This window comes from Equus asinus, chromosome 2 (assembly GCF_041296235.1).
Source record: "Equus asinus isolate D_3611 breed Donkey chromosome 2, EquAss-T2T_v2, whole genome shotgun sequence".
NCBI lineage: Eukaryota > Metazoa > Chordata > Mammalia > Perissodactyla > Equidae > Equus > Equus asinus.
Window position 1 is genome coordinate 17820395 of NC_091791.1, and position 560702 is coordinate 18381096.

Genomic DNA, 560702 nt, shown 5'->3' on the forward strand with positions numbered 1-560702 from the left:
GGAGTGGCAAATGTGCTTCTAAAGATCATGTCTTCTTAGGAATTTGAGCCCAGAGTGATGATGCAAATCGTTTACTCATCTATTTATTCATCACCATTGATTTCACACCTACTCTGCCAAGCACTGGGTCAGTGTGATCCGTTATCTACAGATGATGCAAGTTGGCACGTTGGCTGGATGAATTTTATAGGAAATTTCATAAATCAAGAGAAGACTCCTAATTTGTCTTTCTATACAGCTTATGGGGAACTTCACCGAAAATGTCTCTTGCCTTCCACAACTTCCCCCTGCCTCTTCCTTCATCAGTCACCAAAGGCTACTGAGGATGTGGAGTTTTAGAAGAACCTGGAGGTCACCCTGGGTTTGCGACTGGGGTGACAAGGGGTAAACGCAGGCTGGAAAAAAATTCAGATTTTGTCACTCTTAAAGGCTAAATATCTGATACAGTGAGACAAACCTGGGTTTATGAAAAACAAGGACCAGTGAGACACACACACACACACACAGAGGAGTGCACAGAAGCCAGAAAAGCTTGCACCTGTCCTTGAATAAAGAAAGTAGTGTTGGTATTTTTTACTGTTAGTAAAAGCTGTGCTGAAGGGTGCCTTTTGTTCCTAGAGGGGAAAGATATTGTCATGCACCTTTCATCTCTGTCTTGAAGTTTGAAACTTCAAAGCTGGAGTCTCCAATCTCAGCTATGGGAACCCCTAGTCTGTTGGGTTCTACTTCATATGACAGGGTGTGGGCAAGACGGGGAATACGGCTATCCCCTCCTTGGGTATCCAAGAGCAAAGCAGTGACATCTTGATTTCTCTGTGGTGCCAAGTCCCGAGTTTGAAGTCTCATCATGCAGGAAGATTGTCAAGAATGAGAAGACCACAGCCTCCAAACAAATCCTGTGATAATTGAAGCAGAAACTAGCCTCCAGTACGAAGGCAGGAAGGAAAAAAAAAAGAGCATCAGGAGAGCACAGCTTGCTGCATGAAAGAAGCACACTCAAAAGAGTGGGAAGAAGACAGACCTCAGGAATTTAACTTTTTACCTTGGACCAAAAGACTCTTTTGTAGCTGAGAGACTCCTTTTCTTTGGACTTCAATCTTGCTTTGTTTCTAAAAGGGGACTGGAAATGGGAATGAGGAAGCCAAAAATATCAAACAGCCTTAGATCTTTGGTTAAAACCATTAGCAGCAGTACACGACAGAGCTCACCTCCCCCATTCTCAACATTTCATTATAAGAGGAAAACCACAAGCCAAACCGAGCAAAGGCTGTTATAATTAACTCACAAACCCTCGTATGCTTATTGGTGGTTTTTGAGTCTCTGAGGCTCAGAAGTAATGTAAGATGGGGTTATTTAATATGTGTTATGGAAGAAGGAAACAAAAACACATTTTTAATCTCTTTCCCTAAACAGCAGCCTGATTCCATGACATCCTTTTAATTTACTGTTTCATGTGCAAGGGAATCACTTCCATGTGACATTTATCTATGTGAATTCAGGATTAAAGGAGTTAACATGTGTCCATCAGGGTTCTTAATGACAAATAGCAGAGATCAAGTCTGGCCCCATAAAGCAGAAAGGGATTTATTAAAGTGAATTAGATGACTTCTAGAATCCCAGGAGGGCTAGGGAATGAAGCTTGGAGGCTATGCAGCCAGCAACAATTCCACAAATCAATTCTAGAACTGTTCTTGGAAATATTCCACTGCCTTCTTTCTGGACAAAGAGATTGCCACTTGCCCTGTGACCTCTTCTCACATTGGACAAACTTCTGCATCCTCTATAAACTGGCCGCAGTGGCCACCATCTTACCGGCATGCCCCCAAATCCTAACCAGGCACCTCTGGTCCTCAGGTTTGTTTTTCCTTCTCTAAAGATCTCACTGTGAATCTCCCTCCACCTCTTTTGGGAGACTCAACCTTATCCACGGGGGTTCATGCTCTGGAACTATCCCCCCTAAATAGACACAAACTGTGCCCCAGTTGCTTGTGCTCAGGTTGGAGTTGTCTGTCTGGAATGGTACCTTGGACTTCAGAGGCTCGATGGTCAGTGATGTCAGAAGAGGTGGTCCAGACCCCATAGTAACTGAGTCCTCTGGGCTAGATCTCCTTGTCCCCATTTCTGCCATGAGCATGGCAGGCACTCCTGATTCTTTGACTGCTTGACCAGTTAGAGCACACTCACACATATCTCCAGAGGAGGGACAAATATTAAGCCTCAAGGGACAATATAGTCTAGACTCATATCAAGAAAGAAAATTCTCACATACATTGCAAGGCTCTTTTCCTGCAGAGACAGCAAACTTTATTTTTATGTAGAGTGGTCTCCTTGGAGTCTCTCAAGATAGTAAAGGACCCTCTATTGGCTATTCCAGTTGACGTCCTTGGCAAGGGCTCCTGGCTGACTATTTATGGTCAAGACTCTTCCATCTTTTGTTCTCATCTCCCTCTTGGGAATGGAGGCAGTACAGGGCCTGGTGCCACTTCTTCCCATTACTGTGTCATGTGTCACCCTCCACGTGTTAATGGTGCAAGGCCATGTGTTGAACATTTAATGTGGCAGAATAACTAGCTTGAGAATTAACTATGCCTACTTTTTTTCTCAGCTGTAAGCTCATCAGGAAAGAATGAGAGGTATTTTTTCCTTCTTCTCCCAAGAAAGGAGCCAGATCCTGCGTCCTGGATATCTGGACTTCTCCATTCTCAGGGGAACATTAGATGCCTTTGTTTTTAACAGTCTAGGTTCCTGCAGGAGACAGAACTCAACCCACTGGAATGACAAGGGCTCTGTGGATTGAAGGGGAGGGTAAAGGGGGTGGAGCCCCAAGGCTGGCCAAATGGAAGGAGGTGAGGTTCTGAAATGGTGAAGACCTGCCCCAGCTGGCAGGCACCATCTTGTGAAAGCTAACACCTTGGACAAAGGCTAGTTCCCTGGAGGCCAGTGAGGATCAGATCCTGAAGTGTAGGCCTCTAACAGCCAAGACAAGTGTCCCTGGTACTGAGCCTGGCATGCAAGGAGTGGTGCACTCAGCATTAATTGCCTGCCAGTACCCGGACCAGGCTGGTCTGGGCTCATGGAGCAAGTGAGGCTCAGTACTGGACAGACAGCAGGGGACTGAACGCACAAGTACCGAAGGCGATGTAAGGTGAACCAGCTGAGTATTGACCCCAGACTTAGAGAATTGTTTAGGGCACGACTAAGTTCCCAGGGTTCTTGTACAGTCCAGGAATGGGAGTGGGAGCCCCAAAGAATATAATGGATATTGGACTTTTCCCTGACCCTTAAAAAAACTTATTTTGGAATAATTTTAGATTTACCAAAATGTTGAAAGGTAGTAAAGAGAGTGCATGTCTACGCTTCTCCCAATTTGCCCCATTGTGAACATGTCACATTTCCATGGTACATTTGTCAAAACTCAGACACCATCATTGATTGGTATGTTATGTTAACTAAACTCCAAACGTTACTTGGATGTCATGAGTTTTTCCCCTAATGTCCTCTTTCTCTTCCAGGATTCAATCCAGGGTGCTATATTACATTTAATCATCACATATCTCCAGTCTCCTCTGGTCTGTGACGGTTTCTCAGTCTTTCTTAGTTTTTCATGATGTTGACAGTCTTAAGGAGTACTCGCTAGCTATCCTGTAGACTGTCTCTCAAATGGAGTTTGTCAGGTATTTTTCTCATGATTAGACTGGGGTTATCGGATTTGGGGAAGAATACCACAAGGGTGAATTGTCTTCTCATCACGTCACATCGCATCCTGTCCAAAGGTCCGTGGCACGCACGTGACATCACGGATCATGTCAGCCCTCATCATTTGGTGAAGGTGGTGGCTGCCAGTTCTCACCACTGTAAAGTCACTATTTCCCTTTCCCTATCCTTTTCTTTATAAGGCATGCAACCCTTTTTTATTTGCAATAGAAAAATAAAGAAATGTGACGCTACTTGCAATGGAGTGTCATGGAACAATTCTTGCCTGTTACATTTATATTTAAACAAGGGTTTTCTTGAAGCCCTCTGCCTCAACCAAAAGTAGTAACTGTAATGGTATGAATTTTGGGCTCTGTGACAGTTGGGTGTGGGCGTGTGGGCTTGGGCGATAAATGTAAGCAGCGTTCTCAGTCCTACCCCTCAGGCAGTGCCCTGCTCCTCTGCCTATATATAGGGCCAGAGCATGGAGTAGCCTGTTCATAATATCTTGGTACAGATTTGAAAGCTTAACACACCTACACACGAATGAGGGACTATCCCATCACTTATTTTCTAACGCAGGTTGTGAGTGCAGATTTAGAAGGGGTGATGGTTGCTTACCCAAGACAAATTAAGCATCTTTGGTTGAGAGCATAGTTAGAGAGAAATATAGCACCCTTTCTATTTCAAGTGCAAAGTGTTCCCAGTGAGACAGTCACTCCATTTCAAGAGCAAGACCTTCTCTACGTCTTTGAAATCAGAAGCTACATAAGGATAGATAGGGAAATACAACACCCAGCTCGAGTTCGTTCTCACCAAATCGAAAGATGCTACCTCCCAAGTCCTATTGCAGCCAGTTTCAGCTCCAGATATCACTTCAAGCATTTCTTATTTTCCCAACTGCTTCCAATGACCCTGGGAGTTATGGATTTTCAGGTTTAATGCTTTTGACAGAAAGTACTTCTGTGGTTGGAATCAGCAGAAAGACTGAATCATTCAGAGTATCTGGAATGACAAAGTAGTTATTGGAACACTGCAGAAGTTGTTTATTGGGCTTCTGACTCGTAGAGAAGCAAGGAATTTAGCAACAGATTTAGAGCAATAAAGCATGGTAATGTTTATTCACACTTTGTGCTGTCAAAATTAAAATTCGGTTCTTTGACTTGGGTTCTTAACAGAAATCTTGTCATGACATTCCTTCAACGTGGGTTGTGTTCCAGCAGTTCTGCAGAAGGCTGGAATGAGGTGTAGATTTGATGGAAGTCTTTTGAAGAGACTGTGGAGATCAGGAAGGGGCCTTGGGGTGCTGAGTTCAGGACGGCCCAGCTAAGCACCCAGAGGCCTCCTCAAGATCAAGGCTGAAGCTCACCGCCCACGTCCATCTCCACTTGGCTCTATTTCCACCTTTTCTTTTATTCAACACTTTGTGCTGGAAGGCAGACTGCCGTACAGAACGTCAGAACAAGAGTCTAGCTCTGCTCCTGAGAAGCTTACAGTGTAGAGGGCGTGGAGGCAGGGAGGGGGTGACGTGGGACGGACAGACAAACAACTGGACAATTAATCTGGTGGCCTGAGTTACCCAGGAGATGAAGTGGGGTGGGGAGGGAAGGGCATTCCAGGCAAGGACAGAGAGGGTTAAAAGGCCCAGAGGCAGGCTGGGGGAACTGCAGGCGACCAGCCCCACCACCCTCCATGGAAATAACAACGAGATTTTGCTTCTCTTAAAAAAAAGGCATAATGATTAAACTTCATTGAAAAAATAAACATGCCAACAGAGCTAAGAAAGTTTTGGGAAAGGGTAATGGGAAGAGAAAGGAGCCTTAAATATTAAAGGAGATTGGAAAGCTACTTTAAAACACAGTGCTCTGGGCGTAAGAACTGGTAAATGGATAGACGGAACGCAATAGGTAACCAGAAAGAGACTCCAGAACATTTAAATATTTAAGAGTCATAAAGGAATTAATGGCAGAAGATTTGGGTTATTCCAATAGTGGTAGAAAAATTGGTTTACATTTGTAAAAGATTGAAATTACAGCTTCACCCAAAATATTGAAATACATTACAGGTGATCAGCATAAAAGGAAGGCAAGAAGCCTTTTAAAAAGCAGAAGAAAACATCAAAATTCAGCACTTTCTAAGTATCATATCAATAGAATAAGTTACTATGAAAAAAATTAGATGTTTCAATACAATAAAAGAAATTCTTATGTGGCTAAAGAAACACTAACAATAAACAGGCAAATGACAACTTAGCAAAAATATTTTAGCACTATGATAAAGGGTTAATAGCCTTACTTTACAAGCAAACTTTATAAAATATTAAGCAAAAAGTGCACCAAAAAAAAATAGACAAAGGACATGAAGAGAAGTGCAGTCACCCAATAAATGTAAAAGAATGTTCAATCTTAGCGATAAAGAAAGAATGCAAATAAAATGAAAAGATAGCATATTTTCACCTGTCAAAGGGGCAAAGATTTGAAAAGAAGGGACTTTGGTAATATATAACATGAGCCTTGAAAATATGTTCATTACCTTTGACCCCAAATTCCACCTTTAGGAATCTATCTAAAGGCTAGAATTTCAAAGATTACAACCCTGTTTTTAAAAGTGAACTCCTGGGGCTGGCCTGGTGGCGCAGCGGTTAAGTGCACACGTTCTGCTTCTCGTTGGCCCGGAGTTTGCTGGTTCTGATCCAGGGTGCGGACATGGCACTGCTTGGCATGCTATGCTGTGGTAGGCGTCCCACATATAAAGTAGAGGAAGATGGGCATTAGATCAGGGCCAGGCTTCCTCCCAAAAACAGGAGGATTGGCAGTAGTTAGCTCAGGGCTAATCTTCCTCAAAAAAAAAAAGTGAACTCTCCTTCAATAAATGTATGCTAACTTTGACCAAAACCACAAAATTTTATCAGATGCTCTCTCCTCTTTTTTGTCATTTTACAATACAGTAAGGAGAAAGGGTTTACAGGCAGATTGTAGAGTCACTAACACTGTGATAACAGGCACGTTACTTAAGCTTTCTAATCCTCAGTTTCCTAATCTTTAAAATGGGATTTTGCTATTCAATTAATTCCCTAAAGTATTGGAGAGCACACAATAATTGCTTGATAAATGGTGGAGTCATGATTTCCAGGTCCTCATCATTCTGTTCCAACCCTCCAACATGTATTTGCTGACTTGATTTAAATTAACAGGTAATCCACCTATGTGGTAGGAATCTTGTAGAGAATAGTAATCTGGCAGAAGAGAAGGAAGTGATTTTGGAAAATTTTGGAAAACGAGATCATGGTGCTTACTGAAGAAAAGTAGGTGGGCGCCTTGCAGAACAAACCAGTCGGAATTCTCCCGTGGGAAAAGGGAGCAGAGGCTGGTGGGAAGTGGACAGAAGCCCTAAATCCCTAGGAGTTAGGCATTGATTAGCCCAGACAAAAAATTAAATTAAATTAAATTAAAAAAAGCAAGCAGTTGGCCACACAAGATTTCAGGACACATCTGTCTTGAAGGAAGCCACCAAAAAACATTACTCCACTTGAGCTTGAAAAACACTGTCCTGAGGTCCTTCAGTGTGACTATCAGCCATGCCCATCTTCCTGCACGAGACACTCCCCATTCGTGTCAACATAAATGTCCACTGGTGTCTCGCCTATTGGAGGAGACTCAAAACTGGCATGGAGACTCGGTTAACAGGACAACTTCTGGGTGGGACGACTCCTAGGTCTCTCCCGGATTCCCACCAAAGAAACAGGAACAGCCAGTCTTTGAGCTGGAGACTAAGGAAGACTGACTACCATGTACCAGGAACACAGAGGAATTTCTGTCATCTACAGCTCAGACCCAACCAGATTAAAGGAAGGGATGATCTGATCTGGGACTGACTCAGTAACACAGACATCAGGCAAACTCACCACCCCCAGAGCCCACAGCCCATAAAACTTCAAAGTCCGACCCATCCTATGTGTGAATTCCTGTGGTTTCTATTCTCACCAGCCATCTGCTTCTGGGCCCCCTACCCCTCATGCTGTCTCTGCTTGGCCCCATATCAGGCTGGTCAGAAACTCAAAGCCTTCAATGCTTTTCCCAAAAAATTCATTCAGACCAGGCACTTAATGAGATTAGTGGTCTTAACTCAGCGGTTCTTCACTGGGGCAATTTTGCCTCCCAGGGAACATCTGGCAGTGTCTGGAGACATTTTCGGTTGTCACAACTGGAGGGGAAGTGCTACTGGCATCTAGTGAGTACAGGCTAGGGATGCTATAGTGCACAGGACAGCGCCCAAGGCAAGGAATTATCCAGCCCCAAATGTCAACGGTGTTGACATTGAGAAACTGCCTTAACTGAAGATGTGAAGATCAGGGCACTGGCGACATCACACAGTGCATGGGGTTTTGCTGTCTCTATGACTTCCCTTTCTCCTTTTCCTCTCTTTCTTTCTCTTTTTCGCTCTCTGTTACTTCTCAGGAACAAAACAAATTCCCCATCCTGTCTCATGGTCTACAGTCAAGCAATCACCTTTAGTAATAAGAATATACCTTTGGAGTCTCATCCACTCTACCAAGCAGCCTGTCGAATTCTCTCTCTCAAATACAGTGCTCTCCCTGAAAGGAATTCTGGTAACTACGATACCCCCCACCTCCATCTCATTACACACGCATGTAAAGGTACCACTTCTCTAGGAAGCGGAAGAGTCTTAGATCCTCACACACGTCCACCAAATTTGAGGGTCAGGGCTGGAGTTGAGCATGTGGGGCAGTGGGGGCAGGCGAGGGAGGGAGAGAAACACTGAGATTCTCCCAGCTCCTAGAATCTTAGGGGAGCAATTCTTTCCAGCTGCAGCACTTGGAGTAGACAGAGGCGCCAGGCAAAGTCGGGGAATCCGGGCTGCCTGCTCGGAGGACAGTTGCATCCGGCAAAGCACGTGTGTGGCTGTAAACGTGAACAGGGGTCTCTGGCAGGTAGGAGAAACCCTCTGCCCAAGGGGCCATGGTGCCGCCTTCCTCCCTTCTTTTCTCGCCAATCCCCACCACACTCTCTGTGGAAGCTGCTGACCTCTGACCTAGCAAGGTGAATCCTTTGACTTGTGAAAAATTCAATCAGGCTCCATCATTTTGAAAGATTGTATCTCAACTCCCAATAGCTCGTCCATGTCTCTCTGGAAGGCTCAGCTCAGACAGAATGCTTGAGACACAGAGAACCCCACAGTTCTAACGAAGGGAACCCAGCAGAGGAATCAAGCAAATATGCAAAATAAACTATGAAATAAACTCAGTGCAAAAGATGGTCTAATCTGTGTTCCCAGTAAGATCCGAGAGAACGTTGCTTCTGGGGAAACAGTCAAAGCAATCTTGAGGAGGAGACATCTGAGAGCAGGAGGGGCGGTGTGGAGATGGAAAATGTGATTGCCAAATTGCAAACCCCAATGGAGGCATCGGATACCACAGAAACGTAAATCAGTGGAGGGGAAGATAAGATTGGGAAATTCTCCCAGAACCCAGAGGAAGAATAAAAAAGAGATTAAGGGGCAAGTTTAATAACAATAAATATTATTTCAAAACAAGATTGAGGATTAGGAGAAAGTGGCATTGAAGCAAAAAGAGACAGGGAAAAGATGCTCAGAACTGCTATTGTTTAAGAAAAGAGGTGAGGAGGAATGTGGATCTTCCTAGAAAGGGTGAGTTCAGACCTTTCAAGGAAGTACGACATGTCCCAAGAACTGGCAGAAAAAAAGCCTTATTAAAGCAAGATTCGAAAAAGAGAGAGGCTTGCCTGGGCCTTTCTCCCTCTAGCCATCAGCACCTTGGCAGCAATATTCAGAGAGTGTCTGCATAGCCCACACGTTTTCCTCTAACAATAGTTGCAAGAGTTCTCTAATCTGGGGCTTTAGGGAGACAGTAAAAAAGATCTGATAAGAATAACTGGAAACCGCTGTTATTAAATGCGAATTGCAGTTGAATGCAATGAATTGAAGAGTAATTTATACTGTGCATATGCATTTCATGTGCATATGTAGCCTGCACTCTGATATCGATGATTATTGTATTAATTTCCTGAGCACAGGGGAGTTGATGAAAACTCTGGGCTTTGCGTGGCTGAGAGAATAGTGCTCATTTTGCTCCGGTCTGGGTTTCTCTTCTGCCTATGTCCAGGCACGGCTGCTCCTCTTCTGCAGCTCCCATGCTGGTCTGAGCACCAGGGTCATCATTACTAGTCTCAGTTTCTGCCGATGCCTTTATTCACAGTTCTTTTTAAGTACGGTCTTCTCACCGAGGCCAGCGCTGTGTCTGCCTGCCTGTCCCTGTTGCTTGCCCCGGGTGTGTGTTCCGTCCCGTGTCTACCTGCTCTGGGGTACAACATTTAGCTCTTTATAGTGTGCGTATATTATGCCAATGGAGTGCGTTAACTGTGGTATTTGCTGGAGAAAATAAATTTCTAATTGGAATCTGAGATGAAGATGTATGCCTGGGAGGCAGAGACAGGGACTCGGTGATGCTCCCCGTGTAACACCTTTGAAACCTCCTGGCTGCTGGAGCTCTGGGTCTCCCACTGAATTACTCGTGCCTGCTCTCACACGAGCATGGAAGCCTCGCTCAGTGCTGCACCGGCCCCTGCAGGGAGGTCTCGTCACCAGCTCCCCGAGGATAAGCTCCGGGAGGATGGAGGGGACCCCCTGCTCAAGAGTTCTGAGGTTAACAAATGCAGACTTAGCAGCTGCCCGGGAGGGAGTACCCAGGAGATTGCAGGACATCTGTGGAGGCTGGAAGACCCACTCGAGCCCTGCCCGCTTTTGCAGACCCGAGGAATTCCTGTAGCTTGAAAGTCCTGAGTGGGAAATGAGAAGGACTTGGGAGTTCAGATAATGCTGGCATGTCTTCTGAAGAAAAACCTAGAAGAGACGATTGTGTGGACAGGGTTGAAGAACTCCTTTTCATTTTTATTGTTATGTGCTAGTTAGGTTTTTTTTTTAAAAAAAAACTAAGTATGTATTTTATTTTTCTATATTTTTAAGCTAGTTAAAACAAAATAAGAAAAAGAGATTTGGCTGACCAGGATCAAAATGGGTGCTAGGCTGAGAGACTAAGAGTCTTGGAGACGAGGTCTCGAAGTCTTGTAGATCCCTGAGTCTACCAGAGCCTGATGGGATTGGCACATTAATCAGGCAGCGGAGGCAGACTGGTGAGGACAGTGGAGTAGGGTAGAGAAAGAGTCCTGGCCTGGAGTCTTGAGAAGCCCTAGTAAGGCTTGTACTGAGGTTTTGATTTTAATGGGTATAGTCTCTTTCCTTACATGACCACGTGTGGCAGATTATCCCAGTAATGGTCCTTAGTGAATTCCCCCTCCCCACCCTTGGTGGTCTCCTCCCACAGTGACTCTCGGTTTGTCTGTAGGACTTGCTTTGGCCAACGGGATATCAACAAATATGACATAAGAAGCTTGAAAAGTGTTTGTGTACCAACACTTTCAGAATGTTGCCTCCGTGTGAAGAAACCCAGGCTCGCCTGTTAGAGACACGTGACCCAGTTGACAGCCAACACCAACCTCCAGATATGCGTGTGAGGCTGTCTTAGACCACCCAGCCACAGCTGCATGCCAGATAGATGACTTCAGCAGCATGAATGACTCTAGGCCAGACCAGCTGAAGAGCCACCGGCTAAGCCTAGCTCAAACTGCTGACCCGCAGAATCCGGAGCAAATAAAATGGTGGTTGTTTTTAGCCACTCAGTTTCAGGTGGTTTATTATGTGGCAACAGGTAACTGACACACTATGTCAAATGTCTCATTACGTTTGCATATGGCACTTTGCTCTGCACATACTATGTGATCAATAAATGAATCCTCCTGTAGCTTTTATTGAAGGAGGTCCAGAATGAGAAATAGGATGGAAAAGTTAGGGCTAGGCATTTAATCTGTCTATGACTCAAGTTTATCTCTAGACTGGAGATCTTCTCTTATATCACCAGGTTTAGGTAAAAATGGATGATATTGACGAGTTCTGTTTTCCCTCTAATTGCATCCCATGGTCAGAAATGTGTTTTCAACCTTCAAACGAGAGAAGTTTACTCAGGTCCCTTCCTGCATTCTGCTCTCCAGTGAGATGGTTTGAGGGCTTTGGGGAAAAGCCTGGCTACCAGCTGAATTACCAAAGGATTCATGTCACAGGAGCCTCCAGGCTGCTGGGCTGAGTCGGTCTGTGGGTTCCCACCAGGCACTGCTGGTATGAGGCACTCAGCAAAGCACACTTCTAGATGCTACCAATAAACCTGCACATGTTTTCCCCCTTCCCGTGGAGAGGAAAGGAGGAAAATCATGCTTAATGTATGAACCTGCCACTGAATTTCTTGGGAAAAAAAGAGCTTTGTAATTTTGAAGTTAGTCTTTGGCAGCACTCACACAAGTAGTTTGTCTTTTGGTCCTGTGTTGCATGTTAGAGCCAATTATTGAAATAATTGGTTAATCATCACATTTATAGTGATTGATAAGTATAATTTTAAAATGAAACAAATAGATCCCTGTTAACTAGAGCCCTTTTTTTCATAATGATTTATTTAAAGGATCACATCTTTCTTATCTCTTCTCCCGGGAGAGGCCAGTCTGGCTGCAATTCATTTGCCAGGTTTCTCAAAAACAGGTGCCCTATTTGCACCCAAGAAATGCAGCGTGTTCACAGATCTGTCCAAACCTCCGAGGAAGATTAAGCTTTTCTTCTTTCCTGCAGCCTTGCCCATAGTGGAAGAAGCAGCACTCATTTGGGGTCGTTTATTCAGCAGGTGCTGCTTCTAAAAATCTTTCAACAGCTACTATGACATCAAGGACAAAGCCCCAGGACATGTTTCCCCAGGGTACCACTGAATGGCATCCCAGATGGAGTACCTTCCTTTGGGGCATCCAAGGGCTGCCATCTGGGTGTACCCCCTTGGTTAGCTTGAGACTTTTTGGGCATATCAGACTTTACCATAATTGGACATCAAAGGCTTGAGCTTACATGAGCTCTGAAGGTTCAATTTAAGACCCCCTTCAACACTGGGTATCTCTGATTTATACACAATTTCTAACTATCTATTCAGTAATGAGTGAATCAAAAAACAACTGCTTATTATGAATGGTCTAGTTTGCCAGGTGTGGTAAGCTACCAGAGAATACAGGCATAAAATAAAGTCTCTGGTCAAGCACATGAGTACCGGTCAAGCACTATGTTAGGAAAATAAAGTCAAATCAAGAAAAATAAGAGGAAAAAACCCGAAACTGAACGCAAATAGAAACCAAGGAACCATCTGTATTTCAAAGGACTAGCACAGCCATGCTGAATAGAGGTGGGGGAGGGCGAGAATTATCAGGGCAATTTTTGAATATAGTTCTTTGACCATGTACCCTCAGTCTAGGGGGAAAAAAAAAGAACTGTCAACAAATCTTGAATTCTTTTTGGTAGATTTGTTTTTTGTAGTGACATAGGTGTGGCGATGAATGTTGTAGAAATGAGCATATGAGTAAATGTGTCAATATTTTGGGAGCCAAAGTCCTCACTGTGAGGAAGAGATGTGCAAAGATAGAATGGGGGAAAGCAAGGAAGCGCCCTGTGAGATGGGTCTGGAATCAGAGGTGTCAGTGAAACTCACGATTTCTACTCTTACCCTCTGTGTTTACATTTCTATTCTTTGATCTCTTGCCTCTGTATCTCTGTCCATCCTGTTCCAGTCACAGAGAATTTCCTTCCCAACACTTTGGCATAGTCAAAGCTCCACGAAGCCTTCTGTCTTCTCTCCCCCTGGATGGGAGCAGTTTCCTCTTCTCTGAACTCCCATGGTTCCATAACTGAAATTCATTAAAAGTACATTATTGTTTATCTTAGAATAAAGTTATTTATGGGTGTCTTACCTTACCTACTATAAATACCTTTTGATGAAGGACCAGTGTCTGATCCTTTGTTTCTCACAGGATGCCAAGAAATTCAATAATGACTTATTCAATGAAAGAAGGAAGAGATGATTTTAACAAGAATAAATGCAACAGTCTGCAAAAATCTGAAAATCTACCTGCACGTATACTAAAGAGAGAAGATGTGCCCTGATAATAAATCATAGTTTTTGTTTTTGTTTTTGTTTTGAGGAAGATTACCCCTGAGCTAACATCTGCTGCCATTCCTCCTCTTTTTGCTGAGGAAAGCTGGCCCTGAGCTAACACCTGTGCCTGTCTTCCTCTCCTTGATATGTGAGATGCCTGCCACAGCATGGCTTGACAAGCGGTGCATAGGTCCATACCTGGGATCTGAATCGGTGAACCCCCTGCTGCCGAAGTGGAACATGCAAACTTAACCGCTGTGCCACCGGGCCAGCCCCTAAATCATAGTTTTCACAAGCTCACTGTGGAGCCACAGTGTGATGTGGGCTTCAGAAAGCTGGTGAGGTTGCAGGACACATTAGTAGAGGTGTAGCTTTTCAGAACAAAGGTGGTGATTGGGCCACTCTATTAGGCCATCAAAAGACTATTTTCTAACTTCCTATTTTCTGATATTGTGTTCAAATCTTTTTGATGACAATTTAAGAGCATTGTGAGCAGCATGCTCAAGACCACGTCATGGGCAGAATGGGATGAATGGGGTTATTTGGACTGGAAGAGAGACCCCTGGGGAAGGGAGAGGGCTAGGAGAAGAGAGGATGCATAAAAATTGTCTTTAAATATCTGACAAGATGCTATATGGAAGAGGGGTTATATTTACTTTGTGTCATCCCGGGGAACAGAAATAGGGTCAATTTTGGTGGAGATGGGTGGGAAGGAGATTTTTGTCTCAGCATAAGGAGGGGCTTTCTGACAAATAGAATTGTCTAACTTGAAATGAGCAGTTTGGGGTCAGGTATTAATTTTCTCCTTCTTCGCAGTGTTCCGAAAGAGTTGGTCAGCAATGCGGTACAGGTATGGTGTCCAATTGGATGACTTTTAGATACTTTTCATCTCTAATTTCCCAAGACTCTGTGATGTTAATTAAGAAGAAAAGATCCAAGGAACACTTAATGAACAAAATGGTATGTGATTGAGTGCTAAACCACAAAGTATAGCCAATGAGTACGAGAGGAGCCAGAAAGGAGGAGTAGAGACCTGGGGCTGGGCTTCATGGAGAAGCGTGGTGGAAAGAGCACAGGGATGGAGGGAGGGCACCTTCTGGCTGAAGGTCCAGCCTAAGCAAAGAGTAAGGTCTGTGCACAGCAGTGAGGCTGAGCTGGGAACTCTCTAGGAACGTGGGGTCAAATTGTGCTTTGAAAGTTTTTCAAAGGAATTAAGGCAAAAAAAAAAAAAAAAAAATACCGCCATGCCCTGGATTTGAAGTTTCAGTTCTTATTTCTGTCAATTACTAGCTGAGTGACTACGAGTAAATCACCTTTTCTGGACGTTCACTTCACCACCTTGCAAATAAGGAAACTGGATGAAATGGTTGAGATTCCTTCTGCTCTACAAGGCAATGGCTCTTTGAGATAAGTGATTGGCTGCCATTGTAGATTCATGAGCAAAAGAGGAATATGAGGGGAGTATTGGGGAAGATTAATTTAATATGCAGGGTAGATAGACGTCAGAAGAGACTGAAGGTGGGAAGAACAGCTGAGAGGCAATTCCAGTAACTGTTTCTCAAAATAATATCATTCAACTTTAATATTGTTTACTCAAAGTTTTATGTCAAAGTGTCAGGAAGCACGAAGTTTGGTTGCTTCTGGTTGTTTCCAGGTCAAATTAATTTCCTGACTTCTTGAGTAATTGAAAAGATGCAGTGCTGATAGGATCACTCTGAACATCCCCTCGATGAGCTAAGTCTGATGCATATTTCTTTTTTGTATCCTTTCATGACAACAGTTTCGATGACGCCTCACTTAGCAGCAGAATGTGTTTCTGTTACCATGTCCTGCAAAATATTCGGCACCATCCACAAAAGTATTGGGACAGACAGAAGACTTTTCACACGTCATTTTTTCTCAGCAGCTGGGTGGAGATGGCCGAATCCAAAGCTGGGCGGCCATAAAGTTCAGAACACTGACCTCTTGTTGCTTTCCTTTTCCAGCAGGCGCTTGGTTTTGTGATGAAGTTTCATCCTGAGTTGTGGAAGAGTTATTACAATGACAGTTTGCTCCAGCTCTTAAAATAAAAAGCTTTCCGCAGAGAGCTGAATGCCCGGGGCTGCTAATGGGAGGCGGGGACTCCTCTCTAGGTCACTGGTTTGCAGTTGGCCAGACTGAGAGGAAAGGAAAGTCACAGCCACCTTACGGTGACTGCGGCTGGCAGGGGCCGTGGGCGAGATGGAAGGGAAGGAGAGGCGTCTTTGATCGCCGTAACTGGATGCTTCAGTGAGCTAGAAACACTAATTAGAGAAGCATTAGGTTGTAGGTCAGTGGCTGGAATGTCTTCAGAGAGTGGCTTGACCGTGATGTTGTACGACGGGTCCTGCCCAGTGACTAATCTGGGAGGCGTGAGAAGCTACAGTCTACAAATCTCAGCTCACAGCTGAGTGTGATTGAAGTCCACGAAGTGAATAAATGCAAGGTAGCCTGAGTGAGCTGAGGTGAGGGAGAGCCTGGGTGGGCCTGGGAACACCTCTCTGTCAATTGACTCTGAATGGGGATCGCCACCCCAGAGTCCCACATCTGCCTCTCTTCCTTTTTTACTTTTATTTCTGCCCCTATCCAATGCCCAAAGAGAAGACAGATTTGGGAGAAGGAGGATTTGGGGAAACAATTCAAGTCTGGGTGGGTTTTGAGGATGGGAAGTCATTCTGATCGTTTCAATTTCTTACTTGCATCAAATCCCAGACTTAGTGGATGAAATCAATGTGAACTGTGGGTTCACGCACCCTCGATCATTCAGTCACTCTTTTCTCTCTTCCTCTTATTGCCAAAGTGTGGTCTGGGGACCAGTGCTGGTCTATGGGGTGCTTTGTTTCTGTGGTTTTCACAGGATTAGGATTACGATAAAGCATTTAAAAACTTGCGTAACAACTTGGCATTGTTGTGACATCAAGCACATTTTTATCACATTTTACTAATGCAATGGTCTCTAATGGATTGGAAATTTAAAAAATGGTCCTTTACCAGAGATAATTTGAGAAGGACTGCTTGGTACTCCATCACTTCATCAATGAAATATTTCCTTAGGGCCTGGTCCGGGCCGCTGTCAGCTCTGGGGACACAAATCTCCGAGGAGCTGACAGTCCAGGCTTTGTATTTCCTGCTAATGATTTGAGGGTGATGGTCCAGTCTTTCCCTGTGTCAAGACAGATTGTGGAAGGAAAGGTGCCATATCTTAATCTTCTTTAGTGTCTACTTAACTCTCCGGCACAGTGCTGAGAACAGAGTAGACACACAATATGTACCTGTTGAAGGAAGTTATTGTTTTGCATTAGTGGTAAGAAAAATGAGATAAAAATTTGAGAGCAGTATTTGGCGATAGCAGTTGCCGGTCTTTGCCTTTCTGCCTCTCTGATCTTTCTATACCCGTTCTATACCATATGAACTTCCGGGATCGCAAACACGGACTGGAAACGGCTCTGCTTCTGAACTTAAATAAAAACCCAAATCTAAAAACGACTAGGATCTACAAGGAGTCTTTAAAGGAAGCCAAACTCGTGCTGGACCAATCACGTAGTCTTGTATATCTGTTAATTATCTTTTGGGAGGTGCTTGGAGGCAAGGGTTGTCAAATCAATGTATACCTTTGGTGCCTACAAATGGTACATGAATGATTTCATGGTGCTGCTGGATGGCAGTGGCACCCAAGAGTCTCCGATAGGAATCAAAGCACAGGAGAGCTCGAAGGGCCCTCGGCAATGAGCTGCCTCTCTGGTTCTCTTATTTCACGGCAGAGGAACTGACACACAGAAAGAGTAAGTGACTTGCCTTTTTGGTAATAAATTATAACCATTTTCAAGGATTTACAAGGCAAACGTAACTTACTTTGGGCCAAAGTTTGATAATACAAAGTCTCACCGCTAAAATGAACTCCATCGCAAAGGAAAACCTCAATGATTTGACGTTTATTCAGGTCAGAGGAAGGGCAGACACATAAGTTAGCAGAGCGTGCGTCTAAACCTGAGAGAAAGCTTGCCATGGGAAGTAACAAGCCGAGGGCCGTGAAACATGACCCCCAGGGCAGACTGGCAGTTAAAACAAGGTTTAAGATCAACTGGAAAATGGTTTTCTAAGTTCATTTTTATTTAGTGAAATGTAATATAGCATAAAGAGCTCCCATAATCTCCAGGGTGGCCTATGTTGGAATCTTTCTGACAACACTCTAGTACAATTTCTCAACCTCAGCACTGTTGACATTTTGGGATGGATAACTCATTGTTGTGGGGGCCAGTCTTCCTCAGCAAAAAGAGAAGGATTGGCAGCAGATGTTAGCTCAGGGCTAATCTTCCTCAAAAAACACACAAAAAAACAAAAAACCTACCAGTGTGCTGGAAAGATGCACAATATCATTAGTAATTAGAGAAATGCAAGCTAAAGCTAAAATGAGATATTGCCCCGCATCTATAAGAATGGCTGTGTTAAAAAAAAAATCACAGTATCAAGTGTTGACAAGGATGCAGAGAAACTGGAAGTCTTATACACTGCTGGTGGGAATGCAAAATAGTACAGCCACTTTGGAAAAGTTTGGCAGTTTCTTATAACACTAAACATATGCTACTATATGACTCAGCAGTCCCATTCCTAAGTATTTATGCAAGTGAAGTGAAAACTACATTCCCACAAATACCTGTATGTGAATGTTTATAGCAGTTTTATTTGTAATTGCCCAAAAAGTAGGAACAAGTCAAATGTCCTTCAGCTTTTGTATGGATAAACACTCTGGTACATCTATAGGATGGAATACTACCCAGCAACAAACAATAATCAACTACCGATAAATGCAACAACAGAGACGAATCTCAAATACATTAAGTGAAAGAAGCCAGGCTCAAAAGGATGTGTGATTCCATTTATATGACATCCGAGGAAAGGCAAAATTGTAGGGACAGAAAACAGATCTGTAGCTACCAGAAGCTGGAGGTGAGGGAGAAGGGTTTCCTGCTAAGGGCACAGGGAAATGTTCTGGCTGATAGAACTGTTTGATATCTTGATGGTGGTTGTGGTTACACGGCTGTATGCATTTGTTAAAACTTGCAGGGCTGTCTGCTGAAAAGAGTGAGTTTTCATGTATGTAATACATACATACCACTGTATGTATTAATTTTAAATGATGAAAAATATGTGCTAGTGTTATCAGAATTAAGTAAGTTAAAATAAATACAGTTCTCAATCTTTTCCAAGCTGTAAACTCACACTGTTGTTAGAAACTGGGCAGGAGACAAATGGTAAAATTTTGTTTCCATAACAGAGGCCCAGACATCGTGATTCAATATTCCCCAGAGACACCAAATGGCCTGGACGCTATACAGCACGAGTAGAAAGAAGGCAGTCCTTGCCCTGCAGGTGAAACAAACCTTGGGCATCAAGCTCTGGTCCATTGAGTGGCCTCAGACAGGTCTAGTTCCTTCCTCTTTCCATCTTTGTTCACATGCTTCTGCTTGGAAGAATGAATGTCCTTCTCTCTCTTAATCTCACTCCTGCCATCTCCCAAGTCTCACCTCTTTACTGAGATCATTTTTGGATTCCCCAGGCTCTGCGGTGTCTCTCTTTCCTGAACTCCTGCAGTATTTATTGCCTGCTTCGTTGAGAGGACACCTCTCATAACATTCTCCTGAAATCTATTTATTTTTTCCTTTTATGCCAATATATGTGTGCCCTATAGTCACACACTATTAGGGACACCTCCGGGGCAGGAAGTGCTTCTTACACGTCTGTGTACTGTAAGGGTCCCGAGAAGAACAGGTGTTATGTAAGTGTTTCATGATGATCATGATGATGATGGTATCAAGACACTGGATGCTCTGGTCCTTTTCTGGTTTTGCTTACATTGAGTGTTTAAGAAGGCGAGATTTGGATGGAAGAAGACAGAAAGTGATCTAGAGGGACAGAATGTTGGATAGCCAACATTCCTCTCAACCACCTCAGTGTGAGAAAGTTATGCAGATGAGAAATCAAGAATTTTAATTGGTAAGATTACTCATCTTGAGATAAGAGAGTGTGCTTCGGGCCCCACTAACCCATCTTTAGGGCTGAGATTACAGTTCCCCAGAGAGAATATTTTAGCCTGTATCCTCCACTGAGCTGCCAAGAATAATGATTTTAGGTGTGAGACTTGAAACTTCTCCCAGAAAGCTGTCTTCAAGGTCCAGAAGACCATCTGGAACTGAAATGAGAGATCCATTGACAGGCGGGAAGGGTTGAGCAAGGCGGAGCACATTGGGGGACAGTTGGCGTTTGGCCTCCTTTGAATCTCTTCCACTTATTTTTACTGTTTCCAGTTTACTTTTTAAAGATGAAAATGCAGAGAAAACATTAGTAAAACAAACTTCAATAAGTGAAGCTATAATAAAAGATAACAAACCAAAAAAATTTTCAATGTAGTAAAAAATGAAAGTCCATCACGGGTCAAGAGAAGGCCCTTCTGTTGAATTGGAAAGCCTAGAATATACCAACATGTGACCTAGGCTGTTGAAGCAAATGATCAAAAAGAATTCTTCTTGGGAGAAACTTATAGAGGGCCAGGTAAAAGCTTTAGTGAAGACCTAGCGGAGGGCTTGGTCCAAGGTGTCTCTGGCTATCTTTGTTCTTTGGTTTCAGCCACAGGTGGCCATCTGAGGCTGGAAATACCCAGAGAGGTCACATTCAGGTGCTTTCCCTGGCAAGCAAAGATAAGTAAAACTCCACTGAAACTGTTATCAGCCCTCTCCCTCTCTGTCTGAGCTCCCCTGCTCCAAGCCAGGGTAGATCAAGCCCAGAGGAAACCACTCAGACACAGGAAATCCCTCCACATTTCCGAAGGGGAGTGTGTGTTGTCTTTGCTGACTTCCACTGAAACCCCCTTGGCCCTGATCAGAAGTTAGGGGGCAAAATAAAAAGGGGATCACAGAAGGAATTGCAAAATGTTGCCTAGAAGGACAAGTTTAAAGTTCAATGCCTACAGACATTGATTTCACTTCAGCTCCCTCTGGTATGACTCCACAGAGGTCAAGTTTATCAAAACTCGGGCATCTTCTTCCCTCCAGAGTGGATGACACGCTGAAGATGTTTTCTTGAAGCAAGATGGGGGGGCAAGTCTGTCCTCTGAGTTTGAACTCTCAGAAACTTTGAAAATGATAAAGTGATACGTTGGAATTCAAGCTTGCAGATCCCACATTTACTGGTTACTGATAGATAATGCTGGAAGGATTGTCACTTCAAAGTACATGTTTTGGAAATTATGTAAATATGTATATTTATACAGTGGATTATGAAAACGTTTTAAAAACAAACTTGGGTATTTACATCACAGATCTTCAGACTCCAAAAAACAGTGTTATGCTCTATTATGTCAGCTTGCATTCACCAGCGTGAGGTCTTTTAAAAAACATAGCCTTGCAATGAAATAGTGAGAGAAAACCACACACAAAAAATAGAGTTAATGAGCCCTCCCTCCAGACCACTACTTTGCATAATTTAAAAGTTGGAAAAAAGAATAACTTTCACTGTAGGGGAATTACAAGCTGTGACAAGAAATGAGGAAATAAAATTGAAGCAAGCCCTAACATAAGTAAGCTGAAACTCCATAAAAAGGGAAGAACGTAGTATTTACTTTTTTCTACTTTAACGAACTTTGTGGGATGAAGGATGGGATGATTTAATTTTGGGAGGAAAAAAACGTGCTTTCATCTTTAAAGCGCTTTCATTTGAATAAAATAGCTCCATGAAATAAAAACATAAATATCCAGGCTGATTAGGACTCATTGCATTTTTTTTAAATGTTGTGCTTTTTAATTCGACAGATCAGAGATGCTCACGATACCCTTGGAGGTACAACTGAGGGCTTTTAATGTCTTTCTTTTGTCCATAACAATCATCACTTTATTTATTCATTTATTTATGGTGAGGAAGACTCACCCTGAGCTAACATCTGATGTCAATTTTCCTCTTTTTTTCTCTTGAGTAAGATTAGCCCTGAGCTAACATTTGTACCAATCCTCCTCTGCTTTGTACATGGGATGCCTCCATGGAATGACCAGCCAGTGGAGTACGTCTGGGCTTAGGATCTGAATCCGCAAACCTGGGCCGCCGAAGCAGAGAGGGCGGAACTTTAACCACTCAGCCATGCGACTGGCCCCACAATCATCACTTTAATCTTTCATTATCTAATAGGAACATTTTCCCAATGGGAATTATCCTTTTTTTCTAAATAGTTCTCTAAACTAGTGGTCACTGAGACTCTCTAAGATGTAGAATGCTAGATCTCAAAACATATTAGCTGGAAAATAGCAAATTGTAGATAAATACCTCCAATATGATGCTTGTAACATGTTAAAAGTAACAAGACAATGTTCTTGATACATTTATGTGTTTATGTAAGGACCAGGTACAAAACCTTGGGAAAGGATGCTTACTAAATTCATGAAAGAGGTTGCCTCCAGGGAGGGAGAGAGGAGAATGGTACTGGCCAGGAAACAGAGGAGCTGCAACTTCATCTTTATTTTTTTATTTTTAAGAGATCTTGAACTATGGCCAAATATTAATATTAGCCAATTCTCGTAGGTGGTGATATATAGATATCTGTTTCTAATTATCTTTACTTTTGTATTCTCTTTGTCTTCCTGTTTAATGAAATGTAAGTTTTTAAGGAGAAAGAAAACCCCGTTCAGCTCAGTTGAACTCAATGATGGATGTGCCAACCACGAATGAAGCAGCTGTTGTTGGAGGGAAGCAAATATAAACTTGAAGATGGAAAATCAGATCTGACCCTTTGTGCAAGGTCCTTCTGTTGGATTCTTGCTTGAGAATGAGTCAGACTTCCCCAGACAGAAACCTCCTGGTGCTGCCCTTAGTACCTTCTGACTGCCCAGACGGATTCTCCCTTTCATTGCTGTTACTCCCTTTCCCGTCTCTGGAATCTCTCCTCCATGTGTTTACTGCATAATCAACATAACAGTTCATAGTAAAAAAAAAAAAATCTTACCGCACTAACACATAAGATTTGAGAATACAGACTAAATACAGGGAGATAATGACGAGTAAGTTTGCACACTATATATTTAGTCAATTCGCCTTGATTCAGTTGAACTTGCTAATTGGGCCTTTCTTCTGACGTCAGGTGTCTCTCCTGCTCCTGTCTGCAGCCTCAGCCAGGACTCTCTTAACTCTCTTGGTCGCTCCACGGGTGAGATCTTCCTTTCTGGCGTGACATTACCCCGGCAGTAACTAGACGCTCTGCTTTCCTACTCACAGCAATCTGCTTGACTTAGCTTCCCCCGTTTTCTGAGCACTCATCTGCTGGGACAAACTCCCCCAGCTACTGCCCCTGGCTTTTGAGCCTTTTGTCCTGTCATGCCTCTGCCAGTTCGGGTATTCTGTTCTGGTCGATTTTCCAGCTGTGTGATTTGAAACTACTCATCCTGTTTCATGGGTGACTGGCAGAGGGAGTTCTTAAATCTTCATATATGTGGGGGTGATTTATAACAAAATGACAAACACGCTGGAATCTTTAGAAGTATAGACTTTTTTACAGAGAAAAGAAAAATAGAAATATAGCAACATCTGTAGCTATTGGGTGATCAAAGAAATCAGTTTCTAGTGCACCCTATTAATCCATTTTAATCTCTTTTTAAAATAGTTATTTTTCCCTATTCCTTCTTGGGTTTGTCCAAATATCCTAATAGTGTGGTATGGGAGAAAGAATGTAGAAAAGACTGTAGACTTTGGAACCTGACTGGCCTGGAATGAAGCTCTACTCACATAGACTATTGGTCTCAGTGTCCTCATGTGGAAGATGGAGATAATAATACTGGCATCTTTTCTTTAAATATAAGATTAAAAAAAAGTCTCTACTTCTTACAAGCGACCAACCTTTCACTCAGAACTGGTCCACACTCCCCAGCAAGTGTCATCACCAATGAGATGATGTCTACACTGATAGGATGGGGTCACGCAAACTATCTGACTCTGGGACCTCCGCTCAGCTGCTCTGGAAAACAGACTTCTTTCAAAATGAACAATTCAAGCACCAGATTGGTGTTTGGACTGGATGACTATTAAGGTCTTTCCAACTCTGGAATTCCATGATTCTGTGAACATAAATTGTTTTCTAGAATGAAATTAACGTGTCCAGTTAAATTTGCATTCATTTATTCACAGTTACCAGACTTGACAGAAGTTCCAGTTAGTTTACTGACTTGTTTAAAAAAAAAAAAAAAACAGGTCTTGCAGCAACTGGGCTTGGATTGCTTCATGGAAAAACTTATCTGCAGCCCTACAAACTGGAAAAGGAATTTAGGAGGCCACTGTGTACGGTCCTCTCCCACCGCACTTGTCTTCTTTTCTTTAATGTCTGATGTTGGCTGTAAAGTTCATGAAGTATTTTCTCTAGATCTTGAGAATCCTTCCTGGGCCATCAGGGCTCCTAGCAGATGCATTTCACGGGAAGGAAGGGGAGGGGGCTGGCGTTCTTTGGATTCCAAAAGTAAAATGCTAAGAACAGTAATGTCCTAGAAAACACATTTTCGAAAACAGCATCTAAGGAGCAAGCAGGTGATGAGAAAACAATTTTTATTTGCAACAGAAAGTACTGTCTGTGGCTAAAATGACTGCATTTCTTATTAAATATTTCAAAGGTGTTAAAATGAGGTTAAAATAAGAGGAAAATCTGGACGCCAGAGAGAAAATGCTGAGTGATGTCTTTAGCCTAATGTCATAGCTTCCCGTAGAATATGATGGACTTCTGCTTGACTTTTAATGAAGAAAATAGTAGCTCACTTGATATTGCAGGTGTGTATCTGAAACATGATTATACAACAGGCTTTGATCAATTGAATTCCATCCTGCACGTTTTAATGCTTGATTACATATAATATCGTAATTTTCCTCTATTATGAGTGCGATCAGACGGGGAGTTCTTTGGAAATGTTTTTGTTCTTTAGTATTCAGCACAAGCGTATAGACAGGCTTCAATAAACACTTAACAATTCGCATTTCAGAGATGCTTTATATTTATTTCTGAGTGATTGTCACTTAGCCAGGACTCTATTCCCCTCCCCCCAGGTGGTTGTTAGGCCGTGTAATCCAATGCACCAGGGCCTGCTGTTGCAAGGTCTTCTGCTCAATTGAATTCAACAGTCTACTATCTCCTAGGGTTCTGTGGATATGGATATGGAAGTTTGAATTTCCCTAAATCAGGGGAAATAGTGGAAAAATACCGTTAAGGGTAAGACCTTGGAAATGAGTTGCAAAGGGTACAGTGCAGAAAGAAAAGCACATATTCCATCATGCCTGAGCAAGAAAGAAAGTCATGGCCCAACAAGGAAATTGTATGAAAACGGAAAAAGCTACTAATGTTAAAAAATGTGATCTTTAATCGACAGATGGGGAGGTATCCTGGGATCTTGCACCTTTGGACATCTTGAGTATCTGCAATGACCCAGGACACCATGGCACAGTATTGAGGTAGGGAGAAGGGGGCCACTGAGTAGATTGCCACCTTCAGTCCCCAACTCGAGGGTGATCCCGAGAGTTACTGTCTTGACCGAAACCCCAGCTGCCCCTACCCACCTGACAAAGCATGGGAATCAGACGGCCCAGTGTGGGGGTGGGGGTGGGGTGGGGAGGTGGTGCTGCCATTTCAGTTTCCACAAAAGGGCATTCTGGTATCCTAGGTAGGGGACAGTCTGGAGTGTTACATAGGCGTGGATAAGAACGCGGGCTCTGGAGACAAGTGCCTGGCTTTCGAAAGCTCTGTACCTCCATTTCCCAGCTCTGTATTCTTGGGCAAGACATTGCTCTCACCAAGCCTTAGTTCCCTCATCAGTAAAATGTGATAATACAGCACTTGTCTCACAGCGTTCTCTCAGATCAAGTGATGTGGTCCACAAGAGCATTCAGTGTAGCGCTTCATAAAATAAGAAACGCTCAAGAAAAATTAGCTGTCTTTTCAAAGCATTCTCGCAAGTCATGCATCATCCCTGAGATATTATCCTATTTTTCCAATTCCTACTCTAGGACAGGTCCAGGGGGAAAAAAAGCATAGTTATAGTTATTAATATGAACAGGGTGTCCACAGAGATGTAATTTCCTGCTTCTTTTGAGGGCCATAACCCTTCATTTCCTGATGATTCGCCACCAACTCTGGCCTTCTCTTTCTCCGCTGAGGTGTAGTAATGAATTCAGATGTAATTAACATCTCCTGCTGTCACTTGCTTTCTCCTATTGTTTATGGTTTTCTGTTGTCTAATGACTACATGTCCGGGACTCCTATTTTTAACCAACATTAAAAACCTGACAAATGACAGCTCTTGGGTTATAACTGTTCATTAAAAATAGGATTCTCAACAGGTAGCTGTTAAAAACAGAAGGGAGACTGACTTATTAGGAGAGGTCACCTGATAACAGTGATTATTTTGACAGAAAAACAGTATTTGAGAGAGGAACAGAAAATGCTGGGTCAATACCAGTGCTCTCAATCAAGGGAACTAAGAGCTGTAAGTTATGCAACAGACAGACACAGCGGTGGCAGTGCCAAGAGTCTGGTTCAATCTGCCTGCGCCCTGTTCTGAAACGGAGTGACCTTCTTGGAAGTGGGTGAATTTACCCTGCTATTTCTGGCAGCAGTTCCGGTTCTCAGGCTCTTTATTCTACCAGTGGCACTTCTAAAGTAAGAAATATGTTGTCTGCCTGATACCAAGTCCTGCCAGATACATTCTTTCAATGATGGAGGGGAAAGTCCTGCATAAACTGGACAGTAAACTAAAACTATAAAGCCGTGTACATAACCTTTTACTAGCCCTTCCTGGGCAACTCACCTGGCTTGAAGCTGATGTACCATATTCTCCTAGAATGAGGAAGGATACACACACATAACACATACACACACACATGCACACATAATATACACACATTACACATATGCAGGCATATGCATTTATATTTAATAATACTGGAATCTATACTTTTCTTACCTGTTATTATATAATGTCAGAATTGGCTATGAAGAAGAAACGTTTATCTATGAAGATATAAGAAATATTATTTGAAAAAAGCCTAAGGAAAACTCTAGAAATTATTTGTTCCCTCCCTATCATTATTTTTGTACTTGTTTTGTTGTATTTTTGTTAGCGGTATTAGAAATTTTTCATTTTTAGCTTCTCCTTAGAGGTGGGCCGACAATTCCCGCATCTCTATGTCTAGCCCTATCCTGGGCTAAAACTGCTTTCTTAGCTGCCTGGTGGACATCTCTTCTGGGTGTCCATATCAAACTTAAGAACCTCAAACCACACATCTGTTTACTTCAACTTCCCCCAACAGAATCTGCTACTCGTCTTGTCTTCCATCTGCAAATCTATGGCCCTCTCTCCTCATCTTGACTCCCTTGACGCATGTGCCCTCTCCAGTTCTTTCTCTACCTGTCAATCTTCCCCCTTCTAGTGCAGGTCGTGTGATAGAACTCAACTCTGCCTCGATTGTTCATTTACTTAAAACCTTCAATGATTCTCTCTACCCTTCAGAATGAAGTCCAAAATACTTGGTAAGATGTATAAACCCCTTCCCAGTGTAGCCTCCTTTCCCACCGCGCTGGCCTTAGCAGCCTGATGCTCCGGCCATGCAAACATTCTTGCCGTCTTCAGAATCCAGCGTATTCTTTCTCGCCTTTGTTCCTTTGGAAAATTCTCTCTTCTTGGAATGTCCTTTTCATCTTGGGGGAAACTACTCTTCAACCAGGTTCTAGTGCACTTGACACCTTGTGGGTGATACTCTCCCTGACTGTCCCAGCCTGTTTAGAATCTGTTCCCTTTTTGGGAGTCTGATGGTAAACCCTGCATAATTCAATCAGAGAGTTACAATGGCCACTTCCTCCATCAGGCTGTGAACTCCCTGGGGGCCAAGGATCGGCAACTGTGTGTTTCCATTACCTAAGGCAGTACCTGGCTTCTAGTTGGAGTGCAATACGTGTTTCTGGATAGAAAAATATAAATTAATCAATTAACTTGGATCTCTTGTAAAAGTCCTTAGAAAGTTACTGGGCTTGCCTTCAAGGAGAACCTGCACTTTCAGGAACACATCCATGGTTAAAAGTAGGGTAGGCACAGTTAATCAGAGCTAGAAAAAGGTTTTAGCCGTTACCCTGTTCAGCCAACACCTTTACAAATTCAACATTGTGGTTAAGAGATGTAAAAGTACTCCCTGAAATGTAGTGGGGGCAGAGGGCATTAGAACCCAGGCCGGTCCCAACCCCGAGTTCAGGGGCCCTTTTTTCTGATGCCTCCATTGATAGTGTCCAGAATCGGAATTATTCACAAAACTCTCATGTCAAGGATTTAACCTGCCCTATGGATGTGGATATTCTACAGGTCAGACAAACTGCTAGCTTATACAAATAAATACTGAAACAAAAACTGTTGTACCTGACCCTTAGGCAGTAAATCGGGTTAAAAGGGAACATGTCAACAGCTCTGCCCTTGAGGGGCATTGGAAGTCATAGGAGAGGAGAAGCAAGTAGTAAGAAAGAGATTTTAGGCTTGATCAGGTTGAGATCATCAAACTAAACTTTGGGCTGCTTATTTAAACAACATGAACCTTTTTGGTTTAAAATCTGCTGTGGGCCCCTCGGGACTAGTCTGTCCCACAGGATTCCAGGTTCTTCCAGTTTGGGTCGGGCTCAGTATTCCACAGGAATTCGGCAGAAAAGCCTGCTTTCTCAGCATCCTGAGAGCCATACCTAGGTCCTCCCAGGAGATAAGGGATGAGTGAAAACAAGACAAAACAAATTTCATCTTGTCCAACCTTAGAAAAGAAATTGAATTAGAATTTTGGAGTATTTTCAGCTAATTTTAAAAATTAGCTGATTGTATATTGAGTGCTAAGCACTGTCATCCTCGTGTTACAGATGAGGAAGTGAGGCTTGAAGAGGTAGATAATTGGCTGAGGGCCACAGATCAAATGACAGGAAACCTAGGACCTAGGTGTGTGGGCATCATAACCACTACGCTCTGCTGCTGTTTTGTCCAGAGCGGGGAAGAGACTTGGGACTTTTTACTGCGGCTGAATTAATTTGCCTATGCCAGAAGAAGCGGAACCCAGTCCAATCGTGGGTGGTGGAAAGGGTGGTGGAAAGGGTTCTGGAAGGCCAGGCAGAAAACTTGGTTCTAGTTCTGGCTGAGATTCACTATCTAGGAGCAAGTTTCTAGCGGGAATGGTGGTGATACTTGGGGAGAAAATAAAGGATTTACTGGGTGCAGGCACGGGCTATGTGCCTGACACATAACCATAGCACCTCTGAGAACCACGACCCCCTCCATCAAACAGAAGAGATCTCTTAGGACCTGATTGAGCTCATTCACGCCAATGTGACTTAGTTGTTTGTTCCAGGAACGCTTCCCTCAGGAACGATAAGACTGTAAACCAATAAATAACTACACAGCTTGCTCTAGGAAATTCCTGCAGGTCAATTTATCTGAAAGGCAACAGGCAAACAGCTTGCTATTCAAACAGCTTACTTGTCGAGACTTGCTTCAAGACCCTTGCCCTGCTAGGCCCATTGACACTACATTATTATCCCACAAACTCTGCCCAACCTCAGTCAGCTCTACTTGAAAGATCTGCTGTAAATCATTTGTGACCAGATCCAAAAACCCTTTAAATATCCATTTTGACTTCCCCTTCTGAGATACTGCTAAGAATTTGTCAAGGTGGCGTTCTTCCTCATGGCACGAAGTTCTAGTAAATTTGGCTTTGCCATCTCAACAACTGGTCTGGTGACCTTTTTGAGGAGTACAGTACTGGTTACTTTCAGTCCCATTTTATTGATCTGGAAACTGAGGATCAGAGAGACTAAGTAACTGTACTCAAATTACACAGCCGTGAAATCTGGCAGAACCAGATTCAAATCTGGATGTCTACTCTCCAAGACTGGGTCACCATGAAGGCTTAACTTCCTTAGCTGTAAAATGAGGGAATTGCATTGGCTCCCAAAGACTATGATTCTTCCTTCTTTGCTTTCAACTTCAAGAAAAATAAATTTAACTATTTTTGAAGCCAGAATAAATTTTCTTCCCTTCTCTTTCTCTTTTCTTAAAATATTTTTCCTAATTTTTGTTTTATATGGTTTTGTCTATCTAAATAAATTGCAAGCCTAGTAGAAAAGAACTCTATCAGATTTATTCATTTTTATTGTGGTAAAGGACACACAACATAAAATTCACCATTTTAACCATTCTAATGCACACAATTCAGTGGCATTTAGTACATTCAAAGATGCAATCACCATCGCTGTCCAGTTCCAGAACATTTTCATCATCCTAAAGGAAACCTCATACCCATTAAACATTCTCCATTGCCTGCCCCTCCCAGCCCCTGGCAACCACTAGCCTATATTCTGTCTCTATGGATCAGCTATTCTGGATATTTCATATAAATGGAATCATGCAATACGTGGCTTTTGTGTTTGAGTCTTTCACTTGGCATAACGTTTTCAAAATCCTATCAGATTTTGTGTTTTGTAATGTTCGTGGTATATTTTGGATACTGACTAGTAGCAAAGAAGCCAAATACATAAATTATTGTGACCCAGAGTTTTTCTCCTACTGGGAGAGGAGAAGAAGTGATCCTCAAGGGTAACCATGTGAAGGGAAACCCTCCACATCCCTTGGCCATTTGACCTAAGGAGAGCTCTCCATCACTTTCCCCAGGCTCTGGCCTGAGCCTGATAATGAGACCACGCGCAGGAAGGGCGAGGAGCCAGGCATCTGGCTTGTGGTGCCTTTGTTGACCTACCTGCTCTTTTCCTTACACAGTCCTTGTATGGATGTGAAGACAAAGTAGTGGGCTGTTGGGCGAAGCCTAGCAACAGGGTGAGATTCCAGCTGGGATCCAGCTTGCCCTCAGGGCAGTTTACGTTCAATTTCACCAGACTAAATGGAAAGAGGCTGCAGGGAAGTTTTTCTGTCCATGCGGGGAGGGAACTACTGGTCTCTGAATTTCTTGTGCAGACAGAAGTCAGTCTTTGCAATGTGGTCATGGAGTCCATGCACTCCTTCTGCGGGTGTGCTGAAGTGCTGGCATTGGTGAGTGAGTCTCCTTGAGATACATACTTAGATTGAAAGGATGCTCTTCACGAACCGTTCAGATAAGTGCACAGAAGGAAGTGTACACTTCGACAAATCCAGAATCCTCTCCTATCAGGCTCCTAAAAGTGTCAAAGAAAAGAAATGGTGTGCCTACTAGTGACGATCTGAGTCATGATTTGATGCCAGAGACTAACATAAATCTTTTCTCCAGTGACAGCTCAATACTTAGGAATTTTACTTCATCATTTCCTTTCGTAGTTAATGTCAAATTGAAAATTGATGCCTGATACATTTACCAGTAGGGAATTTTATGTCTTTTCCTTAGAGGATTTCTTTTTCTTTTTTTTCCCCCCTCTGAGTTATGCATGATACAGGATGTAAAAACACAAAAAGAAAAGCCAAGAAATGTCATTATGTTTCCTCTTTTCAACCTTTAAGATTAAGACAAAGGGTCACAATGAGTTCAAAACTATTTATCTCATAAATAGTATCTTATAATAGAAATATTTATCTTATAAATATTGCATAGAAAAATCAGAAGTTGAGATACATGTCACAGAAGCCACTGAAATGTATGACCACAGTCAATTTATAAGGCAACTTAATATACAGAAGCTCTCCAGGGGGCTAAGATTGCTATAGAATTATAAAACATGAGCTTTCTTTTCAAATATGGCAAGCATCTAAGGCAGGAATTCTTTTTTTTTAGATATTGGCACCTGAGCTAACAACTGTTGCCAATCTTCTTTTTAAATTTTTTTCCTTTTCCCCCCAAAGCCCTCCGGTACATAGTTGTATATTTTTAGTTGTCGGTCCTTCTAGTTGTGGCATGTGGGACGTCGCCTCAGCATGGCCTGATGAGCAATGCCGTGTCCGTGCCCAGGATCCCAACCTGGGAAACCCTGGGCTGCCGAAGCGGAGCACGTGAATTTAATCACTTGGCCACGGGGCCCACCCTAAAGGCAGGAGTTCTTAACTGGGGTTAACAGACCCCTTGAAAATGATTGTGACACTTTTCACTTTTCATGTATGTGCATCTTTCTGGGTGAAGATCATAATCTCTTTTTTTTTTCTTTTCTTTAGTTATCTTAAAGGAGTTGGTGATTCAAGGATAAGAACATTCTTTGCTCTAAGAGATGCTTGAACTACCATGATTTTAAAGGTCTGTTCCACAGGGCTGGCCCCGTGGCCGAGTGGTTAAGTTTGCGCGCTCCGCTGCAGGCGGCCCAGTGTTTCGTTGGTTCGAATCCTGGGCGCGGACATGGCACCACTTGTCAAGCCACGCTGAGGCAGCGTCCCACATGCCACACCTAGAAGGACCCACAGTGAAGAATATACAACTATGTACCGGGGGGCTTTGGGGAGAAAAAGGAAAAAAATAAAATCTTTAAAAAAAATAAATAAATAAAGGTCTGTTCCAATCCTGAGATCCTCTGGAATCAGCCATAGATTAATCAAGGATATTTTTTTAGCTGGTATGTTGCCTCTGACAAGCAGAAGATTGGCTTTATATTAACTCTTGTTGATTGTTTCCAGAAAATTGCCCACTAATCACTATCATGCCTTTGGCCATTCTTAAGGTCTGCTGATAGAATGCAGCCTAGTTATTTCAAAATCTCCCTGTAATTGCCACTGTTTAAGTAGTTGTATTTATTCCCCCATTTACAAGTATTTATTGAATAACGTTACTTGTGAATTAAATGATTTAACATATTTGGTAGGTTTAAATATGCTTCATTGACTTCCCTAAACAGTAGATGACGTTCTACAAAGGAACATTCCATAACACAGGTCCACAATTTCCCATTCTCAATCCCAAATCCAGAAAGCTCTGAAGATAAGAGTTTTTCCGTAACTCGTTTGAGAGTAAATGTGACCTGACTTGAACTCATTTGGCAGCAAAACCTGACCTGAACTGGCATGAGGCTATTTATAGTCATTATTTATCCACTTAGTAAGAATAACCATACATTTCACTGCAGGGACATGAATGTCTGATTATGGAATGCTGACCTGGACCTTGCTCGAGGTGTTATGTGATATGTAGTATATGCACCACTTTGCTTTCCTAAAACTCAAAAAATTCTGAACTCCAAAGCACGTCTTGCCACACAGGCCCTCAGATAAGAGATAGTGGACCTATGCCATATATTTTGTCTGAAGAAAATATGCATATATATATATGCACATACATATGTACACGTATATATTATACATAATATTAACTTTGATATTTTCAAAATGTGGGTTTTCTAAGATCATGCGTATATGTCTGTGCGGTCACTCTTAAAAAGACCAAAATTCTTTTCTTATCTCTCCAAACTGGACTGCTATACAGTAAGTTATTCCTGATCTCTGATAAACGGACTTTAAAGAGAACTTGTTCATTCCGTCTCTATTAATGCTCCCAAAGTGCAGGCAGAAGAAACATAAGCAAGAGGAGCTGCCTGATTTTGAGGACTGTCTCTGGCCCAGTGCACAGTAGGTAAAACAAATGAATAAATGGCTATAAGTTGATTTGTAATACACTAAAATGACAATGTATTATTACATTGGTTGGAAACAAAAAGAGTGTAATTGTGCTTTATCCCACAAATTCCAAACTTTGCTCTACAATTGTAATCGAAAATGTGTTAGGCGGTGAACCCAATCCCTCAGTGTCATCACAAAAATTATCATTTTTCCGCCCTGGATAGACTGGATTCAACTGTTAGACATCGGCCTAGAGTTCTAGCCTAGGACGACCTAAGTGACATTTCCTGAGGCCTACTTAGCTCAGATGTTTCTACAGTATGGATCAGAAACATGCACTTAGAGTTCAAATTCATCTGATAGGCAAATCAGAGAAAGAAAGATTTGAATGGCTAGCTAGACATATACCTAATGTGTTTAAGGAAAAGGATCATATTAAACAAAATGGAAAGAATGCTATTTCTGTTAGCAAGATTAAAGGAATCAAATACCCGGGTTCCCAGCATGTACAAATGAAACCAGGAGCTTTTCTATGGGGATCGTGCTTCAGTCTCAGCATTGTAGAGGAGGGAGCCAAATATCCTCCCCAACTTCCACCTTCCGTCAACTCAGAAATAATGGCTGAGAGCAGAGATTTGCTGTCCTTGTAACAGACAGCCAGATCAACAAGACTTGACAGTGACCTGCTTACGTCTTAACTTCTATAAAGGAGAATGCATCTGTTGTGGGGTAGGGGCAGCGGCTACTGGTGATAGGAAAAGGAGAGAGACAGTCCTCTGTTGGCAGTGCCCATCCTTAGATGGGGAGAAAGGAGGGCTGGTCTTAAAGCCAGCAGACTTCCAGTATTCCAACCCACGGTAAAATGGTTGCATTGGTAAATCTTAGCCTGATGCTCTTAATGTTAAATTTTGCAACCAGCTTCCCTAGCTCTGACCCCATGCCGGCTAAGCAACCTTTTGATTATAATGATCTTCCCTGGGTATAGAGAGAGAATATCTCATCATGCTCAAGGGAGTGTAATAGGCCTGCGACAGTTACATTGTAAATTATTAAATTGGCTTTCTGATATTATATAGCAACCTCAGGAACTGACCCAGAGCAAAGCATTCTTACCAAATAGGTTTCTGAGTGTTTAAGGCCAAGGGCCTATAAATGTCAGAAGGTGGTGCCCCCATGACAGTCTCCTCACGTCAGCCTCTGCTTGCTCCCCACTTTCCCAGCTGGAAGCCACAAACAATAATCCGGGTAAGGTAATAAAAATATAATGCTATCTAAAATGAACTCTGTGATGTTGAGCACATGCATACATAAAAAAAGAACACCAGCTAAAGTCCTAATGCTTTGTCAAGAGGCGAGAATCCGTACAGTTGCTCCAAATACATTTATTTTGGATAATGGTCATTTCTTACAGTATAGAAATGTAGAAATAAAATTTAAAAAATTGAAATCGGTATGCTAGTGAAAGGGAATCTGATTCTGTTAGCTATGTTGACGGTTGGGGTCCAGGGAGGCCACTTAGGGTAGGGAAAGGGGCTTTTTCCCTTGTAGAGTCCAGTAAGAAAAACAGCTACAGATCTCTCAGTTAGAAAGGAGAGAATCCCATCTAGGACAGAATACAGTAGGTGACAAATAAATCGAGTATTTTACACGTTGACAACTGCACTTGGAGTCTACAATATGTAGTTCTGATTTAACAATTTTAGTGAAATGCCTACTTTTAAAGAATAAAGACGTATGTTTTCATACAGTGTATACCGCCTTCATACTCATTAAATCTGTGTTGCTAAGGTACATCACGCCAGCAATCTATGTGCCATTTCGAGAAATAAACTCATTTCTTAGAAATATTTGGGAAGCCCCATTGTTTCCTGTGACACTGGCAGAGCTTGCCCAATACACATTGCGATTTAAGGTTTAATATTTTTCTCAGAAGAACTCTTCTTTATGTCTGGTAGTAACAATCTGGATTTACAAAGGAAATAGAGGGTTACATCACGTCTTCTTGCAGTGCGAAGCTCTAGTTAGGCCTGTTATCACTGTGTGCCTGGATTGTTGCAGAAGCCAGAGAATGTGGTTCTGTGACGCTAGTCAAATGCAGTCAATGAATATTAGAGTGCCTACCTGTGCCTGGCAATGAGCTGGGCATTGGAGAGTCAAAGATAAAAAGACAAGGCCTTTATCCTAAAAGAGCTTCTAGTCTGATGGGTGAATAGACAAGAAGTTTGGTGACATGAATGAGATAGATTTAGGAGTCAGGTACTGAGACTTGATCAAGATTGCTCACCTGTTGCCTTGAACAAATTACCTGAGTTTGTGTACTTTACCTCCATAGAGGGTACGACCTTCAGGCATTTACCGGGCCCTCACCCTTATGCACTCAGAAACCTGCTTGGTAGGGATGGGTTTCTCCGGGTCAGCTCCTGAGGCTGACATATAAAAACCAGAAAGCCAATTTAATAATGAGCTCATATCTAATATACGAGATTATATAAACCTTAGTTTTTTGATTCATAAAATGTAATTATTGAATTTACTTAACTCAGAATTATTTTGAATATTAAGATGTTATATCCACCTGTCATACCTTCTGATGTCAGGTTAACCTTTCTAAAACATTGTTCTTGTCATGACCCTTTTGCTCATCAATCTTCATGTTTTCAGGAAGGTTAGAGTTCAACACTTTTGCATTGATCTTCTGATCTGTCCCCAAACTACTTTTCCAGTTGCATCTTCTAATTACTCCATCAACATGATCTGTCTGCAATTGGCTATTCATTGTCTGAAAATTCATCTCCACTACCTACACCTCTATGCTTTTGTGCATGCAGTTTCTCCGCCTTCTAACGTCTCATGGAATGGCTGTTCACGCCATTTTATCTCCTTAGCCAAGATCCACATCATCATCAAGCTTCTAGATTATGCCACCCCACCATCCACTCCCTCCTTTGCACACTAGAGCTATAATGCCAATACAGTAGCCACTAGCCATATGTGGCCATCGAGCCCTTGAAATGTGGTGCATACCAATTGAGAGGGGCTGTAAATGTAAGATACACACCAGATTTCAAAGATTTAGTATTAACAAAAAAAGAAAGCATCTCATTAATAATGTCTTACGGCATTTACACATTGAAATGTTAATGCTAATTTCACCTGTGTCTTTGTAACGTTTAAGAAAAATGTGGCTACGAGAAAATGTAAAATTAAATATACAGCTTGTATTATATTTCTCTTGGATAGAGCTGGTCTAGAGCCTTACTTTTGGCCCAGAAGTCTGGCATTCAACCCCACCTGCCTTATTCTTGGTCACTTTTCATACATGGATTTCTAATCTCCCCAGCTCTAGAGTAAGATGCCTTGGGGACAGGCTCAGAGTCTTAGGCTGGTTGTCTCCCATACGGCACACTCACTAAGCACATAGCACCCTCAGGTCTTAGGAACAGTTGAATATATGCATCACAACTTGAAGACTAAATGCAGAAATCCTCCAAATAGTTAAACTCCCCAAGTGTCTTCTGAGCATATCTAATGTGAAAAAATTTATTTGTCCATATAGGTATGTTAACACTCAAAAGTTTTGAAAAGAGTTGTAAACATTTGCCCTTTCGGGAGGGAGTTCTGTTGGTCGCCCGGTCTGAGAAAAATTTATAGTGCTTCTTTTGTCCTGTGCTTGCAAGGATGCTTTTTGAAGTAAGGACTTACTAATTTTCATATTACACCTTGTCGCTTTGTATAATATTTTTTCAGATATTCAGAGTTTTGTGGCTCTGTTGATATTGAAAAAAATTAGCAGCACAATTCCAGGAAGGATGACATGTTGATGCCACCAGGCCAGGTGCCACACTTAACACTGTATTGTGTTGCGTTTCACTCTGGTCTCCAGCCAGGAGGAATTCCTGTAACTGGAGACGATTCCCATTTGAATACAGTAGGTCCCCCCTTGTCTTAGGGAGATACGTTCCAAGACCTCCAGTGGATCTGAAACCGCCGATGGTACCGAACCCTGCATATACTATATTTTTTCCTATATATACATACCTATGATAAAGCTTAATTTATAAATTAGGCATGGTAAGAGATTAACAATAGCTAATAATAAAATAGAACATTAATAACAATATGCTGTAATAAAAGTTACTGTAGATCTTAGCAACGTCCGCATACGATTTTTTTCTTTCTTTCTTAAATGGAGAACATCTACCTTTTCACTTAAAGGAAGCACTTTAATGTTTCTCTTTGGCATCCGAATTGCCAGCATCACTACTCTTGCACTTTGGGGCCATATTAAGTAAAATACGGGTTACTTGAACAGAAGCACTGTGATACTGCAACAGTTGACCTGACAACCAAGAGGGCTACTAGCGACTAACCAGCAGGTAGTGTATACAGCGTGGATGTGCTGGACAAAGGGATAAGCCACCTCCCGGGTGGGACGGAGTAGGGTGGCACGAGATTTCATCACGCTACTCAAAACTGCGTGCAATTTAAAACTTGTGAACTATTTATTTCTGGAATTTTCCATTTAATATTTTTGCACCACAGTTGACCGTGGGTAACTGAAACCACAGAAAGCAAAATCATGGATAAGGGGGGGACTACCGTAACAGAAGGAATGAAAGGATTTGAAGTCATTTATAAGAGCAATTGGAACGAATGCATAGAAAGCTGAGGAGGGGTGTCACTGGTTTCCATATATATCGTTGGAAGGATTTTAATACAGAGAACAGTGGCTCAATCCTCAGTTTTCAGATTCCATTGAGATCAATCACGAATCCGAACAGCAAGAGGGATTTGGGTTAGCTACAAAGGAAACACTTGCTAATAGGACAGACTATTAAACGGTACATCAGGTCTTTAAGCCTCAGACCGAATCTCCTTGGTCTCGGTGGTCTGCATTGATCTGGGTGTAGCCTTGTTTGAGGACAGGAGTATTATTTACTAGACATATCAAGGTCCTTCCCATGCCGAAGATTCTGGAATTTTTCTGAGTGACTGAGTTTTACTTAGGTATGCCTATCTTAAGAAAAAAACAAAACTATTTCAGGATTGATCAGAGAATCATTTAAGCACAATGAATTCTTTAAAAAGACTAAAATGTTACCTTTAATGGCTTTAGAAAAATCCCTGGAGTGCTGAAAATGTCACTGGAACATCTACTAACGTTTACTCTTTAAAAGCATTTCTAAACAAGGACCTCAAGGTTGCAGGTGAGTTCCTGTAGTTAACGTAACAGGTAACAGATACCTTAGGTCGGTAAAGTTCCCATAGATTGGTCACTGTTTATTAATTCAGGAACACAGAAACGCAATACCCTGCAAGCTACAAGAGAGGTAAGCAAAAATACAAACCCCCATTGCTCTCAGTACCTTTCATCTCTGAATTGCTATTCCAAGAAAAAGAGAAGAATCTAGATAGTTGCTTTCAGCGTCTACAACTCAACACAAAATTGTAAAGTTGAGTAACTTTCCAGATTGATTTATTTTTCTCTAAGTGGCTGTGGCTTAAGAATCATTAGACAACCACTTTTGCTTAGCGCACAGCAAACAGGTTTTTCAAATCCGATGTTGGAGAAGATTATTTTATTCAGTTGCGGTTTCTGCGGAATTTTAAGTGTAATAAAAAGTGAAAGACTGCTTGTTTGGATGTATGGGGTATTACATATATTTTTGCTATTCTTAGTTGTTCTTTTTACTTGAAAAAAACCAACAGGGATTTTGTGGGTGGAGTTTCAAGGGAAGGGAAAAGAAGGTCAAGAGGAAGTATTTGAAATGTTAGACTTCGCAAAGCAATAAACTCTTTCTATCAGAGCATCTCAAAGGGATTTACAAACAAAGGCTACTGATCAGGCTTTGCGGGAAATGAACCTGAGTAGCAGGAAAACCAACTGACTTCTCCAAGGTCATTGGGCAGAAAGGCCAACACAGTTAGAACCCAAGCAGCCAAATTCTTTGGGCATCTGATTGAATACTTTCTGCTCTCTTAGAGTTTTACCCACAATTCCCACAAATCAGCTAGCCTAATAATGACTAGGAAAACTAATTTACAAATAGTTGAAGGTGGAACAGCTAATGTTATCCTTTGCAATCAGGATACTGAAGGACTGACAAGGTCATATGGAAGGACTGACAAGGTCATACAATTAAGAACTGAAAAATCAAGAAAAACAGAAAAATAAAGCCTGTTAAGAAAGCCTCACACCCGGAATATTAAACTCAACATGAAGAATTTTTAGAGAAAAAGTATTAACAGCACTTGAACATTTTTTTTCTACTCATAATTACGAGCAACACTGAAATTCTCAGGAAGAAATCCAAACTTGAGACATTTCAAATGCATCATTGGTAAGTTGAGTGTCATAAATAAGAAGAAAGCAGTGTGATCTTGCTAATACTAATTAACAGATATGAGTAAAGGAATGTGGAGAGAGAGGAAAAAAGGAATTGTAAGCGTTGAGAGATGTCGAAAATGAGAGCTTTAGGAAATTGTTTCATGAGCAATTAATGCTGCTATGAAGATAATCTATCTAGAATTGCATGCTCTAGATGTTTTTGGGTTATTCAAGAAGAACTGAAGAAACGCTCAAGAGAAGGGCTAGTGAGTAGGGTGAGTCCAAGACAAGAAATGGCTTCAGGTACAGAATGTAGGGACATGTTCAGAGTGATCCTTGCCCAGCATCCAAGTGAAGGTGAAGCTTTAAAGGGTGTAGACAATTACTTCCAATGCTTTCTTGGGGGCTGCTAACATGACTGCAAAGATCATGCTCTAATACCGGCAGCATGTTGGGAGCACTCCTTGGGCTTCTGTATTTCTAGTCTGTCTTTAGAGCAACTGGATTTTGGAAGCCTGTTAACTGCTCCATCAAGTGACCAAAATTTATTGATTCAGAAACCATCTCCCTCCTCCCACAAATCCACAAAGTAGCTATTTATAGTATTAATGTCTCTTTGATTCATTATAAGGGCTACTCAGTAGAGACTGTAAATGAGAGCAGGGTAAAAGTGGGAATTTCAGGAGAGGTATATTCCTCCGAAAGTACTTCAGTGGCGTTTGCTTGAAAACCATTTGCCACATAGCAGTGCAATTTGGGACACATTGTCACAAATTATGAGATTCAGGAGCAATATTCTAGATGGAGATTTATTAATGTGGAGGGTGTGTTTGAAGGGGAAGAAAGAGAAATTAATTTAATTCCATTTGCTGATGTGGCTGCGGCACAACTATTTTTAGGTATAATCCAAACAGTGCATATCTTCTCCATTTTGATTAGTAGCAAATTGGCAGGGAGCCAAAAGAATTAGTGTTTCTCAGCACATTATGCCAGAAGTGTACCAATAAAACTAAATTATCTGTGCCAATGTATTTAATTTGAATTACTGCTACGGTTTTTACTTTTTTTCCTTCAAAAGAAGTAATGGGTTCAGCTTTGTTAAAAAAAAAAAAAAAGAACTTTAAAGTGTTCCACAAATGGCAGCAAAAGTTAATAATTTTCTTTTAGGCCCTTGCCTAGAAGCTCTTGCTAAAAACTTAAGTGTTAATATTATTCTGATACTTTGGGGGCAGAATTTCCGCCTGGCAATTTTACATATCGCCAGAGGAAGTCAGTAGATTCAACAAAACGTGAAATTAAAATAAACTAGGAAAATGGGCTTAACGAGGAAAGGTTTCACAATAGCCACTTAGAAGTTATTAATAATGCCAGTTCCAAAGAAAGCATGGACAGAAAAAATAAACTCTATTTGCAAAGTTTTATACAAACAAGTTCACCAAGGGATGAAGCGACAAGCTATACAAATTATACATTTCCACATGGGAAGGAGAATTTATAGATGCTGGAATACCTTGCTACACACTAGAGAACTGTGCAGTCCACAACATAAACTTAATTTCCAATGTAGCAAATCAACGAATCTTGGTCATGCTGAAGGTCACTGCTGTAATGTTAAGGTTTATGCCTTTGGTATTTTATTTCACACAAAGCCACGGGGTAAGGTTGATTTTCTGCATATTCACTGCCCTCCTCCTGTCATTTCTGCTGTGCATTCTCTCACCAGATTAGACAGGATTGGCAGTTTTCTCCTCCCACTGACACAGCCATTGGGATTGGCAAACCAGCTTTGCACATTTCTATATAAATCAATGTCTGTCTTCAAAAACAACCAAAAGTTTTCAGGGGTATTTGGAATCACTGACACCATCTGTTTCTGAATCCTTGTAATACTCAGAGAACTCAGGGAATCACAGAAAAATCTTTTTCTATTTCCTACAAATACATATAAACCAGTCCCAAGATCATAGTGGTTTCCTCTAATTAACTAAAGAATTCAGAGTTGTCTACTAAGTAGTTAAATTATAGATATGTTATTAAAGTTCAAAGGATTTTCATGATTTTAAGATCCGAGGTTTGATGAGCCTATATTTAAATTTTGGGCTGGGGCAATTTCTTTTTATTCAACTGTGAAGAGTTATCTAGACAAAATAATAAATAGGAAGTCAGGAAAGTGAAGCATTAATCTGGTGCTTGAGTGTTCTTCAGATGAAACCGTAGACATTAAGTCTATTAATTTTCTGGTATAAAATTAAAATAAAGAGGAACAAACCCCCTAACAAAATCCATCTTACATACTTGTGGTGGGGGAAGAGAGGATAGAAATGGACTGTATCTAGTTCCTAGGGGAAAGTGTATGGAGATTTCATCCTGAGATTGACTGTTTCACATTCTCCAAAATAAGTTTAAGTATTTATTTCCGTATTTTTAAAGAAGTTTTGCCATCCGCCCCCTACCCCCTCACCTTTATTTTTGCTGGAGAAAGGGTTTAAACTTCATAGCAGGTTTTGTCGAAAGGGCTGCTGTTCATGCAACCTTCTGCTGGTCTTTAAAATATCTACATCACTAATCTTTCTCAGAAGACTGTCTCCTGGTCTCTAGAATAGCCCAGCGCAAAAAAGGATAGTCAGTCTTGATTTTTCTTTGTAGAGAATAGTCTGTCCATGTTTAACCTCAGCATGAATCAAAACTTTATACTCTTTAGTTTCTTTACTGTATGATCATGAAATGAAAAGCTTGTTTAAAAACCCAAAGATAAATACTGAAATAAACTTATTTTGGAGAATGTAGAATTAATCCCAGGATGGAATTTCACCATACATTCCTTAGGAACTAACGTTATGAAAAGTATCCTATCCACAGGGTGTCATAATTTTCTTAGGAAGTTTAAAAATTTCATGTTTGATTTTACCTGCGACCTGTCCACCCAGAACTTCTGCTGAAATGGTTATTTAATTACACAAGAGAAAAAAATATTTACTTAATGCTTTTATAAATTTTTGCTTAACCATGAAAGCATTTTGCATTCTAAACAGCCACTGCAGAAATCTGCACACACGATCATCTGTAGGCTCTGGTTTTCTATCAGAAAACAAAAATAAGTCATGGAAGCCACTTACCGAATTCCAAGTGGGCAACTGGCAGTTTACGGAGTGAGTCTCCTTTCCTGTGTCTCTGCGCAAAGTTGGGGCTGAGTTACCTGCCTTGATCACCTTTTTTTAGAAGACACACAATCCCAGCTGTTATTTCTGAAGTCGACTGCAGCCAATGGGATATTGAAAACACCTACAAGTAGTCTAGAATACCTTGACTCCAGCTGTGAAAATTCAGAGCAAGTCTGCAGCTCGCAGAAGGTGCATGCCTTATTTGGTCTCAAGGCATTTTGCTATGTTATTGAGTCATGAAAAGCTATTAAAGGAGCTCTATGGGAAATACAGCCTATATTTTGAACAAAACCAACTATTTTTTCCGTGATCACTGACCCCTTACAGACACACGGTACATAATCTTGATCGTGCTTCATTGGTATTTATTGCACATGGACCAATTCCTCACACAGTAGTTAGTTGCACCAGAGTATAAATACTTGGCAAAACACACAAAGGAAGGAGAATTTACACACAAGTGTGAAGTTTTACCAGCAGATTCACATGGGCACTGGGACATAAAAAAATAATAAAAAAATTCTTAAGATAATTATATTTATAATATGGATACAGTTACAGTACCATGATAAGAGTATAAAAATCTATTTTTCCAATAAATCATTAGCTCAATAACATAATAGACAACAGAAGTATAGTTTGAATTTTATTTTAGTTTTTAAGATCCGCCCCCGCTCCCTCCCCCCGTTAAAAAATATTTAATTTCTTTTTGTGCAAGTAACATCTTCTGTGGACTTTACAATTCCTAACACTGTGCAAAAATGGCATTTTGAACCACTCCTTTTTTTGTTGTTTTTTGTTTTTACCAACGTGTGCAGTAATCTGAACTGTTTCCGCTTTTTTTTCCTTTTGCTGTCCTGTCTTCAATGGACAGAGTCACATGTCACAGAGGCTCAGCGCCTGGTCCTTCCGACTAATATTGATACATAAATAAGCTGTTTAATATAAACAAGTCTTTCTATCGTGCTGTGCAATGTGCACAGTGTGAGGTAGACACCCCTTGGCCTGACCTCCGAGGCGCGCGGGGACAGCAGGCTTGTCCTACAAAAGGAAAGCAAGGTGAGGCTTGTTCCAAGAATAGCTTAAAATTTCTTGAAACGTGATTTCTGCATCCCTCCTTTCCCTTTATTTTAAGAACAGGAGAAATCATTACTCAGGAATTAAAATGAAATTTTTCTTGAAAGCAAAAGGAAACACGTCCTGACCAATTGTCATTTCCCCCTTCTCTCTCCGGCTGACTGCTCCTGTTCCGGGAATGGGATGGAAGCCAAGTGGATAGACTTTTAAGCCCTAATGCTTCTGCCTTCCCCTACCCGGTGCCCGCAGAAAGTGTCAACAACCACCTGGAAAAAAAAAAAAAAATCTAAAGATGCATCACACGCACACACAAAAGAAGACCGAACCACAAACAGAAAAAAGAACCCAAGAAAAACCGGCAAGCCACTCTCCCACCCCTCCCCAAACTTTCCTTTCCAGGCAACGGTCCGTGGCTCTTCTGTTTGTCTTGGATGCTTCAGACGAGGTTTGTGGGCTTTGAGTTCACCTGCTTTGGGTCTTGAGTAAACACAGATCTCTTTCCCCTGGGAAGCCGCTCAGGGGCGCCCGGGCTTTCCTGCTCCCGGGGGCCAGAGCCCGCGTCCCGGCTGGGGGAGCTGGGGAGGCGCCGCCGGGCCCTACACCTTGGATTCCGAGGCGCAGCCCGGGCGGCTCGGCTCGTCCAGGCTCGAGTCGCTGTCCGCCGCCGCCCCGCCGTTGCAGCCGGCCCAGGGCTCCAGCAGGCGCGCGGGCGGCGCGGCCCCGACGTCGTCGTCGTCGTCCTCGTCGTCGGCCCCGGGCGACGGCGGCGGCCCGGCTACGGCCAGGCAGCCCGAGGCGCGCGGCCGGTCAGCGGCAGCCGCGTGGCCCCCGCAGGCGGCCCGGCGCGCGCAGCACAGCAGGCGCTGGAAGGCCTTGCGGAAGTCGGGGCTGCGGCAGTAGATGATGGGGTTGAAGGCCGAGTTGGCGTAGCCCAGCCAGTTGAAGAAGACGAAGAGGCGGTCGGGGACCAGGTCGCGGTGGAAGGCCTTCACCACGTTGGCCAGGAAGAAGGGCAGCCAGCAGAGCGTGAACACGCCCATGATGATGCCCAGCGTCTTGAGCGCTTTCTGCTCGCGCAGGGCCACGAGGCGCGAGGGCCGCCGCTTGCCGGCGCGCCCGTTGGCCAGCGGGGAGGCGGCGCGCGGGGGCCCCGGCGAGGGTGAGGGCGAGGGCGCGGGCGAGGGCGGCCGCGCGGGGCCGCTAAGGAAGCGGCGCTCGCAGCTGTCGATCTTCTTCACCTGCTTCTGGGCCTCGCGGAACACGCGCAGGTACACGAAAGCCATGATGCACAGGGGCACGTAGAAGGAGACCACGGACGAGGTGATGGCGTAGGCCCGGTTGGTGACGAAATCGCAGCACTGGGGGTCGTTGTAGCAGCGGAGCGCCTCTTCGCTCTCTGCCCGCCACCAATGCATGAGGATGGGCAGGAAGGACACCAGGGCCGAGATGGCCCACACGGTGCACACGAGGGCCCGCGCCCGCGCGCGGGTCAGCAGGCTCTGGTAGCGGAAGGGTGACGTGATGGCGAGGTAGCGGTCCAGGGCGATGACACACAGGGTCTCGATGCTGGCCGTCACGCACAGCACGTCCACCGAGGTCCAGAGCTCGCAGAAGAAGAGGCCGTACTTCCAGCGGCCCCACACCACGATGGTGGCTCCGAACGGCACCACCAGGAGCCCCATGACCAGGTCGGCGCTGGCCAGGGACATGATGAAGAGGTTGGTGAGAGTCTGCAGCCGCGGCGTCTTGGCGATGGCCACGATCACCAGCACGTTGCCCGCCACGATGAGCAGCACGATGAGCGCCATCAGCAGGCCCATACCCGCCGTCCACTGCTGCGACAGCGGCGCAAGGCCCTCGCTGGCTGGGGTCTGCAGCGAGGCGGGCGGCGACGCGGGCACCAGCAGTCGCGCCGCCGTGGCCGCGCCGTCGGGGAGCGGCGTGGCTGACGACAGGTTGCAGGGCTCGGAGGCGCCCAGGGCGAGCGCCCCCGCGCCCATGCCGAGCTGCGGAGGCCGGGGGCGGGGGGTGTGGCGGGGCTGGGCCGTGGTTAGGGAACACCCCAGAGGCCGGGGCGGCAGGGCGCCCAGAGGGAGGTCGCGGCCAGGTCAGGGCAGCCGCGGCGCGGGGCCGGAGGCATGGGCTTCGGGCGCCTTCCTCGCCAGAGCCGAACGCTGTCGCCGCCGCCACTGCCGCCGCTGCTGCTGGAACAGCCACCGGGACCTCAGCATGTTTCTGTGCGCGCTGAGCCCGCAGACCCGGCACCCAGCACCCAGCCCACCCCGCTCGCACTCCCCCAAGCCAACCCCCGGGGCCTCGCGTCAGGCTCGTGCAGCCAATCCGGGCAAAGGCACGCCCCTATCTAGTTCCCCCCCCCCCCCAACTCCCCGCACCCCCTCCCACTGGCAGTTCAGCGGCTTGAGGAGTCCGGGACGGATCGCCTAGCTAGCGCCTTTCCGGCGCCCGCGGTTCCTGCGCGCGCGCTTCTTCCTGAGCCCGCTAGTTGCAGCGCCCTGTTCTCCCTGGCCCAGCGCTGCGCCCGGCTCCCAGCCGCGTCCCCGCCCCCACTTTCGGCTCCCACTCTCTCCTGCGCTCCGCTCACTCCTGCGCCCCTTCTGCCTCTGCATTTGGCTCCCTCCTGCGCACCCGCTCCCCGGGCTTGCCCTCTATCTCCAGTGCGCAGGTTCCCTGCAGAGCGGGGCGCGTGCTCCCTTTAGCGGGGAGGGGACCTCGGTTTTCTCGAAGGGCCAGATTGCCTTGGACAGTCTGTCCGCTGGGGTTGGAGGAGTTTGGCTGCCAGATAGATTCTCGGATGGGGCAGCCTAGCAGAGTGTGTGTAAAACCCTTCCACCGTCAAGAGGGGATCCAGGCAGCCTGCGTCCTGCCCGCTCCGGGGAGCGGAGGCGGGTGTTAGTGGTTAGAGGAAACTTTCCAGCAGAGCGCCTTGCTAGAGCAAACGGCGCATCTGTCAGGAACGCTCTCTGGGCACTGTTCTTGCAAGGAGCTTCTGTTGTTCCAGTGCAGTAGATGCAGAAAGGAAGCGAAGGTTTGTGCATCTGACAGCTGACACTGAGGATCGGTTGGAAAAATACACACTCCCCAGTCCCAGCTAATGAATGTGTGAGTATGATGCAACAGTGTGTGTGGATAATATAACGAGAGAGGCTTAAGGAAACACAAATGTTAACGCAGGGTAAATGACACCGCCACGAAAGAAGAACACAAATTTGAGACTTGTCACGTTCAGTGATAACACCTATATTTTGTGTTTTATTACTCACATGATTTTATAATTTGAGCTGGGTCAGTACAAACAAAAAGGCACTGTCAATTTTGGTTGATTTAATGAACAGAGATTTCAGATTTCTTGGTCTGCTGGGTTGTTTTCTCCTTTGCCCAAATTCCTCGATGCTCAAAGCTTTAGGCTTAGTTGGGAGGGATGAGATAAGAAAATATATAAATACCCAAGAGGATTAAAATCCTATAGAATTTAAAGCTTTATCAGTCGTTGTTGAATTGGGAAATGAATCGGTTTGAAATTAGTGAGTCGCTAGCGTTACATGCGCCGATTGACCACGGGATAGCCGCTAAGACCCCCCAATGCAGCAGCAGCACTGGAGCGCCTCCTCTGATTCGACCACGATAAGGTTCTCAGCTTCGCTTGAACATACAAAGCCTTTAATTGAGTCCTTGAGAAGTAAACAGCTTCTAATTACCCATGTATGGGTGCACGCAAATGTTATGTAATGCTCACACGTCTTTCTAGCGTCTGGACGAAACTCATTCTTATCTTGCAGAGAGAGACTGACTTCCAAAGCTACCGGGGAGCTAAGAGCAATGCCTATTCATTTTATGAAGTCAAGCAGTTTTAACCACCTTGTCTCACTTAAATGCAAACTTGTAAATTTGCTTTAGGCCCAAACTTGATAATCAACGAGTTACAGGGAGTGGGAGTGGGTGATTTAATTGTTTATTCACCCTTGCTCTAGGACTTAGCCTCGTTCTGCCAAGTTGGGGAGGTGGAGGAGGCGGAGCAAGAAAAGGAGAGGGACCAGACGGAGAGGAGGAAGGGGGCGGGGCGCCGAGTTCAGCGTGAGCCTTAGTTCACGTTCACGGGAGTCGCTGCAGACGTGTCTCCCCTTCCTCTTCTTTCTCTTCCCGCTCTCAAGGCGCAGTCTCAAAGCAGCCAAAGGATTAGAAAGTTGAATTTGATGCTGTGGGGGAAAAGGGTTCTGAGTGCTGGGCTGTGTGGGGTGAGGTGTGCGGAATGTGGGGAGGAGGTTTCTATCGGGCACCATCTTTCTGTCAAGTGGTGTTACTGGAATCTGTGCGCCAACCTTAAGTGCCCCTGAAGAGTGAAGGGATTGCATTTCTGTGAACGATAAGGCCAGAACTTGGTTCTAGAGGTTCAGGGCAGAGGCCTGGGTGCCAGTACTTTTAACGTATTTATAAATATGTGTGTAATTGTATGCATACGTGTATGTGCTTCTGTGTGTATATGCATAAACCCACCATATATCTGGGCAACAGATTTGAATTGTCCCCAAATTCTCCTGCTCACTCAGAAATACATCAAGTTTCTCTGAATTTCTGGATAATAAATACATTAAATCACAAATATTCAAACCTAGAAGGTTATTTTAAAAATAGTACCAACATAGGGCTGCTGGCGTAAAGGGATCTCGGGTATTCTTGGGGCTTTCCTTCGGTCGTACTAATGGAAAGCTTTGGAATAGTCCCTATTTAACAAGAGTTAGCTTTCTTTAAAAATAAAATAAAATGTTCTTGGGTCTTCCTTAATTCCTACATTTCATGGCACCTTGTTTTATTGTTTTTTGGGCTTTTTTTGGACATTTTTGAGCTAACATTTTTGGTCCTTAGATAAGAATACAAGATTAAGAAGAAAAGGTTAAACGTATCTACTTATACAGGTTTGACATGTTGCAAGTTCAAAATGAATAACTCCTCCGTTTCGCTATTCCCCACTCGCAACTGTTCTAGGAACCCACAGATTTGACAATCCTTTAGAAACCAGCAGAGAGCTCCAACAAAAAATGCTATTGAGCACCTTGAAAGGAGGCGGGCTTCTTCCTCAGTAATTCCTGCCTCCTCCTCTGCTTTCCCATCCCACTACCGTCACCCCGTACCTGAACTGGCCATGGGTTCCCTTTGATCTCCTGGCCTCTGGTCCTCCCGACTCCGTTTAATCTGGCATACCATAGCCAAATTAATATTTCTAAAATGCTGCTTTGACCAAGATGCTTTTCTGTTCAGAAACCTTAACTCCTCAACTTGGCATTCAAAACCATCGACAGCCCCGTTCCAAGTAGCCTTTCCAGCACTATCTCTTACTAGAACTTTCCATATCACCCTATCATGCAGTTCTGTATTCTTTTTCCTTTTTGGTTCTATACTCTTGTCCTTTTTTTGTATGTATACTCTTTCTCACTGAGTTCCTTCCACCGAGAATCCACTTCCATCTCTGTCTCAATTGATTCAGCCTTCAAGATCTGGCTGATACTTTTTTTTATTTTACAGTTATGCCTACCCACTGCGTCTGGAAATGATGTCCTTTCCTCTGCCTATAGTAGTTATTCTGCTAATTGCATTTCAGGTGGCAATTAACAATAAATTGTCTTTTGGCATCTCTCATATTGTTATCTTATTTAATTTTTATATGTTTTTCTCTTTTTTTTCTCACTCGGACTGTAAGCTTACTGAGAGCCAGGACTATCCAATACATTTTTATATCTCCTATGTTTACTAATATTTACTTAATATTCATTAACATTAAGCTTTGATTCATCACTATTTAATGTTTAATTTATTAAGATATGCTCATATTTACTAGTTTGAGAAATAATTGAGTGTTTTTGGAGTTACAGTCTTCCCTCATGCTTATCGTTTACAGTAGTAATTCATATTCCTATAGCCTAGTCAATATTTTCATGTAAACATTTCAAAATACTTTACAAATACAAGATAGACTCATGAGATAAATACATTTCTTTCATACCTGTTCAATAATAAGTAGAGTGGAACATTGGTAAGAGGTTTTCCAAAGGGTCATGCAAGTCCACATCAGCAAAAAACACTACCTAATTTTCATAAATGTTCAAGGTGAATGACCTTTTTCCTTGGCTTTCATTTATGATACTGTATATCATATCACTTTCATACATTATGATACTGTATAAACATACCAGTTTCAAGATCTAAATTAAATTAAAGGTCCACATGGCGTTGATTAATAGGCCGCTAGCCCACCTATGTTTGTAAGCCAAGAGCTTGGAGAAGACATTTCCATTCTTGAGCTGACTTTGCTAGAAAATGAGATAAAAATAAAAGTGAGCAGCCTAACTGGACAACAGCTGGAAGGTGGGCCAAAGGAGATCTGGGGGGAATTTCCAAGTAAAGCCCAAGAAGTATATCAAACCAGTAAGTTAGCAAAATTTGCCTTGATGCTGATAATAGGTGGCGGGGTTTGTTAATCAGAGCTCAAGTGGCTGTTTCTGAGGAAAGATAGACAACTTTTCACAGAAAGCAATCCTGCTGCTAAAATGGTCACTGAGTGCTAACCAGCCAAGAACAGCCTGCACCCATGGCTGGTGCTTAAGGTCATGGACTGGTTTTGCAGCTACAGTTTTCACAGGGACAAGCGACTCCGTCCACTGTGATGAGAATGAGCACACAGGACGGGGGATAATCAGAGAAAGCAGGGACTATTTGGAAAACTCAGAAAGTCTCCTCTCTCCTGCTTCCTCCCTCTTTGCCTCCTTTTCTTCCTGATGTGTCTAGCGAGTACACTGAACAAGGCTAGAGCCAATAATAATATTTTTCAAAATTTGGATGTATTGGAAAGTATTCAGACCTGGGAGGCAGAAGATCCAGTTTTGTGTCCTTGCCTTGTCACTTTTTGGTTTGACCTTTGGCAGTGGCTTCATCTTTAAAATGGACTCCCCATTTACTGCCCCCCCGGGGTTGTGCATGGATCGAATGAGGTAACATATGCGAAAGCTTCTTGAAATCTCATATAGCACCGTATATTTGTAACGCATCAAATTTGGCCTTATCCAATCATCATGACATTTCAAACCATGAAAGGGTCAGCATCTACTCGTAAGAGAAGAGTCGATTTGCTTAGAAGCTTCTCTTTATCAGTTTAACTGCTTTCTTTCTCACACCAGATATTAATATGATGCAGAGGCTGGGTTACAGTGAACTATTTTGTTCTTCTTGTTGTTTTATTTTTTATTATTTTTTTTTTGAGGAAGATTAGCCCTGAGCTAACTACTGCCAATCCTCCTCTTTTTGCTGAGGAAGACTGGCCCTGAGCTAACATCCGTGCCCATCTTCCTCTACTTTATACGTGGAACACCTGCCACAGTATGGCTTATTGCCAAGTGGTGCTATGTCCACACCTGGGATCCGAACCAGCAAACCCCGGGCTGCTGAGAAGCGGAATGTACGAACTTAACCGCTGTGCCACCGGGCCGGCCCCGACAGTGAACTATTTTTAAATGCCTTTTACCTTTGGCAAATCATCTTATTAAAAAGGTTTTTACCCCCCTTTTTTTGTGCTTTTCCTTTGTATGTACCCTATTCTTTTTTTTTCAAAAAATATTTGTTTATGTGAGTCTCTGAAATAAATTCCTTTCAAGTATGTCAGTGGTAAAATGGCCAGAGAGAAAGGATTTTTTTCTCAAGTCAACTATTTAGAACCACAACTAGTAACTTAAAAAAAAAAAAAAAAAAAGGAAGGCAATGCAATATAAAATTCAGCCAACTTTCAAAAATTCTGTTATTATTCAGTTGTATAATGAATAAAAATTGATTGATCAGCAGCTGAAATCTTGCCTTAAAGTGCTAGTGGCAATGGCAGTATCATTATTTCACATGAAAAGCTTTTGGCCAGGAGCTGTCCTTCAATGTGCCCCAGTCCAGAGCTTGTGAAGACAACAAGCTGTGCTGATTACTGAAAACTCTAAGTCTGGGGGCCGGCCCGGTGGCGCAGCGGTTAAATGCGCACGTTCCCCCTCTGGGTGGCCTGGGGTTCGCCGGTTTGGATCCTGGGTGTGGACGTGGCACCGCTTGGCAAACCAAGCTGTGGTAGGCATCCCACATATAAACTAGAGGAAGATGGGCATGGATGTTAGCTCAGGGCCAGGCTTGCTCAGCAAAAAAGAGGAGAACTGGCAGTAGTTAGCTCAGGGCTAATCTTCCTCAAAAAAAAAGAAAAAAACCACACACACACACACACACACACACACACACACACACAAAACCTCTAGGTTTCATTTTAACAGAGTCATACTGTGTTCCAGATAAAACAACTATATTATAAAAAGCTGAGGAATTTGTAGCAACAAGAATGCCTAAGCCCTTATTTTATGTTTCTGAAGGATAGGAATGATACCTTTTAAATATTTCAGCTCCCATTTATTCTGACCATGTAGTTGGTACTTTGTAAATTCCTGTGGAATACAAGAATCACTTGAGAGCTTAAATTCAGTGGATTCTCTACAAAAGAAGAAGACATTGTGTTTTCCACTCATCCATGGAAGATGGCATCTGGGCCATCCAACTGAATGGAATTGCTGAAGGGCACTGGTGGGAGGAGCTGTTTGTCTGCTCTGTCTCTGGGTGACAGACCAGATTATTTACATTTCTTTCTTTACATTCACTAGACCAAACAGGTATCTTCTTTCATATGTTTTTCCACTTGTATTGTATAGGTATTTTTGTAGTTGACTTACTCATTATTTACATACTGTATAAAAGTGCATCCAGACCCACTCAATAAATAGAGGCATGGGAAGTCCTTGGCCTCAGAAGGACAGCGTCTGAAGAGACTAGTGAAACAGTGCTGCTGCTACTTGGTTTTGATGACCCCTGTGGTCAGGCTCTTGCTTTGAAAATAAATATCAAACCTTTGACATGACATTTATTTTCCATAATGTCTCAGTTTTGCAGCATCCTGGAATAAAACCTGTAGAGACTTTTATCCTATGATAGCTTTCTGTTTTTGGAGCATTATCCTTTAATTAAATATTAAAGGGGCAATGACCTTCTTTGCAGACTTTTTCTAAATATAAATTACTTTTCACACTGGTGGAGAAACGGTTGTTTTTTTCCTCCCCACTTTAATATGGAGAAACTGAAGCATAAGGAGAGAGATGTGCTTTAAGGAAAGGGAAAGGGTGTTCTTGACTTTCCTGCCTCCTGAGCAAATCTTTAATTACCAAAACCTGCATCCTTAACAGATTGTGGCCCACCTATTACTACTCGTCAGCATAATTTAACAGCACATTGTATTTGGGGTCTTGGAGCTGATCATAGAGTAATTTTTAAAATAAATAGCTCTGAACGAGTGAAGAGATTCTATCATGCAATGTTTATTTGTATTTTTCAATTGGTTTAAATATAATAGGTCTAGAAGAATAATCATATTTATCTACACAATGAAATTCTCATTGTTAGTACATTTCAATGTGAATTTCCAAAAGTGCCTCATGAATGCTAACTCTGAAGACAAAAGAACACCAAAGAAAAGCCAAGCAATTAAGTCATTTGGTTTTGTGTTTTGTTTTTTAATCTGTAAGTGGAAAAAAGATTTCACAGAAGACTCTTAGTGAGAATCAAAGGCCCGAAAGTTGTGACAACCTTGGGGATTTTATGTAAGAGGCAAAATGAAGCTGTTTGGGAGTTTGGAACAGAAAATTAAAAAGCAAACTCTACTTGCTTTGTCATTTCTGCATCCTAATACCTTTTCCAAACCAGGTAGCTAAGCCACATATGCACTGAGCTTTGAGGCTCTCTGAGAAGCCTGGAAAATGCACTAAGTTGGTATTGTCATAGTCCTGAAAATATTTTTTTTTCTATTCTGAAAATATCTAAAATGATGGTTTTACTCTGACTTGTCACCATTTCCATCTCCCTCCTTATTTTTCCTCTCTCCTGCTGCCAACCACTCTGCAGTAGGCATTTTTGATGTTTCCCCCCACTACTAATTAAAAGAGATTATATTCATCTTCATATTTTCATAGCTCTATCTGAGGATAATGATCTGATTTAAAAAATTCCCATACGTATATACTCTTATGGATAGTTTTCATAAGTACTCATCTGGGAGACGATTTAGAATGAAAGCAACTTATTAAGCAAGTTAAAAACCCATAATTGCAAAAAATAATAGTATTTTATAGCATACCCAGTCTTGATGGGAGATTTTGAAACTATCTCTGGCCTATGCATTTTTGTTTTAGATGCTTTTTATTACAGAATTTCAAATTATGGCATTTTAGCAAGACTACGCTAGTTTTGGTAATCAGTTTTGACATTTACCTCTCTTTCTATACCGTAATGATTAAGAATGCAGGCTCTGGAGTCAGACTGCCTGGGTTAGAATCCAGGTTCTGCCAGTGAGGAGCAGGATGACTGAGAACAAGTTATTTGAACACATAGGGCCTCCATTTCATCTTCCATTAAATGGGAATAATAGTAATCACACCTCCTGCCAAAGTGTTTGGGAGGATTCGATAGGATAAGGCATGTAAGCATTTGGCACAGCACTTGGCTCCTCGTAAGTACTTGATAAACATTAGCTTTTCTGTTTTTTTTTCCACCACCACAAAAGATCGTGGCATAAAGCAGAAAAATCTTCGTTCTACACAAAGCCAAGAGTGGCAAAGGAGACAGCTTCCAATCAGTGGAAATTGAACAATTGAATAAATGTGTTCTTTTTAAGTGGGAGAAGATGTGGTAGAGAATTTAATTTGGTGAGTACTCTTGATTTCAAAGGCAAGTCTATTCCTTTGTGGTCATTTAATCTGATTATTGTTTGGTTTGGGGAATTAGAATTTCCCAACCTAATTTTACATCATGGAAAGGTCATTCCAGAGAGTTCCACCCTATGGTATAACCATAGTCCGAATATATGAAACCACCACCACCACGCAACAAAGCCCCACCGGGCTCTTCATTGAGAAGCTTATTTCCTGAGCTGTAATTGATCCAAGCTGCTCCTTTTTATGGGATGAATTCATAAGATCTCAAGGAGGCAGAAGATTCTCTTGTGACCTGCTGTGTGCCAACATAGCAAGACATTTCAGTTATCCTGAGTCCAAGGGGTCTGATCGCCCCTCTAAGAACAGAGAGGAAAGATGAGGACGATAATAAAAGTTTTTCCAAGTCCATGTGGTTTAACCCCTAGGAGAGTCTTTCAGACCCTAACTCGGAACTGTTAATTTTATTTCAGAAACAGTTTCAATGTCTTGTTTGTCCGGTTTCTGTTCTTTCATAACAGATTAGGAGCAGCAAATTGGAGTGAAGGAATGGGGATGATGCGGGGGGCAGAAGGGACATCTGGGAATTTTTCATTAGAGGAGAAAACAGGGAGACCAGTGATGCCATTGACCGCAGAGACAAACAGTGTTCTGTGTTCTCTACCCCACAGGCACTGACGGACCTGCGTCACTAAGAAAGGTCTAGGTTATGTTCAGCTGTCCTCAGTTTAAGAATATGCAGTGTGCGTTTTAGAAACATTTTTATTGAAAAATAGTAGTATGAAAATCTGGGAGCTTCTTTTTTCCCAGAACACTTTGGTTATCTAGAAAGTGAGTTTATATGGACTGTTTCATTCTCCAATAGCGCTGGATCAAGGAGGTGTGAATTCGTTTGCTAGAAGTCCAAAATCAAGGTGTCAGCAGAGCTGGTTCCTTCTGAGGGCTGTAAGCAAAGGATCTGTTCCAGGCCTCTCCCCTTGGCTTGTGGATAGCTGTCTTCCCCTCTATGCCTGTCTGTCTCTGTGTCCAAATTCCTCCTTTTTATAAGGACACCGGTCGTATTGCATTAGGACCCACCTTAATGACCTCCTTTTATCTTGGTTACCTCTGTAAAGACCTTATCTGGAGGTCCAAATAAGGTCACGTTCTGAGATACTGGGGCTTAGGACTCCAACATACTTTTTTTGGGGGGACACATTCAAATCATAACAAAGTGTTCATCATATGTAAGAAAGCTTGACACCTTATGCACAGTCTTTAGTTACCAGTATCTTATACATGCTGTATTTGTTATGTTCTCTAGGACAGAAGGCGAGCATAATGACTTCTTGTATCTCACACTAAAGATGGCCCCCCAAATAAATAGTTTCCAGACCCTGGTGAGAACAGTCAAGTTTGTTGTAGAGTTGCAGTCGGTCACAAAGTTGTGAATGCCACAGGCTGACTGTGGTCAGATCAAGTTCTCAAGTTTGCTGAGTAAGCCGCCTGGGTCTCAGCGTAGGGGTGGGGCAAGGGGGAGTGTAAGGCGTGTCCCTGTTGGGTATGTGCTTAAGGTCAGGGTAAATGCACTGCTCTTGTATAGCTTTCATTACAAACCAAGAAACACAACTGGTTTTTTTGCTAAGGGAATGGAAAAATTCAACTTCACTTTAATAATTCAAACTCAAGGAGCAAAATCAGCTAATCCACTTGGTTGTTGTATAGACCACTTTTCAGCAGGTTGTTTTGACATTGTGTAGATACACTCAGAGTTGCTCTCCACAGCTGCAACATTGCAACATGCCTGTTGTTTTTCCTGAGCTAGAATTAGTGTAATAGACAGCAAATAACTGGGAAGGAGAGAGACAACAAACTTTTATAACTGAAGAACAAAGCTGGCCTTTGAGGGGAGATAAAACCAGGTACTTGCTCATGTAGAAACCATTGAAAAACAGGATTTTTATGACCTTGAAGCGATGATTTTGATTGAGAGAATGATTCAGATCCTGAAATATTGGCTAGCAGAGGTTTGATTAAGAAATAACTCCTGGGGCCGGCCCCATGGCTGAGTGGTTAAGTTCACGCGCTCCGCTTTGGCCGCCCCGGGTTTTGCTGGTTCGGATGCTGGGCTTGGACATGGCGCTGCTCAGCAAGCCATGCTGAGGCCATGTCCCACACAGAGCAACCTGAGGCGCTCACAACTAGAATATACAACTATGTACTGGGGGGTTTGGGGAGAAGAAGAAGGAAAAAAAAAAAAAAGAAGATTGGCAACAGATGTTAGCTCAGGTGCCAATCTTTAAGAATAAGGAAGGAAATAACTCCTTTCTGTATATGGTTTTAGATTTATTATGGAATGTAAAGTTCATGAACAGCCTAATTTTGTATCCCCAAGTTATGTGTCTAATTGTTTTTTGTTGATACTGACAACACAGCTAATAATATTTTAACCTGTGCATTGCCCTGAAACAAATGAACCTGACTTTCATGTCAAAAAAACACAAAATCTCCACCTGATTAAGGTCCAGGGACTCTATCCGATGACTTGTCTTGCTGTTTGATATTAAGAATGGCTCAAGCTTCTGCTACAGGAGCTGAGCGAGGAACCAGATGCCCAAGGAGGAAAAATGCCAGGATCTTTCTAACATAGGACAGCATTCTATGCGTGGTGATGCTGACTCCCCCTTATATATTTATCTGCTATGTGCGTGCTACGTAAACAGCATGGATTTAGATGTATGTGAAACTATATATTTAAAAAGTCACGTCTAAGTTTTTTTATTTTTAGGAAGAAGATTCACTCTGAGCTAACATCTGTGCCAATCTTCCTTTATTTTGTATGTGGGTCATTGCCACGGCATGGCTTGACAAGTGGTGTAGGTCTGCACCTGGGATCTGAACCTGGGCCCCACAAAGCAGAGCGTGCTGGACTTAAGCACTATGCCATGGGGCCAGCTCCCACATCTAAGTTTTTTTAATGGCTTGGTTAGTTCAGTAGAACAATCTTACATAAGACGGTACTTAAAGAAAAGCTCAAATCTGTGGTTCTGAGTATTATTTAGTCATCTCTTTGTGCAACTGTATTTTTAACTTAATTTATGTTGAGCAAATAGGTTTTCTGAACTTCCAAGCTGTGTTTCCATACTTCAGTTTGGTTTATTTTCGTCTCAATTTCCTTCAGAACACATTACAGAGAACTTTCTTTGGAGACTTGTAATGCTTCCATGAAAGTAAGCAGCATCCATCAGAAAGCACCAAACTAAATGACCAAAATTAAAGATTTGGAATAGAACCATAGGACATGCACTTTTTCCACAGCAGAATAATAGAAACATAGATCTATGTCACACTCTCTTTCTTTTTCCTGTTTCTTTTTATTGAAAATGTCATCTGTGACCATGTAAAACCTCTGTCAACACTTCTGACTGACAAAGAATCTTTAAGTCTTTGTTAATTGAACTATCGTTATTGTCATAATATTAATAGTAATACACAGCTGTAAAAATCTCCTTGCCAGGAGATATGGAATAATAATTATGTATGAAAGACTTGAACTTGTGCTCAAGAAGTTTACCTTTGGGGAGTTTCTTTCTTTTTTTTAACTTTATTAAGGAATGATTGACAAATACAATTGTGTATCTTTAAAGTGTACAATGTAATGATTTGATATAGATATACATTGTAGAATGATTACCAAGATCAGGATAATTAACACATCCATCTCCTCATATAGTTAACTCTTTTTTTGTGTGTGTGGTGAGAATGCTTAAGATATACTCTCAGCAACTTTCCAATGTAAAATACTGTATTCTTAACTATAATCACCATGTTGTACATTAGATCCTCAGAACTTCTTATTCTAACTGAAAATTGGTACCCTTTGACCTACATCACCCCATTGCCACCTCCTCTCAACCCCTGGCAACCACTGTTCTAGTCTCCGTTTCTATGAAATTGTTTTTTTTCTTTAGGTTCCACATATAAGTGATACAATACAGCATTTATCATTCTCTGTCTGGCTTCTGTCACTTAGCATAACTCCCTCAAGATTTACTCATGTTGTTGCAAATGGCAGGGTTTCCTTCTTTTTAATGGCTAAATGATATTCCATGGTATATATCCACCACATTTTATCCCTTCGTATGGACATTTAGCTTGTTTCCATACCTTGGCTATTGTGAGTAACGCCGCAGTGAACATGGAAGTGCAGATGTCTCCTTGACATACTGGTTTTGATTCCTTCAGCTATATACCCAGCAGTGGGATTTCTGGATCGTATGGTGAAATTTGTTTGATTAAGAATCAAACTATTGTTTAAAAATCAAATCTATTTTGATTAAACTATTGATTAAAAATCAAGTAGTTTGATTTTTAATGATTTTGAGGAACCACTATACTGTTTTCCATAATGGCTTCACCAATTTACATTCCTAACAATAGTGCACAAGGGTTCTCTTTTTTCCACATCCTCCCTTACACTTGTATGTCTTGTCTTTTTGATAAAAGTCGTCCAAATAGGTGTTAGGTAATATCTCATTGTGGTTGTGATTTGCATTTTCCTGATGATTAGTGATGGCACCTTCTCTTTCAAAACCAATGACTAAGCACCAGACACTACGTAGGAGCATCATTTGTAATATCTCATCGACTTCTTGCAATAGTCTTGTCAGGCATTGTTTTTTACTTTATAAAGGAGGAAATTGAAGATTAGAGAAGTTGCGTGATTTGCCCAAAGTTTCACAACTGCTAAATGGCAGAGCAGGGCTCCAGCCCAGGTCTGTGTAACTCCAAAGCCAGAGCTGTTCACCACTCTAAAATAACGCCTCAGTTTATTGTTCTCCTGTTTTGAAAGAGCTTATTTTTTTGAAACTAAGATCCAAATTCAATTGATATAGAAAAATCTTAAGTGAAAACTGCAAAATAAGATCATATACATTTTTTTCTATCCTCGTCTTTTGTAAAAAGTTCCTTTGTAAGGATGTTTTCCATGAACGCTGAGGGCTGGTCCTCCAAGAGTGACCAAATTCTGCCTGTTTGGCGTTTCCTCTCTTCTCCTGTTACCACGTTAACTCTGTCTTCCCACTTCCTGCACAGTCAACAATTACGCCCTTTTAGTGTCTTCAAGATTTCATTCCAACTTTCCGTGACCAACAGGGAGAAAATGGCCATCAACTGGGGGCCACACCACGAGGAGCAGCACCGGCGAGAGTTGAGCTCACTCCTAGGGACCCTCTCCTCACCTGGGACCCAGGCAGCAATCTGCCCTCTCACCTTTAAAGTTTTTCAAACGTGAGGTGCAAATCTTGTGTCTCCTCGATTCCATAAGACACAGGCCAGACTCTGTAAAAGATTCTCTCAAAGCCCCTTGCTTGGTTTGAGGCCACGGGAAGGAGCCACCGCACTCCCTCAGCTCTGTGAAGAACCCAGGAGCAACGCTCAAGCCTCCGGTAAAGACCCTCACGATGAGGCTAGGCCTCTGCGCGGGGTTCTGAGTCACCCTCTGTGGTGTCTGTACGGATGGCCCAGCCCCTCTCTTTAGAATGCTTGAGCACACGACACTCCGTTCTCTGCTTTGGGGTCTCAGCCTAGACGGAGGCATCAGAAGTGTCCTACTTTAACATCCTGTTTTTCATATAGATTTGAGTTTTTAGCACACAGTTGTAATTAGAATCATGGTGGAGGAAGAGATAGAAGGGAAGGGATGCCTCAGAGGAGCATGTGGAGAATTGAGGTGGCCGAGAGTGGGGAGCACTAACATGTAAAAGGCACGAAGGGGAGGAGTAACCCCCATGCACAGAAGGAACAAATCCCCAACACTGAGATGAGATCCTGGGAGGTGAGAGAGAAGACCTGGGAGAGAGTCCTATTGAGGAAGCAAAAAGACGAGAATTTTGAGAAAGGGGTTGATATAAAGGACCAAAGTCCCTGATATTTAAAGAGTTCCTAGAAATCAAGAATAAAAAGACTAATAGCTCAACAGAAAATGGGCAAAGACCATGATCAGATAGCTCTCAAGAAGGATAAATGGCGCTTGAACTTCTGGAAAGATGCTCAACCTCACTCTCAATAAGGGAGTTGCCGGTGAAGGCTACCTTGACATCCGTTTCTCACCTTTGAGACTGGCAAACATTTTGACAAGACACAGAGTTGGCAAGACTGTGGGGAAACGAGCACTTTCGTGCAGGGCTGATCACAGTGCAAGGTGGTTCCTCTCTGGAGTAGGTGACTCTGGCAATAGCTACCCGAACCACACACAGTCACTGTGACACAGATGGTTACTCCCGTCTCCTTGGAACATGTTTCTCATTTGGGCTCTAAGACAGCACCTTCTCTGGCTTTCCTCCTGTATCACAATTTGCTCCTTTGAGACTTCTTGGCTGGCTCTCCCTCCCCTGCCTGGCCTCTCAACAGTGGAGCGTTCCCGGGCTCAATCCGGGATCCTCGTCTCCATCTACAGCCTCGCCTAGGTTATCTTATCCAATCCCATTGCCTGTTTTTTGTGGGGTTTTTTGGCATGGTAGAATACCATGAACATAAATCTCACCATTTTAAAGTGTACAATTTAGTGGCATTTAGTACATTCACTTGTTGTGTAATCACCACATCAGTCTAGTCCTAGAACATTCTATCACCCGAAAAGAAAACCCCATACCTGTTCACGGCAGTCACTCTCCATTCCCTCCTCCCCCAGCCCCTGGCAACTACTAATCTGCTTTCTGTCTCTATGGATTTGCTTATTTTGGATGTTCCATGTAAATGGAATCATTCACTTAGCATAATATTTTCAAGGTTCATCCACATTGTAGCATGTGGCAATACTTCAGTCATTTTTGTGACTGAATAATATTTCTTTGTGTGGTTATTCCACATTTGTTTACCCTTCATCCGTTGATGGACATTTGGGTTATTTCTACCACTTAGCCATTTTAAATAGTGCTGCTATGAATATCTGTGTAGGTTTTGGTTTGAATGCCTATTTTCAATTCTTTGGGGTCTATACCTAAGAGTGGAATTGCTGGGTTGTACTGTAATTCTATGCTTAACTAATCCAACTGCTTTTTTAAATACATGTATAGGCTCGTGACTCCAATAGCTCTCTCTGGCCTGACTTCTCCCAGCTGTCTACTGCAAATCTCCCCTGGCAGACTGGCATCTCAAAGTTAACTTGTCCAACCCTGAAGCTGTTACTCTCAGCTCCCCCCAACTCCTCCTCCAGTCTTCCCATCTCAGGAAGTAGCACCACCGTTCCCCAGGCTGCTCGGTCAAAGGCTCTAGGACTCATCCTCAAGTCCCCCCTGTCCCACTCTCCCCAGGTCCAGTCCATCAGCAAGGGCTGTTGACTCTGCATCCACAATAGTCTCCCTTCTCCCCTGCTGCCACCTTGGTGCAAGCCAGCATCACCTTCCATCTAAACCCCCGCAACAGGTGACAGCGCCTTCCACCTCTGCCCCTAGAGTTCGTTCTCCACTCTGCAGCCAAGGTGATCTTTTAAAAATACATACATGATCTCTTAGCTCTCCTGCTTCAACCCTCCCCCAGTGGTTTCACACTGCAATCAGAATGAAACCCAAACTCACTTCCGTGGCCAGAGGTACATGGTGATCTCTTTGCTGCCTCCTTGTCCTTCCCCTCCCCTTGTGTTCTGTGCTTTACCACACTGGGCCTTTTGTCCCTTGAACTGGTACCTGCTACAAGGCCTCTGAACTTTCTGTCCCCTCTGTCAGAAACCACATGGCTAGTTCCTTTTCACTACTGAGGCTTCCCCTCCAATGTCACCTCCTTGGGGAGGCCTTGTGGGACCACTCCTTACCCCAAACTCAGCCAGCCTCTATCTTATTACACTGATCTGTTTTTTTCACTAATATATCATTGGCATTTTCACATCATTATCTCAAATTACTTTATTTATATTTATGTACTTATTTTCATTTCTGTTTTCTGTTCTCTCCCCCTCTTTTTCCCTCCCCCAAATATAAGCTGCATGAGGACAGGAATTTTGTCAGTCATATTCATGGCTGTGTCTCTGGTGTCTAGGACAGTGCCTGGCACATACAAGGCACAAAAAAATGTTGGTTGGTTGGATGCTGTTGGAGGAGAAAAGTTCACATCTCACCTGGCCTTAAACAAATCCTCTACCCGCTACCACCTCTCAGCTCTGTACTTCTCCTTATCAACATACTTCTGGAAGGAGTAGATCATACCTAACATATTTATTTAGTCATTGTTCCTTCCCTCTGTAACCCTGAGAGTCCAGCTTTTGCCCCACTACTGTTCACAAGTACTTCCTCAAAGATTCCCAGTAACTCCATGAAAGTCAAAATCAGTTGCCCTGTGTACTATGTCCTTTCTGCAGCATCTGACACTCTTAATCCTGTTCATACTCATGAATCTTCCATTGAAATGTTGTCCTTTCTTGGCGAGAGGCCTGGAACTACCAGGGGCACGGTGAGCCTGGGAACACATCCTGGAGTCTCTCAGGAATGTGCTAGGGGTTCCAGCCACTCACACCTGATGAGCAGCCTGGCTCGTAGCTGCATGGTCTGGAACAGGTGGAATGGGCCAGTGGCACAAACTCCCCACGACAAGTACAAAGGGAACTGCTCAAAGCCTGGGAAGGGATCCTGACCTCATGTGGGTGGTACCTTAGCAATGGTGTGCCCTGCTGGGTACCTGAAGGCCAGGGGAGGTGCCCTCCACCAAGGAGCACGGCTGAGCCACCTGCTCTGTGTGGCTGTCTCTGGGCTGTAAATGGGTTTTTTATCTCCAAAGCAAGTCTGATCCTCTTCCCGTGCCTATGAAACCTTTTGATCCATTCCATTGTGTCAAAGGCACGTCTGCCTCAGCTGGACTCTTGATGCTTTAAATTGCAGTCTTTGTCTTGCCTCGCTCAATTCCCACTTTGTATGAGGGGCGTGTGGTTTTGGAGTGCCCACCTCTTCCATCTACTAGCTGCATGACCTTGGACAAGTTACTGCACACCTTAAATCCTCTAGCTCCGCATCTGAAAATCAAGCAGAACCACTGTGACCTCACAGAGTTGTTGTGAGGGTGAAAGGAGGCCACGCCGAGAGCCCTCAACCATCAGTGTCTCCCCATCACCCTCCTAATTAGGTCTGGCATTCATTCCCCTACCTGTGATCCCCCAAAGCTCCTCGGGGGCCCCCACAGTTCCCACCTGCACCTTTGCCCAAGCCTTCTACTGCTTACGGGAGCTAGATCATTTTCTCCTTGGGCTTTTCTTTATTGTCTATATTTTTTTAAAAATGAGAAACATGCATTAGTTTTATAATCAGGAAGAAACTTCATCGTTAACTTCACTCATCCTTATTTCAAAAGCTATCTCCATAAACTCTTTCTTGATCCCCTATCATCTGTGGTCGCTCAGACCTTTCAATCACCACCGGATTTTTTAAACCTCTCCTAGGACACTCAATATTGAGTCTTAAAGTACAGAAAGTCAAGTACGTGTGGGGCTATAATACAAATATACAACCAACTGTTATAAAAATGGTAAACTCTGAGGGCAGATCTTCATGTTTTACTTGTTGGATATTTCCATTACAATGGCTGGTGACTATCAGACGGCCTTGCCCTGGTTTCAATAAATATTTGCTTAATTGAATTGTTAACCAATGCATGTAAGAACAAGCAGGACCTGCATGCCTTGTCTCTTATGAATAGAATAAAAATAACCCACGTAATTCATCAGATTACTGATAAAAGGTTTTGTTCCTTTGCCTAGAGAGAGGGCTATAAAGAGATCATTTAGAAGGTTTTCTTTTCCAAATCCAGCAGTTTCATGCCTCTTGAATGGATGAATAGCAGCAGGAGTTATAATGATGTATCGGTTCATATCTATCTCTTGCTTTTTCACCCTTGAAAGATACTTGAAGTACTTTACAAGGGCCAGATCCCATGAGGGGATGGTGTGCGGCCCTCATTCCCTGCCTCGCAGAACAGTCATAGCAAAGGAATGTTTATCCCTGCGCAGACGCCTCGCTGCGAGGGTACAAGCCTTCACACTGCTGTTGGTGATTTCGGTCTACCTGCCTCTTACCTTATTTTGTGGGAGCAGTTTAATTAGGAGGGGCTGAACTCTTTCTTACAAATTTTCAATTCCCCTGTGCGGTTCACAAAAGAGAGCCAAGTATTGTTTTAATCTTATTCATAAGAACGGAAGGCTAAGACAAATTATCTACTGTTTACTTGATCATCTGTTTAAATTTTCTGTTTTCTTTAGCCGTGAGCCAAAAATTCTTCTTACATTTTTAGTGATTGTGATCATCATTAAACAGCCTCTTTAAGCACCTTCCTGTTGTGAAGTCTGTACAAATTAGGCTAGTTCCGATACAAAAGGAACTTGTAATTTAGAACAGCAGAAAGGCCAGTGTTTCTCAGCTGGGGGCAATTTTGCCTCCCTGGGGGAGATTCGGCGATCCCTGGGGGAGATTCGGCGATGCCTGGAGATATTTTTGGTTGTCGTAACTGAGGAGGGAAGCTACCGGCATCTAGTGGGTAGAGGCCAGCAATGCTGGTAACCATCCTATAATGCGTAAACAACCTCACAACACGGAATTATCTGACCCAAAATTCCAATAGTGCTGAGGCTGAGAAACCCTGATACAGACATAGGAACTTAGATGCACAAATAGTTGAGAAATAGTGATGGATTGAGAGGTGTCTATGTGCTGTGTGGAAGGTCTAGACAGAGATTGGAGGGACAGTGGGCATCTTGGACATCTTGGTGCCTATCAACATAGCCCCAGGTGGCAGTCAACTACCTCTCTTCCGCTGTTGGAGTAGACTTTGTGAAAGGGGTAAAGAGGGCGCAGGAGGTCTTTTGGGAGCTAAGAGATCTTCACGAGAGCACGTGATGATGTAAAATCCTTCAGATTTTTAACATTGGGGTCTACATCTGATGCAAAGGCCAGTGACTTAGGAACCAATTGCTACTAGCAAACCCTTTACATTGCAAGACATGGACTTGATTCTGTGATTATGAAATTGCTCACAAAGGCCAGAAACAACTTCAAGTTCAGAATCATATTAATTCTTTTTTGGTCAAAAGAGGAACCATTCAGCCAGCTCAAAGAAATCATTGCATCATTTCCTTGTGTGCGGTTCAGGTTAAAAATAACCTTTAATCCTCATCAAGAGTAAGCTGTCTTGTCAAAGAGAATTAGGAAATTACCTCAGAGCGAGGATAGGGTGGGGTAGAGAAGGAGTAATGCATCAAGGAAGAAATTACTTGCTGTATCTTAAGATGAAAATTTCTGAATGACTAAAGAAAATGTGGGGCTAAGGGAACATGGACTGGGATGGGAGAAAGGGGAGGATGCTGCTTGGGGAGTGCGTGTGTTTGTGTGTGGTGGTTGGAAGGCACATGAATGCTACCTGGGGTGGACGGGGCTGACTAGGGTGTCTTGAACTATTGGGCAACTGGGTGTTCTTTTGTTCTCAGTCTTGGGCGTCTGCCTTGGCCTTGCATGCTCGCAGAGATAGAGGGGAAACCACAAACTCTGTGCCTATTGGGCCATGAAATGAAATAGGGGAAAGGCTGACCTTAGACTGAGCCCAAGAACCACCTCAGCACCTCGCATCACCACAACACTCCAGGACAAGAACAGATACGTTCCTCACAGGGTCACCACTGCACAGGCTATAAAGGAACGGGGAGGGATGGCGTATATCAAACAAAGGAAGCTTTTTGACCTTTCAGATTAACGGTAGATTTCAGCCAGCTGGCAGTCACCTCCTGTTTGCCACTGTGTTAAAAACTCCGTAAAGCAAAGCCAAACGGAAGTGCTGTAAATGTGCCCTGAATTCTCATTACAGGCAAATATAGGCAAAGATTGTCAAGAGTTGCGATGTCCTAGCCCACTCTCCCACCAGCCTTGTATTCTGGGACAAGACTTGTTGCTCTGGAGGCAATCAACTAGACTCATTCTACCCACTCACTTCAGAGTACCTGTGAATATGCATATTGTGGAAATCGGTACATGAAAGATTAAGTTTTTTTTTGAGGTCACATTGTACTGAAGTTGAAGTAAATCTACACATCTGATCTCGTTTTTTTTTTTTAAGCTCAAAACCACAATAACTCTGAGCACAGTTTTTAGTACATGAGCAGTACCACAATGCCCTGCGGAATAAGCAAAAGAAATAAGCAAGAGAAATGTGTTTTTTCTTAGAACTATCTAACTCAAGTGGTGGAGTAGAAAGAACACAGGTTGGATCTGGGTTTAAGTCCTACCTACCCAGTTTCTAGTTATGTATCCCTGAGCACTACACTTTGTTTTTCTGAGATTCAATTATCTTATCAGCAGAGTGGAAATAACATTCCTTACTTCCTGGGACTCTAATGTGAAATGAATAAGCTAATGTGTGTAAGAGCCCTGCATAGCGCCTGGCATTTGGTGGGTGCTTAATAAGTAGTATTTATTATTTAATATTGTAATTTTCTGTGTTAGAAGTACAGTGTCTCTAAGAGACCTTGTTCCAGCGGTGATTGCATATCATTACATAATGTGCTGCAAAACCATGCAGTCACCAATAGTCAGTTCAACAAATGCCAACACATTTTTCATTAGCATTATCACCAAAATCCTCTGTGAAGCGCTCACCATGTAGAATTAAAACTTGCTCCCCTGCCTGCAATTTCTGTAAGCAGTGGGAAATCTAAGATATGTGTACATATGTAGATACAAGTCAACTGTCGGAAAACTGCACCGTAAAGAATATGACATCATTTGGTTTGAAGGCTAAGGAGGTTTGGTCAGCAGAAGCAATAACTCAAGGGAGATGCTGGGACTCCAGCCAATAACTTCTGACCTACAGACAGAGAAGAGACTCTGGGGACTGAAATGTCTCTTATCACATTTTAATTCAAAAAATAAAATCTTATGCTTTAGAGCCAGAATCTATAAATGGAATAAGATATCAGGAAGAGTAGTTTTCAGGTGATAGTGCATTTGGCAAAGAGCTTTCCACATGTGGCATCAGTGAAGCATGGAACTCTTTTTTTGTCTGTTCCCACTAGGCTTATCATCAGAACAGATGGATGTCTGGAACTTAATGATAATGCCATGCATATATATAACAGTTGAAAACCGGGGCACCCTGACATGTAGGAGCTCGAAAGTGGAAAACTTATTGACTGATTGGTCCATTTCTTTATCTATCCGTGCATGCATCTACCCATCCATCCATCCACCTACCCACCCACTCATCCACCTATCTATCTACCCATCCATCTGCCTACTCATCCATTGACCTACCCACCCATCCATCCATTTCTATTCATCCATTCACCCATCCATCCATTCAACCAACATTAATTGAAGGCACACTCTTTAACTGGCCCTGGGCTGGAGGCCAAGGCTACAAAGATGGAAAGGCTCAATCCTACCCCTTAAGGATCTTTCAAAGCCCTGAGAATCAGATACAGTCAAAAAGGAAAATAGTTCAAAATTCAGTGAGTTACACATGGGTTGAAACTTTTAGTAAATACTGAATGGAAAGATAGAAATAAACCACAGGTGTATGGCAAGAGATGTCATTTCCAGCTCTCTCTCTGCATTATTTGATTTGAGAATAAGGGATGTGGAGCCTGACTTTTGGCAATTCGGGGGGAATAACTATACCAGGTAGGTGGCTCTTGACTCTCTTTCTAGCCCACACGTTCCTCATCTCCAGAGAGAATGACTTCTGTGGCTTGCAGCCTTTAATGGAGCCAGTGCTCCCCACGGGCTGTCTTCACTTCAAGTGAGGGAGGGCTATTGACTGCGTGCTTCATCGCTGACGATCCCCGTGGAGAGATCCCAGGAATCACATTCACTTTCAGCCGCTGAGTGGGCTGGACTGGAGCCCATTCCTATTGCTCTCCCTTTATCTAATATGTGTGTGGGGGGCAGCCAGAGGTGTATTTTAAAAAGAAATACTCAGAAAAGTTAAAAAATAGCACCAATGTCATCCCCAGGTCAATATCAAGTTGCGATTTATTGTTCATTTTAGTTTGTCTTTTGTGTGCTTTTCCAAGGACTTAGCCGTGTATTTCTTGGCTTTTTAAAATCTGAATTTCAAACCACATGGAAACCCTGGTGCCGTTTTTTTTTTTTTTTAACAAACAAACAAGACAAAATTGGAGGCCAAGCTTGTCTGTTTTAAACATTAGGAAAATTGAAATTGATTTTCCTAGAATTGTGAGTTACGATAACTTTCACCTACTTGGGTTTGGTTTGCAGTTTTGGCACGAACTGGTGAGAGCTAAAATAGCCTTAAGCCTTTTTTTTGATTTTCTGGTTTGGATTTGAGAAGTTCTGGAGGTTTGAGATGTGAAAGTAATCATTATAAAACACATCATCATCCATCAAATTACTGAGACCACAGTGTACATGGTGTTCCATTCCAGGCTTGTGGAAATAATCCCATCAATTCTAATCTGGCCATTGTCACTGGGGTAGACAAAGAATCAATCAAATCAACAAGTATTTATCCAGGACTTATTACGTACTTAGCACAGTTCCAGGGTACCGTTTGGAAGAGGAGCAGAGAACGTGGACGATGTGTAAGTTACATTCCTTCATTATGTGAACAAGAAAGGTGGAAAATGGCAATTGTTTCCTCAAAATGCTGTCTGCCTGGATTGTTAGCTTTGAATAGCTGTATGATTTTAGGTTACAAGGTTGAAAATATCATAACTGCTTTGTACTTTCAATGTGAGATGAGTTATCTGGGGGAGAAAAAGCCCACAAATTTTTTACACTGGTCTAGTGTTTTCTCTTTACAATTGCTGCTGATTTTGGCAGCATAGAAGGATCCTACATCCTGTCTGCTGAAGAGCACAACAGTATAGAAAGGGCTTCAAAAGCACTATTTCCTGCTTGGCATCCCCACTGCCTAGTGAGTGGGCAAGAGCCCAGCAAGGCCCTGCTGGTGGTATCGTGCCGTCTCTAAGGCCCATGAAGCTGGCCAGCAGGAGGATAGATAGACACTGATGTTCTGACCATATCCTGGAAAAGGGGAAAGTGACCAGGTTATATAATATTCTGACTTTAAGAGAAGTCCAGACCCTTTTCCAATAAATAAATCCACAACTGAGAAGTATAAGGGAAATTTTCTCCTGTACTGCTCAGCTAGGGAGGCAATTCAAAGGAGCCATGATTTTTCTGACAGCTTCATTAAGGTATAATTTACATAGTATAACATTCACCTATTGTAAGCGCACAGTTCCACGAGTTTTAACAAATTTATACGGTTGTGCAACCATCACTATAATCCAGTTTTAGAACATTTCCAATACCACCAAAAGTTCCGGCAGGCCCATTTGCAGTCAATCCTGCTTCCACTCTCAGACCCAGACAACCACCGACATGCTTTTTTGACTAGAAATTTCATATAAATGGAATCATACAATATGTTGTCTTTTGTGTCTGGCTTCTTTCACGTAGCATAATGTTTTTAAGGTTTGTTCATGCTGTTTCATGGATCCCTAATTGATTCCTTTTCATTTCTGAGTGGTGTTCTATCTCTTATCAGTTGAGGGGCATTTAGATCTTTTCCAGTTTTTGCTATAATATCCTCTGTCGCTGATCATTTTAAGTCAAACGTGACACTAATGTTGAAATGGCACTTTGATCCACTCCTGATTTTGCGTTATGTCACTGCACCAGTTCTGAAATATTCTTGTATTAGATGCACGCACTATCAAGTACATTGAGAAGTACAAAGTTTTCAAGTGAGTATTTTGTCCAGTTAAGACTTCAGTTATGCCACATGAACCAGATGTAGGAGGCTTGAAATGAGCCGGTGCTCCCCAAAAGTAAGAGAAAATTTCCCAAACACACTCTTTCTTTCCTTCCCCTTTGCCACGTCTGTTTTCCCAGTCTTCGAGTATTTCTTACTGTAGCTCCCTGCCCCTCATTCATTGGTGCGTGCATTGATTCATTCATCCCTGTCTAGCGGACATTTCCTCTGTGTTAAGGCATGGGGCTAGGTGCTATAGCCAATATAAAAAGGAATCAGACATGAAGATTATCACTGGTTCTGCACAGGTACCCAAGTCAGGTTTTTGAACATTTTTGACTGAGACCCACAGTAAGCACATCTTACCTACTTATACATAACTGAGACAAAATTTCATAAAATGATACTTAACATTACCACATGTGATTCACTGTTATTTTCTATTTAATAAAAAAAAAAAGTTGACTTCAACCCCTGAACAGATTTTACCAACACTGATGGGTTGCATCTTATAATTTTAAAAAGTCTCACTAAAATATTAACACTTTAGGATAAAGAAGGAGAGGACGATGCTTACCACACAGGAGGAACAGGGAATGGGAGAATAGTGTGGGAGCCGACCGAGGGGTGGACAGAGTATAGAGAGCGGGCACGAGGGCCTTTGTAGCAACACAAACACGGCTCTGAGCAGTTGTTAGTCTGGTTTCCACCCGGGCTGGACCACAGTCATCCCAGCAGCAAATCCTGTGTATTGAAGGAGCCAGGCCTCGGTGGCTCAGCAGAGGTGGTGGCTGAAGGGCTGACAGCGAGAGGAATTTTCCTTCCTTCTCAACGAATAGAGCCAGCCCCACTTTGTAAGGCAAATGTGCCCTCACTCATTCTAAATGTGCTGCCCTTGGATTTGATAATACTTCTCTTAGAATAGCTGAAACTCGTAGGACCTAAACAGATTTTAAGACCGAACGCTTCAGCTGTATTATTTCCCTCTCTGTCTGAGTCAATAATTATCTTTGTCTGGTTTTTCTTTCCTCTTCATCCAATCCTTTAAAAATTCCTTCTCTGGCCTGTTTTTGCTCAGCTGTCTTTCTTATGAAATAACTAAACCTGGGCACTGTAACAAAATAGCTCTTTTCATTAAATGCCACCAAAACCCTTTATTTGGTGATGCTTCTCTTCTTCCCTAAGGCTTGAGGGTGACAAGAACTGTAGGACAGGTGGCTTTCAGATAGGCAGGGGAACGGCTTTTTAAAAAAATGCACTTATTGAGAGTTTATTGTTGACTAAGTATTTTACATACTTTGTTCCATTTAATTCTTGAAATGAGGCAATTAGGTAGGTACTGTTATCCCCAGTTTCCAATATAGAAAATGGGGCTCAGAGAGGTTAGTTGACTTACCCAAGATCACAAAGCTATTAAATGGTGGAGTGGAAATTCCACCTCGGGTCTTCTGACTCTAAAGCATGTGAAGTTGTCAGTACTGATCCAGCAAATATTCACTGAGAGTCTATTGTATAGACATAATCCTTGTCCTGAGGAGCTCATGGCATTGTATAGTATGGCCTGGCAACAGTGAGAATGACCTGGAAACAGTGAGAATGACCTGTGGGAAGTTGGTTTGGGAGATTCATGGGGGATAAGCTGAGGAGGTGGAGGTTTATTCTGCAGGAAGTGGGAGACCCTGGAGGTTTTTGAGCAGGGGAGTCACTTGGCAGATGTAAGCTCCGTCTGGCAGCGGGCAAGAGGTGATGGGCATCTGGCTCGGGAAGGCAGAGAAGAATGCTGTGAATGTGGAAGTGAGCTTGACCAGACTTGATGGCTGATTCTGTCCAGGCATCAAAACATCATATTTATTCTTTCATCCGTCTTGGCTGACAGGAGTGAGCCCCCTCCCTGGCCCATCCAAGATAACTTTCTTGGAAAAGGTCCCGAGCCGTTGTGTCTCCTGAATTCCACATGTGAGAGAAGCCCCATAGCTTCTCGCCTCTGGCTGCCACTGCCGGCTTTGGATGGAGGACTATGTCCTTGGGTATCCTGAACTCATTGTATAAGGGACAAGTTTAACTGCTCTCCATCACGAGAAATTATTTCACATTTTCCCCAGTTGCATTCGAGCGGTTCTGGAGCCTGTGATTTTCCCCCGCATTGGTGCAAGCTCCACAGTGCGGCAGCTGGGCAGCACCCTCCCTGCAATCTGTTCCCCCATCTGCCACCGCTCCCCACAGTGTTCAACTTCAAAAATCTTGAGTAAAACGTCCGTGTTGGTGGATTCCTAATTTCAACATTTTGCTCTAGCTTCCTAATTTCCCCCACCCAAGACAGAATCTCGTGTCTCAGAAATGCAGGGCTCAGCAAGGGGCTGCCTATCACTTTGACCTTGGTCCTTTCTGTCCCTCCTTGTGTTTGTTTGGCTCCTCAGTCCTTCTAGCAACCATTGCTCACCGGCCTCTTGGTCTGCAGGAAAGAGATGAAATGGTCACAGCTGCCCAAGATTAGGAAGGTTGAAAATTTAGGAACCAGCTCTAGCAATCTGGGCCAGTTCTGCCTCTGAGGAACGGCGTAATGCAAAGAATGCTTTATTTTCCAGTAATTTTCAGACTAAGACAAGCAATTGCAAAAAGCCAGGATTGGCGAGTTGAAATGGGGTTCACTGGCTGTAGGCCTTGGGGAAGCGGACTTAATGGTCTCTGGACCTCGGATTCCTCATCTGTAAGATGGGTTCAGAAACTGCAGCTGCCTTCTAGAGCGGGTGCCATGGTTCAATGAGCTAACATTAGCACCTAGCATGGGCTGGGCATGTCCTCACCTTCTTGTCCTTTATTTGCACTCATGTCTTCGGCTTGTTGGTTTCTTGCCTCCTCTGAATAGCCGACTAGCACAGTGGTTAAGAACGTGACCTCTAGGTTCGCGCTATCAGAGTTTGATCCTGGCCCTGCTTACTAGCTATGCGTGACTTTGGGCAAGTTGACTTCAAAGTGCCTGTGCCCGAGTCTGCCCACAGATCAAATGGGGCTGTTGTGAGCACTAAGCGAGCCAGCTTTTACAACTCCTTGAAACTCAAGAATCTTAGGAGTTACTAGTAGGTTAAGGAAGCAGGCTTCTGCTTATCTTCCTTTTCCTTCCAGTTGCCTCTTCCCTCTCTCTGATGAAACATCTAACACAACTTGGAATTCAGCGACAGTGTGATCTGCCATCAGTCTTAGATTCTACGTGTGACTTCTGAGAAAGCCACAGGGCTATAGTCTCCTGGAAACATTTCCCAGAGCAGTTAAGCTCTTTGAACAGGCTGGTTCCCTTAGAAGGAAAAAAAGTTAGGTAATTTCGTTTCTTTTTCATTTCAAAAAATTGTGATAAAGTATATATAATGTAAAATTTGCATTTTAGCCATATTTAAGTGGATAGTTCAATGGCATTACAGACATTCACAATGTTGTGCAACCATCACCACCCTCCGTCTCCGGGACTTTTTCATCTGGCAGAACTAAAACTCAGTACCCGTTAAAACAAAAACTCTCCATTCTCCTCTCCCCACAGCCCGTGGCAACCACCATCCTGCTTTCTGTCTCTGTGAATTTGACTATTCTAGGTACTTTGCATAATTGCAATCATACAATATTTGTCTGTCTTCTTTCATTGGCATAATGTTTTCAAGGTTCATCCATTTTGTAGCATGTGTCAGAATTTCATTCCTTTTTAAGGCTTAAAAACATTCCATTTTATGTGTATACCACATTTCTTTTATCCATTCATTTGTTGGTGGGCATGTGGGTTGTTTCCACGTTCTGGCTATTGTAAATAGTGCTGCTATGAACATGGATGTACAAATATCTGTTCGAGTTCCTTAGGTAACTGCATTTTTTTTTATTGTGGTAAAAGACATGTAACATAAAGTTTACCATCTTAAGCATTTTTAAGGGTATAGTTCAGTAGTGTTAAGCACAAATTGCTGTGAAACAGATTTCCTGAGCTTTTTCATCTTGCAAATCTGAAAGTCTATACCTACTCACCAGCAGCTTCCCCTTTTCCTTGCCCCCAGCCCATGGTAAGCATCATTCTGCTTTCTTTTCTACAAATTTGACTATTTTAGATACTTCATGTAAGCGGAATCATACAGTATTTGTCTTTTTGCGATTGGCGTATTTCACTTAGCATAATGTCCTCAAGGTTCATCCATGTTGTAGCAGGTGACAGGATTTCCTTCCTTTTTAAGATCGAATAATATTCCCTTGTACATATATATACCACATTTTGTTTATCCACTCACCCGTTGATGGACATTTGGGTTGCTTCCACTTCTTAGCTATTGTGAATAATGCTGCTGTGAACATAGGTGTGCAAATATCTCTTTGAGATCCTGCTTTCAATTCTTTTGGGTGTCTCCCCAATAGTGATATTGTTGGACCATAGAGTAGTTCTATTTTTAATTTTTTGAGGAACTTCCATACTGTTTTCTATAGTTTTTCCACCAGTTTACAATCCCACCAACAGTGCACACGCATTCCAGCTTCTCCACGTTCTTGGCCAACAATTGTTATTTTCTGTTTTTTTATAGTAACCATCCTAATGGGTATGGGGTGATAACTCATGGTGGTTTTGGTTTGCATTTCTCTGATGATTACTGATGTTGATCACCCTTTCATATGTTTGTTGATTGTTTGTATATTATCTTTAGAGAAAATTTATTCAAGACTTTTGTTCATTTTTTAATCAGGCTATTTGATTTTTTGTTGTTGAGATGTAGGAATTCTTTATATATTTTGGATATTATCCCCTTATCGATGTATGATTGTAAATACTTTCTCCTGTCCTGTAGGTTGCCTTGTCATTCTCTTGTTTGTGTCCTTTGATGCACAAAAGCTTTTGAGTTTGAAATAGTCCCATTTGGCTATTTTTGCTAAGTAACTTCACTTTAAAACACAAAGAAGTGCGGTTATTCTTTCCATGTACCTGTTATATTCTAAATAGACTTTTAGATTTTAAGACTAATTAAACAAATCTATGAAAATAATAGTAAGTCATAACATCTCCAGATCTTTTCATTTGGTTCAGGAGGAAAAATGATCATGATGTTAACTTTAGACAGTCAGAAATTGGGGTGAACAGTGCAGGGGTTGAGCCCCATCTCTACAGTCTGGTTCCGGGTCCAGGTTCACCCGCTCCTAGCTGTGTAACCTGAATAGCTTACTTAGTTCTCCAAGCCTTAATTCCTCATCTTTAAAATGGGGTAATAACAGCTTCTACATTATTATGAGAAATAGATGAGCTAATGTTTGTACAGTGCTTTACAGAGTACCTGGCAAAAGTAAGGATGTCCTCTATAAACCGAGGTCCTTACTCTTCTACTTCCATCCTGATCAATGTTCCCTACTGTTCCAGAAGTTTCCATAAAAAACATGTAGTAACAAAACTATAGAGACCATAAAAAGATCAGTGGTAGCCAGTGACTCAAGGAAGGGGTAGGGGAAAATAGGTGGAGTACCAGGGATTTTTAGGACAGTGAAACTATTCTGCATGATAATGGTGGATACGTGACATGAGGCATTTGTTAAAACCCGTAGACTGTGCAACACAAAGACTGAACCCTAATGTAAACTATGGACTTCCGTTAATAATAGTCTATTAACATTGGTCCATCAGTTCTAACACATGTACCACACTAGTGCAGGATGTTAATAACAGGGGACATTGTGTGTGAGAAGAGAGTGGGTATTTGAGAACTCTCTGTACTATCTGCTCAAATTTTCTGTAAACCTAAAACTACTCGAAAAGATAAAGTCTATCAAATTTTCTAAAAAGCCATGGTGATAAACAACACAATGTACCATCCCTCCTTACTTTCTTCCATCCTTGGGGAAACAGGTCCTCCAGTGCACAGCCAATAGGCGTTGTCTTGAATTTCTCTCATCGTCTGATTATCCACGATCCCATTTTATCCTTCACAAGGTTTCCCTCTGAAGGCGCCTTCTCATGGGAGAGGAGTTTTGGTTGGCTCTCTCATCATCTGACACAGAGACGGGGCTGTCCTCTCCTTTGGGAGACCTCTCCCTTCACAGGGACGAATGTGGACAGCCTTAAATCAGATACCCCATTCAAAGATGGAGGAGCTGGGATGAACAGTGAGAACATTCATGACTTATCCTTAGTTTACATTTCAAACAGACAAATTCATCTGAAACAGGTTCCTGTCCTAATTACAAGACATCCTCTCTCTCTCTCTCTTCTTTTTTTTGGGTGAGGAATACTGGCCTTGAGCTAACATCTGTTGCCAATCTTCCTGTTTTTGTTTGAGGAAGATTGTTGCTGAGTTAAGGTCTGTGCCAATCTTCCTCTATTTTGTATGTGGGATGCCACCACAGCATGGCTTGATGAGCAGTGTGTAGGTCTGTGCCTGGGATCCAAACCAGTGAACCCAGGGCCACTGAAGCGGACAGTGTGAACTTAACCACTACACCACCGGGCCAGCCCCTCAAGATGTCGTCTCTTAATAGCTCCACTACAGGTCAGTAGTAACCTGTAATAATGATTAAAATTTCCCAAGGGTCCTCGAGTCCCACGTCGGCTGACTCTCGAGCCTGCTCTCACACCCTGTGCCGTTTGGCTTCAGCACGTTCTCATTGCTCTAAAAGTAGTATGACTGTCATTTTCCCTTTTGAACCAAATGAAAAGATGAGGAGAGAGTATAGCTTGCATTTAACACCAGGGAGACCAGCCGACAGCACATTCATATAGGAATATTCTGGATCAAGCAAGTTTGCCTTGCTTAGATCAATATTCAGCCTTTGGAACTGAAGTGCAGTCACAGGCTTATTAATTATTCTCAGCATTGGACACGCCACTATCACCTCAACATTGAATGGTGGCTTTTGAACATTACAGCTGTGCTACCCTGAAAGACAAATATAAGCCAAAGGAAATTATATCAAATATAGAATACTCTTAGGTGTTTGAGAAATGGGCATAATAAATAATGTGATATTAGATTGTTGAAAAGTTTTGAAATTTTCCTCTGGGTGCTAAGCGTAGCCATCATTACTCCCCCTCAACCGCCATATGCCCTTCTTCGAAGCTGCTCGCCATGCACAGCCATCGTTGAGAATTTGGCAGGGTTTGCTTTATGTGACTGGCCCTCTGGCCACAACCAGACTGGGTCACAGGGGCTGCTGACATCAGAGGAGAAAGGAAGGGATAGAGAAGCTGGAGTCTACTGGGAGCCCATGGAGCCATAAGGTCATGTGAAGAAGAGGCTCGGGCATGTGTCCTGGGAAGCCAGCCGCTTCGGTGAGGGGTGGGAAGAGGAGGTCAAGTGCCTCGCACAGGGAGGAGCAGACAAGCAGAGAAACGCAGAGACAGGACTATACCGCCCCAGAGAGAGGGACGGGGCAGAGTAGCGGCCTGACGCCTTTCTAGGTCCCTGGGGGCCCACTGAACTTCCTGGACCAGGTCCCAGGAGAGGTCCCCTTTGCCTCATAATAACCCCTTTCTTAATTGTGCTTTTTTGGGAATCAATATCTGTTCCTTGCCACCAAATGCTCTGTGTGGAAAGCACTCTAATGCTGGGTGTCTGTTAGTCCCATCAAAAGCAGACTCTGCTAGCCATCCATTTCAAAAGTGGGCTAAGGACTTTAATGCACATTTCTCCAAAGAAGATATACAAATGACCCCTGAGCACATGAAAAGATGCTCAACGTCATTCGTTATTGGGAAACGCAAATCAAAACCACAATGAAACACCAATTTGTACTCATTAGGATGGCTATTATAAAAAAAAAGAAGGAAAATAACTAGATGAAGATGTGGAGAAATGGGAACCCTTTGTGTTGCTGGTGGGAATGTAAAAATGGTGCAGTGCTGTGGAAAACTGTTTGGCAGTTCCTTAAAAAGTTAGACATAGAATTACCATGTGACCCAGCAATTCCACTCCTAGGTGTCTACCCAAAAGAACTGACAGCAAAGTGTCAAACAAATACTTGCACACTAATGTTCAAGTATGTGAATGATTGCAGCATTATTCACAATAGTCAAAGGTAGAAACAACCCAAATGTCCATCAGCACTTTTTATGTGGATAAACAGATATGGTAGAGCCACACAATGGAATATTACTCAGCCTTAAAAAGGAATGAAATTCTGGTACACCTACTGTATGCTTGAAAACATTATGCCTAGTGAAATAAGCCAGTCATTCAAGGACAAATCCTGCATGATTCCACTTATATGAGGTACCTAGACTAGTCCAATTTGCAGAGACAGAAAGTAGGATGGTGGCTGCCAAGGGCTGAGGGGAAAGGGGAATGGGAGGTTGTTGTTCAATGGGTACAGAGTTTCAGTTTTGCAAGATGAAAAAGTTCTGGAAAAGGATAATGGTGATGGTTGCACAACAATGTGAATGCACTTAATGGCACTAGATTGTATAATTAAAAATGGTTAAAATGATAAGGATCATGTTATGTATGTTTTGCACAAGAAAAAAAAACACAAAAAAATATATAAAGGGCAATGGAAAGCAGGCTTCTTTCCCTCCTTCATCATTTTGTCGTGATCACTGAGCTTCTGGCCGATGCCACCTGACGCTTCCTCAATGGAAAGGTTTGTGCTGCTGCGTGTAGGTGAGACTTGGCAACCTGAGAAGAGGAAGCTGGTTGTTGACTGACTGACCTGTGTCGGTCCAAAGTGTTTTTCAAGACCAACTGGAGTGGAGTCCTAAAATGGGGAACAAATGAAGCATGACTTTGTGCTTATTCAGTAGAACCGCTCCCTCTGGGCGCACACGTCTAAATCTTTGATAGATTCACTCTTTTGAAACTTTTTCCTAACTATGTGGTGCCATATTTTTTCTTGCCATGGTGGTAATTCTACCCACACTGAACACAAAGATTCCACCTAGGTTGTTAAAAATAAGTTAGGAAGAATGTTCATCACAGAACTATTTATAATAAAGAAAAGTGGGAAACAATCTAAATGTCTAAGGTAGGGATGTAGTTAATTATGGTATACCCATATGATAGAATATTATGCAGCCATTAAAAATCATGTTTCTAAGGATATTGAATGATGTGGGGAAATGCTCACAATATAGTGAAAAAGCAGGATGCAAAAAACTGGGTATGCATCGTGGTTGCAATTTTGTTATGACCATATCTGTACAGAAAACTGTTTTAAGGAAAAATACTAAGATGTTAACAGTGATTATTTCAGAGCAAAATTATAGGTAATTTGATTTTTTTCTTTAAACTTTCTGTTTTTTTTTTTTAAAAAAGGGCATGACATGTTATTTTTATATTCAGGAAAATTAAATGTTAATTTTTTTGAAAGAAAGTGAGATGAGTTAGTTTTGGTGCATAGAGAAAGTCTAGAATAGGACTCCTAGGACAATTTTAAAGGCCCAGAGGCTCTTGACCCTTGGCCTGGGTCTGCAGCTGTCACAGACTGGCCATCTGCTCCAGTGCCCACAGCGGCCCTCATTCTGCAATACTTCAGAGCTCCTGATGGCTTGCTCGAAAAGATGAATGATTCATGCTTGGAATTCCAGAGCTTGTTTACAATCTACAGAACAGTTATTTGGGGGAACTTTGAATGCATCTTGGTTTGAGTTTTGCGGAAAGGAATTGATTACCCTTCTTCCCTAATAAAATACGTTCCCAGCTTGTTATTGTATGGAATACTTAAACTACAAACAAAACAAAAGCTAGTGACCTACTTCCTGGTGTTAGCATCACAGGCATTGCTACAAAAGGAAAATTAAGTCAACAATTCAATACAAGTGGTATTTTATGCCACTTATTATTGCCATTTTCTTGATGAGCACAGTACACAAGATTCTGTGGGAACTGTTGCATTAGTGTTTCATAAATATAAGCCCTGTCATTGGCCTAAGCATCTCCTCTTTTGGAATATTTAGGATATTTAGTATGATTTGTGTGTCTTTTATACTACATGGATCAATGTGGGATTGTATGACAATAACTTAACTCAAAGTTATTAAAATCTATGACCATGAAGTGAAATACATGCTTGTCATAAGTCTGAAGAATATTGTGGGATTTTTTTTTGTTATCTTTTAAAAATAATAATGGCAGTGTGCTCTTTGGCATTCTTTCAAAAAGCCACCATGTCTAGGCAAAAGCACCATATTCTTTGAAGACTTTGGCAACAAATCACTTTCCTTGGCCAAAATGGAAGCAACCAGGCCATTAAAATGATTGTCTACTTTGAAAACAGAGACACTACAAGACTGAAATATAAAATATTCCTGCAGAGCCACCTAGAAGAACAAAACCTCAAAATAAAAACTGATCTAGAGCACTTGCTAGAAAGAGCAGCCAATGTCACCAAACTCAGTTTCACCAGCACAATGCACCCTTGAGAGTCTTGTTTACATTGTTGAATGTTAAGACTGTTTGGACATAATTATGGCTATTGTTGGTTACAGCTCTGGCATGACATTAAACTAACAACATACTTGGGTTGTCATCATCTCAAGGTCAAGTTCAGACTACGCCAGAGAGCTTAGCTGTAACTGAGTGGGTGACAAGAAGCAAGTATAGATCAAGACCATTTGCTACGATGATCGAACACCTCCATTGTAAGATCGTAATTTTTAATCAATGTGACATTTTATGCATAAGTGGAGAATAAATCTAGATATTTAAAAACTTAAAAGAAAAGGATACTCACTGGGGAGAGGCTGTAAAATTTCTCTAACAAGTGCTGCTCTGTCTTCTGGAGGGCACAGCCAGGGAAACCCCTAAAGGCACAGAAAACGTCTAGCCTTGAAATGGCAAACTCCTTGGCTAATGTTAAAAGTCCATCCTAGAGGCTGGCCAAGGAAGGTAACTACACCTGAACACGTGAATAAAAGTTTTAGGAATGTAATCCACTAGGTTATCAACATCAACTGCTTAGCCAACTTTTGTTAATTGATCTTCATGCCATTAAAAAAAATCTAAATATTTATGATGGCATTTAACAAAACAGTATTGATTTATTGATTTTAATTTAACATGCAAAATCCTCCTCTAAAAATGGGAAGAAGAAATAATTTAGAGAAAGTAGTGTGCAATTATTGCTTTTAACAAGTTTATTGAGATATAATTCATATATCGTACAATGCACTCATTTAAAATGTACAGTTCAATGGCTTTTAGTATATTCACAGAGTTGTGAAACCATTACCACAATCAATTATAGGTTACTGTCATCACTCCAAAAAGAAACCCTGTATCCCTTAGCTGTTATTCCCTAATCTCCCCCTCCCCCATTACCTCCAGCCTTAAGCAACCACCAATCCACTTTCTATCTCTATAGATTTGTCTATTCTAGACTTTTAATACAAATAGAAATAATACAGCATGTGATCTTTTGTGATTGGCTTCTTGCGCTTGGCACAATGTTGTCAAGGTTCATTCTTGTTGTGGCGTGTCTCAGTACTTCATTTCTTTCTATGCCAGTAATATTCCGTCATATGAATATACCCCAATTTATTTATCCATTCATCAGTTGATGGACTTGGGCATTGTTTCCACTTTCTGCCTATTATAAATAATGGTGCTATGGACATTTGGATACCAATCTTTGTGTGGAGATACATTTTCAATTCTCTTGAAATATACCTAGGAGTGGAATTGCTAGGTCATGTGGTAACTCTATGTTTAAGTTCTTGAGTAACAGTAGCTGACAATTATGGCATTAAATTTTCTTAAGTATTGATCCAGCATATCTTTATATATAACTCAAGCAGATAACCCTCAGAACCCTCATTATAACTATAATTCACCCTATTAAGGCAATTGATTCAGACACTCCTAGGACGTATGTCTCTCACTGCTCAACACCAGAGTTTTCTGTATTGATTTGGATTTACATATGTGACACTTCTCTTCAAAATAACATAACATGACATTTTGGAAATTATCTTGCTTATTGTAGTAGCAACTCTGAAGGGAGGAAAGACAAAGTTAGGTAGAGACATTGAGATGTTGAGCTGCTCATAAAAAGTTGTAGCAAGTTTGTGGTGGGCTGAAAGAAGATCTTGGACCACTTGATCAGCATGCCCATACCTAAAAGATGTGGTACATGATTATCTTATAGCTTATTATGAGACAAAGCTTCCTCTTTATGGGCATAGGTCCCTCTCATTTTTTCTGCCTAGGAATATTGACAGTGTTTTCAGTTTTGTGTGTGTGTGTATGAACCAATTAACTTGAAAATAGGTGTGAATTCTCTCTTTAGGGAGGTCAACGTGAACACTTTTTCAAACAAGGAGTTCTGCGATTTTCAGGAATAGGTACGTATGTCATCCAAATACCTTTCAGGAAATTTTAAATGAATGCTTTTCATTAGTTCTAGGATTATACTCTTATTTTTATATGTATTTTTTCCCCATAAAAGTCTTTAATTCTTCTACGAACTTGTTATCTGAAAACTTTGTATCAAGGTTTACTTTCCTATAAGTCTTAACATTTTATTCATTCATTCATTCAAAGCCATTCATTTATTGAAAGTCAGCTGGGGTTTCAAGGTAGTAGGAGAGAGGTCAAAAGAGACGCGTTGGATGGGATTGGTGAGGCGGGCAGAGGTGGATCTTGTAGGGCTCTGTAGGTTTGATAGTAAAGAGTTTGCGTTTCATTGTCTGCTCAGTGGGAAGCCACGGATGGGTTTTTGGGGAGAAGATGATGTGATATGTTTAAAGAAGATACCACTGGAGTGTTGGAAATATAAGGCCATTGCTACAATCCAGAAAAGAGATGATGGTGGCTTGGATTAGGGAGTCGATAGTGCAGATGGAGACAAGAGGATGGATTGGGGATACATCTTGGGAGTAGCCATAGAAATGAAATTGAGAGAGATGAGAGAGGGGGAGAGAGAGAATCAAGCATTATTCCTAGGTTTCTGGTTCAGGTCGTGGGACAGATAGTGGTGCCCTTCACTGAAGTGAGGAAGACTAGAGAAGAGGAAACACCACAAGTTCCTTCTGGATATATGAAATCTAAGATGCTTGTAAGACGTCCAAATGGAGGTAGGAAATGGGCATCTGCGCCTGCCAGGGAGAGCCCAAAGGTGTGACTCAGGCTGGAGAGACAATTTTGGGCATTTACAGCCTATGGATGATACAGCGTGGGAATACTAAGGTCCCCTTGTGAGAGAGAGAGTGGAGGGAGGCGAGGAGAGAGCTCGAGGCCAGGCCCTGGCAGACACTGAGAGGTTGGATAGAGGAAGAGCGTCTTGGAGAGGAGACTCAGAAGAGGCAGACACAGAGTACAAGGCAAGCCAAGACTGTGTGCGTCACGGAAGCCAGGAAGCTAGAACGCCTTGAGAGGGAGGGAGGGAGTAAGGGCTTGACCAGGGCAATTTTAGTGGAATGACAGGGAGATAAAAGTAAAATTTGGCTTATGGTGGGTTAAGGAGCGAAAGGAAGGTGGATCCAGTGGGTGTGTGGACAGCTCCTTTGAGATGTGAGATGTGGACAATTCCTCCAAAGATGTGAGAAAGAGCAGAGAAATGGAGAAGTAGCTGGAGGTGGAGGTTCCCTTTAAGAGTGGAGCTATGAGAGTATTGTTCACTAATGAGGATGAATGAGAGGAGAGAGAGAGAGATTTCTGGCTCATTGCTTTTATTTTTTAAAATATGTATGAGGCAAGATTAGCAGTTGAGGGCTGGGATGTGGAGAGAGCAGATAGGAAAAGGTTTGGAATTATTATCTTGTTCAGTAGGAAAATACACTTACTGAGGAGAGAAGAAATTGGAATGTCAGGCTACGTTGAGGACCATTTGAGATAATTCATTTAAAATGAAATCAAATTATCCAATGATTGTGAGATGATGTCCAGTACTGCAAAACACAGGGTTAAATAATGGTGAATCTCAGATTCTTTCCCAATTCTCCTTCAGTTAACAAAGGAGAAAGCCTCAACATGGTGGGAGTACATCTATAGCTCTTCTCTAACTTCTGTTAATGTTCCTTTTTTTTTTTTTTTGGTGACAAAGATTGGCCCTGAGCTAATCTTCCTCTATTTTGTATGTGGGATGCCACCACAGCATGGCTTGACAAGTGGTGTGTATGTCTGTGCCCACGATCCAAACCCGTGAACCCCAGGCCTCTGAAGCAGAGCGTGTGAACCCAGTCACTACACCACTAGGCTGGCACCTATTAACGTTCCTTTTTAATCAAGAGAGAGCAGGCCTCAGACCTGGAGCTTTCCGTCTGAAATTACATCAAGCAGGAATGGAATAACACTGCTTGGCTTACATTGTCCTTAATTTATGATTGTTATAATTCTGTCAAGTGATACTGGTTTTCCATTTATGTTGGTGATATGCAATTTCCTTTTAAAATAGAATTATCTGAGTTTAAAAATTGAGGCAATATAAAGAAAAATCTGTGATAAATCATAGTCTAGGGACTATGGGACATGACCAAAACGGTGGCAGTGGCATAGGAAAGACTGAGAATTGGGAAACATTTGCTTTCCTTCATGTTGCCTGACCTGATTTTCATCAGTGTAACAGTGAACTTCATCCTCTCCTGTAAGTTAGTGTCAAAGAGATGAGTCTCAAAGTCCCTAAGGTGAGGTGGGCAGTGCTGTGGGATGGGAGCCACAGCATGGGAGTTGATAGCCCAGATGGGAGTTAATAGCCCAGCATCCCAAGAACCACCACATGGGCCAGCCTAAAGGCAAGTGCTCTTGAGTTAGCAGAGTGACAGAGAGACCCCAGGGCAGAAGAGCAGATGGTTGCATCGCATGACACTATGCTCTCCCATCTGATCTCTAAGGAGTCCTTGCTGTCATCGGCACCCACCTTCCCTCTGCAGCATTATTGTTCTGCTTCAGGACCGTTCTTGCAGCATATAGTGTTAGCCGCCTGCCCTGCTGTGCAAGAGAGAACACGAGAAAGTTGAGGACACATTCCCAGCCAGTCTAACTCCAGCATTGGCCCTTGTCCTTTGTGGGGGGCAGAGGCATGACCATTGGATGAATCAGAGATTCTGGGATTTTCACAGTCAGTGAAGCCTTAAAAGAACATGTCATTTCCTAAATTGAGAATATGCCTTTCTTGGTAGAAGGAGGGAAAAGTCCCTTTTCTTGGTTCTCTTCTGGATTTCCAGCCATGAACGTAGACCTGCTTCTAGCAGAATAGTATCTTGTAGGGTCACCAACTCTTCCTAATTTGCCTGGGACTGTCTTGTTTTTAAAACTGAAAATCCTACATCCTAGGAATCCCCTCAGCCTCCAACAAACTGAGACAGTAGGTAACCCTCTTCTTAGGTCCAGAGACAAGTATACACTTGCAGGGTGGTGTCTCTCTTGGACACTAAAGAATGTTTGCATGGTTGTGTCCAGAGAATTGTATTTTGACAAAGTCAAAGGGTGTTAAGTGATTTCCTCATTCAGATTTAGACCACAGTGAAAATATTAAAACTGTGCTGTTTTTGTTAGTACAGGTTATATAATGCATTAAGAGGAGGGTTTGTTGCACCAGCGGTGGCTTTAATTGGGCTGAGGCAGAAAAACCTGCAAGAACCATTCTTCAAGGCTGGTTATAAGACCTGCTGCGTTCGTAGTATATAGGCCCCAATCAGCTTCTTACAGGTGGCATTGATCCCATGGTGTGCCTGTCTGCAAAACACGCTATGCTTATTCCAAATATTTGGGATTGGCATTGTGTGTTAGCTAAAAGTAATGCTAGCTGCTATGGTAAACAACCCCAAAATGTATAATTGCTCAACACAATAAAAGTTAATTTCCCACTTACATAAAGTCCAAAACAGCTGTTCTTGATTCGTTGGGAATTCTCCTCCACGTGTGATTCAGGGACCCAGGCTCCTTCCATTTTGTGGTATATCCAACATACTGATTCTAAGGTTGTCATGATTATGTGCATCAAGCCAATGGAAGGGTAAAGAACATGGAATGACAGGCAGGGGAGGTTTGGAGGAGGGCAAGGTTCGATGTGGCACACATCATCCATTCACATTCCATTGGCTTGACCACAGGCACAGGCCACACCCAGCTGCAAGATGGTCTGGGAGATGTTGTGCGGCCAGTGCCCAGGAAGGAGAGGAAGTGGCTCCGGCAAAGCTGCAGTCTCTATCATGGATGAGTGTCTTGTGTCTTTCTCACTATAAACCAGAGGCAGATTTAATCCCGAACGCATGAAACCTGGGAGTGCAGACGCAGTGGTTTGAATTCTGTTTCTTTTCCTCTTTCTAAACATACTCCATCCTCACATCTAAGTTGTCACATTTTTTTTTTCTCTAAAACTATAGCTCATTTGGGTCAAATAAAAATAGAGAGTCTATTCCTTAATGTGCCATCTCACACTCTTTAGGAAAGGGAGTGAGGTCATAATTATAAACAAATGCACTTATGACATGTGAATGATCTTTCTGGTTGAACAGAGAGGAAAGTTCGCTTCCCCCTAAGGGAAACTTTGTAGGACTCATGGAGGTCTGTATTAGTTTCCTATTGCTGCGAAAAATTACCATAAACTTAGTGGCTCAAAACAACACTAATTTATTATCTTAGGGTACTGGAGGTCAGAAGTCCAAAATCAGTCTCAGTGGGCTAAAATCAAGGTGTAGGCAGAGCTGCATTCCTTCTGAAGGCTCTAGGGGAGAATTCTTTCCCCTGACTTTGCCAGCTTCCAGAGCCTGCCCACATTCCTTGGCTCATGGCCTCACTGATGCTGACCTCTGCTTCCATCAACATATCTCTGTCTCTCTTTGACTCTCCTGCCTCCCTTCCTGCCTCTCCTGGACACGTGTGATTACTTTGGGCCCACTTGGCTATTTCAGTATAACCTCTGCATCTCAAGATCCTTAACTTAGTCACACCTGCAGGTCCCTTTGCCAAGTAAGGTAATATATTCAAAGCTTCCAAGGATTAGGACGTGCACATCTTTGGGTGGGTGGGGAGCTGTTATTCAGCCTACCGTAAGAGCCTGTGCCTCTACTTTGAGGGGTAATCAGCAGGTCTAAGAGGAGGAGGAATACATTGAAGAGGAGGAATCGGCGTGGTTGTTATCACCGGCCTGACTGCAGTGGGACGGGGTAGGTCACAATCTCTGGGGCACTGGAGGGACTGAATCATCATGAATTTTAACAACCATGAAATAATGTCATCAGCACACAATAGAAGAGAAGACATGAAAACAAGGAAACACAAATAATAATTTGGGAACATCCTCATGGAAATTCATGAATATGTGGGTGGAAGCACGTCAGAGTCTCTGTGTAAAGATAAAAGGAGAGAAGAACAGAAATGTTTTCTGTGGGACTGTGTTATAGACAGACAGAAAAAGATTCCTGAAGCTGACCACAGAATTGGCGTGGGGCTGTGAGAATGAGCAGTGAGGGGACTTCGGCTCTCCACGTTATGCTAGGGGGTCTCAGAGCTAAAACAGAGTATCTGATAATTTTACTTTGCTGTCAGTTGAATCTTCCAGAGGTTCAAGAAAGCATTTGGGGGAACCAGCTGACACCCTCAGGATCCAGTTCTGGCTGATAAAGAGAAATTAGTTCTGTAGAAATGAAAGTCATCTTGGGAAAAAGAGACCATGAGGCGTCATGCGTGTATATAGATGATTTCGTATGGGGGTTGAGGGGAGAGTGGGAAGAATTATATTTGTTCCAGGTGCTACACTAGGTGCCTTCCTATGTTATCGTCTTTAAACAACGCAAAAATTCTATGAGGTAGGTAGTTGTATTAGTTATCTATTGCTGTGTAACAAATAACACCCAAATTTAGTGGCTTAAAGCAATAACAATCATTTATTATTATCATCCCTTAACAGTTCTGAAGGTTGACTGGTTTCATCTAGGGGTTCTGGCTTGGGTTATCTGCGTGAATGCGGGCAGACTGCAGCTGGGGCAGGAATGACCCTGAAGGCTTGTTTGCACACGTCTGGTGTCTAGGCTGGGAACACCCAAACACTGAGGAACAGGAAAAACTAGTACCCTCAAGGTAGCCAAACTTTTTACATGGTGGCTCTGGGCTCCAAAGTAGGGTTCCCAGAAACAACTGATGGCTTTTTAGTATAAGTATGTCCCGTGCAATATTAGGGATATACCTACACTAAAGAAATTCACATTTAACTTGCTGTCCTGTATTACTTGCTAATCTGGCAACCCTATTCGAAAGTCACGTGTCCTGAGAGGAGAGCCAGGCAGCAGGTATGTGGCTTCTTATGGCTCAGTCTCAGAAACTGCATAGCATCTTCTGCCTGCCCAGATAAAGGGGTGTCAACATCACATTGTAAGAAAATCATATGGGATGTGGCATACATATGTGTTTACCGGTGTGGCCATCTTTGAAAAATACAATCTTTAGAGCAGCCCTCTTTTGTACAGATTAGGAAACTTAGGTACAAGCAAATTCAGTGACTTGGTGAGGTGATATTTCCAATAAGTGGTAGAGCCAGGATTCTAATCTACAGCTGCTTGGACCCAACATCCATTTTTGAGCTCATGATAGCCAAGGCCGGGGAAAGTTTTGCCGTTAAAATACGCAATCTAGACTTCAGGGAAGCAGATTTCCCGAAGATCAGAGGAGAAATAGGCCAGAGGTCACGGTCAGAAACTTTCAAATGAATGTCCCAAGAGAGTTGGGACACTCTCGTAAATGTCCCTCTGAATCTGCGATTGCAAGTGATTCTGCTGCAGAAGGAAAGGGAAGGGAGCTAGTAAAACCAGAAGCTGCACAGGAAATTCTCAAGCTCTCAGACTTTCAAAGGGCAGGAACAAAAATGGGAAGGAAGAGTACTTAACCAAGGACAAATAGAAATCAGCGGCAGAGAATAGGAATACCAGCAGGAAGCGTTACGCCCCAAGTGATCTCAGGGAGAATGTTCTGGAAAACAAAGAAGGGCTCGACTTGCCGCTTCAGGTCAAAGGTGTAACATTTATGGGTCAGAAAAAGAAGGGACTCTTCCAAGACAATGACCTTGAAACTAAAACAGCCTCTGGAACACAGGAGATGATCGAAACATATTGGTTCAAAGCATGAATGCACAAGCAAATGTGTTTAGGGGGAAACTGAAGTTGTGCCAGGATCGGCCACAGTGAGAAAGCAGAGTCCTTCTAAATGGGGCTTTTGGGGCAGAAGATCTACAGCCAGGTGGGATGCTAAGAGGACCAAGGAAAGGAAAAGAAAAGAAAAGGAAAGAAAAGTCAAGATGAGCAACATCCATCTAATGTCCAGAAGGAGTAAATAATGACATTTAAAATGGGTTACTTGAGAGGAAGATAGACACGGATGTTAGCTCAGGGCCAGTCTTCCTCAGCAAAAAGAAGAGGATTGGCGGCAGATGTTAGCTCAGGGCTAATCTTCCTCAAAAAAAAAAAAAAAAAAAAGGGTTACTTGGCAAAAATTAGGACCACTAATGCATTGCAGAATTGGCAAAAGAATTTTTGACTCAGAAGTATCTTTGGTTTGAAATAAACTGTAAGATTTAAAGATCTTCTTTAAAGATTTACAGAAGATTTAAAGATCTTCTAATTCTGTATTTTCTTGTGAGAAAAAAACCCGTTAGCTCAACTGCTTGCTAGGGAGGTAGTTCCAAACTTTAACTTTTACTCAGATCCCTTAGGTTTGAGTGTAATTTACTAACAAACGACATTGTCTTGTAACTATTTCAATATTTTGTCCTAGGAAAAGCAGGGGACTTCTTTTGGTGAATTGAATAGTATGACACAATAGAGGGTTTGTTTTTGGTTTGGTTGTGCTTTTAAAATTTGTTTGCTGAAAGTAATTTCAACTAGTGTAATCAATAAAATGCTTTGTCTGTTATAGACTTTAAGAATCAATGCTATCACTTTCTCATTAAGCCCTTGTGGGATTTGCATTCAAAATACCTGTAGTTGAAATCATGTTAGCTTATTTTGGTATTCAGAAATCTGTTGCTAGATACCAAAAATAAAAGACATCAAATACATTTATTCAATCGTTAGTTTTTGGAATTCCTACCATGGGCACTTCATGCTCTAGGCACAGGAGATAGAGCAATGAATAGAATAGGCCCTAGTGAACAAGTAATCAATAAATAAAAAATATAACTTCCGAGAGTAATGCATGTCATTAGAAAAATGAAACAGGTGAGGGCATATGGAGTGACTGCAGAAGCTGCCGTTTTAGCTCATTAGATAAGATTTTTATAAGGTGGTGACATAAGAACACAGATTAAATGATGAGGAGCCAGCCATTGTGCATATAATAAGTATAATAGAATATATTATCCCTCTATTAAATCCTATAAAAGTGTATTTATTTATTTAGTTAGTTAACTTGTTACTTAGGGATTTGGCTTTGCAGAACTGTGGGAGCCGGTTAACCAGAAGCCATGGGGCTGTTGTTTCTGCCCCTCGTGCTCCTTCCTGAAGTCGGCAGAACAGGCAGTTGGGAATGTGAGGTGGGTGTGAAGGGAGGAGCAGAGGGATAAGCTGGGAGCTGTAGGATGAGCTGGAACCTGATTGGTTTCTCAATGCCTTCAAGCCTCCAGCCTCGGTGCCCTTTATCATGGGGCCACGTGTGCACCTGGCCAGGAACTGGACTTGCTGGAGGAAGACATCCTGTGGGAACTGAAGGAGCTATGGCTCAGTTGCTGTCCAACAAAAGGAGCCATCAGTCAGATAAACATCAATGTGAACGAGCTGGAACAGCACCTGGTGCCCTCCGCTGACCTTTCTAGCAAAAAAAAAAATCAACGCTCTGGCTTCATTTCTGCCTTCCAAATCTCACGCACAGTTGTGGGCCATCCTAACCTGGAACTATGCATGGAGGGGAATTCTAAGACAGGGAGCTCCAGCTTAGCTGAGTTGACCCAATACAAGCCCGCCCTAGCTTGTCCTAGGAACAGCCAGATGAGCAGGATGGTTCACTTCCCGCGTCTTTGCTCATGCCTTGCCTCCTCCGTGTGGACCTGTTTAATACTGCAGTCTGCTATTGCTGGCCCAGACTCAACACTTCCAATTCCTCTCCAGTTTCTCTTTATTTCCCATAGCACTCATCACCTTCTTGTATACTATCTTATTAATGATGTCTTGTTTATTGCTTGCTGTTTGTTTCTCATCAGTAGAATGGAAGCCCCACAAGAGCAGAGCTATTTTTCCATTTCATTCCATGATGTGTCCCAAACACCCTGAATTGCCCTATCAGAGAGTGGGCCCTTAATACATATTATTGAAGGAAAGAGAACAACTGGGAGAGTGTCAGAGATGAGTCTGGAAAAGTCATCAGTGCCCAGGACAAGTAGCATGGATTGTATTTTAAATGTGGTGAGAAGCCTCGGGGAGGTTTTCAGCAGAGGAGCCATGTGTTCTGTTTGACATTTTTAAAGATCACTCTGGCCGTGTGTGTGTGAAGAGGTGGGCGTGAGGGATATGGGAGAGAGGTAAGCCTGGAAGCAGGAAGACCAGGTATGAAGTGGTTGCAGCTGTGCAGTCGGGCTGAGAGTGGCTTGGGCTATGGTGGCTGCAGAGAAGTGGAGGCAAGTGGTTCAGATTCAAGATATATTTTGATGGAGGAGCTGCCAGCACTTGCCAATGGGTTGGATGTGGGAGATGTGCGGAGCTCAGGTTTTCATCCTGTGCTATTGAGTGAAATGGCGGGCCCATAGCAGAGAGGAAGACTGGGAGGGGAGCAGGTTTGAGGACAGAAACCAAGATTTTCATTTATTCATTCAGCAAGCATTTACTGAGCTCCTGCAATGTGCTGGGCATTGTGCCAAGTCTTACGGAGACAACAGTGAACAAACTGGACTGCAATCCTGGCCCTCAGGGAGCTTACATTCTAGTGGGAGGAAAACAATAAACAGGGAAGTCCAGTAAGACATCGTATGTTAAGAAGTGATAGGAGGTAAGGGATAAGGGAGGGAGCAGGGAGTGTGATTGTAATTTAAAATAAGGTGGTCAAGGGAGGCCTCTTTAACGAGGAACCTCTGGTGATGACTTGGAAAAGGTGAGAGAGGAAGCCATGAGGACAGCCGGTGAAAGAACTTTCCAAGCAGATGGGATGGCGAGTTCTCTTAAGGTGGAGCCTGTTGCCACATTTCAGAAACAGCAAAGAGACCAGCATGTAGTGGGGAGAGCAGTGAGAGAGGAGGACAGAGAACTGATGGGTTGGGGATGCAGATCAGAGCATTTTATAGATTTATATTTGGCATGAGATGACAAGCCATTGGAAGCAGAGGAGTGACATGAGCCAACTTAACCCTTTGCAAGGATTGAGACGCCCCTTGGACATCCTAGGAGAGACGTCAAGGAGGGAGTTGGATATGAGTCTGGAACTCAGGGGAGAAATCACTACCTTCAGAGCCCAGCGATCTCTCTCCCATGTGTATACTGTGTTTGGAGAAGCGAATCAAGCCCAATTAGTTGGTCAGTGGGTTCCCTACTGGTCACTGCAACCTCTTTTCTCATTCTCCTCAGCAGACCTGGCACAAAGCATCTCAGAAGGGTCTTGTGGCTGGGAGAAGAAATGGAACACAGCCACACCGGAGCACCACCGCTCCACCTCTCCAGGACAGGAGGCGTTTTGTAGTCAGTGGAAGACATGAATGTCCCTCATTACTCTTTTTGTATGTGTGAGGGTGATTTTGGGGGAAAATACACAACCCAGGAGACATCCAGACAGGGAGGCTGTTCTCACTGGCGACATTTGTGCCGCATTCTTCCTTGCTCCTGGTGTGCATTGCAACACTCAGACGGGTGGCTCTGGGAGCCAAGTGGCTGATTGGAATCCCCAGGAGGCAGCAAATACAAATTAATCTTCAGGCCCACCAGTTCCCCTGAAACATACCACTTGTTAAACTATGACTTCCAAGCCAAGAGCAGCAATTTTCCACAGTTCAAGTCTGGAAAAGGCTATGAAACCACATGGGTCAGGAGACCAAAGATGGTTTATTGCTATTTTGAATGGAGCACCAGAAGGACAACTCCAAAATTCCAGATGTGCAGCAGCTGGATAAAGTGGTGTCCACAAATATGTGTCGCAGCTTTAGAAAGGCAACTGCTGGAGGCTTTTAAAAACAGACCATTGACTTCCTTCTCTTTTCTTTCCTTTTTTTTAAAAAAAAAAAAAAAGCTTATCTGAACCTCTGGACTTACTTGTTTGGAAAGAAATAAAGAGGAAAAAAAAAAAACCAAAGAAACCCTGGCACTCATTATTTTGTTTTCTCAATTTTCTTGTCAACTGACTCATGATAAAAAAATGTCAATTTCAATCAATTTCAATTCTGCAGAACAGAAAAATAGAGAATTTATAGGCGACTATTGGAAACAAAGGAATCATCTGGTTTTTTTAAGTGCAATTTTTCTCTGAAATAGTTCTCTCCAAGTACTAAGATCACTTATTTTTCCTCACTGCACCACTGTGAATATTCCTGTTTTTCCCTACAGCCACAGAGCCCAACTCAAGTGGGTTTCTTTGAAAAGTTCCCTCCTCCCTGGGGTGGGTGGGGTTCCGGACCAGAAGGCCTGTGGGGTAATCGGGACATCTGGCTCTTATGTGGGGGGGCTTTGTTATCATGGGAAGCAGCCTGGGTGGCTGGTGGAGGTCATCCAACCCTGGCTATTTTGGTTCATTTGTCATTTTATAATGACGGTTTTCACTTTCGTCCAGGAATCTCCAGGGAGGTTTTACAACGTTGTGACTATAACTCAGTCATGTGCTGGTAGCTTCCACACACTAAAGATTTGCTCGCCCAAAAGCCAGAGAGGGCTCCGTCAGTGGGGCAAAGTCCTATGTAACCCGGTGGCAGCAACCTGTTGTCTCTAAGTCTTCTAGACTTTGGGGTCCCTCCTTCCTTTCAGTAGGATGCTAATTGGCTCCTGGGCCCAAACCCACACTCACTAAGGTTTCCGCAGGTCCCTGATGGAGCTTTGCGTCCTGCTCACTAGGTCATGACTCAGCAACTTCCCTGATTTGGAGTGTCCTCACTCAACAGCTTGCCTGCCTGGACCCTTCTCTTCTCTCTCATCCACCCAAATGTCGAACGCGGCTCCCCTTCCACAAGACACCCTATCACAAGACTGTGGCAGTTAGCTGACTTTCTGCAGGCTCAAGAGTAATGGGTGGAGTCCCAACAGATTATTACTCAGTCCTGAACTAAACCTGACTCTCCATTTCAGGCCCTCCGTCTCCAGCTCTGCTCTTGGGTCCTCTCTTATTCCCCAGAACTGGACTTATCACTCCCAGCTTCTCTCCCATTTCTCCCTCCCCGAGGCCATCCTATCCCTCTTGCCAGGCTGCCCTGAAATCTGCACAGTCCATCCACTATATTTTGCCTCAGTGCTTGCTAAGCTCACCCTTCCCAGGCAGACTGTGCCCAGGGGGCCTCTACTTTCTCCATCAAATGGCCAATCAAACCCATGAGGATATTTCATCTTCATGGATGTAAGAAAGAGGCAACAGTCTACAGCAGAGGGGAATTATGTCACTCTCCTATGAGGCCATGATCAATAATCTGGGTGTTGGCTTTACTTCTCACTAAACTCAGATTACTCTATTCCAGTCTAAGACCACACAGGCTCTTTGTTGCACCGTGATTTAGGTTCATATACACATCAAGTGCCTATTATGTGTCAGACCTTCTAATGGGCACTACAGAGACAAGAAAGGAAAAGAGAGGCGTGTTCCCTCAACTCATGCAGCTGATGAAGAAAGCCATGTGAGGATGGCAGAGAACCCAGATGCGTTTAGGTCCCTCATCCCAGCCACACTCCATTTTACCTCTGGAAATTCAAGTTGGACCAAGAGGTTAGGCTTAGAGAAGAACTGATGCCCTACAAGCTTGGAGACCACAGAGCTCAGAACATCCTTGAGGACTCCGGGGTCCCAGAAGCCAAAGTCAAGTCTCAGAGTTATCACCTAATGTTTACTCTAGCTCTGGCTCTGGCTCTGGCCAGGGGCTGGTGGCCAGAGCTGGGGATCTACATACTCAGGTGATGGCTGGAGAAGGGGTGAGAGAGGACCTAGGGCCCAGAGGGAGGTCAAGGCTGGGGCCACAGAATGCCTACAGAAGCAGCAGATGCCAGTTTCTGTTTTGTGACCAAGTCTCTGGTCACAGTGTGATTCCCCAGAATTAAGTGCATGGGGAGCCACAAAAGCCATAGATGGTGTGATTGTGGCTCTCAGCAGTTGTGTTCTGATTACCGTGCTCAAGCAGAGAGGCTGAGAACATGTTCTAAGAAGAATGATCCCATAGTGCCAGCTAAGTGCCAAGAGCAGAGAAGCAGGTCAAGATGGCCTCAGGGAGGAGAACCAGGCTCTTTCCTGACTCCCATGGAATTGGCTGCACAGGAAACCACTGGACTTTATTCTACATTTTAAAATTCGAAATGTCTTACTTTCATTTATTCTAGAACCCTCTTCTGTGATTTCTGTTCTATTTTAAAAAGGCATGAAAATAAAATCACTAGTTAGTGACAAAGAAGCCACTTGAAGCTTCAGTTCTGACCAACATGTGGTCTAGACTAGAACTTCTCAAACTTTGACATTCACATATATCCCCTGGGGATCTTATGAAAATGCAAAGTCTGATTCAGTGGGCCAGAGTGGAACCTGAGATTCTGCATTACCGACAAGCTCCTGGGTGATGCTGAAGCTGCTGGCCTGTGGACTGCTCTTCAAGTGGCAAGCTTCGATGATCTAACAGGCTCTACTAAAACCCTGTTCACAGTTCTGAGTCATGATGAAAGGGACAAGGACAACTGGAGCACCCAAGAGGCCTATGTCAGTGACCAAGAGAGAAACAGTGTTTCTTTCTCCTCTCCTCTTCCCAGGGCTGGAGTTTATACGCCTGTAACTGGATTTCCCATAACTGCTGATGTTCATTCTCTCCCTTGGCAGATACCCTGGTCTGCTAGAATATTTTCATCCTTCAAGGATGCAAGACCTTTAAGACCTTTCCAGTTAGTGAGAAGAGCAGCTCTGACTCCCAAGATAGGATCTGACTTATTCTTGAACCTAATTTCTATAGCCTTGGCTTGAGGAGGAATTACTCTTCTCATATTGTAGAATGGTAGATATGCTTTACGGAGGGCCTGCTCGTTACTTTGTTTATTCTTCACAACAAATCTGCAAGGAGTTTTTCCTATTCCCATTTACAGATGAGGAGACTGAGGCTTGGAGAGAAATCAGGGAATACGTCCAAGATCATGCAGCTGACACCACAGATTATTCAGAGCTCTGATTATTCAGAGCTGACACCACAGACTGTGTTCCTGCCACCACATCTCACTGTCTTTAAATTATGTATTTGAAAAGCTCCGGGCTTTCCTGGATTTCAGACACCCTGAAATCCATTATTTGTGACTCTGCTACCAAATGGTGTGACCTTAAATAACTATAGACGAGAGATGGGGAAGAGCCATTAATTACCAGGCAAAATTTATTACATAAACCAGTGGATTTGCCCTAATGAATTCTTTGAATTTCAGGAGTAAAGAGATAAAACAAAATATGTAAGCTTCCAGGAAAAATACTACAAATGAATACATATGAGTGTGACTTCGGATTTCTCTTCTATTACCCAAAACAAAAAAAGCAAAGGAAGACCACCTACATGATTTTTAGGGGAAATATTTATGAACCAATAATTGTACAGTCAGCCAAATTAATGTTCACAAAGACATTATCAGATATTCTGGACCTCAACCTAAAACCTGTCTGAAAAAATTACCTAAAGAGTACCAGTCAATTGGCAGACGAAGCAAAATAAATAACTTAAGAATGGGGTGGACACAGTTTAAGTGTGTGGGTGTTTACGTAACCAGTTAAATACGAATGCGTCTAAATGATTATTGCTAACGTGGTTATAAAACAAGGTAAATATCAAAATAATTATTAAAAAAGAAGATACGTATTATTAGTAATAATAATTTAAGCCTAAAATTCCATATTAAATAAACCAAAGCTGGGAATGGTTGAAAGAAGTAGAAAATAACTAATAATGTATTAATATTACGTCTTACATAAAAGAAAAGCAATAGTTACTATTGCATTCTTGCTACTGATAATTAGAAAAAAATGAATTTGAATTAATGCTAACCCGTAGCATTGTAAAAAGAGAGGATGCATTGCATTTCCCCCCAAATTATTAGAAAGGAAAAAATAAAAAAGCTCAAAAAATACACCTCAAAGTGTACACAGTTGCCCCTAAATAGTGGGATTATGTGTGATTTTATTGTCTTCTTTCAATTTTTTTTGTTTCCCAAATTTTCTATAATAAACATGAATTATTTTATATTATACAAATGCAAGCTACAAAATTATAGGAAAGATTTGCTTCCTTTTTAAGAAACTACAGATACATCCAGTAAACCAGCTTGACACAGTTCATCACGTCAAATAGCCATGCTAACTGGATTTTTCTCTTTTTAATCACTTGTTGTCACAGTATGAAATTTATCTGTTTCAAAGTGTCAAATGTGGGAATGAATAATTGATATGTCTTGAACCTTTTAAGAGTATATCACATGACTTTTGTTTTTGTGAATAGCATCAGATGAAGGGAAAACGCAATTACCTTACACTGAGAGTGTGCTCACTCAGCCACCTGGACAGAACCTTCTCCTTTCAACACTTCATTTTTAGCTCATTGAAAGTAATAATTTTTGTCATCACTACTATCACCATCACCATCACCAACATCATCACCATCATCATCATCATCACCCTCATTTCTGACTTTTATTGAGCACCTACCATGTGCCGGGCTGGATACCTGATATCTTACACACACGATCTCATGTTAATTCTCACTACAACTCTATGGGATAAGAATCTTGTCCCCTTCTTATAGCTGAGGAGACAGGCTCAGAGAGGTTAAATTTCTTGCCTGATCATTGATGACCCAGCAAGAATTGTAGTGATTTTTAAAAATTATAAATATTTTATTTTACTAATAAAACAGAAACTACAGATTTGGGAGATTATAGGAAAGGAAGACTATGTCTAATTCCACTGTCCTCACACAGCCATATAACACAGCAACTATTTATATTACTGTGATTCATTCATCCATCCAGTAGGATATTCAACAAATGCATGGTACCCCATTGGTGGGAGGCACAGCCCTAGTAATTAGGAGGTCTGCAAAGACCAAAAAGGCAAGTTCCCTGGGCAGATTTAGGAGAGAGCATAAGACAAGGATAACTAAAATGCAAGTCCAAATGTGGCAAATGTGCTAACAAAGACAAACGCACAAGGCCGTGAGAGTTCCAAAAAGAAACTACCAGTTGGGGTTGAGTCCAGCTGAGGGGGTCTTCGCAGAAGAGACCGTGTTTATTCCCTGAACTGAGTAGTGACTCAGTACGTTCCCGTGGAGGGAGGGGCAGGGCTAGGGAGTTCCTAAGGCATGCAAAAGGACTTGTAAGGAATCCAATCTGGCTGGAGCAGGAGCAGGGGGTAGCCGAGTGTGGGGAGCAGGGAATGACCGACTGCGGAGGGGGCCCTAAGTGATCCACTAGAAGTGTGAAGTCTTATTTCAATGGTGCCAGAGACAGGTTGTGGAGGAGGACATGACCACAGCTGTGCTTCAGGGAGAGTAACCTACCCATGTTAAGGTGGCGGGATTGGATAAAATGGAGAGTGAGGAATGAGTCGAGAGACTTCAACAGGTTCAGCCCTGGTGACTGAATGAATGGAGAGGCGCTGAAGGAGAGAGACCAGTCCTACATCCCAACCCTGGTGACAAAGCCCGCACAATGACCTGGATAGCCTGCCACTCTAGGCTTCTATTACTTTCTGATCTCATTTCTTTCTTCTCTCCCCTTGCTTACTCAGCTTCAGCCATTGTGGTTTCTTTGAACTTCAAATACTGGACATACTCAGCCATGAGGTCTTTATTGGCTTGTAAGTGCCTCACCAGATATTTGCATGGTTCGCTATCTCTCCTCCTTTAGGTCTTTGTCTCAGTGCCACCTTCTTGTTGAGGCCCACGTAACCACCCCTCTCTCACACTCCACATTCCTCTTATCTTGCTATATTTTTCTCTATAGTGAATACTACTTCCCAACCTACTGTATATTTTATTTAATTATTATGTTTTTCTGCTCAACTGTCCTCAGTAGAATGTCAGCGCCTTGAAGACAAAAATTTTTTTTTACTTTATTGAAGTCATAATAGTTTATAACATTGTGAAGTTTCAATTGTACATTATTATTTGTCAGTCATCATATATATGCGCCCCTTTACCCCTTTGCCCACCCCCAACCCCCTTTCCCTGGTAACCACTAATCTGTTCTCTTTGTCCATGTGTTAGTTTACCTTCCACTTATGAGTGAAATAAGCTGTTTGTCTTTCTCTCTCTGGCTTATTTTGCTTAACATAATACCCCCAAGGTCCATATGTGTTGTTGCAAATGGGACGATTTTATCTTTTTTCATGTTTGAGTAGTATTCCATTGTGTATATACACCACATCTTCTTTACCCAGTCATCCATCAGTGGGCACTTGGGTTGCTTCCACGTCTTGGCTATTGTGAATAATGCTGCAGTGAACATAGGGGTGCATAAGTCTCTTTGAATTATTGATTTCAAGTTCTTTGTATAAATCCCCAGCAGTAGGATAGCTGGGTCATATGGTATGTCTATTTTTAATTTTTTGAGAAATCTACATACTGTTTTCCCCAGTGGCTGCACTGGTTTGCATTCCCACCAGCAGTGTATGAGTGTCCCCTTTTCTCCACATCCTCTCCAACATTTGTTATTTCTTGTCTTGGTGATTACAGCCATTCTAATGGGTGTAAGGTAATATCTTAGTGTAGTTTTGATTTGCATTTCCCAGATAGTGATGTTGAACATCTTTTCATGTGCCTATTGGCCACCTGTCTATCTTCTTTGTAAAAATGTCTGTTCATACCCTCTGCCTGTTTTTTGATCAGGTTTTTGTTTTTCTGTTGTTGAGTGTGTGAGTTCTTTATATATTTTGGAGATTAACCCCTTGTCAGATATATGATTTGCAAATATTTTCTCACAATAAGTGGGTTGTCTTTTTGTTTTGTTCCTGGTTTCCTTTGGCTTACAGAAGCTCGTTAGTCTGATGAAGTCCCATTTGGTTACTTTTGTTTGTTTGTTTCCCTTGCCTGACTAGATACGTTGTATGAAAAGATCCTTCTAAGACAAGTGTCAAAGAGTGTACTGCCTATATTTCTTCCAGGAGTTTCATGGTTTCACGTCCATGAAGACAGAGATTTTTGTCTGGCTTGTCCACTGCTGTGTCTCCACAGCCAGCCCCTAATAAGTGCCCATTAAATATTTGTTCAGTGATGATGCTGATGTGAACAAAACCTGGGATGCCAGGGAAGAAAGCGGGCATGGGTAGGAGGAGAAGACAGAGTTGGTCTAGAACATTTGGTCTTTGGTGCTGAGTGTTGCTAGGTGGAGATGTCCTTTAGACAACTGGGAATGTGTGACTGGAACCGAGGAACCAGGTCCAGCCTGGGAGCCTAGGTTTGGGAGCTGTTAAGAGAAAGAGAGAAAGGAAGACAACTTATGCTTCGAGGGCAGCAAGGGCAGTGTGAATGCACCATCGGAGGGACAGAGAGGTATGGGAATGTCAGGTTTTGTAAATCAAGGAAGGAGAAAGTTTCAAGGAGGAGGTAACGAAATGTGCTTCTTGTGGCAGAGATTCAAAGAGAATTCAGAGGAGGCTTGGGTGTGAGAAGACGCCTTTGGCTTAGATGATTAGGGGGGGTCATTGCTGTCTTTTCCGTGAGGAGTTTCAGTTGAGTGGCAGAGGGAGAGACCAGACCTGCACTGTCCGTTATCATGGCCACATGTGACTGTCGAGCGCTTGAAACGTGGCAAGCTAGAGTTGAGATGAGCTCCAAGTGCAAAACACACACTGAACTGTGAAGATTTAGATAAGTCAGGGAAAAAAAGAATGCAATGTGTTCTATTAAAAATCTGTATATCGATCATGTGATGAAATGATATTTCCATTTCAAATATGTTATGCGAAGTTAGGCTATAGTAGATGAAGTTGGGCTTTATTACGTTAAATAACATGTTATTAAATGAGTTTCAACTATTTTTTTGGTTTTTTACTTTTTTAATATGGTTACTAGATATGTTCAAATTACACGTATGGCTCACATCCTAATTCTTTTGGACGCAGCTGGGCTAGTCTGCCAGGAGGTAAAATTCAGCAGTATGTATAAACTTGTTTTCCTTTTCTTTTTCTTTCTTTCTTTCTTTTTTTCCTCTCTTTTTAGAAATAAATGCCTTTTAGCAGTTATGTATTCTAAACGGACACCTGAGTAGTTGATCTTCCATTCTCAATAAAAATAGCTGCTTTTTCTAATATCACATCATCAAATTGCCTTAGCATTAAGTTGCCTGGAACTATATTATAGTCAGTGATACATAGTCCATTAGCTGTACTGAGCTCTTAGCCTCCCTGGGAGAAAAAGAAATGACATAAATGAGGTTTATTCTGCACTAAGCAGCAAATAAGTGAAGGGCTTTGAAGAAACCACCTACGAGAAGCACTGGAATTGTAATTACCCAACCGTCCAATTTGGCGAACAGAGGTTTTCTTACAATGTAACCATCTCCAAGATAATGGTCCCTCCAGGTGGGAAGTAGCAAGAGAGGTAGCAAGACTGTGGGTTGCATGGGTCCAAGACAAAGACATTATTGATTTGGACCTCGAACCTCTGCTTAAGAAGGAAATTCCCAATGTTCATCTTGGCTGGGGTCAGGAATTGTTCTTGGACGCTGTGAGGTCAGCCTTTAGCCTTTATGTATCTGCTCTTAGTGGAATGAATATGCTTACTTCTCAGAAAAATACAAGGACACAATAAAATAAGTAGATTCTACTCCCCTCTGGTTTCTATGAAAAAATAAAATTCAGTATTAAAATTGAGTGCTTGGTTGCTGTGTGGACATTCTTCCTGGAAGAGACGGAGAACTTTGGAGCTGGAAAGGACCCATGAGGCAATCACTTGGATAGATGAGGAAATGGACTCAGAGAGCCCCTATGGCCCATGATGGCTCACCTCGTCTGTCAGCAGCACAGCCAAAAGAAGACTACCTAACCATCCTGCCATCTATTCCTTAGGGCTTGCCTCTCCATTCTATGTCCTCTACCTCTCCTTCCCCAGAAATTCTGTAGGTACCAGAGCCACTAAGAAGCTCCTGGGCCTCAGTGCACCGCTCTCAACCAGAGAGGTCTTTTTATTCAAGTTAATGAAAGGAAAGTGGTTCTTTCCTCAAATACTTATTTAGGGACTTGGAGTTTAAGTGGACGCCTGTGGTAGCAATTAACATTTTCTAATCAAGGAGCAGCAAAAATAAAGCCAAGATTAATTGTTGCAGTCTTAGGTTTGCAAGACTTTAATCTTGGATGAAGGACAATGAAGGAATTATAGAAGGTCTCCATGTAATAATCTCTTTTCTAAAAAGGAAGAAGCTGTTTTGCATCCAGAACCTTAACTCAGAGGTGAGACGTACCTCAATATTGACAATGTCACATTCCAAGTGAGCCAGAGTAGATGCTAGAGCATCTGATGGGTGGCACCTAATTTGCATACAGAACCCTAGCTAAGCAAGAGGCTGCGGATGTCGATTTTCATTTTGCAGCTTTTACAGCACAGGGAGGCATCCTAGAAGGGGTCAGAATGGGCTCTGAGAGCCGGTTCACCGTGACCCCCCACAGATGGGCGCATAGACCAACTCCAGCAGCAAGGGTGAGGCCTTTGATTTGGCCATAAGGGGAAGAGAAGCTCTGTTTCCTGCTGGATGTGAATGTGAGAAGAGGTGGGTTTGGAGCTGCTGGAAGCCAACTTGACGTCATATAAGGTCTGAGAACGAAGGCTGTGCATAGTGGAGAACAGAGCCAATTTGAGAGATCTAGAAGGACCCAGTCTTGATGATGCTGCTTGAAGTCTGGAGAGGGGAGGTGACTTATGCAAGGTCACATAACATGAGAGGCAGAGCTGGATCTCGAACACCAGCTATCTGACACCCAGTGCAGGCTTTTTCCCATCATGAGGTCCTTGGCCTCCACTTAGAACCTGTCATCCCTCCCTCAGCCCAGCAGCACTCCTACCAGCAGCTGGCAGGGTTTCACAGCTCCTGTTAATTAAAGGAGCTGATTGGTCTGACCCCTCCGAGCAAGCAGAGCTGCCTGTAGAGGGGCCTTAGCAGGAAAGCACTCAACACATTTTCGTGGTAGACCTAGTGGAGCCTGACGTGTATGAATAACTCATAACTGGAGCCTGGCTAGTGAGGAGCTCAGAGCTGGCTTTGAAAACACCCTAGGGGTTCTCTCCGAGTGGCACGCTGAAATGTGGCCACACCGGTTCAGGCTATTTTAAGCTTCAGAAGCGAAGGGAGGCGAGATGGGGTGAGCCAGAGGGCTCTGAGGGCGAGATGAGTTCCAGACCAGCTTTCTCTGTGCCTCCAAGGTCACCTTGGGCCCTTACCCTGTCACCTGTGACCTTGCTTTCCTCTTCCCTCTCCTGTCTGGAAGGATGGGAAGGAAGGACCCTTCTGACCTTAGGGGGAGCAAGCTGAGAAGGAGCGGGAGCAGCGGGTGGGAGCGCCTGGTGCAGTGAGCCTCAGTCAGACAGTGAGATGGGCAAAGGTCTTGTCTGCCAGATCCTGAGTGCTTCCCCTTACATTTGTTTGTTTACGTGATTTTATTTAATCCTCACAACAACCCTTTGAGGTCCCTACAATCATTATCTCCATTTGTCACAGAAGAAACCAAGGCTCAGGGAAAGTAAGTACCTTGTCCAAGGGCCCAAGGAGACACAGCGGAGCTGGGATTTGAAACCAGGTGGGTCTGCATTCCTAACTACCGTGCTGCGTGGCCTCAAAACCCAACAATAATCAGAACTACCCTTTACTACACAGACGTTACTTTCTATTCCTCCTAACAGCTCCCATTTTTCAGATGGGAAAACTGAAGCTTGAAGAACTTAACAAATCTGCCCGAGGACATGCAAGGACATGTAGTCATTGCCAGCAGTGCCCAGACGGAACCCAGACCCTCTCCCTCCACGGCCCGGATTCCTGCCTTTATACTGAGCGCAGATTTTAGTTCTCTGAAACCATACCACAGGCTCTCGTGGGACACCTACTCCAATCCCTCCTCATTTTACACTGAGAAAACTGAGGCTCTCAAAGCTTGGGTGACTTGCTCAAGGTCACATAGCTAATGGCTGCATGGGCCGGAATCCAGATTCTGGACTCTTCAGCTGTGTGTAAGCAAACTCTTATTTCCTGACTCACATCATAATCTCAGGGATGTTTTATCTTCCATTCTAGCTAATCTTCACTGGGCAGGGACTTCTACCACTTTGGCTTTAGGTTTCTCTATCAGTTCACCTTACCCTCTGTCGTAGTTAATGAGCTGTAACTGCACAAAGAGGAGACTGAGTCAGGGTTTCTGTAATTGCGAGGGACACTTTGATAAGGAGACCGCTTTTCAAAACACAAACCCTCCTGCAATTCGGTGTTGACACCCACAATCTTTTGCCACTGTGGTCCTGAGCACAGCTACACTAAAACTCGACAAAATTCCTCTAGGTACCTCTTTGTATTTTCCTTACAAACACTTGTTGGAAGGGGAGAGGGCGCCTGGGAGGGTAAGAAGTGGGAGAGACAAAAAGCCTAGAATCTAGGAACCAAAAGGCATTTGATGTGATTTGGCTTTTCTTGAGTATTTTAGATGATCTAGGTTTTTAAAAAAATTTTAATTTTTAATTGTGGTAAAGTAGATGATACAGTTCTAAATAATATAAGTATGGCAGAAAGCCACATTTTAATTCCTTGACTGACTCCTCCTTTTATGAAATTAACAAATATTTGCCAAACATCTCCCCTGTTCTGGGCACTACAGGAGCCAGGTGCTGAGGATCCAGAAATGAGTCAAACAGGGTCCCTGCTTTCCAGAGCCCACAGTCTAGTGAGAGAGGCAAATGTGGGGTGCACAGCCCCAAAACTGTGTGTACAGTGCTGTGACGTGGACAGGATCAGCGTCAGGACAAGGTGGGTGGCCATCAGCGATTCCGTGGGTGGGGAAGTGTAGCATGCTTGAGCTTCACAGAGGCCTGGGAGGCTGCACAGGTGGGAGGTGGGGCATTTCCAGCAAAGGTAATGGCTTGTATAAAGGCCTGTAGGTGGAATGAGCGACCTGGGGTAGTGGCAGTGGGGAGAGCTGTTTGGGAGGGAGAGATGAAGTTAAAGACCTTGGCGGGTTTGGTTTTGAAGAGCCCTGCATGTTATGGAAAGGAATTTAAATTGTCTCCTGGAAGCAACGAAGAGCTATTGAAGAGATTGAGCAGGAATGTGACATGAAGGGGTTTCTATTTTAGAAAGTCACTCTGGCTGCCGTTGGAGGATGGACTGGATGATTAGTAAGACCAGCAGTGGGGAAGCCATTTAGGGGAGGATGTCAATGACCAGAAAGAGGAGTGAAATGACACCAAGCATCTGCACTAAGGCCCAGAAAGAAGAGATAGAGAAGAGAGGATGCATGAACTGAGATATTTAAGACGAAAATAAAGGAGTCAAGAATGGGTGCTAAGCTTTTTAACTGGGTGTTTTGGTGGCTGATATGCTAAAAAAAAGGGAAGGTCTTTTAAGAAACTAAAAAAATATATGCTATAAGTTATTGGTGTACAGGAAGTTAGGAAAATAAAGAACAAAAAATACCCAGTAATCCCGTCATTATAGCACAACCAGTGTGCATATTTTGATTTATTTCCTTCCAGTATTTGCCCCTAGTTTGTAACCCAAAGTCAGTTTCTTAGGTGACATTTCTTCTTGAGTGTTGGGTGGTTAATGGGAAACACTGTATTCTTCCTCAAGCCTGTGAAAGACTCACTTTTAGACCCACTGCTTGAGGCTCCACCCTCATTTCTTATTTTGAAGAAGGCCAAATTTCTTGCCTATCTACGAGCCAGTCACTTTGATCCAGGACTTGATCGTGAACGTTTCATAGTTTCATTTGTTCCATAGCTTGGTGCATCCAATTATTTGTTCCCTTCTACCTCCCCACCGGCTATAAAAATTATCAAGATGATGGAATACCTCATGCCTTTGTGTCCTGGAAAATTCAGCTTGGGATGCCAAGAAATGACAGTGTTCAAATTAATCCTTGCTGGAGCCTGTGCGGCCCACTAGTTGAAGAAGTTGGTGGGGAGAGCATAGATTTTTCATTTAGCACTCTGGTGTTTTCACTGCCGGGATATCATCTGAGCACAGTTCAGCTTCTAGCCTTGCTCCACAGGGAGTGTCCAGCCTGGAAAATAAGAAGTAATTGATGAGAAGCCTGCATTAAAGTCATCCTGGCTCTAGCTGTCTCTCATGGATCAGAACAATTTACTATTGGCAAGCTCCATGTTTTGCATAGGCATGGAGAGAAAGTTGCAGCCTTCTTTGGGGAAGGTACTATGCAGAATGTTAGTAGTGTTGGCTTTGAATGGAAGGCCTCAAGGGGACAACCAGACAGTGGCCTTATTCTGTGTTATCAGTTTGGAGGGTGATCTTGGGCAAAGTAGACCTTTGACGGAGAGAGGCGAGTGTGGAAGGAGAGCCAAATCAGTTTGCTAACCTGGAGCGTAGCTGTGGTTTCAATGGAGCGTTGGCGAATACGAGGCCACTGGATTCGTTCGTTGGATTCTCCGTGTCCTCCATGGCCACCAGGGGCCTTCCTTCTCCTGGGCAGCCTCTGGGAGGAGATGCAATGGTCAATGAATCCAGGGCAGGAGGGAGATTAAAAGTGGGAGAGGGATAGTGTAGAACTGGGAACGTGCTGATGACCCAAAGCAAGAGTTGGAACCCTTGTTATCTCTCACATACCCTTGTGCAGGGAGGGCAGGATGGCATCCAACAGCATGTTCTCTGGGGCTTTGCCCAGGCTAATTTTACATGACAATGGCTGCTCTATGCTCTTTCATGGAGCATTGGAATGACTTTGCAGGCCCCGTGTGGCCTGGCAGTCAGAGTTGGAAAAGATTCCCTCTTGGACTTCCGGCCCAGCTCAGTAGCAGGCAAGGGACACAGGCTGTGAATTACCCAGGAGGCCAGATGAATATTTCCCTTGGCTTCTCCCACTGTTCTTACAGAAGGGGGCCTTTACCGGTCACAGCAGGGGTTGTCCAGGGCACCAGGGGTCACTGTCCCTCACCACAGGGCTCTTTCATGCAGGCTGAAATGAAAGTTGGACTTTTCACTCCATATGGGTCATTGCGAGATTTTGCAAGACAGCATTTCAGAGTGTTTGCATGGCTTCCGGAGAGCCTTGCCCTTCACAGTCTGTCCACGTGAAAATGCCCAGTGCTGCCGGAGAGGGAAAGACGCCTGGGAGCCATGCAAGGTTGGGCGGGGCTAGCAATAGTGGGAGCTTAGTGGTCAGCTGAGTTGCAAGCTGGTTTTGAAATTTACTGGTCTCTTTAAAAACAGATAAAGAAAAACCAAATGACTTACTATTTTTTGGAAAGGAAATCACTGATAAAGGAATTGTGACATAAACAAAGAAAAATGTAGGCACTCTGTTCTTTTGCGAGCAATAAAGGCAGCAAACAGGGAAATGCCAGAAGCTGTGACCCATAGTGAGCACTCTTTTCTCATATCTCATTTCCATTTGCATACAAAGGGGAGATTCTTGTTTGCAAGTCGCCTTCGGAAAAAGATATAACTCAGTGAAGGAAATGAGCTGTAATTATTATTATTATTATTATTTTAGTTTGTTCTTTCAATCAAACTAGCTCTTTCAATCAAAATGACCCTTAAGTAGAGTATCCTACTGCAGCTTAATCTCTTATGTCAACATGCGGCCGGAGAGCCTGCCCAGGCCCCACATTCACACCTAGGGCATAGGCACCTGGCTAAGAATCCATGTGGAAGTCAATCTCTGTTAATCCCATGGGACCCACTCACAGGGCTCCTAGGCTTCCTTTGTTTAAGTGTGTGGTTCCTGAAGGCACAGACAGACCAAGTAGAACTTTCTCGATTCTTTAGGTAGCAAGTGACAAAAAGCAAATTTAAACTAATTTATGATCACACAAAAAGGGTAGGAAGGGGGGCTTGATATTGATATTAGGTCACGTAGCTAGGAAGTGGCAACTTCCCCACTCCCCACCCCCAAATTTTTGTTCCAGAAGAAAGGGGAAGAGGAACGATAGGGCAGAGATAACAGATGTTCACAATCTCTGCCCTAGCACCCAATGAGGACAATAGCATCAGCTTCCTACATACCCCCACCCCAAGATGCTACTGTTTATCTGTTGTCACTGGGCCATCACCCACTCAGCTCTTCTTTGATTTCAACTCATTTTTTCCCCATTTTGGGCACATGGCATACATCCCAGTGAAAATCCTGGTCTTCCTGATGCATATTCTAAGAAGGCCAATGTCCGTAAAATAGTTTTGGACTTGTAATAACTCAGGAGTAGATGGATAGGATCCTGCAGTATTAAAATCTTGCATCAGGGCTGAAGTTGGTGCAGCAAACAGATGCAACTAAAAGTTCGTTCCTTTCCATCTCAGTAAATCGCCTGTTACCAAGATTCCAAGGAGTGGGGTTTTGACTAGAGTCAATTTGCATTGCTTCCAATCATCTAAAACCCCAATAATTATTGACTTCTTCCTGTGCTGATCTAGGTAAGGAATAGAAGAGGAGACTGTTTTGATTTGACTCTTGATTGCATGGAACAGAGACCTACCTAGGTGAGCTCAGATACAGATTCCTACAGTACAATTTCATGGCGATCCAAGAAAAGGGCTGCATGAACACTGGGCGTCACAGAGAATGGAGGTGGGAAATGACTCTAGATTCATGCTAGGCATGTCAATAGTAGGTTTCTTCCTCTTCATACCACTCACTAGAAATGTGTGTGTTTACTGAGTTCTATATCCTGCTAGGCTACAAGAAAGGTGTTCACCTGGTTCACAGCTATGTTCCCAACAAGCACCCCAGAGTGTGTTCCTTGTATTTTTGTTCAATGAGTTAATGGATCTTCACCTTGTGCTCTACCATTTCAATGACCAGTTAACTCTGTGTGTCTGCTTTTATCAAGTCTGTTCTCACCTAGTTCCTCTTCTTACCCACTTTTTTCTCCCATAAACTCTGGATTGCACCTGATGCATCATGGTCTTTTCAACCTCTTCTCCATTATGATCTTTCGTCAGTTAGCTTCCACTAACTGACCAATTCTATCCTAATTTATTAGTTCAAATTCTTGAGATGGAGGGGGAGAGATAGAAAGAGAGAGAGAAAACCAATTGCCAGATCATCTATTTGTACCAGGTCATAGGTCATGAGTCAACCAGAAGATTGACTGTCCTTGAGCCTGATGCCCCCTTTGGCTATCAGCTGAAGTGGAGGACAGAGGTCAGTGTCAACTGGTTCAAAACATAGGTTCCTATGCAGAAGGGTCTGTTTCTCAAAGAATGGAGTATGAGTGTGCCATGCAATGTTTGATCTCTCTTGTAAAATAAGACATAGTCTCTAAAGAACTCACTATAGCTTGAGAGATAAGACTTGTAGGGGAGGGGCAGGCCCCGTGGCTGAGTGGTTAAATTCGCACACTCCACTGTAGTGGCCCAGGGTTTCGCTGGTTTGGATCCTGGGTGTGGACATGGCACCGCTCATCAAGTCACACTAAGGTGGCATCCCACATGCCACAATTAGAAGGAACCACAACTCAAAATACACAACTATGTACTGGGGTGCTTTGGGGAGAAAAAAGGAAAAATAAAATCTTAAAAAAAAAAAAACAAGACTTGTAGGGGAGAAAGAACATTTCCACTACCCACTCTAGGTCCTTTTGGCTGGGCTACAAATTAAACTGACAGACAGAATAACAGGAGAAAATCAAACAAAGCTTTATAACATGTGTACATGGGAGAGACCCAGGAAAACTGAGTAACTTGCCAAAATGACAGAGGTTCTCATCTTAAATACCAACTTCAGCTAAAGACAAAGGAGGATGTTGGGTGTGGTCATTTGAGTCTTCAAACCGGAGGAAGGCAATTCACATGGAGAAGAAAAAGCAAATGTTTGATAAATAGAACTTTGATAAGAGTGGGCTTAGCAAGGATCCTCCCTGTCTACCGAAACCCAGAGTTCTCCATGGTGATGGCCTGTCCTGGGGACAGGCCTTTATTTTAAATTCCTTTTAGGTAGTTATGGGGAAGGTCAAAGTTTCTTTCAGAGTATTTTGTTCTTAAAAATAATCAGTGCAAGGCAAAGAGACAGATTTTGGAGTAGCCAATTCTGATCTCCCACAGACTTCAAGGCAGATCAATGTTAATCAGTATAGAATTTGTTCTTGTTGCCAATCTAGCAACCCTTCCTCCCTTCTTATAAGAGATGTCTTCCTTGGCCACAGCAGAGTTCATGTGACCCAGGAGGGGCTAATCACTGGACCTCAACTCCCTAGCCTTAGAGATTGAGCCAAGGGTAAGCATGTGACACAACCAAGTCAATAAGAGTTTTTCCTTGAAGTTTTTAACAATGGATCTAGAAGACAGCAAAACTTCACTTCTCTCTGATTGTGGTGCTGCTGGATTATGAGGCTAGCTGCCAGCAGCCAGGTCCTCGATCAAGCAAAGGAAAGAGTAAAATATCAATCAGTCAGAAGTGAGGACAAGCAGCTGAGAGAGAGTCTTGACAGCCCTCATCCTAACTGCCTTTCGGTGAATTCCACCATTGTTCTTCTTCTTCCCAGTGTTCGGCTCAGAGGTTCAATAAATTCTCTGTCTCTCTCTTTCTCTCTCTCCCCCTCTCTTTTTCTGTCTCCCAGCTTCCTCTCTTTGCTTAAACTAATTTAGGTGGACTTTCTCTTGCAACCAAGGTAGTTCTGAATTAAACAAATGCTAAATTTGGTCATTTAAACTAAAAAACATTTGTTAAATGAACAAAAATCTGAAAGTTATGCAAGTTCAAAGGAAAGAGAAACAGAGAGAAAGAGAGTGAGGAAGCAGCACTGTCCCAAGAATCTAGGAGGGACTTCATGGTGATGAGGCTTGAGCTTGACTTTGATGATGGATTGTGAAAACATAAAGGGTGGGGATGAGGGAGAGACTTTCAGTGAAATAAATAGCACGGGACAAGGTAGGAAAGAGGGAATGAGCGTGACATAAAAGTGGGAACACTATTATTTCAGCATTGTTTTCTTATGGTTGATTTCATCTACTGATTTTCAAATAGAAATTCTCTCAGGGTGTGGGCTATTTCTTTTGCATCCCTCCCATCACCAGCAATCTCTATCATAGTTTTATACTAATTCCAAGATCGATAGTACTGGTATCCTGGAAATACTCAGTGCTATTCTCACAGTTTCCATATCACTGAGAAACCCATTCCCAATAGGGAGTTGATCATGCTAAGAGTAGTCATAATTTGAGTTTCATAACATCTTACTCTCTATGATTTAAAAGCTCTTCCTATAAGCCAGTAACCCAACAATCGTCAACATCTTCCAAAATTCCTTTAGCTTTTATTTGGTGCATGGTAGGCCTGAAAAATTTTAAAACTCTTTTTGGGTTACATTGGGTTTTAAAAATCTAATCATAGATTCATGAAATCTATGAATTCTCTCTGGAGAAAAATGTGTATATACACATTAACAATTTCTGCATAGGGGCAAGCCTGGTGGTGTAATGGTTGGGTGTGCGTGCTCTGCTTTGGCAGCCTGGGGGTCACGGGTTTGGATCCCCAGTGGGTAACTACACACCACCCATCAAACCATGCTGTGGTGGCGTCCCACATATAAAATAGAGGAAGATTGGCACAGATGTGACCTCGGCGACAATCTTCCTCAAGTAAAAAGAGGAAGATTGGCAACAGATGTTAGTTCAAGGCTAGTCTTTCTCACCCCCCCAAAATTTTTTTTTGGCATAAAACTCCAAGGGATTTTCACCTACTCCTGAGACCCATTCATAGACCCCTAAGGATCCACTGACCCCTGGTTAAAAATCCCAGTGTTAGGGGATTTATTTTGGCCTTAGTATTTTAGTTACATTACAACATCCTTGTACCTAGAACAGCTCATGTAGATCTTTTTTTGCTGGTTTTCATTCACGGTGCTTTGTTTTCCTGCATTCTTGGTTATTTTTTACTGTGACCTGCTCATTTTCCTTGGGAAATTATTTGCAGGACTTTTTTGAGGCCTAGATTAGGGATGCATTTTTTCAAAGAGGATTAGTGTTTGCTTCTGCCAGGTACTTAGAAACTCTACCAGTTCAGGACCTTTTTCACTTATATTAACGGCTTAAGATTTTTTGACCATCCAGGTGATGTGAATTTGGGCTGTTGAGGTGGGCTGAGAGGCAGCCTCCAAAAAGATATGCACACTTCCTAACCCCAGAACTTATGAATGTGACCTTATTTGGAAAAAGGGTTTTTGCAGATGTAATTAAGCTAAGGATCTTGAGATGAGATCATCCTGGATTATCTAGGTGGGTCCTAAATCCAATGACAAGTGTCCTTATAAAAGACGCACAAAGTCAGGACACATGCAGTGGAGGAGTCAGAGATTACAGTGATGCAGCCACAAGCTAAAGTGTGCCAATAGCCACTAGAGACTGGAAGAGGAAAAGAAAAGAGTCCCCTCCTGGGCCTCTGGAGGGAGCACAGCCCTGCTAACACCTCGATTTCAGACTTCTGGCTTCCAGAACCCTGAGAGAACAAATTTCTGTTGTTTGAAGTCATTAAGTTGTGGTATTTGTTACAGCGGCCACAGGAAACCAATACAGGCTCCAAATCCACAGAAGGACCGGCCTGTTATTAAAACTTCTTAGGACTTGTCCCCTTCCTGCCCTGCCTAGCACCAAGACAACATTCCTTGCTGTCCTCTAGGGGTAGAGAATGTCAAAAACTGTGAAGGCTATTTTACCTATAAGTTAGCCTGCCAGAGTTTCACGGATGCTGGCAGAAGATGCAAGATTCCTGGGTCAGAGACTAAGGAGAGTTTATTACTCACAGAAACAGCACTAGCCAGAGTATCAGCATTTGTATCAGTTCCCTGCACCTCGATGCCCATAGAGTGACATGAAGAGGACCAAATAATACCTGCACACACAGTGGGTTTTATTATAGGAAAGAAACTTTGAATTTTGTGAATGGAGTCTTTTACATTGCTCAGTAAACCTGCCTACCTTCTGTATGGCAAGGAGACATTATCTTTATTCTATTGCATAGTAAGTCTGCATGCCCTTGGCTCTGGCGGAAGACACCAGCTTTATTTTCTAAGGCTGTAAGCAAATCTGTTCTTTGCTCTGGAGGGAGAAACTATACTTCTAAGGCTCTTCATTATGCAAACACCCTTGAAAAAATAATCCAGAATGCAGGTAGTCAGTGCTTCTTCTCAAAAGATGTGCAGAAATGTAAGAGATCCAGAGAATTGTCTCCCAACAGAGAAGAGGGGAAGAGTGGGTTGGATTAATTCTAATTCACTCTTGCTTTGAGGTTGTATTAGTTACTGATTGCTGTGTAACCCAATCTGCTCTAGCACCAGAAATGCACTAGGGCAGCTCATGTATAACTGCCTGATGGTAACATAAACAGTAACAAAAGGTTTGGAGGATTCCTTACATGAAATGTGCAAGGAGAGAAATGTGCCAGTTTCAAAGCGGGTGATGACCTGTGTTTCACACACTACTGAGAGATTTAGTACAAGTTATTGCAGCCCATTGTCCTGCAAGTTTCTTTGAACTGCCTTGCAGGGAAGTTACAAAAGAATTCTCAAACTACTTTGAGCAACCCTAACATTGTTTAAACAAAGGCAGGGTGTGGCTTCTCAGGGTGACTGTTTTGAAGAAGGCCTCACTTACTTGGTCATAGGGTTCAGTACGATTGTTAAACAGCAAAACAGCAAGCTCACTGGTTTATAATTCACTCTCTTATTTACTGAGAGCCCACCAGCACTGACAGCCAGGGAGAAGGCAGGCAGAAATTCAGACAGGGGATAAAATAAGAGAATGCAAATGGTACCTGGGACCTGTCCTTGCCTGATGGCACATTCCCTCCTACGGGGTGTCAGCAGTCAGCGCTTTGCTCAAGGCTTAAGTGGAAGCAGAGGGAATTAGACTTTGGAAAACCTCACTGCAGCCCCTGTCATTGGTTTTTATTTGTTGTCTCCATATTTGAGGTGCTGTCTGGGTGAGGCAGCTCTCCCACCCCTCTCTGCCTCAGCAGAGTATTTTTCCACCTGCCAACCTACACAGCCCCTTCAGAGCCCTTTTGGGAAGGAAAGTGCTCAGACCAAGATCCAGTTGCATCTTTGTTCTCCCGAAATGCCTGCTTTCTACTAGTTCCATTGATTCCCTTGGTATGAAACTGAACTCTATAGAGGCAGAAAACCAGTAAAGCAGAAGCAGATAAAATGCAGGTATAGTCGATTGAGCTAAGAGAGAGAGAAAGAATCCAAATTGCCTTTGTTAATTGAAGTAAAACATTTCTGATCAGTACCTAATCTGGAACAAATCCAATCCTTGAGATGTGAACTTTCTAAGAAGAAGAAAACTTCTTCTTTTTTCCCTTTTTATTTTTGAGAGCCAAGCACATGTTTCCCCCTGCGTCAGCAAGCAGGGCAAATGCTGAATTTAAGGCAACCAAAGGACGTGAACTTGAACTAAAGCTTGAAAATATGGACAGTCTTAGATGGAATCTCACGATTAGGAGACATTTTGATATAGAGCTGAACGTAAGTCTTTTCTCCTCCAAGGAACCAGTTACCCTTTGTTCTGGGAGCAGAAAGGGATAGTCTACGTTTCCCAGGGTGAAAAAAAAATTTTAAGGCTCCATGAGCAAAAATCACAGTTTTCCCAAGACTTGTATTTCGGTTCTTTATCTTGGGGCAGGGAGGACATTAGACCTTGAATCGAAAGGTATGTTTCTAAGGGTGTAGGTGTCTCCAGGGATGGTACTTGTAGGCTTTACTTAGAATTCTCTAGACATGCACAATGACCCTTGATGGCTGTGGGTTAACTTGTGGTCCAGTGGTATTGTGAGTGGTCACACGCAAAAGACCGAACCAGGCAATTTAGAAAAGAACCTGGCCACTGTTTCTGCACAGATCCTAGAACAAGACAAAAGGGTCTTTAAGCACTTACTCTGCTCCAGATCAGGATGTGGAACCTTCAGAATGAGGCCTGAGAGAGCGGGCTAGCCCAGAGGGCAGGGCTGGATAGTCAGTGTGGGATAGCCTCTGGACCAGCTAAACTAGGAGCACAATGGAACTTTAAAGAGCATCTGAGCACCATCCTTATTTCACAATAAGGGTCAGTGAGACCTGGAGATAAGTGTTTTACCCAAGGCTTTGTGGTCCCTGTGTTAGTTTGGTCCTCCAATAAGCAGACTCCAAGACAGGATTCACCATGTAGAGATTTTATTAGAGAAAACACCTAAATGTGGGAAAATGAGGAGAGAGCTGGAGAAGACCATCATGCAAGTCTGATCTGAGTGGAAGGCTGAGTGGAAGTGTCTTAGACTGCTATTCAGTCCAAGGAAGGTTCGGCAAGGCTGTGTACATTGGGGGAAGCCCAGCCAAGGTTGGCTGAGAGAGGAGTCTTGTGTCTCCCAGGCAGGGGATTACCTTAGAATCCCCACCACATCACTCACTGGCCAAGAGCAGCCCATGGGATGTGTGGCCTCTGTGCAAGGCCAACAATGGATTTCAGGAGCAGCAGCTGGGAACCTTGGGCGATTATGCTCCCTGTAGTTGGAGGTTGAGTGATACATTCTCGCAGCCACCTTAGTGCAGTTGATCTTGGAGTCACAATTAGTACTCATCCTCTCCCTCCTCCACTATCCATTCTAAATTCCCTCACCCCCAGCTATCACCTTGGCAGGTCTTGGTGGCTTGCTTAGGGGTATGACCCAAACCTTCTTTCCCAGGGGTATCTGAACCCTTGATAACATGCTCTTTTCATAACAGGCTGGAGTTGCAGCTCATGTCTGCTCATAGTTACAGAGAGGCAAGGGAGTACCGAGTGACACCCTAGTGGATCACCCGGATTCCACACATATTCCTCTCTGCCTCCATCATGTGAAAGCATCCCTCTGCCCTCTGGATTACCAAGGTGAATAACCCCTGCCAATATAATCATTTTTCTCCTCAACTACTGGTCTTTGGGCACAAGGAGTTCAAAGCACACTGGTGGCTTAATGGGACCCCTTCAATGGGACAGTTTCTGTGTCCCCTGCCAAGAGTGGACCCCTTTGGTAGACCAGGACCTTCAACTAGGCAGAGTTCAGAGTTGCAGGCACAGGAAGCCAAAGATCCCCAGTGGGTCATTGGCAGTGATGATAAGTGGGGCCACTGTTGCTTCCACCCCTTGGTTTCTTAACTCATGCATCCTTCCTACTGGAGACACAGTGCCATATAGATATCTCTGACTTAATCATACTGTACCCTGAAGGATGCACTCCATCCTTTCTAGAGTTTCCTCTGAGCTGGCACTTCTGCTCCATCTCTAGAAGGCTGATCCAGCGTTCTGGGAGGTAGGCTATTCCAGTACAGATCACCAACTCAGCTGCCTGAGGAGATACCCAACTGGAGAATGATATGCTAGTGTCCCCCTTTTTCAGTACCCCCTATTTTCAAGAATGATTTATTTGACTTTAGAGAAGATATAAGATTATCCGTAATTTACTGTAAAATACCATACACAGTATGATATATACATGGATGCTGGTGTTAAACTCAGGCAAGTTAGTGAACATTTGGAGTACACTAATTAGGAACTCACACTCTCGGGATGGTGCATTTGCTTTTGAAAACTCTAATGGTCACTACAAGCCTTCAATTATTATGCTGGATGACCTCCAGGTGCATTCTACGTGCTCCATGCTGCTCTATGTGGGCCCTAAGAGCTGACCTTTGTGAACTACATCAACATAGCTCCCTTGCCTCTGGCTTCCCATAGGGTTCAGCTAACGAGAGGCACAGCAGGAGATTGGAGGCTGGAACAGAGAGAGGCTGAGGTGTTTATCCCTCCTCCCCACCCACAGCTGCAGCCCAAGCAAGTGCTTTTGGTCTACAGATTGGCAGTGGCAACATTCCTCTATCTAAGGCTGCAGCTGCTGTTGGGGGAACCCTCTGCTTCAGCTACAGCTCCCTCCGGGTTCTGAGAACCTCTTCTTCCTATGTCCCTTCAGGCTTAGCAGAAGAGGAGGCAAAGGCTCTCATGGTTTCTAGCCCTGGGTGCTTCATCATCCTTTGTTAGTTTCTCTTAACCCTGTCCACACCTTTGCAATAGTCCCTTCATTATACTTTCTTCCATTCCTTTGTTTGAGCCTGCTGTTTTCTGCCAGGGCTTTGACACATAGAAATACTTCTTTTTTTTTTGCTGAGAAAGATTTGCCCTGAGCTAATATCTGTTGCCAGTCTTCCTCGATGTTGTATGTGCTTTGCCACCACAGCTTGGCCACAGACAAGTGGTGTAGGTCTGCGCCTGGGAACTGAACCCGGGCTTCTGAAGCAGAATATGTTGAACTTAACCACTAGGTCACTGGGGCTAGCCCCAGATAGAAATACTTTCATCTTCAACCAACACTAAAGGGTTTATTAATTAGCATAGGGATTTTTGGAAATGATTTTTATGTTGGTGAAATGAGCAGTGTTCAAGATATGTGAATTAATTGTCTAGAAATGATCTACAGGCACCTCTGCCCTTGCATAAAGAGAATATAAGAACCTAGAAAGTTTAATAGCCTATTCCTCCTACATTGCCATTTTGGGTCCAAGATCCGCTTAACTATTTAGCCCCTTAAACATAGGAATCTTGGTGATGACTAGACAGTTGGCTGAAACTTGTCAGTAGAACACTCTTGCGTTTGTAAGACAAGGACGTTTGCAGGGACTTTATCAAGTTTATAGGCAGATTGGATAAGTGTGTTTTATTTTGTTATGCCTGCTTGCTTATAAAAGTTAGCATATATTTCACAATTTAGCTAGGACTTCTGGATTGTGGAGTGAGAGGCCGTTAGTCCACACTATCTCAAACCATTACAAGTTTCCAATACGTGAAAAAGAACTCAATAATTATGAACCATCAAACTGGCTTAGCTCAGACCACAATAGAGAGAAACACTCTTTTCTCCTCCCTAATAGGGAAGGAAGAGAATCCCAAACACTGGATCTCCCCAAAGACCAAAGGCCACAGTGGCATTGCACTTCCCATGCCCTTTGCGGGCTGAGTGTGAGAGGACGGAGGAAAGATTTACCATTTCTTAGTAAAAGCTGGAGGAGGTGCCTGGCCCCATGTGTGATAGCTCTTTTCAGAGGATGGGGTACATCTGTTTTCATCTCTGGGCCCTCATTACCATTTGGGGCCCCAAGTCACGTCAACACCTTGTTATAAGTTATATTTTCAAATGCAGCAATTCATTGCAGGAAACCTCCAGAGAGATCATATTTCTAACATCCTCAAATTGCCAGAGAGAAAAAGAGACCAGAGAGGCTGAGCCACTTGTCCAAGGCCGCTTCTAGTTGGTGGACAGAGATGTAAGTGGAGCCCAGGGTGCTCACCACATCCAGTGATCTGTGCTGCTGAGCTGACTGTGTGGGGAAGCTGGTATAGTACGTGTTGACGAAAATAATCCATAACCAATCTATAAATGAAAATTTGGGTGAGTTTATTCTGAGCTGAAATCTGAGGACCATGGCCTGGAGCTTTTCTTCCCAAAGGAAGAAAGGGCACCAAAGAAGTAAGGTGTACAGAGTGGGTATATACCCCCAAGCAGGACGTTTCACATATGATTGAAGTGTCCCTCCCACAATAGTCACAAGATTGCCCTGTCAGCACAGCACTTGATGGACACAGCAGGTAGTGGGTCTGCTCTCTCAGAGGGCCTAGCAGGAGGCAAGTCTATTGTCTCGAGCTGGGCGGTCACAGGTGAGCACAGCAATCAGTCTCCAGCCTAAGGAAAGATGCTTAATCCTTAAGGAGATGCCAATGTTGGGAGGGGGAGGGAAGTTGCACCTTTATCTCAAGGGCCTTTGTTCTTGCCATAGGGAATATCTAAAGCAGATATACAATGCATGCTCAACAGCCATGGTGAGGCCCTTTTGGAAAGACAATGTCAGGCCGAATTAGGTTTATACCAAATGGCTTCCTCATATTCTCCAATATATCCTATTGCTTGCCATTTTTATTTGTCATAAGTTTAGGTGCAGGGATCGAATGGAGGCACATTCTTCCATCACCAAGTTCTCACCAGGAGTTACTAGGTGCCCAGAACTGTGCTGTATGAGTCAGATGAAGAAGAGAAGACACAGTCCCTTCCTGGAGAGTTCACTGTCTGCATGGGGGCTACCATTAACATGGGAAACAGCAATGAACTAGCTCACTGGGGTGGGATAGCTCTAAGAATGCAGGAGGACAAATAAAAGTAATTCAGGAGATGGTTAAAAGGTGCTCCAACTCAGACAGACCCCGTTCAAAGCCTAGCTCTCCTCAGGCAAGTCACTTAGCCTTTCTAAGCCTCACTTTGCCTATCTACATGGGAATAATAAGTGCCTCTGTCACAGGATAGTGAAAATTAATTAATATTTTGTCTGCTAAAATGTTCACAGAGGGCTAGAAAACATGCTAAATGCTCTCCTGGCTAATTAGTATTAATTAGTTGATTTATTTAGTAATCAAAGAAGAGAGGGATACCATAAGCATACATCTTGTTTCTTGATCAAGCCTCAAGGTGCATAAGATATTCCAAAGGGGTCCATTCAGGGGGTGGAACAACCTTGAAGAATGCTAATTAGAAGACTGAAATGACCTGCCAAGTCAACATGATCTAGAAACAAGATTAGCCAAGGGTCAACCAATTACTGTAGGATTACTCGCCCGCTGCTTTGTCAGGGTTGACTGAGTGTCGCGCAGTATTTGAGGAGCAGTAATCACCTGCTTTCCCACACACTTTCTCATCCTCAGGCTTTCCATCTGCCACAGATGCAAGCACAGAGCTAGAAATGACCAAGAAATCCATTTTTAGAGTTGCCTTTACAGAGCAACCCCTAGGCATCTATGTAGAAATGGATTAATTGTTCTTAAAGTGTCTGTTTGCTAATCTCTTTACCAGTTTCACAAATATCCCAAGGTCACATTTAATCTGAGATCAGCCAGTTGTAATGCAACTCCAGGGTGATAATATCAGGAGGCCAGAGTGCCTCTTGTCTCTGAGTTCTTCACAAGTTAATTAAAAAGGTAATCCCCAGGCTACTCGCACATACAGAACCAGAAAGAGAACTCTTGTCGTCTAGCTGAGGGACAAATTCTTCCATATAAAGAAGATGGAGTCAAAATTTCCAGAAGCCTGAAAAGGCAACTTTGGCTCAAAAGCCAATATGATTTCAGTCTGAAAGATATTTTCACCAGCAAACAAAGCCTTACTCTGGTGTAGACACTGCAAAGAGCTCTGTGGTTCAGAATCAGTTAGAAAATTCAGGATATGAAACAATTGAACTTTGCTTTAGTTAGATGCATAATCTGACTATTAAAACATAGAAAGAATTTATAGTTCTCTTAGTACCTGCAACGGTGAGAAACCTGCGGCTTTTTAAACAGACTATGAATTGACACTGACATAACAAAGGAAATAAGAATGAAAATTACTATGAAGAGAAATTCCATCCCTGGATTTCTCCTGATAGCTTCCTGACTTACCATCCACTTCCAAAGAAAGTTTTTACTTAGAAGAGTCTGGCTTTGTCTAATCATTAGTAGTGCAATTTCTCCTGAGAATCCTATTTTCTCAGCTACCTAAACCAAGGTTAACTTTAAAAAATCAGTGTAATAACCACTTCACATCCATTAGGATAGCTTCTACCAAAAAACCAGAAAATAACAAGTATTTGCGAGAATGTTGGAGAGATGGGGACCCTTGGCGGGATTGTAAAATGGTGCAGCTGCTGTGGAAAACAGTAGGGAGGTTCCTCAAAAACTTAAAAATAGAACTACCACATAATTCAGCAATCTCTCTTCTGGGGATACACCCCAAAGAAGTGAAAGCAGAGTCTTGAAGAGAGATTTGCATACTCATGTTCATAGCAGCACTAAGTGCAATAGCCAAGATGGAGAAGCAACCCAAATGTCCACCAATGATGAACGAACGGAGAAACAAAATGTGGTGTACACATAGAATGGAATATTATTCAGCCTTAGGAAGTCCTGTCACGTGTTACAACATGGATGAACCTTGAGGACACTATGCTAAGTGAAATAAACCAGTTGCAAAAAGACAAATACTATATGATTCTACTCACATGAGGTACCTAGAGTGGTCAAGATCTTAGAGAGAAGAAGTAGAATGGTGGTTCCCTGGGGTTAGGGGAGGGGGAAACAGGAACTGTGGTTCAACCGGGATAGAGTTTCAGTTTTGCAAGATGAAGAAGTTCTGAAGATCTCCTTTACAACAATGTGAATACACTCAACACTGCTAAGCTGTCCACCTAAGAAAGGGTTAAGATGATAAATTTTATGTTATGTGTTTTTTACCACAGTAAGAAAAATCAGCACCTCCAAAAGCTAAGATGGATTGACAGATGGAGGAATGGATAGATGGACAGACAGGTGATAACTTTATAATACAATGAATAATACAATGTTAACTTTAGAATCTAGGTAGTGGGTATATGAGTGTTTACTGTAAAATTCCTTCAAGTTTTTATATGTTTGAAAATTTTCGTAATAAAATGTTGGCAAAGAATGAAAAAATCAATGTAGTAATTAAGGTTTATATATATGCACTCTACATATGATACCTACACCATACATATGTAGCTAATGTATATCATTGTGGCACATTTTTATAAAAATTAAACCTCTCCAAGAGTAGAATATTGTAGAAATAAAAGGGGGACTCTTCATTACATTAATTTGCTTAACATTTTCCATCAATAACGCAGGCACATTGGTTTTTATAAAATCCTTTGGGGTGGAAGCTTTCTTAAAGTGAATACCAGCTGACCTCTGCTCAACCCTCTGCAGCCCCGGTTCCCCTCCCCACAGCTAAGTGCACTTCCTCCCTTCTGTTTCTTTGTTTCTGGTGGTTATTTCTCTATCTTAAACTAAAATGCTTATACTGCTATTTCTCATTTTATCAACTTTAGACACTGTCTGTTGACTTCCTGTCCTGAGAGATGTGGATTTGGCTCCCACACACGATCCCCACCCACCATCCACTCCACCCCCCTCACCGTGGCCTTTGCCCTTCGCCTTCCTTCCTGCCAGATATGCTACCCTGGCTTCCTCCCTAGGCATCTCTGCACCTTCAAATGTACACCTCGATCCCCATTCTTTGTGCCATCCACCATCCCTATCATCTCTTGGTTCTCTGTAAGATGGGACTTTGATAGTCTGTCCTCTCCCATACTTCTTCCACTCACCTCCCATCCCTCAGAGTATTCATTGTGCCTTTACTTTGATATCATTCCATCAGTTTAAATGTGTCAAAACAAAAACCCCACAACAACTCCATGTTGATAATCTCATTCGAACATGGTGAACAAGCCCACTGCTAAGAATAGTGTAGGCACTTTATAAACACCTGCATCATTGGGTATTAGTCATGTTTCCCAAAACTAAGCTCAAAAGGCAGGGGTCTCTCCATAGCCTCCTCATCCCTGAGAGGCAGACAGCAAGTTCATCGTGATCCCAAGTGGGAACAAAGACAAAAGCATTTCGCAAACTTCTTTCTGTGTTATTAAAAGGAAAAAAAAGGGAACCACATCTCCTGTGCATCCTTTGGGGGCAGTGAAAGGTCTATACAGCTGCATTAGATTTGTAAAAATGCGATGAAATAAATTAAAGCAAGATAGAACTCTAATAGACTATTCGAAGGAAATTAGGCAGATTTAGGAGATATCTTTGGCCTTCTCACTTTGGCAGAGCTGTCCTCAAAACAGTTTCTTTGTGTCTGTAGCAGAGACACAAAATGGCCTGGATGGACCATAGGCATGAGCCCTGTAGCACATTCCTCCTGAAATTGCAGCCCCATTTTCATCCTGCCCTGCGTCGAGTTATGCATGTGCTTGATGCCTTCACTAAGTTACATACAGCTTGAACTCAGGGATTCAAGGGTCTCAATCATCTTTGTTTCCTCCCAACCTCCCATCATCATTCCCTTACTGTCACTGCGTTGGAGCCCAAGTCTCCTGAAATGCAGGCCAGGTCACTCTACAACCTTGCTCAAAGATGTCAAACTCGACATATTGATCTGGCAACTCTCAGAAGCCGGTTGTTTATGACATGCTCTGACATGCATTGGGCTCTAGCTGTGTCCTGCTTCCCCCAGGACATCGCAAGCATCCCCGTCCCAGGATTTCATAAAATGCTTTAGGAATGTGACAGCCTCAGATTGCTGTGTGACGTGGTAAATGAAGTAGAGAACCCCTTCTATTTTTCTTATCTGAACAGAGGAGAAAGCAAAAGTTCAGAGCAATTCATGCCTTCCTCTAGTCATGCAACAGTTTGCTGACCTTTCTTAAGCTTGACTTGACCTCTGTTAATTCCAAGGCTTGGATGCTGGCCTCCACCTGCTTGTAGTAGGCAGAATAATGGTCCCCCAGTGATAGCCACCTCTGGATCTCCAGAACCTGTGAATATGTTACCTTACAAGGCATAAAGGACTTTCAAACGTGATTAAGATTGAGGACTTTAAGATGGGGAGATTTTTCTGGATTATCCAGGGGAGTCCAATCTAATCACGTGAATCCTTGGCTGTAGAGGGAAGGAGATGCAACTGTAGAAGGAAGGAGTCAGATTGATGCAACGTGAGAAGGACGCAGCCCACCATTGCTGGCTTTGAAGATGGAAGAAGTGGGCTGTGAGCCAAGGAATGGGGGCAGCTTCGAGAAGCTGGAAAAGGCAAGGAAATAATTTTTCCCCTAGAGTCTGCAGAAAGGAACACAGTCCTGCCGACACCTTGAATTTGGCTCACTATGACCCTTTTTGGACTTCTGACCTACAGAGCCATAAGATCGTAAATGTGTGTTGTTTTAAATGGCTAAGTTTGTTGTGATTTGTTATAGCAATATTAGACAACTAATACACTGCCTTAGTCCAGATTGGCATGCCTTCAAAATATATAAAAGCAACCAAATCTTCATAATACTATAAATCACGTATGGGGAAATAGCTACCTGGGACTCTTGCAAAATATGTTGTGGTGATAACTGAGTTTTTCCAAATAGCTGAGGGTTTACTCATTTAAGACCTGAAAGATTTTTTATTTTAAACATTTTGTAAGATGAAAAACACTTTTAACTTTAAGGAAGTTTAAATTTTAACGTTTTAAGTTAAATATTCAAGTTTAACATTTTAACTGTTAGGAAGATTAAATCCTTTATAAATCATATATAGATACAGATATATACGGATATATACATAGCCATGTATATTCCTTTCTACCTAAATGGAATACATTAAACTTTTCTTAACATTTCATGATTCATGGGGAATTTCTTATTTTGAGCATTAATTGTTACCCAATTCTATAGCATCATCCTTGGGGATGATTGAGTATTGGAAAACTACCACATGTTGCAGATTTTCTGGAACGATCCCAATTTTAAATATTCTGTCCTGCTTTCCTTATTCTTGTCAGGCTACCTTTCCTGACTTTTGGCCCAGGCACCACAGTCACTATAGCTGTAAGGCTACTTGCCTTCGCAATAAATGGCCCCAAATACAATCCAACAGGGAATCCTAAACCAAAAGAAATACAAATACTTTGAGGTTTCCTGTTTGTTACCTTTCAATCCTGATAAAGAATTTTCTATACAAGCTTTTTAGTTTGTAGTATCCTTCATATTGGGCTGCTGTCATGGTGAGAATAAGTGACTGAGGCCACGAGAAGTTAACTGGCAACGATGTCAAGCAGTTCATCTGTGGCGGGGCCATGGAGGAAACTTAGAATCCCTTAGGTCTCTCTCTCTTCCTTGACCTGGTGCATCTACCATCTTGCTTTCAACTTAAGTAGCAAAGCCTGCGTCTTTCCTGAGGGGTCTTTTCAACAAGCCTAGAGCCACCCACCAAACAAACCAGCATGATTATCATCCCTCTCCTCAAAATAATGCTTTCTTTCTAAACGAGTTCCAGAAAATCTAAACTAACACAATCCTCCAAACTCCAACCACAAGCATTTTCAAAAGGCAGATGAGACGTCCGATTTCTTAGCAGTCTGGCTGCAGCTGCTGAAGTCACCACCTGCTTAAATGACTGAGAGAGGAGGCTCCTTTCCAGGAGATGATGTGGCTGGAACCAGTTTTATACACAAAGCCTCCCAGCTTATTGGCTCTGAGCCTCGGACTTATTTGATTAACTGAGACACACACCCCTATGGTTACTAATCCCTCTTGATACAAAGAGGTGTCAACAAGCCTGTGGATAGCCAGCTGGTCTTCTTCTGAATTTACTTAGCTTGACTAGAGGAGGAGGGATCAGTGTGGGTGCAGGTGTGTGCATGGATGTGAGAGTGTGTGTCTCTGTGAGTGTGAACTTGTGTGGGTGCATGTGTGTATTGGACATGCTTATATGTATGTATGTGTGTGTGCATGCATGCAACCAAAGGAAAAACAGAGAAAGACAGAGAGACGGAAGCACAGAAGGAAAAGAGAGCCAACAGAAAAAGGCTGAGAAATAAACGGATGTAGGGCAGATACAGAGAGAATGAGTGAGTGAAAGAAGCAAGGAGAGGGGAAGCAAGTGGCAGAGGGCTAAGGCAGAGAACAAGAAAACAGGAAAAAGACGAGAGAGCGCAAGACAGAAGAGGAGAGCCTCAGATGTGCTGGCCTGCATCATTTCCGGGGTTAAGAAATGCCCTTTCGGGGAGACAGGCAGACTTGGAAGCTCCCAGAAGAGCAGTGTCTTCTGTCACCATTATTCTGTCTCCTTGTCACACCGCTGCTGCCTTCATGCCCCGGTCACTGTCATCGTCATCGCCCAGCCTCAGCCCCGGCTTCAACCGCCACGGCCCTGGAGACGGCTCTGCCCAGTCATACCTAAAACCTCACCGTGGAGCCTGTGGTTTTAGTTTTTCTAATAACTTACCAACATCAAACAAAGGAAGTCACGCTTGTTCTCTGCTGGACAAGGCAAACAGTCGCTGCCCAAGCCTGGTGCCTCCCTCTTAGGACACACACGGGTGGAGCCGGGGGCTTGGGAGAGTGGGGGCGGTTGCAGGGCCCTTGGGTTTGCGGAGCTGAGCGGGACAAGGGCCTGAGTCTGTGAACAATAAAAACTCAGTCTGGATTTAGTGCTGAGCAGTGATCAGGGAGAGAGGTTGACCTGGGAAGGGATATGGCCCTGACAGGAGCCTTCTCAGGCCTGTGGGACAGGCCATCTGCTCAGGAACTCAGGAGGGACTCAGGCCCAGCTTTCCCACAGACTTGCCCTGTGACTTGGACATGTCTTCCCATCCAGGCCTGGGGTTTTTCACTCACAGAAGAAGTTGTACCAGATCAGTGGTTGCCAAAGGGCTCTGGGGATCCCAGGTGCTCCTGCTGTGCTCCCTCGGGGCCTGTGGATGGGGCTAGGTGAGCGAATGGGGAGTCAGGTCTCCCCTCTGCACTGACCTGAGCTGTCCCATGTCTACATTTTACCTTTGTTTGAAGACTGCTAAACAAATGCAAGTGTGAGGCCCCCGGAGCTGGGTGACGTCCGCATCCCTGCCAGCCACAACACTTTATGACTCACCTTCCTGCTCCACAGGGTGGAGCAAGGAGGTGGGGTGGGGGTAGGCTGTGCTATTGGGACCCTGGGACAGGGTTGGCAATGAACTTTGGCAGAGGACAAGCCTCATTTTTTCATATAAGTAGGGGATCTAGACTCTTCTTGGCTGTCCCCCTGGTGCTGGGAACTCACACACAGAGGCTGATTCCTTGGGATTAATGCACATCTGCACACCAGCTGGAGGGGGTTGAAGGGCACACCCCGCCCTGAAGGGCTTCGTCTTGTCACGCTGGAATTTCTGGGCTAGGCAAACCCTTGGTTGACACAGTATTTGGCCATAAAGAAACAGAGAAGTTATTTCCTTGAAATCAGCGCTATCTCGATGATAATAAATCCTGCAGGAAACCAAGGGGAACCTGGATGAGACGACTCGTCAGGTGAGAAGGTCAGATTCAAGCTCCATCAGATGGCAGTGGCTGTGCTTTCCTGCCAGCTGGCTCTGTCTGGTGTACCAAGGCCCCCCAGCGGCTCCAGCCCAGCTCTGTCCTTCCACACCTCACTGTGATCCTCACTTTGTCAACAAGCAGATGCTGTCTCTTAGGATATGTCGTTTAGGCATATGTCATTTCTGGAGTCCTGATCTGTCCTCCCTAATGTCACAATGGCTTGGCCATTGCATGTTCTGGAAGGATCAGAAAGCAGGCACCCAATGGAAAAGCCAACCCTCCTCTGTTGAGTTCTCTTTGAGCTTTTCTCTTGGATTTGGGCACTGCGGTAGGTGGGGAGACCTGCTTGTACATTGAGGTAGGTGGACGAAGGCATTTGTCACCAGACTGAAAAATGACCAGCTGCTCAAAAGCCAGCAGATAAATCTGCCAAGTCAGTGAAATGGCATCCTCTTCCCTTCGGAGGGTACAGCAAACACAGATGTGCATAGCCGAGTGGTAATTACATCTCAGAAGAAGATGCTAAGTATTTAAAGGCATGTCTGGTGCCGATTCTTATCAAAGGGAATTTTACGATGTTGGCTTTTACAGGCAGTAAACTGCGTACTGAGTTATTTTTTCTCTCTCTTAAAAAGTGCTGTGTCCATATTTTACCATGTAGCAGGTAACAGCTACATTCTCTTTACGTAAGTTATCACTTACCTTTCACCTCAGCCTCAGTTCCCACACTAGAATGTTCTTCACTACAGCTGTCTCTTAGCTAGGGAGATCTCTTCATACTTGGACCATAGTTTGTTTCTGTTTCTAGGGGCAACCACTTCAGATTGCTAGCACGTGGGTGGTTTGCATATGTTTGAGTCATGCAGATGTTACGTTCCTCTGAAAGAACCAGTGACAGCCTTTGACCAGGCCAGGGCCCTCATTGCCAAGCTGTTGTGCCTGGGAGGTTAGCCCCGAACTGCAGGGGACACAAAGGCCAGGCCCCTTGCCTCAAAGGACAGCATGACTGCCATATAGAAATGCTTCAGTGGCCCTTGTGGCTCAGGTCACAGCTCACCTTTACCTGAGACCCATCCTTGCTCTGCCCTTCTTCTCTCACTCCCATAAAGGTTTTCCTGAAAGGCACTCCCTCCATCCCATGCCTTGAATTCCTGTCTTGGGCTCTCTTTCTGGAACTTGAACTAAGACATTAGGTATCTACATCAATGGCCCTGAAGAGCCTAGCATTCCAAGATCTCACCTGGTATCGTAGATGGCTCCCCCAAGCCCATCTGACTTCTCTAGTTCCCTTCAGAATGTTCCCTGGGCAGCGGAGATGGATCATGGCTGCTCCACTCCAGCACAGAGAAGGGAGGGAGCAGAGCACATTTTTGGAAAGTGCTCTGAAAACTGATCTTGGCTTCAGGAGATTAATTCTTCCTAAGATGCAGCCACAAGTCTATGTGTTTCAGACGTGAAGCCCACAGGTTTAAGGTGATGGACAGAGATAAACCCAGTCACCCTGTACAGACATCTCAAGGGATGCTGTGAATGGAGTCTCTCTTATCAGACTACAGCTGTGTCTTAGTTCCTTCGGGCTGCTATAATAGAATACTATAGACCAGCTGGCTTATAAACAACAGAAATTTATTCCGTACAGTTCTGGAGGCTGGGAAGTCCAAGATCAAGGCCCTGGCAGACTGGGTGTCTGGTGAGGGCCTGCTTGCTGGTTCATAGATGGTTGTCCTCACATGGTGGAAGGCTCAAAGGAGCTCTCTGAGGTGTCTTTTATAAGGGCACTAATTCCATGCATGAGTGCTCCACCCTCATAACCTAATTACCTCCCAAAGGCCCCACCTCCAAATACCATTACATTGGGGATTACGTTCCAACATATGGACTTTGTGGGGATACAAACGTCCAGTCTATAGTAGGCTGTCATCTGAAATTCTCGTTTTAGAGTTTTAGTCCTTTGTGTTGAAACACAGTGTGATTTATAATGCTGTCAGCTTTTAGCAGCTTTGTGTGAATTAGTGTGTCCCAGAGTCCAGTGTGACAGTTGGTCCAGGCAGCTTTGGATGGGGTAGGGGTGGGGGAACCAGGACCAGAATAGAAGCTGGGATGAAGGCGCTTCTGCCGTGGGCCTGGGCGATGGGAGAGGGCCACAGCCGGGTCTGGCTGCTTCCCAGATTTGCTGATAATATTGGTGGTGATGGCAACAACCTCAGTTTTAAACTTCCCCTCCTTCCAACCACACAGAGTAATGGACATATACTAGGACTTGAACAGGCATACTCTTCAACAAAAAGACAATTGCTGCATGATTCCACTTGGATGAGGTCAAACTCATAGAAATGGAAAGTAGAGTGGTGGTTGCCAGGGCCTGGAGAGAGCTGGAAATGGGCAGTTGTTTAATGAGGAGTAAAAAGCTCTGGAGCTTGGTTGCACAACAATGTGAATATACTTAATACGACTGAACCGTGCACTTAAAAATGGTTAAGAGGGTAAATTTTATGTCATGTGTACTTTACCGCAATTAAAAAGGCTTTTCAAAGACAATTTGGGCTTTTCACGTAGCAGATCCTCACGCAGTAGTAACTTATTTGTTGACTTGATATTTGCAGAGCACACATTCATTTTGTGATCTCCCAAACCTAAGAGAAAAGCTCAAAAAACAAACAGAAACCAGTGTAAAGGGCCTGATGCGCCTCAGAACCTGCCTCCAAATTCTCTAATGTTGAGGCTGCTCCCAACCGTCTCCTCCCCCACCAAACTCTTCCCCGCCATGGCGCAGCCCTCATTCCATCTCTCCTGTCCCTCCCTTCCTCTGGAGTCCCTTTTACCTTCTAGGATGTTAACTTTTGCCCTTTCTAAAGCACATCTTTTCTTTGCTCTCACTGGTCACGGCTCTCATTGGTTACTTGATGAGCATAAGGCCCAGAGGTTGGTTTTTAGGATTTACTGAATTCTTCTTGGCCAGACTAGGGGGTGAGGGATGGGTTGGGGTGGAAATAGAGGCCATCGGGTAAGAGATAGTGAACACATTTTCTAAAGGAGAGTGAATACACGTCCTATCCAGTGTATATATATATATATATATATATATATATATGTAGTTTTTTCCTGTCCAGTCAGAGCTTTTGTCCTTTATTTCTCAGGTTTTACGTGTTTGGGTCCTTGTTCATATTCTCATAAAGTGGTGGGATGCAATTCAGTTCACCAAATTCAGTAGACTTTACTGGAACCCACTGTGTCGAGAGTGACATTCAAAGGGTCAGAAACAGCATCTGCTCTTAAGGGGCTTATGGTCTGGGCAAAAGGAAACAGCTGGTAAGTGGAGGATTCTTCCCCAGTCACACTTGGCCTGGTGACTCAGTCCTAGCAGAAGCTCTCAATAAGCAGAAACGGGTCTCCAGAATACATCAGTTTGTTAGAAGGAGGCCCTTGTGCTCTAGTTTTCCTGACCAGTATTTCTCCAGGAGGGGGGTCTCTATTGACACTTGGGTCAGTGTGTAGGGGTGTCCCATGCATTTCAGGACATGTAGCAGCCCTGCTCCCAGGCACTAAGTGCTAAGAGAATCCCCCACCCTGTTGTTTCAGCAATCCTCCAGAAGCTCCACACACATCTCCACGTGCTTCCTAGGGGTCCATGTTGCCCGACTGAGAACCACTAGACTCCAGGGGAGCTATAGGTCCCTCCCCACGTGTAACTTTCCAAAGGACGTGACCCTAGCAACTGCCCTACAACTCCTAGACCCCAAAGCCGGAACAATGATGAAAAAGAGGGGATCAGATATGGCGGAATGAGTGCTTACAGGACACAGGGGCTGTGCTGTGAGTCCCATCCACCCTCAGCCGTGGGACCAGAAGGATAGCCGTGGGGCCATCCTGGGTCTTGTCCAAAATGGCAGCCTGAGGGGCCAGGAGGCCCCAGCAGAGAGAGCCTGGAGATGTAACTCAGAGGAAGTCAGGGCGGCCTGATGAAGAGGGAAACTGGGAGTAGGCCCGCATCTGCCCTATCAAGGGAGCTACAGGACAGCAGGGCGAGAAGAGACTTTCTGAAAGGGTGCTGCAAGAGGGTCTGCCTTAACTCCGCCAGGCCCAAGAACAGGACCCAGCTCAGGAGCCCCCATTGTAATAGGGACTGTCTTCTGCCTCTGCTTCTCTTCTCCCTCCTACCCGCTTTGACCCGCCACCTGGCAGGTGAGTGGAGAGAGAGTAAAGATCAGAAGAACCGTGCCCCCCTCCCATCAGGCTTCCCACCCAAAAATAATTCCACACTGGGGAAGGAGGGAGGACATACTGTTTACCAAATCAAGACTGTCTTTGGGCCTTCAAGGGACTGTAGGATGGCGAATGACCTGAGTGACTGCTGGAGTTTCCACCCAGCTGCAGGTGAAGAACACTCTTCCTGGATAAAATTTAAAGAGACGAAGAGAGGAAAAGTAAAAGTCGTGTTTTGATTATAATTCAAATGTCATGCCACTTTACATAGGTTCCATAGAGATTAATTTCAGAATAATTATCCTACCTCCGCTCCTCTGATCTCTGTGTAAACCGCTTCAGGGAAACGTGACTAGCTTGCTTAGTAGGCAGCAAAGATCTTGGCAATGAATGGCACAGGTTTCAGAACCACCCTCTTCCAGCCCAATTTAGGCAATTAGGCCCTATCAGTCCTCATTTAGATGAACGGCGCAAGCTTCTGTAATTAACATATTGTCGCCAACTGGAATGTCTGCAAAACGCAATGTGTAATTTATTGTGACTGGTTTTCATTGAATGGGATAAAAAAAAGTAAATTAGCCATAAATTTAGAGAGATGGCACACGGTAAAACTTTATGAAAACTGCAACATTAGCAGTCAGAGGAAGGGCCAGCTCCCCAGAACACACAAGAGGAAAATTTTATTTCCCGTGAAGCATCTCCAAATCCTATGAGTGTAAGAAATACTGATGTGAGCTTCAGGTGTATGACTGGTGCTTCAAGTCTTTCTAAGGGAGAAATGACATGGTGAAGATTCGGGAACCCTCAGGGCTGAAAAGGGCTGCATGGGTCATAGGCCCTCAGCAAGGAGCTAATGGAAACCCATCAGAGCTGTTTGTGGTCCATGCACGTGACTTGCCAGGGAGCTGGGAGGCAAGACCCACTGAAAGGTTTGCTGCTTTACTTCCGGGCCTGGCCAATGCAATTACGGTATCTCAGACAACTCGGGCTGCTGTGACAAAATACCACAGACTGGGCGGCTTAAGCCACGCACATTTATTTCTCTCACTTCTGGAGGCTGAGAAGGCCAAGATCAAGGTGCTGCAAGATTCGGTTCTTGGTGTGGGCCCTCTTCCTAGCTTGCAGGGCACCAACTTCTTGCCCTGTCCTCACATGATGGAGAGAGTGTGCTCTGGTGTCTCTTCCTCTTCTCATAAGGGCACTGATTCCATCGTGGGGACTCTACTCTCATGATCTCATCTAAACCTAATTTCCTCCCAAAGGCCCCACTTCCAAAACCATCACCTTGGGGGTTAGAGCTTCTATACATGAATGTGTGCGGACACAAGCATTCAGTCCGTAACACACGGTGGGCACAGATAATAGATCCTCTGTGGGATCCTCTCTCCGCTTCACCTTTGCCAACACCCAGTTGAGAATATAGGTGGTTAAGACTGAGCTGTTTCTAGGCTTTCAGGAGACAAAGTGGCAGGAAGAAACAAGCCTGAGCAGTGGTACGACCAATGAGGGCCTTCAAACGTCATTTGTTGGGATGAGTGTGTCTGTGTGTGTGTGTCTTGTTCCACAAAGGTTTTAAGGTGTCTGGCAGAGGTAAAAGTGTTACAGAGCAGTCAAAGAGATGAGGTAGAAGGACAACAAGGGTAGGGTCAAAATACATCGCCAAACCTTAAAATAGAAGGGAAATTAAATCTCTCTTTTCCTTCAGTAGGGAAAAATGCCATGTTTCCTGGGAAGGCTGTGGCATTCTGTTCCATCTCTATTAAATTAAGAGTTAAGCAGTGTTAGTCTCAATTTAGGGGCCTGCATTTTGATGAGTTTGTTCTGTTTTGGTTTTTTGTTTGGTTCCCTGACCTTAAATCTCCATTTCAATAAGAAAATTGGGCTCCATCACAGCAAGTTGACAGTTTTCTTGTAACTGCCTTCCTCTAGGGATCTTTTGGTGGGGAACTTGGCAATTTGTGAGGGTAGCAGAGGAAGTCAAAGGTTAAGAAAGAATTGGACAGCCTGTACAAAACAGGAACTCAAAAAAGAAAATTCTGGAAGGAATATCCATTTTACCTCTAGCATTTAGATGGCTCAAGATTTAATTATTTTCTGAAAGGGAATAAGACTAGGTAGGCATCCTCCACTAAAGTTAAAATCTCCATAAACAAAACAGGCTTATCTGGATAATTGACTTTTTGCTTTGGCTGTGTAGGCACAGGGAAACAGAATAGTGTTTATTGAGTTCTGTGATATATTTATTTGATCGAACAAAGGCGATCTTTTCTTTCAACTCCGAGACTTGTCTGTCAAGATTATCTTTATTTAAATGCTCTGTATTAATAAGCAACACCTCTGTAGTTTCACGTAGAATAGTCATTTTTAGCCTCCAGAATTAAAAAACAAAACAAATAAAAAATGAAGTTCCAGAAGTATTGTATTAATAGTGTCTAATGGTTCTCCATTATCTACAGGGCCAAGTGCAGTTTCTTAGCCAAGGTTGAAATGATTTGCTGCATTCCGACTCTTCTAACTTGGTACCTCACTTTTCCTCCAAAAACTTCCCTAAAGGGACCTTCAGCTCCATGTAAAAATCTTTGACTGGTGCGTCAAATCCAGGTGCCTCCCCCCATCCCCCACTCCTTCACTAGCAGCCCTCAACCAATAGCATACGGCTGTTGATGCATGAGTACCTTCCCAGTCTCTGAGAGGCCAGGAATCAAGTGGGATTACTTGGAAGATTTAAGGCCAGTGGAATCACTTGGGATGGATGTTGTTATGGGCTGAATCGTGTCTCTCCAAAATTCACATGTGGCAGCCCTAACCCCAGCACCTCAGAATGACCATATTTGGAGATAGGGCCTTTAAAGAGGTGATTAAGTTAAAATGAGGCCATTAGGGTGGGCCCTAATCCAATCTGACTGGTGTCCTTATAAGAAGAGGAAATGTGGACACAGAGAGGCCCCAGGGGTACACACAGAGGAAAGGCCGTGTGAGGACACAGAGACAAAGCAGGCACGTACAAGCCAGGAAGAGAGGCCTCAGGAGAAACCAAACCTGCCGACACCTTAGTCTTGGACTTCCAGCCTCCAGAACGGTGAGAAGTAAACTTGTGTTGTTTAAGCCCCCTGCCTGTGGTATTTTGTTACGGTAGCCCGAGTAAAGGAATACAGGCGTCCTCCAGAAAGACTTGCTTTCCAGCTGAAGTTCATTGTAATCGTTCTTCCTCTCAACTCATCACAATTAGTTTCTGTACCATTCATTTGAAAATTAAACCTGATGTTTTAAAATTATTTTATTGGGCGCTTCAGGATTTATTTTTTTCTCTCCAGTTCTTCATTCAATCACTAACCAAATCTTTATAGAGCACTGCTCTGTCCTGTTCTAAAGCAAGTAGATGGCCAGATTCTCAAGTTCAGCTATGAATCTGCCTCAGGGCCAAATAAAGCCAGGAACGCTACAGGGCTGAGACAAGTGTGATGAGTTCCTTTTTAAAAGGCATCATTTTTCTGATGACTTTTCTGATGATTTTACTTTAATTACTCTAAAGTCATTGGAATTTGGAAAATATATAGAAAAACATGAGTGTGAAAATAAATATGACTCATAAATGCCACTGCTTGGGGAGAATTGCTGTTAAGATTGAAAACATTTTTTCTCCAACCTGATTTTTCAAATATATATCAGGAACATTTTCCCATGCTGTAAAGTGGCTTTTTAAAATGATTTTTAATCCTTTAAGAATATTCTACTGTATGGATTTACTTTCTATTTTACCATTCACCTGTTACTGGACATCTGACTCCAATTATTATCATGATGATGGTATGTTAAGTAGCCTGACTTATTAAGTTTCCCTATAAATCTTTGTGTAAATTTCTGACAATTTCCTTATGATAGGTCCCAAGAAGGGAATGACAGGATCATGGGAGATGAACTTTGCGGTTCTTAACAGACATCACCAAACTGCTCCCCTGGGATGATGGCACAGACTGGGGATGGTTTTACTATAAAACAATCAGGCACATGCCACAGGTCCTTTCACTGCTTAGATTTGATAACCCCAAACTTCAAAGAAGAAAAATCTTTATAAGATAGAAAACTCCTGCATAATATTGGAAAGTTGACTACAAAAAAAGTTCACTTTTTTTGTGATTGCATCTTAATTATGACACAAATCATTAAGCTTGTCATAGTCAAGATGCAATACTGAAAAACTGAGCGTTTTTTTGTCTAGTATTTTAAAGGTAGTACAAAAGAGAGAAGGAATTTTAGACGCCGACTTTATAGGTGACAAAATTGCAGCCCAGGAAAGTGGATTTCTTAAGGTCCTGCAGCTACTAGTCAAAGAGCTGGTTTTGGCATTTGCGTCTTCTGAGTAGCAGTCATAGAAATTTCTCTTATGAGATTCAAGTTACGGCAGCGTATGGCGGTAAGGATAGAACTTAGTCTTAAACATTTCCTACCAGGACATCCCTAACTCTGCTGCTAATAAATGGCTTTCCAAGCACCTTTTATTGATTGTTTAGTTAGGACAAGAGTGGTTTTACAAAGAGGATTCTGATAATAATGAGTATTTCTAAGTAAGAGGTACAGCTGGAAATGAAGATCCCCCACTACAGACACTGCCAAGGCTTGACCTCAGAGAAAAGGGAGAACTTAATTCCTTTTGGAGCCCTTGACTGACGGATGACAGGCCCGTGCTCACTGCCTGCTCAGGACTTTTGGAATGAACACCTAGTGAGAAGTAAAGCATTGCTCTTGCTTCTTTTGAAACCTGGGAAAAATGGATTTAGTATCCAAGGAAGATGGGCAAGACAAATTGTTGGTCTTCCTTGTTTGAAATTAGCGACTTAGAATTCTAAGAAAACTAGGTTCTATATCAGCACAATCCAATAGAATGCAATGTGAGCCATGGACATAATTTTAAATTTCCTAGGTGCATAGTCACATTAAAAAAGTAAAAATTTCAGTAACATATTTTAATTCACTATCCCAAATATTATTGTTCCAACATGTAATCAATTTAAAAAGTATTATTGAACTATTTTACATTTTTTGCCATGTTAAGTCTTTGAACTCTGGTGTGTCTCTGCACTTAGAGCCCATCTCAGTTTGGACTAGCCACATTTCAAGTCTTCAATAGCCACATGTGGCAAGTGGCTTCCATGTAGGACAGCAGAGCCCTGTACAGCAAAAATTCAATCCCTGGTGGGTCCGTGTCTGTGGGTTTTGTTACCAAAGTGGAAGAGGCATCTTAGAATAGAAAAGATGGTATGGTCATTTCTATCTCTGTTAAATGTCTAGCCGGCAATGTGTCTAAGTTGTTATTACGATGGGAGAAAGAGATTCAGAGAGTGCTTGAGAGAAGAAGCTAATCAGCCTCAGCGGAGCAATTTTGCACACTTGGCTGACAGCTTGAATTCATGTCCCCAAGTCCCAAAAGTTCATCTACGGCTGACCTTGGAGCAATCACCCGAAGGCCACCGAGCCCCCACTGTCGTGAATCACACCCAGAGAAGCCCGAGGGCCTGGCCAGGGCGAGAGGAGCAGGGCAGGTTCAGAACAGGATGCCACGATTGGCAGAACACTTTTCTTATCAGGGACTGACAGAGAAAGAAAGTCTCCTTGTTCAGGGAGGGTTTCTTCTGTTTCCTTTTTCTTTTCTCTTTTTGCTGAAGGGAGTTCCTGGGAAAGACGAATGCCGTTGGAAGTGGAAATTCTTGGCAATGAGAAAAAAAATGTGCCCCACGCAGACACAGCCCCCACCCAAGCAACTCTCCAGCTTCAAAGGATTCAGCAAGTGTCCAGGCCCTGCTGCTCGGAATGCACGAGGGCTGGTCCAGGGACATGGGCCAGGCTGCCAGGGAGGCCTGCTCGCTTCCCTGCCTCTGCTGCGGGCCAGGGCCGCCCTTGCTCCTTTGGATCACGGGTAACAAGGAACGCCAGGAAGACCTCGATGTTCTTGGATTCTGCAAGTAAGCAAGCCTTGAAGTCGGGACCGAGGCAGCTGGGAGAGGCCTGGAGACCACCATGCCCGAGAAGAGGGTCCAGAGAGGCCAAGCACCCTGCCCGAGTCACACAGCCCGATGAGGCCAAGCCGGGCTTGCATATGGCTCTGATTGGCAGGCCAGTTTCTTTCCTTCTCGTTCCTGCAGCACCTGCACGTGGAAGTAGAGCCTTTTCTGGGATTTGCTGCTGAAAAGTCACTGTGTATCTGTGGGTGTTGGGAGTGGAGGCTTCGTGAGGGCGGGCTGTTCACTGGGAGCCAAGCCCCAGGTCACCACCCAGGCCAGCATGGGGTGGTGCTCACAGCCACCAAAGCAACACCATATCCCAGATTTGCCACTTCATCATTTAATAAATATTTATTGTGCCCCTACTGGGTGCCAGGCACTGTTCCAGACACTGGGGATATAGCAGTGAACAAAATGGGCAGAAACTTCTGCCCTTGCCTTCCCCCTAGTGAGGGAGCTAATAAAATAAGTAAATTACATAGTAGCTTAGGTGACAAGCAGGGAAGGGAGATAAGTACAGAGAAGGGGGAGGGGTGACATTTAAATAGGGTGGTCAGGGGAGGCCTCTCTGAGAAGGTGACATGTAGGCACAGTCTTCCCAGACAGGGAATGTTTAGGCAAACTCCTTACCCTTCTGGACTCTTAAAAATATACAATAATAAGAAGAAATCTATTTAGCATGCTTACTCGGCACCCTTGGAAGTTCTTTACATGCATGAAATCCATTTAATCCCCATCACACTATGAGACAGATGCTCTTATTAAGCCCATTTTACATAGTGAAAAACAGAGGCAGAGAAAAGTGAAGTTTGCCCGAGGTCACACAGTTAACAGCTCAGGCAGGCAGGTGGAGTTTCTTTGCCAGCCCTGAACGGGGTGGTCTTGAACGGAGCTCTTAGGTCCTTCCCGGTTCCAACAAGGAGAATCGAGAGGAAGCGTTTCTGTGAGCGTTGCCCTTGACACATGATTTATCTGTGTAGCTTGTTCTCGGTGCTTCCATTTTTCTGTCTCCAAAATCGAGTGACTGAGTGCTGTTCAAACATCTGTTTCTGAAGCGTCAAGCAGGACTTTTTAGAGGATACACAAATGTGGCATTAGATGCGAACCCAGACCTAAGAAACGGATCTTCGCTTTGGACAGAAAGAAGCAAACTCATTAAAAAGGTGGGCAGGACGAAATCCCACCAAAAGGCTGCACAGCCAGTGTCCAAGGAGGTCAGACACCTTGGGGCAGTGGGGACATCTGGCGAAGCTTGCTCAGAGGCTTAAGGGGGTGTCGACTTCCAGGAGGATGTGAGTAGAAGGGAGGGCATCATGTCAATGGGAAGGCACAGGTACAGGGTGGGACAATGCCAGGGACATTAGGAGAATGGTGAGTTTATCAAAAACAACTCTATTCTGAAGTCTGTTTCCCAGAGGTATTGAATGACTGTGAAACTGCTCCCAAATCCTGATTCTCTGTTCTGGTTTAGGGGGCTAAAAAGCTAGATAATCAACAACATCAACAAATTCAAAAGTAATTCCAGCTGGTTTTGGAACGCAGCTGATTTGACTTCCTAACTACGTTGCTTCCGCAGGATGCATATCACTGCGGCCAGGTGGGAAACCATTTATGAGGTGGGGAGGGGAGCCTGGAGCACTGAGCACAGCCCGCTGAGTTCTGTACGCCTTGTTATTTACACTGAATGTGTGACCTTGGGCACAACTTCTCTTTACCTTGGCTTCCCCATTCTGTGCAAGCAGGATCTAATCTCTCCTGCCTCCCCGAGTTGGTTAGGGACCCAGTGAGCCAGCCGCGTGTAGCAGACACCCTCAGTGCCGCACCCAGACCGCCTTGGAGCCCTGTCTCCGGTTCTGTGTGCCCTTCCCCCGGTTTCTGAGTGCTTTGCTTCCCAAGGCTGCTTTGGAGGAGGGGCCCTGGGCTGCTGGAGCTGCTTCTCCCACCTCCTTGCTGCTTTCTTGCGGGAGTGTCTCCATCGTAAATCACTTGCACGTGAGCCTTCTCCTGAGCCTACCTCTGGGGAACCCAGCTGAAGACTGTTTACAAAAGCATTTTGAAACTTTGCAAGTGAAACATAGACTTGTAGAGTTACTATTTGAAATAATTACAGAACTGACTGTACAAATCTTACATCTCTGAATGACGGGGTTCAGGACAGAACAAGAGGTCAAAAGGAGACCTGAAGCCAGTTGTTCTGTAACTTACTCAGCACAGTCAGCCTCAGTGACTACCCTACTCCCAGCTTTGTGCGAGCCGCGCCATCATCAAATCGACAGGCAGCTTTCATCTTCCCGGGCCTCTGGGGGCCGCCACCACTGCTCTGTCGCTAAGCCTGCGCTGTTTTCCACTCAGGGGTCGTCACCTTGTTCCCACTACACTCCCTGTGTGACCTTTCTCAGGGCTCCTGAAGAAGCCAAAGTCCTGAGCCTAGGACAAGGGCCCAGGCTAGAGGAATTTTTGAGATCTGTATAAGGAAGGCCATGCTTTTGGAAATTGTCAAGGGGGCAAATCATGAATCCAGATTTTTGATCAACAAAACTTAAATAGAAACAAAGACCATTCATTATCTCATCAGATTTATTTAACAAGGAACACATGCATACATGCTTTAAAAATAGCTTCTCAAAATTCAGGCTTGTTTTTATATGTCTCCTATGACTGTTGAGTTTCCATGTTTCAGTGACATCCACGTGAGCCTGGGGACAGGATGGACCCATCACCATGTTCAGATCCTCAGAGTTTTCATCTTCCTCATTTAGTGGGTACGTTTCAACTCCCTTTCAAAACCAGATCACTTTACAGACATTAATGAAAATCAAACTGACCTTATGAGACCCAGCTTCCCTGTTTTCTAATGGCCCAATTCTTCACACCCTGTCCTGTGTGTCTCTCATGCCAACAACCAGAGACATGATCCATGGGCTTGCACAGGTGTGTATGCACAGCACTTTAAGTCATGGGTGTCCAGCCTGGCCCCCCTGACTTCCGTAAGACAGGATAGGCTTACTCTGGAACTGGACTCATCCAAGGGCTAAAGGAGGAATGGGAGGTGAGAGGGCAGAAAAGGGGACCTTTCTGAGACTAGGAGGGAAGTCAGAGAGCTGTTTAGTTAGTGGTCCCCAATCCTGTTGGGGCATCAGCTTGGGGATCTGACTGTGCACAGGCGTATAGAATCAGAACCACCAGGCGCTTCACCCCAGCCCAACCAGGTGAGCCTTCAGCTCTGGAGAAGTCTAACCCAAGATTGTCCCACGTCCCAAAGGTGGGCAGGACACAGGACAGGGAATCCAGAGCCCAGCACTAGGGATGTCTGTCATAGGGTTGTGGGGGAGAGTGAGTGAGTGAGTGTGTGGAGGAGAACAAAGCAGTGAACCTGGCAGACAACACCGTGGCAGGTTATTTCCTGGGCGCAGAAAAGCATAGCATGGATATCAACTTAGGAAATGGGCAGTTGGTATGAGTTGAGGCTGAGAGCTAAAGGCAGAGCCAGGATTGAACCTTTCCAAGGGAGCCAGGCAGGGATTGACCAGCCCCAAACTCAAACCCACGTTCACTGACTTTTGATTCAATGGTACCATTAAGTGAAGCCCCCAGGACCAAATACCGGAAAAGCCTAGCTCTAATCTGCTACTCAGCCTGCCTCAGGGGACCAGAAGGTGTTTGTCCTGTGGGTCCTTTTTGGGGCAGCAGAAGCAGGAGAAAAGGGCTGGATGTTTGTGGAACATTTACTGAGCCTGAATCTGGTAAAGGAGTACAAAACACTCAACTGGTGCGAACTAAATAAACAGATCACTTATACAAAAGTCAAAAGTCATCTTTTTCCGATTGAACACATCAAACCCCAGGAACACAAATTTCAACATCTCCAGGTTCTGCTGGAATTTTGTCGTAGCAAATATTGACTGAAATTGGTGGGCCGCTGGGAGAGTCTCGTCAATGTTTTGGTTATCTGGAAACTCTGATGGGCTGTAGTGGGAAGCTCCAAGCATGGGGAGGCAGGAGGCCCGGTGAGGTTCTGGCCCAGCTCTGTTACCAACCAGCCGTATGTCCTCTGATGACCTTCAACTCACTCCCCTTCAGTTTCCACATTGGTAGGATGAGGGCGTTGAGCTAGAAGATCTCCCAGGTCTTTTCTAGCTCTACAAATGCAGGATTTTATGACATAAACGAGGGTACTGTTAAAATCATCTGATGTTAATTTGGACTTAAAATCATTGTTAATGTTTGATAAATGTTTTCAGGCTTGGGAAGTGGCCTGCGGTGCGCTTGCCAGATTCAAATTGCCCTCTTCCAAACCCCAAGCCTACATGAGGCTCGTGACGTTGGGGATCCACATGGAGTCTCCAGTTGGGCAGATAGTGCAGAATTTGGTGCCACTGGCAATAAAGATTGGTCCATATCTGGCTGGACCCTGCAGTAAAAAGCACATCGGGTATTTTCTTTCTCTTTTTTAGCTGGATGGGGCTCAGTGCAAACTCAGACCGGATCCTCCAAATGAGGACTCAAGTATTTTAATAGTCTGTCAAGAACGTGAAAGCCCCTCCAGGGGATGTACTAGACCCCAAGCTGCCAGAATGGACTCAGCGACTCTGCTTTGGAGACATAGGGGAGAAACAAGACGACTCTGACATGAGAACAGTCTTGCAGAAAAACTGGTCTCTAGCAGCATCTGACCCCCAACTCACACATCTGCTGCTCTTCTTTCAAAAAAAGGGGGTAAAGTGAAAACAGGTTTTTCTTGTAGGGGAATATCCAAGCAGCCATGACCATGGGTGGCCATGGTTTTGCTTGAGCTTCAGACAAGTGGGTGTGATTGTTGAGGGAATTCTGCTTTAAGAAAACACTCTTCACAAAGATGTTAATTCACAAAATAAAGAGTGAAGGGTAAAGAGGATTTTTTACTCCTCTAAAGGATTTACTGTACGTTCATTTCAGTAGGGTGGGGTTTCCCGACAGTCGGCTCACAGGCAGGAAAGAGGTCCATCTGCCCGGCTTGGCGAGGCGCAGTTGTGGTCTGGGTTCTGGATGCATAGGGCAAGGTTTGGCAGCAGCAGATGCTGGGCCAGGCACCAGGTCAGCCTCGGGTGGTGATAACGGGTGACCAGTTCTCTCCAACACTCCCTCCGTGAGGCCATCTCTTTACTGTGTCTACCCTGTGCGTGTGCATTTGCGACATGAGAGAAGACTTCCTTCCAGTCATACAAAGGTTATGCAGTGTGCAGAATGTCCCTTGCGACATGAGAGAAGACTTCCTTCCAGTCATACAAAGGTTATGCAGTGTGCAGAATGTCCCAGGGCTAAAAGTGGGCTCACCAAAACACTTGGACACCTCGTTAGACGTACCTCTTACTTAGCCACGATGATGGCAGTGAAGAGTGACCTAGAGATTTCAAAACCACAGATAGTCCAAAATAATTTATATCAGACACACACGTGATTGTCTTATCGTTTCTAGAGTCCCATTACAGAATCATCTATTTTTAGAATGGGAAGATTAGTCTATTCCCTTCCTTTTAAAATAAATTGTGGTAAAAAACACATAACATAAATTTACTCTCTTACTTTGTAAGTGTATGTTGCAGTGTTGTTAACTATATGCACATTGTTGTACAACAGATCTCTGGGACATTTTCGTCTTGCAAAACTGAAACTGTTCCCACTGAACAACTCCCCCTTCCCCGCTCTCCCCAGCCCCTGGCCACCACCATTCTACTTCCTGTTTCTATGAGTTTGATTACTTTAGATACCTCATATAAGTGGAAGCATGCAGTATTTGTCTTTTTGTGGCTGGCTTATTTCACTTAGCATAATATTCTCTAGGTTCATCCATGTTGTAGCATATGACAGAATTTCCTTCCTTTTTAAGGCTGAATAATATTCCATTGCATATATATCTGATTTTGTATATCCATTCATCTGTTGATGGACATTTAGGTTGCTTCTACCTCCTGGCTATTGTAAATAATGCTGCAGCAAACATGGGTGTGCAAATATCTCTTGGAGATCCTGTTTTAAATTCTTTTGGATGAATACCCAGAAGTGGAATTGATAGATCGTAGTGTAGTTCTATTTTTAATGTTTTGAGGAATCTCCATAATGTTTTCCATAGTGACTGCACCAATTTACTTTCCCAACAACAGTGCATAAGGGTTCCCTTTTCTCCACATCCTTGCGAATGCTTGTTGTCTCATTTTTTTGATAATAGTCATTCTAACAGGTGTGAGATGCTATCTCATCAGTGGTTTTGATTTGCATTTCCCTGGTGATTAGTGATGTTGAGCATTTTTTCATGTACCCAATGGCCATCTGTATGTCTTCTTTCGAAAAATATCTATCCAGATCCTCTGCCCATTTTTTGATCGGATTGTTTCTACTTTTGCTATTGGGTTGTATGAGTTCTTATGTATTTTAGATAGTAACTGCTTATCACACATATGATTTGCAAACATTTTCTCCCATTTGTGGGTTGTCTTTTTATTTTGTTGATGGTTTCCTTTGCTGTGCAGAAGCTTTTTAGTTTGATGTAGTCCTACTTGTTTGTTTTTGTTTTTGTTGCCTTTGCTTTTGGTATCAAATCCAAAAAATTATTGCCAAGACCAATGTCAAGGAGTTTACTGCCTATATTTTCTTCTAGGAGTTTTATGGTTTCAAGTCTTATTTTCAAGTCTTCAATCCATTTTGAGTTAATTTTTGTGTATGGTGTAAGATAGGGGTCCAGTTTCATTCTTTTGCATGTGGCTGTCTAGTTTTCCCAGCACTATTTATTGAAGAGACTATCCTTTCCCCATTATATATTCTTGACTCCTTTGTTGTAAGTTAATTGATCATACACTCATGGGTTTATTTCTGGGCTCTCTATTCTGTTCCATTGGTCTATGTGTCTTTTTGTACCAATGCCGTATTGTTTTGATTACTGTAGCTTTGTAATATAGTTTGCAATCAGGAAGCATGATGCCTCTAGCTTTGTTCTTCTTTCTCAAGATTGCTTTGGTTATTTGGGGTTTTTCATGGTTTCATGCAAATTTTAGGATTTTTCCTTCTACTTCTGTGAAAAATGCCATTGGAATTTTGATAGGGATTGCACTGAATCTGTAGATTGCTTTGGGTAGGATGGACATTTTAACAGTAGTATTATAATCTATGAGCATGGAATAACTTTCCATTTATTTGTGTCTTCTTCAATGTATGTCATCAATGTCTTACAGTTTTCACTGTACAGGTTTTTCACCTCCTTATTAAATTTATTCCTAGGAATTTAATTGTTTTTGATGCAATTGTAAGTGGGATTGTTTTCTTAATTTCTCTTTCTGATAGTTCATTATTAGTGGATAGAAACGTAACTAATTTCTGTATATTGATTTTGTATCCTGCAACTTTACTGAATTTGTTTATTAGTTCTAATAATTTTTTGATGCAGTCTTTATAGTTATATATATATATATATGTACACACACACATCATCATCATGATGTATTACATCATGTCATCTGAAAATAGAGACAGTTTTACATCTTCCTTTCTAATTTGGATGCCTTTTATTTCTTTTTCTTGCCTAATTGCTCTGGATAGTGCTTCCAATTCTATGTTGAATAGAAGTGGCTAGAGTGGGCATCCTTATCTTATGCCTGATATTAGAGAAAAAGCTTCCAACTTTTCATCCTTGAGTATGATGCTAGCTGTGGGCTTGTCATATATGGCCTTTATTAAAATGTTGAAGTACATCCCCTCTAGATCCACTTTGTTGAGAGTTTCTCTCATGTTTTTTCTTGTTTAATGTGCAAAGATGTGTCCTTAGTTGGGGAGGGATTCAGAGCAAATCTCTTGGCATCATAAAGTTAGATGAATTGTGATTTTCCCTTGGTGGGTAAGGAAACCGGAGCTTGGGGACCCTCAAACATGGAGATAAGGGTCCCAGTGAGGAAAAAGGGCAGGGGGAGAGCCCCAGTGATAGGAATGATATATCAGTGAGTGATGCCTGATGTTGAATTATTATTGATTCCCGTGCTGTTCTCCAGTCCATTAGCCCCAAATCCTTGCTGTATCCATGGTGCTGTGGGGAACAAAAGAGGAGAGAGAGGGGCTGATGGGGAGCAGAAACAGGAGAGCAGCAGCAGGGAAAGGCCACGACCCAGAACAAGAGCAGGGAAGATGGTAAGAGTATGAGCCCTTGGGAGTGCCAGGAAGTCTGGAGATGGTGCTGGGCCTCCCACCAGGGAGGAGGATGCCTTTTTCAGGTATTTGAGGAAAGGGGACTCAGGAAGGCTAAAGGGGACACTGCTCCTGCCCCTAAGGCTCCCAAGTTAGGGGGAGAAGGTGTGCACACATGCACATACACACGAAATGTACCTGGTGGCTCAGACAGCAAATGCTAATTGTCCATCTATTGAGCAGAAAAGACAGAAAGTCCTATGAGAGTTTAGAATTCAGAGTGATTACTTGGGTGGAGTCAATGGTGGTACTGGTAAATATTTAACAACTGACTCCCTGGGAAGAGAATAAAAGCTCTACTTGGCAACATTTGCCAATTTCCACGGTGTAAACACCATACTTCCACCATGGTCAATTTCAAGTCGCCAAGTTGACTTCACGAAACATGGAGTTGGGAAGGGATGCACAAGAGCACACCATCATAAAGTAGTTCCACACAGGGTGCAACAGGTGTAAACAAACTCGAGCATAGATTATAGTATTAGAATAATTTAGAAGTGATGAGTTCTGAGCATTTACTACCTAGATCTTTAATAAAATCAATTTTATTGTAAGTTTACATAGTTTAATTTTTAATAATGCCTATCTTCATTAACCAGTTAGCAAAATTCCTGAAAAATTACCAATTGGCCCTTGTGAGCCAACTCTAGCACTCCATGGTCTAGAATGTCAGGGAAGGCTTTCTGGAGAAGGTGAGAATCAAGCTGAGCTTTGGAGGATAGATAGGAGTTTGATAGGCTTGGCCGAAGGCATTCTAGGTAAGGTAAAATATGTAGCAAAGGTGTGGCCAGTAAAGCAGTTGGCACATGTACCAACAATGAGGGTTTCTCCTATTTCTATAATATTTTAAGATTAAGAACGTACTTTTTAAACAAAACCAGAAGGGATGGAAAGACCAAGTAGGCATTACATATTTATAATACACATAAAGCATACAAGGCACCAAATAGTCATGATATACTAAATACACATAAGTCATACTAGGCACTCAGTATTCATAAGGTCTTAAAATGCCCACATATTGGTGTTACCCGTTCTGGTCCCATTTATCCCCTGCCGGATAAAGTTCAAAGCTGCTGAACAAACTAATTGAGAAGCTACAGCTGTGGCCATAAGTACTTGCCCCTGCAGTTCTCTCGTGGAGCAAGTGTATGTTACTGGCCCAGGTACCTTCTGCCTGGGGGCCCTCTTGCTCAAGTCTCAACTCTGGTCCTCGTAATCAAACCATCAGTAGGGAAGGCTGACGTGGCTGAGAGAGAGACTGGAAATATGAATATTGCATAATCCAGGGCTAGGGTAATGTGGTCATTCACTCCCCTTGTACCCTACCCCATCTCTTTCCTCTTGTTTCTCAATTTTAAATTGAACGAATAAACTGAATTAGTGTCTTAGTCCGTTGGGCTACTTATAATAGAATACCATAGACAGAGTGGCTTATAAACCACAGAAATTTATTTCTCACAGTTCTAGGGGCTGAGAATTGCAAGATCAAGGTGCTGGCAGATTCAGTGTCTGGTGAGGGCCTGCTTCCTGGTTCATAGATGGCCATCTTCTTGGTGTGTCCTCCCATGGTGGAAGGGGCAAGAGAGCTCTGTGGGGGCCTCTCTTTTTTTAAAAATATTTTTATTTTTCCTTTTTCTCCCCAAAGCCCCCCAGTACATAGTTGTATATTTTTAGTTGTGGGTGCTTCTAGCTGTGGTATGTGGGATGTCGCCTCAGTGTGGCTTGATGAGCGGTGCCATGCCCGCACCCAGGATCCGAACCGTCAAAATGTGGGATCTCTTTTATAAGGACACTAATCTCATTTGTGTAGGGCTTCACCTCATCACCTAATCACCTCCCAAAGGCCGCACCTCCAAATACCATCCCACTGGGGATTAGGTTTCAATATATGAATTTTGAGGAGACACAAACATTCAGCCTGTAGCAATTAGTTGTCTATGGTTGTGTAACAAATTACCCCGATACTAGTGGCTTTAAAATAACAAACATTTATTATCTCATCATTTCTGTGCATCGGGAACCTGGACCCTGTCCTCTGCTCGGGGTCCCTCACAGGCTGTAATCAAGGTGTTGGCGGGGCTGCAGTCATCCCGAGGCTGCCCCGGGGGAGGATCCGCTTCTGACTCACTGAAGTGGTATTGGCACAGTCCTCCAGTTTCTCACGGGCTGTGGGCCAGAGGCCCCGCTCGGTTCCTTGCCATGTGGTCCTCTCCATAGGGCAGCTTGCAGTGCGGCAGCTGCATTCCCTCACAGCCAAGGAGTGAGAAAGCAAGAGAAGGTGAACCAGAGAGAAGCCAGAGTCTCTTTATAACCTAGTCTCAGAAGTGACAGCCCAACAATTTTGCCGGATTCCTTAGAAGTAAGTCACTAGATCCTGTCAATAGTCAAAGAGAAGGGATTACACCAGGATGTGAATACCAGGAGGTGGGGAGGTCACTGGGGCTGTCTTAGAAGCTGCCTACTGAATAAAGTTCTGTGACTTCTGGCTTAGCCTACCTGGTAGTAGGCTTGGAGACCGCCCTGTATCAAGGTAATTCCCACACTACAACTCTCACAGTCATCTCACTCTAGTCTCACGACTCTGAGATGTGGGTACTATTATTGTTGTTGTTGTTATTGTTATTAGTCTCACTTTATAGCAAAGATATTGTGAGTTTAATGACTTGTCTGTCTCCCCATAGCTACTAAGTAGGAGCCAGACTCTGAACCCAGGTCTCCTGAGTTCTAGGCTGTAGCCTTTGCCCTTTGCCATATTGTACTGGGTTGAAAAGTGCCCCCCCAAAATTCATGTCTACCCAGAACCTCAGAATGTGATCTTATTTGGAACTAGGGTCTCTGTAGATTTATTTAGTTAGGTTGAGGTCATACTGGGTTTGAGTGGGCCTTAAATCTAATGACTGGTATCCTGATAAGAAGGCCATGTGAAGACACAGACACTCACAGAGCAAATACGCCCAGGCAAAGACGGAAGCAGAAATTGAAGTGATGCACCTACAAGCCAAGGAATGCCAAGGATTGCCAGCAACCACCAGAGGCTAGGAAGAGGCAAGGCAGGATTCTGTCTTAGAACCTTCAGAGGGAGTGTGGCTCTGCCAACACCTTGATTTCAGACATCTAGTCACCAGAACTGTGAAAGAATGAATTCGTGTTGTTTTAAACCACCCAGTTTGTGGTCATTTGTTATGGCGGCCCTAGGAAAACGGTATATGTATTTCTCACTAGAAAAAGACTCCAGCCACAGACTTCCCTAGTGTCTACAGGGTTTTGAAGGGGCTTCTGATAGTGGGTCAAGATGCACAGCAACCTCAGGCTAGGCCCCATCTACCAGCCCGTGGAGGCTCCATCTAGAATGCAGTCTCCCATTTCCTCCCCTGGCCAGCACTGCCTGCCTTCTCTAATTCCAAGCCCATAGCCCTAACCCAGGCCTGGGGAGGAAAAGGGACGCAGTAAAGAGATTCATTGCATGTGATCTCAGATGAGAAACATTACAGGACACAAGCATGGGCATGTGAGATTTCCTTTCTTCTTCCATGTGACAGGCCAAAGATTAGAATCCCTCTGCCCTTCTCCCCCTCATGCTCTTGAAGTTGATTGCCCTTGGAGCAATTTGCTCACAGCAGCTCTGTGTTATGTGTAGGTAGAGTTTTGGGTAGTCTCGGCTGCCTCATGATTGTGATGGCTTAAAATAAGAAGCAGAGGTCAGGGTTTAGCTGGAAAAGGGATGGGTGTGGTGAGATGGCTGAGGGATACATTCTGTGCATCCAAGTTGGCAGGTTCACAGAGAGGAATCAGCAGCATTGTGCAAATGGAGAGGGAGGCTGAAGGGATGTTCTTCAGATGCAGGGCCATGGCAAGGGGCTCGTGCTTATGTTTGCAGAGTTTCTGAAATGCAAGAGTTTCCTCTTGTAGGAGGACAAATAGTTCATTATGTGAATTATATTTGAGGTTTGAAGATTATCCTTAAAATAGTGCTCAAAAGTGTCTGCCACTCTCCGGCTGATCTCTTGGTGAAAGTAGCTGTATGACTTGTGTTTATCAGCACCCAATGACTAGTAATTCACAATTTATGGTCCCAAAGGCTCTCAAGCTGGAAGGGACCTTAGAGATTACCTAAATCCTCTCCTTTGGCAGAGAGAGAAGCAAGGGCACAGAGACCCTCTCCAGTCTACCCAGAACCTTCTCTAACCCCTACACCCAGGTGACCCAAGGGGTCTACTCTCTGTTTCTCTCCCTACTTGTCTGTTGGCTGTCTTCTTCTTAAATCCCTATCTGCCTGTGCAATCTCTGTCCCTACGGTACCTGCAGTTTAATTTGTGGGCTCCAGTGGGGTGTAACCTTCCATCCATCATCTATCCATCCATCGCATATTTATTGAGCAACCACTGTGGGTCCACCACTATGCACTATGGATGTGGAGACTATTAGCACAAGATCCTTGCTATCAATGAGCTTGTAGTGTAGTCAGAGAGATAAAACTTATATACAAATAACTAGGCTTCAAACTGGATTCCTTCAATAGAGTACAAACTAGATCTCCATCTAGCAAACTCTTTGAAGAACTGGAGAAAACACCCTCACTAGAGGACAAAGTCAATCTTACAAGTAGGTGCCATCCATGGACCTACATAATTTGAAAAGTTAGTGGAACACATATCTGGCAACTAGACATCGTGAATTTTTCAAAGTAACTCTGATGAAAAATATTCTGTTCTCTGGTCTAGCTCCTCGGCTGAGTGGTTAAAGTTTTGCGCCCTCTGCTTCAGCAGCCCAGGGTTCCAGGTTTGGATCCCAGGTGCGGACCTACTCCACTCACTAGCCATACTGTGGAGGTGTCCCACATACAAAATAGAGGAAGACTGGCACAGACGTTAGTTCAGGGCTAGTCTTCCTCAGGCAAAATAAAGAGGAGGATTGGCAATGGATGTTAGCGTGAATCTTCCTCAGCAAAATAAATAAATAAATAAATAAATAAATAAATAAATAAATTCTATTCTGTTTCCAGTTCATGTGTCCTGACTATTGGTCAGGAAAAGGTGGATGTCATGCAGTCAGGGTTTTCCATACCCAATCCATCTTCTCTGCTACTTTCCTTCTCTCCTTCAGACAGATCCAGGCTTTGGATTTCAATCTCATTACAGCGTATCTATCCTTAGAAGGGTAACACCCTAAGCAACTTCTATATCTTCACCAATCACTTGGAGCCCCACTTTGGATGGAGTACTGCACAGGTGATACAAAGATGCTTAAGTGTGTCCAGGAGCACTGGGCTATTGAGGTGAATGGAAGGTGGAATATTATGAATATCATGAAATAGGCACCAAGAGAATGCCTGGGGTATATTGACCACTGGGACTTGGCAGAAGTATTGGGGATGAGTGGGAAGAAACTGAGAGAAGATCCTGGGGCGTGGGAGAGAATCAGAGAGATTGTTCCAGTCGTTTCATCACTTTATCCAGTGTCAGCTCTGCTAGACAGGAGCTTGCTGGCTGGGGGCCTGGAGACCCAGACCATTATAAGCAGAAAGAGTCTTTAAAGTCTTTGCATCTCAGTTTTGTAAGTAAAGGCAGTCCTGCTCTCTCTTTTCCTAACAGCTTAGAGAGAAAAATAAGTCAAGATTCCTCTTTGGATTTGTGTAAACACCTTTTCTCTCTGTATGGGGACAAATGGCTCCCTGAGAGGCAAATGTTCACTCAGTCATGGACAAATTTAACCAAAAGTTAGAGAGTACGTCAGGGAATGGCCTCAAGGCATCCAGGGCTTCACCCAGCCTGGTAGCCCTGACACATGTTCCTGTGCCATCACAGATGTCCTTATTCCCCTAAAGCCTTTGCCTCACTGGTGTTTCAACTCCAATCGTCAAGGTAATTAAAAAATGCATTCTATAATGTGTATTTGAAGTGGATATACAAGTTTAGAATAGATTTGTTATAAAAGGACATTTTTCCTCAGTAAAACTTGCTTTGTTCCTCCAAACATACTTTGAGCACCAACAGTATACAAACACGAAGGGGGCTGAAGCCAGGAGTCACAGGGATGAGGCGGGTGGTGGAAGTCTTCTGGGAATGAAGCAGGAGTTGTGCTTCCTCCGTCTGGGGGCGTTTTCTCTTTAGACCTGAAACCTACTCCATAAGGCAAGTCATCAACATAAGCTTCCTGGGGAGCCCCTTACATCCCACGACAAGGAACCCTAAGGCGTTGTCCCAGTGCTCACCTTGATTGATGTTGTCTGAAATACGGTTCAGAAAACCTCTGTGCTGTAAATGTTCTGACTTCAGTCATTTGACCAATTGCTTTTGCAGTGGTGCTTCAAGCCCTTGGCTGGCTCGTGCTCTCTCGGTCCTCGATCTTGTCTGTGGATTGTAGGAAAGACCTCCAAGCAAGACCTAGAAGTTCAGTGACCTCGTCCCGGTTTGGCAGTGAGTTAGGGGGCCTGAGCATGGCTTCCAACACATGCTACTTTCTCAGTTGATAGATTTACATCGTCTCCGGCTGAGAAGGACCTTATATGTCTACTTTGCATCAAGGCCATTGTTTTTCAGATAAGGAAACCAAGACCCAGAATGGGCTATTAATTGTCCAAAGCTGTGGAATCATGGATTCTTAGATTTAGAAGTCACCTTTGGCCTTATATTATCTAGTTTCACCTCCAACCCAAAGGAGCAACACTTTCCACGTGCTCTTTGCCAGATGATCACCCAGTCTCTGCTTGAACGCTTCCAGCAGTGAGAAGTGCATGATTTTTTCTGTCCATTCCATTTATAGACACGTCTGATTGTTGTCAGACTCTTCTCTAGTCAAGGGGATTCTTTCCTGCTGCATCCACTGTCTTCTAGAGCTACCAGAACAAAACCCGGAGCTTTGTGCATCCCAGGAGTGTGGCTTTCTCCATGGATCTCTTTACTGGACTGGATATTTCAGCTTGTCCTGCCTTAGTTCCCCAGGAAGGTTAGGTCCACACCGACTTTCTTTGGATGGCTTAGTGTTCAGTATGTTTATTTATTTTGCTTTTATTTGTTAACGATAACCATCACCTTCTATAGGTCCCATCCCTTTTTTCCCCTTTTCTGAGATGCAGAAGGCTCTTATTAGAATGTCAGCGAGTTCACTGCACAATTTGAAATCAGGGAAACAAACAAAAAAAAGCTTGAGTGTGCTTCCCCTGACAAGCCTGCTTAAATATAATCATAGATCTGTCACAAAATATGCAGGCTTATGAGGGGTTGTCAAAGTCTTTCCTGAAGTGGGAGATGTTTGGGGAAAAAAATGTTTTTCAAGTTAACTGAAAAGGAACAAAGAGGAAAAAAATCAGAGACCAAATGATTTTATGAAACTCTCGCATAGCTACAATGTTGCCAGCTCTGCGATGACTAATGATAATGCAGAGGATTCCTGAAAAAGAGAAAAATGAAGTCCTGAGCTGTACACGTAATTGGCCTTGACATTTCCAGCTTATGAGGTTTTTCTTCTCTTAACCTAGTGAGGAAGCAGGTGAAGTGAAAGAAGAGGAAGTGTTGATTGTCAGTCATCTGGATTCAAGCATACGGATCTGAGTAGGAGCGGACCAAAAGGCGGCCCTTCAGTAAACACTCAAGTTTCTTTAAGGGATGTCCTGCTCAGATGTTCCAGTCATTAAGCTGCATTCCACACCAGGACTCCAGAGGCTTTATGGACTCTTAAGCCTTTAAAAAAAAATTTTTTTTAATCAGTTTTTAAAGCTATTTGGATTTGTATCTCAACAGGAAGGAGAAGAATTCAGATCCTTCTGGGTTCTATAGATGGGATCAGTGGAGGGTGTTCTGGGTTTCCTTATTTCTCAGGGCAGCCTCTTCGAGGTCTTGTGGACATCTGCCCATTACCTCCAATTCCTGAATGGATTCCTTGCTGGCCTAAGCATCTGGTCACTTCAAGGGCCAGCACAGACACAGCCCCACGTTGCCATAGTTGGAGGAGCGATTTCAAGAGCATGTGATAAATAGGCCTGCTTCTGTGGTTCCTCTGTGGCTGCTGGACTTCTGCATGGGGCGTTATCACATCACTCTTCTCATCTGAAATGGAATCTCCCAAGCACTCCAGTGCTTTCTAAGCCTTCTGTAATTACTCAGCATAAATAAGATTTCAGAACTCTTTCTGGTTTAAAATGTGCTTTCCATTTTCTCACCAACCCACTCCCTTCACCCCTCTTTGCCCTGGATTAGAAGTACCTCAGCAGAAAGCTTTGCAGGCCCTTAAACTGCCCCAATGGCATGTTTCTATCTTCTAGTTCTCCAGTGAACTTCTCCTTCCCCTTTCTTCTCACCCCCAGGCTAAATGAGAGCAGCCCATTCAGATACCACGAAAATGCCCTGCCTGGGAAGAAAGCATCATGAAAATCAGCTTATCCTTTCCTCCAAATGAAAAAGCAATCCCACTCTTTGAAATTCCCAGTAATTGTAATGAGGATGATGAACAAGCACCACAGATATCCATTTTCAAGTGAAATGTAAGAACCGTTTCAGGGCCTAACCCTGGTTGTAGACTGTGGCAGTATTATTGGAGATGGTTTTAAGAGCCAGGTTGGTGACGCCTCAAATTAAGTTATATTGCACCTGCACATGCAAGAGAAAGGGACATCAAAGAAAGAATTAGTTTGGATGGCAAACAGAAATCAGTGCTGGGCAGAGACATGGAAGACATCTGGCTTTTCTGGAGCCCGATGTTTGTTTCTTAGGCAAGGACAATTAGTGACTTTAATGAGAGCTGGGTGTGGCTTTGCTATGTCCTCCTTTAACTCCTGTTAAGTCTGTTTCTGAAGATTCCTTATTTCTGGGAAGGAAGAATGTATCAATTATCCTATTTGTTCCTCTTTAAAACTTTTTCTTGTATTTTAATAAAGAAAAGGGATCTTTCATGTAAGATGTCAGGGACGACCTGAAAGCGGCAAAGTCAGGAGCAGGCTATTGCAAAGGAAATGCGGCTTCCTTACTTTCAACCTAGAGAAATGGAACAATTGCTGGGAGAGGGAGGTCTTTTGGGGATTTGCTCAAATGCAGAAATAACAGATATTCGTAATTAACATGTCATTTGTCTTTTTTATGGACTGACATGTTTTGAATTTATTCTCGTATGCAATTTTAACCTTACCTCCTAAGACCTTTTTCTGCTTTGATTTATCTCTATCTAAAATGTGTCAGATTCTAAATTGACAACATTTTAATAAAAAGGGTTTTGTTGCCCACTATGAAGCCATATCAGTGGCTCTAGAGTCGAGCAGGCCTGGCTTTGAGTCCTGGCTTGGCCGCGCCGTCTGGGTGATGTGGGTGTGTCATTTAACCTCTCCCAGGCTCCGTTTCCTCGTGGGTAAATGGGGATGATGACAGTGCTCCCTTCCTGGTGGTGCTGGAAGATAAGGTGACATGATGCACGTCACCGCTTGTACCAGGGCTGGGCACATCACGTAAAAACCATTAGCTGGTGTTCAGGGATTTCTAAGGAAAATGGCACTGAGAGTTTCTCATTCCTCAGGCCAAAGCCTACATCTGCCACGGTTGCTGATCTCCACCACCAGTCCTAGGAGGAAATCAGAGAGCAAGGACACCTTCTGCTGTGCCCAGGTTTAAGCCCTAAGTAAATAACAGATTTAATCTCATGGGAAGCGAGCGCATTTTGTTATGGGCACGGAAACATTTTATCAGTCTTCAGACAAAGTAAACAGCAGATAAAAGGACGTCATTTTTCCAACTTTTCTGATGGGTCAGGTGAGAAAATGGCAGTGTGAGCATCTCAGCAGCCTTCAAGGCCCCTGTGATATAACAAATGAGACCGTGATGGTGTGCACTGCGAAGAGCAAGCCCTGGACGGGCCCTTCTGGGCGCCTGCGTTCTAAGCCCAGTTCTGCCACTACTCATGGGACTGTGGCTAAGTCACAATCTCCGTGGGCCAGATTCCCCCTGAGTATATGATGGCTCAACTAGTTAGTCCTCAGAGTCTTGGGAGCTCCTGAGTCCTCAAACCAGCTCTCACAGGCTGTCATGTCCCACTTTGGGGATTAATAAAGGCATTTTATGTTAGCGGCAGGCCCAGCTCATAAAAGCTACCTTACAAAGAAGCCCAAGGCAAGATATGTTTTTCCTTCTGGATAATTAAGTCCAAGGGAAAGACCCCGCCGGGCTGTGCTCTGGGTGACACGAGGCAGGCCAGCCATCACCTCTCACGGGGATTCATTTGAGAATGCTCCTTTCAGCCCTCTCACCCAATATGAGGTCGAAGGGAGCTCTGGTTATGTGGGGGCTTCTCTGTTTGGAGAAGAAACAACTTGAACTGAGGCCTGCTGTGGTTACCCAGATGGCCAACCAAACCCACGTCGTGCTCCATCAGAGTGATGGAAGGTCTTTACAGGGAGTTGCAGAAGTTTCCATATTTAGTTCCAAATTGCACGTCCTTGTCTCCGCTTTGCAAGCAGGCCAGCTGTCTCTCAGTGGGAGGCTGTGCTGCTGTTTCCTCCTGACGTGGGTTTACTTGAAAGCAGAGTCCACTCGCCCTCACCAGAAGCAGTTGAAAATCAGATGAGGATCTGCTGCTTTTAGATGAGGAAGTTGCCTATTGCTGGAAAATGGGCCTCCAGTTCAGTCGTGTGTCTGGTTTAATTGCTCACGATTTGTCAAGGTAGAGAGATCCTTTTAAAGTGTTAGGTAAGGAGAATAAAAACTTGGTGGCAAATCACAAGAGTTAACATGAAGAATGCCTTTTTCCCCCATAATTCGCTCCCAAAGTAAGGTGTCTTCCTTCCACTAGCTCCCAGCAACCGGGACATCTGTAGTAAGGATCCCACGAGAAGCCCCAGGATTTGTTGCCACAATAGGCTTGCTTTCTACAAAATGAGTGATGCTCTTGCTGTTCTCTTTATTATACTTATTTTCACTCTCTACATAAAAGACATGAGTTTAAAGAAAGAAGGCTTTATTTCGTCCACCATTTTTAAACCAAAGGCTGTATCGAGACTTAGAGTTGAATGTCCAGTTCTAAGTGGCAGCCTATACGCTGGGAGAGGGCCAGGAAGGTGGTTAAAAAGAAAGCGTTGAACTTGGGGAGCTGTGACAAACCATCCACGAATCAGGGAATGCCTTCTGCCCAGGCCTGGTGCTAGTCTATGAGCACACTCCCCTCACCCCTCTCAAGGAGAGCAACTTCATGGAGCAGGTTGACTCGAGATACCAGCGCCTTTGCTGGGCTAAGACGGGGAAGGCTCTGAGACCCGCTTTTCTCTTTCTTCTTCCCTCCCTCCCTCTCTTCCTTCTTCGTCTTTTTTTCTAAACCAGAACTTCCCACCTGTATTACTTTTCTGCTGCTGCAACAAATTATCAGAAACTGAGTGGCTTAAAACAACACAATTTTCTTCTGGAGGCCAGAAGTCCACAATGTCTCACTGGGCTCAAATCGAGAAATCGGCAGGACCGTGTTCCTCCCCGAGGCTCTAGGAAAAAATCTGTTTCCTTGCCTGTTCCAGCTTCTAGAGGCTGCCCGTATTCCTTGGTGACATATTCACAGCTTCTGGGGTTTGGGATGTGGACATCTTTCCACAGTGGGCCATCATTCTGCCAACCCCACAACCAGAACCACCAGATGCTGCTGGGCCAGGGGCATGGGGGGAGGGGAAGGACACTGACTGACCACGGCAGAGATGCTCCTGTCCCCCTTCTGTAGCTTTCTGAGTCAGCTAGGGGTCTAGCGTTCCCGGCATGGATTCACACCATACCTAGCATCCTGGGTTCTTTCTGGCAAAACCACACAGCTCACTGTGCATTCTACCAAAACGTTAACCCGACTGACATTACAGAGACAAGTGTATGTAAACAGATAACAAATTATCTATCATATTTTATGAATCTTAAGGCACCCGGGAAACAAAAGGAAAAGATTTTCTGTTGAATTTAGCTCTTCTTCCTCACAGGCAGGCAAGTCTTTAGGTAAGAGTTGAGGGAGGAGAATTGTGTCTGTAGATACGAAGGTATGAAAAACCCCGGAGTGCTTCTGAGGTGAGAGTAGAGAGAGTTATCAGCCAGTGACGGCATACTTGGCCCTGCCCATATTACCATAGTCTGTACCTATTCCTTACCCCACAGTAGATAAATCACGATTCTTTCTTAAGCAGAGACCATTGCTGAGTTTCCCTCTAAAAACAAAGAGCTGCCACTACCACCAGAAACAAGAGCAACAGAGAGATTCCTGTGCCTTTGGGACAATCCACCTTTTTAAAGAAAATATTTTCCTTTGGGGCCTAAGGTTGCCTTTAAAATATTTCTTCCTTTTCCTCCCCTCTGTCTCTCACAGAATCACAATTTCCTAAGGAATATTTTAAAGGAAGGAGGTAGGTGGGATAAACGCTCATGAAACTTCTTCTAGGCCTTTCTCACTTTTTTGGGGGCCAGCAGCCTGTGGGTTGGGAGATGATGTTCATTTGTGATAAAGTTTGAGACTAGGAGAAAGCAAGCCAATGGTCCTTTGACAAAGACCAATTTTATGTCCTTGTTTTAATCTTTAATCTGGTTGCCATATGTTGTTTCTGCAGGATTAGTTAATTAGAAGGCGTTATTTTCAGAACAAGCTGGACTAGCACTGGCAATATGCCAGAAAATGAGAAAAAAATAAGTAAACGTCAACTGCAGAAATGTCTGGAAAAATGCTTAATAATTTTTTTATTAATAAAAATTTTAAAAAATTAATCTGGACTGGAAAGAGAACATAGATTTTACTTCAAATTCATGAGCATTTAACCCCCAAGAAACAAATATTCGCAATTCTTTCAAAGAACATAGTTCAAGATCCACTGGGAATAATAACAATGGTGCCTATGGGATTGGGCAGCTGTAGAGCAACTGAATTTTTCACGTAAAATTTTAACAAGTAAGCAAGTAATAGCCAACTAGAATTCAACATTGCCTTGTTATTACTTTTTAAATAGTAAATATTCCCAGAGAGTTCATTTAAATAGTTACTGTATTAATTTCCCAAGGCTGCTGTCCAAAGCACCAGGAACATGGTGGCTTGAAAAACATCTTCTTCTCTCACAGTTCTGGAGGCTGTAAATCCAAACTCAAGGTGTTGACAGGGCCATGCTCCCTCGGAGGTTCCAGAGAAAGAGCTGTTCCATTCCTCTCTCCATGGCTTCTGGTGGCTTCTGGGAATCCTTGCTATTCTTTAGCTTGTAGATGCATCGTTCCAATCTCTGCCTCTGTCTTTACATGGCCTTCTTGTCTCTTGCGTGTCTGTGTTTAAATTTCCCTTTTCCTATAAGGACACCAGTCATTGGATTAGGACTACCCTAATATATCATGACCTCATCTTAATTAATAACATCTGCAAAGACCCTATTTCCAAATAAGATCATATTTTGAGGTTCCAGGCGGACATGAATTTGGGAGGGACACTATGCAACCTAGTACAGCTATCATTTCACTGGCTCAGTCTCTCCATCCATAAAATGGGAATCATATTGGTTGTTCATGTTTGGTTTTAGTGCAATGGATACATTATTAATCATTTTCCAACAAGACTCATTCTTTGAGTCTTACTCCCGAGATCTTGTAAGATCGGAAGCCAAACTTCTACTGGAATTACTTTTATATAATCTGAAAATCGTTAAGCAAGGAATCTTTTTTCATGTAACCTCTTCAAACTAGTGTTTCCTAGAACATACCTTGGGAGACATCAGTTTAATAATTTGATCTGTGTATCAAGTAAAAATAATAAAACTAGAGACGTAAGTCCTGTGGTCTGAATGTTGGTGTCCCCCCACCCCCTCCAAATTCATGTTTAACCTCCAAGATGTTGGTATTAAGAGGTGGAGCCTTTGGGAGGTGCTTAGGTCCTGAGGGTGAAGCCGTCATAAATGGGATGAATGCCTTATAAATGAGAACCGGAGAGCTAGCTCCCCGCTTCCACCATGTGAGGGCACAGCAAGAAGTCGGCAGTCTGCAACAGAGAAGAGGCCCTTCACCAGAACCCCACCATGTTGACGCCCTGATCTTGGACTTCCAGCCTCCAGAACTGGGAGAAATAGATTTATGTTGTTTGTAAGCTACCCAGTCTATGATATTTTGTTATAGCAGCCTGAGTGGACTAAGAAAGTGAAATTCTTGTCTTTAAGTCCTAATCCTTCACACACACACACACACACACTTTGAACGATTGAATGCCAGGTGAGTTTTTGGCTTCAGTGGGGCTGTTTTAGAATTTCTACAATTGCTGGTTAACATTTTCATTAGTGATTGTATAAAAACCTTTCTTTGACAACATTAAAAGATTCACGATGACTTTGGAGATGGCTACAACTGACAATCATAAAGGAAAGAAAACTCTCATGAATACAAGGCAGGGAATGACGGTCCTTGCTTAGAGCACAACACAGGAGGATATGGGAGAGGAGGTTGACTTCTGGGACAACAGTGTGAGGAGCTCTGCTGATCTGCTGCCCAACAAAACTAGTTAGAATTATAAAAAGCAACCATTTAAAGCCTCTGGAAATAGTCCTAAGGGCAAACAATTAATGAAGAAAAATTTACAAAAAGTTGGTAAAAAGTTGAGAATCTATGGTATTTGAAACAAGCCTGTGCTCTCCTGCATCTCTCCAGCTCGACAAGGTGAAGACTCCACTCCAGACCGCTGCCAAGCACACAGGCCTGTCTCACCCCCAGCCCCCTTTCTTCCTTGGAGGAGCAGGACTTAGTGTTTCCCACTCCCAGCTACCTGTCTCTGGGACTTAGTCCTGGACAATTGTGGTCAAGGATGGGGCCTCTCTTATTCTGCCCAGCCCTCGCTCATGGGATGGAGGCTCTACCTTGGATAAAGTGCACTGAGAACACTGGGGCCCCAATTGTCCTTGCCCTGGTTCATAAGGCGGTGGTTCCATGCCAGAAGAGGCAAGCCAAGAGGACTTCATGCTGCTGCCCCCTGACCTTGCGCTGAGCACTCAGCTTCTGGAGCAGGAATGTCACTCAGGGAGAAGCTTGCCATTATGCCATTGCAAATCCCAGGGCCCTGGTTCAGAGACTTTGCATGGGAGAGATGGGGAGGAGTGGGTCTTAAAGCAGTTAGGTCCTACTCTCTTCCCAAAGCAACTGATTTCATTTACACCAGAGTGAAAAAGTTAAAATATAGAGGCACTCTCAATAACAGTGGAGGTTGTGGTTAAAGGCAATTGAGAGGTGATTCATAGATGTAATGGACAGCCTACACTAAAAAGATATGGCCCAGACTGTAGGCTGGCCAGTTTGCAGGAGAGAACTAAGGAGTGAGACAGCTGGGGAGAAGCCCTCCTGAGGTCAGAACAAATACCAAACACTGACCTCAGAAACTAATCCTTCAAAGGAGCCACAATTAGACTGAGTTCATTCGCAGAGCAATTTATGCCTCAGTACACTGTTAAAAACAATTGAGCAATCAGCTGGAAATTAGTAGAGTTTAACAGTTGGGTGTGGTGAGGGAAAGAGAAGAGACCCCTACCAATGCCACAGTCATCCCGGGGTGAAGGTAGGCATAGCCAAAGGAAGAGCAACATCAGAGGCTTAAGGTGTGCTTTATGTTAACATAATGCTAGCACAATGTGTTATGTATGGGGAGGAGAGACTTCAATAAAATAATTGAGCCAGTCACTAGAATTAAACAAGCAATAACAATAACAAATGGAGTGTCAGTATCCAGAGTTGCGACAATATGTTGTCTAAAATGTGCAGTTTCCAAAAAAAAAACTTATGAGGCATGAAATGAAACAGGCAAGTATGACCCATACACTGGGGAGAAAGCAGGCAAGAAAAAGCAGCAGAAACTGCCTGGGAGAGCGATAGAAAAAGACTTCAAAATAGCCACTAAATATATTCACAGAACTAAACGAAAACATTTTTAAAGAAGTAAAGGAAGGTATGAAGACAATGTCGAGTTAAATAGAGAACATCAATGACGAAATAAAAACTATAAAAAAGAAGCAAATGGAAGTTCTGGCAAAAATATAATAATTGAAATTTTAAAATTCACTAAATCAAGAGAATGAGACAACAAGCCATAGATTGGGAGAAAATATTTGCAAAAGACATATCTGATAAAGAACTATTATCTAAAAACTCAGCAATAAGCAAATGAGGAACCTGATTTTAAAAAGGGCAGAAGACCTGAATAGACACCTCACCAAAAAAGATTTACTGATGGCAAATAAGCATATGAAAAGATGCTCATCGTCACATGTCATCAGGGAAATGCAAATTAAAACAACGAGACACCACTACACACCTATTAGAATGGCCAAAGTTTAAAACACTAACACCACCAAATGCTGATGAAGATATGGACCAACAGGAATTCTCATTTATTGTTGGTGGGAATGCAAAGTGGTATACAGACACTTTGAAAGACAATTTGGCAGTTTCTCACAAAACTAAATGTACTCTTACCATACAATCCAGCAATTGTACTCCATGGTATTTGCCCAAATGAGTTGAAACCTTATGTCCACACAAAAACCTGCACAGAGATGTTTGTAGCAGCTTTATTCATAATTTCCAAAACTAAAAGCAACCAAGATGCTCTTCAGTAGGTGAATGGATAAATAAACTATGTTACATCCAGACAATGAAATATTATTTGGTGCTAAAAGAAATGAGGTATCAAACCATGAAAAGAAACAGAAAAATCTTAACTACATACTGCTAGATGAAACAAATCAATCTGAAAAGGGTACATATTGTGTGACTCTAACAATTTGACATTCTAGAAAAGTGAAAACCACGGAGACAGTGAGAAGATCAGGAATTGCCAAGGGTTAGGCAAGAGGGAAGGATGAATAGGCAGAACACACAGGATTTTTAGGTCAGTGAAACTATTCTGTATGATACTCTAATGGTGGATATATATCATTATACATTTATCAACTCATAGGATGTACAACACCAAGAGTGAACCCTAGTGTAAGCTATGGACTTTGAGTGATCATCATCACTCAATGTGTCAATGTGGGTTCACAGATTGTAACAAATGTACCACTCTGGTGCAGGATGTTGATAATAGGGGAGGCTGTGCATGTGTGGGGGCAAGAGATATTTGGGAACTCTCTGTACTTCCTGCTCAATTTTGCCACGATGCTAAAACTCTGAAAAATAAAGTCTATTAAAACATTTACTAGAGGCCTTAACAGTAGGCTTGAACTAGCAGAAGAAAGAATTAGTGAACTTGAAGATAAGTCAATAGAAATTATGCCCGCTGACGAACAGAGAACAAAAGGAAGGAAGAAAAATGAACAGAGCCTCAGAGACATGGGGGACACCAAGAAGACATCAATATACACATAATAGGCGTACTGGAAGGAGAGGAGAGAGAGAAAGGAGCAGAAAAAATAACCCAATAAGTAAAAAACTTCCTAAATTTATCAAAAAACAATAACCTACACATCCAGGAAATTCAACGAACTCCAAATAGGATAAATGCAAAGAGACCCATGAATAGACACATCATGGTAAAAATGAGGGAAGTTGAAGATAAGAGAAAAATCTTGAAAGCAGCAAGAGAAAATGACTTGTCACATACGAGCAATTCCAATGTCTCAGCAGAAACAATGGAGACCAGAGGCAGTGGAATAACATATTCAAAGTGCTCAAAGACAAAAACCGTCAATCCGACAGAGTTAGTAGGTCCCACAAGTTAAAGGGCAGGGCCCATAACAAGACTGACCTCATGTCAGATCAGCTGGCTACAAGCCTGGGGAGTTCTCATGACCTCCCTCTGTGAATTCACCAGAAAAATTCACAGAACTCAGGAAAACCCTATATTTACAGCCAAATGAAGAGACTTGTCAGGTGAGGTCTGGGTGGATCCCAAAACACAGAGCTTCTGTGCCTTCTCCTCGTGGAGTCAACATGTGCTGCCCTCCTGGCACATTGATGTGTTCACCAATCAGAAAGCTCCATCAATTGTGTCCAGAGTTTTTATTAGGATTTCATTACGTAAGCATGATTTGTTGAACATTGACCACGCGATTGAACTCTGTCTCCAGCCCTGCTCTTCCCGCCCCTCCCTGGAGGTCAGGAGGTCACATTGATATCATGTGGCTCAAAGCTCCAGCCCTCTAATTACCTTGGTCCTTCCAGCATGACCAACCCCCATCCTGAGCTACCTAGGGGGTCAGGGTGAGTCACCTCATTAACATAAACTTAGTTGATCCAAGGGGCTCATAAATAACAAAGACTTCATCACTCAGGAAATTCCAAGGGTTTTAGAAGCTCCATGCCAGGAACCTTGGGCAAAGACCTGACAAATTCCTTATTAGACAACTATCATGGCATGTCATTCTTTTTACATATTGCTAGATTCAGTTTGTTAGTATTTTTTATTAGGGATTTTTGTATCTGTATTCATAAGAAACATTGGTTTGTAGTTTTCTTGTGATGTCTTCGTCTTGTTTTGGTATCAGGCTCATAGAACGGGAAGTGTTCTCCTGGTTTTTGGAAGAGTTTTGTGAAGAATTGGTATTAATTCCTCTTTCAACATTTGGTAGAATTTATCCGTGAAGCCATCTGTTCTTGGGAATTTTTTGTGGGAAGTTTTTAAATTACTAATTCAATCTATTTATTTTTATAGATCTCTTAAGATTTTCTATTTCTTCTTGAGTCAATTTCAGTCATTTTTGTCTTTATGGAAATTGGTCCATTTTATCTACGTTAAATTATTCATATTACTCATTCATAATCCTTTTTATTTCTGTAATGTCAGTAGTAATGTTCCCTCTTTCATTTCTGCTTCTCTGCATCTTGTTCTGGAGATGAGAGTGGGGATAACACCTTGCTATTTTGGAGTGACACCCATTCTTTGTGAGCAGGGCACCAGGTGGGGGCAGTGGCCTTGGTCTTGGCTAGCGTCTCCTGCTATGGGAGTCTGCCCTGTGGGTGAGCTGGGGTGAGGGCGTCCAGGGCCTCAGTATTTGCAGCTCGCCCTGCCTGGGGTGGAGCTTCCACTATATGCGTGGGGCTGGGTGAAAGAAGGGACCCTCTGACCTCTTGGCTGCACTGACCTGGGATTTAGCCTTTTAAACACAGAGGTGGGAGCAGGTGCCAGGATGCTTGCAGCCTGCCCTCCTGGGGAACCAGTGTAGCCCCGGGACTGGCGGGGAGGGAGTCCAAGCTTCCTGGCCACACTCACCTGGAGTGGAGCTTCTGTCCTACTGATCCTGGGCAGGGGGAGCGAGGGAGTGCATCATGGCTCTCGTGCCACAGATTCTCCAGGTTTTAGTAGATTTTCTTGAAAGAATGTTTGTTCATGTGCTTTATGCTTTTGGGACAATTTACAGAGATTTTAGATGGATATTTATAAATAATTTTCATCAGTTACGGTTGTTCACTGGAAGGAGTGTCCTCAGAGCTCCTCATGTGACATTCTGGAAGCATCTAATCTAACCTAAACATCTACTCCGGAAGCCGAATGTCCGGCATTGGCTATCCTTTCCACAGAAGGTGTTGTTTAATTCCTGGCTTTTTAACTTCAGGTGGCTGTGAACAGTTCAGGGAGGGCTGAGAGAAAATGGGAGACTGAGAAAGAGAACCTAGGAGGCATATAAGTGGGGAATTAATATTGAATTGAGGGGGCCGACCCGGTGGCGCAGCGCTTAAGTTCGCACATTCCGCTTCTCGGAGGCCCGGGGTTCGCTGGTTTGGATCCTGGATGTGGACATGGCACGGCTTGGCAAAAGCCATGCTGTGGTAGGCGCCCCATGTATAAAGTAGAGGAAGATGGGCACAGATGTTAACTCAGGGCCAGTCTTCCTCAGCAAAAAGAGGAAGATTGGCAGTAGTTAGCTCAGGGCTAGTCTTCCTCAAAAAAAAAAAAAAAAAGTTGGTAATATTGAATTGAAGAAAATGTTAAAATATAAAATGATTAACTTTGAAAAGAGAAGGTTACGGTTATAAAGAGCTAGTATACAGGTGCATTGAGCAACAAACCAGTGGAATGCTTACAATGCAGAGCAAGGTACATAGATGAGACACAAGGAGTAATCTCTTTGCAAGGTTTTAACAGTAGCATGTACTGCCCATAAACATTGCAGAATAACGTTTTAGAACGGGCTAGATCCTTATCTTTAGATGGTTGATCTCAAATGCAGCTCTCCGTCACCTCATTCATTATGATGGAATTTGCAGAGGCATTTCATTAACGCAAATTATCCAAATAACTTCAGGGCTGTACCTTTCCCCTACAATACCGAACTACAGCAAAACACCCAAGAATCTTTTAAAGTTTGTAATAGCGAGGTGCAAGGAAACCAAATAAGGTTCTGGGCCACGCGGGTGCTTAGTTTGTTCCTCCTCCAGAAAGTTAAACAAATCAAAGCAGCTGTCTTTTTTCTCCTTGGCTTTCTGCAAAGCGGGTGAGGTGTGTTACAGCCCATAGACCGGGCACGGGGTAAACAGCCTCATTCGATCCCAATGCTTGAATTCTTAGGGCATGCCGGCTTCCTGAACAGGGGCAGGCTATTGTTTTTGTCCTTCCCAGGATGGGGAGATAAACTACGCTTCAAATATTTATCCTCCTTAGCTTGCTTACTCTGATAAGGGACTTGCTTGTGTGCCACTTCAAACAAAATGCCAAATATAGAACAGTTTTAATTGAAAGAGATAGATATTATTTAATGAGATGCCTCTTTTCCAATGAAAATCTTAAAAATATTAGGGGAAATGAATGCTGTCGTGTGTTGGCAAGGTTTGGCCTTTCTTAGGGCTCCTCCTCCTTTTCGAATGGCAGTTCAGTAATTTCTTCAATAACAGGAAGAAGTAACAACAGATACAGTGATATCTGTCAGCTTGTCCCAGCAACGAAACTAAAGTATGCTGGACACAGACTTAAAGCATAATTTGCAAAGTATGATTAAAGTTACTGCTCATTTAAGCTGTTTTCTACAATTAACTAGAATCTGACTTTTGGGTCAAAAAGGGGAAGCTAGAAGCTACAACTGGTCAAATGCACACATACTACTAAATCATATATGTGTATGCCACAATTTTTATATATATATAGTGATAGAAAATGATCAATGTGTGTATATATATATATACAAACACACACATATACTAAGACAAGAATTTTTTTCACATTAAGGAGTATTATAAAGTCCTAAGACAAAAGGATTTATAAAATTCTAAGGAATAGCATAGTTTAAAGGTTATAGAGAGATGTTTAAGCTAAAAAGCTGAACCCTACCTGAAAAGACAGTCCACTGAAGGTGCTTTGATAAATAGCAAAATGAAGTACGATACTCATTAATGTGAAAAAAATTCTTATCTTAGTTTCACTGAAAACTGATGACTTAAAAACTGATTTGAAGCAATCCTGTTTATTTATTTTAAGAGCTTTATACCCCTCTTGGGAAATAATCGCCAGCACTGACAGCACTGGGTGCTGATGAGGCCTCACTTCACATACTGAAAGGCGATTTTTGGATCGCAGGAGTCTGAAAATACATTTGCCTGTCATTTCACTTATCCAAGTTCCTTAGTATATCTGTGCCTTAGCTGCTGACGAGATAAGAGTTGAAGACAAAATATCAATGTCTAGATGCATTCCACGTGTGATAAGAAAAATCACATAGTAAAGAGCAATATATTCTTTGGAAAGCTGTTACAGTCAAGGTTATAAATCTGAAAAATAGCACAATTACTGCATGTTGGATAGCCCATGAGTTTTTATGAACCCTCATTTTAATGGAGTTTAAAAATATCCAAAGTTTTGTTTTTTTATTTTTTAAAGATTGGCACCTGAACTAACAACTGTTGCCAATCTTCTTTTTTTTTCTTCTGCTTTTTCTCCCAAAGCCCCCAGTACATAGTTGTATATTCTTCGTTGTGGGTCCTTCTAGTTGTGGCGTGTGGGATGCTGCCTCAGTGTGGTTTGATGAGCAGTACCATGTCCACGTCCAAGATTGGAACCAATGAAACACTGGGCCGCCTGCAGGGAGCGTGCAAACTTAACCACTCGGCCACGGGGCCAGCCCCTAATTTTTTTTTTTTTTTTAAGATTTTATTTTTTTCCTTTTTCTCCCAAAGCCCCCTGGTACTTAGTTGTGCATTTTCTAGTTGTGGGTCCTTCTAGTTGTGTTATGTGGGATGCCGCCTCAGCATGGCTTGATGAGTGGTGCCATGTTTGCACCCAGGATTCGAACTGGTGAAACCCTAGGCCACCGAAGCAGAGTGTGCGAACCAACAACTAGGCCATTGGGCCGGCCCCCTGTGTGTCTTTAAATGTAGCAATATTTCAGTTGGTTCAGTTGGTTTCACTCTAAAAAATATCATCTTAAAAAGTCCTAAGGCATAAGTAACAAATTATTATTATTTTGAAGTAAAATGAAACAAATAGATTTTTCCATATATATTCAAAATCACAGAACCTTAGAATGGCTCAGAACTGAGGTCACCTGCTTTCCCACCTACTATGATAAAGACTTAGATGAACTCTCCTATAGCCTCTGGTGAAGCCATTCACAGGCAGAGAACTCAGAGCTTTCCATGGCATGAATGACTCAACGTTTGGAGCATTTACTAGTTGTTAGTCACTGGGCTAAGTGCTTCTCTAACATTATCATAAAATAATTCTGTGAGGTATTAATATCCAGCTTTGCAGATGAGGAAATTGAATTTTATGGAGGTGAAGTAATTCACTCAAGGCTATTCTGTTGTTAAGTGATAGTGTCAGGTCAGCTGGCACAAAGTTGGTGTTTTAGACCTGACACTGTGCTGTGTGACAAACTTACTCTCATTTTACAGGATTTTCTTCACATATTTTAAGATAACTGTCATAGGCTTTTTTCCCCAGCAACAAACATTTATTTATTCAATGTTTCTCATATTACTTCTCATTTCTCATCTGGTTACCTTGTCCAGGATGCACACAAAGCAAGCAATATGATTGCGGGAAACAGAAGTAAACTTTTTTTTGCAAAGATTCGCCATGAGCTAACATCTGTTGCCAATCTCCTTCTCTTTTTTTTTTTCCCCCTCCCCGAAGCCCCAGTACATAATAGTATATTCTAGTTGTAAGTCCTTCTAGTTCCTCTGTGTGAGATGCCACCACAGCATGGCTACTGATACATGAGCGGTGTGGTTCTGTGCCCGGGAACTGAACCTGGGCCACCAAAGCAGAGCGCACTGAATTTTAACCACCGGGCCATCAGGACTGGCACCAAAAGTAATCTTTTTACTGTTTTAGTTTGCTCTAAAAAATCACAATACTAATTCGTAAAAAGTCAAACAAAACAAAAATATATAGGGTAAATAAATACTAGTCCCTCCCTATCTCCTGTATTCAACTCTATTATTTTTTATTTCTATTTATTTATTTTTTTCCTTTTTCTCCCCAAAGCCCCCCGGTACATAGTTGTGTAGTCTTCGTTGTGGGTCCTTCTAGTTGTGGCATGTGGGACGCTGCCTCAGCGTGGTTTGATGAGCAGTGCCATGTCCGCACCCAGGATTCCAACCAACGAAACACTGGGCCGCCTGCAGCGGAGCGCACGAACTTAACCACTCGGCCACGGGGCCAGCCCCTATTCAACTCTATTTTATAGTTATTAGGAGTTTGCTATTAGGAGTTCTTCCATTTACTTATTTCTCTTTTTTTCTCCACCTATGCAGGCAGTCTCTGCTTTGAGCAATGCTGATGTGCCCAATTTCATTTACTATGGTTTAATTAACACCGGTGCCCCACAGCAGGATTCCGATTTCAGTTACCACTGTCTATTATTAACCGTGAGAAACTACCTGAGTACGGCCTTCACTGTTAGCTCTTCAGTCCACAAATCACCACGGAATAACAGACGTGTCCCACGGGCAGTGACCAAGAAGGTCACTTCTTTCAGAGTCTGTTGGTGGCTGGTCACTGCATGTTATTCAGTTCATGCTCGGACAGCAAAGTGTGTAGTTGTTTTGCCTTCTTGTTTCCTAGTGACAAAGCCAGGTGACAGTTTACAAAAATGGATAATCAAAAGAGGGAATTGGCCTAAAAGACAAAAAGTACAGCAAAGAAATGAAAAATAGAAACAGTGGAAGTGAAATTTGAATCGAATGTAAGTGGAGTTCCAGAGGAAATGGCTGACGTGGGAATGCTGGTGGTCACTGTCTGCTAGACTCTTAGTTATGCAGCCAGAGAAACTTACTGAGGGTGGACTTCTCGACATAAACGAGGAAAGGGGCTGCGATGAAAAGGATGATGATGTCCTAGAGGATGTGACTCTGGCAAAAAACCTTCACATGAAAGGAACTCTTGGAGATATAGCACAACATTGAAAGCACAATGACTAAAATGTCGGTAGCTGATCCAAACTTAGAAAGGAGTATGACAATTTGCCGGGACAGAGAAAAGATTCTTGCTCTGTACCATAAATTTTATGATGAGAAAGTAAGCACTGTTCAAATACTGTTGGTAAGTTTTATTACAAAGAAATAAAAACTTTCTCAATATTTATAATGTTTTAAATTACATTGTGCTAAATAAATTTTAGCTTTATTTTTTTCATTTTCCCATATATTTACATTTGACACTAAGAGTTTTTAATGTTTTAACAAACATTTTTAAAGGTCATGGAACAAGCATATTCTCCCCCATTGCTTATTAAGTTTGCTTTGCAAAGGCTCAGCTTGCATGATCATTTTTATGGTCTTGACCACCCGGGATCTAAACTGGCGAACCCTAGGCCACCAAAGTGGAATGTACGAAATTAATCACTACGGCACCAGGCTGGCCCCAAGATTTCCTTCTTTTTTATGGCTGAATAATATTCCATTGTATGTATATATACCACATTTTCTTTATCCACTCATCCGTCAATGGACACTTTGGTTGTTTCCATGTCTTGGCTATTGTAAATAATGCTGCCTTGAACATGGGGTTGCACATATGTTTTCAAGTTTTTTTTTTTTTTTTTTGAGGAAGATTAGCCCTGAGCTAACATCTGCTAATCCTCCTCTTTTTGCTGAGGAAGACTGGCCCTGAGCTAACATCCATGCCCATCTTCCTCTAGTTTATATGTGGGATGCCTACCACAGCATGGCTTGCCACGCGGTGCCACGTCTGCACCCGGGATCCAAACTGGCAAAGTCTGGGCTGCCGAAATGGAACGTGCGAACTTAACCTCTGCGCCACCGGGCCGGCCCCTCAAGTTAGTATTTTTATTTGCTTTTGGTAAATACCCAAAAGTGGGATTGCTGAATCATACGGTAGTTCTATTTTTTAATATTTTGAGGAAACTCCATACTGTTTTCCATAATGGTTGCATCAACAGTGCACAAGTGTTCCCTTTTCTCCACATTCTTGCCAACACTTGTTATTTTTTGCCTTTTTGATAGTATATATAGTTTTTAAAAAACAAAAATAGGATATTTACATTAATTCTGAAACGTTTTTTGGCTAACATGGGTACGAATAGGTGTCTAAAATTCTTTTTAATGGCTGCATAACATTCTATTGTATGGATGGATCATTAACTTAATTTTCCTCTACTGATGGACATTTAGGTTGTTTCCAGCTTTTCACTCTTATAATGCTGACATGCTTTTGTGCACATATGCAAGTATTCTAATGAATCAATTTCTGTAAGTGCAACCACTGGGTGAAAATGTTTATGCATTTAAAATTTTGATAGATATTGCCAAATAGCCCTTGAAAGAGATGTACAATTTATATTCTTTCAAACAGTTACAAAAGTGTCTATTTCCATGTGCCCTCGCCAGGACTTCTTAAATATTGCCAATTTCATGGGCAAAAAGTCAAATCTATCAGCAAATCCTATGGGTTTTACCTCTAAAGTGTGTCACTTCTATCTACTTCTCCCATACTAGCCCAATTCATAATTAGCTCTTTATTACTTGGACTAATTAAACAATAGCTTCCTAGTTGCTTCCACTCTCCGTGCCCCATTCCTCATAATCCATTTTTCACATAGTGCCATAGTGCTCTTTTAAAACATAGATTACATGATTTCTTTTTTAAAACTCCTCACTGGCTTCTAGTTGAACTTTGAGAAATCAGAACCCTATCACTCAAAATTTGGCTGCCTTCTACCCTCTGAGGTTATCTCCATCCTCCTGGCACCCATTCAGTGCAGCAAGTTTGTACCTGCCTCATTGCCTTTTGTTTCTTAATGGAATGCAGGTGCACGAAATTGTATTATCTGTGATCCTTGGTTCTTAACACTTAATAAAAACTCCTGAAACCCCTGCCCAACACAAAGGCTAGGATCTCGATGAAAACTCACATCTAATCTCCTCATCTCATCTCCTGCTCCCTCCCATCCAAGGTAACCACTATTCTTAATCTGGTAGTTATTTCCTTGTTTTTCTTTTTTGACATAATTTTATCTTATGTATTCCTAAAGTACATTTAGTTGTTTAAAATTCTATGGAAAGGGTATCAGCTGAGTGGAATCTTTTGGGGACACCCCCCCCCCCCCCCGCCCCCGGCCGACCCTGGTTTGATCTTCTCTTCTGACAATGGTTATTTCTAAGTTTTTGCTATTATGACATGGCTGCTGTGAACTCTCTAGAATATGAATCTTGGAATATAGCACTCTTGTATATATGCCTATGAGTGGAATCATTGGGTCCTAATACCCAAAAACAGGTCCATCCATGTATGAAGCATTGGCATGTGGCAAAGGAAGCAGGTCATTTTAATGAGGAAATACCTTTCAATAAATGGAGGCAGAAAACATGTTTATTCATGTAAATCAACAATGCTGGATTCCTATCTCATACATATACAAAAATCAACTCAAGGTGGATTAAGGACTTAATGTCAGAAAACTCGAAACAAAACCTAAAAACTTTAAAATTCTTCGTAGAAGATGAGTTAATATCTTTTATTGCTTGGTGTAGGAAAATATTTTTTAAGTGGGACACAAAAACATTAACTTTAAAAAGAAAAAATTGACTATATTAAATTTATTAACCTTTTCTCAACAAAAGACGCCTTAAAGAAAATGAAAAGGTAATTTATGTACTTGGAGAAAGTACTTGCAATCAAGAATAGAGAAAGAATGTTTACAAGTTAGTAAGTGCACAGACAACAGAAAAATGGGCAAAAGACATGAATAGGCATTTTTTTTTTTCTACAGAAGAGGAAACATGTATGGCTAATAACGTTCCACTTCACTGGAGGTCATGATGTAAATCAACACCGCCATGAGATATCTGACATTTGGATGGCAAAGACTCGTCTGTCAATCCAGTATTGGACAGAATGTGCATCCAGCGGCTCTCACATACTCTGCCCTGAATGTAAATTGGTAGAACCACTTTGGGAAACAGTGGCCTAGTGGCCTATGCACTTTTTGCTGGTGGGTGTGTGATTACCTCCTTTTCATCATTCAAGTTCCATGTGAGGCCTTGACTCTCCTATTTGCCTTGTTATAGCAATGAGCCTTTTTTACTTATTCATTCTTGTCTCTCCTCTCAACTACAACGCAAGCTCTGGAGTAAGAGCTTGGATAATTTATCACCGGACCTAGAACAGAGCATAAAAGAGGTGCTCAATAAATAGCTGAATGAATGGACTTGCATTTCTTGATTTAGTGGGATGGAACATCTTTTCACTACTGTATCTCTTCTATGAATTGTATGCCTATATTCTTTGCCTATTTTCCAATTGGGATAGCTTTCTCTTTTTGACCTACAGGAGCTCCTCACATATTATACGAATTCTATGTTCATTTTAAGTTTCGTAAATATTTTCTTTCAGTTTTTCGTTTCTGTTCTCATTTGTTATATAGATGCTCAAAATGTTTAAGTAGTCATTCATATCAGTCTTTCCCATTTTGCTTTTGGGTTTTAGGTCATTCTCAGAAATGCCATCCCCAAATCCAACAATGCATTCTCCTTTATTTCTTCTGGCACTTGTATTTTTTATGTTGTCATTAATTCCTTTCAAATTCTGTGTATAGTGTCAAGTAGAGATCCATTTTCTTCTTTCTAAATGTTCCCAACATCATTAACCAAGTAGATCATCTTTTCCAAATGTATTAAAAAATTCTATTGTAATTATGATAGCATGATTTTATTTGAATTATTTGCTTGCAGTTTTTTTCTTTTTTAACGATTGTCACCTGAGCTAACATCTGTTGCCAATCTTTTTTTCTTCTTCTTCTCCCCACAGCCCCCCAGTACCTAGTTGAATATTCTAGTTGTAGCTCCTTCTGGTTGTGCTATGAGGGATGCCGCCTCAGCATGGCCTGGTGAGTGATGTCATGTCCACGCCCAGCGAAACCCTGGGCTGCCGAAGCAGAGAGTGCAAACTTAACCACTCGGCCATGGGGCCAGCCCCCAGAGCTATTTTTAAAACTAAGTATTATGCTCCTTATTTCCCCAGCAGTTCAAATAAAAAATTGTGACTTACAAATTTCTAAGCAGTTAAAATTATCTAAAACAGAAAGCATATTAAAAACAGAAACATGGTTTTAGAGAGAAAATATTTAATCTATTTTGTGAAAAAATGTACAAAGCTTTAGGAAAGAGGCATTAGGTTTCAGTGTACAGTATAAACACATTCCTTCTATAATCACATGTATTACACTTCTTTTGAGTTGGTAATGAAGGCCATTGCACATTCATTCCAAACGATCTGATGTTAACACATGCACTTGAAAAAGTCACTGAAAATAGTCTTGAAATGAATGTAGAAATAGTGTTGTATAAAAATATATTAATCTGTCTACAAGAAACAATTAAAAAATGCAGACCAAGTAAATTCTTTTAGAACTAGACCATGTCTGGAAATATCAATATATGAACTTGTAAATTGGATTTTCATTGCATTTTTTATCTTTGGAGAAAAAAAACAAATGTCATCAATCCTTTGCAATGACAGAGATGAAGTCAGCACAGCAGACCAACTCTGTTCTCAGAAATAAAGTCACGACTTTATCCACACAAAAGATGAGAGCCTAAAATCTGACAAATTTATGAAACGTTACAATTTGAAAGTGATTATATATACCTCTATCTCAATCACACAGCAAACTTTTATTTGTCCACAATCTACATGTAAAGTAATGACAGCAAAGAAAACATTTCTAAACTGGCTCTCAATACATCTTAACAGTGAGAATTTCAAACTTTTTTTAATTAACCTATGTAAAATATAATAGGCATACTGCAAAGTAGAGAGAAATTAATTTTAAAGTCACATAGGGTACTGTTCTCCTTTGGAAACTGAGATATTAATAGGAATTCTAGAAAAAAAAATTCACCACAAAATTACATGTTTTTTGTATAGCCATCATTCCTCACTGAAACTTCCACAGAAAGTACTGTTTCTAAAGAGAGGGAAGCCTATGGTGTGGAGAGGAACAGGAGCACGTGTTCTACAGGCAGATGTGGACGATGCCCACCACAGACATGCATGGACAGGACGTTCCAACTCTTCAGGAACAACAATGTGTGTGTTTCGAATCGTGTAATGAACACAACAGCAGCCCATCCTGTACATGCTTGCACAACGAATATGTTTATGGTGGGACTGAGAACAATGACTACAATCTCTAAAAATAGAAGACAGATACATGGCAGAGTCCTACATTTTCAGAAAGGCTCGTGTCTATTTTTATCCTTCATTACCATAATTTATCAACTGATGTTTTGCCCTATATACTTGAATATATATTTTTCATGAACATAGCACATAAAGAATCATAAAAATACTGTTGAAACTGGGCACATTTAAATCTGAGGGCTGATTTTTTTCTTTACTTCTTAGTATTATGAGGTCTCATTTCACTTTATTTCAAATGTAAATATGTAATCAAGTGTAGTAAAAGCAAAAGGTAATAAATTCTGTTTGTCCATCTAACGCAGTTTCAAATTTTCAACATTAAAAAAATCGGACTATTTTGCTTAACCCTGTACCAGCGGACAACAGCAGGTCTACAGGTTGCGGCTTAAAGGGGAAGCAATTCATAGGAGGCCCTGACAGTTAGGAAATGCTCTGGATGCTGCGGTTGCTCGGCCGGCTGTGTGCTTGTTGAGTGCTTTTTAGTACACCGTTGCTGGCACGGGCTGGGAAGGCTCTGGAAATACCTGTGATTCTTTCCTTTTGGTTGTGGGGCTTTCAACAGAACAAAACATCCTTTGGTACACTCGAGAGTGACATGCCAGGGAAGAAGAGGGACACACCAGACAATGAATAAATATAACTAGGCAAAGATTCCACAAGTCTCTAGGGTTTTCACTTGCCAACTCTAACCTCTGAAAATAATTAAACCACATCAGCACCATAAGACACAGACTGGGTGCAGTCAGAAGAGCTGACCAGCGCCGCCTCCCGTTCCACCTCACCCAGGTTCTCCGTGCTCAGTGAAAGCTGGAGGCAGCCAGTCTAACTGGCCGGCTACCACGGGCAAGGACCATGGTTTGCTGGTCTTGGATTATACATGGGCGGATTAGTCAAGTCTCTAACTTTCAATATCATTCTTTATACTACTCTGTTGCAAGGAGACAGGAAACAAGCAAACTTTTAATTATTCAGGACAAAACAGTGATTTAGGATTAGCATGAATTCTTCATTTAAATAAACTATGTATGTGCCACAGGAGGAGAAAAAGGGGCAAATCTTAGTGATTAACAGTGAATTCTACTTCTGAAGTACGACATTATTACCTTTTTTAAGTTGATGTACATTTCCTTATGGATTTCAGGAAGGGGATTTTATAACAAATCCTAATAATATTATTTAAGTTAGCAAACTATTTAACAACGAAAAGATGTCTAGATTCCTGTACCTGGATGATCGTGAATCATAATCAGTAGTATGTAGCATTTCACTTCACTCCTTTTAATAGCATCTAAAGCCGGAACAATAGGCTGACCCGGTGAGAACATTACAATAGATTGCACAGATTTAGGTTGCTGTGGAGGTCTACATACCTTAGTGTTATTTATGAACTAAGCAGAGGACGTTGTGTGTTAACAGATTGGCCAAATATTATGTTTCTAGAGCTCACTTTGGTTATTAAAAGAAAATTTTCTTAACTATGAATAAGCTTTTCAGGGTCTGAGACAGTCCTGTGCTAAGAATTCAGTTACACTTTATGACAAGGTCTTATAATTACCTTTTGAAGACCAATTAAAAATAGCAGTGTTGGAACTAACACTGAAAAGCTATTTAATTCTTTATTAAATCCATCTGCCAAGAAAAACTCCGGATAATATCTGAATTTAACAAAGAATGTTACATAAAATCTTTTGGGAAACAACAATTATACAGACTGTTCCAAGCCCTGAAGGATAAGCGTATATAATGAAAAGTCAAAGGCTAATATAATTAAATGGATTTAATTTAAACTTTAAAAACAATCATCACTAGGACTTTTTTGGTTCTTTGAATAGTTACTATATATAACTATGAAAGATTTATGTTTTGAAAACTGTACTTTGAGAGGCTATGCAGCATGGCGGTTGAGTGGACTCATCCAGGCTTGGCCACTTCCTAAATGCGTGATCTTGATTATGTCGCTGTGACTGCTTATAACTTAACTTTGTGTCTCAGTTTCCTCATCAGGGAAATAAGAAAAAATAGTAACTCCCTCATAAGGCGGTTGTGAGGATTAAATAGTTACTACATACAAAACACTCAGGAAAGTGCCAGGCACATAGGAAGCAGTCAATAAATCTGGTTATTATTCTTATCCCTTTATTTAAATACTGCAAAGGCTTAATAAGAAAGCAGTCACAAAGTGAAGAAGTCTCTTAATTCCACGGTTTGTTTTCTCTCCACATCTAGGAGTAGAGCTAGGAATTAGGAGACCTGTGTTCAAATAAAAGACCCGCCACTCACTGTTCACCCTTCAGTCATCAACAAAATGGGCTGAGTACAGCTGCTCGTCCCAGGCGCCGCCCAGCATCAGGCGCTCTGGGAGCTCAGATCTTGGGATTTGCCACCAACATCCTAAAGCTGTTTCCTCATCTGTAAAATGGACAGAACATCTACTTGTCTGATTCATAAGGTTACTTCGAAGTTCATATGAGGCAAAATGCATAAAGGCACTGGGAAGATGTTGTGAAGCACCATCAGAGTACGGGATAGGCATGTGATTCAGGGGGAGTATGTCTCGACCCTCTCAAAGGAAGTTTATTACTCACAGGTCCAGAAGGCCTTTTAAAAAAATTAATAAAACTGTAAGTATGCTTCTTTATAAATAATATCCTTTATAAAATAGTAATATGCTTTATTATAAAATTGTATTTCTTGTTTTGAATCCCAACTCTGTGGAGAGCATTAACATAGCAAATAGTTGGTAGACAAAGAATTTACTTTAGAAATTGCAGTTGCAAGAAAAATGTCAAGCCATGTGTTTATGGCCATAAGTTAATACTATCATTATTATTAACTAAACCATTAACTAGCAGTTTCATTAATTACTAAATGCTTTACAAACACGACTTCACTGAATCCTTAAAGCAACAGGGTCAGGTAGAGTAGCCCCAATTATAGGGTTAGAATCCAAGGGACTGCAAAGCCCACGCCCTTTACCACTACACCACAGGACACCAGCAAACACCAGAAGAAGGGCCATCAGCACTCCTGTCTTTACCAAATCACATACTTCAGAGAACTGCTGGATCAGAGAGCTCCAAACTATGTTCTGATCTTTGTAACAAGTGACTCTAGAAGAAAGAGGTACTCAAAATAAGTGCTTCCTAGGCAGTTCATTGTGAATCTTTAATTCTGGAAAAATAACACATGGCTCACTGAAAAAAAATACAAAAAAGTAGAATTAAAATAAAAATAGCCATAATTGCACCATTCAGGAGAACCACTGTAGACACAGTCCCTCCGCCTATATTTTTATGTAACTGTGAACTATGGAATTTAGTTTTTGATGATTGTTCTTAAACAGAAAGCCACATACAATGGCTAGGCTGAAGTCTTAACTGGCAGATATAAACTAGTAGTAACTTTTGTGCAAGCATAAAAGTATATTACAGAGATACATATTTTTGATTTCTTCCCCAATTTCCCAACTGTGGAAAAACAAGCAGAGAGTAACTAAACTCAGTGGTATTAGCTCAACAGTACGTTGGCCATGAGAGAAAATTATGTGATAAATTCTTTTGTATCTGTCTATGTATATATATACACACATACATTTATAGACAGAGACACATATGCTGATCCACACACATTAAACTTTTTTTTGGCTATCTTAAGATTTATAGCTTTCTGCAGGCCTGATAATACTATAACTAAATATATTATTAGCACAGTTAAGGAGAAAATTGTTTTTTAGTCATTGAACTTTGCCAAAGTGACCCTCACATGTGATGAAACTGTAGCTTTCCCTTGTGAATAGCTTACATATTTGCTTGGGACAGCATATTCAAGATAAGCACAACTCTTTTCAGGGACCATATCAATCCTGAGCATAAATTCAGAACAAACAACTCTACTTGTGAAATGATACCACAAAAAGTGACAGAAAAAATAGTGACAAAGCAGCAGAATAATCTAGGGCAAAGATTCTAGGTATTATGTCAAAGTGCGTGTAATGCCACATTACTGGCACTTTGATTAAGGTGACTTACACTACAACTTTACTCTTTTCAAACTAGCATTGGACATAAAAATTTATGCATGAATAAAAGCAAAAGTTAAAAAAATATACAGGAGTCCTTATAGAAAACTGAAGGCCTACAAGGATTAAGAAGTTTTTCAAAATAAACTTTCTGCTGCTTCCTCTATGTAAGAGGTTTGTATTAGTCAGAAATTCTAGGAACCTATTTATATTGCTTTAGCATGATTTACAAAAAATCATACTAACCCATATAAATAATATTTTGAATGTAAACAATGCAAACTGGTGACTAAGAATAAGAATGTTCAATAAAATTGTACTTTGAAAGTTAACTTAAGTATAAGCTTAATACTAACCTAAAACTGTCTAGACAAAGGGAATACTAATAGATTATAAGAAATAATTTTGGATTTTTAGTGTACATGAAAATATATACTGTATGTGTGTTTGTGTATAATATTGAAAAATTAATTATCAGGTATTTCTGAATTAGCAAGTTAAAAGTATAGATATACTTCCTTTAGAGAGTGAAACTGTTTATGTCCTTCAATAGGAAAAGATTAAGCCAAAATATCCTCATCTTGTCCAACTGGAAATGAGAAGTATAATAATCAAACGAGATTAAAAAATGACTACGGCCTATTCTCCATAAAAGAGAATATTAATATCATATATCCTTTTATTACAGAACAACACATTTTTTTTTGTGGAGAGAAAAGGTTTATGAGGTAATTATATATAATTTCAAATAGGATTGCTTTTAACTTTACATTTATACTTCTCTCTAAAAATAGCTTTAGCGGGGTGCAAATTAAATGAGAGTCATGATCTATGTATTTCCCTCCTTCAGAGATTTAGGTAACCTGAATAACAGCAGCAAACAGTATGTTCAAAACTATATTTCAAAAAAACATGAAGAAACGGGCAGATGATGATGCTTAAAAGATTACACTTCAAATTCAGCATTGTTTTTGAAGGGGGGAGGAAGGCATATTATGGCATATTGTCTATAAATATTTATTGAATAAATATGGTTCACTTGACATTTTTAAAATCTTGTAAAGCTGATTAAATAACAAACATGTTGAATCAGTTTTAGTAAAAACAAGAATAGGCTTTTAAATAGTCATAAAGAAAAATTATGGTAATAAAAAAACTTTCAGTACTTCTAGTAGCTATTTCTTTTGGGGTTTAAAAAAAAACCCCGAAACAGTGTCATCAAGTCACTGTATGTTTCAGCCTAAATATTTTAAAGAGTAATATATTAGGATTACTATACACATTAACACCATGAAAGTGCTTCACATTGAAATTTTCACTTTGAAGGCTTAAAAATGATTTTTAAAGACATCACAATAAATGATCATAATTTAAATTCTGAATATGGGAACCAAAAAACCCAAAATTCAACAAATCTGCATTCAATTCTTACAGGTGAAATGTAAATTTCTAAGACAACATACATACCCATTTACATCAGATTCAGCTGTCACAATTAATTCTTTATCATTAAATAGTATCACAGACAGAAATGTGTCCCTCGGGCCCTCTCTTCTTGAAACTCATAATATTTCTGGGGACGCATTCACTATCTGGTAAGACTGTGTTCATTCAGAAGAAAGTAAAAGGAATGAGTCTGTATGTCTTTAGAGACTCTATCTTTAACTTCTTCCATATAGAGTTATAAGGCATTAATAATGGTATGTTAAAATAGCAAATAATTTATAATAAAAATAGACTGAAATTCTCTTTTAAATATATCTCAACCGAGAAAACCATAGAAGAGAACAACAAACATATTTACCACCTAGGTACTCTTTAAACCCCTATAGTGATGAAAAGACCTTTTTTGTCTTGGCTTAAAACAGACCTTATGCCTTGAATGGCAGGTGTCCTTATACCGACATGTGGACTGGATCTTACGTTCCCTGTAAGGTGAATGTGAAATTTACACATTCAAATGTGCTGTTCACAATTAATAAAGGTAGAAAAAGTTAGTTAAGATATTTGGTATCATTACTGTTATCAGTATCCACTGCAAATTATCTCATGATAATATCCTATACTGTAGTGTGGACTTAAGTCTTGTGCCAAATAGCAGCATCGATTACAAAATCATGGTTCAAATAATGGTCAACGACTCAGCTGGAACACACCCAGAATGAAGGAATCTGTTTATAATAAATAAATAAGGAGCATAGCTTTATTTTAAGATCAGTGGCTAGAACTCAGCAATGGGTTTCTTGGTATCCAGAGGCAGAAATAAAGTTTCTTTTCATAAGATACAGTGATGGGAAGGATGGCGAACAGGTGCCTGTGGCGAGTGAGTTGCTAGCTTGCTTGCTAAAATACATATTTGAGCTCTACTGGAGCTATGCAACCTTGTTGCGTAGCGGTTATTTGTAAAGGCTGACTGAACAAAATTCCCTTCATCATACAGGCACTGCTGTCTGCGCTACAGTAGTAAAGAAACACGCTGACAGATATAACAGCTTCAAGTGATACACAATCTCCAGGAATCTGTAGTGAGATTGTGGGTTGATTGGAAATGCTCTCTATTTCTCCAGATGGTATCTGTCCTTGAAGAAGCCATTCATTGCCTAGCAAATAAAAAGGTAAATTATTAAGACTGCATAAGAAGACAAGTAGGAGATTAGACAAACTTTACGAGGATTACATTCATTCAATCAACAAATATTTACAGAAAGCCTCAAATGCCAGGCATTATGCTCTGTGTGAAGGACATAAATATAAACAAGATACAACAACACCCGTGAGAAGTCCCCAGTCTAATGATCTTGATATCAAATTATTAAAATTCTTCCTTTGAGCACTCACTGTAAGATAAATTATAAATTTGTGTCTACTGAAATCAAGTTGAATATTGCAAATATGTTTATAGACCCTTAATTCCTGAAACTAAAAATGAAACCTATTAATTTCTAGAAATAAACATAGGATGCTTCAGAAAATAGATCATTTTTACCAGATAAAACTTTTCAGGAATATAATACTAAAACTGTAAAACAATCTAGGGAATACAAATGTATGTGCAACTCCGCAGTGACTTTCAAGTTAAGACTGACGAACTACTAAATATCCAAACGTAATAATCAAAAAATAAGACTAACTGTTTTAGAAACAACTAACACTACATAATTCCGATGGGCTCAAATAACGTAAAAACTAAGAGATTTTTAATACATAAAACTCTTCCAAGACTTAAACACAAAGATTATCTATATAACAAAAGTCTAACAAACCACTAAACATCTTTAAGATTTCTAGTATTAAAAGTTTTAAATCAGGGCCGGCCCCATGGTGGAGTGGTTAAGTTAGTGCACTCCGCTTCAGTGGCCCAGGGTTCACCAGTTGAGATCCTGGGTGCAGGCCTGCACACCACTCATCAAGCCAAGCTGTGGTGGCGTCCTACATAGGAGAACCAGAACAACTTAGACTAGGATATACAGCTGTGTGCTGGGGCTTTGGGAAGGGAAAAAAAAAAAGTTTTTAAATGTCTTTATCCATCCAGTGCCTTCTCTCAGAAGGAACACACATATTGTATTGAGGAAGCAAATACTTACCCTGACGTAGCTTTAGAGGGAGTTACACATGGAGCCAGCATCTGGGAAATGCAGGACATGTGCTCCTGCCATCTTAAATAGAATACACTGAACATAATCTAATGACTTATCAACGACTCAGGACCACATGGACAAAAAAATGGACCATCTGTTGAGTAGTGATGAAATTGTGTGTCTACTTTTTAGCTTTTCTGTCTCTTTCTTTTGACCTTAGGAAGAGTCAGCAGACTCAGGCAGCTGCTTCTACTGGTCCTCTCCACCTCTCCTTTAGTTTATTGCTGCTAATATTCTGCTGGTTGAAAAATCAAATTTGAGAAAAATATGTCAAATAAGAGTAAGGAGAAAGTGAAGGTGAGAATCTAGAGTTAAGTGCAAAGTTTTTATGTAGGAGCCTTAAGCAATTCTTTACAAATGCTCTTTAAAATTCTTTGGACTTCTTTGCTTATTTCTGGACTGAGGAGGATGTTTTATTTTATTTAATGTTTGATTTACCTAGACATCATATTAGTGGGGAACTTCTTATACTTTAAGCCAAAACAGGAAAATAATAAATTGTGCTGTTTTAATGTCCAATTCTAGAAATAAAACACAGAAAATGTTCCTTTAGATATTTTTCTGATACATCACAGGCAGGATTTGTGAAGTTATATGCTAGTGGTGCTTTTATGCTGCCTTTTTTTGGCTTAAAACCTTCACATATGCTGACAACTTTATACAGACCAAAATTTAGCTAAAAATAAGTGTTTCTGTCTCTAAATAACTGGCCAAGAAGAAAAAATGTCCTTTAATCCTAGGTGTACAAATGTACCCTATAAAATAAAGAATTTTCAAAAACTTAAATTCTTAGAACTCTTGCCTGAAAGCTCATTTGCTTTCAGTAAAAATGAAGCCAATATCTTGGACAAGTGATAAAATGGCTGAGAATTTTCTCTGCAGACTACTTCACTTTTCCTTTGATACTATCTACATTTTGTATTCCAATGACTCAATGTTAATTAATTTGTGTTTGACAGAGTTAAACATGTTAATTTGTCAATAACCTATTCTAAAAATCAAAACACAGCTCTTTAATTTCACAGAGAGAAATTAACAGTCATCTCCAATTGACGCAATGCTTTCAGACAAATGGACACGAGCAGAACAGTTAAAATGGCAGTCGAGGACTGGTATGACCTCCAGAGGACTGAGGCCTGGCTAGGGTTTGAGCACTCTCCTGTCCACAAAGCTGGCTCCAAACACCCTCCTGGTACAGCGAGGCTCAGCCCTCTCCCTTATGGGGACTAGGGGTTGCTTTCCCCACAGGCTCCGTCACTCAGCCAGCCTCCCAAACTCTAACCCAGCAGGCTCCTCCTGGCTAGTCTACCAAGATCTCTCTGCGCTCTGGGTGTGGACTCCAAGTGGAGAGGTGCAGGACAGGAGCTGCCGCCCCGAGAATGTACCAAGGTAAGAAGGCACAAAGCCTGGATCTGGGTAATGTACAAAAGAAAAGTGTGTGAGAGGGGACAAAAGAGGAGGAGTCGGGGAGGAAATGAAGATTGAGTGAGAACATGTGAAAGAGCGTGGGAGAGTAAGACAGAGGAAGATCACGAGAGAAGGGAAGTCAGAGTTTAGTTCTGGACCACTAATATTTTACTTTAAAATTGTTGTCCACTCTGCTAGAGATGTTGGAAAGCACTGCTATACGGCAAGTAATATTCTGATTCCTTATTATAAATTAATGAAATAAGTTCACACTGTGACTCAAACACTCATTCAAACCTACATAATTTACTGTAACTGAATACTTTTGAGAATAGACTCAAACAGGAAGTGTTCTTAGATTAAAAGATCACAAATCAGTGAGTGAGGACAAAGGCTCTGCCTGGATTCTGATCACAGTAATTCATCTGTATTCAGTTACACATCCTCCAACAATGTTTTCTTCTTCTACTTGAATGGCATACTTTTAAGATATGGCTTTGGCATCCATTTTCTTGTAGTAAGCAAGTAATGGGGCTCAAATTCTACTTCTGGCATCTCTAAAGAAGAAACCGCAGCTTCAGGCTTAAAAGTGGTAAATCAAGTCTTAATGATACTACTGAATAAAATGAGCAGCAACTAAATGAAAGCTCTAAAGCATTTGATAGACAGTATCTGGAAAAGTAAACAATAAATAACACAACCAAGGAACTGAATTGGAGAGTGCCTATGTCAAGTTACCTCTGTTAAAAGAAAGCATGTGTTTTTAAAAAACAGCATACTCAAGGGGAACATCAATTTAATCCTTTAGAATCTGTGAGATTTCTAAATCATCACTGTACTGTGGGAAGGCACAGTGGTGAACACCTAACGCAGGATCGGGACTGCAGAGATCTAAGCTGACGGACCATCGCCTGGCATTACAGCAGACCTCCTGATCAACGCAACTCAGTCAATACTCTCCCCACACAGACCGCACCCTTGTGGCTAAACTTGGCTGAGAAAAACCGCCTCCACGTGGACTAGCCTGCCTTCCAATTGGTGACAGCGAGCCTCAAGTGCAGCTGTCAGGATGTTCAGCAATCACGCTGTATTTTCCTTGTGTAGTCACCTTCCTACCCGCCTGGATGACCCTCTTCTCTCTTCAGATCTCCAGAACCTTTTCCCCTCGCTCTCAGCTGATGGCTGTGTTTCCCAATGTACTAAGAAAACAGAATCATTCAGAAAGAGCTTCCACAAGCACTGACCTCCACAGCTGCTAGACTTCTAGGTCACACACTGGGCCTTCTCTCTTCACTGTGGAAATTTCCACATTCCTGGCAGAGGCCAGCCTTCCACTTGTGTGCTAGATCCCGTCCCCTCACATCCTGAAGGGCACCCACCCCACATATCATCTATTCTTTTCTCTATTGGATCTTTGCCCTCAATATATCAAACATGCTGTTCTCTCAACTTCATTTTCCTCTTCCAGCAACTGCTTTATTTTCTCTTATCTTTTTAGCTAAACTCCTGAAAGAGTTGTCTATATTTGCCTTCTCCAGTTCCTCTCCATATATTATTTATTTTGGTGAGGAAGACTGGCCCTGAGCTAACATCTATTGCCAATCTTCCTCTTTTTGCTTGAGGAAGATTGTCCCGAGCTAACATCTGTGCCAATCTTTCCCTACGTTATATATGGGATGCCACCTCAGCATGGCTTGATGAATGGTGTGTAGGTCCCTGCCCAGGACCCAAACCTGTGAACAAAGCCAAAGCATGTGAACTTAACCACTATGCCACCAGGCGGGCCCTACTTTCTATTCTTTTTCAACCTGCTCTAATCAGGCATCTCCTTCATCACTCTGAAACATCTCTGGTCAAGGACATCAATTAACTCTATGACATTAAATTTTTAGTCGTTATCTATCAATAGCACTTGACACAGCTGATCACTCTCTCCTCCTTAAAACATGTGACTCCAAAAAACCACCGTCTCTTGGTTTTGCTCCTACTTGCTTATTCACTCTTCAGTCTTCTTGGCTGGTTCCTCCTCCTCTCCTTGATCTCTTTATGCTGGAGTGCTCTAGAACAGTGCCACTCAAAGTATAGTCTGTGGACTGGTGCTGGTCCTTAACCCATGACGAGTTAAGTACAGAAATTGAGAGGAAAGTTTAGAAACTTTTACAACACACAAATGTGTAATTGGTGGCTTTGAATTTTATATGTCTTTTTAAAAAAAATAATTTCATTTTTAGGGCTAATACCCTGAGAACTAGTTTAAGATGGAGCAGGACAATGGAAAAGACCCTAGACTAAGAACTAGCACAACTGGGGTCAAATTCCAAACCTTTTGACCTAATTCAATATATGCCCTTGAGCAAATCACTTTGCCTCTTTGAGCCATTACTCTCCTCACTTACAAAATAAGAGCTTGTTATAGATGGTGTCTTTCGGCTCTAATGTTCAAAGGCCTATCATTCTGAGGCCACACGGTCTGCCTCATGTGATGGACTTGCCTGGTAGCAAACAGTGCAATTATGACTGAGTAACTCTGGGTGAGTTACACCATTCTTTGATAAAAGAGAGGAAAGAATCTCAGAGACTAAAGAAAACCGCTAAAGTGGTGTTAGATCTGGATCTATTTTTTCATAGGACCTCCCTCAAATCCTGCCTAACTGTAGAGTAAAATATTACAAAACAAATAAGAAAAATCACTAGGCTAAACATCAAGTTTATGGAATATTTGCATTTGCAAGATTATTCTCATACCTTCAGCTGTTAGAAACCAGCAACTGGGTGCTCCTTCAGTTAGTTTTGCTCCCGATGGGAGGTCTAATCTCAGCTTGAACTGAAGAGTCTGTCCTGGAGATGCAGCCACTGGGGAGAGTTTAACGGCTGGAGCAGATTTAGGTAGTCTGGGTAATGTCTTCTGTTTTTCTTCTGGGAATGGGCCATCTACCACAGTGTTTTCAGATGTGAAGAGTGGGAGCTAGGAAATAAGAACATCTGTTTATTAAAGCACAAGTACTTTATAATAAATGTGAGAAAGCTTATTTTTAGACTTCGCAAGAAAAATGAGGTTTGATGTAAACGAAACTTAATTGCCATCTAGTCTGAATTACAATATGTTTACTTACATGTACTCATGATTATTTTGTAGGTTCAGAAAAATATCTCACCCTGGCAAAGAGAGTACCAACACTTATGAATGAAAAAGAATTAAATTAACTGTCCAATACATTTATGGATGGCAGGAAATTAAAGTAAAACTTTACCAATTTAAACGTAGTGGATATAGTATACCTCCTCTTATAATTTTCATTGCCAACTATAAGATGTCATTCATCTTATATCAGAGATCTATGTCAAGAGAAATGACACTAATGTTATGATGGCAATCTCTGTGTTTTTCTTTTAAAAAACATATCATGAAAATTCCTAGAATTTTAGAAAAACAACTCTTGCATTTTTTTTAGGCAAGTGTGACACATCAAGGGGTAGCTTGAAAATTTTATTGGAGATCATGTCCCTATCTTTAAAAACTGATTAGAACTTATTTAAGTTTCTTCCAGTCTTATTTTCAACGTCTTGAGAAATGTAGCTTCTGGAGCCTCCTCTGGAAGATCATTTGGTAACAGATTCACCACAGGAAACGAAGGTTACACATTAATCTAAGGATCATTAAAAACAAAACAAGACTAAACAACGCAACCCACAGTGCGTCTGTGTAGTGTGTGTCAGTAAGTCCATACACCTAAGAACACGTCTGATTCCTCTTTTTCTTTCTCTTCTGAAAGTTCATTAAATTCTGTCCAGCTTCCATTATCTTTCTCAAATGCTCTCGGCACAAATGAATTTTTATTTTAAAACAACAGGACACCCTCTCTTACTGCTCCACCTCCACGTTTCACTTTCACCCAGACAGCCTGTAACCATCTGTCAGTGCTGTGAAGATCTCAGTATCTTTCTTAAATCGACACCCTTTAACTTACACCTGGAGATTACTTACCACAGAAATCATTTTTGTTTCTAAATCCATCACTTTAATCTGATGATTATTGGTGTCTGCTACATATAATAACTGACCATTCTCTCCAATACACAAGCCTCCTGGCTCATTAAAAGTTGACTGAGTAAAACTGGAACTGATAACATTACTTGCATCTCCAGTTCCTGCTAATGTTGTACAGGTTTTCGTTTTGGGATCCACAACTTTAATCTAAAAAGAAAGAACAAAATATTATACATTTGAAGCTCAATCTCGTGTTTATGGTATGGAAAAGTGTAGTATTAAGCAAGCCAGAGAATTTCGGATTGCTATTAGTATTCTTAATAAATCTCAGAAAAAGAAGTGGCATTTCCATATTTTCTTAAAAAGCCAAAAATTCAAATTACAGTCTAAAAGGGGATATTCCATTCTGAGAGCTAAAATCTACATAAAATCCTCAATTACATCTTGTCTTCTAGAAGCAATCTTTGATGAAATTATTTATGGAATTAAAAAAATTTTTAAGTGTTACTCTCTTTCCTCACAATGGGACACAGCTGAACTGTGTTTCTTCTCATGAGCATCTAACACTGGCTGAGGATTTGCTACTTACATTAAACTTAATGATTCATGTTAAATTTATAGGCCCTCATCACAAAATATTAACATTTACTTTCCACTGATTTTCATAAAAGAGAAATGCAATAAAAATAGTTGAATAGTCAATACAAGAGAGCCAAAAAAGGAAATGCTGCTGAAAGTGGAATTTTTTCCTAACAGGCATTGCAAGAACTCAAAAATGTTCATTTGTTAGTTGATATATTAATTTCCCTGCTACCTGCCTCTTCCTTATTTACTCAATGCGTTACTAGGCAGCTTTGATGGGTTGCAATTCACAATTTTTGGCTATAGGCATTGGGAATTTGTTTAGTCTTTTCCCCAGCTCAGACTACCTCCATATCCTCTTTGCAAAGAAAGGACCAAGAACAGAAGAGGCTTATGTATAGTTGTCAAAGACTGTTCTTCCTCTCTATATTTCAGAGTGGCAGCTGGAGGAGGCTCACAGATCTTCCAGTATTTTAAATACCACAAATGACAAGCAGGGTATTATATAATTTTGTCAAGACTCACCTTGTGATTATAAGAGTCTGCCACATAAACTAAATTCCTTTTCTTGTCCCAAGTTACTCCAAGTGGGTGCTGAAGCTTTGCATTGATTCCTACTCCATCAACATCACCAAAAGCAAATAAGTTCTTTTATGTTTTTTTAAAAGAAAGAAACAGCATGAATTAAAATTTTTACAGTACTTTGTTATGGTATAAAGAGAAAATTAAGATGGCTAAAGATGCTACTTAAGGTAAAGGGGAAAAGGTCTGATTTCATATAAACAGGGCTGGGCATTTGATTCAGACTAGATAAAAATGACAGAATTTTAAACCTGTATTAGTTTGTAGTGCTTAGTAGTTTTATTCACTATAATCACACACTTGCTCAGGAACAAGTCAAGTCTACTAATCTGGTGCTCCTTCCACCCTACAGCCAACTATCTAACTTACATCTCCTCTTCTCTTGGTAATCAGTATTTTATCCTTCCTCTCTCCCTGAAGCCTTGACATTTATATATAATCAAGTAGAGTCAGTTTACTTTTCTTAGATGGTTTTGTTACTTGTGTTTCTTTATATTCACATTCCTTTGGTTTGGCTTCCATTTTAACTTATGGATAGGCCAAGAACTCACTCCCTCCTAAATTTTATTCACTTTTCACAATTCAGAAAATTGCAAGCTGGTGAGCCTGGGCATACTGTGCAGAAGTGATCTGCATTACCATGGGGTCTCTTTCTCCTCCCACAAGGTGCTTCACGGCTCCATCCTTCAGTGAGACGGTTCTCACGGTGCTGCTCTCACTATCTGCTACGAACAGGCAGCTCCAGGGATCTTCTGAGGCCACAGAAAGACCTGAAGGTTGGGCAAAACCTGCCTTGTGAGGATATGCATTATTTCGATTCTCTTCATTTCCACTTCCAGCAAACCGAAGGCAGGTTCCTTTTTTTAACTCACTAGAAAGACAAGTTCATAGGTGAAATCAACACTGTTATATTATGCCCAACTTAGTTATGAAACAAATGAATGTAAGTGATGAAATCAGTGGTGATAAGCCTTATAAACAACAAAAGATCTAGTGATCTTAGCCTAGTTAACCTGTGCAAGTCAGATTTCAGTGTAGTTTTTCTAATCATTAACTTATTTATCCACTGTGTAGAGACCTTTCTTACTGTTGTTTTTCTTGACATACACAAAACTGAAACTATTCTCAGTGGCCACACAGGTAATCCCTGACAATGTCAGAATTATAATAATGATCATATGATTGATGGGATAGTTTATTTTTCCTCCAAATGGTCAGACAGGTACAGCTGAATCCCACCTTAATTTCTTAGCTTCATGCAAAATCCAGTTCTGAAAGGGGATTAAAAAGATTACCTAGCTCTGGATGGTTTAAAGCTTAAATTTTCATTAAACATGTTTGGTTTTCTTGTATATATGTAGAGACTAGCAAAAAGAATTAAAAAGATCATTTTTGAAAGGTAGTCAGGTCAAGCATTACCCATTTTAAGAAACTGATGTAGGATGATCATGCTGCTTCAACTAATCAATTGCACAAAACCATTTCTTAAATACACCAGAGAAATCACTATTTAAAGGTCTGTTGCAGTGATTCCTTTTGTAATGCAGATAAAGTTTTACACTTTGGTTTCTAAGTCTATGCCAGAGGGATTGGAAGGAAGACATGGTGGAGTCTTGTGTTGAGGGAAGGGAAGAAGCTGACCTAGGATGCACTATAATGAGAGACTATATGTGTATCATTTCCAAATACGGCACAACATGCAGAAGTCTAAAATGACCGTTAATCACTTATTGGTTGATATGTTCCCACTGCGAAGTTAAGTGGGGAGCAGGGGATGGAGGCAAGCGATACAGAGAGTATAAAACATGGCCACTTACTCAAGGAATTTATCTAGTCAGAGAAATACGTGTAATAACTAACATGCCAAACAAATAATTAAAAGGTAATTACTACGGGAGTCTTCACAATTTAAAAGAGTTCCCTTAACCAAATAAAAGGTAGGAAGAGTGGGGAGAAACAGGAACTTCTAAAATGTTAGGAGTCATTACCACTTGAAGATCAGCAACAAATAAAGATAAGTCATCCTTAAAATTATGACACAGGTCAACGTGATCTGATTGGACATTTTTCTACTATGAACAAGAGTGATCATTACTTATTTCGAAATTAAGTCCACTCTTGACCATCTAGGTCCAAAACAGCCATCACTTAGAACAGCATATTCTGGCCATTTCGCTCACATAAAATGTTACTGGTCACCTCACTCTCAGGCCACTGTCATCTCTTGCCTGGATAACAGCAATAGCTTCCTCAGTGGTATCTCTGTCTCTAGCATGGTCCCACTCCAAATGCTGCAAGTGTTCTTTCAAAAACACAAGTCTAACATGTCACTTCTCAGCTTAAAACTTTCCATAAAAGCAAGTAGAAGAATGTTAAAATAACATTCAAATCTCTTAAAAGGACTCACAAGACACTCCGTGATCTGGCTTCTAGTGATATCACTAGTGTCATTTACTTGCCTGGAAAACCTCCACACTCCCTGTCTAACTCCTACTCTTCTATCAGTGATAGCTTAGTAGCTTCTTCCAGCAAGCCTTCCTTGATACTTCAACTCTTATTGATACTGAGTGTTCCTCTCATTTACGTAAGGGACACTTTCCACTTAAAGGCTTACTGTAGTGATTCCTTCTATACACAGTACCTGCTCTTCCCAACTATTTTTGTTTGTCTGCTGATCTGATTCTTCCTCTGTAAGCTCCCTGAGGGCAGCAACCATGTCTTTTCATTTTGTTCTTAACATAGCGAACATGTTTCATCCTTAATACCTAGCATAGTGCCTAGCACATAGCATAGTTAATAAAAATTTGTTAGATGATTAAATTTTACAAAACGTCATATAAAGCAACACACACACTATTTGGAATATCTGATATTTCTGATTATCTACTACACAACTGCTCCTTTCTACTGATAAAGGTAACGGAGATGACCCGCACTTACTTTCTATGGTGATTTAACAGTCTTTATGGTCTATGACTTTCATTCATCTATTTATTCTGCAAACCCCTCCTGAGCTATTAGGTACCAGACACTGTGTTAGGCACAGGGGACACAGAAACGAATGAGAAAGGGTCCTTTCCTTTAAGAGGCAGTCTAGTAGGAGGAAATAGTTACGTAAACAAATAAGTGCAACTGAAAACAGAGACGGGGAGAGAGGGGAGAGGGAGAGAGAAAAAGAGAGAAGGAAGGGAGGGAAGGAGAGGGGAGAGAGAATGGACTTAGTGCAGTGACGGAACTCATAGGGAGCACAGTGAGGTCACAGAGAAGAGTATGGTCGATCTACCTGGGGTGTGAGGGAAAAGAGGAGAGGCTCTACAGAAAAGATGTAAGACACTTTGTAAGACGCTGCCTTTTCATCTTTATATCCCCAACAGTGGCTGCAAAGCCACCTACAGTTAGTGTATATATATGCCAGGCACCAGGCTGAGCTCTTCACACATATTAATCCTCAAAATAAGTCTATCAGGTAGATAGAAATAGGGAAACTGAGGCTTAGAAAGTTAAAGCGGTTCTCCTAAGCTCACACTGATAAGTAGCAAAACCAGGATTCAATCTCAGGCTTGACTACAGACCTGAGCTACTAACTACCCTGCTACGCAGTACTCAAATATCTGAATTAGTGATCGGGGATATGTGAACTACGCATTAAAGAGACGAGCACCCACCAAACACTTCCCGTCCTCTTTCTGGATGCTTGGGAGACAGCTCTTCCCAGGTTCCTTGAAGTTAGGTGCGCCCATGAGACTTAATCTGGCTGATGATATGTAAGCAGAAGTGAGGCATCACTTCTGAGTAGAAGCTTTAAGAGCCAGTGAGCAAATCATCACCTTTCTCTCTCTGCCAGGCTGCCTGGCAAAGCTCCTGATGGTGCCTGCTTCAGCAGCCTGGGGGGCAGGAGTGCTCCCCAGTGAAGCCACGTGAGTCAGCAAGAAACAAACCCTGTCTTAAGCCACCAAGCATCTGGGTTGTTTGTTATCGTAGTACAGCCCAGCGTGTATCCTGACTAGTACAATGGGTGTTGTGAGGATGGAGACTTTGAGAAAGGGAAGTCCGTGAACTCCAAGTTGTGCAGTTACCCAAAAGGAGATGTTGCCACTTACTTTTTCTTTGGTAGTCTGCCAGAGTCCAACAGGAGTGCCCATATCTGATGAGTCCCTGCCATGGCTATCCACAGAATGTCATCTTGTTGGACCTCTGAACCTTTATAAAAAAATAAATAGTCATTATTATATACACATGTCTGATTCATACAAACACTCCAATTGTTTCAGAAATTTAAATTAAGGGAGGACAGCAATATGTTTGTAAATCATCTGATATAAATATCTGTAATGTTTTAAGTTGTTTTTGAAAATTTTCCATTTTCCTTGTGAAAGTTCTTTAGACTTATAAACTTACCTGTAATGATTTCACAGAAATCCAAAGTGTTTTTAATAACAATATGTCCCACTGCATCTCTGGACACAATGTTTTAAAATATTTGATTTCTTATTTTACGTGATAGAAGAAATGTGTTGATACATACTCTCCAAAGGAACTGTGCTAGTCAAATACCTAGCACTAATCACCTAGATTATATGCTTTAATAATAGGTTCTTTGAACAATTTCTCATGAAAAAACTATATCTTTTAATAATTTAATAAATGTGTATTTCCACCAGTGATAGCCTTTAGACTCAGACATACATCATAACCATTATTGGGGCCGGCTCTGTGGCTGAATGGTTAGGTTCGTGCGCTCCACTTCGGCAACCCAGGGTTTCACTGGTTTGGATCCCGGGCGTGGACATGGCACCACTCATCAGGCCATGCTGGGTTGCGTCCCACATAGCACAACCAGAGGCACTCACAGCTAGAATGTACAACTATGTACTGGGGGCCTTTGGGGAGAAGGAAAAAGAAAGGAAGATTGGCAACAATTGTTAGCTCAGGTGCCAATCTTTAAAAAAAAAAAAACTCTCTCAGGAGCAAAATAAAAAAAATACACTAATTGGTTGTGAAACTTTTTCAAAGATACAGCTGACATGCAAAAAAGCTAGGAGTACAATATATTACAATTACAAGCTCTGTTTACTAAAACTAATGACAATTTTTTTAGACTGACGTTACAACTTACTACAACGTGACAAAGCTGTTTTACTAATTCTATTGTTAAAATATTTAATTTTAATTTAAGCTGTATTCTGAGGGTACTTTTACATGTAATCGAGACAATTTAAAATAATTTGGTCTGACATATCTTATGCTAAAAGAAGTATCTTGGCAAGGCTATTTTATTTGTATTTTATTTAACGTCAAATAGTTTATGTCTAGAAGGAATTTTTCATCTTTATTTCTTTCAAGTGTATTTTGATTTAAAAATAACAAAAATAATGATGACAGTTCTCAATAAATTGTGGTTGCTATGTGCCAACTACTTTACAGAGATTATCACTTAAATTTTCTCAAAAGCTCCAGGAGATCAGTGGTATCAGGCCCTTTTTACAGATGAAGAAACTGAGGAGTAGAGGTTAGGTAACTTGGCAGGATCATAGAGCTAGGAAATGAAGGAACGAGAATCTGAACCCAGCAGTCCAACACAAATACCTATTTCATATGCTATCTCTTTCTCGGTGTTCTTAATTGCTATCCTATGAAATCTAAAGGAAAGCAGTTTATTTCAATTTAATTTTTCATAGTGAAATATTTTTATCAAGTTAAACAGTATTAAAAGTGACATTGCCATCTATATATTCTGGGGACTCCGTCTGTACTTAATCACCTTAAAAGCAGATCAAAAGCTTTTCATAATTTTTAAATTTTATTTTGCCGCCACCATGTGAGGACAAAGTGTGACGGTGACTGTCTATAAACCAGAAGAGAGCTCTCACCAGAAACCAACCATGCTGGCACCTTGACCTTGGACTCCTAGCCTCCAGAACTGTGGTATTTTGTTACGGCAGCCTGAGCTGACTAAGACATTTCCCCTGAGACTAGAAATGAGACAAGAATATCTGCTATCAACATCTTTATTTAGCACCATATGAAGGTCCTAATTTGTGCAACAAGTAAGAAAAAGAAGCAAAGGCATAAAGGTTAGAAGTAAAACTGTAACTATTAGAAGGTGCCATGCTCTTAAAGCCTCTCTTCTGCTGAAAGAGAGCTGTGCTGGGGTATATCTGAGTGAAAGACCACATCAGGTCTGTGTTACCTAGTCCTCCAAAGAGGCCAGACCAGCTCAGCAGGGTCTGCTACATGAAGGCACAAGCTGCCAACAATAAAGTGTGAGCATTTGTCTGGGCTTGGTCTCTGTGTACTTACTTCCTGTAGAAGCCCAAGGAATGAGAAAAAGTACAGAAGTGGGTGCTATATCAGGTCAGGACTCACGTGTTTGCGATTCTCAGATCAACTGATGATGACGATGATGGTGGGGGACTGGGGGGGGTGGTGAAAAGGATAACCATCCAGAACATTTCCTATGTTTAAGGCACTGAGCTAATAAGCACCTTACCTGGATTATTTCCTTTAACTTACCAACCTTAGGAAGTCTTATTATCTCTATTTTACAAAGAAACTGAAATTCAAAGGGGTTAAATAATTTGTTGAAATTCACACAGGTAAACCTGGAATCTGAATCCAATAATTAGTGAGTCTGACTCCAGATTATTAGTGTTCTGATCAGAATGAAGGAACTAGAAGTGAGCTGTGCTCTTCTGGCCCATTCTCTTACCCTTCCCTTCTGCCTCTGCCCCATGGACTTAGCTCAGGCTTCAAGTACCCAAGCATTCTGAGATGTGATGAAAAACAGGGATCTGATCAAATGTAGCATGGCTTTCTGCTCCATGATGTGTGGCTAGGTTCACTCCTTCAGCCCTTCCTTCCCTGTGGCCCCTGGAATAGCCTATGGCTGAATAATGTCTTACTAGTTTTTTTCCCAGTCCCCTGCCTTTTCCATTTTTGGTTTGGTTCAGCCTATCAACATCTTTTTGTGACTTTTACGAGGTGACCCTATCTTACAGCAAACGATGATAATAACACTTATGTAGTACTTTCTATATACCAAGAACTGTTCTAAGTGCTTTCCATATATTAATTCTCATAAGCCTGAGGTAGGTACTATTAGTATCTTCACTTTAGATGAGGAAATTGAGGCATAAAGAGGCTGAGTAACTTGTCCCAAGTCACACACTATAAGATGTGAAACTAATTAGGGACCCAAGTAGTCCACGCTACACAGTTTCTCGAGAAGTTTTTACCCTGCCAGATCATTTCACTGAGGGCTGAAGAGTTTGTTTTTGCAAATAAACTGAGAGTTAAAAAAAAAAGTAGTCTGCAATTATAATGTCTATTAAACTAACAAGAGTCATATTAATAATTTATGCTGTTTACCTTGGATTTTAAAATCTAAAGCACACAGTTATATCACTGAGTATGGGTATCAGTTTTGTTCCTTCTAACAAGAATGTTGCAATCATGAACATTTCAATTTTAAATTAAAAGTGAACTTAAGTATCACTGACTTTCAACAGTCACAAATTAAAAATAAAAAAGGACAATGCCACAAGCTAAAAAGGCTTTGGGAATGAGTATTTTTAAAGGCAAAACCCCTCATAATTGTCAACAAGGACTAGTGAAATAGTTTCAAAAAGGAGGAAAAAAATCAGCAAATGAAATATGAAATGAAAATGACCTGCAATCCAGTTTTTAAATATTCTCTGTTATTTTAAACAACTAAGATCAAAATAGATCCCACTGAATAAGAATCCTTTTAATAGCATCTGTGAAATTGTCCATTAGTGTAAATAGCTTTTTCTGCACTCTCCAAAAACCTCCTATGTAGCAAAGCCTAAGCCACTAGGAATAAGCACAAAGCCCGTCACCCCTAGGGCACAGGAAAAGAAACCTCTCTACGTCTGGGGGAGGAGCAGAGAAGAGTCTTTGGCCATACTGTCACCAAGTAGAGGCTGCCCACTGCTGGGGGAGACGCAGCACACTCTTTAAAACCACTCACAGATGCAAGGCAGAGCTCAGCTGCTAGAGAGAGAAGGAACAGGAACGATGAAAAAGGCACACAGGGCCTCCCTAAGACAGGCTTACCAGAACAATAGAGAACACTGCCTTAAGCCACAACAGAATGATAAACGGCAGCAGTCTACCCCTTGGGGAGCTGCAAGAGTGTAGAGAGAGAACCACTCTGTGGCTTAGCTGTGCAAGGTGACTGAAAGCTGAGGGTGGAATACTAACATTGAGAAAAACCCTCCGGCATCTAGGCCCCCAAGCCTAGGCAACACCAGCCCACTGCTGGAGGAATTTGAAAGCTATGGTGAACTGACAGAATTTACAGCAATAATAAAAGCCAGACCCAGCCCAGCTTCTGACTAAACTGACACAACCTCCCATAACAATGGCAGAAATGCTACTGATCTCAGTGCCCCAGTTCCACAGAAGATGACTGGAATTTAATTAAGAAAATGAGGAGGCACACATAAAAATAAGCAAAAAATAAGCAAAAAACAAACAAACAAAAAAACCAACAAAAAAACAAAAGACCATTTTCAAGAGACAAAGCAATCAACAGAAACAGACTCAGAGATGATCTGAAATTTGGAACTATATGACACGGACTTTGAAATTATTATGCTTACTGTGTTAAAGAATCTAGAGAAAAAAGCGGCCAACATATTCAAACAGATGACAAATTTCAGCAGATAGATGGAATCTATAGGAAACAGTAAAATGGAAATGCTATAAAAAAAGAATATCAGAGATGAAAAATTCCATCAATGGGCTCATTAGTTGACTAGACACAGCTGAGGAAATAATCAATAACCCTAAAGACAAATCAACAGAAACTATCCACACTGAAACAAAGTTAAAAAAGGGTGAAATAAAAGGAACACAATATGTAAGAGTTGCTGGATATAATGTAAGTTTAACATATTGGTAACTAAAATCCAAGAAAGGAGAGAAAGGGAGCAGAAAAAATATTTGAAGAGATAATGAATGAGAATTTTTCACAAATAATGAAGGACATCAAACCACACACTCAAGAATCCTAACAGAATAAGTCCTAGACATATCAGTTAAATTGCTCAAAACCAAAGAAAATCCTGAAGGCAGCCAGAGGAGAAACACACTTTATATACAAAGGAACTAGGAAGAGAATTAAATCACTCCTTTTGTTTAAAACTATGTAAGCTATAAGACAATGGAAGGACATCTTTCAAGTATCAAAGAAAAATAAAACGAATCCAGACTTCATATACGGAGTAAAAATATCTTTAAAAAATGAAGGCTAAATACTTTTTCAGACCACCCCCTACACACACACCAAAAAAAGGTCAAGAGAAATAACTGTCAACAGGCAGTGCTACAAGAAATGTTAAAGGAAATTCTTCATGTAGAAGCAATATTATTCCAGAAGGACACATAGGACTCTTCAGAAAACAGCCATTTTGGAAAACAGTTCGTCAGTTTCTTAGAAAATTATACATACACTTAGCATATAAACCAGCAATTTCATTCCTAAGCATTTGCTCAACAGGAATACATATGTCCACATAAAAACCTGCACACAAATGTTTTATAGAGTCTTTAATCATAATTACCACCTGAAATGTCTATCAACTTGTGAATGAATAAACTCTGATACAGTTGTACAATGGAAATAGTACTCAACAACAAAAAAGAACAAACTACTGATACATACAACAGGGATGAATCTCCAAAGCATTATGCTATATGAAAGAAGGCATACATAAAAGACTACACCGAGGAGCAAGAAACAGATCATTGTTGGGGCCGGCCCCATGGCTGAGTGGTTAAGTTCTCGTGCTCTGCTTTGGCGGCCCAGCCCATCAGGCCATGCTGAGGCGGCATCCCACATGCCACAACTAGAAGGACCAACATAGAAGTTGGAAATACACAACTACGTACCAGGGAGCTTTGGGAGAAAAAGGAAAAAATAAAATCTTAAAAAAAAAAAAAAGAAACCGATCATTGTTGCCAGTGGCTAGAGTGAATGGTGAAGGTGCTGGGAGAGAGACTGAACAAAGGGTCACAAGAGAACTTTTTGGAAATTTTCTATATCTTGATTGCAAAAATGGTTGTAAGCTATATGTCTGTCAAAATTCACAGAACCTATACCTAATAAGGGTGTATGTTACTTTCTGTAAATTATACCTCATCAACCTGACTAAAAAAAAAAAAATCTTATAAACACCAAGTCAATGTAGTAAGATAATATAAGAATCTTCTCTTCAATTTTAGATATAAGAATACTATAATTGTTTTTATTTTAAAAAAACAAAAACACACTAGTCACACTGCATAAAATTTATTCCTCAAAAAAATTCTTTATCATCTGATTATCATTAGAGGACAAATGCTTTTATGGTATTTTATAGCATATTAACAGAAGTTCAGAGAAGCACATTACTGAAGCACATAAGTACCAACACTGTAGATTATCAGACTAGCATACTAAATAATTGGATTTCAATCATTAAAGGTTAGATAAGAACAGCCAAACTTCTATCTAAGGAAAATGCTGATTGAAGGGCTAAGGAAGGTTAATGGGATTTGGACACATTATCCTTTTTTATAAATGATTCTAAATCAGCAAAGGCTAAAGCATTTAGAGACTAGCAGGGGTTTTGACCTTTATGATAAAAAATCTCTCAGGTTATTGCCTGGCATGAGTGGAGTCAGCACAGACCTGATATGCATTTTAGAAACATGGTAAAATTTCTGCTGAAAAAACAAATATACTGTAGTTAGTAATTGCTTTTAGTGCATTATGAAGTTCTAATCATATTTATAGTGATAATCAAAAAGAATGAACAAAGATGAAACAATCACTTTTGTAAAAAATCACTTTATGTTAATTATTTTATGCTTTTATCACTATAATGGCATAATTAGGTTAAATATTTAGGCACTATTTAAAATACATACATATTTATATACTATATGTATATTTAAAATAATCAGAGGTATGTCAAATCCCTTTCTTTAATCTCTTCTTGAAGTATGTTGTTTATTAACTGCACCTCTTGGTAGGGTATATATTTAACTGTGTATTTATTCTTGGTAGTTTTCATTCTCTTTACCTATTTTGTTTAAGGTTTAATTTTTAATTAAATATGGACACAAATGGATGTATGTTATATATAAAGTTTAAATAATAACTGAACATCCATGTGCATACCACCTAGCTCAACGAAGAGAATATTTGAAAACCCTGTGCATCTCTCAATGACCATATGCCCCACTTCTTCCCAGAAGGAACCACTAACCTAAAAATCTGTGTTTTTCATTTTCTTGCTTTACTTTTTAATTTTACCATGTCTGGATGGATCTCTCAACATCTATTTAGTCTTGCTTGCTAAGGAACTTCCTATAAAATAAATCATATTGTAGGTCTCTTCTGTAACTTGCTTTTGTCACTCAACAGATGCCTTCTGATAACTTGTCCACGTTGCTTGGTGTAGCTGTGGTCCATTATTGGCACTGAAGTGCAGCCTAGTATATAAAGATATCACAATACCTAATTTTTCATGCTTTCCTCCTGATAATTCCATCTTCTTTCAAATTCCTAACTATGGTAGACTATCAGAAATATTATGGAAAATTACTGAAGTATTAAAAAACTTAAGTGTTTAAAAGAACAATTTTTCTCAATACGGTCCTCTTCAAGTTGTGCTTATTCCCATGTCTGATTAAACCAGTCGTACAATTTTGTAATTTAAATATATATGAACCAATTCAATATGGATGCAAAAAAGAAGCTGTTTCTATGAAAACAAAGTTGAATACTTTGGAAAGACTCAATAAAGACAAGTAGCTAAGTCAAAGTATTATTGAATTAGGTGGGGGAGAACAATGGGAAAAAATAAGTTAAAAAAATTTCCACCCTCAGATTTCTTTGCAGGTGTTTTAAAGTTCGCATCACGCTTTAAGAAAACCAAAAACAATACATTTAGGGGTGCGAGAATGTCAAGGTCACTTAAAGAAAACACTTTGTTCCTACATCAGAAGATTGGCTAAAAAATGTACATTCATAATTCTTAAATTAAAATAAAGCCTTTTAGTTTTCTATTCCCAGATTTAACAGATTTTTTTTCTATATGGATCAACTATCATACTTCTAATCACTTCAGTAAAGGATTCTACTGTATTTATATACTTCTACTTTTACTTCACAAGGGTTCAGGTAGTTTACAAAGAAACAAACCCTAACAAGATAAATAAATTTAATATAAGTAAAAAAACTGAAGCAATAAGTAAACAAGGTAGAAAAGGACGATGCAACCATGCTAATATTAAAATGAATGCCACGTTATCCACTATACTTTGCTAAAGATAAATCTGTCTTAGTTTCCTAGCAATCAATACAATGCAAACACAATCAGTTATGATACTCAAATTACCCAGGAGCTTAAAAACAAACCTGATACTTAGGAAAAAGTATAATTATCTATAATGCAGCAACCAGAAAAAAATTTCTCCAGTAGATAATCAGAGAGGTCATTTAGAAGTTAATAACTGAAACCACCAGGAAATCCCTATAGTAAAAACAGTAACCAGTCCCATACGGCCGTATTTTGATGAAATACATAATATGAAACACATACAACACACATATAAATATAAATGTATATGATATGTTTGTGTCGATATATTTTTTAATGAATGATGTCATGCCAAAATGCAGTTTAGTAAAAACAACTCTAAGTAGAACAATATTCTAGGATTCTATTTCCTCATACTCTGACAAAATACATTAATCCAGGGTTAGATTCTAGAGTAATTTAAAGCAGTGGTTCTTAATATTTTTGAGTAACAGACCACTGTCAAACTCTGGTGAGAATCTGACCAACTCCTCCAAATGTTAAACAGAATTTCTGGGAAGTTTAAGTACCTCATAAAGCCTAACCATGAATGCCTTGGGTCTATAAGCCAAGGTTAAGAACTCTTGGACTAGAGTAGTCATCATGATTGTAGGTCCTTCATACAGTGCTTGAAAAACATTTTCTTGTAGCCAACATTTTGAAAGGGGTTACTTATGTGCATTCAAGATTACTCCTCTTGCCAAGTAGTGAGAGTGAAGTTATCTTAAGCTGTAAGTTAAATGCAGACCCGTATGCTTCTAATGATCTGTTGAACTAAGGTAGGACTCACTTCCTTTATGGTAAACAGTTTAATCAAGAAACAAGTCTCAGACAGCACATCACTCCAGTAGGAAGCTGAGGGAGTACTTGTCAAGACAGCCAAGGTTTTCCTTGGAAAGCAATTTGGGCACATTCTCAGAGATAAACCACCAGAAATCACACACCGTAAAGTATGATTAAAAAAATATTAGCCTAGAAAAATAATGAAGTACTCCTCTACTCCTTGGCCATCCAAATCCAACTTAGTAAAGCATCTAGAAAAGTACATCCTGTTTTTAAGCAATGTAAATTCTGATATATGTGACAGATTGAACTACTGGTAATTGAATTCTTAATTCCTCTGTAGTCATATTATACATCCACACCCTCGCCATGGCCTCACTGTAGGTAAAGTGCAGATCCCATGCCTCTGCCCCATGCCTCTGAGCTTAGTTACAGCACTTGCTTTAATAACAGCAAGTAAACAGATATGACATGAGCAAAGGCTTAAAACGTGGGTAACTGAGCTCACGCTCTTGTGTTCCTGCCTCTTGCCAAAAGAACATGCCTCAGACAACTACTGGTCCAAGGAGGATGAGAAACAAATGGAGTAGATCCAACCCAAGAAACAGCTTGGAACCCAGCCCAGGCTCAGCCTTGATCAGCTGAACCCCAACCCTGTATGTGAGTGAGAAATAAAGTTTTGGGATGGTTTCTTATGAAGCATTATTATAAGTGGCAATTACTGACAGATACAGTATATACAGGCTGTAAGTTGCAAATGTAAATATCAATAACTGAACTGCTATATCCACTATCAGCTATGAATCACTGGGGGCTTACATACTAAGGCCAGAAATTTTTGTTTTCCTTGAGGGAGGGTAACAGCATACCAAAGTAACAAATCTCAATCACTTTGAGTATTTGAACTGATGGATGTGTTTCAGATTATTTTTCCATCTACAAGATTTACGTTCAAATAGCTCAGTGGCATACCAAAGGCAGAGAGGCAAGAGTGACAAGTCCTGGTGGGGATGAGTATTTTTAACCCTGAAATTATTTACAATTGCTGGAACCTGGTGATAGAAGAAGGCTGAGTTTTAGTTGGTTTTACTACTGTTTTTAGATTCTCCACATGGAATAAATCCCCTTGCACCTGGGACGCACTGCTTCCCTACCTCCCATCCTCTTGCCCCTGTGAGCCACAACAACAAGTCATAATTACTAGCACACAGAATGCCAAAACCAGAATTCTCAAAAATAACTCACACAAAATATCTAAGTTAAATACATTAAGTATAGGTAATACTAGTAGTTCATTTGGTTATTTTATGACATTAAAAGCTTTATAAAAAAAGTTAATGACAGTGGAAAAGATCAAGGTCACTGAATTGTAACTAAATTGGCATAAAGAAAATAATCTCAAACATAAAGCCATTCAGCTAAGCTGGTGCTTATACACTCTATAAATATATTAAGACCATACATACCATTTAGTCCCAAATTCCATTTTCAAAGTACTATACTAACTTTCTTTATTCATGAATCTGGTTTTAGACATATAGATAACCATCTCAGCATCACTGTGGGCCAACGAAAAACACGAGTACTAAAATTCCTGGATTGTCTTTTTAGTATGAAATAACTTGCAATAGAATTAATCCAATAGAATGTCCCAAGAATATTTTTAAAATCTTTTTATTAAGCAAAGTTCACTTATATTTAATATTAAAACTTTACATACCTGATGTTCCAAAAACCACATCCCAAGGGGAACTAATGGGCTGCTGTTCTCCTTCAGCTCCACCTTCTTTATCTGTACCTTGAATTCCAATGCCAGCTACAGTGCTCACCATCTCAGCTTCCAGGTCAATCTACAGAAATTAATACGTTTTATGCAATGCATGTTACTTTTACTTTTTCTTTTGGCATATGAAGATTTCCAATAGAACACATAGAGAGCATTTGCAGACAAATACTCTTTTTTCTTTTCTTTTTTTTAAAAAAAGGCTAATCAAGTATAGTGTCACCTTATTATTCAAATGCACAAACTCAGTGCTTTTCATTTCCCCACCTGTCCATTCCCCTACTTTCCTCCTACCCTACTCCCTCATCATGCCTTTATCAAAACTGGTGTTGATCTCACTTTAACTACAAAATAATTTAAAAGAAAGTGAAATTTGGAAATTAAAAGTGCAATCTAGAAAAATGTATGTTTCTTAAAATTAAATGTATATATTCTAATTATGCTCAGCTAGTAACTGACACATATAGAACTTAATATGTGATTTTGATTATTTTAGAGAAAACTGAGGCCTAGATCATTAAGTAACTTTCCCAAGATTCCAGAGCTAGTAAGCTGAGGACCTGGGATTTCAACCAGGCAGTTCTAGCTCTAGACCATACTGCCTCTACTTCATACCCTGAAAAACTAATGCACTCTACTGCAAACCAGATGCTCCGGTTTCATCTCCTGAGATCCTCTCCCAACATTTTACCATGAAAACTTTCAAACATACAGAAAAGCTGAAAGAATTTTGCAGCAAACATCCATACGCCCACCACCTACTATTAACATTTCACTTACTCGCTTTATCACATATCTTCTCCAGCTACCAATCCCTCAATCCATTTATATTTTTTGACACATCTGAAAGTAAACTGTATACATCAGTACACTGTCCCTAAATATCTCAGCATGCTTATCATTAACTAGAGTTCCTTTTTTAAGGCGAAACTTATAATGAAATGCACAAACCTTAAGCATATCATGTGATGAACTGTAACAAACGCATAAACCTGTGGAGCCCCAACTTACAAAAAGATATAGAATGTCACCTTCATCTCAGCAAGTTCCCTCAAGCCTCTTTCCAGTCGTTCCTGCCCCCAGAGGCAAACAGTATTAAGTTTTTTTCCATCACAGAATAGTTTTCTCTCTTCCAGGACTTCAGACAAATGGAATCAAAGACTGGATTCTTGTGTGAGGCTTCTTATCTTCATGTTTCTGAGATTTATGCATGTATTGGTAGCTTGTTCCTTTTTATTGCCAAGCAGTATCCCATCATAGGAATATAGCATGGTTTATTTATATATTTCCCTACTAATGGACACCTCGGATGTTTCTAGTTTAAGTAGAGTTGCTATGAATATTTTTGCAGCGGCCATTTGGTAGATAAGTCTTCACTTCTCTTGGGTAAATTCACAGAACTATACTGCTGTTATAGGGCAGGGATACGATTAGTCTGATAACACTGCCTGCAAGTTGTCCATAGTAGTCCATCATTTGATATCTCCATCAACAATGTATGTGAGCTCAAACTGCTCCACATCCTTGCCAACCTATAGTGTCAGTCTTTTCACTTTTAACATTACAGTGGATGTATAGTGGAGTTTCACTGTGGTTTTAATTTACATTTCCTTTTTAACTCATGATGTTGATTACTTTTTCATGTGCTGTGGTCATTCTTTTTTTGTGTGTGTGAGGAAGACTGGCCCTGAGCTAACATCTTGTACCAATCTATATACTGTTGTGGGACATTGCCACAGCATTTCTTGATGAGCAGTATGTAGGTCTGCACCCAGGATCCAAATCTGTGACCTCTGGGCCACTGAAGCAGAGCATGCAAACTTAATCACTACACCACTGGGCTAGCCTTGCTGTGGTCATTATTATATCTGCTTTTGAAAAATGTCTGTTCAAATTGTTGGCCCATTTTTCATTGGGCTGTCTTCTCATTTTTAAGTTGTAGGAACCTTTATATTTCATGAATACTAGTCCCTCAATAGATTACATTTCGTGAATTTTTGTGACTATTTTCTGACAATCTGTGGCTTGTCTTTTCATTTTCTTAATAGCAAATTTTAACGAGAAGTTTTAAATTGTGATAAATTCAAATCTATTATCTTTTCCTTTTATGATTATCGTTTCTATGTTCTGTCTTGAGAAACCTTTGCCCACCTGCAAGTCACAAAGCTATTCTCCTGTTTCCTGCTAAAAGCTCTATGGTTTTTGTGTTTCCATGTAGGTCTCTGATGCATGTTGAATTGGTGTTTATATAAAGTGTGTGAGGTAGGAGTCGTGTTTCTTTTCTTTCTCATGTGGATATCTGGTTGTTCAAGCACAATTTGCTGAAATGACTTTCCTTTCTCCCTTGATTGTTTTGATGCTCTTTTGAAAATCAAATAACTGTACAGGTATGAGATTATTTCTAGGCTATTCTTTGATATCTGTCCTTATGAAAGTATCTGTCTTGATTAGCACAGCATTATAGTAAGTCTTGAAATCAGGCAGTATAAGTCTTTTAACTGTGCTTTTTCAAGATTGTTTTAGATATAATAAGACTTTGTTTTGCCTTTTCACGTAAGTTTTGGAACTGCTTGTCAATATCTACCAAAAAAGCCTGATGGAGTTTTGATTGAGATTGCATTGAATCTACAGATCAATTTGGAGATCTACGGCTTAATACTGAGCCTTCCAATCCAGTATTGGATTAATTTTTCTCAGCAATGTTTTGTAGTCTGAAGTATACAGTTCTCGTATTATTTTGTTAAATTTATTCTAAGTATTTTATGTTTTTTTGCTATTATAAATAGAATTTTAAAATTCCAACTTCCAATTGACTGTCACTAGTATATAAAAATACAGCTGATCTTTTATATCGACTTTGTATTCTGCAACCTTCGTAAATTCAATTAGTTCCAGTAGCTTTTTCATAGACTTAGAATTTTCTACATATGTGACAAGTCACTGGCAAATAAAGACAGTTCTTCTTCCTTTTCAGCCTGTATGCCTTTCTTGCCTTATTACAATGGCTAGTACTTCCAGTACAATATTTAATAGATGGGGTGAGAGTGGGAATCCTTGCTTGGTTCCCAGTCTTGGAGGGAAAGAATTCGATATTTTGCCGCCGAAGTGAAGCACACGAACTTAACCACTACACCACTGGGCCGGCCACTGCCCCTCCTTGCATTATTTTTAATAGCTACTCTATAATCTCCTAAAACTGTAAAGAATATTCATCCACGTAACCTTATCTATATTTTTACTGAAACCAATATGCCTAAATACAATAGGCAGCTTAGGGATGGGCCCTTGAAACAGATCTTGATTTAAGAAATGTATCACAGAAACTCATAAGATAATTGAAGAATTCCTCCTGCAAAAAGCCCCAGGACCAGGTGATTAGATAGAGGAGTTTTAATAAATGTTCAAAAACCATTAATTCCTACATTAGATAAATTTTTCCAAAAAAAAGAGAAAAAGAATGAAAATTAAGTAGCTCATCTGATGAGGTTATTGTGACCTTGATCGCAAAATCAGGGGAAAACAGTATAAGAAAATATAGAGGGGCCAGCCCAGTGGCACTGCGGTTGTGTGCACACGTTTGGCTTTGGCGGCCTGGGGTTCGCCGGTTTGGATCCCAGGTGTGGACATGGCACCACTTGGCTCACCATGCTGTGGTAGGTGTCCCACATATAAAGTAGAGGAAGATGGGCATAGATGTTAGGTCAGGGCTAATCTTCCCCAAAAAAAACAAAAAAGAAAGAAAATATAGAGCCATTTAATTTATAAACATGAATTTTATGAATTTTAAAATATTAAATCTAATTCTGGATAATCAAATCCAATTGGACTGCTTAAAAAATTCAAGATTAGATAAGGTTTATCCAAAGGAATAAAAAGGTGGTTAAACATTAAAAAAATCTATTAAGGGGCCGGCCTGGTGGCATAGTGGTTAAGTTCACAAGCTCTGCTTCAGTGGCCCAAGGCTTGCGGGTTGAGATCCCAGGTGTGGACCTACACACTGTTTGTCAAGCCATGCCAGGGTGGCGTCCTACATACAAATTAAAGGAAGACTGGCATAGATGTTAGCTCAGGTCTTCCTCACAAAAAAAAAAAGAAAAAAATCTACTGATATAACTCATCACATCAACACACTAAGGGCAAAAAATTATATAATTATTTCCATAAATGTAGAACACACATTTAATAAAATTATATAATAAAATAATTCTTAGCAGCTAGGAATGAAAGGAAAGTTTCTTAACTTCATAACTACTTTATTTCCCAAAGCTATAGAAAATATTAAACTTTCAGAAAAAATTTACATGCATTCCCTTTAAGATCTGAGTATGACAAGATAGCCACTATCACTGTTAAAAGCAATGGAGGTTGTGGCCAGCAATATAATAAAAGGAAAGAAAAAGTGTAAAAATAAAAAGATCAAACTGTTATTTGTTTTTGTGGACAACATAATTATTTATATGAGAAACAAACAGAAGTTTTTGTAGAAATGGATAAGGTGGTCCTAAAACTCATATGGAATTGCAAGGGACCCAGAAGAGCCAAAACAAGGCAGCTTAGGGATGGGCCCTTGCTATCCCTAAGAAAAAGAAGAGAGTGAGAGAACTCATAATTCCTGATTTCAAAACTTATTAAAAGTTTCAGCAATCAAAACGGTGTGGTAATGGCCTAAGGAAAGACACACAGATCAATGGAATAAACTTGAAAGTCCAGAAATAAACCCACGCATGTATGATCAACAGATTTTCTACAAGGTTGCCAAGATTATTCAATGGAGAAAGAGTCTTCAATAAATAGTTGTTCTGAAGTAACTGGATATCCACATGTGAAAGAATAAAGTTAGACTCCTACCTCACACCATATACAAAAATCAACTCAAAATGGATCAAAGACAACTGAGAGAGCCATAATCATAAAATGCTTAGAGGAAAACATAGGAGTAAATCTTTGTGACCTTGGATTTGCCAATGGAGTCTTACACGTGACACCAAAAGCATAAGCAATGAAAGAAAAAAATAAATTGGGAATCATCAAATTTAAAACTTTTATGAATGAAAAGACATGATTAAGAAAGTGAAAAGACAACTCACAGAATGTGAGAAAGCATTTGAAAATCATATACCTGATAAGGGACCCAGCATATATATAGAACTCTTATAGCTCAATAATAAAAAATATGAAGAACCCAATTAAAAAATTGGCAAAGAATCTGAATAGACATTTCTCAAAGGAAGATACACAAGTGGTCAATAAACATAGAAAAAGATGTTTGACATCATTACTCATTAGAGAAATGCACATCAAAACTACAGTGAGAGGCCACCTCACACATAGTAGGATGACTAGAATTAAAAAAATGGAAAATAAGTAATGGTGAAGATATGCAGAAAGTGGAACGCAGAAATATGTGGGTGGAAATGTAAAATGGTACAATCACTGTTCAAAACAGTTTAGCAGTTTTTCTAAATGTTAAACATAAAATATAAAACACATGACAACAATTTCAGTACTTAGGTTATGTATGCAAGAGAAAAGAAAATGTATATACACACACAACTTACATGTGAATTACTCACAATAGCCCAAAATTAGAAAAACCCTAATGTTCATCAACTGCTAAGTGGTTAGACAAAATGTAGTATATCCAGTGGAACACCATCCAGCAATATGAAGTAATAAACTATGATATGCTACATCATAGGTAAACCTCAAAACACTGCGCAGAATGAAAGAACCCAGACACAAGAGACCATATACAGAATGATTCTATTTATATGAGTTCAAAAGAGGCAAATTTATGGAGACACAAAGTAGATTAGGACTGGGGGAGGAAGGGGTATTAACTGTAATTGGTCACAAGGGTTCTTACTAAGGGAATGAAAATTTTCCAAAAACAGTTTATGGTTACGGTTGCATAACAGGTTAGATTTACCAAAAATTCTTGTATACTTGAAATGGGTGAACTTTATGCCACGTAAAATATATCACAATAAAGTTGTTAAAAAACACCTACAAAAGAAGTCAAAAGGTATAAACTTCCAGTTATAAAATAAGTAAGTCATGAGGATATAATGTATAACATGGTGACTGTAGTTATTAATACTGTATTGCATATTTGAAAGCTGCTAAGAGAGTAGATCTTAAAAGTCTTCATCATAAGTCAAAAAAGTTTTCTGGTAACTATGTACGGTGACAGATGTTAACGAGACATTGTGGTGAACATTTTGCAATATATACAAATATCAAATCATTATAATGTTGTACATCAATTATACCTCAATTTTAAAAAAAAGCATGCACATGAAACACTACACGTTACAAGGTCATAAACAAATAAAATAATACAAATTAAACATATCAAAATGGCTGTGTACAGGTGTGTTTATGTAAGGGGAATTGTAGGGGAATGGGGTGTGAAGAAAAATTTATAAAAAATAAATTCTAAACGAGACAGGTCTGCATGAAACAGTGATGTTTGTGAGCTATGACGTTTGTGAGAGTATGACTAACTCTCTGCAAATAAGGTTTTAAACAAAAGTAAGGGGCCGGCCTGGTGGTGCAGCAGTTAAGTGCGCACGTTCCGCTACTCAGCGGCCTGGGGTTTGCCGCTTCGGGTCCCGGGTGCGGACATGACATGGATTGGCAAAAGCCATGCTGTGGTAGGCGTCCCAAGTATAAAGTAGAGGAAGATGGGCATGGATGTTAGCTCAGGGCCAGTCTTCCTGAGCAAAAAGAGGAGGATTGGCAGTAGTAAGCTCAGGGCTAATCTTCCTCAAAAAAAAGAAAAAAAGAAAAAAACAAAAAACAAAAGTAAAACAATAAATATTTTTATACTTTTAAAAGAAGAGGAAGAAATAATTTCACTTCACTTCCTATTTTTGCAGACACTAAGTCACACAATATAAAAATAACTCCAGGTAACCTAAATTTGCTGTGATTATGCTACTTAAAAAGTATCTGAAAAACAGTCAATACTCCAAAACCTGTTAAGTTCAGTTCTAAAGCAAGAGAAATAATGTACAATTAAAAAAAGACAAGTACTTCCTGAATGTTGTAGGTTAAATATCTTACTACTTTAATTCCATTAGATGTCTAGGACACTATGATGAATTATAGAGGCATACAACCCCAAAAAGATGCTGATAAACAAACAGTGACCTTTAAGGATTTAGTGACAGAAAACCACTTTTTCCCAAAGTATATACCATGAAATCATCAGTCCTATGAAAGTTCTGCCTAAAATGGTTCCCGGGTCAAGTAACTTTAGAAATACTGCACACATATCCCTCGACTGATGTATTCACAATCCATTAGTATATTAAAGTCTCCAAAAAGAAAGTCTCTAACACTTTCAAAAAATAAATCTGCTTTAATTTATAAATTCACAAAATCCTTTCTTCATGTAACACCTTTTTGTGTTAAGAAGAATATTCTCTTTAGAAAATGCTTCATTAGACAGATGTCATTTGTCCATAAATTCATTTAACAGATATCTATTGAACATCTACTGTGGGCCAGGCCCTGTTCTAGGCGCTTAGGATTTCAGCAGCAAAGAAAACACATTTCGTGCCCTAATGGAGACTTACATTACAGTGGATGTTGTCATATGTTCTATACATGTTTCTCCTATTATGTTTATATTAGGTGATGATATTGTCAGATAAATTGGCATACAGAGAGAAACAGCGAGAAAAGCAAGGAAGTATCAGAAACAGTATGTTTAAGCAGAAGGACGTTAGATGAACTTAGTTACTTATTTTCCAAATAGATGGCAACTTAAAGACCAATGGATTATAGTGAAAATATTCACCAATAAAGAATGTTTAAAACAACTAGGTACTTCTATAATGGAATACTATGCAGTCATATCATTCAAGTGACTAACAGGGAAAAAATAAGCTAAAAAAAGATTGTAGAGGCTTATGTATACACAGTATGATTCCATTTGTTTTAAAAATGATTCTCTAGGGGCTAGCTGGGTGGCACAGCGGTTAAGTTCACACATTTCGCTTCGGCAGCCTGGGTTTCGCCTGTTTGGGTCCCGGGAGTGGGCCTACATACTGCTTGTCAAGCTGTGCTGTGGCAGGTGTCCCACATATAGAGTAGAGGATGATGGGCACAGATGTTAGCTTAGAGCCAATCTTCCTCAGCAAAAAGGGAGGATTGGCAGATGCTGGCTCAGGGCTAATCTTCCCTACCGCAAAAAAAAAAAAAAAAGATTCTCTAGAGGCAGTCTTTTTAATATAAATTTATTTGTATATGAGAAGAAAATTTCTGAAATGGCACAAATTTTAACAATGACTGGTTATCTGGGGAACTGGAATAGATAGATGATCAGGGGACGTTTTTACCTTTATGTATTAATCCATTTTTTAAAACAATAAGATCACACATTACTTTTATAATGAGATAAAACAAATTTTAAGACTAACTGACTGATAACTTTCAGGCAAAGCATAAGAGCTGAAGGAACGCAGGCATGATATGATTTTTTTCTAGGTTTGAGAAAACTTAACTGAAAAGGACAAAGCATCACTTTGCAAATAGTGGTTAGGAAAACAACTCAAAATGAGGAGCTTTCGGGAATTAGGACTATGACCTTGAAATAAAGGATAAAAAAAAAGGACTTGAGTGGGTTTGTCCTCTGTGACGAAAAACAAGATACCAGGGATAAAACTAAAGCGAGTACCTCTGAAAAAATCTGAGTAAGAATGCTCTGAGGTATTTAAGTATCACCCTCTCACTTCAATATTTAAGGCGGCAAGTAATTATCAGTTTTTCTGATTAGAATTGCTAAAGCCTTATTTAAAATGGAAAATTACCTTTCTGATAAGGTGATTTTCAGTATCTGCTACATAGATGATATTATTCATTATGGCCACACCCTGTGGTGAATTGAAAGTTGACTCTGAAAATGTTCCATCTTTTCTTCCAGGGTTGGGTCCTAAAAGACAAGATAATCATGACAAATTTTCCACTTAAAAAGTTCTCTCAAAGTAAAACCAAAAAGATAAAACTTGTGTTTATAGCTGGGATTTTATTATAAATAGCATGATACTTCTACCTAAAAACTAAAATGTTTCCCAAGAAATCTGTTTTTCTGAAGAGTGAGTTCTGCAAATGACAGGGCTTACTGGACAATGCTCACCAGTGCACGTAAGTACAGTAGTATATATCAGAAGAACACACTTTTAAAAGCGTCTTAATTACCTATTATCTAGACTAGAAAGAATTAAAAAATAATTTTAATCTTTTAGCATACAGATGAATGATTTTTAACAATTTTGGAAGATCTACAATACAATTTGATAATACAATGAAAATTATGAACTCCTCACTAAGAAAAATACACATGCCCATAAAACATCACAAACAATTTCTAGGGGGTCTTAGATCCCAAGGACCATTCAAGCATTTCTTAATAGTCCATAAACCCCAGGTTAAGAATCCTTCATATTTACCACGTCACTTGGCCACAAAGTTCTATCTCATGCACACTTTAAGAGAGACAAAGAGTGATTCTGTTCTAATGGCCTACTTCTCAGCTTCTGGACTACATGTAGAGTTTCAAGGGTGGAGAGCACACAGAATAATAAAATATAATTGTTATTTCTGTGACAAGAGGACAAGCAATTCAAGCCTCTAAGCCAGCATTCCCAAACTACGCTTCAAAGAACTCCACTGTCCCAGCTGTAAGAGAGGCGGTATGATGCAGCAGCTAAGGACATGCACTCAAGGCCCAGCAGACTTGGTTTAAACCCCAGCTGACGATGGGGGCAAGTTCTCTGTGTCTCCTTTTCTCTTCTGTAAAATGGAACTAATAACATACCTAACTCATAGCATTGTGAGACGAAATAAACTAATACAGGTAAAGTGCTTAGAATAATGCCAGGCACATGCATAAGTGCTTACTATTATTAATATTATTATTGTTGGTGAGAGTTCCCTGGGTAAAAAAAAAGGGAGGATACTGTGGTCACTTCAGATCAGAAAATACTGTGCACTATAATGCCCTCTTGGATATTCCTGAGGCACATTAGCAGAGTAAAAGATCTAAGCAGTACAGTGACACCACCACCAACAGAGATCTGTTAAACTACACCTAACCAGTATTTCCTGAGTGTATCTGACAAAAGAATTGCTTTTAAAAAATTGTAAAGTAACTATTATCACAAGATAACAGTATTCCTAGAAACATGTTTGGGAAAGGTAGCTTCTGTGGGTTTATTTAAAAAACATAAAATATACACATACTCTAACAAAAACAACAACATAAAAAATTCAAGAGCTAAGGGAATAGTATCTTGGCATACTAAGAAGCACCAGGGCTTAGTGTATGATTAATTTATTTGCATTAGAAACGTAGATATCCCTACTTTATGTACTAACGCTGTATGTATTACTAAAGCAGAAATGCAAAGAGCTGACTGACTTCTCTCTTTGACTAATATGTTGTTAGACGTCAATTCAGCCTGGATTAATAAGAATGTACTTAACAGACTTTATTAATTATGTAGGTGTCAGTAAGAGCCCTTTTTAAATCTAAGACCAGGGAGATAGGGAACAAAATGATCTATGCTTGTGTGATACTTGTATTTTTGCTATACCCAAAGGGAATGGATCCAGAGTATGCTTAAGTTCTTACAGAAGAAGAGAGACGTAAAATTACGTACAAATCCTAGGTTATTTATTTTATAATCTAAGTCTCAAGTTCCTAGGGTACTGTCCTGATCTTCAAAAAGATATGGGTATATTCTGATGGAAAGTGAAATACTCCATTTAAGCCTGAAATCCAAAATGCATACAATAATTTCATAAGATACAATAAGTGTGGTAGTTTTTTTTAAAAAACAAGAAGGGATATACAAATAAATTAAAAAATTATAACTTAAAAGATTTCCTCCTTTTGATCTGAATGGAGCTTTTTGAGTATTCTTGTTTGGTTTTTGAGAGAGTGAGAAGAGATTAATTCAGATCTCATATATGAATTAACAAAATAATTTCATGATGAAGTTAAACGTCAATGTATATTGCCCTTCTATAATTCATTCTTAATTATAAATTTCAATTTTAATATATTACCTTGAGCTACTTTTTTTTACTGTAAAAGACATTTTACATCATAATTAGAAGCAAACTTTACCTCCAATGCTGTACTGAATTTGTCCATTCTTCCAGACAACCAAAATTCTATGATGTCCAGTGTCTGCTATCACCAATCTATTAGTAACACGGTCTACTGTTACTTTGCCAGGAAATAGCAATGGTGAAGGCGGCAAAGAATCTTTATAGAGTTTTATTCCAATTTTATTATCTTTGATCTGTCCCCTGTCTTTGTAATACTTTAAAGCTATTGAAGTATATAAAAATAATTTATCTTTGTGTCCCTCTCCAATCAAAGAGAACAACATGTTTCCACGGGGTCCCAGTATGACGAGAGTTGGCCAGCAGGAAACTTCCAGCTCTTGCCAAAGGCTGGCATCAGCATCATTAACCACAGGGTGGGTGATGTTGTATCGAAGAACAGCACTCTTAATGCTATCCAGGACTTTTTCATTTGGAAACTTAGCTGAGTGAACACCAACAATCAGAAGGCCATCTAAATGGAAAACATTATAAGTTAAACATTATGAAGGATTAAAGTTTGAATATCACCATCCATGGATTAGGTTTTGGGTCATTAATAAATATAAACAGTCCAGAGAGAAAAAAGAAAAAAGGTGGAACTAAATTAGTATCAACTTAAAACACATGTATAAGAAATTAACATTTAAATCTCATGACAATCTTAGTTACTACATAAAAACACAGATGATCAAAATCATGTGGCTATTCCAGAATTAAAACTCTTTACGGCCTTTATCTAGACACAGCTTTAAAACATACACTCTTGGGGCCAGCCCTGTGGCCTAGTCGTTAAGTGGAGTACACTCTGCCTCAGGGGCCCGGGTACGCTTCCTGGGTACAGACCTACACCACTCGTCAGTGGCCATGCTGTGGCGTCATCCCACGTACAAAATAAGAGAAAACTGGCACAGCTGTTAGCTCAGGGCGAATCTTCCTCAGGAAAAAAACAACAACACTATTTTCTTATGAAGATGTTGAAATTTTGTAACGTTTTTCTCCACCTCGTGTAAAACCCTTTGAAATTCACTAGCCTCCTAAATTTTTATGACCTACCTACATACAGATAACAGAATGAATACAAGCAATATGTTCCATAATATAAGGTCTTTGACTTATTTAAAATTCTTATTATATAGTTCTTAGAAAAAACCTCATTGTAGACAGTAGAACTGCTGAAAACTAAAAACTAAAAACATATTTCCTTTACTTAATCAATATGGTATGTCAAGAAGAAGGTAAAAAAAAAAAAAAAGTAAGAAGTGTTTGGCTTAGATTCAGAGAGAAAACTCAATATTGACCACCACAGTAGCAGAGATAATAACAGCTCTGTAAATTAGAATCTCCCAACACACCCATCAAAAACTATATAAACCAGCATAAAGAAGAAATAAAACGACGCAAAGTGGAAGGTGTAATTCGCTGACAGCCCATCCCTCCACTACAACTATTAACTCCGAAACAAAACACACGCATGCACACACACACACACACACCTGAGGACTGAGAAAAGCAAACAAAACCAGGTAGACTGTTGGGGTGGCGGCAAAACTTGGAAAAGCAAACCACATGAAGGTGTCTCCAGTTTTACTTTCCCTTTCTCGGCTTTGCACTGAGGATTGGCCTGTTTTGGAGCAACACAGGCAGCTGAAACTCCAGTAGAAACCCCACTACCTTTCTGGCCCAAGGAACCAGGGAAAGTGGAGAGTGTGGCGGACACCCTGAGGGGACGAGAGCTGGAGGAGGCGATTCCTCATTTTGAGTAGGAACACGTGCAAGTCTTCGCTTAACTCCTAACCTGCGCATGTGGGAGACAGTCCCAAAAAAGTAGAGCAAATGCTTGGAGAACTGAGAATTGAACTACTGGGTTGATGGAAGGAGAGACAGAGACACGGAAGACGAGACAGAACTTAGGGTTTGAACTGAAAGGGTTGAATGCCTACTAAAACAATCAATATCCTCCTATTATTCAATATACTCTAGAGGACTATAATAAAACTCAGAGTCTACATATCATAACATTCCACTGTCCAGGATACAATCCAAAATTGCCTAACACTCAAAGAACAAGGTAATGTGACCTATTACAAAGGAAAAACAACTGACAGATACGAACACCAAAACGAGGCAGATATTTGAATTAGTGAACAGACTTAAAACAGCTATGATAACTATGCTCCACAGGGTAAACAAAAACACCCTTGAAATAAGTAAAAAAGATAGGAAATATAAACAGAAAAGTAGAAACTATAAACAGAAACAGAAACAAAAATAGAACTAAATGAAAATTTTAGCACTTAAAAATACCATATTTGAAATAAATTCACTCATAAGGTCAATGGCAAAAAGGAGATGTCAGAAAAAAGTGTCAATGAACCTAAAGATAGTTCAACAGAAATTATCCAATCTGAAGAACATTAACAAAGAAGATTGGAAAAAATAAAAACGGACAGAATCACAGGGACAGTTTCAAAAGATCTAATATACGTGTAATTGGAATTCCAGAAGGAGAGGGTAAAGAGATCAGGGCAGAAAAAAATATCTGAATAATGTCAAAACTTTCAACATTTGGTTAAACGTATAAATTTATAGAATTCAAGAAGGTTAGTACACTCCAAATAGGATAAATTAAAAGAAAACCATGTCTAGCTAGACACATCATAAACTGCTGAAAACCAAAGATAAAACCAAAAAGCCCCACACACATCCTGAAAGCAGCTACAGAAAAGACAGTGACTGGCGGCTGCTTGAGGACTGGGGGAAGGGCGGGCCGCGGAGTGGGAAGGACTATGCACTTGAAACGTGCAGTTTACTGTATGCCAATTACGCCACAATAGAGTTCCTCAAAAAAACAGCAAGGGCTCTGGACTCAGACTCCCTGTATTCAAGTTCTGGCTGTACCACTTGCTGAGTTACCTTGGGCAAGTTACTTACCCTCTCTGTGCATCAGTTTTCTTATTTGTAAAATGGGGAAAATAATAATAACTGCCTCATATGTCAGTTTTAAGGATTAAAAGAGATAATGTATATAAGGCATTTAGCATAGTACCTAGTATACTGTAAAAGCTCAAAATATGTTCCCTCATTATTTTTTTGTTTATAAGTACAACGATAACCAATAAAAGAAAAATATAACCTTATCTAAATATGAAAAGAAATTAGTAAAATACAACAGCAAAGAAAGCACATCATGTTGAGAAACACAAATAAAACCTAATACACATAATAACACAATATTAATACATAATAACCATAAATAAATGTTAACGGGCTTAACTCATCTATTAGAAGAAAAAGATAGGGATACATTCTATATATTAGAGAAACATCTAAAACAAAGTGAATCAAAAGAGCTAAAAATAAAGGGATGGACAAAGGTGAACCACAGAAATGAAGGCAATCCTATTCAAGGGTTGTGATCCTGATGAGAAGGTAGATTTCAAGCCCTGAAGCATTAAATATGACAAAGGAAGAAACATCTTAATGCAAAAACATTCAAAACATTCACGACAAAGATACAAATATCCACGTACCAAGTAATAAAGGAAGCAGCTTAATAAAGCAGACACACACCACTCTGAGTACGAGCCAGACCCAGCAGACAGATAACAAGATACAGAAGGCCTAATTAATGTAAAATGAAGTTGATCTTATCGACACATATCAAACTATACTCTGATAATAAAGAGTCTCCTTCCTCTCAAGTGTACATGGAACACTTATAAACATGGACCACAAAGAAAGCATTATAAAGATTACACTCTAACCTCAATACAATAAAACCAGAAACTGGCAACGAAAAATACCTTTTGTTTAGGGAAAACTTACACTGTTCCTGTGTGTTTCTCCTTTACTCTCACACGACCACCACACTCACAATACTTCTGACACGAGATGTGTGGGTTTTTTCTCCACACTAAGCCACTATCTATGACACCAGCCTCGTATGGTACAATTCAACCCTGACGCTAACTGGAGTTAGCACAGACCCAGAGGTGAAGGGCTCAGTCCCACGAACCTGCCCCGCCGCCTCACGCACTAACCACAAGCAGCAGGTCCCCAGCTTACCCACAGCTTCTGTCCCACTTGGCTACAGATCAGAGGTTCCCATGACCCTTCCCTTGGATTCAATTATCTGCTAGAAGGGCTCACAGAACTCAGGGAAACACAGGTTCACAGTTTATTATGAACATGCAGACGGAAGAGACAAGGTGGCCAGGTAGGTGGGAAGGAGGGGCGCCGAGCTTCCGTGCCTTCTCCCAGCCCCTCCACGCATGCACCAGCTCGGAAGCTCTCTGAACGTCAGCGCTCTGGGCTTTTTATGGAGTCTTCATCACATAGGCATGACTAATTATTAACTCCATTCCCACCCCTCTCCCCTCTCTGGAGAACGGGGAATAAGGCTGAAAATTCCAAGCTTCTAATCATGGCTTGGTCTTTCTGGTGACCAGCGCCCCCATCCAGGAGCTCACCAAGGGTCATCTCAGAACAAAAGACACTGCCATCACCCAGGAAATTCCAGGAGATTTTGGAACGCTGTCAGGAATTAGGGGCAAAGACCAAATATTAGAACAAAAGACACTCCTAGTGCCCTTACCACTTAGGAAATTATAAGGGTTTTAGGGGGTCTGTGCCAGGAACCCAGGGCAGAGAATAATATATATATTTTCTATTGTCTCACAACCTTCCATTTAGAAATTTTAAAACCCTCTATCAACTTGAGTGATAAGTGAAACAAAAGTCAAAATTACAGAACTTCTAAAAAATACTACTATATATCACAATTGGATATATTTAATGTATTGACAGAAGAAAATTCATAGCCTTCAATTCATAGCCTTAAACATTTATATCAATACAAATTAAAACAGATGAATAAATTCCCACTAAAAAAATCTAGGAAAAGAACAAAATAAATCAAGAGAAAGCACAAGGAAGGAAATAAAGATAAAACCAGGAATTAATCGATACAAAATAGAAAAACAAAATTCAACATCCATTCCCAATAAAGAAAATAGGAATTGATAGATATTTTCTTTCAATAGGAGAGTAAACCTTATTCACATTTATTAATGCAACTGGTATATCTAATCTCAATTCTCTCATATTATCCTATATTGTACTTACTGGCTACATTAGACTGATTGTGCTTCTTTATTTGGTGTGTCCCTTTTCCTTTTTTAAAAATTTCTTTTGGGTTTTAGAAAGGTTTGTATTTTTGTTCCAGCGGTAATCCTTGTATTAATACGTTTTATACTATTATGAAAGTATTAATCCCCATTTTTCATAACCTTTTACTATCTAGTCTATCATTCTTAAATGGGATCCTTTAACTCCCACCTAGGTCTATACAATCATCAATAGTCTTGTACTTCTCCTTGCTCTCTCCCTTTTCTTTCCATCTTCCTTTAGTTGCATTCTTTCTACTTTTGTCAGAATATATAATTTTATACTATTCTTCTACCCATGGGTGATGGATTTGTATCTTGTCAATTCAGCTAAGTTGGAATTGTTTTCCAGTATTCTATTCCCTCCCTAGTGCTGGGGTATCTTGGACCACAAGAGATATTTTGAGAGAGAAGTGGAAGGTGTACAAGAAAGCAGCAGCCACATTCTGTTTTGCTTGGAAGACTGGTACAGGGCACCAGGCATTACTGCACAGTTCACATACTTCATAGCTTATCTGCTGGCTCATGCTGCTGGCCGTGGGATAGCCAACTGGGCCCCACAGATGCACCAGCTCCTGCCAGATCTCCTCCCTCAGCTTCTTCAACTCCTGGGCCAGGTGAGTGGTTAGCTCCAAGACAAAGGACACCAACTTCCTCCGCTGGTCCCCTCATTACTTATGTTGGAAATTTACGTGGGTTCCAGCTCATGTCTGCAGGCTGTAGTCCATCCTTGCTCTCCCCTACTTCACAGCCATCTTTCCTTTTCAGCTGCCTGACCAGCTGACTCCAAGTTGAGGTACTAGACATAGAAGCAACATTCACATGTACACTAGTTAATCAGCTCCCACAATTACATAATGCCAAGTGCCTATCATAAACCCTTTATTATTTCTCATTACTCTTAGTGGTTCTGCTTCTCTAATCAAACCCTGACTTACAACCAAAACTCCACATCCTCGTTTTGGTCTTAGCTCTACAAAGACCTGTATGAAATCTTCATCCTTCCATTTGGCCGGTTCCTTAGTCACCCCTGGTTACAAGCAGCTCTCCCTCAAGTAGAGTCACCGGAAAGTAGATTCAGATGTGCACAGTATTCTCCGAGTTCTTGGACATTCAAAACTGTTTTTCTATAACCCTTACTGATTCTTGACAGACAGCTGGTTGGATACACTAGCCTTGATTTGTACTCTCTCCACTTCAGATTCCTGAAAATGTTGCTCTTGCTTTTTTTGGGATTTGCGAAAAGTCTGTCCAGTCTAATTTACATGCTTCTGAAAGTCATCTTTTCTCCTGGAGGCCCTGAGGATTTTTTTTCAACATCTTGAAAGTGTACTAGCTTGACTACCATACTCCTTGGGCTGTTCTGGCTGTTTTCCCTGGTATCTGGTAGGCCCTTTCAAAACAAAGATGTGAGGTTTCTTTTATTTCTAGAATATTTTCTTGGATTCTAATTTTAGATATTCTAGTCAATTGTTTTGATTTTCTTCTTCAGAGTCTCCAAGTAGTCTTATGTTGGACTTCTGCATGTCTTCCAATTCAGTCATTTTCTAACTCTTTTTACTTCTTTCTTTAGCTTATTTTCATTTTCTGTTTGTTTTTCTTCCCCTGCTTTACTTCAATGCTCCTTATTACATTTTTATATGAACTTATTGTCCCTTGGGTACTTTGTAATTTAGCCTTCATTGCTAATTCTGACCTTTCTCTTCTATATCTTTTCTGAGTTCAGTCAACACTTATTTCTTCCTTTTTTGTGTCCATTTCTGTTCTTAGTTTTTGAATTTCTGATTCAAACTGATTTTCACTATTCCTAATGGCTGTCTGAGGATATGTAATTCCATATGGAGAATCGTTACTGTTTTTGTCAACATTGTGATTGAGAATTTTCATCAGCATTTCAACTGGGAATGCTTTTTACAGTTTCATACAGATATGATCTGCTTTCTAATATTCCTTTTCATTTTGTGGACAGGGCTACTAGTTTGAGCGACCTCTTCTGATAGTTCCCTCTTTCTGGGCAGTTTCATTTTGGATAGCATTGTTGGAAGGAGGGGTTGATGTGTATTTTTTCTTTTGTTTCTGCAGGATCCCTAACTTTTCCCTCTTATTTTGTTCTTTCCCTTCAGTAGACTCTCTCCAAGGGAAACCACACCTCTATATCTCCGATTCCTTCCCAGAAGCAATGCTTCTCTGAGGTTTCCGTTTCTAGTCCCGCACTCTTTCAAGAGCTGGTGCTAGGAAACCAGTGTTCAGTATTTTACACTTAGTGTTGGGCTTTCTCTTTCTGTAGGTAAGGAGGTTACTCGGTTTGTGCTCTGCAAGTCCTCTGAACCACTCTAGTTTTTTTCATGGAGTCTCTTACACCTCCCCGTTCCTCTTCTCAGCACCTGTGGGCTTGAGGCAGCAGTACCTTTAACAGCATTCAGTTTATTTCTCAACTTACAGGTAATTCGAAGGCCATGATGTTCTCTATCTCCTAGTATTGCTGAATGCAGGATCAAGTGTGGTTTTGTTTACTCTCCCTGTTGTTTTTATATTTGGCAGGAAAGAGAAGACAAGTGGGAGACTCAAAATCAGGTGGCTACCATTCTTCTCCAAACTAGGAAGTAGCAGAGATAGATTCTCGTTTTTACCATCCGGTTTACCGAGCTAAAATTTACTTAAAGTAAACTTTGTCCTTTGATACTGTTAATTAAATAAATATAACTGAGTCCTAAGACCAGCCTCTTACTTAATGGATAAAACTAGAAGAATTTCCAATAAGATAAGGAATGAGGCAAAGATGCCCACTGTCTCTACTACTATTTAACAATGGATTGGGAGGGGGTATTTACCAACAAAATTAGACAAGAGAAATCAGTCACAGACATAAGAATTAGAAAATTTCTTTGCAGATGATAGTGTATTAGGGAAACCTCACAGAATCAATTATAAAACTAAACCAAATAATAAGAGATTCAAGAAGTAACAATATAAAATTAACACATGGAAATCAATAGCCTTTATACACCTATACAACAATCAGTTGGAGGAGATAATGGTAGACAAAACCTCACAGCCATAAACATATGAAAAGACATTCAATCCCATTCTAAAATGCAATTTATTACTACACTAAGTTACCAGTGCTCACCTCATAGATCAGTAAAAATTAAGTCAACATATTTTACTGGATCAGCAGTGAAAGAGGTACACTCACATACCACTAGTAGGAACGTAAACTAGTACAACCCTCCTGGTGCAAAATTTGGCAACATCTAACAAACAACATAGGCATTTAACTTTGACCCAGCAATCCCACTTCTGGGAATTTATCCTTAAGATATACTACCAGCAATACAAAAATAGATCCACGAGATTATTCATTGTTTGTAACTGCTAAATATTGGAAACAACCTAAAGGCCAATATATAAGATAGGAGAGTGGCTCAATAAATTATGGTACACACACACACAAGGAGTACCACGCAGCTATTAAAAATAATCAGGAAGTTCTCTATGAATTGATATGGGGTGAATGCCAGGACAAATTTTTTAGGGGAAAAAAGCAAAGTGCACAAAAATGCCTATAGTATGCCACATTTTTTGGAAAAAAGAAAACAAGAAGAGGAGGAAATAAAACAATTAAAAGAATGGAAGGTAGGAACAGGTGGAAGAGATGGGTGGATGGAACCATACTTTCTGTATAGTTCTGACTTTCAGGACCACATTAAAATTTTACATACTCAAAAACAAATAAAATCAACAAAAATGGGAGGGATAAAAATACAAACAAAAATGAACCTAGCTATACTTCAAATGAATAACATAACTTCATTGGGGGGAGGTGAGAGGGACTAGTCTAAGTAATTTTTGAATTAGTTGAGAGGGACTAGAAGCAAAGACACCCCAGAAACAATGAGCACATCTAGTGCCCAGATGTGGTTTCTCAAAACCATTCCCAACACTCAAAGGAATCAGAACTCCCTGGAGAAATGGCCAATTCAGGGATGGTGCTGGGAAAGCACAAGATGAACCTGGAACTATTTTGTTGTGACAAGTAAGGAAGTGCTCAAAGAATGAAAAGGACACGTCAAAAGGCCACAAGTGATAGCCTGAAAGGGATCCCATTAGTCAAATAGGAACGGTGCAAACATCAAAAGAAATAATGACAGTGATGATTTATAAGCCAATGAATTAAATAAGTATCCATGAACCAAGTCCATGTATATTTTATATATGTATTATACATACACACAATATATATCATATTACATCAAAAAATATTTATTTTCCTTCTGATCAATATACCCCAACACTTCCTTGAAGAAGTGATAAATGAGGTGAGATCTGAATGATGAGAAAGTATTAACTAGGTGAAGAGAGCAATGAAGGAGATTCCAGGGAGAGAAAACAATGCATGCAAAAGAGGGTGCATGAAAGAGAGAGAGACTGAAGAAGGTAAGTGACAAAGCCCAGAGAACAAAGCGGGGCAGGGGACAAAATGAGATACACAGATAGGGTCAGCTTTCTAAGTACACTAAGGATTTAGATCTTTATCCTTAAGAGCAATGGAAGTCATATGGAGAACGAAGTGTAAGTCTCAAAGATACTTCAAACTAAACTCATGACCTTCCCCTCCAACTTTGTCCTTTCTACAGTGTTTCCTCTGAGTGAATGGCACTATCACCTGTCTGATTATAAGGGCCAGAAACCTACCTAGGATATTTCTCTAACAACCAACAAGCCCTCTCTCATCACTCATATTTAATCCATGACCAAGTCCTGTTGATCTTATCATCTATAACTAGTTTCAAGCTATTACTATCATGTTTCACAGGGAACACAGTAATAGCCTTGTCACAGATCTTACATCCTTCTTCTCTACTAATTAGTTGCCACCCTAGAGTTGGACTGATCTTTTAAAAAACACAAATCTGATCATGTCACCCTCTTGCAGAAATCCCCTGTTCTTTGTATAACAGCCAAATCTCACCTCACAGCATGTTCTCCACATCCTTCTTCCCCTCGCTGAGGGTGTTGCAGCAACCTGGAATTCCTTCAGTTCCTCAAGAGTTTCATTATTCCTCTTGCTTTAAGGCCTTGACAGTTCCCTTGACCTAGAATGTTCTCATCCTTTCTCACCTAGTAAAGCCATACTTGTCTTTCAGATCTCAAGCTCAATTTTCACTCTTAAGAAAGCTTTCTTTAATTCCTCCAGATGAGGGTAAACCCCATTATTTATTTTCACAGCACATAGCACCCTGTAATTTTCCTTCTTAGGACTAATCAGAAATTATAAAAATATTTGTGTGATTATTTGATTATAAGTTTTCCCCCATTAGACTGTAATTCCTATTAATTATTCAGGGACCATGCATGTTTTATTATTCACCAGTACAGTATCTAGTAGATAGCAGGAAATAAAAGACTGAATAGATAGGACACAAATACTGAAGAACTTACATATTTGTATGATATATAAACCATATCATACTGTCTAAAACAGAATATCTATATTGACGTCCATACAAAGACAACCGCCAAAAATGATGCCTCCTATTTTCTCAGTGTCAAGAACCTTTAAGTATACAGAGATTTTTCTTAAAATATTTTGCTTTTTCTATTAATTGTACACAATAAAAAGCAGAGTGTAAAAGATTCTTCCCTTTATGAATCTTTTGCCTACACAAGGATCAAAACTACTCCATTTAAAATTAAAAATGGAAGGAAGAAAAGGAAGAGAGAGGGAGAAGGAAGGAGGAGACAGAGCAAGAAGGGAGGGACTGAAGGAAGAAGACACCATATAAAAAGAATAACTACTTCTGAAACAGTAGTAATAAAATGACTTTATGAAATCATTTTAAAAGCTTCAAAGGTCTTATTTTTCAGAGGCATAAATATGTAGATTCAACTGTACTAGATCACAATTGTGTATAGTAATATACACAACATTTTTATATATATAATATAGGATACAGCAGAAGGTAGAGTTTAATCACAGGCACTATAATAACCTAGTTAAATGCAGCCTGAAAATATTTGAGGAGTTTCAGATGTCACAAAAACTGTAAACTGAGACATTTTGAGATCTAAAAGACAAGCATGACTTTGCAAGCGAGAAACGATGAGAAGGATCATCCCAGGCAGAAGGAACTCCGGCCTTTAAAGGGGAACAACACTACTGAGGAACTGAAGGCAGGCGAGGGGGGCTAGAGCACCCTGAGGGAAGCAGACAAAGGTATGGAAAAGAAGGGTGTGGAGAGGCAGGATTTTAGGTTTCATACTGAGAGTAACGGAAATGTGAAATGAAAGCATCAGAATCATGAACACTAAATTGAAGCAGAGGTCAGAAACAAATTTGAAAATTTTTTACTTTTAAAAATTGTCCACATTAAACACCCGGAAAGTTTGCCATAAATTGGTAAATATTTTCATCACATTTTAACTATTTAAGAACAGAGAATAATAAATATGTGGACTGCTGAACAAAGAAAATATAAAGTGTGTGCATAAAAGAGTTAACATAGCAGGCCTGACTGCTATGCTTTCAAAGGCCTGCTCACAAGGCCGGCGCCGGCCTGGATTTTGGGAGGTTCCCACCATTCCCAGAACTGGCAAGAGTGGCTCACGGTGCCTAAACTGTTTATACAAATTAGCTGGTTTCTGCTGCACACCTGCTTTACTTTTGGGAGTCTGAAATTTTGGTACACGACAACGGATAGAAGCTGCCTGTGTGGCAAGCCCCTAATAAAAACCTTGGGGACTGAGTCTCTAACTAGCTTCCCTGGTTGGCAACATCTCAAATGTGTTTTTTACAACTCCTTGCTGGGGGGATTCAGCCCGTCTTTTGTGACTCCACTGAGAGAGGACTCTGGAAGCTTATGCCTGGTCTCCCCTTGACTTAGCCCCATGAGTCTTTTCCCTTTGTTGATTCCGCTTTGTATCCTTTTGCTGTAAGAAACTACAGCCATAAGTACAAACAACTACATGTTGAATCCTATGAGTCCTCTGAAAGAATTACCAAAGCAAAGCTAGGGGGTTGGGGGAGTGGGGAGGGGGGTGGGAACCTGACACAGAGTGAAATTATATACTGACTCATTTAAAGGTCCCACTATGAAGTTAGAAGGATATTCTTCTAATTTTTAATAAAGTATAAAATAGAAAAAGTGCAAACAGAGAGAATACTAGCATTTATTCAGTAGCATTATGGCATTTAGGTTTTTAAAAGTCTGATTTATTTATACATTAACATACACCTTGCAATCACAGTTTAAAATATGCCAAGTTTTCCTAATAGATGTTTTCTATTAAAACAAGCGTGCTTTTCTTTAGCTAACGGCCACTGTGCTAAATTTGGGTATTATATAATAATATAACATTAATGTATCCAGCATAAACACGTAAGAATATTTAGAAACCCTCAAGTAGAAAAGGAAAAAACCCCACAAAGGTACCTGTCAGTTTACTATAAACATACGCTAAATTATTATGAATTAATAACAACCTTATGGAACAGCTACATTCTTAACAAATGTTTGAAGATCAGAAGCATTCATTCTGTGAAGTATCTTTTTACTTTTTGCTTTTGACTCTCTGGCATTTGTAATTTGTCTTAGCTATTGTGAAAGTGATACTGGTCACCAAAAGCTGATTTTAGAGTCTGTTTTCAAGAGGAACGAGACTGGGTATTAAAATGGGCCTCTTTCAGAGTGTTTCTGAAGTAAAAAGCACTTCCTCACTCAGCTGCGCATGTCTGGCTTACTGATAAAATGAACTGAGTATTACATGAAATTTAACCCATGCTGCTGAATGTCACTTCAAGAACATACATAGCATTGCTGCAAATATGTTCAGAAACATATCAGATAATGAGACAAGATGCTTAGCTGCAAGAAAGCAAATGCATTTAGTGACAGCTTATTGAACTTTCATGTGATAATCTGAGCATGCCTTTTGTGAATGTGAACTGAACTTATCTTCTAAGCAATACAAAAACCTTTTATTTCTAAGTTACTAGTATTTTCATAGAGTAGCATATTACTGAAGTAATGTTTCTTTGACATTAAAATGTTGACACCACTTACAAAGCATTTTACTTTTCAGAATTGTATTTGTATACAAAAATAATTTTTATTTTTTGTCACAATGTGCTATAAAAATGATGTTTCCAGTAAACTAATAAAGAGATTATAAGGATCCATTCTAAGAAGTCACTGAATTTGCTTCAGGTATAGGGTTAAGCAGTTAAGTTGACCAAATAGTCTTCTAGGGGTGATCTTAAGTAAGGAAATAGTTAACTTTGGGATTCTTAACCCAGTCTGTAGTGCCTTTCTAAAACGCAAATTTTATTATGTCATCCTTCTGTTCAACAAACACATCAAAAACAACCTTAAACATCTCTGTATTGTCAATAGAAGACGCCTAAATGATTGAGACTGTTATACAAAGCCCTTTGCAACGTGCTCAGAACCTAAGCTACCTTCCTCTCCTTCACCTTCCCCAGGAGCTCCCACAGTCTCACCACACCTTTCACTTCTCCCAAGAAACCCACTCTTCCATGGTTCCCTGCTTGTTTACCTGTTGCTTCCTCAGCCAGGAGTGCCACCCCCCCCCAGCCCCATTTTCATTTTCAGCTGCATTCCTGCTCATTTTTCAAATGCAGCTTAATTGTCTCCTTCTCTGAGAAATATTTTCCAATGCTTCTGGGCAAAGAGAGTTACTCCTTTCCTCAGGTTCCAGAATGCTTTTTATTCAACTCTGTTACATGATTCCTCAGCAGAGCACCCTGCACATAACACATGTTCCATAAATGCCTTTATTTACATGGGCTTGAACAAGACCCACAGGCATCCAAAACCTAGAAGATAATGAGATACTCGCATTTCTTACATCAATACAGATGATTTAGCTACTTGGGAATATTTGAGGTCTTGATAAGTCTCACTGACAATTTCAAGATACAATCTATTACAATTTAAAAGCATCTGAACTTTCACTTGCACAGAAGATTTTACCTATCACTCCTTTTTTATACTAAGCATTAAGATATCCTTCATTTTTGCACAGTCCTGCGCCATATAGCAATGTTTCAGCCCACCAGAGACTGCATACGTGAAGGTGGTCCCATAAGATTAGTACCACACAGCCTAGGTGTGTAGCAGACTGTACCATCTAGGTTTGTGTAAGTGCACTCTATGATGTTTGCACAACGATGAAATCGCCTAATGATGCATTTCTCAGAATATATCCCTGCTGTTAAGCAACGCATGACTGTACACGTATACTCTATTCTCATCTTCACTCTCATAAGATCAGTGCCCCTCTCTCCTTTTCATCCACTCCAACAGCAGAGCTTCAAGTAATTTAAACTTAATTAAGTGGAACCTTTAATTAGCTTCATTTACCCCCATCCTCTCTTTAGAAAAAAGATCTGAAAAAAATTCAAACTTCTAAAGCAAATACTAAGTATAATCTCTCACAACTTCAGAATTTGTAATGTCATAAAGAAGGATTTCCTGGATTTTCTAAACACTAACCTTTAGAAATCTTTTGTGTGTGCGTGTGTGTGTGTGTGTGTGTGTATGAGGAAGACTGTCCCTGAGTTAACATCTGTTGCCAATCTTCCTCTTTTGGCTTGAGGAAGACTGGCCCTGAGCTAACAGCTGTGCCAATCTTCCTTTATTTTGTATGTGGGACGCCACCACAGCACAGCTTGATGAGTAGTGTGTAGGTCTGCACCCAGGATCCAAATCCCCAAACCCCTGAAGCAGAGTGCGTGAACTTAACCACTATGCCACCAGGCTGGCCCCAATATAAATCATTTTTTAATAAAGCAGAGTGAAAGAAAACGTATCTGCTATAACATTTTGCATTGCATTGTAGTTCACGTCATCTGAAATTAAAGGAAGCCTAATCACACTTCCTAACAAGAATTTTAAACCTTAAATCACATTGAGAAGAGTATAGAATTAGAGACACATGTTTCATTTTTTCACAGAACACATTTAGGTAAGGCTGGATACACAAAATGACCTTTTAAAAATACTTGATCATGAAAATAGTAAATTATGTCCTTATCCTAGAGGAAAAACCATATGCTAAATGCTGGTTCTTTAGGAAGGCAAACCACTATCACTAAGCTTAACTCTTCACGAAAAGGCACATGGAGTCCTTAATTCATAGATTAGAAATTACTTTTAGAATCATTAAGTTGTGCCAAATGGTCATTCTCCTATGAACAAATGAGTCAGAATGAGTCAGCGACTCTTCCAGTGCCTATGCCAGGACAGTGTGTTAGCAACCAATTAAGGGGCAGATACCTTTATCAGAGTATGTGTGTTCCAATGCATGAAGATCAGGCAACAGGTGAATACAGTTTATGCAGCAGTAGGAGAAGAAATCAAAGACGACCACTTTTCCAGACAGATCCTTATAGACAGAAATAGGTTCTTCTGTGTTCAACCATTCTAATCCTGAAATTTACACAAAATTATCATGATTAAAGGAAAAGATAAAGATAATTGATCTAAAACTTTCCACTAAAATGTGAACCATTGTGATTTCTAAGGACAGGATGGGGAGGGGAGGAAGGAGTGGGGGGGGAAGAGGATGGGAAAGGTGCGATTATGAGGCAGTCTGCAAATACAGCAAGGAAAAGCTACTAATTCTTTCTGAAATAGTATAATTGTGTGTGAAAGGAAGTAGAATCAACACATTTAGGTAAAAACCAGAGGAAAGATAACATATTAAGAGGACACAATTAGGTACAAACGGGCTATTGAGAACTGACAAATAAAAATGGCAAGCAATAGGATATATTGGAGTATATGAGGAAGCCATTTGGTATAAACCTAATTCGGCCTGACTTTTTTTTTTTTCCTCCAAAAGGGCCTGACTGGCTATTGAGCACGCATTGCATATCTGCTTAGACATTTCCTTTGGCCAGAACAAAGGCCCTTGAGATAAAGATGCAACTTCCCCCCGACGTTAGCATTTTTCTTTAGGCTAGGAACTGATTGCTGCACTCACCTCCCAGCTCACCTGTGACCACCCAGCTGGAGACAACAGACTGCCACCCTGCTGTGTTCACAGAGACAGAAGACATACCTGCTATTTCCATCAATCGCTGTGCCTACAGAGCAGTCTCGCGACTATTGTAAAAGGGACATTTCAATCCTATGTGAAACATCCTCTTTGAGGGTATATAACCACCCTTATACCCCGACTTCTTTGGAGTGCTCTGTTCCTTTGTGGAAAGACTCTCCCGGGTTATAATCCTCAGATTTAAGCTCAGAATAAACTCACCCAAATTTTCATTTATAGATTGGATATGGATTATTTTCGTCGACAGAACGAAAGTCAACCTTAAGAACAGCAAGGGATGACTAAACATCAAAAAGGAGTAAAATATACAAAATGCCTAGGCTAATTTCCGAAGAGCCAAAATGCTATGGATTTGAATGAGATCTTAAACACAAAACATTTTAAATGCAAGTTAAGCAAAATATGTTATTATTATAAATTTCATGGAAGCAACATCAATACCCATGAAAAGCACGTTCCCGTCCCTCCAAAAAAAGAAAAATAGAACCTCATTCACCTGTACTTTTGAAAATCAGAGTTTATCATTACTTAACCATGATTTACAATTTTAACTATGCACTGTGAAGAAACATTTTGTTATAAACTAATCGTAAAAGTACAGCATCTCTATTTACTCAATTAAGAAAACAAAAATAATGAGTTTGTTGCTGCTAAGTAAATAAATGCAGCTACGAAAACTATTAATTATATCTTGAAGCAGGTATTTGTAAATATTTTATAGAAACTGAAAGCCAAAGTTAGCTGGAACAAGTAAATAACAGTGAAGGACTAACAATAGTAACTAGAGTTACTCGATTATAACATACTAAAAAAACCCAAAAAACAAAAAACCTCAAATTAAGCTAGTATTTCTGCCAATTAGTCCAACCTAGTGAGGTTTTAGAGTATAGTGAACTCTTAATTATCCATTTTAATAAAGTGTTAATTGTATACCAGATCAAATAACTATACAAAACTTTAAACTAGTTAATGTATATTTTATATTCTAATTGCAAAATATTTATGAATCTGTCCTTTAAATTTTTTTCTGTAAATAGTCAAGAGTGACTTGGATTGCGGGGTAGGGAAACTATTATTACATGTCAGTTATTGTGCTTGGTGCTTATTGGGCTTAGTAATAATAATAAATTTTATAACAATAATTACAATGAATATAATTTTTTAAAAAGCTGTTAACATTCACTGAGCTCTCCTATGAACTAAGAACTTTAAATATATTATTTGTAATCAACATAATAAACTCGAAAGGTAAATACTGGTTCCATTTTATAAGTGAGATAAGTAAGGCCTGGAGAAGTCAAGTGACTTGCTCAAAATCACATAGTTAACAAACGGAATAAGTGGGATTTAATCCCAGGTCTGTCTGAATCCATCCATTATACCACACTGCTTCCCATAAACGTGTGTTTCTCTTAGGAAATGAACAAAGCCTACTGTTTTTGAGATAGACTTATGTCTATGACTTCTTGATTACAGTTTACTGATAGAGAATCCAAGAAAAAACTCATTTGTAGTATTCTGTCCTCGATAATCAGGTCCAGCAGAAAATCTGACTACGTCAAATCTGAAGCCTGAATATTTATTACATTATTTACAAGTCACAGAGGTCAAATCTCATGGTAATAAAATACACGCACTGTAAATATAAACAAGACTAGAAAATAAAAACACTGGCCCTAATCCTAGCTGGTGGCCTGCTCGTTTAAAACAGTGGACTACATAACTAACTTATTCCCAAATTTGTAAAAAATATGCATATATGTATATAATCTTTTCAAGTTTCTTTGATGGGCTAAGCATTCATGCGTCCAATTCTTTTGTAAGAATTCCACAGGACTTCAAATCCAGTATAGGATTAGTAACAAAAAATAAACACTTTTCAAGGAGGGAGCAAAAGGCTTGAAAAGACACACAAGACTCTCGTCAGAGGCAAGGTTCTGATATGCCTCCCATGAAATACTGAACCCTGCCTGCCACATCCAACCAATTAACTATACATGTGGTTTCAGTGTCATGCCAGGAGACAGGCCAACACCACCAGGCAAAACAATGCCAGTCCCAACCAAGAAGGTAAAGTACCGTTTCATTTATCATAGCAAGATGTGCTTGACAAATAGCACTGCTGGGAATGTCAGTTCCCTCATGTTCCAAACACTCGCAGGGCCAGGATCCGAACCTTGGAGATGGGACATAATTGATTCTGATTTTAAAACTTAGAAGTTTCAGGACTCTGAACGGAGAAGTCTGGCTCAGCTGAAAAACCGGCCAATCTGGGGTCTGTAAAATCCGACTCTGATAGATATTAGTTGTGAGGCCCTGGGCAAGTCACTTAACCTCCCAGTGCCTCAGTTTCCTCAAATGTAAAATAGGACTAAGAAGAGCACCACGATGGGTTACAGGGAGGATAAATGAGATAATACCCCCTAAGTGTTCAGAAGCGTGTGTGGCCCATAAAAAGTGATCAATAAATGTCAGCTGGGTTGATGCAGAAAGATGATGAAGACGACGATGCTGAGCATCCAGAGTGAAAGGACAGGGTGGCATGGACCTTTCAATCATCGCCAACCGGGGCCGGGTAAACAGTCACGGAATGTCTGCTTGGTTAACAGGACAGGGCTCGGGATACAGAGACGAACGTGCAGGTGCCCGCCCTCCCACACCCGCCGTCGCAGCTGCTTCGGGACACCGGGAAGACACCTGGGAACTGCAGAGCCGCGAGCCGAGGCCCAGGCGGGCCGCAGTGCCTAGCCCTGGGGCGGCGGCGCCACCCCGCCTCGCCCCCCGCCCCGAGGAAGGGGAGGATCCGTGAGGGCTGCCCACCCCAAAGCCAGCCCCTCACCTTCCGGAAACTCGGGCACTAACAAGTCCTGCTCCCAGCCGTCCACCTTCTGCAGATACTGGTAGACCAGGCTGTCCTTCTCCTCCTGGGTGACGGCGTCGAGCAGGGCGTACTCCAGCGAGGTCTGAGCCGGGAGCAGGCCCGAAAGGCTGCAGCCCCGGGGGCCGGGGGCCGCCATGTTCTCTCCGGACCGTCCAGAGGCGGCCGCCGGGCCGCGGGAGAGGCTCGTTCCGGGAGAGAGGACGCGTTTACTGTCCTTCGGTTTCAAAACGGCACATTCACCGCACGCTCCACCAGCCTCACTCCACACTAACGACACTTCTTACTTTTTAAGCATGCATTCAAGTGCTAAAGTACAAGTCGTCGCAACTCCCCGGGCACGTAAACTACCGTCCCAAACCACCCCGCCCCCTCCATCCTCTCGCCACAGCTAGGTCTGGACATTCAGAGCGCCAGATTCAACATGGGAAAGGCCTCTGGGTCAGCGTTCTAGAACCTCTAAAAGAACCATTCCCCCACCCTTCACTTTGAGAATGAGCGCGTTATGGAACAAACATAAAAGAAATCTGTAGGACTTAAAAAGGATCACATTTTTTCCGCTCTTTTTAAAGTCCCGCTCTTACAGCAGGATCAGCCGATTCGACACAGCACTGGCAGCGGGAAGCTGTTCCCGCCAAGGCAGGAAAGGTAATGGGGTAGAGATATCCTCAAGGGAGGAGGCTTTTAAAGTTGGGAGTGACTGGCCAGTGGCTTTGGTTTATACACAAATACAGTATTTTGTCGCCCCGGAGTGCTGAAAGTGCGGGTGCGAATAGATTGTCAGCCGAGCAGGGGGGAGGGGGCGCCGAGGGGAGCGGACGCAGCTGGAGCTGCTCCCGGGGGTGCGGGTGTGGCAGGTGGGCTGCGGCGAGGATCCCTGAGGGCCCGGCCTCTGGGTCTTCAGAAGGGGCGGGCTCTGGTGACTTTTTGTGGAGCGGGTTGTGGTAGCAGCTCACTCCCTTCCTGGGCAAGGGGTGTACGGCCCCGCTCGCTGGCCTTGCAGCCTTCTATGTCCAAACAGAAGGTAGAGCGAGTGGGAGGTATCAGGCAGGTGAACTTTGGTTTTGAGGCTGGTGGACAGGGGGCTGGCCACCTCCAGGGCAGACCATCTCTGTGGTCTGGAGTTAGGAGTGTGGCCTCAGGGCAAACGTGACTTCACATGTTTGAATTTTGTTTGTTCATTCTGCAGCGGTGGTTTATTGCTGCTGGAGGAAGATGCTGGACTCACCCGGGAAACTGAAGTTGTTGAATATCCACGAGTCAAGGAAAAGGGCGATTAACTTTTTTTTGCGAATCACATACCTCTGATAATGGTGTGACTAGTGTTGGAGGTAACCATTTAGTGTTTGGGACACCTGCTGAGCCACTTGCCCAGGGACTGTCGTTGCATTTGTGAACTCTTTGGACAGTGTTCCAGTTGAAAGAGAACTGACAGGCACTTTACAACAATTTTGCAAAGCTTGTTCTAAGACTAAGCTGTTGAGCCCATACTTCCCATTAGTGCCTAATTTTCGAAGTATTACTGATTCTTATTTTTATGAATCAAGTCTTGGAAGAGACCACGATACCTGAATAAAATAGTAGCCACAATGGAAAACTCAGATGCTACTTCTGTAGTAGGTTCTGTTAATTTTATTATGGTGTAAATGGAACCACAGGGGGTTCTCAGGTATAAGCTTTAGTAGTTTGCCAATATATTCGTTACCATAGCATTAGATGCCCATCAAATTAGTGGGGTTTTGTTACTTTTTTTCTTAGCAAAATAATTCCGTTAAAAAATTTTGTAACAAGAAATAAGCTGTCAATTTACTTAATATTAGTGCTTCTTTAATGATAAAGTCATTTTGCCATGTTAGAAGACGCTTTTTTGGAAGAAGACATCTGGGAATACACATCCAAAAGAAAACCAAAACCAGGACATCCAAATAATCGCTCTGAGACTATTCCAGAATCTGTTGAAAAAGTAACAGATGGAAAATACCAGTCAAAACGAAACAGAAATAAAAAAAGGACTGTACAAGCTAAAGAAAAGGTGAAGGACCCTGAAATGTGCCATGGAGAAACAGTTAGTCAGACTTCTGTAGCTTCTGGTGAGAATTCTAGTTGTAGAGTTGGTATCCAGCAGTCCCAAGACAAGGAGACCACTCCAGGAAAGCACTGTAGGACTCACAAAAACAAACACGTGTCTCCAAAGATACGTCCAGTTTATGATGGATATTGTCCCAAATGCCAGATGCCTTTTTCTTCATTGCTAGGTCAAACTCCTCGATGGCATGTGTTTGAGTGTCTGGATTCTCTGCCAGTCTCTGAAACAGGTAAGATTACGAAAAACATAGTGGTCTCTAAATAGTCTAAAAGACCTGCATTAGGCCAGATACATCAGTTCAGTGAAACAAGCAAGGCAAGCAGTAAACCAAAAGACAGATGAGGCATTAGAGGTATAAATGACTTATCCTCAAAGGAAACAAGGTAAATGCACTTTACTCTTTTTGAGAAGGGTAAAATGATAACAGTCAATGGTACAATTGTAAAGAATGTTGCAAACTTGAAAACAGCTTAAGTGTATTTTATTAATCTCATAAGTCCCTGAACATCTCAGTTATTTTTCGTGTTAACTAAGCACATAGACTAGATACTTTGTTTACTTATGTGACTCTTACAAGGAGCCCTTAAGGTAGGTGGTATTGACAGTTTATAGATGGGGGTTCTTAAAAGTTAAACAACTTGCCCATTTTATCTTTTATGAAACAGGCTTTTAGAGAATTGTGACTGTAGTCCAGTCTTCTAAATCTGGTTGTGCTGAATTTATCACACTAATGTACAGGAAGAAGAACTGGGAGGCAGTCTTAGATTATTAAGATTCTAGTAATAAAAATGTGCCAATTTATAACTGAAGTAATGCTATGTTTTCATCTTTTAAAGTATGTAATGTGTCATGTTTAGCGTGTAGAAAATTCAGCTTGGAGTATTTGGAGAATGGGTTATTATGATGATTTGTATGTTTTAAAGTTATCATTTATACCATACATAGATTTTTAAATCTCAAGGAATTAAAATTCAGTGAAATAAAAATAATACTCAATATGACCTTCATGGTAACTATGATTCAGAAGATATTTTGATATAGATATATAGAGAGATCTATATATAGATATAGATATATATGGAGAGATATACAGATAAATATAGAGAGATATATAGATATCTAGAACCTCTAGTTATTTCGAAGTTCTCCATGAAGATGCAAAAGTACTTTTTGTTTTTTAATTTAGCATTAACCTTTCTTATAAAAGTATAGCAAGTGAAAGCCTCATCAAATGCTAGTAATTTGCTTTTAAGTGGCTTGAAAATCAGAAATGGAAGTTGCAGTGGCATGGTGAGCATCTCAGGGTGAAATGTCTTACAAGGAAGCCACCTCAAAGAGATTTTTTTCTTTTGGTTTGTCACCGAGTAAACTCCTTTGAATAGAATCTCAGATGGCCTCTTCTGGAACTGAATTCTATTCTGTAACAAATAACTTTTGTGTGGTGGTTTTAAGTTTTAAGCAATGAAGTCTTCTAATTTAATGTAACATCTTTTTTGGAGGGAGAGGGAATCATTTTTTGATACCCTTCGAAATGAACATACAAGGGGATATGCCAAATGGCTTACAGAATGCTTCTCAATCATAACGGTATAATAGAGAATTGTTTCCAGACTATTAAAGCCTTATTATTAACCAGTTTATCAAATTGAATTTCAAATCTTAGAACAGTATGTAAAATGTTCAGGGTATGAACACCCATAACTAATTAAAATTTTTATTGTTATTGTATAGATGTGAATATTAAATAATGGCATCTAATTCAATACTACAATTTTCATAAATCTGTGTTGCTTGATAAGATAAAAATTGGGTTAGAGTGTTAGTTCTGAGAGCCATATCCTAGTCTTCTTTACTCTTTATTGCCTGAGTGTTAGTGAACTAGTGAAACTGAAGGTGTCGATCTGTAACACCTGTTTAAGAAATAGCTAATGCAAGCATGACATGCATTTTGAGGGAGCTCATATTTGTAAGAGTTACGTAGGGAAAAAGAGGGTGTTAGTCATAAAAAAATTTTTTTAAGAATATTTGAAAAGAAATTTAAAAGAGTATTCGATTTAAAAGTAATAACTAACCCCTTGCAAAGCCATACTGGATTACTGTTATTTTATGCTGATCTTTTGCTTGTATAAAGATAGCCATTGTCCTAAGGCCTCAAAGTAGGCCTGACAGCTTTCCACTTTCATGTTAATTTGTAGTGCTAATGCGGTCAGAGCTTAGTCTGTGCTTTGATCCTGTAATACTTTTTTCTTTATTACAATTTTCAGAGTGTCCTGAAGGTCTTCTGTGTACTTCAGCAATTCCTTCTCATTACAAGAAATACACACACCTCCTGCTAGCTCAAAGCAGGGCTGGTAATGGTCCTTTGAGCAGTCCCTCACATGGGTCAGATGGTAGTTTCAGTAAGACTAATTCGGGCTCTCTTTGTAGCCTTGAGGAAGAATGGTCTCTGTATCAGAAACAATCTGAGAACTTAAAAAATGTTTCAGCTGATCCCTTGTTGGTGACACCGTGTCTAAGAAAATCTCAGGCTCCAATTGAAACCAATAAAAAGATTTCCTCTTTGACAAATATCCAAACATCCCAGCACCCTCCACAATTCACACAATTTGTTAATAATGACAAACTGGTAGGAGTTGGTTTGCCTCTTGCTGAAGAATTAGACAGCCAAAACAACTCGGAGCACATAAGTTTGCCATTGCCAGAAAATGACGTTAGCAGCTGTGAAATTTCCTATTCTCCACTTCAAAGTGATGAAGAAACTTACGAGATAGATGAAAAGCTGGGTGATTCACAACAGGAACTATTTTTTACAGACAGCTCTAAAGATGGCAGCCAAGAAGAAGATGACAACAGCTCTCCTTTGTTTAAAAAATTCCATGGTCCCTTTCTGAAGGACCAGGAGGAGAGCCGCCCTGAAGTGTATAGCTTCTTAACTCAAGATAAATACAATGAAGAATTGTCCGAATACAATGCTGTAAATGATTCGTCTCAAATTATTTTCCAAAATGAGAATATTTTGTGTGGTGATCCAGCATTTGCTGCTGCTGATTTTAGGTTGTTCCCACCTGCATTAGCAAGGGGTCCTGCTTCTAGTTACCAAGCCACTAAAGCAAAACCTGATGAGCCAGAATTTCACTCATCTCAATCAAATAAACAAAAACAGGTAATTGAAGAATCAGCTGTTTGCAATCAAACTTCCCTTCCGTTACTTACGAGTGAAATGTCTAAACCTTTTGCAAGCCAGGGAGGAGACTGTCTTTCTTTCCACCCAACCCAAAGTAAAATTAGAGAAGTATCAAGTAAAAACCTCAGTGCTAAGAACAGTGCTAACTCAACATGTTCCTGCAGGAAAGTTGCAGCGCCAAATACAGGGAAATTTTGTAGTACGCCTACTGCTGCTAAGTCTTTGAAAATATTGCCATCTAGTCCTAAGTGTAATGCAACACAGCCTTCTACCAAGGTCATGAAGCAAATGGATATAGGTGTGTACTTTGGACTACCACCCAAAAGAAAAGAAGAGAAATTGCTGGGGAAAAGTGCGCTGGAAGGGATGAACTTAAATCCAGTTGTAAGTCCTAATGAAAAGAGGTCCCGGCAGCGCAAGAGGAAAGCAGAAAAATCTTTAAGTGACTTAGAATTTGATGCAAAGAATTTAAATGAGAGTCAGCTTTCTGTGGAACTTTCTAGTGAGAAGTCACAGCGTCAAAGAAAGAGACTTAAAAAGTCACATTCACTGCAGGAAGGAGCACGTCAGAAGAGGTCAGATCGCCGGGTGAACAAGACAGAATCTGGAATAGTCAACTTAAGTAAAGACAAAGTCTTCATAAAATCAGCTTGTGGCAAGCTGCAGAGAGGGAACACGAAAATCCCAGAGTCATCTAATGCAGGAGAATTAAGAAAAAAGACGTGTCCATTCTATAAGAAAATACCTGGTAAGTTGAACTATCAGTGCTTGATGTATCTACAAAGAATCAACTTTTTTGAATTTCATGTTCGTTGTCCATGTTGCGGTATGTATGAAGCAATTTTTTGTATGTTTCTTTTGCTTTTTATGATAGTTCATTGACCTCTAACAGATTTTTTGCCTATTTAATCTTTTTCACTCCATTCAATTCAGGAAACTTATTAAACATATTCTGTATACAAGATAATGTACTAGTTAGGTAGATATTACAGACTTGACAAAGATTAGTAAAGATCAGCTTAATATGGAAGGAGGAAACACACTCTGTAAGTAACTGTAATAAAAGACAGCTTCTAAGCACTTAGAAGAAATGCCAAGTACTAAAAAGCTTCAAATAAGGAAAATGGCACAGGTTGTATGGGTCATGATAAATGCCAAACATTTTTAAACCGTATTATAACTTAGTTTCTCAGCCTTCTCATATTCTCGTAATTTCTCATGCCTTAATAGATGAGTTAATAGAAAAATGTGTAGCAAAGTGAATTTTAGTATTCCTTAAGAATAAAGAAACCAGTAACTCTTCTTCTGAAAAGAATATAAAGTATAACTGCCAAAATACACTTGGTTTCAGAAATATTTTTGTGTTTTATTGATATTCTAGATCTATAATTTGTTCAAAATATTTATGTAGAGGATAGCATTTGTGTACATGATAGCACCAGTTTTGTTTTTAGTAATTATTTTGATTACTTTTCTGTATTTTAAGTGAACCTAAGACTAGTATGCCTTGTGTTGATAAGCCTCAATAGAAATGTGAAGTTATGCTTATTTATAAGGTATGATACTTGCATATCACAGTCAGCACACTGTTATTTCTTTTGCAAACACCTTTCTTAACAGCTCAACCTTTTTTTTTTCATTATTACTCCTCTAGGGAGCCTTTATTAGACTTTTTTTTTTCTTGTTTCCCTCCCTCCCCCCTAGCCTCCCACAATGAAATTCAAATACTACAGATATACTGTTTATCTGTTATTGTACCATGGCCTTTTGGAGGACCACAGACCACTGTAATATGTAAGATTATTTGGGCCTTCAACTATTTTTGCCCTCTTTAAAGCAGAACACTATCACCCCCATTGAGAATTCATGTTTTAGAAGAAAGTTAACATTCTCCTTTTGCTGTTTTGCAGAAGTATTTTAGGTGCCCATAGGTATCACGAAAATATTCAGTAAAATAAAGAAGTAACTGGTTTGTAGCTTGATATTTTGATTTTTTGGTACAGTTCATTAAAAAAGCCTACACAGGGTATTTAGTAGAAACTTAAAAGACTCATTTTCATCTCTCTTGGCACCTTTTGCTGAATTTATGTGGTATAAGTTTTTAAATTATAAATTTAAGTTGAAAGTGAGATGTAAAGATGTTAGAGGGTTCACTATTTATAATCAAACTGGGTTTCTTTGACTTTGCTGTCACTCAAGCAGCTGTCTTGGCATTTCATTCCAGGAACGGGCTTTACAGTTGATGCCTTTCAGTATGGTTTGGTTGAAGGTTGCACAGCCTATTTTCTCACACATTTTCATTCTGATCATTATGCTGGATTGTCTAAAAATTTCACATTTCCAGTGTATTGTAGCGAGGTAAGTTTTAGTATTCTAAATTCTGAATTTGTAGACTGCAGCAAATTTTTAAACTATTCGGTTAAAAAAAGAATAAATTGTAAGATCTATCATTCTACTAGAAAAGATATGAGAAAACAGATTCCACATTGAGATTCTAAAATTAAATGAGTTATTGTCAATAGTTACAATAGATTTTTTAAGAATACGTTTTGTTATATGGAAACGATAAACTACTTCACAATGTACTGAAACACCTAAATCTCATTCAGTAAATATTCATTAAGTGCCTACAAAGATATTCAAGGCAAAATACCTAACTTCAAGGAGCTTACAGCCTTCGAGAACACATCACAAATAATGCTGTCATGGGATCGGTATTGTAATAGAAAAGTGGGCAGAATGCCTAGAAGTAGAGGGAAGGGAGTGCTTTACTCTGTCGCAGCCTAAGGTTAGAGAAAGTTTCGTGGTGAAAGAGGTACTTGAACTAATTGTTAAAAGGTGAACGCTTTAATGCCTACTACTAAGAATTTTGGCTAGAATTCGATTTAATCCTCAGAGTTCTTGAGTTATCTTCTTTCTATTAATGAAGCAGTTGAGGATTGAAGTTAAGTGACCCACCCAAAGTCACAGAGCTAGTAACTGCAGAGCCAGAATTTGAATGCAAGTCTGTTGGATTCCAGAACCAGGCAGAGAAAGAGGAGAGAGCGTTCCAGGTAAAGAGAAGAGTTTGTATAAAGGCACAGACAGCTAAGAAATATACGCATTCCAGGTGCTTCAGACAGTTCGGAATGGCTAAACATGAAATAGGGAATAACAGAAGATAAACCCACAGAAATGGGCAGGGGCCAGATCACAAAGGGTTTCTGTGTTGTGCTGGGCGTGGGGGGGGGGGGGTGGGTGTGGTGGTGATGGACTTTTCACAGGTGAGGGAGAGTCAGTGATAGTATTTAAGCAGACTTGTGACAATCATTTTAGGAAGTTCTTCCTGGCATTCTGAAGCCTTTACATGAATCTAAGTGGGAGAAGAGAGAGATTATTAAGATGCTTGGGTTCTAAACTAGATATGAAATAAAAGACTTATTTAGTGTTTCACCATATCAGCAGTAAGCATGTTCTGTTTTGCAGATAACTGGCAATTTGTTGAAGTGCAAACTTCATGTGCAAGAACAGTATATCCATCCGTTGCCAATGGACACTGGCTGTATAGTGAATGGTGTCAAAGTTGTTTTTCTTGATGCCAATCAGTAAGTATTAAAGTTACCTCAATAGTAGCCTATTTTATAAATATTCAAAAGGAAAACGCATTGGCATTTTTAAGAACTTTATAATAGGAACCAATATGCTTGATATTTCTTAAAACTTGAGTAAAACGCTTCTCCTTTTGGAAAAAAGTGATGTACCCAATTACAGAATCAGAGTTAAATGTACAGGGATCCCCTAAATGTTGTGTAACCCATTTTTTATGCAGTTTTAATTACTATGCTTGACATGTGAAGCTCCATCTTATTTTTTTAAAAATATTTTAACGTGTCCTGTTGTTCCTGAAGAGAGAACCTTTGCCGTTTTCTTTAATATCACTTATATAAATTATCAACTTGTCTCCTGAAACCCAGGCCAGTGCTGTTTCTTCAGGTTGCCTTTAAGTTTTTGCCTGCTAACTTAGTTGCTGTTTCTTTTTTTAATTCCCAATTATGACAACTCCTAGTTCTGACTTTTTTCTTTTACTCAACTTTTTTAAGGTATAACTTACATAAATAAAATTGACTTATTTGAAGTGTTTGCTGAGTTTTGACAAAACTATACTCCCATGTAATTCCTGCCACAATAAAAATAGAGAAAATTCTCCCCACCCCAGAAGGTTTCCTTGTGCTCCTTCCCAGTCAGTCCCCAGCCCCCACTCTGGCCCAGGAAACCATTGATCTGTTTCCTATCACTATGGACTGGCTTTATCTTTCGTAGGGATTCATCTAAGTGGAATCAGATGGTGTCTACTCTTTTGTGTCTGGCTTCTGTCACTCATCGTGTTTTTGAGATCCATTCGTGCTGTTGTGTGTCTCAGTAGTTTGTCGCTTTTTATCACTGAGTAGCGTCTGTTGTATGGACACACTATAATTTCTTTATCCATTCACCTCTTGATGGACAACTGATTTTTGTTTATTGACCTTGTATCCTGAGACCTTGCTAAACTTGCTTATTAATTATAATAGATTTTTTTGTAGAATCTTGAAAATTTCCTACATATGTGATCATGTCATCTGCACATGCAATTTTGTTTTACTTCTTACTTTCCATTCAGAGTGCTTTTTCCTCTTGTTTACCGGCTCACACCTTTAGTACAATGTTGAATAGGAGTGGTGAGAGCAGACACACTGTCTTGTTCCTGATCTTAAGGGGAAAGCTTTCAGTCTTTCTCCATTAAGCATGATGTAGCTTTTTCGTAGATACCTTCTATCAGGTAGAGGAAGATCCTCTCTGTTCCTAATCTGCTGAGAGTTTGTAATCATGAATGAGTGTTGAGTTTTGTCAAATGCTTCTCAGGCATCTGTTGAAGTCATCATATAATTTTTCTCCTGTGTAATGTTAACATGGTAAATTACAATGATGGACTTTTTGAATGTCAAACCAGCCTTGCATCCCTGGGATAAACCCCACTTGGTCTTCATGTATTATCCTTTTTAAAAATATATTGCTGGATTTGATATGCTCATATTTTGTTAGGGAATTTTGTGTCTGTTTGCATAATGGATTAGGTCTGGAGTGTGTTTATAATGTTTTTGTCTGGTTTTGCCATCAAGGTAATGCTGGCCTCATGAAGTATTCCCTCCTCCTCTGTTTTCTGAAAGATGTTATATAGTATTGGTGTTATTTCCTCCCTAAGTGTTTGATAGAATTTCCCAGTGAGGTCACTGGGGTCTGAAGTTTTGAGTTGAGGAGGTGAGGGGAAGTTTTTAATTATAAAAGTTATCGTTTCTTGTGTTTTCCTAGCATTCAAAAGTTCTATGTGTGTTAGTAGTAATTTCCAAAACCCATTGTGTCAGGGGTCCCCGAGACCACCTTCAGGCTCAATGGTTCACTAGAAGGACGCACAGGACTTAGAAAAGCTGTTATACTCATGGTTACAGCTTATCACAGGGAAAAGATACGGATTAAAGTCAGCAAAGGGAAAAGGTGAAAGTGGGCACAGTCTAGAAGAAACCAGGCACGTGTTCCCAGGTGTCCTCTTCTAGTAGAGTCACACAGATGCACTTGTCTCCCAGCAACAAGGTGTAACAACACGTGTGAAGTGTGACCAACCAGGGAAGCTCACCTGAGCCTTGGTGTTCAGGGTTTTTATTGAAGGTCAGTCATGTACATATGCAGTACCCATGTGACTGACCTCAGCCACTCAGACTGCAGTCCCCTAGAGCAAAAACAAATATTCACTGTAGATCACAGTGTTAGCATAAACTCTGCTCAGACTGGTAACATGTGGCCCAATGCATCAGACATACAAAACATTCTTATTAGGCAGAATATTCCAAAGGCTCAGAACTCATCTCCCAAGGGCCAGCCAAGGACTAGTCCTCCAGACAGGCCTTTCTCGGGGACATGGAGTTTGAGCAACCCTGGTCTGCTAAATTAATCCTTTCCTGCACACCAGTTTTTTTAATGATGTAACTTCCTGTAGGTTAAAATGCTCCATTTCCTCTGGTGCAATGCTATGTCGTTGTGGTCTGCTAAGAAACTGTATTTACGTGTTGGCATTGAAATAAGTACTCTTCCTTTAGATGCTTTGCCTGTATTAAGAATATTCCTTTGAAATGTTTGTGTTCAGCTGTCCAGGTGCTGTCATGATCCTTTTTTATCTTCCTAATGGTAATGTCATGTTACACACTGGAGACTTCCGAGCAGATCCCAGCATGGAACGTTCTCTTCTCGCGAGCCAGAGAGTCCACACGCTTTACTTAGACACCACGTAAGAGGGGCTTTCTTTGTGCGCTTCCTTTCCCACGGGCAGCATTTACCCTGAATATTATGAGTACTTTGAGCATTAGCTTAGGTAATCAAAAGCATGGCTAACTGTTCATTATCATTTTAAGGCTATTTATGAGAGGAGTGCTGTTTGAAAAAAAAAATGCACTTGCTTAAGAATTTATGGTTACATTTGAGATTTGGGATCCCAAATTTGGGATTACATGTATTAACTGACTACAACTCAATTTTTTTGTAATTTCCTTTTGAAAATATGGTCTATGTGAGAACCCTGTTACTGAAACAAGGAAGAAAATTGGGGGGCAAACTTTAGGAAAACACGCTTTTAAGTTATCCTTTCAAAGTATTTGTATAATTATTAAGTATAATTGTGGAGGAAAGAACAGAGGCCAACATGCAATTTTGTTTCTGAATATTCAAAATTACTTTGTTCCTTTCTCCAAAAGGTAGTTTATAAGTGATGACTTTGAATTTCTAAATGCTGTAAACATACGGATAATAGCCATTATCTGTTTATTATATATTAAAATACCTCATCAATTTGTTAGAAATTAATTATTCGCTATTTCAACCTGTTTCAAGAAGTCAATTTGGGTGGCATATTTTAGTAAAAGTTGGTCTTTCCACATCCAGTTTTCTAACACTATGGCTAATTTTTCCATTCTTTTATATATGCTTTAAATACTAGATAAATTAAGAAAGTAATAAGTAAAAAAAACCCCGAAAAACAAAAAACTGGGCCCAGCCTGGTGGCATAGTGGTTAAGTTCATGCACTCTGTTTCAGTGGCCCGGGGTTTGCAGGTTCGGAACCCAGGCATGGACCTGCACACTGCTCATCAAGCTGTGCTGTGATGGTGTCCCACTGACAAAGTGGAAGAAGATTGGCACAGATGTTAGCTCAGTGACAATCTTCCTCAAGCGAAAAAGAGGAAGATTGGCATCATGTGTTAGCTCACGGACAGTTTTCCTCACAAAAAAACAAAAAAAGTGCCTTTTTTGTTAGTACTTAGTTCTGTTCTGCATACAATTCTGAATTTTTTTGTGGATTTTTATAGGAGAAAGGACTAAGTTTTTTCTCTATTCTTATGGCTGACAGCAAGAACAATTTTGAAAATCGGAAAAAATATGTTTCTTTGTACTTTATGACTTTTTTAGTGAAAAAGTACTTAATTTTCATCTCAAATGTATATAGCTAGTAGTCTTAGAGTTAACTTTTCATTGGGTGTTATTGTATTGAGGTCCATCCAACTGGATCTTTTGTATTCCTCTAATACTATATGTAGCCCTGTGCCTCCTAACAGAAGAGAACAACTATGTGAATATTAACTGTTTCATATAAAACTGCTTCATTAAATTCGTGTTTAGTTCCGTTGTTTTAATAATTTTTTTTTCACTAAATCGGAATTCTTTAATCCATAAATAATCCCTATCAATAGTGTTTTCGTTGATGGTAATTGGGGTTAAAAAAAAAAGATGTTGAGGTTTATAATTCATAGCTAAAATAGCTGGCTGCCTAGAAATAGTCTTGAAGAAAAAAAGGCAATTTCTTTATTTCAGAGTGATAAAAGAAATATAATGCAAAAGGTATATTCAAAATGTATAATTCCATCATCAGTTATCAATTCCTGGTAACAAATGTTTTAACCACAGACAATGGGATAACTGCAGTGGTATTAATATCTTAGACTGCTAGTTGTATGTGATGTTGCTAAAGCTTGTTTTCTAAAATAGCATCCAACTGAATGCTATGGCTTTCTTGTTGTTCTCTGAATAAGTACCATATTTCCATGTTACAGATATTGCAGCCCAGAATACTCCTTTCCGTCTCAGCAAGAGGTTATCCAGTTTGTCATCAACACTGCCTTTGAGGCTGTAACTCTAAACCCATGTACTCTTGTTGTCTGTGGCACTTATTCTATTGGAAAAGAGAAAGTCTTCCTAGGTGGGTGGTAGCTGTATCTCATTTACATTAATATATTATAAAGATCAGATTCCTTTTGCATAAACCCCTTTCAGTCTCTAGTTCTGCACTTGATATTTATTTCCTGAAATGGTTCAATATTACCTTTGAAGTTGAAGGAAAATTTGATAGAGTTCAATTCATTTAAACTCGGAATGGCTCAGCTTACTGGGAACATTTGATAAGTGTGTTTATGGTGGCTTTATAGCTACAAAATGTTTATAGAGCAAATGGCCATGCTACGTGAGTATTTCAGTAAACTTTGAAAGATGGCTCATGCATGGTTGCATTGCTGCATTCTTGGAGGATAGCCATCAATTAATTATGTTGGGGGAACAGTTGTAATTTTTGTTCCTAAATCATGGCTGGCTATGTAATTGCAGTTTGTCTAGATAGTATTACTCTGCTTTGCCGAGTGCTTTCCATTTCTCCTAACTGTGGTCACATAGTGGCAAACATTAAGATATGAAGTGGTAAAGCCAGGGTTTCAGCTCCTCCAAATTTGGTTCCCTCCCTTCTACCACTTGCTATACATCTTTTACAGTTTTTAAATACTGCGTCTTTAAAAATAAATTGTTTGAATTTCTCACAATTTATTCCACACAGTTAACCAACAAAATTATTTGGCCTTTTTAAGATATTCTGGCAAAAGTGTGAATGTTTTGAATTTCCTTTCTTTTTTTAGTAAATTCTTATTTTAAATTTTGATTAAGTTGTAATTTTATGATGTTTTTCATAAGTTATAATTTTACTATTTTCAACCTTTTCCTTTGCCTGTAGCCATTGCTGATGTTTTAGGTTCAAAGGTGGGCATGTCCCAAGAAAAATATAAAACATTACAGTGTCTCAATATACCGGAAATTAATTCCCTCATCACTACAGACATGTGCAATTCACTGGTTCACCTTCTCCCAATGATGCAAATTAATTTTAAGGTAAGCATTCAGGAGATGTGTCTTTGTAGGATGAACTGAAAAAGATGATCTATGATTGTAAACTGGATTTCCATTTTACTCGCATTTAACTTAGAGGAATTAAGTTATAGTGCCATCACCTACGGTAAACTTTGTCCTAGAAAATCTTTTCGGTGGAATATAAAATGGTTTTAGTTTTTTAGCGTGTGCAGCTGAGTAGAGTAATTTCGTATGCCCACCAGGAGTTTAGGAACTAGAGAACTATCATAAAGGAAGAAACAAAAATACAAAAGTATGCAGCTGTCTGGTCATTCACAGCTGTGTGATCTGTTTTGAAGATTGTTTTCCAGTTCTTTCTGGGTGCGTGGGGAAATGAGTGGAGAATTCTGAGGAGTTCTTACTTCTCTTCAGATGTATTCTGTATTAATATTAAGCCCCTGTGATGCTGCTTCATATTGGAAATTTACTTGTGAGGATTAAATGAAATGGTGGCCGTGCATCCTCAGAGGAAGTTCTAATATTAGTTCTGAGGTATAAATTAAGATATGTATGATATGACCTCACTGTGATTTGGAGGCTTATTTGTCAGATTTATTCATGTACTAACTAAGATTCATTCCATTTACTAACATTTTGACACCTAGTGATGGAATACATCAAACCTGTCTATTAAAAACAATTCAGAACATAATGTACACAAAACAATGTATTTTCACTTTTGCTATAATGTTCATGAAAGAACTTTTATGGAGCTTGTTGAAATAGCTTAGGATGTTGATTACTGTATCTGTCTTAGAAATAATAACGCGTATGGTGTAAAGAAAATGAATATTTTAGGTCTATCTCTTGAGTAAGGAAATTCTAACTGGTATAACTACTCCTTTGTTCATGAGATTAAGGTAAAGTTTTTATGGGCTTTTTTCATGAGTGTGTAATTCATAAAACTAATCAAGTCAGAATTTTGTCCACTGGTATTTAAGCCAGCTTTGCAAACATATTTTAAATTTGGGAGACATCCAAATTGTGTGAAGGTTCATGAGATGTTGATTAATTGTAAAATGAACACTGAAATCCTGAGGAGGGTATGGCGTGTTTTTATTATTTTTATTTTACAGTTTTATTTCTTACTAACTTAGTGTGTTCCGTTTGAACAAATTGTCTACTTAGGAGGATGATGAAGCAGAGGAGTCAGGATATTGTAGAAATGAAGGAACTAGAGCTTTTTAAGAAAAAGTGTTTAAAAGCCACATGCTGCAGAGAGGTCATATAAGGAAAAAATGGCAATTTGGCAATTAGAACATCTTTGGTGACCTGCTCAAGAACTGTTTCAAGTGAGGGGATGTTGGAGGAAGCCAGATGGCAGAGGGCGAAGACAGAAGGTATAGAAATCGCCAAATAAATGGGAAAGTATACAAATGGCCAATAAGCACATGAAAAGAGGATCAATATTGTGAATGAGAAGGTATACAGATGGCCAATAAGCACATGAAAAGCGCATCAATATTGTGAATGAGAAGGTATACAGATGGCCAATAAGCACATGAAAAGCGGATCTCCGTTGTTAGCCATCAGGGAACTGTGAATCAAAACCACTGTGAGGTACTGCTTTCCACTCCCTAGGAGAGCCATGATAAAAAAGACAATGCCAGTTGTTGGTGAGGATATGGAGAAACTGGAACCCTCATTCAGTGCTAGTGAGGTTGTTAAATGGTACAACTACTTTGGAAAACAGTTTGATAATTTCCTTAAAGAATTAAACATGGAGTGACTATATGACCAACAATTCTAGGCCTAGGTATATGCCCAAGAGAATTAAAAATATACATTCACAAAAACTTCATAGTAGCATTATTTGTAATAGCAGAAAAGTGGAAACAACTCACATGTCCATCACATGATGAATGACTAACAAAATGTAACATCCATAAAATAGAAATATTATTCAGCTATGAAAAGGAATGAATTGCTAGTATATAGTACAATGTGAATGAGCCTTGAGAACATTATGTCAGGTGAAAGAAGCCACACACAAAAGGCTGCATCCTGTGTTATTCCGTTTCTATGAAATGTACAGAACAGGTAAATCTATGGAGACAGTACATAGATTAGTGATGCCAGGACTTGAGAGAGGGAATGGGGAATGACTGCTAATGGAGACAGTGTTTCTTTTTGTGGTGATGAAAATGTTCTAGAATTAGATAGTGGTGATAGTCGCACAACTTTCTAAATGTACTGACAATCACTGACCTGTGCACTTAAAAAAAGACAATTATCTGCCTTGAAGACAAAAAAAATGATTATCTGAAATTATTGTCTGTTACTTTCTCTGTATTTCTCATCTGCTGTTGGCATTGCCTTCAGTAGCCCTTCCCTTCCTCTGTTAAAGTGACCAGATATTGATGACGTTTCTGACAATTTCTTATCTTCAAAACACAGAACAGAAGCAAATGGTTACCATGAGGCTATATTTTAGTTAGTACTTAAAGCCAGTTTTTTACCAGCCAAAAATAGTTTTGTTGCATCAGAGCTAATGACTTTTTGTGAAAATGTAAGCCTGATGCAATTTTCAGGGTTTCTAAGGCAGGCGTAAAAGCCTGAGAAACTGTATAAATAATACCGTTCATGATGTCTGTTTCAACATCCCAAGTTCATATATGTGATGTGTAGTTGACTATCATCTCTGATTTAAACCTGATTGAACGTGGTAAAATGTTATAGCAATATGTTTGTGTTATACATGATTATTTGCACACTGAAAAAATAATTCTGGTGGCATATACTGAAAGCGTTGTTATGACAAACTGGTTACCAATAAACAGAGAGACAAGTCATAGATCAGGAACTTTATGTTGACTAAATCATTCTTAAAGTTCCTCATGATGGTGGTTCTCCAGTTGTAGTGAATGAACGACTAGTGGCTGTTGGCAATCTCTTCTGTATGTTTGGCTTATATGATAATATGTTTTTGTTTGTGGCACAGGTTAATGATGTTTTTGTGGTAACTCAAATTTCCCTCATGAAAAGTAGAAATTACTTCTCATTTAATTCTCCCGAGTGTTTTTGCACAAATAGGAATGGATGAGCTCGGTATTACATGTATAATTGCTCTAAACCTCACTTTTCTATTATTTCCTTCTCTCTGTGAGGACAAGAGGAGGATTAGCAATTCAGCAAAGAGCATTACATTAGCTAGATCCTAGACTAGCAAGCCAAGAACCTGAAAATGTACAGAGCCAGAGATATTGTAATGAAAACTTAGTTATATATCCATAACTTAAACTTTTTTGTGGGGAGGCGGTAGTTGGTAAGAAATATGACTTTAATAGTAGGTATTCAAATTAATAAAAGATAAATTTTTAATTATCTTAAAATAACTTAATATAAAATTAATAAAATTTTAAGGTAAATAATATTCATATAGTAAAATAATTTTATTAATATTAATATCAAATTAATAAAATATTACTGGTACAAAAGAGAAATCAAGGGATTGTTATCAATTCACCAGGCTATCTAAATGTCTGATAAACACAATAAAATGTTCAGTTTCTAGTAATCAAGCATAAAAATAAAAAAATATGTTTGTGTTCTATCAAATTGGCATACTTTTAAAAAAGGTAATATTCCTATGCTGAGAGCAGAGAAATTGGCACTCTCATCTGCTTGGATAGTAGTGGAAATTAGGGGTAAATCCTTTAATTTAGCAATTCCATTTCTAGGAATTTATACTAAAAAAATGAATCCTTTCTCGAAAGATGAATCTGTAAGGCTCCTAAGTGCTCATGGTGTAATAGATGATGAGAGTTAGAAAAAGTCAAGAAATGGCAGAGGGTTTCCATTAAAAAAGACCCAGACGGTAGGGTTTATTGACTGTCTCCCCGCCAGGCTGTAAGCTTCCAGAAGATAAAGACGGTGTCTCTCGTCCATCTCTGACACCAGGACGTGGCATAATCCTGGAGCAGATATTTCCTGGAGGAGTGAATAGGTCGATGAATGAATGGATTTGTCTTTAAGTTTTCTTCAGAACTGTATACCAGCACCTGTTAGAATACTTTAATAGTTCAGAGTGTGTATGATTAAGGAAGAAAAAGACTTTTGGAAATCCAAGATAACACTACTTACGGTTTAGATTTTTTATTATTTTTAATAAAACTAGAATTTTATTATAGATTTCCATAAGCCTTTGACACTCTGGGTTTAGTCTTAAGACCAAAAGTATTAGACCTTTTTGAATCCCTCATGCCCTTATTGTCTTTATCTGGATTTCTCTTATCTTTCAAAGATTGAACTTTGGTCATTGATTTTCCGAGAATTGTGTCAAATGTCATCACTTATGATGACTTCAGTTTCCAAAGTTCTATTCTACTCAGGATTTATTAGGGAAGCATATTACTTCCAGTTGTTGCAGCATGAGAAGTTTTGAAGTTATTCTAGTTCATGTTTAGAGGTGAAAAGGAGTAAACACCTGAAAAGAATGCTACTGTGCGTCTTTAAAATGTATGTCTGTGTGGAGTATGATGCCATTCCATACATTTATTCCCATCTCTCTAGCCACCTGTCAGTCCTCTGTTGGTTTATCTGCAGGGGGATATGTCTGGAATGATGTTTGCAAGTGTTAATGTCAGTATGTCTAATAGGGATACTGTTAGATGCTAGTATCTTCAATCTGCTAATAGCGTATCTAATACCCAAAAAGTGGTAGGATATGGAGAGGGGTTTTTTTGGTAGCTCTCTGAATTGCAATTTTTAAAGACATAATTATTTACATTTAACCTTGCCTCATCTTTTTTTCACCCTGTACTTAAGCGTGTTTAACTTTAGATAAGTAAAGGGGAAAATAGATTTTTTTTCAGTGATTTTATTTTTTTGGAATCACTGTCCCAGGTTGTTGCAAGCTAATGCTTAGCAAGTGAAAACTCCTTGTGAGTATGCCGATGTAACATCTTTGATCGTTCTGTTTTATTCTACATAACTATCTTCACCGACCATTAAATAAATATCCTATTTTTATTTAACAGGGCTTACAGAGTCATTTGAAGAAGTGTGGTGGAAAATATGATCGGATTTTGGCTTTTCGACCTACAGGATGGACACATTCTAATAAGTTAACTAGTATAGCAGATGTCCTTCCCCGGACCAAAGGAAACATTTCAATATATGGTATAATTATTAAGTTTTGTCACTTTTAGTATTTGTAATTACATTTTTTTAAAAGGCTGTAAAATCTTACATTTTAAGATCCAAGAAAAATAGGCACCAAAGAATCTTTAAAAATTCTGGTATCAAATCGTCTCCATACCCTAAGCCTGTATCTTTAGTACAGTGTGAGCTGATAGAAAGGCGTGTGACTGTGGTAGACAGACATTGACTAATGCAGCTCATTCGTTTGTGTGATCAGTGATACGGAGAGGAAATCGTAGACCTGCTCACAGCCAGGGGCAGTGCAGCTGTGTCCTGGAAGTTTAGATGACGCTGTGAAACTGGGAGCAGGAGACAATGGATTAGATGTGGTGACAGCAAGAGTTACAGACTTGACTTTAATTTTTTCATCTCTTGGAGGAGGTTTACCATTGTCCTCAGAAATTGGCTTATTGTAATAATGGCTGATGGAAACATTTGTGATATGTCACTAGACCGGTGACTTTGTCTCTAAAGACCCTAGATTACTCGATTCAGAACCCTGTCTCCCTTTCTCTGAGGTACTTGATCTTCAGTAAAGAAGATAAAGAGATTGTTAGGATTTAATTTTTCTCTCTTTGCTTATTTTTTATATGTGCCAAGCTTGGGGACTGGAATCTGCTTACCTGCTCTGGAAATCAAGACTCTCTTCCTTGTTATTCTTCAAATTTTACTACATTTCTCCCAAGATTTTCCTGAAATCCATAGCTCAGCAAAGTACTTAAAGGGAAGAATTAGTTTAAAAGAAAAGCCTAATTATAAAGAAGAATCTATAGAAATGCATATTATTAAGTGTCTACATAGAAAAATAATAGAATTTTTTAATTCAAAGTTTCTGTATCATTTTAATGTTTTAATCTTTATCTGTAAGAGATAATAACAGATTTTCTTATCAGAAATAAAGCACCAAGAAGTTCTTGACAAAAATGCTCCAAATTGCTTTCCTTTTCTCTTTTATTTTATTTTATTTTGGGCTTGTGCATTTTTTTATTAACTTGATTTTTAGTAGGCCGTATCTTTTCTTTTCTGTTGCAGGAGTTCCTTATAGTGAACACAGCAGCTTCTTAGAAATGAAACGTTTTGTTCAGTGGCTGAAGCCGCAGAAAATCATACCTACCGTGAATGTCGGCACCTGGAAATCGAGGAGCACAATGGAGAAATATTTTAAAGAGTGGAAACTAGAAGCTGGATATTGATGTTATCTCGAAGGACTCAAAAGTAATTAAGTAACTTAGGTGTAGCTTGTTAGTCGTTAAATCTTTAGTGATATGAAATACACTTTATGTGAAAAACCTCATGAAGGTCACTCATATAGCTTATTTTCTCATTTACATTTGAATAACACATCATGGTGCTGAATGCCTCTCAGCATCATCCGTGATAACTGAGACTGGTCTCCCTAGGACCTCTTGCCCCTCCCCGTGGGGGCAGTTATGTTCTGCATCCAGCCTTAGGAGTGGAAACAAAGGCAGGTTCGGGGACCAAAACGGTAATGGATAAACTAGATTGACAGCATTACGTATAAGTAATTATGTTTCCTTAAAATTATTTAATATGAAGCATATTTTTTATGAGATAAAACTTTTATATGATATGTTTACTTAAATAAAAAATTAATCTTAAATTTGCTATAGTGTTTCAGTTTTTGGGATTTGTAACTGTGACATTCGTGCAGTCTTACAAAATTTCAATGAAAATAATTCAACATGTGACTGAAAAAGATGATTCAGAGAGCCTAGATAATCACCCAATAAAGGATGGAGAAAAGTTTACATGAATGATGTTTATCTGAACTGTTTACTCAAGACAACAGATAACTAGAAGTTTAGATTGCAGTATTTTTTTCTAAGTGAGATTGTATAATTTATTTATGAATCTTGATCTCTCTGACACAGATTAAGTAGCTGAAAGTTTGGGGCCAATGCGTATTAAAAATATTTTTATGGGATTTGAATAAGAAATTGGCTAGCATAATGAATGTATGCGTGTGTGTATATGTGTATTGTTGCATTACCTCTAGCAATGAAATTAACTTGGGGATTTCTTAATAATTTTCCATGAAATCATTTATTTTCAGTAAAGATTTCAGTCATCAGAATAATGGTATTCTCCATGAACTTTATTTTTATAACTTGGATCTTTTGTTATGGAGGTAAGGGTTGTAGGGATCACAGGGGAGGAAAAGCTTTAGGGGCACATGGATAATAAATCAAGTTTAACTATATTCTCAGTTGACTTCACTTACATGCTTTAATTATTTTCACTTGTTTCATTTTGGTGTTTTAAATTGTTTTATAAGTTGTTAATTAAGAGTTATAATTAGGAGCCGGCCTGGTGGTGCAGCGGTAAAGTTCACATATTCCGCTTTGGCAGCCGGGTTCACTGGTTCAGATCCCAGGTGTGGACCTACGCACCACTTGTCAAGCCATGCTGTGGCAGGCGTCCCACATATAAAGTACAGGAAAATGGGCATGGATGTTAGCTCAGGGCCAATCTTCCTCAGCAAAAAGAGGAGGATTGGCAGCAGATGTTAGCTCAGGTCTAATCTTCCTCTAAATAAATAAATAAAAGAGTTATAATTAGGGGCCAGCCCCATGGCCGAGTGGTTAAGTTCTTGTGCTCTGCTTCAACAGCCTGGGGTTTCACTGATTCAGATCCTGGGTGCAGACATGGCACCACTCATCAGGCCATGCTGAGGTGGCGTCCCACACGGCAGAACCGGAGGCACTCACAACTAGAATATACAACTATATACTGGGGGGCTTTGGGGAGGAGAAAAAAAAAGAAGAAGATTAGCAACAGTTGTTAGCTCAGGTGCCAATCTTTGAAAAAAAAAAAGAGTTGTAATTAGAAAAACTTTGTATGGTATACAAATACTGGTATTTTTAACATAGGAGAGATGGGCAAGTCATTTAGGGTCATTTTTATTTATTATTTGAGTAATAGCTTTTTCCTAGAATTGTCATTTTCCATTAGTAAAAAGATTTTTTGATTTTTTGTAAGTTTGAATGTTTTGCTTTGAAAATCCAGATGTATTTAAGAGCAGCCTAAGCCTTTTTATTATCTTATGCAAAAATATCTTTCTTCACAAGCAGCACCATTTATGGAAGCTTGGGATGATTTTGTTTTGCTGCTATTATGGCAGAATATGTAAAACTTCATTTAGGGACCATCTCAAATGGTTTTATAAATGAGTCGCAATCACAACCAAACTTTTCTAGACTGTTGAGAGTTGTATATGAAATTCTTAGTTCTAGTACCTAACGCTTGGTAGGTAAAAATTTTCAATTTTAAAGTGAAATGAAAGAAGAAGAAATCTACCGTCAACCCAAAAGAAAGGGATGACAGCTCTTGAACCTTCTAAACGTGTAGAGAAGGAAATGTAGAATTCAGCCAACATAGGGGAAAATGTTTTACTAAAAGTGTATTTAGAACTTTTCAGAAAGCTTCTTTACAATCTTACCTGACATTGAACGTTGAATTACCAGATACAGTAACACTTGACAGGCTGATTTCAAGTTCTCATCACTTTCATGTAGCAGGAAAACCTTTTCCACGTGATGTCAATGCCTTTTAAATCTAAGTTGTTTATCACTTACTCTCTATTTATTCATGTACCTAAATATGAAACTGGTTTTCAGAACAACTAACTTTAATTAATGCTTTGTTCAGTTATTGAGTTATATTCCTGTGGACGAAACACATTAAGAATTTCCTTATTTGGTCCTGAATAACCATCAATAACTAGACTAAAGAACTAAGAAGGGAATCATCTTCAAGTACTATAAGAACTAAACCCCAAATGATCTGCCTTGAAAGAGTATGGATGCTGGCTTGTAACTTTTCTGGTTATTTTATTACTACTCATTCAGTTCATTTGGTATTGATCATAGAAAAATTCCAATAAAGAAGTTATTTTACGTTAGCAAAATCATAAGTTAATGGTTATAGATAAGAGTAGAACAGTTGAGGTATGAGAATTACTTCTAATCTGAGTAGTTGCAAGCTTTTAACTTGGCAATCATTTTAATACGCTAATTATGTTTCATCTTTCCCCCATGATTCCACAATTCCATTTTTGGCAAGCCAGAAATGATTTATAAAACATTTGTTATGGAGTGTACCAAGTATACAAAACCAAATATGACACAAAATGATTATTTTCTTAAACATTAGTAGCTGCGCCAGAACTAGGGTGAGGCAGGAGAGGTGCCTAGGGTGCAAAATTTAAAGAGGCAGTCCTCCTTTTTGAGGCTGACCCTGCACTTGCATGACCCTGAGAGTGGGTACCTCCTTAAATTTTACATTAGGAGACCCCTTTTGCCTCACCCTAGTCCCAGGCCCTGATTCTTACCATTTAATTATGTTTTTTAGCTGTTTTGGCGAATCCAAAATGGTTTTCTAAATAAAATATTGCTGTAACTTTGTTTTTAATATACATTGAAACAAATATTATAACCTGAATTTAAGAGAGTACATTTTAAAGAACTTCCAGATTCATCAATATAGAGCTAATCAGTACCAGTTTTTCTGAAGCACCAAAACCCAGATTCCTTTGAGAGCCTTCCCACAGGGTGCTGTCAACACTTTCAGGGCGGGGTCCATATCTTACTCACTTTATGGTCTAGTACCTTTTTCACCATCTGGTCCCAAGACAGTTCTAATAAATGGTAAATGCTTGACTGAAGCTTGAATAAACAGTGAAAGATCCATCTACATTCTAAGAATTTGACTTCCAAAATTCTTTTATGTGTTTTCCTCAGGTGGAAATAGTTTTATTCCAGATGAACCACTGAAGATAAAAATATATTGAAACTACTCCCTTGATTGACTTGTTATATTAAAACGTGTGTAACTTAAGTCCAGCTCAGTGTAGGAACAACTTAGAGAATACACTTTTTTTTGGTCAAGGTCTGTCACTTTAGTTTAATTGTCACTAAAATCAGTCATTGACTATTTGAATCCTCCCTCCAGGAAGTTATATTCTATCAATCAACATTATTTGTTGATTAACTGCTGTGTATCCCCCACTATTCTTGGTGTTGTGGGGAAATTAATCAATCTAGGAAGCATTTATTGAGTGATTATTCTGTAGAGTGAAGGTAATACAGACATGTGCTATGTTAGCCGATTCGTGTGTAAATAAAATAGTCTCAAACGTCAGAGAATTAGTATTAGGAGAGGTAGACGTGTCCCTAGGCACCATGTGAGTCACTCCAGGATAAGTGCTATAATACTAAAGTGCCATAGGAGCATTTAAAAGGGAGAAATTAATTCTGAAAAGTAAGAGTGTACGGAGAAGATGACTTTTTATATGGTCCTTAAAAGATTAACAGACTTTTCATAGACTGGAGAGCAATCTAAGAGACTGCAAAGTCCTGGAGCTGTGGCAGTGTAAGGTGTGTAAGAGGGACTTTGAGGAATTGGTGTGTCGGTGTGTGAAGCTCAGGCTAGAAAGGATAGTGGGAGAGGATGGCAAAGAGCTTTGATACCCATTACTGAGGAGTTTAGAGGATATTCTCAAGAAATGAAGATTTAGGGGCAGTCAACATATATTTATGTCTTGGAAATGAAGTAAAAGTGAGGTAGATAGATATTGATACACACACATACATACACGTATATATGAACACTATATACAGTATATGTATTCTAGCTTGACGGGAGAACTGGGCCAAGCCTTGAACCTTGAGGAACATATTATAATGATGGGGTATCTGTGAACTGTTGAAGTTTAAGACAAGGTCCTTGCCTTAGAGGAGCTTACAATTTCCTTAAAGGGCTGGATGAAAGCCAACACATGTAAATACTTAAGAAAGAAAGTTGCGTGGTTTTATGTCTTGAGAAAGGAGAGACTGGGGTGGGTTAGAGTTGTATCATCTAGTTGGTGAAATAGGATACACGTGGAACTAATTTAGAAACACAAAGCAGTGTTTAAGTGATTCATGAATCATCTGTTGAACTGGTCTGTAAAAAGCACATTTAATATAAATCGAACTTGGATTATGTATAGTGCTGCTGTTATGTTTGGGACTGCTTTTGTGTTTTAAATCCCTATAGAGCTATTATAGATTACATAGGGATTTAAAAACACCTAAGACTACTTTGTGCTTTGTCCTAAATATGGTACTTTTTTCAGTGAAAAAAGACATTTCATGAAGTCAAATTACATTATCTGTATAAGCCCTTCGCTTGCTTCAAAATGGAAAGCAAGAGTCTAAGATCATAAAACGGCATCAAAGCGGTGCTTTAATACACTATTAGATAATGTTATTAAACTTTTTTTAAGTTTGTTTGAAAGAACTGTTTTGGACTTCCTGTTGAGGCTCTGAGCTCAGATTACGTATCACATGGGATAAGCAGATAAAATTGTAGAGGAACTAAAAGCAAGTGTCTGGAAGGGGAATAAAGGCCAAATACCCTTGTTTTGCTAAATCAGCCAGTTTTTTTTATTAGTGTCTTTTATCCGTGGAAAGAGTGCTGAACTCTGTTGTGTTATGCTTTGTTTTCATAAAATAGCTTTATTGAGATATAATTCACATACCATATAATGCACCCATTTAAAGTGTACAATTGAATGTTTTTTAGTCTATTTACAGAGTTGTGCAACCATCACCACAGTCGATTTTAGATTGTTTTTATCACCCAAAAAGAAACGCTATACCCGTTAGCAGTTACTCCCCAGTCTTCTCCCCGCAAGGCACAGACTCTCATCCTAGGCAACAATTAATCTTTCTGGCTGTATACATTTACCTATTCTGGACATTTCATATAAATAAAGTATAATATGGTCTTTCGTGATTGGCTTTTTTGACTTATCACAATGTTTTCAAGGTTGATCCATGTTGTAGCATGTATCAGTACTTCATTCTTTTTATGGCCAAAAAGTATTCCATTGTTTGAAAATACCACATTTCGTTCAGCCATTCATCTGTTGGTGGATATGTGAGTTGTTTCCACTTTTTGGCTATTGTGAATAACACTGCTATTAACTTTTTTTTTAAAGATTGGCGCCTGAGTTCACATCTGTTGCCAATCTTCTTTTCTTCTTCTTCTTCTTCTCCCCAAAGCCCCCCAGTGCATAGCTGTATATTCTAGTTGTGAGTCCTTCTGGCTCTGCTCTGTGGGACGCCGCCTCAGCATGGCCTAATGAGCGGTGCCTTGTCCACACCCAGGATCCGAACTGGCGAAACCCTGGGCCACCAAAGTGGAGCGTGCGAACTTAACCACTTGGCCACAGGGGCCAGTCCCCGCTGCTATGAACATTTTATATGAGTTTTTGTGTGGTCGTATATTCTCATTTCTCTTGGGTATGTACCTAGAAATGGAACTGCTGGATCATATGGTAACTGTTTCAACTTTTTGAGGACCTGCCTAATTGTTTTCCAAAGTGCTGCACCGTTTTACATTTCCACCAGCAATGCGTGAGGATTCCAACCACTCCACGTCCTCACCAACACTTGTTACTGTCTACCTTTCTGATTTCAGTCATCGTGGAGGGGCTGGAGTAGATTCTCACTGCAGTTTTTACTTGAATTTCCCTAATGACTAATGATGTTGAGCATCTTTTCACTAACTCTGTTTTGGAAAGACACTGTACAGAAAGCTCAATTAAATGGGTGTTACTTAAACCTAAGCAAAATAGTCAGTTTTATAGACTTTGGCCTTGATTTGCTAGAAAATGATGATGTTTAATAATGACATGCCTACAATTTTGGTCCAGCGAGACTTCTTTGAATTCATAACAGGATACATTTAAAAATGCGTAACAGCATTCCAGGTCTCATGGACTGGTTGTATGCAGTACAGATAAGACAGACTTACTGCCTCAGCTTGCAGAGGAAGCAAAATGATCTTCATAATTATAAGTTGAAAAGGAGGACTTGAGATATGAGGGTTTTAGGTATCGGAGTAGGTAACACCAGCTGACCTTGAATAAGCAATGTCGTTTATAAAAATGGCCCACAATGTTGATGTGAGTATATAAATGTAAATCTTTATCCAGTTTTTAAATTTTAAAATTGGAGCATGCTATTTGAGATCTCTGAAAGCTGGATAGTGGAATAACTTACTTGGGTCTCGTTTAGCCCTGACTCCTATAATTATGCAATTCCTGGTTAACATCAAGTTTTTTTTCAAGTACATAATAAAAGCATAGTTTTTTTAAACAACTCAGCTATTCACATGTCATGAGAACAGATAATCAGCCAAGAAGCTTATCTTTTTGTTTCAAAGCTGTTGACTTTTATATAAAATCTCCATACTTATTCCAGGTTGTGTCCTAGTAATTTATTCATCTGTATTAAAATTTTTAACGAGTTTCTGACAAAGAACAGGTGAGATAAGTCGGGAGTCATTAGAAGTTCAGCATAACATTTTTTTTGTCACCCTTTGAAATCCCTGGTTAGAGGAAACAGATGGATTTGGTTACATTATCCTTGCTGTGCCAAATAAACAGTTGAGGAAACGTTAAATATCCTTTGCTGCGTGTCTGCTTCTAGGCTAGGAATGATGCTTGATGCTAACCACGCTAGCCTTTTCAGCTGCTCCATATTTAATGACAGCAGCTTGAAATTTTTTAAATACATAGTATAAGAAAGTTTACTTGAATCCTCATTGGATGACTTAGTTTATTCATTCAGGAAACATTTACTGGGTGCTAATTACGACTACAACCCTGACGGTCCTCAGCAGAGGAAGGCGACTAGGTTCCTTAGGGAAGTCTTCAGGCACCAGGTAGCATTTGAAGTGGGTTTCTCATGAGTACAGTTGTAATACCCATAGGGAAGGTAAAAGCTAAGAGTGGCAATTATATCCAAAGAAAATCAAAGATGGCTGTGAGTAAAAGCTTCCTCTCAAGGAGGAGGTAATAGCAGCCGTACATTCAGGAAATATTTAAGTGTCCAGAAAAGTAGGTCAAGCAATAAGCAGAGCAGTTCAAAAACAACCAAAAAGACAGAAATGCCTGCCTTTATGGAGCTGGTGGGATATACAGAGTAAATGTGAAATCATAGTACATTAGAGGGGAAATAGGATGGTGTGGGCAGAGGCAGTGTCTAAACTGGGAGTTGAAAGATGGGGAGTATAACTAAGCCAGCTCATCATCCCCTCCTGGCATCCAGTCACATTGAAAGGAGCAACTTGACTAAGACGTGCTGGAAGCCATTTTAATCTTTTCTGCAGTCTCACAAAAATGTAAAAAGGGGAGTCTAATTTTCAAAGTATATTCCCAAGTTGAAAGTTATTTTAAAAGGAGAGAATTCTTAAGCTAAAATGTTAATGGAATTCAATTAAATTCGTGGATACATCATGCTTATTTTTCTCCTTTCTATCCCAAGATTCATTAACATGATAGTAAAGATACTAAAAAGGAATAGATTCACAAGAATAATCTCATCAGTGGATGAGAGATTTCAATAAGAAATTTCTGGAAGACAGAAAAAAGTAAACAGGACAGAATAGAAGATAGATGATATGAAGAATCTGGAATGAGTTGAAGCTGTGTATTTGTGTGCATATGTGTGTATAATTATGTACGTGAAAAACAAATATTATTAACTTGAGGCAAACTAAAAACTATACAAGAAAGGAAATATAACCTTAGTACACTAATTGGTTCTGCAATGAACGATATTTGCATACTCCTGATGATGAAAATAGTGATTAACGTTTTAATCAAAACCAGTAATATAATACTATTAAGGAACGGAGAAAGAGGAAGAGGTGAGAGAGAATGGTTAAATCAGTTCCCTGCTGAAAACTCTCTCGTGGGTTCCAATTGCAATTAGAATAAAAGTGAAATTCCTTACCATGGTTTAAAAAGCCCTGCCTTGTCTGGTCCCTGTCTGCATCCCCGGTCTCACATCCTCCCTCTCTCCACTTTAACCACCCGTCAGTGACGCTAGCTTGCTTTCTCTTCTCTAAACCAGTCCAGGTCTTCCCCTCCTCAGAGCCTCTGCCCTTGATCTTTCCTCTGCGTAAAATGTTCTTTTGGCAGAGACTAAGTTGGTTCCCAAGACCCATTCTCCTCTTCTTCCACAGTTAATAGAATTTTAGCTCAGCGCATGGCTGCTCAGAATAGAAACAACATTTAAGTTTCTCTTGCTGCTGGGTGTGTCTGTGTGACTCAGTTCTGGCCAAAAGCACATGAGCAGAGGAGATGAGCATTGCTGAGTCGTACCCTTATAGAGAAGGGATGTGCCCTTCTCCCCGTTCCTCCATCTTGCTGTTTGGAACTGAGCTATGGTGGAGCCATCTTGGACCTTACAGGTGAGGGGTGAGAAAGTAGAAGGAGCCCAGACTCCTGGGTGCCCTGGCCTCAGACTGTTATAAAAGGGGAAAAATAAATTTCACTTATTATAGACTCTGTTACATGTACCCAAGCTGTATCCCATTAACACGGCTCTCTCCCTAGATCTTCACAATGCAGGCTCAATTCAGATGTCATCTCAGAGAATCAGAGAAACATTTCTTGATCACCCTACCTGAAGTCAGTCTTTTCTTTCTTTTTTTTTTCTTGGTGAGGAAGATTGGCCCTGAGCTAACATCTGTTGCCCATCTTCCTCTTTTCTTTTTGCTTCTCCCCAAAGCCCAGTACATAGTTGTATATCCTAGGTATAAGTCCTTCTAGTTCTTCTATGTGGGATGCAGCCACAGCATGGCTTGACAAGCACTGCTAAGTCTGCACCAGGGATCTGAACCCGCAAGCCCCGGACCACCAAAGCAGAGGACGCAAACTTAACCACTTGGCCACAAGGCCAGCCCCCCTGAAGTCAGTCTTTTTCATCTCTATTACTTTGTTGTATTTACTTTATAGTATGTAGCAACATATTAAATTGTTTTATTTAGTTATTCGCTTTTTAATTGTCCTTTTCCTAGAATTTAAGTTTCATGAATGCAGTGATCTGATCTGTTTTGCTCTTGCCTGGAACAGTGCCTGGCACATAGTAGGTGAGCAATATATATTTGTTGAATGATTGACTACGTCACACTACAAGTCGGTAGATAAAATAGATGAATCAGTGAAAAAGGGGCATACTCATATTATTTGGAATTATTTGGAAATATAGAGATAAATTAAGAGAAACAATAGCTAAAACATTCTTAAATGTGTGCTTCTGGGGACCAGGGTTGAAGTGGGACAGGTGGCACGGGGTGCTGTTGTTTTTTTTTATTAGAAATCATTTCATACTATTTGCTTTTTAAAAAAAACTTGTGCATATATCTCTTTGGAAAAGGTCAAATTTAAAAATAAATCCATAAAACACTGTGCAGTCATCAAAATGATGTGGTAGCGGAAGGTGTAATGACGTGGAAAGACAGTCCCAATATGAAAACAAAAAGGGTAGGTTACGTAACATGTCAGCAGTGCGTAGAGCAGGATCCATTTTTGCATATCTATGAAGCACATATCCATAAAAAGGATGCTATAGTCAAGGCATATGGCAAATTCCTAACTTTAGATATAAGTGGATATTCCATTTTTATTAATAGAATCAGTTTTTCCTGATTAACAATGTTGAAAGAATATTTAAAGACTTTAGGTTTGAAGGGACATGTGTTGTCTTCCTTCCCTGGGTTCCTGCAGGCTTGGTCCAGCCCTTCCTTTTAGCCCTTTGATGAGGCGTTTTGCCCCATCCTAATTTAGGAGCAGTGAGGGTTGCTGAAGTACATGAGGTGGAGATGGTGGGATAAGATTGGTTCAGGCTGATTTCTCGCCCTGTATTGTGGAAATGGTTTGGAAAGGCAAGCCTAGGATCAGAGAAACGAGTTAGGCAGCTATTGAGGCAATGAAGGCAAGAGATGATGGATGCCTAAAGTAGAAAGGTGGCATCGGGTTAGAGAAAAGAGGCTGTCTCAAGAACAATAGGACAGTGTTAGCAGGATTGGCGAGAGTGAGGCAGTGTCCATAATTATAAGCTCCATGAGGGCAAGGACCATTTTGATCTTGTTTACTGCTCCATTCCAGGCCTACCTAGCACAGTTTCTGGTTTGTGTTGACACTCAGTAAATATCTGTGATCCAAAGAAGAGGAAAGAATCAAGGACAAGGCTCAGAATTCTGACCAGGTAACCTGGGTGAACGATGGGGTGTTGGCTGAGCAGTACCACGAGGGCAGCGTGGGTATAGGGAAACCAATGAGTAGTTTGACTCATAGGGTTATAGATTCCTGGTGTCCTTCACCTGAGGGCAGTCAGTGGACAGTTGGATCTCCAGGGCTACAAGATCCTGGTTGAGATCGGTTTGACAGTCGATAGCATGAAGATGGTACTTTTGAGTCAGAGAGGGAATAATATTTCATTAGAAGGCTATATAGGGTGAAAGGAGAAGATAGGACAGACCCTCCAAGCAACTCCCATTTTAAAGGACAAGGGCCATGGAGAAGAGTAAAAAGGAACACTGGACAGGCAGGAGGGGAAATCTGGTATCACAGAAGAAGGGACAGTCAGTGGTTTGGGATGCTGCCAATAGGGCATTAAGATCAGTTCTGGAAAACGCCTGTGTCAGAACAAAGAGGTTGTTGGTAAGGATCACGGGCGAGTTTTTGAATAAACAGGAAAGTCGGAGATCGGGGACCATTTTACTGTGTCAAGGACACTGATGGAGTAATCTTCCTCCTTTTCCTCCTTTGCTGTTTTCTTTCCTCCTTTACTTTTAATGCCTCTCTGAACTTGGATCCCCTGCTAAATTGTCACCTTCTTATCAGAGTTCCAGTGACTACTTTGGCAACAGGGAGGTTTTTCCACTTGGTCCCATTTGTGATCAGTGCGCTATCAGTCAGCTGACAAGGACTTGTTTGTGGTGGTTGAGAACGTGGCTCCCACAAAACCAGTCCTCCAAACACTGGCTTTTCCTGCTTTGCGATCACATCCACAGTGCCTGTGTGTCTTTTTCATCTTTCCCAGAATAAAGATACACAGACACACTAGAAATCCAGAAAAGGATAACAGATTTTATAACGTTAAAAATTATGGGGGCCGGGCCCGGTGGCACAGCGGTTAAGTTGACACACTCCACTTCGGCGGCCTGGGGTTCATCAGTTCAGATCTTGGGCACAGACCTATGCGCCACTTGTCAAGCCATGCTGTGCAGGCACCCCACATATAAAGTAGAGGAAGATGGGCACAGATGTTAGCTCAGAGCTAATCCTCCTCAAAAACAAATAAATAAATAAATAAAATTATGCTGCCATCACATTCTTGATTATTGATTGACATTTGAATTGTGTATTTTTCCAAATTTTCTTGGCTAAGAATATTCTCAGGACATGATTATTTTCTGAATATAGCTTTTCTCCCTCCCTCTCTTGTCTTCCCTCAAGCCGTTATTTCTTTTTATCACAGCTCCATAATATTATTACTTTTCCTGTATAATTAACCAGACTTATTTCTTGCTTCTTCTAGAACAACACGAAATCTCTCTGTGTTGTCTTTCCCATCGTGTATTTCATGATTTTCTCCTTGCAATAAATTGGTGATTTGGCAAATTACATAGGAACATTCAGGGCACAATTGTTTTGTAGAGTGTCCCATGTTCAAACAAAATGTTTCTAATTGTATACCACCTGTTTTGTCATCAAAACGTTCATTCAAAAAGCACTTTACTGAGCACCTTCTGGGTGGGGGGTACCACATATGTGCTGCAGATATCAATAGCAAATACAGGCCTTGGCAGCCATTTACTCAGTCAGCAAATGAATGAGAAAGCCCAGGCAGCCCCTGATACTGACTGGAGTCACAGGCAGAGTAGGAGGTGGGATTAGACCTCACACTTGGCAAACCCTGGAGATAAAGCCGTGACAGCCTTCCACGGGAGAGTGGTGGTCTCTGGCATAGCAACCCAGACAGGCGCAGATAAAGTGATGGATGGCAGGTCTCGAGTATCTTTTCGAGATGAACATGAGTGGGTGAAGCACCCTCACTCCTTGGCGTGGCTCCTTGACAAGGAAAACTTTTGGATTGGAAGGGCTACCAACCAAAGGAAGAGGGGAATTTTTAGAGCTCCAGTTAAACATGGGTGAAATTAGCCAAGTGGGCTGGAAAGACTACCGTCATATCATGAAGATCAGAGGGGTCAGGGGTGAGCTCTGCAGAAAGGCCATCAGGAGTGTCTTATGCAGCCTGTAATTAACTTAGGATGCTTTGAGAAGAGATGCTACTGACGCAGCAGGCGTAGTAATGAAACTTGGGCTTAGTGTCCAGAGAGTGTAATTTAGGCCTGGTTCTGCCCCTAATTTTGTGACCCAGGCAAATTAACTCCATTCCTTGAATCACTGAAAATAGGTCTCAGTTTGTTCCACTAGAACGAGAGAGCAGATTGATCCCTAGGTGTTGCCTCTGTAATTCCGTGAGTCTGTTAGCTCAGCTGCTGTTTTGTTTCAGAGCGTTCCATGCTTTTCCACGGCTTGGACATGACGGTATCAGTCAAGCCAGTTATCACATTGAATATGTTCTATCATAGTAAAATACATCAGATGAGAAAATGTTTTGAGCCAATCTATTTTGTTTATTTATTACTTAATATTTATTTATTTAATTTTCCTCGTCTATAAACGGCAGAACTTCCCCACCTTAGGTTTGGAGCCTTGGAAGTAGAGCAATGCATGAATCAGTCCCTCTTGAGAGTGTTAAGTAAAATGGTTGTATTAACTGTAAAATGAGATCAGGAGCCCATACAACAGAAAAGCCCTCAGTAAGTGAACAAAAGAGCGAGCGAGCAGAGGACGTTCATTCTTTAGCATTCTCGGGGTATAGTGAACACACAGGAGCGGAACAAATCCACCAAGCCTGATGATTCATTTTGATAAACAACATGTCGATACAAATAATTGTAAGACGTCTATCTTACATCAATTGCCAAATAATGACATCGTTCAGAACTGCAGTTTCCAAATTCAACTTAGTGATGAAACACGTTCACAGGCTTAGGCAGATCTCTGGAACCTCTTTCGTGATTCCGTGGGTTGATAATACCCTGCAGTATCTGCTCCTTCCTTGCACATAGAATAAATTGATGGTCCAAGAGGCATCAACAAACAGGATATATTTCAGGGGCGGGCCCAGTGACCGAGTAGTTAAGTCCATGTTCTCCGCTTCGGCGGCCCAGGGTTTCACTGGTTCGGATCCTGGGCGTGGACATGGCACCACTCATCAGGCCATGCTGAGGCAGCATCCCACATGCCCCAACCAGAAGGACCTACAACTAGAATATACAACTATGTACTGGGGGAACTTTGGGGAGAAGGAGAAGAAGAAGGGGAAGGGGGAGGAGAAGAAGAAAAGATTGGCAACAGATGTTAGCTCAGGTGCCAATCTTTAAAAAAAAAGGGATATATTTAAAGGTTTGAGGTGGCTTTGGGGAGAATTGGAAGTTGAAACATGTAGAAGTTGAGGGACCCTGAGAAAGATCTGCTCATTCCTTGCTCGTAGCAGAGTTTCTGCATCCCATTTCTTTCTAGGCACTCAGGATTCCCTCTATGGGCTTATGATAGCCGGGTTTCCAGATGGAAAATGGGTTAATTCCCTATCAGGCAAGGCAAGACGGAGGTCTGGAGCGCGAGAGGACAGAGCTGTTCTCCTTTTGGAAAAAAAAAGTCGTTTTGAAGGTTCCGTTCTCTTTTCTCTCTCTGGATCATTCTCTAGAGACAGCTCTTCAACCTCAAGGAGGATGGATACAAACACTGCCAGGATTCAAACCCCATTTTGATCATTCACCCATTTTTGCAGCTCCTTTCTTCCCATCCCAACAGCTAAACGTTCAAAAGATAATAAGCATTTCCCTCTGTTTATCCCTAAAGCGGCCCATGGAGACATTTTTTCATCGTTTCCTGGCTTGCTGAGGGAGGATGTCGTTAACCGAGTGCAGTTTTACTGGTCAGATTACAGTGTCAAGACTAACAGGGCAGCTGGTTTGCTTCACTGATAAAAGAATGAAAGACCTTGCTTGTAAATAGCTTTGTCTCTGTTAGCAACCTCTTAAATGAGTCTTGCTGCCCTCCCGCACCCTAACTGCTCCTTCAAACGCTCTGCTCCATTCCTAGGCTGCGAGTTACCCTGGAGACTAATCTGCATAATTAGTTCCTGGAGCTTTCCACTGTGTCACGTCTTAGTTAGCACCCCTGTTTGATGGCTTTGAACTTGGTGGGACACGGTGACTCTGTGGACTGTGGTACGTTTGCCTCTTCCTGGTAATGGGCGGGGAGGGGTGTTTGTGAGGAGTGGGTGTGGGAGAAATGCTCCCTTCTAGCATCTGAGCAATGGCGTGCTACTGAATTTCTCCACCACTTCCCATCACACCTATCACAGTCATCCTAAAAGTAAGAAAGGTAATTTATTCCCCACCAACTCCAAGATTCCGGAGGTAGTGGCCTCTTGGCTTTTCTGAAGTTCTGAATCTCACCTCTCAGTTCTGTTAGCAGTTGATACTTCCCCACTCCAGCTTCTAAAAATAGTTACCTGGCAGACTTTGCATCAGCCTCTGGAAAAGGAGGTTGGATACTGAGAGGGCAAAGTAATATAGTGCCTAAATGAACTGAAAAAGAAGGAGGAAGAGGAGCAGGAGGGAGAGACAGAAGAGGAAAGGGAAGAGGAGGAAGAAGGAAGAGAAGGAGGGGGAGGGGGAGAACAGAAACGAGAAGACAGAAACCAGATGAAGCCATTTTTCGAAACAAAGCATTTGCCTTTATCTCTTCCCAAGGCATCCAGAAACTTCTCATTGCAGATTATTCAGTTCACTCACAGAAGGACTTTTTTTATTCCTCATGGGTTTCTTTCTGAGCTTAAACAGAAATCGCTCCAGATGACAGCTCAACACGTGACTGAGAATAGCTTAAACAGCTCATCTTCATTCTAGGGTTTCTCAGAGCATGATCTGCAGGCCTTTCTCAGAATCACCTGGGTCCTAATTTAAAAAAGAAAAAAAGACAAATTCCTGGATCTACATCAGTATCTCCAGGGAAGGGGTCTGGGAATTTGCAGTCTGCAGGGTTTTCTTGCTTTTGTATTTAAGGAGGAAGGACCTAGATGATTCTTCATGCCCACGTAAATTCGTGAATCACTGCTTTCATCCATAGGACTCAGGGCTGTTTTTCTCTCTGGAGAAGACAAAATTTAACAGTTTTTTAGCACTTGAATCATCAGCCAAGAAATGTAGGTGTTGCTTAGCTCTAAGCATCCTGTAACATTAAAAAACTATGTGTGTACAAATATCGGAAGAGAAAACAGTTGCTGCATTGCTATGACACACAGTCAGATATGCAAGATACCAGCGTAACACGTCACTGAAGGAATAAGAATTTAGAACCGCATCTCTGGCAGTTTATGAATATAAGTGTGTGTAAGGAAAACGACGACACACCTGAAAGCCAAGTTTGCGTAAGGAAGTGGCTTTGTTGGGGATCTCTAGCAGACTGTTCTGCAGTGCATTTCTAGCACGAGCTGCCTTCGCTCCCCACTGGAAGCGCTCTTTCTGCCTCTTGGAGGGCACAGGCTCCTTACTCACAGCTTGCATATTGTGGGGCCAGGAAATGCAGCTGGTACTATATTAATTGTGCTATAATCTGAGGCAGAAAAACACTGGCATCTAGTGCCCAACCAGGTGACTGGCTTATCTGGGTAGCGCAAACCCACATTGCTGGGATTTTTCTGCTGTGGGCCTGATCATAAACGACCCACAGAGGGGAGAGAAGTAAGGATCCTGAGGAGAGGACCATCTAGCTGACTGGGTGGTGAAAGATAACACATCGGGCGCACCTGAAAATCTTGGATCTGAGAATAGCCCAAGGCAACAAAACAGATGGACAACAACCCCAACAACCCCTATGCTTTTCCTTTTGTATTCTGTAATGACCCATCTGTGAAATTTTGTTTTTCATAGATAGGAGTAGAATGAAGAAATTCCCATATGTACAGTCGTCCTTCGGTATCCGCGGGGGACTTGTTCCAGGACTCCCGGAAGATACCGAAATCCGCGGGTGCTCTGTGCCTTAGTAGGCCCTCCGTATCCGCGGGTTCGGCGCTCGCCCGCGGGCTCCACATCCGCATCTGCGGAGGAGGGCAGACTGTCTTTCAACTGAAACAAAACTAAATATATCAAAAATAGGATCGTTTTAAATAAGCAGTGAAATTGAAGAACTGAACATTCCAAGAAGAAAAGTCAATAATAGCTTATTTTTGGTATCCAGAATTAGAGTTTTTAGTGGTCAATAATCCACTTTGGATTAAATGAACATTTTGTGGAGCAATGAATTGGGTAGAAAACAATTCTGTCTTGTATTTATAAAGGTTTATGTTGATAAATCAAAGAGTTTTCCATTTTTACTCAATCTCAATAGGTTTTGACAAATACTGCTTACCTCTTACCTCACATACTTATTTTTGGTTTTCCTAAAGAGGTGACAGATGCGAAAGATCCAGGCAGCAAAGGTAGAGGAAGAAAACGCTAGTTGGGAAAAGGGAACAGCATGTGCAAACATCTTGCTGTGGGAAAGGACTTAGAGCATTTGAGATTGGAGTGTGGGGTCCTTGGGGGACAGTGACCATGCTGACAGGAGTGCTGTCATAAAGGGCCTGGCTGACTATGGTAAGGAAATTGAGTTTTATGCTAACAGTGATGGAACGCTATCAGAGGCCTCTAGGAGTGACCTGATCCACCTATTCAAGATATGAATTTGCTTCTCAAAATTTGCAATAAATAAAGGTAGGAAAAGAAGAAAATACACTGGTCTATATATATATATATATATATTTTTTTAGGAAGATTAGCCCTGAGCTAACATCAACCACCAATTCTCCTCCTCTCATTGTTCTTTTTGCTGAGGAAGATTGGCCCCAAGCTAGCATCAGTGCTCATCTTTCTCCATTTTATATATGGGACGCCTGCCACAGCTTGGCTTGATAAGCGGTGTATAGGTCTGCGCCGGGGATCCAAACCAGCAAACCCCGGGCTACCAAAACAGAGCACATGAACTTAACTGCTGTGCCACTGGGCCAGCCCCAATATTTTGTTGTTATGTTGATTTTTCGGTTAGTCAACAATGTGTTGCTGATAATTAATTGATTCAACTTTGTATTATTTTAAAATAAAATACTCAAAACAATTACCACACTTTGGGGATAAATGTAGCCAGCAACCAGCACGGGACCCCAAGTTATAATAGATGCCATAATCGATTGCTAAAGCTGCTCACTCCTACTTCAGTCTGGGAGGGAAATATATAGATGAGAATATTAATCAATGATGTCTGTAAAACGTTAGTTTTACAAGGATACAAAGGAGAATAAGACTGCAATGAATGGAAACAACAGAAGACTTTTGAGCTGTTAACTACATTCACGCTGTCCCGGTTTATGGTTTGTAATATTCTCTACTACAAAGCTTTTTATCCAAGTATTTTTTATTTTCCTATGTTGCTAGGCTTTACTAAGATTATGATCATTTATAACTTTTGTATTTTGAGAAAAGATCCTTTGTATTTCCAAATATCATCATTTCCCTCCCCCACTTCTTGCCATTGCTAGATTTATCTGTGCTTTGGAAATCAGACAGTTCATCAATTTTTCAGAAGCCCACCTTTTTTTCCCCCATACTCTCCCAAATACAATTGTTGGTATTCGGGAACCTAAAGAAAGTTAAGTAAAAATTTTCCAAGTAGGTTTGACCCTAATTCATCCAGTGTGAAAATGACCTTTTTGAGAGTAACACTGAAGGATGTGATGTCAATGCTGTACCGTTTCCAGAGGATTAGCGAGGTCCCTCAGGCATTCCCAGTGTCCTTTAATAATCCATTTGGGCTTGTCATCCAAGAACTTATTTAAACCTTTTTTGAGCTCATTTATGTTTTCAGTGTGTACTTCCTGGTGTGGTGAGGAATTCCTTAATTTTATAGGCATTTGGAAATTTGTTTATTTTAAATTCGCGTCTTTAAAATTACACTTTCAAAATGTCACAAGCGCTGTACTCTGAGTCTCTACCCAAGCTTGGTGGTTAGTGCCCCCTCTTTCTGGGGGACACTGCAAGGAGAGGGAAAACAACGCTCCTCTATACTCCTAGAAGAGGGGTGATGAGGAGGGGACACAGGGAAAGGGATATTACCCAGACACAATCAAAGAGGATCCCCTGCTTCCTGGCTGCAGTCTGCCCTTCTTTAGAGAAGGGAAGGCAAAGATTTACGAGAAGCCTAAGGAGGTTGGCACAGCCAGGGGCTCTGGACCCAGAGCAGCCTGGGTTGAACTTCTCGCCCCTTACCAGCACATTTTTCCCCCTACGTGCTCCCGAATAAACACATTTAACCTAGCACATTTAACCTCTCTAAGCCTCAGTTCCTTCTTCTGCAAAGTAGGCTAGTAATTAGTCCTCACTTCTGGGGTGACTATGAATAATAAATGAGAAGACGTCCCCATGCGGGGTGCTCAGCCCAGAGCTGGAGCCCTCAGCGCTCGAGAAGGTGTGCTCTGACCCTTCCCAGCTCTTACTTTACAGAACGTCACTGTCAAACTTTCCTCTGGAGGGATCCTGCTATGGCAGCCCCTCAGACCCTTCTGATGCAGCTCTGACCCTCCCCCAATGGGTCTTGGAAGGTGGCAATTGAAATTGCCTGAACGTTTAAGTGTATTACAGTTTATATAGAGTGTAGTTTGCACATCCCTTCCTGAGGACCCTTTACATCTTGTTGGCATAGTTTTTAGTTCCAGTACTTTGAGCTCATGCTTTCAGAAAACTCCAATCACAACTTTCGCATCGCCTAAATGGTAGTTGGATCCCATAAGTATTTAAACATGCTTTCCTCCTTCTCTCACTGCATTGAAACCTTTGTATTTCCATCTGGCCACTCTCAGAACTCAGCAAGCTCTCTGCCATTTATCCTTATTAGCTTGGCATTCCGCTTCTGGAAAAACTTAGCATGATGTACGAACATGGGGATTTCAATTCTGGATCATCTATAAAAATTTAGGGCTGATGCTAGCACAGATGCCTGGGAGGTCATGAATACTTGCAGCTTTCCATTCAGAGAAGAATCATCCATCTACCCCTAGTCTTTGATTGAGTTCCCAGTTCTTCTGGTCTGGATTTATTTTATTTAAGGACTAAATCCATCAGCCTGAGCTAATTAGCCTTAGGTTGGCATTCCGTCTGAGATTTGGCTTTTTGCACCATTAGCTTTTGGCTCCTGAGACCCACTATTGAGGATAAGCACAGTCCCTAGATTGGAGAAACCAAGTCTTCTCTGACCCCAAGAACGCGGCCATGTTAGCTGTTCTGCCCACGCTCCCTGTGCCAATACACACATGCTGGGTCTTCACCAGGGGCACGTGGATTACGATTTTAATTGTCTTACTGTCTTTACTACCCGCAGAGATTTCTTGTCATGAATCAAGGAACATAGCTGAAATTGATATTTAACCTTGTAAACTTCATCTGCTGGGATGCCTGAAATCACTACATAACTCGAGGATTACTCAAAAGCTGTCCTTCTGTTCTTGTGTTTTGTTGCCTTTGAAATATTAACTATATGCGAATTTCTCTCCAATAAAAGATATGTGCTTCCTATGTACCTTAGAATGAGGAAACAGCGAGGGAATTTCACTTGCAGCATCTCAATCTTTTCTTTGATGAAGGGAACAAGTGTGGCCAGCCTGCCTTTTAAAAGCCAAGATTGAATTTTGTACCATTCTTGGTACTATTTTGTTCTCGCTCCAAATTCCAACAGTACAAAAGAAAGCCAAGTCTTGCTTGGAATAAAATAAACGATGGACAGTAATCTCCCTCTTGCTTGTCTAATGTTTCATTATTTACAAATCACTGTCCCACTCATCTCACTTACCCAAATCCAGACCAACATGTACAGAAGTCCTGAGAGCCCTTACTCAGAACTTGGCAATTCAGTTAGTTCTCTTTCAAGAACCAGGTCTAGACGAGCCGGGCAAGTTCTTGGAGGCGGGTCGAGATAGAAGAACCCTCGTACTTTTTCCATAATCTAACATGCCCCCAAATGCTACTACTTCTGCTTTCGTGTGTTCTGCTCATACTTGTAACCTCGGATCTTTCCATCACAGGGGACCTGCAGGGAGCTGGGGGACATAGAATGACTTCACACCTTTTACTCCTTCTCAAGGGCAGCCTTTCAAGTCATCTGGTCTTCCACAGGCTTTTAAATGCTTCTTATTAATTCTAATTAATAACATTAATTCTAATTAATTTTCCGTCTCATGAATCTGGGAATTAGGAGTCTGAGGTTCAAGTTCTTGCTTTGCTACTCACTGAGTTAGTATGGGCACATCTTAAGACTTTCTGAGGTCTGTCAACCTCACTCTGTAGATGAGAATGTTAGATCAGATGGTCTCCAACACTCCATCCAACTCCAGCCCTCCGTGACTTCCGGAGAATCTGAGTGTCTGCTATCAATGAGACATATAGGAGACTGTGAGGAGGGACACAAAACAGAAGTCCTGGTGCCTGCCCTTCAGTGTCTACAGTGCAGTGGGGGAGTTCAGGCACACAAACGAGAGTCAGGTTTATCAGTCTCAGGCTCTGTGTTATGAAATGCCCAAGCAGCCCACTGCTGAGGCCCACAATTTTGATTTCAAACTTGAAAACAATACTGAGTATAGTTTGTAAACAAATCTGTGTGCTCTTGAGGGGCCAAACATCATCCACAATCTTTTGCAATGTGTTGGAGTAGGGACAGACATCTGCAAATTGGAGATAGTTACATAGATGAAATACAATACTCTCAGGGGATTAGACTGCAGCTCAGTTAAAATGAAATGTCCAGTCACCCTTTTGTAAATTTAATTCCAATCAGAATCTTTATTAAGCCTTTTAGGGCAGGAGGACATGGGGATATAAACATTTTAAAACTCGGCTACTCTCCAGAGGCCGGCGCTCTAAAATACGACAGTTCCCTTTCCAGTTGCTGAGAAGAGAATGTCCTATTTTAGTCACATTTCGGTAACTTTAATTGAACTATTAACTCCTTATTAGCTAGTTCTTGACACATCAAGAAAAAGTCAAGGCATGTACGGATATTTAGAACAAGGAGTACATTTTCTTAACCATGCTTGATAACGAGTCAGGGTTCTCAGTAGATCACAGCCCTTGGTGTAGGGCTCTGTACATGGGAGGGAGGCCCTCAGAAAATGATTGCTGAGGGATTGACCTTGAAATCCAATATACCCCAAAGGAAACTTTAAAGAAAATAATAAACATTTGCACACTTGAAAATTTTATAAGTGGTTTGTATTTCCATTATTTTTCCATCTAAACCCCATTTTATAAACGAGGAAACAGAAGTTCATAGAGATTAACTTGCCCAAGGTCACACTGTCAGGGCAGCAAGATTCCTCCACCTTTAATTTGAAATTCCATGGCTCCTTCCACAGTCCGAACAGTTTAGAAGATACATAAATATAGATATAAGTATAGATAGCCATAGGTATCTCTCCTAATAACTTTGCATTCTTTGGAAGCAAAAAGTCCTTCAGAAAGAAAACTCTTTCATTCTGTGATTTTTTTTTCCCCTCCCCATCCCCTCTCCCATTTTCCAGGCTTTCCTATACCTTGTCTTGGTTGCATGTGTTGAGTTTTGCAAATATTAGACCCAAGTATAAGTTTCAGAAAAAGCCAAAAAACACAACCTTGAGAATAATTTTTAAGAAGTTTTCCAATCTTTAAAGATTCCTTTTGGAGCCCAGTGTGCATTGGCCAGGCGTCTTCACCAGGGCCGGCATCTGGCCCGGCTTTTTATTTCCCTCTACTGCTACCTGCTGGCAGTAGATCTGCAGTGGCGTCTTCCAGAACCTAGACCATGTGACCATTCATGTTTCTAGGGTCAGACTGTAAATCAGTGATTCTCACCTCCAGCTGCATATTAGCATCATGCGGGACATTTTCAAAAGTATTGATGCTCAAGCCTCACCCTTAGAGTTTCGGATTCAATTAGGTTTGGGGAGGTGGGGCCCCTGCACTGATATTTTTTGCAAAGCTCACTAGAGAATCCTAAATTGCCACTAGTACAGATAATAGGAAGGTTAATGTAACCGTGAAAAATATGCATTTAATTTTGTCACATCCAGACCAGTATTCTATTTTATTTCTTACCCGTAATACAACTCATTTCAGCTTTATTTGACTTTCATGGTTAAGAAATTGAAAACAATTATTTTCTCTGCAAACTTTCAGGATTTTCCTCGTGACTAAACAGGAATCCAGCCTAAAATGTCAGCTTTATTATTTTATCACATTTCATATTATAAGCTATGATTTAAATGAATACTGAAAATAAAATGAGTTATGAAAAATGTTTAATTCAGAATGAGGTAGTCTTGCATTTCGTGTTAATATTCCTAGAAATTTAACATTCCTTTACGGCATGAGTCCACGTTAGACTAAGAAATCAGAGGCTTTCTTACTATTATAAGCAGGCAGATTGAAAATGCAATGTATTTAAGATTGAATTTCTGTCCAGTCTTGAGGAAAACTGAAAATTTGCAGAAGGAGAAAATAATACAAGTAAACACACGCACGCGCACATATGCCACTCACATCACGTATTAATTCTATTTATTTTAACAAATTACAAATGAGTGGAAATAAGGATTTGGTTTTCTTGGAAGTGAATTTAACAAATAATCCAAGAACATCTATTGCAATAAATAAATGTTTATTGTATGTTCCCAGGAAATACTCCACAGGCATGCAGGTCAGGAAGCGTCCTCACACCATAACCAACCCCAGTCTCAAATAACCCAAAGGAAAAAGTGGCGTGCTTATTCCATAGATCCTTGTTACTGTCAGGAGGCTTTCTACTGTGTCTTGTTGGGACAGAATGTCAGCATCTTTTATCATCATCTCTACGTGCAACACCTTGACCCTTTGACTTGCTGGACTCCTTGGTGTTAGAGACGCTGCAGCTGTGCCGTTTTCTCCTTTCCTGTGTGGACTTTCTGGAAAAAGTAAAAAACCAAACACGAACCAACAAACAAGAACCCAACCTGGTACCTACAGCTTTTAGGCCTTTTCTTAGCTTTTAAAATTTTAAGAACACAAAAAATTCCCAATCTTGTTAAGCAGTGTTTTCCCAGTTTGATGGGGAGAATTATCAATGTTAGTCTCACTGGCAATTTCTCTTGGAAAAAAAATTGTATAATGGAATATAACCCATTCCTTAACAAGATGAATCTGAAAATTTCACTGAACTTAAAAGGTTTCCAGTAAATATTGCCTTCCAAAAAAATAAGGAAATGTGAAAGAGAGGCAGAATAAATTCAATTGTTTTTAGTCTGATTTAAGTTCTGAAAATATTGTGCAATTATTTATTTTCATGGCTGAAGAAATGAGTTACAAAACTAGGGAAATGTGATCTTGAAATAATTTGAAAACAACCCGCCGGCCCAATCTCCCACTCTTGTTTTATCTAGAGGATTCCATTATAGCCTGTGAATTTCTCAATATCATCATTTTGGATTCAGCCAAGATTCCAATTCTGATTGTGCAGAACTGATCTAGTACTGTGCTTTTCAAATTTCTGTTAAAACCATTTTGTAGATGGAAGGAAATCATTTCAGTGCCATTCGGTACCGGAAAGTAGACAGCCAGTTCTAAACTCCTGGGGTTAGTGTCAATATCAACTAAAATGCTACCCCAAAGAAGAATTGTCCCACCTGGTTCTATTTAAAACTAAATGGGATTACTCACAGAGATCCAATCCACTTGATTTAAACATCATCAAATTGTTTGGGAGGGAAGGCTCATTATTTGGAGGCCGGATGTAGATTTAGAAAGGAGAGGGGTGTGGGGACCAGAGGACTTGTCACAGATCTAAGGCTGCACAGTGAATCAGTGGTGAAGGTCAGACAGAATCCAGATGTTCACCAACACTCCGCTGACTTGGGAACCCCGCTGTTGAATTCATTGGCAACCTTACCCTCTTGTTAGCTCTTTTGATAAACACAAACCTCTGCTAGTTTCTAACCAATTTCTTGCTTTTTCCAAATGGTGTATTTTGTCATCTGAATGTTAAATTCCTGAGCTCTTTATATCCCAAAAAATGTTGCTAGGAAATGTCTGATCTATTCCAAATATCTTGCAGAAACGCAGCAAAATTATGAAGTGAAAAATATTTGAGACCTTTACATAAGGGTACACATGTGGGGTTGCTATTTCTCAGGACAAAAACAAGTTATTCAAGAGATTACGTTTGTCAGAAGGAGAAAGCCAAGACTATGCTGGCAGCAGAAACCACAATCACGCAAGATCCAAGATTTTAGGAATAACAGCAAATTCACAAAAGTGTTTTGACGTTGTCAGCATGTTCAGTATATTTAAAAGTTTGAAATGATTGATTTAAAACGTATGTATTTAATCGATAGCATTATTATACTTAATTTTAGGGGAAGTACACTATTAATTTTTTTCATGAATATAATTAAATAGTAACCAGCATGCATACTATGTAGAAGAGTTTATTTTCAATTCAGATGTCGGTCAATGAAAATTCTCCCCCCCCAAAATTGGCAGAAAATATATGGCTTCTATCAACTTAGTATGGAAAACACATCTTTTATTATAATTTCTCTGCTGGAAGTGATGATTTTGCCAAATGTAAGCTCCCTGAGAGCAGCAACTTTTGCTTCTTTTGTCTATTGCTGTATCTTGGGTGCCTTGAATAGTACTCAGTACATAATAGGTGCTAGAAATATTTGTTAAACCCATAACTTTTCTTAAACAGACACAAATTGGCTAGCAAGTAGCTGGGACTAGAAATTTGGAGAATTTGCCAAAGTTAAAGAACATTTAATACTTGGATCTCATTCCCATTTTCAAGTTGAGGTTGATCATCAATTTGGGGATAAAGAAGGGATTCTGGCTTTGACACTGATTTGTATTTTCCAAATCTTCAGCCCAAGGGTTTGCAGCCACGTGCTCACCTTGGCAGTTCACAATACCAGAGACGGCGATAGAAAGAAGGGCTATATTTCATCCATCTTTGTATCTCTAGAGTGTCTTGCACACAGTAGGTATTCGGTCCACTTTTATAGAGTTGCATTGGACTGTGCAACTTAGGTTTTAAGTGTGGCTTTCTATTTTTCTTGGTAAAATGTTAATCTGGGGATGAATTGACATAAGGACTGAACACGTAGACATATTGTTATTCGGTCCTGCTGTGATGATTAAGTTTGGTTTTATTTCAGGCCTGAAATAAAGAGCAGTTAACATATGGGAAAAAAACTGCACAATTCCTCTCCACCTACCAGTCATTTTCAAAGAAAGTGCTATCCGCATAATTTTCCATGTGGTTTTACAATGAATTTTGTTGTATTAGGATAGTTTGGTTAAGTATCTCAACGTGAGGCCCCCTCAAGGGCCAGGTAGATTGACGCCAGTTGGCTAAGCTTGCTCTGTGCTGCCACGGTCTAACGAGGACTCACGTTGCACAGCTAGGGAGACTGTGTGGCTGAATTTTCACAGGAGGGCACCAGGGGGAGTTGGGCGCTCAGGGAGAGGGTCCTGTGAGCGTACTTCCCTACCTCCACCCTTCCTCTGTTGGCACATACCGCTCAGAGTGAGCGTCATGGTTATTATTAAATGCTGACTTTCAACACTCTTTATTTCTTTTCCAAGTGGCAGTCTTCACATCTAGACTAGCCATGAAATCCAGAATTTTCCCATCTGAAAAGACTTATGCTTTTGTTGGGTATTCATTTTGGTGTTTAATAGTTGGCTCCAGAGAAAGTCAACACAGTGTATAACGGTAGCAGCTTCACCTGCTGGTGCCTGGGTCGTCAAGGGATTGCCTCCCACCACACACTCTGGGCACAAACTCCCACCAAGTGCTGGGGACCCCAATCTTGAAGGCACAACATTTATGCCGTGAGGTCGAGTGGCAGGTTGACGGAGTCTTCACCATTGGGGATGAAAAAAAGCGGGTGCAGATGCTTCAGACTTGGGTGGGTGTCTAAGGAGTAGTTCTTTCTGAACATAAAAGGGCCAGTGACCAAAAGTGGCTTAATTTGAAGCCGGATCACTTCTAGACTCCTGAAGTCACAGAGTCACAGCTTTTGATTGTTCCATTTTATGCAGGGCACAAAAAAGTGACTTCTTATATCATGTCATTTCGATATTCGAGGTCTAGCTTCAAATTCTTGAATTGCTTGGAGGAGAAGTTCTAAATATATCATAGAACCAAACCCTCTAGCCCAGAAATTCTCAGATACAATAAAATATAGAAAAAGTTGTATTAGTTACAGAGCTCAAAGAGATGAGCAGAGAGTCAAAATCCTGGGGAAAGAGACAGAGGGAAAAAATATCAAAACGCTCATGAGAAATGAGTCCAGAAATTACAACAATGATAATAAAACTTGAGACTCTTTGTTAAATATAATTTAACTAAAGGAAATTTAGACTGCAAAACAAAGACCTCAAAGAACTATCTTCCTCTAGAGAATCTTTGGGAAACGTGTTTCTGTAAAGCACTTCATGTGGCTGCCATCTATCAGATGCAATTAAGGAAATAAATCGGCTTATTCATTGCCAACCTCTCATTTTTGTTCTTTCAACATGGAATAATGGACAAATTATTAAGTAGAAAATGTTATTAGATATTAACTTTAAAAAGGAGAAGAAAGTATAATTTTTAAAAGGGAAGAAAAGTACATACTGGAAACCACCTTGATTTTCTGTTAACGTCAGGATATAAGAAACAAAAAATGAAATCTATTGACATTGGCAAACATGAAATGATGTGGCAAATATCCAGAAAAGGTCGAATCAAATGAGGTCGATTTGTTGTTCCATCAAAGGGTAGGACAGGTTTTAGGAATTTGGGGGGATATCTTTAAGGTATTGTATTTCTTAACATTTTGTGGGGAAAATTACTTCACATGGACAGATAATCCCAGTGACTTAAAGGCCACCTGGCTTTCCATATTTCTCTCCATAACCCCTTTCCAACATGTACCATCTTTCCTGGTTAGTCACGAGCATGGATTCAGACTCCTGGTTCTACAACTTAATAACTGTGTGACCCTGGGAAAACCACTTCGCCTCTCTGATCCTTAGTTTTCCCATCAGTAAAATGAGGATAATCAAACAGCTAACCTCACAAGATTGGTGCAAGAATTAAATGGAATCCTGGTTACGAAGTGCTTGGGACACTTCCTGCTGTAGAGTAAACACACAAGAAATGGTAGCTGTTGTTATCATTATTTGCAGTGGTCTTTTCCCCATCATGCTCATGTCAAACTCCTTTGTCTCCCTTTGCTGACTCTGCTCTCCCCCTTGTCTTTCCAAATTTTCCAAATGTTCAGCCCCCCTGTTCCCAGAGGCCTTCTCTGAGAACTTCAGCTTGCATGCACATTCTCCTCTTCTGAATTCCTGCATCACTTATTGTTTATATGGTAGATTTTCGCACTTAAGGACATTCTTATGTTGCACAATATTTGTTCCCTGATGATTAGTCATATTTCCCTGAATGGATTTAGAATGATAGGCCTGAGGGTGACGAGAGTTTCTTAAAAGATTAATGATGATCTGTCAAAAATGGTAGTATTATTGCTATTTTACAGATGCAGTAATTGAAGCCTGGAGGGGTGAAGTGGATGTTCCAGGTCTAAGATCACATTAATTAAGTGGAGTCAGTGGGACTCCCAAAACCTAGCCTGGTATGGTGGTACATGGGCTTCAGAGCCAGGCCAGCCTGGGATTTACTCTGTGACCTTGGGACAATTACTTAACCTCTCTGAGCTTCGTTTTCCACATCTGTAAAACGAGGTTGATAGTACTTACCTTGGAGAGTTGTTGAGAAGATTAAATGGAATAATGTCCATAATGTCCTTAATGTGGTGCCTAGCACTGTTGAATAGATGCTAAAAAAAACCAAACCCCTTTCCATGCCTTTCTACATCTTTAAGAATAAAGAAAATATCTTCTATGGCTTCTAAGCTCCAAGCCTGGATTAAACAGCACTGAATAAATACTTGTTTATGACTCCAAAGCAAAGTGGAGGATTTTTCTGATGACAAATGTTAGAACTCTGTTATCCCTAGGGCCTCTGAGCCCTCCAGCCCTAAGAACTCATCTTCCTGATCAAAACGAAGTGGACTTTTGGTGGAACGTGGGCATTGTTGTCGCCCTTTGGGGAAGGCTCCGCACTGTGAGATTGTAACTCATGTTTCACTTTAATTCAACAGGCATTTATTATGATTCTGAGCACTCTTAAAGACTCTAACAATATAACAGTGATCAAGATGTGGCTTTGCTTGCAAAGAATCCACAGACTTGTGTGGAATAACGCATATTGACAAATAACCTTAACAGCTTTACATGCTACAGAAGAGATGGATACAAAGTGACGTGGAGACACGGATGGGGCAATCCCACCCGAGAAGGGGAAGCAAAGACCTAGAGAAGGATGACACTTGAACTGGACCTTGTGGGCTAAGTGTTTGCCGAGTAAGTAAATATTCTATTAAGAGGGCTCACTGTGATTTGCTTTACTTTCATTTTTTCCTTTAATTCCTATATTATAGAAGGTTCATCAGGCAATTCTGACATGGTTTTAATGGTCTAGACTGTTATCAACACTCAAATTCAGCAAATTGGGAGAGAAGGATTGCCTGGGGGTGGAGGGGTGTAGGTAGCAAAATGCTTTGAAGATAATGAATAATATGCAAATGCCTAACAGCCAACATAAGACCATATGAAGAGAAGCGTCTCTCCTAAACTGATGGTGACACTAGTATCACATCTATTTACATAGCTCAGAAAATAAATGCTGCGTTACAAATGTTCACAGCATTGCCTAATAAATCCTCAAGCCAGCTCAAGTTGGGCTTACGTAAGCTAAGAGGAATCCTAGCAGAATCTTCTGCAATTTCACCCACTTTTTTTGGAAGCGTGAGATATCAATTAAAGAAAAGCTGGCTTACAGCATCCGGGCTGATCTGAGCTGGCAGCTACTTGCTAGCCATCTGTGATTGGTTAAAATCAGTTTCTTCCTAAATCTCCGTCTTCTTGAGTAATTCCTCTGTTTAGCTCGTTTGCTGGAGCTTCTGATCTTCTAACTGGCCCCTTATGATTCGGTCATTAGTTCGGCTCTCCGAAGACCTTTTTCCTACAGTGTTAAATTTTGTGTGATTTTTTTTGTGGCCAGATAATGGGATTCAAGACAGTTTATGAGAAATAGGGATTGGATTAGCATATAAGGCAAAAAAAAAATTTGATGAGGGATTTACCTTTCTTTGGAGCGCAAGGAAATCCTGCCAGTCCTAAATATGACTCTGAGCAAAAATAGCAATTATGTTTTCTCAGCAATTTTTAGAAGAAGCCTTTAGAGGAGGCAATATAATTTCTGGTTACTTTAGCTAGTATCAATAGCTACATAGCTATTGATAAATATGTTGTCTTTGATGATTTATTGATATCTTTCTTTTTTTCCTGTAGTCTAGCTTTGCACATCCTGCCCTTCTAAGCACTACCCTTTTAGTTTCTCTTGTTATTCTTCTGCTCTAAGTTAAGACTTGTGTAGTCATTTACACCTTAGTATAAATGAGTCACTAAGTGGAATCTAAAGTCTTTGAGGTACTTTTATCTTAAGATTTAATAGTGATGGATGCTAATTAGTCTTTGGGTGGTAAACATGATGTCATCTACACAGAAATCAAAATATAATGATACACACCTGAAATTTGTATAATGTTATAAACCAAGGCTGCCTCAATTAAAAAAAAAGATTTAATGGTAATAAGAATTATCACCTCTAAAAGAGTCAAGGATTTTTGTTAATCAGGTAACCAACTGTGTTTTACACAGGGATACTCTTACCATCTTCATATGGAGTAATGTTTTAGAAAAGGCTGCTTCGTCAGTCCATGGAGAAGACTGCTCCTACCTTTATTAATCAGCTACAAATGAAGCCTATCTCCAAGGCTGAGGGGATGCTTGATATCCAGTTTCTCCACCCCAGTCTAGAGTCTATGAGGGAAATCGTTCTTTCCTCTTTTTTATTGAGGTATAATTTACCTCCCATGAAATTCACCTTTTTAAGGTGTACAGTTTAGTGGTTTTTAGTATGCCCCACAGAGTTGTACAACCATTGCCACTATCTAATTTCAAAACATTTACATCACCCCAAAAAGAAGCCCCCTATCCATGAGCAGTCACTCCTCATTCTCCCCTTCCCCCATCCCTTGTCAACCATTAACTTGCTTTCTGTCTGTATGGACTTGTCTATTCTGGACATTTCCTATAGACAGAATCATACCATATGTGGCCTTTTGTGTGTGTCTTCTTTCCCTTAGCCTAATGTTTCCAAGGCTCATTCATGCTGTAGCATGCGTCAGTACTTCATTCTTTTCTATGGCTGAATAATATTCCATTGTATGGATATACATTTTATTTATCCATACATCAATTGACGTATGTCCACTTTTTGACAAATATGAATAAGGCTGCTATGAATACTCAGGTACAAGTTTTTGTGTGAACGTGTATTTCAATTCTACAAGAGAAATGTTTACCCCTAAGCAGCTTTTACATCCATATCATTTATTAGGCTACCACCTCCCTGAGGGAGCATATTTTTTTCTGTTAATATCACCAGTGCTTGGCACAGTGCCCTGAACTGAGCGGTGCTCAAAAACTGCTGACGGTGACAATTCAGGGGCTTGAATGGCACAAGGATTGAGGAGTGCTATGGGACCCTTGAGAACTTCTTTGGTCCTGCCAATTACATTCTGATGGCTGTGCATTGGGGGTTTGGCCAGTTCTAGAAGATCAAGAGAATTCTGTTCATTCTCTCAGATATAAAAATTCCATTCCACATACTCTGCCAAAAAAAAAAAAAACAAAAAACTTACTCTTCCTGTAAAGCTTTTCCCAAACTAACTAGGTAGGATTAGTCTTTAAGTCTTTTACTCATTTAACACTGAATTTGTACTTTCACAAAGGATTTGGGATGAGTGGATTTGCCTCAGAGTTACCCATGTATGTGTTTGCATCACCCCGCTTGATGATAGGGTGTGCAAAGTCAAGCATTCTTTATTACTCATCTCTATCCAGAGGCCCAGCCTGATGCCTTTGTCATTGGAACTACGCATGGATCGCTTGTTAACTTGAATGTTATATGGAGCCAGAAGGCCATCTAAAAAGTGGGATGTAAAACGTGCTAACCAGTCATAACAGGAGACTCCACAGAATGCCCTTGGTTCCTGAAACATAAAATGCGGACTTTTATGGCTCTCCTGGGCAAGAGGCCCAGAGGATGAATGGATATTATTGAAATCAGAGATGTATGAAAAAACTAAGCCATTTCACACCTTCCTTATTTTCACTTGAAAAGTACGTCCCATGCTTGCTCTTGTCTGCATCCCTGCCCCTCTTGGATCATCCTCTTCTGGAGCTCAAGTGACCTCCTCTTCCAGGAAGCTCTCAGCATGGGGGAGAGTTAGGCTGTGGCCTCCAAAGCCAGCCTGGCTGGTTTAAATTCTAGCTCTGTCATGTACTAGCCGTAGCCTTGTGCAAGTTATTGAACTTCTCTGTGCCTTAGTTTCCCCATCCGAACAATGGGTCTAGCGGTGGTCCTGGTTTTACAAGGCTGTAGTGGGCCTCTGGTGTGTGCTCACCGAATGTCAGTCATGATTAGCACTCCATTCCTCCACGATCTCTTTCTTCTCCTCTCTCATCACACAGTTTGGTAGTTAATTATTCTCTGATTTTTCTCATAGAGTAATTTTACTCTGCCCCCAGTCATTTTTCTGGCAGTCTCACCCAGCCAGAACACACTTGAGAACCAAGAAGCAAGCAATGACAATACCACCAAAACTACCATCAAGATAACTGAGCTCCCCAAATCAGTGTCACAGAACTCCCTACGACAAACTAATGAGCTTTACTTGTAAAACTTCTTACACCTACACTCTTAGCCCATTATTGTTTTTTTTAGGAAAGGTTTTTTTTTTGCTGGGAAAAATTTGCCCTGACCTAACTTCTGTTGCCAATCTTCCTCTCCATTTTTTCCCCTCTCCCAAAGCCCCAGTACATAGCTGTATATTCTAGTGCAGGTCCTTCTAGTTCTTCTGTGTGAGCCACCACCACAACATGGCCACTGACAGGTGAGTGGTGTGGTTCTGCACCCAGGAACTGGGCTGGGGCTACCGAAGTGGAGCACACCCAACTTTAACTACTAGGCCATCAGGGCTGGCTCGACAGCCCATTAACTTTTAGTGTATGTATAGTTATAACAAGCTGCATGCTTGGCTTTCCCAGCCCACAGCATAAACAAAGGCAGTCCAGGATCATTTGGTTGAGGAGGAAATGTTCTTCCATATCTCAGCACTCCTTAGGAGATACTTAGAGTGCAGTGAAATGATGTCCACTGCCACGACCACGAGTAAGAAGGTAAGAAAGCATTAACAAATTTTAGAAAGATTCTGATTAATATTTTTAAGTTCAACTTATAGAATAGCGCCTTCTCAAATGACAGCAGGTAAACAAGAGTTTACAGTCTGCTCATTTTTCTCTTCTTCACCATGGTGTAAGCTCTTGTTAACGAGTTTTAGATCTTGTGTCTTTTGCGTCCTCTTAGCAGCTCCTAAGTCAATATTGACTACTCTGTAGAAACCCATTAATTGTTGAGAAAACAGCTTACATTAAAAAGGCCCACAGCTTGGTTTTTAAGTTAGTTGGATTTGACCGCATACAAAAAAAATGCTACCAGAATCATTGATGTGAATATTTTATTTGAAAACATTGTAAAAATAGAATAATGCTTATGAACAAGGCAGATGTGAGTTGCTCCCCTTTTGGGGTTTTAACATTCAAGAGCAGTGTTGTCCACTAGAACTTTCGGCAGTGATGGAAATATTCCATAACTATGTTGTCCAATACTGTAGCCACTTGCCAAAGAGGGCTACTGAACACTTTCAATGGACCCAGTGCAACTGAGAAACTAAATTTTAAATTTTAACTTAATTTGTTTAAATTTAAAAAGCCACATGTGGCTACCAAATCAGGTAGCACAGCTCCCGAGTCCAGTACTGTGAGTGCCGGGTTCACTCACACCCTTGGTCTTCCAGAGCCATCTAGCCAGAGTTGATATTGAGAATGGCTCCTGAGATCCTGCCAGATCCTTGATCATTGGACAAAGATTTCATCAATTCAGACAGTTTAAAGAGCTTTTTCAATAAAACACATTTCTCGCATATCCAAAAGTCCAACTTCACTAAAGAACTCTGAATTAATCCAGGTTCTGAATCCGAAAGCCCTCTCTCTTTGGGCCTGTTTATGACACTTTAAATTCTCTGGATCATCCCAAGGGAAAGTCACTTGGCAAAAGCCCCAAAGAGAAGGGTGGTGAGGGGATGGGGGAGACGACACATTGTGGTGCTTCAGCTTCTCAGCTTATTGAAGAATTATTATTAAGCCAGCCCGGATGACCTAGTGGTTCAAGTTCAGTGTGCTCTGCTTTGATGGGCTGGGTTCGGTTCCCGGGTGTGGATCCACACCACTTGTCTGTCAGTAGCCATGCTGTGGTGGCAGCTCACGTAGAAGAACTAGAAGAACTTACAACTAGAATATACGACTGTGTACTGGGGCTTTGGGGAGAAAAAGAAAATAAAGAATTATTGTTGTTCCCTATCTGCTGCCTCTCTCTCTCTCTTCCTCTCTGCCTCCCTCCCTTCTGACCTCTCTATGTATATATACACACATATGTACAGATACATAAGTGGAGAGGGGTTCACTCTCTATGTACAATGAGTGCCTTTCTGGAATCTGTGCTAACATGTCAGCAGCTTCCAGTAAGGATGGATGTGTTTGGCCTTGTGCATTCATGGCATATCTTACCAGTTGCTGTTTAGACTTCACTCTAATAGTTTGCATCCTCAGCGGAGAGAACGAAGTGGAAAGATAGAGACATCCCCTGAGGCCTATTCTAGAAGCATGAGGCAACCATTAGGATGAGGGAGTGGCTGGAGAGACGGCACTTCCAAATGGCCTGCTGGAGAGCTGTGCAAGTGTAGAAAAGGTGTTGGCCTGGGAGCTGGGGCTGTGGCCTGGAGCTCGGGGAGCCCAGCGAAGCCTCTTTACATTTCTGGGCTCTGGTTTCTTCCCCACAAGACTGAGAGCTGCAGGAGACTCAGGCCTACGTTGTGATGGCCAGGAATAGCTTATCAGCCATTCCATGCCCTTGCAGAGACAGCTGGGCCAAGCACTCTGCAGTCCTGGCCCCACCTCCACTCACATTCATTACCTGGAATCGGGTTGGAATGAACATCAAGGGGAAAGGTCGCACATGGCATAATGCACAGAGGACAGGTGTGGATGGGCTGGCGGTGGGCAGTGTGAGGAAGGTCCGTCCCACCCTCTCTGTCTGGTGAAATTATATGGATACGAGGCACAAGTCTTCCTAGCCCCGGGCTGGAGACCTGCCCCCGCCTCTCAGCAAGATGTCCTACAGCTCTCTTAGTCCATTAACAGAAGAGGAATCCAAAAGCTGGGATCTGGGACAAATGCCTTGATGACTAGTCTTCTAGGCCAGTTTAATCACCAGCTTTCCTTGGGACCACTACCATTGTTAGGAGGAAGAAAGACCTATCATTGGGCTGGGGCCTAGATTAGATTCCTGGGGAAGAGTGGCTGGCCTCCAGCTCCAGCTCCGGGAAAAAGGAGGCACAGAGGAACGACTCTGGACAATGAGGAACGGCCTGCAGAAAGGACTTCACCTGAAGCCAAGTCACCAGGTTCCCATTGCCAGCTGAAGGCTTTCCACGCCTCAACCACCCAGCGGCCCGTGGTGGCACGCTCCCCTGTGGCAGAGAGGAAGGAAGGAAAACCAGGCTTCTCTGCTCAGGAGCAGGCTTCTTTTTTGGAGGGGGAGGAAAGGGATGACAGTCACTAGCCTCGTCCAGAACTGTTGAAAACTAGGGGCCCTTGCCCTGCAAAAATGCTCATGTGCATAGTCTATATTCTGCAGCCTCTCAGAAGATGCATGTGCCTCGCCACGTGACCCTGGGAGTGATGCTCCAACGTGTGCTCCCTGGTCCAGCTGCAGTCAAATCGGCTGGGAGTGGTCATTAGAACGCAGATTCCAGGGCCTCACACCAGACCTACTGAATCAGGATCTCTGGGTTGGGGGGAGCTTGGAATCGCCCTGACATTTCCTTTTGGGAACAAATCCCGCATGTGGGAGATGCCCCTAGAGCAGGATCCTCCTAGCAAGTATTGTAGCTGATTTAGCTGCCTGCAGAGTGTTCTAGGATTGAGAGAGCACCAGGAGCAGGCTGGCTGCCCTCGTCGTGACGTACTGGGAAGAGTAGGGAGCGGGAGCCGGGAGTTCCGTGTTCTCATGCCAGCTCTTCCATGAGCCATGTAAACCATCTAACGCCTTAGTCTTCAGGCTCTTTGACTTGATGAGGGGGTCGAAGGGCCTGGTGGCTCAGATTTGCCCGTCTATCTCATTTCAGCTTTTATTGGCATCGCTGTGTAGACTTCTGAGCAAAACAGGGGAAGGGCCTTTGGGCTTCAAAGCGGTGTATCCACCCACATTGTCACCAAACCTTGTTGGTTTTTTATTTCTGTCACTGAGGCGGCTTGGTTTCTTACTTAAGAAGGTTTAAAATATATTCACTTATTTATTTTTCACACATATTTATTTTATACTATAAAATTGACATAGGCTCATTGCAAAAAAAGAAAAATTCAAACATTACAGAAATGCCTCCCCCTCATGGCCGACCCTGATCATACTTCTCAGAGATGATTCTTATTAGCGATTTCATGTATGTTCTTCTAGACTTAAGAAAAAAGTAATGTCAGAGCAACAGCAGCAGAACGGACATTTCCTGATCAGGCCACGTGTCAGGTGCTACGCATCCCTTATCCATTTAAACCTCACAACAGCCCTGTGAGGGAGGGATTTCTCTCCCTAATTAGAGTTGGGGAAATTTTACAGACACACACACCCCACTAATTTATTTTTGCAAGAAGAGGATGATGCTATGCCCACTGTACAGCAGCTTGCATCTTTCATTCTTGGTGTAACATGAGCATCTTTCCATAACCATCTATGCAAAACTTTTAACATCTGCAGCGTTCGATTATATGAAGTCATCGTAATTAAGCAATCCCCAAAGGATGTTTTTCTTACAAACAATGCTACAGAGCTACAGTGAACATTTTTTACAGGTATCTTTGTGTACTTGTATGAGTATTTCTGTAGGATAAATTTCTAGAAGTAGAAAGAGTGGGTCAATATACATATACCAAATCATTCTGTTGTACACCTTAAACGAATACAATGTCACATGTCAGTTACATCGCAATAAAACTGGGAAAAAAGCAGAGTCCTAACTCCAATCCAGCTTTAAAAAAAAAAAAAGGAAACAGTAGGTCCAATGGGGCACGTAAATGAAAAATGTTTACACTTTCTGCACAATCTGGATGACAGAAAATAAACTGTGTCTGAACATGTCTTCTATATGCTGAAAGTCTTTTCAAATCTAAATCCAGATACCAAGGAAGGATCAGACATCTGTTTCTCAGAGCTGGTTTTAGATTCTTGGTTCCGCCAGTAAACAGCTATGAAACCCAGAGCCACAAAGAAAGTATGTCGTTAAACACTTGAGGCCTTGATTTCCTCCCGTGTGAAATGGTGACATGGTAAGATATATTTTCTGAAGCTCCTTTTTGCCCTACTATTTGCAGATTTGATTAGTCCTTTAGCCCTCTGTATTTGGTTCCCTGTTTATGAAAAAAGATGTGATTCTTTTGGCCTTCCCGGGTCAATTAGGTAATGCATCAATTAGTTAAGACCTTTCAAACTTAGAGGTGCTAAGTCATTCTTGTATCACTCACAGGGCAAGTAGATCTTTGCTGGATATCATCTAAAACTGCTTCCACTTCTAAAGTAGTTACTGGGTCACTGAAAAAACAGGATAATTATTGAATCGAAGAGGCCACTCTGTCTCGGCCTATTCTGGCCTATGGACACGATGAGTAGCAGGAAATCTTTGGGAAGGCTGATACGGTAGCACATCTCTCTTGGGAATCTTGCCTTCCTGGAATGAATATTTCCAACTGTACTTTCCCAACAAAGAAGGGATTGTGTGGACCACGACCTCACAGAACACATACACATTTTGGGTAAGGGACTTACCCAGTCTTTGTCTGCGGTGTTTGGGACAAAGTCTGGGATAATAAGGCCTTACATTTGCACTGTGTTCCATAGTCATTATCCCACTTGGCCCCCTCCGTATCCCTGATGCAACAGCCAGAGAGAGAACAGTTATCCCCATTGTTAAGATGCAGATGTGGAAATTCAGAGAGGTTTGCTGACTTGCCTCATATCACACAGCGGTGAGCAGGGGAGCCCAGTACGGAATCCAGGTCCCATCCTCACCCCACCCTGGGATGGGTCCCTGGCATGTTATTCTCTGGTTCCTTTCTGCTGACCCTTTTTAATGGCTGAACTCCTCTTCAGCGTCATCTCCAGTCCAGACTTATCCAGTTGAAAAGGTACAACCTCTTGGTATTTTAAGGGGCATGTGCAGGATACAGCATGGAATTTCTCTGAATTTGGGATCCGGCCAATGGTGAGTTTTACTTTCTAAAACACAAGAAAGAAGAAAATTAAGTGACTAAAGATTATGCTTAGTACTGTTTGTTCTCAGTCTGTCCTCATTCACACCCTTTGAAGCTGATTTTGAAGAAAATCCTGCAATGAACTACAATATCTGGGCCAGAGGAAGCCAGGAGGACCTGTATATTCTGGTGGAAGATGCATATTTATTCTCTGGCATCCGCCAGCCTGAGCTTTTAGGGCAGATTCCAGAGAGCATTGATGGTGCCCAGATGGGCCCACTTGTGCCAAGAATTAAAAAGCCTCTTGAAACTAGAGAATCCAAATGAGACCACCAGATAGGACCAGCCACTGACAAAATTGGGAGGAAACCGAAGTTTGCTGCATTTCTCCTGCAATCTAGCATCTTCTCCCCTTTCACACACACCCCTTCTCCCCTTCCTTTTAAAATCTCACATTCTCTCCTCTCATCGTCCTTACCCCATCCTCCCACTCCTCTCAACTCCGCTTCGCTCAAGGAAGGAAAGTAACTCTCCTCGGTTCAGGTGCTCTAAAACATTAGAGGCCCTTGGCTGCCCCTCCGTTGGTTCCATATCTCCCCTCTTCTAATATTCTTTCTCCTTCCAGGGCCCAGCTATTTGAACTTTTTAAAAGAACTGAATATCCATTTTTAACCTAAAGAAATAAGCCAGGAATGGTGGGGTGGGAAGGTAGGGGAATTTTTTGATCTTCCAGATAATCATGTTGGTGAACACCTGATATTTGTCAATAGTGTCTAGTTGTCAGCCAAGAGAAGGGGGTCAGGCAGAATGAGCTCAGAGAAATGCTGTGGTCCCCTTCCATGCAAGTGACTCCACAATCTAGAAAGGCAGTCGGCGACGTCCAGGTGGAGGTCCTGAATCTACTCCCAGGCAAAATCTTTATCTTGGCTTCAGAGCTGATGCCTAGATCTTTGGGGAAGAGTATTGTTTGCTAACTTCCAGAAGGGTTCAGATTATATTGAACACTTGGCCCCATTGTGGGTCTTGGGCAGAGGAAATATAGTTACCAGATTGCTGGCCTGGGCCTCTGAAAGCTACCACTTTTCCACCACACAAACTCCTACCCTAGTCTTCAAAACCCAAGCATAACATCCCCTTCTCTGAGATGTCTTTCTGGCTTCCCGCCATTAGATTTACTCCATTCTTCCTTTACCCTCCCATGGCCCTCTGTTCATATCTCAGGGCACACACTGCATTGTAACCAGCACCTAACATGCCTGTTTTATCCACTAATCTGTGAGCTCCTTAAGCTCAGCCTAAGGCCATTTTTGTAGCTCTAAGACCTAGCACAGTACCTAGCATTCAGTAGGTGTTCAATAGATGGTGAGCAAGTGAATGAAGGAATGAATGAGTCCTGGCTCTGCCACTAACTAGCTATGTATCTTCAACGACTCGCTCATCCTTATTGGGCTTCCCCATTTAGATAATAGGGGAAGTACAATTTGTCTAACCAACAAGGTTATTGTGTGATACAGAAGAGATAAGACATATCTAACCATCAACTGTCAGAGCTGGAGGAAATTTGAGAGATCACCCAGTGCTGTGGTTTTCAGAAATTTTAAGCCCAGGAATTGTTTCTTTAAGGAGAGCTAATGGGAAAGTGCAACGTATATAAAAGATAAATGATAAATGTAGACTGCTCTGCTTCAAGCTCCCCACACTGTCCCCTTCCTCTGCTCTCTCCCTGTCCCCATCTTAGGGGTCCAAGAAGCCCAGTTTGAAAACCAACTCTCACACTTTAGAGGGAAGAAACTGATGCCCAGGAAAGGAAGTGATTTTTCCCAAGGTCATGTGGCTTGTTAGAAACAAAACTTGACCAGGAAAGGAATTAACAACATGGAGACTGTACTAATAGGCAGAACCACGGCTAACGTTTTAAAAACATACATACTCAGTACATACTCACGTGTTTTGTTTAATTTTTACAATAACTCTGTGAGGACAATACGGCTATGTTGATTTCTGAGATGAAGAAACAGGCTTAAAAAGGTGAACCTGTCCAACATTCCCCAGGCAATAGGAGTAGAAGTAACGGTAATAGTAACTACATTGCACACCTAATATGTGCCAGTCACTGATGTAAGCACGTTACATATATTATCTCATTTAATTCACCAATGACTAGTATTATCATTATCCTTAATTTTACAGAAGAGAAAATTGAGGCACAAATTGGTTAAAGGAGGTGGGATGCAAACCCTGAGTCGGTCTGATTCCATTGCAAGCTCTTTTTGCCACATCACGCTGCATCTGAGGTCCTGAACCCAGCTGTTCAGTCTCCTAGCCCAGTGCTCTCTCCAAATACTACTTTATATGAAAGAATTTTGAAAGATCCTAAAATAACATCCTGTTATTTACACGTATTGTATAAAGTGTTATTTACACTTGGTGGCTGAGGAATGAAGAGTCTCATTTGTCTTCAGAGTACTGTTCAGACATCATCTAAGACCTCGATTTTGTTCCTTCTGGCACTGACTTCCTTGACCAGGGCCAGTCAGCAGGACTCACCTCCTTCTGGTCGGACCGGCTGAGAAACAAGGAGACCTCCTCCAGGCTCTGGGGCTTCAGGTCATTCACCGCCAAAAGGTGATCTCCGTGAAAAAATAAGCATCCCAGGCGCGGGGGACCTTCCCACTGAGCCACGCTGCAATGGGAATACAGCATTCGACACAAGGGTGAGCCCAACCGTGCTCGCTGGGAGGGCAGGACACAGATGGGGACCAGATAGGGTCCTCACTCTAGTCTCTCCCATTGTTGTTGCTGTCGCCAGTTTCTTTAGCTATGGTGCACCACATCTGAAGTAGACACAGCCCTTTTCCTGTTCAGAGTATTCTTTCCTCTATCTCAAAATGTTTTGGACAATCTTAACTTGACCCTTCCTCCAAAGCCCAGCTCGAGTCATACCACCTCTCAAGTACATTCCACTTCCTGTAATTTATCTCCCCTTCCCCTGAGCTTCTATTTCACTGCGTGAGCACCTCATTTCTTACATATTCAAGTAAAAATGCATTTTATATTTACTTATTTATGGTGCTGTCTTTTCACCAGTCTATAAGATCCTGGAGTTATGGCACCATGCTTTAAAAAAATTTTTTTTATAATCCCATTACTCCAAGTAAACAGAAGGTGCTCAATAAGTATTTATTGAAAGTGAGCACATAATAATTACACAATGAATATCTAATGAAAAAATAAATGAATTAATGAATGAGCAAGCTCGGGCGCAGAGACATCTACAGTTTCAGTCAAGTATTTATTGAGACTTAGACTGTGGGAAATTTGGAAAAATGGAAGGTGTCCTCTTATGGAACTTATAAGACAATTGGTGTGTAACATTTACTTTAAAGGGCTTTCTTCCCTTGTTAAAATGTAATCTTCTACGAAAATGAATTACGAAGCCTTTAAAAGAATGTAAAATTTAAGAAACAGTGATCGTTTTGAGAAAATTCTCTGCCACACAGTCTTTTGTGTCTGAGTCCCTGACCAGCAGGTTTTTAGCTGGTGTCTGGAAGTCTTAGACCCCGGTACGCCTTTTTCTTTTAGATCTTTGATTCTTGTGGACTTCACTAACTTCATTCATTCATCCAATACTCATTGTACATTGACTGGAAATGATTTCCTTGGATCATACGTATTCTTGCCCACTTTTCCTCACCTTCAAGCAATGGGAAATTTGCTGCTTTCTGGACTTTTGGGTCCTCCTATACCCACCCACCTCCTAGTTGTCTCCTACAAAATAATTCCCTTACTTCTGTCTTGATCAAAGAACTTTGGTGACAACAGCATTACGACAGTTCAAGATTTCCAGGCAGTATTGCCACATATGGTGTTTCAAGACACAATTGTTCTCTTTATATCTTCCAGCCTGATTTATAATCAATAACTTTCAAACCTCCGACTTACCATACCCGTCCCACGGCCTCTGTGAGAGCAAGATAATGTCTGATGTCAGGAGGAGAAAGGAACACATTCACTGTCTCCACGTGGCTTTCATCAGGGATGTTACTATGAGATAAGACATTTGTAAGAGTTATATCAGCAACTCTCTCCAGGTGTGAACTGTACTTTCTGAGTAGACTTTGGCCTCCTACATCTGAGATGGCATTTTCCAGTGAAAGATTGTCCAAAACATTTGGAGAAGAATATGAGTTTAAGTTACTGAAAAGTACTCATTAACACCCCTCCCCCACCCTTCTTGGGATGTGGTGTAGATGGTAGACAATGGGAAGGAGTAAAAAATGAACTAAATTGATTATATAACTGCCCATCTCACATCAGTTTGTACATTTCTCCATTGGAAATTTCATAGAGGACACAGAACAGAGTTAAAATTGACAAAAATCTCATCAAATGCTCTTGGCATCACTTGAAACTTAAATGTCCCCCTCTTAGTCTATAACCAAACCTCAAGTGCTTACATGTCCATAATTTTAACAGTAAAAGCTGGGTGACATGCTACTCAGATCAGTGTGATCCCAAGTTCTCCAAACTGAAAGACTAGTCAAAGGAGAATTTTTGAAAACATCTGAAAATGCCACCCACAGCCCAGGGGACCACTTTCCTTCCAGGTCTGTTACTCACTATCCTTCAGTGAGAAGCAGAAGCTGGTCAGATTCTTGGCTGACTTGGAGATTTTGAGGAAGTGCTTTAAAATTTGAATTCTGATTTAAAAAGGAAATCTATGTTGCTCTAAGGGCCCATAAACTTTTAGAAATTAGAACTTTACTTGATTAAAATAGACAATTGCACAACAGTTAGTGAGGCCGACCCCTTTTTGTCATTTGTGGTCTGTGCTTCTGCGTTGGCAGGTGAAAGACAAGAGTCATGTCCTGAGCCTTGTTCTTCTAGGTGAAGCCCCATATTCTGGGTGTCTGGAAGGGTCTGGGATTCCTTGTTGCTATCAGCAGACTCTTGGGATGTCTGTTTGAAAAAACTGGAGCATAACAAGTTAACACACACCCTTTTTTAGCGTGTTTATTTACAACTTTCTGCAATATACGAATCAGAGTTAAGGAGCTAACAGCCGTGTGAAACTAACAAGGTCTGGAAATTCATCCAACCATCAGAATCACAGCCACAGTTAGAATCAAATCCAACAAACTTTCCTTCTAAAAATGGAAACGGAGTCAAGATAACCCTCTATATTGGGAGGGTTTGGGGGGCAGAAGTGAGAGTGTGAGAGACGTAAATGCAAAATAGAAAATAACTTCTCAGGAGGCAGAAAACACCCTGAGGATGTCACTAAATGGTTGTCTATGGATAGAGAACCATTCTCACTTTTTCTTGTTTCGAGATTACTGAATAATGTGCTGAACTTGGGCTATGGTAATGCTGTGTGCTAACATATTAACAGTAAATGTTCTATAATTACATTAATGGTACATTAGCTAAAATCAATTTTAAAAATATGGCAGGATACTTACCAGGATTTCATTGGCATGTAATGATGCTCAGTTCTCTTGGAGACCTGGTCTGGACTACCAGGTTCAATGCATTCGCCAGAATCATTGGAAGCAATAATATTATCCAACTATATACAAGAGGAAAAGATGTAAGGATGCAAGTCTACTAATAAGCCAGGTACCCTTTCACCCCTTACATAATGGCTCTAGGCCCTGAAATAGTAAGTTGGATGAACCGTTGGATGAGCAGTGGTGCTCGTTCTGGGAATATAAACCAATCTTATCTACGTGAGACTGAACCAGTAAAGCTTCTGCAGACTCAAAGTCCATTTTCTTCTCCCAGGGCCCTCATGTTCCTGATGGAACTGTTTTATTGAACTAAATTGCTATTTTCCTCTCTGTTTCATCACTAGGCCCCTAATGGCATGAACACTTTTTCCCACCCAGCACTACTGTAGAATCATGTCACCTGGCTGGGTCAAAGACGGACACAATGCAGAGCTGGCCTCAGGCTACTATGCTCACAGGCAGCCCAAGTTGCTTCAGAAGGCTGTAAAGGTTCTGGAAAATACTGCCCTCAGGAGTCTCTTAACTAGCCTCTTAGAACTAAGACAGTCATTTGGGGCAATGGTTGCTCAAACACCCTAAGGGTTTTCTATTGCCTAGCTGACAAATTAATCATCAACCCACAATCAGAACGCTGGATTCCAGTCAAGCCAGTCTTACCATCACTCCTCCCACAAACAATGATCTTCCGGTACCCATCTTCACGGATCTCCCTTCACCTGGAATGCCCCTTTTCTTTTCTGCCTAATGAAGTTGTCTTAGGCCTCATTGAGACCCCACAGTCCTCTCTGACCACCTCAGCCATTGCCAATATTTCCCTTCTCTGAACTTCTACAGCATAGTTTTGTACTTAATTTTTTGGGGGGTCTTTTTAAATGGTCTTTTAGCTTAGTTTTGTCTGCCTTACTAGCCTTTGCATCCCATAAAGTACCTAGCAAATGCCAGGCATATAACTAATGCTCAATATAACTTGACTGGTTGGTTGGACTGTCATAAAAGACTAGTTGCCATCGTTGTGTCCCAGAGAACACTAGCATGAAAATATTTTTGGTGAAAAAACCTCCTGTGGTCAAATGAGCTTGGGGAATGCTGTATGTTGTATCCCACTTGGCTACTTATAATGTACCGCTGCATACCAAAGGCGCTGAGAATTCTGCAGTTAAGAAGCTTGTTTAACTTACTTTATCTTGGTGTCTCTGAAACTTATTTGAACCCAGAATGCTTCTTTTGTGTGAACGCATGTCACCACCTTGTAGAAAACCCCCAATTTGGTCTTCCTACCTCCCATTTCCATTCTCTTCCCTCTATCGTCTCCTCAAATATAGCTGCTGGGTTAATACCATTGGACTATAACTCAAGTTTTGCCACTTCCCAACTCAGAAAGCATGACTGCCCCTGTGCTGACTACAGAATGAAGTCAACTTGGCATTCAAGACCCATCGTGGTCTGGCTCTTTTTTCTGTCTTATTTCCCACTATGCCATTCACTCACCCTAGGTCATAGCCCAACTGAACTAGTCACCATATACATATTAAATGCCATTTTGTCTCTGAAGCCTTCCCTGACTCCGGTGGAGAGAGAAAATCTGTCCTTTTCCTATTGCTTCCGCAACTCTTTGACCATGCCACTTTGTAGCATTATTATATGGTAACTGATGGGACTGTAAGCTCTGAGGGCTGGAAGGATGTCAGGTCCTTCACTGCAGCCACCATGCCTAGTAAGTACAGCACCTAGCATACAGAAGGCACTCAGCAGTGGCTTCCAGTTGATCAACAGACTAGTTGATACACACCACACAATTTATCATCCAAGGACCTTTGCTCAGATGATTCTTTCTGCCCAGAATGCAGAAAGACTCCCCAAGTCAATCCTCCAAGTGCAAATTTTACCAATCAAGTAAGGTCAAATGTCATCTCCTCCAAGCAACCTTCCCTGGACTTCTGTCTGGAAGTCAGCTCCGCCGTCCCCCACGTGTTGTGTACTCCGGCCATTTTATGAACATCTCTCCTCGGCATGGAGACCTTTCTGTCTTGTATCATAGCTGGCTCCTATTCACAAGTCAGCACTGGGGCACATCACCTCTGTGAGTCACCTCTGTGTTCCACTGAACCCAACCTAGTGCCTCAGGAATAGTGCATGGCAGGGGTTCAGTAAATAGTCGTAGAAGGAATGAAAGATTAATGGATGGAAAGGGTTACCTCTAAAAGAATACTTCGAGGGCTAATATAATGACTCTCTTCTTCCGTATCTTGATTGGTCTCTGGCAAGAAATCATGTGGTAGATGAGTTTGTCCACGTCCTGGAGAAATTTTTTCTCTCGTTAAATGCTGAAAAAAGAGAGGAAGACAGAATTAATGGTTTTCTTTTTCTTTGGAAGACAGAATTAAACCAAATGCTTTCTAGAAAAGCCACTATAGATTAGTTGGGTTGAGAAGATCAGAGGATCTTCCAAGGTTACATCCAGAAGCCCACACAACTTGAACTTAACTTTGGAGTCTGGGTCACCATGGATGATGTAAAGATATAAACCTATCTTTTAGAATTTTCTCTACCACTGGGACCTGTAACTCAGAACTAGTGGTTCTCTCTGGTGGGTTCTGTTCCAAGTCACTAAGCTCCATCACAGAGTCCCCCACCCCTATCTTTTTCCAGTTTTCACCCAGTGCCATCTGAGAAGGTAATTATCCCAGAGTCAAGGCATCGCACCTTTCCTCTTTCTGCTCAATATTCCTTTTATGTGCTCTGCTCATGTACTTCTATTGTTTCCATAGCAATGCAATTTTGTAGTGTTGATCTTGTGATAGTATGAATTATAGGCTTCAAGGTGCTATAGATTCAACCAATTACTGTCTCCCGTCCTCAATAGATACCAGATACTCTACTAAAGTAGCTGCTTTGCATGGCAGGAAAATTGTTATAAGTACAATTTAATTCTTCCCAAAACAATGCCTTAGAGCAGACGGTTTTGAAAAGACCATGAATGTTCTCTAGGAAGTCCTCGAAAGAAAGTTATTTTAAAAAGTAGATGTATTTAAGTTGTGTCCATTTTTCTAGCTCCAAGCTCGTGGAGCCAGATCATGCTGCATTGGGGATGAAGAAGAATTTCCACTTAATTTCGACAACAACAACACTAACATCAACAACAACAAATTCCAACAAGGCAGATGGTGCTCTTAACTAAAGCTAATTGAAGAATCACTGGATTGGAATACATAGTATTAAAAGGCAAGACGACCGATGATGTTATCTTTAGGGAGAAGGGGTATGGTGAGTGAAACAGAGGCATTTGCTGAAAAGTGTTGTCCTTCTCAACCCCGTTTCCTATCACCCTTCCTACAAACACCAAATGAGGCGTTGGCCTGGTGAATTCGATATGCTACGAAAAGCTTTTAAAATAGGTGGAGAGCTTCCATCTAGATAAAATAGGGGGCTATGCCACATGAAAATGTGCTTGGTATCCAGGGAGAAGAGAAAGTCAATGGTTACATCTCTAAGGGACAAAATAGTATCCATGGCAGAAGAAAAATAACCAAAATTGGGAAAATTGAAAATCCAAGAGAGCTGAGAGTACAATTACAAATCACTTTCAAGGGGCAGATGTATCGTATTTTTTTTTCCTCAAATGAATTTCATTAGAAATGAAGATGAAGTTACACAAACACACAAGCAAGACTGATCTGGGTAAATGAAGGAAATTAATAAGAACTCTGCCTTTGCCTGAGGAGTACAGATGGTACGACGGGAAATCAAGTGGTGTTTGGGGAATCTTTTTACAGAGGTAATCTGTACCCTGTGTGTGAAAGGAAGGAAAAGGTTGCTACCCAGGCTTTTGTTTAGCTGAGGAGATCTCTACGCAACATACCCAGATGCATGTTGAGCAGCGTCTGAAATGAATGAACACATTTAGAGATAGGCAGGACAAGCAGAAAGTCTCATCTATGATAAAGGAGACAGACTAAATATAGGATAAATACTAGGGCTAAGAATCATTCTTATGTTGGGTTACACTTTGAGGAAGGTGTCAAATACACTGGTAAGATCTTTGAAGCATCAGCTGACTCCCAGGCATGGCACCCTGAGAGAGGATGAGGAGAACCTGATTACCATGTCTGGAAGACTGTTTCTTGGCCTGCTGGAGCTGACAATCTCCAATGTGCTGGAAGGACCAAGGAGAGGGCTGGGGTCCGAAGAAGGCCTTCTATCACCCAATGAGAGTTTCTCCTGCTCATGAAAAAGAAATATTGGAATCAGGGTACGATTGATCTCTTGTCTGGAATGAAGCAACAGCCTCGTCACTGGGCTCCCTGACTCGTCTTCCACCATTAACATTTATATTGCCGGCCAGCTTTCTCTCACCAAGACACCAGCTCATCTCATCTCTCTCCCGCTCCCAGATGCTTGAGGACTCTCAGCCTGGCCTTCAGGGATGCCCTGAGTTGCCTCAACCTGTCTTTTCAACCCTCTGTCCTGCGCACCCACCCCTTTGCTCTATTCATTTGAGTCTACTTGTAGACTTGTAGCCTTGCTTTCCCTCCTCCTTGACCTCTGCTTTCATTTTAAGCATAGAACAACCTAGAAAACATGTCAAAATGCTATCTAGAGACCAAAGTTTCATTTATAGAGGTCCTCCCTAAGAAAGAACTTGTGTAAATTGAAGTAAATGAAAAACTTAAAGCTAATAGTCCTTACATTAAAGAGACATTATATCAAAAATGCCACATAAATGAAAAGCATTTTTATAGAAACAACCCTAGACTTAGTCATTCAAAAGGTAGCTGTTATGTACCTTGAATAACAATGATGGAAAATACTATAGTTTCAGCTACTATTAAAAATATGCCAGTTAACTTTCCCTCCTCCTACCCCAATAATGAAAATCTGAAATGTCTGTATTTTAGCTCTCTTACAAAACACAAAAGTATTTTTTTCCTACTGTTAATCAGAAAAATAACAAAGACGTACACTTTCTCCCTTATTTATTCCTTGTATTAATGCCAGTTGCTAAGGCAGAAAAAAAAGCTCTCAGAGTTTCCTTGTGAAAGCGGGCTGTGTTCAGGCGCCCTGTTATTTTGTTAGTGATAGACAGTCACCTCTGGATTCCGACGGGCTGCTTTCATATCCCAGCAAAATGATGAGATGAAGGAGACCCAGTCTTTAATCTTCTCCCTGTTGATAGGAATAAACTTTCAGCCGGCATGTGGCAACAACAGCACCTGCACTCCTTTGAACCAGGGAAGGATTCCTTTATTAAGGTTGGAACAGGCAGTGGAAGAGGTACCAGGGAAATAAGGACTTTTTGCCTAAGTAGCTTAAATGACCCACAGGCTCCTCACCAGCTCCACACTCGCACACTAGCTTTAACCCTCATGCCACCTCTGTGAGGAAAGCTCAGAGAAATGGGAAGAGAGGTGGAAATAACAGTAGTAATCACAGGGTTTGGAGCTTTGGGCTTTGACACTGATTTCTTTTGTGTTCTTAAGGAGCCCCTTAACCCGTTGGTGCCATTTCTGTGTAGTCATCCACCTGTGCCTCCCTTCTGGGACTGCATGTGTTTATGGAGAGCGCATTTGAATGGATTTATAGAAATCACATCTTCTTTTCTGCTGACTCTCATGACAATTTCAAAGAAAGCTTTTTGCCTTGGGGTCGATCTGCAACAGATCAAGTTTCTTCATAATTTGAGCCGAAAATGATAGGCTTTGAATGTCATGATGAAAAATTTGGGACTATAAATAATGACTAGTCGGTGATGGCTTTTGAGCAAGAGAGTCGTATGTTCAAATTTGAGATTTGAAAAGATTCATATTGCAGCTGTGCAAAAAAGGCTTTGCGCCAGGGAAGGGCTATTTAGGAGGCCATGGCTGTAGCCCAAGTAAATTATAATGAGGCGTCAACCAGTGAAGTGGTCCTGGAAAGTGGAGTGAAATTTACATGTCTCTTTCACGTAAATTTCCCTTGACCTCTGTCCCTCTTCCCTTCCAGTAGGTGGCACGTGTGCATAAAATAGATACATAAAAATGGTTCTTCTTTGGCTAGCATTCACTGCCTCCTCTGCACAGCTTCCTCCCCAAAACTTAGCCTCTCTGTCAAGCAGATAATCATCTATGAAGAATCCATTAGGCCCCTTAGCTGGCGCCAAGAAACCCTCTTAAAATCTGAAGACTCCTTCAGGGATGAGCATAGCTTCTCCCTAATAAATGTAGCTTGCACAGATGTTTGTGTACTGCGTTCTTTTACGTGGAATGCATCTGGGGTGACGGTGACTGTTAGGGGTTGAATTGTGTCCCTCTAAAATTCTTATGTTGAAGTCCTAATTCCCAGTACCTCAGAATGTGACCCTATTTGGAAATTGGGTCAGGTTGTTGCAGACGTAATTAGCTAAGATGAGATCATAACCGGAGTAGGGTGGATTCCTAATCCAATACTAGTATCCTTATAAGAATGGGAAATTTCAACAAAGATGCGCACACAGAGGGAAAGCCATAGGAAGACTGGAGTTATGCTGCCAAGGAACTACCAGAAGTTAGGACAGTGGCCTGGAATAGATCTTCCTTCGTGCTTTCACAGGGAGTGTGGTCCTGCAACACTTTGATTTCGGACTCCCAGCCTCCAGAATAATGAAACAATACATTTCTGTTGTTCTAAGCCATCCGGTTTAAAGCACTTTGTTATGGCACCCCTAGGAAATGAACACTGTGCCTTTTCAAGGTATTTTAACATACAATGAAAGCTGCCAAGATGTTTTTGAAGGTTGTGGCCATGGGTTTCTGTTCAAATCATGTTTCTGGTTTATGGGTTTGAAATGTTGTTTATTTGTTTTGTTTTGCACACAAGAGACCCTCTGTGTTATCCTACAACTTACCTGTCATGGCCAACGAGGAAGTAGTCCCTGTTAGGGGTTCTGATGGACATCACCTCCTCAGGGTGGCATTTAAACATCTTCTGCACAGATTGCATTTTTTCATGGCTATAACTTATGCCAACTTCTACAATGGAATTTCTGTTAGAATAGGCATAACGTATTAAACTGGTGCAAATACAAACTTAAGAAGAAAACTGACTAATGTTTTATGTTAGGATTCAAATTGAATAAATCTTTAGATCTGCTTGATCAATGTTTTGAAAATTGTAATAATTTTAGAAAATAAGTTTAGATCTGAACTTTGTTCAGATTGAAATACTTTGTTCGGCCTGAAACTTAATCCATAAATTCCTATTTCAGTTGGATTCTTGGTTCTATATATTATCATGTTTTCTCATTTTTTTGGTACAAAATTTCTTAAAGATAAAACAAAAAAAGTCAATTTAAATACTTTTTAAAAATCCATCATGGCTTTATGAAATGATGATTTCATCTGCTCTCTCATCCATAAATTAAGTGACTCAAAGTCTTTCATAACTGAATGCTTATTGATTAATAATTTATTGAGTGTAATAAACAATACGAAATAAGTACATAGCTATCTTTTACTCAAAATGTTTCCCTTTTGAGCTTCTTTTCAGCAACAAATATAATAGCAAGTGTGAAGATTTTGCTTTTTCAGTCAATGGTTTAAATTTCAATTTGCATGCAAGTTGTTAGTATTTGTTGTTACAAACGTTTTCTCCATTGGATACACACCGATCGATTTCAATGGACCCTCGGCAATGACGGTCTTTGTAATAGGAAAGCCGAAAACCCTTTTCCCCACTCTTTGACAGAATGAAAAACCGCTTTTTCCAAGAGGCCTGAAAAGTGAAAACATTTTACATCTCGGTTCAATCGCAGATGAAGAGAAAGGATTTAAAACATACTCATGGGGCTGGTGGGAGGCCTGTTAAATCATAGTGAATACTTACTGCAGAGAAGAAAAGTTGAGGAGGTGGTGATTTAATAAAGTAATCTTGTTTGCAGACTTCATTTTCATAAAATGCTAATTGTTTGCCTAATAAAAGAAAGTGAACAGGACTCAAGTTTGTTCCAGTAAACTTCTGAAAGAGCTGATTCAATTGGAAAACATTGCTTATCTCTGGAAAAGTCTTCAAATGATTCCGTTATGGAAAAGAACATCTACAATAGGCCAGGAGAAAAAGGACCCAAAGGACCAAATGTGTGATTCTTATTCATCCGTGGCTGGGACCTGCCTTCAGATGACTTTGAGAGGCTCCTTAATCCTGCTCACACTTGCTGGCTCTCTGTTTCTGGAGAACGTCGTTGGCTTTCTAGATGTGAGCAAAGGTTTGTCTCCATTCCTGCTGAGGCACCAGCCACAGGAACAAGAGAATCCTTGCTCTTTGGCATAGCAGACCAAAGCAAAACCACCTGCCACTGAAAATGAGGTGGCAAAAAAGTGGTTAGAGAGGCTTCTAAAATGTTAACTGCTTCTTTGTAAGTGTTGAAATTATAGGCAGTTTTGATTTTTTTCTATATTTTCCAAAATGTCTGCAAAATTAAAATGTCTTTTCATTATTTAGAAAAATACAATTAACATTATTAAAATAAAAAATGTTTTTAAAAGGGAGAGGAGCTTGGTTTTGTTTTTCCATCCAGGCTATAGTACTAATTTGCTCTTGGTTTTAGAAGAGGCAGCCTTTACTAAAGAATTAGCACTTTTTTATTAGGTGAAAACAGAATCAGGATTAGGTAAGACAGCTGATGGGCCATGATGCCTGTATCCAGGCGTTCTTAGGCAGCCGTCTTCACCTTCCCCCACTCTGCTCCCCTGCAGCAACTCTGCCTGCACCCGCTATTCCCTACAAAAAAGAAAGGAAAAGGAAAAGAAAAACAGAAGGAAACAATATAGCAACAAGTTTCAGCTCCTTTATTTAAACAGTTGGTTGGCCTTGGACAAAATGACGGATTTATTTACGGAACAAATGTTATAGAGCACCTTGAATCACTAACTGGGCTTCCGTATCCTCATCTGTGAAGTGGAGACAACAGCACCGACCTCATAGATTTGTGGTGAGGACTGAAGGAGTTAATGCATGGAAACTTCCTAGTTCTGGACCTGGCACACAGTAGGGCTCACTGAAGAGCAGCTATTATTAAAACAGAGGAAACTCTAGCCTTTATCATGTGCAGAATAAACTGGTCTTCAGTCTGCCTATAATGTAGGTGCTATCTGGTGACATTAAATTTAGAGAGTTCAGCAGATGCAGACATTTTATGAAAATTCTGTCTTAGAAGTCTCTGATGACGTATAGAATTGGCAGAATCTTAAATAAAGTAAATGTCTGTGAAGATGTAGCCCAATTTTGGGACTCCCAGGGTGTCTCCAGTATTCACACTGACTACCAGTTCCAGGGCACAAAAGCTCTGATTGTCTTTGTTGACCACGCCAATGGTACTGTTTTCCCCAGACCTTGTACTGAGGAAAATAACCCAGTGGACACTTTGGCCACATTAATCTGAGCTTATGAAGCATTCAATATCCCGCCAATTTAACAGTTAAGTGATATGAGTCCCAGAAATATTAAGTGTCTTTCTCATTGCCAGGTTAAAGCAAACTCAGAGTTATTGATACAGAAAATAAACTCTGGCTATGATGACACTCATTGTTAATAAGGGCACCAAAGTTGTTCTCTATAGCAGGATTCTAGGCTTAGAAATGAGCTTCTAGGGAAACTTAATGATGAGGTCTTTTCGTGCCACCTGACTTCTGCTTGTGCTCCCTGCCCTTGGGGATCTTCCAATCGCGTGGAAGGTGGATGCTAAGCAAGAAATTAAATAGACAAACAAGCAAGATAACTGCAGACTGTGATATGTACATTGGAGGACATGTCCCAGGTGAGGAGAGAGAGCAGCCAGGGAGGCCACTTTAGGTAGAGGAGTCAGGGGAAACCTTTGTGAGGATGAGAATGAGCCAAGCGTGTGAAGACCTGGGGAGGCAGAGGAAGCAGCAGAGACAAAGGCCCAGTGGCAGGAACGGGTTTGGTGTGTTCCAGGAGGAGGCTGGAGGCCATGGTAGAGTTTGGATTTTATTTTAAAAGCAATGGACAAAACCACCCATGGGTTAGTCTGGCCAAAAAAAACATTGAAAGAATCTCATCTAACCTCTAGATCCAATTTGTAGGAAATACAGAAAGCAGAGAAACATGTTAAACACCGTGCTGGGAATGTGATCAGCAAAATCCAGTCTGTGGGAAACTGACAGGACAAATTTTCAGTATTTTCATCCTACTGTATATAATTTTTGCCCCTAAACATCTCCCCTGGATTTCCTATAAACTTCTTTCTCTCATCCCCTCCTCCCCTATATCACTTGGTGACACCAACATCTATCCAACCTCCCCACCTGGAATACTTAGAGTCATCTTAACTTTCATCCTTCCATTGTCCTCATGTCCAGTCAATCATTTAGTCATGTTCATTTTACTTCCCAAATACTTCCTGGATCGCTCCCTATCTCTCTGTTCCTATCACCACTGCCTTCAAGACCTTCATACATTTTTCACTGTACTGGTGCAGTAGCTATCTAGTTTGACTCCCTAATTCCAGTCTCGACATCTTCAAATCCACCTTTGACATAGCCCCGGGAGTAAATGCCAAATCTGACCAATCTAGCATTTCAGGAAAAAATGGAATAACAGGGACTGGATTTACCAGACAAAAATAGATAAAATAGTGGTTTTAAAGATACTGGACATAAGCAGCAAAAGTCATTGATCCTTAGAGACAGGAAGCAAACAGGGTGAGCCCTACAATTTCTTGGAGAGCATTTCTAGGCCACAGCACAGGAAAGGGGAACTGAAGTGGAACCCAGTGGATTCCTGAGTTGAGGAGACAGAGCTGAGGGTTCAGGAAGATCAAGATGCTAGGGTTCATAGGACAGAGTGCCAGAAAGAAAAGAGCTGCACAGAGAGAGAATCCCAGAGACAGGCACAGGGCTCCCCTCAAGTATTCAAGAGTACTCATAAGTATACGTGTGTGAGGGAGCTACCCAAAGCCAGAGAAAGAACCATTAGGAAAGATTAGAGGGAATAGTGCCCACTGCTTACATAGGGCCAGAAAAAGTGCCTGTTTCCTCCAACCAGACTGGTCAAACTTATAATTTATGGGGCATTGGGCAGGTCTTTTTATAATGGTAAAGCAGTTAATTAATCAAGACAACAGGTAGAGTACTCAGGAAGGCCTTTCCTCAGTAGTGAGAAATAATTAGCTCTGGGCTGAGGACAGCTCCAAACCCACCTAACAAATCATAACAGCAAGTCTTAAAAGGATCAAGTTGTTTCCAAGAAACTTAACTGCATCCCAGAACAAAGCTCATGATTTATAGGAATACAAAAATATTCGGCACCCAACAAGGTAAAATTTGCAACGTCTGGCAACCAATCAAAGATTATCAGGCATGAAAAGAGGCAGGAAAACAGGATCCATAATGAGGAGAATAATCAATCCATCAAAACATGTCTAGAACTGACACAGATGTTAGAATTAGCAGAGAAGGTCATTAAAACAGTTATTATAACCGTATTTTATACATTCAAGAAGTTATGTAGAGATATAGAAGATATGAAAAAGATCCAAAGTGAACTTCTAGAGATGAAAACTACGATGTCTTGGAAAAAAACACACTGGATGGGATTAACAATAGATTAGTGCACTTGAAGGTGTAGCAATAAGGACTACCAAAATAAAAGCAGAGTGAAAAAAGAATCCAAACACATTAAAAGAGCACCAGTGCACTGTGGGACAATTTCAAGTGGTCTAATATATAAGCAACTGGAGTCCCTGAAGGGAGGAACAGAGAGAGAAAAAATACTTGAAGAAAGAATGCTGAAAATTGTACAAATTTAAAGAAAACTATAAACCCAGAGATCCAAGCAGTTCACGAACCCCCAATGAAAGCTACATGAAGAAAACTATGCCAACACAGATCATAAGCAAATTGCTCAAAACCAGTGATAAGGAAAAATACCTTAAAAGCAGCCAGAGGGAAAAAAGATATAATACATATTTAGGAAAAAACATAAGGAGGACATTCTATTTCTCACCAGAAACAATGCAAACAAAAAAACACTGGAAGAACATGTTTAAAGTACTGAAAGAAAAATACTGTCATTCTAGAATTCTACGTGCAGCAAAAATATCTTTCAAAAATGAAGAGAATTTCTGAATCAAAACATTTTCAGATATACAAAAGCTGAAGGAATTCATCATCAGGAAGCCTGTACTACAAGAAATATTAAAGGAAGTCCTTCAGGTGGAAAAAAAAGGATACCAGATGGAAATCTGAATTTATATGAACAAATGAAGAATACTGAAGTGGTAACTGCAGAATTAAATATATAACTTTTTTTATTATTTAAAACACCAAAAAAATTGATTGACTGTTCAAAAACATAGTAACAATGTATTGTGCAGATTATAACATACATATAAGTAAAATGCATTCCAACAATAGCATGAAGGGCAAGAGGGAGAAATGGACATGCACGTTTATAAAATTCTTATATGTGAATTGGTGTAAAATTACCTGTAATAAGATAGACTCTGATATTTTAAAGATGTATACTACAAACCCTGATGCAACTACTTTAAAGTGACAAAACAAAGAGTTATAATTAATAAGTCATTTTATCTCTTGATAAAATGGAATCATAAAAGATACTCAATTCAAAAGAAGGAAGAAGAAGAGGAAAAAGGGGAACAAAGAACAAATGAGAAAAATAGAAAACAAATAACACTATGACAGACTCAAACCTGACTACATCAATAATCACATTAAATGTAAATGGTCTAAACAATTCAATTAAAAGACAGAGATTGTCAAATTGGATGAAAAAAACAAGACCCAACCATATGCTGCCTATGAGAAACACACTTTAAATATAAAGACACAAATAAGTTACAAGTAAATGATCAGAAAAAAGATACACTATGCTAACAGCAGTCAAAAGAAAGCTGGAGTGGCTATATTAACATTAGTGCAGATTTCAAAGCAAAAAATTTTACCAGGGATAAAGCAAGTCTTTTTATAATGGTAAAGGGGTCAATTAATCAAGAGAACATAACAATCCTACACATTTATGTACCCAGTAACAGATCTTCAACATATACAAAGCAAAAACTGATAGAACTGTACAGAGAAATAGGCAAATCCACAATTATAGTCAGAGATTTCAGTACCCCTCAATAATTGATAGAAAAAGTAGGCAGAAAATCACAGAAATATAGTACATGTGAAAACACTATCAACCAACTTGACCTGATTGATATATGTGGAACACATGCAACATTTACAAAGACAGATCAGACTCTAGTCCGTAAAATAAGTCTCAATAAATTTGAAAGGATCCAAGTCATACAAAGCATGTTTTCAGAACATAATGTAATCAAATTGAAAATCAATAACAGAAAGATCTCTGAAAAAAATTCTGAAATAAATAACTCTTGGGTCAAGAAAGCAACTCAAAGATAATTCAGAAAGTTTTTTGAACTGGATGAAGTGAAATCATAATATATCAGAATTTGTGTGATGCCATTAAAGCAGTACTTAGGGGGAATTTCATTACACTAAACGACTAGGAAAGAAAAAAACTCTCAAATAAATTACTTCAGCTTCCATTTTAAGAAACTAAAAAAAGAAGAACAAACTGAATCCAAAGCAAACAGAGGAAAGAAAATAATAAAGATGTAAGTGGAAATCAACAAAATAGAAAACAGAAAAACAATAGAGAAAATCAATGCAATCAAAAGTTGATCTCTTGAAAAGATCAATAAAATTAATAAACCTGTCTTTTATTTAGCCAGACAGACCAGGAAAAATGAGAAGTGAGAAGACATAAATTACCAATATCAGGAGGAAAGAGGGGACATAACTATAGATTCCACTGATAGATAAAAGGATACTAAATAAATATTATGAATAAATTTATTCCAATAAATTTGAAAACTTAGATGAAATTGAAAAATTCTTTGAAATATACCAACTAATAAAGGTCACTCAAGAAGAAATAGATAACCTGACTAACCTTCTGCATCTATTAAAGAAATTGGAATTGTAGTTAAAAACCTTTATGCAAGGGGAACTTTGGGCCCAAGTAACCAATTATACTGGCAAATATGACAGCAAAAGCATGAGCACCAAAAGAAAAAATAGGTAAATTGGACTTCACCAAAATTAAAAACTTTTTTGCACCAAAGGACATTATCAAGAAAGCGAAAAGACAACCTACAGAATGGGAGAAAATATTTGCAAATCATATAGCTGATAAGAATCTGGTATCTAGAATATATAAACTTTTAAGGAAGAAATAATACCAATTCTACACAAAATCTTCCAGAAAATTGAAGAAGGAATATTTCCTAACTCATTCTATGATATCGTCATTACACATCCTGATAAAAACTCACAGCACACTAGGAATAGAAGGAAACTTCTTCAACCTGATCAGGGATATCTTTGAGAAGCCTATAACTAACATCATACTTAATGGTGAGAGACTGAATGCTTTTTCCCTAAGATCAGGAAGCAGACAAGAATGTCTCCTCTCCCCTCTTATATTCAATATTTACTGGGGGTTTAGCCAGTGCAATCAGGCTATTAAAAAAAGAAATAAAAAGCATTCAGAGCGGAAAGGAAGAAACAAAACTTTATTCACTGATGATATGATTGTGTATAAAATCTGACAGAATATACAAAAAGCCAATAGAACTAATAAGTAAGTTTAGGAAAGTTGCAAGATGCAAGATCAACATACAAAAACCCATCAGTTGTATTTCTAAACACCAGCAAAACAAACAACTGAAAAGTGAAATTTAAAAACAATATTGTTTACAATATCATCAAAATTATAAGTCCGTCAAAAGACGTGAATGATGTACCCCCAAAATTTCAAAATATTAATGATAGAAATGAATTATTTAGGGATTGACCTAAATAAATGGAGAGATATACCTTGTTCATTGGTCAGAAGACTCACTCTCGTTAAAATGTCAATTATCTCAAGTTGGTCTAGAGATTCAATGCAATCTCAATCAAAATCCCAGCAGGCTTTTTTCTTGTGTAGAAATTGACAAGCTGATTCTAAAATTCATATGAAAGTGCTAAGTAGCTAGAATAGCCAAAACAAATCTGAAAAAAGAACGAAGTTAGAGTACTAACAATACCTGATTTCAAGAACTATTATAAAGCTATAATAATCAAAACAACATGGCATAAAGATAGACAAATATATCAATGGAACAAAATAGATAGTCTGGAAATAAACCCATGCATACATGGCAACTGATTTTTGACAAAGATGCAAAGGCAATGCAACGTAGAAAGGAGAGCCATCTCAATAAATGACACTGAAACAATAGGATATCCGTATGAGAAAGAAATGAACTTGGATCCACATCTATAGAGTCAAGGCAATCTCTCTCAAAATCTCAATGACAGTTTTTGCAGAAATGGAAAGCCTATCCTCAAATCATATAGAATTGCAAGGAGCCTTGGATAGCCTAAACAATCTTGAAAAAGAACAAAGTATACTCATACTTCCCAATTTCAAAACTTACTACAAAAGCTGCAGTAATCAAAAGAGTGTGGTACTAGTATAAGGATAGATTCATAGACAAATGGCATGGAATTGAGAGTCCAGAAATAAACTGATACATCAATGGCTAAATTTTTGTGTGTGTGTGTGTGAGGAAGACTGGCCCTGAGCTAATCTCTGTAGCCAATCTTCCTCTTTTTGCTTGAGGAAGAGTAGCCCTGAGCTAACATCTGCACCAATCTTCCTCTATTTTGTATGTGCGACAGTGCACAGCATGGCTTGTGAGTGGTGTGTAGGTCTGCGCCCGGGATCTGAACCCATGAACCCCAGGCCACTGAAGCAGAGGGAGCAAACTTGACCACTGTGCCACCAGGCCGGCCCCCTAACTGATTTTTGACAAGGACACCAAGGCATTCCATGGGGAAAGAATAGTTCTTTCAACAAATCATGCTGGAACAAATGGATATCCACACGCAAGAGAATGAAGTTGGATCACTATGTCACACAATAAACAAAAATTAAGTCAAAATGAATCATTGACCTTAATGTAAGAGCTAAAACCATAAAACTCTCCGTTTTTGGCATTACAGGGGTAAATTTTTATGATCTTGGGCTTAACAATGGATTCTCAGATATGACATCAAAAGCATGAGCACCAAAAGGAAAAATAGGTAAATTGGACTTTACTAAAGTAAAAACTTTTGTGCATCAAAAGACATTATCAAGAAAGCGAAAAGACAACCTATAGGATGAGAGAAAATATTTGTAAATCCATATATCTGATAAGATTCTGGTATCCAGAATATATAAAGAACTCTTATAATGCAATAACAAAAAAGATAAACAACCCAATTGAAAAATGGGCAAAGGGCTCGAATAGACATTTTTCCAAAGAAGATATGTAAATGGCCAAAGAGCACAGGAAAAGTTGATGGTGATGTTTTGGAACCGGATAGAAGTGATGGTTGCACAACACTGTGAATGTACTAAATGTCACCAAATTGTCACTTATGCTCATAGCAGCTTTATTGGTAATAGCCAAAGACTGGAAGCAACCCAGATGTTCACCAACGGGTGAACGGATTAACAAATTGTGATACGTCCACACAACGGAATACTAGTCAGGAATAAAAAGGAAGAAACTCTTGATGCATGCAACAACATAGATGAACCTCAAAAGAATTACGCTGAGTGACAGAAGCCAATCAGAAGAGTGTATACTGTAGGATTCCATTTGTGTAAGATTCTAGTAAATACAAAAGAATTTAGAGCGACAGAAAGCAGAACAATAGGGAGCGGGATTGGGTGCTGGAGAGAAGGATTATGAATAGGCACAGGAAACCTTTTGGGAGTAATGCATATGTTCACCATCTTGATTGTGGTGACAGTTTCCCAGGCGTATACACATATCGAAACTTGTCAAACTGTACACTTTAAATATGTGCTGTTTACTGTATGTCAATTATACCACAATAAAGCTATTTCAAAATGCTCCATGCTCAAAATGCTTCAAGGGTTGCTAGTCATGTGGGGTCAAGGTCTGGCACAATATAAAGCCACATTTCTGCAGCCTTGTCTTCTATTCTCCCCCGTCCTATTTTATATCCATGTTCTCCTCTAACACATCCTGCCCTCGCCCACTTCACTGCTTGGGTTCATGCTATCGCTTTCTGCTGAGATATGCTCTCTTTTAAACCCCTACACATCCTTTAGGGTCCAGCTGAAAAGCCTTCTCCATAAAACCTCTCTGGATCCCCATAACTACTTGCATGCTTTTTCTTCTTCAGACTTCCACAGCATTTTGCACTTATTTCATGATTCCTGTCATAGCCTGATTGTATGTGTTTGTCTCAACTTCTCGACAAAGTTGAAAGTCATTGAGAGCAACGACTCCTATTAATCTGTACATCCACTGCAACATGAAGCACAGTGACTTACTAAAAACAGGTGCTTTGAATAAATGCTTGAAAATATTTATTTTTGAATTGAATTGGATAATTTGGTTTCTAAGTTACTTCATCCTAAACTCAGCCGTTCTAACCACTCAAGTGCAGTGAACCGTGTAAACAAGAACAAGAACATTTACACCTTGAGCTACTCCCATAACAAGCCCTGATAAAAATTCAGGCAGTTTCTCCAACTGAGAAGTTCATATAAAACTGAGGAAATACTCTCCAGTGTTTTCTGAATACAGTTTGTTGTCAGTACCATCTCCAAGCGAAAAATGGAACATTGGACCCATGAAAATCAGAAAATGTCAAGTTTCTAGATAGGTGAGCTCTTACAAATAATTAACTAAATCCAACAGCCTCTGCTACATTCTCCAAACCAAGAGTCATTGTCCCAGAATTCCACCCGTTATCCCCACTAAAACCATCTTCTGTATCCTGGTTAGTTTGATGGGAATCGTTTGTCATTTCCAACAAAAAGTCTCTTCCGTCTGAGAGTATGGCCCTTGGGTACCTGGACTCTTCGGGGCTTTGGCTTCCATTATGCCAGTCTGTTCTCACCTGTCAAAAAGAAGGGTTAAGCGTTAGTTAGTCCTCATACAACAGTATGCTTCACGGACTAGCCACTCGATCATTGAGTATCTAGGATGGTGCTTGTGAGTGTTGGTGAGGTGGGTTATCAGCCTTCCCCTTTCCATTCTTCCTCCCAGGATGACGGTAGCCATGGTAATGAGGACATGTCCAAACAGCCTGTGCTCACCTAGTGGTAGCTCTGTGGAGGTGTTATCAGGATGACTGAAGGAGCCGTCTTCCCTGGACTTTCTCTGCTCCTGCTCCGTCAGTGGCTCTGACAAGAGAGCCTTGGGGGAGGCAACACCAAGGAGGAGAGACAAGAACAGGCAGAAGGCAGGGTGCTATGGATCACATACAACTGAGGAAGCATTTCTGGCCAAGAGAAAGTCCAAGACAAGCTCTTCTCCATGCCAGGAACTTGCTCTCTCCAGAAGGAAGTTCCTAAGAGCAAGGATCAGGGAATACTCCTGTTCTTAAACTTCCTCAGCCACTGAGTGGCCCGTTCCCAAGGCTGCCCGACTTGGGGGGCTGAGGCTGAATGGTGAAACTGACTCTGAGAGGTGAGTCCTTTCCAGGACAGCTCTGCCTGCTGGCGATCCCATGACCCACACTTGACCCTGCGACAAGGGGAATCCCACAGGGTGAAGGGCTGCAAGCAGATGTGATCTTTGAAACAAGAATGTGCCGGTGGCCAATATTTACCTGAATTCAGACTCTCAAAATAGGAGGAAGCACTGAACAGGGCAGTGCCAGGGAAGTTGCAGTGAAAGGGGAGGAGGCAAAGGGCCCTCAGCCATCCAAACTGCACAGTCATTCTTTCCCTCCTGACTCCTCTCTTTCTTCACCATAAATTCATTCATTCCTCCTAAGGCATAAATGACTCACAGCAATTCTTTAACCATATCTATATATGTATGATTATCTATATATATATTTTAAATGAAGATGAAAGTCTTAAGGTTAAGATCACAAGTTCTCAAAGTGCACTCTTTCGGTGATTTGTCAGAGGCTTGTGGGAGCTATTTAAAGACCAGTGGGGCTTTCCTGGACCCTGAACTCAGACCTTCCTTGACCAGAGAAAAGTTTTCTCTATTGAGGTATCCCCTGGGTAGGAACAATAGTGATTATCCGAACAAATAACAAGTACCGAAGGAAATCACAGATAAGACCTTTCTGGGGTGTCTGGAGGCAGACGTTGAGGAACTGGTGCCCCCCACCCTCGCCTGGTGCAAGGAGCACAGCTAACTCTGCGCAATGAGCTGTAACCCCAGGAAAGGGGCCAGGCCATCGAGACCGAAGGCCACTGTTCCCTGAGAGAGCAATTCTGCACAAGGAAGAGGAATACAACCTACCTAAAACTTTGCCCACTTCCCCCAAACCACGGACATTAGAAAAAAACTTCACCCCTGAGATTGTGCATCAAATCCATGAAGTTCTTTCCAATTTCAGGGATTTCAATGCCTGAGGCAGAACTAGGGACTGGTGGTTCTCAGCTCACCACCCTTCCCTCCATCCATGCCTGTGGCACTTGGCCACCCCTCCCACGGGGCGTTGAGCCTCGTGAGTGATGGAGTGAGCGATGGCGTTCCTGGATCGGATCAGACGACTGTGCTGGAGAGATTAACTGAGGGTGACATTTTAAAGCAGTGTGTTTACTGCAAGCTCTTTGTTAAAAAGCCAAAAATCATTTTTCTTCTTGATAAAATAATTATTTGTAAAGCCTTTACAGTTTATAAAATGTGTTGCATACATGATTGCTTTGGTGTCTCAGAACTGTCCTGTGAGATCGCTCATTTTATAAATGAAAAACTGCATCTGAGGGAGGAAGAGCCATGGGACGTGGGTAAGGTTCCCTGGCAGAATCCCACACCGCTCTACACTGATGCTCGTGGGCACTCCTGACAACACTCGTGCTCCCTGCACACAGTGGACGGCAAAGGGAGCTTCGGAGGACAGCTCTGGCCTCCCAGGGCCTGCGAAAGGCTCCGAAGTCACATGTAGGGATGCTCCTTCCTCACCTCCCGACCCACCATAAAATGCGATGACACAGGAGGCAGCAGCGTGTTAACTCTGGGATCTGGATTTAAACGTCCTCTCCATCACTTATGAGAGATGTGACCTCGGGTACATTGCAACATCTCTCCACCCCTCCGTGTCTTCATCTGTAAAATGGAAGCGATCATACTACCAGCCTCAGAGGACTGCCGTCAGCATCACCTGAGAGAAGCTGGCAAGGAGCATTCAATATCTAATAGGTGCTCAATAAATGGTACTTGTTAGATCATTTCCAGGTCAGATATTCTATGATTCTGATTGTTTAATAATGACTAGCATTTATTGGGTACTTAATACATTCCAGGCACTTCTAAGCAAAATATGTACAATAGATTTCATACATATGTACATAATGGATTTCATATATATGTACACACAAGGGATTGTATACATATAATGTACATATATTTAATATTATCTATATGAATTTCACATTATGTGTTTGTGTTAAAAACAAGACAACAGCCCCAAAATGGAGCCACTTATGTTAAAGCCTCCATCACCAAACTGAGACAATACTTAACTATTACAGTTTTGTCTCTCCTAGAAATAGAATCTTAACTCAGTCACTCAGGAATCACCTAGTCAGTACTGGTGAAGCCATCTGCCTGACAGACCTCTGCCCCTAAAGGAGGAGACCTTGTCGCAAAGAATTCGCTTTTTCCTAGTTCAACTTCCTTGTCTCGCTGCCTTCTGCCAATAAGTCTTTCATTTTGTACGGCTCCTCAGAACTCCTTTCTATCTATTAGATGAGATGCTGACTGATTCATGAATCATTGAATAAAGCCAATAGATCTTTAAAATTTACTCAGTGTAATTTTATTTTTTAACATAAGAAATCCAGTATGTGTATACATATATATGAAATTCATTATACACATATATATGAAATCTATTACATAAATTTTGCTTATATCACATAAGTAAAATTGTAGTAACATATATTATATAAATGAAATCTCATTCAATTTCATATATATAACATAACAATACTATAAAGCTTACACTATTTTTACAATGATACATCTTTTTTAGAGATGAGGAAACCATTACTACAGAGATTAAGCAATCTGCCTTTGATCACACAGTTAAAAAGAAGCAGAGGCAGAATTCTAACTTGAAAGTTGGTGTCTGAACCACTTTGCTCTTCCTCCTATCTAAGAAAAAAGAATGAGATCTTTTCATAGTTCCACTTGCATCTCTTGTCATTGCCCCCAAACAAAAAAGCCTTTCAGATTTAGCTCTTTGATCTCTTTCAGGAGAATCTACCCACTATCATTGCCTAACCTGTTCATTGTAATGTCATTTGGGATTCGATGAATGTGATACCAAGAGGTTCTATTTTCCTCTGACTGTATAGCCCAAGTGTGAAGATATAGCCCATAATAGCAATTTTGTTCAATTAAGCTTCCAGATTCCCACAGCCTTGAGAACCCAAACCAATCACACCAAGCAGTACTTACTGGAAGCCAGGCGGTCCCTCGTTCAGTTCTCAGCAGAGGGTCCTGTCCCTGAGTCTCCTGAACTCACCCCTGCTCATTCTGAGCTCTGAGTGCCAGGGTGAAGATTAAGTACAAGCTCTGTTTGAAATGCAAATCAACAGGAAGTTCCCAAACTTCTACCTTATGGCAGATTTCACTCTTGCCCCAAGTTGAAATGGAAGCTGGTGTCCCAGGGGAAGTCCTGGGCTTTCATTCTTCCTGTGGCTTGGCACGGAACTGCCCTTGGCATTCTAGCTGTCTGGCAAAGAAAAATGAAAGCAAACAAATAAAAAAAATTCCTGCAGATTTTGGACCATAGTCACAATGACTCTTATTGAGGACAGTGCCAGCTCAGCCTTAACCCCCTGCAGTGACTACCATTGAAATAATTCTTCTGTTTCCCACCCATCAGTATCTTCCCAATGTCCTCCTGGGGAAGACAGAAAGGATTTCTTTGTGGCAGATGAGGAAACAAAAGCCTGGCTTCTCCAACATGCTTGCACACGCCAAGGGTCTCCAGGAAGATTTGCTCATTCGTCCATAATAGAGTTGTCATCAACAGGGTGGCACAGCCACCCAACGAATCTTAAAAATAAACAGACTACCATGAATGGCCATTCTTACACTTACTCAGTGGTATCTGGTCACCAAAGGGCTTTAGGCATATTTCCATTGATATTAAAATTTTTTAGGGGAACAGAGGAAGTGGCTAATGAATTTTAACTTCTTATATCACCTTTATAAGTGAAAGTGTGTATTTTAATCGTTATTTTCACTAGTGTAGCGGTCTTCAATCAGCTCTGCTACATATATTCATTGAGTAGCCTTGGCTGGTTACTTAAGTTCTCTGAGTCTGTTTCCTCATCTGCAAAATGGGGTGGATAATGCTGACCTCACAGGATTTTTTAAAAAATCAAGTAAGATTTCACATATAAAAAGCATATAGCACAGTGCTTGATCTTGGTAAGCATTCAACAAAAGTTATTTTTCTGTTTTTCCCTTTTGCACCCTAGGAAGGGTACAGGTATTACTGGTTCCTTTATTTAGCAGATCTAGCTGGCCTTCAGACATGCAGAAATGATTAATTTTTCATTCACTTCCTGCACAGGACAGGTTTTGTTTGATTTAGGTGAAATAGTTTCTTGGAATGTATTTCCTTGTATGTTTCTTTGGGCTAGCTTTCGACTACTTTGGAAATAGTCTTTAGCATCTTTACATTTGGTCTTCAACCAGAAATTACTAGTTGCTACTCTAGGTAGTTTATAGAAAACTTGTGCTGATCTCCACTTATCCAGGAACTATAAAGCTACAGATAGCCCATTGTCATAATCCAGAGACCTAAACAAAAAGAGGAAGAGAGAAAATTACCTTAAGACTGTGTTCCTTTGGAAAGGATATACATAAACCAGTTAGTCAGACAGATGGACTTCCCGTCTATCCATCCATCCATCCATCCATCCATCCATCCATCCATCCATCTATCTATACATCTATTCACCCACCCATCCCACCCTGTTCTAGGATTTTGGGGTCATATTTTCCCAATAGTATTACAAAGCTCTTTGAGGAAGAAGCTTACTGTATCCTACAGGTACCTAGGAAAGCTATCTGTATGGCAGATGCTATCTATAAAATAAAAACTTATGAGCAACCAAAAATTGGCACAAACACCAAATACTAAACTTGTGAGAAGTAAACATACCTATGAAATGCAAGTCTAGTTTCCTTTATAGTCTCCAGTGACCTGTAAACAAGGTATCAGTAAAATATTTGTTGCAAAAAAGCCATCAGCTCCTCCTTGGGAAGATCAAATGAGTTATTCCATGACTTTGCTCATTATGCTGCTCCATCATCAAAGTGCTCTTTAGCTCTACAGCCTCTCAATTAAAACACAACCAAAGTGTTCATATTACATGAAGAAATCTAAGACTTACTGGAATTTTTCTTTTACACATAATATATCATTTAATCCCAACAATTTTGCAGGATAAGTATTATGATTCCTTAATTTTCAAAGGAGGAAACTGAAATTTAGAGAGAAAAAAATAACTTCTCAAAGTCATGCAGCTCGTAAGTGACACACAGAAATCATACTCTGGTCTGCCTTGACTCCAAAGCCTGCATGTGCTCTTCTGTACCCACTGCTGTGTTGAGTCCTGGGCTGGGATGTGTTGGCCTGGGCGCTTGGCTTGCTCTGCCACCAACTGTGTGACACTGCATAGGTTGTTCTGAACATAATCCCACGGTTGTCCCTTCATCAAAAACTCTAAGTACCCATTCAGCTCTGATTATGATTATGCCCTAGAAGCAAAACCATGACTTACCAACATGCAGGCTGTCTCACTACATGTTGCATGCTTATTCTCCACGAGCAAAGTGAATATGCCTCTGTCGATGTCACCAGTGAAGGAATGACATCAATGACATCACTTCGGGGCATCCTTGCTGTACTGCTTCTCTGGAACAAAGAATTCAAGGGAAGCAAGGAGAAAGCTGTACACAGGAAAAGTAATAATAACAAAAGTGCCTTTTAGATTGTGTTAAAATGATACCAGAGAAAAATCTATTTTCTATCACTGATTTGGTGGTGGTCTGAACCATCTTAAATTTGTAAAGAGAATAGGACTGATAATATAAAGCATTTTATATGATTCTCTTCTATGATGGAATTTGAAAATTGCTATACAATTAGGATTGCTTTTAACTGCAACACTCAAGACACACTCAACAATACTGGCTTATAATTTATTTACCAAACATCATGCAAGATGCCTGAAGTGAAGCAGTTCCAGAGTTGGTTTGATGACTCAGTAATGTTTGAACATTGAGTTTATCTCTGATTTTCTTGGCCTTTTCTCCGTGGCCATAAATTTGCTGCCAGAAGCATCATGCTTTCACAAGCATCTCAAGAGAAGGGTTGGAAGAAAAGGAGCATTTTCTTTATGTACTTTCCACTTTAGGGAGGAAAATTTTTCCTACAAGGGCTGCAGAAGACTTCTTTTTACATCTGATTGCACACATTAGATCTTGTGTGGTCTCAAGACCAAGAGGAAATGAGATTTCTTGGCTTGGCTTGCACCAATCATGGTTTTTTCCTTGCCATATGAACAAAATTGGGGTATAGTTAGGCAGGAAGATGGAGGACACCTGACGCAAAGACATCATCATCTGGCCTCTGCCTCCCTCTCCAAGATCATCTCCAAGAACTCTCACTTTTGGTCTCTGCGCTCTAGGCACCTTGACCTTTGTATATACTGTTGCCTCTCACTGGTTCATGCTTCTCCCACCTCTTTACCTGGCTAACTACCTCTTATCCTTCAGATCTCACTTCTCAGTGATTCCTTCTCTCCCCCAGACAAGGCCAGGTCCTCTTATGATATGTTATCATGGTGCTGTGTTAACTTCAGAACCCATTTTACCACTTGTAATTTTATATCATTTTTCTGATTATTTGATTAAGGTCTGTCTCTTCCTCCACAAGACAGTGAAGTCCATGAGGATTATTATTATGTCTGTTTCTGCTGACCACTGCATCCCCAGTAGCTAGCTTAAATACCTATCTCATTATTTATTTACCGTGTGCCTACTATATGCAAAGTTTTATATCATGGATAAATAGATAAACGAAAAGATGAATGTCCTTTGAGAGCTCATAATTTGGCTAGGGAGACCAGAGACAACAAACTCTAATACTCCAATGATCATAATTCTACTTCACTTTTGTGCCCTACTCCCATGGCCACACTTTGGACTTTGTCATTATCCATCCCTATCTGACCTTTGGTAACTTTAATTCTGGTACCCCACCTTCAGACTGCAACTTCCCATCCTTCTACCTTTTCTGTTTCCTCACTTCAACCAAACTGTTCTTTGGCCTCTTCAAGTCCTTAAGATTATTGACCCTTCATCATACTTTTACCACGTCTGCTGGGCTCGGTGAATGACCTTTTCTAGCTGAAACTGCCATTCCCTTAACCCACCAGCAACGGAGATGAACCAAGCGGGACTTTGTACAGGACAATCACTGACTGGATCAGGATGAGCACTTGACCCTAGGGCTGCTCCTCCATCGGTTGGCTGGTGATCCATCCATACAGTGGCCTGACATGAAGAGTTTTGTTTAAAAGAGGCAATGGCAGTGAAGCCTTGTTGAAATTCTTTCTTTCCTTTGATTCCAAGTTACTCTTCTCATCTCATTCTCTTCTGCACTGATCTATTTTATTTGTCTCTTTTCAGAATCCCCAGAGCTTGTTCCTTAGATATTACCCCACTCTACCTGTATTTCTTGATGCTGGAAGTGTTGAGGGGCCATTGAGATTGGTGACCATGAATCTGGCAAGAATCCTGTCTCCCTGATGTGTGATTTTCTCTAGCAGCATTCAGCTGTTCAGGAGCAGACATAGCAGATCCATGCGATGAGGATCATTCTGGGTTAGGGTTTTTGCCAAGGAGATGCCACAGAGGGACAAAGGAGCAAGGGAGTTTAGGGCATTTGGAAAAGGGTACCCAAAATGATGAACCATGGAATCAGAGGGGCATAAGGAGGGAAGAGATAATGGTTGGGGGGAGCGGTGTGGGTTCTAGGGAGGAAGTACTAGTGAGATCAAAGATAGATGGGAAAATCTGGCTGGAAGGGTAGGAGGTGGTGTTTGGAGAGAGCCTGACTGACTGATGACTTTAAAAGTAGAGGAGCTGTGGGGAGTGGGTGGCTGAGCCAGAGTGTAGAAGAAGGTCATTGGCAATGAGGAGGTTAAGAAACTGAGAGGCTAAGGTGTTTGGTCATCCACATGGATGTCCAGTTTATGGAACAAAATCCTTGTGAAGTTCTCTAAAGGTTTTTGAGATATGAGAAACAGAATAAAGGTAACCATCTCCACCCAATTCCTCCAACACATATATACAACAGTGTTTATTTTTATACTTGGATTCATTTGTAAAAGCAAAAGCAGACATAGCTGTCAAAGGAGGACCCTTGGATCCATAGAAAATTGAAGTCAGAATCCTCTTTATTTCAAAAGAATAATTGGGTCTAGTTTCTGGGGATTAGGGAATATGTATAGCTGATAGACAATGGTCTAAAGAGTGCAGGTTAGGGAGACAGCCAAGATCATCACTGGGGCCCGGGGACGGCTGATAGGGGTTGCTTCTTTTTATTTTTTCTTCCCTTCCTTTCCCCTTATTGCCTAACATCCTTATGTTGCCCACCTGGTTGGCACTGTGGCAATGGGATGAGGGTTGATAGGCAAGGGGTGGCAGTATACCACAATACTGAAGAGGGAGGGACAAGCAGAGTAGAAAGGAGACCCCAAAAAGTGGGGATCCTATGCAGTAGCCTCTTTTCCAAAAGCCCATCACTTGTATAGGATGTGGTACAATTACTGGCACCCTGTGTTTCTTAAATACCCCTGTTGGTCATAATGGGGCTTCCCTGCCACTCTGGATTTCAGAGCTGCCCACCATATTTGTACTTGAACTTCTATTGTAACAAAAGTTCTGGACCTGGAGAAGAAAGAGCATGTTCCATACGGAATTTGTATGAATTGTGAATTTGAGCAATCAGGTGAAGCCCATAAAATCAGCATTTAGCGTTGTTTCACTCTTCTGCCTTTTGTCCTGGGAGATGTATATATATTTCAAATGCTTTTATCTCTTTCACTTCTTATTTAAGTTGAAAGCAGTTAATAAGAAAGAATATTTTATTTCAGCATTTATTGGTACCAATTGCATAACAGGCACTATTGGGGATAAGAAAAGAATTAAACATAGACCTTGTTCTTAGTGACCTTATAAGCTAAAATGAGAAATAAGTGACATACAAAAACAAGCAGTGTGTCAGTCAGGGTCCTAGCAGGGAACAGCATACTCAGTTATTGAAGGGACTGTCTACAGAAGTGTTGGTTGGATTCAGACAGCCAACAGGGATGGCGAAGCATCCAGGGTCTAGCAACGGTAGGAAGCCTTTACCACCTCTAGGTCTGCTAGGATAAGAGGAAGGCTCGGTGTCACCTGATTCTGATGAGAGCTGTAGGTCTGTGAGAGGCACCACCCTACAGGAGCAGTGGCTATTGGAAGGGGAACATGCCACTGTCAAAGCCATGGTTCCACACGGAGAGAACAGGGGTGGGTGGGGGTGGGGTGCAATGGGGAGAAGCCAGCAAAGGAGATTGAAAAGGAGCAGTCAGAGGAGAATGTGAAAACCCAGGAGCATGTGGTATTTGGAAGCGGAAGCAAGTGTTTCAGGAGGAGGAGGGGTCAGCCATGTCAAATGCTGCCAAGAGGATGAGCGAGATGAGGACTGAGAACTGACCGCTGGATTTGGGAAGACGGACGTCATCATGGCCTTGGCAAGAGTTATTTTGGTGGAGTGGTATACAGTGAAAAGCCTGATTGGAGTGGGTTAAAAAGAGAAGGGGTCCATCTGCTGGGGCACAGAGCAGGGCAGAGAAGAGTAGAGAATAGTAGAAAGCGGCTCTGGAGGCACAAATGGAGATGATCCAGAAGGAGTCTAAAATGAGGCATATGAAGCGGCAAGTGCTGTCAGAGCAATGCAGATCAAGAGTCGCCGGAAGTCAGAGGAAGGAGCTGTTCTTCCAAAGAGGGAAGAGGACGAGACCAAGGGAGGTCTCACAGAGAAGGTGATGCCTCAACAGGGTCTCAAAGTCTCCCCATCTTGTCACTTCCCAGTTGCCCCGGGACCCATGTGCCTCTTGGTTAATGGACACGCTCTTGACTCTTTCATTGGCCTCAGCCACTGGTTCAGAGGCAGAGGGAATCTCAGGACTTGTGAGTAGGATGCTGGGTCAAAGGCTCCCTCTCTTCCTCTGGGCAGTGTAGTGTGTGGACGGGAGAGCATTTTGCTTCCCTGAGTGAAGCCAACGTGATAATGAAGACGACACAGGGAAAGAGCAGAGCTGAAAGAATTATAGAGATACAGAGCAGCAGTCTTGACGACTTGGCAAGCTCTGGATCAAACCATGCTTGAATTCCATCCTTCCTCTGGACTTCCCTGTTAGGAGAAATGGAAATTCTCACAACTGTTTAAATCAGTTTGCATTAAGTTGCCTGTTTTGTGCAAATAGAAATCATTTTAATTGAGAAATGTTGTGATTTGAACATTAGGAATGGCCCAGGGATAGAGATAAGGGAGGGAGTTGGGAAGGAGAGAAAGGATAAAAAAGGAAGAGTATAAAAAGATGACTCGGCATAGCACAGTATTTTTAAGCACTGAGTCAGCCTTCCTGGGTTCAATATTGTGCTCTGTGATCTTGGAGAACTCACTTAACCTCTCTATGCTTCAGTTTCCTCATCTTTAAAATGGGAACGATAATAGTACCAACTTGATAGAGTTGTTAAGAGGGTTAAATGAGCAGATACTTGTAAAAAACTTAGTGCTTGGCACACAGTAAGCTCTTTGTTAAGTATTTGCCAAACAAATCAAAGTCACTGTGTCTAATTTACAACTAAAGTTTGTGCATGAGTCTCGCCTCTAATGGGAGGGGTTAGGCTCCCCTCTGAGTGGGAATGTCCAAAGTGACAATGTGGGTGTCACGTCATTCTTTCCATGTTTCACGTGAGTAAATAGAGGCCACAGGAGGCTCGGAAATCACCTAAGAGAGAACCTGGTAATAAACATCATGATGGAGGTGAAGCTGCCAGATGTAGAACCGGGACACTGACTTTAGGCTTCTGGTCTCTTCAACTCCCTGGGAGCCCTTGGGTTTGCTCCCTTTCTCAGGTAAGAATGACCTCCAGGTACCGAACAGGCCTACTAGTCTATGGGTCTCATAATAACACCACCTTAATTGACTCTGCAGTTTACCATTTATAAAGCACTTACAAAGCATCTCCTTCTGCTCGCACAAAAACCTCGTGAAGGAAGCAGGGTATATATTATTTTCCATTTTACGACCAAGAAGGGAAGCCGGCTGATAAAAGGTTTGATAGCAGGTAAGTTACCACCAAGGGTAAATAGAGCTGAATCCCACTGGAAAGCTCTAGAAGCCAGTGTACAGCAGCCACCTCAGTTATTCCATGTATGGGGGAGGGAATCAGGGTATTTATAGACCAACTCCTGTCAATCATCAGGGGGACATGAATTTTTGGCATTTCTGGTGTGTCTTTCATGTAGCAAAGTGGGTGCAGAAGACGAGAGGGATCCCTCAAACAAAGACGTGGGTGCTGGCACTGTGAGTCAGCCTGTGCACAGACAGAGGTGGGGTGGCCAACACCAGCATCTGCTACAGTCTCTTCTGGCAGGATGCTCTTGTCACCTTTTCTTGCAAACAGGTCTGTGAAAGGCAGTTTTTTAGTTGGGGGCATTGCTCTTGTGGCTTCAATCAGGGTTTTGGGGGTAAAGAAGTAGAGAGATATGGTAGGCTAAATAATGGCCCCCAAAGATGTCCACATCCTAATGCCTGGACCCTGTGCATATGTTACCTCACACGGCAAAAGGGACTTTGCAGAAGTGAGTAAGTTAAGGATCTTGGGATTGGAAGACTGTACTGGCCTATCCAGGTTGGGCTGCTGTAATCCAAGAGTCATTACAAGATGGAGGCAGGAGGTCAGAGCAGAGAGAAGATGCTGTGCTGCTGGCTTTGAAGATGGAGGAAGGAGCCAAAGGCCAAAGAGTGTGGGCAGCCTCTAGAAGCTAGAAAAATCAAGGAAAGAGATTCTCCCCTGAAGCCTCCAGGAGGAACACAGCCCTGCAGACGCCTGATTTTAGATTTCTGACCTCCATAACTCAGAGAATAAATTAGTGTTAAGCCACTAAATTTGCGGTAATTTGGTACAGTAGCGATAGGAAATGAGTGCAGAGAGAACGGATACTGGATGGGCTAATGGAAGGGTCTGTCCCAGATGTCTAGTCAGTCGCTCAGACAACTTGTGCAAAACAGAAATCTTGATTTTTACCATCCTCACCCCTCCCACCAAACCTGTTTGCAGTCTCAGCAGACAGCACAATTTCATCTACCTGCTTCGGCCATAAACCTAGGAGTCCTCCTCCATTTCCAGCCTTTTCTCACATTCCCACTTCAAGTCTGTCTGCAAATCCTGTTGGCTCTACCTTTAAGATAAAGCCCAAATCTGCCCACTTCTCATGACCTCCATGGCCACGCCAACCTGCCATCATCTCGCATAGGCAACTACCACAGCCTCCCACCTGGGCTCCCTGCTTCTACTCTTTCTCTCTTTAATCCATTCTCCAGAGCATCTTTTACAATTGTTCATTAGATCTTACCGCGTCCCTGTTCAGATCCCTCCAGTGGCTGCCTATTGCACTGGAATGAAATCCAAGCTGCTCACCGTGGTTGAAAGCTCTATACAACTCAGCCCTGCCTGCCTTTTACCCTTATTTCCCAGCATGCTGCTCTGCAGCACTGGCTTTCTTGATGTCTCTTGAACAGGCCCAGGTGGCAGCTGTCTCAGGGCCTTTGCGTTTGCTGTTTGCTCTGCCTAGAACCCTGCTTCTTCACCTATCCCCATGGCCCACTCCTTCACTCTACTCAAGTTTCTATTCTGATGTAGGCCTTAGAAAGGCCTTTCCCAGCCATTATTCCTAACTTAACCTGCCCTTCTCCCACCTCACCATTCCTGAGCTCTTTACCCTGCCTTATCTTTTTTCATGACACTTCCCATTGTATGAAATTATATTAACTGTCTTTTCCACTAAAATATAATTCCACGAGGACTAATACTGTTTCGTTACTTGCTCTATCCTCAATGCCAAGAACAGTGCTTAGCACATAGTTCAATAAATATTCATTGATTGATAAATATATATATATAAAAGGTTATTTCCTTTTAGGTGTCTATCACTGATAGTCAAAGACAAGTTGTGGCTTCTCCTGTAGGTGTGGTTTACTCAGAACATTAATTAGTGCATTTTTACATAACCACCCACGTGTTCTGTATCTTTATGCCTGAAAGAGAAATTGGTCTTCAGCTCCCACAAGTCCTGTCATCTGTCAGAAGAGAAATTGTGAACCAATTATGATTTGACTGGGAGTACAAACCCTCCAACACAGCCCTTTGCAATCATGAACGGATCATTTTGCCTTCTCAAATGAAAGGGAACTCTGTTCCCAATGGGCATGTCACTGTTAGATGCTGCTTGATTAATTATAGAAAATTCTCACCTGGTGTTCTTCTCAAACCCACTGCTTCGAACCCACGTCCAAATCTCCTGGTTTTAAAATAGTCATACTCATTTGCCCTTGGTACTCATATTATTTCAAATGTTTTAAAATATAAGTTTTTTTTTTAAGCAGATGGAATGTATCTATCTTTAAAAATTCCTCCTCCTTTTTTTTTTTCCACTTTTTTTTTTCTTGCCCTTCTTATCCTCAATCTCACTAAAGGGTGTAACTATCCTTTAGGACCCCAGGCTCCAAGCTTTCTACACTCTTCAACTTCCCCTTCCCCAGGTATATTCGAGCACTGGTTTATAAGCTTGGCTGCAAGTGGAATCACATGGGGAGGTTTAATGACCCTGATTCCTGGTCCCACCCTCAGAGATCCTGGCTTAGTGAGTCTGGGGTGCTCCCTGGACACTGGGGCTGGAAAAGCTCTCCAGGTGACTCTCAGGTGTAGCCACGGCTGGGAATCAACACATCTAGTCCCTCTCATTAGGGTCTTCAGAACTCCCCTTCTCAATAAACTCCCCAAACTCCTTGGAATTTTCCATATATCTCCTTAAATTTGCAAAGATCTGACTTTTGCTGGATGACTCAGAGTTTTCATAACAACACCCACCAAAAGAAATGCCTCCTTACTTGATTTTATAGTTCTTCGGAGTTTGCAAAGCCTTTCCACACATTATTTCTCTGACTTCTCCCAATATCCCCGTGAGGTGGGCATTCAAGGTCAAGATGAGGTGACAGCAGCTGGAGCAGCAGCCTGTAGAGTTAGGGTGAGGGCAAAACAAACAAACAAGAGCAAAACAATAATAACAAAGAAAACAAAACAGAGCAAGTGAGCAAAAACAATAAAAAATAACCCTACCAAAGAGGATACCCAGTTAATTTGGAATTCCAGATTAAAAAACCAATAATTCTTAGTGTAAGTATGTTATGTGCAATATTTGGGACATATTAACATACAAAAAATGGTTGTTCCATCTGGAACTCCAATTTACCTGGGTACCCTGTATTTTATTGGGCATCTCTACACTCACTGCCCATTCCTCTCCTGAAGCTCAGGCTATGCCATTGGCTTGCTTTCCTATGACCTCCCAGCAACTTGATAACTTCAGCCCCTGCCCACATTCTTCCTCTCCTCTGGGTGGGTAGCCATTATCCTCAGAAAGAGCCTCTTCTGCGTATTAGAATCTGCTTGCACTTCCTTTTTTCCCCTTTCCTAATCTCCTTTCTGGGGCCTAAATTATCTATAAGTTCAGGTTGGTTTAAAAACCACAATCAAATATTTATTCAGTACTTTCTGCGTGCCGGGCTCGGTGCTAAGTGCTTTGTACTCATTATTTCATTTACTTCTCGTAAGACTCTTGCAGGTTGGTCCCATTTCCTGGATACCTACATAGGACTATTTCTATTTTAAGATAGAGAAACAGAGAGTCAGAGAGCTTGAGAGATTCCTCCAGGTCATACAACTTGAAAGTGCCAAAGCTTGGATTTGAACAGGGCTGTCTGACTCCATAGCCTTTGTTCTTAACCAGCACGCTTGGAAAACAAGATGGTACTGAGAGCCTTGTGGCTTTGCTATTCAAGTTCTCCAGCTTGTTCAATTTAGCTTTCTGAAGCTCCTGGGATTTGGAACAACCATTGGATAAATCTCTTCCATGCCATGTGGGTGGCCCGGGAGATGAAAAGTGTTGATAATATAGCAATCCATAAGATGCATATGTATTTTTGGAAACCTTATTTTTAACCCTGAAAAGAAGAAGTGTCACCCACAAGGCTCTTGAAGAAAGACTTCAGCAGCTGTTGCCAGCAAAGTAAACACTAAGTCAACACAGGGACAATGTTCTTTAAACACGTTTGCTGAAGCTAAGGGGCAAATAGTTTATGCTAATTCTCGGTAACGGGCCACAAATATAATGTGTCAAAGAGGCTTTTTTCTAAGTGTTCCATATCGTTCTTGGTATAAGCTGCCCCTGTGCTTTAGCAGTCTGTAAATATTTGCACAATTAATGTATGCTGGCAAACATCTCAAGAGGAAGGCAGGCTTCACAGTGCCAAGCAAAACTGTAATTAGCAAGACAAGAGAAAAAGACCTTGTCCCTTTCATCTCAGTGCATAAAAACTGTCGGCGCTTAATACAGGTGGAAGCTTCAGAAAAGATAATTTGCAAAAGCTGAACTTCCTAAGCTTTTAAGAGTTGGTCCTATACCCCTAGGATAAAAAACGTTCACTTGAGAATTATTGTTTTCCCTCTCTACTTAACAGTAATTGGGTTAATATTAACTACAAAAGGTGCTGTAGAGAAAAGTTCTTCTACAAATGTCAGCAATGTTGTCGAAGGGAGCATTTTGCATTGTGGTACCTATGAGGTACTGGAGGAGAAGGACCCCAGGAGCGGCCCCTTTTGTCTAGAAATCATTGCCTAAGTGATTCGAGAGGAAGAGGAAAGAGCTGTGCCTGCTGACACCAGCTGGAGAAGCCAGTGCACCTGGACCCATTCCACTGCCAGCTGTCTGCTGGTCCCCTCTTCCCGTACACTTCACAGGCTTCCTCAAAAAGTCACCCTGGGCTTGAAGTTCCTGTTCAGACTCTGGTAGTTCCTGGGCAAGAGCTCTCTAGTTCTGGGCACATGTGTGCCTTGAATCCTTTGCCATTCAATCTGGGGGTAGGAAGGCTAGCAGGGTGTAATGGCCTAGATGTTTGTGTCCCCTCAAATTTCATGTGTTGAAATCCCAACCCCCAAGATGATGGTACTAGGAGGTGGGGCTTTGGGAGGTGATTAGGTCATGGGGGTGGAACCCTCATGAATAGAATTAGTTCCCTTATATAAAAGAGACCCCAGGGGGCTCCCTGACCCCTCCTACCATGTGAGGATACAGCAAAAAGGTGAAGCCTATGAACCAAGAAGCAGACTCTCACCTGACACCGAATCTCCCAGCGCCTTGATCATGGACTTCCCAGCCTCCAGAATGGTGAGAAATAAATGTTGTTTAAGCTACTCAGTCCATGGTAATTTGTTATTGCAGCCCAAACTGATGAAGACACCAGGTCTGTCAACAGCAAGTGCATTGCTGGCCCTTCGGTAGTCTTTTCCAGCTGTTTAATTCTGTCTTTGCTGCCACTCGTGCTGATCCACACAAAAGCCTTTTGGTATCAGAATAAAGCATGTCATCCTAGGACCACTTACATCAGAATCCTCACGCAGTTTTGTTAAATGTATAGGTTCCTGGTCTCCACCCCAGAAATACTGAATTACTGGGGGGTGGGGTGAGACGGGGTGCAGGAATCTGGGTCATACACAGATGCTCCGGGATTCTCAGGCACCCTAAAGCTTGAGAATCACTAGAGTAAGGAACTGCCTTCTACCCGCCGACCTTCGTTTCCCTTCTCTGCTGCCTCCTCTCAGCCTTGTTGGGAGGCCGAAGTGGAAGAGAATTAGGTCTTTCCTCTGGAACCCCTCTCTGGATCCACAAGCAGAGGGACATCCCCTCACCTGTATTCAGAATAATGTACACACGACTCTGTTACAGCCACTGTTTCACTGGAGTGATTTGTTTCCCTCCTCCGGGGAAGCACCATTTCTTGGTCATCTTTGTAGTCCCACGCTTAACATAACACAACAACTGGCATTTAGTAGGACTCTTTAAATATTTGTTGCATAAATCAATCTTTGGTGTAATCCTTTACTTCTGAGAGACCTCACTTTGAAAAGCATAGACGAAGACGTGATCAAGGAAATAGTCCTTGAGGCAGAAGGAGTGAATGGAGGGTCCAGTGGAGCATCTGCTATTGTTGCCTTTCCATGAGCTTCACATCATCGCTGTCGTGACCATCACCATCACCACCATCACCATCACCATCATCATCTTTGATACCTATCTTTTATTGAGTGTTTCATGCCAGGCATTGTGCTAAGAGCTTCACATACATGATCTCATTTAATCTTCACAATGTCACTATCCTCATGTGTAGGTGAGGAAACTGAAGGATTGCCTAAGGTTACATGAGTATTAAATGATCAAATGGCAGGGCTGGGATCAGAACTCAGAATGAACTCAGAGCCAAATTTCTAAGTACTAATGGTTTAAACACTTCTGCTAATCCTGGATCCTGAAAAAAAGTTTGATGCTGTGCTGATGGAGATATGCCTTAAACAACTTAAGCTGGAACTAGCAATTTAGACCAAACCTATCAGACTGTTTACACTTCCCCCTCTTTCCCAAATCCTTCCTGAACCTTCTGCCATCTACCTAAATCAGACCATCAAAGCTCAAGAAAATGCTCAGCCTTGTATATCTGTAGCCATAATCCCATGTGCCTTCCAAATTTAAATCCTTTGGCACAGTTTGGCTTTATATGCTGAAAACAAATTTATTAGAAAGTTGTAGTGTCACAAATATTTATACTGCCATATAAACCAAAGCCACGCCAAAGCCAACTCATCATATTTGGCTTTTGTGTTTTCAAATGTTGATCGTGTACTTTTGGAGGGCTACTCGTGTATGAACCTGAAAACTAATGGAGTTTCCATGGCCACATCAGTAGTGTGGTGGTTAGCTGGGGCCTTCTAAATGTGTTCTTGGTGTGTTTGTGCTAATGATTTATGAATCAAAAAGAATTACTTGTCGTCTGATCCAAAACAAAGCCCTGAGGTCTTTCAAAAGGGTGATCTATGGCCTGTGGGCATACTGGCAGGGAGAGATAATAATTCTCTTGGTGTCTACTGGGCTCCAAGGACAGATGGGAAGAGACAAGCTCTGTGGCTTCAATGGACAACAGCTCCTGTTGCCAACATAAACATGCAAGGAATGACTCCCTTAATCCCGTTCTGTTTGTAAAGGCATTTTAAAGGCTGCAATTCACATTCACAGACACTTTGAGAACATAAACAATTCTACTGTATCACTCAGCAGAAGGCTCATTTAAGATGGAGAAGGGTGTAGAAAGCGTACCATGCAAATTAAGGGCATCACGTAGTTTTACAAAAGAATTTTGCTGAAGGTTAAGAAATGCTTAAAAACGTCTTCCATGAAAGCTCCAAAGTATACATGCTGTTTCTCTAGCTCTTTTTAGGCATATACTATACTATCAGCTCCATGTTCACTGCAGAGGGGGGAGTAAAAATGTGTAAACAAGTGGTCCGTGCCCTCAAAACTCAGCTTCTCAAACTGAAATGTGCACATGGATCCCCTGGGGATCTGGTTAAAATGCAGATTCTTGTTGAGTAGGTCTGGGTGGAGCCCGAGATTCTGCATTTTTGACAAGCTCCCAGGGGATGCTGATGTCATGTCACCGTGCACACACTTGCTCTTGCAAGATACTAAAATATTTACAAGGCAAACAGTGTGAAAGAACCTCTTGATCCGCATTTCTTTAAAGAATCCTTAAGGATGCCATTCCTTCAGAAATTCAGTGGTATCTGGGCTACTGCTATTGTCTCTCTGCCTAATGACACAGAGGAATTACTGCTATAAACTGGTGACCACCGCAGCTGTTCACCTGGCCAGATGTTTGCTGGAAAAAGGCCTGAAAGATGAAAAGCTAGACGGAGAGCTGTGCTCCCTGGAAGCCAAAAGGCAGTCAATCCTTGGACACCAGAGTAGCTGGTCACAACAGATTTCAGGAGATGCACTGCAAGACTGGGCAAAACAAAGGATTCATCAACCAGGGTCTACGCCCTTTCGGTGGGCACCCTTCTTTTTCTCACAGAGGTTTCCTTGAGGTTCTAAACCCTGTGAACACACTGAACCCCAGCACTTTCTTTTGAGACCTATTTTGAAAATTCATAAACATAATAGGCTTATGATGGTTTATGGAAACTTGTTCAGAGAAAAAGCTCAGGGCTGAGCCTAAAGCTGTGAATGTATTAACAGCTAACATTTAAAATAGGCTAGTGATACCTTGAGAAGAAACACAGAGAAACCCAGATTTGAGCCCATTATGCTGGCGAGGACACGGAGACCTGCACTGTCTTCCTCAGATGACAATGGCAGTGCGCCGCCTGTTACTCCTGCAAGGGGCAGCTTGGGTTCCAAGTAACAGTGACAGCTGGGAATGTACATTCACCAGAATTGAGTTCTCCGTTAGGGTAACACAGTTGGAATCTCTGACTTTAAAAAATATCAGAAAGTTTAAGAATGGAGGTGTGACTGAACGCATACCCAACCTGCAACAGGATTTCTGATCTTGGTAAACAAGAGTGCCTGCCCAGTGAAGTAGTCAAGGATGAAGGCTCTTTCCTAACAGTGATTTATATCTCCGGTCTAAGGGACAGGAGGTAATTAATACTCATTATTTGTAAGCTTAATACCTATAACTGCTCAGAGAATTAAAAAAATTAACCCTGACACGGGGGATCATTTCTCTCTCTTTCAAGAAGTTTATAAGACAAAAAACTAGAGTGCTTTGATTTTTACTTCAAATTATACTGCAGTTGGACACATTTATTTCTATCATAGGGACCTTTAATTTTCCAAAGAACAGCCTGTGAATTCTGGGAATAGTAGGGTAGATGTTTGTTGATTCTTGATTCATGATCTCCACTTAAATTTTGAACATTTGGTGTGTTTTAGATGGCAGGAAACCAGGAACAAGTCTAATAAACTGGCCCTAAATTAATTTTCTTATTGAAAGATGATACTTCCACGCCATCTGATTTTGTTGCCAAATTAATAGATGGCAGCCCACCACTAACAGCTTTATCAGTTGGTTAACCCATCATGTAAAGAATTTCAGCTTCCTAAGTGATTATTTACTTATTGTTTTATTAGTGTTCCAGCTTCAAAAGAAACATGAATCATATTTTATGTTGATGTCAATCAGCAGGGTCCATTCTCATCCTGTTTTCTCAATTCCCCACTGCTAAAAACACTTCAAAAGGAAAGAAAACTGAGCAGGTTAGGAATTAAGCCACCACGTTTTAATCAATAAATATAAACATTTGTTTGTTAACCAGTTATTAGGCAGAATAAAACAGTAATTTATCAAGAATTCAAAAAACAACATCACCTTGAAAACAAAGTGCAAAAATCTTTACCATGAATTTTACCCCACTTAGAGAATTAGAGGCAACAAAAAATTTACTCAGAAAAAGGCTTGGAATAATCTAAAAAGTTCCAGGTATATTTTAAAGCTACAACAGATTATTTTGCACAGAGTGGCAATACACAGATTATCGGACAACTCGAGGAATAAATGATTGAATGGAGGAATTGCTGAACATCAGGGAATATGATTACTTATATTCACATTAAGGGCTAGGCTTATATCCATTTCTTATTCTTCCCCTGTGTCGTTATCCCTTGCTCTCCTCTGTATTGCAGGAAAATCACATTTCCCAGGGCCCTTGCCACTGGCTTCCTGGTAGGGCTGGAAGGGTTTGGTGCTGGAGGAAGACTCGAGGGCAGGAGGAGAGGTGAAGAGGAGGGTCTTTCTCCCTGTCTGACTCACCCGGCATTGCCTCATCTCAGGCAGGGGATTTGTCCCTGCCATGGATCCATTTTCTACAACTCTTTGGTGGTCCTAGCTCCCACCAGGCAGCCCCCACCCTGGTTCCAGCTCTTGTGGACAACTCCAGCTTCTGGACTCACGGAACTACATCCATTCAGAGCCCTAGGTGGTAACCACTTCCTTTTGTTTGGCTTTTCCTTTATCATCTAAGTACGTCAATTTCCTCTATTAAATTCCCTCTACTGAAACACCTAGGATGGTTTCCATTTTCCTGACTGGATCCTGACTGAAACATATTAGAATCATTAAATTCTTTTCCCCTCTAACTTAGCTGGGAATTTCTGCATGAGAATCTGCCCTACGCCAATGAAAAATCATTTTCTGTTGTATGTACTGTGTACAACAAGGAGAAAGAAATAGGAACAGAAAATTAACCTTAAGAGGAAATTACAAAGTCACCAAATGAATAACCAAAGTCAACAAATGAATTGTAAAAAAAAAAAAAAAAAAGCCTCTGAAAATTCAGAGAACATAAGACAGCACCAGAAAGTTTCTTTCCTGTTGAATCAATAAACTTTCCTGAAATTAAAATCCTTTAGAATTTCTGGATATTTCAAGAGTGAGTGTCAAAAAAAAAATTGATTCATTAACAAGTGATCTGTCGCTTCTCAGCTAGAGTGCACCCCTGGCATGGTTCTTCTCAGAAGTAGAGTTCCTTGGTGAGCATGGAGACGACACAGGGGATTTGCTTCTTCTGGTGGAAGTGTGGGTCATCCGAGTGAGACTCAAAGTGTCTGGCCACCCTGTGGTTCACCCTGGTGAGGATCTGCATGATCTCCAGACTTTTCCCGTGCTCGTTCAGGATGGAGCAGAGCGCCTGAACAAACCAGGAGCCACTCCCTGGGTTCCTCCATGAGTAATAGCCTTCAACAGGAGAGAAAGAAGATCAAATCAGCCGAGCTGACTGCTACTCCATCACCACCCAGAATGAGCTCTCCATGTCTGGGAGCTTCACGCCTGCTTTTCTGAAATTATTTCACCCTACTCTGCATGCAAGTCCCTAATGAGAATCAGGCTGCTGTGCTCAGAGAGCAAACAGCTTAGATTTAGAGGGTTGCAGGAAATGCTCAACAAATGCTTTGGTGTTTCAGCATGGATACGTATTAGATACCTAAGTGAGTGTGAGACAAGTTGCATATAGAGTTTTCCAAAGGAAATGCTGGAGAACTGCTCCATAACTCTGCAACTTCTCACCACCCTTTGGGGTCATGCAACTTTCTAATCCAAGCCTCAAGAGGGGAATTTGCAGGAGACCTCAGAGAATCTTGAGATGTGTTCCTACTGTTAGGGGACATGAAACTACAGCCTGGCTTCTTTTGAAGAAATCCAGAGGTGAGAGGCGGCTGAATTACCAACTGCCTTAAGGAGAGCCTGCTGCCCTGGGAGCGCCAGCACTGTAAGGGCAAGGGGTTTGTGCCTCAAGGACCACACATGGTCAATGGCAGAGGAAGCTGGCTCTTGGTTTGCCCTGAATCCTGTCCAGTGGAATTTCCTGAAGGGGCAAGAAGACCTTAGCAGATAGAGGCTGGACATGTAGCTTGGAGGATGTCCAGGAGTTGAGGAAGAAATCACAATACACAATCAGGCATAGAGATGCAAATCCAAGGCCCAAGGAGGAACAGGGCCCAGGGAACCAGGAATCATGAAAGTGCCCAAGAGGGAAGTGCCCAGCTTCAATCATCCGACTGATCCAGAGCACGAGAAACCAGGTGACGCTGGGACCCAGGCTTTACCCTTAACTTGCCTCCCTCCCTCTCTACTTCCCTCTCGACTTTGATGCCAGAGAATCTAAAAAGGGATCTGGCAAGTGGAGGAGGAGATGAGAAAGCTGAAGGATCAAGGTCCCCTCAGCACCTTAGCCCTCTAGGAGGGCTGACCTTGAATTGAGAGGAATTTAAAGCCAAGTCAGGCTCAGGATTTGTTACTCACACTGGACATTCTGGTTTCAGTGCTGCGATTGTTGTGACTTTAAAAGGTGACCACAATATTGTCTAATATCTTTGCACGAACGGCAAAGCTATGCACCTGCTGAAGTTTTCATCCAGGGGAAGGGAAGATTCCACCACCCCCATCCTCCCCAATTTAAAAGGACAGTAGGAAACAAAATAAAGCTGTGCTTGGTTTATGTGATGAGCTGTGCATCTTCCTCCTACTGCCAATTGGTCATACCAGTTTGAGGAGAATGGAGTCATCATCTTTATCATTTATAACAATCAGCTATTGAATAAATGTACATTAAACAGAAATAACCTATTTGTGTAAAATGATTGAGGTGCACTTAGAATTCTTTCCTGCAGCACAGAGTACTGGTGACTATCAGCATGAGGATTCGAGCTCTATGGTGTTAGCAGTCTGACAATGGGTTCCATTTGTAGAGGGGAGGTCAGAGAAGTTATCTCATCTAATACAATAAGCTGGTCAGGACGGACCCATTTCATTACTGCCCTCAGGTTCGTGTCCCCTAACCCCTGTCCTACAGGGCTCCGAGGTAACCATTTTGAAATCCAAATCTCATCCTGAGGCTCTCCTGCCTAGAACAGTTCCCTCGCGCTCCTTTATCAGGCTGAAGTTCTGTCTACCCAGCACAGCACACAGGGCCCACTACAAGGCGGCCCCTTGCCCACCTGTCCAGGTTTTAACCTTGCCACTGCCCTGCCACACCCCGTGCTGTGGTCTCTCTCAGTCTCTCTGCCAGGTGAGGACACAGTGAGAAGACAGCTGTCTATGAGCCAGGAAGACAGCCCTCATCAGAAACCAAGCTGGCCGGCACCTTGATCTCGAACCTCCCAGAACGGTGAGAAATAAACTTTTGTGGTTTAAGCCGTTCAGTCTGTGGAATTTTGTTACAGCAACCCAAGCAGAATAACAGACCCCGTGGTCCAACCCTGAGTCTGACCAAAGCTTTGGGCTATCTCACCCCGTGGCACTCTGTCTGGTAAGCCACCTCACCCTTCCCCCTGTTGATTTTCCAAGACTCAGCTCTTTTTTAGGAAATCCTCTGTCGCCTGCCTCCCTGGAAGAGTCCACCCTTCCTCCTTGAGTTCCCCCAGACCTCTTGCGGAGCATCTATAACTCCGCCACCAGGTTTGTTTACACAGAGAGATGCCCCCATCACACGCCTCCCTCTCATGAGCAGGAAGACCAAACTATTCTCTTACATGACCCCTAAAACTTGTAAAGTTATCCTCACAGAATCTCACCTGCACATCCTGCTAGAGCTGGTTTTCCAAACACACCAACCTATTTATTGTACCCAGTTCCTTTGTATTGAGCACGTGACAAACAACTACAGCTGGGAGAATTCTAACTTGATAGTTTTTACCCAAAACAAAGGAAGGACTCCCACTGAACTGACTCAGGCAAATGCAGAGCTTGGTAAATAATGAGTAGGCTAGCTCATTACTGTCATTTTCTGGTTCCTGTTTACATGTTGCGGTGTGAAGGGGTCCTCGCCCGAGCTACAGCTCTATCGTGTACTGAACTCTCTACGTGACCTTGGGCATATCACTTAAGGTCACTCAAACTCTAGTTTTCATCTGCAAAATTAGGACCACAGTAACACGTTTCCTAACCACCTACACAATTATTATAAGGATGACATAAGGTAAAGGGTATGAAAAACACTATATATTTTAAAGTGCTATAGAAATGTTTGTTCTTATAATTAGCCAATAATAATAGTAATAATAAATGAGAGAATTCAGCTTTCTTGGAGAAAAAAGTGAATACTTCCCTGAGATATGCAGAATAGTGGCTCCCAGAGATCTCCGTGCCCTAACCCTGAAACCTGAGAACACGTTACCTGACATGATGGAGAGGACTTTGCAGATGTGATTAATGAGATGGAAATGAGATGGGAGATTATCTGGGATTATCTGGGGGGGGCCCCAATGTAATCATAGGAGTCCTTAAAAGAAGAGAACGTGTTCCAGCTGTGGTGAGAGAAAGTGAAGGGAGGATGGAAGAAGGGTCAGAGAGAGGTGGGTTGCTGTTTGTGAAGACAGTGGAAAGGGGTCCTAAGCTAAAGAAGGCAGGAGGTTGTAACATGCTGGAAAAAGCAAGGCCACAGATTGTTCCCGCTATGTCTCCAGAAGGAACGTAACCCTGTCAACCCGTTCTGGAATTCTGACCTCCAGAACTGCAGGATAATACATTTGTGTGTTTCAGGCCACTATGTTTGTGGTAATTGATCACTACAGCAAGAGGAAACTAATACAGCCCCAGGCCTGCATTTTGATGGTGGAATGGCCATGGTCTGGTCAGCAGACTTGATACCTGGAACTGTGGAATAGGCGAAGAGAAAGTCGGCTTCAACTGGGACCTTATATCGAGGATTAGCATCTGTGTCGTCATTGATAGGCCCCGAGTCGGCCTGGATCCCGTCATCAAGCTCTGTCCCTCGGCAAGCCTGAATATCAAAGCAGAGATCACTCCATGGAGTCAGGAATGGAAACGTGTGTGCTGTTCACCACTGGATCCCAGTGCCTAGAACTGTGCTTGGCAAGAACTAGTAGCTCACTGATAATGTGATGAGTGAATGTGTCGAATTAATAAGCAAAGCAAATAAAAGTAGTGCAATGTCTTGAAGAAACCCTCATAATTTGTGATCTGATGTCAACACAGATGCCAAGCATTTAGAGGGAGAAAAACAAAACCCAAATGTGCATACCCCAAGTGAAATAGCACATACATGTGCAAAAATGAGACAATCTGAGTCACTCTCTAATCTTTTCCCATTTCCAATTGTACTGGCTGTGAAAAGTGATTACCTGAATGAAGAAGAGTTTGGGTTTCTCTAAAAGGGTTTTACATCTATCTCCCCTAAAATGGCCTGTCAAGTCCTTTATTGGTGTCATGCCATCTGTTCCATAAATTAAATTTTCTTCTCCGTGGCTTAATAAGATGCAGGCGAAGCAGGCTGAATTTCGGTGGTCCTCTTCAGAAGCTGCAAGCAAGTGATTTGAACATTGAAAAGTTAAAACATAAGTCCTGTGGGACCTCAGATGCAATATTCTCTTCCAGGCTGGCAGCTGCCACTGTCTTAGAGAGGCACTCAGAGGAAAGAGCACTTCTTTGGAGAGAAGGAGGACCCGTGGAGAGAAGTTAGAGAGAGCAAGAATTCTAGAATTCTCACTCAGTCTGAAACCAGAATGGGGCTGCCTCATGACGACGTGAGCCCCAAGTGCGAGAGGGGTTCAGGCAGCCACTGAGAGGCAGCATACTGGGGGGCCAGAGGCTGTGGCCTCTGTTCGTTAGGTTTGTGACACGGGGCAAGTTACTTTTGTGTCTTGGTTTCCTTGTCTGTAAAATGGACACGATCGTACCTACTCAATGAGTGAATATTTGCAAAGCAAGCCACATAATAAATATCATGCGAGTATTTGTTAAAGAAAATAAGTCACGCTAAGTGAAATGAGCCAGTCACTAAAGGAAAAATACTTTACGATTCCACTTAGGAGGTACCTAGGGGAGTCACGTTCAGAGGCAGAAAGTAGAATGGTGGCTGCCAGGCGCCGGGGGAGGGGGCCGTGGGTAGTTAGTGTTTAATGGAGACAGAGTTTCAGTTTTGAAAGATGAAAAGAATTCTGGAGATGGATGGTGATGATGCTTACCTAATAATCTGAACGCCACTGAACTGTACATTTAAATAGGGGTAAAATGGCAAGTTTTATGTTATGTGTATTTTACCACAATTTAAAAAGTAAAAAATAAAAATTTCAGGAAAGGAAAGAATATAAAATAAAAATGCTAGATTGGCTGTCAATTTAGGATACAGGGAGGAATCGTAAACTACGTAACCGGTTGGCACAGCTCGAACTCAGCTAAGGTTCTACAATTCTAACTAACTAGCCAGATAGCTAACTAATTTAACCTATGCTTTCTTCTCTGTGATCAACAATGGGGGAAGAATAAGGTTTAGAATTTCTTTAGTACCCATGATGTGCAGTGGCCTAGGTACTTTGCATGAGTTATTTTATGTAATCCTTACAAGAGCCCCTTGAAGGAGGCCTCATTAATCTTCATTTCACTGATAAAAAATGGAATCTTGAAGAGGTCCCATAATTTTGCTCAAAGGCAGAACGACCTGTTGGAGCCTTACAGCCCTGCCACCGCCTCAGTTCCCAGCAGACCAGGTGTGGCCTCTCCCATTTCCATCGCGGCTGGACCTGTGCATCGATCTGCACAGTGATTCTGTATCAGTTTGACAACAGAGGTACAAGGCGATGGAATTCTTTCTCCCCCTTAGCTTATCTTAAGATCAGATGAATTAAAACAGAGTTGGAAAATGGGAGTTTTGCCCTCACTGGAACCTACTACAAGTACAGTAAAAAAAAAAAACAAAAACCAACCGCTTTGCTATTTTGATAGGACAGTAAATGAAAATTCCGTGATCGTGACATGCTCTGGGCTCGGGTGGAATGACATGCTTTTCATAAGAACAGAAACTAAAATTGTGCCATCTGTATAGGCTGTTCCACTTCTCAAAGCATGATCACGAACTTTCTCTCGGCTAATCCTCACTGTAATCCTAAGAAACAGGAGGTGCTGGTATCACGATCCGCATTTCAGGAAGCGAAGACTCAGGAAGGCACACTTGCCTTGTCCAGGCCGCCCAGCGGTTTGAACTTGGATTAGACCCCAAACGCACACTCCTGGCTCCAGTCTCCTCTACCGTGAAGTCTACCACGGTACAGAAGGTCAGCTCTTTAGGTTCATGTTTCAAGAAATTAGGAAAAGATGCCTAGTTTTTAAAAATATAAGAGAGGGTATTTAAGACAGCGTGTTACAAAAGAGGGTGGGATCTTTTTTGTGTTTAGCTGTGTAACCAAGAAAAGCAGCAGTGATTTCAACTGTGGGCCTGTCCGCTGCCTGGGGCTCAGTGTCTAATGAGTTAGTGAGGCATCACTTTCAAACACTCGCCCTAAATGCCAGAACACCCCACGGGCATCCATTAGACAGTGTGGTGTAACAGAGAATGCCGTTGTTCCAGAGTCGAAAGACTGAGGCTTGAGTTTGGTTCTGTACCTTCAGTATGTCCCTTATCCTCTCTACAGCTCTGTCCCTACAATCATAAAAGGGGCATAACATTCCGGTGGCCAACACTGCAGGGGTTGTGTTAAAGATCTAATGAAATAATTTTGTGTGAGTGCTGTATAAAAAATAAGGTAGTTTGAAGCATATGGGGGTGATTGTTTTCTATCTGCCACCAGGGAAAAGTTTACCCTTAAACTTTGCTCTGGACAGAAAGACAGATTTGTCACCTCCTTAGGAATTAGCTTTTTGAAACCGAGACTGTTCTGTAGATACAGAACCTATTTCTCTTGCTGTAATGTAAACTGATTGCGTCTTTTTAGGGAGAGATCTAAGTTTCCTGAAAGAGACCTGCCTACCCCAGAGACAGGTATGGAGTGGCCAGGAGGAAAGGAAGGCTTCCCACACTGAGATCCCTCTGTCCTGTGAAGGCATCCTCCGAGACCGGCTGGGCCCTGCCCCTCTCGGCGGCAGGAAGAAGACAGAGGGAGGAAGGGTAGGTGTGCACCTTGTTTCAGCAGACTTTTCATCTTGGCACAAGAGCAGTCGTTATAGACGACCACGTCGAAACCCAGGTTTCGGAAGCACTTGAAAAGGGCCTCAGCATCTTTGTCTGTTCCGTTTCGGACACCCATTCCTGTGGGAATCAAGCATCAAGTCCACAATGTGCAATCCCTGGCTGAGCCCTGTGTGCTGACATCATCCAGCCAGGTGCTCCGGTGTAAACAATGCTGCCAAGGTCATAATTTAAATGAGCAAGAGAAATAAGAAGCAAAATCAAAGGAAAGAGAGTAACTCGGCCCACCCGCAAATGTGAGCCTCATCAGGGGAGCTCTGAGCTCCAGTCAAGGTCAAACAGCTCCCAATGATTCTTAGTCCTTTGGTCCAAGTCCCACATCAGCTAATGCACCTTGTGGGACCTTAGATTGAAAGTTTCCGAGTTCCCGGCTTCCCTCTCTCCTGGGCACATGTATACCATCTGCGGAGGGGCTGTCTGCTACAGCAGATCGGCTCAGCATGTTTCTGACGAACGTCTGCCACAAGTCTAAAGACAAGCTGAAGCAACTGGAGGGGACCAGGAAAGGCAAGCCCATGCCCACAACACCTACCTGTACCTGTGTCGAAGTTCTTGTTGTTTATTATGACGCATTTGCCCACCTTCTCAAAGTTCATGTTATACTGATATGTAGGCTCTCGGTTGCGGTTGGTCGTGATGGATCTCTCTGGGCCATTTTTCTTCTTCCTACTGGGGAAATAGAAAGCCAGTCAGGGGCTGTGGGGGACATTTGGACAGTAATGGCGTCTTGATTTTACTACTAGCATGAAAGGGGTGCCCAAGAAAGCTGCAATATCTGTGAAGAGAAGACCTGGGGTGAACAGATGGCTCTGTTGAATTGTCACAGATAAAAGGAACAGGATCTCCTGCTTCATTTCATTAGATGCTAGAGAAATACAAATTCAAATTGCAATGTGATACGAGTAGGCACTCACCAGAAGGGCTACAATGTATTGGGAACCATGTTCAGTACCTGGAATTATCACAGATTGCAGGTGGGCACCTGTTTTGTACATCCATTGTGGAAAACTGGCAGAATCAACTAAAACCAAACTTAAACATATCCTAGGACAGAACAATTCCACTCCTGGGTATATTTCCCAAAGTTGAGCACACACCTTTACCAAAAGAAAGATCCACAGACATGCACAGCAGGACTGTTAAATATTAGCCCCAAAAGGAAATAATCCAATTGTCCACTTACAGTAGAATGGATGTTATTGAACATTCATACAATGCGATACAAAGCAATAATAATGAAGAAACCATGACAACATGAAGTCACATGAATGAATCTCACAAATATAATATTGAGCAAAAGAATTCACATACAAGAAAACTAATACTTGGCATTAGAAGTCAGGAGGTGGTTTTCTCTGTGGTGGGAGAGTTAGGGACTGGAAGGGACATAAGGACTGTCTCAGATGCTGGTCATATTTTATTTCTTGATATGGGTGCTGGTTACATGGGTGTGTCAGTGAAAATTCTAAGTGTGGGCACTTTTCTATGTGGATGTTATAATTCAATTAACATTTACACTAAAAGGGAAAAAACAGAAACAGCAATTTAAAAAAGAAAGCAGGCCTCTTCCCATCTCCAGACACGGACTGTCCAGTTTACCAAAAGTCTGGCATGTAGGTAGTGAGGCTGGAACATGCGCATCATTGTGAGGTCAGAGAAAAAAATGCCAAATGCGAGTGTGGAACAGGCTTGCTAGTCATCCACCCAAATGTAAGCTCCAAGAGAGGAGAGTTTTTATCTGTTCTGAAAAATCACTGAATCCCCTATACTTAGAACAACATCTGGCACATCAGTTGCTCAATAAATATCTTTTATAAACTACAGACCAATATCTCTTATGAAGATAGATGTAAAAATCCTTAACAAAATATTAGCAAGCCAAATCCAGTAATCCATAAATAGGATTGTACACCATGACCTGGTGCGACTGATCCTAGGAACGCAAGGTTGGTTTAACATCCAAAAATCAATTAATATAATATATCATATTAACAGAATAAAGGACAAAAACATATGATCAACTCAATTGATACAGAAAAAACATATGACAAAATCCAACACTGTTAAGATAAAAATGCTACATAAACTAGGATTACAACAGAACAAACTCAACTGAAAAGGGCATCTATGAAAAACCCACAACTAATATCATACTTAATGATAAAAGACTGAATGATTCTCCCCTAAGGTCAGGAACAAGGCAAACACGTCCACTCTTGCCATTCTTATTAAATATTCTATGAGAGGTTCCAGTCAGGGCAATTGGGTTTACAAAAAAATTGTTACATGAATGAATGGAGCCTTATCCTCTCATTTTGCAGATATGGAAACTGAGGTGCACAGAGAGGCAGGGGGCTGTCCAAGGTCACCCAGCCAGTGGTCAGCAAACTGGGACCATCACCTAGGCCTTAGACTTCATGTCAGCATTCGAGAGCGCCCTTGAATATTTTTTAGAATGATTCGTCTGCCATCCTCCCAAATCTCTCCTCAAAAGTTGGAAGAAGTAAAGCGAAAGTGAAAACTAAGCTTGTTACCTGACAACTGTGGGTCCAGGATATTTTACTGAGCCTTCATTGAATCTTATCTGCTGTAGTTTCTCAGACTCTCTGAGAGGACCTGTTCCTTCCCCTTGCCCCTCCTACCTTGATCCACATTACAGATCAGCTGTGTGTGTTGGACCTTCAGGTTCTTATTGCTATTTTCAACTTCAACATGACTTTATCCTCCACTTTCTTAAGGCCAAATTTCTTCCATGATATCATTTTATTTTTAAAAGAGAAAAATCTTGAATCTGTTCTCCTAGCTTCTCCAGACTGTTCCCTCTCTTTGTTTTCTGTCTGGATTTGAGGGTTGATGCCAGTTTTTCCTCACACTTCTTCCCCTGAGAGAGGCAGCACGAAAGAGCCAGGGACTCGAGGCCAGACATCTGCCACGTGACCTGGGATAGTGAGTCGCTGCCCTTCCCAGAGCATCTGCCTCCTCTCCTGGACAAAGGAGACTTCTGTGGCTGTCACAGAATTAGATGGCAGACTCATGGCAACAGGGCCGCCACCTCCCAGGCCTCCATAAAAGCTCAGCGGAGACGAAAATCAGCCAGGTGAGCATTTGTGCTGGTTCAAGGACACATCATGCTGGGAGGAGTGGGATTTATTTCCTTATTATCCCCCTGTCAATGACCCCTACTGACAGTGTCCTCTGTGCATGTTAAAATATCTGCACACAATCTTTCATAGATAAACAAAATCTTTGGTCTTCAGTTGATGCCTCCCAGGTAGACGGAGGGACATAATCATACCCACATTATAGGTAATAACCGCAATTTGTCAATGCTTCCTACGGGCTGGGATCTTGTTAAAACTCTCACCTGCATTTTCTCATTGGCTCCTGGCAGGTCTTCAGCTAATTTAAGGCCACTCAAAGACTCGAATAAGAGTCACATGAAGCCTGGCAGGGTGGAGGTCACAGTTCATGCACTAAAGCCCTTTCGGATACATTCTACTTCGATCTTTTGCAATATGGATTATTTTAAAGCAAACTGAACAACAGCATCAGAGTAATAAACGAGCTGTGATTTTTTTAAGCTGCCATCAGACCACCCTCAATGACGAGCAAAACAGTCAGCGAACATCTTTTATCAGAAAAACAGGCTTGGATATAAATTACATGAAAACGAAAAGGATTCCTCTTCCATCAGAAGAGAATTTGGAAAATTAACCTGGGTTTTTTAAAAAAGGAACACAAGAGGAGAATAAAGATATACACCCTTTAAAGAAAATACTTTCCATGGTTATGAAAATTACCTTAAAACTGAATATGAAATGGGATCTTATCCTTGGTAACTATCTCAAAAGGGACGTCAGAAAAATTTCCCTTACCTATCTTGCCCCTAAATTGAACTCTTATTTTTCAAAACGAATTCAATATCTGCTTCCTCTTTCTGGATTTGAGTCAGTCAATATTAATTTTTCCTTCCAACCGAAATAGCTTTTTGTTAAACCCAGTTCTTCCCAGACCACAGATATGAATCACAGACTGGGGATCAGTTCATTTCCATTGAATTCATCTTCCTGAGAGGTGCTGGCCTTGGGGAAACGCCATCTGTAGCTTAACTTTGGGGAAGCAAACCCCAATGGTCAGCTTTAAGCACACAGAGAGACAAATAAAAGGAGGAAAAGATTGTCCAGAAGATATCAGGCAGAAAGCACCAGGAAAAAAAAGTGCACCCAAGTCCACTGCATACAGATGCATTCTGCCTGAACCAGAGTCCAAGAGATTAGAGGCTGCCCCCTAACAGCCGTGAGGCTGCGGGGCACCTTCTGAGGATCATCTCCCTCTTACCCTCATTCTGCCCTCGAGACTCCTGCGAGGGAAGTACCATTACTTCCATTTTGCCAATTCTGGCTGCAAGGCTGCTGCAGAGATATTAAGAACAGCCCCATCTTTAGGAAGGGAACTGAATTCTGAGAGGGCCCTATTTTAGGTAGCCCTTGGTGCTGATTCTGCAGGAACACAGCACGATGGTGTTGCTTGAGTATTTCTCTTGTGTATGACATCTCACACTACTTGGAAGTGCTTTTGGACTGACAAGTTTTCTTCCTTTTCCCCCCTGCCTCTCTCATGTCTAATTTTGAACCTCTATAGCCTGCCTCAAGTAAAAGACCGGGCTGGCATGGGGCCAGCCCTGTAGCTGAGTAGTTAAAGTTCTGCGTGCTCTGCTTCCACGGCCTGGGTTCACAGGTTCGGATCCCAGCGTGGACCTACTCCCCTCATCAGCCATGCTGTGGAGGCATCCCACGTACACAGTGGAGGAAGACTGGCACAGACGTTAGCTCAGGGCTAATCTTCCTCAAGCAAAAAAAAAAAGAGGAGGCTCGGCAACGGATGTTAGCTCAGGGCGAATCATCTTCACACACACACAAAAAAAGACCGGGCTGGCAGACATGAGTTTGTTTAATTAGTCTCTCAATCCCATAAGGACTAGCAGAACAGGTACAAAGATCCAGTTCAGTATTTACTTCCTGGCTGGATCATAAAGGGGAGGGTCTTTAATCAAAATCACACAGTGTTGTGAAAAAGAATGAGGAAGCTCTCTGTCCCAATGTGCGATGATTTCCAGTAAGGAGTGGTAAGTCCTGAAGAAAACAAAGGTGCAGAACAATGAGAACAACATGCTACCTTGTGGGGAAAAACGAGGGGAAAATACATCATCTTCATATTTGCTGTATTTGCATAAAGAGACAGATGACATAACAGATAAACCATGGACTGCCTGGGGTTGAAACCTGCTCCACCACTTATCTGAGTGATCGTGGGCAAGTTACTTAACCTCTCTGTGCTTCAGTCTCCTCATTTGTAACAAGGACAAAATTACAGCCCCTGCCTCAGAGTTTCTAAACAAGTTAATATTCACAAGGCACTTAGAACGGTGTGTGGCATGTAGTAAGTGTTAAATAAATGTCACTATTATTACTAATGTTATGTATTGTGTGTCACTGTAAGCGGTGACCTGTGTCATGGGGGGCGCGGAGCAGGACAGCAGGAAGGAGTGGGAGGAAGAATTTTGACCGTATATTTCTTTTAGGATACATGAATAAGGTAATTATTCAAAAGATTAAAATAAAAATTATTTACCAGTTAAAAATCACTTGCCACAAATGGATTTCAAGATATGGCCAATTCTAAAGATTACTGGGTTCATAAATTTTTGTGCTAACTATTGAAAGAGCTCCCTAGACACCCCGTTTTTTCGGTTTCCACTGTGGTTTTACCCCTCTCCCTAGCCTTTGAAACTTCTTCCTCCTCTATGTGGCATAACAACAGTAAATACAGTCATCATACGGACCACTTTTTGGAATACTTACCGCTTTATATATATGATCTGGTGTAATCTTTACAGCTCTGTGAGGCATTAATCTCATTTCATAGAGAAAGATTACATTAGCTTTTCCAGGATCACAAGGCCAGACAGTGGTAGAGCCCAGGTTTATTCGGAGGCCCAACACCAAGTCCCCTAGGCCACTGTTTCTGACCTCTGTTAAAATTCAGAGTCCTAGGCCTCGCCCAGATCAAGAGAACCAGAGACTTGGGCCAGGCCTGGGCATCTTCCTGGAGATGTTCACACCCTCTGAACTTCCAGGGCCTCGGCACTGCCCTGTCTGTCCACTGCATGGGCCTCCTGGCTCTGGCCTTTCATTGCTGTCTCTGCTCTTGTTTCAAGCCCCTCAGCTACTTCCAGAACCCAAGGAAGCAGAGGTCCCTGCCCAGCCGTTTGTACTCCCGGGCGGGGTAGACAACACCAGCTCGCCCTACCCCTATCACACACCACCCTCCAAGGGCACGGCCTCTGGGGCTCTGGGCCAGGTCGAGCAAGATGTGCCTCGGGAAGCAGGGACTTGTCGTGGAAGGCGCCCGGCAGGAGCAGCGCGGGTGTATTTAGGCTCATGTGTGAGATTTATGACTCTCCATGAAACCTGCAAGGTCTCCCAGAGGTGACAGTCGAGCTGAACATTAAACTGAAATTACTTTAACAACACAACCAAAATGCTTCCAGAAACGCCACTCCGCCTGCAATGTCGTCCTTATTCTCCCTTGTTTGCACAACATTGAGTGAGTCCCCAGCACAGCCTTGGTGGAGCAGTATCTCACTGTCAGCACAGCCAGGGGAGGGAAGCTTGGCCATCCCAGCGCTAGCAGCTCATAAAGAGTTACTGTCTGTTTGGAAATCAATTGCCCAAGCCAAGCAGATCATCAGATAAACAAGTGCTATTGGACAGAAGCAAGGGCCTCAAGGGCTCCAAAGAGATTGTGCTAATTAATTAGCCGACCGCAGAAAGAGGGCAACAGTCCACAGCTCAGCACAGCAGGTTCTCCCAGGCGTGGGGGCTGGGGCGGGGACGAGGAGGGTAATAAGAAGCTTTCAATGATCTAGGTTAGAAACTTCTTCAGCTGGCAATCATCCCCCAGGGATAAGATCTTCCAAAAGCGGCCATTCTTGTCCCAAGTTCATATGGCCTTTTTGTGGGAAGTGCTGGAACATGTGAGACCTGCTGTGACACAGACCCCAACGGGGTGGGTGCGCTGAGTTTCTTTCAAGTCCAGATCAACGATAACCAGCCTTCTTCTGAGTCTGACACACGGTCTAAACAGTGAAGGAACCACTTCTGACAGTCCCTAAGGCACCAGGAACAAGAATAATTAATATCTCTAGAGTATTTTATGCTTTACAGAGTGTGTTAATAATCATTATCTCATTTTTTCTGCAAAGTACAGAGGAGAGGCATGGGAAGACAGAGCCCATAAAAGCTGGCCGGGGTATTTTTTCAGCCAGATTCTATCACTTCCCCTTCTAGCCGCCCTGCCCCTCTTTTTTCCCCTCCCTTTGCTAATTCTCTGTTGATAAACTTAGTCTTTATCTTGACTTTTTTATATTCTGAAGACTTTGGCCAAGATTACTATGCTAGGAAGAAACACAGGATTCTTGTTATGGAAGCTGCTGTTACGTGCAAAGCTCATGATAAACCAGACCAGTGAATTGAAAGTTCTAAATCCTCTTAAAAGCTCATGTGTTCTACAATTGGCTGAAGATTTTACAAAATAAATCTGGCCACGAAGTCATTGTGCTTAGGGCCAGACAAGCAAGATACAAGCAACCATGACAACAGCCTGGTAGAATGACTCAGTGCACGTAAGCGTGCGCTAAAATGCAAGAGGCAGTTAATTTATAGAAGCAGGTTGATGACAATGCTTCCTAACCATCCCGTTTCTTGGTGTATTTCATCACCCATGTGGGCAAGTACCATTATCTTCACTTCCCACATGCATTCGGATAAGCTCAAATCTCTGCCAGGAACAGATAATGCCAGCATCAATTATCAGGAAGGAACTAGATTATCTGAACTTCTTAGGTAGAAAGCCATTTTTTGGAACACCAAACTTCACAGTGTAAGGCCAACTGTGTCATTTCAACAAAGTCAAGAGGCAAAAAATTACAACCACGGTTACTTATATAAAAAGACCTCCTTGAAGAACCCACGGCAACTCGTACCAGAAAACATTATAGGATAAAAATACTCTGCCTACTTCACAAAGAAGTGAAAAACCTCAGAAAGTCCACGCTGAATTTTTACCATCCACTCTGGGTGCAAGTATAATTTTCCCCATCACCAGAGTGGATAAATACAGGTTTCATCCTCTTACAGATCCCCCAGGCTACTCGAAATGTGAATTATACCTTTCTATATTTGGAAGGGAATCTAAGCATGCAAACCCACTCTTATTTATTTTCTAAAGCGTCTCCATGAATAGGATTCCCAGTAGCTTCATCTATTTGCAGACATTCATCAGCATGAAAGTAAACACACCACCAGGCACACAGTTCCCCCCGGCTGTTTCATTCGGAATTAGAGCTCTGGTTTTCGTAGCGGCTTTGTCTAAATATTTTGGGGATGATTCATTCATGGTTTCAATGTTTCAACAGAGGGCATCCCCAACAGTCCTGACATACCAAGGCACAGAGCAGAACAGAGAGGAAAAGAAAGAGTGAAGGCGGTACCTCATGTCTCCATCCGAAAGCGCCCCCCTCTGCATCAGAACCAGGCTTTGCTCTGCGACCACGGGCAGTGAGTTTCCTTCTTCTCTGTAATAATAAAAACTCAACATGCTCGGGGTTCAGCAGGGCCAGAAGACTGGCACAGCCCGCCCAGCCTGGCCTGGAGGCCTGTGACTGAATCAGCAGTGAGCTGCACGCTGGAGTTTTCCATAGGACCATTCACAGTGGGCTGGGAAAGTCACACTGGCCTCTCCCTTCTCTGCTGACTGGCAAAAATGACCAGGCGCCACCCTGCTGAGCCTCCCCACCCCGGGACAGCTCCCTGGGGAAAAAGAGACTTTCTAGAAGCATGGAGTCCAAAGGAAAAAAAACCCCAATTTCCATAAAGATGCATCTTTAAGAGGCACAACTGGAAACAAACAGTAGGGAAAGGCAAGCAAGAGGCTGAACATCAAGAGAATAAAATGCAACCCAGCTGTTAAAGTCATGAGCATGCAGATGCAGGCGGCCCACCGAAGGGCCAAACAGCACACGGCGGAATTGCAAAATATGTAAAATTATATGTAAGTAAATGAACAAAAACAGGAAGTGAGTTTATGGTGAATCAAAGAGCTCAAATTCATTGGGTTATTTTTTTCCTTATAAAGGTACTCAAGGTAGTGATACAAATTATAAAGGACTACAGAGGCATACCACATACCATAATTTTCAAATGACGCACATAAACGTTTTTCAATGGTCCTGAATAAAGTGAACGATCCAGGAGTTGCTACACTTTCCCATCTCACCCTCCCAACGCAATGAGGAAAACGTGAACACGTAAAAACAGAAACACCTGTTAAGCAAACGGCTCAGCAATGCTTTTCTCCATTTCCTGGTTCAAGGTCCTGGTTAAGGAAAGGTGTGAAGCTCATGAGGTGGAGTTATAACAACTGCCACCCTGGGCAAACCTCCTAGTCATCTGCCATCCTCAGGTCTGTGAACAAGAGAGAAAACTGGCTTTGTACGTTTTTCCCTGAAACTCAGTTTGCAAAAATACACTTACATCGGGAAACAAAGTCAGTTTAAAATAGGCCAGGGAGAAGAGGCTTCCTTTCCCCGAAGGCTCAACCTCCACATTTCCCTCCTCCCCCAAAAGGAGGAACAGAGAGACCTCTGATAACAAAAACGGACAAGAGACTTCATCTTCTTCACTTTCAGCAGTAAAGGAACTCACCAGAACAGGTGCGAGCCAGACCAAAAACCACAAGCTCCAGCAAGCTCGGGGTTTGAACAACACCATACTGCATATTTCTTCCTTGTGACCGCGGGTTCCCTTGAGAAGCAACAGGTCTTATTCTCATAGTCCTTTTCTATTACTATGCTTTATTTTTCTACACTAATAGTGCTTTAAAATTTATACTGCTATGAAAACCTGTTCATTTATCTCCCTTCCTCACTTTTTCTTTTTAACCTTAGAGTTTATTTTTTCCCCTCTAGAAAAGCTATGCCCGAACATAACTGGAGGTATCCTACACATGTAGAAGCTACAGCTTCAAAGTTTCTAGAAGGTCCTGTGACTGTTTTAGAGATCTGGCTCACTGCCCCTGACAGGTACACCTGGCCCTATGAATCAGAAAGTCCATCCCCAGCCCTGTTGGAACGCTGTCCATATGCCACCCCTCAGCTGAAAGCGAAGCAGAAAGGGAGCAGTTTCAACGAAGAATTAAATTTGCTGACCCGCTTGGTGGAAGGAAAAAAACCATTCTGCTGGATTAATGTGGTTTTAACAACTTGATGCCACTGCAGCTGTAGGTGGCACCTGATGTAAAGTGGAGAGCACTGGACCCCAAGTTACACCTGGGTCTTGGTCCTGGTCTTGAAGGGTGACTACAGGTAGAGAACTTTGCCTCTCTGGTCTTAGTTTCCTAGATCATTATAGAAGGGAATTGAATAAATTACCTTTTAAGGAGTCTTCTAGTTTTAACATACGATTCTATGATTTCTTCCTCATCAGGTAATTCAGCAAGCTGACAGTTACTTTATTTAATTCTCACAACAATCCAGTGGATAGGTATTCATATCCTCACTTTACAGATGAGGAAACTGAGGCTGAGAAAGGTCAAAGGACTTGCTACAGTCCCTCAACTAGTGAGTGGGAGGCAGGACCAGGATCTGAACCTGGGTTGTCCAACCCCACTCCACCACTGCTGCTAAGTGGTAGCATTGTGGCTGCAAATACAGCACTCAATCTTTATTACTCTTTATACACAAATTTGGGAGGCAGGCATTCAGCATTCTGGAGTCTGAATTCAAAGGCCTCCTTTATTGAAAAGTAAATTCCCTGGGTATGTTTTAATGTTCCTTTCCTCGTAGGGTGCCCAGACCTGCCTCTTTCAATCAATGGGTGTGACCGAATGGCTTCTGCCTAATTTGGAACGTGTTCTTTGGAATGAGTTACAGTCTGCTTTCTTTGTTCTTTTCTCCAAGTCCAAAGCATTGCTTCTTCTGAAATACTTTTTTCGTCCTCTCCAAATGAAAAGGCAGGCCACCTGGATCTTTCTTAAAATTACACAAATAAGACATGTTTTTTATAGAGACGTTTACATATAACCTCTACTGGTGGAGAAACCCAAGTTGCAGTCCAGGAGAAAGAATTCTAACCAAGTGGCCTTTATTAAACCCACTCCAGGAGGACAAAGGTTGGAATACAGAGATGACACAGAGGAGAAAGCTGTGTGATCTGAGCTAGGGCCTCGAAAATAGGGAGTTTATCAAGTTTTGAAAAGGAGCCTTTTCTCCCGCCCTCTTGACTCGGGAACTAAATGGATACATGAACCCCTCAGTGGGGACACCCTAGGCTCCACCACGGCCCTGGGGAAACCTGAGAGGGTGTGAAATCTGTGTGCCACTTTGAGTGTTATTTCCTTTGATACTGACCTCGAGCGGAGCTCAGATAGGAGCCTGATTTCCGACACATTCTTGGGAAAGGACATCTTCCAGGCTGCCGGGCAGGCTTGGTCTTATACCTACAGTGGCTCCCAGTGGTGCCACCAGGACCAAACTCACCTGGTCCAAGGGCCTCCACCCACTTCCCAGAACCTGTGCAGCATGGCCTGGCCATCATTCCCACGTGGCCCTGGCAGGCAGCTCTCCCAGGCCCCTGATGACTTCCCTGCCTTTTCTCTGACACCTCAAGTCCCAACTCCTCCTGCAGCCCTCCCTCAGCCTTTCTCTCCCCAGCCTCCCACAGCTCCTAGAACTCTACAACTCAGCAGTTAGTTATTTTATGTTCTTAGCTATTTTCTGTAGTGGTGCCTAGACATTTAACAAGAACTTGAGTTTATATGCAGGGCAGGAACCACATCACATCGTTAACTTGGACGGCAGGTAACCTGTGCTGGGTGCCAGGGTTACTTCAACATTAGGAGGGCTCCTTCTTCAAGTTCACAGATGACACTTGGCCTTGCTCTGTAAATGAAGGCTCATAATGAACGCAGACCGTGCACATACTTATTTCTTCTAGGTCATCTTTTTCAAAGTCCAAACACTACTAATTTTAAATTTAATATATTGAATATTTTTCCTTTGTGGTTTTCTGTGTTTTCCAAATCTTCTTCAATCATCAGAAAATTAGAAAACATTTTAATAAATGTTTGTTTTCTAAGAAAAGTAAGTTCAGGAACAGTCTAGATTATTCAGGACCCAATGGAATGGAAATAAAACAATGCCGTCCTGCCACCTAGTGGCAGTGAGACAAAAAAGCCAAGACAAGCCTGAGGGCTTGGAACTACCTAGGAATCCTACCTAGGAGTCCTACCCAGGCTTCTAGGGGGAAGGGAGGCTTCTTTCTGTTTCCCAGAATCCTTGAGGTCTCCAGGGGAGGGTGGGTGTCCTCAAATAGAGAGGGGAGGGAGTGCTACTGCCTCACCTCACAGCAATCCTAACAGCTCGGAGATGGGAGCTGGGGATGTGACGGGAGGGGGGCGGTGCCCGCCATCAGCTGCGGGGAACACCCGGTGGAGCCAGCGATAACCAAACTCGCTCTTTGAGTCAAATCTCGATGTTCTGAATTGCATTTAGTCTCATCCCACCATATATGAAGTCCCGACCTCATCCACATTTCTCATGAGGTCTAGCTCAGAAAAGTCAAGGCAGCAGGAATGTCCAGGGGAACAAGGAAAGGTGGCACATGCTGGTGCCATAGTGTCATTATGACAATAGAAATGTCAATGTCATTACCCGTTTTTCTAGCAAGAGGGCTCAGAGGTTCCTAGACGACTTCAACTATTCCCTGTGGGCCAGGTGCCACTTTCCTCATCGTCTCTCCCTTCTTCAGCTTCTCCTTCCTCTTGGTCACAAAGTCCTGTTGCTGTTCCCTCCCAGGCACCTCTCGAGTTCGGCTTCTCCCTCCCCCTGCCCCCACCCCACTCCCATCTAAACCATCCACTCTTGCCTGGAGATGCGAACCAGCCTCCTAACTTACCTCCCCTCCCACGAAGCCCCTCTCGGTGCATTCTCCTCCACACTGCAGCTCCGTGTTCTAGTATTTTTTTTGTAGGTATAATCGATCAAGTCACTCTATCTCTTAAACCCTTTAATAACTTCCCTGTCCTTAGGATTGATTCCAAATCCTTAATGGGACCTGCAGACGAGCCCTTCTAAAATGTGGCCACTGCCCATTCACCCCCTTCTCCTCTCCTGCCATCCCTCCACATCCATACTCCTGCCAGCTAGAATGATCCCGGACCTCATGCAGCCGTCCCCTCCAGCAGCCTTCTATCTCCCCATCAAGTCTCAGCACACACACCACGGCTCCAGGGGGCCTTCTTTGACCCCCAAGACCAGACAGGGTGCTCTTTTAAATTTTTCTCCCCCAGCGCCATCACATCTCAATTATTCATTCCATGTCTGCCTCCCCTACAGGAATGTGTCTGAGGCAGGGGCCCTGTTGACCTTGTTCCCTGGCTCCAGCCCTAGGGCCAGACACAGAACCTGGTACATAAAGGTGGCAACAAAGTCGTGTTTGAGAGCTCAGTCTGACAGGCAAGTGAACACAGGTTCAAATCCTGGCTCCACCACGACGTGGTGCGAGGGACTTAACTTCCCTCTGTTGCCCCATGAACAGTTAATGAATGAACGAAATAAGGAATCAGAGACCCAAAATGGCATCCCAAGGGGTTAATTTTAAAGCCAGTGACACTTACCAGATGAAAGAATCTTCCATCTTACTGTAAAAAAATGGAAGGAAAAATCTAAGCTTTAAGGGTACATCACCAATCCTGACTGAATTTTATTCGAGTTGACCACCTCCTTGGGAGGCGGCCAGGGTATCATCCACTACCTGGGTGGGAGTCAGAGGCTTAGCGAAGGTAAAGTAAGCAACTAACATTTCAGAGCCTGGAAGAATAAGACATTAAACCGTCATTTATGGCAGCTCGATATGGCTTAATAATTCAACAACCATGTCTTACAATTCATACAACTTAAATAAGCAGTTCAGAAAATGGAATTTAATTTAAATATTTTGCAAGGATACTGAGTTTCTTTTGATAATATGAGCCTGATGTCGGCATCAGCCATGCTATAGAAAAGGTAAAGTGCACCAGAACAGAGAAGACTATTCAGGCTTATCTACCTTTCCAAAGGACTTACGGGGGTGAAAAACCCCACATCTCAGACCACATCTATTTTTGCAAAATGATGGGTCTTTAAGGCAGAGGTCTTCAAACAGGGTATCTGAAGGCTTTCCAAGGGGTGCAGACACAGACGGTTTTAAGGGAATGACTGACCAGATCCTCAACTTCTATTTGTATTTCTCCCAAAACTGGCCTGCCTGAGTACCACCTCCCCTCCCCCAGTCTCCCGTCTCCCACTATGTAACAGAAGGACAGACTTCTCATCCACCCCGAACCTCCACATCATCTAACAAAGGGACAAGTCAAATATCAGGATCTCTAAGCCTCCTTGAATCAGGCACTGGGGTGGGGCTTCCTCCTTACACAAGAGTCTGATAAGGGTGAACGATGGCATTAGAAATGGGGCGATTTGGGGCCACAAGGTGCTGTTCCAAATTCATTATATATTGAAAAAAATATATAGTAAAATGGAGTGGGTATGATGTGGCTCTTGCATAATGACTTTGCCTCCTTTGCCCCTTGATTGTTATCCCCAAAGACGCTATCACGTCTGAGTTAGAGTCCCATGGGAGCAAAGAAACCTTCTCCTTCTCCCTCCCCATCCTACATCCACCCATCTGTCCATCCCTCCGTCCGTCCATCCATCCATTCATCCGTCCATCCATCCATCCACCCATCCTTCGAAGAATCAGAATTCAGAAACAAGATGGTTGTCCCAGAGACGCCTCATAACACATCGATTGAACTGAAAAACGGTATCAGACCTTTCTCATCGAAAGCAAGTCCAGTGTGGCTGATGATCTGACAAGGCCTGGCTTTGTCAACTAGAACACACAGCAGACGTTTTCCACAAATGAACGACCTACATCCGCAGTTCCAAGGTCTTAACAAACAGATATTTTAAAAAGCATATAGTTTAAAAGCATTTTACCAAAAGAAGGATGTGGACAAATTGTTTATTAACATTGTTTTAATTATCTTATCTCTGCTGGAGTATTTTGGGTTAAACAAGTTGCCTCTAAGTAAAAAGAGGAACAGATTTAATCAACAGTTGAGAAGTTTTGATAAAGTTTTTTTCTGGTGTACTTCCCAGAAACTGAAAAAACAAACGTCTCTAAAGGCTGCATAACAATTCCTTTTGTATGTCAGGTAATTTCCAATTCTTTATTTTCAATAAAATTGAAGAAGGACCTAAGTGAGTTGACATTTTTGGCACAGATCTACGGAAGAAATTCAAAGAACTAAGTGACATTATTATAACAAAACTCCTGCCATCCCATGTATTTATTCATGGTTTCTTAGCACTTCTATCTCTAAAAATGACAATATAGGAAAAAGAGGTGATACTGAATTCTTTCTTATTCTAGCAATAACTATTATTTGTCCATTTATTCACAAACTTTTTAAAAGCCCAGCCAGTCCATTATAAGTTGCAATTTCAATCTAACAATTATTTTGATGAATAACAATTTACTAGTACTAATGGTTTATCAATATTTATTTGTTTGGATCAACTGTGAGTTAACAATGGCTGAAACAGTAACTAACCTAGGAGAACCTAATAGTAACTTAGAATAGGGGAAATTTCTTTTAATACTCATGATACCTGGAAAAATGTCTTAAAATTTATGCTATGTATATATGCATACATATATATGTTACAGAGATGTCTAATGAGGTGATCAATAAAAGACTTTCACGCAATTAAATCTATTACATCAGAATAAAATGTTATGGGGGAAATAGAATGGAAAAAAATGAGTTCGGGGGAAAAAGAAACAATACAAAAATTCTAGCTGTTAAAGGAGAACTTGTTTATGTACATTTTTAACGGATGACAGTGGTTATAAGATTACTGTGAGTTTAGATTCCACTGGATACATTTAAAGAGATGATTTTTAAATGTCCATATTTACAACACACCATTCATTTTCATAATTTCCAGGAAGGACACAAAGAGGCTTTGCTAAGACATGAAATGACTATTACACAATTCCTGTTTCTGTTTCACTTAGAGGCAACCTGCTTACTGCTTAACCTAAATACTCAGAGAGCTGGGAAAACGGAAATGTTACTACATCCTGTGCAACTATTTATGTCTCCTTAAAATGTACAAGGGGTGTCGTTTTACACTCTTTGGGGAGTATGTGAGTAGAACCATTTGAAGGCCACTGCGCTAAAGGGCTCGCACTGGGGAATGGAGTAGCCTGGATCGACTGACCTCATGGTATTGAAAAGTTTTTAGGAATTGGAGCTGTATTTTCTGGTCATTTCATTGGGTATTCTCGACTCCAAATGGCAACCCATGCCAACAGAATGAGAGTCCAGGATGTTGGGGTCCCACTTATCCAAGTTTTGTTTGGGATGCTACGACCCAAGGCCCTCTCTGGGATGTTGCAGGGAGCCAGGCTGCCCTCATCACCCACTCCTCCCCTCCTGAGCACTACCGGGGAGCACTCCCTAACCTCAACCTTTCTCCCCTTCACTGTCCCTCCCAGGTGGGGCTTGGCTTGGGAGATCCAAGAAGTCTGATGCTTCTGACCCACGGACCGCTCCTGCCTCTTGCCAGGAAGCCCCACTGACTGCCCCTCCACAACCAAGGTTAAGGGGAGACGGGGAGCTCCTCCACATCCTGGCAGCCCTACTTTTACATGGAAAGCACAGCAGAGCAGTTAACTGAGTGGCACTGGTACCGCTAGGTTCTAATCTCAGCTCCACCGTTTATTAACAATCATCAGAAAGGCAAGCTATTAGACCTCTTAGAGCCTCAGTTTCTCTACCTATTAAATAGCGATAAGAATGGAACCATCTCCTGGGATTATGAGGACTACTTGCAATACTGAGCTGGCATCCAAGAGTTTAATAAATGAAACTATTATTATTAAATGTAAAATTTAGAGTTTTAAAAGCGAACACAAGAAAAGGTGGGACTCAGTAGACAAGATGCCCCCTCCTTCAATGGAGTGCCACCCCAAACCTCCCATCCCATAGCCCCCAGATTCTGCCTTTCAGCAGAACCTGGTTCCAACTGGCAGCAGCAGCCCACACTCTGCCCCAAGGATGCCGGATGCAAATCACCTCAGACAAACGAGGACAGCCTCTCACTCCTGGGCAGCTGCCACCGAGACGCCCAGCTGCTGAGTAAGAGACCCCCGTAGCTTGGTTTCCCACACACCTGGGCTTGCCCCAGGGACAAGGGAGTACACACAGGGCCCCTATTGTTGTCACATACAGCTGGCAGGATTCTGTGCAAATCGCCTACACACAGCATAGACCTCCTTCTCAGAGTGTCCCTCTCCCCCTGGGTGGGTGGAGATGGCAGAGCCACGGCAAGCTGAGGTGGCCCAGAGCCCCTCTTTAACCCAGCAAGGAAGGACCCTTACCTGAAGAGTGATGGGACAAAGGAGGACCGGTCTGGCTTAGCATCAACTGCATCTGTGCTTGTCGAATCCCCAGCTCCCTGCTCCACAACACAGTCTTGATCATCTGCCATCTGGAAGGAGAAAAACAAACCAGAAAATTGGTATCCATTGGTATCACTGGCCATGCGATATTTTTAAAGAACCCTCCTGAGGTGACATTTTTAATTAAGCCTGGAGATGAGCAGTCCTGCATATTTAGGCTGCAGGGCTACTGCACCAATTCAAATGCCCGAGTGCCAATTGTACTTCAGGCATTGGTCCAGAGACTGGGTACACAGCAGAGAAGAAAACCAAGTCCTTGTCCTAAGGGAGCTTCTAATCCAGCATTCACGGTTTTGTTCTGCTGCGTAAATAATGCATCAGAAATCTGTTCCCATTCAAAAACACAAGTAAAATCTTTCTGATGGTACCCAAAATGTTAATTTTTAAACTCTTTCCCAATTAGGAATCCCCAATTTGTGGGAGATTTAGAAGTCGAAGCATGGTATGGAGAATTAATTTATTTGATACAGACAGTGTTAAATGTTCACTGTGTATGAGAAGCTGCGGAAGATCCGTCAAGATGTGCGACAACAAGAAACTCCCCAAAGACTCCTGACAGGTTATGAGGTGCCCATCTTTTGCCTGGCACTGCTCAAACCCCATTCAAAAACAGCAGCAACCTGGGGTATAAAGCCTTCTTTCTCAGGGCAGGTCCCGTGGCCAAGTGGTTAAGTTCGAGCACTCTGCTTCAGCGGCCCAGGGTTTCGCTGGTTCAGATCCTGGGCACGGACGTGGTAGGGCTCCTCAGACCATGCTGAGGCAGCGTCCCACATGGCACAACCAGAGGCACTCACAACTAAAAATATACAACTACGTACTGGAGGGCTTTGAGGAGAAAAAGAAGGAAGAAAGAAAAAAGATCGGCAACAGATGTTAGCTCAGGTGCCAATCTAAAAAAAAAAAACTTTCTTTCTGTTTCCGATGACTCTACATGATTCTGCCAAAATAGATTTCCATCAAATTATTTTCCTGTTCAAGAATCTTCAAGAGATCCCTACAATATAAAAGTTCAAATCTAAACCCATCTCCTTGGATTCTAAGGCCCTTCGTTACCTAGCACTGAAGTTGACAAACTATGGCCCACCACTTGTTTTTGTAAATAAAGTTTTATTGGAATACAGCCATGCCTGTTCATTTATGTATCGTCTATGGCTGCTTTCTGCCACAACCAGAGTTGAGTCACTGTGACAGAGACCATATGGTTCGAAAAGCCTAAAATATCTACGACCTGGCCCTAACAAAAACAGGTGTGCCAATCCCTGATCCATGGTAGCCGCCAGCCAATAGGATCCCCCACTCACCCCACCTTACATAGTAAAAATAACAAGAACAGAAACTCACATTTATTATTTACTGTGCTAATTGTCTTGTAAGCACTACCTTATTTAACATTCCCCATCCTGCTGGTAGATCAGCCCTATGATGACTGCCTTTTGACAGACGAGGAAGCTGAGGCTGGAAAAGGTTACTACCTTGTCCCAGGCTAGGCAACTAGTAAACAGCAGGACTCAGTTCTGAAGCAAGCAACGAGCACTCCAGACCCCACCCCCCACCATCACACCATTCAGCCGTCCAGCATTCTTGGGCACACTATGCCATTTCAGGCTCCTTCAGGGCTCATGGTCCTCTCTTTCTGGAAGTCACCACCCACACGTTTGCTGGACATGCCATCTTTGCCCAGCTGGCTAATTTCTCAATCTTCAGATTTCAGTTGAAACGGCACCTCTGCAGAGCGGTCCTCCTTGAATACGTCTATTGCGCCAGCTCCCCTCTCCCCCATTCCCTTGACAGCCCTTGTATTTGTCTTGTTTATCTGCACTCTGCTTATGGCTTGGCTCAAACATGACAATGTAGGTTCACCATGACAGAGGCGCCTGGCACACAGAAGGTGCTTGTTAAATAAATATTAGCTGAATGCAAAGCTGGAAGAAACAAACGCCCAAGGGAAGAGAATTAGCTAGTCAGAAGTAGAGCCTGGAGCGGAGTTGTTTCTCCTAAATTAAGTCCTGTTTCCTTCCCTGTGAAGGGATTGGCTTTCAGGAACAAAGGGAAACCTCTTCACTCTCACTTCTGCTTGTGTCAACTCTGAGCAACGGCATGGGGCTGGCCACAGCTGGCAGGTGCAGGTCCGTATTCCTCTGAGGCTCAGCCCAGGGATGTTCTCACTCAGTTGGAAAACAAGAAGGCATCTCACAGAGCATATTGCGCCCCAGAGCACAAGTAATGACTTTCAGAGGTGTGGAGAAGGAGGAATCTGGCACAGGGAAGGGGTCCAAGATGGCAAAGTGCCAACCTAGTGGCCTTGAGCTCTGAGTGGCATTATCATGTCACCTTGCAGCTTACCTTAGGGCTGAGCTGGGCAGTGAGGCAAGAACCGAGAGGGACGGTCTCACACCAGATCTCTACAATGACCGTGAGAAGCCAGGTGGCTTCTTGTTGCTCAGCACTTCATGTCCCCTCCTCTGTTGCCACCAACACATTTCTGGTTGGGAGGCAGTTAGATTTTTCAGATTAGCACCCAAAGTGTTTCTCAAAAACAGAGATAACCCCTTCCCCGGGGGAGACAGTCATAAGTCCAGGCATGCAGAAACACTCCATAGTTTTTATTTCATTTCCTTTATATAGACTGAGTCACCTTTCAGCCTGGGTTGTGCATAGCTAACCACTGAAATATTTCTAAAATTAACAAGTTAGTTATGCAAAATCCACCAGAAAAAGACACTAACTTCAACATGTGGGGTTTAAGCCCTGAGCCTTTGCAAACACTAATCTTAAAGGCTGAATCTAGGATGTATGATGATAAAACAGTGTGACCATTGTTTTTTTTAAAAAAGGATGACCCTAAGCAAAACGGCCCCTAAGAAAGCTCAACATCTAATATTGTTGGGACTGCAGAGAACAATTCTGGAGGCTCCTCTTCATTTATTCAATGAATATTTACTGGAGCTCTAATGCACCAGGCTGTGTGCTAGGAGCCGGGGATACACCTGTGAGCTGGGGGTCTTGCCTTGTTGGGGGACAGGCGTTGACAAAAGGGCGGCACCAATGTCGAGCTCCAACTGTGGCAAGTGCCACAAGGATGAAGAATTTGTGGCCAAAGCAGGAGACCCCTGAGCCTCTGAGGAATTAGGGAAGGTTCTCAGGGGAGGAAATGTCTGACCTGAGATCAGAGAAGGGGAAGCAGAGAGGATGGGGCGGGGGGAGGCAGGCAGAGGGAAGTGCACATTTGCTAAATGTCTGACACGCTCCCTTCAAGGGAGGGGCGCAGCCTGAACTCTGCATCCTTCCTTTGGGCTCAGCTGCAGAGATGCAGAGTTCAGGCTGATTTCTATGGCTCAAGGGTGGGAGGCTTTCCAGAACTCTCCCTCCAAACACTAGGCCAGAAGGGTCTTCTGTTTGAAACCTCCAGCATCTGTCTGGGTTGATACCGTCTAGAAGGGCAGCAAGTGTCCCTTCCAACAGCCTGCCAGAGCATCTGTTGGAAACAAGTCCCGTGGCGGGACTTTACTCTTTTAAATCTGCAAGGCGAAACATTCAGTGCCTTTCTTATTCCTAGGAGGCTGAGCGTGACTTCTGGGTGAAATGAAGTTCATCCGGAACAAGGGTAGTGACCGAGGCGGGTGCCCGATCTTGGTCACATCATTTGAGTCAACCCAAGGCTTGGTGCTGACCCCTTATTTCCACTCATCCTCGCAGCACCCCAAGAAAATCCAGGCCTATCTCAGCTCTGCTGTCTTGCGGAGGGCACGTCCCACGTTACTTTCTGGTACTCGGCCCGTTCATGGGGCTCAGGCTGCAGAGTCCAGTCATTCAAGGGACATTGCTTACTCAATCGTTAAACGCGTCTACCGTCTCCTTAAATGAATTAATATAGGATACACATAGAGCATTAACAGTGCCAGGCCCTCTATGTAAGCACACTGTCAGTTATTATTACTACTATCCACTAGGACTCTGAGAGCTTATTTTAATCTTCCTTTTTTCTTCTCCAGTCACAGAAAAGTGCCAGGTACATAGTAGGCACTCAATTAATATTTCTTTACAAATGTTATAACTGAAATGTACTTATAATTTTTCCATCCTTCAGTGCCCTGAATAAACTGTGTACGTGGGACAGACAACAGAACAAAGCAGGAGGGCGGTGGAGAGCCCAGTCTCACCAACAGCAGATTTGGGCTTCAAGCAGCTCCTCCACCTATTAGCCAGGGGACCTTGAACTAAGTACTTAACTTCCCGAGCCTCAGTTTTCTCATCTGTAAAATGGGAAAACAATGATGCCTCAGTCACAGGCGGCTGAGGATGGCTGGAACAATGGGTGTAAAATGCTAAGCACAGGGCAGCACACTCTAAATGTTCAGTAAATACTCCCTACTGTCTCCCCTGTCTGCGGAACTCAAGACTAAGAAAACATTCAACTGTCAACCTTCACGGATATTTTAAAATCACATTCCTATGTTAAACAGCCTTTATGGAGACTGACAAAAAAAATTCCCTCAGTGATTATTTTTAAATATGTGTCATTGGTGACTGGCACACATCTGGTAGGAGATCACGTCGCAGCTCCTGCCTGAACTGTTTTTCCCATGAGGGGTGGGGATGGACTCATAGCAGTTGCTTCCCCTGAAAAGTGACATAATACAAACTGCATCCCCATCTCGCCCCAGTGAAGACATCTTCCTAAAAGGCTCAAAGAGAAGAAGCCCTGAGAACCTCCACCTCTCACCTCTAGCACCTGGAGAAGGTGGGGTTCGGCAGGGCATTCAAGGACTCCACTGTCATCTGATACAGCACTGCTAGGAGGCCGGAGCCTTTACTCTGTGTTCCAGAAGAAACTTCGGTTTCTTCAGAGAGGTTAAGTAACCCGCCCCAAACCACACAGCTAACAGGAGGAAGAGGTGGATTATGAACCTAGGCGGTGGCTGCCTATGGAGGATGAAGGTCAGGCTGTCTACCCTGAAGGAGGAAATAGCCTGTAAGTCAACAAGGGTTAGGGCAAATTTGAATACAAGGGTGAAAGGTGGCCAGGTCGCCTGCAGCCTGAGAGTCCTGCCTTTTTTCACTTTCTCAAGGGATCTTCAAGAACCTGCACAAGGTACCCCAACAATGATGACAGCAGCTCCCGCGTCGTAGGCCTTGACGGAGGCACTGCTAGGCACCTTAGTCACCTCCTTCTATCTTCGCAGCACCCATCAGCCTGGGATCACTGTATTCCCATTTAACAGATAGGCAGAGAGCGGGCCAATGCCCCACAGCTGACCAGCAGGGACGCGGGGACTGGAACCCAGGGCTGTCTGACACGGGAGCCCTGGCTGTTAGCCCTGCAAGATAACAGACCCCTCCTTCCCTTCTAAAGGCACCTCTCCTTCTCTTCCAAATCCCGAATAGTACCGACTGTCCCGAGCCAGTTGGCTAGGAGAGAAGAGAGGATAAGCTGAGCAAAGCAAGCGATGATGGGGGCGAGAACCCTCTCCCCAAAGTTTCAGCGCCAGCGGGCTGGGAAGCGCAGCCTCACCGGACCTGGCTCCCCGCACACCGCGCTCCCGGCAGCGGCCGAGCGGGAGGCCGGGCAGGATGGGCGGGAGGGAGGGGAAAGGAGGGAGGAAGCACGCCGCGGACGGGCGGCTGAAACGCCAGCGGAGTCGAGGCCCCCAAGTTACCGTTCCCACGGCGGCCGGACGGCCCGATGCTGCGACCGTCTCTGTCCCACCGCGGCTAGGGTCTGGGGCCACTAAAACGAAACCGAAAGTTAAAGCCCCAACGCTGCAAGGGGAGGAGTCGCCCGGGGCAGGACTGCATGCACCGCCCCTAGTTCGGGATGGTGCGCTCGCAAAGTTGGCCGCGCGCAAAACGTCCCGCGCCGCCGCGCCCACCGTCGCGGCAGAGCGCGCCCCGCAAAATTGCCTGCGCTCCGTGTCGCGTGCACGGTCCCCGGAGGGCGCCCTCTGCAAAGCTGGCTGCGAAATTGGCCGCTCGCAAAGTGCCCCGGGCCCCTGAGCGCATCGTCCTGGGAAAGCTCCCTTGGCAAAGTTGGCCGCGCGCACCGGAGAGCGTGCTGGGTAAAGTTTGCAGAGATCGATGGGATTTCCCCGCCGCGCTCACAGACCCCGCCACATTCTGCAGAAGTGGCAGCCCTCAAAGTGACCCGCAGAGCGCGCTCTGCAAACTTGCCGCACGCAGTGTCCTGTGCCACGCAAAACTTGAAGAGCGCGCCCTGCAGATTTCGCCGCGCTCAATGACGGGGCGCTTGTTTGAGCCCCCGGTTCCCCCCTCCCGCTGCTGCCCACAGTCTACACCTCGACTTGGCCCTGCGTGCCAGTTTCGGGACCTAGTTCCCATAGCCAGAAGGCTCTTCCCCAGCCAGACCCTGGACCCCAGTCTGTGCGGTTCGCCCCCAGGAGAGGTGGCGGGTAGGGAGGAGACTCGGCGCCCCCATCAGCTTGAGTTACCTTCTCCCAAGGCGGAGCCCCTCGGGCGCGCCCTGGGATCCGCTGTGGGCTTCCGGCCTCCCAGCGCTCGCTTCCACCGGCGGGCGCGCCTTCCTTCGCGCGAGGGCGGTAGGACGCTCGCGCATTCTTCTCACCGCGTAACACGCCCGCAGGTCTGGATGGGGCGAGAGAGTCGTTCGTGATGTTGAGCGCCCCCAGGTGTCAGTCACTGGGTATGTGGCCCGCAGTTAGTCGAATAGGGAGAGACCGTGCGCTTCCGCTGCTTCCACCTCTTACATCCCCACAACCCCCCAGCCCCACCCCACGCATCCATTTGACTTTCTTCACGCATGGGCCTCCAACCAAGGCCTCCGATGCCTTTCTCTCCAAGACTCGTCAGAGGAGCAGCTAATTAACTCAGTCCCACGGAGGTGTAAATATCTGAGAAGAAATTTCAGTTTTGTTCATACCAGAGATAGCTGCTTTTAAAGAACTATCAACACCTTGAATGAAAGGAGCGAAATCTTCATGGTGTGACATCAGGCAAGAACCACATCCTGTCTTGTTTGCTTGCTTGCGCTGGTCCTGTCTTCAATATTGTCTCTAAAATCTCACCAGGTAAGGACATTTACTTGGTTTAAGAAAGATTGGCCCCAGGCAAGTGTAAGGAAATAATTATAATTTATTAACTTCTGCAGAAATCCTGAATTCCTGAATCTTTTTAACAGGCAGTTACCCTATTTCCAATATGGCTGTGCTAGAGGCTGAATGTTTGTGTCCCACCCCCCCAAATTCATATGTTGAAACCTAATGCCTAGTGTGATGCTGTGAGGAGGCAGGGCCTTTGGGAAGTGTGAAAATCCTGAGAGTGGAGACCTGGTGAATGCGGTTAGTGCCCTTCTAACAGAGGCTGCTTCCTAGCCCCTTCCACCATGTGAGGACACAGAAGTTGCAGTCTGCAGCCCCAAAGAGAGCTCTCACCAGAACCTGACCATGCTGGCACCCCGACCTTGGACTTCTAACCTCTACAACTGTGAGAAATACATTTCCGTTGTTTATAAGCCACCCAGTCCATTGTATTTTGTTATAGCAGCCGGAACAAACTAAGACAGGGTGTGCTACTCTTCATTTAGCACCCATGTTTCTGAAATGTTGGGGTAAACTAAATCATTATAGACACTAAGATAATAATTTGCTTTTAATGGAATTCAATTGTGAATCATTTGAGAAATGAAAAATCCTATTAGCAAAGCAATTAAGTTACTCTCTAATTTAGAAATTTTAAGTTTTTGCAGTTTATTCCTGAAATATAGTGAAACGCAATATTAGATCTGGAAGGGGCTTTAATAACTAATCCTTCTGCTCATTTTATAAAGAATCCGAGGTTCAGAGAAGTTGCCCACATCACAAGCTTGTTAGTGGCAGAACCAGGATCAGGTTGCCTAGAAAAATAGTGAATTAGCCATTTACAGGAAGGCTCTATCGTAAATTATATCATGCAAATGTTAAAATGTATTGCACATGGGAAGCCATTACTGGCTCAGACTGGAAGAGGATTTGAAGGAAAACTTTCTTTTTTCAGATCTTAAGCGTGGGCTGGCATGGGAAACTCCAAATGTATTGCTCTGAGGATGGCTTATCACAGTATTAACAAATAAAATCATGGATATACGGAAGGGAAGAAACAATTTTGAACTTTTCCTTCTATAATAATTGTGCTGACATTTTGCATCCAAATGATATTCTCTCCTGACTCTTATGTCCTCTGTCTCTCTAGCCTGGGTCCATGTCATGGTTTTATGCTTCCTCTCAGATTCACATGATTGGAGCGTGAGTCTTCCTCCTCGCCCTGGAAAAGTCCCCCAACTCCATTATTCAGATGGTTTCCCAAGAGCTGGCCTCATGAGTGCTCCTGGGCTGTCCCCCGGACCTTCCCTCCAGCCCGCTTCCCTGGTCACCAGGCTGCTGCCACTAACCCTGAGGAGCTCCCCAGTGTCACCCTCATCCTGCTGGGCACAGTACCCGCAAGGGGGGCCACCCGTGATTGCTTCTCCACTTCTTCAGAAGACAGCTCAGGCCAGGCTGTGACTTTATACAGGACTCTGCTGAAGGATATCCCTTAATTAACAGCAATGCTACTCTTAAGACCCACAGGCCCAAACTCCAACTCTGGCTGAGGCATCAGCAGGCTTCTGCGAGGGGGGATAAAGGGTGGGTCCGGGCAGAATTCCCTGAAAGGAGGAATTCATGTTGTACCTGTTGTGGATTGATTGCCTCTCAGCTTGAAATTCACCTTTTTGTCTGTTCTGTGAAAAGTGACCTGGGCCCTTTAAGTAGTTTTCCTTTGCCTGTGGCCCCATGTTAAGTTTTGTCAGTAGGGAGCGCTGGAGGAAGAGTGCAGGAGGGAAAGGTTCTGCTTCCTGGCTCTGGTGTTCTGGCCTGCTCCTGGAGAATCAGGCTCCTGCAGAAGGGCTGGCCTCTCAGCTTACCATCCCTGGCTTTCCCAGTGCCCAGCTACTGCTGTGCCTGGTGACCAGCAGCACCCAGCAGCCAGCAACTTCCTTGGCATCCCCTTCAGGTGGTTTTGTAGCAGAGTGCCTCCTTTGAGACACATCCCGAGGAAGAGCTCTCTCTGGCACCTAGAGGGTAGACTTCCAGAAAGTTCTAGAGGACAGATTTCTAGCAAGTTCTACTGATGCAGCACCGCAGTGACTTCTCTGCTGTCTAGTGAGCCACGGCTCTGCTCTCTCCAGTAAGGTTTGAATCTCAGCCTTGGGGTGGGGAGAGGGTAGGGGGCTCTTGCTTGGGCCCTCTCTCTCGGCTTTAGGGGTGGTGGCTAGTTATGGGATGTTATGTTACGTTATGCTGTTATGGGCTGGATTGTGTCCACCTTCCCCAAATTCGTATGCTGAAGTCCTAACCACGAGCTCCTCAGAATGCGTCTGTGTTTGGAGATAGAGTTTTTAAAGAGGTCAAATGAGATCCCTAGGGTAGGCTCTAACCCAGTATGACTGGTGTCCTTATAAGAAGAGATTAGGACACAGACACACACAGAGGGAAGGAAGACTGTGTGAAGACACAGAGAGAAGATGGTCATCTACCAGCCAAGGAGAGAGGCCTTGGAAGAAATCAACCCTGCTGACACCTTGATCTTGGACTTCCAGCCTCCAGAACTGTGAGAAAATAAATTTCTGTGGTTTAAGCCACCCAATCTGCAGGACTCTGTGTGGTGCCCTAGCAAACTAATACACATGTTATCGGCAAGTATATTGTATCTGCATTTGCTGTATTTTTTAGAGTTCTCTTTACTTTTTACTAGCCAATCTCTTGATATTCCAACCCCCTGTTGTAGTTAATTTATTATGTTAACCTTTTCCTGTTCAGATTACTGTGTGGTTTCTCTCTCTTCACTGGATCCAGATGGACAGACCAGCGTCTCCCCAATCCAAGAGCTGCCTCATTTCAGATTCTGTGGCCTCCAGCAGTGGGAATATCCATTTCTTGACTCAGAGGGAAAGCTCCATCCCACCTACAGGGTGTGTTGTGGTCCCCTGGCCCAGGAAAAGACAAGCACAGCAGTTGGATATGATTGTCCACACTTGAATAAGACTCCACCTGCAGACAGTCAAAGTCCAGGCCAGATGGGGTTGCACCGATTCCTCAGCCTCCATCCTCCCCATCAGCCTCCCCGCGAGAACTCTGGTCTGGTTGTTCCTGATGTCCTATGAGAAACCGCTTAGACCGGGGATTGGCACACCATGGCCTGTGGGCCCCGTTTTTGTACGGTATACAAGCTAAGAATGGTTTTTATATTTTTTAAGAGTTGTAAGAAAAAAGAAGAAAAAGAAAATGAAGATGGGATGGAGATAGTATGTGGTCCCTAAAACCTAAAACATTTAAAATCTGACTCTAACGGAAGTCTGTGGACCCTGTCTTAGACCAAAAGATACAATTCCATCTCCAAAGCAAATGCAATTTTCAACTAAAGAGTGGTCTCCAACCAGATTTAGGTTTGAGGGGAGGCAAAATATTTCTCTAATTTTCCTTGGCAGAATACTTCCCATGAACCAATTTATGTAAACAAACAGATCATTTGCTGAAACTCAGGGTGAAGCCTGACCAGTTAGGCAACCCCACTGACCTTGGACTTCCCCAGGGCGAGGAGAGATGCTAGCCTAACTCTGGTCACCACCATCTAGTGTGCAGGCCTCATGACTGCCTGGAAGAACTTGGCTCTGAAGCCAACAACTCCCCATCAGTGGGTACCCATGGCACTTCACTCTCTTTAACACCCCTAAGAACTTCCCCCAGGGCACCTGAAAGCCCCAAGGGATGGGGGTGAGGATGGAGTGGGAGTTCTGACCTGGGAAAGCGTGAGAGCCAGAGACAAGGGCTGCTTTGTGTATTCTCCACCCTAAGTGCCTGGACACAGTGTTGCACAGTGCAGAGGACTGGAATGATGGAACAGAATTGACATCCTCAGTGGGAAGAACAGGACAGTGGGAGTTCATGGAGCATCTTATAGAAACACTTTCTGCAGTCAGTTTTCTTGAATGACTGACTCTTGAGGTGCGCTATGCCACATCCCCTCGGCTCACCGATATTAGCTCCCTTTGGGTTGCCAGGCCCTCCTCTCGCTCCTGCAGGAGTGTCCCTCTGCTTCCCTGCCTCTGGGATTTCCCTGAATCTGCAAAAGTCCATTCAGTGTGTGCAGACAGGTAGATTCTAGAAGTGCAGGGGAGTGAATCCCCTTGAGAGTAACTTGCAGCCAATAGGGGATGAGAGTTGGGTGGATAAATGTCCCAGCCTCCTGTCCTTCGGTGGGACAGTTCTGGGGCACATTCTACACAGTTCCTCAGAGGGTTTCCGGTGAGATTGAGCCCCATTTGTCTATAGTGGGAATTAGCTCAGAATATACCTTTATTGACCCTCCTCCTTTCTCTGGCTCACTCACATAAAACCCTCACTCTTGCCTTGTGGAACCACCTCCAGAATAAACTACCTGCACCCAAGCCTTGCCTCAAGCTCTTCTTTTCGGAGAATGTAAACTAAGGGAGGCACAAATCGCCAGCACAGGAGGAACAACCCCAGTCCAACCAGAGTGACAGTGACAGAGTGGAGTCATAGATTTCTCTTCACTTCACATTTGTCATCCCTCTGTCACTTCAAAACCATTTCACATCCACAGCCCTGGAGGGCACTGGAAATGATTCAGAGCTAGGAAGAATTACCTCATATTCTGGATGACAGAACCAAGGTCCAAAAAGCTGAAGCAATGAGGCCACCATCAACAGGATGAGATTTAAAAGAGATAAATGAGTGCCACATGGAAGTTCAAAAAAGAAATCAATTGCCCATATATTGTACATGAGTCATTAATGTGAAACAAAAGGCTGTGGGGATTTTCATTGACCACAAGCTCCTTATGAGTCAAGATTTAACAAAACAAAACAAAAAAGCCAAGGCAACATGGGACGGTGTTGGCAGAAGCGTCCAGATCAAGGATCAACAAGACTGCATGTGATCCAGCTCTGGCTTACCACCATTGAGCCCAAGTCCTGGACTCTGCTGGTTGGACCATGTATCAGACACCTCTCCTGAGCCACTTTACATCCGCTTGGCCTCACCTGTCTTAGGGCCTTGCCTGCCTTGCCTCAGTAGTGGCAGCTAGTTCTCTGTGGGGTCTGGCCATGTTCACATGGGCACAACCAACAGCATCTTTGGCCTTCTGCTGCCCTGGGTTTCTTCCTGTTGCTGTTAAGGCATGAGATGCTGTGCGACTCCCTGGGCACATGCATAGCATGGAGGGGGAAGGAGTTAACACCCAATGGAGCAAAACTTTCACCAGTGGGAGGCAGGGGCCAACAGATACATTCTTCCCCTTTGCTTCCCCCTTCCTTCGCCTAGCAGATGTTCCTGAGTGGAAGTTGTTGATAAGGCCTCTTGGAAGATGGAGGTCAAGCAATTCAATGCATTTTATATCAGGTAGTGGCTGTTTTGAGAATGAACCCTCAAACTCTCCCCCCTCCACTTCCTGCCTCCTTACTTTTGTTCCCTGGAACTACATTTCTGAATAAAGTCCTTGTACATAAGCCTTTGCCCCAGGTTCTGTTTTCTGGGGAAGCCAGGCTAAGACAGATGTTGTCTGAAGCCATGCTGAAGGCCAGAGGAGTGTTGTGTGTTTCTTGGCTAAGACTGGGACAGCCTGATGTAATCACTGTGCCAGGGGACATGGCCCTCCCAGAGGGAGGGGGTGGGATGGATGGAGGAGAGAGCATCCACAATATCTCTCAAGCAGACGAGGGCTGTGTGTATCTTGTCCCAGCGATAAGTGTTCACTTTAGTTCCCTAAATTGTTCCATTTCCAAAATTTCTGATCCCTAATAAGTGCCTTTTAAGAGCAGATGTGATGGTACAAGTCAAATTCCACATCTTTCATTGTGGTAATCCTTGTTCTCCCGAGGGTGACGGCGGTTGTCAAGCACAATCAAACCTTAGGCAGAGAAGAACTGCTATGTAGAGTTTTTTCTTTAAGTGAAGTCTGACTGTGGTTCCTCATCCCTCTGAACGGGGGCAGAGTTCTTCCTCAGTGATTACTGGGGCTTCCAGCCCACTTCCTGGGTAAGGCTTGAGAAATCCGGAGCAGAGCTAAACACCTAGGACCCCTTCAGGTCTTTGTTCTTCGCCTTCACTGCCCTGTATCACATCTCAGTGTGGGAGTCTTCCTGAGCCTGGAGTCCCTACTTAGAGTCCCCATCCGGGGCTGAGAGGGCAGCCTGGTGCCCCACTGCTTATCCGTGGGGAGCCTCAGGCTGTACCCTCCCCACGGTGTCATGTGAACGATACTCTTCTTCACTTGCTTTACAGATTCCTCTTCCCCTCTGGCTCTCCCAACACGACACAAAAGTACTACTGATTTTCCTCCACCCTAGCTGGAGACACTCAGTGTAATCTTCTCAGAGGGTTTAGGCCAAAGGTCACTACAGCAGTCCCCCCTTATGCTCAGTTTTGCTTTCTGTGGTTTCGGTTACCCACGGTCAACGGCGGTCCAATAATTCTAAATGGAAAATTCCAGAAATAAACAATTCATAAGTTTTGAAGGAAGTCTTAAGTTTTGAATTGCCTGCTGTTCTGAGTAGCGTAATGAAATCTTGTGCCAACCCACCTGGGATGTGAATCATCCCTTTGTCCAGTGCGTCCACGCTGTATCCGCTTCCTGCCCAATGGTCACTTAGTAGCCCTGTTGTGTTCAAGTGACCCTCATTTTACTTAAAAATGGCCCCAAAGTGCAAGAGTAGTCATGCTGGCAATTCAGATATGCCAAAGAGAAGCTGCAAAGTGCTTCCTTTAAGGGAAAAGGTGAAAGTTCTCAATAAGGAATGAAAAAAATCATATGCTGAGGTTACTAAGTTTTACAGTAAATTTCTTGATAGCAAATTGTTAGAATTGTTCTGTTTTATTATTATTTATGTTAATCTCTTACTGTGCCTAATTTATAAATTAAACTTTATCACAGGTGTGTCTGTATAGGAACAGACAGTATCCACGGAAGGTCTTGGAATAAGGGACACTACTGTAATTGGTAGCCTGCCAACCGAGTATCGCCTGTGACTGTGTTTTATTGTTTAATTCCCAGTGTTTTACAAAACAGGGAATTTCAGGTGTAAATGCAGATATCTGGCTTCTATGGAAACATCGGAATATTGGCAGCATTGAGTACTGATTCCCTCATGACAAGTTGGTTGGGACTGAGGGGTGTTACTACTTTAGATGGGGCGTGTGCCCTCCCATTTGGGAGGGTCCCTACCATGACCTATGACTTCACCTCTGGCCCCTGTAGGTATTTTGGTGTGAATATTAAATTTGTTTCACTGATTCCATAAATACTTATTGAGTACTTTTCCCATATAAGGCCTTGTTCTGGGCACTGGGGACATAGAAATGACAACCAGGACCAAAGACCCTGTTTTGATGGAACTTCTATTTTGATGGAGGAGACAGATAATTTAAAAAAGTAAATATACCAACATTTAAGATGTCAGGTGGTGGTAACTGCTGTGAAGAACATCAAGCAGGGTAAGGGGCATGGAAGATAGTTAGCCAGGGGGTGCGGACAGGTGAGGCGCCATCTTTTCTAAGCTGTTTCTGGAAGGTCTGTGTTAAGGTGACTTTTAGATAGACACTGAAGGCAATGAGAGGCTTCATAAAGCCAGGAAAAGAGGGTTTGTCTTCAACCTGCCCCATTTCAGGCCTGGGAGGCAAGGGTATAAGCAGACAGGCCTTCTGGAACAGTCCAGAATAAAATGCAGAGGTCAAAACACCGAGAGTTCTCATTTCTTCTTATTTCTGCATTCCAGAAGAAGCTAAACACAACATCTTAATCAGTTTTCAGTCTCACTGTTGTAAACATTTTTAATAGATAAAACTCAAATTCAAATATGGCATGTACCCTTCAGTGGAGTGAATCAATCCTGTTTTATTTCCTGTATTTTTGGGAGCTGGCCTTTCTGCTTTAGTCATAGGCCTCAGAGAGCAAGCTTTTCTAATAAGATCGTGGGACGAGGGTGTGGTGTATGCCTTTGGATTCTTTTCTTGGGTTGTGATCACAGCTAGTGTTCAACTACTCCATGCTGCCTGATCGTACTTGAGGATTTGGTCATCCACATAAACATGATGCCGTTGTGAGTTCACTCTTCTATTTAGAGAAGCGTGTCAGCTAGAAATACCTCCACCTTATTTCCCAGACGCATGCGTGCTGAGAGAGTCTCCAAAATAGCCCGTTGAGTAAGTGGCAGCTTTAAAAGCCATCCAGCTGCTGGTTTCAAACTAGAAGGTCAGCAAAGGAAAGTGGAAGTTGGATTCTGAACGATCAAGGTGCCCGCGGGAATTTAACGGCGGTTGGGGTTGGGGACACTTGGACAACTAGACTGGGGCTTCTCCTTGGATTTCTTGCCTGTTGCCTGTCTTTGTCTTCTGTCTTCAGACGTCAACATGAATGTGCAGGCTTGCTCCAGGTGTGGGTACGGGGTGTACCCTGCTGAGAAGATTAGTTGTCTAGATCAGGTCAGTAGACATTTCTTGGCATTTGGGAATAATAACAAACTTGGGAAATTAATCTTTTCATATGTGGATGTGTGGGTTTTTGGAACCACCAAAAAAAAAGGTGTATTTCCCACCTTTCTTCTGTTGGAGCCATGTGTGTGTGTGTTTACCATCATTTTATTCCCTAAAACTCAATTTTTTACCCTGAAACATGGAAGAATCCTGAGTCTGAGAAAAGGTAATTTTGCTAAGTCTTTTCTATGTGATTTCTAGATATGGCATAAAGCGTGTTTTCACTGTGAAGTTTGCAAGATGATGCTGTCGGTTAATAACTTTGTGAGTCACCAGAAAAAGCCGTACTGTCATGCGTAAGTGTTTAATGCCCCTCCCCACCACGGCTTGAGTTTTATTTTTTAACAAGTAGCCAACCAGAGGTTCAAATCACACACTTCAGGGTTAAATCAAGAACCATCTTCTCAAAAGCTTTTACTTACTTAAAATCATTGAAGAGACCTAAGACAAGATTTTATGCAATGGACAGGAAGATGAAAGTTTCAAGTTTCTTAAAAGTAAAAGATCAAATCTATCCAATATAACCTCATGTCAAATTATGAAATATTGTGCAGAACAATGTAATTACCACAGATATGCATATGGAGCTTTAAAATTTTTTCTTCTAAATAATTTCAGAATCTTTTTCATTTTGTTCCAAAAGTTTTTGAGTTACCATTGCCAGCTAAATTTGGTCTTTATATTGAATTAATTTGGTTTAATTTTTTTCCTTTAAGACTTATTTCCTGTAAAATCTTGCACTTAATTATTGTGTTCTATTTATTGATTTAAAAAAATGGCTGTACCTTTAAAAACAGTCACTCCATCATCTCGGATATGGTACATTTCTAATTTTGGTTTGTATCTAATTTTTGTAGCCATAACCCGAAGAATAACACTTTCACAAGTGTCTATCACACTCCGTTAAATCTAAATGTGAGGAAGTCTCCGGAGGCCATCTGTGGGGTAAGTTACTTAATTTTGAATGTCAAAATAGCCTTTAAAGAAAATTTCTTCCCTCGGGTACCTGTTAAGTTTTTAAGCGTCTCTGTCTAGATATGAACCTGCCCGTTTTCTCCACACACACATGCAAAGAGCAGTTAAGTAAGAAATACTGCTCTGTCTTACCACATTATAGGGGCCAGTACCCAGGATAAACTGGCTTGAACATCCGGGATCCTTGTATCCGGTGTCATCTCTCTGTGTCTGCGAGCTCTGGGCACATTGAAGGCAATTTATACAATAGGCCCTACATACACTAGGTGCTTAATACATAAAGCAAAGTTTATATAGTTGTAAAATATTACAAGAGGCTTCACCTTCTTTCCCCCCATGATATTTTGGTACCGAAAATTAAAAACCGCCAGTTCCACGCTCTTAGAACTCCCTAAATTCAGTAGTGTTTAGTTATTTGCAGCCTCTCTTTCCCCTTGGGCTGGGGGGTAGATCAAAGATATTTTGGTTTGAAAGTGATATTTGGGTAGACAAGGAGGCCATGTTGATTAACCAACCTCTTTTGCAAAACCAACAGTGGAGTTTTGTCAAATAACTAGCGATTGATTGAACGCTCATATTTATTAAAATGATGAATCATTCAACTTCTCTCCCCCATCCCCCACAAGAAGCTGCTCTGGGGGACGGAGCTAGCTGCTTTCTAAAATTAGCAAATTACACATGAGATGGAAGGCTCCCTAGTAATCTGCCTTCCTAATGTCCCCTTGCCTCAGACCGACTCTCCTGCTTGCCCGGGCTACGGTCCTGCTCAAGAAAGCGTGTATTAGATCAAGTTTATCCTTGTTGTGTGGTCTCTACTCGTCCTGCCAAGCAGCTTGTTTCACTAAGTGCTTTGCACTAATTGTGAGTTTATTTTTTTTAACAAGCTATGTAACGTTTACGGTACCATTGCTTAAATCACTTAATACACATTCCAATCCGATCGAGTAAATACTGTTATTATCCCATCCTGCTTGGTGAGGAAACTGAGGCTCAGAGAATTGCTCCCATATCATTGATTTCTAAGGATTCACAAGCATTAAGAATTCACAAGCAATCCTAGATTACTGAGAAGGCTAATTCTTTTAGGGTTTTGTTTTCATCTCCTGATGTCTAAGAACAGCTACGTGATGTTACAATAAGTCCTGCATTTAGCTCTGACTTAAACAAACTGCCAAGCACTCAGCTAGGCTCTTTATCTATGTTGTCTCATTCGTTCTTCACAAGAACTCTCTGTAATATCGTCGTATTGCAGATGGGCAGACTGAGGCTCAGAGAGGTTAAGTCACTTGCCCAGTTTTATCCAGCTAGTTGAGTGAGTGCAAATCCAGATCTATCTAACTTTAACACCCATAATGTAAACTGCTCCATTGACCTACTTCTGTGTACGTAGGGGGCGGCAAACTCTGCAGAAGGAAAAAGGTACCTGTTTATGTTTTCAAATATCCAATGTTTCTGCAATTGTGTAGCTAAAGTTTGACGGGTTAAACCCAAGGAGATGTTCCTACACATCAGAATGCTGATTGTATGGATTACACTCTGTACAGATAGATCCATAATATGTGTATTTTTCCACCCTGCACTAGACCTCAACAGGCATGTCCCTACCTTACAATCACACAGCAGCTCACACAGTATTTACCTTTCTTTGAGGTCATAGTGGATTCACTTTCTTTTAACTGTGTATGACAGGCCCAACCCGGAGTGAGGCTGGGATCGTCACTGGTTCTATTTCCCAGCACAGACAGTGATGTGAACTCCCCAGGAGGCCTGTGTGTGTGTGTTTGTTTGCGTCTATGTGAATATGCGTGTATGCCTATAAGTATGTATGTGTGTACATGGGGAGTGTATGGATGTGTGTATGTAGTTGTGGATAGGTGTGCACGTGCATACATACATGTGTACATGGTGTGTATACATGCGGGTGTACACACATACACACACAGACATGTATGTGGGTGTCTGTGCGCTTATGTGCATGTGTGGGGTGTATGTGTGTATATGTGTATGTCTCTGTGTGTATCTGTCTATATACGGGGTGTGTAATGTGTGTGTGCATGCATCTGTGTGTATATGCATGCGTGTATGTGTCTACATGAATGTGTGTGTGTGTGTGTGTGTCTGTGTACCAAACAGTTGACTGTGGAGATCGCTTTCTCCTCCTTTCCCATGTGGGAAAAATTCAAATGGACAACTGTGTCCCTCCTAGGCCCCAGATCTTATAACTACCCTAGAGAGTGTGATCGATTCCTTTCCTAGCCCCTTGCATCTCTGACAGACTTTGCCAGTTGAATAAAAACACAAATTCATTGTACATGTGTTAAAATTAAAAAGTAGGGTAAAGATTTTGAGCTGGCATTTAAAGCAGATCGACAATTTTCTTTTTCCTAAATGACACTCTTTTAAAAGTAAATAAATATTTACTTCAGACAAAGTTTCCTGTTTGGTAAGTGTGGTTGGAATTTTTAGGAGAATAAAACATCCAGATTCTCTTCTATTCAGAGAATGAACTTTAGACTTTAATGCTTCCCAACCCCACTAGTAACATTTATGGTTTTTTTCCCTCTTCCTACTTCCTCAGAATAACCACGAATCTTGTAAAGGTCTCTGGGGTGGCAGACACTCCCCAGTGAAGAATTTGTCCTGTGGGAGGAGGACAGCAAATGCAGCTTCTTGGAAGTAGGGTAGATTATCTACTTTGGTCATGTGTTTCTGATTCGTTAAGTCAGTGGCTCTCAAGGAGGACAATTTTATCCCCCAAGGGACATTTGGTGATGTCTGGGGACTTTTTTGATTGTCAAACGGGAAGCGGGTGGGATCACTCTTGGCATCTGGTGGATAGAGGCCAGCTGTGCTGCTAAACTTCCTGTAATGCACAAGACAGTCCCCACAACAAAGCATTAACTGGCTCCAAATGTCAGTAGTGCTGCCAACACGAAACCCTTCCTTAAGTCTATGTAATGTTCATGGTAGTTTCTCAAAATCCAAGGGAAAGAGCCTGTAAAGATCTCTCAATTTATATATTTAAAAATATACATATTGGAACTGCATTAAGCAGTAGCAAGCCCAGAATGTCAATGACAGAAAGTGCCTTAATATGGAACTAGAATTCCTGGATTCTGAACTTCACTCTGCTAACCCACTGAATGAGTTTAATAAGTTCACTTCTTTTCCCTGAGCTTCATTCCTTGTCTGTAAAATTATTTAAACTTCAGCTTGTTAAAATTGCAGATTTCTAGGCCTTATTTTAGACCTCGTAAATTATAGTATCTGGGTTTGGACCTAAGACTTTCTAATTTTTTTCTTTTATGGTTAGTCCTTTCTCTGTTCCCTGTAAGAATTCTTTGCCTGTCCTGAGGTCATGAAGATATTGTTGAGATGTCAGTTCTCTCCAGATTGATCTACACATCCAATGCAATCTCAAAATCCCGGTATTTTTTGTAGAAGTTGACAAACTGATTCTAAAATTGATATGAACATACAGATTCTAGAATAACTGAGATATCATGAGGAACGAAATTGAAGGACTTTGGTTACCAGATTTCAAGACTTACTCTAAAAGTAGTAGTCATTAACTCAGTGTTGTGTTGGCATAAAAATAGACAAATAGACTAGTGGAATACAATGCAAGACCCAGAAATAGAACTGCATGTATGTGGTCACTTGAATTACAACAAAGGCATCACTGCACTTCAATGTAGCAAGAATGAACTTTCACTAAGTGGTACTGGAGTGGCTGGATGTTTGAATGGAGAAAGATGAACCATCTACCTCACCCCAATACACAAAAATCTACTGAAGGTGTATTATAGATCAAGATGTTAAAGGTAAGATTATAAAGCATAGGAGAACACCTCCATGAATTTGGGGAGCCAGCATTTTAACAAGCTCCCTGGGTGACTGTTGCACAGACTGCATACAGGTAAGAACCTCTACATAGTGTCTAGTGTCTTCCGACATTACTCTAACCTGAATACTTGGTGGTGTGTGATAAGCTCACAAGGAATTTCAGTCTTTTTAATTGCACTGCTAAATGGAGCTTTGCACACGGCAGGGCCTTTGTATGTGCCGCCTGGCTAGTGGAACCAGTGAAACCACAGTGAGACTGACAGAGCAGAGTGTGTTAGTGCAGTTAAGATGCTTTGCAGTTGAGCCTTATGAAAATCCCCCAAATGTAGCTATATATTATTATTTTTCTCTTATCTGATGGAAACATTACTGACGACATCTTCATTGTGTAGATTGATGACCAAGACAATGGCAAACAGTTTAAATCTGTTTTTCACTGGGACATGAAAGCCAAGGATGGGGCAGCCACGCCTAACAGACAACTGGTGAATGAGGTGAGAGAAGAGTTATGAATGGGTTTGGAAAGAGAGCAAAGAATGACATGCATGCAAATGAAATGTATTATCATTATTACTTCTAGGGGAAATCAATTAGGCTTTCTTTTATCCAGTGTGTAATTCCAACTATCTACAGAAGACCTCCATCAATGTCCTAGCATCGCCTCCACTGTATCTACTCCAGTCCAAGCTCACTGACTTCTCCTTCCAACCACTGTGTTTCTATCATCGGGAACAGCCATCAAGGCTAGAAACCAAAGCTATCCTTTCCTCCTCTGACACTTCACTCAGCTCTGCCTCTTCCCCTGCATTTCACTATCACAGCTCTGATCCACATCGTCTACTGCCTGGACCTTTATGAAGGCCTTGGAGATGGCCTTCCTTCTTCCAGATTTGCCTCTCTAGAGTCCAGCCTGTCGTGTGATATTGGTCACACACAGCTTCCTGGATGGATGTCCCTGGCTTACTCTTCCCGTCACCCAAGAATTTATGGTCATTCGCTATTAATAGCCTCATCATTTCAAAATTCCTCAGCCATTTGTTTTTAATTATATGCATAATACTTGCATTTTCCAATTGCTAAAAAAATCCAAACAGTACCAAGCTAACCCCTTGTCCACCATCTCCAATTCTAGTTCCCTTTATAGCGATACCCATTGTGATCAATGTTGTGGGTAATCCTTCCAGAATTTTCTCTCTTCGTTTACAAATAATGTCTTTATTTTTATTTTTTAGTACTTACATTTGGACATGGCTCTGCCACTTATTGAGGGATATTTAATGAGTTATTTAGTCATTCTTTGCTTCAGTTTTCTCATCTGTAAAATGAACCTCAAGCAGTTTCTGATTCACAGAACTATTTAAGGTTTAAAGAGCACATAAATGTAAAGGTCTTAGAACATTGGTAGGCACAATAAATATTAGCTATTATTTTTTATTGAAAATTGTATATGTATATTTCTATTAGAATATATAGTTTTATTTTTTTGTGAAACAATATGCATTGTTTTGTAGCTTGTACTTTTCACTCAACAAATGTCTTAGAGATATTTCTACATCGGCATCCTTTTAAGCTGTTGTGGATGGGTGTATCATGGGTATAACCATTAAGAATGGATGTATCATGCTCTCCTATTGATGGGCAGGATTACTTCTATTTTTTTCTATCACAAAGTTGTAATTTAACACCCTTGTGCATGACCTCTTTTGGACACAAGTGAGTGTTTCTCTTGAACAGATACTGAAAAATAAGGTTGCTAGGTCAAAAGTTGTGTGCCTTTTAAATTTTAATGGACACTGTCAAATTGCTCTCTAAAATGGCTGTACATTTTATACTCCCATAGGCAGAGTGTGACAACACCTATTTCCCCAACACTCTCACCAACACTTGGTGTTACCAGATAAAAGCTTTGACAATCTGTATCTCGTTTTTTTAATTTAAACTTTCCTGATTGCTAGTATACTTGGGCATATTTTCACATATGAATGATCTGTCTTTCCAGATTTCTAAAGGCTGGCTCTACCCAACCTGTGCAGTTTGGCCCACCTCCAGACCACTTGGCTCCCCATCTCTTCCCCTTAATTCCAATTAAACCCATCTCCTCATGAGCTTTCACATGAAGCCCATCACTGCCTTCATGCTTTTTTTCATGGCAGTCCCCACTCCTGGAATTTGTTCAACAAATATTTATTGAGTCTACTATGTGCCAGGTACTCTTCCAGGCTCTTGGAATACGTTAGTGAACAAACAGATGAAAGCCCTGCCTTCATGGAACTTACCTCCTAGAGCAGATGTCTTTCTTTCTCCTTTTGCATCTGTTAACTGACCTCAGCCCAGAGGTCCAGCTCAAATTCCATCTTCCTATCCAAAACAGGGCCCATCACATACAGACTGTTTTTTAAAAACTCTCATTGTATTTATCTTCAAGACAGTACATCAAAGCACATTAATGTTTTCTAATCACTAATTGTTTCATCTGTTAGTTTTCTCTCCCTAGGTAGGTCACAAGCATCTTAAAAGAGCAACTTTATCTTCCTTTTTCTTTGCTTTTTTTCCTCCCAATGTTAATTGCTTAACCCAATGTTAGGCACTAAACAGGTAGTAGGTCGTTGAAGCTTGGCTGAATAATGCTGATTCATCTCAGACTGCCTGTCCATAGCGACTCCCTGCTGCCCCATCTTGGTGCAATGATGAGCAGAGAAATGTAAAGTTACATTTGGAACTCTTCTATGACATAAGTGAATCTCAGAAAGTTCAATTATTTAGGATATTAGCTTATTTTCTGGTTTGAAAAAAAAATGAATATTCTGGTTAGCTGAGACTCCTATGCCAGTAGGCCTTTATAGTTTTTAGAGAATTTCTATCTTACTATTGACAGTATGGGAGCGTTGCTAGGCGGGTGGGGTAGGTAGGGAGATCTTACTAACCAAGTGTGTATGGGGGGTGTTCGTATGCATTTTTGTGTTTCCTTTGTAGACAGCCTATTGGACCGGATATGGGGAAGGGAATGCTTGGTGCCCAGGAGCTCTGCCAGACCCTGAAATCGTAAGGATGGTTGAGGCTCGAAAGTCTCTTGGTGAGGTACGGGCCCTAGAAATTACTTCAGTAATTAGTTATCAATTAGTTTAAATGTTCCTTTATTTTTAGGATTGTGGTAGACAGAATAATGCTCTCCTCTCCCAAAAAGTCCCATGTCTTAATCCCTGGAATCCATGTATAAAGTACCTTACATGGCCAAAGGGACTTTGCACATGTGATTAAGGTAAGGATATTGAGATAGGAAGATTATCCTGGACTATTAGGGTGGACCCAATGTAATCACAAAGACCCTCATAAGGAGGGAGGCAGGAGGGTCAGACTCAGAGAAAAGGTGATATGACAACAAAAACAGCAGTCATAAACCAAAGAATGCAAGCGTTCTCCAGAAACTGGAAAAGACAAAGAAATGGATCCTCCTCTAGAATTTCCAGAAGGAAGCAGCCCTGATGGCCCATTTTAGACTTCTGACCTCCAGCACTGTGAGAGAGACCTTAGTGGGTTTTCATGTAGGAAAGGCAATTTTATCCCAGATTGTGGAAATCCTTAATGATTTGCACATAGTAACCTCTAGTCTTCTCCACATACCCAAGGCACCTACCCTTGGAAGAAACCACTTTGGAAAATATTGTTAGTCTTTAGTGACTTTTCCTTTAGCAAATGGAAAGAAAACAACAGAAACAAATGTTAGGGCGCTGTGTCTCATTAGGAAAACCAGCCATCAGAGATATTCAAAAAGTAAGGAGGAAAAAACACAGACACTTCACTCCCAAAGCTGTAGAACTGTCTCTAATGGACAAGTCACAGAAAAGTCTCCTGCATATTAATTGCCGCATATCATACATGCCTTTGAGTCAAAGAGCATCCCTTGGGTTACGCCAGGTTCCACGTAACTTGATGTAAACATTGAAGGAGAAACCCTTTGACCTGGGAAATAGGATTCCTTCAGTGCTGAAGATGTTACTCAATTCACCAGTTGAATAACGTCTTCAAATTTATTCCAAGTGATTGAAATATTTTCCTAGTGCCTTATAAATCCAGTTGCATGGGTTCTGAGCATGCTTGCTATGGCAGTTTGTTTGGTATCGTGTCAGTTCGCACACTGATGTTGGTTCTGACCAGCAGGAGTATACAGAAGACCCTGAGCAACCAAGTGGCAAGGGCAGCTTTCCAGCCATGATCACGCCTGCTCATCAAAGGGCCAAGAGAGCCAACCAGCTGGCCAGCCAAGTGAGTGTCTTAATGCTTATTCACCTTTGATTTTGCTAATTTTTGTTGTTAATGAACCCCTGGGATTCAGAAAGAATCCAATAAGAGAGTGCTGTGGGGCAGTAGGCACCATTAGTGTAGTATGATGGAGAAACTGTCTTCTTCTCTTTTCCCTATCAGTTTTCGTCTGTGCCTCAGTTGGGCCACATCCATCAAATGGAGAGAAGACCATGTAACTCACCCCAAGACTGGACCAAATAATTTCTTGAGGTCGCTTGGCATTAAGGACACTGATTTTTATTAAGTGGATGGTGGATCCTCCTGAAAAATAGCATAGCTTTTTGGTTAAGATCTCAGATTTTGGAGCCAGAATGCTGGGGTTTGAATCCTGGCTCTACCATTTACCAGCTATATGACTAGGAGCAAATTAGTTAACTTTTCTATTCCTCATAGCTCATTGGTGAAATGGGGAAAATAGTAGTTCCGCCTCATGCGATTGTTATGGAGATGCAGTGAGTTAATATGTGTTAATGTTTAGTATCTAGCACTCTCTTGGACTTAACACATTAGCATTGATCCTTTTTGAAGAGGAGCCCGTAAAGCAGGCCATAAGGACTTGCCACAGGTTTGTGTTGAGTATAGCCCAGTGGTGCATCTTCAGGAGAGCTGCAAGGAGAGATCTTTACAAAGGCTGGTGGAAATGACCTTGTCTCTATGCTGTTTCCTCATCAGGTTGAATACAAGAGAGGGCATGATGAGCGCATCTCCAGGTTCACCACAGTGGCGGATACCCCTGAGCTGCTACGAGCCAAGGCCGGGGGACAGCTTCAAAGTGAAGTAAGAAATCATGGAGGCCAAGACTCAATAATTCTCCTTGAAGATTCTCCATTCTTTCCTTACCTAGAGGAGGAGGGACAGAGAATGTAGGAGGCATCTCAGTCCTGTGTGGGGGCCAGAAAGAACTTTCTAAGGTCAAAGATGGTTGAGTCAGATAAGTCAGCTAGCACAGACCTTGCAAAAATTCTTCTTTAGAGAGAAAACTTTAGATAGTAGTAGTAACACACCAGATGTATCTGATTCATCTGAAAGAATTTTCTCTTTGTCATTGCAAATTACAGAATGTAACTTCTAAAGAATTTCTACCACTTACCTTTTCATAGTCCAGTTGCTCCATAGCATAGTAAGACCTAGAACTTAAGTGCTATTCTGAATGGGAAGTTTAAGCACAAATCCAGGTTCAACTTAATAAGTGGCTTCCACTGGCTTTGGGTTGAGAGGCCTCTTTTGTCTCCCAAATTTGAGTGGCAGCTCCTCTGGGGCAGAAGCATTATTCCTCTGCCCAGCTCTGCCACCTGGCCCACACCAGGTGCTTCACAAGGGTGTGCTGAAATTTACATTGAATGTCTCCATATACTAGCCACCGTGCTGGGTGTTGGGAATAAAAAATATATGAGATCCACATGGTCCATCAGGCTATAAGCCCAATCCGTTGCCATAAGAGCTGTGGCAGGGGATGTGCAGGGTGTTATGGGAGCCCTTAGCACTTCTTAGTCAGATGGCCTGGTAGATAGTGGGAGTGTGGTATGCGATTCACTATTTTTTTTTTTTCCAGATGAGCTACACAGAGGACTATGAACAACAGAGAGGGAAAGGCAGTTTTCCTGCTATGATCACACCTGCTTATCAGATAGCCAAACGAGCCAATGAGCTGGCAAGTGACGTAAGTGTCCACGGCAATGTTGTCTTGCTAGAGGAGGAAGCAGGAAGTTACCTGGGCCTGGCGAGTCCAACTTCCTGTCTACTTTTGCCCGCACTATGGATCCAGGAAGAAGCTTTCCATCAATTTTACCAGGACAATGATCTGGCACTTTTATGTCTAAGACACACTCCCTGGACTTTCAAGCAGAAAAAGAACATTCCACAAGACATTCATTCTCACTCTTCTGGCCTCTGTGCGTAGGAGGCTAAATTCACCGGGTTTGTCCTTTTCCTTCAAATAGGTGAGGTACCATCAACAATATCAAAGAGAAATGAAGGGAATGGCTTGTCCAGCTGCTGGAGCTGGAGAATATGTGGACCAGTATGGCCAGGTATGTACTAAAATGACTTCCTGGGAGACTGCCCTTTTCAATGGTCAGTTCTCAGTTTGGCAACCTTTTAGCCTGAGACACAGCCTCTGACCTTTTAATCAGACACTGGGCTGTGTTTATCTTTAACCTATTTATGGGCAAAGATATGGGTGGATTTCCCAAGCCAGAAAGTAGTGGCAAAACAATTTTATAGGGCTCAACTTGGCCCACTATTCCAAGCACTTTTTCTTTTCTTTTTTTAAAATAAAAGACCTATGTCAGTATGGTGGGTTTGTCAAGAATAAAGCATTCGCATCTATTCATTGAAGAACGGTCCCAAAGACTAGCACTGACTACGTTCAGCCCGTCGCTGCATAAGCATGAAAGTGATCAAAATGCATGTCTTGAAACATATTGAGCATTTCACTAAGTAGCAGGACTCATTTTCTTAGAAAGTGAATTTCTTATCTAGGTTACTAGATAAAGCAATATGTCAGAGAATGCAAACTCTTTCGCAATTTCATTTCTTAAACGAACTATGTCTTGACAGGCTATAAAAAGGCTGAGATGACCATTACAAGCTAGTTTTTCTATTCCTCTGTATTTCCTGGTGCAACAGGTGTTGTAGGGGAAAAAGGGAACATTCTTTTTTCATGGTTGGAAGTAGAGAATGTTGGAAGACCAAGTGTGTGCATAGGAAGAGTACGTTCAATGAGCTTAGTTGATTTTGTTTTTCTTAATTGGACAGTTGTTTGAATTTTGGCAGAGGGTAGACTGTAGAAGATACATGACTTAGTCAACAGACATAATTTACAAAAGAAGCAAATAGCTTATTTCTCTTCTTCAGAAAACCAAATTGCCTATACTGGGGACTCACGTGAGTCTTAGGATATGTGTGAAGACAGATTGTGACCCCTTTGCAAATGTCTGTCTGAGCAAAAATGTTGGGTTTTGGATTAAAAAGCCCATTTTATTAAATTCTACAATAAGTTAATTAAATGGTCTCAGTGCTTTAAACTCAATGAAAATATGTTTTTATTGGTTTCATAAATTTTATTTCATAAATTTTATTGGTTTCATTTTTAAATACATTGTTTAGAAGGCTCAGGACAATTTTAAAAATTAGTTTTATTAAAAAATATTTGGCTTCTATATTTGGCAAACAATATTTTGTCCTACATTCGGACCATCCTATCTACCACTAGTAGTAACACACACATAATTTCGTATGTGTATCTGGACATGTCTACACACATTGAGGAAATGTAACTTCATGGTATCATAGTGGATCCTTGATTATTAGGACGTTTTGATTGACGTTTCCAGTCGTGATAATAACAAATACAGGAATCAAAGAGGGTGTTGTCTGATAGCACCGCCAGCGGCTGTTGAGAGGATCAGTGGTTGGCATCTCATTGTGTGATTTAGGGGAACTTGCCAAGGCATGAGTAGGAGGAAGTGAGAGAGGAGCAGGCAGACAGTCACATAAATACTATAAATATCTGTAGTGCCTCAAATGACAAATGATTCATTCTTGTTTTTAATGAGTAACTATTTTTTTAGGTTAATGGACTATACGATATAATCAATTTATTATTTATAACCAGTCAATTCCCCAATAGGATTAGGTGTCTTACAAAAAAGATGTACTCATGCAACTTAGATACATATAAGTAGAGAAGTTAAAATAAAGTTACAAACCAACTCCAAACCATAGAGCAGAATGGGCAAAAGGGGATTACCCAAGAATTTGAGAGCCTTTATTATTATTATTTTTTTAGCTTAACTTTTTTTACTTATTACATTTAGCCCAGAACATTCTGGCAGCCAAGCATAAAGGAGCACTCAGGCTGAGCAGTTGTCATTGTTGGATTAAAAGGAAGGTTGGATATTCTAATTTGATCCAACTGTTTCATTAAATGAAATGTGTGTGCCAGGTTCCGAACCTGGTGTTAGAGCGGGATGGGCCCCTGCCTTGGAGGAGGCTGGAGAGAGATGGAGTCATGAGCCAGAGGGGGCACACACTAAGGGCTCTTCCAGATTTGTGGGGACACAGATGAGGAAGCCGCTGATTTGGCCAGGGCAGGACTGGGAGTGAGGGAGGAGTTCCCCAAAGAGAAGGTAGCATCTGACGGGGTCTTGAAGGACATCCAACTGCCAGGGAAGGTTTACGCTAGTGATGTGATGACAGCTCCACGAGAGAGGTTTTCCTTCGTGGGAATGGGTGGGTGGTGTGGGGAGGAGGAAGGAAGAAATTAAGACTCAGATTGTAACACTTAGTGTGAAATATACATTTAGTCCCATTTCACATCATGTTATGGCAATTTGAAGTTTTTTCCCCCAAATGACAAAAATTCAGATAGTGACATAATATTTTCTTTCCTGGTGAATGACATACATCACTGGGGGAGACAGTATATGGGATGTCAGTGTGTCTCTCGGCATAGATCTGCCAATAGGCCTGAGACAGATAGCATTTGAGGATACTGGAAGACAGAGAGACTTTCCTGGTGTCAGCTAAGAAATGAATCCTCCATAACCCATGGGCCTGGGAGACTGGTGGGATGTCTTGATGTATCTGGGGGAAATGATGATGGTGATGATGATGATAATAGTTACCATTTATTTAGTGCTGACTGTGTGCTGGGCACCAGTAAGTAGGCCTGCCTCCAGAGTCTGCCATCTCAACCACCACATGGTGTTGCTCCTACGGTGATCATTGGAATGTCCAATGTGGATGGGCCTCTATGGGAACAGGCTCAAGGAGAGACCATGGCTAATCCCCCACCCATTCAGGGAAGGGAGCATTACTGATTGCATTCTTCAATTGACCCAGCAGGGTTACTCAGAGGAGTATCCTGAGCACAGAGGAAAAGGCAGCTTCCCGGCCATGATCACCCCAGCTTATCAGAACGCCAAGAAAGCCAACGAACTCGCTAGTGATGTAAGTACCACATTGGGACGACCCATGAAGCCACAGAAACAGAGGAGAAATGAGACTTCGAAGGCTCGGCTTACTGAAACCTATACACAGATAAATTTATTAGAGCTAAGCCAAAACAGATTGTTAGCCCTCAATTTTTATCCAAAAAGACATTTACTTCTTTTGTTTGGACTGTTATGTCACATTTATCTGCTTCCAAGGAGATTGACAGGAACAAACTACATAACTCATTTAAGGTCAGTTGAAGCAAGTACAGATGCTGGTCCAGCCAGATAAGCTGGGGTTAGGAGAGCCTTGGCAAATAACCCATCTAGAAATTGAGCACTTTAGGGGAATAGCTGATTAAAACAAGTCATGTGATTATCAAACTGCGTGTAGCCCAGTTGATAACATGATTTTTATTTGCAGAATGTTAGCCAGCTGGCAGTCCTTGAAAGTTAGGCTATAATTAAACTTGATAAAGTGACACGCACACTATAGCCCTTAAAATGCCAACTTGGACTTGGTCTAAAATCAGAAGCTGGGCATTCGTTTCACACCACTTTGCCTTTCTCCTTTCCTCTGTTATTATTCAGTTATTACTCATTTACCCAGAACAGTGCACTTTTGTCCTGGGAGAGGAAGTGAAAGACACATTATTCTCTTTGCCCCGAGGTAGGAGGCTAGGTGAGAAATGACGTTGAAACCAAGGGCAGGATGCATATGGGGTTACACCTTTGGGTATGATCATTTTAAGACCTTTCTTCCTGCAGAATTAGAGTATAAAGCGTAAAATGTGTGAAAAGGGCCAGTAAGATTTTAATATATAAGGGAGCAAGTGGTTTATGGGCTTAGTAGAGAAAAAACCCATATGATCTGTTTCTCTCAGAAAATTCTATGAAGTAAATGTTGACATTAAAAATGGGGTAATCTTGGAGTAATTTCTCTCATGGAGCATGAAACCCACAACTCAGGCCCCTCTTGGTGTGTTTCTTTCAGATAAAATACAGGCAGGACTTCAATAAGATGAAAGGCGCTGCACATTATCACTCCCTCCCAGCCCAGGACAACTTGGTTCTTAAGCGGGCTCAGAGCGTGAACAAGCTTGTGAGTGAGGTGAGTATGGGGGACAGTCACCCCTGTGTGCCGTCACCTCCTTTCTCCTATAGACAGTGAATGGAGTGACCTCAGAATGAAAAATTCCGTGTCACACCACATAAACTACACAGGGGTTACCAGTTTCCAAAGAACGAATGTGCAGTAAAAAGCAATTCGCAAGAGAGCCTAGAACCAAACACATTACATGTAAACAAATTAAATTTCTCTGATGGTTCAAAAGTTTCTTCCTGAATTCTCACAGGGCTGTAAATATTTAAAAGTTCAAGGAAATAGATTTCTTCTTGCTAGAATACTGCATGAACCCACCTTTATAACAATGTCATTCTTATAGAGTAGAAATCAAAGATGGGAAAGAGTGTTTTGAACATCAAATTTCTCTCAATCTCTTACTATTGCAGTCAAGTTTCTGAGAGGCTGCATGTACTGTAGGATTCTCTTTATCTTAGAGGCTGGACTGGCTCCCAAAGGGTGTGTTTTGTTTGGCCGCCTAGTGGTTAAGATTTTTAGAATCGTTGGGACTCTTTGGCAAGGAAATATCCCCTCTAGTTAGCATATCCTTTCAAGTCCTACAGTCTCTTCACAGCAGCTTCTCTCATTCGTGTTACCTATCTGGACCCTGAAGTCATTTGAGTTGTCAATCACTTGCAACAGGAAGTATCAAGCTATTAAAAGTACTCACATAACAAGTTATCCGTAACTCAGAAATGGATATGCAAATATCTTAAAATATTTTTCTTCTCTAGCCTCTAAAGGTTAATCCTTTACCACAAAACAGTTACTTAACCTGCGGTCCTCTAACTTTGAGCTGCTTAGAATCATCAGGAGTGACACTTCCTGTCTCATCAGGAGCCTCAGATACTTGGAAGTAGTACATGGGTGCCAAGGCCTTGGAATCTGCATTTTAAACAAATATTCCAAATGATTATGATGCTCTAGATGAGAGGTTGGCAAACTACTACCTGAGTGCCAAATCCGGCCCACAGCCTTTTTTTTATAAATAAAGTTTTATTGGAACACAGTCACATCACGTATGGCTGCTTTCAAGCTACAAGGGCAGACTCAAGTAGTTGGTGTAGAGACTCGATGTCCTGGAAAGCCTAAAATATTTACTATCTGGTCATTTATAGAAAAGTTTTGCTGAACTTTCCTCTTGACTCACAGAATATTAGATCTAGATGGGAACTTTGCAACTTTTAGGCCCTCATTTTGTCCTAGGCCTGGGAAAGTAGAGTGTCTTATTCTGATTCAGAGACACTTTTAGGCATAGAACTGGAACCAGGCCACTGATAATGCAGTTCTGCCACCCAGGAATAACCCTGGTACCATTTTGGCCTTTTTTCTATGTGACCGTACTATAAACGAATATATGAATACAAAAACATGTATTTCTAGAATTAGAATTCAACTGCATATACAGTTTTGTGTACTTTAAAAATTTTATATCATATTGTGAGCAGTATAATGCATCTTGCATACTTTAAAAAGCATGTTCCCACCATATGTTTTACAAGATATGGTAACAAATTGTATTTCCTTTGGTAGGAGGCCACAGGGACCCTTTAGTTTCTTTTTGCCCTTATGTTCATCCAGTAGGACAAACCAGCCGTGCCTCTCTTAATGGTAATCGGCCTTCAGCTGCCTCCTCCAATTACCTTGGATGACTTGGAGTCTATTTAATAACTATAACCTCACACCTTATGTCCAGCTATCCAGGGGAGCTCAACTAGCCAACCCATTTAAAATTAGAAGACACTCTCTGCATCTCTGTGTGGTCTGGTTTATTCTACTCCTTTGTGAGGTAACTTTCTTGGTTAAATTTCATTGATGCATACATGTAGTGAAGTGCATCCATCATGAGTGTACAATAGGAAGGATTTCCACAAGTGGACACGTCTGTGTAACCAGCACCCAGACCAAGAAACAGAACACAACCAGAAGTCCAGACATCCCCCACCATCCCCCCAGACATTTGTCCCCAAGAGTAACCACGGTCCTCATTTCTAAAGCCAGTTTTGCCATTTTTTTGAGCTGTATTAAATCTTTCAGTATTTACTCTTGAGAGGGACTATATATTTTTAATTTTTAGAACCAAATTGATTATTTACTTATTTATTATTAGAAAAGAAAACACGTATTGTTAACTTACAGTATCCTGTGCCTGGCATTTTTAAATCTTGGGTTGGACGTTTTCCCAAAAAATCCTAGTTGAGTTCTGGTGACGTTTTCAGGAGTGACTTTGGGTTTGGTTCTACTGTGCATCTGGTATTTTGGTTTCCAAGGTGGAGTATAAGAAGGATCTGGAAAGTAGTAAAGGTCACAGTATCAACTACTGTGAGACGCCTCAATTCAGGAACGTGAGCAAGATCTCAAAATTCACCAGTGATGTGAGTTTTTAATGCCTAAGCGTTTGTTTGGACTTTTTTTAGGACCTTAATTTCTAGGTCTCCTAAGAGACAGTCTATGTGAATGTATCTGTGTGTCTTGGAGAAGCATGACCTCTTAGCCACAAATACCCATGAATTTTGATTAAGATTGCCTGCCTGGACTGGTCCACTAAGTGTTAAATTCTGTCACATCCCCTGGCACACTTGACCTTGAGTCCTCAGGGCAGTGCTTGTCCTCTTGCATCCTTCCTGTAGAGCAGTATCTGGTTCCTAGTAGAGAATGCTGCTGAGGGGGCCTGGCTGAGCATGTGACATCCCCTCTCAATGTGACTCGGTGCTTCGTAGTTAATGCATGACCTCATTTAACCTTCACAGTCACCCAGGGAACCAGATGTTATTTCCCCCTCTTACAGATGAGCAGTTACATGCTAGAGTGGCAAATTTGGAAATGCTCAGAGAAGGTCCAGGGAGGTTTCCTTGAGGATATCAAGGACCTATACTAGATTATGTGATTTTATTTCTGCTTAGCTGCACATAATAGTAGAATGTAAAGTTGCAGGGGACTTTGTAAGGCTCGGTGAATTTATTTTGCATAAATGTAGTGGTTAAGAGCACCGGCTTTGGAGCTAGCAGACCTGGTTCCACAGTTAGCTGCGTGGCTGACTTCGGGCAAGTTGTTTAAGCTCTTGGAGCCACTTTGCCATCTGTAAAATGGGGATGATAACAATTCCTCTGCCCTCATAGAGTGCATGTGAAGATTAACTGAGATAAGTAGAATTGTGTCTGATATGTCGTAATAGTATTCTGATTAAATACTCTTGGTGCCTGGAAACTCAGCGGCCTCCCAGGGAGGCTCATTTCAATGTAGCTTCATTAGAAGCTTTCAATTTATGGCTTCTTGTCATCCTGTTTTGATCTTCTTTTTATTTGATAAGCTGCATTTTGGACATAACATCATTATTTCACATGGTTGCAGGAGTGACCAATCTGTCATATAAAAGTCACAGGATTTGGCAAAGCTCAGGTTTTATTTTTCGTATATTTAGAAATGGAGGTAAGAGCATGCAGTGGGTTGTCCCAGCCCCCAGTGTGGGCTTTGCATACAGTCAGTGCTTGTCTGTTGGAGAGCTGCACACTCTCCTGGTAGGTTTTTCACATTGGAAAAATCTGGTATTTTTACTAATGAAAATGTTAAAAAAAAAATCGGGTCTGTTTGGTGCTGTCTATGCTCATCAGATCTTGTGTTTTCTTGCGTGCTTGTCTCATTCCAACTTCTTGTGCTTGCTTGAAATTTAAGTTGTTTAAAAAAGGTTTGTTTTTTTATTCAGCAACACACGAATACTTAAATAGATGATCTTTAATCATTTATATTTTGGTTTTAGTGCATTAAGATGAGTAGTTTATCTTCAACAAGTCGGGAAGAGAATGCTTTTGTTGACGGTTTTGTGTTTCCATATAGAATAAATATAAAGAAAACTACCAGAACCACATGCGAGGCCGCTATGAGGGAGTTGGTATGGACAGACGGACTCTCCATGCCATGAAAGTGAGAAATCTGGCGAGCAACGTGAGTCCTGTTTTGAAGGGTCTGCGGGTCCTGGGGATCTGTTGGGGTGAAGGGAGGTGGGGCCTGAGGAATTCAGCCTATTCTTTTTCAACCTCCCATTTATAAAAATCAGGGTTATGTTGTGTGAAGACTGACCCATAAGAGTTTCTCAGTGTTAACCAGTACAACCAAGTCTAGGTAAAATCCTTGAAAATTTTCGAAAGTTTCCATTTATTCATCTCAGCTTTCTCTGGCTTGAACAGTTCTTAGATCTATTATAATCAATCTAGCGTGAGAAAAACTTTCAGTTTCTGAGAGATAAAGAGAAATGGATGAGCATAATTCTTATCTGAATTTCCTCAAATATCCAAAGTGTTTGTGATTTACTTGGAATTTGTTGGTTGGTTGATTGCTTCATTCATCTGTTGGATCAGAGTGGTCGTTGAAGACCTCCTGTGGCCAGGTGCCGGTCAAGGTGGTAGAATCACAAAATAGATCAGATCCCTGTTTTTCTCATAATCTATTCATCTCTCTTTGGCTTTGTCGATTCAGTTTACAGGTTTGCAAATGCCAGGTTGTAAATCTTAGAGATAAAGGACACTTCAAAGAAACTGCTTTCATTATTAAAACATACAAATGTCAAATTTCCTCTGCTCAAGAACTTCAAATTTGACCTTTAGAAAAAAATGTAAAATACCCTGAAGACACTTGACTCTCCATTTATTTTCTGGGGGTTAACCAAGAAGCTCTTTCATTGTATACCCCTGTGCAAATGCTTCTTTTTAACAAAAACTACAAGGGGTTCCATAATTAATAAGAAAGATAAAATAAATGTGATACAGATGGAAGTTAGCTAATTTTGGATTAAGAAGAAAAATTCAAATTAATTAAAGGCAAAAGTGTGAACATAATTTAATTTTCCTTGGAGGTGATGAAACGGAATTAATTTTGTTTCTGGTTATTTTTTAAATATTTCCTATGACATTCAAACCAGGTCAAAAGAAAGTGGGGGCTAATTTGTCTTTTCTTCGGGTTTCAGATTGCCTACAAGGCCGATTATAAACATGATATTGTTGACTACAACTACCCGGCCACTCTAACTCCTTCCTATCAAACGACAATGAAACTGGTTCCCTTGAAAGACGTAAGTCCTCTTCCAATAGTCCTTTCTGCCTTATTCCTTGTCACTTCCCTCCTGCGGGGTGATTCTTAGGCAGCAAGATAGGAAGAAACAGACTACAACAGTTCATAGGAGATGGAGGGAATTGAGAAAGGGGAGCTCTTTTCCACTAGGAAGTCCATTATGCATGTTTGGGAACACAGGTTTCCCCAGTAAGGTCAGAATAACTCTGGTTTCATCTTGAAAATAACCTGAAGTCCCTTCTGCCTCTTAGAATTTGGTGGACTCTGTCTTTTGCTGGGCACATTTAAAGAAACGATGACCTTTTTTTTTTTTTAAAGTTTTGGAGTGTGGTATGTTTAAGGATGGAAGGAAGTGAAATAAAACAGCTATAGGTTGAGAGGAAGTGGTAATGGTGAGTTAATTTTTTTCTCAGGAGAACTTGGGAAAGTACATATGTATCCTTTAATTATTACAGGCATGATTTTATTTATTTTTAGGTTGGCTTGTCCCCAGTGAAATATGTATATTTTAATTTAATTTATTGTTTTCTAAATATGAGAATTTTACTACATGTTTATTACAGAAAATTTAGAAAATGCAGAAAAGTACAAAGAAAAAGATAAAAGTCATCTGCGATGTTGAAAAGTGGGTTAGAACTGAGTTGGTATGCTGGTTATTTGTCAGTGAAAATTATTTCCAATCAATCAGTAATTTAACAACTAATTCAACATACATTGATTGAGTGTCCAGAGCTAGCTTCCTTCACATTCCTTTGGGATCAGCACAGCTCCAGTAGTTGACTTGGGTTTTGCTGTTGGAGGATGTCTTCACATCTCTCTCTCGTTTGCTCAGAGGATGAGCACTGTGGATTCAGCTGGGTATTTCCAGTGTCTAATGCAGGTTATAGGACAATGAAGGACAGTCGTCGCCAAATGATAGTTTAACAGATGAAATTGGCTTTTCGAATGTATAAGAAAGCAAGGGATGGGAAGCAGAGGAATATAAGGACCCAAACTTTGCTTCTTCTGTTCCCAAGAAGTTTGTTTGGGTTGACTTACTCATTTCACCTTAATGAAACCCTAGGTTAAACTTGTCTACCCAAGCTACTCCCTTTCTTTTCTGACTGCATATATTACCCAGGAAACTTGAGGATCAAAAGCACCTCACTAAAATTTGAGTGTGTGCTCTTGCCATTTGTTGTTATTAGTGCCAACGAGATGCGTGGGTTCCGACTCCTAGCACCCCTGTGTGCAGCAGAGCTGAGCTCTGCCCGGTCTTTTTGCACCATCCTCTCAGCTTCCGGTGCTGTATCAGACAATGCAATGGTCTGCTGCCACTCATAGGATTTTCACGGCCAATTTTTTCTGAAGTGAGTGGCCACGTCCTTCTGGGCGGCCCTGCTGGTATTCGAAATACCCAGTGGCATAGCTTTCAGCATTACAGCAACATGGAGCTGCCACACTGTGACAACCCACAGAGGGTGGTGCGGTTCCCTGATTGGGAAAGGAACACAGGTCATGGCAGTGAGAGCGCCGAATCTTAACCACTAGACCAACAGGTTGCTCTTGCAATAGAGGGCTATCAATCGTGCTTACTGGCACAAACAAAATGAGAGAGAGTCCTAGAACTTTGTATACCCATTATAACATGACTTGCTCTTACATTTGTCTATATAAGACTGTGGATCAAACCGTGCATCTGAAATACAGCCAGCTCACCTGGGGAAGTCTGATAGAAGAATTAACCTAGACTGAATTAGAAATATTAATTGCAGGTAGAGGTAGGTTCTAAACTAGCAGTCCATGAGCCAGATGTAGGCTAAAGAGGTGTTTTGTTTGGCCGAACAGTGTTTAAAAAATAATTGGACCAACATGTAGAAATTGTGAGAGTTCACGTAAAAATTCACATTTTTACCTTTTCTCGAAAAATCTGAAAACCCTGGGAACTGCGGCCCTAGTTCCTGCCTGGCAGCAAATGCCTGGGCCTGAGTGGCAGCTGCTCGCTCTCATCTTATTCTTCTTTACCTTACCTTTCTGGCTCCCATGTGAATTTGAGTCCCCCCCCCCCCCCACAATGTACGGACTTTAGTATTCAGGAAGTTTGGAGAATTCACTGGAAGAACATTTGTGGTCACTCTTTCTGTCTGGTGGTCTTAAAGGTGGTCAATAGCTATGAAATTAAATTAAAAAGTGCAGGCCCTTAATTAGAGAGCCTTCCCTTCAGATGGATTCTATAAACACTAATAGCATTAAAATGACACTCTATCCTCACCAAAGAGACCCTTCAGAAAGTAGATTGAAGCAAGGGCCAAGCATCTGTGATGTTGCCAAGATGTGATTAATCATGGAGACTGTTAATTATGTCCTGCAGAGGAAAGTAATTGTGCTCTGCAACATACTTCATGCAGAATTATCAGGAAGGAATATGCCGTTTAAAAAATACAGTTTTCGTGACTTTTTATCGTGCATAATTCTGAATTCTAATAGACACTTTATTATGAGATGATAATTTGCCCTCTGAATTAATGCATTAGAAAGCCACGTCCTGTAATCTCATTAATAGTTGACATTGAAATGACTTTGTATTTCCTAGTTTTCACTATGTACCCTGTATCCAAAACTCAGAACGTGCAAAAACTTTTCTCCTTGAGTCATTAACTAAAAAGCACAAAGCAATGTTGTCCTTTATTTCCAAATCCAACAAAACACTCTGTGGCCCACTGTCAAGAACACTGTTTTTCCTAGATGCTGTTTTGAGAGTTAATCTGTAAGTCATTTGTTTGTGCCTAGAATACTTTCCCTGTCTAAACAGTGTTAGCTCTGGCTATGGGGAACCCCGGGTCCGTCTGTAAAATTACAAGTAAGCGTTCCAAGCCCACTAGCTTTGGCAAACCAGGTTTATGGCGTATAACTTGAGAGCCACTTTGGGGGGGCCGACTGCTGGGACTTGAGTCCTAGCTCTGACACCAGCTGAGTGACCTCAAGCAAGTTGCTTCAGGTCTCTGTGCCTCAGTTTTCACATTGTAAGGCAGAGAGAATAACAGCGCCTACCCGCGGGGTGGTTGGGAGGACTAAATGTGTTACTATGCGTAAAGCACCTGAAATAGTGGCAGGCACCTAGTAAGTGCTATTTTTTAGCCATAATTATTCTTAGCTGGTGTTGAGACAGGCAAGAGTGGAAGAGCTGGAGCATACAAGCTGGCCCTTAGGTCTAATTTGCTTGGGTCACTGGATTCTAAAAATATTGAACTATTTGCCGGCATTTAAATATTGCAAGATTTTACCTAATAATATGGATTTCTGGTTTCTTTGGAATAATTGGAAAGTCAGGCCACTCTGGGCTCCACATCGATGCACAAGAACTATCTCCTAGAGCTGAGTAGCAGCTGCTGCTCTTTGCCACAGTCCCCACCACTCCTTACTACTTCCCCAACAATGAGGCCAAAGATTGAGCCCAGGCTAATGGTTCACTTGTGCCCAGCTAGTCATCTGCTTGGCTGTCACCTTTTGGCTTTGTGACCTTGGGGCTACAAAGACTCTCTGAGGCAGGCTATTCCCTCTGGGGGCATCAATAGGAGGTAGCAACAGGCAGATAGAATGGCAGAGGCATCAGACTCTAGTCCAGACAGACAGGAAATGGGAAGAAAGTGCAGTGGTGGCCATAGGTTTGGGTCCCTGTGAAGGGCAGAACCAGCTGCCAGAGGAGTATGGCCAGAGGCGGTAGGTGGTGGTCTGGGCAGAGATGGCAATAGAGAGTGGGGAGGCAGCAATGGGGTGTGGAGTTCTTAGGCAGAACCTAGGCCTAAAGAAGCTGCCATACTGTGTGGGACACTGGATGGGGTCCTGGGCTTCGGGCGGTTAAACAGAGGCATGAAGTCTGTGAGTGGAGTGTAGGATGGTGATTTAGGTGTTACGAACAGAGCTAGAGCCTGCTGACCAACGGCCCTAGCCTGGAGCCTGGAGGCAGAGAGGCTCAGTTGTCCAGAGGGACTGGGTCAGTTTGGGGTCCTGGGAGCAAGGACCCAGCTGAGATATCTACGTGGGCAGGGCTGTGTCTGAGTTTGCTCACTCTGCACAGAGTAGACACTCTGTGACTGTTGGTTGAATGAATGAATGAGTGAACAAATGGATGAATGAAAGAGGACCAGGCAGGCATAGGGAGGAAGATCAGGATCAGGGATGAGTTAACTTTTTCCTCCTTTACCTGGATTTAGGGCCAACTTTGGTTAAATTGTGGAAGAGGCCACTTGCCATCTGCTACCTCAGCCTCTTTCCCCTCACCCGTCTACTTCCCGGCTCCCCTTCCACCTGTACGTGTCTGTGGCTCTCATCCAGCTCATCTCAGCCCTCACTCTTGATAACCTACCTTCAAGCCTCAAACACATCCTTTACCTCTCTGCTCAAGTGCCCATCCTCTCTGCAGCGGGTCATAGGCATGTTTGGAGGAAAATAAGATGATTGGATCAATATGTTCCCATGTGCAAGAGCTAATAATCCTTAACTCTCTGAAGAGCAAGTTGTGCTTTCAAAAGAGAAAATTCAAGGGCCAGCCTGGTAGTGAAGTGGTTAAGTTCATGCACTCTGCTTCGGCAGCCCAGGATTTGCAGGTTCAGATCCTGGGTGTGGACCTTACACACTGCTCATCAAGCCATGCTGTGGTGGCGTCCCACATACAAGATAGAGGAAGACTGGCACAGAAACAATCTTCCTCAAGGAAAAAGAGGAAGATTGGCAACAGATGTTAGCTCAGGGCCAATCTTCCTCACCAAAAAAAAGAGAGAGATAAAGAGAGAAAATTCAGTAGTCCTCAGTACCTTGAAGCAGTGGGAAACCAAGGAGTCAATGCGCCAGGCTGTCCTGGAGATTCCACCTCCTTCTTGTCTGAACCTACATCTTTTATGAAAGTGCCAAGCTTAGGGGCAGTTTTCTCAGGGTGCAAAGGCAAGGTGGAAGTGGGGACCAGGCAGAGGCTGGGTGACCAGGGTGAAGACATGTTAAGACTGTCCTCACACAGATCCGCTGATGCTCCATCGCCTCTCACTTAGACATGCATATGGCTTCAATTGGACTTTTGGTTCCTCTTTCATTTTTCTTTTCCTTTTTAAAAAAACTCTTTTCTTTTGAAGTACAAGACATATACAGAAAAGTATACTAATATCGATGTTACAGCTTGAATTATTATAAAGTGACCTTGTGCATGCATTTTCATGGGGAATGAGCCTAGGAATAGACTTCTTGGGACTTAGGGTGTGTGTATGTGCCAGAATGCCACACCGTTTCCTAAAGTGGTTGTGCCAACCTACACTTCTGCCCGCAGTGCTGTGCGTTTTTCCACAGCTCCACATCCTCGTCAACACTTGGTATTGTCAGCAGTTTCAATTTTCCCTCTTCAGGCGAATGTAGAGGGGTGTCTTATTGGGGGTTTAATATGCATTTCTCTGATTAATAATGTGGATGAACACCTTTTGCTGTGTTCACTGGCCATTTAGTTGACTTCTTTTATGAGCTGCCTGTTCAAGTCACTCATCTTTAGTGTATTGTTTTTTCTCACTGTGGGCTTGGAGTGTCTGTTGGTCTCCAATTGGAATCTTTGATTGTTTTTCTAGTGATTTGAGAATTGCGGCTCTGTTGGGTTTAGGGGGAGGGAGTTAAAGAAATCTTAGAGATAAGTGCAAGTGACATCTTCTTGTACCTCTTTTTACCCAGGTCAACTACAGGCAAAGCATTGACAAGTTGAAGTACAGCTCTGTGACCAACACCCCTCAGATCGTTCAAGCCAAAATCAATGCCCAGCAACTGAGTCATGTGAGTGACGTGTCCCCGCCCAGCCAGATGTGGGGGACTTGTGGCCTCTGGATATCGGGCTCCCAAGGGTTTGACTGTTGTTAATGGTGGCATATGTCTTATTACAATCGTGAAATGACCCCCTTCCTTTAAACTTTTTATTATGGAAAATTTCAAATACATTCAAAAGTAGAATGAATAGCATAATAAATCCCTATGTGCCCATCACCCAGCCTCAACGACTATCAACTCATGGCCAGTCTTGCTCCATCTATCTGCCCACCCACTTCCCCCCTCCCGTATTATTTTGAAGAAAACCCCAGGTATTATATAATTTAATCTGTAAATATTTTACTGTGAATCTCTGAAAGATAAAAAATTTAAACATATTTATACATTTTAATATATCACACCAAAACTAACAATAATTCTTAATATCACCAATGTCCAATTAGCGTTCAACATTCAAATTGTCTCGTAAGGCTATATTTTTTTTTTATAGTTTGTTTGAGTCAGGATCCAAATAAGGTCCACACTTTGTGATTGGTTGATATGTCTTTAAGACTCTTTTCATATTAAACTTTTCCTCTTTATCTCTTTGCTTTTCTCACAAGTTGTTAAAGAAATTGGATACTTTATCCTCAAATGTTTCCCACGGCCGGAGCTTTGCTGACTGTATCCCCGTGTGGACTTCACATGGTCCTCTGGCCTCCAAATGTCCTATAAAGTAGTAGTTGGATCTATAGACTTGATCGGGTTCAGGTTTAATTTGGGGGCAAGACGGCTTCTCAGATGCTGCTGTGTTCTTCCATGAGACATCACATCAATGTCTGGTTGCCTCTTTTTTCTGTGATTTAAGTTGGCTTTTTTTCAATGTGGGCAGGCACTTGATAATCACTCTGAGTATCTACCCTGCATACAGCAAGACGTCCAGCAATGCAGCAAGTTAAAAAAATAAGTTTCAGACCCTCAAGTGCTTTAAAGAAGAGCCAGTGAGTTGGCCACAGGGAAATCTTTTGCAAACTCATAACTTGAGTGTGCCTTTCAGTCGTTTCTTTCTTCCTTTGCATCTTCAATCTGTTAATTTAAAACATTCGTAAAATTACAGGCTTCCTTGTAAAATGCCTTTTCCGGAAACTCTTCTCTGCTATGAGTCTAAGGGGAAAGTGAAAAGGAAAATGTTATCTCCAAAATTCTCCTGCTGCCCATATAAAAACTTGCATTTACCCTGAGGGTTTATTTTAAATCCAACAGGTGAATTACCGCGCTGACTATGAGAAAAATAAGTTGAATTACACATTGCCACAGGATGTACCTCAGCTGGTGAAGGCCAAAACCAATGCCGAACTCTTTAGTGAGGTAGGCAGACAACATGCCTGAGACGTGGTGGGGGTTATGTAACAGATGTGAAAATGGAGACACCAGTGGCAACGAGCAGGGACTATTCTGTTCACAGGAGAGGTTCAGCAAAGGCACCATCATGTCATAATTTTGAATTTTGCTGTCTCATGGCACATGGTCATCCACTGGGGATAAATTGGTCATAGCAATTTCATTCTCAGTATGTGAGCATGTGTACAGTCTGTTCTCAAACAAACATATCATCTTCATCATCATCATCATCCCGGTAACTTCCAACTGCTGCTTTGCTTTGCAGAGAAAATTTGAGTTTTAAGAAGATCAATCTTAATCACCAGGTTCTGCCTGGAGTCACAAGTGGGCTGTGATTAAGCTTCGCATTCTAGGTGGGATTTGTGGGGCATGAGAGGAAACAAAAGGAACTAACATTTTTTAAATGCCTGTTCTATGCTAGGCCCTGTCCATATGGGATTATTCAATTGTCATAACCCCAAGGAGGTATTTACTGTAGGGACACAGTTAGTGGCATGGGCTTTGGTACAGGATAGACTTGAGTTGGACATTGGCACTACCATTTTTAACCCATGACCACATTTGAGGTTGTTAATGTCTCCGAGCCTCACAGGCCTAATGAGAAGACTTAGAATTGTTGAGTAGAAGGCGTTTAGGAAAAGGCCAATAAACAGTAAGTGTTGTTACCATGGCAATATTAAAACTTTATATCTATGTTGCACTTGCCCAGCTTAAGATCTGTTTTCATATGTTATATCCAGTTTATTCTCACGGCAACCCAGAGACACATAATACGATATTCTTTGTGAAAATGGGAAACCAAGGTCTAAAAGAGGTAAAGTGATTTACCCAAGGTCACATGATCAGGAAACAGTGGAGCTCGGATGGACACGTGGGTCTTCTCTCTGTCCTGTCCCATTACCACTGCCCTGCATGGCAGTTAATCATTGCTGTGATCATTTTGATAATAACAGCCAAGATTCTGCTTTGTAAACAGATGAAGAAACCAACTTTGCTGTTTTTTGCAATTTTTTTTTAAATTTCTGTTCAACTTTTGGCAGGAATATGGATAGCGACTCCTATTCACCTGTGTTTTTGTTTGTCAGGTTAAGTACAAAGAAGGCTGGGAGAAGACAAAGGGGAAAGGATTTGAGATGAAGCTGGATGCCATGTCTCTGCTGGCCGCCAAAGCCTCTGGAGAGCTCGCTAGCAACGTAGGTTTCCTCTCATTAACTCAGAAATGCATAAGAAATGGTTCCCATAAAATGTCAGTGGTCCTGCAGGAAAAAAGAATGACTGTTAATGTAAACGTCGCAATACTTTTTTATCTTCTCTTGGGCACAAAAGACTGGGAGGTGTTTTTTCAGAACTGTTCTTCCTGCACTTGTTCAAACCAGAGGCCCTTTGAGGGCAAAGTTTCTCTCTCACTCACAGTAGACTTTCTTCTTTGTCTCAAGATTAAATACAAAGAAGAATATGAAAAAACAAAAGGCAAAGTCATGGGAACGACAGACTCGAGGCTCCTCCACTCCCTGCAGGTTGCCAAGATGAGCAGCGAGGTAAACTCTTTTCTCCCTCAACCCTTTACTTAGAGTTGAGTTGCTTATAAAGTTTTTCCAGGCCTTCATCTGGGACTGCTACCTCTTTATTGACTTCCACCTACAATTTCTTTCCTGGCTTGGGCGAGAAGTTTGTTCCATTTCTATATTTTGCCAAAGCATACTGCTCTTTTAAAATAGATGAGTAGAGTGGCCCCTAAGGGTTATCAGCATCTCCTGATCAAGGTACAAAGGTGTCGGCCACGTGTATTCATTCCACAGATGTTTACCAAGCACCAAATATGGGCAAGGTCCTGTGCGAGACACTGGGGCTGTAAGAATGAATACCACGTAAAGGGTCCCTCCCTACTGGAGCTTCATTCTTCTGGGAGAGTTAGACAGCAAGCACCCTGTGTACTGTGGTGATGTCCTGGAGGAATCCTGTGGCCGCAAACACACATGGTATTCAAAATAGTTAGCAAACAACTGGGGCATCCAGGCTCCAACCAATCAAAACAACGCTGCTTGTAAACAACTGTAATGGCTGGAGATTAACCATGGTAAATGTCACTAGTCAAAATCCTCTGGGGAAGGAGAGTTCTGTTACAAGAGACAGAGTTGGTGTCTAATCAAGTCTTCCCTGCCAAGGCTGAACAGCAAAAAGGACACATGAGCATCGGGTTTCTGCTTTACAATTGCTGCTCCAAGCTGTGAGGCCAGCTTATAATGCTCCAATGGTGCAGTGAGATATAATTACCTGATGAGTCATTAAGGAGCCATGGCTTGAATAGAATAAGAGAGTTGACATTCGGGTCGCCATTTTGGATGTGCCTACAGAACAAGCCCCATGAAGTACATAGTCATGAAGCAGACAGAGACATTGAGAATTTGGCTTCAGTTTAGACCAAGAATAAATTGGCATTTCCTATTTGCAGTTGGTGCAACTGTGGCCAAAAAAATTGTCTTGCCCAAAGTCAGATAGTAGTCAATGGCAGTGGTGGAGGGGTAGAGAATTAGGTCCCAGAACTCTTACTTGTTGGCACCATACTGCTTCTAGGGTAGCACACTACCTTTCCTTGCCACCATACAACCAGCATCACCATAATCACCATCACCACCGTCACCATCACCATCATCACGACCATCCATCATCATTGCCAACATTTATCAAGTGTTTGCTATATGCCAGTCCCTGCACTAAGGGATTTCAGCTACTATTTCGTTTGCTTATCATGATAGTCCTCTGAGGAAGTTGAGCCCTTTGAGAGTTGCTATGACATTTGAAAGGTCATCCAGCTGACAAAGGGAAGATGAGGTTTGAACTCAAGCTTGTCTGGCTCTGGAACCCAGGCTTTGTTATTCTGCCTCTTAAAGCTTCTATAGAAACCCTGGATAGAGTGTTCTCCTCCTGGAGAAGCCAGGTAAAAAGATTCAGGCTGGGTGGGAGGCATTCTTCCCAGAGACAAAGTAGTGAGGAACCTTGGCTCCCTGGTGCTGCCACCTTACAGGATTTGGGTCACATCTTTCTGACAGATGGGTGACATTGTCCAGAGTGTCAATTCCTCGTAGAAGCCTGGGCTTCTTCCTTGTGTTTTTACATCATTCCTGCAAAGGCAGGCTTCAAGTACTGGGCCTTGTTTTGGTACTTTTCAGGTTGAATACAAGAAAGGCTTTGAAAAGAGTAAGACCCACTTTCACCTGCCCATGGACATGGTGAACATCAGGCATGCTAAGAAGGCCCAAGCTCTGGCCAGTGACCTGGACTACAGGAAAAAACTGCATGAATACACTGTGCTGCCTGAAGATATGAAAACTCAGTGGGCCAAGAAAGCCTACGGGCTCCAGAGTGAGGTGAGCCCTCACTCATTGCTGGTGCTCCCCACACATCTCCTGCAATTGGGTACAGTGACACTTTCAGAGTGATTTTGAACCTGTATGTGAGTCTAGTAGATAATTCAGAGGACTAGGAGGAACCGCTGAGATGTGCTGGGCCCAGGGAGGATGGATGGGGAGGTAGAGATAGAGATACAGTCGAGGCAACGGAGACTAGAGAATGGAGGATTGGGGCTCAGAGCTTTGGTGAAAGTCAAGATGGTAATGCGATGATTCAAGGGGAAGCAAGTGTTGAAAATAGTAAGTAAATCTTGGAAATTTTTCAGGTTGGCAGGTAAGGTCCTTGGTCAAAAGTTCTGAAAAGCCCTCTTTTTGATAAGGTTGTGGTGTTTCAGCGCTAAGGTAGAACATGCTTTTTTGGTTACAAGGTGGGCCCAGTGGCTTCACCCCCCAAGTAGAGTTCTGCAAGAGTCTAAAAGAGTAGGGAGCAGTCCTTCTAGGAAGACAATGCAGGAGCAAGGATATTCCTAACTCTCCCTCAACTTTGCCCAACCTGCATCCGTGTGTCCGATTAGAGCTTGGTTTTTCTCTTGCAGCTGCAGTACAAGGCCGACCTGGCATGGATGAAAGGAGTCGGGTGGCTGACCGAGGGCAGTCTCAATTTGGAACAGGCCAAGAAGGCTGGACAGCTGGTCAGCGAGGTAACCTGAGCTTTGACCCTGGCCTCCGGTAGTTCTCAGCCATAAATCACCAAGAGCGATCTTTTCTTCTGCTTCTTTCCCCCCATGCCCCAGGCTTATTTTGAGTGTGACTCAGAGGGGTACTTCGTCACTGTGTACCTGTAGCACATCCTGAAGTAAGCTTCCACACCTTAAACTTCTTGGGGAGGTGTTTGTAAGAAGCCCAGCAATTTACCTTAAGTAGCAGTTGCATCCAAAGAGTAGTTGAGAAGGGTGGTAATGCACAGTCAATTAGCATGTGGGGAAAACGTGTTTGCTGTGTGAGGTGCGTTGATTCCTTCTGAATCAGAGAGTCTAATGTTAATGAGAACGTTGGACAGGCTACTCTTCAAAATCCCTGCGACTCTAAGCCGGTGCTTCTCTCTACACCGTGTAAAGCCGGCTTTGGCGGCAGCAGAGGAGGACTTTTGAAGGGCGTTTCATTGGGAGATGTGACTATTTCAGGAACTCTCTTTGGTATCTTCAAAGGGGATTCTTGTTTCGAGGCCAGGAAGGCTGATTCGGCATATCTCTTGCAAGTGGTAATAATAGCGATAATAATAGCCGCCATTTGTGGACTGATGATAATTAAGCACTCATTGCTGTCATTTATGGATCCCTTTGAGAGTGGTACATGCATATTGCTCATTTATTGCTCACATCAGCCCTATGTAAGTACACACTGTTATTATCCTATTAGTATTCCCATTTTTCATATGAGGAAAGTGAGACAAAGTCCCACTTCAAGTAAGTAGCAGAGTTGAGATCTGTATCCAGTGTGGTCTGATGCCCCAACTCTTAACCATTAAGCCATATTGCATCCCCAAAGCACATTTTGTAATTTACTCTTATTTTTTCACTGCACTCATCCTTCTCTCAGACACAAACGCATTTAAGGCTAGAATGTGTAAATAAAGAAGGTAGAGAGAAGAGCATAACACTTTAGGGTTCCTATTATTTAGCTTCTTTGAGACCATTTTCAGAGCCCCATTTGTCTTGGATAGGGATGCGGTGAGGGGCCTCACCAGCCTTAGGAATGAATGCAGCCTTAGGAACATCGGTTTCTATCTCACTTCCTGTGCCTACTAATTTTTAAACTCCGCAAGGGCCAGCAAGATATCATCTCCTTTGCATTTTTTACATCCCTATTGACTCCTGTACAGGGTGGATTCTTGGCTCCTCAATAAATACTTATCATTTGACCAATGCAGGGTCTGGGATGGCCAGGAATTTCCAGGCATGGAAGGGCAATACGACTTCCTTCAATTATGTGGTGAAGGAGTTTTACCATTCAACACACTGGAAGTAGACAGGAAATTACAAGTCTCTTTGGAATATTTTCGCTAGAATTCTTTCTTCTTAAAGGGAGAAAATTTGGAGTTTTCAATATTCCAATCCCTATTTTGAGTTCATCCATAACCCTCTTGTTGATGATACTGAGGGATTTGCTCATCTCTGATCTCCCCACCTTGTGAAGCTTTTCCTTCAACAAGCCATCCTCAGCAGCCTCCTTTCCCATCAACTTTGGCAACTCCAGTGGAAAAACCAGAGGAACTAACCTCCGGAAAGGACAAGAAGTCCTCATGTGGGGACAGAATTAGTACATTTGAAACTTTGCCGATGATTTTGTGGCTGTGAGATGGGGACACTATGAGGACAAGACCTCAGTGATCTGGAACACTCAGACACTATGAGGGTGAATCCCACCTGACCAGTGGCCTCCTGTCTGTGGCTCCTGGCGTTTCCCATCCAGGGCAGATGCTTTCTGGATATTCGTGGTGGCACCATGAATAACGGTAGTGACTAAAGCAGCGAACGCGTACTCTGTCCAAGGACTCCACTCATGGAGAGCATGGCATTGAAGCCTCAGCCCCACCTCAGAGTGAGGCAGCTCTATTGTTTTCCCCATTGTACAGTTGAAGTGTGAGTGGCTCAGGTGATTAAGTGATGTGCCTAAGGTCATGAAGCTGGAAAGAGGTGGAGGCGAGATTTGGATCTTGGTCTTCATGGTTGCAAAGTCCAAGTTCCCTCCACCTTGCTCTCCTGTGTCAGACCTAGATTTATAAAATGAACACATCCCAGGGCACACGGTGAAATATAGGATTTACTGAGGGGAAAATTCAAGTCCCCATTCAGTAGGAGCAACTAAAACAAGCTCACCAGAGCAGGCTGTCTCATGTCTGTGTGGTCTTGTTTAAGCTGCAGGACCAGCTGGAATGTTCCCCCAAAAGAAATGGGTCATAGAAAGTGTACATGTGTGTGGTGGGGAGCAATCCGATCCTAATACTTTGGGGTCCCTTTTCTTTGGAAACAGAAAAACTACAGGCAGAGGGTGGATGAGCTGAAGTTCACCAGTGTGGCTGACAGCTCCCAGATGGAGCATGCCAAGAAGAGCCAGGAGCTGCAGAGTGGGGTGAGTCCTGGGCTGCCCTTTCTCCACCAAGCTGCTGTGTCATGGGCCCGGGAACCTCCAGGGACAACAGCAGGTGCTGCCCAGACACGATCTGGGAACCAAAGAGCCTTTCCTTTATATAGGCTACACTCAGCTTTCCACAGGCTTCCAGGCTGTTTCTGGGACCTGGACGCTAGGCCTCCCTGCTCACCTACCACACTTCTCCCCTGGTTGGTAAGGATAGATGCCCACTGATGTTACTCCTTTTTATCTTTCGATATTGTCTAGTTCCTTCTTTCTTCTTCTTTCTTTCTTCTTCTATCTCGTCATAGACTCCATAATTCTGGAGCCAGTAGAGAATTATCTTGGAGGAGGACAACATTTGCTTGTGGGATGGGTGTGTGTCATGCCCACTTGGGCTCAAATGTGGGAGGCAGAACAATGAGCATCGCATACATTGTTCACACATCAGTGTACTCTGCTCTTGCACTGAGCAGGAGCTGTAGTTGCTACAGTCTGGCCAGGACAGTACTAGCTTTCCTTCCCAAAGGTCCAGGTACACCTGCAAGAAAGGATGCTATCAACATAACTCAGAGTCAGCAGAAAGCCACTGTTTGGAAAATCAAGTGGGGAGGGGGAAGAGAGAAAGAGCAAGAAAGAGAAGTTTTCATGGAGGAGATATTCACTCATGCTTTGGTCACTGTTCACTTTCCAGGTGTCAACATGTGCAAATGCACTAAGATTGATTATAGGGGTGCAGGGGGCAGAGACCTTCTTACTTTTCCCATGTGGGGAGTCTGTGCTCATCTGAGCCCTCTGCTGGGTTCCTTTTTGTGGCCGTGGATGGTGTAGATGGGAACAGCTTGGGAAGGTCAATGGCTTCTCAAGGGAAAGGTGTGAAAACAAAAACCTTGGAGAGGTTCTCAGGTTGGTCCCCTGGCCACATTCTTCTCCCAGCTCCTCGCTGCTGCTTCTCCTTCTCCCATCACCTCTCCTGCCTTAACCTCATTTACCGTATCCTGCCAGCCAGTATCTTGTCTGGTTGGTTTTGTAAAGAACTTCTCGTGCAAGTCACAGAAGAGTCAAACAAGCCATGCCACCCACCTCCACCCCTGCCGCCTGCCCCTGACCTAGTGCTCTCTCCCAACAGGTGGCCTACAAGGCAGGGAATGAGCAGTCTCTCCATCAATACAGCATCAGCAAAGACGAGCCTCTCTTCTTACAGGCCCGAGCCAACGCTGCCAATCTCAGTGAGGTACAGCAAGGGAGAGTGGGCAACCAAGGGCCCTGCTTCCCTGTGTGTAGGCATCTGGTTGACAAACCCCACCAGCCGTATTGATACATCAACTGAGGTTTCATACATCTGGTCATTGTACACAGCTAGTCCAGCAGATCTTGTTCCTGACCAGTGTTTCAGGGGGAGGGAAGGACAACCTTTCATAGGAATGAGCTGGTGGGAGGCTTGGACCACTCCATATGAAGGGGTAGGGAGGCAGTGCTTGGTCCAGGGTCGGAGATGAAACAGCATGAGTATTGATAGAGGAGAGTGAGTAAGAGCTCAGATGTTAACTCCAACTGCCTGGGTTTAATCCTGGGTTCTGTCACTTACTAGCTGTGTGACCTTGGGCAAATTCTTTGCTCTCAGTTGTCCCATTGGTAAAATGAGGGTACTACTAGCCCCTTCCTCACTGGGTTGCCATGAGGCTTCAATGAGCTAATATACAGAAAGCACTTGGGGGAATGTGCACAGGGTAGCTTTACTCTTAGACACGAAAACATACATAGTCTCAACTTTTCCCTTCTCCGTCTTCTAAGGAGGGGGCCTTCCTTATATCTTCCACTCAGCTTCTAGGGTCTTGATCCAATTAATGGGTAGAGGGGGGAATTAGAAAGAGCTACAGGTGCTAAATTGATTCACATACAGAAAGGCAGGGGAGACTTCCAGAAGAAAGTACGTGAAATCTGGAGGTGGGAGCAGGACAGGAAATGGGAGGAGCAAGGAAAAGACCCAAGTGGACTAGAGGCCGGGGGCAAAAAGAGAAAGGAATGGAGGTGGGGCAGTTGCTGGGCTGGGTGGGGTATGTGACCAGAGATAGAGAACAGACTTTTCAGACGTGTTGCTGTGTGTTGTGCAGTGCTATGTCTCTGAGGCTTCCATGAAGACTCCTAGTAGTTTTCAAGGCTTCTGGAGTTCAGTTGCTGCTTCTTTTGACAGAAGCCCTGTGTCAAGAGGCCTTAAGGCAGGAATAAGGAAGCCTGTCTGTATTGCGGTTACACGGCTTCTATGGCTCTTAGGGTTTCCGTGGAAAGATGTAGTTGGTGCTTGCCTCCTACAGAGGTTGTTACAGAGTCTAGGAAAGCCCTCTCACATGAGGATGATTTCTTGTCTCCTAAATCCCCTTAGAAACTGTATAAAAGCAGCTGGGAAAACCAGAAGGCTAAAGGGTTTGAGCTGCGTCTCGACTCCTTGGCCTTCCTGGCAGCCAAAGCCAAGAGGGACCTGGCCAGCGAGGTGAGTCGATCTCTGTCTTCTCCAGGACACTGCGAATCCGCCCTTTACATCTGGGAGGGTCGGAAAGGGTCTGGGCAGGTTCTTAATCTCTCTGAGCCTCAGAGTTCTAATCTGTAAAATGGAGATAAGTATAACCACCTTGCAACAAGATAATCCTCTTAAGTGCCTTCCACACTGCTTGCCACATATCGGTTTTTGGTAAGTGGAAACTTATTATTAGTGGAAGTAGCAAGAGTAGTCATCCAAACCGCTCATTTTACAGACAAACGATGCCCAGGGGCATTCCATGACTTTCTAAGCATGCTGTGGCCTGTTAATGGTTAGGAGTCCAGGCTCTGGGGTCAGATAGATCTTGGATAAAATCCCAGCTCCGTCACCTACTAGCGTTGTGACTTCAGGCAGGTTGTTCAACCTTTCGAAATCTCAGTTAACACATTGGTAAATTGGGAATTGCAAAGTGGTTACGACGAAATGAAGTGAATTGATGTATTTTAAGTGTTCTATAGCCCAGTGCAGTCTGTTGCAAGTCTGATGTGAGGTAAGGAGCCCAGGCCAGCATGTAAGTCAGACTCTGCTTCCTTCACTGAGAAAGTCTCACTTCGAAAAAAAATGTACACACACACACAATACATATATAATGTAATATCTATTTATTGTGTATATATTTATATTGTATCTGTATTATACAGACCTAAATGTATATAGGTATCAGCTGAACTAAACAGTGGCCTGGTGATGTGGTTGATTTACATTCTTCCACAAGCTCCTTCTCTCACCAACGGGTACCATTTTACAAACCAGCCGATCTGCAGATGCACTTTCAGTGGCACAGGTTATGCCATGCCTGGTTCATAAGAAGTGTTCAGTAAATGGTGGCTGATGTTGATACTGCTGCTGCTGTCGTTGGCAGAGATAAGAGCAGAGCCCGAGTCTCCTGCTGGCCACAGCAAGGATAAGGTTGAGAATGATGCCGCACAGTGGTATCCTTTTCCAGTTTATAGAGCATTTCCATATTTATTCTTTGTTATGATCCTCATTACTCTTGGCCTAGTGGGTTTTTTTTTTCAGGTCAATATGCTGCCTTTTGCTCCCCATCTCCTAAATATTTATATCTACCCCAGTCATTCTTTAATTTGAGCTCCTTTCTCAAACAGCAATTATATTTTGGATATTCTGTGTCTTTTTCATTTCATAACTACTTTTTATTTATAATGTCCTCACTATTACCAAAAAGAATTTCAAAGTGGCTTTTATGAAAGTAATAGGATACTTAAAAATAAATCCAGGAAGTGATCTCAAATAACTTAGACAAAAGATGGAATTTCACCAGAAATTGGGAGGAGACTGTCCTATAGCTGACCCTTCAGTTTAACTCTGAGCTTTCTGGCAGCTGAGGTGAAAAAGGAAATAATGAGTAATAATATTTTATTTCCCTGTTTGATGTTAGGAAATATATCAGTTGTTCAAAGGAGGCAAAGTTGTTATGACACTAATTCTAATAGGATTCTGTTGTATGGCTTTGTTTTACCTTTCATGCATGCCTGTGGTTTGAAATTTAACAATTCCTGTAGGAGATTCTAACCTCCCTGCTCTCTTCCTCCATTTAGGTAAAGTACAAGGAGGACTATGAGAGGTCCAGAGGGAAGCTCATTGGGGCAAAGGGTGCCCAGGGAGATTCGCAGATGAGCCACTCGCTGCACATGTCTAAGCTGCAGAGTGAACTGGAGTACAGGAGGGGATTCGAAGACACCAAAGCCCAGTGCCACGTCTCCCTGGACATGATCCACCTTGCGCACGCCCGCAAGGCTCAGCATTTAGCCACAGACATAGGCTACAAGACGGCGTCGCATCACTTCACGGCTTTGCCCACTGACATGAAAGTAGAATGGGCCAAGAAGGCCTACGGTCTACAGAGTGACGTAAGCTCTGCCTGTGCATGCGTGTGTGTGTGCTAGTGTCGGTGCAAGTTTTCCCCAAGCCCTCAAGACAACAATTTATACTTTGACATACCTGTTTCTGGATCCCTAAGGGGAAACATTTTACCTTCCTGGTGGTTTAACTTTCATTCAAATTATGCCCATTTTAGATGCTATCCTACCAAACAGAAAATCATAAAGCTACTTTTCTTTTCTTGGAATTCTGATCTACATATGTTTTCCATGTTTCTTTTCATTGCCGGGGGGGAAATATATTTGTAACATTCTTAACAGCGACCTGCCCTGGGAGAACATCTCTGAGACGGCACCAACTTTAGGAACCCCATTTCTAGAATGAGCAGCTCGCTAATCTTACAACCTGGTGCTGTTTTCCTCTGTCTTCTGTTGACTCTTATACAAGAAAGTGGGTGAACTGAGAAGGCAGGTTGGGGCAGCCAGACTGTTCCACGGGGCGGTGCGTGGGCGCAGTGTAGACACACCCTTCCAGGTCAGGCTGTTTCAGGATAGACAGGTGATATGCCAGTTTTAGAGAAGTGTCCATTTACATGGCTTTCCATTAAAATGACTTCTTCAGTGGCAAGTAAAGAAATGAGAACTACCCCAGCCTGGCACCTGCATCGAGGTGGTAGGAAGGCATGGGCACCGCGGGAAGCCTGGATGGCTTGTGAAATTCCCACAAATAGCTCCCCACCTGGGTTCTGTTGTGAATTCTCATTTTCTTCTCCCCTGCATGTCGTTTTAAACAAGAAAACGGGGAAAGCAGACAATGAGGACGCTCCTCTTGCCGAGGCAGAGTGAGGCTATAACGAGGGACAAGGCGGGTCCGCCCCTCCCGCTCTGCCCCCAGTGGTGCTGGGCGTGGCCGAGGCCGCCAGCGGCCAACGGCGCCAATTAAAGGGGAAATTAATTTACATTTTGGAGCCCTACTTGTGACTGTGCAGAAATGGGTAAGACAAAAGTGGCATCTAATTTGGCTCAGCTGGCACCAAGGCTACATTGGGGAGCCGTTAATAGCCCTTTAAATGTCTGTGCACCAACAATGGCCCGCTTTTTTTTCTTTCTCCTTTGTCAGAACCAATACAGGGCAGATGTGAAGTGGATGAAAGGCACGGGCTGGGTCGCCACCGGGTCATTAAATGTGGAGCAGGCGAAGAAGGCAGGAGAACTCATTAGCGAGGTGAGATTTCCCGACAGCGTGCAACAGGCCTGGCTGCATTAGGCGCGGCATTTCTGTATAAAATTAAAATAATTTCCCCTCAAAAGGCAAAGAAAAAGGCAAAGCTACATGAAAGGCCTCAAAACCCAGACTAGGGCTGGTAATTAGAGGGAAACCACATACCAAACACACACCAGTGGGGGCCCATAGAGCCCTGGCAAAAACAAAGTGGATGACAAATGATATTATGAATAATAATGACAATCAAACGCAGCTCAATTGCTACCCACCAACTTACCTTTTTAATGATGCAACATGGGAGAGATGATGAAAAGATACATTGATTGCACCCCGAAAGCCCTTTTGTGACTTTACGCAAATTTCTCTCTCTTTTTCTGCCACAGTGTAAATAGCTTTTGAATATTCACGTGGTGGTGGACATGTGACACGGTGCTTCCTTGTTGGGAGTCTCGCTTCTATTTAAATCTCACTCCTGTCTACTTGTAGCCACCCTAGCTGGACCCAGAGGCATTACGGCTTATAAAAAGAGACGTTTCCTCACATTTTTGGAGCGTCTCATTGGGCAGATGTTTTAGAGACTGGATCAGGGTTTCTCAGCCTCAGCACTATTGATATTTTGATAATTCTTTGTTGTGGGGGCTGTCCTGGGCCTTGCAGGATGTTTGCCAGCATCCCTGACCTCCACCCACTGGATGCCAGCAGCACTTTCTGCCCAGTTGTGACAACCAAAAATGTCTCCAGACATTGACAAAAGGTGGAGAACCACTGGCCTCGACACCCCAGGGAGTTGGTGTTGGCTCATGTTCACACAGAGGCTGCACACCCTCGAACAACCCACATCCCCCTGTGTTCATGTCTGTTTGGGGAGGGACTTGCTCAGAGGCAAGTGAGCATCTGTTTAGTTGCCTTCAGAGTAGCCTGGTCTTCCTGGACTTTTCTGGGTGGGGAGGAGACCATAATGGCCATAGCCCCAGAAGACTTCAGCCTTGGCGATGAGCCACCTGGAACCTTGTTTTGGTTCCAGGTGGAGACTTTCTTACTGAATGTATAGTTAGACAGACGCCTACGTTGCTTTTTCAAACACACCTGCCCAGCATTGGTATTTTCCCATGGGAGAGTGTTCTAGTCACCTGACACGTTGCAGAGCTGATTTCAAAAGTGGCCTCTCCGAGACTGGCCTAATTTTTAGGAAGGTTAGTCAAAACTCAAGGCTCAGAAGACCTTGGGAGCCCAGTGGAGACTGTACTGCCCCAGGGAGTTCAGTCTAATTAAGGAAAGGCTCTCTTAGGAGGATGAACATGAGAAACTCACAGGAGTAAACACTGAAGTTTGAGGATTCATGATCCCAAACTCTGAATATGGGGCCCACTCAGAATAGGACATGAAGAATAAGGACCATCAAACACATAACTGAGACTTCAAGATGACTCCTTCGTGCATCTAAGTCTGGCAGCCAACGGATCTTTCTAGAACCATTTATCACACTGTGATCTTAATTTTCCACCTCATTTTACAAACTTACTCAACAAATTTGCTTATCTTCCATGCTTCATCCCCATCCTCAAACTTCAGAAAGGCAAGACATCTTTTAGCAACTTTTCCCAAGCGTCTCATTTCCGTTTGGCATGTTTCCAGTTTAGTGTCAAATTAGCTGACCTCTTAATTTTCCGACAGAATGCCAGGCACTGATGAAAGAGTGACAAATGCATACACACCTATCAATTAAATCAAGTGTCAGCAAACATTTTTTGTAAAGGACCAGATAGTAAATATTTTCGGCTTTGTGGGTCACATGGTGTCTCTTGCAACTACTCAACTCTGCCATTGTAGCATGAAAGCAGCCGGAGACAACACATAAATGAATAAGCATGGTTGTGTTCCAATAAAACTTTATTTACAAAAACAGGTGATGGGCCACATTTGGTTGGATATTGATCTGTATCTTCTTAAGACAACCCACTATACAAAAATCCAACCCAATAAATGAAGAAGTGTTTATAAAATAATTATTTGATTTGAGAAAAGCTACACTTCATAATTCCATTAAGATAGCAACTGTTCTAGTCTCCTGGAAATGTACTTTGATTTTAAAAAATAGCCAGAAATTAATTTAAGTGTGAGTGTGAGAGTCAGAATTGCGCATCTAGGTCTTTGCCAGCATTTGAATTTTTTGTAATTTTTTTCAGTGTCTTTCGAATTGTGATAACTCCTTTCAATACTAGCACCCTTTTGCTTGTTATTGTAACATTTTAAGGAATTAATGTGTGTGTTAACTGAACTGGATTCTAAAATGATTGGATAGTATACAATCACTGACTATTAATTGCGGGGGTTTTGACTGTGATATTCTCTGCTAAGTATTTTTGTAAAAGGAAAATAGAAAGCTTCAATTGATAAACGTAACTATGACTGTTCTCTCTTGCTTGGGAGACCCAAACTAAGATATGTAAACAACTGCGAGACAGTATTTGAAGCCTATAAGAAGAATTCTTTCCTGAGTGTGTATCCCACAGTATTTTACTGGTATAACCTAATTTTGAGATGTTTTCTTTGCACCAGGTAGAAATACTTTAATGTTAATTGACATGAGGTTATTCTTAAATTGAAACAAATATTAACCCCAAGGCACCTAGGATATAAAGATGGAGGAAGCTGAATAATAATTATGTTCACAAATTCACTCTAATCTCAAGCAACCTATGATTTTCTCTTTCAAATGGCATGAAAGCGCAGCACAAAATTCACAGCTTTGATCTTTTTCTGCTCAACAGAAGAAGTACCGTCAGCATCCGGATGCTTTGAAGTTTACCAGTATTAAAGACACTCCGGAGATGGTCCAGGCCAGAATTAGTTATACCCAAGCAGTGGATGTACGTGATAATGTATCTACATTATGACTCTGAGAGTGGGCTCTTCTTTCAACACTGCGATTGAAGCCCAGGGGTTCTTGGCTTGCTCCTTCTGTTGTTCTAAGGATGAAGGAGCGTCTTGTCCTTTGCTGAGGCACACCTTAGCGGGGGTGCTTCCTCGTTAGGATGCAAATGGGGTGTTACTGCTCTTAGAATGCCAAGTGGGGCTCCAGCACCCCACTGCCCCGACGCTGTCTCATCCCTTCTCATTCGTGTGTCTCAAAGATCTGTCTGTGGTGGGGCCTTTCCCTGCTCCTTTTGTTTTAAAGTGTTGTTTTCAGAACTGGAACTTTTGGGTGAAATTCTTGTTAATTGGAATACTGAAGCCAGGCTTAAGGCTTCCTGGGACTCAAGGGCAGGAAGTCTTGCTTTCTGAATTTCCCAAAGACTTTGAAAATGATTTGGGTCTGATTTCTACATATTAGACTAAACTTTCAAGTGATTTCCCATATTCCCTTAATAATGTGAAACCGAGATCTGGCCTTTAGTCCTCTTAACACGGGGTTCATTGGAGACTAAACTGAATGTTGAAGTCCTGTAAAAATTAACTTTAGGACATAAATTAGTCCTGTTTGCCTGATTATACTGAGAGATTCCACAGATCTTTGTAAAGGGCAGACACACCTTCAAAATATCTTCAAACCATTCAACCTGCCACGAAGAAAATTTACAAACCTTGGAGGGAGGGGTTTCAAAATTCTCTCCCTTGTTTCCCAATTGAACAAATTATTCTGGTTGTACCTTATTCACCAGGCACTCTGAAATGTCCCAAGTGCCTGTCAGAGTATGTTTTTGGATGATGTACATTCTTACGGGTTTAGGAATTTATAATTTCTCGATAATCAGCCCATCAGAATCAAATTGAATTCTGAGAAACACGAACTTTTGTGCAAAGAAAAACAATACCTGCTTCTTCCTTACCCTAACCAACTCTAGGGGGCACTGCTGTGATACGTAGAAACTTGGACACATCTAATAAGATTTGGGATGGAAAAGCCCGGTTTAGAAACTTTCTCTGGTGGTTGATGCCAGCTCCATGTGTTATTGCTAAGAACTGGGATATCATAAGCCCCAATCAGAGTTCCGGGTCCCCAGACCCGCCCAGGGGACATTTATTAGCACAAGAATCCTTGAGATGGGGGGACGGGATGAGGATTTGAAGTAGGTCCAGGGAAAACCTCCCCTGTGGCAGAGCCATCTTCTCTCCTGCCTTCTGAATTTTGATGCCCTCTCATAGCTTATAGTTAATAACAAAATTACCAGATGTTCGCTAGACCTCATTTTCTCATTTGACACCCATCTCAGCAGTAGGCTACAAGTGGAGTGTTAACTGAGAGGAAAGTTTCAGCCTGTCATGTTCTGAGCGGGGAAACAGAAGCTGGGAGAGAATGAGGCGCATGTCACCACACTAGCTGTGAAACAGAGGTGGAGGCAGAGCGCCCGGGGTCCTGTCTCTATGGGGAGGTGGCAGCGGCAGTGCCCTTGGCTCCTGGAGTGTAACTTAGCTGATGGCTGTGTGGGGGAAGCTTCTGGGTTTAATGCAAAACCTCTCTGCATCCACAGAGATTATACAAGGAACAAGGAGAAAGCATAAAGCATCATTACACACAGACAGCCGACCTCCCGGAAGTCCTGCTGGCCAAGCTGAATGCCATGAATATCAGCGAGGTGAGGCTGGTGGGGAGGGGCACGTTTGAATTACGGGAGATCAGGGCACCTGTGCTGTTGCACAGCATCCTCTGCTCAGAAGGGCCCAGAGCTTGTTTTAATGCTCTACTGTCACCATCTTGAAATTTGTAATATTTTTGAACGGGGGGGGGGTCCCACATTTTCATTTGCACTGGGCCCTGCAAATTAGGTAGCCGGTCCTGCAGAAGAGTCAAGCTCATTTATGAGAATGAGACTGGGAAAACTGCCTCAGTGCAAAGGGCATTTGTGCTGAGGGACTGAGATATGGGAGCATCAGAATATTTTGGTGAGTATATCTGGCGGCCCTGCCAAGGAGAGCCCTGGGGGACGTGACTCCTCCCCTCCACAACCTCCATCAGCTCCCTGCTTTCTTGCTCTCTGATAGAGACAGTTGAGGATAGAGACAGTTGAGTTCTCTTCATCTGGCATAAAGAGCTGTGCAAATACAGCCTCATGCCTCCTTCTTCCAATCAGCTTGCTGCTCAGGGCAGTCTGGTTCTCTGGGTCTCCAGAGCTTTTGCTTTTTAACCCTGACCCCCAGGACTGTCCCCTCCAAGGGTGGGCATGAGGCAGGATCCTGCTCTCAGTTGGTTTTTGCTAAGCCACAGTGATCGCTAACTCCAACTGGAGGAAAAACCCCACAACAAACCAGGTTTCCATTCTGGTCATGGGAGTTTAGGAAACCGCCAGGTCACATGAGGGTCTTTATTTGTGCGCATCTTCCCAACAGACACGTTATAAGGAGTCCTGGAGCAAACTTCGAGACGGCGGGTATAAACTGAGATTGGATGCCATTCCATTCCAGGCAGCAAAGGCTTCTGGTGAAATCATAAGTGATGTGAGCATCCACCTCCATTACAGTGGCAGTGTTTGACACTGACCAATTTTTGTTCCTCTCGCCCCTAACCCCTGCCTTCTTTTGCCTGTGGATAATATCTTCTCCTCTCCCAACTGTTAGGGCAATCAGATAATGACCAGTGGAAAAGAACATACGTTTCAACAAAAAATCCCCTAGCCACAGTACAAAGCCAGATGCTGGACTGTAAATATGGACCCTGGGCAGATGAAATGCACCTGCCACCAAGCGTTTTCCTAAAGCGAGTCGATGTGAAGAGACCGTTAACAATGCACCCACCTTCTTCCAGCGTGGGCCGCCCGAGTGCTAACACGTCCTGCCATTTCATATCCAGCCCTTTAGTCATTGGGAGTCTTGCATATGAAAGAACGGGCCTTTTGACGACTCCTGTGCGTTTTCTTTTAACTCACCCAGTTACTGTCAAAAGAACAAAACATTTTCGCCCAATACCCACCTCTTCCATTCCGTGTCCCTTGTCCCTGAGCCGTTACTCTCTCCTGCTCTCTCTCCCTTTAGTACAAATACAAAGAGGCATTTGAGAAAATGAAAGGGCAGATGCTCGGCTCCCGGAGCTTGGAAGATGATATCAGCCTCGCGCATTCCGTGTATGCGAGCTCGCTGCAGAGTGAAGTAAGTGGGAGAAAATGCCACAGAGCTGGGAGCCCCCCACCTAACAATGTCGTTTGTCCTTTCTGGTTGTGGGGAGCGGCTCTGTCCGAACTGGCTGTGTGGCATTGTCAGGTCCACTGGCCTCTCTGGGCTCCAGCGTCTTCCTCGGTCGAGTGAGAGGTCAGGTTCGTGGACCCCTTAGCTCCCTTCCGGGCTGGACATTCTATGATTTTGCCCAGTGGCCACAGATGGGGACCTGTGGGCTGGATTTGGACTGCAGAAGTGTTTTGGTCTACAGAGTGAATGAATTGCAAACCCTTAAAAATGGAAAATTTTAAGCAGAAGTTTTAGGCTTCTGGCCAGAAGCCAGACTTGGATTCCTCAAGGCTACAGTTGAAGTTCGTTACCGAGAGCTCCATTTCGAAGGGATCTGTGCTGCCCTGGTTGTGCAGCCGCCCCCTCCTCCCCTGCTTCCTCCTTTAGTCATCTATGCTCCCTGTCTGGCTTCTGGAGGCATCTGAGTTTGTAACCCTTGATTTCAACCCTCTGAATGCTGGCACACGTGTGTATAATACACTGTCCTCTTGCACACATGTGAGTTGGCTAATGGTAGTGATGAAATCTAATGTGTCCAACATGTTACAGAGGACCAAATGCTTTTACATGCAATGTCCCATTTAGCCATCAAACTATCTCTCGGAACTTCATCTTGTTGGTCATCCTGGTTTACCGATGAGAATACTTAGACCAAGTGGCCCAGTCCCTAACTTAAGGTCAGCTAGAAAGGGACAGAGCCAGGACATGGAGCCAGCTCTACATCTCTTGCTCTTTTCATAGTTTCATGTGTTCTCTGTCGTTTTGTTCTCTGCCTCAGTTTCCTTGTTTCTAACGTTTTTTCCCACTTTCTGTCCTGGGGTGCTGACCTAAGAGTAGGGGGTTAGACGTGAATTGTCCTTGGCTTTATGCTGGGGGCGAGGGGAGGATCAGCAGAGATGGGAGTGGGAGATTAGGGAGGAGTGGCTGGGGTTTCAGGAAGGCAATGGGAAGAATGGATGGAGGAGGAAGAGGTGGAGAGTATGCATCTGACTCCCCAGATAGCCTGGAGTGTGCTTCATAGACCTTCAGACAGCTCCTCTAAGGTCTGTAGTGGAGCTTGTGGTCTGGAAATGGGCCTCTCCCGTCCTCCCTCACGATGCACGTTGGGCTCTTGGGAATCCCCATCGTTCAGAACTGGCTTTCCAAGTATCGCTCCCCTGCTCCCGGCTCCCGGATTTCCTCGGAGGTCATCTGATGCTTTGAGAAAGCTCTTCATACACTAGCTTGAGAGGAGACACCCTGGTGTCTAAAATCTGAACTTGAGAGGGTGATGGGAAGAAACTATGGTGGCAGGGTGCAGGTTAGCCATGAATCCTCTGGCTTCTGGAAAACGGGAAGGTCTAAAGACTTGTTCAAGGGAATCCTTGACATTATATCTGTCCCTTGCACTTCCATATTTTTCCCGACTGGGGAACCATGGGCCTTCTTCATCTAAATCAATGACCTCCCCGAGCTGGGGTGTGAGTGTCAGGACTTGGAGACCAGTCCTGGTTATTAAGCTAGTCCCTGTACGAAAGGAGCACTGGCCCTGCCAAGACCATCCCCCAGGCTTACCTGGGACAATTGCAATGCAGTTGCTCTCCCTGATGGTCCTGATGCAAATGGTGGCTTTGAAATAGCCGCTGTTGATCTGTCTGCCCCTCTAGGTGAATTACAAGAAAGCCTTTGAACACTCAAAGGCGCAGTTCCATCTGCCGTTGGACATGGTAACCCTGGTGCATGCCAAGAAGGCTCAGAGCCTGGCCAGCGACCAGGACTACAGACATCCGCTCCCCCAGTACACTTCCTTGGCGGAAGACCTGAGGCTCAGCTGTGCCAAGAAAGCTCACAAGTTGCAAAGCGAGGTAAGGAGGATCGGCCTCTCTCTCAGGGCCCCTTCCTCTCAGATACCACCATGAGGCAGGGACCTGCCGGCTCCTGTTGGCTCAGTGGGGGGCTCCGAAGTGAGGAGTCCTAAACCTGGGGTTCCCTTTGAAACACTGCACCCATGTCCCTGCCTAGCTGTTAACAAGCACAGTTGCACAGATCTAATAATAATAACAACCATTGATTATTTCTGCTGAATTCTAAGCATTGCGCGTTCATGCATTATCACATTTAATCCTCAGAGGAACCCTATATTGGTAGTTTGTGCCCATTTTACAAAGAAATTGTAGTGAGGCTCAAGAAATTACGTAGCTTGTCCAAGATCACACACCTATGAATGAGAAAGGGGGGTGACTTGAACTTAGATGGTGACTGACGAAGATGCCCTCAATGTTCACAGTTTTGCACATTCAGGATTGGGCAGTGGGATTGCTTCTGGCCTCAGATTGGACTGGGGGTTCCTCTCGGTGCTGCATATGTTCCCAAGCCACTCATCTCCCGAGGAGGCCTAAGATCTCCGGGCGGGGGGTGCTGCTCAGAGCCCCTTTGCAACCGACCCACTTTGGGCAGAGGAGGGTGTCTGGGAGGACAGGGAAGTCAGGGCCCCCAAGGTCTTTCCTGGGTCCTCTCAAGGAGTCCTGGGGGCCTTCAGGCCCTCTGATGTGCATTTCTAGCTCGTGCAGCCTGTTTTCTGAAGCAGGCAGGCCCGGGAGGGTGGGGAGCATTAAGGATTTCCTCACTCCCAGGGATACAGGCTGTCTCTTCCCAACCTGCAGCAACCGCTTGTTTGGTGCTCACCTTGTTTCCCAGCTTGCTGGGTTTCCATACTGTGCAATTTGCAAGTAATGGGCCTGTGTTGGAGAAGCAAGCACCGCACAGAGCCTGCCTCCTGGTTTGGCAGTGCCTGTGAGCTGAGCGGAGCTCAGTCCTGGGTGTCTGTTATCTGTTTGACTTTTACACCTGTGTACAGCATTTACTGAATGACAGAAACTGTCAGGAACCTGAGAGCAGCTGGAGGAGTGGGGACCCACCACGCTCGGCTCGGGGGCCCGTTGTCACTAGAGCAGAACCCTCGTTTGCCCTGCCTGTTGTCTGATAGCGACTGGAAGGGAGCACGCCCAGGGGGTGCCTTGGTGGCTGAAGGGGAATGAACTTGGGGACCTTTAAACTGTCAGCCCAAATCACTTAGGTACATACACTCGCCCCCATCCGCACAGACTCAGACAAGCTTTTGCCAGATTATTCCGGATTCATTTATTAGTCCTTTCTTAACCCATAATTAATTAATGCCACCCTCTGCTGCTGGGTTTTGTTTTAGAAGACCTATTAAACCGTTTCCACATTTGCCCCGAGACAGCTGACTTTCTAACCGCAATGCGCTCCAGCGTTTATTTTTTGATAGCCCGCATTAGCATAAAAATCCGCCTCGCGTCCTTCAAACAGCTACTGAGACAAGTGACAGCAGAATTATTTCCTTCTGACCCACATTTTTGTTTCCCTAATGAGCATTTACTAAGAAGCAGTTTGCGTGTGCTGACTGTGATGCATCTGGAGAGACCGGCTCGGCCTTAAGTTCCAGTGACGATGCTGGCCTGTCGTGGGTCCTCCAGCTTCTCCTTGCTTCCTTGTGCCGTGAATTTGGCTTTTCTGATTCTCTGTGTTGTTGCTTGTAGAATTTGTACCGCTCGGACCTGAACTTCATGCGAGGTGTTGCCTGTGTCATTCCAGGCACGTTGGAGATTGAAGGGAGAAAGAAAGCGTCGGAGCTCATCAGCGAGGTAACGGGGACCCTGCAGGGGGTGGTGGGTGTCCCGTGTCTTTCCTCCATGGAGGTTGTTGCACAGCCAATAGCTTGTTTCTTATTGCTGAAGAGAGTTAGACGTTACACTGTTGGCCTTGGACTCTCTTCTCGCCCGGCCTCTCTTCTTACTCGATCTCCATGCAGACGAGATGCCATTTGAGACAGTTTTGCAGATAGCGAGTCAGTTCCTCTATTAACATATAAGAATGAATCAGTGGCTCATAAGATGTACTTTCCTAGAGTCCCTTTGAAGTGGCCCTGTGGTACAATGCAATGTTGGCTTTGGAAACCAACAAATGGAGACTGAAATTCCAGTCCAGCCCTCATTTGCTGTGTGACCTCAAGCCAGTCACCTGCCTTTTCTGAGCTTCAACTTCTTAATCAATCAAATGGTGATACTCGTACCTCTCACATTTAGCTTATGTGAGGATTAGCACTAATCTAAGCACTGTGCTTCTCCGATGGCTGTATCTGAAATGGTTGCTCTAAGCTTGGTGATAATTTCTTGGTTAAAAATACAGAAATCTAGAATTTTAAGCTCTCTGAACTCCCAAGGAATCTTGCTCACCCCTGAGAGGGCTCTAGACTTCCGTTCACAGTAGATGCAAGGACAGGAGGCATGATGGAAGGCACTGGAAGTACCAGTCTGTCAGCGGCCAGCCCGGGAGCATCAGATGGGCTCACGTGCTGACTAGGAGCCCTGAGGAAGCAGGATTGGTGTCCCTGTGGGCGTTTAGTTTTAGCTCTGTGCTTTCCTTTTCCAGTGAAATCTCGGGAGTGGGCGTTTTTTAAGCCTAGTGGTGCATCAGAATCCCCTTTGGAGCTTTAAAAAAAAAATACGGAGGCCTGGGCCCGCTGATGAGTTACTGAGTCCCAGTCTCCCGGGGTGGGGTGCAGGCAGCTGTATTTTCAAAGCTGCACCTTGGTTTCTGGTGCACCCCTGAAGCTGAGCAGCCCTGGGTCTCCAGAGAACAGAGGTCGAGAGCGAAACTCAAATTTACAATAGTCGTGTTCACATTCGTGGCAAAGGACCGGATCTTCTTTTCCTGTTGACAAGCATCCGATTCAGTCATCCTGTGTTCGCCCCTGCGTCTTCATCCCCTTGAGTTCTGAGGTCACAAGGGCGGGTGACGGGCTGGGTTCCGAGTGACAAACTAGCAGCCTTTGCCAAGTGAGGTTTCATAACTAATGCTTGAAGGCCTGGTTCTTCTGGTTTTGTACCTCACCGAGTCTTCTTGTTCCCTCTTGTGTGCGGATCCAGAGTAAATACCGTCAGCATCCCCAGTCGTTCAAGTACACGGCTGTGACAGACACTCCCAGCCTCCTTCATGCAAAACTCAGCAACCAGATTACGAACGAGGTAAAATCTCCTGATGGCTTTGGAAGGGGCTTGTAAGAACTGCTATCGGATTGTTAAAAATATGTGTGAATATTTGTGGGGTTGGGGGTTGGGGGAAAGCATGGGTGTTCGCATGGAACTTTGGAAAGAAAAGCACGTCACGGGCCAGCCCTAGTGGCCTAGTGGTTAAGTTTGGTTAAGTTTGGCATGCTCCACTTTGGCAGCCAGGGTTCGGTTCCCAGGCACAGACCTACATCCCTGGTTGGCGGCCATTCTGTGGTGGTGGCCCACTTACAAAATAGAGGAAGATTTGCAACAGATGTTAGCTCAGGGTGACTCTTCCTCAAGCAAAAGGAGGATTGGTGACAGATGCTAGCTCAGGGCCAATCTTCCTCAGCAAAAAAAAAAAAAAGGAAAGAAAAAGAAAAAGAAAAGAACATTGTTTTATGGAGCCTAAACACTTTCCAGAAGGAAAGAGGCCCAGTGTGAAATCTGATCAAGTCTACAGTCTCGTCCCCTAAGTGCAGTCACAGACCAGCAGCACCAGCCTCTCCTGGGAGCTTGTTAGAAATCCCCAAGCTCAGGCCCCACCCCAGGCCCACTGAATCCATATGTCATTTAACAAGATGCTCAGGTGTTTTCTTTGCACTTTAAAGTTTGAGAAGCATTGTTCTGTCATTCATTCAAATATTGGCGAACCACTTTTATATTGTCATTCTAATGATTATTATAGGGCGGATTTGTGGTTATCCAAGGACAGTCCGATAGCACGGTGTTTGTCAGACTTCTGGAATTTCTACCTCCTCTTCTCACTCACCGTTCACCCATTCACACTTTAGTATTTCTAACAGAGGGCGACACAAGGGAAGGAATCTTATTACATAAAATCGTCATTCCAGTCTTTTTGGTTTCCCTTCTTCTTAGTGGCTCTCTTACAGATTTGAAATAGAAAGTTAGCTTGGCAGAGAATTAAATTTTGCATTATCTTTAGTTTAAGATTCTCCTTCTGACTCTAACTTTTACAAGTCAGTTGAGATTTGGCAATTTATACTATTAGGTCCCACTCTCACCCCAAGTTCAAGGGTAAGAAAAGGCAGCTTGGGATAAGAAAGTCCAAAGGGCTTCTGTACTGATGGTGTCAGTTTTGAGTGTCTGTTGAGCCTTTCCTGCCTGCCTTGTGAGCTGGGGGCTGCGGGGTAACAGTGCCTCTTAGGATGGCCTCTGGCTTCGGAGGACTCAGTGACCGCAGACCCATTTCTATCACGAGAACAGAGATGTTTTTGTACCGACTGAGGCCACTGAGAGCAGCATCGACATGAGTTCGCCATGGAAGGATCCTGGGGCTTTAGTAAAGGCTGCAGACCAGGGTTTGGGAACCTCCGTTCCCCTAAGCAGAGCTTTTCCTAAATTTCCCAGGTCTTAGTATCGTCTTTACACGGAGTCCTCAAGGAAGAAGTCTGCAATGGGAAGCACCTCGATAGTGTTCCTAAATGTGTTTTTCTTTCCTCGGCCTATTATTGAGCAAGTGTACAGGAGGGAAAAGTACCTTTTCCTTTACCCGTCTTAGGTTCTCAGCTGTGGCTCTGTGACAAAAGACAGATGAACCAAAGGAAAGCAGACACATTTATTTAATATAAGCTTTGTGGGATACGGGAGCCTTTGTAAGGAAATGAAGACCAGAAGAAATGGTTAACCCTGATTGTTTTTATACTAGGTTTGAGGAAGAGTGGAAAGTCGTGGAAAAATGTGACAGGACGAAAGAGTAGTAGACTGGGGAGAACTTAGCAAGGCCGTTTGCTCAGATTCCTCTCTGCGTCCTGCCATCTTCAGAGATGGGATGCTCCTCGCCTCTGGGTGTGGGGAGGGCACCCCTCACGGGAGGGGGTTATGACTTTCTTCAGGGGAGAAAGTCAGAGGGCATTCTTCCAACACCTGCATTTCTCAAATTCCTTCCGCTTAAAATATTCAATATGCCAAGGTACCATATTTTGGGGTAACACGCCCTGAACCTCACTAAAAGCAACTTGCAGTTGCTTACATGTTCCTTTTATATCAGTCCATCTGATTCATGAATTGTCTTTATTGAAAGGAACATCTTCTCCGTGACACAGTGAATGGGCTTTTACAAATGTATTTCCCAGTTGCAAACGAGGGACCTCCAGCCCTGCAGAGATGCACAGCACTTACCTTCTTGCTTTTTGTTTTCTTTTTTTTTGCCCAGCGCCTCTATAAAGCAGCGGGAGAGGATGCGAGACACCAGTACACAATGACGCTGGGTCTGCCTGAGTTTGTCCAGGCGAAGACAAATGCAGCCAATCTTAGTGACGTAAGCCTCTCTTGTACGCTGCAAAGCCACGTATGTCTGTGTCCGAGAGGGGATCTGACGGTGACCCTGCTGGCATTTACAGAAACTTTAAAAAATGTGTCTTTTAGGTGCTCCTGTTAAATATACCTTTTCACAAATGCGCTGAGTACATATGTGTCAGAGCCCACGACAGCGTGTGTGCTAATGAGATTTTCTTTGCAAAATAGAAAGCTTTCGCTTGTCAGAAATCGATTCTGGAACACTGTACTACAAATGAAAGGGGTAGCCTTTGTTCGTCAAGTCATGTAATTTTTTTTTTTTAAAGACAATCTACATGTGTTCCTACTGCAGGCGAAGTACAAGGAGTCTTGGCGTAATCTCCGTGCTCAAGGCTACAAGCTGACAATAGACGCCATCCCCTTCCAGGCGGCCCGGGTCTCTGGAGACATAGCCAGTGATGTGAGTTGAATGATGTGACCTTCTCTCTTGCCTAATTTCTGTTAACTTCATGTAAAACAGGGTCTATGGCTGATTTTCCTGAATTAAAGCAAATCTCTCACCGTGTGAGACAGGATGTCATCTGCAGAATATATTAGTTATGAATGAGACTTTGACAGAGGGAAGGAAAGAAAGGCTTTGTTAATCAGAAGCTCAGTTCAGGCCAAGGTCTCCAGCAAGCGCGAGGTGACGTTTTATAGCTAGTTGCAATGCTTAGGCAACGATCCCCCTGCAATCCGTGAACTGCCTGTTTTCTGACTCCACCCAGAATTAGGAAGAGTGCTTGTGATGGAAATTGTGATACAGCCCCAGCGCATCTCCCTCTGGGCTGTCTGGCGTTGCACACGTTGGCGTTACGATTTGCCAGCAGTGTTTCAGCCACTCTGTCGATAGCGTCCATAGCTTTGGGACATGAAGGTGACTTTCTCTTTCCCACAAACAAATCACAGAAAATGTGGACTTCAAATAAATGGATCCTGTCTTTTGGGTTTAATGTTTTGCCAAGTGCAAACGGATAAAGCACGAGTTTCTCTTTTACCCTTTTTGATAAATTCCTTTTGGCCATAGGACGCGTAGGGGCAGTGGGGCCCTTCCTTTGATTCTGAGGATCTGGTTTTAATTAGATAGGAAGAACGAAGCGGTGTTTTAATTGTTCGTCCCCCAGGGAGGGAGCATGTTCTCAGGCCAACCTCACTCTGGTTTTTCTTATAATCATCACGTCGTTGTGTGAGAACAGGTGATTTTTCTAGAGTCTGCAGTGAAAACGCGCAGGTGGAACTTAAACAGGTCGAATGCCAGCCCCTGACCGGCTGGGCCTCCCTTGCAGTTTCTCTACAGACATGACTTTGTGAAGGAACGAGGGAGGCTGATCGGGGCCCGGAGCCTGAGCGATGACCCCCGGCTCCAGCACTGCCAGCGCATGGGCCAGCTGCAGAGCGAGCATCAGTACAGGAGGGAGGCGGTCAGCAGCCAAGCCCAGTGCCACCTCCCCATGGACATGGTGCACCTGGTCCATGCCAGGAAGGCCCAGGCCCTAGCCAGCGACCACGACTACAGGACACGGTGCCACAAGTTCACGGCGCTGCCTGAGGACCTGAAAATGGCCTGGGCCAAGAAAGCTCACACCCTGCAGAGTGAGGTAGGGGGTGCCTTGTGGATGGCACAGCAGCCGTTGACCCCCTTCTTCCTGCCAAGCCTGGGTGCGCATCTCTGCTTCTTCCTTAGCCCTTCAGGACCCGCCCCCCCCCCCCACGTAGACAGCGACTTGCTTGGTCTGTGTCATCTAGGTTGGAATCATGAAAGCAATCATTCAGCAAACACTTAGGGAGCGCCTGCTGTGTACCAGGCACCATTCCAGGCTCTGAGGATACAGCAGTCAACAAAAGAGTCAAAGAACTCCTGTGCTCATGGAGCTTCCGTTATATGGGAGGGAGATAAAATATGAAAAGTACTATGTCAGAGGGTGATAGATGCTGTGGAGACAAACACAGCAAGGTGTGGGCTAGGAGGGTGTGGCTGTGGGTGTCCCTGCACACGTACACTTTAAAATAGGGCCTGGCTGGTTCTCCTTGAAAAGGTGGCCTTTGAGCAAAGACCAAAGGAGATGAGGGAAGGGGACAGAGCATTCCTCAGCGTATTTGAGGCAGAAGGCAGCAAGTGGGCGAGTGAGGAGCACGTGGTCAGGGATGGGGTCCGAGAGAGAACAGAGGCTGGACTGTGCACAGCAGGGTGATGGTGATGACAGGAGAGAGTAATTTAACCTTGGCTGACACTTACTGACTGCTTGCCATTATGTCACCCTTGCTACAGCACTATGAGGTGGGGACAGTTGTCACTCCTGTTTTACAGATGAGGTCACGTGGGAGGGGCCAAGGCAGGACTGGCTCCAGAATCCACACTCTTAACCATCCTGCTCTCCAGGAGGGAGCTCAGAGTGGGGGATTCGTGCTTCCTACAGCACAGCTGTAGACACCAATACCCAGAAAGGGGAGGTCCTTTCCCAAGCAAGGGTACTAAGCAGGTTGATGGGTAGCACTAGCCCCTCCCACATCACGGTGGAAGGTTCTAGAGTCAGTTCCTTTGGAGTCAGTCCCATGCCCCTTTCAAGCATCAGTTTCATGAGCTGGGACACAGTAACGATGATAATGTGGTCGTGGAGCACTTACAGAGCATTTAGTGAGCACCGTGTGGCAAGCACTGCACCCCGCAGGCTTGCATGCATAATCTCTCTAGGTCCCACAGCATCCCCGCTCTCATCTTAGAGCATAACCCATGGGACTGTTTCACATTAACCCTAATCATCCATATCAGGGTTTCTCCACCCTGGCGCCTTTGACATTTTGGGCTGGATAATTCTTTGTTGTGGGGCCTGTGCTGTGCATTGCAGCATCCCTGGCCTCCACCCCCTAGATGTCAATAGCACCCCCCTCAGTGTGACAATCAAAAATGTCATCAAATATTGCCAAATGTACCTGGGGGACAAAATTGCACCCAGTTGTGAACCCATTTCTCTCTGCCAACCCTTTTGATTCTGGTTGCCTTGCAATGACTGCTCTTGGTTTAGTTATAAGGCACAGGCAGAATAGTATAAACACATAATTGATGATTAATTATGATACAATGATTTAATGATCATCTTATTATTAATCATGATTTGCTGGAACTTCAGTATTGCGTTGTTCAACGGATAGAGTGTGGACCAGGATGAGTTCATCGGGCCCCACACAAGGGGTATGGTTACTGAAGCACCAGCCCAAATTCCACTTAGAAAGGCATTCTACTTGCTAGGAGGCCATCCTGTGGCCCCCAAGATTAGCTCATAGCATGACTCTGGTGTCCAACCAGGGACCCTCTTGTCAATGGCCTGTTTCTGCGGAGAAGAGAAACCTTCTAGGGCAGGACAAGCCTCTGAGGAAGATACAGAGGCCACCAGGGAGAGGCGAGGGGGGCCGAGCTGAGAGCCTAAAGATGTAGGAAGCCCAGCTTTGTCACTTACTGGCTGTGTGTCCTTGAGTAGTCACTTTGCTTTTTAGGCTCCCATCTCTCGGTCAAAAAGGCAAAGAGGTTCAATTTGATCAGTGACTTCAGATTTTGGGATTCATAGGTAAATGTTTTTTAAGTGGTGGCATCAACATAATGTCAGATTTTTACTTTACTAAGTAAGGAAAAAGAAAAAAACCCTACCTCATGCTACCATTTATGTCACTGTTATTTCTGAAAAGAAAGGATATTTTAACACTAAAAAATGTAGGAACAAAAATCTAAAAAGAGGAGTTCTTCCTAAGACATGGTGGTTGGCATTCTTAGACTGACATTTTATGAAATAGGATCTGTATTAAAATTTTGAAGGCTGAGAAATTATTGCTTAGTTTTTTAAAAGACCATATTATGTGGCATGAATTATTTTTTAAACTTCACGTTTGTTAATTTGAGGGGTTGGATTCTAAGATGCTGTGAACAGTAGACCCCACAGTGCCAACTGGGTCTGAGGCTTCAGTTTTCTTGCAAAATCCAATTTCATGCAGTCATGTCCTGTGGAGAAGGAGACAAAGACTCCACATGAGATCGCTCAGTACAGCAGAGTCCGGGCGAGGACCAGGAGCCCCCAGTCCTCTCCTGCCCTCTCTTGCCCAGACCAGAAAGAAAGCTGAGGATCGAGCCAGAGGGAGTCAAGGTTGCTCACCCGTGGGGTGAAGGTCCTCAAAGCCTGGTTGTGCAAGTCATGCAGCTGAGCCGCACACCGTGCCCAGACGGGCTCCACCCTGCGTGGGTGCTGGTTCGGCCACCTCTTCAGTCCTTTTTGAGTCTGCCATTCTGTGCTCCCCTCCCTGATCTCGCCTAGGGTTGTAGGGAGCCCTGGACTGTCAAGGGGACCACACTGACCCCGCCCTTTACAGCTGCATGACCTCAGGTAGACTCCTTAAGCTCTCTGGGCTTCAGTTTCCCCATCAGAAATAACAGCAACAACAGTAACAATAGCTGAAATGTTAAATAATAAGCTAATAATAATAGTAAGCTAAAGTGCTTATTCTGGGCCAGGCATTTGTTTAAATATTTTGCATGCACTATCTCATTTAGTATCTAGGTAGGTACTGGTGTTACTCTCATTTTTACAGATGTGGGAACTAAAGCACCTGTAATCTTAGGTAACTTGCCCTGGGTCACAAGCAGGCAGGGAAATGACTTGCTCAAGACCATGCAGCTCTAAGAGGCAAAGCAGGGCTCTCTGACTCCCAGCTCGGTGCTCTTTGGCTCCCCCAAGTGGCTGGATTAGGAAACCAGGTGGTCTGGCTCCTGAGTGTTCTCTTAAAGACTACAGTGTGGCATGCCCAGAGGACAGCAGCTGTGGCTCCTCTGAGAATCTGAACGATCATTTGAACCCCAAAATTGTTCTGTCGATGGGAACAAGAACCCTCCTTTGCAGGATGGTGTGGGGACTGCGTGAGATCCTGAGTCTAAAACCAACCACACCCTATGAGAGATCGTGATTAAAAGGATTCTTATTAACGTGGCAAGTGTACCCCTTCTCCCCGCCACCTCTGGGGTGCAGCTGTTTACATCGTTCCTGTTGGAAATCAGGGACCGAAACCTGCAGCTCGTGTGTTTGCAACACAGTGCTCCAAAATGAGGGTCCGGGAAACCCCGTGTGTGTGAATCTGAAGGTGGCTTCCAGGCCTTAATATGTGCAAGGGGAAATAGCGAGACTGCCATTTGGGGAAGCCACATTCAGCTGGGCAGCATGAGAACGTCACCTTATCTTAGAATCCTTCTTCGAAACCATCTTTGGGTAGCGCTCCTTCTCGACTCTTCTCCTCTCCCCTTCTCTTTTATCGTGAAGTCTGGGGCAGGCGTGTTGTTTTTAGGGTCTGTGTGGCTAGTCAAAGCTGGGCTGGGAGCTGCCATATCAAGAGACAGCCCATTTATAAGAGAGTCGGAGGCGCAGTCAGATCTTTGGGGAACCTGCATCTTGCTTTCTGACTTACCTGCGATTGTACTGTGCAGCTCAACAAAAGGCGAGTTGAAAGAGCGCCCCCCACTTCATCTCGCTTATGAAAGGAGCAAGGCCCGGCTGTGAAGAGGCCCTGTAGGATTATTCTCTCCAACTTAGAAATTTATCCAATTTTCTCTGTTCTTTATCAGAGTGGAAGGAAGGCAAAAGCTTTGCCGGTGTAGACTGAAAGATCGCGGTGTAAAAAGCAGTCTGACTGACATGGGGTTTTGAAACCTGCTCCTGCACCTGAGTGATGTCTCCCTTCGCCAGTTGGAAGGCAGAGTCGAATTTGCACAGGGGCATTAACCAGCAGACAGTAGATCAGAAACGGGCCCTCTTTGAGGCCAGCTGTGAGGAACGCTGTGAATGCTGAAATGAAAGAAAACTAAAAAGGCTGAAAGGCTGATTTCTGGAGTGATATTTTGCGTGACAGCAGAGCTTATATCTAAATTAGAGAAATGCTATCAACTTCGTTTAGATCCAAATTTTAGATTTCCTTCAAGGGTCTTTTTCCACCTTTAAAAATACCTAATTTCTCTAAAGAGAAGAAAAGCATTCAGGCGACTGCCTCATTGTCAGGAGCAGTGGGCAGATAGAGGAGTAATAATAAGATTGAGGGTTCTGGGAGATGTCTAATCAGACCCATTGTCTTAAAGCACCATTTCTTATTTTCTACCCAAAATGATGCTGTAATTTTAATCTTCTGAACCCTTAAAATGAAAAAACTGGATAAGCCTTAGCGCATGCCATGTAAGCAAATCGTGAGTAACAGTGGGAGGAGGGGGTAAACTGAGGCACCGGAAGATTAACGTGGCTCACACACTATTAGTTGGTTCTATCTACGTTTCTTCCAGTCTTTAGACTCCTGCTATAGTTGTCCCCCCACCCGCCACTACCACGAGGAACAAAACTAAATCTAATGTTTCGAGTGGCGTTGCCCTCTGAGTACTCTCAGGTGTTTTCCTGAGAACAGAGGGGTTGCTATGACCTTAGGCATCACAGAGAGAAACTGAGTCACATTTTGGTAAAGTGGTTTGCTCCGAGTCCCAGCAGGTTTGATCCGGAGCTCAAAGCCCTTTTCTCAACAGAAAGTGTGTCAAACATTTTTATTTAGGCAGGTGGTCAATGACCTCACTGGCAGAATGAAACCGAACAGTTGAGCGTGTATCTCAGCTCTTGCTGTAAGTGATCATTCGGGTAGGTCATTCCCTTCTGCTTCGACTCCTGCCAGTTCACTGGGGGGGCCTTCTTGCATCTTAGGCATGATCCATTATTTAATTCCTGGTGGAATGCACAAATTCAAACAGTTTGACTTAATGACATGCAGAACGTGCTCCGAATGAAGCTGTTGAAATGTTGTGAGGAAGCGTTATCACGAATGCTGTTACAAATCAAGGATCTTCTTGAAATGCTCCAACAGTCTCAGACACTCTGCTGATAAAAGCTGATGCTTTTCTTCCTGCAGTTGCGCTACAAGTCGGACCTAATGGGCATGAAGGGGACAGGATGGCTGGCGCTGAGATCCCCACAGATAGAGAGTGCGAGGAAGGCTGGGGAGCTCATCAGTGAGGTACCATCACCCTGACTCTACCATAAATGCAGCCTAGCATTTATTTCCTCCTGAAGAGGCAATCTGTTTATGGCTGGAGAGCCCAAGAGGGCCCCATGGCCACTGGACTCCCAGTGTGTTTCTGGGGCCATTTGCAACCACATCCCAAAATGGAACAAGAATTCTCTTAAAATGAATTCACTCGCTGGAGAGTTAAAGGCATGTTCCAAATTGGGCAATGAAAGATGGTTGATGCTTTAGAAGGTTCTCAGTGGATTCATTATATACAATTATGATCTAACCTGGCCCGTTATTTTCATGGTGGGGTGCAGAATTTGCCACCCATCTACTGCGTTTACTGAGAGGGTCCAATGTCCAGGGGTTATCTGATTTCAGATGGTGTTAAAAGTTGCACAGGTGGTTACATTAACTGAACTCTCCACTGTGTTGATGACCTGGGGATTCTTGCCTGAGATCCCCTCAAGGGTGGCACCACCGTCTTCAGTTTCTTCATAAGAGAACTTACTTGGGCAGGTCCAAGCAGGGCCACACTGGTGCTGAATCCTGCCCTCCACTGAATTCCTTTATTGTGATGAGTTATAGTATTTTGCAGCCTCTTATTTTCAAGAGAGTAAATACCTGTAAAATGTTCCTTGTCATAGAGGCGGCTTGGATCTCCTCCGTATCCTTGTGAGGTGCTCACCACAAAGAGAGACTTGTTTTCCAATGATGTCATTGGTGTATTTGGTCCTGAGCAGGTGGGAAGAAGCTGCATCCAGAAAAATGCATGATGTTTGACGGTTTCTTGGGAATGTCTGTCTTCCCCTTGCAGACCAAATACCGTAAAAAACCAGACAGCATCAAGTTCACCACGGTGGTTGACTCTCCAGACCTGGTCCATGCCAAGAACAGCTACATGCACTGCAATGAGGTGGGTGTTTTCTTATCAGTCATCCCAGGTGCACAGTAGTGGGTAGTGCCACTAAGTGGTCAGTGCTTAAGACACCAGCTCTGGATAGATGTGAGTGCAAACCTTCTGTTACCTGGGTGATCTTGGGCCAGCCACTTAATCTCTTCTAACCTCCATTTCCTTAGTTGAAAGGAGGGTAATGATAGCAACCATTTCATAAGAATAAATGAATTAAATGAGGATTAAGTAAATTAAAGTACATGAAGCTTTTAGCAAGTATCTGGAACACAGTAAGTTCTCAGTAAATGCCCCTTATTGTGGTTTGATTCATAGTCCTAACAATAATAACACTATTATCGATGATCCTTACCAAGCACTAGATCAGATACGTCTTAATTGTTGCTAGATGGTAATGGAAGTAAAAGTTTAACATGACGCAGTTGGAAAAAAGAGAGAAAGAGCAGCTACATTAAAAGCTGCTTTCTGCTTTTACTCTCTGTATGATTTAGCCCCGTTTTCTCTCTCCTGTATGTGTTTTGAAGAATAGGAAGTTAAATATTTTTTCTCCAAAATTGTCCAGGGATTCAATTCTCCACACTCAGTGACGAAGCTGCCCCATCCTCACACAGAGTCCAAATGTTGTACTGACCAGTTTGCGTTGGCAGAGCCCAAAATGAATTTGGGAAAAGATAGAAATATTAAATATTATATTTCCCTCTCTAAAAATAGATGAGACTCAAACATTTCCTAAAATTATTTGCAATTCTTAACTCGCAGCTCTAAAAGTAGAAACTAAGATAAAGCTTGAGTTTTAAAATTGTATCTTCCTGGGACCCAGATGCACTATGAAAACTTTAATTTTCTGAACACATATTAAGGCATTTTATAATAAAAAGATTAAGTACCTGTTGTGTCTTCTTATTACTATTAATGTTAAACAACAAAGGTATTGAGGCATCGTGTTACTAGTAAAAAGCTTGTCTGGTGCTCAGTTGTGCAAATTCTCTGAAATATCCTTGCAGCTTATACTGTTTATAAAACACACAGGTAAAGCCAACCAGCATGCTGGTTTGTGGCCCGTTTGGAGCAGATCTCAATGGATATTTTAAACAGGCTCTATTTAAAACCAGCCAGCCCCGCCTGACCCTGGCCACATGGGCCCCTTCCATCAGACGGAGGGTTCTGGAAGGATGTTCTCCATGTGCAGCGTTAGGTTCTGCTCCCACGGTGGGCTCTCAGGTGGGAGGGGCAGGAGGGGAGTGGGCCTGCTTTCCCCTATGACGTCAGCAAGTGCTGTCCTGCGTTTCCTATGAGCCTGTCTTCCCCGCAGCGCCTGTACCGGTTGGGGGATGCGGAAGCCCTGCACAGGTTCACCGTGATCCCCGACCACCCTGACTTCGCCAGAGCCCGCCTCAACGCGCTGCACCTGAGCGATGTAAGTGACCCGCTGGTTCCTGTCGTGTGCGCCTGTTTCTGTGAAATTGTCTGGGCCCAAACTGGATTTGATTTGTTAAAAAAAAAAAAATCCTAGGAAGGAGGACTTGGAACAGAAAGAGTAGGACTGAGAGTGGGTCCAACTGCATGTGTGACTTTGAGTCACTTTCCTCGCTGGGCCTCAGTTTCCTCAGCTGTCAAATGGGGAAAGAGCTGTGCTAACTGACACCTGTGGCTCCTTCCAGCTCTCACAGTCTGATTCTGGGCCTGGTTTCAAAGACCTCAGTCGTGTGCCAAGTTACCGTCAGGGGAGTGGTCCCCTGGCCCTGCAGGTGTAGACACCGGCTCTACCTGCTGCCTGGACGCGTCGCCTTGGCCCTTCAGAGAAGTGGAACTTTGGAGACGGAGTGGCACGTTCTCACTCTGCAGTTTGCAAAGATGCTGCAATTGTAGCCCATCGAGTCCCAACACAATTGGCTCCTTTGTGCGTGGGCCTGTGGCCTCCTCCACTTTAGTTTCCCTCAGATGTGTGCCCTTTGCGTGCATAACCAAGATGCTGTTTCCTAAACCCAGGCTTGTTGTTAGCAGGGGTTGGAGGCCCCTGGTTGTAATAGAATAGGCGGCCGCTCTGCCAGCAACGCTGTGATCCTGGGATAACAGGTAGCGAGGCGGTGGAATCAAAAGACGTTGTCAGATCCGAATTACACAGGCTGAGTGTGTCGGCCTAGGGCAGTGCGGGGCCTCCCAGAGTCTGGCCATTCTTCCCTCCCTGGCCTGGCCATTGTGTCCTGGGGCTCCGTGCAGATCAGCAGCTGCTACTGTTCACCCCAGAGGTGGCTGCCTCGCAGGGGTTGGCGAGAGGCGCCTTCTAGTTAGCGTGTGTATTAGTTTGTTGCGTTTGTAAAGCCCTGTGGGATCCCACGCAGTGAATGCGATGGTGCTTTGTAAATATGAGTTATTATGACCATTTGATGCTTTTGAGGGATGCGCGAGGGATAATTTTAGAACAGCAGCTCTGGTGGGCTGACCTCCATCTGGGGAAGCAGGACCTCCCCCTCAGCAGAGTTTGGACAAAACATCCATCTCATTAACGCTTCAAGGATGGGGGAAGGCAAAGCCTCCATCTGAGGAACTATTGGAGGCCCCTAGCCCTGGAAACTGGGATAAAGCTTCCGGTCCATTTGGGGCCCAGCTTAAGGAGGACAGCCACCCCAGGTTGGTGACAGAAGCATCTTTCCTCTCACAAGGGACAGCAGTCTGTAGAGTCTCGGAGCTGAAATTAGCTGCCAGGGCATGCGGATATGGAGAACTCATGAACCTCTTTTGAAAGAGCACTTCTTCGGGGGCGTGTGGAATACGCACAATTGGATCAAGTGCTCTGTGAGGAGGATGTGGAGGGAAAGTGACCTTCCTGGGCAAAGAAAGCCATTGAGATGTGTAAGGCAGCCGAAATAACTAAAAATCAAATGACTCTAATGTGTGAGGATGAGGACAAAACTGTGCCCACTGTGATAAAGAAGAGGAACGCCCAGGGTTCCGAATCAAAGAGCCTACGGAATCTAAAGGCTCCCAGTGGCAAGGCAAAAACCTCGACCGAATAAAAAAACTCAGGGAGGAAGTGATGACAATCAAGCAAATAGTACACAGGGAGAAGTTACCAGGAGGAAGGGAGTCAGCACCTTGGGGAGAAGCCCAATTGGGGCCATGCTCTCTGGTTGACCCCCCAGTTATTGAGATGCGGAAGCTGGGGTGCATTGGACACCAAAGTGGGGTGGCATTGGAGTTGGACATTGTGTGAAGTTTGGTGTCTTACCCAGCCCAGATCCAGTGTGGAGGCTCTTATTAGGGAGGCGCTGACAGTCCCCTTGCCAGGGACTGATAAAGGTTTAATTCTATTTGTTTCTCTAATGTTTGTGGGGCCACCGTAACAGGGAGCATAATGCAAAAGAGGATAGTTGGTCTGCCATTTTCTGAATGCCCCTTCCCTTCTATATATCTCTCAGTCCTGCCTGCTAAACTCGATAGCGAGCCAGCAAATCTAATCGCTGGGGCCCTGTTTCAGATCCAGCTGTTAGGTGATTACCCTAGTGATGATTGGTTCTGTATTTCTAGGCCCTTGAACACGGTAGGTCTTTGGCTCATGGTTTGTGGTATTGGATGTTGAAGTTCAAGGTGACAATGAAGGTGAAGGTGATGATAGACAGCACTACATGAAAATGATGAGATCCACCATGCTTGGCCCAGGCACTTTGTGGTCCCCTCTAGTTGCACGCCCAGCTGTGGAGTGGGTGAGGCACTGTGCTTGGTATCTGCCACTCTTCCTTTGCTCAATGCTCCCGTCTGCTATAGAACGGAGCCTCAGCCTTGACCTCTATTTCCAAGTGACAAAAGTAAGGTTCTTAAGGGCCCCTGATCTCCTGCGGCTCACGGAATGAGTGAGTGACCGACACAGTCTGGGGCTGTCACTTTGTCCTCTGCTGGTGATGGGCCTCACCTGCTGTCTCCCTTCTGTGTGGCTGAATAAAGGACAGCCCTCCACTGGGACCTCCAGATGACTCCTTTCATGGAGCCATTCCCTTATCTTGAAAAATAATATTAGCTACATGAAGGCGCGGGAGATTCTGATGCCTCTCTTGGTGATGTGGGCCTACCTGGGGACTCCGAGGGTGTGATTACAGACTCCCGGAGGATGTGTGAGAACAACTTGAAAAGGGGAAAAATGAAAGAGGAAGATGTGAAAGGCACGGGTCAGAAACTCGGTCAGGTTCTTGACAATGAGTTTCATTCAGGTGAAGGCCCTTCCCTCAGGGCAGGCACCAGGAGAGCAGACGGGAGGCAGCCTGCTTCATAGCGATGGTGCCATGTGGCATCAGAGGCAGCCGAGGGGCCCCCAGGAAGTCACTGGAGCTAACGAACACCTGGGAGCTGAGACCTGAGGAACAGTACTTTGAGCGTGTAGGAAGAAACAAGGTTCTTGAACTTTGAGTTCTGGTGTCTCGAAGCTGTGAACTGAGGCACTGAAAATGAATGCAGCGACAGGAAGGAGTGGGGTGAGGGCCTCTGATACCATGGGGTGTAGCGAATGAGCCAGACCCACAGACTCCAAGACCCCCAAGAGCAGGGCCTGATGCTCAGGTTGAGGGCTTAGAGCTGAATCCCTTCATGGCCAGCGCCCCCAATCCAAGAGCTGGGGAGGTCCTCAGGATGGACATGGGGCCATGGGCTCTGCCATTCCAGGCACCAATAAGGCAGGAGGCACGTGTTCTGGAACTGCTCCTGCTGAGAACCAACAACATGCCAGACATGGAGTTACTCACTCCCTGCTCACTCCTTTCCTTCTCTCCCTCATCTAGAAAGTCTACAGAAACTCTTGGGAACAGACCCGGGCTGGCGGCTATGACTTCAGGCTGGACGCCATCCCATTCCAGACTGCCCGGGCGTCCAGGGATATCGCCAGTGACGTAAGACCTCGTGCTCTTTCTCTCCCTCTGTCACTGATAGGTTTTGCTCTGGTTTTCCCAGTTCTATTGAAAGATAAACTACCAGGAACCAAAACTGTTTAGTTTTTAAATAGTGTTTAGTATTTAAAGTGATAGAAAAAGACATTATTTTCTAGAATCTTAGCCAGAAATTTGGAATTGGGGAAGGTTGTATTCCCACTCCCTGTCTTTCAAGAGAGGCGCTCTTAAAAGTCGAGGCACGTGTACCTAGAAGTCAGTGAACATGTAATTGATTTGTTGATACACAATCAAGGGACTTCTTTTAGCTGAAGTGCGGTGTGACAGGGTAGAAACAGATTAGATTTTTCTCCTTGATTGACTCGAGTTCAAATCCTGGCTTGATCATTTATGGATTGGCTCTGTGGTCTTGGGCAAGTTGCTTAAATTCTCTGAACTCAAATTTCTATATCTATGAAATAGGGATCTAATACTTGTCTCCTAGGATTAATGTAGGAATGAAAACAAAATGATTTACTGTGTCACACACATAGCAGGTCTTCCAAACATGGCAGCTGTGATTATTGAGGAGGAAGGTATCATGGACTAGCTATGTGATCATTCATGAACGGCTTGTTCTTGGTGCACAATGAGATAAGTGCGGAAATCAAGAGAAAGCTTTTAGAAACATAATAGCAATTAGACATTATAACATCCAAGCACGTGACTGGTGGACTCATCTGATTGAGCAGGATGAAGGCTGCTTGGGGTGTTATCAAATGCATGTGGTACCATACATACAACTCACATACAATGGGGCCACATGTTGGACTTAGATGGATTGGAAATTTATAAACAAAGTGAATCCAGTCCTTCACTATAGATGGTTTGAGGAGCACTGGACTGGGTCCCTGAAAGCTGGAAAGAATCAAAGGAAGAGAGACTACTGAGAGAATGGGCCCACTTCTCTTCCTGTTGGATTATTGATTACAGCAGCAATAGTACCGGTAGCCACCACTCAGTGGGCATGAACCTGTGCCAGACGTGAAGCTCAGCCCCCATCTCGTTGAATCCTCTCACTGTTCCATGGGGTGGAGGCTCGTTCTCCCATTTTGTTAGGTGGGGAAACTGAGGTTCAGAGAGACTTAGTAACTGGCCCGACGCCACACAGCTAGAAGGTAGCAGGAGACACAGATCCCTACTTGAATCCAAAGCTGTGCCCTTAAACCACTGTTGAACATCCTGTGGACTGGTGCCACCTGTGACCCATCTCTGCTTCTCTGACCTGCAGTTCCGGTACAAAGAGGCCTTCCTCCGGGACCGGGGCCTGCAGATCGGGTACCGCAGCATCAATGACGACCCGAGGATGAAGCATTTCCTCAGTGTCGGCAGACTCCAGAGTGACAATGAGTACAAGAAGGACTTTGCCAAGAGTCGGTCCCAGTTCCACAGCCGCCCAGACCAGCCCAGCTTCCTCCAGGCCAAGAGGAGCCAGCAGCTGGCCAGCGACGTGAACTACAGGCAGCCACTGCCCCAGCCCACCTGCGACCCAGAGCAACTGGGCCTGAAGCACGCACGGAAGGCCCACCAGCTTCAGAGTGATGTGAGCTGCCCCCACCTGCCTGGCCGAGGCCGTTCCTCTGGTCCTTCCTAAGAGATGGCTGCAATCCCACATTCCATCTTACCTCTGGGAGGAGCCAGGCTGAGAGAGAATCCAGGACACCTAACACTTTAGTGCCAGAAGGAATCAGAATAATTGCAATTTATGGAGTCCTTATTGTGGGCCTGGCTCTCTGCCAAATGCTTTTCAAGCGCTGTGCCACATAGCTCTCACAACAACCCCGTTACTGCCCCATTTTACAGATGAGGAACCTGAGGCTTAGAGAGGTTAAGTGACTTCCTCAGGATCACACAGCCAATGAGTGGCAGACCAGGGATGTGAACCCCATTTGATTTGATGTGAGAGCCCACGTTCTGGATTACTATGCCATACACTCTCCCAGGGATCTTTGTAGCTCCCTAACCCAGCCCTTGAACTTTCTCTGGGAGGAAACTGAAGCCCAGAGAAGGAAAATCACGTCTCTAAGGACACAGAGCAAGTTAAGGGAGGAGCTCGGACTTGAACCACGTCTCCCCACCCTCTGCCCCCATTTTAGCTCCCATCATTGATGGAAAGATGCAAGGGATAGTGACATGCTGGCCCAGCTCACAGCACATTGGGTCCTCAAGGCCAGGGAGCTCTTACTTAAGATGAGTTAGCTCCCCTTGTCCTGGCTTTGCTGACAATGACATAGTCTCCATCTCACAGTGGCCTTTTTAAGCTTATCCGCTCTGTGGCCAAACCCTGCTGACGTATTTCTCTTCCTCCCCTCCTTCCCCCAAAGGTCAAGTACAAATCAGACTTGAACCTGACCAGAGGTATTGGCTGGACACCTCCTGGCTCCTACAAAGTGGAAATGGCCCGGCGGGCTGCGGAACTGGCCAACGCGAGGGGCCTGGGTCTCCAGGGGGCTTACGTGAGTAGCAAGCTGCAAACCCAGCCGGGGGCTTACGTGAGTAGCAAGCTGCAAACCCAGCCCGGTTGGCAAGGCCGTGGGGAAAGGCAAACTGATTGTTTCTTTTCAAACTTTATTTCTGGCCAAAGGTCAGCTGGCTCTAAAGAAGTGTGAAATGCAACTCAAGCAAGGCGCCTAATTTCCTGGGTCTGAGATGACCAGGCGATGACCCCCGGGTTAAATTCCTGCAGGGTTTTCTGTGAAGTCACAGCCATTAGTTGTGTGGAGACAAGCCTACCAGGGCTACAGCAATCCCAGGCCACAGCAGCACAGGCCGTGCTGACTGCTCGCTCGTTCCGTTCGCGGAAAGGGTCAGGGACTTGCTGTCTACAACAGTCTGGGTTTTGAACCCCACTTTGTTCAGAAGAAAGACACCACATCTGAACGAGACATTGGCTTTGCTTCTTTCTCATTCTTGCCTTGAGGATCTTTTTTCTTGGAGGAGGGAAAAGGAAGGGGAGGACGAACATCTGAAATGCTCCCGGGGCATCTTAGACAGCTTGTCCTGTGGGAGAGGGCGGGAGCTTCATTTTAACTTGGGGACGTGTGTTTGATTTCTGCAGGGGGGGCCAGAGGCTGTGGAGACTGGAGAGAATCAGAGCGGGGATGTGAACCCGGACGCCGCTGAGATTCTGCACGTCAAAAGGAGGAGGGCTCTGCTGTTGTGAGTGAGCGGCGTCCACCCGGAATTCTTGAGAGAGAAGCTGCAGAGGAAATTTGCACGCCAGACATGCTTACCTGCCTTCAGTTTGGACGAGCTGTAAAAATGGCGCACTAGCCCATCCCCTGATCTGCCTTTATTAAAATAACACCTCTCTGAAAGCAGATGGAGAATGTTGTATTTTTGGTCCTCTATCTAATACTGAGAAGTGGGTGGCTGGTTCTGTTGCGTACCTTGGGTGTCTGGGAGGAGGAATAAAGATGTAAAGTGAGTCCCACCCAAGCTGGGCGTTCTGAAATCCTGCATTTACAAATGTCCAAGGTGAAGGCAGTCTGTGAACACTGATTTTTCTAGAAGGTACACTTGTTGGAAGGGAAGCAAACATAATATATTTTGGGTTGATTCTACCGTTTCTTGGGTTACCCAGGAGGGAGCCTGATGAAATGGTGGAAATGCTGGTCCAGTACGCCCCAGGCTGGGCAGCTGTTTTCTCTCCTTAGAGCATGGACACTCCGCTGCATGGCCTCCTGGGGGCTCCAAGGGTGTCCTTTGCTGCCCGCGAGGCCTCGCCTTGTCTGGGTGCTGTGGAACACGAGCTCTGAGGTTCGGAAGACATCTTAGAAACTAGCCTCCCTTTGCATGGTGGCTTTGATCCAATTCAGGAATTTGGTAACTTCAGTGTAGACCCCTGGCTTCTTCCCACATTCCAGGCCCCAGCTCACTATCCCATAGACATAGTAGGTGCCGTTCTTCTCACAGGTCAGAGGGCCTCCAGAGTCACCCTAAGGCAAAAGGACATATGAGTTCAGCTTTGAGAATCAGAACACATTCGAAGGCACCCCCCACCTTCTGTGAGGCGATGCTAGGGGTGGTGGGGTGAATTCGTGGCCAGCTGCAATGGGCTTCTCTGGAAAGCAGTGACAGGCTCTTCCTATGTCTCACGTGACACAAAGCTCTGGAGGGAGAGAAGCGAATACCAACCCACATCCCTGAGTCAGGGAGGGCTTGGCAGAGAAGCCACAGGGCCGGGGTCACAGCACCGTGGTCCCACCCCCACCTCCTGACTCTTAGTGAGGACTCAGCCACACAGGTATTATTTCTGTGAGTTCTTAGGAGCCCTCGACTTCTTGTTCTGGCAGGGACCTGGGGGGGTGGGTGGGGTGCCCTATTTGGATAGAGCTCTCCCAGAACCCGCAGGGCGCACACAGGTGGGGAGGATGGGGCTCAGAGGCTGTGTGGCCTAGATGTTCAACATGGTGTATGGGGTTAGATGTTCTGGGTTCCAAGCTGGACCTCGGTTTCTCACACTCTAAACTGTGCATAGCAACAGAGCCCACCCCGACCCCAGGGTTCTTGTGAGGATTAATGTTTGAAAGTACGTGGAACAGTTCCTGGTTCAGATTAAGCCCCCAGTTAAAGTGGTGAGGAGGGCGATGGTGAGGAGGCGAGCAAGAGGGTGGGAGCTCTCAAACACACTGCAGTTTACGCTCTACAACGGATCGATTTTTAATGAATTCTCTCTTTTACTCTTAGCCACGACCTTATGATCTTATGGATACGTTATTTCCATTTTATAGGTTAGGCACCTGAGATGGGAGAATTATCCTGCTGCAATGGACTGATTGTTTTTGTTCCCCCAAAACTCCTATGTTGAAGCCTAATCCCCATGTAATAGTATCAGGAGGTGGGGCCCTCTGGAAGTGATCAGGCCATGAGGGTGTAGCCCTCATGTGTGGGATTTGTGCCCTTATAAAAGGACCTTAGAGAGCTAGCTCTCTCCCTCCACCATGTGAGCACACGAGAAGTCTGCAGTCTGCAACCCAGAAGAGGGTCTCGCCAGACCTTGGCCATGCCGGCACCCTGATCTCGGGATTCCAGCCTCCAGAACTGCGAGAAGTAAATTTCTGTTGTTTAAGACACCTAGTCTGCAGTAACTGGTTATAGCAACCCGAGCAGACTAAGCCACTAGGTTTAGACTAGCCTCACTAAGTAAAGGACAGAACCAGGTTTCAAACCCACGACTGTCTGTTTCCAAAGCCTACAGGTGCAGCCCTTGCAATACCCAGGCAACTGAACGGTCTGTTTTCTCTCTCCTCTTCCAGAGGCTTAGGCAAGTCACACCCATCTGCCCATAGCCCTCCTTTGAGTCGGTGGACGTCTGTGGCCCCTCAGGAAGGAACGGAGGATCACAGTAGAGCCACAAACCCTGGAGAGAGTGACTGTGATTTCCCTTCCCTAAGTGGGCTCAAGGCTCACAGATCATTTTTGGGTTCCTTTGTAGGAGGAACTAGGATTTGAATGTGTCCGTGAGGGGCTTCCTGGACAGTCACGTGCTTTGAGAGGACAAGAGGCAGAAAATTCCAAATTTAGCTGTCCCCGGGAGTCGAGGAAGGACAGCTTCCTGTGTGATGGGGCCCCTACAGAGAGAGGGACTATGGGGAGTGTGCTTTGACTTGGGCCCAGGGCCAGAGGTCACTTCAGCATCGGTAGATGGAGCCACCACCATCTCCCTCTCCAGCAGACTCTGAGTCACCACAGGCCTCAGCAGCTTGGGGGCCCAAAGGTCCTGGACTGGGGGGAACGTCAGACAGGTCCTAGGATGGCTGTGGCCACAGAGGTGCCACTCAGCCACTTAGTTTGCTGGAGCTAAATGTCTCTCTCTCTCTTTCTCTCACACAATTAAATCCTAATGATAAGTTAATATTATGGTGAATTCTCTGGGCCTCTCATCTTTCTCCTCGTAGTCACTGGTCTTTTGGACAGTTCCCTGCTTATTGGGACTTTCAGACATGCTGCCCGGCACTGAGGCCAGAAGTACCCTCTTCACATTTAAACACAGTGGAGCAAATTGCTGCTCTGCTACTTACCACCCAGGGGCTACAGGCCAAGATAATTCCTCTAAGCATCTGTAAAGTGGTGATAATGACATCCCCTTCACCAGAGTGTTGTGAGAATTAAATTAGCCAATGACCCCAAAGTGACTGCTGTGGTTATTATGCTGAGGCATCCTGGATTGATGTGGATTCAGATCTGCCAGAGGACAGATGTGTCCACCTGTGCCTTAGCTTTATGGCAGGTGGGCCTCTGAAACTGCCTCCCAGCCCAGGGCTCTAAGGGGCCTCTGTGCCCAGTGTGAGATCCTGCCAGCCTCTCCTCCTCCCAGTGCCATTCGGAATCTCTGACCTGGCAGGAGTCTTGCCCAGGCTTCTGAAGGTTTCCTGCACAAATCATACTGTCATCGATCATGTGGTCGTAGAGTCGGCGGGAGTTGCACAACGTATTGGCGATTAGCTTGACTTTGGCATCCAGGAGCTGGCGGGACCCTTCCCCTGGGGGACAGAGAAAAGAGGTGGCCTCTGTGGGGACCAGGATGGCACCTGTCCCACCAGAAGCCAGCAGTGGTAAAAAAAAGGGCTTCCAGCTTGAGTTCAGGCAAGAAGGAGTTTGCCAGGAGATGGGCAGAGAGGCCGCATCTTCCAAGGTTAGGAAATTCCTTCCAAGCTCTTTGTGTTAAGCCTTTACCACGCCTTTACAGACCTTTAGTGCTGCGCTTATCACAATACAGCAGAGTCATTTATTCCCTGCTCCGGCTCCCCAACTACACTGTGAGGTTGGAAGGGCAGGCCTGGTGTCTTAAACCCATCTTTAATTTCCCATGCCTGGCAGAGGGCTAGTGTGGAGTTGATTCTTGATGGTTGATCTTCTAGATTACCTGCTTCCCAGAGCAGACATCTCATCCCCTAAAGAACCTCTATTCTGCTCAATCCATTCTGGTCGGCATGGTGATGTTGAAAGGTTTAGATGGACTACAATGAAGATAGCTACAAAAAGCATTTTCTGGTTAACCCTAAATCCAGAAACCTTCTTTCCCAAAGTCTTGTGACAAATTTGTATATTACATTTTACTTTCTTCATGAATACAGGCCTATTTAAAGTGACTCGTGCTTTCCCATGATTAAGGACAAGATCTGGGGGGAAGAGAAATCTACTTTAAGTATTTGAGGAAGACTTGAAACACACTTCTGAATTTCATATATTAGAGCATATAATCTTTTAGTACCATGAGGAAAGTAACCCTTTGGTTACTTTCTTAGAAAAGACCAAATCCTAGAGACAAATCCATAGCTTGATTTAACAAAATTTTATAGGATGCTGGCTATGTGGGGAGCCCTGACCAAGGCACTGTGGGAGAGACAAAGATGAGCAAGACTGACTCCCACCATCCAGGGGCTGACTTAATGAACATCTCTAGAGAATTCTCTCATCTCCTATTGTCATGATTCCAAAGATAGGGGGTAAGTATGGTTATTGGGGAACAAAAACTCAGCTGTCCAAGTGACAAAGCCAAGAATCTAACGCAAGTCTGTCTGACTCCAAATCCACCTTCATTCTAATCTACCTACGGGAAGAGAATGGTCTCCATGGATACAGGACCAATGCTTGATGAAAGTCAAAGATCTAGGGGTGGGGGCCAGGGACAGACATGGAGTTCAGGGAAGACTTCTTGGAGGTGATGAGATTTAACTAGAGTCTGAGAGATGAGGTGATCTCTTTCTCTTGATAGTCCTTTTTTCAATATAACACTGATTTCAAGTTCAGAAGGGCAATTGAGTTTGACCCTTTCTTCTCTGGTTGATGTAGCTCACCTGTCTCTGGAAAATGCGTGGCCACACTCACCTGTTTCTGTAACACCCCAGCCAGAGATGTGACACTCAGTCCCAGAGGGAAAGGGGTCATCGGGCAGACATACAGTCTTCACGTATTTGGACTCCAGGGCGCAGTGACCATCCACTGGCTTTAACTTGAGCAAAGCTGGGTAGAGAGAGAAAGGTAATGACTTCCTCTCTGTCAAAGAAGCATTAGCTTCAACTTGACTGGAAGGTGGTCATAGCAAAGCCTCAGTCCCAATGCCTAAAAAACTTCTTCCTCGGTCATTCCATTCTTCTAACTTCCGCCTGAGGAGGAGTAACCCTTCGGGCTGAGAGTAATATCAAGAAATAATAGTTGAGTTTGAAATAATTTCTAATTCACTTTTTAAAAATAGGCTTTAAGGGAGAAACAAAGATATTGAGGAAGGAGGGAGAGTGAGAGGTCTGTGAAGAGAGAAACAGAGCAGCAAGCAGCTGAAGTACAGTATTGCCCGCCGGGTGCCAGATATGCATGGGGACACATTCGCTCATGTCACTTGACACCCAGGAAGCTAACAGTTGTACATCAGTGTTCCCTCTTATGGAAGAGGGAGCTGAGGCTTAGAGAGGTAAAGCTGGCTAGTCAGTGGGGGAGCTGGGATTCAAGGCTGAGCTCTTTCCACAACACAACATTCCTAGCATCTCTTCCTCTCAATTTAAGAGCTTGTGCACGTGTATCAACAACCCTAATGCAAACTTTTAAGAACTATAAAGCTCTGGAATAAATTCTCTACCTTACAGCATCTGTGAGGGACCAAAAAGATAAGAGCACCTTCTAGAACCAAACTTCAGCTTTCCATCAGTAGAGAAATCCACCCAGAACAAGACCCATGGGCGGTCCATGATAGAAGAGACTTGCCAATATCATTGTGGGGAATCTCATCTCTTTCGTTATAGTGGCTGTACTTGAATATCTTCTCCACTCCAAAGCTCTGCTCATGGGATTCTGTCTTCTTCAGGTCCTGGTCCCCTAGCACCACTTTTAGATGCCTGGTTTTTATGCTGCAAGGGAAAGTAGGATGATCAGGAAGAAGCCCTGGGACTTGAGAGACTGGAGCCAAGCCCTGGTTCGCTCCTGGTGAGCTATGTGACATTTGACAAATGACCCAACCATCTGCAGCCTTGGCATCCTCATCCGTAATCATCATCTTGCTCACAGAACTTTGCTGTGTGGTCCAAATAAGATAATGTGAGAAAACTGCTTTGTTAATGGAATAGTCTCCAAATTTAAGCTATAACTTGTATCCTGCATTTCCTGGGAGACCTCTCATTCCCCCCAGACTTTGCTAAAGAGCAGCCAATTAATGTCATGAACAAATATTCTTGGGAGATGCTAATGTTTGCATGTTCGGCCTCTCTTGAGGAACACCTCCTAGAATCCCAGAAGAAATTGTTTAATAACAAAGTGGGACTAGAATACCTTCAAGGCCATCTTCAAAACCTGGGCTACCTGGGACCAGCCCCGACTATGAACTTAGGGAACTCGGGAAGGTGGTGATTCTTCAGGCTCCCCAGAGATGCTGGCTTCTCTGAGGCACACAGGAGTCATGACACCTGGCCTGGGAGGCTCGTTGGTGATGGCATCAGATGGGAGCATGTTATTTTTCTCTATTCAGGGCAGGGCTGGAGAGGTTCGGGAAGCAGGTAGATCTAGGTTTGCAGCCGACTTGTCCACTTACTTCCCACATGATGTTAGGCAAAGTGCTAAACCTTCCAAGACTCAGGGTCCTCATTTATGAAATGAGAATAACAATCAGCTCGATCTGTCCCTGTGCCAATAATTCCTGAACATTTGCTCCATACGAAGATCTCAGCTAGGCATGAGGGTTACTACAGTTAATAAAAGATCAAAATCTATGTCTTCCCTCGGCTGGTCTTCCAGGGCATAGTTTTAAGGATTGAATGTCATCATAGTTGTGATGCACATGCTAAGCATGCTAGACATGGCAGCTCTTTTCCTTCTGGTTTCAAGGAGCCACTCTTTTGCTCTTGGAGCTAGATCAGCCCAGATCCTGCCAGAGTCACCAAGATGCTGCTCAGATGGGAAGGAGAAAACAGCCCTATAAACCCAAGTCTCCCTGGCCTCTGCTTCCAGCAGGCACCTACTCAGTGCAGTGGGCGGCAGTGAGCACCCAGCAGGGGTGGATCAGCGCTCCCCCACAGTAGTGGCCCTGGGGCATGGAGACGGTCTGCCGCAACAAGGTCTGCAGGGACGCCTGCCACGGGTGCTTGCCCGCCGTGCTCTTAAAGCCCCCATAGATCCTCTTGGCCTTCCTCCCTGCTGTCTCAGTCCTCCCACACGAGCCGAACTGTGAGAACGTGGTCAGGGGCTCTGTGGGGTCTTCCTTGGGGCCGGCAACGTCTGTGAGACATAAGAAAGACACATCACACTGCTTGCTCTCCCTCTAGATCCTCAGAAAGACCTGGTAAGAAGTATGACTGAGTCCAGCAGCTTCGCAAGTGTCCAGAGCTAAGAGTGCATCCAGGGTGGGCATATAGCAGGTGCACAATTAGTATTTGTTGAATACGTTAATTAATACACCAGTCTATAGAATTAACAATGAAGATGATGTTTTTCCTTCTTATTTCAAAACGTATCACACACACACACACACACACACACAAAAGATGTGTGTAATAGATAAATCCATCACTGGGTACGTACTTGACTATTCATTAATGCACATGTATATTTTGGAGGTTTTTTCAGTGTATAGGGGAGCATATCTAGAGGAAGTAGAGTGAGAGATATAAGATATTTGCACAGATAACTATCATACAAAGGAGAGAACAATAAGTGTTGCACTGAGTAGTACCCATTCCATTCCATGGGGTTTTCAAGGAGGGAGAGATTGTACTTCACTTGGTAGATCATGGAGGACTTCCTGGAGGAGGGATGACTTGAGATAGTTCTCAAAGAAGGGTTGGCTATGGACAAGAGCAGATATGGGATGGAGTATTATAGACAGAGATGACCATAAGAGCAAAGGGACAGAAGTGAAACTGTCCAGGGAGGTAATCCCATTGATCAGGGTGGGAGGGTGCATTGTTCTAGACATGGGTAGAGAGGTGGGCCAGGGTTGCCTGGCAGAAAGACTGTGAGGCTGGAATTCAGTCCATGTTGCGTCCTGAGAAGCTATGGAGGCCAAGCCAATATTTTATCACCATTGTACACTGAAGGCCTGGCATAGTGCCTGGCACACGGCAAGCAATCAATAAATATTTGCTGATGCACTAACTGGGAGTCAGGAAACATCAGTTTACAGTCGGCCCACTGGCCTGAGTTTACAAAGGTATCCAAGCCTGCTCAGCATCCCGAGAGGGGAGCAGAGGATCAGGCAGTTGGGTTGCCAATGGGATGGCGATTGGTAGAGCAAGGGTGGTGGGAGGACGAGGGTGGGAGAGATGGATGCCAGGAACATCTGTCTATGGATCTGCAACCTCCCCACTACCCAGGCCTCCAGACAGCCATGGTCTTACCTAAGGCTGAGCAGGCTGAGATATCACAGTATTCCCATTTCACTTTCCCATGGTTTGCTTTAATGAAACACCAGGGCTTTTTGTCTCCATCGGGGTTTCTAAAATAAAAAAACAAAATAACCCAGGTCAAGGCTTGGTGAACACACAGGACCTCATTAAAGGACCTTTGCATAAAAGAGTACCAAGTTCTTGCCCTCCCCCTGGGACCGCATTCCATTCCCTTCCTCCAACAGGTGAGCAAACTCTGGCATATAAGGATGGGCACAGTTTTTTGGTAAAGCCTTAACTTCCAGAGGAGAATCCCAATGACCAGGAAGTACCACAAGCCTTATACCAGATCCATGGGACATATCAAATTGTTTGCAGGAAAGGAAATGAGATTCCTGTTGAAGATCCTTATTTGTCAAGAAAGTAAAATGACCATAGAAACATGGTGAGAGGAGGGCTCCCCTGCCCAAATTTCCAAATTCCACGCTTGGGAATTCTCTGAGCAAGGCCGCCATGGGGTCACCCTGAAGACAGCTCCTTGATGGGAACAGCTCAAGATGGGTGAAAGTGGAAGCTAACTTGTGTTTTGTGCAAGGAAATCCTCTTGTTTAGTGGAATCAGTTTAAAGGCATACCAAAAAAATCCCTGCCCCTTGATTGCAGATCATGTATGTCCTTGGCCTTGTTTAGACATTGGGAGGAAGCCAACAGAATGGTCTGGAGGCAGCAGAAGGGGAAGAAGGTAATTAGTCATCCCCAGGAATAGAAGTGGCATTATCCTTACTTGCGAAAACCTGAACATCCTTGTAGCAGAGACTACGATGCTCATAGACATTCCCTTTTCTCCTCTGCGTTTCTCTCTTGAAGTTATGTGGGTCTATGTGAGACTTTTTTTGGCCAATGAAATATGTTTGTAGAGATGATGTGTGACTTCTAGGTTGAGGCAGTAAAAAGCTCACACTCCATTTTCCAGTCTCTCTCTTCCCTTCTTGGGTATTTGAGCAACTTTGTGGAGCTAAGAATCTCCCCTAGTCCCCACCCTACATGACACATGTATCATTAGTGAGAAAGAAACTTTGTTGTATTCAAGCCACTGTGATTAGGGGGTTGTTTGTTACAGCAGCATACCCTAACCTATCCTGAGCAGGAAAACCTCCCTAGAAAGAAAGCTGATGAGGTCAGTGCTCCATTCCAAAGTTTCTCAGCTGGCCCAGGAAAACTAGGAGGAGGGGAATGGACAAATAAACCCTGACACTGACAAGCAGTCAAGACTGAGCACAGGAAGAAGATAAGTTTTACCTGCAGAAGTTGTGCTCCCCAATCCCATGGACCTCAGCATTCTCCATAAACATGTTGTAATTCTCCTGCAAGAGGAGGTGGGAGTTCCAGTAAAGGCATAAGTGCTGGTTGACTGTCCTACTCATTTTCCCTCGGTAAGAGTAGCCATCACCAACATAGCAGTCATCAGAACCTCGGAGAGAGCAGGCAGGGATGTGAGAACTGAGAGCAAATGGCATGCTGCTCCCGAAGAGGACTTGGCAGGTGTATCAAGTGGTGAGAGGATTGGGCCTGAATATTGATCACCCTGAGATTTCACCACAACGTCCCAGAAGGAAGGTGACTTGAATGTTCCACATTCAACCCAGTTTAAAAACATGAACTATTGTGGTTGTGGCGGGTGCTTTAATTGTGGCTCACACAAGAACGGGTGGCATGGGTTGAGGCCCAGGGATGCCCAGGTGTGTTTGATTTGCCTGCACTGCATCCAAGTTTATTCCTTTCTTTACACGGAGCCAGACAAACCCTATGCCCGTAGGTCAGAAGGCTGAGGCAATAGTAGAGTTTGGAAATCTTGACTTGAACCTCATTCTGGCAACAAAACTCAGAGAGACAAGGATTACAGAGGCCTCACTTACAGCCCTGAGTTTCTGATGAAGTGGTGGTTGAGACCCCTACCTATTTCACAGAGTCTCCCCTGGAACCCATCGGGACAGGTACAGATAAACTTGGATCTCCGCCTATGCCGGGAGCAGGTGCCACCATTTTGGCAAGGATTTGGCTTGCACACAGGAACCACTGTGAACACAGGAAGTGAGGCCAGGAAGGCTCTTCAGAAGCAGTTGCAGCTACATCTGAGATGACGAGGAGATGTGGGTGGGACTCTTCTGGTGTCCATCCTTTCACAAAAGATGGGTCACCAAAGGGGAAAGACAGACTCACTGACGCTCTAGTAAATATACACACAAACCTTAAGAACATAAATAAGCATGAATGAAGCAATATGATGGCGGCCATGCAAAAAAGAGTATATAGTCATGCGTAGCTTAACAACAGGGATACATTGTGAGAAATGCATCATTAGGCCATTTTGTCATTGTGCAAACATTATTGAGTATGTTTACACCAACTTAGATAGGATAGCCTACTATACACCTAGGTTCTATGGAACTAACCTTATGGGGCCACCATCATATATGGAGTCCATCGTCAACTGAAATGTCGTTATGTGGTGCATGACTGTATAAGTAGATGGGTCACTCAGGAAGGAATAACAAGAGGCATAGCCTTAGCAGGAATTTGGGGGCCTGTCTGAGCTAGAGTGAAGCTCGGTTCTGTCCCTTGATAGCTGTGTGACCGTGAACAAGTTAGTTAACCTCTCTGAACTTCAGTTTCTTCATCTGTAAAACTCTTCCTTGCAGTGTTTTTGGGAGAATTTGAGAGAGAAAATAAATTTCTTGGGACAATGCCTGACTCATAGCAGTGACTTAATATAGATTTATTACCCTACATGGCCCATTCCAGGAATAGACCAGGGCTTACTTCCTGGAGGAAGTGGGTTTCAAGATGCTTCTTTCTGGATGGGAAGGGACACAGATCAGGACTCTCTAGAGATGATGAATCTTAAATAGTCCTAGTTAAAAGGGCCATCTTGGATGCCACTAAAACATCGGATGTATCCAGACTGCCACACAGTAGGACGCAGACACCTCAGGCACAAGCCAGGATAGAGAGAGCCTAGCACAGAAGGGGCCTCCAGCACTTACCTGTGGAGCAGTCTTGACCCGTGTAAGGGTATCTGCAGGCACAGTGGTAGTAGGGAGGACTCTGAGTAATGAGACATTCACCTCTGCCACAGGAGTTGTTCTTGCACTTGCTTTGCACTGTAGGAGATCCATAGAGAAGTAGGGCCAAAGTACAGGACATTATTTGGGGATACCTGTACACTACAACGTTTGGGGGCGGGGCTGGCTGAGAGGGTTTGTGCCCTTGTCCATGGTCCTGAAACACCATGCTACCTCCTAGACAAGGCTTTTCTCTTATCCTTGGGTCATGGATGATTGCTTCCCAGTTCCTTCCAGCGCTTACAGTCTTTATTATTGCATCTTTATAAAAGTTTTAATAATTTTTACACCTTCAACAAACAAATAGGGCTGCAATTTGAGTTTCTCCATTTCACAGCTGATTTTATATTTCATTTACAGTTTTGTCATTCTTCCAAGAAAGTGAGGGACGAACCTGGATACTATGCTTGTGCCTGATATCCCAGATCACCCTGAAATATTTATTGAAGGACGTGTAGGATTGAAAATGGAAGGAATAAATGAAGAGGACACAGAGGAAAGAAGTCAACTGTAAAAACCTATATAAAGACCCTCACTGCTTCCCCCACTCCAGTTAAATGGTTGCTAGGTGGAGCAGAATCCAGCTTCTATCTAGGGGTGCAATTAGCCCATAGAGCTCTATTCCTGATGCGTTATTACATAGCCTCATGTTATGCCCACAAGAGGTCACTAAAGGAAGGCACAGCTTTATCAGAATCTCTGAGCGAGGATGGCAGGAAGAAAGAACATGGAGCCAGGAGTCAGGCACCAGGGCTCTAATTTCTGTTCTTCTCCTAACTAGCTGCGTGACCATGAGTGAGTCCCCTGAACTCTCTGGGTTCCCTTTCTCTAACTGGGTTGGTTGGGCCTTTTGTACCCTGTGATCCTTCCTGCTCTCTCATTTGAGAACAATATTTCTCTGTTGTAGTCAGTCTAAACACTCTAAACAACAACAACAAAAGTCTTGAGTTTGTAATACATCTTGGTTAGAATCCATCTTTTTTCTCCTCTTAGCCTCAATGTTCTCATCTGTAGAATGGACATACTAGCCCTATCTAACATGTGGGGGTGAGGATTCAGTGGGATGCTGCCTGTGACCATGCTGAGGAATCCATTATGCATGATTCAACATGTGTGGTTACAATCCTTTCCATGGGACCCCTCGGCCCTTCCTTACTCCCTAGAGTTGGAGGAGGGACAGCCTCTTGTTCAGCTCGGAGGGCGGAGTGAATCCAGTGAAGGTGCACTCACCGTTCTGACACCTGTTTCCAGAGAAGGGTGCTGGGCAGCTGCACGTGAAGGTGTTCCCATTGACGAGGCAGTCCCCACCATGTTCACAGGGGTTGGACAGGCATGGATCTAAGACATGTGGACAGAGGTCAATGTTTGCAATGAACAGCAGATGAGAAGCCCCCTCTTGCTCATTGAATTTCAGTGTCCTGCCCAAATGAGGAAGTAATCACATAGCCAGTGATTGGGGAAAGGGAGCTACATGCATTGCCTCTAAAGAGCAAGGAAGACTGCAGTCACACGGCCAGAGAGAGGGATTCAGGTTAGCAAGAGGACAGGCGGGAAAGAATTGTGGCTGCCTCTCCTCGGCCTGGCTTTGGACGGGGCCTTTCTCATTGAGAAACTCCTCTTTTCCATCATCAGTGTTTTTCTCCTCCCAGTCTCACTGGGAGTGCCACAGGGTCTGTCTCTGATGCTGAAGACATTTCACAAGCCTGAAGACCTCCCCTACTCCCAGGGCCCGGGGGTGGAGGTCAGGACTGGGGAAAGAAAACCCACCCCTAATGAAACACAGGCTTTCTGAACATCAGGAAAGAAGACCAAAGGCAAGAGGGTGACAGAAGAATTGACGGCGAGGAGGAAATGACCCAGTGGCCTTCATCTTTCTTCAACTACTTGTTCAGTTAGATTTTGTCAGATTTCATCTGTGTCTCTGGCTTTTCATGGTTGTCTGAATGGATCCTCCCTTGGGGAATTCTTTATCCTTCTGTTCACACACATTGTTCTTTGGTTCAGGCACTAGGATCCCTGGGCCTGGCTCTTGTTTTGATGGTCCCTTCTGATGTTCCCCTGATGCCCCGTATCTTGGCCCTGCCTTCCAGGCCACTTTGCACAGTTACACAGCTTTTATTCCAGCTGCTAAGTGCTTTCCATTCCTTCTCCTGGTTTAGTCACATGGCTTTGCTTGGGCCTAGCTTCTCATTTTCCTTTCTGTCCCATTGCTTGGGTTAAGTAGCCACAAAAACAAAAACAAACGTAGTAGAAGCACATGTGTGAGTAAATACACATCCACACACATGCACATCCTAACAACTGTGCAAAGCTTCTGAAGAGTAAAAAAGTGAAAGAAAAACACAGTACAAGTGGAAGGGAAGAAAATTTCCTATGCCAAATTTGTGAACACTACAATCTGATGCCTAATGCTAACTTAAACTCTTCTTTGTAATTAGGCCCACCTGTAATCAGAGCCACGGGAATGATTTTGAACATGACTCCTATTCACGGTGTTAGGAGACCTGGGGATGAGGCACTAACTTGCTGTATCAACTTGGCTGAGTCAACTCCTCCCTTGGCCTCATTTGCTTCATCTATCACTGGGGATGAAGACACGGTTTCTAAGAACCACCCGCATCCTCATAGTGTATGATTCTACCTGAAAAAAAGCCAGTCTAATTAATTTCTTCCATATCTATTTCACGATGCTGGTCAGAGAGGAGGAAGAGAGAGAGGCCCTTGCATATGTCCATGCATAAATTCCCCTCCAGGTGCGCTGCCCTCCTCCAAGGAGGGCCCCCCAGGGCAGCTTTAGTACCTACCATCCTCTGTGTAATACCAGTCAGGATTCTCAGGGTTGGCAAGAGTGCTGCTGGTGCTCTCTTCCTGGTCGTAATACTCCTGGCTGTTCTCATATTGGTCTGGGGTCCAATCTGCACAAGTGGGAGCAGGACAGAGGAAATCATCATCATTAGACCCAAATAAAACAACATTTTACTTTGTTGAATGCCCTTTTTCCCAAAGATTTAAAAGTCCTGAAGGAGGAATCGTGTCTTTCCAGCTCCTCACGCTGATGGGGTGGACAGAAGGGGTCAGGTATCAAGCATTTTTGTTTGGAGAGTGTTATGACCCAGCCAGGCAGTGTGGGCATCGGGCAGGGTCAAGAGCACCTGACTGGAAAGGGGCAGATGATGGAACTGTGACCTTGGACAAGCCAACTGTGTTCTTGGTGCCTCAGTTTTCTCATCTGTAAATGGCAGGAAGATGATTGGGGCCCAGAAGGTCTCCAAGATCCTACAGGAGAGCTGCCCAAGGTCAGATCCAGTGGCACTTGAGTGCCTTGTTCAGTGGTTCTGTGAATGAAATTTCTTGATGGGACTGTATTTAGTCACTTCAGCTTAATGAGGTCAGAGAAACTTGTCACCGTCCTCTTGGTTGCAGCATCAAACTTCTCCCAAGTTATATCTATAGAGTCATCGTTAACAGCTAATATTTATTGAGCCTTTACTATGTACAAGGCCTGTGCTAAGCACTTTATAGGAACCATCTCATTTCATCCTCATGAAAATCTAGGAGATGTATTGTTATCTTTACTTTTAGTAGAGAAACCTGAGACTGAAGAGGTTAAAGAGGTTTGCCCAAGGTCACACAGCTAATAGACGGCAGGATATGAAGTAACACAGTTTGCCTCCATAGAACCCCTAAATTGCAGCAGCTCAATGGCAACACTCTGCTGCTTCAACTGGCCTCTTACGCTGCCTCAGATGCAGCTGCACTTACCGTTGGGAACGGGGTTCAACCATCCCCACTGCATATCCAACCTGCTAATGAGGAATCGCAGAAGGACAACCTTGAGAAGGCCCATGGACCTTGCCCACTGAATAAGATGGCATTGTATGGAGTTGCCCATGGTTATAAACTCCACATTAGGCCAGTCCATTGGGAAGAGCCAGTGTGTACAAGGCTGGACTCAAGCCCTTTGTTGTCTTGGGGCTTGGAAGATATTGGTAGCTCTGTGGCTCATGGAGAGAAGTTTGGGATTTTAAGAAAGTTGGTTGACTTTGCTCTCTCCAGCTGGTGGGAGTGTGGCAAGTAGGCAAGTTGAAGCTGTTAGGAAGCCGTCGGGTGATGTATATGATAATGAGGCAGGAGCACATGCAGATAGCCGACTTGAAAAGGCACTCCCACCGAGCCATCAGCTGGCTCGAGGATGGCGTTTTACCTAAGCCTGATTATCAACCACATTATCTTCCTCGTCTCTCAGTCGTTCCCTTATAGTCTTTATCTCTTTGGCTTTTGAAAAACCGACTTTTGCACAATGGCTGTTTTATATTTCCCATTAAAATGGAACTATCTTTTTATTTCTTTTTTGAATACGCCAACTCTGGTTCCTTGCCAAAGTTTCACCTCATTTATCACAGTGTCAAGTCAAGACTCCCTCTGCTTGCTCATTATTTCTCCTGAGCTCCTTTTCCCCACTATGAAAATGCTCCCGGAGGAGGCCACCTCTCCCGGGACGAGGATCTAGGTTGAAGATAAGGCCATTGTCTTCCTGGAGCAAATAAAGTTTCTTTCCATCTAGTGTGATAAAGCAGAGAAAGAGAGTGAGAAAGTGGGAAAAAAAATGTTTTTCTGAGTTTGACATGAAAGGTTTCAAACTGACATTTAGGAGAGACAATGGGGTTTGGTAAGGAGATGACTGCAACGTTTATTTATTTCTTTCTTCTTTGGAGAATTTATTTTTGTTTTTCTAACAGTGGTTTAGAGATAAGTGCCTTTACATTGCTCCTGTCATTTCCCCCATCACTCCCCCAGGTTGAGGGTCAGACCGGCTAACCTTGGCTAGGCCATTGAGAATCCTCCCCTTTGCATATATTTGAAGACGGGGAAGAATTTTACATAGATGGAATGATGTGACTTTTCCAGCTGACGAGGGATGGAGGAAATGTCTGCTGGAGGCTTTTGACTTGAAACCAGCCCTATTACCAAGGCAAGAAGTCCCTGCTATTCTCCAGGGCCCAGGGTCCCTGGTGGAGGTGGATAGAAGCAGTGCAGGCTTGGCAGCCCCAGATCACCAGAAGCCATCCAGCTGGAGGGCTGTGCAAGGGAAGGCACCTAACCCCCTTACGCTTAGGGGGGCTGCAACGTGTTTTAAAAGTGCTTTATAGGAACATCATCCGGGAGGGTTTCTCCACCTCCAAACTTAAAGCTTATTTTGTCTTTCCTATTCTGCTGGCACTTAATCCCATTGTTTATGTAAGAAACACATGTACTGTAGACCTACAAAGGGCCAAGTATTATGCTAGATGCATGAAGGCATTGGGAATAGTGGAGAGTTATACACCCAAGAGTGGGATATGGCCTCCAGGCAAAGGAGCCTCTAGTCTGGTTTGAGTGGGGGACGAAAGCCTGCCCAGGAAAGAGAGGAAAGGGTGGTGAAGAGGTAGGGGAGCTGGAGGTGGCCACGTTGAGGCCTGGGAGCCTCGAGTTCCACGCTGGCCCTCAGGTGTGATATGAGCCAATCTGCTGGGAAAAATGGCCCTGGTTCTCCATGCCCTCATACCCACACCTTTTGCAATGTGACTTTGCAGCTCCTCCCACCAAAAGATGGAATCGATTTCCCTACCCCTTGGGTCTGGGCTGGCCTTAGGACTTGCTTTGGCCAATGGCTTGTGGTGGAAGGACAGTGTGCCAGCTGACAGTGTGCCTAGACTTCAAGAAGTCTTGTGTACTTCCTCTCTCTCTTTCCTGCCCTCACAGACCCCTGTGGCCACCATGTGAACAACTCTGGCCTATTGGACAGGAGGATAAGAGAACATGCGGGGCTGCAGCAGACCCAGTGCTCCCACCCAAGGCCTCAGTCATATGAGAAGGCCCAGACAGTCCACAAGCTGACGGCTGACACAGGAGGAGGCCCAGCCGAGATCAGCTGAGCCTGGTCCAGACCAGAAGAACCACACACTGAACCCAGTCTAAATTGCCAACCCACAGAATTAATATCTAAATACGTGGTTAGTGGTTTAAGCCACAAAGTTTGGGGTAGTGGACTATGCAGTAATAACAAGTGGACACAAAGGGCTTGATGGATATTGGGTTGCCAGTGGGATAAGAATGTTAACTACTAGAGCGTTCCTCAGTGGCCCAGGTGGCTGCAGAGTTTTAGGTTTCATGGCTGGATCTCAGATGGCACCTCTCTTGTGTGTTTGCATTTAACTTGGTTGATCTGATTGGTTTCCTCCAACTAGTTAGTCGGTTTCTTAAGAGCCAGGGCCATGTCTATTCCTCTTTCTACCCCACAGTGCCCAGCACAGAGCCCTGTAGACAGTTCTATGTGTGGACAGATCAGTTTTTCCCTCTGTGGCCACCCCTCGCTTCCTACTGATTGACCAGCACACAGTGGACACACAGCTCTGCCAGCAAAGCTGTGTCTGTTGGGAGCAGAGGAAAAAGGCAATTTGGGAGAGAAACTATGTGAGATCTGGGTCATAGATATTTGGTGAAGAAAACGCATGATAAGCTCTGTAGAAGTCTGGAAACTTGTCCAAGCGCTTTCCTGGGTAGAGAGGGGGCTGCAGCCTGCATGAAATGTGGTCCCATTGGTCGATTAGAAAAACACTCCAGGCTCAAATACAGATAATCTGAGAATTTCTATAGGCTATGGAAAAGGTGGGATCTTTGTGGGAAGAATGAGGCAGCTGTCAGAGGCATTTTATATTCAGTATAAAAAGCAATCCTTCTGGATTTGTCTGTTATCAGAGTCAGTTTCTAGAATTTATCAGGAAGAATAGTGAGAGTGTCCTGAGTTAACCCAAATGACCCTAGTAATAGGTTTGTATCTCTTGAGTATTTTCCATGTATCAGATGCTATACTAAATAAATGTGGTTGCCCATAATCTTATTTAACCTTGAAACAACCCTATGACATAGGTATTATGATTCCTGTTTTACAGAAAAGGAAAAACGAAGGCAGAAGGAGAGGGCATCGAACCCAGGTCTACCCCACTTCAAGTCTGGTCTGCTTTTTTATGGGCCTTGGAGCCTCCTGTGGGGTTGAATTTCATGAAATTCCATGGGTTTTAGCTCCAGGAAGTAACATGCACTGGGAGATCTTTTTAAGCTCATGCCCCAGGTCCCTCGACCAGATTACCATGGTCCATACCCACGGTCTCTCGGAAGAACTCAGGGTTCCTGTGACGGAGGCTTTGCAGCTGCTCTGGTTAAAGAGCTTGCCAGATGTGTGGAACGGAATAAAAATGCCTGGAATGCTGTCCCTGTTGGCATCATCCATCACCATGGCACAGACGGTTCCTCCGAGGGCCTCCCCCAAACCCCAGCCCTGTCGGCCTGCATTTGACGCTTCCAATCGGGCTGACAGGGTGAGGCCAGTGGAGACCCCACTGGAAGGCAGCAGGACCGCTGATGGATGGGCTAGGCCTGTGTCGCCGGGCAGAGCCGAGCCAGCTTTGAAGAGGCATTTCTGCAGGCCTATTGGCTGTCACGTCACCTGTTTTGGGGAAGTGGGCAGGGCCCGTGGTGTTTGATGGCCACCTCCTCCGCCGCCCAGTGGGGACTGTGGCTTGGGCACCTTCTCCTCCAGCAACGCCCTCACCATGCACAGTCTCCAGCAAGACCAACTAAAGCGGCAGCTTGCCTGTGGATGTGAGCACAGCGTTTCCTTAGCCACGCTATTGTCCAAAGCTGCCGGGATCTGACAAATTCCATCAAAGCACAACCCCCGAGTGAAATTAAATCAGACACTAATGGGGGTGTGTTTAAAACCTAACCTGCTCTCTGCAGAAAGGCCCAGTCACTATATCCCACTCTGCTCCACAGCCAGATGCTGACAGAACACCTCGAGACAGACTCGGGAGACCAGGCGTAGCATGCTCCAGGGTCCCTTCATCTAGTCACCAAATTATCAGTAGCTATTGGCAGAGTTCTTATAGAGCCCTGAATCTCAGGATGTTAAATCCAACACTCTCCCCTCCCTACTAAGTGTTTTTTAAGCCTGTGCTTAAATACCACCAGTGATGGGGAACTCACTACCTCCTAAGAGCCCAACAGCCCATTCAGATTTTTGGACAACAGATGATTAGGAAGTTCTTCCGGTTTGCAGATCAAATCTGACTCTATAGTTTCCAATCTATTTAATTAAAGCTAAAAGGCTTATAGACAAATAGACTGTGTCCACTCCCTTTTCCATGCTCTTTTCTCAGTAGGGTCACTGCTTACAGTTGTTCATGTTGTTCACTGCACAATTCCAGCCTACCATAACTCATAGTCATTGTGGATATCTTTTACAACTTTCTGGCAGATGGCATTAAAGCGTCATGAGGTAAAGACTCCTCTAATTCCCACAAAGTCCACCTCACGGACAAATACTTGAAGAGAGTGAGGTCCCTTGAGTCTTCTGTGCTCATGTTTCTTCCACTGTATGATCCCACAGTTCTGCAGCTCCATGTCACAGACGCCCAGACCAAAGCCACCCCTTTGATGAGCCTGAGCAGTTTGTGTTGAAGGCTGGGGAGAGGGTGGGTCTTCCAGCCTCTTGGCTTTTGACCCGCCCTGGACTCCACGTGTGGATACTGGCGTGGCCAGCCAGGGATCCCTCTGAAACGTGGTTCTTCCAAGGAACTGAATTATGTGTTGTTGAACCAAACAGTTTCCTTTGCTTTGGGGAAAGAAACAGACCCTCTTATGCATGCCCTACTCATGCATATTTCTGTCCAGTTCCACAAACATTTCCTGAGTGTGTGGTGGGACAAAGGCCAGGCATCTCTTGCACAAGTCTGTCTGCCCCCCGCCCCCAACCCGGGGCTTTGCTACAGGAGAATATTGACTGTCAGGTGAATTTGGCCCAGCTACAGCCATCTTTGCTCCAAATAAACCCTTGATCCCAAGTTTAGTCGTGCCTGCAGTCTCCTTATGCCATCTGCCTGGCTCTTGTCCTCTGTGGGGCCAGCCCAGGTCGCTGCCTGTGGGGGACACTGGCCTCTGCCCCGATCAAGTAGGGCGTGGAGCTTTCTCCCTTGGGTCTCGGAGCTGCAAAGGGTGACCCAAACCCAGAGTCAGAGCCCACGAGTAGATGGTGTGGCTGGAGGGAGCAGCCCTGCTCCTCCTCGCTCCCTGAGGCCTGGGCGTAGCTGAGGGCACCAGGCAGAGGCAACAGGAAAGGGAGAAGGTAAAGGGGGGAGTCTGTGAATGACAGAGCCCCTGCAAAAGAGCAGGGCTCACTGGGTAGTGGATGCATTGAGTCTTCAGGAAACAAACCAGGTGGGGGTCCTGGTGGGAGGCCATCACCAGGGGTAGGTCAGCCTGGCGGCTGCCTGCATGGCACCAACACCATCCTCTCAGCATAGAGGTGCTGGCTCCCCACTCAACGGGGGTGCAGCAACTGGGGGTGGCACAGGGTTGGCCCACTTGGAGCCAGGCATTGCACAACGACACCCTCACTTTGAGTTGGCCTTGTCATCTCATCTCAGCCACTAATGGGCTACGTGACCTGGGGCAAGTTGCTTCCCCTCTCGGGCCTCGGTTTCCTCCTCTGTAAAATGAAGGGGTTTAACTGCACCAGCAATTTTTCCCATGGAGTCCTGAGACTGGGCATCAGGGGGGTCCACGGGCAACTCGAAATTGCGGAAAGCATTGCACATATGCAGGGACATACAAACACCCAGGAGTGCGTTTTTCTGGGAAAATTCTAGAAGGAGTCCATGACACTTCTGACCCATTTGAACCCTGAGGTTGCTCCAATACTTACATGCATGGGCCCCCTTTCCTCCACCCCAGAGCCAGCCTGTGGTTGGTGGGGAGCCCGAGGGCCATCCGCGCACTCACCTGGGTCCGGGTCTACGAGCAAGGACATCAGGGAGAACTGAAAAACAAAAGGACACAGAGCAGCACGAGGGTGAGTCCACTGAGCTGGCCAGGTGCTTCCTGAGCTCCTGAAAGTTGAGAAGTGCCTTCCCTGGGGCCATATCCAGGGTACAGGGGCAGTGGGTGCGTTCTGATGGCTACAGCTGGAACCACGTTGGAGGAACAGGTTGGGGCCTATTTGAAGATGTTCCCTCTCCCCTTCCTGGCTGGCTGAGCATACAAAGCATTGTCTTTTCTCATCGGTCTGGATGTGTGGCACTTGCACTTACTGTCCTCATGTTGGAACCTGGCTGCCCAGGTATTGACAATCTTGTTAGTTACTACGGTTGGCATGCACTGAGCATCGCCTCTCTGCCTGACTGTGCATTGTTGCATTTAATTCTTAAAACAGCCCTACCAGGATGCTTTTATTAGCCTGTGTGCCGGTGAGAAAACTGAGGCTCAGAGGTCACACAGCTGTGATAGAATTCAGATTCACGCTCAGGTCTAGGTGATTGCCTCGGGTGACAGCTCCTTGGGGTTGGAGACGGACACTTACAACACTCCAAGGACTTCCCATTGTTATTGGAACAAAATGCAAACTCCTGCCAAGACCCAGAAACCTCCTCCCATACCTCTCCCTCCCACTGCTCCTTGCTAATCTCCAGCCACACCTGGGTTCAAAATGGCACTAGCCAAGCTCCTCCCACCTCAGGGCCTTTGCACTTGCTGTTCCCTCTGTCCGGAAAGCTCCCCCCTCACCATCACTAGGTCTCAGCTTAAATGTCATCTTCTCAAGGAGGCCTTCCCTGACTCCTCCATCGGTATGACAACCCCTCTATTATTTTGTTCCTCGTTCCTTTCCTCCATGATCCTCATTATAGCATGTAGTTTTATATTTGTTTGCATGCTGTCTGTCTCTCACAGAAGACTCTGTCCTCTGGAAAGGCTAAGATTCGTCTGTTTCATCACTGATGTATTTACCCCATACCGAGCATAGTTCTTGACACGTGGCACACCTCAAAAAGTTTTTGCTAAATAAACAATGATATAATGAGTTCCTTTTAGAATGCAGTACTTACCAGAAGAAGACAGTTGTACTCATTTAATAGCTGGAAAATTTTCTTTCACTTAAATCACAGGTCAGCAAACCGAGGCCCTTGAGCCAAACTCAGCAGTTGTGTTTTTATAAATAAAGTTTTATTGGAACACAGCCATGCCCATTTGCTTATGGCTTGTCTATGGCTGCTTTTGTGCTGCAGCAGCAGGGTAGTGGAGACAGAATGGCCCCAAATATTACCTATCTGGCACTTTACAGACAAAGTTTGCTGACCTCTGATTTAGAAAAGGAGAGTTCCCTCACCTGACAGGTTTCCCTTTGCGTCTTGGCAGCCAAAAGGCTGCAGTCAATGTGATCACCTTCCTGGTACCCACTTCAGTCTGGGCAGTTCCGTGTATTTTCTTCCTCTACCCTCAGCAGAAGTTTTAATTTTCTACTTTACTGTGGGCCTCCTTAGCCCTTCTGGGAATGAGGCAGGTGATAAATTAGGAAGGAAAGGTAAAAAGGAAAGAACGCATCCTGACGTGATGCACCAAGGGCACGACATCAACAAGGAGAGTTCTGGACAACAATGCTCATCCTTAAGCTCCTCTGAGGAACACGCCAGATCCAACGTGTGGGCATTCGACAAACGACTAGCCTGGATTCTGCAAAACGTCAGCATCATAGAAGACAAAAAAGGATGGGAAGACCGTTCTTATTCAATGAGCCTAAAGAGACACGACGACTAAATGCAGCATGTTATTAAACACAAGTTTTTAGAAAATAGCTATAAAGGTCCCTATTGGGACAATTGGGAAATTTAAAGACAGCCTTATATTAGAGAGTACTACTGTATCAATGTTGAATTTCTGGAGAGTGATGATGGTGTTGTGGTTCTGCAGGAAAATGTGCTTATTCTTAGGAGGGACCTGCTGAAGCAGTGAGCGTGAGGTCTGCAATTTAGTTGCAAATGATTCAGCAAACCAACCAACCAACCAACCAACCAACACCACAAATACATCTCCATACATGCGAGAGTGAGCGAGAAAGTAAATGAGGCAAGATGCTGGCTGTCACATCCAACTGGGGGGATGGTATTCAGTGCATTATTCTTTCCTCTCGTCTGTAGCCTTGACAAATTACACAAGATAAAGTTGGGGAGGGGAAAGGAATGCAAAGAAAGGAAGAGAGGCCATTTGTTGTCTGGACTGGGCCTCTGTTTAATTGCCCTATGGTCCCCCTGTCCTATTTCTGCAGGAAATGGACAGGGGTCAGTGTTTTATTTTGGTGGGGAGAGGGTTTGACGGTGGGGAGCCCAGCAGAGAAGGGGCAGGTTCAGGCCTCAAGGGTGTTCCTGGACCTGAGGGGCATCTGAAGCTGACTCCTCTGGGCTTGAGTGTCAGGACGGTGCCAAAGAAGGGGTGAGAGAGGGCCCCAAGCATGGATGTCACTCCTCCTTCAGCCTCCCCTCATCTCAGCCAGTCAGCTCTGCCTTGGTCCTGGCCCTTGGCCCGGCCTTGTCTTCCTTCCATCGAGCTGGTCTAGAGGGCAGGGCCTGTCCTTCTTTGTCTGTCTTCACCCAGCCCTGAAGAGATGCCCGCCTGAATTCTCCTGTTTGAGCTGAATAGTTCAAATAGCTGAATTTGGTCTGTGCCTGGCCACCCTCGGCCCTGAGAAGTGGGCAGAACAGGAGAGAGGACTTCGGGGAACATCTTTCCTCAGGGCCCAGTGTGGAAAAAGCCCTCCAGGACCTGTGCCTGGGCCAGAGCTCCAAATCTGAGCTCCAGACTGGGGCCTGAGGGACAGCCAGGTGCTGTGCTACCCGTGGCCAGCAGGTGGCGGACGTGCCCTTTGCAGCAGCTGGAGCTCAGAGGGAAACCAAACAGCGTGAAAGCTGGACCTTCCGGGTCGGGAGCCCTTCAGACTCCACTGGCTCTCAGGGCATCTGAAGCAGCTGTGCAGCCTGGGCTGCATGTCAGGGCATCCCAGGGATCCTAAGCAGGCCCACTCATTTTGCGAATCATTGGGTCAGTGCACAGAGAGAGGCTGGGGTGGAATGTGGAACCTGGCAGTCTAAACACCAGGCTGGATATCTGGGGGACCGGAAGGGAAAGGCCAGGCCACGCCACTAGCGGTGATGTATGCCACCCATCTGGATCTTGAAACTAACCTGGGTGGTGGTAGGGGGTGGGGCACAATGTTCACCTCCTTTCATCCCCTTATTCCATTCAGTTTTCCCAGAGACAGGAAAATGGTAGAACTCCTACTCCTGGGACTTGCAAATCCAAAAAGGAAAATCACTGATGCAAAAGAAGGAGGAGGAGAAGCAGGAGACAGCCGTGATCTCCGCTGACGTTGATTCAGAGCTGACACTGTGCCAAGGGCTGTGCTAAAAGTGGCACAGGCTTTTGGTCTCATTTATTGTACACAATATTTGACAGTTGAGGTACTAAAATTATGTCCATTTTAGAGGTGATAAAACCGGTTTTCAGGGCGTAAATTGCCCAAAGTACCTCAGCAAGTAAATACTGGAGCTGGGGTAGAGTGGAGCCAGGCTGACCCAGAGCCCTTGTTCCTGGTCTCCACTGCCATGAGGGATGAGGGAAGCAGGGCGTGCATACACTGTCATGAAGGGATGGAGGACAAGCAAACAGAATCGCTACCTAAGCCTAAGAGAGACAGGGCACTGAGCTAGGTTAAGAGAGCAAGCCTTTGTTCTTGGAAAGCTTTTTGAAAGCCCTGTCCAGACGTCCAGACTGGCCCAGGCCTGGCAGGACACAGAGAGGACCTCTAGGCCCCAGTGACAGCTGGGAAAGGTACAAAAGTCAGCTGGGGCCTCGGCCAGTCCACTGTGGTAAAGACATCTCAACAAACGTCTCCTCCCAGATAGGGGAGGCATGCAAACCATGCCCGCTTCTTCCACCACCTCCATTCCTAGTCTCAACAGGGCTAACAGCATGCCGTCACCACTGCCTCAGCTCCTCTCGGACGGCTGGAAATAGCTGCTTCACACGTCGAATGGCAGGAACTTTGCAATAGATTCAGAGAGACCCCTGTAGATCCAACTGCTGGTCCATCCACCCCACACTCGGGCTTTCTCAGTGGATCCCTGGCCCAGGACTCTGGCTTTCCCCAGTTAGGAGCAGGCTCTCGGCGATGGTAAACTTCCCCAGTCACTAGGGAGCAGGTGTCAAGGTCTGGTGTCTTCTAGGCTAAGGTTGGTCAGTGGGGAAGGCGGGGAGGGGCAGAGAAAGATCCTGCGTCCCTGAGTCTTACTGATTTACAGGGTAATCTCCTTGGGGGCGGAGAGCATTGAGGTCTAATCTATTTTGTCCTATCTTTAATCTAGCGATTATTTCAACTCAGGTTCTTCCTCTGCCTTCCAGGATTCTAAACCTTCTGGAAAACCAAACAACAAGGCAAGGGCTAAAAGTCGGAGTTGATGAGTTCCAGGAGTTAGCTGATGGAAAACATTCTCAGGGAACTGAGAAACAGTGGAGAGAGAGGTGGGGCTGGGCCTGTCCTTTGGGGCCAGAAGCTTGGCTCAGAATGAGCCAAGAGCAGAAAAATCTCTCAGGTTGTGGGTAGAAGATTGGGACCCTAACCCTGGCCATCGCTCCTCCTCGGATGCTCTACCACGACCTGGTGGTAGACCAGATGTCACTGGGCCCTGGGGAAGGATTGCATTGCTCCTAAAGGAACTGGGAAGGAGGGAACTCCGCACCACGGCCAGGTGAGGCTGCCGCTGCCGGGCTGGAAGGCAGGGCAGGGACAGGAGTGCAGAGTTCCCCGGGGCCAGTCTCCACTGCTGGACAAAGAGCTCAAGGTTCGGGTGAGGGGCGCAGGGGACAGAGGGCGGGGGTTGTCAGTGTTCCAGTCACCAGCCAACTGCTGCCTCACACTGTTCTCCTGCTGCAAACAGAAGCAGTGCCATGAGACGAACAGTCATGCAAATCCATTCAGTCCTTTTTAAAAGATCGTGGTAAAATATGAATAACATAATATTTTTCATTTTAACCATTTATAAGTGTATGATTCCGTGGTGTTAATTCACAATGTTGTTTAACCATCACCACTCTCTATACCCAAGACGTTTTCATCGTCTCCAACATAAACTCTGTACCCACTAAGTAATAACTCCCCCTCCCTTCCTCCTCCAAGCCCCTAGTAACCTCTACTCTACTTTGCATCTCTATGAATTTGCCTATCCTAGGTACCTCCTATATAAGTGGAATCATACAATATGCGTACTTCTGTGACTTGATTTATTTCACTGCGCATAATGTCTTCAAGGTTCATTCACGTTGTGGCATATATCAAAATTTCATTCCTTTTTAGGGCTAAATAGGATTCCATTGTATAGCATATTTTGTTTGTCCATTCATCTGATGCTGGACGCTTGAGTTGTTTACATCTTTTGGATATTGTGAATAATGCTGTTACGAGCATCGGTGTACAAATATCTGTTTGGATTCCTGGTTTCCATTCTCTGGGGCATATACGTAGGAGCGGAATTGCTGGGTCATGTGGTAATTCTTTGCAGAAGCTTTTCCGGACCCTCCATAGTCGTTTACACAGTGGCTGCACCATTTTACATTCCTAATGTCAAAGCATGAGGGTCCCAGTTTTTCCACATCCTCACCGATACTTGTTATTTTCCATTTTTAAAAATTCCAGCCATCCCAATAGGTGAGGAGCGGTGCCCCTCAGTCCTCTTTAGCCGCAGGAATCTCATCCTTCTTGCTTTAGCACACGAGCTGTCCAACGCTGTCCCAGGATTGGTGGGCTCACTGTGGCTTTGCTTTAATCTGAAGCTCAGGGCAAGGATGGAAGGCTCTAATGGGCAAATCTGGAGGCTAAGGGAGAAGGCACTGGCCAGCGGTCCCTGTGGGTGGTTTCCTTCTTGGGAGCCCAGAGGGAGCTGTTCAGAGGACCACAGTGATGAGCCAGGGAGCACTGTGGAGAGGAGCTGGCCTAGACCCTTCATGTACAGAGGAGGAAGCTAAGGCCCAGTGGGGTGAAGTGGCTCCATAAGGACATGAGAGGTTTGGGGCAGAGGAAGGACTGGAGGCCAGATCTCCTCGCTCTGAGGCCAGTCACCTGTGCCTGGCTCAGAGCGACCCTGTGCAGCTTCCCCGCTCTGAAGCTCAGAGCTTTAGAGCCCACTCAGACCCCTGCCCAGTCAACTGAGGGCTGGACGGCAGCTTCATGTGGCAAGCAGACATGGGGCAGGGCAGAGAGACAAGCCTATTTGTAGACCCTGGGAATTTCCATTTTTATCTGGAGAGCTTGATAAAAATTCAGATCTCTGGGAACCACCTGCAGAGGTTGTGTTTCCGTGGGTCTGGAGTGGGCCCAGAACACACACTTTCAACCAGTACCCAGGTGACCCTGCCCTTGGTCACACTTTGATTAGACCTCTCTTAGGCATGAAGCTCCTGGCCAAGGAGACTTGTGGGCCTAGCTTTGCTCCTGTGCAAGTTGTTGAATCTCTCTGTGCCTCAGTCTCCTTAGCTGTAAAAGTGAGCATTCCCTTACCCAAGCCAATGCTTTATTCAAGGGGATTTGGCTGCTCAGGCTTTGCAATGGATTACCTTCAGGTAAGCGCTTGGTGAGAAATATCGGTTCAAAAGGGTCATCCCAGGGACCCGTGTCAAACAGACCTGGGGGCTTTAAAGGTTAGGAAGGAGACCATCCAGGATAAGGAGGTTGGATAAAAACAAACACTTGTTTCTGGATGTGATAATGCTCTTGGAAGCCCTTTGAAAGGCAAATGAACCAACAGGAGAGCAGGGTGCGTCAGAGACCCACCAAGTGCCACACTGACCTTCTTGACCAGTCAGTCGGCCTCAGCAAACAGCCCAGGGGTTCGGAAAAGTACCTTCCCACTGATGGGAACCAACTCTACTCCTGAAGCTGTCCTCGCTTCTGTGTTTCCCACGGGAAGCTCTGGTGGTACCCAAGTTGCAGTGGGTGGTGCCTGGCCAGGGGGTGACATAACATCAGAACACAGTGTGAGAAGGTCATTCCCTTCTCAATTTTTACTGTCACCCTTTCCAATCCCATCACAGAGAAAGACTTGGGTGGTGCTGGTGTGTCTCTACCCTCTGCCCCTTGTCAATCTCCCGTCAAACGAAGGGAAAGCTGGCTTCAGGCTCTGAGCCTCAGCGTGACAACCATAGCCAGTCAGAATTCAATGGCATCGTTTTGTTTTCTTTGCTTTTTCCATTTATAATAGTGACGGTTTCCTTTAAAAATAAAGCTATGTAGGTAGAGAAAAGATGAGTCTGTTTAACAAAAGAATTAAGGAACTAGTTTGGTTTTGTCAAAGTTTCTGAAGATGGATTCATCCATGACCAAGGTTTTGAAAGCACTGAACTACTTGGTTAGCTATGTGTCAAGACTGGATCCTTCTGGTGTAGAAAAGGAAAGCTTCAGAGACAAAGGAAAGCTTCAGAGACTGCTGAAGGAGACTCCACGTAGGAGAAACTTGATCTCCCGCCTGGAGCTGGAGTCTGAGGCCACTGCCCCTTCCGACACCTTCGGGACCGCAATGAACAGTCTCGTTCATCTTGGGGTAGCGCTTGGTATGGTGGTTGTGAGCATGGAGCTCAGCACTGGGCAGGCCTGGGTTTGAATCCCAGCTCCGTAACCTCCCAGGACTGCCATCTGGGCAGATTATTGAACTTCTCTATAGCTTAGTTTCTTATCCTATTTATTTATTTTTTTTGAGGAAGATTAGCCCTGAGCTAACATCTGCCACCAATCCTCTTCTTTTTGCTGAGGAAGACTGGCCCTGAGCTAACAGCCATGCCCATCTTCCTCTACTTTACATGTGGGACCCCTGCCACAGCATGGCTTGCCAAGCGATGCTTAGGTCTGCACCTGGGATCCGAAACGGTGAACCCCACCCAGGCTGCTGAAGTGGAACGTGCAAACTTAACCACTGTGCCACCGGGCCGGCCCAGTTTCTTATCTTTAAAATGAGGATGACAGTGGTCCCCAACTCCTAGGGCTGTTGGGAAGCTTTAAATGAGATGATATACAACACACACAATACCTGATGTATGGTAAAGACTTAAGAAACTTAATAAGTGGTTGCTGCTATGATGATGATTATTAGCCACTGCCGTTAGTGAGTTTGAATTTTTTTTTTTCAAATTGTGGGATGATTGAAGAAAGCTCGCTCAGCACAAACTCTTCCTGGAACTTGTCTATTGGGTCACACGCACGTCACGCCAACACCCCCCCCCCCCATTTTTCCTGGGAGCTTTGCAAAGTCCTAAGCCAGGAAACCTTGTTATATTAATTATGAAGAAAAAGCATGTTTTATTTAAAATCCCGGCTGCCGAATATTCTGCCATGCTGTTTCTCTGTGACAGCAGAATTGCTTTTGCATTTAGGGAACACTAATGAATTTAAAATATAAATATATCTGTGCCTATATACACGTGCAATTTCCTGTGACCTGATTTCCCTAAATACCAGTGTACCCTGCCGAAGCTAATGAGTCGGACACGTGCTTAGGATCAGATTTTCTTTTAAAAAAATCCATAAGGAGGAGTGGTGACATTCAGTCCCTCTTTTTTCCATATGATTCCATGTGGGTTACAGCTGAGGGAGGGACGTCTCCCAGGCCTGAAAGAGACTCTGACAGTCTGGAGCATCTAGGTTTTGAAAAGGGTAGCTGGCATCTTCCCATCAAAGGCCTTTTTGGTCCCAAGGGCTGGGCAGATTTTGATGCTCGAATTAACCAGACACTGAGCCCAGTTACTTGACCATCCAAAGTCGGCTCCAATGCTTCAGCATCCACAATGTTTCTGAAGAATAACCAGACAAGGTTGCACTGTCTCTTTCTGTCTGTCTCTGTCTCTCTGACTCTGTCTTGCTCTCTGTTTCTCTCTTTCTAGGATAGAACCAGGCAGATAATGTACATCTATCAAGCAGAAAGGGTGTCAGAAGTAGAGAATGGTGAGACCTGTGTGACCAGAGTGGCTTAAGCTTCTTCTCCTAACGGGAGCAGGGGATCCCCCCTCCTTGGTGCCATGCAGCAATGTGAACCCCGTGTTACTAGAATGTTTGATTTTCAAGAAAAGCTGGGGATCTGTATTTTTATGTGAAATGTGTGGATTTTCAAATGTTGCCAAACAATTAAAAGGAAATTAAAATACTCTTCAGGCTGACCTTCTACCCACCAAACAACACTTGGGCTGTGAGCGGAATGTACCCCAAGCTGCCAATTTGCGACCTCCAGTCTGTGCAAATATTTTTGAGGCTCTCGCCCTGGGAGCATTCTAGAGTTCTAGAGTCCTTGGGTTTAAACTCTAGGGTTGAAAAAGCCCAGAAATGAGAGCAACAAGCATTTTACTTGTAAGGCCCTTTGTTGGGGAGAGAAGCCATTGTCTTCCCTCCTCTCTGGGGATGGGCCGAGATAAGCAGGGCAGGCCTGACCAGCCTTGTCCTCTGGCTTCTGACCCCGAAAGAGGTCAAATTCCATTATGGCCGAGCCCAGTGGCACCCCAAGTCACCCTAAGAACCGCAGCAGGAAGAGATTTCTAAGTCTGGGGACATTGCACGTCCCTCATCCAGTTGAGCAGGTCTCCTGTAATGGGCAAGGAGTTGGATGGACCTTCTCGACCCTGGCTGAGAAGTTAGTTTAACATCTCTGGGCTTGATTCTCAAGCATAAAACAGGGATAACAATACAAGGCCATGCTGGGGGCAGGTGTTCAAAACCAACAGGTAAGGAAAAACAAATCTAGACCAGGCCAGGAAGGCCCTGTGAATGAGTCCCTGAAGTTCACAGCAATAATATCTGACCCGTGTATCTTTGGATCATGGATATATGAATAAAAATCTAAGTTAGAGACAAGCCCACAGAGGTGTCATTAGGAGGTTTGCTGCATGATCTGAATTCATGGCAGAGTATCCAGGCATCTTTCCAATGGGTTGTGATCACAGATCCTGTGTCTGCTTTTCTTTGCATTTCAGAGGCACATGGAGTCCATTACACTCCACCCAGCAAAAGGGCCCCAGGTCTAAGAACCTCCTGTTCCTCCAGGAAGGACCATGAGTCTCAAGCCCTATGGACTGAAGAAATCTCCTCCTTAGCCAGGGTCCAGGCAGGAGGCCTCGTCTAGACACCAGCCCATAGTCTAGAACTCAGCTCTTCCACTTCCCAGCTGTATGACTTAGGGCCACGTTACTCAGCTCCTTAGCTGTAAAATGGGAGCAATAACAGTACCTACTTCTTAGGGTCCTTCCGGAGATGAACCGATCCTCTGGAAGCACTGAGCCTGGCACTCAGCATTTCTCATTCACAATGAGAAATGGTGGTAGCAGTGGGTTATTATTTCTAGCTACATGGGGTGGGAGAGGCTGCCCAGCCCATCTGGCAATGTGGCTTCCTCCCCCTCAGCAATGCCCCAAACTCTCCTAAGCATGTGAGCACGTTGGCCACTTTCCCCAGGATCTCTGTGTACTGCCTGTGGAACACAAGCTGCCTTCCCGACCACCTGTCTGGTGCACATCTGGGGTAAGAAAGCATTCCAAAGCCCTGAATCCTCTCTACGGAATTGCCAAAGCTCATTGCCTGAAGGCTATCTCTCATATTTTCTCTTTTATCCATCATTGACTTATAATTTCATCGCTAACCCTAAAAATTCACTGGGGCTTGCAAAAAAGGGATTTTGGGGGCACCATTATCTTTTTGTGAACTTCAAACAGACTGCGTCAACTCTTCTCCTTGCCTGCAAACTTTAGAGTCTAATTCCTTCCGACTGGCACTTGCTCTGGGCCCTTTGTGGGCCTCTGATCATTTCCACCACTTTTCCCCAGACCTGCAGTATTTCTGCTGGGTCTCGGCCACAGGCATTCAACAAGCAATCAAATGATGTAGGACACTTGATAACAATTTGTAACTGCAGCCACACCACACGTTCGCAAGTCATTGTTGGGAAAGAAAACTCTTTCCGAGATGAGTCAGTTGGCAGCTTAGTATGGAGCTAAGGTAAGTGTCTGAGTCCAGTTTACTGAAAGGGGAGGAGGAGCTGTTGTTTTCAAAGCACGCTAATCAGAAAACCTGGAATTTAATCTGCTTCCTGCAGGAAAAGCTCTATGGACTAAAACGGGAAATAAAATGCAAAGGTATTTAATGAGATAAAGAGGTTCTGACTGTTATTTCAGTTCTCATCCCCTGCTGGTTCTCTACACGCCCAACAAAGGGGCGCAGTCTCTGATTTTTTATAGAGAACGCTTGTTCATTCTGGAAATTTTAAGGGAAAAGAGCTGACATTTATTGAAAGCCACACGCATTGTCTCTTTTAATCCATTGTGACCGTCCTCAAATCAGAGGGAGACTTTTACTCTGTTTGCCGTGGAGGAAACTGAGGCTCAGAGAGCTTATGTTACCCGCCCGACATTCTGCAACTGGAATGCGGCAAAGCTGAGATGCAAAGCTGGCTCCAAAACCCACACTCTGTCTCCAACCACACCCGGTCTGGACTCCAAGAGGCTCCCATTCTGTGGAGGGCCCTCTCAGGCACTCAGAGATCCGGCTAACACTCTTGGAGCACAACAGCACAAAGCAGGAGGCAACATCTCCACAATTCATCTGCTCCCAAATGCCTCACATCCCCCATGAGAGACGCTGTGATGATGCTTCTCTCTCCTGCCCGCCGCGACCTCCCTTGGGCCCCGCTCCCATTTCTGCCCCAGCCACTGCAGTCGCGGTCACTGGGCAAAGGGAGAGAAAGTACTCCCCATAGAGCTTCTCTCCAAATCTAATCCATCTAAGTAAACCTGAGGACAAGGATCACTGGCAGCCAGCAGGATTCTCCCCTGAGGCCAAAGCATGGGGATTCTTACCCTGGTGTTGCCCAAAATGGCTGGAAAACTGGGTATGTGTGTCAGCCTGTCCAGAGGGAGAGTTTGAGTTTTCAACGGCTTCTCAAAGGGGTCTCTGAGACCCGTGTCGGATCCCGACCCACAGCCTTAGCAGAGTTGCTCAGCCCAGTCCCCTTTGTTGGAAGACCTTCGTGGCGACTCTGCTCCAACAGGGCTCAAATCAGTTGCATGGCTTCATACAATGATACAGGCAATCATTCAACGATACAGGCCTGCGTCAGCTCTTGTCGACAAGACATATTCAACTTGGCAACATGAGCCTTCCACAACTCAAAGTTCTGCTCCCTCCTGGCCCAGCTGGTCTGGTCCTCCAAATACCCTCAGTCTCTCAACTAAAGACAGTTGAAAAGAGCACTTACCCCGAAGGCTGCCTTTCCCGCCAGAACCATTACCAGCAGAACGTGGAGATCGGGCATTCTGGCAAACATCTTGTCGTTTAAGGACTCTTGTTTTGCTCTAAATACAATTTCTTTTGTTGTCTATGTCTTTGGGGGGGGAAATGTCAGTCTCCAAGGATTCGGGAACAAATGAAGAGGATGCAAATTATTAACTAGGCATCAAATACTGTTTAATGTTTAATGTTTTGCAAACCAACTATCTTGATTAAACAAATGGTAACTTTGGGGCTGGCTGAGTCACGGGGTGGTTCCTTTTCTAGGAAGAAAGTCTCCAAAGAAAGGAAGACCCCCCGGGCTCCCGGGTGCACCCGGGGGCTGCCGAATGTTCAGTGCAGAAGGCCCGATGGTTAACTAGCGTCCCTGCCACAGGAGGAAAGCTCCATCAGGTGAGGCCTCTGCCACAGGCCATTGCCATGCTGATTAGGACAGAGTGGTGATAGAGTTCTGATTCATCAAATCTCAAACAGAATTAAGGCACGGATGGGCTTCTGCTAACATCACACTTTATATTCATGAAAGATAAATTAAAGGATGCAAAACTGCTATTGACAAACATTGATTCTGGGCCCTTTGAAGCGTTGCCCATGGTTCCTTGTCGGCTTCAAAAGTTTTCTTTTAAATTTCATTACGTAAGGTCTTTATTTTTTAATCATTTTTTTTCCTTTTCACTGGAGTCTGTCTTTGATCAAGAGGGGGAAAAATGTGATGCTCATATTTGGGGCCGGTTGTTTCTCACGTTCCTTATTTAGCTACCTTGGTTGCAGGGAGGGCTACATCAAGCGACAGTTACCTAGCACGTGTGGGTTCTCGTGGACATAATTGATCTCTTTCATAGGCATCATCCTGAGCACTGTAAACAGCTGACTGCCCACGGTAATCTATGCACGGGCTCCAGGAATCCGCCCGCTTGAGTCCTAACTCCAGGTGCTGACACCCCGCTGCCGACTGAGGCGGGTGCTCACCTGGGCCTTCTGCTCGCCCATCTGCCATCCGTATTTGTCACACACACTCCGACTGCTCAGGGGCTGCTTCCATTTATGGCAGCCAGGTGGCTAGCCATGGAGGCCCCCACAGGTACCAGCCCAGGAGAAGGCCAAAGTCAATGCCCCAGCCACAAGATGACCCTTGAAGGAAAAACCACATCCTGACATTTTATCTCCTAAATAATTCCCAATTTTTTTGCTTTTCTCCACTTACTTTGTCCCCACCCTGTTTCAGGCAGCCATCAAGTCACCCCTGGTCAACATCCACCTGACCCTATAACACATGGACACGCTAGTCCACCTTTCTGGGACTAATATAGAGACTAGTGCTCTTCTCTAACCTCATCCTACCCTCCCCATAATATTCACTCCACCTCTTACTCTGTTCTTAACTCTAACCCTGTTCACTCTTTAGCAAGTTCCTTAACTCACCTAGTTCATGGATCGTTCAGATCTCAGCCCAAACATTATTTGTAAACAGTATTTGTAAAATTTCAAATACACTTCAATTTATTCATGAACACTATTTAATATTCATCACATTCACCGATGATCTGCTGTGAGCCGGGCGTTGGCAATGCAGGGGTGGAGGAGGCAGACACGAACTTCGCTCTTAAGGAGGACGCATCCTGGTTGGGGGAAGATAGGCGGACACTGAAAAAGTAAGCAAGTTAATTTTAGTTAGTGATAAGTGTGAAAAAGAATGAAACAAATAATGGAACAGAAATCTTGGTGGGTGAGAGGTTTCCATAGACTGAGAGGTGGCCCTCGGAGTGATGGTGGCTGGGTGGCTCGTCAGTGTGGTGCTGAGGACACTGTTGATGGTTGTCTGATCACAGAACAAGGGCTGAAGACGAGGAATTTGCTGTTTTCCCGATTCAAAGCTGGAGGCTTCGGAGCATCTGCATAGACAGTGAAAAGTAGAAGTGAAAACTGCAGGCAAGTCACATCACTGAACCACTCACGTGACCTCGGCATCTCTTTTCCCCTCCACGGCCTTGTGTGAACTCGTGAGATTCCCAGAAAACAAACCGGAAGCTTTTCTTCCTGTGTCAACAGGAAGTGACCCCGGTGAGTTGGCTGTTCATCTTTTCAAACCAGATGAATTTCCCTGACATGTAATCTTCCTTTTATCACAAGCAAAAAGTGAACGATTTTGCTCTTTGTGTAATAACCACAGGCGTCCTACATATTGTCTCTCATTTCCCTAATGTTCTGTCATCACTGCAATGTGAAATTGAATAAATTTCTGCACGTAGCCTAAAGGAGAGAATGCTCTAAAAGATGCTAATCCTTTTAATTTAGGAGGACAATAGGGCTGGCTTATCACGTCATATGTCTTTATCTGGGGAGTTGGAACCTGGGATCTCTGATTTTCAAATTCAAATACAAGCCTGTTGCTCTCATCCCGGTGGGGGGTTCAGATGTTATCGTCAGTCTATTGTCTCCAAGTTCTGAGTGATATTTTCTCACGAGTTGGGTTACATGCCACTGGGGAGAGCCCCTGTCCTGCCTCCGGTGGCTTGGGACTCTGGTCCCCTAGCGGGCTGATTCTTTCTCACACTGCTCTTGCCAGAGCTTTGATGTACCGGGTTAGGGCCTGAACCAGCCTGTTTCGTGTTTGTTTGTATTCCCAGAGTAATAACGTCTTCTTCCCTCTAGGTCTTCACTATCAGGAGGCAGCAGAGACAGGTGTCTAAGAGCAGCAGCTTGGACTCAAAACAGACCTGGAGTGAACTCCAGCTCTGCCATATGCCTGCTGTGTGACTTTGGGCCAGTCATTTACTCTCTCTGGGCCTCAGTTTCCTCATCGGTAAAACAGGGATAATATAGTTTCCACTTCACGGCGTTACGGAGAGGTGTACGTGAGAGCGTGAACGTAAGGTGCTCAGTGCAGCAGCTGGCATAGAGAAGAACTTTGCAAAACCCACTGGCCTTGGCATCAGTAAAGTCTTCTCATGGAATGGTTCTTGCTGAGCCCCTAGGCCCTCAGAGCTGAAAGCGACTTGAGCCCGGTGAGTCCAAGGTCCAACCCAGAGAAGGAATGAACACCTTCCTGGGGGAAGCCTTCTCTCATTTGTTCTCTCTAGAACAGAGGTCAGCAAAGTTTTTCTGAAAGGGCCAGACAATAAAAATTTTAGTTTTTTTCTGGCCATACAGTTTCTGTGGCAACTACTCAACCCTGCTGTTTTAACACAAAAGCAACCACAGGCAATATTTATACCAATGGGTGTTTGTACATATTGTATGATGTGCACATATGTGCTTTGTAACATATTGGCTCTGTCCCACCGAAATCGAATTTAGAAAAATAGGGCCACAGTTTGCGGATCACTGTTCTAGGAGAAAGCAACGCAGATGCAGCCAAAGCATTGCACAACTTGAGGAGCCCTGGAGAACAGGGAGACATGCAGGAAAACATGGAGGGGGCCTGGACTGAGGCGACACTGCCACCCTCAGAGTGTTTGTCCGGAAATTATGTCCCCCCAACCCCAGAATCATCAGAACCTCTTTGTGGGGTGGGGGACTAAAGCTCATTTGTCATTCATTCCACAAGTATTTATTGAGCACCTACTGTGTGCCAGACAGTGCTGTAGAGAATAAAGAAGACAGACCAGGTGCCAGCCTTGTGGACTTACGGTCTCCGGACGATCCTCACTCATGGTCACGTGACTGGTCTTTGGTTAAATTCTTAAAGTCATCCCTAATCAGAGAAGACCTCCTGCGGGAAGCATCATTTCTCCTTCCTGGTGTTCCCAGAGGCCCCTGCCTGATCCATTAACTTCTAGGGGGAAAGGAGCTGGGGAGATGCCTTGTTAACTTGGCATGGGGCAGGTGACCTTTCCCACTCTGCCCCGAGCCCCGAGTGTGGTTCAGTGTGTTCATATTCTCTGTAAGCTCGTTGGTACTGCACATCCCATTCTCCAACCTGGAAGATACTGGGATGCCCCCGAGGATTGTGAAAGGAAGGCAGCATTTATGGAGCAGCTTCTATGTTCCAGGTGCTTTTATGATCCTGAGAAGCTATAGTCTTTATAACTAGCCTGCAAGGTGATTTGACCCCTTTCACAGTTAAAGAAACCCAGGCTCAGAGACATTAAATAAGTTGCCCAAGGTCACACTGCCTGAGACAGGGCCAGGATTTGAAGTCTGACTTCAAGTCCAGTGCTCTTCCCATTCTACTGCATGGACTCTAGGGTCTTGGGGTAATGGTTTTACCATTTACCCCAAGCCCCCAGGAAGTTACTGAAGAAAACAGATGTCTAATAGCAAAGATTGCCCATCGCCTGACCAATTTCTGTGTTGTCTTTGTCCTTACTATTACTTATTATTAGGGTGGCAATGTGCCCAGTGTTTAGTAAAGAAATCATGTCCTCCAGCAGAAGCAGCCACTATTTTTTTAGGCTGGGTTTCCCAGGAAACAGATAGAGGTGTTGAGATTTGTGGGCAGGAAGCTTAGTGGGGAGAGCTCTTAGGATCAATACCCATGGGGGAGTGAGGGAAGCAGGACTGGACAACGGGAGAAGCTGGGCTGCAATGTAGTCACAACAGAGGCCCATCCCACAGAGAGTTCCAGAGCTGGGAAGCCCCTCAGTGTTGTCCTGACAAGAGCCAAGGGAGCTGGGCCTTTGTACTAGGATCATCACGTCATTGGATATGGGCTATCCCAGTGGAAGGGGCATGACTTTGGACAAGGCAGCTCTGGTTAAGTGTTAATCTTCAGAGAGGCACTCAGCTGAGAACCTGCAGTAGCCATCACCTGGCAGCTGAGAGAAAAAGGGCCTCATTTGAGAATAGGAGAGCTGGTGGCACACTATAGCATCTGCCACAACTATTGAATGGAAATTTATTCCACACCCCTTAGTTCAAATATCCAACTCAGGAAACCTGAATGGCTCAGCCAAGTTTTGGATGAGCATCCCCAGTCTATCCTTGGTCCAATCAGAGACGGCTGGAGTGACAAACATGGCCAGGCTGAACCGGGTCCATGAGGCAGACGAAGACACATGTTGAGTTGGGGTAATCAATATCAAGGAGAAAACCAGAATGCCATTATGGAAACCATAAACTCTATGCAGTTATTAAGCTGAGCTACAGATTTATAGCTAAGCTCCCTGTTGGCCAAAGGAAAAAAAAAATCCTGATCATTCGGCATGATTTTCATCATATGTAAGCCAGTTTTACAGAAAAAATAAAGGTTTCTTTTTTTCTACGATCAATTCCAGGTCAATTTTGATTTTTAAAAAACCTTATGATCTGACGAACATAGGTTGGAGTTGGGTAAACAGGATGGGGACCCCACTGACACACTGGCGATCCTGAATTCCATGTTGTCCCTCAGCATGGCCAGAAGAAGGGTACCTATCTATCAGGCTGAGCCAGGAGTCTGGATGAACCCAAGCTGCAGATTCTTTTCATTTTCTCAGAAGCAGGTGTTGAGTGTCCAGTACACAGCAGGTGTTCAAGAAATCCCGGCATCCTCCTGACAGTTGGAGGATAGGAGGAATGAATGGCCTCTTCCAGTCCTCTTCACCTTAAAAAATGACATCACGGGGGCCGGCCAGCTGGTGCAGTGGTTAAGTGCGGACACTCCACTTCGGCGGCCCCAGGGTCACCGGTTCGGATCCCGGGTGCGCACATGGCACCGCTTGGCAAAAGCCATGCTGTGGTAGGCGTCCCACATATAAAATAGAGGAAGATGGGCACTGATGTTAGCTCAGGGCCAGTCTTCCTCAGCAAAAAGAGGAAGATTGGCAGCAGATGTTAGCTCAGGGCTAATCTTCCTCCCCCCCAAAAAAAACAGAAAGAAAATGACATCAGTATAGATGCGGCTTCAAGTTGAAAACCTGGAAGTCATTGTTGGCTCTGCCTCTGCTTCCCCTCCCCAAACACAAATCATAGGCTTGCTTCTACCTCCAGAATGTATCTCAAATCCTTCCAGCACCTTCCATTTCTGCTGCCCCCACTCTAGACCAAGCCCGCATCATCTCCCTCCTAGACTCCTGCAATAGAGCCCTCAGTGCTCTGTCTGTTTTACTCTTGCCTCCTGTTGAATCCATTCTACACCATCCAGTTTATCATATAAAAACCTCATCAGATTATGTCATGCTCCTGCTTAAAACTCTTGGATATCTTCCCTTTGCACTTAGAATAAAACTCCAAATTCTTATCAAGGCCTTTCTTGATTTGGCCTCTGCTTACGTCTTCAGGCTCATCATGGGCCCTTCACACTCACGCAGTGTTCTCCATGAGCCCAGGGACCTTGTCTGCCACGTTCACTGCTATACCCTTATCCTCTAGCTCAGGATCTGGTATGGAGTGTCAATAAATATTTGTTGGATGGATGGATGGATGGATAGATGGATGGCTGGATGGATGGATGGATAGATGGATGGATGGTTACACAGATGGAGGAAGGGCCAGTGATAGCCATGTTTGATCAGACGACAGAAGCCGCTCCCTTGGAAAGGGCTCCCAGCCAAGCCACAGACTCCAAATTCAGAGGTGCCTCCCTCTTGCCAAAACGAACCCTGGCCTTTGGGCATTGGTGGTTCTGACCCCTGTAATCCATGACGTTTAGAAAGATGTAAGAACCATCGAAGCAGTACAACCAGTAACCTCCAGATGCAGCACAGCCCAATACGAATTAAACACCTCAGCATCTTCACACGATAATTGATCTGCCTATTTGTACTTCTTTCTTTTCTTTAATCTTTCAGTGGAGCTTCAATCTTCCCTCTCGCATTTTAAATTTCCTCTGTTCCGTGGTTGTCTATGGCAGAGGGTGTATTTTTTTCCTGATCTCTCCCATCCCATCAATCAGTTGTACAGAAACACACGTCCGCCCCTTGGATCTGCAGCCTCACAAAGAGCTATCACCTGGGCTGTGTGACGCTTCCTGTTCTAAGTGCATCTTTGATTTATTAAACATTTTTGAATAAAATTCTGCATACATTTTGAATGTTGGAAAGTTTCTCGCCCTCCCTTCGATGTAACAGAAAACCTGAAAGAAAGGAGGGATCTTGAGATTTGGGTGCCCCTTTCTGTTTAGACTTGTCAGCTTTCTATATAGAGTGTGCTGTGATGTTTTCAAAAGCTTTTCTCTTTTGGGCAAGGCAGACCTCTGGGCATCTCTCTAAAATGTACTTCTTCTAGACATCGCCTGCCATTGACATCTTTCCTAAGCATATTTGCTTGCTCTCTCTGCAGTGTGGTGGCAGCAGCCTGAGTTGGCACCAGACAGAACCAGTGGCAAAGCCTTTTGCTTGCTGTGTGACCTTGGACAAGTTGCTTAACCTCTCTGAGCCTGCCTTAAATAAGTTCTGTGTGATTAAGTGAGCTTATATATGTGAAAGTGCTGGCACACAGTAGGTATTCGATTTGTGTTATCTTTCTACCTTTTTCTATTCCATTTCTTGGTTTATTTTCAATTTACTATAGAAACTACCTCTTTCTCCAAATTGGCATGATAATCAATGGAGCAAATTTTTGTAAAAGGAGTTAGACGAGAGTGGAAACAACACACACACAGCTGTGTGATGTCTCTCCCTAAATCATGCTTTCTTTCACTCATTTTAGGATAATTCATTGAATGCTGGGTACCATGACATCCTAAGATGCATAAGAAGCTTCTTCCCCTGAGGGAAGACCAAGCAGGAAAATCTGCAGACATCTATGCAAACAGGTCCTTGCTGAGGCCAACGCTGAGCCACATGGGATGCGTGGGAATTGGAGGAAGGCACGTGCGAAGAATGGTCGGTGCAGAATGGGTTCCATGTGTGGTTACAGGATAGCTCTCAGCCACCGCTCAGGCTTAATCACACCCTCCAGCCTCTGACCATTCGGTAAAACCAATCGCCATATTGGTGATGATTGCCAGCACATGGTAATCGTTTGCCCAGCACTGGGCTGGGCAATGTAGACGGAGAGTGGAGGACAGACCACACCTGCAGTCTCTACTTTCAAGGCTCTCTCACCCCATCTGGGGAAGCAGCCCTTAACTTCCCCGTGACTCAGTTTCCCCATTTGGGACATGAGGACAATGTCAGTATGTACTTCATAGGGTTGTCATGACAATTAAATGGGTTGTGACATATTAAGTGCAAAGTGCTTGGACCTATGCCAGCACAGAGCCCTTGTGAAATGAGTCCCTTCCTGAGTGTCTATGTAGGAGCCTCAAATACTATGTCTAAAGCGGCACCTAGGGCCCAGTTATTAGCATAAAGGGTGTTAAAAAATAGATTTTTGTGGATGAAATGAGCAGTAGTCAAGATAGATGGTTGAGTGAAATGACCAAGCAGGTGTCTTCGCCTGGGCATAAACAAAAGAAAAGAATCTGGTGAAGCCGGCCGCCAATACCTTCAGAGAAGATTTCTGGGTCTAGACTTCCTGTTGGTCTTGCTTCTGACTCCTGGTCCACCCAGAAGGCCGGCGGACCCTGCCATTGAGCTGTGATTGCAGTGACGCTTCCCTGCGATCAGCATCAGAGTGCCTGAACAGGCCGCGCGTGGGGACGCACAGGGCCCCACACGTGAGAGATTGTAGGCCTCTTTGTCCATGTGGCAGAACTACTCGTATTGTAATGCCGCCAGGCAGCAGGTTGAGCGGGGCACTGTGTCTCCCATCCTCCTCTAATTAGCAGAGAGCGCTGCTATTTCCCAAAGAGCCTGACAGTGTTCAGTGAACCAACTGGCCTAGGTCAGCTCACAGCGTATAAGCATTTAGAATAGCTCCTGCCATGTCGCCTGGCCCTCAAATGCAAAGCCACTACTACCCTATGACACAATTAGACCAGTGTCAATTGTTAGACAAGTCAAGTGTTAGATCGCGTGGAACGGACAACATGCGTCACAGAATTTGAGAAGAGGAAGTCGGGACAGTGTGGCCAGAAGCTAAACTTGGTCTCCAGAGATGGGGGTTTTGTTCTAGCTTCCTCTTGTATCAGCTCGGTACCCTGGGCAAATCAGCAACTTCCCCGAGCCTCAGTTTCCCCAACTGTAAAATGTGGTTCATTTGCCGAGGTTGCCAATGTGGTGCTGGAGGGCTGGAAGGCTTCCTAAACCCAGCGCCCTCCCAATGGAGGACTGGTTCTTCCCTCGCTCATGCTGATCTCCCTCTTCCCTGAACTGTTGACTATCGATTTGTGTGCTGTCACCGGGCCTTGCCCTAGCAGCCATTTCTGCAATTGTTTGCGCAGTCAGTGCTTATCAGTTGGCCTGGGGACAGGTGACTTTGTCTTAAATAGCCCCCTTTCTCCAGAGTTCATTTCCCCCCTTCCCATCTTCACATCTGTCCTCTCAGCCCCACCCTCACCACTACGCTTATGGCCTGGGCCCTCAACATCCCTGCCCGGACCTTTGCAGTAGCCTCTAGTTTCTCAGCCCTGCCCTCAAACCCACCTTCACTGTGCCAGCTGAGCCATCTTCTAAAATGCCAATCTGGTTGTATCACTCAGCCACTTAGAACTCATCAATGGTGCCTCACTGCCTGCAGGACAAAGTCCAGGCCGATTAGAGAGACATAGGATGCCCTGCTAAGCTGGCGCCTGGCGACTTCTGCGTTCTCCTCTCCCCACCAACTTTATACCCAACTATACCGCACTTCCCTGACCAACATCCTAAACGCTCCCCCGCCAGAAAGTCTTCTCCCACGTCTGCTGTGGGGAGAACCCCACCCTTCTCCCTTTAACAGCTCAGCTGGTGGGTCCTCCTGGGGGAAGCTTTCTTCTCCTAGAAGTGGGAGTTTGCTGTCTAAGGACTCCTGTGGCATCCTCCGCATTTATGACCTTAAGACCTTGGCGAGTCACTCCCGGGGACACTTTGGGGTTGAGACTGTGATTCATTCATCTTCGGATTTCCAGCCCATGGCACACAGTGGGTGCTCAATAACAGTTTGCAGAATGAAATGGATGTGTAACTGTCACCTTAGGGGTCTGTGAGATAGCAGGGGTCTCGGAAGGGAGAAAAGGAAGAGGAAAGAGGGATGAAGGCGTGATTAGAAACAAGCGATGGCGCCCTCTCACGATGGCAGGTCCCCGAATCCAGCCTGAGTCTACTCAGCCGTCATCCTTGACTTCCAGCCTTGGAGCCGAGTAAATAGAAGCGGCAGCAAGAGCAAATAAATAAAGGGAGCACTTGTCGATGGGCCCATGGGAATTGATTCTTTCAGAAACAGGCCACCCTTGCCTGTCAATACTCATGTTCCTGCTGGTTCCGGCTCCAGCTGACCCCGCCCACTGGCTCCCACACAGATCTCGGCTGCCAGCTGGTCTTGAGGCCTGGTGTTCACACGCCGGAACAGCAGAGCTGGGAGTTCGGGGTCTGCATCCCAGTGCCCCCATTTTCTAGCCCAATGACCTGGGACTGGTTGGTTATTCAACCAGTTGGAACCAACAAGGCCAATTGAATTAGGTAATATGTGGAAGATCTTTGCATAGTACCCTGCATATAGTAAGTACTCAATAAATGCAGCTATTATTTTCCTGGGCTGCCTCAAAGCAAGAAATTCAACAACCACAAATGAATGCACCTATTACAAGAGAAAATTATTAATGTACTTTATATAACATCCTAACGGTTCTTTTCTGAAGAACCGTTCATTCTTCATTTGATTCCTCCACTTGATTATGTGTACCCAAGGAAAGCATAACACAAACCATTGTACATCTGAATTAGCTTCTAGAAAAATCGTATATTTTCTTAAAGCCAAGCTCATTTCATGGTTGGATTTGGCACTTTGTGATCACATTGAGGCCAAGAGACCCCAGAGGTCTCTGGGTCTCTGGGTCTCTTTCTTCCAGCCCTGTCTCACGAAACCAGCTCTCTGATATGTTATTCACAGACGTCTCTCTCAAACATTTACACTGGAGACGGCACCATCCCCAGAGAGACACACACTTACAAAGAGAGCTATCAGAAGTCTCCCAGTTTTTGAGAAATCATTGATGATCACTAGCTGATTATGATATTTGGATAAACTAGTCAAGTCCTCATTTTACACACAAGCAGTGGAGTGCTTGAGCTGGCTCGTGCTAACTTGCAAGAGCTGATTTTACACATCTCTTCCCAGTGCTAGTCAGGAACATCATATTGGTAGCTTGAAATCAACCATGTGGGACTATTTATATCATAGAAATTGGCAAATGCTATAGATCAGGGCTTCTCCCCCACTCTGGAGGGCCAGCTGCTAAACATTCACCAGCACACCACTGCACCCAATGGAAACGAGAAACGGTGGGATCAAGTGACTCTCCCAAGGTCACACAGCACAGTAGTTTAGAAGAGAAATGGTTAAACAGAACTTTTTGGAACATGTCAGACTTGAATTGGGCTTCTAAGGGAATGTGATAATGAATAGCATAGCATAGCATAGCATAGAATAGAACAGAATAGCATAGAACAGAATAGAAAGAATGGAATAGAAAGAGAGACAGATAGAATAATGGCCGCCAAAGTTGCCCGTGGCCTAGTCCTTCAGAACCTGTGAATGTGTGACCTTACATGGCAAAAGGGACTTTACAGATGCGATTAAGAGAGTGGACCTTGGGAAGGAAAGATGGTCTTGGATTATCTGGTGAGCTCAATTTCTTAGAGACATGAGTCCTTAAAAGCAGAAAATTGTTCCTAGCTGGATCAGAAGGACGAAACAGAAGAAGAAAGAGATTTCAAAGGGTGGGAGAGACCAGACTTTGAAGATGGAGAAGGAGGACCAAGAATATGCATGGCCTCTGGAACCTGAGAAACGGCCTGCAGCTGACGGCCAGCAAAAAAAAAAAGACGGGGACCAGCAGGGAGTGCAGTCCTGCCGACACCTTGCTTTTAGCCCGCTGAGACTCACGTTGGCTACCTGACCTACAGAACCGAAAAGAATACATTTGTGTTGCTTAAGCCGCTAAGTACAGTAAATTGGATGGCAGCATTAAAAAACTAATAGTGAGGCTAAAATTTAGCTGCTAGAGAAAAAATAAGAAGAGCATGCACACAGGGGAAATGTCGAGAGCACAGGCCCAGAGGTAGGGGGTGGGGGACAATGCATTTTCAAGGAACTGAGAGTAAACTGCTTGTGTGCATGGCAGCCTCAAGTGGAAGCAGAGTGGGAAGTAACTTTGGGAGGGCAGCTCTGGGGCTCTGGTTGCCCCAGGGGAACTGGTGGCAAGCAGCAAGGACAGAAGTAATGGCAATAATAGGTTAATGAGATGCCTAAAAGGGAAAGGGTGGGGCAAGCAGGTAATCTGAAATGAGCTGAATGGGAAGATGCAAGGCAAACAGCCTAAGGATGGTGATGAAAGGCAATTAACACTTAGCTTCAGGATGGGGAGCAATAGGGAGTGGTGGAGACTGTGGTGAACTGGAGAGTACAGGCCCCATCTAAAGGGGATGGCTCCACGCAGCATCAGCATCCTTGCCCTGTAGGAATGTGGGCCTGTGGCCAGAGAGTTAGCGTTTTCAAAAGAAGCCAGAAATCTTGAATTCTTCTAATTTCTAAAAATTGATAACTATGTCATTGGTTTTTTGGGGGTTTTTTTTGAGGAATATTGTTGCTGAGCTAACATCTGTGCCCATCTTCCTTTATTTTATATATGGGATGCCTGCCACAGCATGGCTTGATAAGCAGTGGTAGGTCCACTCCGGGATCGGAGCAGGTGAACAGGGTGAACCCTGGGCCACTGAAGTGGAGCACGGGAACTTAACCACTGTGCCACCTGGCCAGCCCCTACATCATTGATTTTTAACCTGTGTGGGCCACCAGCATCTGTCACATAAAGCGCATCCGTGGGCCAGCTTTCAACCTTTGTCTTCCGCTCCTAGGTCTCTCTCCTCCTGGTTTTTGGATTTTGGGCGGATTCCCCTCTGGACTGGGTAAGCCTCCTCCCGGTGATGACGCAGTTCAGTAGTGGGAGGTCTCGAGGAGGGCGGGGGCTGGGCTTCCTGCCAGTATGGGCCCAAGTGACTCATAAAAATAAGACGGGAGATCATCCCTCCCCTTCCCATCACCCTGCTCTCCCAAAAGGGAAAAAAAAGAACACATTTTGCTGGCTTGCCTGCCTGCTTACTAGATGCCTGCTGGTTCACCTCGGACCCTGGTCTTTGACGCCGCGGAAGAACAGCCGGCTGGGGTCTGGCTGTTTAGGTTACGGGAGGGAGGGGATGGGCGCCTCCAGCCTGCGCTCCACGCTGCCCCCCCATTCACCCAGACTCACCTGGAGCCTTGGGGAGGGGTGGGAGAAAATGAGGGCGATCATTTGGATTTCCTGCCAGAAAATTTATTTATGCTAATTTATGCTGCATTTACCTGAACAGAATTCGATATTTTTCTTCCCAAATGCTGCTGTTTATTTTTCGGGTAATTGATCCTTCTTACTTTTCCTGTGCTACCAGAGTGAGCGTTGCTGAGGAGGGCAGTCGTAAGTGGTAAAGCGCATATATGTGAAAAACAAAAGCAGGGGAGAGGTTGCCCTGGGACATTTCCTGAGGGAGCGGACCCTGTTCCTGGCTGAGAGAGCGTGGGCACCTCCAGCCACTCCACCACGCCACGGGACCATGGTCTCGACGCGAAGTCCAGCCTGAGCTGACTCCCGGGGCTGGCGGTGTGTCGGGTGGGAGCGCAGGCTCTGGGTTGCCGGGCTGGGCTGCTGTTCCGCTCTGCAACCACTGCTTAGGTCTCTCGGGATCCTGGATACAGTCCCTCCCTCAAGAGGAAGATCAGTGAGCGCCTACATTAGGTAAAGTGCTTTGTTGTTATTTCTTGACGTGTTATGTTTGTGAACATGCAGCCTAGACCACATGTACCCAGTGTGAAAGTACGCACACGCGTGCACACTGCACGTGGACGTCTGCTTGTTCTCAGACCCGGTCCCTGGCCTCCCGCTGCTTTATCTTGCCAGAGAGGGAGCTGTATTTATCTAGCTGTCTTGCTCTCCAGCTTTTGGGCAGGTTTGGCCACTGGAGGGCGCTAGTGAGAGACTGGAGGACAGAGGGAGAAGAGAAGGTAGCCTATCGGTTCCCTTCGCTTCCTGCGGCATCTCTGGAAACTTCTGGGCCTCCCCTGTGATCCCAGCACCCACAGAACCCGCTGGAATTTCACTGGTGACAATGACAGGGAACCTCCTTAAATACTTCCCAGTGCTAAGCGCTTTAGACGTACAGCAGTGCCCCCTTATGTGTGGTCTTGCCTTCCGCGGTTTCAGCTACCCGCAGTCGACCGCGGTCCAAAAATATTAAATGGGAAATTCCAGAAATAAACAATTCACAAGTTTTAAAATGCACACCATTCTGAGTAGTGTGATGAAATCTCACGCCATTCCACCCCGTCCACCCCCAGACCTGAGTCCTCCCTTTGTGCGGCGGATCCACACCCTATGCGCTACCCACCCGGTCCTCACTTAGCCCTCTCAATTGTCAGATTGCCTGTCTGGTATCACAGTGCTTGGGTTCAGTAACCATTTTACTTAATAATGACCCCAAAGTACCACAGCGCTGGCAATCGGATATGCCAAAGAGAACTTATTGTTGATAATCTCTTACTGTGCCTAATTTATAACTTAAACTTTATCGTAGGTATGTATGTGTAGGAAAGAAACACAGTATATACAGGGTTCAGTACTCTCCGTGGTTTCAGGCATCCACTGGGGGCCTTGAAATGTATGCCCCGAGATAAGGAGAGATACTGTATTTTAATCTTACTTAGCCCTCTCAGTGACCCTATGAAGAGGAGGCTACAGTCATCAGCCCCATTGCACAGATGAGATAACTGAGTCTCAGAGGAGCTAATCTGCCCACTGGTCCGTGGTGTAGCTGGAACGTGAAGTATGGGCTCTGACTCCCCAGCCCGTGCTGCCCGAGGCGCGCGCCCTACAGCACCCATGGCTGCCTCAAGCCTCGCTTTAATTAGCAAACTATAACTCTAAGCACCAGCCCCACCGGCTGACGCCAGCCCATGCTGGGCCTTGGCAAGTGACGCTCCTCCCCACAACTCCAGGAAGGGGAGAGTGTCTCCGGAGGCTCCAGCAGTAAAAGTGTTGACAGACACCACTAGCCAGGCCGAGGAAGGTTCTGAGGCTTTGATGGGAGACAAGATCCCGTCCAGGCAGTTCCGGGAGATGGCTTTGCTCTGAACAGATGACTCAATATAAAGGAGAGGGGAAAGTGGAGGGGTGGAGGGAGGGGAGGGAAGGGAGAGGGGTGGGGGCTGGGGGAGAAAGGCCCGGATTTCACAGAGCCCAACCCCGACGAGACACTCTCTGATGACCAGGGGAAAGGCTTTGAAAAGTGGAGGGCAGCACCTCAAACCCAGCTCCCTGAAAGTGGGGGTGGATCCCGGCAGAAATCACATGGGGACCCCTGCTGTGGAGCCAGGGAGACAGGGAAAGAGTTCAGGTGATAAAAAAAAAAAAAAAAAAAAAAAATGTTAATAGAGGACTGAAACGCATGTGGCTGTAATTCCAGTCTCCGATTCCCAGTTTGAAATCCTGGGAAAGAACCGTGTCAGGCGGCTGCCTCTCTCGCTCCGCTGGACTCCACACACCCCGGGATGATGATGCTCGAAGCAGGTGCGTCCTTTGTTGGTTTGTGATGTGAGAGCCGCCATGTTAAATGTGGCCAAGCAGCCACCATGGTTTGAACGGCTCTTCTGTTGAGCACCTTCCATCCTCCCAGATCCCAGAATGACTTGCTGGCGACAGATGATAACATCTGGAGAGGAGATGGGCCCCTTTCTCCAAGAAAGATGGGGTGTCCATGCCTCTAGTTAGGAGAGAAGAATCCCATCAATGCCTCCAGTCCATCTCCAGAAAGGACATCTTAAGGCACAAAAAATGGGGTCATTTGGCTTCCTGCTGAAATCCTTTGACACTTGCCTATTATGCTTAGAATAAAATCCAAACTCTACTTGGCCAATTACGTCCTGCGTAGTCTGGCCCTTGCCTTTCAGCAGCCTCACTTTGGGCCATTCTCCCCTCTGCCTCCCAAGCTCCAGCTGAACAGCTTCCTCTCAGTTCCCCAAACACACTCTGCTCCCCATCACTACCACAGGGCCTTTGCACAGTCACCTTCCTCATCTTGGACCTCCCTTCAGGCTGCTCTTTGCAAGCCTGGTTCCTTCATATTCTCTGGTCTCAGCTTAAATGCCTAGTGGTATTTCTTTTCAGAGAAGAGAAAGGCTATTATTGTCTGTCTCCACATCCTTTATGGTACTTCCACAATATGTAGTTAATTTATTTACTGGCTGTCCTTTTCAATGGCCTCTTAAGTCCCCCTCTCAGAGTTCAGGGACTGTGTCTGTCTTGTACATGCTTATGTTCTCAGTGTCTAAGCACAGGGAGGTGCTCAGTGAATATTTGTTGCATCCATCACTGGCTGAGGAAGGCAGGAAGCAGAGAAGCAGAGCTGGGAGTAGCCTCTAGAAGGGTAGGAATGTTGCTGTGGGTGACTGCTGAGGGGGTGACAGGGCGGGGGGTCGACTCAGTTGACAACTAGGAGCTGGCTGGCTGGTGGAGGGGGAAGATTAAAGAAGGGAGTCCACGCAGGCAAGAGGAGGCCAGTGCTGACCTGCTTCCAGGGCTTTCTGATCGGTGCCCAGGCTTTCTCTTGGCCTCTGCCCACCCAGTAGTAGATGTGTGTGTAAGCAAAAGTGGGCTGGACGTTGATTCCTTCATTTTATCTGGGCCACTTTCCAGGGCTGGGGACACCAGCTCCTCATGCCTTTGCTCTCTCCTTTTTGCTTGTCTGTGGGACAGCCGCAAAGCTGTGTATGGTAATTCCAGCCTCCGACCAAGTGTTTTCAACTGTTTTGAGATGACGTGGATGAAGACATGGTAAGAGAAATGATGAAAGACATGATAGTATGCAGATTCATACACGTGCGGGTATGTAGATGGTACATGTGTTTAAACAATGCATTTGCAGGCATCATTTAGACAAAGATGACCAATGGAGGAACTAGGAGCTGTGCATCAGTCCTGTCAGGAAGAAGGAAGGAGGACAGATGGGAGAGTGTCTTGGTGAGCCAAACCCTCGTCTCTCCAAGTAGAAGGTCAGTAGACAAAGTGCGTGGTCGATAAAGCAAGAAATGGTGGTATAAGCAGAGTATTTGAGGATGTGGAGGTGACCACCAGGACAACTGAAAACAGAAACAATTTAAAACATTAGAAAGATGTTGCCTCTGGGCTTAGAGGGGAGGGTTGTTTTTCATGGTAAGCCATTGGGTGCTGTCATTTTTTAAATTGTGTGTGCATATCACTTTGATGCAATTTTCTTAAAAATTTATTTTTAGAGTGTGCATTTCAGTGGTTTCAATAAACATTTACGATATTTTTATATCTTCTAAAATAATCATACATTTAATTTTTTTCCAAAAGATGAAGACAGGTAGAATGGCAGCCAGGAAGAGGGAAGAGGTTGGAAGGAATGTGCTGGATGCCACGTAAAAACCTGGAAAACAAGTTGAGGCTGGAACTCTCTATCGGTGGACCTCTCCCCAGCTGCCCTAGGCTAGTTGCACAAACTGTTGCCTTTTCTGGCATGTTCCCCCATCCTACTCCCTACCCTGTCCTCCTGGGAAGATCTCAGATGCCAGACAGGCATGCAAGCTCAACATCCTTCCTGCCACACGATTGTGGGTGGAGAAAATTAATTACAGAGAGGCCCATGCGACCTGAGCTGAGTCAGTAAGCAACACTTGAAAGCTGACATGTGCCTGAGGTTCCCAGATCCCCATCAGTGGGTGTCCTTCCTTGTGCTCGAAGAGCTTGGAGCAGCGAGGACAGGGAGCTCAGTGTTCTCCTGGGGCTCCTTCCTCACACGGCCTGGAAGTGGTCCTCCCCATCCTTACCTGCCCATACACCTGCCAAGACCGGCAGACAACACCCCCATTCCCCAGCATCCATGCTGGGCTCCCAGGCTCATCTCAGTTCTACTGGCTGTGGACAGAGGGGAAGGGAGAGCTTTCGTTTCTCCTTTAGCCTGGAGCTATCTCCCTCCCTTCTGACTAGTCCTCTCTTCCTCTTTTTCCTCAATTTTTAACAAAACTGGGCGAGGTTGCTGGCACTGCCCTCAGAGCCCCTGCCCCTGCCAGCCCCGCTCTGCAAGGCTCTTGTGCCCCGGGTCCTGTCCCACCCCTGCTCCTGACGGCGGGGGCTCACAGGTCCTACCTGCAGACGTTGCAGTTCAGTTTTTACGGGGTGACAATGAACCTGCATGACTTATTTTAAGTCACCAACACCTGCCAATGAGCGCGGTCATCTTGGAAGCTCTCAACTGTCTTGGAGCATTAAGGCAGTCAAGCTGCATTAATCCTGTTGGGACCCACCTCAGATCTCATGTCCCATTAGCCCCTCTGATGACAATCTCCAGCCTTCAAGCGTCAACTCGGAGTCCTTCAGAACCAAAGCCGAACTTTCCCGAGAGAGCTGTGGTCCTGGGGTTGGAAACCAGGCCTGCCAAGAGAGAGGGGGTTGGCTCCCACGGGTGGGTGTTAGGGTCCTCTGCACCTGTCCTTCTGCCTGGACTGGAGGCAAAGCCAACCTGGGCTGCCCCTCAGTCTTTGCAGAACTCAATGCTCGTGCTTTCAATAGTGTGAAAACAGGCAGGTTGGTGGTGCTCAGGCTGAGACGGAAAAACAACTTGGTGGTTTGACAGAACCTTTGAGCAGCCCCCACGAGGCCACTGCTGCTTCTCCTCTTCCCTCTCCCACTCGTCCAACTGTCCTGAGGAAACTCTCACCCTCCGTTTGTCCTCTGCGGGCCTGTCATTCTGTCCTCTGGCTGCAGGGAAGGGACGCTGTCCGCATTTCCACAAACAGCGCGATGCAGGGGCTTTGTGGAGGGGCCTTTCTTATCTGGGCTCTCCTTTCTCAGAACAATGTTCAGGGCCAGTTCCAATTTGGGGATTAATCTAACCAAAGGACAGAATCTACTTCTCTGCACGGAGAACGCTCTCTGGTCCTTTGTTTATCTGTCTTCCTCCCACCCCCTCCCTGTTTCACCCTAATCTTTGGAGCTTAAAAAGGCTTAGAATGCTTCTTAGGCATGGAATCGTTTTTATAAGGCAACTATTGATGAGCTAAACAGAAATGACTTCCAAACAGCGTGTGAACTTTCCTCCATGACTGCATTGCCGGACGCCAAGCAAAAGGGGAAGAAGAGTCTTCCTGTTGTCCTATGTCATCAGAGATCTAATTCCCGGGAGAAGGCTGACCATCAGGATGTTCACATATGGAACCTTGAGCCTGCCTTCAAGGCTGCGATGCAGGGTAGCCTTCTCCATTCACCCAATTGGTGACAATCAGCTCAGTGGTCTCACCCCAGCGCAGACCGAGCCCTGGGCACTCTGACCACAGCCTGAGAGGAGAGCTACTTCCTTTCGCATCATCCTACTGCTGTCCTTCCATCGAATCACAGCAAAATTCTATTATAATGAAAAGATTCTATTATATTAGAATCACAGCACTCCAGTTGCCCCTCGCAGTTTCAACCCTGCTTTCACAGGCGTTCTCTCATTTGCTGCTTACCACAATGCCCTGAGGTAGGTCCAGGGATTCCCAGGTGCCAGATGAGGAGACTGAGGCTCAGAGAGGGTCAACGACTTACCCAAGGGATCTCGGTTGCCCAGGTGTACTGTTACGACTGAACTCCACGGCCCCCTGCAGCCCATTCATGGTCCAGCTGCTCCCCATGGTGCTGAGTGAAGCTGGAAGATGCATGATAGTGGGGGCCTTGGGCAAGGTGTGGGCCTTTTTCGGTATCAGGAAAAGAAAGGTTTATGAATCATCCCCAGGTCAAGTCAGCTGGAGACTCCATGCAGTAGGATGGGGGAGAAAAGGACCCAGAAGAAGGAATCTCTTAGCTGAAATGAACACACAAAGAACAACTTACCTTAGCGAGCTGGGGACTTAGAATCCAGGGACCTTAAACTCTGCCAGGTAGGGTGTGTTAGAGCTGACCCTGCGCCCAGGAAGGGGTGCGGAATTAAGGGCAAAGTCATTTGATTGAGAGAGTGTTGTTTGTTCTTGAGAGGAGCAGAGACTAGAAGTCTCTGGATAATTCCACGCCTTTCCCCCCACTCTGCATGTTTAGACAGGTTGAACTGAAGGAGGAAAGACAATTTATGAAATGCTAACTTGCCTAGCAGTCTCCATCAATGCCAATTTCAGAGGGAAACTGGATGCACAAGTTTGTTTGTTTTTTTTTTTTTTTTAGGAAGATTAGCCCTGAGCTAATTGCTGTCAATCCTCCTCTTTTTGCTGAGGAAGGCTGGCCCTGAGCTAACACCCGGGCTCATCTTCCTCTACTTTTTTTTTAATATGTGGGACGCCTGCCACAGCATGGCATGCCAAGCCATGCCATGTCCACACCCGGGATCCAAACCAGGAAACCCTGGGCCGCCAAAGCAGAACGTGCGAACTTAACCGCTGCTCCACTGAGCTGGCCCCTGGACGCACAAGTTCTGAGGTTAGACACCCTTGTGACGTTAGCTTTTGAATCTACGGCTCACGTTGTTGAGAAAGCAGGAAATGCCCGATGCTTCTTTTAAAATATTCACATGCTCTCCTGATGTGGAAGGACAAAATTGGCATGACGTGAAAAGGGGGAATTTAGTAATAAGAAGAGAGCCTGGGATGTACGTATGGAAATTTGTGGATTTTTGTCTTGAGTGCTGGGAGGAACGAGGCCCCCGGCTGTCTTGTCTAAATCATCCAAGGGGCTTGTGAGATGTACTCCAGGACGACCGGAATACACAGCGGGGTCCTAAGGAAATAATAATGGGGCGTATCCTGCTCCCCAGCATTTCTACAGGGAAGACTTACCGTTACCCCAGACAGGGATTAGGCCTAATAAATTGCACGTCAGGATGCAGGAGGCACACAAAACGTCAAGGCTGCATACATACACGCATGGCCCTGAGCACAGAAAATTCATCATCCCAGGTTAGACGCACGGCAGGCGCCAGCAGCAGGAAGTGGCCTGGAATGTGTCCCAATGAAGTGCAGTTCTTGGAACAGAAAAGGAAATCCCAACAATAATGCAGGGAATATTTCCCGCGGGGGGATTCAGGGCCCCAGGGACCTGATTATGGCTTATGTGAGCCCTGCCATCTTCCTAAGAGCGTATCGCCCATGCTTGGGTCTACACCCAGGCTTCTCAGCCTTGGCACCATTGACATTTGGGGCCAGATAATCCTTTGTTGGGGGCAGAGGGGGCTGTCCTGTGCATTTTAGGATGTTTAGCATCATCCCTGGCCTCCACCCACTGGATGCCACTAGCACGCTCCCACTTGTGATTAACTGACAATGTCTCTAGACATTGCCAGATGTCCTCGGGGTGAGGAGTGGGGCAAAATCACCTCCAGTGGAGAATCACTGGTCTGTATAAGGAAAGGCAGTGTGATTTTTGTCTCTCTGTTAGTCTACCAAAACCTCCAATGGCTTCCGGTCTCACTCAAAGTCCACCATGGACCCCAACCTCCTTTGTGATCCACTGATCCAGCCTCACCCGAAGCTTCTTCCCCTTGCTCGCTCCATGCCAGCCACTCTGGCCTGTTTGCTGTTCCTCCTGTGCAGCCAGCATGCTCCCTTGTCAGGATTTGTGTGTTTTCCCTGCCCTCTGCTTGAAATGCCTGTTGTACCACCCCAGGTAGCTCGTCTCCTCACTTATGAACGTCTCTGCTCAAATGCCACTTCCTTGGACATGCCCTCTCCTGACCATTCAACTTGAAGAGAGCCCCATGCCCATCATGCTCTAAGTCCTTATTCCTTATTCTGACTTATACTCCCCATAGCTCTGTTCACTCATTGCCGGCCTTTCCATATCTGTTGCCCATTTCCTCATCAGAACACATGCACCTTGAGGGCAGGACCTTGTCTGCTAGGTCAATTGCTAAATCCCAGCTTGTCCAAGAGGGCCTGGCCATGGTAGGTGCTCAGAGACCTATCGATTGAATTAGGCCAGAGACTGTGCCTGCCTGGTCACCAATGTGCCCTCAACGCCCACATAATGTTAAAGGGGGCTGTTGTGTTATGATTAATGAATTCTTGTCTGGTGTCCTCTCTTATAGGTGTGGGATGGGAATAAAATAGAAGTCAGAGGTAACCAAGCAAAATGCTTGTACTGGGTGTTCACCTGGGTGCAACTCTGCAGGGGGTTGAGAGCTTGGCTTGGGGTCAGACAGATCTGGGTCCCAATATGTGCTGTGGGTCCTGGTGAATAAGTCATACATTGCCTATTGGATCTTTGGCAAAGTGTTTAACTTCTCTAAGCCTCAGTTTCCTCATCTAGATGATGGGGATCACAGCCTCCCTTCTTTGCAGGACTGTTGGGAGGAGGATGTGAGATGATGCCTATAAAATGCTTGGGAAGTCCTGAACGCAGTGAATAACTTCTCTTAGTTATATATAAACACGGGGCTGGCCCCCTCAAAGGACTTGCAGTTTCATTAGAGACTGGGGAGCAGTCAAATGTAGAGCCAGGTGGAAATACTCCATTCCTGAGAGGGGCCAGAAGGCCTCGGAGGAAGGGAGGAAGATCTGGGTACCAGGTGCTGTTCGCCGCGGAGGTGGGATGGAAACGGGGCTGTCCTTGGCCCATCATCATCTCCGTTCACACTACACTTCATTTACAGAACCCATTCCCATCGCTGTCTCATTTGATCCCCACGTCACAGTAGACCAGGTATGCCTTTCCCCACGATGAGTAAAGAGAGGCTCAGAGACGTTGATGGACATAAAGAGCAGTGAGGAGGGGCAGGACCAGACTCTCATCCCGGTCTCCTAACTCTAAAGTCACTCCAACTTTCCAAGAAGCAGAATGTGGTAAGACTACACCTAACTCTAATGTAACAGGAGCCACCAGTCCCCACAGGCCACGATGTGCCGTCTCCTATGCTAACCGCCTTGCAGACATCGTCCTTGTTCATGTCACCATGGCCCTCGCAGGGGGTCCTCTTAGCATCTAGTCTTTGCGGTTGGGGGAGCTGAAACTCAGACAGATTAAGACACTTGCTCAAGGGGACAGAGCCGGGATTGGAACTGAGGCAGATCTGGCTCCCACTCTGTGCGTCTATCCTCTGTGAGATTCCACCTGCCCCTCAAAGCCGAGCGTGACAGTGCCCGCGCCCCCTCTCTTCCTGTGACCCATGCTGTTTGAATAGGTTGGTGATGGTGGGAACAGAGGAGACAGGGAAGAATGGCCCGACACCTTCGGCCTGGGCAAGTCCACCACGCACGTCTGCCCAGACCTTCTCGGCGTGAGCAGAGAAGGGCTGACTGAGCTCGGGGCTCAGGCTTAGTGGGCAGCTGGCTCAGGCGGGACCCCGAGGGGTGCCTGCCGCCACCTCCCTCCTCCCCAGCCCTGAATGGGGTGCCCTTGCCGCTGTGCCCCCCCCGTGGGGGCAGCAGTGAAGGGCCCGCGGGTCTCTGAGCTTCCACACAGCGATCTGGGGGGGCTATGTGGTCCTCCAGCTGGAGGCCTGAGGTCTGCTCTGTTCCAAACTGTAGGCTCCTTGGGGACTGTGTCCATTTTGACTGTGTGTCCCCCACTCACAGCGGGATCGCTGGCACAGAGAAAGCACTCTGCAAGTGTCTGTGGAATGAGGGAGTGAATCTGTGAATGGGTGGACTCAGTCTTTCCTTCCGTAACGTCCCTGTGCCTGACTTAGGCTACGTGTGCACTCAGGAATAGGACAGCAGGAGGAGGTCTCTGTGACTCTATTCTCCAAAGGCCCATGTGACCTGAGACACGTTTCCATATTTCTGTTTCTGCCATTTCCACCTGAGGTTTGTCCTAAGATGCTAAGGTTCAGCATCGCAGCTTCATGCTGATGGCTGCAGGAGAACGGCATACACATGCATTTCTTTGAGTGTCCCCTAGTCAGGAGTGACCCCTTTCACTCCTTCTCCTGGAGCTGGGAGCCTGAGCACATCCTGCCCTTCTCGGCCCTCCACTCTTGCCCTCTGTTTCTCCACGGCTTTGTTAGAGCGGACGCAGAGGTGGGAGCAGTGGTCAGGCCCCTGGGTCACACTTTGAACAAGGAGAGTCACTCAGCGACATGCCCTGGGCCTTCGCTCCCATTCCCCACTAGTGGGAGGAGGAAGTGTAACAGGGAACTCTTTTTCTTTCCTATTAAACATTTTGGGGGGATGAGAATAACACATGAACAAATATAGGAATTAGAGAAATTCTCTCCGTGTCCTATTTATCCCCAGGAAAGGAACAAGGAGATAAAAGAGCATGGGCTGAGAAGAGTCCAGCAGCTTCCGGAGGGTGACTCACCACCGAGAGCATCTGATGGAAAGGCTTTTTATCTGGATGCCTGGCACCAGGCGAAGCGTTCCTCCGCGGTGGGCTCGGACCCGGAGAACAGCGCTTCTGAGCCGTTCCTTTACCAGCAGAGCCTTCCACGGAAGGTCCCACCTCACTCCGTGGCCCTTCCCTCCCTTGCGTGTGGGCTCAGCCTTGGGACACAGCTATAGCACAGTGGTTAGAGCACAGGCTCTGAAGTCAGGCTGCCTGGGTTCAGATCTTTCTTCTGCCACTCAGTCACTACGAGATCTTAGGGAAGTTTGTTAACGTCTGTGCACGTCAGCGATCCATCTGTCAAAGGGGGATGATAATTCCCTCCCCGTCATGGCGAGGATGGAGTGAGGCAGTACATGCTTAGAATAGTTCCTGGCACAGAGGAATTTCTCGGTAAATGTTAGGTACTGTTATTATGCTATGAGTTAATCCCTCCCACAACAAATTGCCTTTCTATCCTAAACTCCACCCTATGAACCAGAACCTTCCAGATTTTTAGTGTGCTGCAGGCCGTCACTGGTAGGAATTCTTCAAAAGTCTCACGGACAGGTCCGAGGTCAAGTAGGGGCCCCATTTCAGGTCACTGACCTTGGCTCAAGGACATCTTTTCTGGCTTGGTAGGGCGCCCCTACCCATGGGTCAAAGGGGCCGTAGCACTGGTCCCTGTGGCCCCTCAGGAGCTCCTGTGATGTAAATCCTGGTGGAAATGGGGAAGGACACCGGAGAGCAGACCCCCTGGGGCACAAGCCCACGGAAGGGGGCCAGCGGGCAGCTCATCTCCTGCAGAATCCCTGAGGCCTCTCCTACTTTGTTCCTTACTGGACGATGCAACGGACTTCGACAAAAAACTGTACCCTGCTGATTCCTATCAGTGTAGGGTTTCTCTATCTCCCTCAGAGGACTTCCCAGGAATCATAACAGCCATGAAAAGATGCATCAGTTGTTTAAAATCTGTTCCTAAAAAAAATGAGGTGATAGAATAAAAAGGTAACTCTTATACATTCAAAGCTTATTACGTGTCAGGTACTGAACTAAACCTTTATATATATTATTTCATCTGATTACCACCAAAGTCTATTGAACTAGGTACTCTCTTATCTCCATTTTATGGATGAGGGAACCAAGGTTCAGAGAGGTTAAGTATCTTGTCCAAGGTCACACAGCTAGGAAGTGGTGGTGCTGAGGTTCAAATCCAGGTCTGTTTGACCTTTGAGCCCAAGTGACTTTATGACACATATAGGAAATGGAGTCTCCTGATAAAGGAACCATCTCTCTGACCTCTCTTCTGATTGCTTGGGTATTTCAGTTAAATATACACTTTCTTTCTTAGCAAAAGGGACATTAGGGGTCCTGTGCATGAGACTTCCTGTTCTCTATTAACAAAAACATTTTTTTCTACTCATTTTAGGTGATATTGTGAAAAAGACACTTGACCCAGATATGCAGTATCTTTTGGAATAACCTCTTAATTAAGCCATGACCTTCACCAGGTTCAGCTTTTTCCTGAATGCACTCTCTCTTTTCCTGCCCAAACTGCTTTGAGTAAAAGCAAGGCTGAGCCTATAAAGCGGTGACCTTTCCTCTCCCTCTCTCCTATCTGCAGCTCTCCGTCTGCTTCCAGCCTCCCATTTCCAGCTGCCCTCAGGAAATTGCCACTGGATGTCCCCAAGGCACCTCCAACGCCACGAGCCTGAAACAAAGCACATCCTCTCCTCTGTGCCGAGACCCCCTTCCTGCTGAAGGGGCCCTTATCCTCCCAGCCCGTGGAGCTCCAGGTCAGAAGCAGCTTTGATGGCACCTCTTCCTTCCTTCCTGATGTGCCAGGAGTCGCCAAGCCCACAAAGCTTCCTTCCCAGTCTCGCTGGGGTTCGTCTCCCGCAGCACCTTGGCCTGAGTTCCAGCCCTCCTCCCCTCTCCTCAGGACTCAGGCCCCTTTCCAGTGCTCCCGGCACTGGCTGCCAGAGACATCTGGCCCCTGCAGGACTCTTACCACATACCCGCCCAACAAGCTGCGGTGATTCTCTTCGCCTACTGCTGCAAGTCCAGGGGCCCCGTAAAGCAGCCCCTCTCTGACTTCCTTTCCTGTCAGATCTGTCTTCTCACCCATCATTCAGTTTCCTGTGCTCCCTCTGGCTAGAATGCCCTCCCCCTTCGTGTATCCAGCCGTAACTACCCATGAGTCAAGACCTGGAAAGGTAAATTCCATTGTATGCTGTTTTCCCACTCTGCTTAATAAATATAACAGCCCGGAGCTCTCTAATGAGAACTCTGAGATTATTTGCATGGTCTATGTGAAAGAGAGCCATGATTGATTGGTGATGTCTCCCATGTCATGGGGTTGATGTCGTCATGGGTGTAGGAGGGAGAAATAGTTGACTAGTGATGTCTGCCATGGGTAAAGGAGGGAGCCATGGGTAAAGGAGGGAGACACAGAAGTAAGTTGCTTTGTCTTGAGCAAGAGATAGCCTGCCTTTTCCCAGCAGCCTTGAGACAAGGCGGCCCTGTGCGTCATCTTGCGAATGACGCACTATCATATTAATGAACACCTTATTACAGTGAGCTCTGAGAATACAAAAGCTGAGAAGATCTGCCTTCAAGAAGGCCTTGGCCCGGAACATATTTATCCCTCTATTCCATCCCATGCTGTTCTCTATCTGTACCAGACAATCAAAAACCTTACTGATGATAAGAGTGGCTGACATCTCTGAGGACTTGCTGTGTGTCGGGCACTGTGCCACGCCTCTGTGAAGGAGGATCTCTTCACCAGGCCCATTTTTCAGATGAGGAAACAATATCAGAGTGGTGAAGGCCTGCTCCAGGTCCCCTCAGCTGTAAGTGGTGGGACCAGGATATACACACAGGCCTGTCTGATTCCAAACCTTGGCTCTTAGGTTGACAGGTATTTTTATGATTCTTTATTAGTGTCCTGTGTCATTCGGTGTCATCCTGAACTCACTTTTGGTGAAGATGCTACAAATAGACTGTCAGGTCTTTGAGAGCAGACACCTGCCATATGCATTGTCATCTCCTCCTCTTCCACATACAAGCACCCTACACGGTCCTGAGCCAGAGTCGATGGACACTTGGAGTCTCTTTGACGCTCATTTTGAAGCCGGTCAGGCCCTATCAGTAATGTAGCTGTTATTCTTTTAATGTATTTTCAAGGACTGGAAGGAAGGTCACAAATACATACATGGTATGTGGGACTGGGCTTGAAATGACTCAGAGATCCTAAAAAAAACTGCTCCAGGAGGCAAAAATACCCTCTTCTGAGGCCTCGATGAAATCTCTTGCTTTCACGCAGCAGCAACTTTTAGCCACAAGAGGGCAGTAAAGACAAGGCTACTAGGGCGAAATCCCGCCACACTCTCCATGCAGACCGCAGAGGCCGGTGGAGACCTCTGCCACCACATTGTCCATCCAGGCCGCAGAGGTGGGTGGAGACCTCGGCAGCAGCGGTTGCTTCTTTCATTACACCCACTGTCATAAATCTTTCCATGAAACCATGACAGGCTGCTGCAAAGATCTAACCCTGACTTCCCGGCAATTTCCAGCATAAACTAAGCTAAACAGGCTCTTATTCATGAATGTAGTTGTTGCATCTGCATTTATTGAGCACCTACTGTATGCCAAGCACTGTGCGATCTAGTGAGGGTGATGGGTAAGTGAACTGACAACTCTAGTACAGGTGTCTGAAAGGTACGTGCAACCTCAGAGGAGGGACTGACAACGATCCTGGCAGAGCCCAGGACAGCATCTCAGAGCAGGTGACCTTTAGCTGGATCTTGGAGGTCTGGGAGCTCACCAGATAGAGAAGGCTGGGAGCGGGCAGCCCAGACAAAGGGAACAGGGGAACAGCAGCCGCAGAAGGCACTGGAGTGGAAGTGAATTTTTTTACGGTTTGCCGGGGGCTGGAATTTGATGGCTATCTTCAGATGAAGATTCCTGAAATTCTCCCATCTTTTTTGGTCGGGTTTATAACCACCCGTGGGAGTGGAGCAATCAGCTCTGGCTAAAGGGGAGCAGTGGGAACTGTCTTTTCTAGAAAGTTCTTGTGGTTGTATTCTTTCTGAGCAGGTTTGTGGGAGTTCCCAGCAAGGCCATCACAGATCTTCCTTTGGAACAAGGCCAAAGGGACAAAGCTGGGCAGGAACCCCTGTAGGCGCCGCCACCCACCTTCCGCACAGGGCTGGGGGTGGGCTGAGGGCCCAGCTCTCTTCCCTGGAAAACAGGCCAGAGTCTTCAAGTAGCTGGATTCCAGCTCTTCTCTTTCTCCCCAAGCTCTTTTTCCAAAATAGCCCTTCCCTCTTTCCTGCTGCTTTAGGCCTTGTCTGGATTCCATGGCAAACAGCCGTCCTGGCATTGATCTGAGCCTCTGGGTGTAAGGCAGGGGCAGGAAGTCACAAGGTCACCGAGGTCAGCCCTGAGCTCAGATCAAGGCTCTGTCCACATCTTGGTTGTGTGAGCTTGCACTTGACACTTACCCTCTCTGGGCCCCCCTTTCATCTGGGAAATGGGCATCATAGTCCTTTCCTCCAAGGCTTGTGGTGAAGAGTAGCAGAGGTAACTGTCTGTGAACCAGGGTCCCAGGTGAGGGCCTGGGCTGTGGACCCAGCATGCCTGAGCACCCTGGGGGCATGACTGGGCATGCCAGGGTGGCAGGAGCACCTGGGCAAGGTCCGGAGCTTAACCTGCCCAGGGAGCCCACTGGGAAAGTTAGGCACCTTCCCTTCCCCTGCATGAGGAGCCCCAGTGAGGAAATGACATCCAGAAGCTGTTGGGAGAGGCTGTCACCACTGTCTCCTTCGGCGCTGTCCCTTAACCCAAGGAAGCTGGGAGCTGAGAGGGCCTGAAATGAACGAAGGCGGGAGTGCAACGTGGGAGCTGACCCCTCCCAGGCTGGGGACAAAGTCAGGATGGCCCCCTCTCAGCTGCCTCATCCCTTCCCCGAGTCATCATTCTCAAGGGGAGCCTAAGAGAGGGAGAGACCGGGCCGGAGGAGAGGTGGTGTCCATCATAGTATCAAGACTGCCCCCGTGGCCAGGAGGGGGTTCATCAACCCAGCAACTGGGGAGCCCAGTGGACAGGGTGTCAGGGCCTGGGGGGGGGCATAAAAGATGTGATGCCACAGAGAGAAAGGTCCTGTGTGTCCGTTCATCATCATCGCCATCATCATCTTCATAACAATAATAATGAAATAGTAACTTCGATCTACTGAGCACCGACCACACGGCAGGCATTTTCTGTACACGACATCCTCACAGCAGTGCTTCCAGCTTGATGTCGTTATTATTCCCACTTTATAGATGAAGACACTGAGGTTCAGAGAGTCTAAAGGAACTTACCAACTTGCTAAAAGGCAGCAAAAGCCAGGATTCAAATCCACATGCATCTAATTTCAAAGTTCGCCTCTTTCCCCACTGCCTCTCTGGACAAATCAGTCACTCTTGATCCAAAGGACAAAGAGGCCTTTATTATTTTCTTTGACAGTTTGGTTCCTCTGAGTTAAAATACATCTAGCTCAGAGACAGATTCCGAAAGCCAGCTGATGCTTAAGGGATGAGCAGGGAAAAAATCAGAACCCTGGGTGCAGCAAACGGCCGGGAGAGCGGGGCCCCACAGACCCGGAGGCCAGCCCTGTGCCTTCCTATTCTATGACTCTAGCCCATCCTAGAGCCAAGCAGGCTGGGCCAAGTCTTGCAATGCCCTCTTTCCCTCCTTGAACTTGCCTGGAGAGCCGACATCCTGCTCCATACAGGGATGGGACCCACTGGAAGCCAGTGACTGAGAATCAGACAGACCTTGTTTCAAGTCCAAATAGTGGCTGTGTGGTCTTGGGCAGAGCTCCTAAGCTCTCTGGACCTCCACTTTCTCATTTATAAGATGAGGTAATACTTGACTGGCACACATCTAAGGTGCTACCCGTTATAAGATGCACTGTTATTTTATGTACCACCGAAAAAAGTTTTTAAAAAAATGCTGCTGATTAAACTGTGGCTCAATGCTGAGATGTCATGAATTGTCAGACACATCCAAATTTTGATGATATTAAAATATGTAATGAATGCTTGTTTTAGAATTGATGGCAGAGGGTGATGGTCCCCACATCCAGCCCTCAGACGGTACGTGGCACAGAGCCATCACCCAGTTAAATGGGGCTGCATTTCCAGCATCATCTCTTGTTTACGGGGTCCCCATCAGAACTCCCTCTGCCCTGGGGGGCAGCTTCCCAAGTGCCCCCAGAGTGAGCACCCACAGGCGCATCTCCCCTCTCCTCCCCTTTCTCCCTCCTCCCCTTCTCCCTTCTCTCTCCCACGCCCTCGACTCTCACGACCAATTTCTCCACAGGCAAGAACGTGGGCCAAGTCCCTTCAGAAACAGAGAGAAGAAAAGTGACTTGAAAAGTTCTCGGGGCAGATTTGTTTTTCTCCCTCTTTTTTCAGTCAGCTTGTCAGACTCCTACCTGTTCTTTGAAAGTTCGAACATGAGCTGGGTCAGCAGGGGAGCTGAGCACTCTGCAGAACTCCGTGTTCCACTCAGGCAGAACTTTCCTTCCTCCCGAGGGTGACTGCATCCTCTGCTCCCTCCCAGCTCTGAGCCCTCGCTCCCTGAATAGCGAGGCGTCTTCACCTGCTTGAAAGACACTCAGGATCTGCCTGAAGAGGCCGAAGTCAGGCTCGGTGGCTCTCCCACTCACCGCAGCCCTGCAGCCCAATGAGCGAGTGCCCACAGGGCCCCAGCACCCTGGACCGGTGACTTATCCATCAGCGGGCAGAACAGTGTGGTCGGCAAGGACAGAGGGTGCCACGGCCCCAGCCCCACTGCACATTTCCTGGTGGCTGTGGCCTCCTTACTCTGGCCTCTTCACTTCCCCTTGACAGGGGTTAGGGAGGGGGAGAGGGCGGAGGCCATGAAGGATGCTTCTGCTTCTGCAAGGGGCTGACCGGGACCCTGCTCAGAGCGACACCTTACAGGTGGGCGGACTCAGCTCACCATCTGGCCACCTGCTCTTTGCTGGTAGAGTCACCTGTGCCTCGCCTGCAAATCCTTCCTTCCTGTGTGTACCCACGTGCATGTCAGAGTCAGGGAAATGCTGCCCTCCCCTCTCCCAGTACCTTTGACTTCTTTCTCCCCAGAACCAACTGTGGGTGGGTGGGTGGTTATTACATATTGAGCCAAGTCCCTGTGTGTGGGGGAGGGGGGGACAGAGGCCCTTCTCCACTGCTTAAAAACGTGTACTGTTCAACAGAGATGGAAAGTTCTAGAACCACAAATAAACAGCTCCCAAGCCTTGGGGGGGGGGGGGGCCCAGGCAAGGGAGTCCATGGGTTTCTCATTTTTGTAAAATGAGCCATACTTTTGCTTTTTGTCCACCCTCGATCTTCCTTCTTGAGGAGACAAGGAAGGAGAACCAGGTTTAGATACAGGGAGGCTGGGTGCCAAGTCCCCAGGCCACTGAGGAACCCGCGGGGCGCTCGAGACTCAGCCACCGCAGCCGCTGCGGGGCCAGGGAGGAGGCCGGCCGGGGGCGGGGGCAAAGCCAGAAGGGGCAGGACTCAGATTCAAAACAGACTGAGTATTGACCCAAAAGAGATGGAGTTAATCCAGAAACCATTGTTTAAATTAGAAGAGACTGAGATGCAGAGAACGGACATGTCTGACCTCAGTTTCTTTGTATCACACAGGTGTTACAGGTCCAGACTGCCCTCCTCTCTTTCCGAAATCCCGAAAGCTCTGCACACACAAAGCCTGTCCTTTTCTCCCAGCTGTTTGGCACTAAATCTCATTATTGGTGAGGTCTGACCTCAGGTGATGTGAACCCATTTCTAACTTTTATTTGTCCCACCGAATGTGAAAATACTAATATGTTTGATCAAAGGGGATCCTGCGGGACGTGTTATGGACTGTAGGGTCTATGCCCATGTTATTCCTTTTCTAAAATCTGGGGCCGGGGGGAAGGCTTAATTTTGAAACACGTCAGGTCCCAAGCATTTTTGGATAAGGGCCTGAGGAATTCCATACCTTCCTCAAAAGATTATTCCAAAAATCAAATGAGATGACACATGCGCAGCTCTTTGCACGGGGTTTGGCTCCTAGTAAGTAAGTCTCTACACCCCAGCCCCCAAATGACCTTCCTGCCAGGTTTGGGGTTCAGACCGAAAAGACTGCCGGCCATTCTTTTAAAGAGGGATTTTTTTCCCTGACGGAGCCAAAGAGACTTTCCATCACACCAAGGGACACTCTAGGGTCTCCCCCTTGCACCCCCAAATCGTGTTTCTCTCAGTGAACCAAAATATCCACCCTTGATGCCTCCCAGTTTGCCCATTAAAATAAGTCCATCTCTAGAAAGAATGTTGTGCTCTACACAGCTTTCTCCCCAGCTGCTTGAAGGGCAATGCTCCCTGTCGGTTATGGAGTCGAACAATACATTCACATCTGTCCTTGATCTGGCGAGTCAAGAGCGTAAACACCCAGCAACACAAAGGCGTCCTTCCGCGCCCCTTCCAGAGGGGCGGTTTCCATCGCCCGTGAGGGCGAGCCAGAGCCGCTTTACATATGTTTTTGATGCCGAAACTGTAACATTTGACTTCTTTCTCCTGCTCCGAAGTGTTAACCAAATAAATAAGAATTAGATGATGTTTGCGTAAACCTAGATACAGGACCTAAGATTCTTGTTTCTCTTCTGACTGCGGCATAAGGCTTAGCTACTTAATCCCTACCCTTTAAAGTGTGCGTTCTATTTTTTTAACTTATTTTATCAAATCCTTTCACGTGGCAAATAACCTCTTCCTTGGCAAATACACGAGCAAGGAGGTTGTTGTGTGTTCTCTCCGAGGTGGGATGAACCCCCCCCTCCCCCATGAAGCCTGGTGGCTCTGTAGGGCTTGGGCCACTTTGCTGCCTTATGGGGATCAATGTTGGTTTTTCTCTGTGCTCCTAACCTAGGTCCCCTGACTTCCAGCCACTGGCCACGAGGAGGAAAGGGTGTAGGGTGACCAATTGACTCCACTTGTCTGAGACTGAAGGGTTTCCCAGGCACGGAACTTTCAGTTTTCAAACCGGGAAAGTCCTGGGCAAACTGGGACCAAGTGGTGACCCTGGCATTGCAGGAGAATGGGGTGCATCAAGGTAACCTACCCCAACTGCTGGATTAGAAGGCACAGGCTGTCGGAGCGTCTGAAGGGGCGCTCTCACCACAGGGTCATATGACCAGGGGAAGAGAGGGGAAGGAGGCTGTGGAGGGTGAGTGCTTTGGTGGGGAGCCACTGTGGGTCATGCAGGATCCGGGGGACCAGACTTACCTCAGAGGTACCAGCCACCAAAGACCGTGGGATGGGACACATCTCTGGAGAGCTTCGTGAAGCCCTGGGGTGGGCACAAGGAGAACAAGCCCATTGGATACGCCTCTCCCTCAATGCCAGGATGGAACAGAAGCCCCCCCCCCCCAACCACAAACAAACAACTGCAACAACAGTGAACAGCTGGGCTGCCCTAGGGAGGAGGGGCGAAGAAAGGGGCTAGGAAAGTCCAGAATGAATCAAGACCAGATTCTGAAAAGACCAAAATTCATCCCAAAGAGCTCATCTTAGATTGTTTTACATTGGAAGCATTCTGGAGACACATTTGAGTCTTGGTGTATAAGTGTGGACATCCCCTCTCCCTGTCCCCCATGTCTTTATGGTTATGACAGCATCCACTGCTTTTAGGATAAGGTCCAAATCTGTACCACAAGACCCTGTGACACGGCCCTGGCATCACCCGTTTTCCAGTCTCATCGGGTACCATTGCCTCTCCTCTCTCCATGCCCAGCACACTGGCCTGCTTTCCATTCCCCACTCATATTTCCTCCTGCCTCAGAGCCTTTGCACACCTCCTGGTCCTTCTTCCTGAATATTTCCCTTACTTCTTCTCCTGGGGCACTCCTATTTCCCCCTCTTCATCCCACATTAAATGTCTTTTCTTGTGGTCAATTATGACCCCTGAGATTAGGTCACAAGACTATTGTCACCTACATTCAATGTTAATTATTTGTGATTGTTTTTTAATTTCAGACTCAACCATCAGATTGTAAATTCCATGAAGGGAGAAACCAAGTCTATTTTTATTAGTGCTTCATTTTTGGTGTGTGGGCAGTGCCTGACACATCTTATATTTGTGGAAGAAATGAATAAACGAAAGAAGGAAGGAAGGGAAGGAGCAACGGCAGAAAGTGAGAAGGAAGAAGAGAGGGGAGGGAAGGGGACATCCAAATAATTGGCTAGCAGTTTTCATGGTCCATTTTGGTGTTGTGTGGCCCCAGATTATTTTGCCAAGAGCGTCTGTTCATCTTAAGGATTGTGTTCTCCTTAGGAAAAAGGACCTTGGCTCACTCTCCTATATTTTGTCTCTACTAACTCTCTAACATATAGCAGGTATAAAATGTGTATTTTTCAAATGAAATAGTTGAATTTGGGACTGGCAAAGTGTTGCCTGGCAGACAGCAGAGCTCAGCTGAATAACTGAGATAGTTCTTTCAATGCTGACATGACCTGCAGCCATTCCCAATTAATTCTAGCCTCTAACAATGTGTTTACTCTGTCAGTCTGATGGCCACTTATTTCCAGACCAGGTCAATTCTGCCTAGGCCTAATCAATGCTCTCCAATTCCCAAATGCTAAGGTTTTCATTCATATCTAATTTAAAGAGAGGAGCCTCAAAGAAGGCCAATTCTGAGCTGGTTAAGAGAGGATGTCCCTTGTCTATTATGGTGTTATAAACAAGGACCAAAAGTGACAGAGCAGTGGCTACCACTTCTGAGCATAGGCCCCAGAAGCTTAAGGGAAGTGACAAAGAGATGCCTAGGAAACCACTAGAGAAAAGACTTGGCCCAAATGCCACAGTCTTGTCAGAGAATTTTCTCCTCCATGGTCTCCCCAGGGAGTGGCAGTCTTGTCTTTGAGCAGTTGTCATTTTGTACTAACCTTCATCATGTCATGTGTCAGTGTCTTGCTCACCTAATAAAAGGCAAACTCTTGGAGATCAGAAGCCATGTTTTAAGTGTTTCTGCATCCCAGAGCCTAGCCCAATGTGGAGCACATGGTTGACACTTAAAAAATATTTACCAGACTGACATCAATGAAAATGGCAGAGTAGAGAACTCCAATAGCTCATCTCTCCACAAAACCAGTGAGTAAACTGGGAAAAAAACAGTCCTAATCAACTTTTTTGAAATTCTGGAAACCAACCAAAAGCAGACAGCACCAAGGGGGAACATTTAATTAAGAAAAGAAACAACCAAATCTCAGCAAGGGAGCACTGCGGCATTTGTAACTTACCCTGGTCCCATCCCCCGCTCCCCAGCTCAACAGTGGCCTTGAAGACAACAGCCCACAATCCCAGTATAGACACCAGTAGCTGAGGGAGAATAGCTCTGATTCTCAAAGAATTGTGGTTGGTTGGTTGGTTGTTTTGGCCTGTCTGGGGGCTCCCTGAAGGAGCAGTCTGAAGACTTTGCCTTTATCTTGCCTAACTCAAAACTCTCCCAGAGCTGAGACGGCTCTCCAAGGGGCATTTGTCAAATATGGTTCAAGGCAAGTGTTCTAGTCCCTGGGCAATGGATAAGAGTTGGGGCACACAAGAGACTAACCAAAAAGCTTGGGAGGAAAGACTGGGGAATGGGATGCTTTGGGAAATACAGGCTCTGAAAGGCTCTGACATTTTCTTGGGAATCTTAAAGGCCACATGCACGCCCCAGGCTAGTTCTGTGCTCAGGAAAGAAGTGAGGAGACCCTAGGCTCTCCCCTCTGGCTGACCTTCAGGTGCTGTACAAGCAGGAAGTAAAGGCTAAGGCAGAATTGTCAACTGCTTGGCTGAGGTTGAAGGCATGCCCCAACACACACAGAGTCCATCTGCAAAGACTGGGGGTTATTGTCATCATCGTTGTTCCGACATTTAAGGAAATCTCTGTCCAATCTCTGGCTGATTACTAGGCTAATGGAACAGAAAGTTCAGTGGTCACTAATGACAAAGTATGCAGGCTTTACGAAATTTGTTCAGAAAGTCATTAAGCAAACAAACAACAAGTATAATACACAGCATCAATAAGCCCCAGGAAGGTGGAGAACCCAATTTCCGCATTATAGTATTCAATTATATTGACTTGCCACATTATAATATTCAAAATATCCAGTTTCCAACAAAAAAATTATAAAGTATTCAAAGAAACAGAAAAGTATGACACATTCACAGGAAGAAGACCAATAAAAAGGAAGTGTTCCTAAGAATGGCTAGATGTTGGACTTACTAGATCAAGATTTTATATCAACTATTTTAAATATACTCGAAGTGATAAAGGAAATCATGTGTGAAAAAATTAAAGGAAACCGTGAGACTGATGTATCACCAAACAGAGGATATCAATAAAGAGATAGAAGTTATCAAAAGGAACCAAAGAGAAATTCTGCCACTGAAAATTACAATAACAGGAAATGAAAAATTCACAGGATGGGCTCAATAGCATATTTGAGCAGACAAATGGTAATCCAGGCTGAGGTGCAGAAAGGAAAAAGAATGAAGGAAAATGAGCTAAGAGACCTGTAGGACACTAACATATGCACAAAGGGAGTCCCCAGAAAGAGGAGAGAGAAAGGGAGGTAGAAGGAATATTTGAAGAAGTAAAGGTTGAAAATTTCCCAATTTTGATTGTAATCTACACATCCAAGAACCTCAACAGACTCCAAATGGGAGAAATTCAAGGAGATCCACACAGAGATAAAGTAAGAATCAAATCGTGTCTAATCGAAGACAAAGAGGGAATCCTGAAAGCAACAAGAGAAGTGACTTGTCATGTACAAAGCATCCTCAGTAAGATTAACAGCTGATTTCTCCTCAGCAACCATAGAGGTCAGAAAGCAGTGGGATGACAGTCAAAATGCTGGAAGAAAAAACTACCAACCAAGAATTCTATATCTGGCAAAACTATCCTTCAAATACAAAGGGGAAATTAAGACATTCCCAGATAAACAAAAACAGAGAGAATTAGTCTCTTGTAGAGCTTCCCTATAAGAAATGCTAATGGGATCCCTTCAGGCTGAAATGTCTTTCAGACAGTAACTCAAAGAAATAAAGAACACTATTAAAGGTAACTACGTAGGCAAATGCAAAACACAATGTGAAGCTATTTTTGGCTTGTTAACTCCTCTTTTTCCCTGTATGATTTAAAAGACAGGCAACTACAAAAAACAATCATTATAAATCTATGTTGATGGACACACAAAGTATAAAGATGTAATTTGTGACGATAACAACGCAACAGAGGAGCAGAGTGTTATAGGAGCAAAGCTTTTGAACACTATTTAAAAAAATTTTTTTTCAAGTATGCTTTTTTTTTATGAGGAAGATTGGTCCTGAACTAACATCTGTTGCCAATCTTCCTCTTTTTTCTTTTTCTCTCCAAAGCCCCAGTACATAGTTGTGGATCATAGTTATAAGTCCTTCTAGATCTTCTACGTGGGATGCTGCCACAGCATGACTTGATGAGTGGTGCGTAGGTCCATGCTTAGGATCCGAACCAGCAAACCCTGGGCTGCCAAAGTGGAATGTGAAAACTTAACCACATGGCCATGGGGCTGGGCCCCCTTGAACGCTATTGAAACTGAGTTGGTATTAATCTGGACTATCTTGTTATAAATTAAAATATGAATTGTAATATCCAGGGCAACCACTAAGAAAAGAGAAATATATAGCAAAAGAAACAAGGGAATTAAAATGGTACCCTGTAAAATATCTATTTAAAACACACAAAAAAGGCAGCAACGATAGAATTGAGGAACAAAAAAGATATGACATAAAGAACAAATAGCAAAAATGAATGAAGGAAGCCCTTCTTTATCAGTAATTACATTAATAGAAAATGGGTTAAATTCTGTAAATGGCAGGGATTGTAAAAATGGATTAAAAAAACATGATCCAACTATATACTGTCTATAAGAGATTCGCTTAGATTCAAAGAAATAAATAAGTTGTAAGTGAGAAGATGAAAAAAGATATTCCATGTCAATAGTAACCAAAAAAGAACTGGAGTAGCTAGACTAATATCAGATAAAATGCACTTTAAGACAAAAATTGTTACAAGAGACAAGGAAGGACATTGCACCATGATAAAAGAATACACGTAGACATTACATACTCGCATATAATACGACAAGAACAGTCAAAAGTAAGGGAAGAAAACAAGGCAAAGGAAACCAAGACTAGAAGAGTCACCTCATGCCCAGAGAGGGAGATTCACAAATTTCGGGCTGGGAGTCTCTCTCCATGTTCTAGAGGTGGGCCAGACGTTTGTCTCCAAGTTCCCAGGAATCAATGTGAACTGGAAAGACTATAAGTTACTCAATTCAGTGTGTCCGTAAAGTGCATCTATATCTGATGCTTGGATATTAGACCTGAGAGGACCTTCTCCCATGAATCCCCATGGAGTGGTCACTGGCTTATATCAAAGATAATGCCCCTAGTGACATCCTTACTGTAATAAGTGACAAAGTGAAACAGCCATTTCACGTAGTGCCATCTGTGTAAGTTGAGGACCCCCCCCACCCCCCCGCAAGCACAGTTCAGTAAAATAATCAGGAAAGGTCAAGGTCCATGTTTCTCTCGTGATCAAGATGCTTCCTTAATCCAGGCACAGACCATAGTGAATGTGGAAGAATGAAGGGACCATGCATCCTTCAGTTGCTCAGCTGGATTTTGATAGCTGGTGAAGAGCTGGGAGCTGAAGGTTATATTTTTGATCAAGAACTCAGAGGGAAGCTTCTGGAGCCTTGTGGTTCAGAGTGCCAGCTCAGGAGCAAACTACCTGGATCTGTATTCAGCTCCCTACTCACCATCTGTGTAATCTTGGGTGTGTTAACATCTCAGTGTCTGTTCTCCCATGAGTAAAATGAAGTTCCACATGTGACACACATTGTATTAGTCAGGGTTCTCCAGACAAATAGAACCACTAAGACATACATATATAGTATATAGAAGAGGAAATTTATGATAGAAATTGACACACCTGGTTATGGAGGCCAAGAAGTCCTATAGTGGAGAACCAGAAAAGCCAGTGGTGAATTCAGTCCAAGTTCAAAGGCCTGAGAATTGGGGGTCCGACAATGTAAGTGTCACTCTGAGTCCAAAGTCCTGAGAACCAAAAGTGCCAATGTTTGAGGGTGGGAGAAGATGGAGATCTCAGCTCAAGTAGAGAGTGGATTCACTCTTCCTACACATTTTGTTCTATTTGGGCCATCAGTGGATTGGATGATGCCCACCCTAATTGGTGAGGGCCATCTTCTTTGCTCAGTCTATCAATTCAAATACTAATCTCTTCAAGAGACACCCTCACAGACACACCCAGAAATAATGTTTTACCAGCTACCTGGGCATCTCATCACTCAATCAAGTTGACACATAAAATTACCCGTCACATTTACAATGCCTCCAGCACATGGTAGACAATCAATGTTAGCTAGTATTATTGCTGGATGGAGCCAGGTAAGTAGAGTCATGTGCATTACTGAACATTGCAGTGTTTGGTTGGGGGTAGGGTTGACATCATCCTCTGCAGGGAGCTGGTGAGCCTCTAGGGCCTTGTATTAGGAGTGAGGGCCACTGCACCTCCACATGAAGGTGCCCAAGAGAAACTTCTAAACTCCTAAAGGAAACCATGATCCCAACTTGCCTTCCTGATGGTCAGGGTCAGCTGCTATGCCTCACTGGCTCCCTCCTTTACAGGGTTCCCTGCTGCTTGCTGGCAAGGACATCCCAAAGCCTTGTTGTTCAAACAGGATGAGAATTAAATAAAAAACAGTCACATGATGAAAGCTTTTACTCTAGTGAAACCTTTTTCTTTTCCTTCATCTAGGAAAACTTTGATCATTATTTAGGGAACGTTTGAGTTCATCAAAGTAGTCAATAATTCAGAGACTCACTTTGGAAACACAGGACAAGAGGCAAGCAAAGCCAATCTACCTTCGTAATGACAACTCAAAAGTCAAGATGTATCAGTCATCACCTCTCCCATCTCCTCATACTCTGTGCTATAGCTTTCTGTGTCTCTCTTGTATCTCCCAGTTACTACTAGGTAAAATCCTTTTTTTTTTTGTGGTCTACTGTGAGTAACCCTTTGGTAAATGTATCAGAAGTACATTTGACAGATGTACCTTTGGTAGCTGTATCTTTAAAGGCTGGTCTCTTGAAAGGAAGAGGTGGGGAGAGGTGTAGTGAGAGCCTGGAAGGTCTTGACCACTGGAAAGCTTTTACTGAGTGTATCAGTCAGCTATTGCTGCAGTCGTGCTGAGTAACAAATAATGTCAAAACCTCAACAGCAAAATGCACTTTTGCCATTCATGAAGTCTGTAGGTTGGCTGAGGCAGCTCTGCTTTAGGCTGTGCCTTGGGTTAGATCTCTTCCTTGGGGCTCTCTGTTTTGGGTTGATGGCTCTTCCAGACATGCTTTTCTGATGGTGGTGTCAGAACCTCAAGAGGGGCAGGTAGAAACAAAAAGTTTTCTTATGAAGGCCTAGGCTCAGAGCTGGTGTACTGTCATTCTGCCTTATCGTATGGCCAAAGCAAGTCACGTGGCCAAATCTAATATTAGCGATATAAGGACATACACTCTACTTGCAATGAACAATGCAAGGGTGGGAGGGAAAGAAAAATTATGAGTAAAGAATACAATCTATGCTGCTGAGCCTGAGTTGGAAGTCCAGGGCTATGGCTGAGTGGTGCTGCTGAGGTTCAAGCTCCAAGACAAAGACAGGGGCTGAAGCTGCCTGTTCTTGTCCACCTCTAGTGGATGACATCTCTTCTTCTCTGACAACTTAAGCAAGTGAAATGATTGACTTTCTGCCAAAAGTCTAGAAACCACTTTCTGCTGGGCTGGATCAAAAGTGAAAATAACACACACATGGGAACTTTGAAGGTTCTTCTCAGCCAGCTGGTAGCACGCAGTGACTATGTCATCCACATCGTCTACTTTTAGTATTCAATCACATGCTTTCAGTTCCATCCACGAGCCACAAGTGTGTTTTGTGGTAACAAAGAAGAGGGTAGTACTCTTACACATCCGCCAAGGGCTCATGTCTTCAGGAGCTCCCTTATAGTGTGGCTTGAGAGGAGAGCCAGGGCAACTGGTCTCTGTGGGGGTTTGAATTTAAATTCAATTCAACAAACATTTTCTTGGGCACCGCCTATGGACCAAGCACTATGCTAAGTTCTGGGGTTGCAGGGTGACTGAAGCAAAGTCCCCTCTCTTGTGGAGCTTCATTTAGTGGCGGAAGACAGACAATAAACAAACAGGTGAATATAATGTGTCACGTGGCAGTAAACGCTTTGTGGAAAAATCTCTGGAGGAAGGGAGTGAGGCCTGGAGGAGGGGAGGTTCCTGCTATTTTATACAAGGTGTTCAGGGACAGCTTGACTGGGAAGATACCTTCGAACAGAGGCCTGAGGCAAGTGAGCAGGAGCCATGGAGATATCTGTCTGAAGAGTGTTCTAGGCAGAGGGAAGCGGGAGTGGGGAGATCTTGGGGCAAGAGCTAGGCCTGTTTGAGGAATAGCCAGAAGGCCATGTGGCTGGATCAGAGTGAGCAAGTGGTAGAATCGTAGGAGAGGAGGCCAGCGGAGTAGCAGGGGTCAGACCACCTGGAGCCTTGTGGATAAATCTAAGAACGTGGACAAACCTGAGAATGTGGGCTCAGGACTCACTGGTCCAGTGATCAAACCAAATGAGCCGATCTGCCACAAAACCATTTGCTTCCCGGTTGGGAAACACCTTGGGTGAGTGTCATGTCTATTTTACACGAGGGCTGGATATGTCCTGGCCAATGTGGCCAGATGCTCCAAAGCGAAAGAGCAGTGCAGCAGCTCAGCTACCACAGGCCCATCTGGTTCCCTGGTCACTCCAAAATCATGGGGCAGCAAGCCAGTCTTTAGGGAGGAAATAAATGAAAAGTCTAGTCCTACATGCCAGATACCACTCAGGCATCCTCTGGAAATAAGCAATTCTCCCTTATTTGTGTGCGTTCCTCCTGCTCCTCCTCACCCTCCTTTCAGGAAATTCCTTCTGGGGTTTGCATGGGCTTCATCGTCTCTGTGTGCACAAGCTGCATCTTATATATGTTATTATATTGCAATCCTGACTTTGTTAAGCGCTCCTGGTTGACAAACCCTAGGGGGAAGAGCTACAGGCTAAAGATGAGTTTATAGTCTGGGGCACAGCTGCTGATGTCATTTGGGAAAAAAAGAGCAAGCCTTATAAAAGGCGATGGTATGGGGTGTAGTGGGGGCTGTTCCTTGGCTTCAACGTACATATTTGGGCTCTGGAAAGAAGGAACCCATTTGGCTTCCCCACCTAAGAATTCCCTTCTTTTGGGAGTGAAATCCAGCATCCATCCAGGATGAGTCGATGACTGCCCACTACTGACTCCACTGTGGTCCACACACGCTTTAATCCAAATTTGCCTGTGCTTCCCTAACCAGTGAAAAGCTGGAAGCATTTTGGTCTAATTTCTCTTCCTCTGTTTAACTGTTTTCCTAAATCGCTCATTTCTCAAGAAGTAATTCCTTTGTCCTTTTGGAAGGATGAAGTCGTTTTTATCTCCTTGTGTTTTCCCAAGCCCTTATCACCAAGGGCTTTGTAAATTACGCCTGCTACTCCTTAGCTTCCGGGTATAATTAGTGCCCATTGTAATCATACAACTGACCAGTCACTGGAGGCCCCCAGGGGGACCAGCGCTGGGAGAGAAACTATTCATAAAATCATACTTAATGTAGTCTTATCTTGCCGGTGAAAACAAGCCATCTGTCTGGCATCCTACAACTCAACAGCACGCAGGTCCTTCGGTCCTCCTTGCGATGGCAACTCTCACCAAGGGTGCGGCAAACAGGCTTCAAAAGAAAGAAGCCACACATGGGAAATGACTGCAGTGTTTACGGACATCGTCAAACAGGAGCTTCTAGTGCCCTGTTAGCTGACAAATGCCCCTCGCCACCCAGAACACAGAAAAGGATGAAAAGAGAAGAAGGGGCAGCTCTTCTGCATCTCTCTCCTGCTGCCGCTGTGCAGAAAAGCGGTTTCCCATTTACCCCCTCTCCAAAAGATTTTCCTTTAAACTGCTGCAAGAAAGTGTTGCCAGGAAGTTGATGAATCCCACCTCATCTCTTTCGCCGACCCCTTCCCAAGGAGGCAAATCAGCCGTATTTACATACGTCAGCATCCATTGGAAGGTAATTAAAAATGTAATCTTATATTTGCAGCAAGCTCTCTCATCTATAGTAAACTCCCACTGCCAAATAATACAACCACTCCACATCTGTGGTGCAATTAAGCTTCTTTTTCCCCTCCTCTCAGTTGTGTAGTGGATTTGGATCCTCATAGCAATCTGCCCCAGCTGAGTGGGTAGAAAAAGAGTAAATATTCCCATTATACAGATGAGAAAACAGGTGCAGAGGGATTCCATGGCTCACGCAACTTCGGCAAAGCCGGGACTAGGAAGGCAGGTTTCTTACTCCCAGTGAAGAGTTCTTTCTACGGTATCATGAAGGTTTAAGGAATGGTTTATTCTGGTGCGTTGATTGCTTTGGTCAACTCAGTTTCCATATGTGCCAACTCAGGCTGCAAAGCGTTCAAAAATAAAAGGAAAACGCCACTGAATAGGCTTTTATATAGGATTTTGGAGCAAGAAGTTGACTTGAAGCACATATGGATCACTCCTCACATCGTGGACAGAAACCTGTGCCCCAGGGGGGGGCCCTGTCAGCTGAGAGTGACACACAAAGGAAGTGGCCACCCAAAGCTGGAAGAGAGGGCTCCCAACTCCCAGGAGATGGATCCAATGTCTTCCAATGGATCCAGCAGTTCCTTCCCAATCCTACTCTTATATAAACTTGTCTGCTCGTCCTCAGGGGTCAGCATTGTGAAAACACACGTGATTAAGGGAACTTTCTGCTTGTTTGGGTTATTAACAGACTTTACTGTCTTACAATCAAATGAATACATATTGGAATGTTACCCTAGAAGGTAGCATAAGGCAGTAGATGGAGCACTTGATTGGGAATCCAGAGGCCTCTTTTCTGACTCAAGTTCCATTAATAGGTTCCCGGTCGCCTTAGGGAAGGGGTCGGAGGCCTGGGGTCTGGTCCCCCATCTGCCACAACTGGCTGTCTGATTCCAATCTCTCTGACTCTCAGTTCTCTCATCTTGAAATGCAGAGGGGAGAGGTTAGATGGATTGATCTGGAAGGCCCCTTCTGCCTTGAGAAAACTTTGATTCCAGGGTACACATGCAGCGCTGTCTCTCCCCATCCCACCCACTGGGGGAGCATCTTGGAATTAGCGAATAATTTAGGAGTACAAGTCAAATCTTAACTGGACCTCCAAGGGAGCTTCCATTTTATTTACGTTGTATTTGTGTTCCGAGGGCATTAAGTGGGGATGGGGGAGTGGGTGGGAGGAATCTTTAGCTCCACGGCTGTTTTTGTTCAAATACAATAGCATTTGTTCTAATAGGATTTGATCTGTAACAGTGCACATTTAAGTTCCCTTCATAAAGCATCTTCCCTTCTCTCAGTCCAGGGGGCTCTTCTTCCAGCAAATCCAGGAGCAGCTTCCTCCTTATTGTGGAGGTGACAGCCAGGTGACAATGCTGGGAGATCTTCCGGTCCAACCCCTCCCTGTTCAGATGAGGGGATCAGTGGCGACTTAAAGCATCACCAGAACTCACAGCTCACTATAGCCTCCCCAGCTGGTGACTCAGAGAACAGAAAAGAAAGACACACACACAAAGGAGTGGTCGGCATTTTCTTGGCTGCTCTTCCTTCTCCTAAGCCCATTAGAGAAGCTCAATTGCACGTCCACAGGGAGGATATCCCCATTGTTAAGGCTCTGCCAGCTCACGGAGCAGCCCAGGGGAGGCAGATGGGGAGAGCACCCCCTCTTCTCCCACTTTTGGAGCCCAAAGCGAGCCTCCTTCACGCCCTCTTCCTCAGGCTGCATTTGCACATTGCCTCCCGCCCCCAGCCCCCAACACACAATACTGAATAAATATGCCTGGCCCTGGTCCATGTGGGAATTCTGGAGAGTTACGATTGTTATTTCCAGGAATGCACAGACACCAGCAAAAATTCATTTCCCAGACGCATGGCTATTTTGAGAACCAAATCTCCTGCTCTGTAGCAATCAAATTGGGGGCTTTTCAAGTCTTGCTTTACAATAGAAACCTGTTCTGCCTTCAGCTGCCTTTTTCCTACAAGAATTCAATAAGAGAGAGAGAGGCCATTAGAGTTTCTTCTTCCCATCTCCGCTTTGGCACGACATACATTTCTGGCCAACTTTCCTGAGTCTACATCTTAGTATATTCTTCCTGACAATAGTTAGTGACAAGCATGTCAGAAACAACAAACTCCGTCATCTATATGGCTTATCAATAATTTAGTCTCTTCCCCCTCATGAGAGCCTGTGTGTTTTGCAATAATGAAATATATGATTTTAAAAATAAATAATAGGCTGTTGTCAGCCCGATTGTAGCTGCAAGTTATGAATGTGATTGATTGATTGAACATTTGACTTCATCTGCTCGAGCAGGATCAAAGAGAGACTCTTGCAGCCGCCTAAGGCCACTAGCAATTTATTTAGAGACTGTGTTCGGATCCCAGCAGGTAGCAATATTGGACTGAGGTACACAGAAAATCAGCTCTTTGAGGTTTTTTCCAAGTCCAAGGGAAGCAACAAATGAGATTTTTTTTTTTTAGTTCATTAAATCATTAACCACTTAATCACTAAAAACAAGACATTATAAGCATTCCCCTTAGCCGAAATACCCAGAAAACAGAAGGAACGCTGCTTTGCAGAGATCCGGGGTTGCAAGGTGGGCCTTTTACACGACGTGACAGTCTCTAATTTTTTATTTATACGGCACTGTATTTTTTTTCTTCATCTTAACTAATCAGTGTGGCAACAGCCACGCTGACATCCAAAAGTGACAGGTGTCTGAATTGCAATGAGGTGTCTATACAACCGCCAACTCGGGGGAAGGAAAAGACAAAGGTGTGGGGGAGATGTTTGTAAAACAAATATTGCAACTGCTAGGCTGATTGAGCGGAAAAGGGAAAAAGAGAAAAGAAAACAGGGGATAGGAAATTGCTGGTGGTGTGGAATACAACCCCCAAATTCAGCCAAGGCAGAGATCTTCCTGAGTTTTGGTGACCAGTTGGCATAGGAGAGACAGTCCCTTCCTTCTCAAGAAGGGTCTGGGGGTCAAATGTGATTCTTCGTCCCTCACGCAACAGCTTCCCGGAGCTTTTAAGAACCCTGTAAGCAGAGCAGGGGAGCCATTCGGCATTCCAATGAGCCGGGCTGGTGAGGAGCCGAGTTTGGTCCTAACCAGGGTGCCAGGAATAAAGGAGACATGATGTGAAGGCCCGAGGACATCCACCCACAGAGGGACAAGCCCATCTTAACAAGAACAGGTTACGGTCTGAGTTGTTCTAGCAGGGGAATGGAAGAAAGGGAACATGTCTTCCCTTTCCGGCTCCCCTAGTCCTGCGCTGTCTGACCCCAGGCAAGGCAATTTAATAATCAGCTGAACGCTTTTGACTTCATAGCGCCTTTCATCCACGGATCTCAAAGCGCTTCACAAACACCAATTCATTAACCTTCACAACCCACCCTGGGGGACAGGGGGTGGGCACGCTTCCCCTGTGGTTGGAACACTCAGCTGGAGACACGAGGAAAAGCAATGCTGCTTCAAGGTCACTTGAAAGTTGACCAGGAAACTCAGGCGTGAGATCCAGAGCAGCTGGCATCAAGATCAGGCACCACTGATTGCTGGGGCCTCAGTTTACCCTCCTTTGTGCTGTTGGGCTGGATCCTGACCTCTGATTCTCCTAAGATAGAGCAAAGGAAGCTGCAAGTTCGGGCAGGAAAAACAACATTGCTTACAGCCAGCTACACGCTAACCAGTTTTGCATACAACACTTCTGCTTCCTACAAGAATCCCGTGAAAGTCTATAAACCCCATTTTACAGGGCAGGAAATTCAGTCTAAAGGATGTTAAAGAACTTATTCAAGGTCGCCCAACTCTTAATAGTGGAGTTGACAATCACTCTGTCTATAATAATAAAACAAATAATAATAATGCATGATTATTCATAGCCACTCCCCCAAGGCTGCCCCTAAGAATTCTGTTTTCGTTCATGGACCTTTCTGGGTCTATGATCAACTCATCAATTGAGCCTATGAGCTGTAACAGGAAACATTGAGGCCAGAAATGGCAGAAAGCCTGGTTCAATTTACAGAGGAGAAAGTAGAGAATTACTTACTGGGACAAAAGAGTAGCTCTGAAAAAGGAGGGGGAGGCGGGAAGGTGGGAGGGGGAGCCCGGAAGGTGAGAGGGACAGCCTGGGATGGGTTTAGAGAGAGGTTTTAGGGGGATGAATTGGGCACGGGGGAGGAGAGATGCTGGGGAGCAGTTGCTGTGCGTGTATGAACTATATCACAGAGAGATGGGAAAAAAAATAATTTGAAGAAGTTTTGCCTTGCATTATGATGTGGTTTCTTAAGTGACTGCAATATAGATTTGAAGTGCTTTTGAGTTGCTTTTGGATGCCAGACTGATGCTTCCTTCAATGCAACGCTAGGCAGAGGCAGGCCAAAACTCAGTGTGGGGTTCTACGGGCTGCACAGCTGACAGTTGCCTATCTCTGCTCTTTTCCTGCCACATTTCCTGTCATTTCTCCCATCTTGGCTGAGCTGGACACTCTTGCTTCTCTTCTGTGCTTCCCTGTTGTGTAGAATGGGTGTTGATCACACGCCTTTTGCCTGCTCTTATAACTGTTGTGTGATTGAACGCTCCTTCCTGTGAGTGACCTTGGTGGGGTTGGGCAGGACCAGCAGCATAATTGACTTTACCACCCAGGTGAATTAATACACACGCCAGGAGGCCACCAATATTTGCGGAATGTATTAGTCAAGGTGGGTTAACTGCCATAACAAACAGCTCCAACGAGTCAACAGCTTAATATAGTATAACAAAAGAGGACTTCTCACTCGTGTGATGCCCCATGTTGATGTCCCCAGGCAGCAGTTCTCCTGGGCAGGTCACCCCGAGGCCACAAGCCAGGGACTAGGCTTCTGCTGTCTCGTTATTACCCCATCCTCTGGGGCCTTGGAGTCCTGCACATCCAGTTGCAAGGACGGTAGAAAGACGGAGTGTGGAGAAGGGCACAAGAGCCACGAGCCAGGCCTGGAAGTGATGTTCATGTCACTCTGCCAATCATGTGGTCCCACCTACCTGCCAGGGAGGCTGGGCTGTGTTACCTAGCTGTGTGTCCAGAAGGAAAAGGAACTCTGGTTTAGTAAGCAGAAAGCAGGGTCCTGCAACAGAGCACTGGGTACTCCCTTAGCAGCCAAACTTGGAACTCTGCTCCCATTGCTCCCACAGGCGGCCATGCATAAGTTTGTGGGTGCTATGTGACTGTCTTCACCCCACAATGGATTTATGAGTAAGCTAGAATTCTCCAGAGGGGAGCAGAGCTTGTTTGTGGAGTTTTGAAAAAGGCTGTATGGATTTAGGATAACTGGGAGTTATCTGACATTTTCTGGTTGGAGGGAAGACATGTCCAATTTAATAACTGCCTTTGAACTGACATTGACCAAGGCATCTTCCTCTCTATTCTGTAAAAACCAAAAAGAGAAAAATAAAAACTCTGCCACATGTAATGTGCAAAACTGGATGGAAAGGGGTTTCTCACCTAGACAGTAAAAATGAGTGTGGAAACTCCTCAAGTTATGTCTTCAGTGTCCATCAACTCAGGTTGACCATGCTTTCTCGGAATATCTAGTCAATCCTGGGCAAAAGAGAGTGATTTGTTCCTCATCCTCAGAAAAAAGGCTTGGTTCTCTTTCCACGTGTATCCAGGGCCTCAGCAGTAAAGTCGAAACTTCATTCCTGCGTTTCCCTGGAGAACCCGTGCTTTCGGGGTCACTATGACAATCCCTAAACATGCAGCTTTATTTTGGAACACAACCATGCATACTCCTTAAAGATTGCAGGGGTTTAATAATGACAAAAAAATCTGCTTATAGCACAGTCTGTTTCTCTTCATTTCCCTTGAAAACACCAAACTCTGGTTGTTACAAAGAACCAAGGATGGAATATTCCAAAGCAACGTCTCACTCGTCCTTCCTTTCAGGTTCTTTTCTCTGCTGCCTTCAATCCCCCTTCCCTTTCCATTTGTCGAGACAAAAGAGAAAATTCTATAACCACTGGCCTCTGTCCAGGAACACAGAAGAATGAAGCGAGGCAAACAACAGAGGAAAGAGAACGACAAAGACACAAACTCAAATGAAACTGCTTAACGATCTTACAGGGCAGGCCCGTCAGTGTGGTGACTTCTTTTCCTCTTTTTCCTAAATATCCAGTTTATGGTCCAAATTCTTAGAGTAAAATCGAGGGTTGGTAAAAGAGCTCTGAAAACCCCTATGTGGAAATGATTTACCCATCCATTTGTATCCTGAATCTTTAAAGAAGTCATCTGGTTTGACTCCGTAATCCCACTGCTGAGACTCTATCCAAAGTTAACAACTTCATTTGGAGTCTCCTAGAAGCAGAGCCTGAGACAAGGATTTAGTGCAAGCAAGTGGTTTCTTTGGGAGGTGATCCCAGGAAGCATGGTGAGGGAGAGGGGAATGTGGGAAACAAGAATGAGAAGAAAGCCAATACAATGAATATGCTAATGAGTCAGACACTGTGGGTAGCTGGGGCTCCATCCTGCGAGGACCATCTGACATACTGTGTAGAACACACCTTTCAATTGTCACCCTGAGGCACAAGGAAGCTGGAATTCCCATTCCCATTGGTTGAAGTTTGCTTGGGGACCTAGACTCTGGCACATCCAGGCTATTCCACAGGCACATAGGTCAAGTATGTTCCCATGGCCAGAAAAAAAGTTCAGGCAGGTGACATAAGAAGACTGTCGAGGGACAGTCTTCAGAAACCCTTGGAAAGGCCTAGGGATGGAATGTTGACAACATCTGTTATAGATAATAATCCTAATACAGAAAAAAATAATAAGCATAACAGGATTGCAGGATTATCTAAAACAAGTGAAAAATTGGAGGCAACTTTAATGTCCACATTAGAGGGAAGGCTGCATGAGTTCTGGTACATCCTCTCAATGAAATACTGTCCATTGTTATTTTGTTCAATAATGTTACTGTTTGCCAGGCTCTGTACCAGGTCCCAGGGTCACTATGATGACAAAGACAGACATGGTACTTACCCACCAAGAGTGTATGGTCTCATTTGTTTAAGCAGGATTTGAAAAAACAAGAGCATGTGCCTGGGTTTACTATAATACCCAGGACTCAGGATTGTACATACAGCCTGACCGTAATTCTGTTTTTTCAAATGCATAGAAAAAAGACTGGAGGGAAATACACCAAATCGTTCATGGTGGTCTGCTTTGGGTGATGGAAGTTTCTTTGCTTCTTGCATTTCTGTTTTCACCAAATTTTCTCAAATAAGAATATATTCTTCTCATAAGGGAGAAACATAATAAACTTTATTTGAAAATAAGAGAAAAAGAAGTCACCTGCCAAGCAGAAGGGAACTCAAAGCTGGCCCTTCTCACCTTCTCCCTATGCCTGACTTTTAAGTATGTCTAACATTTCTGATTCCCTGCTGAACCTGGAAGCAGCATCTAATGCAAAGTAATTTGCGGCACTTCTCAGGCATGCCTGGGACCGGAAGGTTGCAAGCATCTCCTGATTAGATGTGAAGTTCTTAGGGACCACAAAGAGAACAAGAAACATCTATCCCTTTTATTTTGCTTAAATTAATTCATGGAAATGTGAAGCCCACAGTTGTGTTGTCCAGGTTGGTCCTCTGTATGCCGATCAGCTTTGATATCATCTTCAATAGTTATCCAGTGACTTCAGTGTTGGCAAATTTCCTGCCTCTGTTAGAAACTTGCCATCCTGCTAGAGGGAGGGGCCCTCCACATTGGGGAACCTCCTTGCCAGTCATTTCTCTGGTAGATTCTTGAGAGTTGGGGAGGAAAGATGGTACCTAAATACAAAGTATTCTCATCAAATGCTTTGAAAATGTACAATGAGCTAGGCTTAAAAAAGCAGAAATTAGGACTATACGCAATGTAATTTCATTTATTGGAATAGTTACAGTTGGCAAAGCTCACCCTGAAATATTTTCCATGCAGTGTAAAAGAGGTAAATATCTTGGAAACCCTCTCTTTCGACTCTCCCAAACCCCTTGATTCTAAATTATTTCTGATAGATGGAAATATTTTCATCCTTAAGTCCATCAGTATTTGGCTATAGGTCCAGGTTGCAGCGTTGCCCAACGCCAGGGGGCTCCACTCACACGGGGCTGTCTCCTGGAGTTGTGCAACATAGAGTCTATGTGCATCCAAAAAGGATTTCCAAAACAATTCTCCATGTTCCTGAATTTCTGATAGGCCTTTGGCTACTTAATTCTGATGAAGGAGCTCAAAGTGAGGATCATTTACAGTTGAGGATCATGATGATCAACTCGTCCCAAAGTGTGGCATTTACTGGTTCCTTGGGATATCAACAGGTATTTTGCAAAAGAAAGGGTCTATGATTTAAATAAAAAATGAATTTAGGAAAGGTTGGTTAAGTAAACAAACAGGGCTTTTTACTGCATATTTATTGGTCTTAAATATGCTGGTGTCATGTATCTTTATGAATTTCCAAGACAATACAGAATATACAAAGTTTCCAAATTTTCTAACATAGAAGTGCCCCCCCGCCCACTGCCCTTTTTGGGTTTTGTCGGGATACCTCTTACAGCCACAGCCGGCGGTAAGTGCACTTTATTCGTCCTGAGGCATATTGGGCATCAAATCTAGGCCACTGGTTCTCAAACCTCTGTGTGCATCGGAGGTCCCTGGAAAGCTAGTTCAAACATCATTCCTGAGCCTGTCCTGAGAGACTCTCATTCAGTAAGTCCAGGTGGGGTGCGAGAATTTGCGTTTCTGAGTTCCCAGGTGATGCTGCTGCTGCTAGTGCAGGAACCACATTTTGAGAACTACTGGTTTAGAGGGATTTACTGAGTCCCTAGAAAGACAGACAACCTGGAGGGAAAGGAGTGGTTGTCTAGCTGCACAGCTGGTCCTTTGGATATGAATGTCTCATTTCCCCATGAAGTGCACGATGGTGAAAGGATACTTGATTATTAAAGGCCAAGGCTGAGGGCCTAAAGGAGAGCACAATTAACTGCAGTGACAGAAGCTATGTCCCTTTAGGACAGGGGTAAGGAGCACTAACTTTGGTGTCAGACAACCTGGCTTCAAAGTCCAGGCAAATTATCTCTCTTGAGCCTCAGTTTCCTCATCTGTCATACAGGCATCATGGTTTTTACCTGTTATGGTTATGGGAAGAGCAAATCGGGTAACAGGGGTGAAGCACTTAGCACCATGTTTCCAGGCAAGCTCTCTGGAAACGGGAGGGGAAAAGACTTGCTCACTGCGCATAAGGCAAGCACTGGTACAGGAAGTGAGGCATTGAGGCCGGACAACAAACCTCACGTACCGAGCACGTGGTCCAAGCTCTCTTGACATACTTTGGTCTAGCACTGGTCTCTTAGTGTAGAACCAGGGTTTAGACTGAGAGGTCCCTCAGTGGGGACCTGTGGACCCCAGGAGCAGGACAGCCATCTCAGAAACTGCCAGGTCTTATGCTTGTCCCAAAGCCCTCCAAAACCCACCATGACACACAGTAGGTGTTCACTGAATATCTGTTAAATAATCAGCCTACAGCAGTCCCCCCGTACCTGTGGGGGATACATTCCAAGACGCCCAGTGTATACCTGAAACCATGGATAGTACCAAACCCTATAAATGCTATGTTTTTTCCTCTGCATACATATTTGAGGTGCAACAGCAAAATAGCATGAATTTCTTTTTCCTTTTTCACTATTTCACCGATAGATTTGTTCTTACTGTAGATCTTAGCATCTTCAGCATACAATTTTTTTCCATTCCTTATTAAGTCGAGAACTTTCACCTTTTCACTTAAAGGAAGCTTCTCTTTGGCATATCCGAATTGCCAGCATCACTACTCTCGCACTTTGGGGCCATTATTAAGTAAAATAAAGGTTACTTGAACACAAGTATGTGACACCATGACAGTCGATCTGATAACCAAGATGGCTACTAAGTGACTCCTGGGCGGGCAGTGTGGATCCTCTGGACAAAGGGATGACGCACGTCCCAGGTGGGAGGGAGCGGGACAGCACGAGATTTCATCATGCTACTCAAAACCCGAGGCAATTTAAAACTGATGAATTGTTTATTTCTGGAATTTTCCATTTAACATTTTTGGACCACAGTTGACCTTGGTAACTGAAACCACGGAAAGTGAAGCCATGGATAAGGGAGGACTTCTGTATTTGATAGAGGGGTACAACTAACCTGACCCCAGGAGCAAGTGAACAATAAAACACTGACTTTACTTTAGTCAGTCAAGCTTTTTCTTCTCAGAACAAACAAACGAAAAACAAAACAAAAAATAAAATCAGACAGGGCTTTGGTTCTGAAAGACACTGAACAAATACACTTGAGTTATTCTCTCAAGAAAAATCAATGACTTTCCCATCCACCAGTGTATGAGCCTTGGGCATCGACTCAGAAATACTGAAATCCTGCCGGCCTCATGCTCTCCTGAGTCCACAGGCTGAGCACACCCGTTCCAGCATTCCTAGCTCGCCGAGCCGTGTGAAATCATTTCCTTCTTGGAGCGCAGAGCCATCGCTACAGGTATTAACGCACCTTCGAAGCCCTCTGCCCCCTGGCTAACACGGCCAGTGGACAGAGCAAAGAGGAAGGAAATCAGGCAGCTGTGGGGCTGGGTTTTGGCGAGTGGGCTTTTGGAACATCGCAGGGGAGTTAAGCAGAGCCGGGAGGCTGGCCAGGAGCTAAGCAGATATTTGGCTGAGCAGCAGAATCACGTGGGGACCTTCTATTTAAATTATTATTATTATTTAAATTATTATTTAATGACAGATTCCTAGGGCCTACCCTAGACTAGATTTAGAATCTCCATTTTAATATCCTCTTTTAGAGATCCCATGATGGAAAAAAAAAATTCCATGATGGAAAAACTTGCAGGAATCAGTTTCTGTCCAGGAGACGCCATCGTTCTGAGCTACCTGCAACCTTTTGCAGCTCACCCAGGGGTTTCAGGCTCTGGAGACTCCCTCTAGAATTGCTCCTCTTGTGCTCCCCTTGGAGGAACAAACTGACAACATTGAAGAGCAGGGATGTTCTTTTAAGAACATATAGCATGGAAAAGAAGAGCTGGAAAATTCTCAAAGACTCTTATGGTTGCAGCCACGTGTCTGTAAGTACATCTTAGAAAGCGTTCATCTTCAAAAATAATTACAAAAAGTGACTAAGAGAAATGTGCCATTATGTCTGTTTAGAAGAATGTCAAGATCCCTCCCTTCGGCTCTTTGGCTCCCAGGAGGAAAAGTGGAAGAAGAGGACACTTTTGGTATTTTGTTAACAAACGAGGGGCCAGATCTTATAGCCTAAAAGCTGGAAGGACTCTCTCACCAGCTCCTCTCTGGCTGTCCCTGCTCTGCATGAGAGGAATTCTCAGTGCGGAGGGCCTGTAGGAGGCATTTTATGCATACTATCTCATTTAATTCTCACAACAGTCCTATGAAATAGGTCAGGGGTCAGCACGCTATGGTCAGCCACCTGTTTCTGTAAACACAGTTCTATTGGAACATAGCTGCCGCTATTCATTTACATATCATCTACGCTGCTTTTCCTCTGCAACAGCAGAGTTAAGTAGTTGCAACAAAAACTCTACGCCCCACAAAGTCTAAAATATTTACTACGTAGCTCTTTACCGAAAAAGTGTGTTGACCTCTGAAACATGTCATTGGTCCTACTTTACTGATGGGGAAACTGAGGCACAGAAAGAATGTGTGTCACCTAAGATCATTTAGGTTATAAATGACAGTGGCAGAAGTATCTGGCCCCAGAAATAAATATACCTGTGCTTCTCCCCACCCTATACTGTAATACCTCCACTCCATCATGTTGGTCTCTTCCTGCTAAATGTATCGGCCAAAAAGGACATGTTCATTTGCTCCAAACAAAATGTCTCAGGCTGACCATCACACAGACAACTGCAGGAGACTCTGGTGTCCAAGGGAAGTGGTCATTCAGCCAAGCCCCTCCTCTTCCAGCCCCCAAGAACTGAGCTCCAGCCTTCCCAGAGTGGACAAGAGAGACAGTCACCCAACATGGACAGAGAGAGCTCTGTAAGGTCCAGGAGACCAGCTCAAGGATACACTGACTGGAGAAGAACAGAGAAGACCCAGGTGGCCTCAGGCTAAAGGCAACAGCTGCCCTTGGCCGAGTATCACCCCCGGGGGCGCTTATCCCTGGTCCTGTCTCTGGGGACAGGCCCACATTTTCCTTGTCTGATTCTGCCCTTACCAACGTCTTGCCACCTAGCCTCAGCTTGATTTGCCCATTAATATTGCTCATGGCCATGCTGCCCTGCTGTCAAGGGCTCCCATCTGGACCAGGTTTCTTCCTGTCTGGCCTTGACTCACACTTGAACCCTCTGCGTAACAGGCTATGCCTCACCAGTGCTCTGCAGCTCCTAAGAGATGTCAAAACTAAGGCTCCTCATCTTGAGAAGAAAACCCAAACTTTCCATACACATTCTGAAACCAAACAATCCCAAGAATAGAGTGTTAAGTGAAACTGGTGGAAAAGATTGCTGAGTTAAAAGCCACCGAAATTTCCAAAAATACAGAAACAGTTATATAAATTATAGTAAATCCAGATAAGGGAATACTGTGCAGCCATTTAAGACGATATCAACAAAGATTCTTAAAATTACATGATGTAGCAGAGATAAGACCGGCTTCATGGGCGTGGGACCTTTGCAGTTAAACAGGGCCCCATGTTTAGAAGGGCGCCACACTTGGCTTAATTCTCCATGGCCACCATCTTGAACTTCTTAATTTTCGAAAAAGGGGGACCCACATTTTTGTTTTGCACTGAGCCCAGAAATTATGCAGCTGGTCCTGAGCAGAGATATCTCCCAGGATTCATTCTCTCCTGTCTTTTAGTAATAGAACTTCCACACCCCAACCCACCTGCACACTCACCCTGACGAGGTTTCCGTGTGAGAATTCCTTTCCAGTATTTCTTGGGAAATTTTTATGTTATTCCAAATCCCGAAAGAAAAATCAGTAAAGAACTTGGGGAAATGGGAAAAAGTATAGTAATTCTTCTGCAAGAATCAAAGTTTAACACTCAACATAGAGACATTACTGGTTTGGATTCATCAATGTCAAGTTCAAAGCAAGAGCAGGAAACACAGGCAGGTTAAGGCTGACATTTCTGGGAACAGGACAGGAGCACACGAGAGAAATGGTCATGATCGAATCAGTCAGCCCTGCCGAAGCTCTTGTCCTGTTATAAGTGTGATCATGGCCCCAACTGCTGCCAATGACAAGTCATTCTTGCAAATAAAATAAATAGTATTAAGTTTATATGCATGAATACTTTATACATATCCTGTTAGTAATGTTCTCAGAAAAGCAAATTTTGGGAGGAAAATATGTCCTCAAATTGGCAATTTTGACATGTGATTCTGTATAGTACTTGACCTTTGCTAGGAGATCTGCATGTTACCTTATTTGAATATTATCTGACAATGTTCACTGGTATTTTCCAATTTGTAGTTTGATTATTTACTACAAGCTATGGTTGTTTGCAAATTCATTAAACTTAATTTTTCTTATTTATTAAACCAATTTTGTTAGATAGCCACAGTAGTGAGTAAAGAGTATGCAGAATGTTGGGAGTTTTTTAAGAATAAATTACAATTTCAGGAATTTCTAAGAATTCCCAGGAATTCCAACTTCTCATTTGTAAACCCTCAAGATTAACATTCATTGGGTTTTTGGAAACACTGATTCCTGACATATGATGGCTCAGCTAGAGACTACAATTTCCAGCCTCCCTTGCAGCTAGATATAGCCGTATTCTAAGTTTGGGCCAATGGGATGTGATCCCAAGTGAAGTGTGCACTTTCTGGATTATGTTTTTATGAGCAAGATGCTTGCTCTTCATTGTATCTTTCACTTTTCTCCCTGGCTTGGAAATGATGAAACCTGGAGCAGCCAAGACATGGGGACCATGTGTTAAAGAAGAGAGAGTTATTCCTCCAGCTCATTCCCTGGACAAGGAGCAGACTACCCACCTTCCCTAGACTGTCTTTAGACTGTTACGAGAGATAAAATAAATTCTATTTTATTTAAGCCTCTGTATTTTGGGGTCTCCTTATTACAGCAGCTTAGCCTATACAAACACATATGGGAATATGGTTATACTAAAATGCTATTTGACAAAGCATCACATAAATGCATATACAATATAATCTCAATCACTAAAAAATACACAAAGAAAATACCCAGGAGAAAATATGGCAAAAGCCTGGCAACAAACAGGATGGGAGAAGACAATTCAGACATCGTTCCAGAAAGAAATTAGGTTGTGCTACCTCTATTGTCATTAAACTAATACTTATTGAGCACTACCTATGTTCCAGGCAAAGAGCTAAAATAGAAAGCAAGAAAGACGAATTCTCCTTTTTGTATGGAGTTTAGCAAAACTAGAAAGAAAGATGCTTGAAAATAATTACCAGAATGAGTGATCTGAAGAATGTATTCTCTCTTTTCGATGACTCTTTCTCTGGATGTTGGAATATTGATGAGATCTGGGGTTTGGGGTAATCTCAGCCTCCTTCAAGGACTGGCAGTTTCCACCATGCCCAGTAGAAGCTGATGGTTCCACCAGCAGGTGGTCCACCCCTCCAGTAAGTCCTTCGAGGCTAACTAAGGGCAGGAGAACTCCCAGAGCTTCCATTTCACACTCCCGCCCCTCCCTTCAGAAACCTCAGTACAGCTTCCCTAGCCCTGGGGTCAAGAAAACTGGAAAATATCCCAGCCCATTATGCTCTCTGTGTCAAGGGAGCCCTCCGTGTCTGGGAACACGCGGCTGACCATTTGGCTGCCATCTTGGGGAAACCGAGAGCATCTCTTTGGTTTTGGTTTCGGGGGAAAGAAAAGTAAGCTGAACAAACACATGAGTGGAAATTTGGCACTTGTCTTACACAGAAGCTTTAATTTTTGTAGCCTTACAAAAGTGAGAAGCTCTGGGGTTCTGTTTAGCAGAAGTCATTAAATATCCTGTAAGAGTCTGAGTTGGCGAGAGGCAGGAAGTTTGCTGTTGAGTAACCCTTGGTGTTTACTGAAGACTTTATCTCCCTATCTGTCCATCTGCCTGCCTGGTTGACACGTCCAGCTCTGCCAGCCACTGCAGGGCCTTTCTGTCCACATACCTGTCAGATTCCATTTTCCACCAGAAGCTTCATTAGGAAACAGAGGCTGAGCATTTTTAGAGACGCTTTAAACAGCTGAAGATAACGAAGGGGAAGTCAGTGCAATTAACCAAGCCCTTGGCAGGAGGATTTGAATAGTGAAGGAACTAATTGTGTGCCCCAGGCACCCGCACATTATATTTGCCACATTGCCAGGCCACAAAGAATGTCTCAAAGCTGTGTATCTCCCAGGACGGGAGTGAGAAAGGAGTTGCCTTGGTGAATTCCTTTTCTTCTTCTTCTCCGTGAAGAAGGTGGAGTCTTTCAAGGCAGAATCTGCAGTTGTTTACTCATTATTTGTTCTTCCCTTCCTCCTTACTAACAGATTTTACTCAGATAGATGATATGCCCACATAAAAGAGCATGTTTCCTAGTCTCCTTTGCAATTATAAGTGGCCAACGAAATGTCAGTGAAAATCAACAGAGGCTTCTGGGAAGGCTGTCCTTCTCTCCTTTCTCACTCTTCTACCTGGAACATGGATGTGGTAAACGGAGATCCAACAGCCATCTTGTTATCATGAGGCATTCTTGGTGCTGGAATTCATGAACTTAAGATGAAAGAACAGAAAGATGGAAGGAGGCTAAGTCCCTGATGACCAGAACACTGCCATACTTCCACGGATTCTCAACCTCTACACTTCATATTACATGACAGAAGAATAAACCTTTAATTTTTTATTACAACTGTTAATTTAGATATCTGTTGCTAGCAGCAAGTCTAATTTTTTTTTTTTTAAGATTTTATTTTTTCCTTTTTCTCCCCAAAGCCCCTCCGGTACATAGTTGTATATTCTTCGTTGTGGGTCCTTCTAGTTGTGGTATGTGGGACGCTGCCTCAGCATGGTTTGATGAGCTGTGCCATGTCCACGCCCAGGATTCGAACCAACGAAACACTGGGCCGCTTGCAGCAGAGCGCGTGAACTTAACCACTCGACCACGGGGCCAGCCCCAGCAGCAAGTCTAATTTTAACAGATACAACATTTCATTTCTACCTCTCCCACACATCTTTCTAACTGCCCATAGAAAAACTCAATCATCAATTGAGGCAGTCATTCATCAACAGACATTTACTTAGTGTCCACTGTAGGCCCAACTCCGTGGTCCACATGGGAGGATGGAAAGGTGAGTATGTGTGGTCCCTGACCCTGGGAGCACAATTCCACACCACCCCATAGAAAGAGCAGCTCTCTCCCAATGCACCTTGAGTCTCTGTTAGAGCTGCCTCACAAGAGAGGAATTGTGTAAGTCACTAGAAGGCAGAGACCCTGCCTTCTTCATCTTGGTGTCTCCTACCATCCTGGCACAATGCCTCTCCCCTAGGTGCTCAATGTTTATGGCAGGGGTATAGAAAAATTGAGCCTTTGGCCCAGCTGGCTTGTTTAAGCAACAGCTCATATCTGACAGTCACCACAGAAAGTGTCACCCAGCTCTGACTCAGTGTTCACTGATGATGCCACCTCTTCTCCACCCACGTGCTTTGCGGCTCAGATCCCCACTCCATCCTAACCCCTCTCTTCAGATACCGTGCAGAGGAAGATGGGGCTTCCTCTCAGTTCTGACTCTGCCTCTCCATCCTGGCCTTGCTTCAGGCATGGCCTTTTCAGCTCAGCCAGGCCCCAGCACCCTCAGGCAATAAGCACACTTCACATACCCCAGCCTCGCCACGTGTATTCAGGGTGAAGAACCCAGCAAATCTACCGCGGTGGCCTCTTCTATCAATTGCCCTGGAGTGGGCTAATCCCTGAAGATCAAGGGTTTCATCAGAGAGGAGCCAGTGGGCCTCTCACGGTACATCCCTGGGGATCATTTTTAGCAATGGAATTGTGGGCCAAATGCACCATTTGTCTCTCCAGCCTTCTCAGGCTCTCCAATGCGGCGGTTCCCAAGCCCATCATGACCAAGGCAGACCATTGGCCAGATCCTCATGGCTGGTGAGGGGAGCATCCGTCTTGCTGACCAGGCCCAGATTATACTGGTGGGTGGTATGGTTTGAATACCAACTCCATCCCTTTTCACCTCTGGGACTTTGAACAAATTACTTCACCACAGTAAGTGTCAGTTTTTTAGCCTGTAAAATGTGGATAACACACCCACCTTACGCAGTTGTTATAAGGATTAGAGTCAATGCCTAATAGCCCTTAGCCCTGTTCCTAGAACATAGGAAGCTCTCAAGAAGTGCTAACTGTCATCGTCAGTTTTGTTAAACCTGGCACCGCCTGTTGTTATAACTGCCTCATAACTTGGTGAACATTAATGGCTCTGATGCTGATAAAGAATCCCAGTTAGATTTTTGGGGGAAGGGGAGAAGGGTAACAAAAAAGTGACCTTTTCGCTGATTTTTCTCAACTCCTTACTTTACTTCCCATTCTTCTCTCTAGTGATATTATTGTCCTTTAGGTCATAAGGAAACAACCCAATTCCAGCCCAAGCTCTCATTCTAACATCCTTGCTCTGAGGCATCTTTATCACTCACTATCCCACTGGGTCAGCTTGCTGATTTTTTTCTTTTGTGCAGTTTACAGTAGAGGGTCTGGTTACCTGCCTGTTTTGTTCCCAGGACGCTCCAGTCCATGGACATGTCTGAGGTGTGGGGAGACAGGCAGAAACGTAAAGACGCATGTGGGAATAAATGTGTAAATGTATTTAGACTTTATTTGGGGAAAGCGGGTTTTCGCCGCTGCCCAAGTTCAACAGAGATGACTGTGCAGACCAAACAGTGGTTAGTCGTTGACACCAAAAGCCACTTGGAGCCCAAATTAGACACAACAAATCTGGGAAAGAATTTTTTAAAATGCAAACCTTGCAACCCACCCCTCACCCAGACTACTTTAGGCAACTGAAGTGACGGGAAATATGCATGCCAAGAGGAGGCGGGAGGCCGGAGTGCATTCCTCGGGCTGTGGCAGGTGAAAGACAAATTTGCCAAAACAGAGCATGTTTTGGGATGGGGATGGAAAAGCTGGGAGTGCTTGTGAGTAAAGGCCCTCGGTCCTGCCTCCCCTCTGTCCACCTGCACCAGGCCTGAGTCATCCCTGTGCCAAGGCTACTGATAACAAAGTGGGAAACTTCAGAGATCACAGGCTATGAGTCTGGATGAGACCGAGCATACAAAAGCCTGCTAAAGCCAGACGGGAAGATATGTAAGTGGAGTGGGCAGCCTGAGACCAAAGGGCTTGAGAAACTTCCGTGGACAGAGATGGCAGGCGCTGCAGGGGAAGAGAGGCTCCCCGCTAGGGAGCACTGTCTCAGCGGCCCTGGCTGGGGGTTCCTATGAAGAAATGTAGGCCTCGTGTGGCCAGATCTTCAGATGTTTTAAGAGATGCTATAAAAGCTGCTGATTTTCAAATTTTGGCAACTGATTCAACACATTTTACAAGGCTGTGTACAGGCTGAAGCAAACAAACCCGTCGGTTGCATCCAGCTTGCAGGGCAGCCCGCTTCTGAATTCCGGGTGGGGGCTGACTTTCATCTTACCTCTGAAGCTCGGGTGTCAGGGGCTGGATTGAGAGCCCACATGTATCCACGTTCACTCTTCGGCCCAGATCTTCCTACTGCTAAATTAATGTAGCCTAAGAACTCCTTTGCAGCACTGAGAAAAGTGCAGTTCAAAAAGCAAAGTCCAAACCCAGACAAAAACCTTCCAGGCAGAAGCCTCAAAGATTGAGCTTTACTTTTATTTTTTATGTATTTTGTCATGTCCCAGAATGGTTGGCCACGTTAAAATCACAGGGGAAATAACAGTCAGGGGGTCTCTATAGCTCCCAGGACAGGATGGGCTCAGGAAGGAGAGGAGAATGGAGGGTGGTAAGTGACACACCCAAGACCACTCAGGAGGCTGAGGGGCCCTAGTCTGGGGCAGATTTATGTCCCTTGTCCTCCGACTCTCAGTCTGAGGCCTATATCCCCAAGCCACCCCTGGAAACTGGAATGTCCAAACAACGGCTCTGTTGGTCTCCTTGGGGAGCAAGGTTTGGAGGGAAAAGCATGGTGTGTGCCGGGAAGAGTGAGGTAGTGCTGCGTTGGCAGGGCTGAGACCCAGCAGCGGGTCCCGGGGGCACCCTGAAGCCTTTCCCACTGAGCAAGCAAGGACTGTCCATGGGAGCCCAAGTGTAAAAAAGACCAACACGTCTTGGGGTGAGGACCAGCAGCAGAAAACACAGGCTGCACAAAAATCTCAAATTCCAGACAAGAGCTGCGGCAACGCAGCCAGCCAGGATTTCTAAAGGTTGGCATCGCTCTCCTCTTCCCTGCGCAGCGTGAGTGCCTTCACTGTCGCACACATCTGGGGAAGGCAAAAACAAAAAAACAAAAGGCAGGTATAGCTCCTGGCCTGTGATCAAGCCCTAAAGGGCTGCCTGCTAATCACCACAGTGGAAGCAGGGTCTCCCCACTCCAGCCTCACTTTTCCGCACTGATCCCAAAGTACGTCTCTTGCCCACAAGCACACGCGCGCCTTTCACTTTGTTCCCTGGAGCTCAGACACTGGGGCTGCTCCCAAAGATCTGGGAGCTCGCAGAGCATTGTGGGTAGTGACATGCAAATGAGGAGCGCAACCAAGCGTGTCCCACATTGCTTCAGAGGACCTGAATTTTTTATGGCTTGTATGTGCTTTTTGATGTTTTCATTGTCTCCCAGCATAACTGATATGCATTCCAATTCTGACAACTAGAAGTTGTTGGATTTTTTTTTTTCTGGAGCTGGTCTCCTCGACCTTAAAAAAACAAAAGAAAAAAAGGGAGAAGAAAAAGAAAACACAAAACAAAAAATATCCACCGTAACAAACCGAGGTTACTTTAAGAAGTGAAATATTTTAAGCAATTCAACCACAGATGCAACCAGGAAAGGAAAACATGTTGATTCTCTTAAATTCCTTGGAGGAAAACAGCTCCAGCTTGCCTACCTCACTTGAAGGGACAATTTCCAAAAGGGGGGTGGGGCGTTGGGGACAGTGACTTTTTTTTTATTTGACGGTGGGCAGTGGAGAAGAGCCTGTTTCTATTATGAAATACACCCTCCCCACCTGTTTGCACTTGCTCTTAATTAGGTTGGGGAAGTTCATTTGGAAAAAGTGAGAGCCTCATTGGCCCCCCTCCCCTAAACACACACACACACACACACACACACACACACACTCCAAGGACTAAGTGAACTTTTAAAAGAATAATTTTCATTTTACAGCCATTTGCCCTTAAAGGATCCAGAACGCCATCACCCACGCCAAATACCTCAGGTTCAGTGGTTTTTCTGGTTTGGCTGAGGGAAGGAATTGCTGGACAAGTCACAAGAAAGTCATTTCTAAGAGAATCCTGCCAATTTCCCCCCCCACCCCCCACACCCCCGCCACCACCCCAAATCCAAGTGACTAAGATCATACAGGTAATGGGCTGGATCGGAGAGGACCTGCCTGAACATGGGTATAGGACCTTCCAAGCATTCCAGTTTCATTCCAACCTTAACCACGCAAAGAGAAAGCAGGGCAAATCTCATAAATGTGAACACAATGGCAGTATCTATAAAAATCCTAGCAAACCTTGTGTTTTGCTCACCATTCTCCTCATCCAAGGTCTTGCAACTCATCATTCCAGCCTCAAATCTCTCCTTTATCTAAATTCAGCATCATTCTTTCCTTTCAGTACCATTTCTGTGCTTCCATTAGCCTTGGACAACTTGTCCACCAAAAAAGGACAACCTCCCACTTCCCCAGTGCCCCCACTCCCCATCCTCCATTTCTTGGACAATTGAGATCCGGTTGCTCTTTCACATCCTTCTTTGGAACTTTCTCAGTCCTCCACCTTCGCTGAAATTCTCCCAGAACCTGGTGGTGCCTCCAGGTTCTGAGGCCAGAGCCGCTGAGTGGTACTGTCAAGGTCAGAACTGCTCCTCTGACAACTTTCATCTCCACCCCCAGCTCCTAGCCGCTTGCTTTGTGCACAGTGTCCCAAAGTATTTCTGAATGACGGAGTGCAGCACGTCATCATTTACTAAACAGTTTCAGACACTTTTCATCTAATTTCCACTCAAGGCCTAGGAGGTAGTGATTGTCATTTCCATTTCATGGATGGTAAAATTGAAGCTCCAAGAGGGTACAGGCCTTGCCCAAAGTCCCCAACTGTTGAGTCCCAAGTCCAGTGGTCTCCCAGTGACGTGCTGCTCCTCCAGCAGAGATAGCTCTCAGCCCTTTTCCATTTTCAAGCCACTTCCACAAACAATAATTCTGGGACATCCACCATGACCCTGTCAGATAGATGTTAATAATAACCCTGTTTTACAAATGCAGGATCGGGTAGCATAAATCCCTGCATTCCCATTGCAGTTCTGTTCTCTTTCCAGAACCTTCTTTGGAAGACCACAACTGTAGTGATTAAAAAGGAGTCTCATGCTCCCCTAGCTTACGCTATTGGGGGTGGGAGGGAGGTCAGTTAGGAATTTGAAGAAGCCGTGTTAACCTTTTCAATTACAAAAGCCTTTAGGGACTTAATTTGCCAAACCACCCTGGAGACCACAAGAATTTATGATCCTTCTAAATATACCCCAACGAGTCTCCGGAAGTATCTTAGGTAGTCAGAATCCAGCTCCGTAAAGCATATAAATACATTTAAAATAGCAGTAAATGTTTCCACCCTTCTATTTTTTTATGACTGACGGTACCCCAAATAGAAATGTTGGCAGCCACCCCTTTAATAACACGATTTATATTTAACTTATCGGGGTATAAATAGAAGTTCGGTAGGCTCACATACCAGATCTTGGCTTATTTGCTTTCAACTTCAGAGCCAGACGGTCCTGATTTCATACTGACAATAAAAATAAAGAGAGACACACATGTGCTCACCTCATCTTCGGCTCCCAGCTCTTGCGCCCTTCAGTGTTTCGAGTTTTCTCCTACTGGAGGGTCTGAGAGGTCTCCCGTGGGGGAAGGAGAGAGAACGTCAAATGGGCTCAGCTTTTCAAATAATGAAAAGGAAGAGGATTTCTTGAGAAAGGCTTTGTGGTGGTGGCTACAGTAGGGCTCCAGGAAAACTCAACTGGCACAAATTAGGGTGGACACAAGAAGAAATGATACTCCTAACTTCACATAAAAGCTGTCCAAGCTTCCCCCACCGAACCCCTCCCCAGCACCCTCACATTGTTTAGATTTCAGGCTCTTGAAGAAAATGTATTTCTTTTGACATTTAATAATGTCTGTTGACATGCAACATCCCTGCTAGGGCTTTTCATTTTTTTATTAAATGATGTAAGTTCTGTAACTGATACCAGTTGTCATCAAACATCATAAAGCCAATCATGCCTCGAGTCATCAATATTTATTGTTCCTGGTGGGGGAGAGGCTGTTTTCAGTTTGGGGCAGATGGGTTTGATTTTTAAGTGGAATAGTTAAAGCAGAGGCACCTAGTATAAAATATCAGAGTAGCGAGGATCTGCCGACACGGTATGATTGAGATGTTCACGCAGCTGAAAGGAAGAGGTTGGGGGAAGTGAAGGCTATAGCGAGGAGAGAGAGGAGGGAGGAGAGAAGGCAGGCATGGACAAGGTGGGGGGGCGGGGGGCAGGTAATGGAAGTGGGAGAAGGGAAAAAGAAAGGCAAGAGAAAAACAGCGTGCATGCTCCTCCGATGTGTAGCATTTACGTGAGTAAAAACCTCTTGTCCTGTTGAAGGAACTCAGAAAAGACTTGGGAAGTGGAGAGAGACACCACGCTCTGGAGGGGCAGCCTGAGGGCTGTAGCAGAAAGGAAGTTAGGGAAAGTGAAGTAGAAGAGAATGAATGTAAAAGAGAGAATGTGAAGACAAGGCAAAAGGAAATAAAGAAGATAAAATGTGAAAGTAAAAGACAAAAAAGGAATAAGAAAGAAAAAGAGAAAAATTGAGAGTGTAAAATAGAAAGTGAAAATGAAGAAAGGATGGAGAGATCTGTAGGGAGAGAAGGTGAAAGAGGGAGCCAGTGGAAAGGTGGGAAGGTGAGCCAAGCGGGTCTGACAGCCTGGTGCCAGGGGGCCAGGGGACAGCTAGCATCCTGGGGCTTGAGGAGGCTTTGGGTAGGCCAGTCCCGACCAGGGCCAGCCAGGACTCGGTGGTGTTTGTCCTTGGCACCCTTGCCTGTCCTGCCTGTGTCCCTTTCCCCCTTAAAAGTTCCCATGTTGAATGAAGGCTCTGGAATCTTCTCACACTCTACCCTCAGGAAAGGCTCCCAGTATCTCGTTCACACTGAGGCATAAATGACTGATAAGGCTTAATGGCATACTTCTGGCTGGGCTCTTTTCCTCGTTTGACTTTGGTTCTAATGGCAGATTCTGGGATATCTGCCAGCGAGGCAGGGAAAATGTTAGGGGATGTGAATCTGGTGGCCAGAGTCTCATCCCATAGGCAAGTCTATCTGCCTCCTGCATGTTCTGTCAGGGACACGGTTTGAGACACAAAGTTCTTTTTTGGAGTAATAGATGGGGAAAGTGTGACAAAGCCTTGGGCCACTTGGGCCCTGAGGCCTCTGCTTGGGACCCCAGTCCTGGGCCGCTGAACAGAGGGACTAGAAAGTGGGACCTCCAGGGCACAGAGGATGAGGAACCTTGTCCTTCATCCTTGGGGTTCAATGGGACTCTTAGAGAGACCAGGGCTTAGAGGGACCACAAATGGACTCATAGCTCTGTGGTGTCCTGAAGGCCCAAATTCTGCCCACGCTGGCTTTTGTGCTGACGTCAAAGTCAGGGGAAGAAAGGAAGAAGGAAGGAAAAACGTTAACAAAGAGAGTTTCCAAAAAAACTCCTGGCGAAAAATAAATGGGTCAAACCTCAAAGCGGCCAAGCAAACTCTTCCTAATGGTCCAGCCCATCACTTGCATTTTGAAATTATAGGCCTTCTAACTTATGTAACCTTGCCTGTGGGGTAGGCTGGGGCAGGCGCCCCTCCCATGGCATGGATGAGGATTCTGAGGCACAGAGGGCCCCCCATGGGGTCCCAGAGCCCGTCAGAAGCATCAGAAGAGCCAGACCTGAGAAGCTCACTTGTATCTGCCGCCTTCTTTCCTTCCTGGGAAGAATGAGAGGAGGGGGCGGATGTTAGTGTTCCAATACCCTGAGACTGGCCTCTATTTCTCCCACCTATCTTGTGCATTCCTACATAGAAAGACATTGTATCCCGTGGCCCCCTTTCCTGAATTTTCCCATCCCATCTGGACAAGTGCCAAGGCCTGAATGCCACCCTGGTCGCTCCTGTTGTCCTGCATCTAGGCAGCCCTTGGAGATGACCCGGTAGCTCATTTATGGCTCCACCTTGTGTCACTTGAAATGGCTCCATGCCATTCCTGCCCAAGCTCCCGGCTAGCAACCCAGAGCCCACTGAGGACATTGGGTCCTTGTATTTCTGGAGACTGTGCTCAGCACTGACTGCTGGCACAAGAGCTGATTGGAAGGTTCCTGATTCCCCACATCTTCACCAACACTTTGTCTTTTCTTTCTGATTTTTCTAATTTTTGACCATCAGCATCTCATTGCTATTTTAATTTGCATCTTTCATATCATTGATGAGGTATAACGGTTCTCCATAAACTTATCTACCATTTAGCTTCCCCTTCTAGGACCTGTCCATGTCTGCCCGTTGGATTCCCTGTCTTCTTCTTGTTAATTTGCAGTATTGCATATTCTAGAGTCCATTCTTTTGTTGGTTTTAGATAATGTTCATTGTCTCCTCATTAGTTGACTATGACTCCAGTGGCCGTGTTTGAACAGATATTTTCAATTTTCATGTATTTGAGTTCACCAATTTTTGCCATGTGGTTTACGCTTTTGGCTTCTTATTGAAGAAATCCTTACCACCCTAAGGTCAAAAAGATATTCTTTTACATATTCTTTTATTGAATACATAGCATTTTTCTTTCACATGTAGGTCTTTTTTTGAGTTCATTTTTGAATGTGGTTTGAATTAGAGCCACAACTTTATTCATCTTTATCCAGTGAGCTAGTTACCCCAACAGAGTCTACTAAATAATTCATTTTTTCTCCTCCACTGAATCCTGGTGCTTCTTTATCAGAGCTCATGGGTCTCTTTCTGAGTTCTCTTCTTTATCCCATTTGTCTGTTTGTCTGTTTCTGCACTGATATCCCACTATCTTTATTACTCTGTCTTTGTAGAATCTCTCAATACCTAACAGGGCAAAGTTTTCTTTCTTTGCTCTGTTTTATTTTTCAAAATTATCTTAGCTATGCATAGCTTTATTTTTCAGAATTTTAGAATATTTATAAAGGTTCTAAGTAAGGAAATTTTATTGGAATTAACTAGAACTTGAATCATTAACGTGGGGAGGATTGACGTCTAAGGTGCTCTGTTCATAAACATGTTCTATGTCTCTATTTAGGTTTATTTTATTTAAATTTTTTCTCTGTCAAGTTTTTGTGTATAAATTTTAGGTTAATCCCTCGATACTCCTAGTGATGGAGAACGGTGGTGCACTTTTATGAATTATGATGTGAGTTCTATTATCTTTTCCTAGTAAGCTATCGCTGATGTAGTGGAACTCCAATGATTTTTTTTTTCTTTTTACTTTTTGAACCTCAACTTTTTTGACACAAAAATTTATAAAAAATAGGATGCACCTATTTTATATGTGAGATTTAATGAGTTTTGACAAGTTTGTACACACAGGTAACCACCACTACAATCAAAACAGAACATTTTCATTACCCCCAAAAGTTCCCTCATGCCCCTTTGTAACCAGTCCTTACCCTTTCTACTCACCCGAGTCAACTACTGATTTGCTTTTCATCATTAGAAATTAGAATTGTCTTTTATAAAATTTTATTTTTAATTTTTCTTTTGATAGTATCTGGAAATATAGTTGATTTTTGTATATTGACCTTGACTTTTGTCTATTGACCTTGTGTCATGAAATACTGTTAAATTAGTATATTAGTTGCAGTTGTATGCTTATAGACTTTCAGGATTTTCTATACAGACAATCAAATAAATTCTCCAAATAAAGAGAATTTCACTTCTTCCTTTGCGCAACCTCTATGCTTTTAATTTTAAAAATTTCTTTCCTGCATTATTGCACTAGACGAAACCTCTAGTACAATACTGACAGACATGGTGAGAGCAGACATCTTTGCTCGGTTCCAACCTTAAAGAAGAAGTTTTCATCTTTCACCATTAAGTATGTTGTTAGCTGTCAGTATTTTCTGTAGATGACCTTTATCAGTTTGGGGCAGTTCCTTTCTATTCCTAATTTTTATTGAGGGTTATTATCGTGAATGGGTATTGAATTTTATCAAATGTCTTTTCTCTATCTATTGAGATGATCATATGAGATTTCTCCTCTATTTGAATAATAAGGTAAATAGCATTTATTGATTTTTGAATGTTAAACCACCCTTGCATTCCTGAGATAAACTCAACTTGGCCACAATGTATTATTCATTTTATACACTGTTGGCTTAAATTTACTAATAACTTGTTACTGACTTTTCAACCTATTTTATAGAGGATATTACACAGTAATTTTCTTTTCTTATACTATCTTTTTTCTCTTTTTGCCTTGTTTTGATATTTAGGTAATCCCAGCTTCATACATGAGTTGAGAAGTGTCCCCTCTTACTCTATTTTCTAAGAACTTGGTTAAGATGGATGCTGTTTCTTTCTTAAGCGTTTGATAGATTTTAGCAGTCAAGCCATCTGGGCCAGGACTTTTCTTTGTGGGAAGGTTTTTAATTACAAATTTATTTTTTAAATTGATTTAGGATATTCAGATTTTTAATTTCTTCTTGAGTCTTTGTTTTTGGTAATTTGGGTCTTTTAGGTAATTGTTTCATTTCATATAGGTGGTTAAATTTATTTGATAACATTGCTCATTTTTATCCTTTGATGTCTGTAGGATCCATAATGATGTCTCCTCGTTCATTACTGGTATTGGTTATTTCTGTTTTCTCTCTTTTTTCTTGACCACTTTAATCAGGAATTTATCAGTTTATTAATATTTTCAAGAAAACCTACATACTTCTATTTTGTCACTCGCATCATTTGTACTATTTTCACAATCAATTTTGCTTCTACATTTTATAAATTTCTCAATAAATTATTACTTTGTTGTAAAAAGTCAATTATCTTGTAAAGAAAATTTTAAAATGAGAAAAATGTCTTTTACATTTATCCATATGTTTATTATTTCTGGCAGTTTTCATTCTTTTATGTAGATACAAGTTTCTTGTAGTGCAGGTCTGCAGGCAAGTCATTCTTTCAACTTTTATTTGTCTAAAACAATCTTACTCTTACTTTAATTTTTCTGGACATAGTATTCTATGTTTCATTATCTTTTGGTTTACATAATTTTGAGGAGAAATCTCCAGTCATTCTTATCTTTGTTCCTCTGTACACATGCATTCTCTCTGTTTTTTGTTCTCCCCAAGCCCCCCAGTACATAGCTGTGCATTCTAGTTGTGAGTGCCTCTGGCTGTGCTATGTGGGACGCCACCTCAGCACGGCTTGATGAGCGGTGCCCTGTCTGCACTCAGGATCTGAACTGGCAACACATGCATTCTCAGTGTGAGTGAAATTGCCTCCACTGGGCCAAAAATCAATTCTCTGGTGTGTGTGGGGAGGGGTGTGGAAAAAAACCCTTTACTCTTTTTAGGTATGAAAAATAGCTATACATACAGTAACATAAATAGGTATACAGAATATCTGTGCTATTAAAATTTCATGGAGGGGTGTAATTAGGAAAGAACATCTGAGAAAGCTACTGGGGGAGAGGGCAATAATGAAAAACAGTCTGAGAAACAGTGCTTTGTGTATAATGTGTTTATTCCTTTGGCTGTTTTTAAGACTTTATCTTTGTCATTGATTTTCACCAATTTTAATATGATGTGTTTTTTATTGATACTGTCGTGCTGGCAGATCATTGAGCTCTTGGATATCTTGGTTTACAGAATTTATCAAATTATGATTATTTTTTCAAAGAGTTTTTATGTCCTCCTTACTCCCAGACTCTTTTTCTGGAACTTAAATTTCATATATGTTAGACTACCTGATATTGCCTGAGAAATCAGGACCACTTGATCTTAAACCACTTATTTAGCCCATAGCAGTTCTGTTTATTTTTAACAGTCTTTTTTTCTATCTCTGCTTCATTTTGGATAATTTCAACTGCTATGTCTTCAAGTTCATTGATCTTTTCTTTTGCTGTATTTAATCTACTGTTAATTCTCTCAGTATTTTTTCATTTTGGATATTGTACTTTTCATCTGTAGACGTTCCATTAGATATTTTTTATGTCTTCCATTTCTCTCATCATCATTTATGTTTTCCTGTAAATCCTCAAGAATATTTATAACAGTTGCTTTAAAGCCCTTCTTTGCAATTTCCATGATCTCTGTCATTTTCATGCTTGTTTCTTTTGATTTTTTTTCTTCTTCCTTGGATATAGGCCATGTTTTTCTGTTCTTGCCATTTTGAGTAATATATTTGGATGCTGGACATTGTGAATTTTTTATTGTTGAGTGTTGGATTTTGTTGTGTTTCTTCCAGGGCTAATAATTTGATATTGATGCCTTCCTTTCCCAACTAATCAGAAAACAGTATCTGATGTCAATTCTTTAGAATTTATTGAGGTTTCTGTTATGGCTACATCTATGCTAATTTTTATGTATGTTTTATGTGTGCTCAAAAAATGATATATTCTGTGTTAAATGCAATGTTCTACAAATAATCACTAATTTGAGCTCACTAATTATATTATATATATTTCTGAACCTTAGCTTTTATTAATTTGTTTAGTTTTTAATTTTTGATCCAATCTGGAATCTCTGTGTATTTTTTTAATCAGTGAATTTAGCCTATTTACAATTACTAATATTTTAGGATTAATTCCTGAGACTTTATTTATGCTTTTCCATTTGCCATACTGTCTTAGGTCCAGTTCTCTGGAAGCAGAGCCTGAGATAGAGATTCTTGTTCAAGTGATTTGTTAGAGGAACACTCTCAGAAGAGGGAGAATGCAGGATGTGGAGCAGGGTAGGGGGAAAGCTGAGGAAGCAAGCGCTTTCAGCTGGAGATGAATGTCTGCTGAGGAAGCTGGTGCACCACCCTAGCTAGGCTAGAAGCCAACCCTCATGCTTACCCGCTCATCCCAGGTACCACTGTGTCTCTCAGAGGAGATAGAGAGCAGTGGTCTGCCCTGGGCCATGTGAAAAAGAGAAAAGAGCAAACTTTAAAAGCTCTCTCACACCCTAGGAACTGGCCCTCTTTCACCTTGGATGTTCCCACTCCACAACCTGGAGACTCCATCATCTTGTGTCTCCCTGGGGGTTCTTCACAGTCTGCATGCTCACTTTGCAGTTCCACTCACCTTCTTCTGGCCTCCTTGGCATCTGCAGGCCTGGGGTCAGGGAGAGGAGCAGCAGCCTCTGTCAGTTCACCATCTAGCCCTGACCTTTTGGTTCCCACTCTGTCTTCTGTTACAGTCCCTCTTTGGAGGACCGAGGTCTGGCCATGGCAAGTGGATGAGAGGTTAAACAGAGTGACAGCCAGAGCTTGGAGTACCACCCCCTCATCTTTTCCAACAATGATCCATTCTCCCTTCCCCTTGGATGACTCCTGTCCCAGGAGGCTCTCCCATCGCTCAGGCCAGCAGACTCCTGCTGGGTGAGCCCCAGATCCTCAGAGCTGGACTCCATATGCCTGCATCCTTGAGGACATCAGTTTGGATCTCAGCTAAGACTCCTTGCCCATTGTGTTATACATAACTTACATTGGCCAAAACCGTTTAAGGTGGCTGATGATGAAAAAGAACATGTAAAGTTAGAAACAAAAACATTTACAAATAAAGTTAGAGAGATTACAAGTCATATACATGGAGAGGTAAAAGAGTCCTTTCAAGAAAGATTGTTGGATTGGAACCCCAACTTTACCTGCAGCTAAGGTAAACCGGGGGGGCGGGGGGGGGAGGGGGGCACTGGCAGCCTTCAGTTGGGAATTATCACCGAATGCATTTATTTGGAAAACCAATAACAAACATTTCTAATTTAAAAATCTCTCTCTTTCAAAAGTCTATATATCTTTAAACACTTTGGTTAAACTCCTCTCCTCTTTTATCTGGACAATTTTTTTCTTCAAACTCACCGATAAGTAGAACAATAATCACCAACGTCCTCCGTGAGCCCGTTTACCACTGATGCCGACTGCCCGGTGATCGTTTTTGAGTACCTACTATGCTGAAAGAGTGCTTAGAGCTCTGGGGGATGATGTGAGCATCTCAGAGAGGCACACGTGGATGCGGGAGAGACAGTGGGCTCCCTGTTCTTAGGTTTGTGTCCCAGCTCTGCCTCTGAAAAGCTGTGAGACCCTACAAAAGTTACTTTAACCTCTGGGCCTCAATTTTCTCATCTAGAAAATGAGAATAAGACTAGCACCCATGTCATAGGGTTGTCATAAGAATTAAATAAGGTGATGTATACAAAGCAACTAGCCAAGCATAAGGTGAGTTACAGCATCACAATAGGAGGCACCATTTACTGACACTTACGAGCACCAGGCCCCACGCTAAAGGCTTTTCATTTAGTCTGCATTTGGCTCTCCCTTAGCCATGGGAGCAGGCGTGTACTTTAATGGTGAGGAAAGTGCTCTGTAGCTCTTACCATGCGGGGTGGCCACAGGTAAGCGCTCACCTTCTCCTTTGAAAGATGTGGAAGCTGATGTCCAGAGACAAGGGATGACATACTCAAGGTCCTTCTAATTGCAGGAGCAGCCCAGTTCCAGACTGAGTCCACAGCTTTCTTTGCTTTCCTTTCTGCTTCCATTGTATTACTGGATTAAAAAAAAATTTTAGAAGCTGTGTCTTCATCATCCCCAGTGGATTCTGGGAGGGAAGCATAGTATTGGGCTCAAATGGTGTGTGTGTGTGTGTGTGTGTGTTTCCTGTCCGCTCCCAGAACAATTCATTTCATACCTTAAAGCCTTATGCTGAGGTTTTTTTGTTACAAACTATCCCCATTTCACAAGTAGCCTCAAGCAACAATTAGTCCTGCCTGTAATTTCTGAATCGAAGGGTGGGTTTGGGTGAGAACCGTGCAGGCGGTTTAGAAGCAGATGTAGCCTGAGGTGGAGTCACTCCCTATGTTCAAGGGGAGGCTGGGAGGAGGGGTAGAAGGAAAAAGGGTGGATACACAGCCTGGTGTATGGCCCAGAGCTCTGAATTGGGAGCCAAAAGACTGGCGACTGGATGGTGGGCAGAATAATGACCCCCAGAGATCTTCACACCCTAACCCCCTGGAAACTGTGACTATGTTACCTGACTGGGCAAAGGGACTTTGCATATGTGATTAAGGTTAATTAAGGACTTTGAGATGGGGAGATTATCCTGGATTATCCAAGTGGGCCCAATCTAATCATACGAGTCCTAAAAAGTAGATAGCCTCTTCTGGCTGTGGATAGAGAGATGCGCCGACGGAAGAAGGATCAGAGAGATGCAGTGTTGTTGGCTCTGAAGATGGAGGAAGGGAGCCAGGAGCCAAGGGATGCAGTGGCCTCTAGAAGCTGGAAAAGGCAAGGAAATGGATTCTGCCCTAGATCCCCCAGAAGGAACACAGTCCTGCCGACATCTTGATTTTAGCCCAATGAGATCCATGTCCCACTCCTGTAAGATACTATATTTGCATTGTTTTAAGCCACTAAATTAGTGGTAATTTGTTACAATAGTATTGAAAATGACTACAATCTGGCTCCAACTCTGTCTTTTACTAGAGCTAACACTTTGGCCATGCCACTGAACTCTCCGTGAGTTGCTGCCTTCATCAGTAAAATGGGGACATATTCATTTTTTATAATCCAAAACACTCTAGGCCTGGCCAGCCCATGGGGACTGGTAAAGTCAGTTTAACAATAACGTACAAACATGTGACTCTGCCCCATACCTGCTAGACCAGCAGGCGCCCAGCAAGCCTCCTCCCCACCAACCTTCCTGGAGGACAAAGGCCATGTCTCCTTGCACTTAGGAAGCAGCCTGGAGCTTTCTTGCTGGGCCCCACGTGTGTGTTTCAGCTTCGCCCCGCTGAAAGGACTCTGCTGTCAATCAATTTCATAGCCCCTACTGCATGCCTGATACAGAAGTGCTGAACCCTCGCTGCTTCCTGCAATCACCCAGGAGCCTTTTAAAAACACAAAATCCCGGGCCCCATCCCGGATAGACTGTGCCCGAGTCCCCAAGGGGCTGTGCACACTAACATTTTGCAAAAGAACCCTAGGAAAGTTGGGAGGCTGAGGATTTTGTCTGTATTCTTCCAAAAGTTTTACCATTTCTTTATTGTTTAGGGCAAGTCATTTGATCTTTCTGGGTCTCCTTTTTCTCGTGTATAGCCTGAAAGTGTTGAACTAGTGATCCCTAAGCTTCCTTCCATAACTGGAGATCTTTCGTGTACAACTGCATCTTTCTTTCATTTTCTGCAGGCACCTTAGGATTTTATCCCGTCTCAGGGCCATTATGGCAAACGTCAGTTTCCTCTGTACAAAGGCGTCATTGTAGATTTGGGACCCTGGAGTGGATCTAAACTAAGACTGTGACATAGCCCAGAATTTGTTTCAAAGTAGGTAAATAAATTTTTAGTTCTTATAAAGGTAAAATAAAACTAATTCCACCGGACTTTCTCATGGACGTACAGAGATAGAAACCAGTGCCTGCAAAGGTCCGAGTCACTGGGCCAGGCGTGGGGGAGGGTCAGGGGTGTGGGGGCGGGGGAGGGGGGCCAGCCTCCTCCATCCTCACAGTACAAAATCCACCTGCTCTACCCACCTCCTGCATGAGAAGCAAACAGGATGGTCTGCTTGGACAATTCTCTAAACGGTCAAGAATAAAGTTCTGCTTCTTCTCCCTCCTTCTTGAGTGCAGACTCTTCACAGGCCCAGCCTCCCAGGACAAGGTCAACATGTCTCTTTAGAGAAAAAGTGATTGGCTCAAAGTCATACTTTCTTCCCTGATAACCAGAGTCATTCATCTAAATCAAGCCCATTGTATCAAACAGGTTAGGCCAAGCTATGATACAGCAACAAATAACCTCCAAATGGCACAGACTTAAATAACAAACTTTATTTGCCACTCATTTTACAAGTCCACCATGGGTTGGCACGGGGTTCTTTTTATCGTAATCATGGAGGGGCCCAGGCTGATGGAGCAGCCATCATTTCAAATCGTGGGGGTCACTGTGCCAGAAAGAACGAGAGAGCTTCAGAGGATCTAGCACTCTGGCCTGAAAGTGACACATGTCACCTCTGTCACACTCGTTGGTGGGAACTAATCACAAGGCTGCAGCCGACTGCACAGGGACAGGAGTAAAAGGAAATACAAGCGCCTGCATGGCAGAGGGCTGAAAATATTCAGCAAACAGCACTATTGAGCATCATTCCCATCCCTTAGGTCCCCTCCATGCTATGTCCTCTGTAACACCTTTCCTCATCCCGCAGACTATATTCCTGAAAGTTCTGTTTGACCGGAACTTCAGCATGCCTTCAACTCTGACCCTTAGCATCCTGTACATGCCAGGATGGGGGCTTCATCTTTGCGCCTCTGACACCTAGCAGCAGGCGTGGGTGCTGAATCAGATGGGTGCAAGATAAATTAATGTTGCTTCCCAATATCCATGACATTTCATTTAATTTTTGTTTAACTGTTGTAATGCACCGACACCATTTAAATGATTTAAAAATTATTTAATCCTTAGAAAACCCTTTGTGGTCATAACTATTATTTCCCCCCATTTTATAGTTGAGGACATTTCCCCCATTATAGTTGAGGCACAAAGAGGTTCAGTAACTTCCCAGAGTCTCAAAGCCACCAAGTGGTGGAGCAGGGACTTGAACTCATATAATCTAATGGGAGAGTCCGAGTGCATAGTGTCTATGCTCTGGGGCCGCTTGTCGCCCCGGCGGGGAGGGCCACCGCTGAGGGCCCTTACCACTCTTTGACTCTAACTGTTCAACACAGTGCTCAGCTCCATGAGACTCCACCCTCCGTTTTGGGGGAGCATCCTAGACTTCATACCCATTTTCCTTTTCTGTCAAAACGTACCTGTCCTGCACCCACCCCCTTCCCTCGGGGGCTTGCCCTCTGCAGATCTGATAACCCCCAGGAGGGCCAGGAGGCGGGAAAGATCACGATTTTCTCCTTGACAGTTTTTCCCAAAGCTGGTCCTGCAGCAGATCCAGCCAGGGCAGAGCCAGGCTGGGGGCGCACGCAGCTCACTGCTTTGTGACGCACAGGAGCGCAATCCGTGTGGCCGTATTGGGAGCAGTATCGTCTAGGAATCAGCCTCACAGCACCTAGTAGAGGCTTGCTTCTTCATTTCAAACGAGGTCCTCAGCTGAGGAGCCCCGGGCGCCACAGGATTCTGGGAGGGATGAGAAACTGCCAGCTTTCTGCTGTCTCAGTCTGACTGTCACCTTGGAATCGGCAAGTGGCTTTTCTACCTGGAGCCCTAGGGGGCCTTTTGCAGGGTCCCCGATCAGCAAACCCTCTCAGCTCAGGTCAGTGTTTCAGTGGGAATGCCATCAAGCACAAGAGTGAGCTTTCGGAAGCTGAGGGTAATGATCCACATGCTCCACAACGTTCCTGGGTGAGCTGCGAGGAGAAGCAGTTCTGGTGATGGAGATAAGGCGGACGTGTCCATCTCCACGGCCGGCGCTCTGAGCCGGGCCCAGGAGGGCACTGGACACGCTGGGGACTCTCCTCACGGACTCTCAATGAAGTGCTCTCTCCTAAGACAGAATTCAAAAAAATTCCTAAGAATTCAAAAGTGCATTCTGGTTGTGGTCTTTTCAGAAAGAAAAGCTCCACATTCCCAAACGATATTCAACCATGAATTTGCCACCACTCTGGAGCGGGTGGAGGGATGTCAAGACGGAAAAAGATGAGAAAGGGAAAAGTGAATTTAGTGGGAGCCTTCTAGGAGCTGGTCTGTTGGAGAAGTCGGCCAGAGAGCACCTTGCTCTGGCCTGAACGCGCCACAAGATGGCAGCATTTCAGAATGTTCCAGATCCGCCCAGGGGGCCGCATTTCAGGGCGCAGCGGGGGCCTTGGCGT

General features: G+C 43.2%; 7 protein-coding genes and 3 long non-coding RNA genes across 31 annotated transcripts; 4 read left to right on the plus strand and 6 right to left on the minus strand.

Moving 5' to 3' along the window:
• Positions 1–4789: 4789 nt before the first annotated feature.
• On the minus strand, positions 4790–42976 carry LOC139040031 (uncharacterized). Of its 3 annotated transcripts, none has more exons than XR_011493719.1 (4): positions 42757–42911; positions 30548–30959; positions 13316–13496; positions 4790–10572 (listed from the first exon to the last, which is right to left on the minus strand). It is a non-coding gene; the product is annotated as an uncharacterized lncRNA (long non-coding RNA). The 3 variants fall into 3 exon arrangements; XR_011493720.1 differs by lacking the exon at positions 4790–10572 and adding an exon at positions 16754–17034 and having other exon boundaries at positions 11407–13496; positions 42757–42976; XR_011493718.1 differs by lacking the exon at positions 4790–10572 and having other exon boundaries at positions 12203–13496; positions 42757–42970.
• A 164-nt stretch (positions 42977–43140) lies between these two features.
• On the minus strand, positions 43141–46166 carry ADRB1 (adrenoceptor beta 1). The gene has a single exon (XM_044750492.2). It carries the CDS (start codon positions 45876–45878, stop codon positions 44475–44477), a length of 1404 nt encoding a protein of 467 aa, XP_044606427.1. The 5' UTR covers positions 45879–46166; the 3' UTR covers positions 43141–44474.
• A 147-nt stretch (positions 46167–46313) lies between these two features.
• LOC139040032 (uncharacterized) lies at positions 46314–173900 on the plus strand. 3 transcript variants are annotated; one of them, XR_011493722.1, is made up of 3 exons: positions 46314–46998; positions 54515–54656; positions 169498–173900. It is a non-coding gene; the product is annotated as an uncharacterized lncRNA (long non-coding RNA). The 3 variants fall into 3 exon arrangements; XR_011493721.1 differs by having other exon boundaries at positions 172974–173899; XR_011493723.1 differs by lacking the exon at positions 169498–173900 and adding an exon at positions 92806–93524.
• Positions 173901–180077: 6177 nt separating this feature from the next.
• NHLRC2 (NHL repeat containing 2) lies at positions 180078–234945 on the minus strand. Its single transcript, XM_014867815.3, has 11 exons — positions 234768–234945; positions 231145–231297; positions 215698–216153; positions 213377–213498; positions 204495–204624; positions 193721–193820; positions 190260–190491; positions 189564–189686; positions 188454–188663; positions 187214–187433; positions 180078–182023 (listed from the first exon to the last, which is right to left on the minus strand). The coding sequence occupies exons 1-11, from the start codon at positions 234943–234945 to the stop codon at positions 181767–181769; spliced, it is 2181 nt and encodes a 726-aa protein (XP_014723301.3). The 3' UTR covers positions 180078–181766.
• Positions 234946–235190: 245 nt separating this feature from the next.
• On the plus strand, positions 235191–256065 carry DCLRE1A (DNA cross-link repair 1A). 3 transcript variants are annotated; one of them, XM_014867813.3, is made up of 10 exons: positions 235191–235454; positions 235996–237121; positions 239157–240824; positions 242301–242434; positions 243542–243660; positions 246231–246371; positions 248186–248331; positions 249130–249284; positions 254282–254423; positions 255477–256065. In XM_014867813.3, exons 2-10 carry the CDS (start codon positions 236656–236658, stop codon positions 255635–255637), a joined length of 3132 nt encoding a protein of 1043 aa, XP_014723299.3. In that variant the 5' UTR covers positions 235191–235454; positions 235996–236655; the 3' UTR covers positions 255638–256065. The 3 variants fall into 3 exon arrangements, with proteins under 3 accessions (XP_014723299.3, XP_070338929.1, XP_070338915.1); XM_070482828.1 differs by lacking the exon at positions 235191–235454 and adding an exon at positions 235488–235572; XM_070482814.1 differs by lacking the exon at positions 235191–235454 and adding an exon at positions 235533–235663.
• Positions 256066–292050: 35985 nt separating this feature from the next.
• Positions 292051–321235, minus strand: PLEKHS1 (pleckstrin homology domain containing S1). Of its 4 annotated transcripts, none has more exons than XM_070482864.1 (14): positions 321027–321211; positions 317450–317496; positions 309558–309650; positions 307361–307446; positions 307143–307249; positions 306384–306521; positions 304612–304687; positions 303626–303742; positions 301720–301848; positions 299477–299583; positions 298822–298986; positions 297957–298058; positions 296562–296697; positions 292075–294039 (listed from the first exon to the last, which is right to left on the minus strand). In XM_070482864.1, exons 2-14 carry the CDS (start codon positions 317475–317477, stop codon positions 293860–293862), a joined length of 1464 nt encoding a protein of 487 aa, XP_070338965.1. In that variant the 5' UTR covers positions 317478–317496; positions 321027–321211; the 3' UTR covers positions 292075–293859. The 4 variants fall into 4 exon arrangements, with proteins under 4 accessions (XP_014723330.1, XP_070338965.1, XP_070338960.1 ...); XM_070482859.1 differs by having other exon boundaries at positions 298780–298986; positions 321027–321163; XM_014867844.3 differs by lacking the exon at positions 309558–309650 and having other exon boundaries at positions 292051–294039; positions 321027–321235.
• Positions 321236–338077: 16842 nt separating this feature from the next.
• CASP7 (caspase 7) lies at positions 338078–370518 on the minus strand. Of its 5 annotated transcripts, none has more exons than XM_044750532.2 (7): positions 370375–370518; positions 363848–363957; positions 346831–346964; positions 346230–346358; positions 343459–343634; positions 342965–343097; positions 338078–339553 (listed from the first exon to the last, which is right to left on the minus strand). In XM_044750532.2, the coding sequence occupies exons 2-7, from the start codon at positions 363955–363957 to the stop codon at positions 339330–339332; spliced, it is 906 nt and encodes a 301-aa protein (XP_044606467.1). In that variant the 5' UTR covers positions 370375–370518; the 3' UTR covers positions 338078–339329. The 5 variants fall into 5 exon arrangements, with proteins under 5 accessions (XP_044606467.1, XP_014723324.1, XP_044606457.1 ...); XM_014867838.3 differs by having other exon boundaries at positions 346831–346967; positions 370375–370516; XM_044750522.2 differs by lacking the exon at positions 370375–370518 and adding an exon at positions 369586–369956 and having other exon boundaries at positions 346831–346967.
• Positions 370519–378993: 8475 nt separating this feature from the next.
• Positions 378994–448624, plus strand: NRAP (nebulin related anchoring protein). Of its 7 annotated transcripts, none has more exons than XM_070482875.1 (42): positions 378994–379416; positions 379669–379763; positions 380325–380412; positions 384681–384782; positions 387262–387366; positions 388447–388551; positions 389263–389367; positions 390143–390250; positions 390531–390620; positions 393436–393543; positions 394522–394638; positions 396921–397025; positions 398485–398592; positions 399611–399715; positions 405400–405498; positions 406732–406836; positions 407955–408062; positions 408306–408407; positions 410040–410237; positions 410816–410920; positions 413253–413351; positions 414481–414585; positions 415735–415842; positions 417450–417761; positions 418852–418956; positions 421728–421826; positions 423429–423533; positions 424285–424392; positions 424927–425040; positions 426762–426959; positions 428655–428759; positions 430044–430142; positions 432343–432447; positions 432778–432885; positions 433751–434062; positions 439380–439484; positions 440296–440394; positions 441704–441808; positions 445161–445268; positions 446536–446847; positions 447629–447796; positions 448363–448624. In XM_070482875.1, the coding sequence occupies exons 1-42, from the start codon at positions 379345–379347 to the stop codon at positions 448465–448467; spliced, it is 5214 nt and encodes a 1737-aa protein (XP_070338976.1). In that variant the 5' UTR covers positions 378994–379344; the 3' UTR covers positions 448468–448624. The 7 variants fall into 7 exon arrangements, with proteins under 7 accessions (XP_070338976.1, XP_044606479.1, XP_070338994.1 ...); XM_044750544.2 differs by having other exon boundaries at positions 447629–447760; XM_070482877.1 differs by having other exon boundaries at positions 379096–379416; positions 393439–393543.
• Positions 448625–448775: 151 nt separating this feature from the next.
• HABP2 (hyaluronan binding protein 2) lies at positions 448776–482051 on the minus strand. Its single transcript, XM_014867819.3, has 13 exons — positions 481880–482051; positions 469557–469593; positions 462542–462652; positions 460968–461075; positions 459660–459776; positions 458572–458691; positions 457915–458086; positions 456629–456726; positions 455255–455510; positions 454008–454150; positions 453138–453272; positions 451644–451789; positions 448776–449242 (listed from the first exon to the last, which is right to left on the minus strand). The coding sequence occupies exons 1-13, from the start codon at positions 481946–481948 to the stop codon at positions 449078–449080; spliced, it is 1677 nt and encodes a 558-aa protein (XP_014723305.1). The 5' UTR covers positions 481949–482051; the 3' UTR covers positions 448776–449077.
• A 105-nt stretch (positions 482052–482156) lies between these two features.
• LOC123278138 (uncharacterized) lies at positions 482157–508456 on the plus strand. Of its 3 annotated transcripts, XR_011493762.1 has the most exons (10): positions 482157–482304; positions 483741–483972; positions 484564–484916; positions 489481–489656; positions 494709–494759; positions 495279–495622; positions 497346–497449; positions 498635–498712; positions 498804–498930; positions 507789–508456. It is a non-coding gene; the product is annotated as an uncharacterized lncRNA (long non-coding RNA). The 3 variants fall into 3 exon arrangements; XR_011493759.1 differs by having other exon boundaries at positions 494709–495622; XR_011493760.1 differs by lacking the exon at positions 507789–508456 and adding an exon at positions 499256–507765 and having other exon boundaries at positions 494709–495622.
• The last annotated feature ends 52246 nt before the right edge of the window (positions 508457–560702 follow it).

Bases quoted from the DNA above. Each gene is read 5' to 3' on its own strand.
- ADRB1 (XM_044750492.2), bottom strand. From the start codon at position 45,878: ATGGGCGCGGGGGCGCTCGCCCTGGGCGCCTCCGAGCCCTGCAACCTG.
- NHLRC2 (XM_014867815.3), bottom strand. From the start codon at position 234,945: ATGGCGGCCCCCGGCCCCCGGGGCTGCAGCCTTTCGGGCCTGCTCCCG. The intron at 231,298-234,767 runs GTGAGGGGCTGG...TGTAAATTTCAG, and splicing joins AGTGCCCGAGTTTCCGGAAG to GATTAGAATGGTTGAACACA. The intron at 182,024-187,213 runs GTATGAGAATAA...TTTATTTGCTAG, and splicing joins CTGGTTTCTAACAGCTGAAG to GCAATGAATGGCTTCTTCAA.
- DCLRE1A (XM_014867813.3), top strand. From the start codon at position 236,656: ATGTTAGAAGACGCTTTTTTGGAAGAAGACATCTGGGAATACACATCC. The intron at 240,825-242,300 runs GTAAGTTGAACT...ATTTCATTCCAG, and splicing joins ATTCTATAAGAAAATACCTG to GAACGGGCTTTACAGTTGAT. The intron at 246,372-248,185 runs GTAAGAGGGGCT...TCCATGTTACAG, and splicing joins ACGCTTTACTTAGACACCAC to ATATTGCAGCCCAGAATACT.
- PLEKHS1 (XM_070482859.1), bottom strand. From the start codon at position 317,477: ATGGAAGCCAAAGCCCCGAAGAGTCCAG. The intron at 307,250-307,360 runs GTAAGTATTCAC...TTCACTTTTCAG, and splicing joins CTCAACTTTTCTTCTCTGCA to GCCTCTTGGAAAAAGCGGTT. The intron at 298,987-299,476 runs GTAAGTATCCTG...GTTATGCTCCAG, and splicing joins TACATGCCAATGAAATCCTG to TTTTTTCAAACAGACATCCC.
- CASP7 (XM_014867838.3), bottom strand. From the start codon at position 363,957: ATGGCAGATGATCAAGACTGTGTTGTGGAGCAGGGAGCTGGGGATTCG. The intron at 346,359-346,830 runs GTAGGTGTTGTG...TGATTCCCACAG, and splicing joins GAACTTCGACACAGGTACAG to GAATGGGTGTCCGAAACGGA. The intron at 339,554-342,964 runs GTATCAAGTCTG...CTCCTGTTGAAG, and splicing joins CGCCTATTCCACAGTTCCAG to GCTATTACTCATGGAGGAAC.
- NRAP (XM_070482875.1), top strand. From the start codon at position 379,345: ATGAATGTGCAGGCTTGCTCCAGGTGTGGGTACGGGGTGTACCCTGCT. The intron at 440,395-441,703 runs GTGGGTGTTTTC...TCTTCCCCGCAG, and splicing joins GCTACATGCACTGCAATGAG to CGCCTGTACCGGTTGGGGGA. The intron at 447,797-448,362 runs GTGAGTAGCAAG...TGATTTCTGCAG, and splicing joins AAACCCAGCCGGGGGCTTAC to GGGGGGCCAGAGGCTGTGGA.
- HABP2 (XM_014867819.3), bottom strand. From the start codon at position 481,948: ATGTTTGCCAGAATGCCCGATCTCCACGTTCTGCTGGTAATGGTTCTG. The intron at 462,653-469,556 runs GTGAGTGCGCGG...CCACTTGTGCAG, and splicing joins GCTCGTAGACCCGGACCCAG to ATTGGACCCCAGACCAATAT. The intron at 458,087-458,571 runs GTAGGGGTCTCA...GCTCTCTCCGAG, and splicing joins GGGGAGACTCTGTGAAATAG to GTTCTGATGACTGCTATGTT.